At 38.7% G+C, this 576,716-nt stretch overlaps 8 protein-coding genes across 16 annotated transcripts in view; 5 read left to right on the forward strand and 3 right to left on the reverse strand.

Annotated features, from left to right (window-relative positions):
* The first annotated feature begins 47,189 nt into the window (after nt 1–47,189).
* Nucleotides 47,190–83,723, forward strand: POC5 (POC5 centriolar protein). 3 transcript variants are annotated; one of them, XM_060009290.1, is made up of 12 exons: nt 47,190–47,302; nt 51,229–51,324; nt 55,034–55,175; nt 56,950–57,036; nt 60,084–60,289; nt 62,180–62,356; nt 64,156–64,260; nt 66,066–66,245; nt 67,618–67,771; nt 72,087–72,370; nt 77,488–77,664; nt 80,124–83,723. In XM_060009290.1, the coding sequence occupies exons 2-12, from the start codon at nt 51,241–51,243 to the stop codon at nt 80,265–80,267; spliced, it is 1,740 nt and encodes a 579-aa protein (XP_059865273.1). In that variant the 5' UTR covers nt 47,190–47,302; nt 51,229–51,240; the 3' UTR covers nt 80,268–83,723. The 3 variants fall into 3 exon arrangements, with proteins under 3 accessions (XP_059865273.1, XP_059865274.1, XP_059865275.1); XM_060009291.1 differs by having other exon boundaries at nt 56,953–57,036; XM_060009292.1 differs by lacking the exon at nt 56,950–57,036.
* A 3,874-nt stretch (nt 83,724–87,597) lies between these two features.
* On the reverse strand, nt 87,598–140,823 carry ANKDD1B (ankyrin repeat and death domain containing 1B). The gene is given in 13 exon segments (XM_060007177.1): nt 87,598–87,892; nt 87,894–87,927; nt 92,581–92,674; nt 96,838–96,939; nt 99,823–99,921; nt 102,429–102,527; nt 108,005–108,103; nt 113,389–113,487; nt 121,064–121,165; nt 121,264–121,366; nt 130,349–130,446; nt 133,169–133,272; nt 140,634–140,823. Coding segments are annotated over 13 exon segments (1,518 nt in total).
* A 3,588-nt stretch (nt 140,824–144,411) lies between these two features.
* POLK (DNA polymerase kappa) lies at nt 144,412–206,908 on the reverse strand. Of its 4 annotated transcripts, none has more exons than XM_060009293.1 (15): nt 206,809–206,908; nt 187,190–187,353; nt 180,778–180,897; nt 171,557–171,709; nt 167,800–167,931; nt 164,523–164,676; nt 160,757–160,996; nt 159,466–159,590; nt 157,982–158,148; nt 155,569–155,601; nt 152,278–152,374; nt 149,738–149,909; nt 147,083–148,042; nt 146,542–146,584; nt 144,412–146,314 (listed from the first exon to the last, which is right to left on the reverse strand). In XM_060009293.1, exons 2-15 carry the CDS (start codon nt 187,343–187,345, stop codon nt 146,230–146,232), a joined length of 2,637 nt encoding a protein of 878 aa, XP_059865276.1. In that variant the 5' UTR covers nt 187,346–187,353; nt 206,809–206,908; the 3' UTR covers nt 144,412–146,229. The 4 variants fall into 4 exon arrangements, with proteins under 4 accessions (XP_059865276.1, XP_059865277.1, XP_059865279.1 ...); XM_060009294.1 differs by lacking the exon at nt 206,809–206,908 and adding an exon at nt 203,646–203,993; XM_060009296.1 differs by lacking the exon at nt 206,809–206,908 and adding an exon at nt 194,927–194,945.
* Nucleotides 206,909–207,136: 228 nt separating this feature from the next.
* Nucleotides 207,137–336,294, forward strand: CERT1 (ceramide transporter 1). 2 transcript variants are annotated; one of them, XM_060009298.2, is made up of 18 exons: nt 207,137–207,631; nt 212,461–212,595; nt 245,421–245,537; nt 263,529–263,636; nt 264,434–264,572; nt 269,370–269,453; nt 279,621–279,778; nt 283,927–284,019; nt 306,147–306,233; nt 308,326–308,418; nt 308,921–308,998; nt 315,295–315,390; nt 322,973–323,105; nt 323,952–324,022; nt 327,413–327,541; nt 328,087–328,216; nt 329,442–329,578; nt 333,038–336,294. In XM_060009298.2, exons 1-17 carry the CDS (start codon nt 207,536–207,538, stop codon nt 329,567–329,569), a joined length of 1,875 nt encoding a protein of 624 aa, XP_059865281.1. In that variant the 5' UTR covers nt 207,137–207,535; the 3' UTR covers nt 329,570–329,578; nt 333,038–336,294. The 2 variants fall into 2 exon arrangements, with proteins under 2 accessions (XP_059865281.1, XP_059865280.1); XM_060009297.1 differs by lacking the exon at nt 308,921–308,998 and having other exon boundaries at nt 207,409–207,631; nt 333,038–336,293.
* A 12,562-nt stretch (nt 336,295–348,856) lies between these two features.
* Nucleotides 348,857–411,286, reverse strand: HMGCR (3-hydroxy-3-methylglutaryl-CoA reductase). Of its 3 annotated transcripts, none has more exons than XM_060009301.1 (20): nt 410,999–411,286; nt 364,694–364,881; nt 364,160–364,271; nt 363,793–363,880; nt 362,378–362,462; nt 361,374–361,479; nt 358,243–358,349; nt 358,022–358,138; nt 357,441–357,589; nt 357,075–357,322; nt 356,787–356,965; nt 355,561–355,755; nt 355,066–355,224; nt 354,767–354,924; nt 353,934–354,039; nt 352,141–352,311; nt 351,701–351,841; nt 351,457–351,615; nt 350,858–351,012; nt 348,857–350,713 (listed from the first exon to the last, which is right to left on the reverse strand). In XM_060009301.1, the coding sequence occupies exons 2-20, from the start codon at nt 364,856–364,858 to the stop codon at nt 350,659–350,661; spliced, it is 2,655 nt and encodes an 884-aa protein (XP_059865284.1). In that variant the 5' UTR covers nt 364,859–364,881; nt 410,999–411,286; the 3' UTR covers nt 348,857–350,658. The 3 variants fall into 3 exon arrangements, with proteins under 3 accessions (XP_059865284.1, XP_059865282.1, XP_059865283.1); XM_060009299.1 differs by lacking the exon at nt 410,999–411,286 and adding an exon at nt 369,913–370,003; XM_060009300.1 differs by lacking the exon at nt 410,999–411,286 and adding an exon at nt 369,926–369,998.
* Nucleotides 407,563–409,128, forward strand: LOC132422447 (syncytin-1-like). The gene has a single exon (XM_060007178.1). It carries the CDS (start codon nt 407,563–407,565, stop codon nt 409,126–409,128), a length of 1,566 nt encoding a protein of 521 aa, XP_059863161.1.
* Nucleotides 411,287–411,714: 428 nt separating the features above from the next.
* On the forward strand, nt 411,715–541,114 carry ANKRD31 (ankyrin repeat domain 31). The gene is given in 26 exon segments (XM_060007007.1): nt 411,715–411,820; nt 420,351–420,424; nt 423,886–423,986; nt 431,657–431,697; nt 435,329–435,405; nt 436,943–436,986; nt 440,183–440,713; nt 443,024–443,295; nt 445,564–445,673; nt 455,450–455,605; nt 463,085–463,227; nt 469,396–469,540; nt 472,443–472,495; nt 473,464–474,982; nt 475,506–475,676; nt 477,494–477,631; nt 485,392–485,534; nt 491,489–491,651; nt 493,738–493,853; nt 497,634–497,721; nt 509,148–509,244; nt 511,812–512,811; nt 518,312–518,452; nt 525,889–525,991; nt 528,680–528,751; nt 540,891–541,114. Coding segments are annotated over 26 exon segments (5,745 nt in total). The 5' UTR covers nt 411,715–411,719; the 3' UTR covers nt 541,037–541,114.
* A 33,436-nt stretch (nt 541,115–574,550) lies between these two features.
* The window catches only part of GCNT4 (glucosaminyl (N-acetyl) transferase 4), a 3,463-nt gene continuing 1,297 nt past the window's right edge, over nt 574,551–576,716 (forward strand). Inside the window, exons 1-2 of the mRNA XM_060007008.1 lie at nt 574,551–574,622; nt 576,648–576,716. The exon at nt 576,648–576,716 is cut by the window's right edge and continues 1,297 nt beyond it. Of these exons, the coding sequence (XP_059862991.1) occupies nt 576,649–576,716 (68 nt within the window). The 5' untranslated portion in view covers nt 574,551–574,622; nt 576,648. The remainder of the gene's footprint in view (nt 574,623–576,647) is intronic.

The following is a 576,716-nucleotide window of genomic DNA, read 5'->3' on the forward strand; positions in this document are numbered from 1 at the left end:
AATAAGCTGATGGCAAACAGAAGTTAGGCCAGGAAGCTTGGTGGCATTATTGAATGAACTCAGTCAAATTCATGGAGGAAAATATACCTCATTCATTGAAAAGTAAAAATCAGAAAATATAAGCTCTGCCCCAAGCACTGTGTATAGATAAATTAGAAAATGGTTGGACAGACGATACACTTCTAGATTTCTGGGTGTGAATGCACCACTCAGCTCTCCTGCTGGCAGGAGCAGAATGGATCGTGAGATCCACCACCATGTCTACACCAAGGGCATGCTTTCCTTCCCCTAGACTTCCCCAAGTCTTGGCTCTGCATGGAAGGGGTACTAGTGCAGGTCCATCTTGTAGGATGCGAAACTCCTCTGACAGGTGACTTAGGCTAAAGAACTCTTCATTGATCTGGCTGACACATTCTTAGAACTGTACTGCAGTCTGAAACTCTTCCTCAAATTCCTCTCCTTCAAAAGTGTCTTAACCACATTACAGTCTGAAGCTCTCCCCACCTACTCCCACTCTCTCTACTTTATCTTTCACATACATTTTCCTCAAAAAATCTCCCACAATCTGAACCAATCTTGGTGACTGCTTCTCAGAGAATTCAAAGTGATGCAGAGAGTTTACATGAAATAACCAACATCTGAATAATTATTTTAACTCCTTCAAAGTCTTTTTTTTGTACATAATCTTACTGGATCCATGTAACTATAAAGTTTTCTTGAGATCTTTCATGAATAAAGTCCTTCTTCCTTAAATGAATAATAATACTCTACAAGTATCTGTGACCATACACAGATATTAAGAATAATCTGTACTCATACACACTACTATATATAAAATAGATAACTAATAAGGACCTACTGTATAGCACAGGGAACTCTACTTAATACTCTGTAATGGCCTATATGGGAAAAGAATCTAAAAAAGAGTGGATATATGTATTTGTGTAACAGATTCACTTTGCTGTACACCTGAAACTAACACAACATTGTAAATCAGCTATACTTCAATAAAATTTTTTTAATTAAAAGAAAAGGAATAAGCTGTGTTGTTTACTGATCCATTCAACAAATATTGAGTCACTTCTATGCACTCACTGACAAAGATCCTTTGCTTGACCAAACTTTAGTCAGGCTCCTGAACCCTTCTCCTAGGCCCATCTGTGTACTCCTTATAAAATCCAGTTTTAACAAGAACTCTGCTAAGTCATTTTAGCAAGATATCTGACCAGGTTCCTTATCCTCTATCAACTGCCAGGTGATATATGATCATCCTGGCCTATTTTCAATAAGACTCCTGTTATATAGATTTAGCCAGAATTCTATCTTATTCCTGATATTTTCCTTAGTAATTTTTCACCCACTGACCTCCATCCTAAATTCCCACTTGCCCATGCTGTGTTTGGAGTTGAACCCAATCTCTCTCTCCACTGCAAAATTCTATCAAAGTGGTCCCTATACTTATCACAGTGGAACTGAATAAAGTCTGCCTTACCATCTTTAATAAAGGCCATGAATAATTTCTTTTCACCATCTTTAACACCATCTCTGTGCTGGATTCTCTTGGGGATACAGCAGTGAGCAAGATAGAGTTGGTACCTGCCCTTATGGAACTCACAGTAAAATATATATATATATATGATCAACTTTTTAAGTCCTAATTGGGCTAAGAGATATGCAGGAAAAGATCAAGGTGTTACAGGGTTAGGGAGGAGTCTAGAGAAACCTACCTTTGGTAAATGGCTTAAAGAAGGCTCCCCTAAGACCTAACACTGAAGTTTTGTTCAGAAGGATGAGTGGACATCATCTGGCTAGGGTGGTTAAGTTAGCTTTGGGGGCAGAGTGGTGCCATTGAGCAGATAAGGAAGGAGGAAAAGTCCTTAGGCAGGAAGCAACTAGAAGAATTCAGAGAACTAAAAAAGGACCAATGTGCCATGGAAGTAGAGAGCAAATAAAAGGGAAGCATCTGATAAGACTGGAGAGACAGGCAGAGGCTATGACATTCAGTGCCTCTTGGCCAGAGGAGTTTCTAAGATTTACTTACGTATCCCTCTAAAATAATTATGAAAAACTATGTACCCACTCACACAGTATTAATTCACATTTAAATTATTTCATTTTAAATTTACATGGTTGCAAAGGATTTGATTTTTGGTATGTTGTAAAATTGACATTTTAAAATAATGGAATAATTAATATATCAAAAAATATATAAATACCAAAGCTATTAATAACCAATACCATCCATTGAAATATATAGATTTATGTGAACGATCTGATCTTCAACACTTAGAAATTTTATATCATTCTTTTTTCTCCTTGAACTTGCGTTTCCATTCCAGCTTCCCCACAGAATATCTTCACGTGAAATATTTTTATTCTTGAAAATCTTTCACTGGTGCTGTTTCATCCTTCCAGATAAAGTTTTTCCTTCTGGATTGAGTCATTATTAAAATTATTATTAATATATAGTTTAACAAAAGCAATATAAATATAAATTTTAAACATAAAAAGAATTTGGAAATTCTTCCATTAATGGGGTAGATGAGGATTTTTTATTTCATTTCATATTCTGGTGGATGAATATTACTTATAGCTACAATGAGACTGGGTTCAGCATCATTTCTAAAGTGTTTTTTGTGAGCTATGAGAATATTTGTTAACATATATAAACAGATGGAATTGGAGCAAAATTTGCTATAGAAATGTCATTCATCTCTTTGAGCTTCTTCCACTTTATATTCCCAAACCACACAGTGACACATCTTCAAATATTATTTTTGTGATCCACCAGCTGACAACTCAATTATACATTCCTCAATTTTGTTGAAAGCAAAGAAATGAAAATCATCCTGAATTGTGAAGAGATGTGTTACCCATCATTAATGACATCAATTTCTCAATTTCTAGGAAATATATCAAAAATCTTTTCCAAGACTGTTCAAATACTTATTAACTATACCTCTTAATCTTTCATTTAGTGGCATCGTCTGTAGCCTAATATACCCAGAACAAGTTGAGAAAACTAAGATATTGCTAATTATATTCAATATTGTTAACATGTTTTCAACAAATTGGGTTAAATCTTCAGCTTGCATATTTTTTAAAAAGGTATTAACAAAGGTGTATCAAAAATACTCATCCTAGGGCTTCCCTGGTGGCGCAGTGGTTGAGAGTCCGCCTGCCGATGCAGGGGACACGGGTTCAGGCCCCGGTCCGGGAAGATCCCACACGCCGCGGAGCGGCTGGGCCCGTGAGCCATGGTCGCTGAGCCTGCGCATCCGGAGCCTGTGCTCCGCAACGGGAGAGGCCATAACAGTGAGAGGCCCGCGTACCGCAAAAAATAAAAAAATTAAAAATTAAAAATTAAATAAATAAAATACTCATCCTATAACCTAATTAGCAAAGTTATTCCTCATTGTTAAACCAATAACCAATCAGAATTCTGACTCCATTGTTCATTTCAAATAACCCTGCCTTCTGAATTTTAATTGTAGATGTATAGGTAGATAAAACGTGGAGTCCTGCCTGAGTTTGCCATCTGGACATGAGAGAGGCGTGGACAGCCTCTCCTCTAGGAGCAAATATGGCTTTTGGTGTGACTCATTAATTTTTGAAAAGCAGTTACATTTATTGTACTACACAAGTATAAAGACATTTATTGAAAAGTTATAGAAATAGGTATTTACAATAAAACATTTACATTAGTATTATTATCAACATATGTTTACATTCAATTCGGATTTTTTAATGATTAGGCTGATGGCATAGTTACAGAAAAGATCAAAGAGACAATCTTAGATCTAATTTTTTATGGTGGGAAAGGAAAACAGATGAAATGGATGGAATACCCATCATCTGCTACACGGAAAATGCTGCAGTGGATCCCTGTGTGGTGATCAAGAGCAGGGAGAATTTTTCATCACCTCAGTCCAATTTAACTCACTCACAAAACACAGTTGGTTTTCACACAGCACCATGTCAGTATTGCATACAAAATAAGCCATGGTCCACGTCCTAGCAGAACTAATGTTTTCACTGATGAGACAATACATATTCTTACCCATGTGAAATTTAAAAGCCAAAAAATGGTACAGAATGCATATGGTCCTCAAAAAGACAAAAGGGGTAACTGTGAACCTGCAAAGTTAGAATAGGCTTCAAGGATCTTGATCTGAGTCTGGAAGGACAGGGTCAATGGAAAGTCAGCATTCCAGGTAGAGGGGAAAATATAAGGAAAGACTTGGAGGTGATTCAAGGATCAGTGAAAAAAGCAAACAGGCTGGCACAGTGGCTTCGGATTGGAGAACAATGTAAGAAAAAGTCTGGATTATGAAGAACCTGAAATGAACCCGTAAAGACTGGGGCTTGATTTTATAGGAAATGGAGAGCCATAGAAGCCTGTTGTACAGAGGAGAGACACAAAGAACACAAAATACCATATGTTCTGTAAATGATGACATAGGAGAGGGGAGATCAGAGACAGCTAAGAATGGATTGCAATAAGCCAGGTCTCAGGTGGTGATAGCGATGGTACAGGTGATGGACCTGAAGGGCACTAAACTTTAACTTGACTTCTAGTCCCAGTTCTGCACTAACTGGCTTAATGATCTTGGACAAGACACTTATCTCTGGACCTTGGTTTCCTCCACTCCTAGGATCCCTTGGGATTAAATAAAGCATCTTTGAAGGTGACAACAAGCCAACAAAAATGGACCAAACAGATAGAGGTCTGTGACTCTCCTGTCTACCCTTGCTTCGACCAAATCAGACTCAGCAACAGCAGCAGCAGTAACAGTAGTAGTAGTAGTAATAGGAGTAATTTGGGGGCTTCTAGGGATCATTCAGAGAAAGGGTTCTGTTACTCTAGAAGTTTTGAAAAAACTGGACTATAGGAGCTTCCTTCTAGGACATAAAAATCTGTGATTCTATGGAGGAGAGTAGTTTTAAAAGAGAAGACTTTGGAACTATATTCAATATCTTGTAATAAACTATAATGGAAAAGAATCTGAAAAAGAGTGTGTGTGTGTGTGTGTGTGTGTGTGTGTGTGTGTGTGTGTGTATAAAACTGAATCACTTTGCTGTACACCTGAAACTAACACAACATTGTAAATCAACTACACTTCAATTTAAAAAAAGAAAGAAAGAAAGGACTTGGTAGGACCTGGCAACTATTATATAGAGAAAGAAAGTATGAAATATCTCAAAGAAGCTTGAATGACTGGAAGACATCAAGCAATAATGATCCTGAGCAGCAGGAGTAGGTTCCTGGGAGAAAATATTCAGTTTTCCGCAGCGTTTGAAGGGATAAACTAGTATAAAAATATGTGTCTTCTCTTCAAATATGTGTTACCTCTCAAAGAAGATCTTTCTCTATAATCTGCAACATCCAAAAAGAGAACACATATTCCAAACATAGTCTAAAATATTAGATATGATGCCTTTTATTATTAATTAAAAATCAATACAATCTCCAATCAAAGATAAATTTTCTTCAGTGTGTACTGAGGCAAACTGCTTTTGCTTCAGTGATACAGGAATTTGCAGTAAACCTTTCAGGCTTAAACTACTGGCTTCTGTTTCCCACATTTAAACAAACTCACAATCTCAAAAAGTACATTTCTCCTAAGATAATTCTTTTAACAAAAAGGGAATATTAATTTGATATATCCTCTTTTGAAATGTTACCTTTGCCCTGGATTTTCATACTAGATTCTAGAAGGTATATTCAAGAATGCTTTGAACAAGCGAAACTATAATCCTTCCATATGTAAAGTCAGCATATATTTTAAATTTTCTTTCACGAGCAACAGTATCACATGCAACTGGGAACAAAAGCTACAGGGAACAAAGTGTAATGGATCGTGATGACTGTTTTAGAACAGCTTGAACCTCCTTACAGCCTACAAGAAGGCTACGTGAGCTGAATTCAGAAGTGCTGAAAATGGGTCTTACTGCAAGCTACACAGTTTCGGGGGCAAATATGCTTTTTTATAACTTACAACTATAGAATGGATTCTCAAGTAAAAGGATCATGCCAATGAAAAGATATTTTATCCCTCACATCCTACCACTGTGTATTTTTTCTTAATACACAACATACACATAATTACACACAGAATGGTTTCTAAACTAATGCATTTTGTTCCAATTGCTTGCCACTGATGCAACAAATTGCATTTTTCTATGATTTTACTGGTGTTATTGTTCTTGTCTATTGTGAATGGAATTATTACTGTTATAGCAGATCAACTGGATTTTAATGTTTTGAGGCAAAAGAGAGGTCAAAGAGTGATTTTTGATTCACTGTCTCCATCTTCTAAATGTATCATACTTACATTTGACATAATGGTTTTAAGCACAGAAAGGAGGAAAGGAGAGAAATGTACCACACTTCATTCTATTCCAGCTTTTAATATCCTTAAGGTATAGTGCCCTTGTCCTATATCCTTGGAAGTAACTCCCACTGAGTTCAGGGCCATTTTGTTCAAATTAAATTCTTCAAGCTATGCTCAGCTTCAGCTTAATGAAGAGAAGCCTCCCATATCCTGGAAAATCATGTCTTTTCAGTGTCACTGGGACAACATCCTTCAATTCCCCACTGACGGATTACAAGTAAATGTATATGGACAAGGCTAATGACCTAGGAGATCTGACATTTGGTAATGCTGTTCTGCCACTAAGGTGATCCCTCCCTCAACCCATTCCCCCCTGCCTGGGAACCTGGCATGCTTGAATGGAATCTTTCATCAGGAGAGAATGCCATTGTTAAGGGCTATTTAGTTGCTTGAAAATCATGACACACAGAGAGATTTAGCTGCCCATCAAGCACCTTAGTTCATTATTTTCTTCCTTGGAAAACAACAGAAAACTCTCTTCATTAATTCCCATTTCTACTAATCCGAGTCTTCCCAGGCAGAATCCTCACACTCCCATTTTTTTCCCCTGTGTTGTGACTCTCCATACTATTTCTGATAGGAAGACTCAAGCAAACATTTAATGGTGCAGAACAAGCAAGGCAGCTCTCTTCTGCAGGGCACCCCATCACAATGAGAGAATGCTCCCCATGACTCATAATGAATCAGATGGAGAGGAAAAAAATAACAGCACAAAACTGCAGCTTAAAAAATAAACGGCAACCTGCGATCTGGAGAAAGAAGACTGCACTGCTGTTCAGTTACCCAAGAACTAGTTGCCCTGCCTTAGGCATTCTTCAAAGAACAGGTAGAACAGAGGGCAGGTTTTTCTTCCAGAGGAAATCAAAACATTCTGTTGTTTAAATACATTCTGGAAAAATCAATCATTTCTCTCTGTTCTCCCCAGCTATGCTGTATCAAAAGCAGAGGTACATGTCAACAACCTGTTCTTTACATTTATGTTTTTTATTGCCCCAATGTTCTGCCCTTTGTAGTAGAAGCTTTATGTATGTATGTATCTATGTGTATACACACACACTCAAATACAAAATGCAAAATTGTATATATGTGTGTGAGTGTGTGTGTATTTGTATTTCAAAATATTGGAAAGGGTAAGTTCTTTGGGTTATGCCTACTTCCTTTTTCATTATTTCTAATTGAAACACAGGAAGTCCTTCACCAGGAATAGCCAGCAAATTTGCTTATGTGTAAGAGCCACTGGCCTGTGCTCACCCAGACCTACTCTCTTTCTACTTGCTACTGGAATTTTTCTTCCTTCCATCCTCTCTTAGTGGCTTTAATCTGCATTTCCCTAATGGCTAAAGATGTTAAGCATCTTTTCACATGCTTATTTGCCATCCTTTGTCAAAGTAATTGTTCAAATCCCTTTCTCATTTTCAAATTGGATTGTTTTCTTCCTGTTGAGTTTAAAGATTTTTTAAAATATATTCTGGATAGCAATCTTTTGTGAGGTATGTGATTTACAAGTAATTTTTTCCATGCTATGACTTTATTTTCATTCTCTTAATGGTATCTTTCAAACAGCAAATATTTTTAATTTTGACGAAGTCCAATATATTGATTTTTTTCTTTTATGGGTCATGCTTCTTGTTATGTTTAAGAACTGTTTGCCTACCCAGAAGACTTTCTTCTCTCTTTTCCTCTAAAAGTTTTATAATTTTATACTTAGACGTACAATAAATTTTGAGTTAATTTTTGTATAAGAGATACACTCTCTTTTCAGTTACTCGGGCCAAAAATTTTGAAGTTACCTCTGACTTCTCTATATCTCTTACATCCACATCAAAACCATTAGGAAGTTCTACTGATTCTCCATTCTCACCAGTTCCACATCTACAACTCTGGCCCGACCCACTATTTTCTCATCTGGATTACTACATATGTCTCTTAATTAATCTCTGTTTTCTTACCTTGTCCTGTACAGTCTATCCTCAACATGGCAACAAAAGTAACCTTTTATTTTTTTTTAATACTTATTCATTTTTTTGGCTGCACTGGGTCTTAGTTGCGGCATGCGGGATCTTTAGTTGTAGCATGTGAACTCTTAGTTGTGGCATGTGCGATCCAGTTCCCTGACCAGGTATCGAACCCAGGCCCCCTGCATTGGGAGAGCAGAGTCTTAGCCACTGGACAATCAGGGAAAGCGTAAGAGAGATTAGGTCACTCTTCTGCTAAAAACCCTCCAGTAGCTTCCGTTTCTACAAAATCTGTGCCCTCCTTTCCTTTTCTGACCACATATCTTAGACCTTTAACATTCAATCCCTCCACTCCCTCCTCACAGCATCCTTGTGCTTTTTGCACCACGTCAGGCATACTCCCACTTAGTCATTATACAGCTGTTCCCTTGACTGAAACGCTCCGCCACCAGGTAGCCACGTGGCTAACTCCCTCACCTCCTATAAGACTCTGCTCACGTATCCTCTTTTCCATGACGCCTAAAATTTTAACCTGCTCCTTGTCACTTACCAGCGCTCCCAGTCACCTTTACCTTGCTCTACTTTTTATTTTTCCATAGCACTTATCACCTCCTGATGCGTCTCCTAATATACCTGTTAATTATATTTATTGTCTTATTGTCGGTCACCACCCCTGCTAGAACATAACCTCCATGAAGGCAGAGCTCCTTGTTTTGTCCAGCGACATGTCCCATGCACACAAAAGTGCCTGGCAGTGACAGGTATTCAACACGTCTTTTTTCGAAAGATAGCATTTCTTAAATCAGTGGTCCTCAGAGTATAGTCTGCCAGTTCTTGGAGATTCCCAAATCCTTTCAAGGGAATCTACAAGGTCCAAACTATTTTCATAATAATCCTAAGAGGATATTTGCCTTTTTCAATGTATTGACATTTGCACCGATGGTGCAAAAGCAATGTGGGTAAAACTTCTGTCACCTTAGCACCAATCAACGCAGTGGCACCAAACTATTCCAGCAGTTGTATAATTCATTGCCATGCACTCACAGTTTAGAAAAGAAAAAAAAAAGCCACTTTCACTTAAGAATGCCCTTGGAAAAGCACTAAAAAATTGTTCTGAAGCCTGGAGTATGCTTCCTTTAATATTCTATGTTATAAAATGGAAACTATTCATAAAACACTTGTTATATACCAAAGTACAACAGTTGGCTCGAGGAAAACAGCTTGTGTGAGTATTTAAGTTGCAAACTGAACTACACACTTTTTTCAAGGGATTCCACATTGTCTTGAAAAAACACCGACAAAGTATGGTTATTCGGATTTGGGTATTGGTGGACCTTATTACTTCACATTCCAGTCACTTTTAAGAAAAGAACAAAGTATTTGTTGCCAATTACAAACTCTAATCTTTAAAATCTTTAAAATAAATTAAAATATTGGAAACATATCCTCTACTATGAGCTTGTAAGCTTCCCAATACTTAGGTTTTTCTTATTTAATTTCTCAAATGGTAAATATAAACAGATGTAACGATGTAAACGAAAGGTCTCTGGGTTCTTCAATAATATTTAAGAGTGTAAGGATTCCTGAAAACAAAAGGTTTTCAGAACAGAAGATTTGTCCCAATTATCGTGTTACCCTCCTTATTCTTTACAACCCTGGCTACTCCCACGAGTATGTGACACAGCAGAGCACACCCAGCTCTGCTCTTAAACACCAAGAGGTCCCCGCCCACCGGCACTCTCTAAATCATTTGTTTTTATTGTACAATTAAGTGTCGCTTTTAAGGTAAGGCATCTACAGCTGAGATCATTGCTTGGTGGGAGGGGGAGGTGCTAGTGATCAGGAGAGACCAGGAACTTGCTCTAAGACTCACCACCCCCAAATGAACTTTTAAGGTTTCCAAGGCCAGACATTAGCTGATACCTCCCGGTTTTCTGACGAATTCACAAAGGAATTGCAAGCACCATTTGATTTACTGTATAGCGTAAATACTGCACATCAACAAGTGCTTTTCACGCTTCGGAATCACCTCAGACCCTAATTCCCTAGCCCTGGAAATAAAGTTGCACATAGGAATTAAAATTATAAAAGAATATACATATTTACCTACTTGCCAACTTTCACAAACTTATTTGGAATTGGAGGCTAGGAGACAAAAATATCTGAATATCTGTCATAGGCAGAAACCATTTATTTTGCCCCGGAAAAAATAAGATGGAATCTAGGTGAGAAGGTTTAACCTCTTCTTTTGTGCTTAGTCTGGTTTCACGTACCTCTAGGGAGCCATGTGCAGAGGCCTTATACCTAACACGTCGGACTACAGCTCACAGTGCAGAACTACCACATCGACACCCCGACTCCGTAGACCCTGCGCCGAACAGCTGCTTGAGGCACCTCAATTCAAGATGGCGGCACCGGGCACAGCAGTCTGAAGAGCTGTGAGCAACGCGCCTGCGCCCCAGAGGCAAGGCCTCTCCCCTTCCCCTTCCCCCTCCACCCTCCACCCTCCACCGTCCACCCTCCACTCTCCACCCTCCACCCTACGGGAACCCTATAAAGAAGCCCCACCCATGGCCCGTGGGAAGTGCCTGTGCTCCAGAGCTCCTGCCTCTCGGTTCTTTGATCCAAGAATAAAACTTTCCTTTGCTTCTGAACTGAACTTGATCTTGTTCTATTGGAGTGAGCGACGCTGGGCAGCAGGACCCTTGTTTGGGCTCATCTCAAAAGTGTCGGTAGGGCTTCCCTGGGGGTGCAGTGATTGGGAGTCCGCCTGCCGATGCAGGGGGGGCGGGTTCGTGCCCCGGTCCGGGAGGATCCCGCGTGCCGCGGAGCAGCTGGGCCCGTGCGCTGTGGCCGCTGGGCCTGCGCGTCCGGGGCCTGTGCTCCGCGGCGGGGTGGGGGTGGGGCGCAGCAGTGAGAGGCCCGCGTACCGCAAAAGAAAAAAAAAAAAGGGTCGGTAACATATCCAGGAGTAATTTTCTCTTCTGCAAGTTAGCATAAATATTAACCATCATTTCCTCCCAGGGGTGTTGTAATGCAAGAGCCATTGAAAACTTCTGTTATAGAAGGATGCTCCCAAAAAAAGCTTCCCACTACAACATAAGACAAAATTCCTGCTTATCTGTACTCACTGTTCCCACAGTTGAGCATTATATAAAGTTTTTATAAAGTCAGTATTCGGTGGCCGCAGAGGGTGAGGGTGGTGGGAGCTGGCTCGATAAACACACACTCTTTTGACTGCCTTTGCTTCCTTCTCTCAAGCCACCATGGCCCTGCCTTCACCTGCCAAAAAAACGACAGTCCTCCCTCAGTATGGGGGATTGATTCCAGGACCCCTACAGATATCAAAATCCACAGATGCTCAAGTCCCTTATATAAAATGACATAGTATTTGCATATAACCTACACACACCCTCCTGTGTACTTTAAATCATCTTTAGACTACTTATAATACCTAATACAATGTAAATGCTATGTAACTAGTTGTCAACCTGTGGCAGATTAAGTTTTGCTTTTGGGAACTCTGGAATATTTTTCAAGTATTTTCCATGCGAGGTTGGTTGAATCTGGGGATGCAGAACCCATGGATACAGAGGGCCAACTGTACTCTTATTTGAATCTTTGTCTCAGGATCTGCTTCAAACAGAAAAGACTAAAAAAGCCAAGTTTTGAGTGGGCCAACCATGCTTTTCCTACACTCTGAAGTACACAGAACATCCCCCCCATCTTTACTGAGGTATAATTGAGAAATGAGAGTTGTATATTTTTAAGGTGCACGACACGATGATTTAATATTGGTATACACTGTGAAATGATTACCACAGTCAAGTTAGTTAACATACCCATCACCCCACAGAGTTACCATTTGTGTGTGTGTGGTGAGAGCACTTAAGATCTACGTACTCATCAAATTTCAAGTATCTAATATAGTATTATTAACTATAGTCACCATGTCACCATACTGTACATTAGGTTCCCAGAATTTATTCATCTTAGAACTGGAAGTTTGTGAAGTACACAGACCTTAGTCCAGTAATGTGCCCTATCTCCAGCTACCCACTTTTGCTACCTTTAATAAACTGGGAGACCTATAGGAACAAAACTGAGAGAAAAAGGCCTGTGAATACAAGCACTTGACTCCCGCATGAAAGCATTGAGAGTCCCCCTTGGGCCCCTCTTCAAAACTAAAATGTATAAGAATGTAAAGTGAAGCTAGTGAAGGAATTACCAAGGTTATCTGGTGCCCCTTATGAACCCTCAGTCTTCCTGAGATGAAATGAATAGGTTGGAAGCAAATGGATATGGGAGGGAGGAAAACGGGAGGAGAGAAGAGGCAGACGTGCAATTGACTGTATGGCCCCTAATTGCCATACAGTCTGACCTCTTTGGTGTCTATAAACTTTAATAAACCTCAAGGGGAACACCCCTTGTTGAATTGATGTGCATGGTTATCACCTATAGGAAGTATAGATTATATTCTGTATGCTCTGCTAAGATGGCAGGAAATCAAGCATTACATTTTTTGATTGACGTATAGTTGATTTATAGTATTATATTAGTGTCAAGTGTACTACATCGTGCTTCAGTACATTTATAGATTAGACTCCATTTAAAGTTATTATAAAATACTGGCTCTATTCCCTGTGCTGTACAATATATCCCTCCAGCTTTTTTATTTTATACATAGTAGTTTGTACCTCTTAATCCCCTACCACTATCTTGTCCCTCTCCTCAAGCATTATATTTAAAAAGAATATTATCGGGCTTCCCTGGTGGCGCAGTGGTTAAGAATCCACCTGCCAATGCAGGGGACACGGGTTCGAGCCCTAGTCCGGGAAGATCCCACATGCCGCGGAGCAACGAAGCCCGTGCGCCACAACTATTGAGCCCCCGTGCCACAACTACTGAAGCCCATGAACCTAGAACCCATGCTCCGCAACAAGATAAGCCACCGCAATGAGAAGCCCACACAGCGCAATAAAGAGCAGCCCCCACTTGCCGCAACCAGAGAAAGCCCGTGCACAGGAACGAAGACCCAATGCAGCCAAAAATAAAAATAAATAAAATAAATAAATTTATTAAAAAAGAATATTATCAATATTTAATTGTTTAAAATAAAAAAGGGGTTCAGAAAACTTACTCTAACAGATCCTTCCCCCCAAAGTCATAGAAGCTATTTACATTGTGCTCTAAGATCATAGTCCCTCCATTTTTCATTTCCTCCCCTCAATTAAATATTTTAAAGGCAAGTCATTAAAGCACTTGTGTTCCACATATAATAAGTATTCATTTAAGAGATGTTTGGCAAGTACTATACTAAATGAGCAATTTTAAAACAGAAGGTATTTTACTCACAGTTGCTCATAGATAATCAGTATAAATACACAAACAAAAGCCTACAAATATTGTACTCCTGTCACAATAATCACAGACTTTAAAATATCAATTTATCTTAATCGTCCAAGCAGCTGATGAAAATTCATTGTCAGGGGAGAACTGAAATGAGTCGAGAGAACAATGTGTTCTTTGTCTTTTACTTCAATTATCTTTATGTAAGTCCTAATTTTGTGATGAGACATTTTGGAATCTTGATTGCTTTCTTAAAAATCTATTCATTGCCTCAGTACATGCCTGAGATTCAGTCGAGTATTTAAAAAGTATGCAGGAAAGAGAAGTTCCAGTAAATTAATTATAAATCTTAACTTGCAAATGGAATTATTTGCTAAGGAATAAATAATTTTTACTTTTTGGGAACTTGATAGTCTTTAAAGCAATAACACTCCAGAAACATTTCACACTTAAGGAAGAGGACATTTGATCCAGGTGTCAATAGCTGTAACTCCATGGATCCAGGGTGACTGCTCCTTTCTGGACTCACCTTTGGGTACAGTGGTTTAGTGGTTACACTGCTACAACTGAAAACAGTCTGCCTCTTAAGGACATTTTAAATTATACCGCTGATCCCCCCAAATGTACAGGGTCACTTTGGAGAGTCTCTGACTGCCTGTGCTGCTATCAGAATATCATCAACTTAAGGACTGGTTGCGTAAGAATATGGGTACATAGAGAACCAAAAAACAAAGACAGGAAGGAGTGTAGGGAAAATGTACGTAGATATGAGGATGGAGTATTGTGGCCTCTGAATTTCTGTGTTATTCCTCATTGCCATGCCCCATTATTCTTTTCTCATGCCTTTCTTGCTGCGGTGGTAGATGATTCCATCTGGCTTGTATGTGTTCTGGTTCCATTTACCATTGTTTAGGATCAAGGGACTGCTGCTGTGACGACTTCAACACAAAGTGAAGAGCCAAAGGGTTAGTTTTGCCTCAGCCTCCCAGCAAAGAACTAAGTGCTTCCCTCTTTCATAGTTATTGTGACTTCCCTTGGCCTTGTAAACATAGACCTGAAAATTCTAAATAAAATATTGGCAAATTGGGGCTTCCCTAGTGGCGCAGTGGTTGAGAGTCTGCCTGCCGATGCAGGGGACACGGGTTCGTGTCCCGCTCTGGCAAGATCCCACATGCCGCAGAGCGGCTGGGTCCATTAGCCATGGCCGCTGAGCCTGCGCGTCCGGAGCCTATGCTCCGCAACGGGAGAGGCCACAACAGTGAGAGGCCCGCGTACCGCAAAAAAAAAAAAAAAAAAAAAAAATTGTTAAATCAAATCCAACAATACGTAAAAACAGATACTATATAGCAGCAACTACAGTCTGAAGTATTTACCCAAGAATATGAAAACATATGCCTATAAAAAGTCTTGTATAGGGGCTTCCCTGGTGGCACAGTGGTTAAGAATCCACCTGCCAATGCAGGGGACACGGGTTTGAGCCCTGGTCCGGGAAGATCCCACATGCCGCGGAGCAACTAAGCCCATGCACCACAACTACTGAGCCTGCGCGCCACAAATACTGAAGCCCATGCGCCTAGAGCCCATGCTCCGCAACAGGAGAAGCCACCACAGTGAGAAGCCTGCGCACCACAATGAAGAGTAGCCCCCTCTCGCCGCAACTAGAGAAAGCCCGCATGCAGAAACGAAGACCCAATGCTGCCAAAAATAAAATAAATAAATAAATCACTTTAAAATAAAGTCTTGTATATAAACATTAATGACAGCCCAAACTGGAAACAACAAAAATGTCTACCCACAGGTGAATAAACCGGTTGTTGTATATTTATACAATGGAATAACACTCAGAAATAAAAAGGAATGAATTACTGATAAACACAATAACATGGGTGCATTTCACAAACATTACACTGGGTAAAAGTGGCCAGGCATAAAAGAGTGCATACCATATGATTCTACTTGTATGAAATTCTCATATAAGTTAAAATTCATCTATAGCGATTTAAAAAACTGAGACCAGTGTTTCACTAAGGTGAGGGTGAGGGTAGTGTTTAGTCAGTTGGGGCTTTTACAACAAAAATACCATAGACTGGGACAGCTTAAACAGCAAGCATTTATTTTTCACAGTTCTCAAGGCTAGAAAATCCAAGATCAAGGCACTGGCAGATTCAATGTCTGGTGAGAGCTTGCTTCTTGGTTCATAGGTGGCTATCTTCTTGCTGTGTCTTACATGGTGGAGGGAGGCTAGCTAGCTCTTTGGCCTCTTTTTATAAGTACACTAATGCCATTCACGAGGGCTCCACCTTCACAACCTGATTACCTCCCAAAGACCCCGCCTCCTAATACCATCACACAGGGGGTTAGGATTTCAAGATAGGGATTGGGGCGGGGTGGGGTGGCGGGCCCACAGGACAAACATTCAGCCCATTGCAGAGAGATTGAAAATCAACTGCAAAGTGGCACAAGTGAACTTCGGAAAGATGGCACTCTTCTATATCTTGATTTTGATTGCAATTACATAGGTGTATATATTTGTCAAGTCATCAACCCATATACTGAAAATATGTGAATTTTATTATTATAAATTATATATTAACTTTTTGATTTAAAGAAAGAGTATTATTGAAAATCGATACATAAACAATATCTTTTTTACGAAAAAAATGTTTCATCTCAATGTCAATCATTCCATTCTCTGACCACCACTTTCTTCCTCTCCCACTCACTCCATATATTACCAGTGCTTTGATCCCAGTGGGCCCTCCAACTTTTCATTCTTCCTCACCTACCTCGTGTCCTCCTTTTCTCCCTTATCCCACCAAGAGTCCATGCTCTATCTTTAGAGTCACTCCCTCGCATCCCTCACCATTCTTGCCCTTCACTTCAACGGGCTAAACAGTATCCCAGACTAAATTACTCTTCTTATTCGGCCTACTCCACACCCACACCTAATCAGGTGAACGTGGCTGGAAAACAACTACACAACTAGGATGACTGGACTCATTTTAAATTCATGACACTATGGTGGCCCATAGTGCTACCAACATGGCCCTGGTTAATCCTCTGCCCCACTCTTCTCAACAATTATTTCTTATCTTCTCATGAATAGTCCCATGCCGAGGGTTCCCCATAATAAACAGGGATTCTGTAACTAGAAGGGAAATGGGGTACTGGTCAAACAACAGCAGGTCTTCTATTCTGCTTTTCTAAAAGACTGGTACCTTGCTAATTACGCTTTGATATCAAATTTAAGTGTTTCCTAGTATGAACATGAAAATTCCTAGTTTTGAACATTAAAATTATATCCCCCTTATTTTTTTTTTCAGGTAAATTTCCATTTATTCAACTCCCCCTCAAAACTACACTAAAACATCAGGAAAGAACTTTTTAAAGGACACAAAACCACAAGGACAAAGAGAAAAGGGACAACTGCAGCACAATTTTGAAAGCTGGATAAGTGGGAACGAATCTAAAGAGAAAGAATCTAAAGAAAGCTCAGTCCTAAACCAGCAGTGGAAGAAGCCAAGAAGAAACCCAATATGCTTTGCAGAATCTACAAAGGTTCTGGAATTGGCAACATTAGGTCCTCTATTTCCCTCTTATTTACAAAAAGCATTTTACTTATAAATGTAAATATTAAAATGACTTCTTGTTAACTCAGTTTTGGTTGCTTTATCTCATTTATTGGATCTTTAACCAGTTCCAGATTACAGTTATTATACTGTATTCTTTCTTTGTTTCCTTTCTTGGTTTCATATCAAACTTTCCCTAGATTTATAAAGCAATAAAGTTTTTACAACTTATCCCAAAATTTATGTCTAGAAAAAGAAGAGTACATCTTCTCATTCCTTGTTTCTATCAGGGTTTTAAGTGACAAAGAGCAGAATCTACCTTGGAAGGTTTAAGTGAAAAAAAGAATTAATTAAAGGCTAGTAGGTAGCTCATAGACCCTCCAAGAGGTTTGAGAACCAGGCTTGGACACTGAGCAGTCAGGAACGATGTCCAATTACTCTGCAGGAGCCACTACAGCTCAAACACCCCTGCTGCCACTGGTTGGCACCTCCACCATGACTTGCACAGACGTTGCCCAGTTCATGCTAGTGACGCTCAGGAGCAGACGCTGGAAACTCTGGCAGTGATGCCCCCTAAAACCCCAACACTATTGTTGCTGTGCTTGCCAGATGACAAGTTCTACAAGCCTCCTTCCTCCCATTGCGCGCTGCTGAATCAAAGTCACGTGCAAGTACATCTGATTGATGGAATCCAGGCCATATACACCTGTGCCCTTGCTGCAAGGGAACCTGGCAAACTAGTTTGCTGCTTCAACCTGGGGAAGTGGACTCATAAAACAGGACATTTTCGAAACATTAGAAGAGTGCTCAAAAGGTGCTAGGTAATCAGAAATGCCCTAAAGGACAAATGTCCACAATAACCCCTAAAGGAGAGATTTCTCTCTGTTGGTGAGCGCTTCTATCTTACAGTTGCAACAAATGCTCAGAAAACCAACCGAAATGTAGAAGCGATAATACGTGCCAAGTGTTGCAGAGTGTCCTACTTCATGGAGGAATATGGTAGATACCAGAATAATGCAATTATTCCTTATTTCGCCATATCCCAAATTCAGAGGGACTTCAGCTGTAATCCCAATTTAAGACAATAATACATGCATGGAAAACATTTTGCAGAAATCATTCACCTGCACCAAAACTCAAATATTTTATAACTTCAAAAAATACTATTTCTTGAGAATCAGGTTAATCTCTTAATTTTTGATAGGTAGGATAGTCTGACCATTTGAGTTCCAAAGAATAATTGTGCCTTTTACAGCTATTCTCATAGAAAACCATATAATATTATAATATTCTCTAGAAAACCATATAATAACAATAACTTTCAATATGATCACTTCTATTCCCTTACATAATGCAAATATTTGCTCTTGTCTGCCAGGATACATATTTATTTCTCTGTATACCTGTTGGCAGTGCAAATAATACTTCCTTTTTTCACTTTTCCCTGTCAATAGCTGTCATATAAATCACACAAATCTTGAATCTCTGATTAAAATATAGAAAATTGAGTTCATTTATCCCTTTTGTGTTAAATTATTTTCAAATGTTTTCTTTGTAGAATCACTGAATTGTTTTTCCTCATACACTTGCCTTAACGGCCATGCAGGCCTGGGTCACACTGCCACCTGGTGTGGCGGTGACAAACTTCCTTCCATTCTGTAAAAGCTACCAGGGCAGGGACAGCATTGCTGAGTCATGCCGCAGGCTGAACTTCATTCTGGACGAATGTGTAGGTCTACATAAAATGAGGAGAGAGGTTTGCATCAATAGCAAACACAAATCATTTTATAGAGGAGGGGAAAATCTTACATAGTCAGCATTTTTAAGTCAGCAAATGTTTATTTAGGGCCCATTGCAGGTAAGATCTGTGCTTAATTCTGCAGGTGACACAAAAATGAGGAAGGCACAAACGCTGTCGCAGAGGATTTAGCAATATACGACAGAATACAATATGAGCTAAGCATACAAAGTGCACAAATGGGGAAGAGGTCACAAGAAATAATAAAAAAACAAAACAGACTTCTTAGAGGAGTGGCATTTGGAACAGGCGTTGAAAGAAATTTGGGATTTTATAGGCTGCAACAGGAAACTGAGGAGGAAGAGGAAAAATACATACCAAAAATAACAAAATGATAAATTGAAACCTCTTTAAAAAAATAGTTATTACATGTTTATCTTGCCATTTTATCATAAGCAAAAAATAAAAGAGAAAATTTATAGTTTTCATAGTCACTTGTGATTAGAATTTTATTATTAGAAGGGTGAAAGTTATTTAATTAGAAATACTGAAAGATTTTGCTTTCCCTGAAAAGTAATTCCTAAATGATAATGTTGGATAGCAATACTTCCATTAAGTTTCCTTCAAATCTCTTTAACCTCAAAAAGAAAGACACACACACACACAAAGACAAAACCCCTCCCATATAAAGGTTCCATAATTTTATTAAGACAGGATTACTTAAAATTTAAAATAATTTGGGATTTGCCCAGTGGTCCAGTGGTTAAGACTTCGCACTCCCAAAGCAGGGGGCCTGGGTTCGATCCTTGGACAGGGAACTAGATCCCACGTGCATGCCACAACTAAGAGCCTGCATGCCGCAAATAAGAGTCCTCATGCTGCAACTAAGACCCAGCACAGCCAAATAAATAAATAAATAAATTTTTTAAATTTAAAATAATTTAAATCATATACTCATATTATCATATTCATATTATATTCATAAATGTTATATATTCACTGACCATAAATGAATTAACAGCTGTTTACTTTTTTTTTTGCCAATAGAATATTATTATTATTTTTAACATCTTTATTGGAGTATAATTGCTTTACAATGGTGTGTTAGTTTCTGCTTTATTACAAAGTGAATCAGTTATACATATACATATGTCCCCATACCTCTGCCCTCTTGCATCTCCCTCCCTCCCACCCTCCCTATCCCACCCCTCTAGGTGGTCACAAACCACCAAGCTGATCTCCCTGTGCTATGCGGCTGCTTCCCACTAGCTATCTATTTTACGTTTGGTAGTGTATATATGTCCATGCCACTCCCTCACTTTGTCACAGCTTACCCTTCTCCCTCCCCATATCCTCAAGTCCATTCTCTAGTAGGTCTGTGTCTTTATTCCTGTCTTGCCCCTAGGTTCTTCATGACCTTTTTTTTTAGATTCCATATATATGTATTAGCATACGGTATTTATTTTTCTCTTTCTTACTTCACTCTGTATGACAGTGTCTAGGTCCATCTACCTCACTACAAATAACTCAATTTTGTTTCTTTTAATGGCTAAGTAATATTCCATTGTATATATGTGCCACATCTTCTTTATCCATTTGTCTGTCGATGGACACTTAGGTTGCTTCTATGTCCTGGCTATTGTAAATAGAGCTACAATGAACATTTTGGTACATGACTTTTTTTTTTTTTTTTTTTTTTTTTTTGCGGTATGCAGGCCTCTCACTGTTGTGGCCTCTCCCGTTGCGGAGCACAGGCTCCAGACGCGCAGGCTCAGTGGCCATGGCTCACGGGCCCAGCCTCTCCGCGGCATGTGGGATCTTCCCGGACCGGGGCACGAACCCGTGTCTCCTGCATCGGCAGGCAGACTCTCAACCACTGCGCCACCAGGGAAGCCCTACATGACTCTTTTTGAATTATGGTTTTCTCAGGGTATATGCCCAGTAGTGGGATTGCTGGGTTGTAGGGTAGCTCTGTTTTTAGTTTTTTAGGGAACCTCCATACTGTTCTCCATAGTGGCTGTATCAATTTACATTCCCACCAACAGTGCAGGAGGGTTCCCTTTTCTCCACACCCTCTCCAGCATTTATTGTTTGTAGAGTTTTTGATGATGGCCATTCTGACCAGTGTGAGATGATACCTCTTGTAGTTTTGATTTGCATTTCTCTAATGATTAATGATGTTGAGCATTCTTTCATATGTCTGTTGAGCATTCTATCATGTGTCTGTTGGCAATCTGTATATCTTCTTTGGAGAAATGTCTATTTAGGTCTTCTGTCCATTTTTGGATTGGGTTCTTTGTTTTTTTGATATTGAGCTGCATGAGCTGCTTGTAAATTTTGGAGATTAATCCTTTGTCAGTTGCTTCATTTGCAAATATTTCCTCCCATTCTGAGGGTTGTCCCTTCGTCTTGTCTGTGGTTTCCATTGCTGTGAAAAAGCTTTTAAGTTTCATTAGCTCCCATTTGTTTACTTTTGTTTTTATTACCATTTCTCTAGGAGGTGGGTCAAAAAGGATCTTGCTGTGATTCATGTCAAAGAGTGTTCTGCCTATGTTTTCCTCTAACAGTTTGATGGTGTCTGGCCTTACATTTAGGTCTTTAATCCATTTTGAGTTTACTTTTGTGTATGGTGTTAGGGAGTGTTCTAATTTCATTCTTTTACATGTAGCTGTCCAGTTTGCCCAGCACCACTTATTGAAGAGGCTGTCATTTCTCCACTGTATATTCTTGCCTCCTTTATCAAAGATAAGGTGACCATATGTGGGTGGGTTTATCTCTGGGCTTTCTATCCTGTTCCATTTATCTATATTTCTGTTTTTGTACCAGTACCATACTGTCTTGATTACTGTAGCTTTGTAGTATAGTCTGAAGTCAGGGAGTCTGATTCCTCCAGCTCTGTTTTTCTTTCTCAAGATTGCTTTGGCTATTCGGGGTCTTTTGTGTTTCCATACAAATTGTGAAATTTTTTTGTTCTACATCTGTGAAAAATGCCAGTGGTAGTTTGATAGGGATTGCATTGAATCTGTAGATTGCCTTGGGTAGTAGAGTCATTTTCACAAAGTTGATTCTTCCAAACCAAGAACATGGTATATCTCTCCATCTGTCTGTATCATCTTTAATTTCTCCCATCAGTGTCATATAGTTTTCTGCATACAGGTCTTTTGTCTCCTTCAGTAGGTTTATACCTAGGTATTTTATTTTTTTTGTTGCAATGGTAAATGGGAGTGTTTCCTTAATTTCTCTTTCAGATTTTTCATCATTAGTGTATAGGAATGCAAGAGGTTTCTGTGCATTAATTTTTTTTGTTGTTTTTTTTTTTGTTTTTGTCTTTGCGGTACGCGGGCCTCTCACTGTTGTGCCTCTCCCGTTGTGGAGCACAGGCTCCGGACGTGCAGGCTCAGCAGCCATGGCTCACGGGCCCAGCTGCTCTGCGGCACATGGGATCTTCCCGGACCGGGGCACGAACCCGCATCCCCTGCATCGGCAGGCAGACTCTCAACCACTGCGCCACCAGGGAAGCCCTGTGCATTAATTTTGTATCCTGCTACTTTACCATATTCATTGATTAGCTCTAGTAGTTTTCTGGTAGCATTTTTAGGATTCTCCATGTATAGTATTATGTCATCTGCAAACAGTGACAGCTTTATTTCTTCTTTTCCAGTTCGGATTCCTTTATTTATTTTTCTTCTCTGATTGCTGTGGCTAAAACTTCCAAAACTACGTTGAATAATAGTGCTGAGAGTGGGCAACCTTGTCTTTTTCCTGATCTTAGTGGAAATGGTTTCCGTTTTTTACCATTGAGGATGATGTTGTCTGTGGGTTTGTCATATATGGCCTTTATTATGTTGAGGAAAGTTCCCTCTATGTCTACTATCTGGAGGGTTTTTATCATAAATGGGTGTTGAATTTTGTTGAAAGCTTTCTCTGCATCTATTGAGATGATCATATGGTTTTTCACCTTCAATTTTTTAATATGGTGTATCACATTGATTGATTTGCCTATATTGAAGAAGCCTTGCATTCCTGAGATAAACCCCACTGGATCATAGTGTATGATCCTTTTAATGTGCTGTTGGATTCTGTTTGCTAGTATTTTGTTGAGGATTTTTGCATCTATGTTCATCAGTGATATTGGCCTGTAGTTTTCTTTCTTTGTGACATCCTTGTCTGGTTTTGGTATCAGAGTGATGGTGGCTTCATAGAATGAGTTTGGGAGTGTTCTTCCCTCTGCTATATTTTGGAAGAGTTTGAGAAGGATGGGTGTTAGCTCTTCTCAAAATGTTTGATAGAATTCGCCTGTGAAGCCATCTGGTCCTAGGCTTTTGTTTGTTGGAAGATTTTTAATCACAGTTTCAATTTCAGTGCTTGTGATTGGTCTGTTCATATTTTCTATTTCTTCCTGGTTCAGTCTCGGAAGGTTGTGCATTTCTAAGAATTTGTTCATTTCTTCCGAGTTGTCCATTTTATTGGCATATAGTTGCTTGTAGTAATCTCTCAGGATCCTTTGTATTTCTGCAATGTCAGTTGTTACTTCTCCTTTTTCATTTCTAATTCTATTGATTTGAGTCTTCTTGTTTTTCTTGATAAGTCTGGCTAATGGTTTATCAATTTTGTTTATCTTCTCAAAGAACCAGGTTTTAGTTTTATTGATCTTTGCTATCGTTTCCTTCATTTCTTTTTCATTTATTTCTGATCTCATCTTTATGATTTCTTTCCTTCTGCTAACTTTGGGGTTTGTTTGTTCTTCTTTCTCTAATTGCTTTAGGTGCAAGGTTAGGTTGTTTATTTGAGATGTTTCTTGTTTCTTAAGGTAGGGTTGTATTGCTATAAACTTCCCTCTTAGAACTGCTTTTGCTACATCCCATAGGTTTTGGGTCATCATGTTTTCATCGTCATTTGTTTCTAGGTATTTTTGATTTCCTCTTTGATTTCTTCAGTGATCTCTTGGTCATTAAGTAGTGTGTTGTTTAGCCTCCATGTGTTTGTATTTATTACAGACTTTTTCCTGTAATTGCTATCTAGTCTCATAGCGTTATGTTCAGAAAAGATACTTGATACGATTTCAATTTTCTTAAATTTACCAAGGCTTGATTTGTGACCCAAGATATGATCTATGCTGGAGAGTGTTCCATGAGCATTTGAGAAGAATGTGTATTCTGTTGTTTTTGGATGGAATGTCCTATAAATATCAATTAAGTCCAGCTTGTTTAATGTATCATTTAAAGCTTGTGTTTCCTTACTTATTTCTATTTTGGATGATCTGTCCACTGGTGAAAGTGAGGTGTTAAAGTACCCTACTATGATTGTGTTACTGTTGATTTCCCCTTTTATGGCTGTTAGTATTTGCCTTATGTATTGAGGTGCTCCTATGTTGGGTGCATAAATATTTACAATTGTTATATCTTCTTGGATTGATCCCTTGATCATTATGTAGTGTCCTTCTTTGTCTCTTGAAATAGTCTTTGTTTTAAAGTCTATTTTGTCTGATATGAGAACTGCTACTCCAGCTTTCTTTTGATTTCCATTTGCATGGAATATCTTTTTCCATCCCCTCACTTTCCATCTGTATGCGTCCCTAGGTCTGAGGTGGGTCTCTTGTAGACCGCATATATGCGGGTCTTGTTTTTGTATCCAAATCAGCCAATCTATGTCTTTTGGTTGGAGCATCTAATCAATTTACATTTAAGATAATTATCGATATGTATGTTCCTATTACCATTTTCTTAATTGTTTGGGGTTTATTATTGTAGGTCTTTTCCTTGTCTTGTGTTTCTTGCCTAGAGTAGTTCCTTTAGCAGTTGTTGTAAAGCTGGTTTGGTGGTGCTGAATTCTCTTAGATTTTGCTTGTCTGTAAAGGTCTTAATTTCTCTATCAAACCTGAATGAGATCCTTACTGGGTAGAGTAATCTTGGTTGTAGGTTTTTCTCTTTGATCACTTTAAATATGTCCTGCCAGTCCCTTCTGGCTTGCAGAGTTTCTGCTGAAAGATCAGCTGTTAACTTTATGGGGATTCCCTTATGTGTTATTTGTTGTTTTTCCCTTGCTGCCTTTGGTATTTATTATTTGTATTTAACTTTTGATAGTTTGACTAATATGTGTCTTGGTGTGTTTCTCCTTGGATTTATCCTGTATGGGACTCTCTGTGCTTCCTGGACTTGATTAGCCATTTCCTTTCCCATACTGGGGAAGTTTTGAACTATAATCTCTTCAAATATTTTCTCAGTCCCTTTCTTTTTCTCTTCTTCTTCTGGGACCCCTATAATTCGATGTTGGTGCATTTAATGTTGTCCCAGAGGTCTCTGAGACTGTCCTCAATTCTTTTCATTCTTTTTTCTTTATTCTGCTCTGCAGTTGTTATTTCCAATATTTTATCTTCCAGGTCACTTATCCGTTCTTTGGCCTCAGTTATTCTGCTACTGATCCCTTCTAGAGTATTTTAAAGTTCATTTATTGTGTTGTTCATCATTGCTTGCCTCCTCTTTAGTTCTTCTAGGTCCTTGTTAAATGTTTCTTGCATTTTCTCTATTCTATTTCCAAGAGTTTGGATCATCTTTACTATCATTATTCTGAATTCTTTTTCAGGTAGACTGCCTATTTCCTCTTCATTTATTAGGTCTGGTGTGTTTTTACCTTGCTCCTTCATCTGCCGTGTGTTTTTCTGTCTTCTTATTTTGCTTATCTTACTGTGTTTGGGGGTCTCCTTTTCACAGGCTGCAGGTTCGTAGTTCCCGTTGTTTTTGGTGTCTGTCCCCAGTGGGTAAGGTTGGTTCAGTGGGTTGTGTAGGCTTCCTGGTGGAGGGGACTAGTGCCTGTGTTCTGGTGAATGAGGCTAGATCTTGTCTTTCTGGTGGGCAGGTCCACATCTGGTGGTGTGTTTTGGGGTGTCTGTGGCCATATTATGATTTTAGGCAGACTCTCTGCTAACGGATGGGGCTTTGTTCCTGTCTTGCTAGTTGTTTGTCATAGGATATCCAGCACTGTAGCTTTCTGGTTGTTGAGTGAAGCTGGGTCTTGGTGTTGAGATGGAGATCTCTGGGAGATTTTCGCCGTTTGGTATTACGTGGAGCTGGGAGGTCTCTTGTGGACCAGTGTCCTGAATTTGGCTCTCACACCTCAGAGGCACAGCCCTGATGCCTGGCTGGAGTACCAAGAGCCTTTCATCCACACAGCTCAGAATAAAAGGGAGAAAAAATAAGAAAGAAAGAAAGAAAGAAAGAAAGGGAGGAAAGAAAGAGGATAGAATAAAATAAAATAAAGTAAGACCAAATAAAGTTATTAAAATAAAAAATAGGAGTTCCGTGGTGGCGCAGTGGTTGGGAGTCCGCCTGCTGATGCAGAGGACACAGGTTCGTGCTCCGGTTCGGGAAGATCCCACATGCCATGGAGCGGCTGGGCCCTTGAGCCATGGCCTCTGGGCCTGCGCATCCAGAGCCTGTGCTCCGCAACGGGAGAGGCCACAACAGTGATTGGCCCAAGTACCCCAAGAGAAAGAAAAACAAAAAAAAAAAAACGGACGGACAGACCCCTAGGACAAATGGTGAAAGCAAAGCTATACAGACAAAATCTCACACAGAAGCATACACATACACACTCACAAAAAGAGGAAAAGCGGAAAAAATAATCTATCTTGCTCCCAAAGTCCACCTCCTCAATTTGGGATGATTCGTTGTCTATTCATGTATTCCACAGATGCGGGGTACGACAAGTTGATTCTGGAGCTTTAATCCGCTGCTCCTGAGGCTGCTGGGAGAGATTTCCCTTTCTCTTCTTTGTTCTCACAGCTCCCTGGGTTCAGCTTTGGATTTGGCCCTGCCTCTGCGTGTAGGTCGGGAGGGCGTCTGTTCTTTGCTCAGACAGGACGGGGTTAAGGAAGCAGCTGATTCCGCGGACTCTGGCTCACTCAGGCCGGGGGGAGGGAGGGATACGGATGCGGGACGAGCCTGCGGCAGCAGAAGCCACCATGACGTTGTACCAGCCTGAGGCGCGCCGTGTGTTCTCCCGGGGAAGTTGTCCCTGGATCACGGGACCCTGGCAGTGGCGGGCTGCACAGGCTCCCGGGAGGCGAGGTGTGGATAGTGACCTGTGCTCGCACACAGGCTTCTTGGTGGTGGCAGCAGCAGCCTTAGCGTTTCATGCCCGTCTATGGGGTCCGCGCTGATAGCCGCGGCTCACGCCCGTCTCTGGAGCTCCTTTAAGCGGCGCTCTTAAACCCCTCTCCTCGCGCACCAGGAAACAAAGAGGCAATTAAAAGTCTCTTGCCTCTTCGGCAGATCCAGACTTTTCCCCGGACTCCCTCCCGGCTAGCCGTGGCGCACTAACCCCCTGCAGGCTGTGTTCACGCCGCCAACCCCAGTCCTCTCCCTGCCATCAGACCGAAGCCCGAGCCTCAGCTCCCAGCCCCGCCCACCCCGGCGGGTGAGCAGACAAGCCTCTCGGCCTGGTGAGTGCCAGTCGGCACTGATCCTCTGTGCGGGAATCTCTCCGCCCTGCCCTCCGCACCCCTGTTGCTGCGCTCTCCTCCGCGACTCCGAAGCTTCCCCCCTCCGCCACCCGCAGTCTCCGCCCACGAAGGGGCTTCCTAGTGTGTGGAGACTTTCCTCCTTCACAGCTCCCTCTCACTGGTGCAGGTCCCGTCCCTATTCTTTTGTCTCTGTTTTTTTCTATTTTCTTTTGCCCTACCCAGGTACATGGGGAGTTTCTTGCCTTTTGGGAGGTCTGAGGTCTTCTGCCAGCGTTCAGTAGGTGTTCTGTAGGAGTTGCTCCACATATAGATGTATTTCTGATGATTTGTGAGGAGGAAGGTGATCTCCGCGTCTTACTCTTCCGCCATCTTGAAGCTCCTCCAGCTGTTTACTTTTAAAGAGTTTGGTTTGTTTTTTTTTTTCACAGTTTACTTTTAGTCCTCATACAAAACCTGATAATAAAATTCCTTAATGCTAGGAATCACAGTGAAAAATAATATCTCAACTGACTTCTGTAAGATGAGTTAGAACTAAGGTTAATTCAGTGTATCTGAAGCATAGAAAGTGAGGGCAAAAGTGGCACAAGATGGGGCCAGAGAAGCAGAGAGGATTCTAGACCACGCAGAGTGTTAAAGGCCAACAGTTTGTTTTCTATTCTCAAAACAATGTTTTTGAGCGATGTTTATGAGCAATGTTCCAACTTGCTTTTAAGGTTTCTTTCTTTTTTTTTTTTAACATCTTTATTGGGGTATAATTGCTTTACAATGGTGTGTTAGTTTCTGCTTTATAACAAAGTGAATCAGTCATACATAAACATATGTTCCCATATGTCTTCCCTCTTGCGTCTCCCTCCCTCCCACCCTCCCTATATGGACTCTAGTTAGGACCTAATTGCAACAGACAGGCAAGTTCAGTATTAGGATGTTGAGGAAGAGTTGACAGATTCAAAAGAAATTCAGGAGATAAACTGAAACGGGCTTAATGGGGTATGAGTTGGAGGAAAGGAAGGCCTTAGGGAATTAAAGGGTTTACTGCACATATGAGCAAAGCCTCAAAATTAATCATTTGAACATACAGAGGTAGATCTCTCAAATGACACCGGTTAGGAAGCAACAGTACGCCCTTTATAATTCCAAGAGACAACACAAATCAACTGTTTCGATGGAAAATTCGGCGGTACCAGTGGGTTTTTTTCACTCAAACTTAGTTCCAGTGACTATTACTCACATTTTCTGTGCCTAAACAACACAGCTTGAGGAATTGAAGGGGATTCCATTTTGGTAATTAAGGAGTGTCCCCAACACTGACAGTCCCATCTTAAAAAGCAGTCCCTCTGCATTTTACCGAGGAGCAATGGCCAGAGCCTCCCTTTTAAAACGATGGGGAGAAATCAGAACATCACACACTGTCCCTTTCAGCTACTGTGAACTGAACCGCGAGACGACCAATACCCCCTAGCACAGCGCGGATGGGCCAGCGCATGGGGGCAACTGTGACAGGCGATAGCACAAGAGACGAAGCCCAGGCCCAGGAGCTCTGAGCTCCACCGGCAACGCCCAGGGGCCAAGGCGTATTACCTTTCCAGGATGTGCTTTCCGCCCTTCCTCTTGGCCGACGAACGTCGGGAAAAGCCGCGATGCTGACCCCAGCGCCCGTGGGCATGATGCCACTGGCTCATGTCACCCCCAAGATACCGCCCACCCAACGCCAAGAGTACCAAAGTCGCCAACCCGGTGCCCCCGGGTTTTAATAATGTTAAAATAATAAACTATAATAAAATAACTAGAAGCCAAACAAGAAAAAAGAAAAAGAAATTCAGCATATCAACTTCATCCCTTCATTTACTCTCATGGTAAAATTAATACGTTTATACTGCACACATTTCTTTCAACATCCTCAACTGAATTTCAGTTATTTGAATTATAGTCTAGGCAGAACTATCATGGTATTTTACAATCTTGAACTTAAAATTTGATTTTATAGAAGAACATGTTCTTAGCGTATATTTTTTCTAGAATTCTGAGGTGTTTACATAAATTTTATAACTGTTCAGGGTCATAAAAATAAACCAATGACTTGAATTTGTATTAGAATAGTCTTCATATACATGCCCACTAATCTTGAAAAAATAATGATTTATATAAACTGAATAATAACAAAAACAAAATTTTTTAAATATAAAATTCTATCAACCCATAACTTTCAAAATGAACTTTCCATTTTTTTATATTAACAGAAATATATATATATACATACACATATATATATTTTAAAGGTATATGAAAGAGAATGCTTCATATAATATTAGGATTATGTATTTACATTTCTTAATGGATAAAGATGACACTTGAGAAAGATTATAAAATCTCATTTTTAATGTCATTTCTCTTCTAGGAAATAAACAATCTTTAATTGATTTGGTTTCATCAATTTGCTTTTTTTCTTATTAATTAAAATTCTAAAATGCCAATTACATTCTAAAAAATAATTCTATACTTTAGAGATAAATATACAATGCAGTATTGTAATATGTAATAATGGTTAATATTGCATCACAATTCCCCATTTATTATCAATCTAAGTTTTTAGTTCTTCTCCCATGGCTTAATTATGCAGAATTTTATAACAATTAATAGCAAAATATATGTTAAATGGTCCAGCAAATTGCTTGATACATGACAATTACTCAAGTATTTTGGGGTTGAGTACTCCAAAATGTAAGGAGGAGCTGCCCTTTCTGAGGGGAAATTACATCTGTTATTAATATGGCCTTTTATTATTGGGTGGCCAAAAAGTTCGTTCGGGTTTTTGTACCATCTTATGGAAAAGCCCGAGCGGACTTTTTGGCCAACCCGATATTCTGTAGTAAGAAGCTCAGCTCAAACTTAAATTATCTACCCAAGAGTCATCCATGTGTGGGTAGGACTGGAGGGGCTGTGAGGTATACTATCAATAGTAGCAGAGTTAAAACTTAGGTAGCAGTGATGTATACTCTAGCCAGGTATGTGTACTCTCTCTCTTTTGACTCATGGAATCCTCACAAGAACCTTTGAAGGTAAGTAATGCTATTGCCCCATTTTTCAGTTAAGACAACTGAGACACACAGAGGTTAAGTAACTTGCCCAAGTCACACAGCTAGTAAGGGGAAGAGCTGGAGTTCAAATCCATGTACCTTGTCCTAGGGTCTTTAAGGCAAATCACTATTCTATAATAACAAGAGTCTGTTCCTAGGAAGGTCTATAAAGGAATGTTAAGGGGCTCCAGGCGCAGAAAGGCTTGCCAAGGACGAAGGGCCAATATGAAAAGAGAAGTGAAATTTGGAGTGTTGTTCCTACTGCACTCTGTGTGCAACTTGTACCAGGATTCTAGGAAATGGATCTAAAATAGAACAAATTTAGGAAGCTGAGAATTAATTAGCTGCTATACAAATAAACCTCAAATTTCCAGTAAGTTATCATGGTAGAAATGTAATTTTTTAATTGTGGTAAACTATACAAAACATGCAGTTTGGGCTTCCCTGGTGGCGCAGTGGTTGAGAGTCCACTTGCCGATGCAGGGGATACGGGTTCGTGCCCCGGTCCGGGAAGATCCCGTATGCCGCGGAGCGGCTGGGGCCGTGAGCCATGGCCGCTGAGCCTGCGCATCCGGAGCCTGTGCTCCGCAACGGGAGAGGCCACAACAGTGAGAGGCCCACGTACCGCAAAAAAAAAAACAAAGAAAGAAAAAACATGCAATTTACCGTTTTAATCATTTTTAAGTGTACAGAAAATATATTTCTTGCTTATAGAAGAGTCCAAGGCGAATATCCTGGTTCCTTTCATCCTATATTCTAACATTTCCTGAAGTCTTAGAGCCAGCCAGAGGGGAAAGAAAGAACAGAAAGGAGGCACACCTACTTCTAAACTCTCCTTGGCCTGGAAACAACACACATCAGCTCTGTTCACATTGCAGAGAACTAGTTCCAAAATTCCACTGAATACAAAGATGGGGTCGGGAGCTCAGAAAGATTTTTAAATGCCTGCACAGCTACTTCTTAGCACTAATTCTACATAACCGACTTCTGGGAGGCAGCTAGCTATCTCGTCCAAAGGCTCCTTCACTAAATTCCAGTCACTGGCAACATCAGGAAGCACTAACTTGGAACCCAGGTAAAAAGCATAAGACAAAAGCCACCAAAGAATCCTTCCCATTTTAACAGAGAACTATTGTCTTCATCATTTCAGCGCCACCACCTGTTTCCGCATCAACAGGCAGGACCCTAGCAACTCTGCCAGCAACAGGGGCCAACGCATTCAGGAGAGACATGGGCTGACCTGGGCTGTTTCACCCCTGCTGTAACAGGACAGCCAGCAGCAGTGCTTTTGGAAGGGGTCTGAGAGAGCAGGGCCACAGAGAGAGCAAGTGAGTGTGGGAGGTGATGGCACCTTGGGCACAGCAGTGTCTCTGAGGGAATCTGAGGTCTCAGCAGCAGGTCACCTGAGGACACACTGAGAAAGGAAGAAATCCTGAGTGAGAAAGAAAAAATGGCAAGCACTTCACGGTACCTGAGAGGATGCTCCTTGTGATTGTATGTGAGCCAGCTCCTCTGATTCACAGAAACCAGTGACGAGTAAGGCTTTGTCATGAGGTTGGTAGGAGCCAAATAAAAGAAATAGTATAGAGACCTTGGCTTTACTCCAAGGCCACTGTGAGCTTGAAACTGCAATTCTGAAAAACCATTTTCCTGAGAGAAAGGTCAACAATGGAGTGATGAGATAGTACATGGGAAGTACCTGAACTTATCTGAGAGCCAAGGCTGTGCAACTACATCCCCAGAAGCCACTTCCCACCTTCCATTCACGTAGCTTTGGGGCAAGAAACAGAGGTCTGCTAAAAGCTAGTGGAGGGGAAATGTGTGACACAAATTGGCTTTCAGGATCACAATCTGCCACGAATAGGATGAGTTAAGACCTGGTGCTACTTAGGAGAGGCAGTGAAAAGCTGGCTTCAGCAGGGTGGATTTGCTGGGGGGTGGACATGCAGGAGACAACTGAAAAGAACAGGGGAAACGAGTGAAGTGAGAATGAAATTTCCAAGATCCAGAATCCCAGAGATCTCCAAGGTGAACAGTTGTCAGAACAGGGCTCCACAGTCTTTAGTCTGGAAAAGTATCTTTTGGGCTTAGGAAGAGAATGGACTTCAACCTCCAGAGGACCAGATAGGAAGCTTGGAGTGCCCAGAGCAGAGCCATAGAAATGTCTGACTGTGACAGGGTGAAGAAGGCTGAAGCTTATAGCCAGAGAGTATGCGGCCTCACAACAAGGGGCAGGAGGGGACAGACGCAGGGTGAAGTGTGGCCCTAAGACCAGCAGCATCAATATCACCTGGAAACCGGTTTGAAATGCAAACTCTTTGGGCCCACCCCTAGCCTACTTAATCCGAAAAACGGAGGGTGGAGCCCAGCAAGCTATGTTTTAGTAAACGATTCAGGAGAATTTTTTTTTTTTTTTTTTTTTTTTTTTTTTATGGTACGCAGCCCTCTCACTGTTGTGGCCTCTCCCGTTGCGGAGCACAGGCTCTGGACGCACAGGCTCAGCGGCCACGGCTCACTGGCCCAGCCGCTCCACGGCATGTGGGATCTTCCCGGACCGGTGCACGAACCCGTGTCCCCTGCATTGGCAGGCGGACTCTCAACCACTGCGCCAGCAGGGAAGCCCGATTCAGGAGAATTTGATGCAGGCCAGGGGACCTAGGAGACCCAAGGGATGGAAGGGAAGGGGTATATATAATGGGATTAATATCAGACTTAAGATAGACCCCAACTAATAAACAATAAGATGGAGCCTATGTTCCGGGAATCCCCACCTCCTTTCACTTATCCTCCCACAGATTCTGAAATGGGAGACACATTAAGACACATACACAGGCTGTATATAGTGAGACTAGTATTTCAACTCACGAAGTATCTTTTGTGAGACTGGCAGGCACAGATGATCACAAGGGCTAGAAGCATGGCAGCCCCAGTTAATATCGTAGAGCAGAAAACATAGATCTGTTTCACGTTAATCTTGCCATGTCTTCTCCTCTGCTGCCATCCCCCCATCAATTACCTAGGTATTCAATAACATTTTCATGCAGCCTCCTCTGAATCAATAGCGTATCCTCACTCCCATCATATCACCCGATTCCTTTCTCATCAGCATTCAAGATAAACACACAATAAAATCTTTCTTATTCAGGGTTATTTCTCCTCTTTATTAGATCTACTAGCGTTGCAACAATGTTGTTTTGTACTTTTTTTTTGCTTGTGAACAACATTTCAGCCCTATTTATGGATTCATAGTGGAGCTGCCCTTGGAGTTAAAACATTTTCATATTTTTGGTAGAAAAATGCATTTCAACCTACAAACAATAAATTTACAGTTGAACTTTAGAACATGTTCATAGATGGGAGGTGGACTGATTGGCATGACCCTGCACATACAAACTGGAACAACAACAAAAATCTATTCAAATGGTACTATCAAGGAGATTAAACAAAGTCTATGACAACAGTGTACAAACCTGCTTTGAAATGCTGGATCTAGCTTCTCTTCCTTCTCTTCATAAAAAAAGTATAAATAAAAATAAATTTTAAGAAGAGGGAAAGAAAGGAAGGATGGAGGAGAGAGGAAGGGAAGGAGAGAGTCATAATTTAGAATTGCATAGATTCTCAGAAGACCTAAACAGACATTTCTCCAAAGAAGATGGCCAACAAGAACATGAAAAGCTGTTCAACATGGTTAATTATTAAAGAAATGCAAATCAAAACTACAGTGAGGTATCACCTCACACCAGTCAGAATGGCCATTATCAAAAAGTCTACAAATAATAAGTGCTGGAGAAGGTGTGGAGAAAAGGGAACCCTCCTACACTGCTGGTGGGAATGTAAATTGGTGCAGCTACTATGGAGAATAGTATTGATGTTCCTTAAAATACTAAAAATAGAACTACCATATAATCCAGCAATCCCACAACTGGGCATATATTTGGAAAAGACGAAAACTCTAATTTGAAAGATATATGCACCCTATGTTCATAGTGGCACTATTTACAGTAGCCAAGACATGGAAGCAACCTAAATGTCCATCGGCAGGTGAATGGCTAAAGAAGGTGTGGTAGGGGGCTTCCCTGGTGTCACAGTGGTTAAGAATCTACATGCCAATACAGGGGACACGGATTCCAGCCCTGGTCCCAGAAGATCCCACTTGCCACGGAGCAACTAAGCCCATGAGCCACAACTACTGAGCCCACATGCCACAACTACTGATGCTCGCATGCATAGAGTCTGTGCTCCGCAACAAGAAAAGCCACCACAATGAGAAGCCCATGTACTGCAACAAAGAGTAGCCCACACTAGCCGCAACTAGAGAAAGACTGCATGCAGCAATGAAGATCCAACGCAGGTAAAAATTCTTTAATTAATAAAAAGAATGTGTGGGGCTTCCCTGGTGGCACAGTGGTTGAGAGTCTGCCTGACGATGCAGGGGACATTGGTTCATGCCCCGGTCCGGGAAGATCCCACATGCTGCAGAGCGGCTGGGCCCGTGAGCCATGGCCACTGAGCCTGAGTGTCCGGAGCCTGTGCTCTGCAACGGGAGAGGCCACAACAGTGAGAGGCCCATGTACTGCAAAAATAAAAAGAAAAGAATGTGTGGAGGATTAGGAACGAAGATGGCAGAGTAGAAGAACGTGCTCTCACTCCCTTTTGTGAGAACACCAGAATCACAACTAGCTGCTGGACAATCATTGACAGGAAGACACTGGAACTCACCAAAAAAGGTACCCCACATCCAAAGACAAAGGAGAAGCCACAATGAGATGGTAGCACAGTAAAATCAAATCCCATAACTGCTGGGTGGGTGACTCACAGACTGGACAGCACTTATCCCACAGAAGTCCACTCACTGGAGTGAAGGTTCTGAGCCCCACATCAGGTTCCCAACCTGGAGGTCCAGCAATGGGAGAAGGAATTCCTAGAGAATCAGACTTTGAAGCCTAGTGGGATTTGATCGCAGGACTTCGACAGGACTAGGGGAAACAGAGACTCCACTCTTGGAGGGCACACACAAAGTAGTGTGTGCATTGGGACACAGGTGAAGGAGCAATGACCCCAGGGGAGACTGAACCAGACCTACCTGTTAGTGTTAGAGGGTCTCCTGCAGAGGCGGGTGGTGGCTGTGGCTCACCATGGGGAAAAGGATACAGGCAGCAGAAGTTCTGGGAAGTACTCCTTGGCATGAGCTCTCCGAGAGTCCGCCATTACCCCACCAATAAGCCCAGGAAGGCTACAGGGTTTGGTTGCCTCAGGCCAAACAACCAACAGGGAGGGAACAAGCCTGACCCATCAGCAGTCAAGCAGGTTAAAGTTTTACTGAGCTCTGCCCACCAGGGCAACAGTCAGCTTTACCCACCACCAGAATCTCCCATCAGGAAACCTGCACAAGCCTCTTGGATAGCCTCATCCACCAGAGGGCAGACAGCAGAAGCAAGAACTACAATCCTGCAGCCTGTGGAACAAAAACCACATTCACAGAAATATAGACAAGATGAAAAGGCAGAGGGCTATGTACCAGATGAGGGAACAAGATAAAACCCCAGAAAAACAACTAAATGAAGTGGAGATAGGCAACCTTCCAGAAAAAGAATTCAGAATAATGATAATGAAGATGATCCAGGACCTCGGGAAAAAAACGGAGGCAAAGATCGAGAAGATGCAAGAAATGTTAAACAAAGACCTAGAAGAATTAAAGAACAAACAAACAGAGATGAACAATACAATAATTGAAATGAAAAATACACTAGAAGGAATCAATAGCAGAATAACTGAGGCAGAAGAACAGATAAGTGACCTGAAAGACACAATGGTGGAATTCACAGCTGCAGAACAGAATAAAGAAAAAAGAATGAAAAGAAATGAAGACAGCCTAAGAGACCTCTGGGACAACACTAAATGCAACAACATTCTCATTATAGGGGTCCCAGAAGGAGAAGAGAGAGAGAAAGGACCAGAGAAAATATTTGAAGAGATTATAGTTAAAAACTTCCTGAACATGGGAAAGGAAATAGCCACCCAAGTCCAGAAAGTGCAGAGAGTCCCATACAGGATAAACCCAAGGAGAAACACGCCAAGACACATAGTAACCAAACTGTCAAAAATTAAAGACAAAGAAAAATTATTGAAAGCAGCAAGGGAAAAATGACAAATAACATACAAGGGAACTCCCATAAGGTTAACAGCTGATTTCTCAGCAGAAACTTTACAAGCTAGAAGGGAGTGGCATGATATACTTAAAGTGATGAAAGGCAAGAACCTACAACCAAGATTATTCTACCCATCAAGGACCTCATTCAGATTTGATGGAGAAGTCAAAAGTTGTACAGACAAGCAAAAGCAAAGAGAATTCAGCACCACCAAACCAGCTCTATAAAAAATGCTAAAGGAACTTCTCTAAGTGGGAAACACAAGAGATGAAAAGGACCTACAAAAACAAACCCAAAACAATTACGAAAATGGTCATAGGAACATACATATCGATAATTACCTTAAACGTGAATGGATTAAATACTCCAACCAAAAGACACAGGCCTGCTGAATGGATACAAAAACAAGACCCATCTATATGCTGTCTACAAGAGACCCACTTCAGACCTAGGGACACATACAGACTGAAAGTGAGGGGATGGAAAAAGATATTCCATGCAAATGGAAATCAAAAGAAAGCTGGAGTAGCAATACTCATATCAGATAAAATAGACTTTAAAATAAAGAATGTTACAAGAGACAAGGAAGGACACTACGTAATGATCACGGGATCAATGCAAGAAGAATATATAACAATTATAAATATATATGCACCCAACATAAGAGCACCTCAATACATAAGGCAGCTGCTAACAGCTCTAAAAGAGGAAATCAACAGTAACACAATAATAGTGGGGGACTTTAACACCTCACTTACACCAATGAACAGATCATCCAAAATGAAAATAAATAAGAAAACAGAAACGTTAAAGTACACAATAGGCCACATAGATTTAATTGATATTTATAGGATATTCCATCCAAAAAGAGCAGATTACACTTTCTTCTCAAGTGCATGCAGAACATTCTCCAGTATTGATCACATGTTGGGCCACAAATCAAGCCTCAGTAAATTTAAGAAAATTGAAATCATACCAACCATCTTTTCTGACCACAACGCTATGAGATGAGAAATGAATTACAGGGAAAACAACATAAAAAACTCAAACAAATGGAGGCTAAACAATATGTTACTAAATAACCAAGGGATCACTGAAGACATCAAAGAGGAAATCAAAAAATACCTAGAGACAAATTACAATGAAAACACGATGATCCAAAACCTATGGTATGCAGCAAAAGCAGTTCTAAGAGGGAAGTTTATAGCAATACAATCCCACCTCAAGAAACAAGAAAAATCTCAAATAAACAACCTAAGCTTACACCTAAAGCAACTAGAGAAAGAACAAACAAAACCCAAAGTTAGTAGAAGGAAAGAAATCATAAAGATCAGAGCAGAAATAAATGAAATAGAAACAAAGAAAACAATAGCAAAGATCAATAAAATTAAAGCTGTTTTTTGAGAAGATAAACAAAACTGAGAAACCATTAGCCAGACTCATTAAGAATAAGAGGGAGAGGACTCAAATCAATAAAATTAGAAATGAAAAAAGGAGAAGTTACAACAGACACCGCAGAAATACAAGCATCCTAAGAGACTACTACAAGAAACTCTATGCCAATAAAATGGACAACCTGGAAGAAATGGACAAATTCTTAGAATGGTATAACCTTGCAAGACTGAACCAGGAAGAAATAGAAAATATGAACAGACAAATCACAAGCACTGAAATTGAAACTGTGATTAAAAATCTTCTAACAAACAAAACTCCAGGGCCAGATGGCTTCACAGGTGAATTCTATCAAACGTTTTGAGAAGAGCTAACACCCATCCTTCTCAAACTCACCCAAAAAATTGTGGAGGAAGGAACACTTCCAAACTCATTCTATGAGGCCACCATCACCCTGATACCAAAACCAGACAAAGATACTCCAAAAACGAAAATTACAGACCAATATCACTGGTGAATATGGATGCAAAAATCCTCAACAAAATACTAGTAAACAGAATCCAACAACACATTAAAAGGATCATACACCATGATCAAGTGGGATTTATCCCAGGGATACAAGTATTCTTCAATATGTGTAAATCAATCAATGTGATAAACCATATTAACAAACTGAAGAATAAAAACCATATGATCATCTCAATAGATGCAGAAAAAGCTTTTGACAAAATTCAACACCCATTTATCTTAAAAAAAAAACTCTCCTGAAAGTGGGCATAAAGGGAACCTACCTCAACAGAATAAATGCCATATACGACAAACCCACAGCAAACATCATTCTCAATGGTGAAAAACTGAAAGCATTTCCTCTACGATCAGGAACAAGACAAGGTTGCCCACTCTCACCACTATTATTCAACATAGTTTTGGAAGTCCTAGTCACAGTAATCAGAGAAGAAAAAGAAATAAAAGGAATACAAATTGGAAAAGAAGAAGTAAAACTGTCACTGTTTGCAAATAACATGATACTATACATAGAGAATCCTAAAGATGCCACCAGAAAACTACTAGAGCTAATCAATGAATTTGGTAAAGTTGCAGGATACAAAATTAATGCACAGAAATCTCTTGCATTCCTATACACTAACGATGAAAAATCTGAAAGTGAAATTAAGGAAACACTCCCATTTACCATTGCAACAAAAAGAATAAAATATCTGGGAATAAACCTACCTAGGGAGACAAAAGACCTGTATGCAGAAAACTATAAGACACTGATGAAAGAAATTAAAGATGATACCAACAGATGCAGAGATAGACCATGTTCTTGGATTGGAAGAATCAATAATGTGAAAATGACTATACTACCCAAAGCAATCTACAGATTCAATGCAATCCCTATCAAATTAGCAATGGCATTTTTTACGGAACTAGAACAAAAAATCTTAAAATTTGTATGGAGACACAAAAGACCCGAAATAGCCAAATCAGTCTTGAGGGAAAAAAATAGAGCTGGAGGAATCAGACTCCCTGACTTCAGACTATACTACAAAGCTACAGTAATCAAGACAATATGGTACTGGCACAAAAACAGAAACATAGATCAATGGAACAAGATAGAAAGCCCAGAGATAAACCCACGCACCTATGGTCAACTAATCTATGACAAAGGAGGCAAGGATATACAATGGAGAAACGTCAGTCTCTTCAATAAGTGGTGCCAGGAAAACTGGACAGCTACATGTAAAAGAATGAAATTAGAACACTCTCTAACACCATACACAAAAATAAACTCAAAATGAATTAGAGACCTAAATGTAAGACCTGATACTATAAAACTCTTAGAGGAAAACATAGGAACAACACTCTTTGACATAAATCACAGCAAGATCTGTTTTGATTCACCTCTTAGAGTAATGGAAATAAAAATGAAAATAAACAAATGGGACCTAAAGAAACTTCAGAGCTTTTGCACAGCAAAGGAAACTGTAAGCAAGACAAAAAGACAACCCTCAGAATGAGAGAAAATATTTGCAAATGAAGCAACTGACAAAGGATTTATCTCCAAAATATATAAACAGCTCATGCAGCTCAATATTAAAAAAACAAACAACCCAATCCAAAAATGGGCAGAAGACCTAAATAGACATTTCTCCAAAGAAGACATACAGATGGCCACGAAGCACATGAACAGCTGTTCAATATCGCTAATTATTAGAGAAATGCAAATCAAAACTACAATGAGGTATCACCTCACACCAGTTAGAATGGGCATCACCAGAAAATGTACAAACAACAAATGCTGGAGAGGGTGTGGAGAAAAGGGAACCTTCTTGCACTGTTGGTGGGAATATAAATTGATACAGCCACTGTGGAGAACAGTATGGAGGTTCCTTAAAAAACTAAAAATGGAATTACCATATGATCTAGCAATCCCACTACTGGGCATATATCCAGAGAAAACCGTAATTCAAAAAGACACATGCACCCCAATGTTCATTGCAGTACTATTTACAATAGCCAGGTCATAGAAGCAACCTAATTGCCCATTGACAGATGAATGGATAAAGAAGATGTGGTACATATACACAATGGAATATTACTCAGCCATAAAAAGGAATGAAATTGGGTCATTTGTAGAGACGTGGTTGGATCTAGAGACTGTCCTACAGAGTGACGTAAGTCAGAAAGAGAAAAACAAATATCGTATATTAACGCATATATGTGGAACCTAGAAAAATGGTACAGATGAACTGGTTTGCAGGGCTGAAATTGAGACACAGATGTAGAGAACAAACGTATGGACACCAAGGGGGGAAAACGGCAGGGGTTGGGGGTGGTGGTGTGATGAATTGGGAGATTGGGATTGACATGTATACACTGACGTGTATAAAACTGATGACTAATAAGAACCTGCTATATAAAAAAATAAATTAAATAAAATTCAAAAATTAAAAAAAAAGATCCACATTTATCTTTAGTGGATGTGTGAAAAATAAAGATACGTTGAAAATGATGAATTAAATTTAAAAATTATTTCATTAAAAAAAGAATGTGTGGTATATATATAATGGAATATTCCTTAGCCATAAAAAAGACTGAAATAACGCCATTTGCAGCAACATGGATGAATCTAGAGATTATCATACTAAGTGATGTCAGACAGAGAAAGACAAATGCTATATATCACTTATATGTGGAATCTAAAAAAATAGTACAAATTGACTTATTTACAAAACAGAAACAGAGTCACAGACATAGAAACAAACATGGTTACCAAAGGTGGGGGGGGGATAAATTCAGGGTATGGGATTAACAGATACACGCTACCATATATAAAATAGATAAACAACAAGAACCTATTGTATAGCACAGGGAACTATATTCAATATCTTGTAATAACTTATAATGGAAAAGAATCCAAAAAAAGAATATAAATGTATAACTGAACCATTTTGCTGTATGCCTGAAACTAACACAATACTGTAAATCTATACTTCAATTTTAAAAAATTATTATAGTAAAAAAAAGAATTGCATAGATTCTCATCACTGAGCTGAATTACCCGCGTCTGCAAACCTACCCTCAGAAGCCCTAATGACCCAAGAATATAACATCTGTAGAGCACTCAAAACATCAGTGGGACTCAAGTAGTATTGTTCTGTGAAAAACTAATTAATGTGCTTCTTGCAGCTAGTCCTAGATTGTTTTAACAGGAGAAAGAAATGATAAGAGTAAGGAAGTTTTTATATGGCTAGAGGATGCTAACAGAGGGGTTCAAGGGCATGTCTTTATAATTAGGAAGAACAGAGAAGGCTGATGATGAGGGTTAAGAAACAAACTCCGTTCTGCCATAAAAAGACCAGGGAATGCTGTGTAGCAAAATGCAACTGTGGATTCCAGGGTATCAAAATATTCTGAATAAGCTCTTATTCCACTACAAATACCCACCCCTGCACAGCGTTGCCATGCTGCCTCATCTGCAGACCACTGTGCCCACAATGCCCACCACCTCCCTTTGTCTTTGCTTATCGACAGTCTTTCTCCCTCTGCTGTCCTTCAGTTAAATGTGTTCAATGAATCCATCTTTTTGGCTCTCAGTGTGCGCTGGGATTCTAAATAGACTACGCAGTCCAGCTACAGAAATTCTATGTGGGGACATGCATTGTAAGCCACTTTCCCCAAAATAATCTACCATGTTCTTTGTACACCTTCCTGCCAGAACTCAGATTTCACCATCAAGTCACTTTTCTGATTTAGAAAAACAAGAGCATTGTTTCCAGAAGGCCAGTACTCGTAGTTCATAAGGAATGGACCTCTCTGGAGACTTGTGCCTCTCTCATCTGTGGAGGTTAAATTACTATGTCAGCCACTTGTAACCTGGAGAAACAAGGTCCAGCCTGAGAGGCTGTGACAAAGGCAGGTACCTCTGAATTGAGGAGTAGAATTGTTTTCCTATATTATAGAACTGGCAGAGTTCTGATCATTCAGCCCAACAGAGTGGGGAAGGAGAAGGCTTAGAGCAAGCATAACTAAGGTTTTAAATCCCATTTCACTTCCACTCATATTCCATCACCTCACTTTACTGCCAGGTAGACTGGGCAATGTAGTCTACCTAGGCAGCCATGTGCTCAGAGTTGATGATTTTACTATGGAAGAAGGGAATAGATTTTTGATAGATAGATAGATAGATAGATAGATAGATAGACAGATATAGGTTCAGGTTCAGGTTTAGCTTTAGATTTAGACTTGGTAGATTCTATTATTTTCTTAACTTTAAAGAGATGAGCTTAGGCTCATAAAGGACACAAAGCTTCCACAAAGTTGTACACCTAGTACATGGTAAATTTGAAAACTCCGGGATAGATCTTCTGAATTTAGGGGAGCTTTGAATGTCACGTAATACCAAGGAAGGTTTTGTAGGAAGAAGTGATGTAATCCAAATTTAAGAAGATAATTTATAAGCAGTGTGAAGAGTGAATTATAGAAAGAAGAAATAAAGACCTGCAACTAGAGAAACAGTCCAAATTTAGCAACAGCTTAACCTAAAACAGTGGAGATTAAAAGGAAACATATCAGAGCAGAGGTTCAGAACTTAGGGCCCATGGAAAGACATCTATATGGACAAACTCAGTAGTCACTTCAGTAGCATTTTACTGAAGCCTCTCCTGGTTTTCCTCCCACTTCTCCAGCCCCTCCTTCTGTCTCATTTGCTGGCTCCTCCATTGCTACCCAACCTCTGAACATTAGAAGAATCCAGGGTTCATTTCTAAACCCTCTTCTCTACTCACTTTACTCTCTCCCCCCAGGTTGTCTCATCTAGTTCCTTAACTTTAAATTGCATCTGATCAGTTATTTATTACCACAATAAATCTACATAACAAGCCACCCCAAAGCACAATGGCTTTAAGCAATCAATGTTCATTTAGCTCCTGACTATGCAGGTTGGCTGGGTGGTCCTGCCATCCTTGATTGGACTTACCCACCTGTCTGGGTGTCAGGTGGCTATAGACTGATCTAGGATGGCCTCAGCAGGGATGATCAGGCAACTCAGGTCTACTACACTGTCAACTTCCACTAGGCTAGTTGAGACACGTTCTCATGATGATAACAGAGGGCAAAAGCAAGCCAAGCCAATCAACAAGCATCTTAAAAGCCTCTGCCTCTAGGGCTTCCCTGGTGGCGCAGTGGTTGAGAGTCCGCCTGCCGATGCAGGGGACACGGGTTCGTGCCCCGGTCCAGGAGGATCCCACATGCCGTGGAGTGGCTGGGCCCGTGAGCCATGGCCGCTGAGCCTGTGCGTTCGGAGCCTGTGCGTTCGGAGCCTGTGCGTTCGGAGCCTGTGCTCCACTACGGGAGAGGCCACAGTCCTATCTGCCGTTAATGAGAAGGCATGGCAAAGGATACTGATATAGTAAGAGATGAATAATTGGAGCCATTTTTGAAATCCTCCACAATTTCTACGTGCAAAGCCTCCTTGATTTACGTATCTGTGTCCCGACCTCTTTTCTGAGCTCTAGACATATATGTCTAATGGCCTAATGGACAGTCACTTGGCTATGTCCAGGTATTACAAACAGCATATTTAAAAATGAACTTTTGATCTTTTCCTTTTAAAACCTGATCCTCATCCAGTGTTCTCTTTCTCAGTAATGTCATCCACCCAGTCGCTCAAGTCACAAACTTGAAACCATAGTATCCTTCTTAGCACTTCTCTCCTTCATCTCAAATACAATTCATCAAGTCCCATCAATTCTACTTCCAAAATATATCTCATATCTGTCATCTTCTCTCCATCTCCCTTGCAACCTCTCTATTCTAAATTGTTTTCATCTCTCTCCTGAACATCTAAAAATATCCCAATGGACTTTAAGTAAAATCTCAAATGCTTAACATAGAACCCTCACTTCCATCTGCAGCCTTATCCTGTCCCTGTCCCTACTTCACTAAGATTACTTGCTTTTATTCATCATCCAGATATAATAAGTGTTTTCTTACCTCAAGGCCTTGGCCACTGTATTGATTTCCTAAGGATGCCATAACATATTACCACAAAATGGGTGGTTGAGACAACAGAAAAATTTTTAACATCTTTACTGGAGCATAATTGCTTTACAATGTTGTATTAGCTTCTGCTGTATAACAAAGTGAATCAGCTATATGTATACATATATCCCCATATCTCCTCCCTCTTGCGTCTCCCTCCCACCCTCCCTATCCCACCCCTCTATGTGGTCACAAAGCACTGAGCTGATCTCCCTGTGCTATGTTGCTGCTTCCCACTAGCTATCTATTTTACATTTGGTAGTGTATATAAGAGACAACAGAAATTTATTCATTTACAGTTCTGGAGGTCAGAAATCCACAGTGTCACCAGGGCTATGCTCTCTCTGAACACTCTAGGGGAAGATCTTTCCTTGCCTTTCTAGCTTCTGGTGGTTGCTGGCAATACTTGGCATCCCATGGTTTATAGATGCATCACTCCAATCTCTGCCTCCCTTTCTCCCCTGTATCTCTTCTGTGTCTAAATTTCCCTCTCCTATAAGGATACAAGGCATTGGATTAAGGCCCACCTTAATCCAGTATGACTTCATTTTAACTTGATTATATCTGCAAAGACCCCATATCCAAATAAGGTCACATTCCCAGGTACTAGGGTTTAGGACTTAAACATATCTTTTTTGGAGGATACCATCTAATCCATAACAGTGATGCTATTCCCAACAGAACATTTTGAGTGATAAGGACATGGACTTTGGAGCCCAGACTGCCTCAATTTGAATGCCAGTTTTGCTCTTATTAGCTGTGTGTGCCTAGACAAGCCACATAACCTCTCTGGGTTTCAATTTTCACATCTTTAAAATGAAGATGGAAACAGAGTCCAAGTCACAGGGAGAATCTTAGAATTAAATGAATTAATTTGTACAGTGCCCTGAACACAGAAAACATTTTATGTGTGTTTATTAAAGTTCTTTATATACTCATCCTTCAGGTCTCAGCTTAAAGGTACTTTATGACACAGACATTTCCTGATTTCTCCTCACTTCAAACATAATTCATAACTATTTATTCATTTGTATTGTTAATTTCATGTCTGTTTTCCAATTAGACTAAATTCCATGAGAGCAGAGTGTGTCTATTTTATTCACCACTCTATTCCTAGCACCAATAAAATGCTTTGCATCTGATGACTGTTAGATAAATATTTGTTGAAAGAATAATTACGCAGGGTTCAAGCTGGCAATTTAATTTTCGTGGGTTTGTGGAGGGTTTTAGTCTCCCTCTCTCTCTTTGGCTCCACCTCTAGGAACGTTCGAAAAAGAATCTGTTCTAAATTCATAACATGGAGACAGGTTTGTTCTCTTTCTCGATGTAGCTTCACAGAAGAATGGTCATGCCTTAGCCAACAGTTTTCTATGAAAATCTGCCCCCCAAAGGGACAGAGAAGAGAAACATGGAGCCAAGTACAGGAGGGCACAGGGATAGCGAATCAGAAACAATTACAGTGTAAGGGGTCACCACATGGTAATTCAATTGAAAAACAGATTTTGGGACCAGGTATGAATTTGTATCTATCAATAGGAATTTGTCCTTTATTATAAGCATGGGAAAGGTGGGGGGCAGAGAACAAACATAGCTTATGCTGAAGAAACTGCTGGTGCTCTTATTTCATTGCTTGTATAAATAGAAGTCTGGCTCCGTGAACAGATAAGTAGGTGAGACCCAGGTTATGCCATTTCTATCTACAGAAAAAGAAACGGATACCTCATCCTCCAGGTAACACAGGGAGCCTGAAAACTCACCGGGATCTCATTACTTGCTCTCCAGATTGGGGCACTCCCTTTGCCACCTGGATCCTAACGTACCTCTAGCTGTTATGCCAATATAAACTGAAAGACTAGTTTTTTGATGTTTATGCGATAGGTATTTTAGATATAGTAAGTCATTTAATCCCCCTACAAGCATATATGTGGATAGCATTATCCAAGGTGACAGTGAGTACGTGATACAGCCAGGATATACTTATGATGATTCTAAGGTCAATACTCACTTCGCCCGAAGGGCTTGCCTTGCAATCTGACACGTTTGAAGTCACTAGTAAAACCTAGTCCGGCAGTTTCTTAAAGCCTGGTCCGCAGACCCCTGCGTCAGAATCACTGTTGGTCTTTGTTAAAAATTCAGATTCTCCGGCCCTGCCTAAGACTGAAGGAATCAGCAGGTGATTCTGCTGCAGGGCACCTGTGGAAGCAGATGATTCACATGCATGAGGACCACACGCATAGGCTATGGGCATTATCGCACAGACAGCTGCATAACATCCTAGGGGACTTCAGCCCTGCTCGGCAGTCTCTAACCAAACCCGCTCTCAGAGCCGCCTGGTCTCCCGCAGGCGCAGAACGGAACTGATCACAGGCTCCTGTACGCTGGGCGGGGCTCCCTAAGACTCCTCCCCCTCTGAGCAAGCCGATGCAAGGGGCGGGGCTCTCCCTAAGAAACTTAATTCCGGCTTCTCCCTCCTGCCCCGCCCCCGGATCTCAGACCAATCAGACGGCAGGTTGCTGAAGCTCGGGGCCAATGCTCGGGGCCGTCCTTATTTACTCTGTGCAGTTTGAAACTGTCAGGTTGCTGCTGAGGAAGTCGCTGGACTCGTTGTTGTCTCAGCGGCGACGCGGAGACCGGACGCGGAGGAAGGAGTCCGTGTTTGCGGAGAGCCGAGGTGGTGGGTAGCGGCGCCGCGGGCGAGCCCCGCGCCCCTGGCGGAGGCACTGGAGTGGGGTTTAAAGTGTCTCGGCCTGGGTTGGCGCCCCCGGGGATCGGACAGGACAGAGCTGGGGGCATATTCCCGAAACGCGGGCCCTTCAGCTGTTCTGCGGGGCGGCAAGGGTCGAGAGGTTTTTTTCCCTCCGAGCCGTCCCGGAAGAGAGGGCAGGAGTGAGGGGTGCCTGAAGTATGGCGGTATTGTCGCTATAGGTTCGGGTCATTTAAAACGTTAGGGGGTAAAATGACCATGGCTAACCCTTTGTTTTTTGGGTTTTTTTTAAACATCTTTATTGGAGTATAATTGCTTTACAATGGTGTATTAGTTTCTGCTTTATAACAAAGTGAATCAGTTATACATATACATATGTTCCCATATCTCTTCCCTCTTGCAACTCCCTCCCCCCACCCTCCCTATCCCACCCCTCTAGGTGGTCACAAAGCACTGAACTGATCTCCCTGTGCTATGCGGCTGCTTCCCACTAGCTATCTATTTTACGTTTGGTAGCGTATATATGTCCATGCCACTCTCTCACTTTGTCACAGCTTACCCTTCCCCCTCCCCATATCCTCAAGTCCATTCTCTAGTAGGTCTGTGTCTTTATTCCCGTCTTACCCGTAGGTTCTTCATGACCTTTTTTTTTTCTCTTAGATTCCATATATATGTGTTAGCATACGGTATTTGTTTTTCTCTTTCTGACTTACTTCACTCTGTATGACAAACCCTAGGTCCATCCACCTCACTACAAATGTCTCAATTTCGTTTCTTTTTATGGCTAATACTGTGTTTTAAAGTAAGAATTCGATTAACACAGGGGTAAGAGAAAGTGATTGAAGAGAACTTGTAGCCCTTTGCTTGCTCGCAGCTGCTTCTCCCTCTGTAGTCCCTGACGTGGGGAGGGGCTGGCGCACCCCCTCTCCTTGCCTGCAGCTAAGACAGCTCAAGGGCGCAGGGACGTCACCCTGCTGCCCGCTCGCACGTTAATTCACTCTGCCTCTTGGAGGTTAATTTGAATTCCCGGACCCTCTTCCCCTATCAGCCAGGCAATTACCAAGATGTAATTTGATTTCTCTGGCAATAGACAAGGGCTCGGACCTTTTTATCTCGTGGTTTCTGATATCTTGGGTTAGAGAATACTGAAAATTTAGTTATCTGATGTACATCTGCTTCCCATCAAAGCAAGTTTCATTTTTCTCCTTTGTCTCTGAAACAGTAAGGAAAATGCTACTGTTGGTAGAGTTTTAGATAAACTGTCATGCCTTGTTGGCATCAAAACAGGGCAGATGGAAGATTTATAGCATATTTTCCAAAAGTACAGTAGTTGTTTTGTGTCTTCAGTGTGTATATTCAGAAATCCTTTTTGAGATCTGACCATACTTCTCAGCTTATTTGTTTTTTAAATAATCAGCACCCCCAACCCCTGCCCCCCTTATTACCAGTCTGCAAACACATCCTAAACGAAGAAGGGAATTGAAATAGAAGGGACAAAGTTACCACAGTGGTGGATTTGAAGTCCGTGAAGCAGCCATTCCTTGCTGCAGATGTATGTGCTTATTTTATCCTCCCTAATTGGCTTAACTAAAGTCAGTCATGCTGAGATTTCATTTACTTATCATGTCTCTACACAGTAATGCTCATTGAATAAAGTTGAAATTTCCTTTCCACAGTCTAACCCCAACCTATGTTTCCATTCTAATATTGCACTTCTCCCTTGTATCTGCCCTTTCTATTTCATTTTCTTCATCTCTTAATTTTCAGCCCACTGTGATTGAGGCTTGTTCCACTGTCCACTGAAATTGTTCAGGCTAAATGCCCCAGCAACTTCCTGATTGCCAAATTCAAGGGACTCTGTCAGATTCTCATCTTCCTTTGGCATCTGTTTCTGACCACTCCCTCCTGGAAACTTTTGTGATGCTGTTCTCGTTGTTCTACTCTTCTGACTTCCTTTTCCATCTTTGCTGGCTCTTCTTCACTTCCCCTTTAAATATTAGCGGTTCTGATTTTAACCCTCCTCTTGCTACAGTAGTGGCCCTTAACTTCACTAAGGTTATAGTACCCTCTGGACACATATTGGAAGCTGAGAATCCTCTTCCTAGAAAAATACACATGTGCTAAAAATATTGCATACAGTTTGGGTGTAAGGACCTCAGAATAAGCACTCTCTCTCACACTCCTTTTCATAAGTGATCTTATCCTCTCTCTTTTTTCAGCAGTTCCCATTACGCTGAGGATTCCTCAAAATGAATCTCGAAACATACATCCAGTGCAGGACTCCCACCTTGCTTAACTCCAGAAAGTACCATTCACATTGTAGCCATTGTGAATGGCAGTCCTTGGAGTTGTGCATTGTATAAGTGGTGTGCCCAGATACTGCATACCGGCAGCCTCACTTCCTTGCCTCGGAGGCACCTCATACCCAACAAGTCTGATAGTGAGTCCATTACCCTTCCTCCCAACCTGCTTGTCTTCCTGTATTCCTTGCCTTGGGGAGTAGCACTACCATCCATCTAGTTGCAAGCCAGAAATCTGGAAGAGATCAACATTTCCTCCCATTAACCCCTTAACCAATTGTTGATCGTGATCTCGAATTTCCACTGCCATAACACAACTGTCTCACAGGCATAACTCCGTCCACTTCCCATTGCTGCCTCCTCCATTCAGGTCCCCATTTGCCAGAGGGAACATTTATCTCTTGGACTACTGAAGTTGGCTCTCCGTTGCTCTTTCTTCAGTATCCCACCTATCAAATCCATCCTGAAAGCTGCCAGAGTGATCTTTCTAAAAGACAGGCCTGATCATGTTATCACTTGTTTAAGACTTTAATAACTTCTCTTAGAAGAAAGACGAAACTTTTTAACATGGCATAATTATGATCTTCCATGATCTGGCTGCTCCTTACCTTGCCTGTTTCATCCTTAGCCAAACCTTGCTTTGTACCCTTTGCTTTAGCCTCACAAACTACTTGCAGTTCCTGGAGTGTGTGGCCATGCCTCATTGACTTTGCTTATGCTGCGCTATTGCCTTGCATATCCTTTTATCTTTTATCTGTCTTTCAGGTCTCAACACCCTGATCGTTTATTCCCACTCCTTCACACCCTCATCATCCTACCCTGTGAAAAAGGCTACTCTGACCTCCCTACTTTGTGCCTCTGTTGTTTTAGGATCTAACAGCACTTTTTTCATCAGTCATTTCTAATATATACATGTCTGGCCCTCCTTACAGATTGCAGAGTCCTTGAGGACAAGGACTTCTTCATCTTACCTTTCTCACCAATGTCTTACATATAACTGGTGTTTGGATCATTTGAATAGTCATAATATGCCTTTTAAGGAACTTATGTACTTGTTACTACCAGTACTGTTATTATTATTTATTTTTTTGGTTAAGACCTTAAACAATTTTTCTTTGCATGGTATTAGAATCTGTTGTTCCATATAGGCTTGCTTTTCTTAAAATAGTATTCCCAAAAGGTCAGTTCGCCAAGCAGAGAATTTACACAGGTGGTTCCTTCTCTCTTGGTTCAGTATCTTGTGGGAAAGGATGCAGCACCTAGGTCCTCACACACTGTTGAACAGTGATCACACGTTCTGATTCTCAGCAGCCCCTACCATGGCTTTTTCTGGGGAGCCTCCATGCTTTCTTTAACCTTTCATTTATTTGTCTCATCTCCTTGACTACATTATAAACTGGGAAGTGAGTCTTTGTCTTTCTTGCCCAGTGATTTCGTCTGTGGGTGTTCAGTATGTTGAATGATTTTAACATATGGAATGGTTATTGTTTACAGGGTAGGATGTTATTACACACACATATATGTATATAGAAAACATTTTACTTTAGTTTAAATATTGCAAAAAACAAACTGAAGTTAGCTTCTCCTGTTTTATAGTATTTGTACAGAATGTCATCAGATGAGGAGAAATGCTCACCTCCAGTTTTGCACAATGAATCCGACCGAGGCAGTTCTGTCTCTTCAGATCTTCAGGTAGGAAGACATGTCTAAATTTGTCATGACTTATTTATTTCAAACAAGAGACAATATGAGGGAAAACTAGGAATACATTTTTCATTCATTCATGCCATTTACAATTATAATGTGTATCAAATTATAATAATATCAAACTTTGGGAATTATTTTACAAACCTTGGGAAATACCTTACATTGTTTTAATTAACCTTTCAGAAAATAATCATGAACGCTTTCAGCATTCTCTGTACAAAGGCTTCAAACAACACAGTGAGAGGAGAAGCTGGAAATCTGAAGAAATATTTTTTCTTGAAATTTTCTCCTTGTAGCTCTCTCATGTGAATGCTGCTTTCACTTTAATGCAAATTAATCCAATGTCAAGCCATCCAGAGTTCTGGGGCCCTAGATTCCCCAGTGTTCCACTGTTGGTTCTGGCCCCTGTTGCCATACCATTCAGCACCTGCTGGTGCCCAGGACCTGGACAGTGACAGGTACATTGACTACAGAAGGCGTGGCTTTTATATGAAATGTTTTCAATTTCTTTTAATTCTAAGTGTTTTATCATCAAAAATATGGATTCAGATTTCTAGAGTAGATTTTAAATGCGAGAATACGGACACGGTATATCTTGGGTTTTATGGTTATATTACTTAAGAGGGGAAAAGCTGGATGGTATGTTTATGCCTAAGTAGAGTAAGTTGTTACTGGCACTGCACAGAAGCTTTAGGGAAATATTTTATGAAACAGATGTGTTCCTTTAATTGAAATAACAGGTTTAGGAATTGGGAAGCTATTGGAAAAGTATCTGTGTGAATATTTACTAGGGTAAAAGTGGTCTGGAATTGTGACTTAGATGTCTCATCCTTGCCTTCCCTTTGGATGTTACCTCTCCCATATAGTGCTATCTCTTTAGGCAACAGTGTTGTCCTGCACCCTTCATCTCTGCCATATCCAAACTTCCTTCAGGAGAGAACTGATTAACTTATTTATACCTGTGATATTGTGTTATAATAAATAGTTGGTCTTCATCCCATTTCTGCCACAGAGCTCCTAAACCTATTGGAATTTCCTAACTAGTGAGAATGATGGTATCTTTTGTTATGTTGATGATGTGACTTTTGGACCTCGCCTAAGGATGGGGACTGGTTGCCAGGAGAGACAACCATGTTATCAGAGGGTTGAAACGTTCAGTCTCACCCCCCTGACCTCAGGGAGAGGGTCTTGGAAGTTGAATCAATCGCCAGTGGTCATTGATTTATTCAATTATGCCTATTTAATGAAGCCTGCATCAAAACCCAAAAGGACTGGGTTTGGGGACCTTCCAGTTGGTGAACACGTGTAAGTGCTGGGTGACTGGCCTGCCAGGAGAGGGTACGGAAGCTCCATGCCCCTTCCCCATGCCTTGCCCTGTATATTTCTTCCATCTGGCTATTTCTGGGTTATATCCTTTTACTGGTAATCTAGTAAGTAAAATGTTTCTCCGAGTTCTGTGAGCCCTCTAGCAAATTACTCAAACCCAAGGAGTGGGTCTTTGGAACCTCCAGTCCATAGCTGGTTGGTCAGAAGCACAGGTGATAACCTGGACTTGCGACTGGCATCTGAAGTTGTGGGGTGGGGGAGGGCAGTTTTGTGGGACTGATCCCTTCACCTTTGGAATCTGATGCTATCTCTGGTGGAAAGTGTCAGAATTGAGTTGAATTATAGGACACCCAAGTGGTGTGTAAGAATTGCTTAGTGGTGGTGGGGAAAAAACTCACAGGACCTTTAATACTAAAATGTAAACACCTTATAAGATCTTCAAACTTCTTTATCACGCAAGCAGCACCCAAAGACTCAAACTTAGAATAAGTGCTAATGATAAGCATGTGACAAGGTGTGAAGTCACTGGCTACCACACAGCTCATCACTCTCGTGTCATAAGGAGGGACTGACCCCATCAGATGTGCTTGAGTTTGAGTGGCTGGTAGTTGGTGTGGACCACCTATGTCATAGTTGTGTGCTCACCGGTACAGCTTACTTGAGCAGATGTGTACAGGTGTGAAGTTAAAATAACAACAAAACATAAACTTGTACAGAGCTACAACCTTTCCAATCTATGACACATTCACAAGAATTTTACATCAATGGCAGAAGGAGCTTTATTCCAACTAACAAACAAATTTAATAATATACAGCTTCTGGCCTGTTAAAATTTAGTATATATGTCACCTTTGATAGTGTATGCTCTTTTATTAATTTTTTAAAGAGTTAAATAGCTTAAAAATGAAATATGAAGAAAATATTGTGGATTCCCTGAAGTACCTTCTTAGAAACTAGTTTGAAACATATTGATATTGACTACTTACATAGTCTACAAGGTAGTTCTGACTTCAGAACTCTGACTGCAATTACATCTATTCTTTCGGGAAACACAAGACACTATGACATATTCATGGCCAGAAACTTGAGTGTGTTTAGACAGTTAAATATTCTTACTCATAGAAAACAGGGAAAAAGTAAGGGTTGCTAATTTTCAAACACCTATACCATATCATAACGGTCTTATTAAGGTAAGGTTCTTTCTTTGCTTTAGACAGAATCTCTGTTAACTCAATTCAGCAGATATTTACTGTGACACTTCAAAGAGGTAATTTTTAGCATCATTTTTCTTCATCCTGAAGGTGAATCAAATAATAAGACAGTTATGACCAATGAAATGATGATAGTGGAGTTTTCTGTATCTGAACTAAACTTTTTATGGAGAAAAATTAATATTAATTCTTTAGAATAATGACATTTCATATTCTTGAAAACCTTCCCCCCATTTTTACTGCAAAGACGTTCTCTGGGTCCATGGCATAATATCCTTAGAAATTACTCCTGAATAGGAATATTTGTTGCCTCAGTGACCAACCCCTTTTGAATGGAGACTAAGTTCCAGTATATTTTTTACTTCACTGATAGAATTTTTTGGTTTGGCTAAACAAATATCTAACTATCTATATTAGGAAATTCCACTTTTTTTTTTTAACTTGAGGAATATTCCTGTAAGGTCTACACTTTATGGCGTGCTTTTTTTTATCCTCCTTTGGCATGTGCCATGGTGTGCCAGCAGGTAGAATGCAGGTTGGCATTGTGTTCTCTTTTTATCTTCAGTATTCTTTCTCTCCCAGTATCTCTCATACTCTTTCCATGCTTACATATGAAAAGAGACTCAGGGTTGTTGTAGAATTGGGTGGGAGCAGGGATTGATCAGAGCCAAAACCACTTTTCATCCCTAGACCTTCCTGTTGTGGAGTCTTTGGGAGCAGCATCTTAGAACTAAATTTCAGAAAAGCAGAGAAATTGCCGTGTCTTTTCCCACCTGCGAGCAGCTGCCAATTGAAAGAGGGCTCTTCTGTGTTGTAGATGTTGATCGGCTTCAGGAAACTGCTCTAGGTAATCTGTCTCACCATTTTAAATTGACATGCTGAAGGAATATGGGTACTAAGGCATTAGCACTAGAAGAAATTTGGGTAGGTATATTTGTTGGATTTTTTGCTTGTTTTTAAGAAATTTTACTTACTACAAGAGAGTGAGTAAATGATGAATAAAAAACATAAATCAAAAGTACACATTCCTTACTATTGTTTGGGCATACTGTTTCGGGAACTGAAGTAGAAAACATCTTTGTGCCTTTACCATTCTTTTGCCTGAGTGTCCCTTGTGACAGGGATATAATACATTATTTATTGTTGGCTTCTCATAGGAAGAGTATGAAGAACTGCTTCGTTATGCTATAGTGACTCCAAATATTGAATCAAGTGCTTCACAGCCGTCTCATTCTAAGGGAGAAGTGGTGCCAGATATTAGAATTCCTACTATAATTGATGATATTCTTCAAAATCCAGGTTATGTATATTTTTCGAGATGTCTCTTCATTTAAGATGTTACTGAGTTTTTTAATGCTGTTGACTTTTGATTGTGAAAATACTTCTCCAGTGATTCTTCTCAATCAACAGTGTATATCACTATAATTTGGGGGAAATTTTACATTTTAATACGTTTTTCTTGGCTCTTCTATAACAGTTAGATTTTTATTTGAACTTCATTTAGCTATTTTATGAAAAGTCATAAAATTAGAGCAACGGAGTATGTTGCATCTCTGTACTTGTTACAATGGTTTTATGCCAGGAGACACTGGAAACGAAATGCTCAAGCCCCCAAATTAGAGATGGTCTATAGGTAGCCCTCAGAACCCCTTAAGTTCACGAACCATGTGCTAGGACTTTGTCAGCAGTATTTATACGGGCCTGGAGGACTGTTTGGATTGTTACCGCAAAGGTGAACCCATTTTTGAACTGTGTCACTGATAGAATTGAGAACTAACACAAACCAGGATGTGTGTTGATAGATGAGTGAGTGAAAGGTAGAGAAAGGAAGATAAAGCTCCTTTTACCAATCTGTTCCTTATTTGATACAAGATTCCAAACAGCTCACTCAAAACAAGTGTTCTTTCAAGGGGCACAGATAGCCCTCCTAAAACAGCCCTGATAATGGGCAGTTATCAACAATAAGCATAACTCCAAGGATCCCTTGTTGAAGCACATGACACAGCCTAGTCAGAGCCAGCAGGCTCTTAGGTTCCTGGTAAGTCACAGCCCTAATGTCTGTTGTTCCTCTCCCTCTGTAGACATGGAGTTTTCATTGCTCCTCAGCCTACGACACTGGATCAACAAATAGGACCAGAACCTCAAAACATACATATTTCTTCTACATATTTCTTCTAACACTGAAACGTACTAACACTGAACACTTTCTGCCCAAATTCTGTTGATCTTCAAGAGATATGACCCTTGGATTTATTCATTCTCCATCAGTGATCTCGACCATGTTTTGATTATATGCACTTCCTACTGAGCAAACCCAAAGTGCTGAATACTGTCTTAAAGCAATCACTTTGGACCCAAGAACCCTGGTCTTTTCTAGCATGTAAGATAGTATTCATTTGTTTATGCTCTGCCCTTTTCAAAAAGGACTTGAGATCTAAGCATACAACATGCAGTGAGTTTAGATATCCTAATTCACACACAGACTTGGTTAGAATGGACTATGTAAATTTATCCCATTCTCTTTACTCTTGGTATTGCCGTTGCTTGTGTTGAAGTTGGCAAAGTCTCTGTAAGCCTCTGACACAGCCATCCTTGTGAGGTTTTTTTTCCCAGTTTCCTTTTCGCCATGTATTAACTAAAGGTTTCTGAGGTGCAAGTAAAGAAGTCCCTATTTGGGGGGAACCAGTGTCACTTTAGTTTGTGACAGCTAGTGAAAAGCAGCGGGCCCCGGAAATATCCAGTGTTGTAGGATAAGACAGCTTTTCTAAGTTCTAATGTCATTCATCCACTTACTCTTTTAGTGTGAATTGAATGCCATTAGTAGACTGAATTCTTTTTCATCCATATTTTTTGGGTGAATTGAGCTTATTAATGATACAATAAGACTTTTCGAGTCATACTTTTTTTTCTTCCTATTCTTTGTCTTAATGTTCCTGTATCCCAGCATACTGTATTTTCCTTGTTCTAAAATCTGACTTGTGTACAGCTACCTTCTTAAATTAGGTGTGTGTGATTAGGCATTCTACATAAGACTGGTTAGGTTTAATTAAAAGAAAAATCTCGTTCTTTTCAGCAGGAAATAGCCCTGCAGTAAGAGAAACGAGGATGGAAGTTGGAAAAAGATGTGATTTAAATATTTCAAGTCATTCAAAGACAGACGGTAGGACTTTTCCTTAGCTTATTTTTATTAATATACAACATTTTGTGCTTGGTGAATATTATCCATGTAGTAAGGAGAATAATTGCAGCATATTACTTATTGGCAGGATTTTTAAATGCTATTATTACTAATTTATTAAGTAATACTATTTAAAATAATTTTGGGGGCTTCCCTGGTGATGCAGTGGTTGAGAATCTGCCTGCCAATTCAGGGGACACGGGTTCAAGCCCTGGTCCAGGAAGATCCCACACGCCGCAGAGCAAACTAAGCCCGTGCGCCACAACTACTGAGCCCACGCTCTAGAGCCCGTGAGCCACAACTACTGAGCCCACATGCTGCAACTATTGAAGCCCACGTGCCTAGAGCCCGTGCTCCACAACAAAGGAGCCACTGCAGTGAGAAGCCCGCGCACCGCAACGAAGAGTAGCCCCCACTCGCCGCAACTAGAGAAAGCCTGTGTGCAGCAATAAAGACCCAACACAGCCAAAAATAAATAAATAAATAAATTTATAAAAATAAATAAATAAAATAAAATAAAATAATTTTGGGGACTTCCCTGGCAGTCCAGTGGTTAAGACTTCACCTTCCAGTGCAGGGGGTGCAGGTCCAATCCCGGGTTGGGGAGCTAAGATCCCACATACCTCGCAGCCAAAAAAACAAAACAGAAGCGATATTGTAACAAATTCAATAAAGGCTCTAAAAATGGTCCACATCAAAAAAATCTTCAAAAAAAATAAAATTAAATTATTTTGTAAGATGCCAGATACTACAATTAAGACAGGTTAATGCATTATAATGTGTGGCATTTTTTCTTAAAGCTGCTAGATTAGAGAGCAGATTTTTTTTTTTTAATATTTATTTACTTATTTTGGCTGTGCCGGGTCTTAGTTGCAGCACATGGGATCTTCGTTGCAGCATGTGGGATCTTTTAGTTGTGGCATGCATGAGGGATCTAGTTCCCCAACCAGGGATCGAACCCGGGCCCCCTGTGTTGGGAGTGTGGAGTCTTACCCACTGGACCACCGGGGAAGTCCCAAAGGGCAGATATTTTTAAAGATTTAATGGGATATCATTTTGGCCAATTTAATTTTTTTCATAAACCAGAACATCATTTCCCAACTTTCAGGCATCCATGTACAAACTTAATGACTTTTGTCCCATCTTTATACCACCTGTCCTATCATTTAGTGTTTTTCTTTAGCTATATTCATTTTTAGCTTAAATTCATTTTAAAAGGAAAATTTATATCTGTCATTATTGATTATCGCATAAAAATAATATATACTTGTTACAATTATAAAGCAATGGTTAAAATAAATGCAACTAAAACAAAGTTGTTAAATTTTGACCGAATACTAGTAGTGATGATATGTTCAGCCTGAAGTCTGTTTTTTCTTTGTTGAAGGGTGAGATTAGCAAGTGTTAAAGAGGTTGTAAAAGCATACTAACACCAGACTGAAACTTCTTCTTTGACGTAGAATAATAAAAATAGACTTTTCTTACTATGTGATTCAGTGTTATTTTATTTTATTTTATTTTTTTTGGTACGTGGGCCTCTCACTGTTGTGGCCTCTCCCGTTGCGGAGCACAGGCTCCGGACGCGCAGGCTCAGTGGCCATGGCTCACGGGCCCAGCCGCTCCGCCACATGTGGGATCTTCCCAGACCGGGGCATGAACCCGTGTCCCTTGCATCGGCAGGCGGACTCTCAACCACTGCGCCACCAGGGAAGCCCGATTCAGTGTTATTTAATGTAAGGACCATTTAAGCCACCATATAAGAAATGCCTCTATCCTTTAGTTTTCTCACTTATAAATGGAAGATTTGGAGCCTTCCACATTCTTAAGTTGATGCTATTTTTTAAAAGGTGAGTATATATTGAAAAACAACAACAAAAAAGCAGAGCCATGCTTTTTCCCTGAGTGCAGATCTAATTGTAGTAAAAGAGAATATTCATGTACTTTGTCATTCTGCCTTTTTCTTTGGGTTCCTTAACCATCTTCAGAACAAGTAGGTAGTGTTTCATTGTATGACTAGCCTGAACCATTTTTTTGATACATTTTTTTTACACAAAATATATGTATTAGGGAATGATTTTCCCTTTTGCAAAGTATTCTGGAAAGATTTACTTTTAAGTAACAAGTTCTATAGTAGATTATTCTTTGTTTGATACATTCAGTAAGGAAAAGAGGAAAGCCCTTCAGTCTTGATTATTAGGACCCTTATAGTAAAAGTGTGAGATACATGAGAAGTTATGATGAATAGTCTGTAATTCCAATATTCATGTGTGATAAAATAGTAACTTTTCTATTTTGTGCTTTTTAAAGATAGATACCAATTCTCTTTCTAGCTCTGGCTCTCACACCAACCCCCCATGTACATGGGAAGGAGGTGGGAGTGATGTACATATGTACATACATATATATAGTTACATATATTTCTCATCTATATGTTGAAGTCTCACAGGGTGCCTTACAACTGAGTGTTTGATAAACTAAACTAGTCTCTTATAGTGTTGAATTTTAGTAGTGTTAAAACCCACCCCATTGTTTTACATAAAGTAATAATGACTTATATACAGCCACTCTGACCTTGGTCAGTTACTTAACCCTTTCTAAACCTCAGTTTCCTCATCAGTAAAATGGAGATAATAATACCTTTTTCTTAGAGTAGTGTGTATTATGAGCTCATCCTTATGACGTTTTTATTACAGGACCATGAAAAGCACTTAGTAAATGTTGATATGATGATGTGAATGATAATAGTTTCAGCTCAGGCTATACCTAGGTATATGAAACATCCTTATTTGGGATAGAGGTCATTTGTGGTTGGGGGAGGGAAGTGTAGGAGACTTCTTGTGCTGGTCAGTCCTAAATCAGTGACAATACTGAAATTTAAAATAGCCAGATTCAGTACACTGAAAGTCCATTCTCTGCATTTTCCTCAGCCTCCATAGATAACTGACATCTTGTAGGCTTCCAGTATAACTCCTTACCAATTTGGGTTATTTTCAATTTAGCTAACCACTCCAACTTTTCTTTTCTTCTAGGGTCATCACCAGTGTCGTCCCCAAGGAAGTCACCTCACCTGGTTTTGGACTTCTTCAGTTCGAATCTTTTAGTTGACTCTTCCTCACCAAGGTCTAATTCTAGTCCTGTAGACGCCCATGAAGTAGTTGGGACCGATTTTCTTATTTCTGATGAAAACCTTCAAAAGATGGAAAATGTGCTTGATCATTGGAGTTCAGGTCTTAAGGTATTACAGTGTTCACTTACAATTGTTTAATATGTAGTATAGCAGTTTTGCTCTTGATTGCACTGTTTATTCTTCTTTTCTTTGAATTAAAAAGTTAAAGAAAAACAAAAAAACTTTAGTTGCCTTAGATCAGTCCAGTATCTTAAATCTATGCCTCTCAATTGTTAACATCCATATGAATCATCTGGGGATTCTGTTAAACTGCAGCTTCTTATTCAGTCGGTCTTGGCCATGGTCCAAGATGGTGCATTTCTTTCTTTTTTTTTTTTTGAAACGCACATAGTTAGACCTGTACCACTTTTTAAAAAATTTTTTTATTTAGTTTTATTTATTTATTTTTGGCTGCATTGGGTCTTCGTTGCTGCACATGGGCTTTCTCCAGTTGCAGTGAGCGGGGGCTACTCTTCATTGCTGTGTGCGCGCTTCTCATTGTGGTGGCTTCTCTTGTTGTGGAGCACAAGCTCTAGGCTCCCGGGCTTCAGTAGTTGTGGCACGTGGGCTCAGTAGTTGTGGCTTGCAGTCTCTAGAGCACAGGCTCAGTAGTTGTGGAGCATGGACCTAGTTGCTCCGTGGCATGTGGGATCTTCCCGGACCAGGGCTCGAACCTATGTCCCCTGCACTGGCAGGCAGATTCTTAACCACTGTGCCACCAGGGACGTCCCTAAGATGGTGCATTTCTAACAAGCTCCCAGGTGATGGTTCAGAAGCCATACTTTGAATAGCAAGGTTTTAAATAGTTGCTGGAACAGCTCTCCATGTGCTACTGAACTTCTCGAGATGTTTTGAAAGGCTCAGCCTGTGTGACTGAGAGAGACACCTATTGAGCCTTTCCCACATCGTACCTATGACTAATGGAAATGTCTCCTTTTATATGAAGCATAAGACCCAATTTTAGCAACATGTATTCATTTTATAGCCACTCTTATAGCAACCACAGTATGTAACTGATAAATCAATAAAAATTGATTTTTATTTTGGTGATGTTAATGGCCTCTAAATAAAACAAAGTAATCCAGAAATGGCAGTTTTTCTGCTATTTAAAATATAATGGAGAAAATGACAGTTCTTCTGAAACAGTTTGAGAAAACTAAGCTGAGTATTCACATATGTGGAGAAATTATGGTCATGAGAGTTTTGTGGCATCTATATTTTCTCCATTATTTGGAACCTTAAATTCTAGAAGTAATCTTTTAGTATAATTTCTATCATTTTTCTCCAGGGAACAGGTTTCATACTTCTAATCGTGGCGTTAAGTCCATTGGAGTAATGTACCACCAACCATTTAAAAATTGTCCTATGTTCAGTTAACCATACTGTTACCCAGTTTTTTAATACTGTTATCCAGTTTTTTGATAACATGATTATTTGGTCTTTTTATTTATGCCAGTCAGTAGGGTGAAAAGGGATCAGTCTTAGCAATTTGTTGTAAGGTGGCTGTTGTGATGAATGATTTGGAGGAAGAAAACATCAACTCCAATGGTTTCCACTGTTCATCTCTATCTAAATAATATCCCAGTCCTGTGGCTCAGCCTAGGCTATAGTCCTGCATTTCCTTTTTGTCTGATCCACCTTAATATGGATATTTAAGTCCTTGAGTAAACAAAGGAACTGTTTATTAATGAATGAGACCTAAAAAATATTTTAATGACACTAAGGTTTCATACAAAGTAACTTAAAATAGGGAAAAAAATCATGTCCTTAGTATGGTGAATGTGAACTAAGAAGAGCTGTGACTGTTGAACTTGCAGATGTTTTCATTAGTGGATTTTTTTTTAATAGCTCTTATGTTGATTGTTCTGATTTTTAAAAATTTTTTCTTAATTTCAGTGTCATTTTATGAAGCGGTATTAAGGAACAGACTACTTAATTGTCAGTATATTTATTTTTCAGACAAACATCATATCTGAACTAAGTAAATGGAGACTTAATTTTATTGACTGGCACCGAATGGAAATGAAAAAAGAGAGAGAAAAGCATGCAGCAGATATAAAACAACTGTGCAGCCAGATCAACAGCTTGAAGGAGCTGCAAAAAACCTATGAAGTCTCCATTGGGAGAAAAGATGAGGTCTTCTTTTTCATACTGCTTTTTAACGGAGATTCAGTAAATGTCTTGCTGGGTAATAAATGCCAGGAACTGATTGTTTAGATCATTACAAGATACAAAGGGAAGATCATTTTCAGAAACTGGTAGAAAAATAGATGCATAGAAACAAGATTTATTCTTCACATTAAATGTGCCAGGATCACGTCATTTTATCTTTGCCATCACGTTTTGTGTGCTCTAAGAGTGCATATTAAGTGTGGGAACACTAGTCTTTTCTTCCCAATCTTTTCTTCCTAACTGCCCTTAACAGAATGTCAGGGAACCAGCATTACCCACATTTTCAACCATCCTTTCGGAGGGGCATAAGTATCCCACATTCTATCTGTTATATGTCTTTATTCATTAATGAAGTCCTTCATTTTGTTGATAAGCACAAGAGCACTGTTTATTTCACTTTCTGTCAGCCTCTTAAGAACTTGAGAGTAGGGTTCAAATCTGGGCTAATTTTGTGCTTCCCAACAGCACCTTGAACAAAGCAGATGGGCAGCAAATCTGTAGCTCCCCCAGGAGGATGGTGACCTTCAGAGAAGAGGGACTCACAGCAGACACCTCAGCTACTTGTCTGCAGATGCAGCACTCACTGTTTTAATGAACTAGATAAGATTATTGGTTTTTTTAAATATACTTTTTTGGGGGTGTTATAGGGTGCAATGTAAAATTGATCATTTTACGTAGTTTGCTTTTTTGAAACAATAGATACTAATGTCAGTCATTTTCTCTATTACCCTCAAAATTCTCTCCTAAGGTTTTAAAATATTTTATTAAATTTAATTTTTTTATTTCAAAAGTGTCACACGCAAAAAGAGTATATATGCATGTCCAGTTTTTGAAAATAAAGTGAACAGCCATGTGCCACTACACAGTTTAATGGACTATTACTAGTATCTTAGAATTCCTGCCCTTTTCCACTTTTGAAAATTATTTAAAGAACCAGAATGTCTCTCAGTAAATATACCAAATCTTTTTTTAATGGGACCATTTTTAGATATATATTTCAGTTACTCAGTTCTTTATAAGAAAGAATATTGGGCTTCTCTGGTGGCACAGTGGTTGAGAGTCCGCCTGCCGATGCAGGGGACGCGGGTTCATGACCCAGTCTGGGAAGATCCCACATGCCGTGGAGCGGCTGGGCCCGTGTGCCATGGCTGCTGGGCCTGCGCGTCCGGAGCCTGTGCTCCACAACGGCAGAGGCCACAGCAGTGAGAGGCCCGTGTACTGCAAAAAAAAAAAAAAAAATTATTTCAGGATTTAAAAGCCTTCATAGATTTTTTTTTTTAAAGAACAGGAATAATATCACTGAAAAAGTACATCAAAGTGTAACAATTATTTGCTTTTATGAGTTTGTTGAATCCAGAAAATCATTAAACAATTATTGAGAAACTTCTAATCCAAGGTATTGAAGGTATTTAGGGGCTAGAAAGATATTTTAAACCTGGTCTCTGCCCTCAAGTCTAGTGAATAAAAACATTTTGTATAAGTAGTAAAACTCTCAAATGTATGTTTGTTTTTCTTGAATTAAATTCCAGTGATCATATTAATTTTCATATACTGTATATAAACATTTTATTGATTATTACCAGGATACACATAATGAAGATTTCTTTCCTCTTTCGTTCCCCTTCATTCATTGATAAGTAGTGTATTCATATGGGAAAGTTTTTTAATGAGGTTAACTAGATGAATACAGTAGTGATCCATAAGTATTCTCTCTAGCATTTTTTGATATATAAAAAAACCCTTTTACTAATTGCTGTTTACAGGTGATTTCTAGCTTGTCTCATGCCATAGGCAAGCAAAAGGAAAGGATAGAGTTGATGAGAACGTTCTTCCGCTGGCAAATCAGCCATGTCAAATCCAGACAGGACGTAAGTGTGAAAAAGAAAAGCTGACTGACACTTATTAGACTTCTGAACTCAGAAGCATTTAGAATCATGTATTAGAACTCTTGTTCAAGTCAAAGAAAGATTTTTTTTAGTAAGTCAAAATGAATTAACAATTTAATGTTACTCTTGTTTTAAAGGAACTTGATTTTTGGTATGGCTTGGGAAAAAATACTTCTTATATTTTATAGACTTATTGATATATCATTTTCTACTTCATAGTAGGTTAGTAAGAACTGTACCTAAATTACAGATGTCCTGGTGGTGGAATCCCCTTTAACAAATTTGACTTCAGATGTAATCACATGAATTTATCACCTTTAGCATATCATATGCTTCCTATATTAGTTCTACTTCTAAAATACCTGAATATATCATCTTCATAAAGAGGCAATACTATAATTATAAAATTGCATGTTTGTTGCATAACTTGCCTTAATAAGAATTAAAGAAATCCATGTCCATAAGCTTTTTAAAAATTATCCTTAGTTTATATATAATTTAAACTTGAATATCTTTTATTTTAATTAAGTGAGCTGAATCAGCCGCATAGCACAGGGAGATCAGCTCGGTGCCTTGTGACCACCTAGAGGGGAGGGTGGGAGGGAGGGAGACGCAAGAGGGAGGAGATATGGGGATATATGTATATGTATAACTGATTCACTTTGTTATAAAGCAGAAACTAACACACCATTGTAAAGCAATTATACTCCAATAAAAATGTTAAAAAAAAAGTGAGCTGAATCAGTATATCAGTATAAATATAAGCTGAGAATAGTAAGTTATTGTATCAGAAGTAGAAAAGTATGAAAGTATATATGTATCCCACAAGAAGGCAGAATACAGAGACTCAAAGAGTGTAGGGGATGGAGATTATATATATATATATATAATTTTTTTATATATGATGCCCATGTGAGTCATGGAGTAATCTTTGTGCATTTAGTTCCAAGAGATTAATATTTAAGGAAAAGGCTGTTACTGTCATGGAGTAGGATTTCTCCTTTAAGAATACTTATTAGTGCTTCTTTTTTAAAATTAATCCCAATAGATTAAATCTACATTAACCATATTTAAAAGAGCTATTTAAAACTGAGTCATATTTTGAAAGTTATTTATTGGGTGACATAATGAGAATATGTTCAACTGTTAGTTGAAATAGTTGAAGTTGCCATCAGTTTTTGAATAAAAAAATTTTTTAAGAAAATCAAAAATTGGATATGCTCCTTCAAAAGAATTTAAATTCATTGATAAAAGAAGAATAGCATATGCTCCTACTAGGATCATTTTGGTACTAAATATGATGGTAAAGTATGTAAATTAAATTAATCTGCTTATGGTGGTGGCCACCAAGCTGTAGAGAAAGCAGGGCCATCTGGAGCCACAGTCACCACCCTTTCTGCCTTCCAGCTCCTAGCCCTGTTTTCAGCTAAAAGGTCATGCGAATTCATAACCAAGATGGCAAGGGGCAAGTTAACTCATTTTCTTTCATTTGTTTTTTGTTTTCCCCCTACCTTGATTAGTTGCATAAAGCAATGATGTAATGGATAAGAGCTTAGGCTCTGGAATGAGGCAAGGTTGGCTTTTCCCTTTCTGCCTGTGTGACCTAGGCAGGTTGCATAACCTCTTTAAGCCTGTCCTCCCATCTGCACATGAGAAGAACACGATTACACAGTATTAAATGATAATGCATGTACCCTGCTTCCCGCAGGCTGATGTTTTTTGTTACTACTGCCAGTATATTTTACCAGTCCACTGTGTTTTTGAGGTTGTATATTACTTTCGTTTAGGTTTATGAAAGTAAACTAGCTGACCAGTACTTCCAGAGAACTTTACTGAAGAAAGTCTGGAGAGGCTGGCGGGCCATAGTACAGAAGCAGTGGAAAGAAGTGGTGGAACGAGCTTGCCAAGCAAGAGCTGAGGAAGTCTGTGTCCAGATTTCCAATGACTATGAAGCCAAAGTTGCAGTGGTAAACTTTTTTTTTCACTTTTTTAATAAAAGTAAAAAAGATGGGTAGCATCACTCACTGTTAGTTTACAGTTAGGCAGAGTAACCCATTTCTCCAATTTCATTCAGTGCAGTGTGGGTTCAAATGAGACTACTGGGAACGAACAGTACTAGTCAGACTTACAGACTTATTTGTTCTTTTAAGTAGTTATAACTTTGACCTCCAAACCTGTGTTAAATCTCTTGCATGTACATTTCTCTTGGAAATGTAAATCAGCCACAGATCCTTACATCTCTAAGAAAGCATACTTTCTTAGGCTTCTTTTGGCCTTTATTGTATAAAGTGTTTGTATATAAATTGAAGTTATTTAGACTTATAACAATAATATTAACATTGTTTCCATGGGAAAACGTTTGAGACCCAAAATGAAAATAAAACCATACTAAAGAATGCAGTAGGCCTCTTGAAATCAAATATTAAGAGGAAAAAAAATTTTTTCATCATTATAACACTAAATTCTTAAAGTTTTATTATGCAAATAATTTTCTGCAATTGAAAATGACATGCAAAACCGCAGTCCCTTTTTTATTTTTTTAAATTTATTTTAATTTATTTTTATTTTTGGCTGCATTGGGTCTTCATTGTTGCGCTGGGCTTTCTCTAGTTGCAGAGAGCGGGGGCTGCTCTTCGTTGCGGTGCGCAGACTTCTCATTGCAGTGGCTTCTCTTGTGGCAGAGTACAGGCTCTAGGCGCAAGGGCTTCAGTAGTTGTGGCGCATGGGCTTAGTTGCTCTGCAGCATGTGGGATCTTCCCGGACCAGGGCTCGAACCCATGCCCCTTGCATCGGCAGGTGGATTCTTAACCACTGCGCCACCAGGGAAGTCCCATGCAGTCCCTTTAGATTTGGTCTGTGGGAAAGTGTTGTACCTAATGGCACTTTGCACTTTAAATTCTATAGATAACATCTAGTTAAAAAAAAAAACTGTTACTGTTGCAGGCGTTTAGTTATTTTTTTCTGAAGGGGTGAGGGCTGTTTGGGGCTCTTAATATATTTTGTTTAGTATCCTACATAAAAATTTTATGGTGAGAAATAACATCATTCTGTATAATTAGAACACATCAATCAGGATTGGGACTGGTGTAAAATTCCCTTTGTTTAAACCCTGACCTTATGGTTAGGAATGAAAATGGTTTGTTGATGGAGACAATAGAGGTTAGATGCATCTTTTAAAATAAATTGAGACACAGCAGAAGAGGTATGTGGTAAAGTGATTTTAGTATTTCACACAAAAATAACTTCACAGTATAAGTCTCCTTTTTTTTTTAAACAATAGATATTCTTCCTTGTGTCTCAATTTTTTTCTCTTCTTTTTAAAAATTTTCCTGATTTTAGTTATCTGGAGCTTTGGAAAATGCAAAAGCTGAGATCCAAAGGATGCAGCATGAAAAAGAGCACTTTGAAGATTCCATGAAGAAAGCTTTCATGAGGGGTGTATGTGCATTAAATCTTGAAGCCATGACTATATTTCAAAGCAGAGGTGATACAGGTTAGTATTTTGTTTAAGATTCTCTGCTTACTTTCAAAAAGGGTTTGAGGAGATTTCAGTGATTGGTGTGGTCTGCAGTACTGATTTTCTGCAGTACCTATGTCTTATCCAGGCACTGCTATTTTTAATATCATGGTGTTATATTCAGTTTTAAATCTGCCATGAAAATTCTCTCAGTCATGGTTACTTACAGTATCTTATATCTGATCAAGTAAACTGTTAACTCAAGTATTTAGGCTCAATGTTATAATAATGCTTTGAATGTATAACATTATTTTAAGGCTCTTTTAACTATAATGGTAATGCCTTTAAGTATAAAATTTCATTTCTGTTTTTTTCTAAGTAGCCAAATTCCTTAGACTGTTTTCATTATTAAATATTTCTTGTCTATTCATGGTTTCCCATTTTTTAAAAATTGCTTGTCTTCCAGTGCAAGAGAGTCCTCAACTAAAACTCATTTTCAACAAGTATACATATCGGCCTATCTATAGAAGTTGAGTAAAATAATTCTATGTCAAGAAAGGTCCATGTATTGGCTAGGATCTGAGTGGCTTTTGTCATCCACATGGCTTAGAACAGCTTTGCCACCAATTTACAAGGAGGCCTATTTTCCTCACTGGGTTTTAGTTTTCTTCTCTGAACAAAGAAGATAATATAAATCTTCCTTACCTGCTTCATAGAGGATTCTTGTGAGAATGCAGTGAAATATAATTGAAAGCACTTTAAAAGACAAAAAATACTTAAACATGTAAGAGGATACTCATGATATAATTACTGCAGTCTTAAGTCAGCCTCCAAAGTTTCATGTACACATTGAACATTTTTGCAGTATTTCCTCATATTAAATCCTGTTTGAATCTCAGTTTATTTATTGAGACAATTTCATTTTGTACCATCATTAATATGATTTCAGTCCTGTGAATAACTTGTCTGTGCTTGTTATGCCCTCATTTTAAAGCATCAATAAACAGTTTTTATTTCAATTGTGCACGCTATAGATGGTAGTGAGTTAAGGCAAATCGTTTTCTTTCTCAGACAGTCATGGTATGTGGCCCACATGCAAGTTAGAAACTTAGAATCATAGAATCTTGAAGCTGAATGGTTTATCTTGCTAATACCCAAATGAGTACTTGATTTCTCTAGTAAATCGTATTTTAATTGAGTATTAATGCTAAAAACAAACTTACCGTCCCCAATGATTGGATAGTCTGCTTTCGGTTGTAATTGTTAGCAAGTTGTATATATTAAATTGAAGAATTTAATTATCTACTTGTAACAGATACTGGGTTTCACAAGTACAGTGAGAAATTATAATCATTAGAACTTGCTACATTCAATTGCAAGAAATCTATTTCTTGTAACCTACTTAAGAAGGTTACGAATTTACTTAGGACAGAGTATCTTACCACCTTAATAAATTTACTGTCTTAAATTTTAAATTCAAATACAGCTATGTCTCTTACAGGCAAATATCCATAACAGGACTTGGAGAAAATGTATTCTGATAATTATACAACATGATTTATTTTGCTCCTATTGCTTTTAAGTCTACTGTCATCTGCAGCTAATGCCAGGTTATGGGATCCCAGCTGTTTTCAGTGGCCTTGTGCTTTGTTTCGTTTTGTTTAATTTTGGCTGTGCTGTGCGGCATGTGGGATCTTAGTTCCCCGACCAGGGATCAAACCTGCACCCCCTGCATTGGAAGCACGGAGTCTTAACCACTGGACTGCCAGGGAAGTCCCCTTGTGCTTTGTTTACCATAACAATGGGTAATAAAGATAAACAGGACTAGTAAGACACATGTTAGCAGTACACACTAGTGTTGATGGAGCTACCAAAGGCAAAAGTTCAGTGTAATGTAATGCTGGATTTGCTCTGATATTTGTCTTGTGGCATTTTAATAACAGCTATTAAAATAAATTTTTAAAAATTCTCACAAGAGGAACTTCCCTGGTGGCGCAGTGGTTAAGAATCCACCTGCCAATGCAGGGGACACGGGTTTGAGCCCTGGTCCGGGAAGATCCCACATGCTGCAGGGCAACTAAGCCCGTGTACAACAACTACTGAGCCTGCGCTCTAGAGCCTGCAGACCACAACTACTGAGCCCGCATGCCACAATTACTGAAGCCCACGCACCTAGAGCCCATGCTCTGCAACAAGAGAAGCCACCGCAATGAGAACCCCGCGAACCGCAACGAAGAGTAGCCCCTGCTCACCACAACTAGAGAAAGCCCGTGCACAGCAACGAAGACCCAAGGCAGCCAAAAACAAATTTTAAAAATAAATTCTCACAAGAAAAAAAAAATTACTTCTGGCCCCCTTAAAGCAATTTTTTTTTTGTTTGCGGTACGCGGGCCTCTCACTGTTGTGGCCTCTCCCGTTGCGGAGCACAGGCTCCGGACGCGCAGGCTCAGCGGCCATGGCTCACGGGCCCAGCCGCTCCGCGGCATGTGGGATCTTCCCGGACCGGGGCACGAACCCGTGTCCCCTGCATCGGCAGGCGGACTCTCAACCACTGCGCCACCAGGGAAGCCAAAGCAATTGTTTTTTATAATGCAGATTTTAATAATACAGTGTTTCTAATGTACTGCTCTACTTGTTAGAGCAAAATAAATGTATATTTTTTATCTCTTTTGATTCTCTGCTAGCCATAATCTGCAGTGCATCTCATGTTGTACAATATCCTAATCAATCTTATAGCTTACATAAAAGTTTCTATGAGGTAGACAAAATATGTCAATACCAATGGCCTTTAAAGGGATACCTGCCAATTTTTAAAGTAGTTTTAGGAACAGTAGAAAAATGCTTTCCAACTGAAAAACATACCCAGTTAAAGCGAGAATAATTACTATACTGGTTCCACATAAGTCTGCCACCCACCTAAAAAAAGAGACAATCAGTCACTTTCTATGAAAAACATGTTAAAACTCAGTGTGTGTGTGTGTTTTGTTTTCAAAGCAAAAGCAGTATATGTTGAATTCATCTCTTTCATCAAATTATTTCAAAGGACCTATGCATTGTAATCCTCATTAAACTTTGTTAATGAAGTAACTATTGCTCTATTTTATGTAAAGATGATAGTCTAAGACAAGAACTTATACAGAAGTCCAAATTTCTGGAATTTCTGGAATGAGGACAACACGGAAAACCTTTTCAGCATAGGGCTACATAATGCCCTCTATTCATATATTCTGAAACATCTCAGTGACTGAATATTGAAATCCTCACCCTGATGTTTGGTACCAGGAAGATATAGTCTTTTTTTTTTTAATTTTATTTATTTTTGGCTATGTTGGGTCTTCATTGATGCACACGGGCTTTCTGTAGTTGCGGTGCGCGGGCTTCTTATTGCGGTGACTTCTCTTGTCGCGGAGCACAGGCTCTCGGTGTGTGGGCTTCAGTAATTGTGGCGCACAGGCTCTGTAGTTGTGGCCCACAGGCTTAGTTGCTCCGTGGCATATGGGATCTTCCCGGGCCAGGGATCGAACCCGTGTCCCCTGCATTGGCAGGTGGATTCTTAACCACTGCGCCACCAGGGAAGCCCCGAAGATATAGTCTTAAATGGAAATTTTAACCAAATTCTAATGCTGGGGGGTGGAAATCTAGAATAGGACTCTTTATCCTGGCTTCTGGAAGCTGACATTATTTATTCCTTTGATCTAAGATTAAGGTTCAGTTTTGAGAGAAGGTTTCTATATATGTGTCACTAAAATCAGTTAAGTGTGCAAATATGCTCTTAATTCATGACATATAATCTACCTGCAAGAACTCATTTCTTTTACAGTATCAAAAGTAAAGATTTTAGTGTTACTTATTGATTTATTATTGTTTGCTGAAAAAATCAAGAATTAAAAATACGTTGGTTTTGTTAGGCTAAGAGCAATAGATGGTAAATGAAGAGGGTATGGTGATATCAGAAAACTATTCTAAAGATCTAAATACCAGGCCATTTATCAGGATAGTTGTATTAAATAATGCAAAGAACATAAATCTTTAGGCACAATGTGACCATATTATTATAGTGGTTGTAAGGTCCCAGCTGAGTACATAATTTAGTTTTTTACATAAGAGCAAATCATTCATTAGCTTTCACATGTTGAAGGAACTGGTCTGAAGTCTTTAGTGGTTAATGCTGACATTAACCAGTTAACACTGACCAACTGCATTAACCGAACAGTGTTAACCTATCCAGTATATGACACATTTCTACATTTCTGCTGGACCACATTTTGGAGATTATGTATTTTCATTGTTGGGAAGATGAAAGTAATCTTAACTTGGAAGAGTGTTAATGGAATTAATTTGTGATTTATAGGGACAGACTTCACAAATAATAAAAGGGAAGAGTATGGTCCTGGTGTTCAAGGAAAAGAACATTCTTCTCATTTGGATCCTTCAGCTCCTCCGATGCCCTCAGCAGTTGCAGTGCCGCCATCCCCGCCAGCGGCAGCCCTGGGAGCCACCTGCACTGCTGCCTTTCCCTCTGCTGCTTCCATCACTCCTGCCGGGGCTGCTTCCACTTCCTCTGTCCACCTTCCTGTTTCTGCTCCTCATGGCGCTGCACCGACAGCTACAGCTTCCTCTACACAGGAAGAAATGGTCAGTACAGTTAACTCAGGTGCCTATGTTGGGAAAAAGGTTCCAAACTTGTTTGTATATTGGATATTTTGAACTCAGAACATTTTTTCCCATGGAGAAAAGAGTCTATGTGGTCTTTAGGCCAATCCACAGAAAATATTTAATACACAAAGTAGCTAAAACATGAATTTGTAATGAAAATAATACCTGAAACTTCTATTACAATAGTGCTAATTAAACAAAAATGAAGAAATTATTAATTTTAAAGGAAATTAGTGGGTACTTTCAAGGGCTTAGGAGGCTAATGGCCTTTTTGTATATTCTTATTTAACTACAGCTTCCCTTTTCCTGGATGCAGACATATTAACACTACTCTGTAGTGACTCCATCTTGGTTAGGTTTTAAGTTTTCATTTATAATTGGAATGAAGATAGGAATTGTTTTTCCTAAAGTCACTAGCTGCTAATAGAGGAGTCCATAGAGGGGGAAGAGTACTGAATGAGGATGGTGTATTTGTGGGAGAATTTACCTGAAGTTAAATTAATCAAGCTATTAATATGCATACTGTGGTTCTGACTTCTCGGCCTCCTGTCATTAAACCTGTATTCTTCAGTGTCTCTCAAGTGAAGGGCACAGGGATACAGGCCAAGCTTATCAGACTCACCTCTGCACGGCTTTTTTTTTTAAAAAAAACCCTATGCCCTTAGAGAAATGCAAATCAAAACTACAATGAGATACCATCTCACACTGGTCAGAATGGCCATCATCAAAAAATCTAGAAACAATAAATGCTGGAGAGGGTGTGGAAAAAAGGGAACACTCTTGCACTGCTGGTGGGAATGTGAATTGGTACAGCCACTATGGAGAACAGTATGGAGGTTCCTTAAAAAAACTACAAATAGAACTACCATATGACCCAGCAATCCCACTACTGGGCATATACCCTGAGAAAACCATAATTCAAAAAGAGTCATGTACCAAAATGTTCATTGCAGCTCTATTTACAATAGCCAGGAGATGGAAACAACCTAAGTGTCCATCATCGGATGAATGGATAAAGAAGATGTGGCACATATATACAATGGAATATTACTCATCCATAAAAAGAAACGAAATTGAGCTATTTGTAGTGAGGTGGATGGACCAAGAGTCTGTCATACAGAGTGAAGTAAGTCAGAAAGAGAAAGACAAATACCATGTGCTAACACATATATATGGAATCTAAGAAGAAAAAAAATGTCATGAAGAACCTAGGGGCAAGACGGGAATAAAGACACAGACCTACTAGAGAATGGACTTGAGGATATGGGGAGGGGGAAGGGTAAGCTGCGACAAAGTGAGGGAGTGGCATGGACATATATACACTACCAAACGTAAAATAGATAGCTAGTGGGAAGCAGCCGCATAGCACAGGGAGATCAGCTTGGTGGTTTGTGACCACCTAGAGGGGTGGGATAGGGAGGGTGGGAGGGAGGGAGATGCAAGAGGGAAGAGATATGGGAACATATGTATATGTATAACTGATTCACTTTGTTATAAAGCAGAAACTAACAAAAAAAATAAAATAAAAAATAAAAATTTTCCATATAATAAACATTATGTTTAAAAAACAAAAACCTTATGCCCTTCTTCCCTACTCTGGCTTGGATCTGGCACAAAGGCATGTACAGTTCTATAAAGGTGCTGGGATGATTCAGATTTGCTTGTCTCCCTCTCCTCCCTGACCCTAACCACTTACATGAGAGGAAGGAAGATGGCAGAGTAGGTTTTAGGTCTTAATTAAGATTTACAGGGGCTTCCCTGGAGGTCCAGTGGTTAAGAATCCGCCTTCCAATGCAGGGGACATGGGTTCGATCCCTGGCCAGGGAACTAAGATACCACATGCCATGGGGCAATTAAGCCCGCACGCCACAACTGCGGAGCCCACGCACCTCAACTAGAGAGAAGCCTATGTGCCTCAATGAAGATCCCGTGTGCCGCAACTAAGACCCAACGCAGCCAAAAAAAAAAAAAAAAAAGAGTTACACAGGCCATTAGAAGGTGCTGTAGAGCTAGGCAGCTCTCTGCAGCCAAGGGACGCATGAGTCAGCCAGACAGTTGGTCATCTGAAGTATTCCAGCCTTTTGCTTTTCTTTTTTTTTAAATTTAGTTTTGTCTCGTTGGTTCTTTGTTGCTGTGCGCGGGCTTTCTCTAGTTGTGGTGAGCGGGGGCTACTCTTCGTTGCGGTGTGCGGGCTTCTCATTGCGGTGGCTTCTCTTGTTGCGGAGCATGGGCTCTAGGCGCGTGGGCTTCAGTAGTTGTGGCACGTGGGCTCAGTAGTTGTGGCGCACAGGCTTAGTTGCTCCACGGCATGTGGGATCTTCCCGGACTAGGGCTCGAACCCATGTCCCCTGCATTGGCAGACGGATTCTTAACCACTGCACCACCAGGGAAGTCCCTTGAATTTCTGCCTTTTGGAAGCTACTAACTTTGGGGAAAAATATGTTGAGATCTGCTATTTTGCATTTCTTAAATATGACTTAAGAGAAATTTGAATGTGTGGGAGAGTTTTGATTTAGAAATAAGACACTAAAATTCAACCCTGACATGCGTTCAAGCTGTGTTTATTTTTCATGATTACACATTTCGAAGTGTGATCCTATACTGATGATCTCATTTAAATAAACACAGTGAGTATTTATTTCTGGTTTGTCATTCATGCTGCATATCCAGATAACACATAGAGCTAGATTTTTCAAAATTCCCTTCTTAAAATATGACTGCACCACTTGTACATCTGGGTTTGTATCTGAATCTGAACATGCATAACGAGAACCAAATGAATGAGTGTACTTACCACCCTTTTTATTTTTTGAAACAATTTGGTCACCTGAGATAATTTTGAAGTCTTTGAAACCTGAAAAACACAATATTATATAGACAGCCCTTCTTCCCCCACCCCTCCAGCTACATCTTGCTCCTTCGAAACAGACACCCATTCAATTTCATTCACATAAGTACAGCATTTAGGGTTAGAGAGAAAGGAGAATCACAAGTAAATCAATCTGTAAGTGCCATGCTAGTTTTCTTCCTTTCTTATTTAATTAAAATACTCAGATTTACCTCAAATATGTCTTCTTGTTTTTAAAAAGAACCATATTGACAAAAGCAAAAACAAATACATTACTTGGATTACTTACCTTACATGAAACCATTATTGTTGGGAACAGGAAAAGAGAGATTTGTGATCCAGGCCTGGCTATCTTTCTCTTCATTTGAATCACAGAGGATTCCTATGAACATTCAAAACTTTTTCTAGTCTTCTTCAGTAATTTCCAGTACCTAAAAGGAGGTGTGTGTAGAAAGTAAACTGCAGAGAATCAGGAGACAAATAACTGGAGAAGGGAGGATTACCATTCTAGTGAAAGAATATTTTCATCCGTGAAATTATTTCCTTTCTGCAGACATCATCAGTATGTTAAATATCAGAATTTCATGGTGGAAAATATTTTCAAAAAACATGTGCTCGCTTCGGCAGCACGTTTACTGAAAAAATATATATATTAGGCAGTTATACAAGCAAATGTACTATTGCAGTTCACAAAGTTGAACAACAGATGGCACTTCAGTTTTTCTAACTCCATTTGAAATAATCGAGGGGTTTTAATTGGATTTTTAAGCTATTCAGTAAAGTTTCTCTTCTAACTTTGCTCTTCATCTGAACAGAAAGTGAAAGGCTAGCATTAGTCAGTTGGGCCTGCTCTCCCTGTTTCATACATGAGGAAATTGAGGCTTAGGGAGAGTAACTTGCCAGTGGACACAATTACTAATGCAATTGTAATTCAGACTTTGACAGTCTGGCTTCAGAGCCCTGTACTCAACCAATAATCTGCATTGTTTCCATGTCAGATATTAAGATACAAATATTGGGGCTTTTTAAATATGTCATTTCCCTTTTTCTTATTCCTTTTGATTTTTGCCCCGCTAATGTAATTAGTTGATCATGAAAAAAAAAAAAATGAGTACATGTACTACTATTGACGTAAATGTAATCTTTCTGGTGTATTGTCCAGTGGTAGGCAACAAAAACTGTAAAACCTGACATTACCTTTTGATATGATCATCTCGCTTTTTGCAGTACATTCTACAAATAACTTTCAAAGGAAAAGGAAAATCCAGGAATTCCTTGGTGGTCCAGTAGTTAGGGCTCTGTGCTTTCACTGCTGAGGGCCCGGGTTCCACCCCGGTCAGGGAAGTAAGATCCCACAAGCCGCGTGGTACAGCCAAAAAAAAAAAAAGAAAGAAAAATCCTTTTTTTTTTTTTTTAAATTACAAAAGTTTGCTATATATAATAGGAAAAGAACTGGGACAGTTAAACTGCAGTTTGTTGATATAAAAACCTCTCATTAAAAATGATAGCTTGTCTCATATATAAAATAGATAATAAGAACCTGCTGTATAAAAATAAAATTCAAAAAAAAATGATAGCTGGTCTCTATTCATGAAAAGAAGTATATTAACAATGCCATAAGAAAAAGGGGAGGACACAAAAGCATATGAGTAATGATGATTTATCCATAAGGGTCAGAAGTTCATAAAACAGATTAGCAGTTCAAGAATTAGGGATTGTTTGGGAAGGGAGATGGGTATGACTCTAAAGAAAGGACAGCACGAGGGAGAGCTTTGTGGTGATGGAATAGTTCTGTATCTTGATTGCAGTGATAGTTACAGGAATCTACACATGTGATAAAGTGACATAGATCTATACCCAGGCATCATTCCAACATCAGCTTCCTGGTTTTGACATTGTAATTACATAAGATATAATCATTGCAGGAAACTGGGTGAAGAATACACAGGACCTCTCTATGCTCTCTTTGCAACTTCCTATGAATCTATAATTATTTCAGAATGAAGTTTTAGAAGTTCCTAAAATCCTATAAAATAGTTGGTATACCAAGGTTAAAGGGGTGTTTGGGGTGCTTGGTTTTATGTTTTGCTTTTTGCCTTATTGTTTAAAAATTTTTCCCCATGTTAGAGTTGGTTGCATATACAATTATTTTAAGTGCCTGTGTATTTTCTTTGTAAGTTATAGAAGCAAAAGTACCATAAATTTTGCCATGGATTTTCTACCAACTGAATATTTTTTTGTTTTTTAGTATGGGCCCAGGGTTGTGACATCAGCACAACAGAAAGCTGGAAGAACAATCACAGCCCGGATCACAGGGAAATGTGATTTTGCTTCAAAAAATAGAATCAGTAGCAGTTTAGCTATAATGGGAGTTTCTCCTCCCATGAGCTCCGTCGTTGTGGAAAAACATCATCCGGTCACAGTGGTGAGTCTGCATTTGATAACTTCTTGTCAAAAATTCTTTTTCCTGAGAGTTGATAGACTAATAAACACTTAAATGACATGTTGAGGAGAAGATCAAAGTCCATGATGACCGGTACTTATTCTACCTTTACTATTACAGTCTTTATATACTTATAATTATCACACCTGCTTTAAATCTACCTTTCCTATTTTAGGAAATTAATTTCAGAAACATTGTTTCTTCTCAATAGTATAAAAATTATCAAATACAATTAATCCGGTGTATTGATGGCCAAAAGGGTAAAGTATATAAATGATTTCTCATTAAAAAAAAAAAATGACAAAAACTGTTTACTCATTAAGTGCTGTCCATGTAGCAGATTTTTTACTCTAAGAAACACCTACTTTTATGGTTTTTAAGTTTTCCTCCTTTTTTTTATTTTTTGAAGTCTTATTTTCAAATATAATTGTCAACGTATTTCTAATTTGGAAAAAAATCAGGTTGCAATAAATTCACGTGATATAAAGTACATGGAATTTAAGCCAAAAAAAAACCCCTGAGTTAGTGCCTCAGTTTCGCTACTTACTGCCTTTGTGATCGTATACAAAATTTGAGCCTCCATTTTTTCACGTGTAAAACGGGAGCAATAAGAGTACTTAGCTCCTAGAGTTATTGTCAGGATTCAGGATTAAATAAGATAACATGAAAATTAAATGAGCTGTATAAAGGCACTTTGTAAATTGTAAAGCCATAAGCAAATTTAACTTAATAAAAGTTACTAGAGGGCGTTCCTGGTGGCGCAGTGGTTGAGAGTCCGCTTGCCGATGCAGGGGACACGGGTTCGTGCCCCTGTCCGGGAAGATGCCACATGCTGCGGAGCGGCTGGGCCCGTGAGCCATGGCCGCTGAGCCTGTGCGTCCGGAGCCTGTGCTCCGCAACGGGAGAGGCCCGCGTACTGCAAAAACAACAACAAAAAAGTTACTAGAGAAGGATACATGGGATATCTCTGTGTTATTTCTTACAATCGCATATGAATCAACAATTGTCTCAAAAAGTTTAATTTCTAAAAGTTACAAGAACACATCCCTAAAGAGAAACAACGATTGATTTTAAAGAAGAATGTCCTCTGTATAAATTCTGAATGTTAAGCAACATTCCTGTCTGCTTAATATGTCAAAAAGATAAAAGGAATGATTTTAAATCCTTTTCCTTCTGAACACTAGATTGTTACTAGATGATTAAGTCAAAAGAAGCTGGATTGATTGTTTAAATTTAGCTTCAGGTAAAGTGTGACCACAGTGAAGTGGCAGACTGAGATGGAGGTACCAAGTCCAAACTGAACACATCGAGGGTAGAGGATCATCTTAGCCTTCATAGGTTGGACAGCCTCTGAAGGTCCTTAGATGACTTCTCCCCGTATTTTTGAAAATGTGAGATTAGGTATCAAAGATGAGAAGAAATGAACTCATTTCTATTTTTATCAGCACATATGATGTTTATAAAGGGATAGGGGGAGAGAGACTGTCCGTTCATAAGGTAAGGAAGATATAAAGACAGCACATGTGTTTATTTTTAATTCAGACAACCTGTTTTTTTGTACTGATTGGAATGATATTTTACAGAATAAAAACCAAGGAACTAAAGACTTACAACCCCTGTTTCTGATATTTATCTCTCCGACTGCCCTTCGTTTATTTAGTATGTTCAGTTACTCTTCAGTAATTGGGCACGAATTCAATAGCCATAAACTGCTTCCATTGTTACCTACTTTGGATTGTGTAGCAGGCACAGTGGCAGTCCTCTGTGCTATTTTTATTTTTTATTTTATCCCAGGATCCTAAGAACTAGAACTACTAGAGACAATTACTAATAAACCATTCATCAGATTTCTGACACTTGAGCTCCATCTGCTGGATAATTGCTTGCTCCTAGTGCTACTTCATCCTGTGCCATGTTTTGTAGATCATGGTGCCAGTGGTACCATGAATCTGTTTCTACAGGTTCTCTTGCCCATCATCCCTAAGGAGAAATAGCTCTTTTGTCAGGGTCAGGTTAGGTGGTTAGCAACTAAAATTTCATCTTAGTTGCAAGAATCTCTCCCATTTGTAATGGTTATCCAGTTATTTACGTACGAAGAAACATTTATATAAAACACTCTAAGAAAAGAGGTTATTTCTCCTTTTCTTTAAAGAGAAAATCTTATTAAAGCAGAATCTGACATGAGGATCTTTGTTTAAAGAGATTTCATTCATTTTTTTTAAGCAAAAGCTGTATCGTAGAGCTTTTGAAATACACAGTGAATGTTTTGATATAATATATATAATTTTACTTCAAGTATTTTAAAGATGACTTTTCTAAGTGGAAGACCCTAATAGGAATCTACATGTACTAATGTTTGTTGGGTTAAGTTATAGACAATGAAATGATATTTAGTATGTATAATTTTATGGAATTGTTGAAGCATATTTTTGCCTTTTCAGCAAACCATTCCGCAAGCTACTGCAGCAAAATATCCCCGGACCATTCACCCTGAAAGTAGTACCTCAGCTTCCAGATCTCTCGGAACCAGATCAACTCACACCCAGTCTCTCACAAGCATTCAGTCCATAAAAGTGGTTGACTAAAATGAATATGTTCCTAGTGAGGTTGTTGAATTCTTCTGGCTTTACTAAACATTAGAAATTTTTAGTTTTTAAAATTTCATATTCTTAGAACATCATGGATACATCATATTAATTTCCTCAAAATTACAAGAGACTTTTTCAAGCTGTACCATCCTTTGTAACTATATGTAGGATTATTTTAATGTGATTTTTTATTTAAGCAATTAAGTAAAACTTTTTTAAATTAAAAAAGAAACTAGCCTTAATTTTTTTAATAGGTTCAACCTGTGACCGATTATATCGTCAAAGTATATAAATCCTGTTTTTGCAGTGTTATTTCCAAAAGGCTAAATCATTTGCAATGTTACCAAGTAAACTTTGAGAGAGAACTTTACTAAAAAAATTATTTAAACTAATAGAAACTAAGGTATTTTTATTTGAAAATTAAAAAAAGAAAAGGCCAGAGTAATATCACAAAGTTTTTTTGTGACTTTAATATATTAGTCCTCATTTTTTGGGGGCTCTAACAATTAAAAATAGGGGAGGAAATAGCAATACCTATGAATAGTTTTTAATGTTAAAAGGGAAGAAATATTTTACTAGCACAATAACAGAGTTACAGAAACATCAGAAAGAAATTTCCTATTGGGACTTCCCTGGCGGTCCAGTGGTGGCTCTAGAAGCCACCACAATAAGAAGCCCGCACACCACAACGAAGAGAACAGCCCTTGCTTGCCGCAACTAGAGAAAGCCTGTGCGCAGCAACGAAGACCCAATGCAGCCAAAAATAAATAAATAAAATAAATTTAAATCACAGATCAATAGGTTTTTTTTTAAAAAAAGATTATTGTAAGCATCTTTTAAAGCTTTATCTAAACTCTAGAAATTGTATATTGTCTACAGCACCAAGTAATTAGTGTTAGCCTAATTCAACTTAACTTCTTCCAATGCAGGGGGTGTGGGTTCAATCCCTGGTTGGGAAGCTAAGATCCCACATGCCTCGTGGCCAAAAAACCAAAACAGAAAACAGAAGCAATATTGTAACAAATTCAATAAAGAAAGACCTTAAGAATGGTTCACATCAAAAAAAATCTTTAAAAAAAAAAAGAAATTTCCTGTTAGGATGATCCTATTTCAAATGTTCTTTCTTACCTTTTTGAAACTCTATAGCATTGAACCTTTTTTTGCTCTGAACATCCAAACATTGTCCTGTGATGGTACAGCCCTGGACAATTCAGCAATTCAGGCCTTCCAGGCCTGGCAGACACTTTTTAATGCCTGGCCAATAGGAAGAAACCATCTGGGCAAACAGATTTAGGAGAACAAGACCAGGCTTCTAATGCTTTTATTGCTGGCTGACTGGGTTATCTAGGGCCAGACACTTAAATTAATCTCAGGGTCCTCATCTGTGACATAATGAGATCTACCTACCCTACCTATTTTCCAAAGTACTTACGGCTCACATAAAAGTGAGTGGATTCTGAGGAACTTGTGAACAGCCTCAGTTTCCGTATCTTTAACAGAAGTGGATGGTTTCAGCCTCTTTCAGTCTGAACATGACCTAGCCCTGTGCTCTAACTTTACTATTGGAAATAGTTTTTCTTATTGCCTCATGTTGTAATAGGACATGAGAGAATAAATGTGAGACTGGCAAATATCCCATTTTCTAAAGGACACACCAAGGCTTTTTTGAACTATAAAAGTATCTGGCTGTGTCTTAAAGAGTATTAGATCCTTCTTATGCAGTGCTTCTTTTGGATTGTGGCCAGCTACCACTGGTGGCAAACAGCTCTTCTTGGGTTTCAATAAGCACAAATCAACAGCACTTCATCTCCTGCTGCCCGTACCACGGGCATGCTCCTCCCCAGAGCTTCCCTGTCCACTCAGAGAGTTGAGATACCGGCAGGCTCCACTCATATGCAGTCTGGAATTAACATCCCATTGGGGTAAACAGATCAATTCTTACTTTCTCCCCATATGAATTGTCCTGAGATGCATTAGTCCATTCTTGAGGTCAAATAATCAATTGTTCCTGATACCAAGTGTTGGCCAATTTGGTAAATCACGCTGGTCTTGGCTCTCCCTTCCCCATCTCACTTCCTTTTTCCTTCACTCCTGCTTCCTTGGATCTACACTCCTGAAAAAAGCAGTTGCTCATAAACTTTGGTCTTGGGCTCTGCTTTTTAAGGAACTTACATGACAACAGGGAATGGTTTTCAGTAAGCAGCTTCCCTGGTGGCTCAGTGGTTAAGAGTCCACCTGCCAATGCAAGGGACACGGGTTCAAGCCCTGGTGTGCTGTGGGAAGATCCCACATGCCACGGAGCAACTAAGCCTGTGCGCCACAACTACTGAACCTGCGCTCTAGAGCCCATGAGCCACAACTACTGAGCCCGTGTGCCACAAATACTGAGCCTGGGCTCTAGAAGCCACCACAATGAGAGGCCCGCACACCACAATGAAGAGAACAGCCCCTGCTCGCCGCAACTAGAGAGAGCCCATGCATAGCAACGAAGACCCAATGCAGCCAAAAATAAATAAATAAAATAAATTTAAATCACAGATCAATAGGTTTTTTTTAAAAAAAGAATATTGTAAGCATCTTTTAAAGCTTTATCTAAACTCTAGAAATTGTATATTGTCTATAGCACCAAGTAATCAGTGTTAGCCTAATTCAACTTAAATTCAACAATTAAAACACTTAAACAGTAAGAGTATGTATTCATATTTGTTTATTATTGCATAAAGAGGTTACCCAGATTTTGAAGCAAGGTCAGTGGAAACTGGTCATACTGAAGAACAGGTGGGGACAATGCTTTTCACTAAATACCTTTCTAAAAACTTTTTATAATCATGTGAACATATTACCTGTTTTAAAATTAAGCTTACCATTTACAATCAGCATGAGATGAAGATGCAGAACTATAAATTCATGATATAATAAATGGACTGAAATTGCTCGTGATTTTATTTCTGGGCTTATAGACTTAGAGTCAGAATTTGATAATGGAGAGCCTTAAATTATAATGAACAGGTGCACATAAGCTGATAGAAATTGATACTTGATTTCATATTTCAGAACTTTCTCAGATTACAAAAATAATGTGTGGTTAATATTTAAAAAAATATTGGAAAGTACCAAAAGTACAAAGATAATGAAAATCACCTGTAATTACATCACCAAGAGATTAAAAAACATTGGTGCATACACCTCTGGTCTTTTCTTAAGTGATATATTACACATAGGTGTTATTTAAAGCCAACAGTAACTGAATTTCCAAAGCAAGTTTCTCTTATGAAACAAATAACGGTTAATGATTTAAATACTATGGATATGAGGTTAGGCATTTCATAGACATTCTCCCTTCATCGTCACCTCAATATTATAGAAGAGATAGACCTCTTTCCCCCATCCTATAGAGAAGGAAACTAAAGATCTGAGAACTTGAATGTTAGCATGCCCAAAGCTCACAGCTAATAAACGGCAAAACCATGATTCACAACCATGTCTGTCTATTCTTAAAACCCTGGGTTTTTTCATTTACCATAATGTTCCCACCATCATAATTTTTTAAAACATGATATACAAAATCCTAGGTTATTCTATCACTAGATATGTTATCACATGTTGCATCAAATGACAGAAATGGGAAAAATCATATACAACTTGCCTTAAGCAAAACCCAAAAAATTGACTTTTCAGTGGTTGGAAAGTGTAATACCATTTTTTCATCTGTTAGAGAATCCTGTCACTGCCATCCTCACGGTTGAAAAGAAAATCAATACTACTGCTGGAAGAACTTTACGCCATTTGAAGAACTGAATTTAAGAGGGCTGAATACTGAATGGAAAATCATTTAAATACAATTTCTTTAGGCATTTATGAAACTGCACATTTCTTGGGCCTTGAGTCAGTTTCACTTTTAAATTGACCAATCTTTTCTGGAAAAAATGATAACAAGATTAATAGCTAATATTTATTAAGCACTTGGCTACATGTCAGGCACTATGAATCCCACAACAGCCCTCTGACACAGACACTTTTCTAGTTAAAAACTGAGAATGCCGGCAGAGTGATTTCTGTACAGAACTTGCTCGAAATCATAGCCCCTTATTTGTTGGAGTTCAGCTATAAGCTCACACAGTCTCGCTGCGGAGTACATGCCCTCACCCACTGCAGTGGACTGCCTCTCAGTCTCCCCTGGGAGTTCTTGTGGACACTATTTCATAGAAGTGAATAAGTTCAAAATTGAGGGAACAAACCCAGAGCTAGGAGGATAATGTCATGGAAGGTAGGCATAATCCATGCACACTATTCCTCGTACCAACCACTGCTTGAAACTGAATATTGGATCCGTGATGTGATGTGCATTTATGTTCTCAGTTTCAGGTAAAACTGCACCAGCGAAAATAATGGTGATAAGTTTTCAAAGCATCTTCCCTGACAGTATGGTCTTTGGCAGAGTGATTTTTAGCAGTAATCCCAGCTGGCAAAATAATTGCCTGTCTGCTCTTTTCTCTCAGCGTAGAAGTAATTTTTTCAAACATACTAACTCGCAGAGTTCCCAAGAGGAACAGGCATGTTGAGCAAGACAATTCTTAGTTGTAGAGCACTGTCCTGTAAGATGGTTCAGCACTCCTGCTGCCCTCCTCCCACCCACACCCCTCCCACACATGCACACACACAAAAGTACTCCTGCACTTTTCAAATGCCCAGCAGGGGAATGACACTGAGAACCACCAGGCTAACAACGGGACCAGTGCCGATTAAGTCACCAAAGGAGAAGCTGCATGTTCTGACACCAAGCTGGGACTGCTGTGGCTCCGGGAGGTACTTGTGCCGACCGTCCCCTACCATTTTAAGAGAGCGGGAGTTCCTATCTGTTGAAAACCGTAACTCACCAGCTAGTTCTGTAACTCACGAGCTAGTTCTGAAAACTGCAACTCACCAGCAGGAGTTCCCATCTGTTGAAAACTGTAACTCACCCACGCACACCAGCTCTTCATACAGGTGCTTGACCGGCGTGGCCTGTGTCACCAGGGCCCCGTGGCCGTGTTCACGGAAGCTCTCCTCTCCCGTGGCAAGCACGAAGGGCAGACGCTGACACCTCCTTACTGTGAACTCAGTTCTAACACAAGTTCCATATGACTGTGGTTGCATGTTCATTCCTCCTCTGGCAGCTGTGAGATAAGAAGCCCAGTGGATGAAAGCCCTTCCAGTCGCCTCACTGGTACTTCTAGGGGGACCAGAGTTTGGAGTCTCTCAGCACTTGCCACGCACCTGCTGTGCTTAACACAGATGAAAGCTGAGGATGAGAGAGGGGAGGGACAATCTTAAAGAGACGTGGAGCTTTTCTTCAACGTTCAGGTGGCACTGCTAGAGGCTAGCACTTCTCAAACTTAAGATGCGCAATTCACCTGAGGGTCTTGTTAGAATGAAGATGCTGGTTCAGTCAGTCTGGGGTGAGGATCTGCGGGTGAGTAAGTTCCCAGGTCCTGCTGCTGCTGCCGCCCGTGAACCACACCCTAAGCAGCCAGCACGCACCCACCTGCCAGTCCAGCTTCCAGGAAACTCCTCTGGTAGAAGTCTGCAACCCCCGGCCAGGCCAGGGCTCTTCACTGGGCAGATCTCACTAGATGCCTAACCCCTGAGAGGTGTTCAGGGAAGTGCTGGGATACGGAGATGCGAACCGTGGTCACTCGCGGCTGGAGGTCACAGTTACAAACCCGTGCCAGGTTCCTAGCTCTGCCAGATGCCGAGATGAGGAGGGCCTGAGCTCTGGGGAGGAAATCCGCTGCACAGACTGTTAGAGGGGCAGGCGTTTCAGGGAGAACAAACTATATGCATGAAGAATGTACTCCTAGGGACTTCCCTCGTGGTCCAGTGGTTAAGACTCTGCGCTCCCAGTGCAGGGGGCCTAGGTTCGACCCCTGGTCAGGGAACTAGATCCCACAAGCTGCAACTAAAGAGCCCACACGCCACAACTAAATAGCCTGCACTTGGCCACAGAGATCCCGCATGCAGCAACAAAGACCCGGCGCAGCCGAATAAATAAATAAATTTAAAAAGAAAAAGTGCTCCTAGGTGAATCCAGTTCCTTTCCTAAATCTTGCCGCTGCCAGACTAATTTTTCTTAAACACCGTCATCAACGTGTCATTCCTTTGCTCAAAAGCCCACCAACTCCATTGTGCCAGTAGCATAACCCAGGGTTACGATGTAATTGGATTGTGAATGTTCCTATTATCATGCCAACTAGATTATCAATTCCATTAAACATGCACCATGGCTTACAGAGCTGATGTATGCTTCCCCTGGCACAGCTAAACACACTCTAGGCACTCGGTAATGTGTGAATGAAACACATCAAAACTCCCCTTATCCTGATGGCAAGTACTCTGAAAGCACACTACATTTCCAAATCAATTTTTTAGGTCAAGAGAAATTTCCAGAAGGCAACTCCATTTTCCTAAAGACTTCACAGAACACTATGTGCCTAATTAGCAACAAGGAGAAATCTTAACAATACAAAAGAAATCTTTTTAGAAACTGTAGTCAATATTCAACATTTTCAATGCGTTATCTTCCATTTTTTCATGTGAAAATGTATCCTTAGAATTAGCAATAAAAGTGTCATAATTTACTTGTGTGCCCATGTGCCCATGAGCTGTGGTTCTGCTATCCCCAATCCCCAGCAATCAATAATGCGATCACCCCCTGCACATGGGACTCGTTCACATCTCATGACAGCCATGTAAGGACAGTGCTCTGAATAAAAAGTTTTGCCAAGAAAAGTCTTTGCTTCTTTGTTTTTAAAGCTAATTAGTTGATAATGCAAACAAGCTTTCTGTATTTCCTAGGTTTGGGTCAAATCATAAAAAAGCAAAGCTAAGGACTCCGACCTCACTAATTCTGACATCTGGAGTCTGGCTGAAATGATTCCATGGCTTGGAATCCTCTTACCAAGAGAGCCATGGGTCTCTCTCCCACACATCTCTCATGGGACACCTGGTCTCACCAAGAGACCCCTTGCCCCAGGCCTGGTTTAAGGGATTCCTTCCTGGTGTGGAAGCCCTAAATAGTTAGCCTGTTGTTAGGGAATGAATCCATTCACCCCAGGATGATCTCAAGGAACTCCAGAAATCAGGTGGCTTCCCAGTGACAAGCCAACTGTTAAATCCTTGCTTCCTTCGTGCCCAATTCAGTTGGGAACCTTAATTTCCTTCTAGGCTAAATGCCACCTTTTCAATATGGCTCAATAAAAGTAATCATCCTTTGCAAACTTCAAGCTACTGCAGATTCCCATGAGTACTAGCAGTCTGCAAGGTTCCCAATCACCTCTGTGGTCCTAAGCTAACTATCCCCACTCCTGGGCCCCTGCAGTCTGTTGCTTATCAAGAGCACTGGACACCCACTTGGAAGATGGGCACCAGTAAGGATGGCTCTTCCTAATACCGAATGCCTCCTGCCCACATCTCCTGGGACATGCTGACCTGACCACTGCTCCTCGATGGCTCTGATCCGGGCGTCTGTAAAGTTCCACAAATGGGCTAGCCTCTGCCACTCGTTGGTCTTCAGCTGACGGTAAGCCAGATGCCAGAGGAGACTGAGAATGTGCCTGGTCTCCTGACTGTGATCTTGCTTGAACGGTTGATGGGTCCTTGATGTTCTCACCATGCTCCTAGATTGAAGGTAATTGTATCAGATGAATTCAGACATTTTCTGCTAATTGCCTTATTTCAGAGTACATACGTATATATTTTTTCAGATGTAACCCATAGAGTGGTAACTGAGACTATGTTTTCAATATTAACCATGACTGGATCATTTTTTTGCCATCCAAGATAGAGACAAATGTCTGAAATAGAAAGCTGGAGTCTGGAGTTCCCTGGTGGTGCAGTGGTTAAGAATCCACCTGCCAATGCAGGGGACACGGGTTCGAGCCCTGGTCTGGGAAGATCCCACACGCCGCGGAACAACTAAGCCCGTGGGCCACAACTACTGAGCCTACGCTCTAGAGCCCATGAGCCACAACTATTGAGCCCACGTGCCTAGAGCTTGTGCTCCGCAACAAGAGAAGCCACCACAATGAGAAGCCCATGCACCGCAACAAAGAGTAGCCCCTGCACAGCAATGAAGATCCAATGCAGCCAATAAATAGATTAATTAATTAAAAAAAAAAAAGCTGGAGTCTGTCTGACACAGGAAATGTGAGGGATTTTGCCATGCTGTATCGCATGCCTCTATCCCAGCCTGCTTCCCACCCCAAAAGAAAACAGAGGGGGTATGCTGACTACAGAAATGTCACAAAAACAAATGTATCTTTAAAGGCGTTACTTTCAACCATATCCCTTTTTCTTCTTTGGGGTGTTTGATTTTCTCACATCAAAGTTTCAGTGGGGCCCAGACTGGATATATTCTTGATAAGACCCCACAGCTGATCCCTCCATTCATCCTGCTCTCTGGTGACTGGGAGGAAAGCAAATGAGCATCCTAACCCTGGGGGCCGAGGAGTGGAGGACACAAGGCTCCATTATCATTTTGTATTACAGCCCTGCAGCCAGGCTCATCCTAGTAGCACTGTGCCTGGACTGATTCTTGCTTTCTGATTTGTCAAAGACTCCTTTTGTCCCTTTTTAAGAATCCACCAAAAAACCCCACGAAAAACAAAAAAGAATCCACCAGAGTGCTATAGAATCCAACCAAAACAACTGGAGAAAATCTCAAAGTGAAAGCAGGGGTCATGGTTTCCTATGGCTGCCCCTGTCACACACATGCCAGCAGGGCTCCAGACAAGCCTTCCTCTGGAGAGTGGGAATAAGGGACACGCAGGACACAGAGCCCACCAAGAGGTTTGGGACTTCCTATCTATTCTCCTTTCCTCTTTTACATATAGTGAATTTTATCTTTATCTTTCATTTAAATAAAAGTGAGTCAGTGAAAGATACTCTGAACAGCCATACAGGAGTCAATGCTGGGGCAGGAAGTGGACTAAAGGGATATGGGGACCTGGTTTTTGAACCCTATGAGAAGAACGTGGTGAGGCTGGTGCCCCAACCACCAGCATGGACCAGCCTGCACCCACACAGCATCAGTGACCTCCTCTGGAAGGCCTACAGACTCCTGGGAAACTTGGCCAAGGAGAACAGCAAGACTGTTCTCTGATATCTGGACTTTGTGAACAGAAGTTGGAATAGGAATGGGAGGAGTTAATTTCCCATAATTTTTTCAGGGTCTTTTTTTTTTTTAACACTTTTTTTTTTAATTAATTAATTTATTTTTTGGCTGCGTTGGGTCTTCGTTGCTGTGCATGAGCTTACTCTAGTTGCGACGAGCGGGGGCTACTCTTTGTTGCGGAGCACAGGCTGCAGGCACACGGGCTTCAGTAGTTGTGGCACGCGGGCTCAGTAGTTGTGGCTCACGGGCTCTAGAGCACAGGCTCAGTAGTTGTGGCCCATGGGCTTAGCTGCTCCACGACATGTGGGATCTTCCCGGGCCAGGACTCAAACCCGTGTCCCCTGCACTGGCAGGCAGATTCTTAACCACTGCACCACCAGGGAAGTCCCTTTCAGGGTCTTCTTCACCCCAGTCTTGCTCTACTCCCACAGTGCCTGGCTCCCAGGAAATCCTAAAAGAGGTAAGGCTGAGGGTGGGAGATACAGAAACTTAGGAGCTGTGGGCACTGCTCTTTTTCCTTTTCTCCTCGTTCCATCTCCTGAAAATGTTAAATCCAAGAAGATCAAAACCCCAAGCACCACCAATTAAAGGGAAGACTACAAAATGCCTCTGCTTTCAACTCCGCATTACAGCATTTTTATTTCTTTGAGAAACATGCCTGCTTTGTGCGTTCCAGGATTGGGCTGGGCAGTCCTTCAGGCTTCCACAGAAAGGGCCAGGGATTTGGAAAGCCCAGGTCTTTTTCAACAGTCAGTGGAAGCATTAATAACTTGTCTGCAAAGCACTGAACTATTTGCAGGAATAACATAAGCCAGAACTGGAGGAAACTGAAATAGCATAAGCCACGATTTTAGGAAGGCCCCATCTACCTCTGAACCATTGAATTTGTTTTTTTAATATAAATTTACTTATTTTATTATTTATTTATTTATTTATTTATTTTGGCTGGGAGCTGTGGGCACTGCCCTTTTTCCTTTTCTCCTCGTTTTCCTTTTCTCCTCGTTTCCTTTTCTCCTCGTTTATTTTATTTGGGTCTTTCGGTGCTGTGCACCGGCTTTCTCTAGTTACGTCGAGCAGGGGCTACTCTTTGTTGCGGTGCATGGGCTTCTCATTGCGGTCGGAGGCTTCTCTTGTTGCGGAGCATGGGCTCTAGGCACGTGGGCTTCAGTAGTTGTGGCTCGCTGGCTCTAGAGCACAGGCTCAGTAGTTGTGGTGCACGGGCTTAGTTGCTCCGCAGCATGTGGGATCTTCCCGGACCAGGGCTGGAACCCGTGTCCCCTGCATTGGCAGGCGGATTCTTTACCACTGCGCTACCAAGGAAGCAAGCCCTGAACCATTGAATTTAATGATAGATGATTAGGTGGTTAGGTAAATGGGTAAATGGATATGAGAGAGGAAATTCCAATCATCTTTTTAATCTTTTCATTAGGAACCATTTTATATTAGGCCAAGATATAAACTTGTTTAATAACAAAGGGAATTTTAAATAATAAATAACAATAAATATATTTGGTTAAAAAAATTTTTTAAGGCTCTATGTGAAAAAAACAAGTCTTCTTCCCACTCCAGACCTCAGGGTCCCAGTTGTCACCAGGGTTAACAAGCCTTAGCATTTCTGGGGGTCTACTTCAGCTATATGTATGCATTATTTATGATTTTCAAAGTTCATCCAACTCTCACACCTTAAGACTTGTTAGGAAAGAGGGCTTATTCATCTGGTGGAAAAAATAATTTATTCTCATCTAGGAAAAAGAATCTAAAAATGCTAAGAGGAATTAAAAATAGAACCAATGAATATTCCTATTTTTAAAGAAAATGTGGAAACAAAGACGGAACTTGGGAAAGTCATCCTCAATAAAATACAGTGATGATCTAAGAAAACGAGAATGAGGCTAGGACAAAGAGGAAGAGGAAAAAGGAGACTAGAAATCAGAGGAGGAAGCAGAGCGATTAAACAGAATTCTAATTGTCAAATGTTATTTTGTTTTGTTTTGTCCTACAGGCAAATAAGAAAAGTCGGGGGAGGATAGTGTGGCCTTTAAACTGATCCCCATATACCAGGACTACTGAGCCAATTAGACAGTACTGCGGGGGCTTCCCTGGTGGCGCAGTGGTTAAGAGTCCGCCTGCCGATGCAGGGGACACGGGTTCGTGCCCCGGTCCAGGAAGATCCCACATGCCGCGGAGCGGCTGGGCCCGTGAGCCATGGCCGCTGAGCCCGCGCGTCCGGAGCCTGTGCTCCGCAACGGGAGAGGCCACAACGGTGAGAGGCCCGCGTACCGCAAAAAAACAAACAATAAAAACCAAAATAAACAGTACTGCATTGCGAGCAAGGAGGCAAATCAATGCCCCTTAAGGATTTAAGGGACATTTCTCAGGATTGGCAAATTAGACATCAGTCTGGGCTTAAGGCTCCTCAGGGTAGACATGTGAGGGACTAGGACCTAAATTCTGGCTCCAGCCTGTTGGACACTCTGGCTCCAGCCAGAGTGGACATTCAGTCTAGGATGGCAGCAGAGGGTGGTGTCTGGTGATGAAATTCCTGCCCAAGGACACAGACTTGAATCTTGGAGGGGAGGGCATTCTACTGAGAAGCTGCGAGAGTGGCAGCTATCAGAGGCAGTACTGATGAAAGAAGATGGAAGGAATGTCTTGGAAACAAGCTTTTGTTTTCTGAAGATGAATAAGGTTTTCGTGACCATCGGAGAATACTTGAGTGCTGAGTAGCCGGCACAGCGGTATGTGGAAAACTGCAAAACCCTAAATATGAACTTCCTTACCACTCAGTAGAATGCGAGTCTGGGAGCTTCCAGAAGGGACCATAGCCAGAGACTCCGTGACAGCAGGCACAGCCAGCAGCCAACCACCCGGAGCACGCACGCCAGGCTCCTTAGAGCCAACGCGGACTGGCCTGCTTGGCCCAATGGAGCTCTACACACTTCAGTTCCAACCACTGGTGCTGACAAAGGATGGAGAGGAAGAGAGGCAGCTGTTCACGCCGCAAACTGGACAGCACAGGACAGGAGGGACAGCTATAACACACTAACCAGGGCCCTCCCCACTAGAGCGGAAAAAGAATTACACAGACCCCAACCTGCCCTGTAAGAAGAGGGGGCTGCAGAAGAGGCCCTCACCGAGCTGAATTCGGCTTTCCTTCCTCTCTCCAGGCGTAGCACCTCTCGGCTTCAATGAGTCTGCCCACGAGGCGGCTGCAGTTGCTCCTGGCGGCCACGGCCAGGGCAGTTTTCCCTTGCTAAAAAGTCAAAAATCAAAGAGTCAGGCAATGCGGCCATATGGTTAGGAACTCTCGCTTTGGAGCAAGGGGGCCTGGATTCAAATCCTGATCCTACTGCTTCCTTGCAGGGCAAATTTGGGCCAGTCCTCAGCTTCCCTAGGTCTCAATAACTACCCCTCTGAGTAGTGGTGAGGGGCAAGTGCGATAACTCGTATAGGGTCCTTAGGACTGTGTGTGGCACAGTCTAGGGCTGTGTGTGGTAATCGTCTAAGAGATGTTAGATATTGATAGTGTCAGGTGCTGTGTCAATGGGGCAGGGGGAAGGATTTGGGCTTAGGGACCCAACATCAACAGGTAACGTTCTACACTTGCCCTATCAATGAGAACCCAAGCATTTCTCCAAGACCGGCAGTGGTCTCCCTGGCTCACTGCACTGTGAAGTCCTCAGCAAATAACGTAATCGTACGTTTTTCTCCTCCAGAGTCTGACTCCGCCTGTGGCAGAGGCTTTAGTCAGTGTCCCATGCCCCACTCACCACAAATAACGTTTTTCTTCTAAAAGAGACCTCCTGATTTTAGCTGGGCACTTGGCCACCCCGAACATTTCCTAGTCTCCCTTACCCTTGGGTATGTGAACTAAGTTCTGGCCAATAGTATGTAAATGGAAGCAGCACATGCAACTTCTGGGAAGTTTCTTTAAAAGAGATTTCAAAGTTTCCTCCTCCCCCAGTGGAATGCTGGCATGACGGTAGGAGCCTGAACAGCCACTTTAGATCAGGAAGCGAAAGCCATGCGTTGAGGAGGGCGGAGTAATAAAACAGAAAAGGGATGGATCTCATGCAGAATACAATCAATAATAGTAACACTACATAATACAGAATTCAGCTCACGGGCCTCCTATCCATAATTTTTTCCTATTATATCATACCACCTCTAACCAAAGACGAGGGGTTGGGGTTGGAATCTTAACCAAATGGAATGAGCAATAAAGGCTGTTCTAGACATAATTTGGAGCATGAATGGCCTGGCGCCCATATGGTACCTTATACAAGTTACAAATGACGTACCTTGGTCAAGATGGATATAGTTCAAAGCTACAGCATACAGCTTTGCAAGCAGTGTCCCCTAGATTTTGTGCAGAACACAAGCTATACGTCTACACTTTTTTCCCAAGCAAAAGATGGTGGTCCCTCATTTGTTTTCCAAATGACCCATGAAAAATCTGCTCAGGGATCCTGAAGATAATTTAAATGAATGGTCAGAAGTAACCTCGGAAGAAGTTCCAACCTCAGAAACCCATGTTTCTATGCTTAGAGATCCAGAAACTTATCCTGATAATTCTCTCACAAGGCTGAGTATTTGTGAAATGCAACTGCCACCAAGTCAAATGATTTGTCTGCTGTCCCGGAACTGAGACCCAGGTGAGCCTGAAAATTAGAGCTGAAAGTAATCAGCGTCCAATCAAAAGAGACAGTAATGAAATTAGGAAGAACTGCATTTTGCAGGCATTTAGCAAGCCTCTAATTGTATGCTATCCAAATTCTGGCTTGTAAAGCCATCTGAATCACCATAATTAGCCTATTTTGGGAAGGCAGCATTCTGGGAGCCAGAGGTTTCAAGCTCATAGGAAAACCTTCGCAGGGAGTATAGCTGGAGTAGAAATCCAAATACTTGTGCTGTTGAGGGCGGGTGGCCCTCGGAGAGCTTTGTGACGCCACAGGCTGAGAGGACAGGGAAAGTCAACTTTGTACCAAAACTTGGCTCCTTTTTTCCATCCAGAGCAGACCTTAATTCAGTCCTAGAAACAGTCAATTATCTTTGGTAAAAGTTGTGGGAACAGGCAGAAAAGATAGTTTTTATTCATTAATTACATATGTCCTGGGTGCCAGAGAGGCACCAGACGCGATGAGAAAGGAGGGAGGAGGAGAAAGGAAATCTGGGAAATCAGACTGTGAGGCCCAGGAAACTGTGTCTTTTGTTCTGAAAACAGAATCAAGCTGTAGCACAGACGTGTTCACTGGAATATCCAGTCCACTTGCAGTGGGGGCCCAACGTAAGTTCCCTGCCCAATGCTTTAGATTCTCTACTCACCAGACTGCCCTGGAGGTGTTAAGTGTTATTGACAAAGTAGAATAAAAGAAAGCACAGGAAGCTATTAACATTTAGCTACAAATGCTAAATGTTAATACTAAGGCCAAATGTTAACAGAAGTTAATGAGCCACTACTGGTGGAATTCCACCTAACTGATGGAAATATGGGTGATGGTGTTTTCCTCCCCTATGCTTTTCTATGTTTTCCAAATTGTATTACTTTCATGATCAGAAAAAGAAAACTGATGGAGACAAGTAAAATAACATATCACTAATTCAGATCCCACAAACATGCAATGTGTGATTCTGAAATAGACTAGGGAGGACACAGGCTTGCCCTGGGAATGAGGGATGCACTGAGCTGATGACTAGTGAGGGCAAAGACCAGGAAGGAAAAACTGCAACTTCTGGAAGTGCTGGGCAGCCAAGCAGCCAGTAGCCTTAGCTTTGAAGCTCAGCTCTGCTTCTTACAATGGCCGATGTCATCAAATCTTCTCTTACAAACTGGGATAATTTCGTCTGCCTCACAAAGGAGATGGGAGAATTGAGCTAAAATGTGAGTGAGTACTTAGCCAGGGGGGATAATTCTCTTCTTCTCTTATAAACTGGGATAATTTCGTCTGCCTCACAAAGGAGATGGGAGGATTAAGCTAAAATGTGAATGAGTACCTAGCCAGGGGGGCCACACAGTGTCTTCTTCTACACCTTTCAGTAAAGCTGGAACCCCAACCCTGCCATGGCTGAGCCTGCGGAACTGCGTCATGTGAAAGAAACAAAGCTGTCTGTCTTTAAAAACACACCTACACAATGGCTTAAGGGTGCAAGCAACCCAAATGTCTATCCATGGATGATCAGATAAACAAAATGTGGCATATACATACAAGGGAATAGTATTCAGCCTTAAAAAGGAAGAAAATTCTAACACATGCTGCAACTTGGTTGAGCCTTGAGGACACAGTCCCAAAAGGGAAAATACTGTACCATTCCACCTAGATGACATACCCAGAGTAGTCAAATTCATAGAGACAGGAAGTGGAATGGGGCTGAGGGAGGAGGAAATGAATGTTGCTGTTCATAGTTTCAGTTTTGCAAGATGAATGAGTTCTGGAGATTGGTTGTATAACAAAGTGAATATTCTTAACACTACAGAAATGGACATTTAAAAATGGTTACGGGAATTCCCTAGCAGTCCAGTGGTTAGGACTCCGAGCTTTCACTGCCAAGGGTGCGGGTTCAATCCCTGGTTGGGGAACTAAGATCCTGCAAGCCACGTAGCACAGCCAAAAAAATTTTTAAAAAGTAGGAAATGAATAAATTAAAGAAAAAAAAATGGTCAAGATGGTACATTTTATATTGTGTGTATTTTACAACAATTAAAGATTTTTAAATAAATTTAAAAAACAAGTTTAGACACATATAAATTTATTTATTGCAGTTCTATTTATAATAGCAAAAGCTTAAGGACAACTTATATGCCCATCAGTTGAGAACTAAACAAATTATGATATATCCACACCACAGTCTATTATGTAGCTGTATAAAATAGAAGAAACTTTCCATGTACTTACACGGAATGATCTTTGCTTTATACTGATAAGGGAAAAAAGCTAAATGTAGGACAATATGTATAGGTATCCACAGTTGTGTATGAAGGATGGAGGAGTGGAATAAGAGTATACCATATTTATGTTTGCTGTTATATGCATAAAGAAATTCTGGCAAGAACAGAAGAAACTTACAATAATGGGTATGTATGGCAAGGATAGTATGAGAGCCAGACAAATAGGGACGCGGTAGATGGGAAATTTTTACTGTAAAACCTTTACTAAGTTTTAAATTCTTGAACCATGTAAATCTATCATCTTTTCAAAAAATAAATAATTTGAATTTTTTTAATGTATATTTTACTGTTGAGAGTAAAAATTCTTACCAACTTATCTCAATTAAAATTGGGATGTTACTATCAAGATACAAGGTCTCTCCAATTTGTGTCCATCTCACAAAGGATATGGTAATACTACCCCTCAAGGCTTACAGCCGGCAGGGAGGACTCAGCAAGCAGCTCAGCTAAACAGAGTGAAGCCCATGAACTCACTTTGTCAACAACCTTAGGTCACTGCCCGCCTTCCGCAGGGTTTCCACCAGTTCCACACTTCCAAGATCAGCAGCTACATGCAAAGGAGCTTGTGACCTCTGACATGAGAAAGTTCAAAAATGTAATCCAAGCATGTTAAGGAGAGAAAAAACTTGCATAGTAAAAAGATAAAGAGAAAGCAAAGGTGTCCTACACAGGCGTAAGGGAAAATAGATAAGGTCACATATTTTTAAACAGGTACAGGAGACATTCATTGCAGTGTTATTTATAACAATGAAAAATTGAAAGGAAGTTACATGTTTAGTAAGGAAACTCATGAGATAAATTACGGTATATCCACATATTGGAATAGTAGGCAACCATCACAAATGATTTTTTAAAATGATTTCAATATGGGATACCTAGAATAGTCAAGTTCATAGAGACAAAGTGAAATGGCGGTTTCCAGGAGAAGGGGGAGGAGGGAATGAGGAGTTATTGCTCAATGAGTATGGAGTTTCAGTCTGGGAAGATAAAGTTCTGGAGATGGATGGTGTGAGAGTTATGTACATTGTCAGTGTACTTAATGCCACTGAATTGTACACTTATATGGTTACAATGGTAAATTTTATGTTATGTTTATTTTGCCACAATAAAAAATAATTTCAGAGATTTTTAAAAATGAAAAATGCTTATGATATAACATTAAAAACCTTAGCAAAATAACACTATCTAGCTGAGCTCAATTTATAGAAAAAAATAGAGGGAAAGAAGGAAATGCATTGGTGATGTTAAGAATAATAATGTCTAGACGGAGGGATTAGAGCTTATTTTTATTGGCTTCTCAATGCTTTTCTCTATTTTGTAAGTTTCCTACATTATAGTGTATAAAGGAGTGCAAGACTTCTAATTTCTTTCTGGAATAACCACTTTCCCATGAAGAGGATAAGAATGCTTCAGAGAAATATATGAAATCACAAGAAAATCACCCATCTTAACCTCCCACTGAAAGGAATGCTGATGTGAAGACAATTCTAAAATTTTAGCACAGAAAGGAACATTGGTTATAATCTAGCCCAACTCCTAAACCAGAGAGAGGAAGCAACTTCCCAAGGGTCACACAGCTGGGCAGTAGCATCTAGCCCAGGACTCTTGCTACTAGAGCATATGGCCAACCTGCTTGGGATGTTAACATAATTAATATCAACAAGCATTTACTGAAGACCCACTTTTAGGTGGCAATGTGCCCCTCTGGGGGCTCGTTATCCATGACATCAAACTTACACTGACAGACCTATCAAAAGTCTACACCAACCTGGAACAGAGACACAAGTGTCATACATCAAATACCCATAAAATCTCCCTGTGGCAAAACTGCTAGAAGTCTAGAAGGCAGGAAATGCACCAAAATGTTAACAGAGTTCTCTTTCTTTGGGGGGATTATAAACAAATTGTAAGTTTTTAGCTTATGTATGTTTTCTTACTTTTATACGTTGTGTGTATTCCTGGTCTAACAAAAACCATAAATGATAAAGTCTACTTCTATAATTGGGTGGCAGCCTAGCAAGCCTCCTTCACCGGAGTGGATCTAGACAATTCTGGTGAAGCCAGAATCACTTGGGTGCTCTGTCCATGTGTAGAGCAAAGACTCTGCGCATGAGGAAAGATGTGGGGCATTAACATAGTTGAATACATATGTATGTTCAATAATAAGAGAGGGGCTTCCCTGGTGGCACAGTGGTTGGGAGTCTGCCTGCCAATGCAGGGGACACGGTTTCGAGCCCTGGTCTGGGAGGATCCCACATGCCGCGGAGCGGCTGGCCCCGTGAGCCACAGTTACTGAGCCTGCGCGTCTGGAGCCTGTGCTCTGCAACAAGAAAGGCCGCGATGGTGAGAGGCCCGCGCACCGCGTTGAGGAGTGGCCCCCGCTTGCCGCAACTGGAGAAAGCCCTCGCACAGAAACGAAGAGCCAACACAGCCATAAATAAATAAATAAAATAAAATTTTTAAAAAAGGCAAAATTCCTTTAAAATAAAAATAATAAGAGAGATTTTCTTCCCCCAAACTTTTGGGATAGTAAAAGACCAGGGAGGAGGACGGTCTCTGGGGAAGGAAGGGACAGAAGGGGAGTTAAGTCCCAATTCAGCTCAGGGCACCAGGGACCTCACAGGCTGGAGTTGGAGCAGACTGCAGAGATCTGAGTCAGTGCTCTGGTTTCACAGGTGAGGAAACCGAGGATGACACAGTGGGTTAGGACACGCATGCCCACCGCACGTGGCTGCTCCCTCACCTGGGAAGGGGCAGCCAGGAAGGAGGGAGGCGTCCAGACGCTCATCTGTCCTCAGGACTCTGGCAAGGGCCCTCTCCCAAGAGTTTTCCTTCCCACTCCTGACCTCTGGAAGAGGGTAGCCCTTCCCAGAGCAGGTCCTGGCTCAGACAGCACCCACCCCCATCCTTTTAATTCTTCCACCTCAGCATTTCCATTTCCTGCCAGTGATGGATGCCTTTTATGCGGCATTTGATTCTGCTCCAGTGGTCTGAATTCATGGTGATTTTTAAAAAAATTCCACGAGGTCTCTTTTGCCTTTGGGCAAAAAGAAGATACATTTACTGTCTATAATATAGAAACAAAGCTTCTTTTCTTGTGGAGAAGAGCTCCCTGCCAATTACAACATTTCACACTGGGGGAGTAGCTTTTGATTTAAATTGCCACCGGCAATTTACCTCTGGGCTACTGTTTATCTGTCAGAAGTACTGGGCCTGTTAAAGGTGAACAGTTTAATAACGCATTGGCTGAATCCCAGTTGTGCGTTTGAAAAAGACAAAATATGTGTGTGCAAGTGGGAGTGGGGGTTTACAGAGGCAAAAGGATAAAAATATGAATGTGCATATTCTTCCCAGGAATCTTTAGAGCACCTTGAACTTGATCAAAACTACCCCTAAACACATGCTGAGTTGAAACAAGAAAATAGACTCTCTAGGTTCTGATCTGCCTGGCTTACCTGATTTAAGATGTCAATATCATGCTGTGCACTTAATAAGCTGTTTACCACTGTGATATTGTTGTTGATAACAGCTAAATGAAGAGGGGACTCCTTAGGCTGCAGAAAGAAATGACATTTCAAATTCAAAAGATTCTGGCTTCATCAATCAGATCAAAAAGCGACTCATTTCATCAGACATTTCCTGATAATCTCCTGAATACTGGTGCTGCCCAACATGGTTGCAGGCCCTTAGTAAGTCTTCAGCAGTCACTTCCACGCCAAGGCTGTACAGAAATCACGCTCACCAGCAACCCACTTTCCCACTTCATTCATTCTAGAACTTGACACTGAGCACCTATTATGGGCCAGGCTCTTTTCAGGATGTTAGGGGTTCAGTGGTGAACATGGCCCATCCTCAGGAATCTTTCATCTAGTAGGGAAAGCAGATATTGATTTTTTTTTTTAAGTCACAAAATAAATGTACAGTTACACATTGTGATAAGTGCCTTGAAGGAAAAGTGCACAGCGGTAAGAGAGCACATGTGGGTGTGGGCCAAGGGCCAAACTTTCTGGAAGTCAGAAAAGGCTTCCCTGAAGAATTGACATTTGAGCTCAAATATGAAGCTAAGAAAATATTAAATAGCTTAACTGCAGGACTTCCCAGAGGCTTCAAAGAGCTAAAGTGCAGTGGGAACAGCCACAAGGAAGCAACAGCATTCCCCTTCAGCATTCTCCGAGTTGCTTTGATCTTGGGTTCTTCTGCCTAGAGCATGTTGTGGGACTAATGCCCCACTCACCCAGGGGCACCGTCAGTGCTCAGCCCTCCCACCTATGTAGAGCCCAGCCATCGCGTATTCACCAGGCCCTTGCAGCCTGCTCCCCTTTCCTCCTCCTTTGTGGCTAAGCCGCCTGTCTTCCAGCCATGCGCTCAGCCATCTCTACTACGGGCTTCTTACCAGCCCTGTCAGGCTCAGTGCCCACCTCCAGGGTCACACACACAACCTCCTGCTGCCTTTGCTCCCACCCAGCTGCCACTGGCCCAGGAGGCTCGAGAGAAAACACATCTCTGGGGGTAGAAAAGGCAGATGCAAGGAGGAAAAAGGCGAGGAGAACACAGGTAAGGTGTGAGAGAGTGAGGTGAGGGGCATTTAGTGGGGAGGAGACGGGCAGGGGTACAGGTGTGAGAGAGCAGGGGCAGAAGATGCAGTGAGACTGTGTGGACAACAGTAGTTGAGCTGAGAGGCAAAATGCGTGGAAAGAGGGAACACAGATGCTGCGAGGTGGGTGGTGAGGACAGGGTGCAGTGCTGCTCAAGCGGAGCAGATGATATTAATCAGCATCATTTATGCACATACAACACACTCTCCTAATGGTGCCTACTACTCACTCACTTCCCCTACAGTTTATACTCTGAAACACCGGGCTAACAGCTTTTCATTCACAACCACCCTAGCAGTTAGGGCTTCTCTTCCCCACTCTACATATGAGGCACAGAGGTGAAATCACTTCCGCGAGGCATCGGAGCTAGGAAGGAGCAGAGACAGGATTTGAACCCAGATCTTCCTGACTCCAGCAGCAGCACCAGGCTCCTTCCCAGGAAACAGGGGTAGACAGATGGAAGAGAGATGTAGTGAGTTAGCAAGGGATTCACCAGCACACAGAGGAGAAGGAAAGCAGGGGCAGGTGGAATGCTACGTCTGCGTATGTCAGACCGTCCAAGGGTGAGCAAGGGAAGTGGGAGACAGATGGGGCAGAGGGGCAGCAGGAGGGGAAAGCTTTCTGTGCAGACCTCTTCTGCTCAGGGAGGACCTTCTTTCTAGGGCCGCTAAGGATGAAAAAAGAGAACGTACCCCTCGTCCCAGGGACGTAAGCAGTGCCCTTCCTGCTGGGACCATTGGCCTTGCTGGGGCCCAATTCCTCCTGAGAAACAGGAAGCATCCTTGGATGGACCAGGCAAGGTCAGAACCAGTTCCCCTAATGCCATTCTCCAAAAACTACCAGTCGTGGGTTAAATCACGTCCCTCCTCTCCAGTTAATACAATAAATAGTAATGGCTAAGCAATATTAGAGAAAAGAATATTCTCACAGGAGAAATGAAAGTAGAGTGAAAAACAGGGGAATGTTTCCCCATCTAATTCCAGCGCAGAGGGCCTTTGTTAATTCTACCAAAGCCAATTCGAACTTCAGAAAACCTAAATCAATACAAATGACTGACTTTCAAAAGAAAAACAAGATCGGTCAGTGAAGGGGGAAAAATAATCATTCTCCTTCCTATTAACAGCAGTTTCATTATTTTCCCAGACTGATAAATTTAATACAAGACTGGCATCTCTAGATACATAAAAAAAATTAACTGCAGCAAATGTAAATATTTAAAACACAAAGATTTCATTTTGTTCAGGAACTTCAATGACTTTCTAAAATTCATCCCTTGGATTATATTTCTTAAGATTAAGACTCCGTCTCCAGAAGAAGCCAGTCGGCCCTCCCAGAAAGAATTCCTCCTTTGTGATCACTCGTCTCCCCGCTCCAGCCCTTCATGCATCTGCAAGGAGCATCTCCCAGCACAGCCAGCCTCACAGAGCTGGGATCAAAGCCCATGTTATCATAATAGACTGACTCACTTCCACCTTCTGGTGCAGATCAACGTTCTCACTGAAAAGAAGGCTGACAAAGGATGCGTGGCTGTTCCGGGTTGCTATCTGCAAAGCACTGATATCGAGCTGCAGGAGACAGGTGGAGAGAGAAGGCACGGAGGGATTCCCATTAGAATCTAGCATGGTTTCTGGTGTTCATTCCATGGTAATCAATTAATACAATAAAATAGTATGCCTAGTTAAAAAAGAAAATTCAACGTGTTTCTGATCATTTGGGGGTGGGGGGGCTTTTGGTTGCTTCTAGGTATCTCCCATTTAAAAGAGACAAGAATCCTAGACAACACATGCCTCAGGCAAATATGAGCTAAAATCCTTCCCTTCTCCAGGAAGTACGAAGTGGACTAGGGCCAAGCCTTCTCTCGATACAACCTGCAAACCCCCTCCTTGAGCCAAAAGGGCTGAACTTGGTATTGGCCCCAGAAGTGCATACACCCTCTCCCGCCCTGACCATTTACTAGCAACTCTCCCCTTTACAGGTACCACCTCAGAACTCAGCATGATTGCTGCCTATGTGCAGGTTCCCTCACAGCCCTTTCACTCAACTTCTTTAGCGTCTCTCCTTCACTTAGTGCCCACGCTAGAGGGCAAACTACTTAGGTCAGGGCCTCCTCCAAAAGGCCTTGCAATAAGACAAGGTCAGTGGATAGTTATTGACTGATTACAGTTGGTCCCCCAAATTCACGGGTTCTGCAACTGCAAATTCAACCAACTATGCATCAAAAATATTCAAAAAAAAAAAAACATTCCAGAAAGTTCCAAAAAGCAAAACTTGAATTCGCTCATGTGCTGGCAACTATTTACATAACATTTACATTCTATTTACAATTATTTACATAGAATATACATTGTATTAGGTATTATAAGTAACCTAGAGATATGTAAAGTACATGGGAGGGGACTTCCCTGGTAGCTCAGTGGTTAAGAATCTGCCTGCCAGTGCAGGGTCACGGGTTCGAGCCCTAGTCCGGGAAGATCCCACATGCCGCGGAGCAACTAAGCTCGTGCACCACAACTACTGAGCCTGAGCTCTAGAGCCTGAAAGCTACAACTACTGAGCCCGTGAGCCACAACTACTGAAGCCCGCACACCTAGAGCCCATGCTCCACAAGAGAAACCACCACAATGAGAGGCCTGCGAACCACAACAAAGAGTAGCCCCCGCTCGCCGCAACTAGAGATAGCCCGCGCCCAGCAATGAAGCCAAAAATAATAAGTAAAAAAATTTTTAAAATAAAGTACATGGGAGGCTGTGCACAGCTTACATGCCAATACTATGCATTTTACTTAAGGGACTTGAGCATCCTCGGATTTTGGTATCCCAGGGAGGGGGTGTCCTGTAATTGCAGGATTGCTGCAAAGTATTTTCAGGTCCTCAGAGTAAGGAGGCTGTATGTAGGTTAGTACGTTTTCCTAAAATGGCTGCATAAGTATGTCCCATCCAATCTGCTCTTCTGCAATGTGACCCTGCCATTCCCCACCAAGGAGTGGGGTTTATTTCTTCACCCCCTTGAATCTGGGTAGACCCTGTCACTGCTTTGGCCAACAGAATATGGCAGAGGTGACAGTGTGCTCGTTCCAGGTGTGACCCTTAACTGGCCTGGCAGCTGCTGCTCCCTACATCATGGAAGCCAGCTGCCATGCTAGGAGAAGGCAATGCAGATGCTGCACGTTGGTGCTCTTGTCAAGAGGCCCAGCTGACAGCCAACCTCAACTGTCAGGCATGTGAGTGAGCCACTGTGGACATCCTCCTCAGGTAAGTCTGCAAACGACTGAAGCCCTGGCCGAAACTGACTGCAACCACATACCCGACCCAATGTAAGAATCTCCCAGCTGAGCTCAGTCAACCCTCAGAGCCAGGAAAGATAACAGTGCATTGTTCTAAGCCACTGTGCTCTGGGTTGGTTTGTTATGAAGTAATAGATAAGTGGTATAAATACTCACAGGAATGATACACGCTCTGACCAACTGGAGTCTAGCTTGAGCTGATACTAAATGCCTATATGACCTTGAATAAATGGCCTCTCAAGGATGGGCCTCTATGTCTTCCTCTGTAAAAATGACATAACCACCTATATTATTAGTTTTCTATTGCTGCTAATAACAAATTACCACAAACTTAGTGCCTTAAACAATACAAATGTATTATCTTACAGCTCTGGAGGTCAGAAGTCTGAAATGAGTCTCACTGGGTGAAAATAAAGGCCTTTCTGGAGGCTTTCAGGAGAAGCCATTTCTTTACCTTTTTCAGTTTGTAGAAACCACCCACATTCCTTGGCTTGCAGCCCCCTTCCTCCACCTTCAAAGTCAGCAGTGGTGTGCTGAGTCCTTCTCACGTTGCATCCCTCTGACCTCCCTGCCGGCCTCCTCCTTCCTTTTTAAAGGACCCTGGTGATTACATTAGGCTCACCTGGATAATCTCATTGTAAGGTCAGATGATGAGCAACCTTAATTCCCCTTTGTCATGTAACCTCACATACTCACAGGTTCCAAGGGTCATAATGTGGACATCTTTGGGGGCCGTTATTCTGCCTACCACACCACCCTACCTCTTTCTCTCAAACCAAAGCAACACTTGGAAAATAAATGAGCTAGTAAATGTGTACAATAATCACAAGTATCATCTTATTCATTCCACAAAAATTTACTGAGCACTTATTACGTGTCAGCCCCCATGTTAGACCGCGGGGGCTATGACTAAACCGACAAGATCTCTGACGTTACGTTCAGTAGGGGTGGACAATCAGTTGATTGGTAGATCAGTAGATTTAGAACCCATTTAGTAGATTCTAGACATTAGTAGAAGAATAACATCAGCTAGTGACAATAAGAATGCTACAATGAGAAGTAAAACAGCATGAATGGATGGTTTCTTTCCAGTGAGTGATCAAGAAAAGCTTCTTGGATAGGGTGACGTTTAGACTGAGACCAGAATGGTAGGAAGTGTCCCCCCAATGGAAAGATCTGATGCAGAAACAGGCTTGTGAAGAGCCCAAAGCCAGTAACCCTATGGTGGGAAGAGCTATAGGAGTCTGTGGCATTTTATCCATGAGGCACAACAGGCACAGTGTGTAGGGCCAACAGACTTTTTAAGAGCTAAAGAAATATTTGAAATCTTAAAAAAAAAAGGTTGGGATTCCCTGCTGGCGCAGTGGGTAAGAACCCACCTGCCAATGCAGGGGACACGGGTTCGAGCCCTGGTCTGGGAAGATCCCACATGCCAGGGAGCAACTAAGCCCATGTGCCACTACTACTGAGCCTGCTGCTCTCAAGATTCCGTGAGCCACAACTACTGAGCCCGTGCACCACAACTAATGAAGCCCACGCGCCTAGAGCCTGTGCTCCGCAACAAGAGAAGCCACCGCAGTGAGAAGCCCGTGCACCACAATGAAGAGCAGCCCCGGCTCGCGGCAACTAGAGAAAGCCCGCGCGCAGCAACGAAGACCCAACGCGGCCAAAAATAAATAAATAAAATAAAATAATTTTTTTTTAAAAGTCATGCCATTCTTTATTAAAAAAAAAAAGTTGGTCCCAAGATACCAAAAGAAAAGCACAAAACTGAAGTGAATATTTAATTGACATGTTCATACTTCGTTGATTGCTAAATGTAATCTTCATAAGGTATTCATTACACTGTAAACAATTTGTAGGTTAAATTTTTTCACCTCCCTCGAATTCTCAGGTCTGCACAGAGTTCTAAGATATCAGCGTCAATCATAAATTAAGGTAGTTTATCGTATCCAAAAAAGCCTTTAAAAACTAATTTACAGCAAAAGAAAAGAGATATTTAATGTGGAATGCGGGGGCATTTAAAGTTATTTGATAAGATGTGAGGATAAGGCCTCCAGAAATATGGAATTCTTAGGGTCTACAGAAAGTCTTCACTTGACCCAGGGTAGCTAGGCAGCCTCTCCACCCAGCCCCAACGGAGGCGGTCTCCATAGGCAGCTAAATCCACGATCTCTCCCCACTACCCTCCTCAGAAATGACTCCACCTTTACCCCCTCCCCTTAGCTGGGTGGGTGCAAAGCAAGCTCCTGGAGAACAAGACTAACTAATGTCAGCGGGTGAAGCATTTCCAAGATCAAACACAGTAATCGCCTACAGATGTGAAAGCAAAATGAGCCTCACACAACCCTGGTGTGTATCCTTGCTTCTGGCTTCCTGCTTCCTGCTGCTTGTTTCCCCCGGGGCCTTTACTGGACTGGGCGGAGACAGGTGTGGACAGCAGCGGGGTGGGGGGTGGTGGGGGGCTGAGGCTATTGATCCAGGAAGTGTGCTAATGAACTCCAGGGAAAACCCAAGATAATGTAAAAGATGTAAAACTGACTTAGGACAATTTCCAGGCTGTCTGGATGAGGCCAAGGCCATGAGGATATGGACAACGTGGAGCCTACAGTCCTGGCAGGGTGGGGAGAATGCGAGCATGTGAAAGCCATTACAAAGCAAAACCTTCAGAGTGCCAAATAATTAAGTACAGAAGGGAGGGAGGCACAGAGCAGCGAGGCGAGCCAAAAGGAGTGATCCCAGGAGGATCTTGCTAATAAGGGAGGCCTTTCCAGGGAGGCTGCAGACTGGGGGCAGAGGGGCACCTGGGCATGACAGAAAAACAGCACCGCTCTCCATATTCTGAATGTTTCCTGGGCCCCGTGAATTCTTAACTCTGGGCTCATTTATCGCATAAAAAACCTTGCAACGTCAGTGGGAATCACCTCACCCTACATATCCCACTCTCTCTTGCAATCTTGTCTATGTATATATAATTTTATATAGTGAGGGACGTCCCTGGCAGTCCAGCGGTTAGGACTCGGCGCTTTCACTGCCATGGGCCTCGGTTCCATCCCTGGTCAGGGAGCTAAGATCCCACAAGCTGCTCAGTGCGGCCAAAAAAAATTTTAAATAAAAAAAATTTAAAAATAAATGAAGATCAGTGTCAAAGGATCTCAGCACCAAAGTATTTTGTATTTTGTACCTAGAAGAAGGCATCATCCTGTCTTCTTCAGGCTCCAGAATGACCACTTGGCTTTTTACACAATTTTCTTTTTCAGCATCTACTGTGTATAAGCCAGGTACTACTTGTTTCTAGGAAGAAAACAAAGTAGAATAAAAGTGTCTGAGAAGCAACAACTATTGCTACTTTTGCCCTATTTTCAATTATTCTCCAAATAAATTATTCCCCAAATAAATAGGAAGAATGGTATTGTTTTTGAGGAAATATTAATAGGGGAATGTCAGAGTTAAGACATTAATTCTTACCCCAAAGTAAGCAAATTATTAATACAATCGGCCCTCCAAATCCCCCTGCCCCCCACAGTTGGATGGATAACCACGGATAAGGACTGTATTATACCATTTTACATAAGGAACTGGAGCATCCATAGATTTTGGTACCCCTAGGCAGGTCTTAGAACCAGTCCCCCACGGATACGAGGGACAATTGTATTAATTCTACAAAAGCCCAGTGAATGGGTCAGTGCAGGACCAGATTACCCAAAGAACATTCTGAGTGCCCCTCCCTGTGTGAGTAAGTAGACATGGAGCACATACTTCACTTGGAATGTTGATATCACTTCCTGATGCCAGTAGCACTTTGCTGCATTCTTCATGACCTCCTTCAACAGCTAAGAAGAATGATGTTTCGCCATTCTAACAAACGGAAAAAAGGTTAAAATGAATTGCCTCTTGGCATGGAATGAAATTACTTGAGAAACAGCATGCTTTCTCTATCTCTTGTGCATTACTCTTAATAGACAGCATTTATTGAGCATCTATGTGCCAACTTATACTGCCAAGACTATATGCTTTGGTACAGTTTAACGGCACAACGACTCTGAGGTCAGGGTTATTATCCCCACTTTACACATAAGGAAACTAAGCCTCAGTTGAAAAGTGGCAAAGCTAGGATGCAAGTCTAGCTCTTTGGCTCCAAAGGCTGCATTCTTAACTACTCTGTTATGCTGCCTCCTTTCTCACCTTCCCTCCATCATTCATACTCTCTATCTTTATTAATCTAACAAACAATTATTAGACACCTGCTGTTTGTCAGACAGTAGTAGGCACTGGGATTGGGAAGACAACTAGAATCCAGACCTTGTCTACGAGAAGGTAACAGCTTGTTAAGAAAGATAATCATGGAAATGAGGAACTAAAATGCAGTATGAAATACAAAAATAGAAGCACATTTGTACCAAGTACAGTTTTAACCTTTAAAACTGATTTAAAATATTGCATGTCATTTAAAAAAAATGTAATACCCTACCTTAGTAATTAAGGTTCCTGAAACTCATTATGATAAACACTAGTAGGACAAAGTGAGTTTAGTTTAGGCCACAACATAGAAAAGAAGGAACTGGTCTCACACAATAGCTACTTGGATACTTCCCCCTCCTCAAGCAGATTCTTTCCTAAAAATATTGGGAAGAAATGCAGAATTCCTTCCCCATGTCCTAACCATTCTCCACCTTGGACATTATTCTGCCTAACAGCTAGGATAAGTTCAGACAATTTTACTGGTAGCTAATTAGGTACAAACAATCATGTTAACAGGGACAAAAGAGCATGGAACCAATGTTCCTATCCCACCAAGATGGAAAAACTATATCCCAGCAGCTTCCCCTGAGAGCCTGGGACAGCCATCTGTTAGAGAGGAATTTCTTTTCATAATCTGCCTTCTCCTTTTCCAGGAAAAGAGATGCCAAAAGGCAAACCCCAGTGGAAAAATATTTGCAAAAACTGTGAAGGAAAGAATTCATGTCTTTAATATATCAAGAGCCTAATAAACATTTATATCTTTGACCCAGCTATCCTACCTCTAAGAATATACCCAAAGGAAATAATGAGGAATACAGACTAAACTTTGTATACAAAGAGGTTCATGACAGCATTACTTCAATAGTGAAGAAAAACTGAACAAAACCTAAATGTCAGGGGCTTCCCTGGTGGCACAGTGGTTGAGAGTCTGCCTGCCAATGCAGGGGACACGGGTTCGAGCCCTGGTCTGGGAAGATCCCACATGCCGCGGAGCAACTGGGCCCGTGAGCCACAACTACTGAGCCTGCGCGTCTGGAGCCTGTGCTCCGCAACAAGAGAGGCCGAGGTAGTGAGAGGCCCACGCACCGCGATGAAGAGTGGCCCCCGCTTGCTGCAACTAGGGAAAGCCCTCGCACAGAAACGAAGACCCAACACAACCAAAAATAAATAAATAAATAAATAAATAAATTTATTAAAAAAAAAAAAAGATAAAAAAACACCTAAATGTCCAAGAGCTAAAGAACAGTTAAATGAATTTTGGGCAGGCACTAAAAATATACATGCATAGGAACACAAAGAAAACTGGAAGGAAAATACATCAGATATTTACAAGATAATCCTTTCAGTGTAGAGGAAAATATGAAAATTGCTATTTATGTTTATTTTTATCTCAATCTTTAAAATTTATATTTCTGGCATATGTTTTATAATATATTAATTTAATTATAAATGTACATGTGATTAGGTGCATGCTCAAACTTTCTTTACTGGTTATGAGTTTGCTACCCAGTATGTTTGGAGACCACTGCTCTAGAGCCTAGTCCCATGAGCCTAGTCCAACTGGTCCAGCAACAGCCTATGTCAGGAAACAGAGGCAGCCCAAGACTGTATGTACATTATGGGCTTCATCCAAAAGGCTAATATTATCACTAGATACTTCACTTTGTGCAAATAAAACCCATCACAATCTACAATTACAGTTTGTTGGACTTTATGACTTTTCCTCAATGTGCCCCAACGCGAAAATAACTAAAAGGTAGACGAAATCCAAGTGCACACATTCCAGTGGTAAAGTATTAAAGCAAAACAGGGTAAGCACAACTAAGACTTTAAATTAAATCCTATAACTATAGGACTGGATCTCTATATTGACTTGTGAAGGCCAATCATGGCTAAGATTTATCCTAGGTGAATCATGTTCTTTTTGAGTTTCTCACATTCATAACTCTTATTCAAGAAGACCAAATTCCTAGGATCTTCTTTAAGTTAAACTAGTTCAACCTGATCATCACTACGTCAGATGGTCACACACATAAAAATAAACAAATCAAGGCTTTACTTTTGTCCATGATCCTCAGCTGAAAGCCTGGCTTACATTCTCCTAGGAACTGGAAGAGAGAAAAAGGAGGATAATAACAATATGTACCACTGATACCGATGATAACCAAGATCCCACTTACTGCACCCAGATAACACCGCTGATGACACCGGATACCACTTGTTGCACACTTACCATGTGCCAGGCACCATTCCTTGAACTAAGTGTGTGACGCAGCCTTTCATTTGAAACCTCACTAAGGCCTTATGAGGCTATTTGATAGATGAGGAAGCTAAGGCTGAGAGGGGCCAAGTAACGTGCCCAAAATCATCTAGCTGGGGTGATGGAGCCAGGATCAGACCCAGGCAGTCAGAGCCCTGCTTTTAATCCCAGTCCAGGGATGCATGTGACCAGGCTGATTATGCTTCTCTGGTCCAAGGGGAATACTGACTTTTCCCAGGCATCACACACGTCCACTTTCACAGCCTTCAGTTTTCATTTTATTGCCCACAGTTGCTATTTTTACGACCATACACCACCAACTCTAAGTCACATCCTGTTTCTCATGTTAACATATCTGCGATCAGGATGCACCTCACAATCTCAGTCAACCGGGCAGCAGACATGATATAGCTGTCATGGCTTGTGATTTGCATTAAATCAGAATGGGTGTCAGTGGCTTAGAAGAAAATCTCAGAATCTATAGCAGGGCACCTTTTGAAGAAACACTGCATCACAAACGTCTTTGAAGGCACAAAAGACAATATTTGGTCTGGAAAAGCAAGGACATCAAGACTCTGAGTGAGAAAGTGATTTAGAAGAATTCGACTCAATGTATGAAGTATAGGAATACTTAACCAAGCTCCCTTGCTTATTTCGTCCTTTGTATGTATATGATTTTTAAAAATCTAAGATAAAAGTCTAAAAACTCAATAATATAAAATATTCTAAATGACAAGAGAGTTTTTTGTGTCACAGTTTAATTGGCAGCATTATTTTTTCTTAGTGTTACATGAAATAATGACGTGCCTTACAATCAATGGTGTCTTAAAGTAAATGATTATATTACTTAAAGTAGCTCTCAGGAGAGCTGCCAAGTTAGAATTCGTCAGAATATTAAACTATGAAGTCCAAGAGGACTCCACTCACGTGAGTCTCCAAACAGCCAGCCTCAAAGGCATTGAGCCAGAGGTTAAAAAGTGACCACCCAGAGCAGATGACTCACAAGGGGTTTACAAGAACCCCAGGCCCGGTTTCTAACTCCCTGCTGCCCTCCACCTGAATATACCCCCTCCCCACTCCGGCGCCTCAGAGTGAACCCTCCGAAACCTTACTACTCACCATGAATCACCCCCTCCTCCCCTGTACCCCACAGCTCAGGGATGGGCACCCCACCCTCCTGGAAGTCCAAGCCAGACAGCTAGGAGCCAGAAAGTCAGCCCTCTCCGTACCCCCTGGTCACAAATCCTGTGGCCTCTGTCTCCTCCTACCACCTCGTCCTGCTTGCTGCCAGTGAGAGCCTCGGTGAGAGGCTTTCTGTAGCTCTTGCTTCAGCCACTTCTGCAGTCACCTGACTGGGACTCCCCACCTCCTGCCTCTCCAGGCACCAATACCCCCTTCAAACCACGGTGACAGTTACCCACCTACACCCAGGATGGATCCCATCCCTTGTTTGCTGCTTAAAACCTTCCAAGGTCTCTGCTGCCAATAGGTCAGAATCACCCCTCCTCCTGGTGAGCACAGCCTTTCATGGTCTCTCTGCCTTGGCCCACTTGGCATCCACCTTTCCCAGCCCACCCATCCTCAATTTCTGCCACCCTGAACTTGTCATTCCCAGGACACACCATGCTCTTTCATGCCTTGGTTCCTTTACAAACGGGCTCTTCCCTCTGTCTGAAATACTCTACCCTTGTGCCCTCCTCCAATCTCCTCGTACCACTGTCCATCCAAATGCTCAGACCCACATAACATACCACCTCCTCTGTGAAGCCTGTGATATTTCTGAAACAGATTTTCCTTTGTGCTCCCACAGCACACCGTATATATATCTATTACCGCATTTAGCCCGATATATTATTTTTTGTATGCTCTTCTTGCCCTGTAGGCTTCTAGAATAAGAAAACATACTCTACCTAGCATAGAGCACATATTAAATTTTTTTTTTTTTTTTTTTTGGTGAATAAGTGAATGGTTTAACAAATGAACCTCCATGAGTTACTTTAGCCTGTTAAAGCTGTGGATAGAGTAGTGGCCATGTTTTCCACATTTTTAAGTGAAATTAATACTTTCAAAGTGTTAAATGAAAATAAATAGCTGTTTGAACGAGAAGGGAAAAAATCCATCCATGTTCCTTGCTCTACCTTTGCTGCTAATTTGCTAGCAAAAGTGGGACAATAAAAGTAATTCTATATAACCTTGAGAAGGCAAACTGGTGAAAGATTTCTGGGAGGTAGTTTTAAAATGTGCAGAACCCTTTGACCCACAATTCCACATCTAGGAATTTCTCCTAAGGAAAGTATCAAAGATATGCACACAGACATGGATGCCCTCCCAGTGTTTCCCTCTCTGGCCAGGTGGGGCTGAGCCTCCCGCAGACCTCAGTGGAAGAAAAGAGCAACTGGAGTTGACAGTAGAAAATTCCATGTAGTCCACTGATTTCACAGACATTTATGGAGCAAAACTGGCAATCTGGACGGTCCACTGAAAAAGTGGGTTGATTTCACCTGGGTATTCGATGATTCTCTCTGACTGTAGTAACAACTGAACAACTCTACTGCTCACCAAAATGCCATCACCAAATCTACACCTCAACTGTCACTCCCCTTTCTCTGGTACTCAGCAAAGAAATAAAAGTCCATTTCACCTTGTCCTTTTCTGAAGTATGCAGATTAAGGAAGATAAGTTTTTCTATCATTTCAATGTGGCCCCGCTCTGCTGCCAAAAGAAATGGTTTTCTTCCTTTCTGAAAGTCAATCATAAACTTCAGTGTTCATTATACACTTACTGAGCCGGCAAGGCAACCAACAAAGTGGGCAGCAGCTTGAGGGGAGGGGATGGCGAGGAGGCCAACGTGGTGATTCTGGTCACAGCATTCTGGGGCCTTCCTAGGGGAGGGTGAAAACAATCCCTCTCACTTCAAACCAGATCCATTTCTGAGTTGTTGCCCCGAACTGTGGGAACTCCGCATCAGCACAGAATCATTTTTATGGGGGTAGAGAAGTACTGTTTGGAAACGGTCTTCCCAAGCACCTGGGGAGATGCCACCCCACAATCAGACAATGAGATTCCCTTTCAAATGTAACAATTTTACCAACTTTCTGCATTTATTGAATAGTTCTTTCACTCGACTATTTATTGAGAAGCTGATTTTGTGCCAGACCCCATCTGAGTCACCTGCGTATTGCTCAGTAAGCCTTGCCTTACTGATAAAAATGTTTGAAGCAGAAATTGTCCAGGGTTTAATATTTACGTGACTCATTCAGACATGACGTGTGTCAACTGCTTCTCTTTAGGCTCTCCTTGCTTGCTCATACATTTACCTCTAACGTTCACCAAGAATCAATGGGAAAACTCTTGAGAATAGGTCAATATGAAATGGGATGGAGAAATTAGGAATTATCCAGAGAATATAGCTTAAGAGGGATGTTTAGGTGTGATTTGTTGGGGAGGAAGGTTCAAGTGCAGAATCTTCTGGTTATGGCAATTTCTCCAACTTTTCACATTGCAAAGGGAGACTGCATTTTCAACAGCCAAAATGTCATCGAGAACAATGAAATACCCATAAAAAACTCAATTTTCTAACCTGAGATATTTAAAAGCAGGAAAAGAAGGTGGGGTGGCAAAATAGCACAAGTATTTTCTTCAACTAAAGAAAACATTCACAGATTGGCTTGATATGTTATTAACTAAAAGCTTAGCAAGATGTTTGAAATGTGAAAAGCAAGATACAAGACTCTATCAGAAGGTTCCTGAATCTAGACTGTTATCCGATCTCCTGCTAATGCAAGATAATAAAAAGATAATGGAGTCTGTCATACAGAGTGAGGTGAGTCAGAAAGAGAAAGACAAATACCGTATGCTAACACATATATATGGAATTTAAGAAAAAAAATGTCATGAAGAACCTAGGGGTAAGACAGGAATAAAGACACAGACCTACTAGAGAATGGACTTGAGGATACGGGGTGGGGGGGGAGGGTAAGCTGTGACAAAGCGTGAGAGAGGCGTGGACATATATACACTACCAAACGTAAGGTAGCTAGCTAGTGGGAAGCAGCCGCATAGCACAGGGAGATCAGCTCGGGTGCTTTGTGACCACCTAGAGGGGTGGGATAGGGATGGTGGGAGGGAGGGAGACGCAAGAGGGAATAGTTATGGGGACATATGTATATGTATAACTGATTCACTTTGTTATAAAGCAGAAACTGACACACCATTGTAAAGCAATTATACTCCAATAAAGATGTAAAAAAAAAAAAAAGATAATGGTCACTGTTAACTTGAGATAGCAGCTCATGATTCTCGACAACTTAAAGAGAAAGGAAGGAAAAGTGCTAAAATAATCAATGGCCAAAAAAAAAAAGTGTATATAGATCAGCCCTCCAGGGCTCTGCACTCATGCATGTAGGGAGGCCGGAGAAACAAACTGGCACCAAAAATTCACCTCATTTACATTCTTGAGCCAGATATGTGGTCAATTAGACCTACATCCCCAGCCCTTCAGAGTTTGAAATCCTGACTCATCATCGATGGTTCTCATCGAATCACTAAGGAAGGGCAAAGGGAAGAGACAGAAACTGCTTGGGGCCTCCGTTTGCTGCTTGTGAGATTAGACCCCTAAATGAAGATCAAGATCTAGTCTTGAGCCATGAACAGCTCTTGGGAAATGACAGAGACAAAATTACTGTGTCTGGCTTATACAAATATCTGCTAATACTGACAACAGATAAAGGTCCATATAAACAAATCACAAAAAGGAGGATGGGAAACACTGATGATATACTAGATGAAAACATTTAGTCACACATCCTTAGAAATCAGTCACTTGTTTACTGAACAATTATTAAGCACCTATGTATATGTCAGATACTGTGCTAAGCAAGAGTGGTCAAGATAAAAACTACAGCACCCCGATGTTAAGAAGCTCAGAGTCTGTTAGGGAAGACGAACACACATACGAGTGATCATAATGAAAAGCAGGACCTGAGCTGGCGATCTGTGGGAGTACAGAACTCAGTGTGAGTGTGTGTTTGTGGCTGGGGAGCAGGTGACAAGAAATGGGGGGAGACAGCCTTTAAAGGTTGCTAATGCCCTGGAACGGCAGGAAAGAGCACTGGTGACCTGTTTCCTGTCCCCATCTTTTCCACTGGAGAACAGCCCCTGTGCCCCACCTTTGTGGAGCTGTTCATTATAGCTCCTGCCTCTTCCACCATCTACCCCTTGGTCAGAGTGTTTGGTTCAGGATGGTCATGTGCCAAGCCACAGGCCAATCAGAGTCACCTGTGAGCTTTCATATATAAAACTTGAGGCTGCTAGTAGCCATCTTTCCCACCATGTGGAGAGTAAACCTATCAATAATGCCAACAGAGACAGCCAAGAGTTGGGAGGAAAAAAAAGAGCTGGACCCAGCCATGCCTGAAGCCAGCCAGATACACCCTCAAACTCTTTAGTTAGGCGTTAATAAACTACCTTTAATGTTTATTCTAGATTAAACTGGATTTTTGTCACTCATAACAAAAAGAACTCTAACTAATACATATTTAGCCGTCTGGGGACACACACTACCGGAAGCATCAGGAGTCTGTTCAACTTTTAAATGGCCTTACTCTTTTATCCTTGGTTGCTACAAAGTCTTGCATTTCCGCATGCCTATACAGAGTGACAAAGGACCCACCCACAAAGAAAGCCTAGTCTGGTAAGAAATGGGAGGTTATCAAAAACAAAACATTTTTCCTCACCAAGAAAACAGCTATTACTTCAAACTTTGTATGCCCTTTAAAAAATGTTATCATCAAGAAAAAAAGTGAAAGCCAAATTACACAAAATAAGAACATTTAAAGTAGTCTCTATCTTATAAACATATCAAAAGGTAGCATGAAGAAAGATGAGGTGACAGTAAAATGAGATACAAATCTTTTCTCCCATCTCTAGTATAAGTTATTAGGCAAAATAACAAGAATTTCAAAAATGTGGGTTTTTAAAAAATATATAGTTTCTTATGTCTTATTTCATTTTTTAACCACCCAACCCTTTTAAATTACACTCAGGTGGGCCTCTACCAGTGCAGCCTCGGAGAACTGAGACTGCCCTCACTTGGAAGGCAGGGAGATTTTCCAGCCTGGAGGACTATGGAGCCTGGTGTCAGGGCCTCAAGCTTCAAGCCCCACACAAACCACAACAGCTTCCCAGCTCAGGAAGGGATCCTGAATCCCTTTCTTCATTAGCAAAAATAAGGAGGGTCCAGAATTCCTGTTCCTTTTTCCTTTATTAACTTAATGTGCATTTAACCTAATACGTCTTAATTCAATGCATTTAAATTGTTTGCACGTGAATAAGCCTGAGGAGTTGCAATTATTCATTAGAAATTATTTTTCATTTTTAAGTTTACTGCCAGGGTTATTTGACAAGGTACCAAGTTCGGTAAATGTTTCACAAACAGCCATTAAATGTGCACCTTAAGTCCAACCTGGCCATCCCTTCCCACAGGGATCCCAGAGAGCGTGCCCTGGAGAGCCTCTGAGGAGAGGAGGCCGGCGGAATCCAGCATGAAGCCCCCCGGTGCCTCCTGGGCATGTCTACACACCCAAGACATTTCCCTTCACCCTGCGATCAGGAATCCACAGCAGAACCCTAGTTGAAGGGGAAAACCAGCAGGGCCTTGAATAACTAGAGATTTGAGAGAGGACGAGAACATTGCCATGAGTAAAAAGTGCTGAAAGAGCAGTGTGTTGCATATGAAGGCATGGAACTGGTGTGAAGGGGAGCTGCTGGGTCAGTTCTCCCCAGATGGGAGTCAATAGGTTGGATGAAATCTAAGGCTGTTAGATGTGGGCCTCAGGTCCACATAGGAAACTGTCTTCTCAAATCCCTTCATGACTATTATCCCCAGTCCTCCAAAAAAAGGATGCTTCTTTGCATTTGGACCTCTAGAGACTTCATATATAGATTCCTTTAAACCAGTGGAAGTTCCCCGATATATGCAGCTGAAACCAACCTAACGTCGTACCACCAAACTTTATAAACATTCAACAGATACATGAGAGGCCTCTGAGGCCATTCCCTTCTGTGTCCCTTCCTCTCCAAACATTTTAGTCTGAATATTTATTTTTGATCACTAGGTGGGAGTTCACATGTAGATTCTAAATATCTAGACTGCTTCACCTATGACTTCTCCTGGCTGCTCTAATCTCTCTCCCCTGGAGAGGCCACATGATTTCTAGAGCTACGGAGTTGGGAGAAACTTCAGTATACTCCAGTGTCCTCCATCTCTCCCATCTCACCCAATCTCTTCCAGGCCTAGTTAAATCCATTTTGTTAATAAAGACCTCCTCCCTATAAGGCTTTCCTTGTTAGCTTTTGGATTTCCCTGTAGGCTAATGAGAAGGATTACTAACACTGGGTAGGTATAAAGGCTCTCCATCACTTTCTGTGGATAAGAAACTAGGGAAGAAGGCCCGCTGTGAAGGTGGAGCGGTCTTTTCTATACAGTGCATTTCATGAGCTCCACAGTATCTTTAAGCAAATACAGATGGAAAACCCAACACTGAATTAATTGACCCTGAGCTCCTGATCCCAGTTCCTACTGGCTTTTGCCAGTATCCTTGACCTCACTCACAGATCTCAGAAAAAGGACAGACTTTGTGTTTTTATTGGATTAATCCAGGTTTCTTTAGGATTAAAATTGGACTCAGAGATTCTTCTCTCCCTAGATGACCCAGTGAACTCATTATTTGCTCATTCCTCATATGTCTCTCCACCCATCTTAATTTTAGGTCCTCTTAGCTTCACATCTACCTGGCTCTGCACAGTCCGCTACCAGGACTCTTCAGCCTTTTCCCCAACAAACAGTCAGAGTTGGAGGAAGAGGAGTGGAACAGGACAAGTCCAGAGCCTGCCGAAGAGATAATGGCCAGCAGAAGCTCCAGAAGTGGGGAAGGTTCCCCACAAACTGCTTTGGTCTTTGAGCCCCTTCAGCTTGCCTGATCCTCCCCACACACAGCCGTCTCCCGTGAAAGCATCCAGAGCCCAATGAAACGGAAGACAGTCCTGTTCTCACACAAAACAGGTCCTAAGGGACTTCCCTGGTGGCGCAGTGGTTAGGAGTCCGCCTGCCGATGCAGGGGACACGGGTTCGTGCCCCGGTCCGGGAGGATCCCACGTGCCACGGAGCAGCTGGGCCCGTGAGCCATGGCCGCTGAGCCTGCGCGTCCGGAGCCTGTGCTCCGCAACCGGAGAGGCCACAACAGTGAGAGGCCCGCGTACCGCAAAAACAGGTCCTGATAAACAAAAAGGTCCTACTGTATAGCACAGGGAACTATATTCAATATCCTGAGATAAAAGAATATAAAAAAGAATACATATATTATATGAATGTAATATATATAACTGAACCACTTGGTTGTACAGCAGAAATCAACACATTGTAAATCAACTATACGTCAATAAAAAAATTAAGTTAAAATAAAAAGAATGTATATATATATATATATATATATATATATATAAAACTGAATCACTTTGCTTTACAGCAGAAAGCAAACACAACATTGTAAATCAACTGTACTTCAGTTAAAAATACCTTTTATTAAAACAAACAAACAAACAAAAAATCAGGTCCTGAACATATAATCTGCTGAACTGAATTGAATGGAATTCACTCATAGGCCACACTCCTAGTTAGCCTGGATCAAGCTGGAATGTCTGACTTCCTCATCCTGACATTAAATGCTGTTTGATTATGGTTATCAGTTTGAGGAAATTAGATAGCATTTTACCCTATAATAATTGTTATAATAACTAACATTTAGTGAGCACTTACCAAGTACCAGGTTCTCCGCTAAGTGCTCTATAGTCATTAACTCATTTAAGCATTCCAACAGTGGCTACTCTGATATATTACTCCATAGGAATGGCTTAGGGGTGGCGTCTGATTGGAAAGGGGTGGTAGAATGGCTTGCCATTTTGCTCACTGGCATAGGTATTTGTATATAAGATTGAGGAAGCATCAAAATCATTTCTATCAAAGAATGGAGGTATTGCTGACAAAAAATGACATGGAGGTCAAGACATCCACCCCCAACCCCATCATGCCTTGGTGCTACCATGAAGTAGGTTTTATTATTCCCATTGCACAGAGGGAGATACTGAGGATTTCAGCAGTTGGAGAACTTGCTAAAGCCACATAGTTAATATATGCCCAGGCCTCAGCCCAAGTCTGTCTGCCTCCAATCTGTAAAGGTATAGTTGCTCAGTCATATTCAGAAGAAGTAAACTAAATTTATAGACTTCATTTGAAGGAATGGCTTTTGTTGTTATTATTTTTAAGATTGAGGTCAGAAAAAAATGTGAAGGTTTTTTAAAAGAGGTGAAACAAAGCGAATATTACTGATTAACTTCTAGAGAGAGTTTAATGGAGAGTAAAGTTCTAGAGGCACAGTGAAAAGGAGGTTCCATTCAAACTCCAAATGCCAATCCCACAGAAGATATTATCCTATGAAAAAAGCCTAGAAGGAGATATTCCAGGGAAAAGACAGTCCCTAGCACATGGGCAATGCCCACTGTCCTCTGAGAAGGGAGATGGTGCAGCATGGTGACTAGAGTCAACCAAACCGGAATTCAAACCCTGGCTCTGTCACTTCTCAGTTTGGAGCCCTCAGACCAGGTACCTAGCCTCTCTGGGCCTCGACTTCCTCAAATATCAGTAAAAATAAGACTTCCTTTGAAAATAAGTAAAATATTTTTTCTTTATAGGATTACTGTGGGGATTAACAGTATAATTCGTTCATCCAGCAATGATTTGTTAAGCATCCCTACGTGCCAGGCCCTAGACCTCTCGCTGAAATAATGTGTGGACACAGCATTCCTCTGGGCCAAGCACACTAACGAACACTCCATAAGTGGTAGCTGTTACTATATCACTTCTTATGAAAGGAAAAAAATATAGATGGATATGGTAAAATTGCACTATATTCCACGGCTCATTACAGCACAGCCTTGGGTCAAATACATTCCCAAAAGGCCAGGCATAATCGACTAAAATGCAGGCACCCAAACAGGGTGGATACTGTCCACCCCTGGCCAGGATGAGGGAGTAGAGGCAGCTTCCTCAATACCTCCTGCCCTCCCCACATGCAGGTGCTAGGGCCACCACCGGCACCAACAATTTCCATCTGCTCTGTGCTCTGCCAGACAGAGACAGGATCCAGCTACAGGGTCAGGTCTGTCCGTGCTGGCTGCTTTGGCAGTTTCTGCAAGGGCAGGAAGAAAGCAGAATTTAGTGGGGGTGTATTTGAGACCTGTCCACCCAACAGCAAACACACCTCATCAGGCTGGTCCAAGTCCGTCAGGTGCAGATCTTGAATGAGGTACTTCACAATGCCCATGTTGCTCTGAGCCCCAAAGTGGAGGGCATTCATTCCATCCTAAAGAGAGCCAGGGTAGGGGAGACAATTACACTGCAATCTTCTCCTCCTGCACTGTGAGGAGAGGGCTTCTGTCCAGGTGTGATCCACATACCTACCTGATTCTTGGGTCTCTGGTCTGCTCCAGCTCTAACCAGCATGAGCATGATCTCAAGGCTTCCAGACCAGGATGCAAGGTGAATTACTGTCAAGCCATGCTTCCTCCAGAAAAGAGAAGAAAGGAATCTGTCACTTGGGTGAGCCACCACACTGTCTCAGCCAACAAAAGCTAGGTTAATACCTAACTGTTGAAAATTAAGAAATGACAGTTTAATATACAGCAAAGGTGATGTTTCAATTTTATGGGGACAATGAATATATTTAATAAGTGGTATAGGCACAAGTAGTTCTTCATCTGGGAAAAGATAAAATTAAATCCTGTATCATATCATACATACAAAAAAGCACACAATAAATATATTAGAAGAAAATCTAGACTATAATGTATAGTGTTTTAATTCAAAAGTTATAAAAGGAACAAGATGATAAACAAAGACAATAAACAAATGATAGATTTTTTTAAATGTACCTTAATAAAGATAAAGATAAATGTAAAATGCCCATCAATATTGGAACACTGAACAAATCAGGGAACAGTCATACCACATGATGTAGGCTTAAAAATAATTAATTAGGGCTGTAACAATTGACATGGAGAGACTTCCATTAGGTAGTTGTTAAATGTGGAAAATAAGATGCAGAGAAAATATAATACGATCCCATTTTTTATAAAACTAGCTATGACCAAAAACTCATATATGTATGTATCTATATCTATTATAAGTGGGTAAGTGGATAGATAGATAACAATGTGGATATGGGGACTTCTCTGGTAGCGCAGCGGTTGGGAATCCGCCTGCCAATGCAGGGGACACAGGTTCAGGCCCTGGTCTGGGAAGATCCCACATGCTGTGGAGCACCTAGGCCCGTGTGCCACAACTACTGAGCCTGCGATCTGGAGCCCGCGAGCCACAACTACTGAAGCCCGTGAGCCACAACTACTGAAGCCTGCACGCCTGGAGCCCGTGTTCCGCAACAGGAGAAGCCACTGCAATGAGAAGCCCATGCACTGCAACAAGGGGTGGCCCCTGCTCATTGCAACTGGAGAAAGCCCACTCGCAGCAACAAAGAGCCAACACAGCCATAAATAAATAAATAAATAAATAAATAAATAAATAAATAAATAAATTCATTAATTTAAAAAAAAACCCAAAGTGGATATGATCATATGAGCATGAGGAAAAGTACAGAAATAAACACACAGATCCTACATCGTTAAATGTAGTTACTGGAGAAGAGGAAACTATACAAAAAAGAAACAAAAGACTGAAGTTATAAAAAGAATTCTATTTATGCATAAATTATTTAAAATAGACTCTCTCAGTAAAATCACACATGCATAAAAGAGGCTGAAGGAGAGATTTTGCTCAAGACCTAGTGACCTGCAGTGATGCTGGGGGTACTTAGACCTGTACACCAAATGAACAGGAAGAGAAATGTGAAAGGAAACAGCCAGCAGTTAACACTTGTCTCAGGGAGGAGGGACTGGAGGGCTGTATCCTGAGGAAAATTAAGACCTGCGCCCTAGGTCCCAAGTTAAAGAAGTATATAGAGCAGACATTATGAGCATGATCCGTAGACTCAAACGAAACTGACCTCAAACTCTGGCTCTACCACTTTCAAATGCTATAATCTTGGTCAACTTAGTTAACTCTTAGCCTCAGGATCCTTAATTGTAAGTTCATGTGTCTGCTTTTCTGTTTCCTTTTATCCTTGTCAAAAAATCATCCATTAACTACGAATAAGGTCTGAGGATCTAATGTATCACATGGTGATTACAGTTAATAACACTTTTATATAATTGAAATTTGCTAAGAGAGTAGAAATTAAATGTTCTCATCAAAAAAAGAAATGAGGTGATGAGTGTGTTAATTAACTAGATGGGAGGAATCCTTTCACAATGTATACACACACTGAATCATCACCAGGTACACTTTAAATGTATCACAGTTTTATTTGAACCATACCTCAATAAAGCTGAAAAAAAATTTAAATAAATCTCTTTTAAAATGAAAACAAACAACAACAACAGCAAAACCCACAGGGTTTATAGGGGAAATGCGGCAGGGGCTCAACACTAAAAAACTCTGTCATTGACACCTTTTTAAAAAGATAGGACCCTGCTATGGACTGAATGTCTGTGTCCCTTGATAATTCATATGTTGAAGCCTAATCCCCAATGTGATGGTATTTGAAAGTCATGCCTTTGGGAGATAATTAGGTCAGGAAGGTGGAACCCTCATGAACGGGATTAGTGCTCTTATAAACAGACACAGAGAGCTTGCTTCCTCTTGCCGCTCTCCACTGAGAGTGGATAAAACCAGAAGCAGCTTTCACAAGATGCTGGCAGTGATGTCGTCTTAATCTTGGACTCTCCAGTTTCCAGATCTGTGAGAAAGAAACATTTGTTGTGGAAGCCACCCAGCCTATGGTATATTTGTTACAGCAGCCCAAGCTAAGACAGACCCTAATAAAAACAATAGTACAATTGTACATGTTAAATGGTTAGGTATTTAATCACCATAAATATGGTACTGGACCTCCAAAAAAAAAAATCATCCATAACCTCTGTATAGATGCCTTCCAAAAAGTAAGGCTTCTCAGCACATCTTATGTGCATCTCATAATCAACTGTATCTGTAATCCTGGAGACCAATTTGCTAAATGTATAGCATATAAATAAATAAACAAGGAATGAGGGTCTGTGGGGGACTTCCATTCTAAAGTGTATAAGCCTTTTGGCAGTTACTTTGGCTGTCCCCAGAAATTGCATTAATGTTTTCTCTTATTGTCAGTAAAGTCTGGGTATGGAGAAGTAAAGAAGCAAGTCCCAGATTATGGAGATGTAACTCTAAATCTGTGGTTCTTCACTGGGGGCAATTTTGCCCCCAGGGGTCATTTGGAGATTTCTGGAGACACTTTTGGTTGTTGTGACCTAGGGGAGATATTAGCATTTAGTGGGTAGAGACCAGAGATGCTGCAAACATCCTATAACCCCCCCAACCTCCACCACAACAAAAAAATCACCTGACCAACAGGACAACAGTGCCACTGTGGAGAAACCCTTCTCTAAATGTACATACCCTATAATATTTACCTTTCAGCTGTCACACTACACAGTGAGGCAGTCTATTAGAGTCTAGAGTGAAGAAAACGCTTACCAATTTCTGCACTTTTTCCCAAGGAACAATGATGTACAATAACTAGTTGAGGTTTTTCAAGAAATTTTACCCCTTAATTTGGCCTTCCCTATAAATCAATGTTTCACACCCAGTAACCATAAATCTAGTTTCACATATGGTCAGAAAAGAGGCCAGAAATATTTGGGATAGATGATAAATCATATTTTGATAGCTCTATTTTTCCCTAAGAGGTCATTCCTAATTTTAAAGCAGCCAACACTTAAGGATTTCAAACACCCATCATAAAATCCAAAAGCAAGGAATTCAAGAGGCAAACAACTTCAGTCTCTGAAACCACAAATTCCAAATGGAGCCATCATTCCTCAGAGGCAAAGAATCACTCCTCACAGATGTAAAGTAAGTCTTCTGATAAGAAACTGACATGCCTGAGAAGTTTATGAGCATGAGTCACAGATTACATTCTAGTCAGTACCTGATGCTCTATAAAGTGTAAAATGCCCACAGACACCGACAACCTGTTCTCATTACCAGTCTGATGACAGGCAAGAAGGTCAGTAACTTCCCCGGGGAACACTTGCACTCAGAGTAAGCAGCTCTGAGGGTAGATGCTTGCATTAGCCTCTGGGCACCACCTGCACTCCACCTGGGATCCTTTCTTCACATCTGGAGTAAGAGCCTCCATTTACCTCGTCTGCCTCTTCCCCAGATTTGTGGATGCTGCCCACCTTGAACCTGGAGTCCTCAGCCTCTGGGCTATGCATTTGATCCTCAGCACGCAACTTACCTGTTACAGTCTCAGTCCTTGCTCCCCAACAGAGTGTAGGTTCCTCAAAGCAGGGACTGTATCTATGCCAGTGCTTCCTGAAACAATCACCTGGGGATCTTGTTAAATTGCAGATTCTGATTCATGAGGTCTGGGGTGGGGCCCAAGATTCTGCATTTCTAACAAGCTCCCTGGTGATACCAGTGCTTCTGGTCCCAGGACCTACTCTGAGTAGCAAGGACTTATATCTAGTTGAATCCCCAGTAGTTGGCATTGATACTCACCCACAACAGACACTGAATAAATATTGATGGTGAAGGGGTGCCACTGTTGGCTCTTTGCAAATAGGTGTTAGAACTCAAAAGACAGAACTGCTAAGTCAAACTGAGGGCTCATCACTCAGATAAAGAAGCTGCCAGGTCTGGCCAAACATGGCATTGCTTGAATTATAAAAAGCATTTTATTAGTTATGCTCTAATGCCACTGTGAATAATTGATTTAGTTACAGAAATACTTAATGAATCTTTCAAGGCAGAGTACAGAGGTACATCAGGAACGATGCTATTTCCCACCTGACAGCATTTCAGTGCCCCAAGGCAAAGTTACAAGAGGCTGATGCTAGCCAGAGTCATGCTTCAAATACAGGGTAATACAAATATATGTTTGGAAAAACCTCAGAGAGAACGAAGTGGTAAAACCTCTCTCCAACATTTTGGGTACAACTGACTTACACTCTGACATAAACGAGTAGTGTGTTTAATACATTAGACACATGGCAATCCTCAGACATGCTGTTTAAAAGAAAAGATGCTATTGAACCTGGGCAATGGATACACCAGTGTTTACTGTACAATTCTCTCCACTTTCATAGTATGTCAAAGGTTTAGGGTTATGATCCTGTTTAAGATGGTATAAGTACACTCCACTCTGTCTCTCCCAACAAATGCTACTAAAATCTCTGGACAGACGTTTGGAACAGCTATTTGAGGACTCTGAGGAGTAAATGACAGCAGGTAGATTGAGGAAGAAAACCAGAACTCAAAATACAAACAATCAGGGTTTCCTGATCTTTTTGTTTTCTCTTCCATACCTTCCAGCTGGGACTCAAAGCAGTACAAATCACTGGCCCGGACAGAAACAGCTCCAAGAGGAGCTTCCCATTCTGGTCTAAGAAGTGGAAGGGGGCCCCTACAGGGCAGAGAAGGTGGGGGAAATCCTAATTTTGTTTTGTTTTCTCTTCTGGTTCCGCCCCAGGCAAGCCTCACTCCCAAAGTTGCAACCCCACAGTAGAAGGGGTAGGAGCAGTGACTGGGCAAGCAGTGACAGAGGGAATCCTTCTCTCTGACCTGAGGAACTGTGGTCAGAAGAGGAGGATGCGGGTGGGGGAGGGGGGAAAAGGGGTTTTTTTTCCTCTCTTAGTCCCAGAGGCAGCCGTAATTGTGGGAAGTACACAGCAGAGCTGGGATACTACACCCTTGGCTTTCTAGTCAGAAGACCAGGAAAAGGTGGAGAAGGGCCCTGTAGGTGGAGAATGTAGGGGAGATGATCTTGGAGAGGTGGGAGTTCAAGAAAGCAACCCCATAAAGTTGTGTATGTACTACTGGCCTCCCCCCGGACCTGTACATGTTCCTGACCCTAAACAGTGTGACAAAAGCTTGGGGAACTGAACTATCGGGTAGACCACTGCCCAGGTCTCAGACTGGCTCATGGATAGCGCACAGGTCCAAACAGCACTGCAAAAGTGTTAAAAACTGGTGACATTGGTGTCAAATGGTGTTGAAGAAATCGGTCATCCATATACCAGATTCCTTATAACTTTATACTTAAATTAACTCAAAACGGATGATAAATCTAAATGTAAAACACAAGGCTATAAAAGTTTTAGAAGAAAAATATGAGAAATCTTCATAACCTTAAGTTAGGCAAATCATTCTTAGATATAATACCAATAGCTAGATTCATTTTTTAAATACAAGTGAATTGAATTTCATCAAAATTAAAAACTTCTGCTTTATGAAAAACACTAAAAAGATAAGCTGCAGAGGGTGAAAAAATATTTGCAAATCACATATCTAACAAAGGACTTGGATCCAGAATATATAATGAACTCTCAAAACTCAACAATTAAAACAGGGACTTCCCTGGTGGTCTAGTGGTTAAGAATCTGCCTTCCAATGCAGGGGACACGGGTTCGATCCTTGGTGGGGGAACTAAGATCCCACATGCCATGGGGCAACTAAGCCTGCGCGCTGCAACTACTGAGCCTGCGTGCCACAACGAGGGAGTCTGCGTGCTGCAACTACAGAGCCCACATGCTATGGAACCCGTGCGCCACAACTAGAGAGACCTCACACTCTGGATCCCACGTGCCACAGCTAGAGAGAAGCCCGCACGCTGCAACAAAGAGCCCGCGCGCCGCAACTGAGACCCGCCACAGCCAAAAATAAATAACTAAATAAATATTTTTTAAAAAATAGTACCAAGCACACAGGGTTGTTGCAAAGATCAAATAAAATTAATGTAAAAAAACCAACATAATCAATTTTTTTAATGTTCAAAAGATTTGAACAGACATATCACCAAAGAAGATATACAAATGGTAAATAACACAAGAAAATATGATTTAATAACAATTAGCTATTAAAGAAATGCAAATGAAACCACAATGAGATGCCAATACAAACCTATTAGAATGGCTAAAATTAAGGGAGAAAAATAACAATACCAAGTGCTGATGAGGATGTGGAACAAATGGAAACCTAGTACATTGCTGGTGGGAATGAAAATGGTGCAGCCCCTCTAAGAAAGTCTAGTGGCTTCTTGCATATAGCTCACTATATGCCCCAGTAATCTCACTTCTCTAGGTATTTACATTAGAGAAATGAAAACTTATGCTTACACAAATACCTGTACACGAATGTTTACAGCAGCTTTACTTGTTATAGTCAAAAACTGGAAGCAACTCTAATGTCCTTCAACTGGTGAATGGATATAATAAACTGTGGTATATCTATACACTGGAATACTATTTAGCAATAAAAAGGGAGGAATTATTGATACATGCAACACATGAACCTCAGAGAAATTTTGCTGAGTGAAAAAAGCCAGTGTCAAAAGGTTACATACTATATGGTATCATTTATATGGCACTCTCAAAAAGGCAAAATTATAGAGGTGGAGAAAAGATCAGTGGTTGCCAGGGTAGGGGAGGGTTTGACTACAAAGAGGTTTTGACTACAAAGAGGCAGCATACAGGATTTTTCTGGATGATGCAACTGTTCTGTATTTTGATTGTGATAGTGGTTACATGAATTTATACATGTGTTAAAATTCATAAAGCTGTATGCCAAGAAGAAAGTTAATGAACAGTATGTTAATTTAAAAATTAAAGTAAAATAAAAAGTTATTGTATCTGGGTTTCAATGTTAAAATAAAACTAGCCTCTTGGCAATCATGTCTATTACCAAAACATCTTTTGCAGGCTAAATAACATTAAAAAATAATCAAATGATAATTTTCAGACCTAAACAACATGTTCCTTAAGTATTATAACTGTAATACAACCTATTACACTCATTAAGTTGGAGTGCTTGCAGTGCCAATTTTTTAAAGTTTTTTTAAAAAATTTATTTATTTATTTATATTTATCTTTGGCTGTGTTGGGTCTTCGTTGCTGTGCGCGGGCTTTCTCTAGTTGAGGTGAGTGGGGGCTACTCTTCATTGCGGTGCGCAGCCTTCTCGTTACCGTGGCTTCTCTTGTTGCGGAGCACAGGCTCTAGGTGCACAGGCTTCAGTACTTGTGGCACGTGGGCTCAGCAGTTGTGGCTTGCGGGCTCTAGCTCTAGAGCTCAGGCTCAGTAGTTGTGGCGCATGGCTTAGTTGCTCCACGGCATGTGGGATCTTCCCGGCCCAGGGCTCGAACCTGTGTCCCTTGCATTGGCAGGCAGATTCTTAACCACTAAGCCACCAGGGAAGCCCTGCAGTGCCAATTTTTTAAAAGGGGTTTTTCTTCATTCTGATTCTGTTGTTTATCAATTCACTTGCCTACCAATACTAGAGCAATAATTAGACAGAGAGGGATGTGTCCCTCTGGTGAAACAAAGAGAAACTCTCATCATTATGAAGTCTAGGCCATGTCTATGAGTGCCGACAAAACCAATAAGATAACCAATAAGATGACCAATTGGTCAACCATTTATTCATCTTCCAATGATTTACCAAGCACATACTAAACCTAACCCTGTGAGACATGAAGGTAAAGCAATGCTGAGTCTTACCCTCCAAAGAGTCAGTCCAGGGAAAAAATAGAATAGCTCTTTAAGAATTTTTTGAATAGTTTAACTTTAAAAAACATGGCCCATTGGATTAACTAAGAATCAAGAACTATCATCCATTGGATTAACTAAAAGCCAAGGTTATCACCTACTTTTGCAACTGGAGATGATAAACATGATGTTGGGTCTCTCCAGCCTAACTGGTTTCCTTGTTCCATGGTAAAGTATTAAACGAAGTTGGGAAAAGCACGTGGAAAATCTTTAGGGTGGATTTTGATGTCTAGGCAGATAAATCATCAAGGTGATACGTGGCTAAGGCCATGGTCTCTGGAATCAGATAAGCCAGGTTCAAATCCTGCCTCCACTCCTTCTTAGATGTAATTTTGGGGGCAAGATACTTAACCTCTCTTTGTCTCAGGCCCCTCATCTGTAAATTGGACATTATAGCAATACTTTTCTCACAAGGCTGGGGGCACTAAATTATCAAAGTCCTGAGACTGGTGCCTGGTACACAGTATGTGTTTAATACGCCTTATTTATTTATCAGAGTTCACAGGGAAAATTCCAGATTTAATGTCCCTGAGTCCAGTTAGCTTCTGTCTTCTATGCCCCCAGTTACACTCTAGGCAACCATTTTATTCTTACAAATGGATGCTACTGGCCATAAGGTCAATATGGGAAAATAAGTAAAAGCGTAAATCCTATAGGTAGTGGGTAAACAATTGGTGACTATCAAATACAAAAAGCACATAATATGCGTATTCTCTAAATAGATCTTTCCAAAATGAACACTGCCAATGGAAATATTTTGTGTGTAGGTGCAGAAAAGATAACCCAAGCGGCCAGATTTTCCCCTTACGTTGGTTATGCTCCGATCCATTCTCCCCAACGAAGACGAGGTTACCTCACCAGCAACACCCCCCTGGCCTTGTGATTCAGCAAGAAATCCACCGCAGACAAATGACCTGTCCCCACTGCAAAAGGCAGGGCTGTGCGGTTCATCTGAGGAAACACAATTAGTGTTTTCAGTCATCTGATTGTTATTTAGCCTTCTTAAGATTCCTGGTTCTTTTTTTTTTTTTTTTGCGGTACGCGGGCCTCTCACTGTTGTGGCCTCTCCCATTGCGGAGCACAGGCTCCGGGCACTCAGGCTCAGCGGCCACGGCTCACGGGCCCAGCCTCTCTGCGGCATGTGGGATCTTCCCGGACCGGGGCACGAACCCGTGTCCCCTGCATTGGCAGGCGGACTCTCAACCACTGCGCCACCAGGGAAGCCCAAGATTCCTGGTTCTTGAACGGCCATAATTTTCTATCAGGTGCTTGTGTTTTGATTATTTATCTACTATTTGCCTAGCCTTTGAAAGTAGTGAGAACTGTATCCAGCATAATCTTGCATTTCTCTACTGTTAGATAATAGAGAATTTAGCAATCAACTGGAGGATATGCCTCAAGCTGAAATCCACTGCGTAACCTATGACTGATTGTATGGATTTCAACTAGAGAGTAAAAGCTGTATTTCTCCGGTATGCAATCATTAATAATGGTAGGACATGTTGATAATACATAACAAAAAATCTTCCTAGAAGTTCAATCCATATATGGTTCTTTCCTCTGTAATTTTTAGACTGTAAATTTTACTGAAGCAAACAAATCAAGAAAGAGACGGAAGGAAGGAAGGAAGGAAGGAAGAGAGAGAGGGAGAGGGAGGTAAGAGGGGAAGGGAGGGGAGGGGAGGGGAGGGAAGGAGGAAGGAGGGAGGAAGAAAAGACACACAGAGAGAAAGAAAGCTATAAATATCTTTTGCTTCAAAGAAAAGCCAACTTGGTGCTCCCAGGATGTCTAGAGACAGTCTGACATGCTTCAGACAATGGATGTTTTGCTTGTAACTAAAACACATGTCATAGTTCCCACATTCTAGATACTGATCTTGCTTCCAAAGAATTTACTATCCTTTGTTTCTCATAAATAATTTATTGCAAAAATTGAGAACTGTTTAATCTGATTTCCTTGGTAGCTAAATTGGTGATAAACTAAATTTGAGTTACCCTTGCTATTTTCTGCAGTCTAGAGCTATGTCCTAGTATGTCAAATTTGGGCTTATAAACTCCCCTTTAACTTTATTCGTGAATAAGGATGCAAATCAAAATACCATCCAAGATAATTCAATAAAACCACTTCCATGTTTTTTCATTTCTGTCATCACAGATTTTAAGGAACTCTACAAGTAACCATGTCAACAATTTTCTGTAAACAGGACTAAAAGAGATGTCATTAGAAAGCATAATATAATTCATCAGGAGTTTACAATAACTTGCTACACTGACTGTAAGTTTAAGTGTACTATCTCTCTAAGTACTTTAATATAAAAATATGGTTTAAAATATCAGAAAGTTATATGGAAAAAATTTTCAAATGGTTATAAAAGTACACTGGAGAATCTATTTCCTGCTGCTTGGAAAAATGATTATTGCTTTACTTATTCAACAATTAATCTAGATATTACCTTAAAAGATCCTTGCTTATTTCTTTAATTTTTGCTCCCTTCCTTTCTTGATTCCCTTCCTTTTTTTTTTTGTTCCTAAAATTGTTATGCTGTAAAAATTTGCTATTTTTCTACTCTTTCTAGGATGTCTGTGGACAATGAATATGGTATACACAGGTAACACATCAGACATACACATGTACACATACACAATATACACAGACACATAAACTCCCACATACACATAAACACAGATCCCCTCACACACACACATGCACAACTGTTAAACACCCTTCCACTGCACATGATGCATGACCTCAGTTTCTATGACCTCATTGCCTGGGATAGATCCAGGTTTTGTGGAACATCAAGTTTACACTCTTTGGGAGCCCTCTTTAAAGCCAGAGTCAGAAAGCTTAACAGATTACAGTTAAAATTTCTTACTTTTTCAGATTTTACAAAATCATATAACAATGGAACACACTGCTAGAGTCCTCCCAGTGCCTTGGAAGGAGTCTGTGCAAGCAGGTGTCTTAAAGTTTATGCTTCATTTGCATTACATCCACCTCTGCCATCCCCACAAATTGTCCTAAACAATTGACACAGCCCCCAGTCTGTTCACTTTGATAAACCCTGCCTGGTGGCACTGTCAGGAAATCCCCACAGAAGCAAGCAGTAGGAAATCCATGTCTGTCAGTGGGACCTCTCCCCTAAACCCAGGCACTTGAAGAACAAGTGAGAGCCAGGTTTCAGAAGAGGCCTCACTGCCCAACATGCAGATGAACTATATTTCAGAAGCAATAAAATGCAAACCCATACTCTCCATTGGATTTTAAATTTGGAAGGCCCCAACCATAAAGGACATCACTGGCGAGAAAACAATGATGAACCGTGTAGCAAAAGATGTTCTGCCTTTCCAGAATATTTGAGGCCAAAGTGATCCACAGGCTATGATCCAGGACCAAGTCCAAGCCCATAACCTTGACAGTTGGCTTCACTGTCCACCCACAGACTTAGTACAGCTGCACATAAAGACCCTGGACGCTTCCCCTTGGAATAGATCAGTTAAAACACCCAGAGCCTCTTCCACTGCTTGATTCCACCTTTAGCTTAAACATTATGGAATTGCCAGCAACGGAGCTCTCCCTCATCTCATTTAGCAGAATCACTTTTATTTTTATTTCAGTTGGACTGTGTAAACCCACACGACTGTCACTTGTCACATCTGTGATTTCTACTCACATTGTTCACAGCATTCATGTTAACCTTCTTTTCAAACAGCTTCTCCATAAGCTCCAAATTATTGCTTTTAGCAGCATTCTGGAAGCTTCTCTCATTTGGCAGCACTAAAAGCAAGCAAGCAAGCAAGCATGACAGGGAATTTAAGAGGGCTGAAGAGAAAGCAAACCTCGGAACTAAAAACTTGAAACAGCAACCTTGAGCCTTTCGCATTCTGCTATTCTGGACGTGGGAACTTTGCTTCAGTATTTCATAAAGCTGTATTATCAAGATTCCACGTTCTCCTCATGCTGCAAGTGTTTTCACAGCCTTAAAAATCTTCCTGGTCCCAAGCAAAACATTATTCCAAAGGACCACCCTGAAGTCAGCAATGCAGTATCTAGCTCTAGGAGGTCAGAGGGTGGCCATTGACTTCTCAGGGGGTGTTGTTTATAAGACGTTTGTACAAGATTACTCAGGGAGGAGCCCAAATACTCCATGCAAGCTTATAGAGATAAAACTGTTGTCTGCAGAACCCTTTGCAGATGCCAGACCTGCAGAAACAGAACCTTAAAATGCAGCACATCATATAAATATACATGAACGAAGGCTAAAAGGGATGAACCTGTTTTATTCTCATTTATATGAAAGGAGATAAAAGTGGATTCACACTTTTAACTATAAACATTAACATTACTATACACTATGAACATTATATGTCACACACAAATACATATTTAGATGGCAGGTTTTATTAAATAGCCTAGAGGAGATTCCAGGATTTACTGAGTTGTTTGTTTGTTTGTTTGTTGTTGGTTTGTTATTGTTCTTTTGTAACGTAAAGGAGCTGGAAAGCTCTCAGAGGACAATCACAACATTGGGGAATAAACTCAGAGTTGGGATGATGTGAAATCAGCAATTGACCATCTCCAAAAAGAAAGGACCTAAGAGAGGTTTTATAGATTTTTTTTTTTTTTTGGCTGCATTGGGTCTTTGTTGCTGCGTGCAGGCTTTTCTCTAGTTATGGCGAGAGGGGGCTATTCTTCGTTGCAGTGTGTGGGCTTCTCATTGCGTTGTCTTCTCTTGTTGCAGAGCACGGGTTCTAGGCATGCAGGCTTCAGTAGTTGTGGCTTGCTGGCTCAGTAGTTGTGGCTTGCTGGTTCTACAGTGTAGGCTCAGTAGCTGTGGTGCACGGGCTTAGTTGCTCCGCAGCATGTGGGATCTTCCCGGACCAGGGCTCGAACCCGTGTACCCTGCATTGGCAGGCGGATTCTTAACCACTGTGCCACCACGGAAGTCCCTATAGATGTGTTGTTGAGTAGTTTCCCTAGCATCTGCCAAGGACTTTTCAGCATGCTTCCAAGTCCAGTCAAAGACCAGGGAGTATCTTCCTGGGAGACATACACGTTCATTCTATCGCTTGGCTCTTCCCATTGGGTTGGCCAAAAAGTTCATTTGGGTTTTTCCATGCCATCGTATGGAAAAATCCAGACGAACTTTTTGGCCAGCCCAATACTGCTACTCTTGCTATCACTCTAAGTAACTTCAACATCCAGGCAGATGATTAATCCAACACCTTGGTCTCTCAGTTCCCTAGCCCCCTCACCTCCAATAATCTTTTCCTCCACCTGACCTCAGCCACCTAATTTCAGAGTCATACTCTTGACATGACTATCATCACTACATCATAATGAGACAGGAAGGGGGCAGGGCACAATCTCTAAAAGAATAACATAGCCTGAGGACAAGACATAAACTGATTAGAACCAAATAGGTCCAAGATGGCAGATGAGTTGACTTCCACTAGACCTTGAGCCTCAGTAATATGCTCAGCTCATCGTAACACATCAGCACCACTAAATGAGACACCAACAGGTGCCTTGACAGTTCCAAGGCCGACCATAAAGGTCAAAAAGTGGGTGGTGGCCCAATTCCTGGAAATCCCCACCCCTTCCCCAAAATAGCTGGAATACTCCTCCCACTCATTAGCCTATGAAATTACCCATCCCTATAAAAACGGACAAGCCCATACCCTGGTGCCTCTTGCCTTCCAAGATGCCCCACACTCTGTCTGTGGAGTGTGCATCTCCCTGAATAAACCTTCTTTCACTTTACTATGGCTCACTCTTGAATTCTTTCCTGCGCAAAGCCAAGAACCCACACTTGGCAGCTGTCCCAGGGACTCGGACGTGACCTGGGATGTGAACATCCTCCCGCGCCCTACTCTCCTTCCTGCAACAGTAACTACACTACCTCTGACATCTTCAAGAATCCCATTCTCTGACCATGGACTCATCCATTCAGCTCACCTGCTCTAGTTTTCCCAGTCCAGAAATTTTGCGACCTCATCAAGTCCTCCATTCCACTCTTCTCACCGTCTTTTTATATTATCCATCCCTTAGGCCCTTCCTTCCCTCCTCACCCAGTTTAGATCCTATGGTTCATCTTTGAACCACTTCCGTGCAAACACATTTACCTCCCTCACCACTCGCTTCCTTCATCCGACTAGTTGGCAGAATCCAAATTCTGAGATTAAACCCAACCGCTATCTGCTCCATTTCTATACCTGGACAGCTAAAAGTCAACCAATCTACCCACCTTCATTTATACCCACACTCTCTGTTTTTATTACTGTTACAATCAATGAAGCATCCCTGTGCCTTCCCAAGGCCAACCTCTCCACTTGGGATCTAGATCCCATCCCTTCTCATCTTTTCAATTATTTCATCTATCTCCTGGAAATTATCCTCTTTCTCCTCTGCATCATTTAATGTCTCTCCAGTGGACTGTTCCCTTCAACATATACAGAGGTGCTATAATACCTCTCGTGTAAAAAAAAAAAAAATCCCTTAACTTCACATTCCTCTCCAACTGCCATTCCACTTCTCAATTTCCCATTACCCTCAAACTTCTTAGAAGTGTTCTATTATGATGTTCTATAATGATGTCTCCATGTACTCAGCTCACCATCTCATCTCAACCTATGCTAATCAGACATCATGCCTATTGCTCCACCAAAACTGCTCTTATCAGGGTCACTCCATCTTGCTAAAATCCAGTCATCACTTCTCTGTCATGTGCACTGAACTCCCGGCAGATCTGACACAGAGGACCACATTCTCCTTCAAACACGTTTTCCTCCAGGCTTTTGTTAGACCACTTGTTGCTTTCCAGTCTCTTTCACTGGTTCTTCCTCCTCTGCTCGATCTCCAAATGTTGGAGCACCCTAGGGTTTTTATAAAACTAACAACCTGATGGAACAGACATTATTACCCCCATCTTACAGATGAGGAAATTGAGGCTTAGAAAAGTTAAACCACTTGCTCATGCCTTAAAGATAATAAATGATAGAATTGTCCTAGGCAGCCTGAATTCAAAGCCCAAGCTTCCAGTCACTGCATGTGTCCAGGGTGTCAGTATGGGAGTGTACTGAAGTAGAGGGCCAAACTGCCCACTGGCCACATGCTTTAGCCAACACATTCCGCTGGTTAGGCCGGACTCCTCTCAGCTCCTTCTCCTGGTTCGTACACAGCCTGGCCACAGCTCCTTGCCCCAGTGTATTAATCCAATGGGAGGGGGGTTCTATTTCCAGGTCCTTATCCCTCTTTGGTATATCGCTGAAATAGCAAGTCAAGACCTTACTGTGCCCGGAAATATGACACATGGATTCTAGTCTGTCCCTGAAGTTGAGTATCTTGCCCCTTGTCTACCATATCGATAAGGAAAATTAAGGGACTTCCCTGGTGGTCCAGTGGTTAAGAAACCGCCTTCCAATGCAGGGGTTGCGGGTTCAATCCCTGGTAAGATCCCACATGCTGTGCCGCAACTACCGAGCCCACGTACTCTGGAGCTTGCGTGCCATAACTAGAGAGATGCCCACGTGCCACAACTAGAGAGAAGCCTATACGCCACAACTAAGACCCAACGCAGCCATAAATAAATAAATATTTTTAAAATTTTAATTTTAAGAAAGTTTCTAAGACAATTAAAAGGCACCATAGGGCTTCCCTGGTGGCGCAGTGGTTGAGAGTCCGCCTGCCGATGCAGGGGACACGGGTTCGTGCCCTGGTCCGGGAAGATCCCACGTGCCGTGGAGCAGCTGGGCCCGTGAGCCATGGCCGCTGAGCCTGCGCGTCCGGAGCCTGTGCTCCACAACGGGAGAGGCCACAACAGTGAGAGGCCCGCGTACAGCAAAAACAAACAAACAAACAAAAAAAAACACCATAAAAAACTCCTGGTCCAAGCCAATTACATCAGAATATCTATGGGCTTAAAATGTTCACTGACTGGCCCACGGCTTACTAATTGTGTAACCCTGTAACAATTCTGAATTTTAATATCCCAACCTGTAAAACAGATTATAAAACCTTCCTTCAGTGGTGTGAAGGAGCCAGCTTGTACAGGCTAATAAGAACCAACTGTGTGTAACTCTTCTCAACTCTGTGTTCAGTGACATCACATTGTAGCTTGAAATCAGTCACAGTGGAAGCATTACACAAAGGAAATTGGAAAACACTACAAATCAGAACTTTTTCTCCCAGAGAGTTGGTAGTTAGACCCTTACCAACACACCACCGTCTACCTTCTGGGTAATAAGTGACAGAGTCGAGAAAATGGCCCAGACAAAATCATAAACATATCAATTTACTAAATAATATTTAGAAGAGTACTTTAATATATATGCGTTAAAAATGTAATGGATAAAATCAAGTAAAGGTTAAATGTTCAGTCAAAAACAACAGGTTAGGGCTTCCCTGGTGGCGCAGTCGTTGAATATCTGCCTGCGGTGCAAGGGACATGGGTTCGAGCCCTGGTATGGGAGGATCCCATATGCTGCGGAGCAACTGGGCCCGTGAGCCATGGCCACTGAGCCTGCACATCTGGAGCTTGTGCTCCGCAACAAGAGAGGCCGTGACAGTGAGAGGCCCATGCGCCGCGATGAAGAGTGGCCCCCACTCGTCACGACTAGAGAAAGCCCTTGCACAGAAACGAAGACCCAACACAGCCAAAATTAATTAAATAAATTTAAAAAAAAAAGATGTAGCAGGGTACTGGTAGCGGTAAAGATCTACATTAGTGTAGGAGACATACTTTAAAAAAAAAAAAAAAACAGGTTACACAGAGCTGTATCATTCACTTAAACTTTTAGGGGTACAACACTCCATGCCTTCAGTAGCAGAGCAAGTTTGAGGAAAGAGGGTCAGAACAGGAGGGGGCCATGCTGAGCTAGAAAAACAAGTCCAGACTTCCTCTTTCATGTCATTCAGGTGGTACCTCAAATGGTACCACCTCTGAAAAACCACGCCTGACCACCCAATCCTCTTTCCCCTGTCATTCTCTACCCCTATGCCCTACTCCTTTCTTTCTTCATATCATTTGATATTATTTGACATTTAATACATATATACTTGTTCACTGTCTGCTTCCTTCACCTGAATACACATCCATGGGGAAGCTGAAGTAATCCCAGTGCCTAGTGCTAGTAGATGTTCAATAAATATTTGTTCAATGGTTGGATGGAAGGGTTGGGTAACCACAATCACTTCCAGAAGAATACTGCCAGGAGGGAATATAGGCTCAGTACTATGAGAACTTCCAATTTTTGGAAAAAAAAAAAAAAATCTGGACCATGGATCAAAGAGGAAATCTCAAGAGAAATTAGAAAATATTTTGAACTGAATGAAAATAAAAATAAAATATATCAAAACGTGTGGGATGCAGCTAAAGCTTATAGAATTAAATTATCAGAAAAGAAGAAAGGCTTCAAGTCAATAATCTAAGCTCCTACCTTGAGAAAGTAAAAAATGAAGAGCAAAATAAACCTAAATCAAGCAGACAGAAGAAAAACAACAAAGGTAAAAGCAGTAATCAATGAAACTGAAAACAGAAAAACAATAGAGAAAAATCAATAAAAACAAAAGCTGGCTCTTTGAAGACGTCAATAAAATCAATAAACCTCTAGCAAGACTAAGAAAAAAGAGGGAAGACACATATTACCAATGTAAGGAATGAAAGAGAGCAGAGCACTACAGTCTCCACAGACATTAAAAGATGAAAAAGAGAATACTATGAACAACTCCATGCACATAAATTCAACAACTTAGATGAAATGAAACAACTCCTCAAAAACCACAAACTACCAATATTTGCTCAAGATTACACAGATAACTGGAATAATCCCATCACTATTAAAGAAATGGGCTTTGTAGTTTTAAAAATTCCAAAAAAGAAATCCCCATACCGAGATAGTTTCACTGGTGAATTCTACCAAATATTTAAAGGATAACATCAAGTCTATACCATCTCTTCCAGAAAACAGAAGAGGAGGAATCACTTCCCAACACATCTTATGAGATCAGCATTTCCTTGATTCTAAAACCAAAGACATTACAAGAACAGAAAACTATAAACAAATATCCCTCAACAACATAGATTCAAAACTCCTCAAACATTATCAAGTCAAATCCAGTCATATATAAAAAGTATAATACACCATAACCATGTGGGGTTTATCCTGACAATGCAAAACTGGTTCCATATTTGAAAATCAATCAATGTAATCTACTATATTAGTGGTCTAAAAAAGAAAAACTACATGATCATTTAAATTGATTTAGAAGAAGCATTTAAAAAAATTCAACATCGGGCTTCCTGCATGGCACACTGGTTAAGAACCTGCCTGCCAACGCAGGGGACATGGGTTTGAGCCCTGGTCCGGGAAGATCCCACATGCTGCGGAGCAACTAAGCGGGTGCGCCACAGCTGCTGAGCCTGCGCTCTAGAGCCCGTGACCCACAACTACTGAAGCCCGCGCGCCTAGAGCCCGCAACAAGAGAAGCCACCGCAATGAGAAGCCCGCATTCACCGCAACGAAGAGTAGCCCCCGCTCTCCGCAACTAGAGAAAGCCCGTGTGCAGCAACAAAGACCCAACGCAGCCAGAAATAAATAAATTTATAAGGGCTTCCCTGGTGGGGCAGTGGTTGAGAGTCCGCCTGCCAATGCAGGGTACACGGGTTCGTGCCCCGGTCTGGGAAGATCCCACATGCCGCGGAGCGGCTGGGCCCGTGAGCCATGGCCGCTGAGCCTGCGCGTCCGGAGCCTGTGCTCTGCAACGGGCGAGGCCACAACAGTGAGAGGCCCGCGTACCGCAAAAAAACAAAACAAACAAAAAAACCCTCTTTCCTTATTTGTAAAAGGGCTTAATCGTTTCTTGAAAAATTCTTTTCCTTAATTTGAAAGGGTAACACTTTCCTTCCACCCACAGCGCAGGGTTAACCGGAAAAAAACGTCCTGAGAAATGTGAGCCAAAACTTCGGTGGGGGTGGATCCCAAAGCTGAAAACTAGCCCTCCGAGGGCACAGGGATGAGGATGCGCTCGGGTCACTTCCCGCCGCGGCCTGAGCGCTGCACCCACACTGCTCAACCAGCTCCCCGCGCCCGCGCGGCGCCGGCAGCGCCGGCGTCTCCAGGCCTTGTTCCCAGACTCACGGAACTCGTGCTCGGCCGTCGCCTCCTCGCGCCGCGGACGCTCTTGCTTCGGGATCCGCGCCAGGCCTCTCCAAGACCGGGCCGTCGCGCCCCTCAGGTCCTCCCAAAATCCCTTGGCGGCCGTAGCCTCGCCAAGCAGCAGCCCCCTTGCCGCTTCCCTGCGCCCAGGGGCGCGCCGACCCGGCTCCATGTCCGACCCGAGGCCCTCAGGTCCCCGGGGCCGCTCACCCCCGGGACCGCTCACCCCCGGGGCCGCTCTCGGCTGCGGGCGCTTCTAATGGCGGCTCGCCCCGGGTCTCCAGCCCTGGCCGGGCGGAGCTGCCTTCAGGTGTGGCGTGATTTGGATGGGTTCACGCGAGGCAAAACGTTCTGAGAAAACTACCGGCGCACACTTAGGCCGTTCTTCGTACAGTTGGGAGAAGTGTCGAGGTTTGCTTGATAACCAACACTATCGGAACTTAAGTATTGAATCATTTTTAAATGGGCTTCCAGAATTTTCTTTAGAATAAAGTAAGACTCAAACAACTTCCAAGAAAAACCATGAGAAGTTTTGTTTTGAATTTTATTGAACTTATAGAATAATTAGGGGAGAAGAGTTATCTTTTTTTTTTTTTTTTTTTTTTTTTTGCGGTACGCGGGCCTCTCACTGCTGTGGCCTCTCCCGTTTCGGATCACAGGCTCCGGACGCGCAGGCTCAGCGGCCATGGCTCACGGGCCCAGCCACTCCGTGGCATGTGGGATCTTCCGAGCCCGCGGCACGAACCCATGTCCCCTGCATCGGCAGGTGGACTCGCAACCACCGCGCCACCAGGGAAGCCCAAGAGTTATCTTTAAGATAGTTATTCTTCCTATTCATAAATAGGATTATTCTTTTAATTTACTCAGACTGCTTGTCTTTCAATAATATTTTGTAGTTCCTAAGTACTTGCACTTATTTTTATTTTTTTTGCGGTATGCGGGCCTCTCACTCTTGTGGCCTCTCCCGTTGCGGAGCACAGACTCCGGACACGCAGGCTCAGCGGACATAGCTCACGGGCCCAGCCGCTTCGCGGCATGTGGGATCTTCCCGGAGCGGGGCACGAACCCACGTCCCCTGCATCGGCAGGCGGACTCTCAACCACTGCACCACCAGGGAAGCCCCTTGCACCTATTTTGATAGATACCCGCCCCGCCCCCCACAACCCGCTGCCCCTTTAGGTCCCTTATAGATTGTTGTCATGAAAGAGATTTTTATATTTTCTAATTGGTTATTACTGTTGTACAGGAATGCTACTGATTTTGTACATTGATTTTGTAGCCATAACCTTATTGAACTTTTTAATTAAATGTAGATTTTTTTTTTTTGGCTGCACTGCACAGCATGTGGGATCTTCCCTGACCAGGGATTGAACCTGTGCTCCCTGCAGTGGGAGCACGACTCTTAACCACTGAACCACCAGGGAAGTCCTAAATGTAGATTTTAAAAAATGTAGACAAACACATCATCTGATAATAAAGTTATATAGTTATTTTTTAATAGGTGAGGCACAATTTACTAACAGAACCTGATTTTGTTTGGGTGTAGCAACGTAGCCAGCTAAAAACTACATTTCCAGGTTCCCTTTAATATGGGGAAGCCACATGACACTGTTTGGTCAATGAGATGGAAGTGGAAATTGTTATGTGGGGCTTCCAAGAAAGCTCTTTAAAATGGGGCAGACTTGCCCTTTTGTCCTTTTTACCTCCTCATCTTCCTACCTGGGACTCATGTGTAAGGCTGGATATAGAAAAGTCCATCCATCTTGCGGCCAGAAGTTGGCCATGTAAGGCCAAGAAAATCAGACTGTGAACCCATCTTTGAACTATCGAGCCAAAGTTAACCAATGAAATTTGTGTTTTGTGGGAACACTAGAACTGATTTTTTTTTTTTAAGACACTGATTGGGTCTCTGTAATTCACAGCTTAAGTAAAATTCTGAAGTGATACAGAAAGCAGTGATACAGAAAGCAGTGCTGAAAATAACAAAATCTAATATACAGAATTGGCTTAGTGTTTGAGGGAGGGGCTTTGAGGAGTGGTGATATATATCACAGGTTGGGAAGCTGGTGACTTGTTTGGAGATGATAAAATATTTGGTCAAATTGTCAACTTTGGCAATTTGACTTTGGAGAGCAGACCAAATGCTGACTGAGGCTGTAGCATCAGGGGAAACATTAGGAGAAAAACTCAAAATGTTGTCATGGGATGACTCTTTCTTGCTGTGTTTATCAGCAAAGTCCTAGCAGAGAGAAATGTACTTTTTCTCTGTTGAAGCTAGTAGCCTGCAGAGATGAAGGAGAACATCACCTTACTAAGGAAAGCGGTTCCTGCCATTTTTTTTGTGTTACTTTTTATCGTGATATAGGTCACATATGAACAAGAATCTATAAAATACATACATACAGTTTAAATAATATTTTAAAAATAAACATCCATGCAGTCACCACCCAAGACAACAGAAGACTGTCAGCATCCCAACAGCTCCCTGTGCCATTTCTCAATCACATTCCCTTTCCTCCCCACAGAGGAAGTCATTATTCTAACTTTGGGGACAATAATATACTTGCTTCTCTTAATAATTTGATCTCATATGAATACATCCTTAAAGCAATATACACTGTTTTGAACTATATAAATGGAATCATGCCGATGGCATCCTTCTATGATTTGCTTCTTTTGCTCCACATTATGTTTGTGATATTCATCCACCTTCTGATTAGCTATTTCCTTCATTTTCACCACTGTGTAGAATTCTACTGTTTGAATCTACATGAATATACAATGGTAGAATCTAACCATTCTACCAGTGCTGAATATTTGGTTTATTTCCATTTTTTGGCTATTACAGTGCTGCTATGTGCATTCTTGCACATGCTTTCTAAAAAACATGTTCAATAGTTTTCCCAAGACATTTTATCAGTTACAGCTCTGGCAGGAAAAAAATTGTATTTTGAGATGACTTTTAAGAAAGGGACCATTTACAAAGGTGTGGGCAGGGTGTGGGGAAACCACGAAAGATAGGGCAGCACCTCAGGGCTAGTAAGGGCAAGGCTCTGTTGCCACCCCTAGGATGAGGGGGTGAGGGCAAGGAAAGGATTATCAGAACCTGGAGAGAGAGCAGAAAATGACATATGAAGACGTTGTGACCTTTCGTCAAGGGACTTAGCCAGCTTGACATGATTCTTCAAAAAGTTATATGAGGGAATAAATAAACAACTTCATCTTCTTTCCTCCCTGAAACCTACTGCAGTGGCTGCCCGCTGCCATGATGCCTCACTGAACTTAAAGCAGGGTGGAGGGCACAGAGTAAAATCAGGAGGGCAAATGGAAGATAACCAGCAAAGGCGTATATTTAGGAGTGCAGTTGCTGGGGTGTTGAGTGTGCACATCTTCAGAGTTACTGAAGAAGGACAAACCGTTTTCCAAAGAGATTGTTTTCAAATAAGAGTTCATATTGCTCCATATCATCACCAAAACTTAATATCATTGGATCCTTTCATTTTGTGAATCTGGGAAAGGTATTACAATAACTCTTTGTGTTTTTGTTTTTTTTTTCATTTCCCTATTACTAAAATGGCTGAGGATGTTTTCATGTTTCTTGGCCATTTGGATTTCTTTCTATGTAAAGTGCCATCCAAAGACTTGTCCAAATTTCTACTGGCTGTCTGTCTTTTCCTTAATGATTCATAGGAATCATTTATATATTCTGGATTATATATATACTGGATACTAGTATTTTGCCAATTATATGTGTTGCAAATATGTTCTCCCAGGTGGTTCCCTATATTCTGACTCTCTAAATAGGTAAGATTATAGGTGCTTATTCTTTGTGGTTTTGTTGTATTTTCTTTTAATGCCCCCAAACAAAATTATAATAAAAAGAAAATGAGTTGGATTATTAGACAAAACAGAAAAGGATGTGGAGAAAATTCTGGGCAAAGAAAATAAGAGTGAAAGCAACAGAGGTGGGAAAAGAGTGGAAAAGTAAGGAAACCATTTCTACTGGCTAAAGATTAAACATTGAAAATTTCATTTTAAATTTTTATTAAATATTACTAAATGATAACATTCAATTAAATGAATCATCTAAGTGAAAATAATTTAGTATTCACTCTAATGTTGAAAACACAATAAAAATGAAGTTGAAACAAAATAGAAAAGAACAAATATGGTTCTATCTATTTTTCAATACATTAAATCAGTGCTTCATTGAACTTAATTTTGTAGAGAATTAATGTAAGTAAATCACACAATCAAGAAGCGTAGCTCTACAACTAGGTATTAAGCATAGTGTATAATAATATTAGGCATGAAATTGGTATGTTAAAAAACATTAAGCCTAATTTTAATCCATCTAGTAATTTAAAGTCAAATTACCACTTTGGCCAAAGGTTGTGCGAGATCCTAATTTACGCTACTCCTAAAACATTGTCTTTATACATTTAGGTAACGAGCTATAAAATATGAAAAGAAACAAAAATATGAGAACAAAAGATTCAGTTCCTTAAAGCAGTAATAGAAAATGGGTTCCATCTTCACGTTTCAATTAAATAATTTTTTTTTGATAAAAACTCCTCTATTGATAGCACAAAAATATTTGGAACAACTACTTAAGCTAACAACTGTTAAGCTGTCTTCTTTCGCGAATATTAATGAAAACATGATAGAAATATAACTAAGATAAATGAGGTGTTTTAACACACATTAATCTTTTGAATTGCACATTCTTCTCCAGAAGGTCATAATAAAAATGAAGTGAGTGTACAATTTATCCTTTTTTACAGATTTGTGTAAAGTACAAATATAACTGCCAAGAAATGAAATATTGCTATTTAAAAGTCTTAGATAAGAAAATAATTACCTTGAATCTTAGACTAAATATTTTTTTAAAGTGAACCAAGTGCTTATTCATTAAAGAAATTTTAAATTTAAAAAAATCAAATGAATAATCATATTTTAAACAAAAATTCTTTTAACACAGCAAATAATACTGTGACATTATTTTCCTGAAGGTAACAAAACCACTCATGCTAGTTCTGCTAAGCTAATACTCTTCATAGAACTTAAGATAAGTATTAATTATGAATGTTCATGAGGTATCTGAGGATACTAGGAGCTAAAATATAATTATACAAAGTTGTAGAAGATACTAAGATCAAACATAGCAGTCCAGTGCCAACAAAGTGGTTAAGTGCTGAAAAATTCTTATGCTAAAGTAGGTTTATCTGAACTTCTGAGAGCCCTTATAAATGTAAGTTTTTATATTCACTATAAAACATAATAAAGAAGGAAATCACTTCCTGATCCCATTCCTAACTTCTCATTTTAAAGTTGTCTCTAACAGAACTGATTTCCAATTGAAGTATAGTGGAAGTGGAATTCTCATTGTTATCAAAAAAATATACAGAAGTAAATTAGTATATATTCCAAATTCATATAAAGGAAATGTCATTTGGGGAGGGCTTATTGCACTTGCCTTTCACTCAATGAATCTGTAAGCCTGGAATGAGGAAGAATACATTCACTGATTATAAAATAACAAGTTTCAATCAAAAATTAATGATAAAATGTTCAAAGTTCATTTAAAAAATATATCAAGGGTGTGTCTGGGACTGTTTGGTTTTGTTTTCTTTGATGCCGAGTACTTTGTCATCAGTCCTGGCCTGGAATAAAAAAGAACATGCAATTAAAATGCATGAAGAACTACAAAACAAAAAAATATAAAATAATAAAATGCATGAAGAGATTTAAAAAATTGTTTATGCAAATAATTGATTTTAAAACTTTTACTTAATGATTTCTAAAAGCAAATTTTAACATTTCTTAAAAATCAGACCTCAAAATATAACAATTTTATAGCCAGCTTTATTAAAACTCAAATTAGCCATACCTGTTTGCTTTTGTTCCAATCTTCTGTACTTTGCCTGAGTTATCTTTAGAGGGAAGAAATTCCACAATGAATAACATGAAATAATTAAAAAGCTTTCGAAAAATTTAAAGAGTTAAGGTTGACTGATTAAAGATAATAAAAACCTCCTTAGTACTACATTGTTCGAATTTATATATACCAGAAACTAATGTATAGCATAATTTCTTTGTAATTTACTTGTTTCATTAGTATTACAGCTGATTTTGAAGTTGGGTTAGAGTCGGAACTACCAAAAAACAAGTTGAAGAGGCTTTGTGGCTATATAATTATAGTTAAGTTACCACTGTGCCTTGGCAAGTGTTCTCTGAAGGAATTTCTGTTTTGATTAGATCACTCAGCTCCCTAAACCACTGAGTTCATTCTGTGCTAAATCAAGCCCAAACCAGAGGTTTCCCAAAATTTTAAATCTAATGTCTTCAGCTAATTCTAACCCACCGTTAAGGTAACATTTTCCTAAATGGCAGCGTACATGAACTATGTAAACTGTAAACTGTAAACTCACCAGTACTTGTGGTGCTTTCTTTGGGTTGGTTAACTGGATTAACCTTATCTCTTCTCAGTTCCTGGATAATGCCTTTATTTAAGCAAACATCTACATGCACATTGAATAGGGTAAGATCTGAAGTCTTTTGTTCTAGGTTACAAACAGGACAAACGAGGACTTGGTCACTGATCACTTCATATAAATAAGGTTGTAGGGGCTCGTTCCTTCCTAATGACGCAACATCTTCATTTTCCAGTGAAACAGCGCAACAATTCTGAGGACAGTGTTCCATATTAAACGATTTGCTTGGAAGACTAGAACATTCCTCTTCACTGTGCTTATTACTTAGCGCATCTACACCTTCTGTATTAGATTGATTACCAGTAGTCTCTGCCAACTCTACAGAATCTACTGATGTGATCTCTGCATTCTTCTGATGAGTTTCACAATCCTGCTTCTCACAGACAGAAACAAAATCATGGACATTTTCTTTCTCGTTCACTTCTGTAGAGGAAGCATGTGAACGTGAGGACATTTTAGAGTTTCCACTGATGGAAGGTCCATCAAGACACGCATCTACATGTTTATTAAAGGCTTCCAGACTGATGCTTCCTTGCTCCCTGAAGCAAACAGGACAAGTAAATATATGGCAGTTATCTGAATTCTCCAATGTTTCTAAATTCTCACTCATCCTCTTCTTTAAAACTTGGAAGAATTGTGAGGTCTGTAAACTTTGTTTATCTACAGTTTCACATTTAAATGTGTCCTGGTAGCTCCAATTCCTTTCAGATCGTTTTTTATCAAAGAAACTCTTCTTATGGGACATTTCTAGAGGTTTTAGAAACTGATCTTTGTCAGTTTTCTCTGGTGTACACCTGGTGGCTGACAGGGCTTGGTTTCCAGGCTGTAAGAAGCCAATAATGCTCCTTTGTTGGCATTTCTTCTCCTCTTCATTGGGAAAACCAGATAGTCGCACCCCTAAATTAAACCAACCGTAATTAATCCATTTCAAATTCAATAGAGACATTTTGCATAATACTATTATAACACATATGAAAAAGGCTATTTAGCCAGAAATAAGCAACACTGTCTTCTCTGAATTAAAGGATGCTTTTTCAAAGGTGGTATTATGAGTAGAAATTAACTTTCTTCATAAAGCTGGGTATAGTAAATAGTAAGTATCTACTGGAGTTAGCATGATTATATAGGTCTTTCAGTTAATACCTGACACATGATACCACTAAATATCGAGTAACTAATTGGAGTCAATTGCATAGATTCTTTAGCTCCCTTTTTTGCAATAGGCGCTATTTTTTAGAGCAATTTTAGGTTCTCAGCAAAGTTGAGTAGCAAGTACAGAGAGATCCCATATACTACCTGCCCCACACATGCACTCCTCCTCCACTATCAACATCCTACACCAGAGTGGTACATTTGTTACAATCAATGAATCTATACTGACATGACATTATTACTCAAAGTTCATAGTTACATTAGGGTTCACTCTTGATGTACATTCTATGGGTTTTGACAAATGTACAATGACATGTATCCACCATTATAGCATCATACAGAATAGTTTCACTGCCCTAAAAATCCTCTGTGCTCTGCCTATTCCTCCCTCCCCCCACCCCTGACAACCACTGATCTTTTTAGTATCTCCATAGTTTTGCCTTTTCCAGAATGTCATATGTTGGAATCATACAGGATGTAGCTTTTTCAGATTGGCTTCTTTCAGTTAATAATATATAAGTTTCCTCCATGTCTTTTCATGGCTTGACAGCTCATTTCTTTTCTTCTCCCCCGCCCTCTACTCCAATAGCTCATTTCTTTTATGTGCTGAATAATATTCTGTTGTCTAGATGTACCACAATTTCCATTCACCTACTACTGGAGGACATCTTGGCTGCTTCCAAGTTTTGGCAATTATAAATAAAGCTGCTATTAACATCCACTCTTTAGCTCTTTTAGTTAACATACTTTATTCAAATTGACTTCAGTGTGTGCTATTTTTCATATGTGAAAGTATGGCTAATGACCCATCCTTAGCAGTAAAACTGGCATTTGGAGTGCTTATCCATAAACATTCTCTCACTCGTTCACTTTGGAAACATGGTTTGTTTATCTTTTTTTACCACGTGATGGCTAGAAATGTGGTTTTATAGTGCCACAATCCCTTATCTGTAATTCTGAAATCCAAAAAGCTCTGAAAATTGTAAGCAACAGATGGTAATTGATGACAAGATTGGTGTCAGACCATTTAGAGTCTTTACAACTCAGTGTGAATATTTTTTTGTTTTCCTACAGAAATAATAATGTGTTTGATCATGAAGTGCTGCTTCAGATCCCAAAGGAGTATTATATAATATACTCAACATGCAGTGAATTTGCTTTCTAAAATCTGAAAAGTTTAAAATTTTGAAAGATACCTAACCCCAAGGATTTCAGTAAGTAGTAAGGAAAAGAACGACTTTAACTGGTTCTTACTGGAATTAAACTAATGATCATGGCTTCACATGCATCAGGTCCTAAGAATCAAGAAAAATGGCAGTAGCATAAGTACAACTTCCTAAACATGTTTAAGAAGTAAAATAGAGGTGAGAATATTTCCCAAGTTGATTCTATGGAAAAGTCTAGCAGATTTAAGGAAAAACAAGTAAAGAAAAGTCATACCCATAAGTCTTAATCTCAAGGGATGTGGAAAATCAAAATCAATTTCTGTTCTTAGCAATTCTTTAGCAATAGCAAATATTTCTTCTGCAGTAGAAACAACAGATGAAACTGTAGATGCACGAGTTTTTACTTCAAAATTCACATTCTTTAGTTTAATGGTAACAGTTCTACCCTGTAACAAACAGAATACATTATTATATATGGCTCTTTAACTTCCATAAAAAAGTTATTTTACAGGATAGAAAAATTCAGAAAGGTCTCTTGTGTACACAGAGTACGGAAGTATAATCAATTATTTACAAAAAAACATGGTAATGTGGAGCTTTTGCAGGAGGAGGAGGAGTTGTTGCCCTACCCACTGTGCCTAAACAAAACAGTAATGAAAGACAGCAAAAACACAATTTTGGCTTATGTTATAAAATAATGACTCAATCTATAATGGTCTAGGGGCTGATCATAGAGTTTTTGTATCCACACTCCCTTCCCTATGTTTGTCAACTGCATCATATAATAGTTTCTATATAAGAGAAATTTCTAGGAAGGAAGAACTCCAATGACACACTAGTTGACAGGTCTTATACCGACAAAACACTAAACTTACAATTTTAATTCTTTGGGGTTGAGATCATTCAATGTTAAAGATCAACATTCATTAAATAAAGACCCTAAAACAGTGCCTGATGTATATTAAATGGCAATAAATATTAACTATTACAATTACAAAATAAAAAACCATAATGAAAATTGTCATAAAGAATAACTGAAATTCATAAGTAATCTAAAAATCCCATTTTAGTCAGTAATTATTACTTCCCTCCCCAACTGACTTTTTATAAAAGACTTTTATATAAAGGGCAAAGTTAACTGATTACTTTTCTTTTTACTGAATCCTTTTTTGAGGTTAATTCAGTACCTAAAAAGATAGGGAAAAAAAATCTTTCTGAAGGGACTTCATTGAAAAGATCTTCTGGACAGCTCACACTTATTGTGTGCCTACTATATGCCAGATATTATGTTAAATTTATGTGTTAGAACTCCTTTACAGTTATTGCTTAATGGATACAGTTTCACTTTGGGATAATGAAAAAGTTCTGGAGATCAAAAGTGTTGATGGTTGTACAATCTGAATGTACTTAATGCCACTAAAATGTATACTTAGAAAGTTAAAACAGTAAATTTTGTTTTGTATATTTTGCTACCTCCTGGAGGTTGTGAGAGTAGGTTAGGCTTATTGACTCACTTCCAAAGAATAGACTATGGAGAGGGAAAAGTAGTAATTTCACAGTGGAGAAGCCTAGCAAACACTACTTTAACCAAGTGAGGATGGTTATTCTCACCTGTGATATCATGTGGCTATCATATACCTTGATGGGATGTGATGAGAAGGATACTTCATTTCTGTGGTATTCTTTCTAAAAACCTATAACCCTGGTCTAATCATAAGAAAATCATCAGACAAACCCAGATTGGAAGACATTCTGCAGTATACCTGGCTAGTATCCCTCAAGACTGTCAAGGTCATGAAAAACAAGGAAATACGGAGAAACTGTCACAGACTGGAGGAAACTGGGAAGATATGAAAACTAAATGCAATGTGGTTCCCTGGACTGAACCCTGGAACAAAGAGAAGAAGGACATGAATGGAAAAAAACAGGTAAAACAAAAATACTGTCTGGATTTAGCTAACAGAAATGTGTTAGTGTCAGTTTCTTAGTTTTGCAAATGTACTATGATAATATAAGATGTTAATAATGAGGGAAACTGGGTATACTGGAAATCTTGATAATATCCTTGTACCTATTCTATAAATCTGAAATGATTCTAAAATTAAAAGTTTATTTAAAAAATTAAAAAAAAGAACTCTCTATATATTTAAGGTATAAAAGAGAAGGATTATAAGAAAATATTCATCAGATATCCCTTTCTTTGTAATAACTTTTTACTGCTTTTGTATTATACTTTGCAATAACCCTACCTCTGTTTTGAGAATGTTGGAAAAATACTAAACATGGATTGTTGTGAGTGAAGATTATACAATACAAAGTTCAAAGCCTTCCAGGTTTTGTTCTCAATGTGTTAAGCAACCTGGATTAAGGCCTTGAAACAAAATGCCTATTCCAGAAGGTCACTGTCTACCTGACAATGACATTAAAGGATAATTGGAAAGGCATTTATAACAAGCACAGTTCTAGGGAAATCCTTCCCTATCCCTTATTCTTTACTGCCAATATAACTCTGATTTTGAACTTATTCAAATGTACTCCCAAGGTAATATAAACTTCTCTGGAATTATACTGGAGTCACTCCAACCTCATAAGTTGCTTCTCATAAAATGACCTCATCATAGGCCTCAGATAAGGGTCAGAATTCAATTTGTCTCTATTGAAGACAAGAATTCTCTTTTCTGACACATCCCAATTTGTATTTAAATGCAAAATCTAACTCTTGGTTTAAGGTAGCTTTTTATTATTAAAAATTTAAGGTAGCTTTTTATTATTAAAAATTTAGAAAACTAAGAACACCGCATAAAAATGAAGTACCTTAAGTCCTTCTTTCTGCAGGTCTTGAGCAAGTTCACTGCAAAGTTCTTGGCACAAGCTGTACTGTTCTTCTGCTTTACTTATCTCACTGAATGTCCTAGAAAGGCAAGAATGATTTTGGTGCAGAAAGTAAACTACAATTCAGTATACTTTAGAAATGATATAGTACATGTAAATGGCCTAGCATTAAGTTATATTTTCTACAGTACAAAGTTTTCAGATGAACTAAGATATGATTAAGTAAAAACATCCAAGATCTTCTTAAATAATGGGAGATTGTTTATAGCTAAACTGATTAGCAAAGGTGCTTTTGCTCTCTACAATATGTTTTAAAAGATGATTAAAGTCACCAACATATAAGGATAATGCCCTCAAAACTTACAAAACATTAGGATACATATGAATACAGACTCTGCTACAGAGGATTATCTTAAGAAAGTACAAATGAGAACAACATTCCAATTACTGCATGTGTATTTTCTGTAAGCGAATTATCTTCAAGTAGATTTAAGGGGTTGGTTCGTGGCACCTACATAAAGTCATCTAATAGGCAACCGGAAATGGAGGGCTGGTAAGATTAAATGTAGAACTTGTGACTTCATCTGCACAAGGGTATTGAAAGGTCATATTAACATAAAGACACTAAAGAGAGAGTGGGGTAACCAGTAAAAAAGCCCGAGCAAACCCTGAATAGTCATTCAGTGAAAAGTCCCGCTTCTAACTATTCCCAGCTACCCAGTTCTCTTCCCTAGTGGCAACCAATATTGCCAGCTTCCTATTCATTATTTATTCCTCTAGAATACTGTATGTATATAAAAGCAAACAAGCAAACATTTCCCCTATATAAACAGTAGAATATTAGATACATTATTTACCACTTTGCTTTTCTCATTCATCCTGGTGAGAGTTCCCTATAAATAATTTCATTTATATATGGCAGCATAAATTCTAATTTAAAGATGTAAGATCATTTAACCAATCCTCTATTTGTAGAAACTTATTTCCAATCTTTTGCTATCACAAAAAAAAATGCAGTGCATAACCATGTATACATGTAAAATGACATGTGATTACACCAGTGGAATGTATGCCTAGAAAAAGAACTGTGGGATCAAAGTACATGTGTATCTGTGATCTTGATAGATACTGCCAAATTGCTTGCCCCCTGTGGTAGGCAAAATAATGGTCCTCGAAGATGTTCAAATCCTTATCTCTCAGAATCTAGTACTTTACATGGTGAAATGAACTTTACAGATGTGGTTAAATTAAGATGAGGTGATTATCCTGAATTATCCAGGTAGGTCCACTGTAATCTCAAGGGTCCTTGTAAGAAGAAGGCAGGAGGGTAAGAGTCAAAGAAAGACAAAATGTGAGAGTTGAAGATAGAGAATGGGGCCGTGAGCCAAAGAATGCAAGAAGCCTCTAGAAGCTTTTAGAAAGGAAATGGATTCTCCTCTGGGGCCTCTAGAAGGAATGCAACCCTGATGACACCTTAATTTTAGGACTGCTGACCTTCAGAATTGTAAGAGAATAAATTTGTGGTAATTAGTTATACCACCAATAAGAAACTAGTACACCCTCCTTTAGAGTTTAATAGCTTTTTCACTCCCATAGTCTTGCCAATAGAGTGTGCATCTTTGCCAACTTAATTAGTGAAAAATGCTATCGCAGAGAATTTTCAATCTGAATTTCTTAAATTATACGGAGACTGAGATTATTTTCACATGTTTATAAAGCCATTTGTACCATCTTTTCTGTTAACTAATTAGATCTTTGGTCACTTTTTTCTATTGGTTTGATGGCCCTTTCTTAAGAAATATTAATATTAGTTAATATTAATATTCTTGTACAGCAAGCAATGTTCTCAATAACAAAAGACAAAATAGAAGAAAAAATCATTAAATAGGACGATACTATCTCACTTTTGGATGCTTTTTTCCCCTCTTTTCCTTTGATTGCTTTTATGTAAATCACAGCCTAAAACAACAATTTTTATCAGTCATTTACTGATAAAGTGTGTTGTCTTGTAAAAGTCATTCATCTTTTCTAGGGAACCCCCTTGCACTGTTGGTGGGAATGTAAATGGAAACAGCCACTATGGAGAACCGTATGGAGGTTCCTTAAAAAACTAAAAATAGAATTACCATATGACCCAGCAATCCCACTACTGGGCATATACCCAGAGAAAACCATAATTCAAAAAGACAAATGCAACCCAATGTTCATTGCAGCACTATTTACAATAGCCAGGTCATGGAAGCAACCTAAATGTCCATCCACAAATGAATGGATAAAGAAGATGTGGTACATATATACAATGGAATATTACTCAGCCATAAAAAGGAATGAAATTGGGTCATTTGTAGAGATGTGGATGGACCTAGAGACTGTCACACAGAGTGAAGTAAGTCAGAAAGAGAAAAACAAATATTGTATATAAACACAAATATGTGGAATCTAGAAAAATGGTACAGATGAACTGGTTTGCAAGGCAGAAATAGAGAAAAAATATGGACACCAAGGGGGAAAAGGGGGGGTGGTGGAGGTGGTGGGATGAACTGGGAGATTGGGATTGACATGTATACACTAATATGTATCAAATAGATAACTAATAAGAACCTGCTGTATAAAACATAAATAAAATTTTAAAAAAAGTCATTCAGCTTTTCCGATCATGAATAACATATGTGCAAAATGAACACAACCTTATACTAGGTCCGCGGTTCTTAAATGTCTTAGTGGAACTTTGGTTCTTTGAGGAGATAAGTGAGGGACTTTTCAAACAATGACATATTTCCCAAAACAATAAGGTTCCATCAAGATTTCATTTGACTTCAAACAAGATTGTAAACCACTGAACTGGATCACCTCTAAGCTCTTGTTCATCAGTATCTTACTATTTGATGTCTATGGTTATTCACCAATATTTGAAGAACTTCAGGAAGAATTTCCATCATCATTTCTTAAATTTCCCAAATAACTACTCAGTATAATTTTTCTTATAAATAAGCCTATAAATTAAGATTTAGAATCCTAAAATGCTTGGTTTTCACTGAATAGGAACAAAACCAACATTTAAAAAAATAACTGCAGTTAAATTTTTTCCCATTGAGAGCACAGCAAGCAAAGACAATAAAGCATTGCACTGGAATATTTACTGTAGTAGTATCAACTGATGAAAATTGTTACTTGGTTTGCAAATAGATTTTTAAATTTCAGTGAAAATTTACTAAAAATTAAAAATTAGTTTAAAATAATACAAATTATGAATAATTAGTAACAAAACATTACCTCTCAACACTCATGCTTTTCCTCTCTCCATCCCTTGAAATTAAAAAAAAAAAGCTTTTATTTGCTTTCTCAAAGAAGACTGAATTTCTTTTAGTCAACCAAGATGATTTTACATCAGTTACCCTTTAGAGATCTCAATGTTTTAGATTAAAAGTTATACATCATGCAACACAGTGAGTTTTTTAATCTAAAAATAAAACTATCACCAAAGAATGTAGAAAGATATGCTAATATAATTACATGTGTGATGGATCAAGTCTATATCTATCAAAGACAACAAATTTGAAAACAGGATGATATTATAAATTGTTTCTATTAAAAGTCTGAATATAAAAAATCACAACTTACAAAAACCAACAGAAGGTAGTAGCATAATGGCTTGCAGTTATAAGATATAATTAAATTTTAAATAATTTAATATCCATTATCTAGTTTTTGGCCTAGTACATTAATAATAGCCTATTTATTATTCACTTATACCACTCTATAGAAGCTCAGTTAAAATTTGCCATACAGCAATAGGATGATGGTTGGGAATCTGAACCACCTAGTTTGGTTGGATTCTAGCTGCTCTGGTAGGAGCAGTTAAAACCAAAAAGCTGAAATGACATGTAGATTATTCATTTTCCTAGTATTTCACAAACCAATTATGAATCAAGCACTGTTCTAGGCCTTGGAGATAACAGTAATGAACAAAACAGACCAAGTGCCTGCCTTTAAGAAACTTATATTTTAGGGACTTCCCTGGTGGCACAGTGGTTAAGACTCCGCGCTCCCAATGCAGGGGGCCTGGGTTCGATCGCTGGTCAGGGAACTAGATCCCACATGCGTGCCACAACTAAGAGTTTGCATGTCACAACTAAGGAGCCTGCAAGCCACAACAAAGGAGCCCGCCTGCCACAACTAAGACTCAGTGCAACCAAATAAGTAAATTAAATAAATGTCCAAAAAAATAGTTATAAAGAAACTTATATCTTAGTGGAGGGAGACAAATAAACATAGCAGTAAATATGGAACAGGTTAGAAGGGGAGAAGTACTACAGATTAAAAAATAAAGCAAATTAAGGAAACAGAGAATGTTGATAGAAGGGAAGGTAAGTTTGCTATTTTATATGGTTAAAAATTACCTATGAATTTCACTTAAAAGCATTACCTGCATCTCTACCACAGGTTAATATGTGCTATATTATATTAAAAACTGTATTGTTTTCAAGCACTATGGAAATAAAAAGAGGATAATTTTTGGATTAAAGAAGAAAGTTTTATTTCTCATCACCTTCATGTACTGGATTATTTATAGTACTGTGATGTCTTTCTCTTATCTTTCATTATATGCACTCAAGATCAAAGTCAGCTACCTGGACTTGAAAGAATGAGGAGCATGGAGAGATGAGAAAAATAATAGCACATGCCTTGCAATCTCTGTAAGATATAGCAGGTCTAATTGGTTAATCAAACTTATTTTACATGCCTCCTCAGTAATCTTCTTGTTTTCCTTTAGTTTAACTATATGAATATAAAAGAGTTATTTTGAGGGCAGGCTAACAAGATGATAACGAAATCGTAAAAATAGTGCCCAGTGTTAATTTTCATTCTTGTTTTTAGTGCCTTCTTTTCACCCACCCTAAACAGTGTACCCTTCTAGCTCTGGGATCCTTCTTTTTAAGACCTGGATGAAAGAGTGGCAGGGAGGAAACACAGGCCCTCTCCTCTAGCCGTTTCCTCTTCTCTTAGATCTTTGCATGGCTGGCCCCTTCAGGTCTCTGTCTCTGGAGAACCGCTGCCAACCCCATCTCTTACCCCCCAAGTCAACATCTATGTGCCCCCACTCTGCCTTACTTTCTCCATTTGTTTATTTGGTTACTTTTTATTTCCCACACTACTCTGCAAACTCCATGAAGGCAGGACTTTGTCTTGTTTACTGCTATTATCCCCAGTGCCTAGAACAGTGCCTAACGCAAAGTACTCAGTACTGAATGAATGAATCATTTACAAATCTGGAAAAGAGAAGAAATACAGGTAGTTCATGAAGGCTTTCAAGGAATCGTTAAGTCTACTTGCTTTAAAGGGTGAGTTCTGCAGTATGAGCCATCTTTCTCACCCCCACAATCTGATCACCAATATTCTTACGTTCTGAACAAAGAACAAGGCAGGTACAGAAAAGAAAGCACCCATCATTCCTCTTATCCCTCTATCCAAATGTTGTAGCCAACAACCTAGGAGTGATTTTTTATTCCTCTTTTCCTTTTCTCTCACAACCAATCTTTTGACTCTAATTCAAAAATTATATTCTGAATTGAGTTAGCCTAAAAGAAATTTAAAACATGTTATCCTTGTAGTCTCTATCTCAATGGTGAAAACTGTTATTTCAGCAAATGCTAAAAAAAAGCAGAATAATTATAAATACAGATACCTTGCCAGCTGTGTTGAACCTAGACCCAGGGAAATATGAAGGAAATAATGCCAAGATGTTTCAGAGAAAAGGAGAGAAAGTAATGCCCTCTGTTGGTATAGTTCTGTACAAGTAATAATTCCAAGGGCCTTCAACATTTTCTCTGTAACTTTTCCTATTCCAGAAACCTAGAAAAGAATCAACTTATCATTAATACATTTTGAAATTAAGATAAGAAGTGATATTATAATCTCATCATATATTTTATAACTAATAAAAGGTATAAATAATGTGCCTAGTTTCAAAAGTCACACAAGAGAACGGCTTTACTTACTTTTTGGCTATGTTTCCTAAACTAGTGTTCCATGAAAATTAAAAATTTTAAATTCCATGGAATTTTTAAAAAGCATTTAAAAAAGAGTTCTGCGGTCATATAAACTTGGGGAATGGTAGGATAAACAACTTTTTATTCCCTTTTAATTTTTTAAAACTGAAGTATAGTTGACGTACATTATATTAGTTTCAGGTGTACAACACAGTGATTCAACATTTATATACGTTATGAATCAATTACCACAATAAGTCTAGTAATCATCTGTCACCATACAAAGTTATTAAAATATTACTGACTATAGTCTCTATACTGTACATTACATCCCATGACTTTTTTTTTATGACTCCAAGTTTGTACCTCTTAATCTTCTTTACCTATTTTGCCCAACTCCCCACCCCTTCCCCTCTGGAAACCACCAGTTTGTTCTCTGTAACAATCAGTCTGTTTCTAGGATAAACAAACTTTAAATGAACTTTTTTACTGTAAGAATTATGAATCTTCAATAAATTAATATCTCTTGTGACCCACCAAGGGTGGTACATTCCAAAGTTCTTTGACCCCAGAACGTTTTTTAACAGAACACCCATTCATACCTTAAAAATACATTGGAAAACACTGCTTTATAGCTATATTTTATATATACTAAGCTATTCAGTAGTCATTATACATTATATATTTTGATATAGACTTTCTTCTGAGCGTTGAAAATGTTTATTTAGATTCACTAATACACATTATGCTGAGTCAGGAAAGCAGGCCCTAGAACGTCAAATAGTATATAGTACAATTATTATTTTTTAAAAAGCATATATATACAGAATAATCTAGAAGCTGTAAAAAATAATAAAATATACCCTTTCTATAATCCCTGAGGAATCATTTTACCATTTTAAAGATGGTAAAGTATTTGGGTTTTTTTTTTCTGGTCAAAAACAATTAAAATTCTAAATCTTTTCAACAAACTTTTCAACAGACAAGCTTCCTAAACCTCACTTTTAGGATTTCATAGAAAGATTTCTTCAAGTCCTAATTAAATCATCCATTATCATTCTTGCTTGTTAGCTATCATTTTAAAAAGTTTCTGAAAGAATGATTACTATCATCCTAAATAGTATTTCTTCAGAACACCGAGTATATATATATAGATGACAAATTTTGCATAAAATTTCACCTTTCTAATGGGTAAGTCCTTGATGAAGTCCATCACAGCTTGTCTATTAGGGAGAATTTGGTATTGTCCATTTGGTTTATTCTTATCACTGCATACTTTCGCTAACATTGTATTTGGTGCAATGCCTTAAAAGAAGAACACTCTGATGACTCAAAGAACATGATATGCATGATTTTAAAATATGGGATAACAACACAGAAAAAATATTAAATGCAAAAATCTGAAATGTGGAATGCTACTTTAAAAATAACATTTGATTACTATCTATCTTCCCAGGGCTTGCTATGGTTTTAGGAAAAGGAATTGTATTAGTTATTGTGGCAGCAGAAATGAGGAATATTTAAATCTCCATGGTATTTTAAAGTCTAAGAGTAATTTCTGAGTTTAAGTGATATTATTAGTTTACTTACTATATTTAGTAGGAATACAGGGCTGTCTTACAGAAAAGATGGAGAATATAATTTAGGATGGATGTTTACTCTTTGAAAAGGTCTCCTGTATAGATTATCCACATAAAGAAAAAAAAAAAATCAAAGATTCTGTTTCCAGTATATTTAAAACAATGATAATGAAATGCGTGTATCCTTTTTATGCTACTCACAAAGCAAATTACCCCTTTTCAGAGAAGTGTTTTATAATTTCTAGGTGTCTTAATGATTAAGATAACTTGAAATAGGTATATTCAACTATGATCATCAAATAGTTCAATTTTTATACACATTTTTCTAAAATTTATTACTTATTCTCATGCTTTGGCATAGGAAGAAAAGACTAACCCAATCATAATATAGCTTTCTCAAGATAATCTAGGGTTCTCATGAATATCAGTTTCTATGCTAAGACACAGTGATACCCTCATGAGTTATTGGCATATGTAAAGCTCTTTTTCCCTTCACCAGATGATCCTAGATTGCTATGTTGCTAGTTGGTGTTTTTTCCTGTCTCATCCATATTTTGTGTGGACATCTGTGGTCTCTCTTGCACTGTAAGTCTTCAAAGGGAAAACAAAGTATTATGTCCAAAACCAATTAAAATATATTTTGTGTTTCAAAAAAGATAGCTACATGAGCTTTATGATAAGTTTTTGCTTTGGACACATGGGTTTTTGTGCTTAATTCCAATTTACCTATAGGTTCACAGTATTCTGAATAGGTATATTGTCAGAAGTTAATAAAAAAACAGCTAAGTAAAATGTTATTCTACACTTTATAGTGAGAAACTACTAATTTTACACTATGTTAGCTAGTCTGAAAATTATAACTATTGGAACCATCAATATCCTTTTAAGTACCTGCACTGGCTGTCAGTGTAGTTTTTTGCTCGATTCTGAAACGAATTTCCTTTACCACTTCCTCAGCTGATGTTCCAAAAACAATTGAGTTTTGGAGTATTTGAAGATTATTCAGTTCTTCAAAGTTCACTTGGAAAGGATTTCCTGGGGACTGCAAATCAGGAGGACTATCTTCAAAAAGTAGAGGAGAGATGGATCGTTCCTGTTCATGCAGTTTATTAACTTCCTTTCCTGGTTTATCTAAATTATAAACAGCAACAGTAATTCATCTTCATTTTAAAAAGTACATACTTCATAAATTAGGTTTCCCTACAGTCTTTCTAAAGACAAAACAAATCTAGTTTAGTTTGCTTTCTAAGAACCAAGGTCAGAAATGTTAGCATTTATATTTTTAACTGTTTACCAAAGAAAACACTGATTCTAAGTTTTTCTTAAAAGAAATATTATCCATTTCCATTGTATACATTTTAAAACGAAATATCTTATGTAAATCTCACTAATTTTTGTACTGAAATTAATTGAAACCCAGAATTGGAATTAGATTCACAGTACTTTTTTCTCAAAAAGATGAAAGGTTTTTTTCCTTTACTCATCTCTAGAGGAAAAAAAGAACCTTCTTAAATTAGAATTTAGGAATAAGGAAAAAGGTGTTAAGCAACATAGAGCAATTATGCCTGAAAGATAAATTTTGCTTTTGGAGGGGGAAAAAAGCCTAAAAAATTTTTTCATTCATGGAAGAACTTTTCAAATGTTAAATAATCTGAATTTTCTTCTTTCAAATGCTGATTTTAATTTTGACTTGTTTGTTTATAAAGTATCACTTTTACTAAGAGCACATCTGATATCAATAGAAATTATTTCTTTAAATATATAAATTCTTAAGGTCTAATCAGATTAACCATGGTCCAAGTTTAAGAGTGAGAAGCCTTCGTTATTATCAAAAGGCAGTAAACTAATATTAATATTAAAAAGTAAAGTAAAAAAACTAATCTGGTTATTATCTCATTTTAGTTGCATTTTTCATAAATGAACTGTGAAATACACTTAAATCTATACAGATACTAAAAATGTCCTTATGAACAAATCTATTGAAGACTTTACTTTCCAGGCTTAATGGAGGAGAAATCAGTTGAAGTGTAAAATTGATAAAAACTAAGATTAACAACAGAGCTTTTTCATCCATTTCATAATTTTATTACATATAAATGTTTTCCAAATTAAGGTAAATACAGATGCAAAAATTAAATTTCTAGTTTCAAGACACATATACTTAAAAAATGAAGATGGCCTTTTCAAGAGATTTTATAAAGATAATATAAATAAAATGACAGACACCTAATTAGTTTCAAATTTTTAAGTATGTAATATGAATTAAGTTACAGACAGGTATTTTCCAAATCTGAATTCCCAGGCCATATACAAAACAAGCCTTATTTTCAAACTTACACTAGCCGTTATTTATGTACTTTAGTTCCTTTCATTTTCCATTATCTGGTTTTAAAATGCAGAGCAATTCAGGGGGATTAAGACTAAGGCACAGCTGAAATGGTATTTACCTGGACCCTCTTTTTCCCAACTAGATGTGTGAAAGTGAAGGTAAAGAGCTACGGAAAACCTGCAGGCCACGTAAGGCACGTTCACAACCTCCTTCTGCAGCTCCTTATGCCATGTTTTGTACCTCATGCTTCTATCACACTGCCCTCAGGTGAGTCACTGATAGCAGGACACTACAGCAGAAAGCAAAGCATGCTGTTTTCAGGTTCATTGTTTAGAGCCGCTGCTGAATGGTGTAGTTATCGTTTCAATCTCTCTACTTCTCTGCGAGGCCTGGCTATGCAACCAACTGCTGAAGTGGTTTCTTATTTGCTTTCTGAAAGAAATATCTTTATAAGCCTCATAACTGAGGTGATCAGCATATTAAAGTAAGGTTTCTTATAATTTGAAACAGTAGGATTAAGATCCCATCTGGACGGCAAGTGCTAAAAAGTATACAGTACAGTATTTTAGTTTTTTACATTGCCTGGCACCATCTAGATTTATGAGAGAATAAACATAAAATAATAATAATTATTATTTTATTTCTTTACAGACTGTGCCTTTTAGAAAAGGGGCAAACAGCAGAAAAATCCCTTGGACTTTAGAGGAAGGTATATCAACCACCTGCCATGACTCCAACTCACTGTTGACAGCTTCTCTGGGCATAATGTGAAATCAGACATGCCTGAAAGTCCAGCCGACAGGGACTTATATATGAAAAAAAAAAAGTGAAACTATTTAAATTGCTTAAGAATATGAAATACATGAAGAGGAAAGTACATAAATATGTTGAAAGCAACGATATTAAAAATTCACATCCTCATAATAAGTGTGGACATATAGTAAATGAAAAGAACATTAGTAGAGAATGAAAACATTTACCTTAGTCCCAATATAATTTTTTTATAACATATTGTGAAAGTAGTTATTATATATAGGACACCCTCAGGGGATGCTTTGACATAACTATTTAATGGCTCCCCTCCTTTCTCCTGTGAAAAGTAAGGAACTAACAAAGTAAGATTTTAAGCAAAGTGACATTAGACTTTGTGTGTCACTTCCTCAAACAATAAAGTTATACTAAGGGCAAAAAACCTTTTGCTCCAAGCCCCTGTGTCCAGAAATTATGTTTGTTTATTGTTTAACGTTTCTCTTAAAGAGAGAGACCTACTCCATTAGAGCTCTAAGTAAGGTAATAAAATCATGATTCAATGTCCATACTAAATTTGCTCCAAAGATGTGAGCCCCAAACAATGGTAAAGTTAGAATTTTATGGCATTGAGGATCTACCATTTTTGCTTCAGGGAAAGTTACAAAGAGCTTCCCCACCGCAGCCTGTCCCCTCTGAAGCAGTTAATGAGTTGTACACATGAAACATGGCTATGGGTTTTGAGCAAACCCTCTATTTCTACCTTTTCATCCAGGTGAACTTTGCTCAGGGGTCCAGGGCAGTGCTGGCATTTGAAGTAATCACACCTCTGACAGAGGACTGAAAGCAGTACATGTATTATCTGCATGATTTTTGGCATTGTTTTGGGTAGGTAATAAGGGGCTCATTTGAAAAAAACCTTGGGGTCATAAACTTGTTTCATTATATATAAAAAGAATCAAAATAAGATCTAAGGCCAAGAAGGGAGTTGGGGAGTCATTAATTTCGGCAAGGTTAAGAGCAGCAATCACTGTATAAACAGATTATAGAAAATTTGGGAAATAAAGAAAAAAAAACCCACCCAATATTTTGATATGTTCAAGGCTAATTAAAAAAGAATCTATTTTCTATTAACAGCTACATAAAAAGGCCACTATAAACAAAGAACCTCCTCAGATTCAAGGCAATCCAACCCCTGGTTAGTTATATCTTACGGAAAAAACTGCTATGAAATTACTTTGTTTAGGGACTCTGCACACTCTTAAAGTCTAGAGATTTAACAATCTCATTTGATTTAAAAGTGGCATTCCACACATTTATCTCAGAAAACCCACTTGGTTGTGCCGTGCAGCTTGTGGGATCTTAGTTCCCCAACCAGGGATCAAATCCGTGCCCCCTGCAGTGGAAAGCATGGAGTCCTAACCACTGGACCACCAGGGAATTCCCTGATTTTTAATTTTTAATACTTTTTCATAATAAAGCTATATTTAGTCCTGCACCTATACATCCTAATGAGTTAACTGGTTAATTCAAAGGATTTTTTGTTTGTTTTTAGTCTGAGCATTCTAATAAATTGCTTACCATTTTCTAGAGAGTTCCCTGTTTTGATGAAATACTTCCTTTTGTCCTCAGGCCAATTTTGTCTTTCCTCTAAATGCTTTGTTATATTCACGTAGGCTTCATCAAGACTCATGGCCATAAAATTGGGATCATAATCAGCAAGTATTTCCTTAACCTTCGAAAGGAACAAGATGGTTTAATTTTGCTGCCAAAGTAAAACGTGCCACATACAGCTGATAAGAAACATTAATATTCTTACTTTGCAACTATAGTAAGGATTCTATAATCAATAGCTCATGGATTTAGAGAATAAATAATTTACTGCTAGGGCAAGTTTGTCCAAATTCTCTTTTGTATTAAAGTAGATCACAAAGGCAGAAGACCATGAAATAGCTTCATTTGATTCAATCTCTATTTAGCCACCTATATCTATATATAATAAGTGATTCAAATAAACAACAACATCATTCTGATAGGCCCAGAAAAAACGGTTAAGCAACATAATTTTAGGTGGCAAGTCAAAAGCAGAAGTGGGAACAACAGGATCCTGCTCTCCTTTACCTTTTACTATTGTTTTTGTTCTTCTTTTTCTTAGGTAAGAAGTGGATTTATTTATTTAGTTAGTTATTTTTAAATTTTATTTACTTATTTATTTATTTTTGGACTGCGTTGGGTCTTCGTTGCTGGGCGCGGGCTTTCTCCAGTCGTGGTGAGCGGGGGCTACTCTTCGTTGTGGTGTGCAGACTTCTCATTGCGGTGGCTTCTCTTGTTGCAGAGCACGGGCTCTAGGCTTGCAGGCTTCAGTAGCTGTGGTGCATGGGCTCAGTAGTTGTGGCTCATGGGCTTAGTTGCTCCGCAGCATGTGGGATCTTCCCAGACCAGGGATTGAACCCATGTCCCCTGCACTGGCAGGCAGATTCTTAACCACTGCACGACTAGGGAAGTCCCCAAGTCAACTTGTTTAGAGAGAGACACACTCCACAGCCAGAGCGTGGGCCATTTCAGAAGGTGAGAGCGGCCTTGGGAGAAACACACTCCACAGACAGAGCGTGGGTCATTTCAGAAGGTGAGAAAGGCCCGTTTTTGTTCATTTTAAAAAGGAATACTCTTACATGAAGGTATTATGTTGCTTTAGAGAGTAGTTCTACTCCAATTAATTATAATATGTCCATAAAACTCCACTCAGTACACACAGTAATGCATGTATCCATTCAGAAAACAAAAATCAGGATTTAGAATGGAAAAGATGACAAAATCTGTAGTGTAAGTCTGTGTCTATATTAAATGATGGGGAAAAGTCTGGAGTTGCATCTTGGGATAAAAGAAATATGTAAAGAGATCAGAATCTCTGCATGATTCCAGAAATGCCTTTTATATAAGATAGTTTTATTATATGAAAGTTTTTTTTTAACCACTTAAGTATTAGCTGAAGTTAGAGGAACTGGTTGCCAAAATAATATGTATATTAGAAAAACATACTTGCTGAATTATGTTATGTTTCACCTAGTGTTTAAAAGCTGTCTGCCTTATCATGAGAAAATTTTTTTTGATGCTTTATAAAAAGAAAGCATTTTAGCTTAATATAATTATGAACAGCTGAGTCAAAGGTAATTTTAGAAAATGGTGGCATAAAACTTGGCCAAGCTTTACTCAGAGAGTACCTTAATTAGCTTTGTTCTTGTAGAAGAAACCAATTCTACAATGTGCTCAAATGGAATCTTTCTAGTGAAAATGAAACTCTGGAACGTCTGTAGTTGGCAGCCAACTAAGATTATTCTGAATGAGAAGTACTCTCTGGAGACAATGAACACTCACTAACTTCCTTTACACAGGATACTGCTTTAAGAACAAAAATAGACAGACTCCAGTAAAAATCAAGCACTTAGGCTTGGAGAGCAGTTAAAGCTATTCCATTCTTTTTGCATAAAACGAAAATGGCTTTTTCTTACACGTTTAAACCAAGCCATAAATATTAATGCATTTATAATCAGTGACTTTGCACTGTAGTTCATTTACAGATAAGAATCCATTTGTCATCTGCAAATAAACTAGTTAGATCCTGATTGAATTTGAAGAAAGATTTCTCCATCTTATGTAAATAACTAAAGAGAACTAAAAGCAATTTAGTTCTCATTGTTGTACTGTCAGAAGTTTTACTGAGTTAAAGTAGAAGTTAAAAAAATTCTTACAAAGTCTTTGGAGGATTTTCAAACTTATTAAAAGCTTATAATATTTATGGTTGGCATTTTATCTCTACTTAAGAATACAGTAAAACAGATAAGCAGTAACCTGTGTGAACCTGCTTCCCCTTCCCCACCACCTCTGCAGATGTAGGCACAAAAGCACTTGCTTCCACAGGCTGTTTTTCAAAGAATTTTTTAAAACTTTAAAAAAACTGGAAGTGGAGTATCATTTTGATTTGGGGGAGGTTTCACTGCTAGGGGAAATGAGGTGGAATACAAATAAGAAGAGTGAATCTAAAGACAATTTACGAGACTAAATGGTAGTAAGTGGGAGGCCAGAGTTTTTAAGTGTTTCAATTCAGACAGTAGGCTTTAACACACTGCATTTTGCCACAGTAGTCTAAAAATGTTTGAGGTCGTATACTAAAATTTCAATTTATGACTGAAGTTTTAGCAGTGCCATGATAGTCCAGTTGTTACCACAATTAGAGAAAAGGGCAGTTTTTCATATATGACAGTTTAGGCAATTTTAGTGAATCATCAAATCTTTATTTTTCAGAGAACCTTTTCAAAGCAATAGATTATTCCCCTTTTTCTTTGATTACACCCTCTGGATATTAAATGCTCATAAGCACCTTCCCTAGATTATGGGGCAAGGAGAGCAGCTAATCAAAATAAGTTAATTTTGTTACTGTTTAAAAACATTGATAAAAAATTTATTCAGAAAAGAGCTTGGAATTAATGACTTGGAATTAATTCTGTAGATTATAAATATAAGGTGATTCTAGAAGAAAATGTACATTGCACATTAACAGAAAAATAGCTAAAGTTAATTTAGGTTATAATTAAGGCAATTCAGAGTTTTCTGGGGAGATCAGAGTTTTCTATGCAGACAGAAAAACACATGGAAAAGCAAAGAACTGGGAAATAGAAGAGTGTATTCTGGACACACATGCAGCTCAGTATTTGACATATAAGCTGAGGAAGTGGTAGAAGGGAGACTTAAAGGGATAAGCTAAGGCTAAATTCTGATGTGCTACAGCATTTGGACTTGACTCTGTAGATGACAGGAAATCAGCAGAAGGCTATAAGTAGGGGTGAGACATCAGACTTACCTCTCTACTCACAGCTCGGTATTTGTCAAAGTTTGGGGGCACTATAATAAGTTGTGGGCAGAGTCTTTTTGCAATGAATCCTGGCATGGCTGCACGAACACCAAATCTCCTTGCGTGGTAATTCGAAGTGGTCTGAAAGAAAATGGACCACATGGGGAAAAATATTCAAACCTAAATGGACATATTGATCCATGCTTTCAAAAGAAACATTACTGATGTGCATTTTCAATTCAAGGACATTTCTTTTATAGGCCACTGTCTCAAATCAAGCTTTGATTTTATCCTGTTATGGTATAACACCATGACCCTCTCCCACTGCTGTACCATATTTATAACGTGACGTGAGGTAATAAGCAAGACCGTGCTAATAAAAAGGTTCTCTTACATTTCCAGTAACTAAACTTCATTGGATTTAATGCATACCTGTAATATAGTATATATAAAAGTTTAGATGATAGTGGGTGATGTTACATTAAAGTAATAACATAGTAGTAGTCAAGTAATAGTTATAAAGCAATATAGTACAAATAGTATAGAAGTTACAAAAAGTAATAGTATGCAAAGTAATGGTATAGTATAATAGTATGGATTTGGAATTTTGTAAATTTTTGATCTAGAAAAAAAACAAAACAAAGTTCTAATATATGGTCAGTTAAATCAAGTCTCAAACATGAAGTGATTAAAGCATAAAAGAACTTTAAAAATTAAGCTTTATTTCTTAATGTTTGAATATCTTTTTTGGTGAAAACATTTTGACTACGAGATGGTACTAAACAATTATGAGAGTGTTGCAGCAAAAATAGAAATGAGACTTTTGTTTTCTGATAAACAAGGAAAATAAGGAATCAATGAATAGGCTGGGGAAACAGGACTGAAAGAGTTAAGCAATCTTGGTTATTCTTTAGCTGTTACTACTAACAAACACTTGTAGCTAGACTTGTCCTTCACAAAGCTGATTACTCTCTGACTCCATACAAATGACCCTTTGCACCTGGCACTTCTTCTCCCTCTACACTCCCTTGTAGCACTCTTCATTTCAGAAAGAAGGTCACGGGCCGATAATCACTGTCACCAGACCCAGTCGCTGAGCCTCCTGATGCCAGCTTTGGCCATGAATTTGCAGAAGAAAAGAAATGCAAGACCTTCATTACTTTGAGCCGTATCACCTACCCTAGACCACAAGCCCCAGGCTATACAAACTTCCCCTATTACCCAGGGAAGGGGCACAGCTCTTGAGGTGCTACCCTGCTGTTACCCCCTTTGCCTGGCAAAAGGAATAAAGCTACTCTTTTCTACTTCCTCCAAACCCTGTCTCCGTATTTTTTCTTCGGCATTGGTGGACAGGGAGCCAAAATTTTGTCATCGAGAGTAAAAAGAACATTACTTATTAAATCCTGTTGATGAAGATACCTGACAGCAATCCAGATTAATGTGGCAGGCCATAGTACCATTTAAAAAAAACTAATCACAAATGGAATCTTTGGAATCTCAACTGAAAATTCAAAGAAAGCAAACAAAATCTACCAAATGAAAGCATTATTTCAGAATGATAATATAAATTTGCCATTAATGGTTTTCAAATGGTGTTTAAGAAATCTTGATAGTATTCAAAACTATGCTAATCCTTGGTCAATATTCTGGACTAGAAAGTGCAGACAGCACTTGAAGGACAAACCAATGCTTTAAATATAAATAAATTGAATGGAACTGCTATAAAAGCTAGATCTACAGTAGAGTACAAACACAACTTTAGATGTCACTTCCTTTAACTTTTAGGTTTGTGGGGGATTATGAATCACAGCCACAACCTTTTACAGTTCCTCCTGTCAAAAGGTGGGTTCTGGTTCCTCATACCAAGAGACTTGGTTGTGACTTGTTTTGACCAAAAGAATGTGAGGGAGTGACATTATGCGAGTCCTGAAACCTAGGCATTAAAAAGTCTGCAGCTTCTGGAGAGATTGGTTCAAGATGGTGGAGTAGAAGGACGTGCGCTCACTCCTTATTGCAAGAGCACCGGAATCACAACTAACTGCTGAACAACCATCAACAGGAAGACACTGGAACTCACCAAAAAAGGTACCCCACATCCAAAGACAAAGGAGAAGCTGCAATGAGACAGTAGGAGGGGCGCAATTACAATAAAATCAAATCCCATAACCGCTGGGTGGGTGACTCACAAACTGGAGAACAATTATACCACAGAAGTCCACCCACTGGAGCGAAGCTTCTGAGCCCCACATCAGGCTTCCCAACTGCGGGGGCGGCCAGCAACGGAAGGAGGAATTCGAAGGATATCGGGATTTGACTGCAGGACTTCTACGGGACCAGGGGAAACAGAGACTCTACTCTTGGAGGGTACACACGAAGTAGTGTGCGCATCAGGACGCAGGGGGAAAGAGCAGTGACCCCATAGGAGACTGAACCAGACCTACCTGCTAGTGTTGGAGGGTCTCCTGCAGAGGCAGGGGGTGGCTGTGGCTCACTGTGGGGACAAGGGCACTGGCAGAAGAAGTTCTGGGAAGTACTCCTTGGCGTGAGCCCTCCCAGAGTCCGCCATTAGCCCCACCAAAGAGCCTGTAGGCTCCAGTCCTGGGTCGCCTCAGGCCAAACAAATTACAGAATCATGAGCATAAATGGGTGTCCAGTAAGTACTGAAGGGGTTCATATACATAATTTCACATAAATATATGGTTATATTCTTAATAAAATTAAATATATTTTTTTCAAATATTAGTTGATGATTTGTAGGAGAGGAGAGTATCCTTTCCTACAAACACTGCTTTGGAACCAGGATTATTAGTTGCCTGCATACTTGTGGGAGCAGAGATAATGAATAGATTACAGTTTTATAATAAAATAACTCGGGAATCAGGTTAATAGTTATCTAAGGCATTGAAAGGAGTAGAACAGGAAAGAACCTTCCTTATTTCTTTTGTATTTTTTTAATACCAAAACCCATATACTCCAGTTGCTGTTTCTAATTCCCAACACATCTTTAGCTACACACAGCTATCCTGGTCACCTTTACCTTCTACGGTGAGGGTGGCAATAGGAAAAGCAACATAGTCACAGAAGTGCAAAGGTTTCAAGTCATGGAAAAAACCACTTAATTACAGTACTTACATTAATGAAACATGTTACTCCAAAACTGGTGCTGGCAAACTTTTTCTGTAAAGGTTCAAATACTTTAGGCTTTGCAGATCATATGGCCTCTGTTGCAATTACTAAACTCTGCTCTTTTAATGAAACAATAATAAATGAATGGGTGTGACAGTATTCCAATAAAATTTTTTAAATTTTTATTGGAGTATAGTTGATTTATAATGTTGTGTTCAATAAAATTTTATTTACAAAGTAAGGCAGCAGGCTGGATTTGGCCTGTAGGCCATTGTTTGCAAAACTCTGCTTTAGAATAACATTTCCTCTTCTTTCTTTTTCAGTTCTCTTTAACTAGAACAGTTACTTAAGAAAAATATAATTTGCAGCAGAAAGATACAATGCCACTCTACCATTTACCAGGTTTATAAATTTGGGGACATTATTAAACCCCTCTCTGAGTTTGTTTTCTTATCTGTCAAATGGAAATAAAAATTTGTACCTCAACTGATGTTGAAAGGATTCAGTAATTGAACACATATAAATACTCTGATAGAACTGGTGGAACTCAATAGTCTTTCCTCTTCGTGAACCAGTAAGGATTACTTGAATATGAATATGTCATGAACTTCCTATTTGTCTTTGATCTTTATCTACTTACCAACATACTCACTGATCCTACAGCAATGGGTTTATCCTTCAGTTCTGGATTGTCCCTCATTTCTACAGCTGCATAGAAAGCATCCATGTCAATATGTACTATGGTATTGTTCAGATCCCGGCTGTGTTCCAATTCCATTGCAAATCTGTCAACCTTAATTTTTAAAAAGTTAACATACTTTAGACAACACAGTATTGAAATACCACTAATCATAACACTAATCTTTTTTTTTTTTTTTTGGCCAAGTGACTTGTGGGATCTTAGTTCCCCAACCAGGGATCGAACCTGGCCCCATGGCAGTGAAAGAACCAAGTGCTAACCACTGGACCACCAGGGAATTCCCAACACTAATCTTACTTTTAGTAGGTGTCAATTTGTCTCTGTCTGTCCATCCATCCATCTGGCTACCCACTCACCCACCCATCCCCACACCTATCTATGTATATTCGATTATTGTTTATTAAGGCTTTTATTTTCATGAACATAGGCAGTCTGTTCTCAAATATCATTCCCTACTAACTCTTTCATTTTTCAATACCTACAAGTACATAACAGGTACTTAATAAATATTTACTGAATGAATAAAGCATTCCAACTGTTTATATATCAAATGATTCTACTGCTTTATAAATTTGGAAAACAACTTACTGTAACTAAAAGCTTCAGTTTAGGTAAAATAAACAACAACTCCCACCTGACCCATAATATTAACATCTTAAAATATTAACAAAGGAAATGTACAATAAAAGATTATACTTCTTTGGCATATGATGTTTATGCTGAATACTACTGTACAATCGATCGTCCTAAGGCATACTGTAAACATTTCCTCTGTAGAATTGCTTTTATAAGGCTAAAATTTGATAACTGTTAGTCTATTCAAATCAAAATTGAAAATTTAATCTGTAATTTATCCTTTCATGAAATTTCAACATATATAAATATATCAAATATAACAGTGAAGAATCTTTAAGGAATTTTTTTTTACATAAAATTTTACAGAAATTTTTTTTTTGTAAAATTTTTACAGAAAATTTTACAAAAATTTTACAGAAATTTTTTTTACAGGGATTTTCTTTACAGAAAAAGAGCTGGATTGATAAGAAAGAAGAAAGAGAAATGAAAGAAATAACCAAGGTAGGGCAGTAAGAAAAGGGTTTATGTAGCAGACATACCCATTCCCAAGTGTTCCTTTTTTGTGGCCTCTACTATACAGGCTGAAAAAGCTAAATACACAGTTTTCTAGCTTCCCCTGCAGCTGGGGGTGGCTGTGTGACCATTTTGATTTAGTAACATATAAGGAAGTCAGTAAGAGCATTAAGTAAAATCATGAAGAGAAGAGAAAAGAAAGCTATTGAATGAAACAGAATACATAGAGAGCATGGAAGAGTGTCTTGGCACATGGTACAAGTTCAATAAATGCAATCTATTACTAAAAGGATCACTGGAGAACTGCATAACAAAGCAGTAAAAAATTAAGGGAAAAGCAGCCAGAAAGAAATAAGCAAGTGGTGTGAGCTCTGGAATGAAAGCAATTTCCATCATGTGGAGATCCCTAGAGTAGGTTTCCTAAAAGGTGGAGAGTTTCAGGGGCATAATTTAGCTTTTTCCCCTCGTTGGACTTCAACCTTGTTTTCATTCTGCAGAATTTTTTTTTTCAAGGTCTTCCTTCTTAACATTATAGTGACGCCTGGCCTACTAGCTACAAGTTAAAACCGCAACTCCTCTTTTTTTTTAAAAAAATATTTATTTACTTATTTATTTATTTATTTATTTATTTATTTATGGCTGCATTGGGTCTTTGTTGCTGCATGCGGACTTTCTCTCGTTGTGGTGAGCAGTGGCTACTCTTCATCACGGTGTGTGGGCTTCTCATTGTGGTGGCTTCTCTTGTGGAGTATGGGCTCTAGGTGCACAGGTTTCAGTAGTTGTGGCACATGGGCTTCAGTAGTTGTGGCATACAGGCTTAGTTGCTCTGTGGCATGTGGGATCTTCCCGGACCAGGGCTCGAACCCGTGTCTCCTGCATTGGCAGGTGGATTCTTAACCACTGCACCACCAGGGAAACCCCGCAACTCCTCTTTTAGAAACAATCACCCTGATTCATATTTGTCTCCAGTAGCCATAGTGAGACTTTCTAGAGGATCCATTCCTGTTTAGGCTGCAACTCACTGAATAACCTGGGGTACTCTGTGCCTTCTTCAGGCTGTTCCTCTGTGCAGAATGCCCTTCCTAGTTCTGTCACCAACCCTTCAAGGATCAGCTCAGATGTGTCTCTGTAACTTAATTGGATCTCTGTCCTCTATGCCACAGAATTCAATGTTTCCTTACTTGTTTTCCTGCTCTTACTATTGCACTTACTGTAATATTAGACTCTAAATTGTGAGTTCCATCAGGAGAAAGACCTTATCTGCTTTAAAAAGTTTTCCTCAAAGGGAGATAAAGGGTACAAACTTCCAGTTACAAAATAAATGAGTCACAAGGATGAAGTGTAAAGCATGGGGAATAATACTGTAATAACTTTGTAAGATGACAGATGGTAACTATAGACTTATCCTGGTGATCATTTTGTAACATATAGAAATATTTAAACACTATATTGTGCACCTGAAACTAACATAGTGTCATAGGTCAATTGACCTACTTCAGTTAAAAAAAAAAGATGAGTAAGATTTGGGGTCTAAGGTACAGTATGATAACTATAGCTAACAATACTGTACTGATATGTGAAAGTTACTAGAATGTAAATTTTAAAGGTTCTCACAATGAAAATAAATAATGGTAACTATGTAAACAAGCAAACAAACAAATTCTTTCCTCATAAAAGAGAAAGGGGGCTTCCCTGGTGGCACAGTGGTTGAGAGTCCGCCTGCCGATGCAGGGGACACGGGTTCGTGCCCCGGTCCGGGAAGATCCCACATGCCGCGGAGTGGCTGGGCCCGTGAGCCATGGCCGCTGAGCCTGCGCGTCCGGAGCCTGTGCTCCGCAACGGGAGAGGCCACAACAGTGAGAGGCCCGCGTACCACAAAAAAAAAAAAAAAAAAAAAAAAAAGAGAAAGGGAGGAGAGACTTGTACACCCATTTATACATATCAGTATAAATTTTATTCTTTTATATATATATTTATTCCATATATATAATATATATATTTCTGATTAAAAAAGAGAAAGTAGTATTTGTAGAAAAAGTTTGGAGAAGGCTATCTCATGCAGTGAGATACTACACCTAATAAATGGAACGTTTTAACATTACTCCAATTTATCATCCAGATTTAGAATAACTATTTCTTCCAGTACTTCAATTTCAAACTAGAGAATAGCATCCTGACATAAAAAAAGATGTAAACAGGGCTTCCCTCGTGGCGCAGTGGTTGAGAGTCCGCCTGCCGATGCAGGGGATGCGGGTTTGTGCCCCGGTCCGGGAGGATCCCACGTGCCGCGGCGCGGCTGGGCCCGTGAGCCATGGCCGCTGAGTCTGCACGTCCGGAGCCTGTGCTCCGCAACGGGAGACGCCACAACAGTGAGAGGCCCGCATACCGCAAAAAAAAAAAAAAAAAAAAAAAAAAAAGATGTAAACAATTCATGGAGACTAATAAAAACAAGGTTAGATTAAAAACGACTCTATATCAATCCAGAAAATGTGCCTTAGATTTGAGTCAACTGAGAATAAGGGAGCAGCATCTGAAATACCTTAACCCAGAAACGCTGAAAAGGAAAAAGATAATAAATAGAAAACAAACCAAATGGGAAAAAATTCTCCTTAGACTCATACATTAATGCTATGACAGTTTCCTCAGCAATCTATTGTCCTTTCTGTGCTTAAAACAAGTGTACAGGTGCCAAAAGGAAACCTCGCCACTGAATGACTCACGTTCCACTTTGCTTTACTATCTCTCATTAGTCACCCTTATCTGAACTCTTTTCTTCTACAGCTACCAAATGCACACCATCACTGCTTTTTTCCAGTTTCTTCTACTGAAATTTTCATTCATGTTTTCCTTTCTTCCATTTTTCCTTCCAAATGACTTCCAAGTTCTGATCTGAGTCTCTAATATGTACCTAGTCCCTCTTGCTATAGTTCAGAGCCAGTGTGTATCACAGTGGGTTTTTCTTTGGGTCTCAAGCCTGCCACTTACTAGTTACATGATAGTGGGTAAGTTAATCCCTCTCATCCTTTCTTTATTTGTAAAGAGGGACTAAACCAATTTCAAAAGGTTGAAAGAATTAAGAGATACCCATATGACTCACTTATCTAGGGATATGGTAAGGGCTTAGTGATATTAACTATAATTTTTAAAGTAGAAATGACATTTACTGAGTATATTATATGTAATATGAAAAATGCTTCTTATGTTAACTCACCTAATGGTCAAATTAATTGAGAGAATAATTATTATTCCCATTTTATAGATGAAACTAAAGCTCAGTAAGATAATTAAATTTGCCCTAAATCATAGAGCTGGTAAATGTTAGAATTAGACCTGGAAAACAGGTTACTCTAAAGCCTGTGCTCTTTCCATTATTTTATGATACTTCCCTATAAATGAATTCCTAAAGTGTTTAACACTGAAATAAGCGCAAATCAAGCTCTAGTAGTATTATTTTATATCATATTATGTCTTATTTATGTTTTAAAAATCCCCCTTTTGGATTACATTTAGGAGACTACTTCAGAAATATTGTTTTTCATTTTCTTGACTTAATATTACCCTAAAAATTGTTAAGTAAATCTGGGTTCTCCAAATCCAGTGTTAAAGTGGTCAAAATGCACTGATTTGCTGTGTAATTGCCATTTAATAAAACATGGATGTTTGTCTATTCAATTCAAGAGCCCATGTTACAATAAGATGTTTTGACAGCTACAAAAATGATTGTGCTTTTAAGAAGTTTAATGAGGATGGGATGGGGTGGGGAATACTTAGGGAGGTTCTCAAGAAACATCAAGGGAGTTTATGCCTACAGAGCTTTCTTATCTTATCACACACAATAAAATCTACTACTTGGAAATTTCATGACTCTAAAATAGAAACACATTTCCCATGAAAACCTCTCTGTTCTTTCAGACCTTCTAGACTCCTTAGGATTTCCTCAATACCCTCCCACTCATACAACTTCTTTTAAAGGAAGCTCAAAAACTGAAACAATTTTACAATCAACATAAAACACATTTCCTGCCATTTCCCTTGCAAAAGATGCCTCAGAGCCTCCCATGGAATATCAACTAAAACCATAGCAAAACCTGAAGTACCGCTACACAATGTACGGTGTTTTCTGTTTCCTCAGATTATTAGCATATTTAAGGAAATGAGCTTTAAAAGTAGTATAAACAGCAAGAAGTTGTTATATTGTACCACTCCTATGTATTACATTTTTAAAACTTTATTAAAGATATTTGTAGACTATAAATCAATAAAAATTACCAAAAAGGGAAAGTAAACTGCCTAAGGATTAATATCAACTTAAAAACAGTGTTACTGCGGGCAGAATAGAATTTTTTTAACTTGATGAAATAATGCTTAAACTTATGTGAAAGAAACAATGCATAAGAAAAAAATTTTTTTTCTGAAGAGTAGTGAGGGGGAATATTAAACTATATTATTATGATTCAATAAATAAAACTGCATGGTACTGATATGGGGAAAGATTCAATTGATTAAAAGAGAGTCCAGGGACTTCCCTGGTGGCGCAGTGGTTAAGAATCTGCCTGCCAATGCAGGGGACACGGGTTTGAGCACTGGTCCAGGAAGATGTCATGTGCCATGGAGCAACTAAGCCCATGTGCCACAACTACTGAGCCTGCCCTCTAGAGCCCACGAGCCACAACTACTGAGCCCATGTGCCACAGCTACTGAAGCCCACGCACCACAACAAAGAGTAGCCCCCACTCGCCATAGCTAGAGAAAGCCTGCGTGCAGCAACGAAGACCAGACACAGCCAAAAATAAATAAATAAATTTATTAAAAAAAAGAGGGCTTCCCTGGCGGCACAGTGGTTGAGAGTCTGCCTGCCGATGCAGCGGACACGGGTTTGTGCCCCGATCCAGGAAGATCCCACATGCTGCAGAGCGGCTAGGCCCGCGAGCCTGCGCATCCGGAGCATAGGCTCCGCAACGGGAGAGGCCACAACAGTGAGAGGCCCGCATAGCACAAAAAAAAAAAAAAAAAAAAAAAAAAAAAAAGAGAGAGAGGGAGAGAGACAGAGAGTCCAGAAACAAATCCAAGCACAATGAAAATTTAGAATATGGAAGTTCCTCATTTCAATTCAGTGGAGAAAGGACTTATGATTAAATAAATGATGTTGGGACAAGCGGATCACCATTTAGGAAAAATAATACCATTTAAGGAAAATATAATACTATTTAAGAAAAATATACTTCATACCTTACATCAAAACAAATTCCAAATGGACTAAAGATTTGAATATAAAAAAACTATAAAAACACTAAAAGAACATACAGGCTTGGTTGTGAGGAATAACTTTCTATGCACAATACTAAAGCCAAGAAAAAAATTTTTAACACTGCTGGATTTGATTACATAAACATTTAAAAATGTATAGGGAAAAATCCCTGCAAAATTAAAAGACAAACAACATATTAGAAAAATCTTTACAAGCGGCAGAGAAAAAAAATTTTTCACGTATAAGATCTATAAACGAGGAGAAAACAAACTCCTCTAGAAATGTGGGCAAAGAGTATTGCTTTAGACTGCTAGTTGAACCCTGAAATCTACTCTCTCTTCCTTCCATAGTAATAGATTTTTAGCTGACACATGGCCACCCAGCTAGAGAATATATTTTACAGCTTCTCTTGCACTTAGGTGTGGCCGTGAAACTTCAACGTGACCTAAAGCAATGTGCGCAAATTCTTTTTCACTTGTTTAATAGTAAATTACTTTCCTTCGATGATATTTTCCTGGTTCTTTCTTCCTTCCCAGAGGCTGGAATATGGATTGAAGGTAATCCATTTCTGTGAATCCAGGTAAGGATAACACTAAGGGATGATAGAACAAGACAATGTAGAACCTGGGTCTCTAAATTACTATGGTGATCAGAACCACCAGACCAGCTGGGACTACATACCTGTTATGTGGGAAAGAAATAAACTTATTTGAACCATTATATTTTTGAGTCTCTTGTGCTAGCTACTTAGCCTATATCCTAACAAACAGAATAAAGGAGGATATTCCCACAAGAAGGAAATATTGATGGCTAATTCATTTGTGAAAAGACATTCCTTCTCTGTCATAGTCAAAGGAAGGCAAATTAAAGCAACCATGAAATAATATTTAGACACCGTATCAGCAAAAACTAAAAGACTGATAAAATTGATAAAATCTAGTTTTAAACAAGTATGTGAGGAAACCAGCACTTTTATGTTGAAAATGTAAAATGGTACCATCTTTGGTGAAAATAACAGAATGGGAGAGTACAAAGATACATGAATACAAATGATCATCCCAATGTTGTATATAAAGCAAAAAACTGGAACCAAGGTGGGATGAGGTAAATAAATTATGCACCTCCATACAGTGGACTGCTATGAAGCATTAAAACTGATGATTTGACTGATAAATCATCTTTAGTCATGATAGCAGACCACTTAACACAGAAGATAAAAAACTAGCTTGGGGCTTCCCTGGTGGCACAGTGGTTAAGAATCCGCCTGCCAATGAAGGGGACATGGGTTTGAGCCCTGGTCCAGAAAGATACCACATGCCACGGAGCAACTAAGCCCATGCGCCACAACTACTGAGCCTGTGCTCTAGAGCCCTTGAGCCACAACTACTGAAGCCCGTGCCCCTGGAGCCTGTGCTCCGCAACAAGAGAGGCCACTGCAATGAGAAGCCTGCGCACCGCAGCGAGGAGTGGCCCCCGCTCGCCGCAACTAGAGGGGGCCAGCGCACAGCAATGAAGACCCAACGCAGCCAAAAATGAATAAATTAAATTTAAAAAAACCCCCAAAACTAGTCTGTGCTCTAGGAAAGCATATATCAAAAAAGAAAATGACACACTGTAGTTTGATAAAGAAAACAAAATTTATAATCTTTGAACTCTATCATGAAAAGAATTTTGCAGCATAGTAGATTAATATAATAATTTTATTGTTACGTTATAGGTTAAAGTGCTTTGTAAAACTGAATCAGATTTTGATAGAGGGTAAAACTTTTTTTTTTTAAATTAATTTATTTTTGGCTGTGTTGGGTCTTCGTTGCTGTGTGCGGGCTTTCTCTAGTTGCAGCGAGTGGGGGCTACTCTTCGCTGCGGTGTGTGGGCTTCCCATTGCAGTGGCTTCTGTTGTTGCAGAGTACAGGCTCTAGTTGCGCGGCCTTCAGTAGTTGTGACACATGGGCTCAGTAGTTATGGCTCGCGGGCTCTAGAGCTCAGGCTCAGTAGTTGTGGCGCATGGGGTTTGTTGCTCTGCGGCATGTGGGATCTTCCTGGACCAGGGCTCGAACCCGTGTCCCCTGCATTAGCAGGCGGATTCTTAACCACTGCGCCACCAGGGAAGTCCCAGAGGGTAAAACTGTCTTTAAAAGTAAACTTTAATGTTACTGCTTTGAGTTCTCAGTCTACCACATGATGCTTTGCAGCTTGGTTCTTCTCAAACTCTTCTACTGAAATAACTTTTAATACCACAGAAACTGAGTATTTACTCCCCAAAGATGCTGAAGAAGCCAAAGGCCCCACATTTTTAGAAGTCTTGTGTTTTATCTTAAAAGTTCACATACATTTGGCACTCTACCATTTACATGACTTCGTTTTACTGTAACACAATTACGTTTTAAAGTACTTTCAAATTTAATTGGTTAACATGTTCCCCTAAATCTTTTTTGCAAAATTAGTTTTGCAGAAAACATGCCACATTTATCTTGTGCGCTTTTCTAGCTGCAATGTACATACATAATAAAAAGAACAAAAGCTTTGGATTAAATCCTAGCTTTGCCAACTACCTGTCATACGAAGCTGGGCAAGTCACAACCTAACTAAGGCTCCATTTACTCTTCTGTATAATGCAGGTGACAATGTCTAGGTGTGGGTCTTTATGTAAAAGGGTAGAGCAGTATTTAACAAAGTTGTATGCACATTTGTTAAATTTTATGCTTTACAATGTAATGAACATTTACATTTCACCTTGTTTTCAGTTATGACTTGACCATGATGCATTTTAACTATCAATTATTATTCTACCAGCTTCCACTTTATTTAGCAATTGAATTAATACCTGTAATTGTGCTTTCCTTAGCTGCTGGCTGGTAATTTGAGCTTTTTGTTGCATCATATTTTCAATTCGTTGGTTGACTTGCTTTTCTTTCTTGAGCTCATTTCCATAAAATCTGGACCCCTACATAGGAAAACAAAATATAAGAAGAATGTTTGAAGGAAGCATCACTGCGAAACTGATGGCTAAGAGCACAGACTCTAGAAACAGAATGACTGAATTCAAAACTTACCTCCATTACTTACTAGCTGGGTTACCCTAAAATTAATCTTATTATGTTTTAGGTTTCCTTATCTGTAAAATGAATTTATAGTTATCTAAATCATAGGAATCTTGTGAGGCAGGATGTAGCACAGTACAAACTCTAGAGATGAGTACAGATCTGCACTCAGAAAATAACAAAATAACAATGTGTCCTAGGTGGGATCCTCCGGGCATATCCAAGGCCTTAGTCAGCTGAGTCATCAGTTATCTCCTTCACTTTCACTAAAAAATTATTGTAAAAAATTAACTAACAGAAACCTCAATTAAATAGAGTCAGAGGTCAGAAGGGGGAGCTCTCATGCCCTTTGATGATAGTAGAAAGCAAGACAAAGAAGACTCCTCTTCTTTTCTGGCAAGAACTCAGCCAATAAAAAGTCATGGACTCTGTTTACTATACCCTTGCCAACTTCCTTTTCCCTTATTGGAAAGAGTTTTCCTCTCCAGTTTTGCTGGGGACTTGCATTTGGCTTGCCATGGTTGCAGACCTTGAACTGCAATTTTCCGCTGATCTTGAATAAACATATTTTTTTAGTGGAGAAATAACTGGCAGTCTAGTTGTTTTAGGTAAACAGTACTTTAACAAATTTAATGTTAGCCATTAAATAAAATGTAGAAAATAACTTCTAGAAAATCATCCGTCATTCCATCACTGAACATACTATCTATTTATAAGGCTGATGGACATTTAATTATTTTCACTTTTTGGCTATTACGAAAAGCGCTGCAATGAACAATTGTGTACACATTTTGTGTGGACACATGTTTTCATCTTCCTTGGATATGTACCTAGGAGTGGAATCTCGGCGTTATATGGTAACTCCATGCTAAACCTTCTGAGGAACTACCAGACTGTTTTCCAAAGTGGCAGAACCATTTTACAAACCTACCAGCAACGTATGAAGGTACCAATTTCTCTATATCCTTGCAACATCTGTTACTGTCTATCTTATTTTTTAAATTAATTAATTAATTAATTAATTAACTTATTTATGGCTGCGTTGGGTCTTCGTGTGCGGGCTTTCTCTAGTCGCGGCGAGCAGGAGCTACTCTTTGTTGCGGTGTGCAGGCTTCTCATCGCGGTGGCTTCTCTTGTTGCGGAGTGTGGGCTTCAGTAGTTGTGGCGCACGGGCTTAGTTGCTCCATGGCATGTGGGATCTTCCCAGACCAGGGATGGAACCTGTGTCCCCTATATTTAGGCAGACTCTTAACCACTGTGCCACCAGGAAAGTCCTGTCTTATTTATTACAGCCATTCTAGGCTATAATACTATGAATGGCATCTCATTGTGGTTTTAATTTGCCTTTTTCTAATGACTAATGTTGAATATCTTCTCATGTGCTTATGAGCCATTCTTGTATCTTCCTTAGTGAAATGTCTATTTATATCTTTTGCACATTTTTTGATTGGGTTGTCTTCTTATTTTGCAAATATTTTACCCTAGTATGTTGCTTATCTTTGTATTTTTTAATGGTATCTTCTGAAGTACAAACATTTTGAAATTTGATGAGGCCCTATTTGTCAACTTTTTCTTTTACTGACTGTGCTTTCAGTGTTGTATCCAAGAAATGTTTGCCTAAACAAAGATCTCAAAGATTTTCTCCTATCTTCTAAAAGGTTTATTGCTTTAGTTCTTACATTTAAGTCAATTTTGAGTTAATTTTCAGTGTATGGTGTGAGTTAAGGGTCTAATAAGTTCATCTTTTTTGCATGTGGATATCCAGTTGTCCCAGTATCATGTGCTGAACAGACTATCCTTTTGCCTTGGTACAAATATCAATAAACTATAAACATTTCTAGACTCTCAGTTCTGCTCCATTGTTCTATATGTCTAGCCTCATGGCAGTAACACATTGTCTTGATAACTGTAGCTTTATAGTAAGTTTTGAAATAGGAAAGTCAGACCCCCATGCTTGTTCCTTTTTACAATTGTTTTGACTATTTTAGATGTTTCTCATTTCCATATAAATTTTAAAATCTGTTTGTCAATTTCTGCAGAAAAAAAAAAGCCACTGGAATTTTGATGAGGGAAGTACACTGAATCTACAGATCAATTTGGGGAGAACTACCTTCTTAACCGTATAGAATCTTCTCATCCTTGAATAGGCATATGTCTCCATTTTTTAGGTCATTATCTTCCCTCACCAAGTTTTTGTAATTTTCAGGGTACAATTGTTGCACTCCTGAAATTCCTTAAGACTTTCTATGTATTAGATCACGTCATCTGTGAACAGATAGTTTTAGTTCTTTGTTTCCAATCTTGATGCTTTTTATTTCTTTTAGTTGCCTGACAGCACTGGCTAAAATGTTCAGAACTAGGTTGAAAAGAACAGGTGAGATTGGACATCCTTGCCTTGTTCTTGATTTTCGGGCAAAAGTGTTTATAGTCTTTCACCATAAAGTATAATGACAACTATAGGGTTATTTTTTTTGGATTTTTTTTGTTTTTTAATTTTTATTGGGGTGTATATGTTTTTATAGATGTCCTTTTTAGGTTGCAGAAGTTCCCTTCTATTTCAAATTTATTAAGAGTTTTTAGCATGAATGGGTATAGGATTTTGGCAGGTATGATTTTTCTGCATCTATTGACATGACCATGTGTTTTTTGTCCTTAATTCTATTAACATGGTATAGTACATTAATTGATTTTTGGAGGCTAAACCAACCTTGCATTCTTAGGATAAATCCCATTTGGTCATGCTACATAATCTTAATATTTTGTTGGATCCAGTTTGCTAATATTTTGTTGAGGACTTCTACATTTATAAAGATCTATTATCTTCTGCTTGTCTGACTTTAGTATTAAGGGGATACAGGCCTCATAGAAAGAGCTGGGAAGTGTTCCATCCTTCTTTATTTTTTGGAAGAACTTGTGGAGTATTGGTATTATTTCTCTTTTAAATGTCAAATAAAATTCACCAGTGAATACCCAGGAAAAAACCATAATTCAAAAAGACACATGCACCCCAATGTTCATTGCAGCACTATTTACAATAGCCAGGTCATGGAAGCCACCTAAATGCCCACTGACAGATGAATGGATAAAGAAGATGTGGTACATATATACAATGGAATATTACTCAGCCATAAAAAGGAACAAAATTGGGTCATTTGTTGAGACGTGGATGATCTAGAGACTGTCATACAGAGTGAGGTAAGTCAGAAAGGGAAAAACATATATTGTATATTAATGCATGTATGTGGAACCTAGAAAAATGGTACAGATGAACTGGTATGCAGGGCAGAAATTGAGACACAGATGTAGAGAACAAACGTATAGACAACAAGCGGGGAAAGCGGCAGGGTGGTGGTGGTGGTGTGATGAACTGGGTGATTGGGATTGACAGGTATACACTGATGTGTACAAAATGGATGACTAATAAGAACCTGCTGTATAAAAAAAAAAAAAAAATCACCAGTGAAGACATCTTGACCTGATCTCTTTTTTTCCTTTCGGAGGGGGAAGATTTTTAATTACTAATTTAATTTCTTTCCTTTTTATAGGTCTATTTAGATTTTCTGTATCTTCTTAAGTCAGTTTTGGAAAATTGTGAATGTCTAGAAATTTATCCAATTTATTGGGATTTGTTTTAAAATACTCTAATTTCCACCTCCAAAATTCAGTAGGGAGAAGTAAGTGAGAAAGATGAAACAATATTTGTAAAAATGTTGATAATTATTGATGCTGGGTGATGATTACCTGGGATTCACTATACTATTCTAATTTTGGGTATGTTTAAAATTTTCTGATTAAAGTTTTTAAAAAGTAAATTGCTATGGAGTGGCAAGAATTAGAAAATTTCAATTTAAGAAAGATATTTCAGATAAACTCACCCCTCCTCCCTACTAGAGGAATATATATTATATAAAGCATACAAATATATTAATATATAAAATACATAAGTATCTATTCTATGATTGCTACATATTAATATCATACAAAATTTATATGGAAGAGCAAAGATTCAAGAATGCCTAAGATACTCTTGTAAAAGAACAAAGGCCAAAAAAAGAGAACTTGTTCCAACAGATATCAAGACTTTAAAGTATTGTATTTAAGATCATGTTGTACAGTGCAAGAACAGACAAATAATCTATTAGAACAGTAGAAAGCACTGCAGATCAGTAGGAAAGGATGGACTATTTAGTAAATGGTACTGAGACATGAGGAAGAAAGAGGGAATATCTGATAGGGTCATCTAAGATAACTTAAATATTCTATTTCTTAACTTGAAAACTAGGATCATAGGTTTTACTCTTTGTCTTTTAAAAAATTGTTATGATGAAAATTTCAAAGGAGTCTGAAACAGAAAAATATAGAGGTTGCTATAATAAATATATAAAACTATCACTGAGATTTAACAACTGTTAACATTTTGCTTAATTTCCTTCAATGATTTTTTTAAGTGAACTGTTTTAAAGTAAGTTATAGATATAATGACATTTAGCTATTCTATAGAGTATTTTAGCATGCATCTTTAAAAATAAGGCCATTTTCCATAGTAATATGTAATCATAATAACATTTCATAACTAACAAAATTAACAATAATTCCTTAATATTATCTAGTATCCTCCCTATATTCAAATTCCTCTAAATGTTCCAAATGTATTTGTTCCAACCAGGATCCAATCCATATGTTATATGGATTCCTTATTTCATCTCTTATGTTATTTCATCTCTTATGTTATTTCATCTCTTATGAATCCATATGTTATATGGATTCCTTATTTCATCTCTTAATTATCTTTTATTGATACTTTTAAAATTGTATCTACATTTTATATGCTTAAAAAATTATTTTTCCCTCAACTCTTTATTTTAGAATTTCCAAATATTTAAGAGTTGAAAGAAAGAATAGTACAAGGAACACCTATATGTCCTCACCTAGACTGACCAATTGTTGATATCCTGCTACATTCGGTTTCTCTCCCAAATCTTATGTGTGCTTGTGTGCGCACACACACACATACACACACACTCACTCTCTCTTTCTCTCTCCACCCTCTTTTTTTGGCTAAACCATTTGAGAGTAAGTTGGTGCAGTTATCAGCATGCATTTGCTAAGAATAAGGATATTCTCTTAAATTTTACACCTTTCTGCATGGATATTTCATAATACATAAATGAAACCCCCCAAATGGTAGAAAAAACCCATTAAAGAACACTTTTATGATCTTGGAGAAAGTCATATGTAGTTAACTAATTCAAGTACGTAAAAAGAAGCAAACGAAAAACTACTGCACAGGACTAAACTACCATGAGCAAAGTCAAAAGGTAAACAATAATCCAATGGAAAATTGTGCAAAGGGTTAGAAGAGACAGTGTGTAAAAAATACACATATAAGTGGCTTTTAAACATATGAAAAAGATGTACAATCTCACTTTTCATAAGAGAAATATAAATTAATGTGACCCTATGTTACCATAGACTGGCAAATCCAGAAGTATAGTAACACACTACGTTGGTATGGTTGCAGCATGGTAAAACATACTCTCACATATCGGCAGTGGAAATGTAAATTGATACAACTACTATGGAGGGCAATTGCACAATTAATTAAAAACTGCACATGCATATATCCTTTCATGCTATATGTATTTGGTGGAATAATTCCACTTCTGGGAATCTCTCCTATAGTTATATTTGCACATATGTAAAGTTATGAAATACAAGCTTATTCACTATAGTATTGTTTGTAAAAATGGAAGACTAGAAATGACATTATATTCCATCCATAAAGATTCTGACTAGTTCAATAAAGTATAGTACATCCACATACGCAGGCATAAAAAAGAATGAAGATCTCTAGTTTCTTATACAGAAAGACTTCAAAGATATATTAACTGAAATAAAAACAAAAAACCCACAATTGTACTATTCTCCTATTGGGGTGAAAAAAAATGGGTGAAAAAAGAAGATATATGTTATTTTGCTTTAACATGCATACTATGTGCATGTGAAGTAGAAAACTGGATGGCAAAAGCAACAGAAGAGAAGGGAAATTATTCTATATGCGTTGTAGCTTAATAATTTTATATATTAAAATATTTAAAATTATAATTAAAAGGATATTTAAAATACTAATTTTCTTTTAAACAGAAAGTTAAAAAGTTACTAAATTAAAGATATTGAAAGAAAAAAGAAACATACCTTTGTGGCTTCCATTATAATTTTGTTAATTTTCTCTTTATCTAATCCTTCCATTCCGGCTTTATTATCATTAAGTCCCACCCTTAGCAGAAGATCATCTTTGTAATTGTCATTCTTCTCCTTTGTGCTGTCATTCTTCTCCTCTGTGCTATCCATGGTGTAAACTTAAAGTAAAAAAAAAAAGTTAAAGTTAAAATGGCTTTTTTGGGAGAGGGGTGGACATTTAAAAGTTAAAATGATATAGAAATCAGCAAAATAAAAATGACAGTTAAGATTTTTTGGCTACGGAGAAATAATTATTACTCAGATTTTAAAATTATTATCCCAAGATTACCATACTCTTGGAGGGAAGAAAGGAATCAACATTTCCTGCCAACCTATGCTAGCCACTATGCTTGGTGCTTTACACTTGAATTTTACACAGCAGCCCTGAAAGGTAGATATTATTGTTATTATTTTTATTTTTTATTTTTTATTTTTTGCAGTACGCGGGCCTCTCACTGTTGTGGCCTCTCCCGTTGCGGAGCACAGGCTCCGGAAGCGCAGGCCCAGCGGCCATGGCTCACGGGCCCAGCTGCTCTTCAGCATGTGAGATCTTGCCGGACCGGGGCACAAACCCGGGTCCCCTGCATCAGCAGGCGGACTCTCAGCCACTGCGCCACCAGGGAAGCCCAAAGCTAGATATTATTATTCCCAATATAAAGAGAAAAGAAACCTAAGTTTTAGAACATGCCTAGCGACACAAATTTGATAATAAGTGACAACATCTGTGTCCGACAGTTCATGTTTTTCCCATATTAATACACTGTATAAGAAATAAATACAAAATAACAGTTTCCATGCCTAACATTAAGATCAAAAACATTTATTACTTACTGTTTGCAGAGTTCTATTCTTAAATCAGTGAAAAAATATAGGAAGAAATATCTATCTACTTCCAGGAAATCATTACATTTTACAATGTTATGTCACTTCTAAGGTTAATTTCAAATAATAATTCTTTAGTGTCTTTATATAATTCTTTATAATTTACCTTCACATACATTCACTTTTAAAAACAATTATTACAACCATGCAAAGTAGACTTGCTCATTCTCATGTTAGGGAGAAAGAAATTTGAATTTCAGGAAGGTTAAATGAATTGCCCACCACAATGGGTAATTATGATAATAATTGATAATAAGCAATTATGATAATTATCTGATAATATGCAAAAGAACTAGGATTTCAATCCAAGTCTTCTTACTCCAAGTCTAAAGCAGCTACCATGACATCACAGCTACCTCCAATTTGGGCTTCACTTATACTACAAATAAATGGCCAGGTGAATATCTGCCATGAATCTACAACAAATTATGGCAGTGATTTCTCATTTGCATGATTTACAGAGGGTTCACTTATTCTACTCTGCCTTGAGGACCTTCCCTCCCCACCGCTCCCCTCCTCTTCCCTTCCCTTCTTTTCTTTTCTTTCTATTTAACATCCATCACCATATATAGTTGGTTTTTTTTTTGTGTGATGAGAACTTTTAAGATCTACACTCTTAGCAACTTTCAAGTATACAATACAGTATTAACTATAGTCACCAAGCTGTACATCTCCATGACTTATTTTATAATTGAAAGTTTATACCTTTTGATTCCCTTTACCTATTTCCCCCATCCCCCTACCCCTCACCCCTCCCATCCACACCCCATCCCTGCCACTGGCAACCACCAATCTGTTCTGTGAGTTGTTTTTTGTTTTTGTTTTTAGATTCCACATATAAGTGAGGTCATACGGTATCTGAATTTCTCTGACTTATTTCACTTAGCATAATGACCTCAAGAGGACCTTTTCTTGATAGCTGCTTCCATTTTTGACACCAGCAAAGAATAAAATAAATTATGGAAGGAAATTTGAATACTGTGATTATTAGTGACAGTTCCATTAGAACAAAAAAAGTGTATAACACAGTAGTTCTCAAACTTTGTGACACATTAGAGGGATGTCTGGAGGGACCTTAAAACTCCAGATGGCCAGGTTGTATCCCATACCAAATAAATCAGAAATTCTGGGAGTAGGAGCCAGATACCAGTATTTTTAAGAGATGCCCAGATAATTCCAGTGTGTCCTAAAGTATTGGAACCACTAGTGATGTTGTTTCTAGGTACCTAAGGGAATATAGGTTGATTTTCTGTTCTTATCATTTGAATTTTTTTCTCTTCAGCTTTCACATTCAGCCTAATATTATCCTGTATTTTGCCTTATGCTTTAGTAATCCAATAAGTTATCATTTTCTAGTAAAACAGGTGAATGTAATTCATTCATAATTTCCCCAAACCAACACTACTGAAGAGGGAAGAGGCTAAATACAGACATCCTACATTTAAGCTGCCTTGTCCTTTAAATGTTAAAATGTATGAAAGGAAAAGAAACAATTATTGAATGCCTACTACTTCACATATAGTATATTACTTAGCCCCAAAACTCTGAGAATTGGTTTTGGTCCTTAATTGGCGAGAAGAACTGGGCTACCAGCAATACTGGCGCCAGGTAAAGTTGTGAGATAGGTAAAGTTATCTTTGCTGCCTTTTTTTTTTTTTTTGGCCGCACTGAGTGGCTTGTGGGGATATTAGTTCCCCGACCAGGGATCAAACCTGGGCCCTTGGCAGTGAGAGCCCGGATCCCTAACCACTGAACCGCCAGGAAATTCCCACCTTGCTGCCTTGTTGATGCCCCATCACCAGGTAACATATATCCAGTTTCATGGGCACAGACTTACTATCATCTACATGCTAATGACTTGCAAGTTTACAGCTCTAGTCCAAATGCCTGCCTGACATCTCAAATTTAGCAAGTCTGAAATTGACCTTCTCATCTGCCTCCATCCCCCAAACCAGCTCTAATTTCAGCCTTCCTCATCTCAGTTGAGGGCAACTCTAATCCCCTCCAATTGCTCATGCAAAACACCTTGTAGTGATTCTTGACTCTCCTCTTTATCACACCCCACATCCAAACTGTCAGGAAATCCTGTGGGCTCTACTTTCAAAATGCACCCTGAATGTAACCTCCTCTCACTATTTTCACTGCTTTCACACTAGTCTGAACCACCATTATTTCTTGCCTGGATTATTGCAATAGCAATAATCTTAAATAGTCTCCGTTCCTACCCTTGCCCTCCTATAGTCAATTATCAACACAGTAGCCCAACTGATTCTTCTAAATCATGAGTTAGGTCATATCACTCCTCTAATAAATACTGTACAATGGCACCTCATCTCACTCCAGTATAAAACCCCAAATCTTTACAGAATCTGTATCCCTATTACCTGTTACCTGTCTACCCTCATACCTAATACTCTCCCCCTTGCTCACTGCTTTCCAACTTTGCTGTTCCTCAAATCAGCGAGGCACACTCTGACCTGGAGGCCTTTTGCACTGGCTGTTCCTTCCTCCTCGAGGGTTCTTTGGCCAGATATCCTCTTGTCTAAACCCCCTTATCTCCTTCAAGTCTTGGCTTAAATGTCACCTTCTTAATAAGGGCATATCCTGACGTCCCTATTTAAAATTGTAGCCTGATTATCCCTCCTACAACACCCTCTTTCCAATGCCCCACTGCTTTTCATAGTTTACTTACTTATTATGTTTATTGTCTACCTCTCCTGTGAAAATGTAAGTTCCATGAGGGCAGGGAACTTTTTCCCCCACTGATATATACCAAATGCCTCAAACAGTGCTTGGCACAGAGTAGGTGGTCAATAAACATTTGTTAAATCATCAAACTCAGTTTATATCATTTTCTCATTCTTTTATTCACATAGCAAGTTCACATAATCACATTAAAAGATTGGGAGAAAAACTGCTTTTCTGAAGTTAATTTAAAAATACTTTGTTTTCTCTTATTTCAATATTACATATGTAAGGACAAGTATATGAGCTTAACCACTTTTGAATTTATGAGCCTTATTTTCCTATGAAATTTCATGGTTAAATTGGTTTATTAAAGCTTTCAGGACTTCTATTATAATATAAGAATATTTTGAATTTACATATTAGAATGCTTGCTAGGCTCCATTAATATTAAAAAATTCTAGCTGGTATTTCTACTTTGAGAAATTAAGTTACTTTGTTAAATTTAATTTGTTTGATTAATATTTTTCAATTATATCTAAATCTAAGAAAAATCAATGGACAAAGGTAATAAACAACACACTAAGTTTTAGTATACTTGGATCTCTATGAGTTCCTTTTGGTACTATCATTTGTGTTACTATGGTGAGTCTGCTTTTGTTGTTATTGGTTAGTATTTCTGTTACTTTCAAATTTCTAAAATTTCTCATTAGCACTGGTTATCTGTATTCTTCCCATTAGCTCTGAGTTTCTTTATCTAGAAGTCCACAAATTGAAAGGGGGAGCTTCTAGCAGAGATGATCACATAATATAACAAAGTATGATAAATTCCATATTTTTCTGGGAAGTGAGATTTAGTACTACTTCAAATGGCTTTGTACGGACAGCATATAATGGAAGTGCCTAGTATGATGTCTGGTACATGATAAACTCACAATCAATACTTATTATTTATTATTATTATTAAAGCTAAGTCAAATTTCCAGAGCTGTGAAAATCACTAGTCCTACTTTTCTTACTTCGCTCTTTAAGATAAAGAGACTCTAAAAGGGAACAGGGTACACTGTGAGCATCCTTGAGAAAAAGCTAATGTTCACAGATCATATAGATGAATTTTGTTTTGCTTCCAAAGAAGTATTTATCCTACGATTACTGTGCACTCACATATAGTCACATATATAGTCCCAAGGTCTATGAATGGATATAACTGTGACTTACAAACAAAAAATTTTTTTGAGAAAGAGAATAGTCAAACATTTTTATAGTTCAATATTACAGAATACAGTCTGTTAACTTCAATTCAGAAGCTGCACAAACAGTAATGCACAGCTCAAAGGAAAGAACTCTGGGTTCCTGTGGTTTAGCATATTGGTTTAAAAGCACATTTTCTCTGAAAATATTCAAATTCTTCCAGTCTGATTCTACCACAGACTATTCTGGTTACCAGTTTAAAAATGTAAGGGCAACCTCTGTTTTGGTGATAGTAAGAAAGGAAAATTAGAATTTTTCAGAAGGAATTCTAAGAAAGAAGTTTTCTGTGGTAGGGTTCCTCCTCCGTATAAAAACCACACAAAACTATGTAAACAGTATCAAAAGTGCTTAGCATATTGACCAAAGTCACCTGGAATTAATCTACCGGGAAACAGGTAAAATATACTAAGGGTAACAGAGAGAGAGAAGGAGAGGATCAAGCAGGAGGGGAAGGAAGAGGGGAAAGAGGAGGAGGGAAAACTAAACTATAGTAGGGTCCTAGACAGAGCTTGCTTCCTATTTCTAACATACTGTAAATAACCAAACTCAATAACCAGCCCCCCCAGAAAACCTTTATATGTCTTAAGAACAAATATTATTTTTAAATCCCTCAAATGTTCAAATATTTAATGTCTGAACAGATTAAGCACCCAGTACAAAACTTCAGACTGTGATTAAATGTTCTTTTTACAATCTACACTTAAATACAGTGAATGTATCAAATTAAGAATATTACTCTAATTTTAATGTAGTAATTTCCAAATTAATGCCTGACCTAAAGTTTTCTTTCTCATTTCTTATAAAAAAGTTTTTTAAATTTTCAAAAAAATTAAAAAATCACAACCCCAAGACTTTAACAGATTAATTTGTTAACATGTTCCTCTCCAATTATTTTACACACACATATATGAACATATATACTCAAACTGCATGCCTACAATTTTTTAAAGAAATTAACATTTAAAAAATAAATTTATTTATTTAATTTATTTTTAGCTGTGTTGGGTCTTCATTGCTGTGCACAGGCTTTCTCTAGTTGCAGTGAGCGGCGGCTACTCTTCGTTGCGTCACACGGGCTTCTCATTGCGGTAGCTTCTCTTGCTGTGGAGCATGGGCTATAGATGCACAGACTTCAGTAGCCGTGGCACACGGGCTCAGTAGTTGTGGCTCGCAGGCTCTAGAGCCCAGGCTCAGTAGTTGTGGCACACGGGCTTAGTTGCTCCGCGGCACATGGGATCTTCCTGGACCAGGGCTTGAACCTGTATCCCCTGCGTTGGCAGGCGGATTCTTAGCCACTGTGCCACCAGGGAAGTCTCTACAATTTCTATATGATGGGAGTTAAAGCACAGAGGCACCTCTGTATTTTTAGCTTTAGTTTTTTATATCTTTGCAAAATAAGATGTACAAAAATTTCAAAATTATTTGAGATAGGATTATCTGCAATATTTAAAAATTTATATGTATCACTGAGAGAAATAACAGAAATTATGTAACCCCACAGATCTTAAACCAAGGGGATGTATGCTAAAAGAAAACTTAAGTTGGGAGTTCCCTGGCGGTCCAGTGGTTAGGACTTGGCGCTTTCACTGCTGTCCCCTGGGTTCAATCCCTGGTTCAGGAACTAAGATCCCATAAGCCACATGGCTTGGCCAAAAAAACCCTCAACCTTTCACCAAGGATTTAAGGTCTATTCTTTAAGAGAGAACCATGCATATATTCTCTTCAATTGTCTTTTTCCTTCCTGAGTTGCCTATTAATTTAATTTATTTCAAAGATGAATGAGACAGAAGGCAGTCAAAAACCCTACACTCTACATAATCCTACAGATGTATAACATTCGCACTTAGAGAATAATAAATTGAAATTATCTGCTTCTTAGTACAGAATGAAATATATCCTGATACAAAACACATTAACTAACATCAGTTCAGGGACTTCCTTGGCAGTCCAGTGGTTAAGGCTCCACACTTCCAATGCAGGGGGCACAGGTTTGATCCCTGGTTGGAGAACTAAGAGCCCACATGCTGCGTGGTGTGGCCAAAAAAAAAAAAAAAAAAAAAAATCAGTTCAAAGGTAAATTCCCAAAGCTCAGTTTATACATTCCTATTCTGATGATGAGTTGCATATTTTGTAAAAAGTCTTCCAGGTTCTTTAACAAGGAAAACTTTGTTTATACTCACACAAAGGAGGTAGGCCAAGAGGTTCTTTCGTTGGGTGTTAGATCAAGTCAGCAAAAATATTTACTTTTGTAGACGTGATACCAAACAGATTAATTGTTTTAGTTGAGGTATATAGTAAAGCACACAAACCTTAAGGGATAGTTGAATACATATGGTCTTAGAAAAGGAGGAAAAGATTCTCTTGTGGTACCATTTTGGGTACTGTAGTAACTTTTAAAATTCTACAATCTCAAATGTTACCATTTTAATATAGAATTGCATAAGAAGCCAGGATAATAAGGGAAGGTTACACCACTAGTAGGAAATTTCAACTATTATATTATCACTATACTATCTCCTATATTATTAGAAGGAAAATATTTAATAAGGTCAGAAAGAGTTGTACAGGATATTTTATTTTCCTGTCCTGGGAAAATGATCATTTCAATTACCTCCTCTGCCAAATGGCTCCAATTTTTTCTGAGCCCTAATCTTGATTCACTGCTGATTTCTTAAACTTCTCATAGCTCTAACAGTCTACGGCAGGAGTTTAAAATATTTTTAGCAACGTAACCCTTTCACATGAAATCTCAAACTTTTCCTTAAATCTTTGTTCTACAAATGCTGTACAGCTCTCTTATAATTTCTTCATATATATTCTATCACTAAAGTAAAAGAATAGGTAGCCTAAAGAAAAGGAAAAGTTAATAATAACCTTCATTTCTTTGGTTCTCCTGATTCCTTAGAAATACCTGTGTGAACACTGATATATACTGAAATTGTTACCAACTCCAAGACTGAACTAACAGTTTTCAGCTGACTATTGTTTACTATTGATGAATTTTAAAAGATGGTTTCCATAAGAAGTCAGGCTCTAAAAATCATTATTATTATGTTTTCTTCCTGGTCTTATACATGCCTGAAAACCAGAAACAAAAAATTAAATTAAACATCCAGAAAATCTGCCAATCATAGGAAAAAAAATTAGTAAGAAGTTGTGATTTTGTAGTAGTTAACCCAAAATGATTTAAAATATATCCACATGCCTCCCCCCCACCCTAATAAATAAAAAACTCCATAAATATCTGACTTTTGTTCAGATTATACTCTGTTAAAAGAACTTTGGTTTTAAAAATTAACAACCTATTTGTAAATTATTACTAACATAGTTATGAAAATACATTTAAATAGACATGACATAGAAGAGCACCTGATAACAAAGGATCTGGAATTTATATTAAATTAGCAAAAATAATTATTCTTGATGAGATGATCTCTTTCAGGGTTATATGCTATAAGTGGGGGGGTAATAATGATTTGGTTTTAGTGATACTAAATTTGTTTTGAAGCATCAACTAACATTAAAGGAAGGTTTGTGAAAGGAGCATAAATTAAAAAACCCTTGCAAAACACTGAGCTAGAATAATTTATTAAACTATAGAATTTGGTTCTTTAGTTTCTCATGAATTTTAACGGTGCTTAGTGATTTTTCTCCTGGGCCTTGTTAATTGCAATTCCTACAACTTCCCTTCAATCATCAACCAACTAAACTTATTCCATTAATCCATATATACTGAACACTCACTATGTGACAGGTAATTTTAAAGCTTTACTTGCTCTTTAATAATAATGTAACTGTTAAAAACATATCAATAGTTTTATTACTTATTTTTGTCTATATTTTGAAAGTCTAGCATTATTGTCTACATTCTTAGACATACATTTCTGTATGCTAGAAAATAATGAATCTATGAAAGATGTCGTATATATCTCATTTTTACAGCACCTTAATCAGGATCATCATATAGCAAGTTCTTTAATAAATACTTTAAATGAAGATGAAGATAACTGTATATTAATAAACTATATCACCATAACAGCATGCATATTCCATAATAATATTTTTCACCTTACTTGACTGAGAAGAGGACCTGAAATTACAGTAAAAGTGAAACAATGAAAGGGGTGGGGAGAAAAACAGAAAGCAAACACATTTACAAAATAACTATCATGAGGATTCTACCAGTACTTAAGAATACCACAATGCTCTATATAGTATGGCTTTAACATATTAACAAAATAATTTTTCAATGTAATTTCTCAATGTAATGAAAAGACATTAAAAGTTAGAGACTCAAAAGCTTGGGGAGAAAAACAGAAAGAAAATGTATACATGCAGAGAGTGCACACTAATATCCCTGTTCATCTATTACATATGTACACTATGTACTTTTTAGACTAAAGTATTTTTTACTGTTATAGTGAAACCTATTAAATGACAACTACCCCTAACAAGTTTTTAACCCACAAAACCAAATAGATATAAATAAAAGATAATGAAATACAATTTCAATTTTATTCAACAGTAAGAAAGAATAATTCTGCTTAGAACGTGCCTGACTTGGCTTTCCTCTGAACAACAGGAAACAGGACAAAAGGATAGCCTACATGCTCTTCGAAATTCTGTTTCTGAAATCAGTCTTAATGCTGAATGTTAGAACTGTCCATGAGATGTGACTTATTCCTAAGTAGCTGTATGCAGTGTATTAAGGTATCAATGAGAACCTCCCCCTCCCCCCTCAAATAAAGTTGTCCTTGGAGAGTTAAATGGTAAAAATCAACACACAAGGGAGTCTAAGATATATATGCAAACTCACCTTAAGGATCAGAGTAACAGGCAAGTCCTAGCAGTATGAACATAATATAATAATAATAATTGATGTCAATAAAACAAAGTCTTCCAATCCAAATGGAGTGTGGGTAGTTAGAAACAGAACAAAGAAAAAGAAAGTAAGCAAGGTAAATATTGGCAATGCCTAGTTAAATATCCATCATCACCACAGGGATAACCTAACTTAGTGCTACTAATCATTTAGAATCATAATTGAGGAAAAAAATATGAGACTGGGATATAGTAAAAGGACATTAAGCCTATATTTGAAACCAAGATATGAGGAGCAGTCACAGGGCTGGGGAAAATGGTGAGAATTTTCGGGGCTCTTGAGCTAGTGAGGTGGGAAAAAGGATCGAAGTAAGAATTAAGAATGGGCATAACATAATTTTCACTATTCCTATAAGTCAATTACAACAGGATGGAAAGCATGTTATGAAGCTTCTATTACAGCTTTTACTTCTTCTAGCTTCTCACTATTTCTCACCTACTCCCTCCTCTGCTTTTCCCATCACTACTGCCAATGACTGCTACAGTAGAGGAAGAACAGAAAAGGAAGAAAAATAGTAACAGACAATAGTAATGCACAACACATATAAACAACAGTAATGCAGGGGAAGGGGAAGAATGAGGAAAAAAAAATAGTACCAGCATATATAGGAAGGAGAGAAATTCTGCAGCTGTCTGGCTGTGGGGACCATTCATACATAAAGAATGCACATAAACTGGTCAGATTAACTACAAGGCTCCTTTTACTCAACTAGATTTTATGATCGGCTTTTGGTATTTTTCTCAGCAACCGGAAAATTTGTTCAACTATTTTAAAAACTTGACAGATCCTTTAATTAAGTTAATTCATAGACTGGTACACTTGGGTTACTTACACTGGATATGAATATACCTGTAAACATCTAAGTCTAAGAGAAAATCACTAATTTGGGAGATAGGCAGGCCAGATGTTGACTATTGACAGGTAAAATGCAATCATTTTTTTGCACCAACTCAAAAGTTTAAGATACATAGGGGAGCAATGCCCTCAATATTCCTACATTCACTTTACAGGTTTGTATACGACCTCCTTATTTGAATACACTCACAAAGATATCACAAAAGAATTCTGTATAATGTCATAAAAGATGAATACATGCAAGTTTCTTGTAGCCCCTAATATTTCTGAAACTGGTGCTTACATTATCAGAAATGGACATAGATGCATTCACATTTTACATAAATGAATATCCACTTTGATATACTTATGTAAATATCATTTTACAAATGCATATAACACCACAACAATTGGGATATACATAGTAATAAAAAGACTGGTTATACTAATGCCATTTATTAACTTAGCATTTATTTAATACACAACCAAAGCCATACGGTGATTAAGGATGAAGCCCTAGGATTCACCCAGGGACTGTCTGCTTGCTCACTCTGAACTCAGGGAGAATCACCATAGTGGCAGAAACTACACGATTCTTTAATAGGCCTGACAGGAACACTAAGCCTAACAGGCTAATATGATTGATTAATAGTCAAAACAGGAAAAGGAAAAAAAAAGCATTCAAAAGGGCAAGTAGTACAGGCTAAACTGGAAAAAGGCTTGCAGAGGAGCTCTTAAATCTTTTAAACTTCTGAACTTCATTTAGGGGACATGCTGAATGTCACACACAGAGTTATAAGCCGTAAAAAGATCTACCAATTTATAATATTTCTAATGTGACAAGACTCATTAAACAGTTTACATGATAACTTGGTGGAAAGAGATCAGCAAACGAGGACAATCCTTTTTTCTTTAAAATTCCAAATAACCATTGTCTTCACTAAAAAGACCTGGAGCAGGTGGCCTACAGAGATCCAGTAGAAGTAGGATTAGATAACACGATTAGAGAACAGGATTTATCACTGTCAGGTAGTAGGAGTAAAAGTTACCTGCTTTTAACTTACAAAATACTATAGTTACATGTATACCTTTCTTATCTTGTTTTCTGTTCTAATCTCCTTGAATGCAGACCCCCACAACCCTCGCTCTTTTTTTTATCTGTCACTATTTTAAAACTACCCACGGGGCTTCCCTGGTGGCGCAGTGGTTAAGAATCCACCTGCCAATGCAGGGGACACGCGTTAGAGCCCTGGTCCGGGAAGATCCCACATGCCGCGGAGCAACTAAGCCCGTGCGCCACAGCTACTGAGCCTGCGCTCTAGATCCCGCGAGCCACAACCACTGAAGCCCACGCACCTAGAGCGCATGCTCCGCAACAAGAGAAGCCACCGCAATGAGAAGCCTGTGCACCGCAACGAAGAGTAGCCCCTGCTCGACGCAACTAGAGAAAGCCCACGTGCAGCAACAAAGACCCAACGCAGCCAAAAATAAATAAATTTATAACAACAACAAAAACTACCCACAGTAGTCAGCATAATATCCTGCATATTAGATGCTTGTTGAATTAAATTATTAACTGAAAGATAAGGTAAAATACATTAATTATATTGACTGCCTTCTATGTGCTGAGCACTACTCTGGGGACTAAAATTAGAAAAAAAGTGGATAAAAATTTTAAACTCATGTTTTAGTGGAACAAAATAATATATGCAGTCTAATACTGCACATATTAACCATTTATCATGTGCTAGTCTGTGCTTATGCCTTTGAAAAGAATTAATATCTGTGTGGTGCTTGACAATGAGATTTTCACATATGTTACATAATTCTTTCTCCTCAGAATGCCCCTTTTCTTACCACTACAGTTAGAATATAATGCAAATTATATATACTAGATATGCCTATTGTTTCCAGTTGGCCTCCCACTCCCAACAAACCACAGAAGAAGTAGACTTACATTCCACACTTTTGGGAAGAGCTGAGTAGAGCACTGGCTGGCCAACTACCTATTTCTTTTAAGAATCTGAACTGAGAGACATTGAGAGAGCTCTGAAACTGACAGGTAGTTAAAACAAGTTGGACAACATGCAAGATGAAGAGACAAATAAACTGAGATTGAGAACACAAGAACATAGAGATGAAAGATATCATGAAGTCCCAGAGATGAATAGAAAAACACCAAATCCTCATTTTCCAAGTATTGAAATACGTGTACGAGGCCCAGCTGAGGATTCAGAGATCTCTACAATAACATCTCTTATTTGAGCTACCCCAAACATATTTCTGATTCCTTTAGTCAAAGAGCCTTGATAAGATCAATAATAGTATAATATCCAACTGGTCAACCAAAATAAACACCGATAAAAGTATTCCAATGTGGTTCATTCTGAAATTGTAACCTCCTACCATTATCTCCTTCCAATAGCTTGCTCAAATGCTATCCTACCACCATCCTTTGTCTTCAAGTATTGGGGCAGGGTGGGGTGGTGGGAGGGCGGGGAGGAAGGACTCAGACACACTACTGGGCAGCGTAAACTAATGCAAACTTTTTCGAGGACAATTTGATAGTCTCCCACTGTAAAATATTCTCTGTTTGAGCAGCCCACTATTGGGAATTTACCCCCCAAAAAGAGCTAGACAAGTGCACAAAAATAAAGTTAAACTAGTGTTTCTTTATAGCGTTTTTGTAATAGCAAAACATGAAAAATGTTGATTGCCCATCAAAAAAGGAATTCTATGCAGTCATTAAAACAAACGCTACGGGGCTTCCCTGGTGGCGCAGTGGTTGAGAGTCCGCCTGCCGATGCAGGGGACACGGGTTCGTGCCCCGGTCCGGGAAGATCCCACATGCCGCGGAGCGGCTGGGCCCGTGAGCCATGGCCACTGAGCCTGCGCGTCTGGAGCCTGTGCTCCGCGACGGGAGAGGCCACAACAGTGAGAGGCCCGCGTACCGCAACAACAACAACAACAAAAAAAAGGCTACGAAATAGATGTTCACAATATACTGTTAAATTAAAAATGCAATTTGTACAATGGTAGAGTGTCCCCCCCATCACACACACAGACCTTCCTTGACTTATGATGGGGTTATGTCCCAATAAACCCATCATAAGCTGAAAATACCTTTAGGTAGGAAAAGTATTTAATACATCTACTGAACATCATAGCTTAGCCTAGCCCACCTTAAATGTACTCAGAACACTTACAATAGCCTATAGTTGGGCAAAATTATCCAATACAAACCCTATTTTATAATAAAATGTTAAATAGCTCATGCAATTTACTGAGTACTGTACTGAAAGCGAAAAGCAGAACATGTAATTTACTGAGTACTGTACTGAAAGCGAAAAGTATATGGGTACAGAATGGTTGTTAAGCCCTCATGATCATGTGGCTTGCTTCCACTGCCCAGCATCACAAGAGAGTATCATGTCACATGTTGCTAGCCTGAGAAAAGATCAAATTTCAAAATTCAAAGTATGGTTTCTATTGAATGTGTGTTGCTTTTGCACTATCATAAAGTCGAAAAATACTAAATTGAATCATTTTAAGTAGGGGACTGTCTCTATATGTTTATATTCTAAAAATTACAAATAGTGCTCTTAGGGGGGAAAAAAGAAGGGGGAATGCTTAAAAAACCAAGTACAGTCCTCCCTCAGTATCCACAAGGGATTGGTTACAGGACCCCCTGCGGATACCAAAATCCATGAATACTCAGGACCTCTATGTAAAATAGTGCAGTATTTGCCTATAACTTATGCATAGCCTCCTGTATACTTTAAATCATCTCTAGGCTACTTATAACACCTAATACAATGTAAATGCTGTGTAAATAGTTGCTGGTGGGCAGGAAATTCGACTTTTGCTTTTTGGAGCTTTCTAGAATTTTTTTTTTTTTCTGGATATTTTTGACCTAAGGTTGGTTGAATCCGAGTATGCAGAACCCATAGATAGGGAAGGCCGACTGTACCATATTTCACTGCTTCAAGAACACACATTTTTTTCATTTAAAAAATCGGGATGCTTCATATAATCCTTGTCAGTGAGACAGCAGTTGTGACATAACTGTCATTACGTATGTATCAAAATGTGAAGGATAGGGGTCAGCAGCTTGGGGAAAATAACTCTGAAGACAATGATGGGGCCTTTTAAAGAAATCCTGTAATCATCAATTCTCTTGATGGTAAAGAGGAAAATGTATGGAAAAACAGGGACATTAACAACTCTAAGTTGAAAATTAATTTAGAACACTGTGTGTAAAGAGATTAATCTTTAATTTATATCATTTATAATTACCATTTCTTCTCACAAGTGATACATATACACATGCACAAACATACTCACATGATATATTTTTTTCATACAAAATGGTACAAAGAGAAAAATTCAAGTGGTCCATAATTTCACCACCCAGATTATTATTCAAGAGATTAAAATAGGGCAAAAAAATCAGTTGTTTTATTCATATGCTGTATTTTGTTCACTTGTACTTTTGTTTTTAGACTGTTGCTACTCATAGATCATTACCTCTATTTCATAGATTAGTATCTCTAAGTTTTCAAAATCAAGTTTCTTATGTAAATCCCCAGTTTTTAACTAGTTATGTTTCAGCTGGGAACAGTATTATAAAGATTACAAAGAACAGTTAAATTCCCAGGTTAGCTAAAAAGGCCTATTTAACTCCAAATGCATCTTTACCATAATAAATACTGTGAGAATACAGAACCTATAAGCTCTGTTATGGACTAAATTGTGTTCCCCTCAAATTCATATTTTGAGGACCTAACTCCCAATGGGACTGTATATGGAGACAGGGCCTATAAGGAGATATTTAAGGTTAAGTGAGGCCATAATGGTAGGGCCCTAATCCAATAGGGCTGGTGTTCTTATTAGAAGAGGAAGAGGGACCACAGCCACCCAGACTGTGGTATTTTGTTATGGCAGGCTAAGATACTAACGAAGGCTTTTTATAGCATCATTTAAAAACATTAGACAATGTCTTCAATTTCAACTTGGGACATCCTCTCCTACTACAGTTCTAGCATCAAGAAGAAATATTCCCGGGAATTCCCCGGTGGTCAAGTGGTTAGGACTCCATGCTTTCACAGCTAAGGACCCAGATTCCATCTCTGGTCAGGGAACTAGGATCCAACAATCCGTGCATCGCAGCCGGGGTGGGAGTCGGGGGGAGGCGCGACTGGTATTCCCTTCCATGCCTCTACCTGTTGATCAGTAAAATTGCAAGATTCTCACTTCCAGCACCTCTGGGTTTTTGGCTTCTGTGTCATTGCAGTGAGAGAGTGAGGTAGGGATGAAGGCTTTGGGATTGGTGTTTTGTGGAGAGAAAAGGTGGGAGAATGAGGTGAAGTGGAAGATGGGGAGAAAGAAGAGGAACTGAAGAACTCTAGTGGGATGAGAATGAACGCTGCAATCAGGATAGTTGGGCTCAAACCGCAACTATGCTCTTTACTGCTGTATGACCTTTGGAAAGTTACTTAACTTCTCTGGGTTCAGTTTCTTCATGTGAAATATTAGAAATAGAAATAATAGAAATAGGATAGCAATAATAAATTCTTCATTGGGGTTAAATAAGACAGCATAGACGTAAGCAGTGGGTAAATGAAATGCGCAAAATCATTAGCCGAATTAAGAGCATAGTTGCTCTGATATACTCATCTACAGGATATGTTATTTATTTACACAATTCTTCCCACTTTTAGAGGTATTCTGAAGCAAAGAAAAGAATATGATCTTTAAAATCAGATCTGTGTTCAAATCCTAAGTCCAACACTTAGTACCTATTTGGCACTGGATAAGTTACTTAGCAGCACTGAGCTTCAGATTCATTATCCTTAGAATGAGCCCAACAATGCTCACCTTATGTGGTTTATAGGGAATAAGTTAGATCAGATATGTAAAGTGCCTGACGGAGGCTAAGAGTTAATACTGTAAGGATGTCATTTTCTTCATAAAATAAGTGCATTCTTAATCCAAATTCCAACAGAGTGTTTCATGTAATTTGACAAGGTGTTCTAAAATTCATCTGGAAGAGAAGATATACAAAAATATCCATATGAAAAAGAACATCAGGAGAGTTTTGGTATTATATACGAAAATAGTATAAAGTTAAATAATTAAAACAGTATGGTATTAGCACAGGTATAGACAAGTAGATCAATGAAAAAGAATGGAGTCCAGAAACAGACCTAGATATATGTAGATTTTGTGTATCATATAAATATAAGCATAAGAATAGGCTATTAAATAAAATGTTGGGCCAAGTGGCTGTCCTTAAAAAACAATTCCTACCTTATTCCATACGCAAAAATAAATCCCAGGTGGATTCAAGTTTTAAGAGTTAAAAAAAAAACTACTAAAAGAGAAAATATGGAATATTTACAGGAAGGTTGGGGAAGGTTCTAAGTTAGCGAGAAAACTGAGAAGCTGTCACTCTCACCATAAAGAGAAAGCTCATGTATTTTACTACTGTATTGCAATTTCTTCCCATTAGCAAAAATGAAGTGAATCCCAACCTCTAATGTGGTATTCTGAACAATATACAAAAATCCTTCTGTACTTAAAAACATTTTTAAATAGTCTTGTAAGTATAGAGAAACAATGTGGCAATAGCTTTTATTTATTTATTTAGGCCATGCCATGGGGCATGCAGGATCTTAGTTCCCCCCCACCCCAGGGATCGAAACCATGCCCCCTTCAGTGGAAGCGTGGAGTCTTAACCGCTGGACTGCCAGGGAAGTCCCACAAAAACATTTTTTAAAAGACAATTTCGCTCATATTAATTTTAAATACAATGAAACAACTTCCTACTGATTAAGTGGGTACTGTAGTCATATTAGTGTTGGTGGTTACAGCCACACAACTTACAAATGCATAAGGGATTTCCCTGGTGGTCCAGTGGTTAAGAATCCACCTTCCAATGCAGGGGACGTGGGTTCGATCCCTGGTCCGGGAACTAAGATCCCACATGCCACAGGGCAACTAACCCCTTGTGCCGCAACTATTGAGCCCGTGCGCCACAATGAAGAGCCTGTGTTGCGCAACTAAGACCCGATGCAGCCAAAAAATTAAATAAATAAAAAAATATTTTTTTAAAAAAAGAAATGCATAAAATACAATAGAAAGTTCCATTTAAAAATAAATATAGGGACTTCCCTGGTGGCTCAGCGGTTAAGAATCTGCCTGCCAGTGCAGTGGACACGGGTTCGATCCCTGGTCCGGGAAGATCCCACATGCCGCGGAGCAACTAACCCTGTGCCCCACAACTACTGAAGCCCGCGCGCTCGAGGGCCCGTGTGCCGCAATTACTGAGCTTGCGTGCTGCAACTACTGAAGCCTGCATGCCTAGAGCCCATGTTCCGCAACAAGGGAAGCCACCACAATAAGCCCGCGCACCATAACGAAGAGTAGCCCCCGCTCACTGCAACTAGAGAAAGCCTGCTCACAGAAACGAAGACCCAACGCAGCCAAAACAATTTTTAAAATAAAACAAAAATAAATATATACTATGCTTCCATGATTCTAAATTGCATTATGAAGTGGAGTTCTCAACAATTCACAATCATTTCCTTGAGATTAATGACATTTTAAAACCTAGAGCTCAAAAGAATCAGAAAAAGGACGTCAACTATATTAGGTAATCGGAAGGCAAAGCAAAATTTAATTGCTACAATATTTGATATTCTAAAGGTATAATTTACTAATTCAATAAAGAGGAAAAATATGCTAAGTGGGTTTTTTTTTGAATGACAAAATTTGGATTATGTTTTAATTAACATGTTGACAAAGTATTTTCAAAAGCTTTATCTCAAGGTTTTATTCATCTGAATGGCTTTCAACTATGCATTGTCACTTGATTTCATAATGGAAAAATGATTTGTAACTGATTTACAACAGATCCAGCATTTTCAAGTGTAAATCTAGGAAAATGAAAGATTCATAGGTACTTCTCAGAGACACTTTCCATCATTCCTTTTTTTTCCTGAAGATCCCAGTTAAGTTGACCTCTTTGGCTACCAGAGCTATTTCCGGCCACTGTGCCTTTACCCCTAGACTCAAAATTTCACTTCTATTCTCCTGTCACCTGCAGTAAGCAGGTATTCTTTCTAAGGTTTAATAAGTAATTTTAGTGTTGGCAATTATTAGGAAATTGACGAGATGGAGAAGTAGCAAACAGGATGAAAGAACTGAAGCTACAAAGTTATAGCTCTCCCCATAAAAGTTATCCTTGTAATGTATGCAAAGAGACTAAACAATATTTGTTAGATCTTCTATTCGTCTTTCCACTAATTCAATTCTAGTCTTAAAGCAAAGCCAGCCTCCTATTGCCTAATCCCTTATTACTTAATAAGATCAGTGCACTTTGGTTTTTGTTATACATGACAGTTTCTATTCCAACTCCTCCTATGTTTCAGAGGAAGGCAGGTCAGTAGAGATTGTTGTTAACTTGGGTGTCAGGAAAACACTCATTTACAACTAAGAGAAAACTCCAGGCTCTCATCTCACATTCTTATTTTACTTTAACAACTCTTCAAATTCATTTATTCTCTGACATCTTTAAAATTACTTTCCACATAAAAACTCTGTAAATCTAACAACGAAAAGCTCTTGCTCTGGTGAGAAGGGACTAAATGCTTCCTTCTAAACAGGGAAACGTCGTGTGAAGTCTAACTTCTAAAGAGCGAGATGGAAGACTTCGAAATTCGCAGAGGTGGTTTGACGGAAAGAAACGCCCTTGTTATTAGAGAGGTCGCAAACCCCTGGCCCCCGGTTGAAGCGGAAGCGCCCGGTACACTTCTGTCCGGGCAAGCGGCAAGATGCTCCCGGGCTTTCGGGAAGCCGCCATGGAGGGCAAGCCCGGGCATCCTCAGCAGAGTTATCTCACGTCCGGGCCCACAAGCCCGGCATAAGTTCGTCATAAACACATTAGGCTGAGATAGAAGCGCGGCCGAGGGGACGGGTCACGCAACTGTCAAACGAAGCCCACCCACCCCTTGCTCGTCCCCAAGGCGGCAAAACTTACCAACGCGACTCTCCCTCCAGTTGCCTCAGGACCGCGACTACAACTCCCAGGAGGCTGCGCGGCGTACGGAGCAGCGTCCTTCCCAGAATGCAGCACAGTGGCGTCTCCATCCCTCCTTCTCCTTTCTCCGCTCCTCCTACTTTTCTACCCGGCGTCACCCGGGAGGGCAGGAGGTAGGTTGCGGGAGGGTACTCCGAGCCTCGGCGTGTGGCGTCAGACGTTGGGAGGAGGACGGGGCGGGGAGCTGGGGGAGAATGGGAGGACGAAGGGGAGGGGAGAGGGGAGGGGAGGGTAAATAGTGGGCCAGGCAGGAAGATGGCGGCGGTAGCGGAGGTGTGAGTGGACTTGGGTCTCTGCAGCTAGATTTTCTTTTCCCCTCTTCCTCCTCTTTTCGTTTACCCCGAGGTTGGCATCGAGGGGGCTGAGTTCGGGTGGCAGCGCCGGGCAGAGCGCAGGGGTCACGGCGACGGCGACGACGGCGGCGGCGGCGGCTGACGGCTGGAAGGGCAGGCTTCCTTCGCCACTCGTCCTCCTTCCCCGGTCCGCTCGGTGTCAGGCGCGGCGGCGGCGCGGCGGGCGCACTTCGTCCCTCCTCCAGCTCCCTCCTGCTCCCGAGCGGGCACTCCTTCCTTCGCCATCCTCCGACGCTTCACCCCGGGGACTGGGCGCCTCCGCCGGCGCAGCTCAGGGAGCGGGGGCCGGTCTCCTGCTCGGCTGTCGCGCCTCCATGTCGGATAACCAGAGCTGGAACTCGTCGGGCTCGGAGGAGGATCCGGAGACGGAGTCCGGGCCGCCTGTGGAGCGCTGCGGGGTCCTCAGCAAGGTGAGCAACCCGCGGGGCCGAAGACCCCTTGCCCAGACTCACCTGCGGCGAGGCGAGCCGCTGAGGGCATGGGGTGGGGCTGGGCGCGAGGCACAGACTCTGCCGGGGCGGGGGCTGCGGAATGTGCCGGGGTGTGGGCCCGAGTACTGCGGCACGAGTGCCCGGGCCAGGGTTGGGTGGGGGTGGGGGCAGAAGGGGACTGTCTTCCTCGCCTGCTCTGGGGCTCGGCGGCCTGGGACCGGGAAAGTCCTGTCCCAACCCCGGATCCTGTTTGGGAGCGGGATGCGCACCGTGACTTGGGACCCCGAGCGACAGCTGTCCGGGTATAGCAATTTGGGTTGGGCAACAGCGGTACCCGAAGGACTGGGCATGGGAACCGTGCACCTCAGACCTCTCAAACGAGATTAGTCCGGGAGATGCCAAGTAGAATAGGGTTGAGGGGTTTCTGCAGACCCTGCTTTTGAGACAGAAGCCGTAGCAACTCGGCTTGGTGCTGAAATCTGAGGTGATAAACTATGCCAGGCTAGATGTAGTGAAAGATCTCAATGAGAGGAGGAGTTTTGTACTTTTCCCCTTACTCTTTACCCCAGTTCAGAGAAGAGCTATTGAATAGTCAGGTGATAGGTACAAGAAATATTCACAGTAACTTGAAACTTGTCAGAATGGAGACAGACCTTTAGTCCAGGAAGAAGAGCATTATTTAATAGTAAAATATTCTTACAGTCAGTGGGCCAGAGTAAGGAAAAGACATCTTAATTTTACTAAATTTTTTAAAACCACTTTTCCAAAATTTTTGCAAAGCAGATAGTCATTTGTAGAGTTTGAAAGCTAATTAATTGAAATGGATGAAGCCCTTTTTAAGAGAGAAGGTGGGTGATCTTTTTTTTGGTAGTACATAGTTTGGGGTTTGTTGGGGTTTTTTTTATTTTTCTTTTTTTTTTTTTTAACGTTTTTGCTATGAGAAGATCCACATTGTCTTTTTTACTTCCTTCTCTCTTCCTGTTAAACTTTTAGAAATGGCTGGAGCTAGCAGTTAACTTGGAGAGGGGGAGCAAGGTCCAGTCTCTCATCAGGCTGGTCATAAGACCCTAGATCATGTGCAGCCACTGGCTATTAAGAAATCACCCTGCTTCCAGTATACATACTTTGGCTAAGCATTGGGATGTTGTTTGTGGAATTGTTTCATACTAGCTTTTACATTGTCTTTAGAAGGCTGAGAAAGGACCTAAGAAAGGCATAAGTATGTCAGAACTAAGGCTTGCGAGTGTTAACTTTAATTTGCATACAGAAAAATTATGGTGTGTGTTGATACTGTGATCATTATTGGAATTTCAGTGAAAAGTTTTCAGTAAAGTGAAGCTCCCTAGGGTTTCTTTGGATTAAATGTATTGTGTAATTTAAGAATCTATATTGAACATGTTGTGCAATAGGTATACATTTCTCTTTGGAACTGTTATGAAATGGGCTCTTTGCTTCTCAGTGATTCAGGTAATTTCACCCCTTTTTTCTCATTAAATGAGAAGCAGACTTCCAAATTAGTATTGTGGAGTGTTAGGTATTTTACAAAACAAGCCGTACTTTTGAACTATTGATCATCACTTTGGGGGGGACAGGAGGATCGTAGTGATTGGTGGAGTCACCAATGCTCTGAGTATGTACTATATATGAGTATCTGAGTATCACTTGCGCAGAGCAGTGTAGTAAGTGTATACTTTATGACAAAAAAATGGAAGACTATCTTCTTGATATCTAAGTGTATAGAAATGTAGTATTTGACCACTTCTTTGGTTCATAAATAACTTCATTGTTGCTGCATACATAGAATCAACTTAGTTTGGGAGTTCTTGTTAACAGCTATGAAGGAAATTTCCCTGAAATTTAACAATTTATGGTTACATATGTTTTCTTGGAAGCTTTTTAATCAATAATATTTTTTATTGAATGAATGCTTTTAAATTTAAAGTACATATATATTTTCAGCCTTTGTATTCACCTGGTAATTTTAAACAAAATTAGAACTCAGCCTCTGTTCTTTTCCTTCTGCTTAGTAATGTAGTTAAGTCCAAATACTAATTTGTTTTGTCCCCCCACTCCTCCCCCCACCAAATGGAGTGAGTTTGGAATGGTGGTGGTGGAGTAAACTTGTACACCAGCCCAAAGGTTTTTTTTTTTATATAGATATATTTTCTACAGACTTCCTTCTTAGGCACATAAGTTCCAAAAATACTGAATAGACAATAATTCTAGGTGGTTATAACAAATATCAAGATAGATTGTGGATGGGGAAAGATTCATGCCTTAGTAGGACTTGAGAGCAACTAAGCCTTGGTCAGTCTCATCCAATTCCTTCTGAATTCTCTCCATCCTTTTTATCTTATCTTTTACCTTAACGTCTTTTCCACATACCTAACTGTTGGCTGAAATTCTGTCCATGTGTAGAGTCCATCTCAACTATTCTTTTCATAAAGACTTTTCTTATTTCACCAACCATCCCAGAGCTCCTTCCCTTAAATTCCTATAGCATTTTATTAGTAACTTGCTTCTGACTCTTATTCTAAATGTATTTTTTTTCCTCTTGAATTTATGCTTGCTGGACTATTGGAGGCAGGAATGTTTGCTTCTCCTGCAGTGTCTGCATATTGCCTTGTCTCTGTTAAATGGGGAAGAGCCAGGGAATGTTACGAGGGTAGAGAAAAGGCAAAAATCTGCCTTCTAGCTGTGAATAGGAGTTAACATTTTCTGCGTAAATCCTGAAGCTTATGTAATTATTGGGTCCTCTGTAAGAAAAAAATATGAAAATATGGACACATGATTTCTAGGGCCCCTTCTGTCACCTTGGAAGGTGTCTGTTCTTGTGAGCTTCCCTGAAGGTTTCTAAGCTTCATTAGCTATGCATAGCTCTGCCTCCAACTGTGCTTGGCAGTGTTCTAAGTCTATTCTTGCTTAATGTTAAACAACTTTTAAGAGGTAGAGTTTGAGAAACAAACAAACAAACAAACAGGTAAGTAACTTGGCCACAATCACAGTTAGTAGCTTTCTGACAGGCAGTAATTGGAAGCGAGGTAGGATTAAGGTATGCCAGTCTAAACGATTTGTATTATAGGCAGTTGGGAGTTGTTCATGTAAGTTTTGGAGCTGGAGGCTCAATGAGGTTAATATGTAAGATAAGTAAGCAAAATATGCCTAATAAATAAGATTATGTAAGTTATGAAATAAAAAGCAGAAGATATCAGAGGTAAGGTTATTAAGCCTTCTCAGGAATCCAGGAACCTGATAATTTGATTGGATTACTTGAAGATAAAGGAGTCAGATTTAAGGGTTTACTAGGAAGGAAAGATGAATAGGAGTTGATAATGGGCTATAAAGATTAAGAAGGAACAGTCAGGTATTGAGTATCTCCTAGGAATATAGTAGGTGTATTCATGATTTTATTTACCCATTCAAATGACTGAGGAAAGAAACTGAAGTTCAGAAAAGTTAAATAATTTGTCAGAACTTTTCACACAGCTAGTAAAAGTAGTTGAGTCTCTCTGATGTTGTATCCACTGCTCTGTCCATACAGTACAGGAACGCTGAGCCAGGTTTGAGTCTGAATGGCTGTGGCAGTAGCAGTATAGCCAAGGAAATAGGAACAGAGGGGGATGTGCATCCTATGGGTGGAGGTAAATTTAGTTTTGTATGTAACCATCATTATTTCAAGTCGCTGTCTTAAGTGGTAGTAAATCGCAGGGAGTTAAAATGAGGAAATAGTGATTAGAGAGCCCTCAGGGAAGAATGAGTTAACTTGGCAGCATGGATCAGCTCTCAGGGAGGGGCTGTAATGATGGAGTTTAGAAGATATAAGAGCTGAACCATCTCAAACCTGTGGAATTAGGAAATAGTAAAGAAAAGATTCCTCTGAGCCAATGCAGTATATTTTTAACAATCCATTTAGAGTTAGTTTTTGGCAGATAGTTTTTGAGTTAGCAGATAGTTTTTGGAATTGTCTGTGCTTAAAACCCCGGAGCATAAAAATACGCAATATCAACAATTCCCATAGAGGTTACATTTCTGCCTTTGCAAGTTTATTGATCGTGATCTTCACTGTGCAGTAGCGAAACTTTAGCAACACAGAAACCATTTGTAGGTACTGGAAACAGATAATCCAAGTATGTTTTTGAAAACCAGTTTTATGTTTGTATTTTACTCTTGAGTTTGAAAAATAGATCTTCAGAGAAACTTAGAAAATGAATTAACTATTCTATAATATTGAGTTCTGTGGAAGTAAAAATAAAGTTGATGTAGACTTTCTAAAGAGTAATAATCTATTTTTACTTTAATGTAGTCGTAAACATCATACATTTTCATGTAGGAATAACTTACAACAAAAATAGAGTTTGGGCCATGATTGACTTCTACTTCTGTTGATTTAGAAGGCTTCATGCAGTACTTGGTGTAGGAGAACGACAGACTGTATAGCCAAACTTTTCTATTGAATATGTCAATTATGACAGGGACCAAAACAATTTAAGAGTTTTGAAGGTGGTGAGGAGGGGAGGATGAAAGCACACAAAGAGTAAAGCAGAATTTTTAACTGAAATGTGCTTCAGTTTTATTCCTCAAATATTAGAAGAAAATGTTATATTTTATTATATTTTATTTATAATTTTGTAGAAATTACTGAAAATTATATACAATCTGGAAAATTTTAACTTTTCACTTTTTTTTTTTTTTTTGCTGTTTATAATTAAGTTAGGACTTCTCACATTTTGGTTTTAAACTTAGATTGACTGCTGTTTCAGAAAGTTTGGATTTCTAAAAATGTAATTTTTTGTCTTCTTCTCCTCCAGTGGACAAACTACATTCATGGGTGGCAGGACCGTTGGGTAGTTTTGAAAAATAATACTCTGAGTTACTACAAATCTGAAGATGAGACAGAGTATGGCTGTAGAGGATCCATCTGTCTTAGCAAGGCTGTCATCACGGTAAGCTCCTATTCTCCTTCATTCAACAAATACTTATTGAGCATAAGTTATACACCACGAACCTATTCTAGGGGCTTGGGATATGTCTATGAACAAAACAGATTAAGATCCTTGCACTTGTGGAGCGTGCAGTCTAATATTTTTTTCCATAAAATTATTTTGGAGTGTATTACTACATACTGTTATTTTATATAGACATGTAGTATTTATCTAGTTGGTTACAGCAAGCCATTAAACAAGGGCTTCAGAAAAAAAGATGTTAGATGGCTTCATATCTGATAGATGGGGACAGTTATTTAGTGAGTTATTGAAAAAGTTAAAGCAGGAAAATAAAAAGATACATATCTTAACATTTTAAATTTTTACCTTAAAATATATAAATCTAAATTCACTTGCCAACTTTTTGATGTAGAGCTAACAGTATGTCTTTGAATATGGAGTTGAGAGAAGTTGTTCTTATGTAAAGTATTATATCCATAATGCCTGCTTTGCAATTTCCAGTTTTCATTCTCTAAAGTGGAATAAAAACTTAAAGATACTTTTGAAAAACCCTAAATATAGGTTCCTCTTTTTGACTTTTAATGTTTTTCCGTAATATTTTACAGATGTTTCCCCTTTATTTAATTTAATGCCTTTTAAAAGAATGACTGACCTTTGTTGAGTCATTCTACTTAGCTTGCATTCAATGTAGTTTACATAGAAACAGCTCTCTTTGCTCTTGTATTCCATAGATTTACATGATGTTTAAGTTATGTAAGAACTACAGCAAGTAAACTGGCATAAACAGGTTTAGGAACAACCAACTGACTTGTTAAACATGTAACTCAACTAGTGGGCCAGAAGTACCTGAATATACTAAAAATAGCATACTAGTTGAGAGTGGTCAGCATGTTGAGGCATATTTAATAAAGGGCAAAAAAAAAAGGTATTGTCTAAGGCACGTCAGCTAAATGGAGGTCAGTTAAGGAAGCTATTGTAGTTAAAATCTAAAAATGGATGTGTTAAAACAATCATAGATTTTACTGATACATTCAAAGAGAATTCATGTTACGTTAGAGTTTATATTGTTTATAAAGATAAATGATGTACTTTGGATATGTGTTGATATCTAAATGTGACTTACATATGTTTATGTTACACATTTAAGTAAAACCATGTAGTAGTTTTCCATCACTTTTCATACATTCTGCCCCTCTTATATATTCAGAGTTTGAAAATAAAAGCTTAGTTGGATATTGAGTTGGAAAAACTTATAGAGGGGTTGTTTGGAAATGTTCAGAATGAAACTACTACTCTCCATTCTTATGGACAATTTTAAAGAAGTAGTTTGAACATAAAGGCTCACTATTTATTTGGACTGGTATGTGGTACGTTATAATGTACTTTTGAAATTGTATCTATTGATAGTTAATATTTTGGGGTTTTATTTCTCTTGAGATAGATCACTATTCATGCTAGAGGAAAGAATCATGGAGAGTAATGTACTTTACAATTTTGAAATGTCTTCCCTTGGTTCTTCCCCTTCTTCCTTCTTTTGCATATTGTTGGATGCTTGTTAGTTACAGTGCTTGTTTGACTCTTTGAAAATAGTTTATATCTTTATTGTTTCCTAACTAGTAGTATTCCTAGAGTACCATGCTAGTTTAAATTTAGTTATCCTGTCTTGAATTATGGACTGTGGTAATAGTGCATGGCTTATTTGGGGAAAAGAAAAACTTTTAATAAATATTTACATTGCATCTGCTCAGGAAAAAACAATGTGTTAGTTCTTCGTAGATTTTTTGTTGTTGTTATTTTGGTATTTTTGTTATCTATATTTGCTTATAGAACTTTTCATTGTGGTTCATAATCAAAGAAATGAGTAGGAAAGCAAGACAATTTGAAAACATTGAAGGGACCTAGTGGAAGTACTCACTGGGCTAAGTGGTAGTAGAGAAGATAAAAAAAAAAAAATGAATGAAGCAGCAGAATCTGAATGGTAGTTAGTCTTCGCTATAGTTAACCAGGTGGTATGGAGAAACACAAGTATTTATATTCCTGAACTTCTTCAACTCTGTTCCTATTCTGTCGGTTCATAAATTCACTGTTACATATTTCAAGGAAATTACAAAATATAACTGAATTCAGTGAACTTCTCAGAATGAAGTTTACAAATAGAGTATGTATTTGAGTTAAATTTTTAAAATGTAATACTAACCTCTGTTAAATAGGTATCTTTTGCTTTTCTTAAATATGTGCTATTATATGTATCAATTCATCTCTGAAGGCAAAGAATAAATATGGTTGAATTTGTGCATGTGACATCCTTATGAAATTGATAGTATTCATATATGAGGAAATCTGGACTTGAAGAGTTGTGACTTTACTGTGACCATTCATTAACATATTTATTATTTGTTGGTGAACCTAATGTTTGAGCCCACCTTTTCTGATAGAACCTAATTCATTGATAAATTCACTATTATTTTAGTTTAACAAGTCATTCCTTATTCAAATCATGTTCTTTAGTAATGTGATAATAAGTTGAGTGAAATACTTTTAAGGAACAAAATATTTTCTGGGAGAATTTGTTACCTGGAAATAATTCTTAACGTGAAGGGATTGGGAATAAGTTAATGAGAGGAAAAATAGTACTCTGTCACTTTTTGGGAAGTCACCTATTTGTATGTTTAATAAATGTTTGTAGAAAGTTGAATTTCTCAGTTATTATCGTTTAATAGTTATTTGCTTAAGACCCAGTCCCTGCTACAAAACTTGCCATGTAGTAGATGTTCAATATATGTTAGTTGATCAATCAAAAGCAATGTTTATGGAGTATTTAAACTGTTATTTATTTTTTAAGTTGTGTTTTGTTTTTTGTTTTTTTGTGTGTGTGCTACGCGGGCCTCTTACTGTAGTGGCCTCTCCCGTTGCGGAGCACAGGCCCCGGACGCGCAGGCTCAGCGGCCATGGCTTCCGGGCCCAGCTGCTCCGCGGCATGTGGGATCTTCCCAGACCGGGGCACGAACCCGTGTCCCCTGCATTGGCAGGTGGACTCTCAACCACTGCGCCACCAGGGAAGCCCCTTAAGTTCTGTTTTTAAATAAAGTACGCGTGGTAAAAAAATATAATCCATGGCATGAAGAGGTTTAAAAAGTAAATGCTTCTCTTTACTCTTAGTCCTGCACTCAAGACATAACAAAAGTCAAATTTTTGGTCTGTCCTTCCAGATACTATGTATGCCTATATAAGCATTTATTTGTTTATATCCTTCATTTTCATTTACACAGATAGCATCATACTAAATCTATCGTTCTGCACCTTGTTTTCTTTTAATATGTCTTGGACATTTACTACATTTTGTTGAATATTGTGGATGTACTATGTCTTATTTATTTGCCCCTTCCCTGTTCTTTGAAATTTAGATCATGTTTAAATTTGTTTTACTACAAACACTCTTGAAACAAGCATATGTAGTATTTAAAATTTTTTTTTATAGTTACTGTCAAATGCCCTTTTAGAAGTACCACTTTTCATTCCTACAGCTAGTACATGAGTGTCCCTATTTCCCCATACCCTCAAATATATATATATTTAATTTAGTTGCACTGGGTCTTAGTTGCAGCAGGCGGGCTCCTTAGTTGTGGCTCCAGGGCTTCTTAGTTGCTGCATGCGAACTCTTAGTTGCAGCATGCATATGGGATCTAGTTCCCTGACCAGGGATCAAACCCAGGCCCACTGCATTGGGAGTGTGGAATCTTCCCACCCGGGAAGTCCCTCCATACTCTCAAGTATTGAGGAAGTCAGGTTTTGGCAAATGTTAAAATATTTGGCAAAGTGCTAGATAAAAATGGTGTCTCATTATTTTAAGTTGCACTTTTTTATTCAAGAGGGTAACTTCATATGTTTATAATTCATTTTTTCCTCTTCTCATAGCTTGTTCATCTCTTTCTTAGTTATTGATTTGTAGCTCTTTATATCATATTTGGCAATTTGTCATATTTATTGCAAATGTTTCCCCCCAGGTTGTCATTGTCTATTTTTTCTTTCCTTATTTTATATTCTTTTTAAGCCTTAACAGAAATTAAAAATTGTTATGTGCTCTTATTGTCCTTTTCCTTTATGGCTTCTGTATTTAGTTATGTTTAACTAAAACGTAACTCAAAGACTGTAACTCTATATAAATGTAGTTACATTTTCATCTACAATTTTACATTTGAATTTGATTCCTGTGGGAGTTATTTTAGTATAAGAAATGATGTGGGGGCTTCCCTGGTGGCGCAGTGGTTGAGAGTCCGCCTGTTGATGCAGGGACACCGGTTCGTGCCCCGGTCCGGGAAGATCCCATGTGCCGCGGAGCGGCTAGGCCCGTGAGCCATGGCCACTGAGCCTGCGTGTCCGGAGCCTGTGCTCCGCAACACAAGAGGCCACAACAGTGAGAGGCCCGCATACCGCAAAAAAAAAAAAAAAAAGAAGTGATGTGGGAATTAAGCTTTTTAATTTTTTCCCAAATGGCTAACCATGTAGTTTAATACCATTAATTGAAAAATTCACCTTCTCCTCACTGGTTTGAAATGTTACCTTTATTGTATATTACATTACCATGTGTATTTGAGGTTGTTTCTGGACTCTCTTCTCTTCAGTTGGTTTGTCTATTCCTTTTTGTACCATACATAAAATTATATTGCTAATACTTCATTAATCAGTTCTTTAAACTGCTAATGATCCTTTTGTGAAAATAAAAGAAGTGGTTTGTTTGTAGCTACTGAGATTAGAAGACATTTCAGGAATTAGGTAGGTAGAGATTTTTGGTAAAATGGAAATAGTAATGTCTTTAGAATTGGTTTGCCTAAGCTCTATCTATAGTCCCAAGTCTTACCTTAGATATCTGACTTTGTATACCTACTATCTTATAAAACTTCTTTAATTACCAAATGAATGGGATTCATATTATTCTTATTATAGGTTGGATATAGTAAAATTTATTCATCAATTTAGTGTTTCAATATTCTCAGATGGAAAACTGAAAGGTAATGAAAATGTTTACTGCTACATTGAAAAAAATTTTAAGCCAAGTAGCTCTTAAGTAGGTAGGGGTTAGAAGGGAGGAAATTTAAAGATCCTGGCACAATTAAAGAAGCCAACAGAGATGTAAAAGAAAGGGAAGGGGGTTCCCCTGGTGGCGCAATGGATGAGTCTGCCTGCCAATGCAGGGGACATGGGTTTGATCCCTGGTCTGGAAAGATCCCACATGCCGCGGAGCAACTAAGCCCTGTGCACCACAACTACTGAGCCTGTGCTCTAGAGCCCACGAGCCACAACTACTGAAGCCCGTGTGCCTAGAGCCCTTGCTCCGCAACAAGAGAAGCCCGCGCTGAAACGAAGAGTAGCCCCCTGCTCGCTGCAACTAGAGAAAGCCCACGTGCAGCAACGGAGACCCAACGCAGCCAAAAATAAATAAATAAAATTTAAATTAAAATTAAAAAAAAAAGAAAGGGAAGGAAATGTTCAAAATTGAAAAGGATCATTAAACAAAAAATTTTTTAAGTGCCAAATAAAGAGTAGTCACATCTAAACAGTTTTGTTTTTATTTGCAGTATGCGGGCCTCTCACTGTAGTGGCCTCTCCCATTGCGGAGCACAGGCTCCGGATGTGCAGGCTCAGCGGCCATGGCTCACGGGCCTAGCCGCTCCGCGGCACGTGGGATCTTCCCGGACCGGGACATGAACCCGTGTCCCCTGCATCGGCAGGCGGACTCTCAACCACAGCGCCACCAGGGAAGCCCTAAACAGTTTTTGAGTAAACTATTTGTCAGTAAAACTGGAAGAAAAAAATTTTTTTAATTTTTAAAGTTTTCAAATGTGGGATTTTAAAGTAAAAAATTGTGATTTAAATTGATGTTCAGCAAATTGGATCTCACCAAAGATGAGTAGGGCCATAACTAATCATCATACGGGGAACTCCAGATTAGTAAGGAGTCCAAGAAGTTCGCTTTTATCAAATGTGCAATTTTGCTCTATTGAACTGTGTTAGTAAGAACCAAAGGAAAGAGGAAGGTATATCGACCAGTAAAAGCATTAGATAGATACTAGTTGATAATTCTCTTCATTTGAGGAGCATTTGCCAGTGAATTTCTAAAGAAATTAGAACCTTATACTACTAAGATTTATGCCTTTAGGAACTAATATTATCTGTTCAGCAGTTCATTTGGAAATAATTATCTTCCATCTTTAGGTAACTGGAATGTAACTCGAATAATGTAACTCAAATAATTAGATATAGTGGGAAATATTTAAAATATTGGTGAGAGGTTTTGGAAGAGGAAAAATATAAAGAAAGATACCAGTTGAAATGTAGAGCCAAGAATGTTGAAATAACTTATCCAAAATTATGTAATTACAAAATATGTTAGTTTGTTAGGGTTGCCATAACAAAGAACCGCAAACTGGCTGTCTTTTTTTTAATTGAAGTATAGTTGACTTACAGTGTTTCAGGTGTATGGCAAAGTGATTCAGATATATGTGTGTATATATATAATATATATATGTATATACATATAATATATCTATATACGGATTCTTTTCCATTGTAGGTTATTATAAGATACTGAATCTAGTTCCCTGGTTTATACAGCAGGTGCTTGTTGTTTATTTTATATACAGTAGTTTGTATCTGCTAATCCCAAACTCCTAATTTATCCCTCCCCCACCCCCTTTCCCGTTTGGTAACCATAAGTTTACTTTCTTTTATTTCTGTTCCGTAAATAAGCTCATTTGTATCATTTTTTACGATTCCACATATAAGTGGTATCATATATTTGTCTTTCTCTGTCTGATTTACTTCACTTAATAATCTCTAGGTCCATCCATGTTGCTGCAAATGGCAGTATTTCATTCTTTTTTATTATGGCTGAGTAATATTCATATTTTATACACACACACACACACACTCACCCCACATCTTCATTATCCATTCATCTGTCAGTGGATATTTAGGTTGCTTCCATGTCTTGGCTGTTGTAGATAGCGCTGCAGTGAACATTGAGGTGCATGTATCTTTTCAAATTATCATTTTCTCTGGATATATGCCCAGGAGTGGGCTTGCTGGATCATGTGGCAACTCTATTTTTAATTTTTTAAGGAACCTGCATCCATCCTGTTTTCCATGGTGCCTACAGCAATTTACATTCCCACCAACAGTGTAGGAGGGTTCCCTTTTCTCCATACCCTCTCCAGCATTTGTTATTTGTGGACTTAATGATGGCCATTTTGACTGGTATGAGGTGATATCTCATTGTAGTTTTGATTTGCATTTCTCTAATAATTAACGATGTTGACCATCATTTCATATGCCTCTTGGCCATGTGTATGTCTTCTTTGGAAAAATGTCTATTTAGGTCTTCTGCCCATTTTTAATTGGTTTGTTTGTTTTTTGGATATTGAGCTGTGTAAGTTGTTTGCATATTTTGGAAATCAAGCCCTTCTTGGTCACATCATTTGCAAATATTTTCTCCTGTTCCGTAGGTTGTCTTTTTGTTTTGTTTATGATTTCCTTTGCTGTGTAAATGCTTTTAAGTTTAATTAGGGCCCATTTGTTTATTTTAGCTTTTGTTTCCATTACTCTAGGAGACAGATCCAAAAAGATATTGCTGTGATTTATGTCAAAGAGTGTTCTGCCTATGTTTTCCTCTAGGAGTTTTATAGTATCTGGTCTTACATTTAGGTCTTTAATCCATTTTGAGTTTATTTTTGTCTATGGTGTAGAAAATGTTCTAATTTCATTGTTTTTACATGTAGCTGTCCAGTTTTCCCTGCACCACTTATTGAAGAGACTGTCTTTTCTCCATTGTATATCCGTGCCTCCTTTGTCGTAGGTTAATTGACCATAAGTGCACGGGTTTATTTCTGGACTTTCTGTCCTGTTCCATTGATCTATATGTCTGTTTTTGTGCCAGTACCATGCTGTTTTGATGACTGTGGCTTTGTAGTATAGTCTGAAGTTAGGGAGTGTCGTTCCTCCAGCTCCGTTCTTCTTTTTCAAGATTGTTTTGGCTATTCAGGGTCTTTCGTGTTTCCATACAAATTTTAAGTTTTTTGTTCTAGTTCTGTGAAAAATGCCATTGGTAATTTGATAGGGGTTGCATCGAATCTGTAGATTGCCTTGGGTAGTATGGTCATTTTAACAATATTGATTCTTCCAATCCAAGAACATGGTATATCTTTCCATCTGTTTGTGTCATCTTCAGTTTCTTCATCAGTATCTTATAGTTTTTCAGAGTACAGGTCTTTTGCCTCCTTAGGTAAGTTTATTCCTAGGTATTTTATTCTTTTTGACATGATGGTAAATGGGATTATTTCCTTAATTTCTCTTTCTGATAGTTCGTTGTTAGTGTGTAGAAATGCAACAGATTTCTCTGTTAATTTTGTATCCCCCAACTTTACTGAATTAAATAACAGAAATTTATTGTCTCACAGTTCTGAAGGCTGGAAGTCCGGATAAAGATGTTGTCAGGGTTGGTTCCTTCTGTTGCTTTTGATGGTGTGCTGACAATCTTTGGCATTCCTTGGCTTATATATGCGTCATCCCTATCTCTTCATTCATGTTTACATGGCATCCTCCCTGTGCACGTAGCTGTGTACAGATTTCCCCTTTTTATAAGAACACCAAGTTAGATTAGGGGCCTCTTCCACTCCAGTGTGACCTCATCCTAACTAATTACATCTCCAGTTACCCTATTTTCAAATAAATTCACATTCTGACATACTTCAGATTAGGGCTTCAACATACAGATTTGGGGGTATGCAATGTAACCCATAACCCATGAAAGTATCAGCGTTAAGACTAGAACTCAAGTCTCCCAATTCCCACCTGGTGTTATTTTATTTTATTTTATTTTTTGTGGTACGCGGGCCTCTCACTGCTGTGGCCTCTCCCATTGCGGAGCACAGGCTCCAGACGCGCAGGCCCAGCCGCTCCACGGCATGTGGGATCCTCCCAGAACGGGGCACGAACCCGTGTCCCCTGCATTGGCAGGCGGACTCCCAACCACTGCGCCACCTGGGAAGCCCACCTGGTGTTATTTTATTGTATGTCAATGAGCATAGGAAAAATGCATATACAATGCATTTTATGTTGTGTAAGACTTGCAGGAACATGACTGTTAAATATTTATAAAGCAACTCTTTAAAATTTGTTTTGAACAAAGCATCCTATTAAGATAAAAAGGGTTTTTTTTTCCTTTTAATCTTAAGAAGCTCTGTTTGAGATATATGCTTCTTACTTACATGTAAATTTTATCAATTTTTTTTCTAAATAAAAAAAGTGAAAAGAAATTTGTAATTTATTATTACTGTCTTCTGTTAAATCTCTAATAAATATAGTTTGTATTTTAGCATTCAAGTTTCCTTAAAGCAAGGAATACACAAAATTTTCTACATTTGCCTGCTTGAAATAGTTAGCAAGAAGCTTGTTTTCTTAGTTTCTCTGAAGGTCTTTTAAGCTTCACATATACCAGTTTTTACTTAGTATTTTTTTAATTAAAGTACAGTTGATTTACAATATTATGTTACTTGCAGGTGTACAGCATAGTGATTCAGTAGTTTTACAGTTTATACTCCATTAAAAGTTATTATAAGATAATGGCTATGATTCCTGTACTATACATATTTAGTATTTTTTATTTAGCATTTTATCTTAATTTCCAAAGTGCTTAAAATATCGTTCATGGGCTCTGAAGTTAAACCTGGATTTAGATCTTGGCTCTGCTTCTTATGGCTAAAGGTACCTTTGAACAGATAACTAAAGTGGTTAAAGATGGGTGCATAAGATCTAAGGGTGGAATGATTATGTGCATTAAACAAAATAACAAAAGCACTTGTACTTTTGTTCTTGGCAACATAAGAGGCACTCAGATTTCTTTAAGTTTATTTTGTGATATGTTTGTATTAGAAATAGAGCCTACAGTTTTAAAGAAGAAAGGAGAAGGTGGCAAAGCTTTTTATTAAAGGGAGAAAAAGATGCAAGTGACTTACTAAAGCCGGAATAGGTGACATGTCATATTTGAACAGGTTCTCATGCATTTCCTGTAAGCAATTTCCTTCAGTGGAACCAAGTGGTTCTGTTTCACAACTTAAAAGAAATTATATGTATGTGTGTATAAAATATATAATATATAAATGGTTAACTGTTTATATGCTTTCTGCATGTTCCTGACAGATTGTTTTTTTCCTTTGTTCTACTATTTATTGTGTGTGGGTTTTTTTTAAAGGCATATTGTACCTTTTAAAAAACCAGATTTATTTAGGCATAATTTACACTCAGTAAAATTCACCTTTTTTAAGTGTACAGTTATAGTTTTCACAAATGTATATAGTCATGTGATCACTACCACCATCAGATTATTGACAGTTTTCATCACCCCAGAAAGTTCTCGCTTGCCCCTTTGTAATCGGTTACCTCCCCATCCCCAATCTCTGGCAACCACTGTTTTGATAGTTTTATCTTTTCCAGAATGTTATATAAATGGAATCATACAGTATGCAGCTCTTTGTGTCTGGCTTTTCATTTAGTATAATGCTTTTGAGAGTCATCTGTGTTACATGTATCCCTAACTTACTCCTTTTTATTACCGAGTACTGTTCCACCATATATATGTACCAAAGTTTGTTTATTCATTCACCACCTGATAGATTTATGTTTCCAGTTTTGGGCTACCATAAGTAAGTCTGCTAAACATTCAAGTACAGGTCTTTGTGTAAATGTTCTATTTCTCTTGGGCAGATACCTAGGAATGGGATTGCTGGGTCCTATGGTAGGTGCATGTTTAACTTCATAAGAAACTGCCAGGGACTTCCCTGGTGGTCCAGTGGTTAAGACTTCGCCTTCCAATGCAGGGGGTGTGGGTTTGATCCCTGGTCGGGAAACTAGGTGCCACATGCCTTGAGGCCAAAAACCAAAACATAAAACAGAAGCAATATTGTAACAAATTCAATAAAGACTTTAAAAATTGTCCACATCAAAAAAAAAAGAAATCTTTTTTCTTAATTGGGGTATAATTGTTTTACAATGTTGTGTTAGTTTCTACTGTACAGTGAAGTAGAGTTCCCTGTGCTATGCAGCAGGTTCTTTTTTTTTTTTTAATAACAACTATTTATTTATTTAATTTTTGGCTGCGTTGGGTCTTGGTTCCTGCGTGTGGGTTTTCTCCAGTTGCAGTGAGCGGGGGCTACTTGTCATTGCAGTGTGTGGGCTTCAGTAGTTGTGGCACGTGGGCTCAGTAGTTGTAGCTTGTGGACTCCAGAGCGCAGGCTCAGTAGTTGTGGCACACGGGCTTAGTTGCTCCGTGGCATGTGGGATCTTCCCGGACCAGGGCTCGAACCTGCCTCTCCTGCATTGACAAATGGATTCTTAACCACTGCACCATGAGGGAAGTCCCTGTGCAGCAGGTTCTTCTTAGTTATCTTTTTTATACATATTAGTGTATACATGTCAATCCCAATCTCCCAATTTATCGTACCCCCCGCCCCCCGCTTTCCCACCTTGGTGTCCATACATTTGTTCTCTACATCTGTGTCTCTATTTCCTTTTTTTTAAAAAAAAAAAAAAAAGAAAGAAACTGCTAAACTGTTTTCCGAAGTGGCAGTACCATTTTATATTTCTACCAACAGTGTATAAGAATTCCAGTTGCTCAACATTTTTGTCAGTACCAGTTTTTTGGGTTTTTTGTTTGTTTTGTTTTTTATCTTAACTATTCTAGTAGGTGTGTAGTGATATCTCATTGTGGTTTCAATTTGCATTTTCCTAATGACTAACCATGTTGTACATCTGTTCATCTGCTTTTTATTTATATGTCTTTGATGGTATGTCTGTTCAAATCTTTTGTTTCTTTTCATCTTCTTAATATTGAGTTATGAAAGTTCTTTATATATTCCAGATACCATAATTTCAGACATGTATTTGGCAAATATTTTCTGCCAACCTAACAGACTGATTTTTGTCACTGTTATTAGAAAATAAATTACATTTGAATATATATTTTGCTGAATTTTTAGGAACCTTTGAAGCTTATTTATTTCCCAGAGTAGTTTCCAAAGATACCAGCACTATTATTAGTTCTTTTCTTAGGTTATTTGTATGGAGGCAACATTTCTCACAATTTTTTTAATTTTAATTTTTTAGTTTGGGTCTACAGTGGCACACTGCCATTTAATTAAAGTGACAAAGCTTTAGATTTAAAGTTACAAGCTGACAACTCATCAGGGAGTGATTTCACCAGGGAAGCTGGTATTACTGTTGAGTTTCTTCCTTGGAGTGAGTGCTGTGTAGGCTTGATCTCTGTCCTTTCTTCATCTAAGGAAGGAAACCATAGCTGACAAAAAGAATGAGATATGCTCTTACTCCCCAAGTAGAGATATATGTTATGCAGCAATTACTTCTTTTAAAAATATATGTTCTCACTAGTGAGAATTTATCACTTAAAAAAGAAAAAGATCATTTATAAATTGATTATAAGGAATCAAGAGACCAAGAAGTCATGACCAGTTGAAGCTCATCCAGAAATCAAGGTGGTCTCTAAAGTGATAATGTCTTGAGGGTGGGAGATCGGGTTGGGTAATAATTTTTGAAAACTTATGTATAAACCCAGTTTCATAAAGTGAGGTTTTCTCCTGTTATGAAGGACTTCAAGTGGTTTCATTTGGCTTTTAAAAAATTAGGAAGTTCATCCAGGTAAAGATTCATCTACTCTATCTCCTTGCCCATAAAAAGAATAGTAAGTGGTAAAAAGTTTTTTAATCCGGGCTTCCCTGGTGGCGCAGTGGTTGAGAGTCCGCCTGCCGATGCAGGGGACACGGGTTCGTGCCCCGGTCCGGGAAGATCCCACATGCTGCGGAGCAGCTGGGCCTGTGAGCCATGGCCGCTGATCCTGTGCGTCCGGAGCCTGTGCTCCGCAACGTGAGAGGCCACAACAGTGAGAGGCCCGCGTACCGCAAAAAAAAAAAAAATTTTTTTAATCCCAAAAGGGAGAAAAGTGAGGAGACAATAGAAGACAGAATTTTAGAAGCTGGAAAACATAGACCAGTACTAAGTGAGTTTGTAGATCTGAGAAATCCAACTCCTAAGCTATGAGTTGGGAATTCTGTGAACTAGATTTCCATCACAACTATATAATACTTCAGCAGTACCAGATACCTCTTGAAATAAGAATTGGGAGTGGAAGTTGTAAATAAGGAAGATGAGTCAAATATCAGGTTAAGAAACAATCACATCCCCAGATTTTTCTCCCCCAACTGTGGGCAGTTGGGTGATTGACCCATCCCTAACCTGACAAAAGATGGTGTATTATTCTTTTAGGGTGGATAAAATAGTGATCTCTGGGCTGGAAAGTGGGGAAATAGGCACTAGAAAAAAATTGAAAGCAAGGAATAGAGGGTGATTAAGTATGCTGACTGAATACTGAAACCTCCTCCATCCCATCCCACTCCTCTTCCCCACTTGGTTCCCAAAACACTAGCTAACAAACTTTCACTTTCAGGGCAGGAGGTTGCTGGAGTCTTTTCTAGAGAATCCAACCAGCTCAAGAGAAAGACCTAATGATAGCATGAGAGCTTCCCCAGCAAAGTAGACCAATTACATTATCCCACAGTGAAGCCCATCTTTGACTAAACTATCCATGGCCTTACAGCTTCCCATCAGTTTTTAGATCCCCCACTTTTAAAAATGAACAGTCAACAACTACCAGGCATGTGAGGAAAGTTTTCAGTATGAAAGAGATCAAGAGAGTAAATGCAATACTAGGCAACAAATTACTCAAATATTTCACAAAAATAAGAAAATTTGTTAGTATTCCCAAAGAGCTAAGAGTATTTGGAATCATTAAATCAAAAAGTATACTATTGGGACTTCCCTGGAGGTGCAGTAGTTAAGAATCTGCCTGCCAATGCAGGGGACATGGGTTCGATCCCTTGTCCAGGAAGATCCCACATGCCGCAGAGCAACTAAGCCGTGTGCCACAACTACTGAGCCTGCGCTTTAGAGCCCGCGAGCCACAACTACTGAGCCCATGTTCCACAACTACTGAAGCCCACGCACCTAAAGCTCGAGCTCCGCAACAAGAGAAACCACTGCAGTGAGAAGCCCACGCACCGCAACGAAGAGTAGCTCCCGCTCGACGCAACTAGAGAAAGCCCATGTGCAGCAGCAAAGACCCAATGCAACCAAAAAAAAAATTAAAAAAGTATACTATAAAAAAGGAAGAAGAGTATATGCATCCTTTTGAATTATGGTTGCACCCTGATATTCATTGCAGCACTATTTACAATAGCCAGGACATGGAAGCAGCCTAAATGTCCTTCACTACAGGAATGGATAAGGAAGATGTGGTACATATATACAGTGGAATATTACTCAGCCATAAAAAGGAACAAAATAGTGACATTTACTGAGACGTGGATGGACCTAGAGACTGTCATACAGAGTGAAGTAAGTCAGAAAGAGAAAAACAAATATCGTATGCTATCACCTGTATGTGGAATCTAGAAAAATGGTAGAGATGAGTTTATTTGCAAAGTAGAAATAGAGTCACAGATGTAGAGAACAAACTTATCTTACCAAGGGGAAAAGGGGGGATGGGATGAATTGGGAGATTGGGATTGACATATATACACTACTATGTATAAAATAGATAACTAATGAGAACCTAGTGTATATAGCACAGGGAACTCTACTCAATGCTGTGTGGTGACCTAAATGGGAAGGAAATCTAAAAAAGAGTGGATATATGTATACGTATGACTGATTTACTTTGCTGTACAGAAAGAAACTAACACAACACTGTAAAGCAACTATACTCCAATAAAAATTAATAATTAAAAAAAAAGAGTTAAGGTGTTCTCACAGTTATAGAGAACAGACTTGTGGTTGCCTCCGAGGAGGGGGGTGGTGGAGGCATGGCTTGAGAGTTTGGGATTAGCAGATGCAAACTATTACATAGAATGGATTAACAACCAGGTCCTACCATATAGCATAGGTAACTATATTCAGTATCCTGTAATAAACCATAATAGAAAAGAATATGAAAAAGAATATGTATACACACACACACACACATACATGTATAACTGAATCACTGCTGTACAGCAGGAATTAACAGATTGTAAATCAACTATACTTCAATAGAATAAATTTTTTAAAAAAGAAAGTATAAAAAAGAACTCTTAGAAATTATAAATATGGTTGCAGTGATGGAAAAAATTGGAAGGGTCAGAAGTTAGAATTATAGACATTTCCCAAAAAAGTAGAAAAAAGAAAAAAAGATAGTGAATAGGAGAAAAGACAAAATTAAAGGAATCATCCAAGAGTTTTGAGATTTGAACAATGGGAGCTTCAGGAAGAGAGAACAGAGAAGAAAAGAATCATCAATGCAAGAATGCAAGAAAAATTTATGGAAATAGAGAACATGAGTTTTCATACTGATAGGGCCAAGGAGGGGCCAACATAACAGATGGAAAAAAAAATCATAAAAGAAACATTTTGAGGTGAGTCAGACCACTGAGAAGAAAGAAGATCCTGAATGCTTCAGAGGGAAAAAAAACAGATCACAGCAAAGGATAAGGATTCAAAGTAACTGTGGACTTCTCAAGAACAACCCTGGAAGCTAAAATGCAATAGGCCATGCCTTCCTTCTTCTGAGGAAATATTTTCAACCCTGAATTCTGTATCCAGCCAAACCACTAAGGAAGTATAAGAGCAGATAAAAGCATTTTAAAATATGAAGGTCTTAAAAAATTTACTTCTTGTGGTTTTTAAAAAATGTTTTGTTTTAAAGATACATAATTGGATCTCTAAAGATGGAGCAATATGTTTTGAATTTGCTTCAGAATAATGCATTTAGTGAAGTGTGAATTTGTGAGGGTATAGTGGAAACAAGAATGACTACGAGTTAATAACTGTTGAAGCTGAATAGTGGTATGTAGGGGTCGTTCTTTATTTTTGCATATGTTTGAAAATTTTCATAATAAGTAAGAAACACACATTTTACATTCTTCTGGAAAATGTGCCATTTCAAAACAAGGAAGTATTAAATAAGAGGAACACAGGCAGAGGATGTTGTCCTCAAAGTGTGATATCCAGGCCAGTAGCATCAGTATCAGCTGTGGACTTGTTAGAAATACAAATTCTCAGGCCCCACCTCAGACCTAATGAATAAGCTCTGGTTATGAGGTCCAGCATTCTGTCGTAACAGACCCTCCAGATGATTCTGATGCGTGCTAAAGTTTAGAACCACTCTCCTAAAGCAAGAAGACTAGCTGTGCTCAAGAAGAGAATGGACATGACTGGTGGTTTATTCCATCTAATTTTCTTAAGTGCTTCTTCACTGGACTTTGATAGTTGATGTGACATTTAGATCAATCAAGTGTTTATATATAAGGGCAGAGAAATTGCTATTAGTTGTGCTATTATTGCTAGCAATCTGAATGTGTGTAAAAGGTTCAGACTTTGGGAAACTGTTAAGGTTAGCGATTGTCTCAGAAATGGAATAATTAGTTATAAGGAGAAGAGATGAACATCCTCTACACCAACCTGGCTGTTTGTCTGACTGGCACCTTGACATTCTCTGCTAACATTGCCCATTGAATTCTGTGTTTACCTAGAATAAAATGTCTTTTTCCTCCTCCATTATCAAACACCTGTCTTTCCTCTGGGCTCAGTCTAAACCACAACTTTTCAAAGAACCGCTCCTTGTCTTTTTGTCTTAACTATAAGATTTTTAGAAAAGTAACATAGACTGAGTGGCAGTTATGTGGTAAGCATTGTGCTAGGTATTTTGCACGTCAACTCCTTTGGTAGTCATAATACTCTCCTTATACATAACCAAATAAATATTACCTTATATTGTATATTTAACCTTTTCATATATGTGCTTTTATCTTGTTTTGTGCCTTTGATTCTTATAGGAGAAATAGTAATTGCCCACTCCTGTTTCAAGGTGGAAGGATTTCCATTAGCCCAGTGGTTCCCAAACATTAAGTGTTCATCTAGAATCATCTAGAAGGCTTGTTAAAAACAGATTCCTAGGCTTCCCTGGTGGCGCAGTGGTTGAGAGTCTGCCTGCCAATGCAGGGGACACGGGTTCGTGCCCCGGTCCGGGAAGATCCCACAGGCCGCGGAGCGGCTGGTCCCGTGAGCCATGGCCGCTGAGCCTGCGCATCCGGAGCCTGTGCTCCGCAACGAGAGAGGCCACAACAGTGAGAGGCCCGCGTACCGCAAAAGAACCCAAAAAACCAAAAAAACAGATTCCCGTTGTATTTGCAAGTTCTATGAAAAAGTAAATTTGTTTTGGAAGAGACATGAATATTTTCAAGTTATTAAGTCGTTATTACTATTCAGAAGACTTGGAAAGAATCAGTTTTCAGAGCTAAGTTAAGGTCATTAAAATGTACTTTGATCGTGAAACAGTCACAGTCAAATAAATTGTGGTAAAGTTTTGTAACATACCAGTAGTGTTATCATTACAAACGTATAGTGTATTTGGGACTCTGCCATCACATTATTTTGAGCAGAAGTTCCTTTACGGGATTATGATTTCTAGTGTCTAGCATAATGCCTTTATAAAAAGCCTGTCAGTTGAATAAGAGCAAATCTTTGTATTTCTGTTATGGATTTGATTTTCATAAACTGTTAGATGTTATTCAGAATTATTGAAGAAGATGACTGGAGCTAAATAAAGTTATTTTTGGCCAAGATATATTTTAGGTAGAGTGCAACATATCAAAAGATGTTTGTTTATATTAATTTACTTACTATGAAATAGTATAGTTTTATCATAATAGGAAATGTGCATGGATGCAGAAGTTTGCTTTTTATGATTCTTGGGACAGGTTCTTTTTTTAGTTGTAGACAATTACCAATAAAATTCCATTACAAGTCCACAAGGGATTTGCAAACATGGTGGGAAAGGATTACAACTTTATTTTCACTAACTTTTAAGTGAAATTTAGCATTTTCTTTAATTATTAATGTAGACAAAAATCACAGTAATATTGCCAGTATCTGTGACTTTTTTACCAACAGAAATTACAGATAGTGTCACATGGCATTACCTGTATTACAGATATCTCAAAATATCACTATCACTACCTATCACTAGATATTAATTTAAATATAATGTGAGTCACAAATGCAAGCCACATGTGTAATTAAAAACTTTCTAGTAGCCACATTAAGAATGATTAATTTATTATATTTTATTTAACTTTATATATCCAAAATATTATCATCCTAATTTATAGTCATAAAAATTATTACTGAGATGTTTTGTTTTATGCCAAGTCTTCAAATCCAGTGTGTATTCTCACTTACAACACATCTCAGTTCAAATTCGTCACACATGGCTAATGACTACTGTATTGGACAGCACACATGTTAAAGCGTATTAAAAACGAAGAAATTGGGGGCTGCCTGGTTCATGGTGTAGCCTTTATTTGAGGGTAAAAATTGAGACGGTTTTGTTTATTCAGAAATTCTCAAAATTGTGGTAAAAATAAGAGACAAACTACCCAGAGGGTATATCAAGTCAATATGTTAAATGAAAAAAGTTGAAATGAATAGTGAATACTTATAATTCGCTTTCCTATATATTTTCCTGAAGGTTTACAAATTAGGTTTACAAATAAAAACAGAAGAAATCTTGGGGAAGATAATGTGCAGTTGGGGGCCATGAAGTTAATCAGAGTGACTTTGCCTGGGAATCTGTTATCAGGGTCTGCTCTTTTAAACTAACATATATTTGTTAAGAAGGTTTTGTTATTTTAGCATCTTTTGTTGTAGGGTAATCTGGGAAGATTTCTCTGGCAAAGTATTACTGTATTTTAGTGAGTTTGATGCCACTAAATTTATGATGCACCATTATTTTATATGCCACGTTGCCAATTCTAGTTTTATCAAGTAAGATTTGTCCTTATTTCAGAGATTTTAAAAGGGGGTAGTTTTTATAATGGGTGAAATGGGGTATTTGAATAGAAGATTCAAGGAGGAAAAGGAATCAGGGGATAGGTAACTGGGAAAGGAGCAGCAGTTGTAAAGGCCCCTCCTGGGCCACTTGAAGGAATTCTAAGGAGGCCTGTATGGCTGGAGTGGAGTAGACAGGGGGAAAGTAGTAGGAAAAGAAGGCAGAGAGGTTGTGGGACCTGACCATGTAGAGCCTTGTAGGTTACTATAAGTACTTTGGCTTTCATGCTGAGTGACATGGGAAGTTATTGGAGGCTTGAGCAGAGGAGTGATTTGATCCTTGTAACAGGATCACTTTTGGCTGCTGTGTTAAGAATAAATTGTAGGAGGCAGCAATGGAAGCAGGAAAATAAAATCAGGCAGCTGTAGGAGGCTATTGCAAGTAATCCAGTTGAGAGGCAATGGTGGCTTGGACCAGAGTAGCGTTGGTGAAGATTATGAGAAATGGTTGGATTCCAGATTTATTTTGAAGGTAGAGCAGACAAGATTTGCAGATTTGCTGATGAATTCCTTATGAGGTGTGAGGAAAATGAGGAGTCAGATGACTTCAGGTCTAAGCAACTAGTAGTTACCATTTACAGAAATGTGGAAGGAAGCCTGCAAGAGGAGAAGTATAGGGAGGCGAATCAGCTGATCAGTTTTGGATATGTTGAGCTGCCTCTTAGGCACTGAAGAGAAGATGGAGGAGGCAATTAACTAAAAGTCAAGATATCAGGGAAGAGGGCCTGTTTGGAGTTACAAGTTGTATATGTTTGTATGTGCATGGATGTGCATGTATGGTGTGTGTGTGTGTGTAAATTTATCTTTTGGTCCTCACATCATTGATTTCTTCAGAATTCCTTTTTTTCCCCCCTGCCGTGTTTAGTCTGATTTTAATGTTAGAAGTTTTTTCAAATATTTGATGACATTGGTTCCCCTTAACAATGAGATGTAAGGAGATATTAAGCAGCTGGCTGTCCACATAGGACAGGGAGATCAGGTCAGTGCTATGAGACCACCTAGAGGGGTGGGATAGGGAGGGTGGGAGGGAAACACAAGAGGGAAGAGATATGTATATGTATAGCTGATTCACTTTGTGGTTAAGCAGAAACTAACACACCATTGTAAAACAATTAAACTCCAATAAAGATGTTAGGGGAAAAAAAAGCAGCTGGCTGTCAGAGGGGACTGTTGTGAGTAGAGAAAGGGTAGAGTTGACTACTGGTATCTTTTTATGTAACCTTTATTTTGAAATAATTTCATACGGAAAGGTTGTAAGAGTAATGTAGATAACTCCCATAAATACCTAGATTCACCAGTATTTTAACATTACAACATTTCTTTCATCATTCTTTCCCTCTACACACATACACATGCACACACACTTTTTCTGGGTCATTTGAGAATACGTTGCATACATCATACTTCTTTTCCCCTTAATACTTTAGTGTGTAATTTCCAAAAGAAAAGATATGCTCTTACTAAGTATGTAATTTGGCTATCAAATTCAGGAAGTTTTATATAATACCTTTTTCTAATTTACAGTATACATTTATCGCTTGTTCCAACAGTTTCCTTTATAGCATATTTTTTCCTTTCAGTACAGAATCCAGTCCAGAGTATATATTGCATTTAGTTGTCATGTCTCTTGGTTTATTTTAATCTGGAGCAGTTGCTTAGCCTTTCTTAGTCTGGCATGACACTCATATTTTTGAAAAATACAGGCCAATTATTTCATAGAATGTTATTCATTTGGGGTTTATCTTATAGTTTTTCATGGTTAGATTCAGGTTGTGCATCCCTGGCAAAATAGTACTAAAATGATGTGATGTCCTTCTCAGGGTGTCACATCAGAGGCACATGTTTCTGTTTGCCTCTCATATGTGATGTTAATTTCAATCATCCAGTGAAGGGATTGTCCAGTTTTTCTGTTTATAGTGACTGTTTTTCTCCTTGAAATTAGAATGTAAGCTCCCTGGGAAGACATTTTAAGACCATGTAAAAATCCTGTTCTTCATCAGAATTTTCCGTTTTTGACTTAGTGACCATTTATGATGCCTGCCCCACCCAATCGTTTCTATAATGATTGCAAAATGGAGATCTTCCAGCTCTATAAACCCCTTCCACATTTATCAGTCAGCATTCTACTGTTTCGTTTTTGTTTTTTAAAAACCCTCTCTTTTTGTCCTATTTGTTAATAGAATGGACTCATATATTCCTGAATTATTCAGTGAGCTACTGAATTATTCAATCCACTGCTGTACTTATGTATTTTGATGATCAAATTGCCCTTGATTTGGCTAATTGAAGTCCCTTAGAGTTGGTTCTTTGGTCCTTTCGACATTCCACCCATGACCACCTCCCCATCTCCAAAAGCACTTCCTTACCTTTAGGCTCAAGATTTTCCAAGTTCATTGTGTACCTTACCTGTTCCAGTCCTGGAATCAGCCATGTCTGGAAGCCTTGATTGCTTTGGGTAGGCAATGATATCAGATTGGGGTGGGAGTGGGGGTCTTATTATTCAGTATAGACTTTGCCTTAATCTTCCTTCCTGTTTTAAATATTGCACCCTTTTTTTCAGCTTTCCTTGATCGCCGTTAGTTTAAGGGTTCCTTTAGTTCAACATACCCAAATAGAAAACCTCTAATCTTCTGCTAGAGGGATAATTGGGCTATTTTTAGAGATGGTATATAGGCAGACTAATTGTTTCTTTCTTATAATCAGTCTTTCTGTTTGTAGCTTCAGAGGAACCTGGAGCTCCAAATTACTGATTCTCATTCTTTTATTCTTTCTGTGCTTCTGTGGCACAAATAAGCTTGCTACTTAGCCTGTCCTCCCCCACCGCTGTACACTTAGATGAGGCTGGTTCAGGGAGTTCTAAAAGAATATGGAGACTGGAACTGACTGCCACTGCCAGAGCTAAGGACCTTTGGTGGGCAGATGTTGAGGGGAAGCAGTAGACAAAGAAAAGCACATGTTTTTTCTACCTTCTTCCTGGCTGCCAGACTCCATCTAGCATATTGCCCATATTGGGAGAACCTAACAAAGGAGGCTAGCAGGGGAGAAATGTAGTTTGCAGCATCCCAATCCAGTAGCACAAAACAGTATAGAAGGGTGGATATAAAAAAAAATAGGCTAGGGCTTCCCTGGTGGCGCAGTGGTTGAGAGTCTGCCTGCTGATGCAGGGGACACGGGTTCTTGCCCCGGTCCGGGAAGATCCCACATGCCGCGGAGCGGCTGGGCGCGTGAGCCATGGCCGCTGAGCCTGCGCATCCGGAGCCTGTGCTCCGCAGCGGGAGAGGCCCACAACAGTGAGAGGCCCGCGTACCGCAAAACAAAAACAAAAAAAAAACAATAGGCTAATAAGTGGCATGCTCTTTCAAATTCTCCTCTCTGCTTTTGAAGAATGCCCTACCATGAGTCGGAGTAGGTGTCCCACATGAATCTGCAAAAGACTGATACTCAATTTTCCCTCCCACCCCAGTATCCCTCCACCCACTGAACTCCCCTTAGTTAATATGGACATATGAGTTAGGCTGAACCAATCAGACTGCTGTTACACTACCTTCCCTTACCTACCCCTCCTTGTCTCCCTTAGCTCTACCTTGATTGTGGAGCAGAATCATATGGAGAAGCAGAGACAAGTTTTTCTTCTGATGATGCTGGCAGCTGCAGCATCCAGTCTGTGGTGGCAGCAGTGCCAGTAGTGGCTCACAAGGTCCTGAAGAGGAAGCAGCCCTGTCTATATAGCTGGCACCCACAGTGCAGTCTCAGCTGGGATTCTCTTGCCTAATCTCCCTGGTTCCTTTCCATTTCTGATCTCATTTATTCATATTTCTTAACAATGTAAGTTGCCTGATACCTTCTAAATAAATTCCTTTGCTTCTTGAGTAAGAATCATTTTCTGTTGCTTATAATTTAGAGTACTGATTGATTTATTTTGTTTGAATCTGATAGGATTTGACTATTTCCTTGTTAAAGAAGATTTAACATTTAGTCATTTAGTATTTATTTGTAAAAAAGAGTTAGATGCTCTGCTTGGATAATTTAAAGTCTTTGACTTTAATCTCAGTGTTGGACAGATTATTTGGCAATGAGTAGAATAAGTGTCATCTTCATTATAGTGGTGGCACTGGGTGGCTAAAACTTCAACAGGAAAACCAGGCAGCGTCTTTCACCAGCAGAACCTGGGAAAGGTACCTGGTACAACCAGGGCTGCTGGAGAATGAGGGAACCCCACAAAAGAGAAGCCAAGAAGGGGAACTCAGAATTGTGTGTATAACCTCTGCCCAAGTCTCTGGCTGACTCCTGCACCATGCATGCATGAGGCAGTTGGAAAGCAGTCTGAAGTGTTACCTGAGTCACTGCTACCATGGCAGAGACTTGGGGGAGCTAAAACTCCTTTAAAGAAAACTGCCATTTTTTTAGCTGTAAGGACCAAAAGGGGCCCAGTTAATAAAATAATCTGGAAAAATAGAGCCAAAGAAGGGGAACCCCAGATTCTGAGTATAACACTCTGCCCAAATTTGTACCTGTCCCCTCAGCAATGTGTATGCAGGCAGGACTGAAAGCTTTCTGAAATGAGGTCCTAGATGCTGCCCATTAAACATACAACAGAATTGGCCATTTGAGTCTAAGCAAAAAGTTGCCTGCTAAAGCAAAAACATTATTTTTCAGAGTAATATAACAGAATCCAGACTTCACAACCTAACATTCGCAATGTCCAAGATCAACTCAAAATTACTCAGCATACAAAGAGCCAGGAGATTGCAGCATGTTCTCAAGGGAAAAGACATGAATGAATGCGAAGTTCAAGATGAATTAGATGTTGGAATTATCTGACAAAGATTTTAAAGTAGCTTTTATATAATTATTTGAGGTAAAAGAAAATATGCTTATAATGAATGAAAAGGTAGGCAGTTTCAGCAGAGACAAAGAAAATGTATAAAAGAACTAATGGGACTTTTAGAACTGAAAAGAATGATATCTGAAATGAAAAACATTCACTGTATAGGATTTACAGTACATAAAGATGACAGAAAATCAGGAGTTTGAATTTAGAGCAAAAGAAGTCATTCTTATTAGTAGAGGTTTTGAGGTTTTTGTTTTTAAATGAACAGAACCTTAGGGATCTCTAGGGCAATTTCTAATTAAATGGGTTTTATGAGTCTCAAGAGGGAGAAAAGAGGGTAAAAATTTTTTTGAAGAAGTTATAGTAAAAAGCTTACCAAATTTGGTGAAAAATATAAATTTACAGATTCAAGAAGCTTAACAAACATGAAACAGGATAATCTTAGTAATCATAGTCAAACTGTAAAAACCAAAGTTAAAAAATTTTGCAAGTAGCCAGAGAGAAATAACACATATATTGGGGGAGAGTGATTCAAATTACCATACACTTCTCATTAGAAACCATAGAGGCTAGAAGATACAACATGTTGAAAGAAAAAACTTTCCATTCACAATTCTGTATTCAATGAAAATACCCTTTAAAAATGAAATGAAATAAAGATGTTTTCAGATAAAGGAAAATTAAGAGACCCTGTTGTGGGTGGACCTGCATTACAAGAAATGCTGAAGGAAGTTTTTCATACTGAAGGGAAATACACCAAAGGCAAACTCAGATCTTTAGGAACTAATGAAGGGCATCAGAAAAACTAAATATATGGGTAAATATAGGATTATATTTTTCCTTCTTAATGCTTTTAAGGTACAAAAAATGTGAATAAACCAATGTCTAAAAAATCTGAATTTGTTGATTCCCCCCCACCAAGAAAACGCATCCATATAATTTCACCAGTATATTCTTTTCATATATTCAAAGAAATAATCCCAATCTTTACAAACTCTTTACAACATACATTATGTGGGCAGCATAACCATGACACCTAGGCTTGTCAAAGACATCGCAAGAATATAGAATTACAGCTCTGTATCTCTGGTAGACATAAATACTGTATTCCTTTACAAAATATTAGCAAATCAAATCCAATAGTATATAAAAAGGACCAAGTGGGGTTTATTTCAGACATGCAAGGTTAATATTTTATTAAATCAGTCATTTTAACTCACTGTATTAACAAACTAAAGACAAAAATTCATAACAAATTTCGGTAGAGGGAGACAGACAAGAAAAGAGAACTGTTTGACAAAATTCAGTACTCCTTTAGATTGAAAATAAAAATTCTTAGGGAACTAGAAATAGAAATAACATCAACCTAATGAAGGGCATCCACAAAAACCCACAGCTGACATCATGCTTAATGGTGATATATTATGCCTTTCCCGTAAGATTAGAGATAGGGCAAGGATGTCTGCCCTTACCACTTCTGTTTAACATTGTACTGGACATCCTGGTCATTTCAGTAAGGGAAGGAAAAAGATATAAAAGGGCATAAAGGTCAGAAAGGCTGAAGTAAAACTATTTGCAGATGACATCATTGTTCTATAGATCAATGGTCCCCAACCTTTTTTGCACCAGGGACAGGTTTCGTGGGGGACAATTTTTCCATGGATGGGAGGGAGGGGAGGATGGGAGGGGAGGTTTCGAGATGATTCAAGCCCATTACATTTATTATACACTTTATTTCTGCTATTATTCATTGTAATATATAATGAAATAATTATACAACTCACCATAATGCAGAATCAGTGTGAGCCCTGAGCTTGTTTTCACTTGCCACTCACTGATGGGGTTTTTTTTTTTTGTTTTTTTTTTTTTGCGGTATATGGGCCTCGCACTGTTGTGGCCTCTCCCGTTGTGGAGCACAGGCTCCGGACGCACAGGCTCAGCGGCCATGGCTCACGGGCCCAGCCACTCCGCGGCATGTGGGATCTTCCCGGACCGGGGCACGAACCCGTGTCCCCTGCATCGGCAGGCGGACTCTCAACCACTGCGCCACCAGGGAAGCCCACTGATGGGGTTTTGATAAGAGTCTGCAAGCAATTGATTTATTATGGTCTCTGTGCAGTCAGACCTCTCTCTGCTAATGATAATCTGTATTTGCAGTCACTTCCCTGTGCCAGCATCACTGCCTCAGCTCCCCCTCAGATCATCAGGCATTAGATCCTCATAAGGAGCGCGCAGCCTAGATCCCTCGCATGTGCAGTTCATGGTAGGGTTTGCTATCCTATGAGAATCTAAGGCCACCACTGATCTGACAGGAGGCGGAGCTCAGGTGGTAATGCAAGTGATGTGGAGCGGCTGTAAATACAGATGAAGCTTTGCTCACTTGGCCGGCCCTCGTCTCCTGCTGTGCAGCCCAGTTTCTAACAGGCCAAGGACCGGTACCATTCCGTGGCCCAGGGGTTGGGGACTCCTGCTGTAGATTCCTTCAGATTTATTAGGTAAACAGCTTTTAGAACTACTATGTGAATTTTGCAAGTTTGTAGAATATAAGGTTAATATACAATTATGAAATGTGTTATCATATGCTGTAAGCAAACTGAATTTTTAAAGCAATTTCATATACAGTAGCATAAAAAAATACTTTAGGAATCAGTCTAACATTGTATACTGTACTTTGTACACTGTAAACTGCAAACTATGTGAGCTTGTCAAGATAAAGAAGACCTAAATAATTGGAGAGATATTATGTCCATAGATTAGAAGGCTCAGCATTAAGATATCACATCTTACCATATTAATCTATAGAAAATCTAAGATATTAATGCAATTGGTACTAAAATTTTTCTGGAAATATATATTATGCAATGCAAACCGCCTAGGCTAGCCAAAGCAGTTTTTAAAGAGCATAGTTTGAGGACTTAATACCACATGATTTCAAGACTTACTATTAAGCAACAATAATCAAAACAGTGTTATTGGAGTAAGAATAGTCATTTAGATGAATGGAACAGAATAGAGAGTCCATAATTAAGCCAAGCAAGGATGTGGAGTAACTAGACTTTGATAGACTGCTGGTGAGAATGTAAAATGGTGCAGCTACTTTTGGCATTTCCTTAAAGTTAACTGTATACCTATTTTATGAGTCAGCCAGCCCATTCCTAGGTCAAAAGAGGAGAAAATTTATGCCCAAAGACATGAATTTTCACAAAAAATTTATTCACAATTCCAAAACCTGTAAATAGTTGTCCAATAACAGGTGTGAATGAATAAGTAGAATATGTTACATCCAGCATAATTTACTCAGCAATAAAAAGAATGAGCTATATAAGACAACAGCAATATGAATGAATCTCAAAATTGTTATACTGAGTAAAAACAGTATATACTATCTGATTCAATTTATATAAATTTAGAAAAAGTGAAAACTAATACACAGTGAAAGAAAGCAGATCTTTGGTTTCTGGAAGCTGGTGACAGGAAGAAATGTTCTGCAGACAAGCATGAGCAATCCTTGGGGGGTTATGGAAATGAAAACATTTCCATCTTGACTGTGGCAGTGATTTCATGGTTATATACAAGTGAAAAAAACATTGAATTGTACTATTTTTTAATTAATTAATTAATTAATTTTCTGGCCATGCCGCGCGGCATGTAGCATCTTAGTTCCCCAACCAGGGATCAGACCCGCGCCCCCTGCATTGGGATCGTGGAGTCTTAACCACCCGACTACCAGGGAAGTCCTGAATTGTACACTTTAAATGGAAAAGTTTATTGTACATTAATTATATACCAACAAAGTTTATTAAAAATTTGGTTGACTTTCTTTGAATTTCTAGCTAAATCTTCCTACACTCTCTCCACTGAGTTTAACTTTTTAGATAATCTTTTCATTCTACTTTTCTCCCACTAGAGAAATCCTTTCTAAAGCATCCTGTTGTACTGTTCTAATCTAGACTTTTCTGTCTTCTGCATAATTCTGCTGCTGGCATTTTCCTTAATGTCCTCCTGGGAAGTCCCTTTGCTGCTTCTTTTCCTGGATCTCAATTGCCTCTTACTTCTCTTGGTTACTCCTTCATTTTGGTGAAGCATATCTTCCAGTTCTGAAAGGTAATTATTTCTTCATCTTCACGGTTTAGAATTTTCATACTGATTAAGGGCCTGAGTAGGAAACCCTTAAATATTATTACTATATTATTACTATTTTTTTATTATTATTACTATTTTCTCTTGGATTACTTAGTTTTCCTATAGAAGGAAATATAGGAATCTTCCTTATACGCAGAAGGAGGTAGAATGAGCAAGCATGGGTGCAAGCCTTCTGGGAGTCAAGTAAGGGGAGGAATCCTTTAACATGAATACTTTAACTGCTTTTTTTCCTTTCCTCCTGCTGTGGAGGAATGTCCCTTCTTCTTATACCTAATATCGTCTCTCTGAGAGGTGGGGCCTCTAATGTTACTGCACAGAGGGATGGGCAAATGGGGTTCCAGGGTTCTAGTTGCACCTTTTAATGACTTTTGATCAGTTCTGTTTTCAGCTCTCCCCATGCCTTTATCTTTAGGACTACTTGATGCCTCCAATACAAATTGGCTTGTTTTGTCTTCTTTTCCCTTGTAGATGTTTACTTTTCAGCATTTTCAGGCCTGCTAATTCATTTATCACATTCCAACTTTAAATTTTGTTGGTAACTTTTTTTCTTCTTCTTCTTTGTGGATTTATGCCTCTTTTGTTCCTATAAGATTCTTTTGATAGTGGATGTTGTGACATATATTAAAGCCTTAATTCTCACTGTGATGGTAATTTGGAGGTGAGGCCTTTGGGACATAATTGGGTTTAGATGAGGTAATGAGAGTAAAGCCCCCATGGTGAAACTGGTGCCTTTATGAGGGAATGAAGAGACCAGAGAGCTCTCTCTCCTCCATATGAGGACACACGTAGAAGGCAGCCATCTGTAAACCAGGAAGAGGGCCCTCACTGAGTGCCCTCCCACGCTGACACCCTGATCTTGGACTTCCAACTTCCAGAACTGTGAAAAATTTCTGTTAAAGCTACCCAGTCTATGGTATTTTTGTTATAGTGGCCCTAAGAACTAACAAGACAGGCAAAGAATGGATATAAATGCCATTTCACCTTTTGGTTTATTTTTCATCCTTAACAGTGACTGTTGACATGATAAAGAATGAGGCCCACCTACATTTTCCTTTATGTAGTCGGCTTTCTTCCATAAGCATGCATTCTCATTCTCAGTGGGGGCTGATACTTGGTTCTTGGGAAAGTGAAATAATCTTAGATATTACAATATCTAAGTGGCCCTCCAGGAAGAACCTACTGGACAAAATCTTAATTCTTACTGTTTATTTTCTCTCACTAAAGAGAATTTATTTTTCTCGGGGTGGGGGGTGATAATGCAAAAAGCTTGAGAAACATTGTTCCTATAGCATTTTCTTTATTCTTAAATAAACTAATTTCACAGAATAAGTCTTCAGATTGATTTTTCCTGGGCATAGTATGTCTGATCTGTAACTTCAATATTTTATTTAAAGAAAAGATAGTATCCTTGAATTTTTTGTTACACTTGTTAAATTTTCCCCTTTCAAAACACCAGTTAAATCATTTGCTTGACCTCCTTCTTCACTCATTATTATATTTCTTTCACTTTGTATTTTTCTCAGGTCTGTTCACCATGCCCCTTTTAGCTTTGTTTGCTTTTTATTGCTGCTTCTGATGTGGTTTCAACTCATTTGTTTTTTCTTAGCTCTATTAGCTTATTTTTCATTGCCTGCTGCTTTATCTCTTCCTTAAAGTTTATGGTTTGTTTGGTTTTTTTCCTGAAGATAGCTCATGTCATCTCTTACAGTCTACCACGTCTTGTAGTTTTCATGTACTTTTGGCCTTTATACCTTATTTGTTTCCTTCTAATAATCATCTGTCAGGGCTAGGACTAGGATGAGACCAATGAGGGGCTAACCTCAGTTGTAAAATGTAAGAGAGCATCAAAAAACTCAGTAATCAAGATAAATATTATTTTAATGCATATTTTTGGAGTAATGCGTAATGAACAAAACAATGAAATTCTAAATAAAGACAAGATCAGTTGTGTTTGAATGAAGCAGCCTGTCTATAGTAGTTCCCCCACCCCACCCTTTATCAGCAGTTTTGATTTCTGCAGTTTTAGTTACCTTCAAGGTCTGAAAGTATTAAATGGAAGATTCCAGAAATAAACAATTCATAAGTTTTAAATTGTATGTTATTTTAAGTAGCATAATGAAATCTCTTGTGTGCTGCTCTCTCCCTACCAGGGCGTGGCGCATTCCTTTGTCCAGTATATCCATGCTGTATATACTTCCTGCTCATTAATACCTGTATAGGAAAATACATAGTACAGTTGACCCTTGAACAACGAAGGTTTGAACTGCACAGGTCCACTTATACTCGGAATTTTTTCATTAGTAAATACTACTTACAGTACTACCCAATGCAAGAGTAGTTGAATCCAAGGTTGGTGAGCCCCAGATGCAGAGGACTGACTGTAAGACACTTGGGCTTTCTACTGTGCAGAGGGTCCACGTCCCTAATCACAGCATTGTTTATGGGTAAGCTGTATCTATAGGGTTTGGTACTATCTGTGGTTTCAGGTATCCACTGGGGGTCTTGGAATGTATTCCTCTTAGGTAAAGGGAGACTATTGTATTATGTGTTTAAGGGGATTGTGTGTGTGTGTTGAGACATGATGTAAGCTTTATTGTCTAGACTTTGATTTATCCCCCTAAACACACCTCAACAAATCTGTCATTTCTTTTGCCTTGTAGACTTAGCTTCCTACACTTATTCACTTTTTAGGGATTCAAGCCTTCTGTGTTATTCACAAACTCCCTATCACCTGAAAATTGGTACATCTCTTTTCTCTGCCACCTATCCCTCAGATTGTTGATGGTAGAAATGGCTACTTTATGTACACTTTCTGCCAACTCTATCTCTTTGAGCAGATATTGAGATATTGCATCTCATAAATGTATGACATTCAAATGAAATTTTCAAATTCTTTAATTCTAGATTTGTAGACTGTCATTTTATTCCATTCCTATGTATAACTTTATCTATTAAAAGCTTAAAGTTCTCCATATATCGAAACTTTGAAACAGAGAGAGAAGAAATCATAATTGATATACTTAACAGATTTAGTAATGGCAAAGTTTACTTACGTTGATTTCAGGTTTTATTAAGTCACTCACACCCAGAGAAGGCTTAATAGCAGGTTCCTGTTTTTAGGAATATTTAAAATGTGGCATTGGACTCTCTGGAAGATTGTGAGGAAATTTTGAAGGTATAAAAGCTGGAAAAAGTATTTGCTGGAGAAACTAGTAAATTTCTAACTATAGGCGGCCCTCCATATCCGCTGGCTCAGCATCTTCAGATAAGGAGGGCTGACTGTACTGAGCCATTTTATATAAGGGACTTAGGCATCTGAAATTTTGGTATCCGAGGGGAGCCCTCGAAACAGTCCCCTGCAAAAAACAAGGGACGACTGTTATATGTATTACTTCTTTTTATTTTCTAAAGCTTTAATGAGAATATTGAACATAATATAAAATATAAAACATTTTCAGGAATAGTCACTAGAAATATAATAATCATGATGAAGTAAAAGTGTTAAAACCTCTGTGCTTTTTAGAACAGTAGACTGATCAGATAAATTGTTTACTTAGTTCTTCAGATAGTATATATGCTTCCCTTCCTCCAAGAAGCTTTTCTCAATAACTGGATTCCATTCTTAAGATTTACGAATATTTGGCTTTCAGTTAAATTTATAGTCATTATATTTATGAGTGTTAAATGTTGTATTTTATGTATTTCTGTGTTCATAATTATTGAAGCGGGGTATGTATTGTCTTGTTTTTTCCTTTTTTCTCTGTAGCACACTCTATCTCTCAATGTAGTCCTAACTATGATGCCCATCACATAGTGATTCAGAAAGTTTAACTTGTATCCTTTAGCCAGTCAGAATCATGAATTGTTGTCTTAATCTTAAAAGAGAAATTGTTTCATAGGCTAAAGACATTGTGGAATTATCTCATATTGTTTTTGTTAAACTGATAAAGAGATAAAAGATTGATGCTGTCAAAGGGGGAAAGAGTAAACACAATATGTAGATTGTGTTCAGCAAATAAGTTTATTGTTACATTGACCAGAGAGGATTCTCTGTCCTCTAAGGCTAAGATTGTTCACAGGAGAGGAAATTGATTGTGCTTTATCCAGTAGAAGAAGAGGTGGTATTTGTGAAATTGATCCTGTCATATTTGAAGTTATTCATTGGTGGAAAAACAAGTATATAAAATATTTATTTTATATATTCTTATGAAGAATGTGAAACGCTGAACCAAATAGTTGACATTTTTACTAATGTTTACATTTTGATGGAAGCAGTTTCCTCTAGCTATCTAACATAGGTCTGATGTAAAGTTCATTTTATTTTTGCTTTTCACTGGAAGCTCTCCTGGCTGTTGCGATCCAAGATGTGTAAAAACCTAGAAGTTAATTTGAAATACTTGGGAGGAACTGTTAATGTTATAAAAATATCTTGTTTATCAAATATAATGAAATAAAACTATTGATGATGAGAATTTACTTTTGAATAATGGAGGCAGGAAAAAAATTAGTAAACGTCTTTCATAAAACTTACTTTGGCCCTTTTTAAAATTGTGCTTTCCGTAGTATTCTCACTAGTTAAACTAACTCAAAGTATTTGATGAAAAATATCTCTTTTTTTTTTTAATATGTTTGTAGTTTATGTGTCAACTCATTTGTGGGAATAGTGAATGAAACTTAGTTTTTGGTAACTATGTCCTTGTTGTGCTCTTTATTTGAAATATCTTCAAAAAAATTATTTGAGTAGAAAAGTAAAAGAATAACGAGAATCTCCCACCAGCTAGAATGGGTATGTTCATGTTTTTGCTGTAGGGTGTAGCACTTCTAAGAATATAATTAACTTTGCTTTTTTTCTCCTTTTTGTCCACAGCCTCACGATTTTGATGAATGTCGCTTTGATATTAGTGTAAATGATAGTGTTTGGTATCTTCGTGCTCAGGATCCAGATCACAGACAGCAGTGGATAGATGCCATTGAACAGCACAAGGTGGGTCTCCAATGTTTACCTGTCCGTAGAGACCTAGGCAAGAGACTGGTGGTAACTCCTTTAAAATAACTGTGAGATGTATATATGTTCCTGAAAAGTTGAACATGATTTTGGTGGTAAAGATTAAAGTAGTACAGATGTAAATTTTTGAAATAATTTTATTTCTAACAGTTGAGTTACACTAAGGGAATTTTCTGTGATAAATATTTTTAATTGTTATTAAAACAAAATATGCCCTTTTATATAAAACAAATTTGGTTTTTATATTTAGGGTTTGCTTCATAGTGAATGCCTTTTATATGATCTGGATAAAAGGATTCTTAAAATAACATCAAATTTTAAAATCCTAATATTTGAAAGCTTCAGTGTTAATTTTTGTTGTCATTTGTAACCATTTGGGTATATTCTTATTATAAACATTTGTAAATTGTTAAATTTTTGTAAATATGAAATTTTCTAATAAACCTTGAGAAAGTCTTCCTTACATAAATGTATAAGCCATATTCTTGCAATTTAAAGCTAGTTTTTGACTTCTGCTATGAATAATTGGTAAGTAGACTAAAGAAATACATGATATTAATAAGTATGCATTATTAGCTAATTCAGTATATCATGGTAAAACAAGGAATAGGGAAAGTTATAAATTCACCATGCCACTCCTGATTGTAGCTTAAGAAAACTTTGGACTTGTTCATATACTTGTCTGTACTTGTTCATTTGGGTTTCACAGAGTTTAGTTGAAACACCTGTTTTGGTTATTTAACAGGCACAAAACATCTACACACAGAAACACAACAAGAAAAACCAGTCTGACCTGGGATACTACAGGCACATTCTTCTTGATATTGATCATGCATTGGCTTTTATTTCTTGATTATGAATTTTTCCCAGCCTAAAGAAATCTGACTGTGTAATGCTTTCTTTTTCTCCTTGTTTTAGCTTTAGAGTTATATTGCTTTAAAACATTTTGTGAATCTTAGTTATCTTGATATTATTACCTCAGAAAACAGTCTAAAAATGAGAAACAGTTTTCTTTTATTTAAAAGTGATGAGCCGATAGCTAAGACATGGAAGCAGCATAAATGTCCATCAACAGATGAGTGGATAAAGAAGATGTGGTATATATATACAATGGAATGTTATTCAGCCATAAAAAGAATGAAATATTGCCATTTGCAGCAATATGGATGGACCTAGAGATAATCATACTAAGTGAAGGAAGTCAGATAGAGGAAGACAAATATTATATGATATCACTTATATGTGAAATCTAAAAAGAAGATACAAATGAACTTACTTACAAAACACAGACTCACAGACATAGAAAACAACTTATGATGACCAGTGGGGAAAGGAGAGGGGGAGGGATAAATTAGGAGTATGGGATTAACAGATATACACCACTATATATAAAATAAACAACAGAGATTTACTGTATAGCACTGGGAACTATATTCAGTATCTCATAATAACCTATAATGGAAAAGAATCTGAAGCTGTATAGCTGAATTAATACAATATTGTAAATCAACTATAGTTAAATAAAAATTTAAAATAAAAATAAATAACTAAAAGAGATGAGCTAGAATTCCAGAATCTCAGTGCTTTGGAGCTGGGCTTACCTGGATACAAGACACTGCAGCCTCTGCCATGTACGACATATGTGACCTTGCCTGACAGTTCACTTCTTCTAAATGTGTTTAAGAACACATGAAATAATATATGTGAGGTTACTTACCACAGTGGCTGATACATTTTCCCATTTATGACACAGTGGAAAAAGAAAGGGTTTTGGGAGTCACAACTAAATTCACTAAAATTATACCATGTTTTTTATGGATAAAGAGTTCTACATTCAATGAGAGTTGCTAAATGTGCATATAAGGAGAGTGGCCTATTTTGTGTAGTTAATCAGGGCCAGCCCTCTTCCTAGTGATTAAAGACATTAAGTAGAACTAATTTATATGTTTATATCTGAGATGACCTTTAAAGGCTTAATGCTAGCTTTCTCTGTTTTAATTAAGCGTATTTTATTTTGCTCATTCTTCTTAGTAAAGCTGATTCAGGAATCTTTGCAGGTTCTCATTTTATTTTTTCTCCTTGGATGTAGAATGATGCATAAAGCATATATTTCTTCCATATCATTGATTTCTTTGCACCCTTGAATAATGGATAGAATATAATCTTTGGGTCTCCCTCAGAGTATTGTGACTTAATGCTCGATAACAGATTTTTGGTGAATTTAAGTTCTTAGACAATAGGTTCAACAACAGCGTTCCAGATACATTGTATAAGCTTTCTGATTTCTAAATATGGTTTATTCATAGACAAGGAGAAATCATTGTTAATTGTTATTCTTATTAGTACTTATTTAATTTTAATGTAAAACATGTGATATGTACCAATTAAACAACATATCAGTGAAAATTTAAATTGAATTTGAATTCTAAAAATAGAGTTCTTAAACTAACATAGGAGGGAGAAAATTCAAGTGCTATCACCAAACATAACCAGCAAAGTTTTCTTTTTTTTTTTTCCCCCATAGACCAGGAACAGGGAGGTAGTGAGGAGGTGCATCCTGATTCATTCTTCAAAATCACTTAAGACTATTAATGTGGAACCTAAGTTTAGTAATTTTACTATTTAAGCAAGCATTCTTATATTGATATTCAAAATTAAAATCAAATTGTTAAGGCATGATGATGATGATGGTGATAGGAGCTGCTGTTTATTGAGGGTCACCAAGTACTAATTATTGTATTATGTACTTCATGTGCTTTATTTTCTGTCTACTATCCTGAGAGATGAGGCAAATATTGTTTTACAGACAAGGAAACAGGCTTAGATTAAATTTAAGTAACTTGCCAGAGATTATACTACTTTTTGGCTAGTGGATACTTAGGATTCAATTTTATGTTGATTGTGCTTTCTATCAGTTACCATTGGCAGAATATTTGAAAATAATTCCCATAGTCTCACCTCCTGCAGGTTAGAGTGTGTCATCTGAGTTCTGCTACCATATACATACAAGATAAATATGAACACATCTTTCTGCCCATGGATTGCCATAACAGCGTTTTATTGTAGTGTTTAAGCACTGGATACTGGTGCCTGACACATAGGGGTTAAATCCTGGCACTATTACATAATAGTTGTGTGACCTTGGTACGTTACTTAAAGGAGAAGAGATGACATAATGCAGTATATACCCCCCCACACATCTCCCCACAAAAAACACAAAAAACAAACAAGCAAGCAAAATAACCAAATTGTGATAAATCAAGAATATTGTATAATATTGTGTAATATTCCCATCATTCCACCTCACTCACTTCAATTCAGAGTTACTTCCATGGCACCACCTGTCCTTATGATGGCCAGACAGGACACTTGGAACAGCGGACCTGTCTTTTTCTCTTCTGATGTCATCAGATAGTCCCTCATTGCCTTTGCTATTAGGCCTTTGTTAGGGTTTCCCTGATAGGTTTTAGCTGGAGAAATTGGAGGTTTCTATTCTTTCTTTCCAGGAAGCTGTTATGCTCATTATAATAACCTTTATATATCAGTCAGTTTCACATACATACATACATACCAGGAGTTATAAATATTTTATAGAACCTCTTCAACAATAATAATATGGTAGAGGTGATGATGATGATAACAAACATTTTTGAGGATTACAGTGTGCCAGATATAGTGATAAACACTATACACTTTATCTCATTTTACTCTCACAGTCTTATGAGGTTAACATTATTGTTCTGTTTTTACAGATTAGGAAATTGAGACATAGAGAGGTTAAGTAATTTGTCCAAGGTTAAACTGCTAATTAGTGAAGGAGCCAGCATTCAGACCCAGGTCTGTATGACCTGAGAACCAGAGCTTTTATCCAGCAAGCACTTCTGCCAATCCTATAAGTATGTATTCATGGGAAATATATTTTGTTGACTTAACTCATGGGCTTCTTCAATCACAAGGTTCATATATTTTTTATATTTTCTTCATATCTCTAGTGTTCGTTTTGGACCACAAAGGCTCAGGGTTACAACTTCTATGTAGGAATTAGCAAAGCATTGGACACATAAATTTTCCAGTTGAAATAATTTACAGTATTGTAAAAAAGGTTTTATGAGGGAAATGTGTAATTTTTGGAGGTTTTTTTTTTTTCACCCTTTTATCTTCATGGTTGGTGTTAGAATGATCACTGACAGAAATACACTAGGGTTCTATGTTCTTTGTCTAGCTCTGTTGTTTTGTCCTTGGTATTCATTCCAGCATAACTTGCTCAGTACAAGCAAAGTTTTAAAAAGATGATTCTATGATTTAAATTTTCTCAATATATTAGAAATTGTATAGTTCACTGTGACATTAGACAAGTAGCCCCTGTGGAAGAAAGGTATTTCTGAGGTCATTGTTAAATTCAAAGATTCTATTTTAATTTAAAATACGGAAAAGGGCATATGTATACCAGACCAGTAATTTTATTTACAATAGTGTGCTGGCTTTATTATGTGGAATCCATTCATATTCTGCATTTCTCCTTAGGATTTGAGACAACACTAAATAAATCTTTAAAGACAGGGTGTGCTCTTTTTTTTTAATCTCTTAGCCATCTGCCATGTTGTCTTTGAAGTTGAACGAGATTTTGTTTGTGAAAATTATTTGAAAACAAAGAGCTGTATGAATGTGAAGTTAAGATGGTTATTTTTTATTTGGATAAGTTAATATATTTCTAGTAAAGATGTATCTATGTATTATCTAAGGGCTTCTGTGAGCGTTTTCTGCGTAATTAGTTAATAAATGAAATATGATAAACCATCTGTTGATGCTACTATTTAAAAGAATTATAGGATTACTCCTGGAATCTTCTACAGTTGCAGTGTGTGTGATTTTGAGTAAACACAGTTTCTTCTTACCGTGAAAGAAATAGACTCCTCTATTTCACCACCCCATCCTTCAAAAAAAAAAAAACTAGCAGGAAGGCTCTCCTTGCACTAGCAGATATAAGAATCTTGTTGAAAAGTTAAGTTTTTTGGCTCTGACAGAGTTTGTGGTAATCATGACATTCCCTCATTTCCATAGGGGAGCAACCTTAGTAGATCCTGAAATTTTGGTGGTCATGGACCACCCATATTCCCCATATTTTGGAAATTATCTGATATAAAAGGAGTCATAGGAAAATACACAATTTAGGGAGGAAGAATCCAGGTAATTTTTACAGATGTTGATTTTCTTTGGTGAGAATCTACAGGCAGTTGTTTTGCAATTTAATGTGTATGCATTTGTTCCTTTGTGAAGGCCCACTAATTCATATGTGAAGCTCCATTTTATTACTTTCAGAAGAAAGGTTTATTCTCTGAGAAGTTAAGGGATTTCTGTCCAGGAAATTATGTGGAAAAAGATTGTCACAGTTGAGCAACCTAAACAATGCCCAAGACTCACTTTAAAGATCTTTTTAAAATTGTATTGCTATTTGCCATAATGAGTTTTCTTTTTCCTGTGGTGTGTCAGGGTCAGCTTGATCTTGGTGTGTTTTCTTTACTTTTAGGAGCAGTTTCTGCTTATTTGACACCTTAATTGTTTTTGTCTTAAATTTGACATAAACTTATTAGAAAAGTATTTTTAAATAGGTAGGTGGCAGAATATACCTGTTTCTTCTTAGCGCTTTTTAAATATCAAAGTCATATAAAGTCATCCTATCTCTGTTTGCCTTTTTTTTTTTTTGACCGCACGATGTGTGGCATGCAGGATCTTAGTTCCCAACCAGGAATCAAACCTGCACGCTCTGCAGTGGAAGCTTGGAGTCTTAACCACTGGACCACCAGCGAGGTCCCCCGTTTGCCATTTTTAACCAACTATAATACTGGAAAAATTTCTTAACAGATTCTAGGGGTTCTTTCTATACTTGTCTGCTTTATAAATGATTATCATGTAAACTTAGCTTTGCAATTTTGAATCTGATTAATTGGCAAAGGCTTAAAACTACTATTTTTTAGTGTACACTTTATATAAGTAATTTCATGGGGTCAGTGGACTAGAACCAATTTTTCTTTTACATTATTTTCATCATTACCACAGTGATGAAGGGAAGAAGATGGAATCAAATTTTACTTCTCCTTTACATTCAAGAATTTTAATTTTTGAGGGAAGTGAAAATCCAGTAACTAGCTGCCGGAGTAGTCAGGGCTTTGCCATTTTCTCAAATAAGTTGTAGAAAAACCCAAGTAGGTGGTATCACAACTGAACTTTATTAACCAGCAAAAAACCTTCATTATGTCTCCGGATGTTTCTCTCAAGATAAGAAATTTGGTTAGTTTCTGACAGTGGGAGTTAATTGCTAAATTGCTTGCAGTAATCCATACATGGTTAGTAAATTTTTTTAACACCTAAATGTAGATAGTGTCATACTACCATGATTTTAAAGGTTGGTGAAATCAAGAAAGAAAACATGGTATTAACTCATATTCTTAGTGTTCTGGGAATAAAAATAATTCTACTGTCAAGGGCTTTTAAAATAACTTTTTTAGTTTCTGTTGCCTACGATTTTGTTGCATGCAAAAGCTGAATTCACCTGAGCCAACATTTGCATTTGTACTTCCATACGTCACCTAAATACTTAATGAAGTATATCATCTTAAAAAGAGGGAATAAATGTCACTAATTTGTAGTTTTCAGCCGGGTTCTTTTATCTGAGGAAGGTGTTTATCTTTTACCAAGATAGTAAAGGAAGAATCAGGATTTTACATGGAACAGTGAATAAAGATATTTAGGTAGCTAATCATATTAACTGTGTGGTTAGTTGAGGAGAAATAATTTGACAACATTTGATGTCAGAAAGGTAGGGAGAGTCTTACAAGTCAATAAGAAAAGTTTACACAGCACAATTTAAAAAAAAAAAGGCCAAAAGTCTTGATCTGGCACTTCATAAAGAGGATATCCAAATGGATAATGAACATATGAAAAGGTAGTCAGTGCCATTAGTCATCAGGGAAGTGCAAATTTAAAGCAGTGATACCAGCATATGCCCATCTGAGTGGCTTAAAAAATAAAAAGATGTAACACCAAGTGTTGGTGAGGCTGTGGTACAACAGGTGTAAACTGGTGAAACAATTTCGTAGAATCTACTAAAGCTGAGCATAGTCGTCTGTCTAGATCAAGTGAGTATTGAAAGTTTGAAAACATCTCACAAGTATTGATGTCATAGGTTCATCCATTTTTAGTTAAGCTTTTTAGGGTACAGGGGGTACAGGCCAACCCATGTTACCTTGAAAAATGGGAATATTGCCAGGAACCAAGAAAATTTATAATGCCTTACCTGCAAAGAAAGCTGGAACTGTACACTTGTTTCTGAGTGCTTTTATTGTTAACAAAACTCAGTTACTCAATCACCTGCCCCCACCTACAGTTAATGTAGCTTAGTTTCATTCTGTTATTTCTTCTCTCTTTCATGGCTCCTGTTTATCTGTGTTTTGCTCTCCCGTCCTACTTAGTTTGTTTTTCCTTGCTTTGTCATGACCTTTTCCTACTTTCGGCTTCTTTTCGGCTTCAATTCCTGCCGCTATCTGCCCTGATCTCTTGGCATTTCCTAAAGTAAATGTCTTGAGAAAACCCGATTGCCTTTTTACTCCAGGTTACTATTGGCCACCCTAGGTCCAATTATAATGAATTGTATATTTACTTGTACTTAAAGGATAGAGTGGGATTGGCAGTTATACAAATAAAATGTTCTGAAAAGGTATTCTATAATTTTGTATAGATTTTACCAAACTTGCAAGTTTTTGTAATGCTTACCACATATTTGCTACTAACAATTTAGGTAAATATTACTAGATGTTCAGCTGATTTCTCTTTTATTAGTCTGTAATTTGCTTGCAGAATGTTTCTTTAGATAAGAAATTTTAAAAAAAGACAGTTAATCTAGAGTTGAATAACTGTTCCATATTGTTACTATAGAAAATATTAAAGAAAATGAGGCTGTGTGCTATAGAAGTCCTTTTTTTTTTTTAAACGGTGTTTCAGTATTGTATTTGAATTTTTATTTAATCAGGAGGGAAGATTTCTGACAGTCACCAGGACAGATGGGATTCTGCTTTTTCTATATCTGATGTGGAAAAGTAATGGTGGGTGGCATGGCTTACGCATATTGACAGCAGTGGAAACTATTTTCTAATTTTACTTGCTGAGTATATTGGACATTAGCTGGGAGAAAATGTTTCTTAAAAATATCAAGGAACACAAAACTGCTCTTTTTCACCAAACACATCTTTTTAGCTAATAGCTTAAAAATGATTTTGCTTCTGTTGTCTTTATTGCCTGGTAAATATTCTGGGCTGGTTTGGTATTGAGGTATGAAAGACAGCATTGGGTTAAGAATCGTAAGAATAGGTAACAAAGTAAATGAATGTTCTACAGGTTAAAATGTTATACTGAAAAAAATTCTGTCATTTTTAAGTCATATAGCAAGTTCACATTCTTGACAGACAAGACAGGATCATTGGCAAGAATGCTTGTATCACTGTTCATACCCTAGCCTAGTTCTCTTCAGTAGCACCCCTTTGAACTATACAGGGATAGATGAGTAATTAGGCACTGTTATCATTTAATCCTCCTGGAAGTCTTTCACTGCAAGTGTTATTCCCATTTTGCATAAAAATGAAATTGAATGGATTATGAGAACATTGATCAGTGAGTGGTAACATTCCAAGAACAGCAACCTCAATTTTTTGTAATACACCCCCCCCTTTCTAGTTAATTTCAGCTTTTTCTCATGGATGCGTAGTTGAATACTAAAAAATAAATCATCAGTCTGCCTCCTTAAAAGAAGAATCTTCCCCATACAGTTAGATCTAAAAATTCTTAGCAAGTCTTTTAAAACCATTCCTGCAAGTAGTTTTATTGATTAGATTTCATTGGTTTTTGCACTGGTTTTTAAAAGTAATTTTTGTTAATTATAAGGAAAAAAAATACAAAACTACCATCAGTCTTATAACCAAGACAATTTTTCTTCATTTTGGTGTATTTCCTTCTTATTCTCTGTACATTTTACCCCTAAAATATTATGGAAATAACAAGTTTATATCCTGTTTTTTAAAAAATCTAACATCATTTTGTCCATATAACACAGCTTTATTAATATTTCATTGTATTATCATTTTGGTACTCATTTGCTTATTATAAGACCTTTAGATTGTTCCAATTTTTTTTTTTTTGCATTTAGTATTTAATGCTTTCCTACATATTTTCCTGTAGTTTAACTGTGTCCTCATAATAGATTATCAAAAGTAGAATTGCTAGGCTTAAGGATACAAGCATTTTTGATATATGTTGCCAGATTATTTTCTAGAAAGATTGTGCTGATCTACATTCCATCTGCAGAATGTGCAGATCTTCCTTTCACTGCATCTTTACCGGCATTATTAATTTTTTAGCCCTTTCTAAGTGAGATAGATTAAACATGTATTCTGTGACTTCATTTTTTTGTTTTTATTTTTGTAGAGGTGATATATGATTACTGTAATAAAATTCAAACAATATAGACAATACTGAAAACTATTAAAAAGAAAGTGAAAATTTAGGCCACATAGAAATGACCACTGTTCATCCTTGGTAAAGATTCCTTCCAAATATTTCTTTACATGTATGCCTTAGAGTTTTACATAAACGATACCATACTGCTTTGTAGCTTTTCCTTCACTCAACAGTAAGTTATGGGTATCTTTTCATGTTTGATATAGATCTCCGTTCCTCCCTTACCCCCTAAGAAAGGAATTATAGAAAATTTAAGTTTGGGACCAAAGCCCCAGAATAATTAAGAATGTTCATTTACTGACCATTGTTTTATGTGCATCTATTTCTTTTAGGAGCCTTGCAGGAAAGAATTAATGGTTCAAGTCCCCTAGCCAAATACCATCTTAACGTTTCAGCAATCCTGCGAGTACTACTTATACATATTAAATCTGTTTTTTCTCTTATTGGGACATTTAAGGGAGCCTCAAAAAGTAATATTAATTGTTTTGCCACTGTCGTCTCTTTGCAATTAGATAAAAAGAATGGGATTATGACCTTTTTATTTTGTGCCTATGAAACTTCCTTCTAAAAGAAAATACATTTACATTGGCCCTTTTCTCTAGGACAAATCATAAATTAAGAAAGTTAATGAGCAGTGTTGGTATTTTGTTACATCTCCTGCTAGCTTCTTTTTACATTTATTTTCCTCTGTATAAGTGTTTCTGGAGTAGAGATATAAAGGAATATCCTGCCTTTGTGGGAAGGTGAAGAAGGAATGGTAGCTAACACTTATTAAGCACTTATGATGTAATATAAATATTACAAAATATTATTAAAGATTTCTTCACTATAAAGCACATTTCTTATAACTTTGTCTATTTCTTCAAGTTCTACTATTTCAAGACATATTTCCTTACAACAAACAGATGCTAGAACAAAAGACTTCATTACAACAATACTGATACAACACATTTTAAATAATGGATAATAAGTGAATATGGAGGCTGATAGTAGTTTAGTTTAATTTTACTTCTACCTCTAACAGGGACCTATAAGCAGTGTATGGACTTGATCCAAGGAAAATATGGAGCCAAATAGGATTTAAAACAGAAAGTGAAGAATCAGATGTCTGTTTTTAAAGGACCACTCTGGCTACACTAGAAAGGATTTCAAGAGGAACAAGACTAAAAGTAGTTAGAAATCTGGAGGATTTATCCAAATGAGACACTAGGTGACCATAACTAGAAAATGGCATTGGGAAAATAGAGAAAGGGACAGATTTGAGAGAAGTAGAAGCAAAGTCTCTGGATGTTGAAGCAACATAGTAATGATTAACATCATGGGCCCTTGAATCTGGAATTAAATCCTGGCTCCCTTACTTATCATTTGCATGACTCATTATGTAAAATCACCTATAAATGGGTATAATATTAGTGCCCATTTTACTTAGACTATTGAAAGGATTAAGTGAGATGATGCACTTAAAGCACTAGCATCATGCCTGGCACAAAGTAAGTATCCTAAGTATTAGCTTTTACTATTGGTATTTGGTGTTATAATTTATCCAGGGTGGCTCTCTGAAATTTATATATAAAATATCCATGTAAAATTGCTCAACTCTTTCATCAGCCCTCTTCTCAGAGCAAAACAAGAAAGATCTCCCTTATCCTTTAGTATTCACCTTCTAAAGCTAGGGTGGAAAAATTGCTTAGCAGTCTTCCTTTATACAGCCTCATTTGATTTATCTAGTTATTTCTTACCTCCATTTTGGTTTTGTTTGTTTGGTTGGTTGGTTGGTTTTTTTGTGGTACGCAAAGTAACTCAGTGCTCACTGCTGTGGCCTCTCCTGTTGCGGAACACAGACTCCGGACGCGCAGGCTCAGCGGCCATGGGTCACGGGCCCAGCCGCTCTGCGGCATGTGGGATCCTCCCGGACCGGGGCACGAACCTGCGTCCCCTGCATCGGCAGGCGGACTCTCAACCACTGCACCACCAGGGAAGCCCATTACCTCCATTTTAATGTCATTAAGAAATGACAATTGGACTTAAGGGGGAAGGTTTAAAAGATAAGACTGAGTTTCAGAGTGTCAAAGTTAGTTTATGTAACTAACTTTGTATCTTTTGTATCACGGATTGGGTTCTTAAAAAGCTTTTGGTGCAGAGGCTGTACTCATAGCTTCCTGTTAAGTCTACTTTAATTTCTCCTATAGGTAAAACAATGTGTCATGGAGTTCAAAACCCTAAATTAAAACTGTAAGAAAGAGGAAGCTCTGAAATCAAGGAGAGTAGAGGCAGCTATTGTTAACTCTCTACTTCTACAGTATCATCTTGTATTTGGGCATTTTTTTAGTACTTTGGATTTCCATAGGCAGTGTCTTATTTTCTTTTACCCCCCTAGCATTCTTTTAACACTTACCTAGGGTGTGCAATAATGCCTTGGTTAACCCTTCCAGCCTCATATCACTACAACATTGCTTATTTAGATATTTCTGTAAAGGAAAGCTTATCTCATGCTTATTAGAAGAAAATGCAAAATGAATAACCAAGTAAGGTCCGCAACTAAGGTCCATAAATGACCTTCAAAGGAAGTATTTTATTTGTTACTGGTTTTTAAATTATGATACAAGAATGACTAGGAAACATTCCAGTATGATTTGAGAAAAGTATCTTGAGGGTAAGCAAATGTTCTACTCAGTGAAGTTAACTGTATTGCTGCTGGGTTCTAAGCAGTTAGAAATGGATAAAATCTTTTATAATACCATTTTCTTAAATATATTTTAAAATTTCTTTGATTCATGAGGTACTGCAATTTCTGGAAAACATTGTAGGTTGAACCTTTCCTCATCTGATACATTATTAGTGTTGCTCTTCTGAATAAATAGTGTTTTTTTAAATAAAAATTTATTTATTTATTGGCTGCATTGGGTCTTCATTGCTGTGCAGGCTCTTCTCTAGTTGCAGCGAGCAGGGGCTGCTCTTCGTTGCAATGCATGGGCTTCTCGTTGCAGTGGCTTCTCTTGTTGCAGAGCACAGGCTCTAGGCACACGAGCTTTTGTAATTATGGCATGCGGGCTCAGTAGTTGTGGCTCGCAGGCTCTAGAGTGCAGGCACAGTAGTTGTGGCGCGTGGGCTTAGTTGCTCCGTGGCATGTGGGATCTTCCTGGACTAGGGTTCGAAACTGTGTCCCTTGCATTGGCAGACAGATTCTTAACCACTGTGCCACCAGGGAAGTCCAATTGTGTTACGTTTTAATCTTCCCAGCTGGTTCAACAAACGACTTTCTTATATTTGGCCTCCACTGGATGTATACATTTTTAGCCTAAGTTTTGGTATTTAGGTTTAGTATAGAGAATTATAATTCTAGACTAGCCATATCATTTTAAAGATAAGAAAATTAAGTCCAGGGTCCAGTGGTTAAGACTCTGTGCTCCCAATGCAGGGGGCCCGGGATCGATCCCTGGTCGGGGAACTAAGATCCCACATACCTCAACTAAGCCTGCACACCGCAACTAGAGAAGCCCGGGTGCCGCAACAAAGACCCAGCGTAGCCAAACTAAATTAATTAATTAAAAAAAAATTAAGTCCAGGAAAGTAATGACTGACTTGTCTAGTTGTATAGTGGTGACAGTGACAGTCGAGCAGGTCTTCTCTCTGTTATCATTGTGTTCTTTATATTTCAGAGGCTATCGGGGGATCCATACGTATTTGAAAGGCTAAATAGATGAGATTTTAATATTTATAAACGTGAAATTGTCATGCCAAATTTTATTATAGCAAATAATATATGTTTACCTACAATCATAAATAAAATTGTTGCCATTGTAACTTATTATGATACTGTAAACCATAATTTTATTGATTAAATTGTTCTCCTGGCTATAGTGTCTTCTCATGTGGTTTGCTTTAAAATATTAATATTGAAAGTAGATGTGTGGGTGCTGGCAACATAGCAAGCGCATTTGGTTTTATTATGGGTTTCAGAGTTTCAGTTTCTGGAAAATGCTCCATTGTTCTAATGTTAAAATGCATTTGGTTTTATTATGGGTTTCAGAATTTCAGTTTCTGGAAAATGCTCCATTGTTCTAATGTTAACATTTAATCTTCTATTTTCTCTCTTCCCATAATTAAAATGGGAAGAAACAATAGGGAGACTATGCCACAAAATAGGTAATTTTTGACACCATGAGGAAGTTAATTTCTTTCTCAGTTATTTTGCTGTGCTTGTTGCTGGAGAGTGTTATTAGGAAAATGAATAAGTTTTTCAAAAGGCAGGTGCTATGAAAAAAAAATAATAAGCCAACCTATTTCCTTTATTTTATACCACTGTTTTCTGGAGTATAGATAGGCTGATGAACAAACTGTGCAAAATGAAAATATATGTTTATCTCCTGCATGAATAAGCCAAACTATAAAATTTAGCTGTGACTTTAAGGGAGTTTTCAAATCAGTTCTTAGGCATTTCTGGTCCTTTATTAAATTCATAACTTTGAACTGTATGACTTAATTTATCAAGATTTTAGGTGTTCTCAGAAAATCAAGATACAGAAAGTACAGGTACATACATGCAAGGGATTTAGTCTGAAGGTTACTATTGTACTTTGACCAATAGTAACCTTTGTGTCAGCTTTCCAAGTATACTGCTTGGAAAGTGCTACTGACCCCCTCTAGTGGCCAAAAGATTACACTCCCCACCCCCAAAATAAGGAGGAATGTTATAACAGAGGTGTGGCCTCATTACTGTAATATTTAAAAGAACCCAGCCTTGTTCTATACGGGACATGTTCAATAAGTGTTCATTGAACCAAAATGTCATTGTATGTTCATGCAAAACATGTTGAGGAATACTGCTTACAAACACACAAATTTGGGAAAGAAGGGTTTTTTTTGCAAAGCAATTTGTGTGAGGGACCTTAAAGCGTATATGTTGAAAGGAAATATTCCTATAGTAACTGTATTTGAATTCCACATTATTAATTTTAGATGGAAACAGGTATTTTCAAAAATACTGTATTGGTGATTAGAGCTTGTAAGTAAGCTCTACTTTTTTCTTATGGAAGAATAGGGTTAAGAAAAAGCCAGCATGCCTTTAAAGTATTATCCCTAAAATCATACCAATGAGATTTTAAAGGCATGTCAAGACTTTGAGGAACATTTAACAGTGTATATCAGTTGTGACCATAAAGTAATTTCTTCCCATTTCCATCCTTGGAAATTTCCCTCACCCCCACCTTCGAAAAGCAGACCTTGTTAAATTCAGAATGAGTATTGTTGCCTTAAAGTAGACATCTTGGAAAGCCAAATAGATGTCAACAACATTGCTGCTTTTCAGAATAGTTTTATAACTTATCTTTTAGAATCATTTTAGCCCCTGTGACAAAGTGTTTCTAAAATACTGATATCTTAATGATAGATTGGATTTTTGAGAGAAATGCAGTACTAAATCAGAGCCATGTCATGTGACTACGAAAGGCAGTCAAGCTTAATTATACAGTTTATAGCTATTTCTTTGAAGTAGTGAAACAGCTTTAAAAGTTTTATTCTGCAACTCCCTGAAATGATTTTAGATAGCTCCATTTTGTGGCTGTATCATAAAATTACTCTAAATATTGTGGTAGTACCATCAGGAATCTTTTATGCAATGATAGCATCATTGGCACAATTATAGACATTTCCAGAATGACCGGTTTTTAAACAGTGAGAATTCATTTGTATGTGCATGTGTGTGTTTGTTAAACACTTAAATTATTTATTTTAAAAGTTATCCCAGTGCAGGTACTGACATAGAGTGACAAATGAATCCCCATTATTTAAATTGAATAAAATGGAATTGGTCTTCATGAATATACTTTATTTTCTTTTTCCTTGGAATGATGTATATAATTTATAATGCAGTTTATTTAAGTGAAACTTTATTAAAGGTAGAAATACAATTACTCTAAACTCTTAGCCTCAACATTCATTTACTATCCATTACTTAAAATGTATAGCAACAGTATTGCTATAGTAGAGTGTTTTGTTCTATCATGTCTTTGTTGTAAGGAGATATTACTGTTTTGAAATCGTGGAACCTGAAAAAACAGGCAAGGATGTAAGAAGTATGTTTCATAGTCAAAAAACATTTAGTAAAGCTTTGTAGTGTTTATATTTTGTTTCAAGATTTTAAAGTTTTGACTTACTCCGTTTAGGACTCATTGATATAAAGCAAGTAAATGGAGAGGGTAGATTCATTTGGATTTGGATTTGAAATTGTTTGGTTTTAAATATTTTTCAAATAAATATCCAAAATTTGTTTTTAAATAAAATTTTGATTGTAAATTATGGGGTAGTTTTGTACTTAAATGGACGGTTCAGATTAATTTATGTTGAGAAATGAATGACATATAGGTGTCTGAGATAAGTGATTGCTGAAGTACGTACCTTATATTTTTGGTCCATCACAGGTAGATTTTTCTTATTTTTCTTATTTTTATTTATTTATTTTTGTGGTACGCGGGCCTCTCACTGTTGTGGCCTCTCCTGCGGAGCACAGGCTCTGGACGCGCAGGCTCAGCGGCCATGGCCCACGGGCCTAGCCGCTCCGCGGCATCTTCCCGGACCGGGGCACGAACCCGTGTCCCCTGCATCGGCAGGCGGACTCTCAACCACTGTGCCACCAGGGAAGCCCAGATTTTTCTTATTTTTAATTCCAATCTTCTATATTTAAATCTAACGAAAAACTTTACCAAACCAGTACAACAATTAAAATGTAGAAACACTATACTTAGAAAGTTAGCATTATTGTCAAACGAGAAAGAGAAACTAGAGCCATTTTAGTTAAGGAACCTAGCTCAGTACCTTTGTTCCAGGACATTATTTGATAAGAAGTCTTATTTTTTTTATGAATTGCATGATTTCTGTAATTAGAATTTTCTTTTTGTGGGATTCTGTGATACTGAAACAAGCTTACCTATTTTTCTTTAGCTAATTTATTGAGGTTCAATTTATTGTACCTTTGATTCCATCTAGTCATGAGTTTATATGTAATTTGTTAGTAAATTAAGAGTTAGGAATATATTGCAGTACCGTTTATAGGTAGAGTATTTTATGAACAGGCATTATTAAAGTATGACAATCTTTGAATCTTTAGCGACCGGTATGTACTGGAAGCTTGAATTTTTAAGAAGCTGCACTAGGTGTGATGCCAAAAATGATTAGATATTATTTTACCTCTTAAGTTTAGTGTCTAGGATTAAAATTATGCACAGTACTTGTAAAAGAATAACAGTAGGAAGAAATCAGAGATCCTAAAGTACTTGAGCAGGTTTTAGGTACTTGGAAGTTGTTTTTTTCAAATGTTTAATTCTTTTGTCCATGTTTTTAGTACTGCATTTTCCTAAGGAGGATGGGATGCAAAATTGATACTTTAAAGATTGCCAACTCCATCAAAATTAGATCACAGTTCTGAGTCTAACTAAACCCCAAAAAGAGTTCAGTTATCTTCTATGATGTGATTACAGAATAGACTGGCAAAACTGGGGATTTTCTTTGTGCCATGAACTGTCAAGGTGGCTACAAAAATGGAAGAAATACAGTCTTCTTACAGAAGGTACAAGTCCACTAGTAGTTACAAAATGTAAACTATTAAAATTGAGTGGCAAATGCCATAATCATGATATGTTAAGAATGGTTGAGAATACAGAGACAGACTATCTGGAATAATAGGAAAGGCTTCATTGAGACAGTGGTATTTGAGCTGTGTCAGGGTAAATAATTCATCTATAAAGAAGTTTTCCTTTTTTTTTTTTTTGGTCCTTGTTCTACCAAAATTTTTTATTGTGGTAAAATATGCATGACGATCTGTCATTTCATTCTGTGACATTAAGTATATTCACATTGTTGTTCAACCATCACCACCATCACCATCCATCTCCAGAACTTTTTCATCTTCTCCAACTCCAGCTCTGTACCTAGTAAATTCTAACTCCTCATTCTCCCCTCTTTCTAGCCCCCTGATAACCACTGTTCCACTTTCTGTCTCTATGAATTTACCTTCTGTAGGTAGTTTTCCTATTATTAAACTCTTTTAGCCAACTAGCCCAGCATGTAGTTGGTATTCAGTAAATTTCTAAATGAAGTGGCAGTTAGGAATTGAAAGCATTGCTTATGCCAGCGGATTGCCTATATTTCTTGAGTGAACTCAAACTACTAATTATTGTTACGGTAACCTTAACAAAAAATTTTTTTGCAATAACCTTATTAATTTATAGGGAAACTTTTGTTTTCTCTTAAGTATTTTTCCAGTTTTATTGAGATATAATTGATATATAACACTGTATTAGTTTAAGGTTTACAGCATAATTATTGGATATATGTATATATTGTGAAAGGATTACCATAGTAAGTTTAGTTAACATCCATAACCTCACGTAGTTAAAAAGTTTTTTTCTTGTGATGATTAAGTATTTTTTATTTAATTTTTTTCATGTAGTTTACTTTCCTTTTTAGACTGAGTCTGGATATGGATCTGAATCCAGCTTGCGTCGACATGGCTCAATGGTGTCACTGGTGTCTGGAGCAAGTGGCTATTCTGCAACATCCACGTCTTCATTCAAGGTTTGTGGTTATGAATGCTTTAGTACTGAATGTTGTGAACAGAACTTATTTGATAGAATAAGTTTTTTGAAAGAATTTTCCTACAATGTAAATTATTTGAAGTTGTTACAGAATAGTTTTTTAAGAGGTAAAATCATGACTCATAAAAATAAAATGAACACACGTCAGAGATTTTGTTTCATTCATTAATGAAATAAGATGTTAAAGAAAAAATGTAGTTCAAAGAAGAATGTGAGGAATGCTGAAATGATTTTGCTAATATATGCAAAACTAATCAATAGTCACACATTAGTAACCAGTGTACCTCCACTGGACAAAGTTCATTTGCTTTTCTATGGACAAGAATCATTTACATTACTCTCAGTTTTCTATGACTTAAAAAGTTGTAAAATAGCTCAAATGCAATGAAATCAAAGACTTCTATATGATCAGGCACCCAGTAAGTATCATGGATGATACTTACTATTCCTTTCAAAGGACACCCAGTAATATTTTTGCCCATTTTAAAGTCTTTCACAATTTATCATCACAGTGTTTAATTTGAAAATATTAAATGTTGTAGTGGCAAGTTGTCAGGCTTGCTCTCATTTCCTTCAGGCTTATCACTATCAAGCCATTAATTACTGAGTTTCAAGTCTGTCCCTGGAATAATACATTGAACTTGACAACTCTCCCTACTCCATGCCCTCAATAGTAAGATACAGACCTTAAAAGGTGGTGAAATACCATGGGACTAAGAATAAACAAATTCTAGTTTTGTTAACTTGGATTACATCTCCCCGTTTTGTGTTTTGCAGAAGGGCCACAGTTTACGTGAGAAATTGGCTGAAATGGAAACCTTTAGAGATATCCTATGCAGACAAGTCGATACTCTACAGAAGTACTTTGATGCCTGTGCTGATGCTGTCTCCAAGGATGAACTTCAAAGGGATAAAGGTTAATTAGGCTATTACCACTATTTAAAGCCTCTTGATCTTAAGGGTAATGTCTTTAAGTGAGGAAGGTAATTATAGTCACTTTTGCTGTACACCTCTAATGTAACAGATTTCAGTGTCCACATAACTTGTCTACTTGAATAACATCCTAATTAATCTGATCACCCATACCAGATATCATTGAAGATTTTAAAATGGTTTTTGAACTCTTTATTCCATTAAAAAATATAATATCATCTTGATAATATGGGGCATTTCACATGATTATGTCTAATAAATGTACCCTATGACAAGTCTTAGAGACAAGCATATGTTTATGTTAAATCCTCCAGATCTGGAATCAGTCGATCTTTTCATCCCTTGCTCTTCCTCTTCCTCTCCCTCTTTACCTCTTTTTCTCTCCTTCCCTTTGTCACCCTCCCTTCCTCTGGCCTTTTTCTCATAGAAGAAGTCAATAATGGAATTACATACACATGTAAAAGTAATTTTAGTGAGTTTTTTTTTAAGAGAGATGATCTTTAGTTATAATGTGAATTTTGAAGTTACTTTTCATTTGTTACTGCTAAATATTACTGGTGTTGTCAATATCTGTTCTTTAGTTTTTCTCTTAGTTTGTTACAATGGGCAAAAATGAACTACTCATAACAGTATTACTAAATCATTCTGAGTTCATACCCAGTATAACTAAGTTGCCTAACATGGTTTCGTTTCTTGGTCTTATTAAATGTCTTTGATCTGAATTCATATTCTTTTTGTTGACTTGCTGGCAAGATGGTGGAGTAGAAGGACGTGAGCTCACCCCTTCTTACATATTCTTTTTGTCTTCTCTGTTCTTTGTTCCCTTCTTCTGCCTTCTTTTGGATTGAGTATTTTTTATAATTCCGTTTTCTATCTCCTTTGTTGGCTTTTTAGTTATACTCTTTGTTATTATATGGCTACTTTAGGGTTTATAGTATGCACATTTAAGTTATTACAGTCTCCCTTCAAGTAATATACCCACCTCCTGTATTGTTTAAGAACCTTAGAATAATGTATTTCCATTTCTCCCTAAGACTGTGCCAAGGCAGTTTCGCATTCTCTAGCCAATTCCCTGTGAATTATTCCAGGTCTGTGTTATAGGAACAGGTGCTTTTCCCTGCCCCACATAGGCTTTGGGTACTCTTCCCTGGTGGAATCCTCTCAGATGGTTCTTTCTATGACCTCTATAGTTCCTCAACTTGTATGTGCTGTCAGTACTCTGCGAAATACTCAGGGGGACCTTCTGCCCATCTCCAGAGTTCTCTCTCTGTACAGTTGTCTCCTCCCAAGTACTCTGCCTTGTGAACTCTACTGTCCTTTGTCTCTCTGGATTCTCAGCTCCATTTCTTCACCTCAGAGAGTCTACCAGGCTCCTCCTGGGTTCCTCATTACTCTACAGCTTGGAAACTCTCCCATGGCAGTAAGCTGGAGCATTCACAGCACTCACATCATTTGTTCCCCAGCCCTTAGGGATCATTGTCCTTTGTTGCCTAATATCCAGTATCTTGAAAACCATTGTTTCATATATTTTGTCTGATTTTTTAGTTTCATGCTAGAGTATAAATTCTCTCCCTGTTATTCCATCTTTGCCTGAAGCGGAAGCCCATATTCCTCTTAAAGCACTTAATTTTACCTGAAGTATCCTTGAAGTTCTTTATATTTGATGCACTTTTAAGTTTTTGGTTCTTTAACATTTAATATTTATTTCTCTAAAAATAAAGACAGTTGAACTTCTATTTCTCATTAATTTAAAAAAGTATGTATACTTTTTTTTTGTCAAATTAGACATTACACATCAGCTTTCATTTGCTTGCAAATAGCCCTTTAAACTAAAACAGGATGTATACAGGTTTGGATTCCTTGTTTATTTTTAAATGATTCACGTCAATAATATATAGCATTTTAAAGACAAAAGTGATAGTGGAAGGAGTGGAAGTTGGGATGTAATAATAACCATGTTGTGTAGAAGATTTGAAAAATATTTTTAAACATTATTCATGTTTTATTATATAGCAGCAGTCATAGACTAATGTATTAGTTGTTAGGGATGCCATCGCCAAAGTACTCTACAGACTGTGTGGCTTAAACAACGGAAGTGTATTTCCTCACAGTTTTGGAGGCTAAAAATGTGAGATCAAGGTTTTGGCAAGTTTGGTTTCTTCTGAGGGCCATGAGGGAAGGATCTGTTCTAAGCCTCTCTCCTTGGTTTGTAGATGATCATCTTCTCCCTGTGTCTTCACATCATCTGCCTTCTGTAAGTGTCTGTGTCCAAATTTCCTCCTCTTATAAGGACACTGGTCATATTGAAGTAGGGCCCATCCTCATGACCTCATTTTAATTTGATTACCTCTGTAAAGACCTATCTCCAAGTCCAGTCACATTTTGGAGTACAGGAAGGTTAGGACTTCAACATATGAATTTGGTTGTGGCACAATTCAGCATATAACAACTGATTTCCCTATAAATGGCTATTTTAAGAAATGTTTTTAAGAGTACATGCTGGGTAAAGGTGAAATAAGAACATGGACCATAGTTTCCTACTTCGACTATAGACTGGAATTGCTGACCTAAGGATCTCTATAGATGTACTTTCACTAAATTATCAAGACTAAATTATCTGTGACTTAAAAAATTTTTAAGAAGAATCACTGTTCTTCATTAAGTGTGTCATTGAAATGATAATAGCAAGCTCTCATTTTAGGTGTTCAATGTTTTCATTTAAAAAGTTTTATCGTAATTGCTAGTAAGGAGACTTAACCACACACATACACACACACACACCCCACACTTCAGTAAGATTTAATTAACCATTTAGGTCCAGATACTCTAGGATTACAGAAGTAGAAGACATTATCTCTGACCTAAACATATATTTTAAAACAAGACATATATACCATATTAAACATAAAGGTTCTAATCTTGCTTTTCTATTCATTATTAGTTTGATGACTTGAAGTAGATTACTTAACATTTCTGCACATCTCTTTCCTCTGTAACATGGGTGTTGTATCCAGCACATATGATTGTGAGATTTAAATCAGAATATGTATATTAGCCCTGTGCTTAATAGCAAAAAATCAATAATAGTTGCTATTATTAATGTGGTTGATTTGGATTATTGCTGGGATAATGAAAGCAGAAATGTACAAGATCCAGAGATGGAATTTAGCATAATAGATTTGAGGGCTGGTAAGGGAGACCAGTCTGATTGGGATGGGAGATTTGTATTAGGACAGTGTTTTTAAATCATGTCAGGCATCCCTTAAAGGTGCCTCAATGATGGACAAGGAGTGCTTGGTTGGGAAGGAAAGGGGGAGGGCCACTCTTTTAGCCAGAGCAGCTCTTGTTTTCATCAGTCGTATATTTTGAGTATTTACTAGAAAAAGAAGGCTGAAAATCCCTGTTTGGTAGTACTAGGCTATTGGATGGTTAGAGATATGAAAGTGAATCTTTAGGAACCCAAGGTAGATACTGAGGAGACAAGTGAAATGCAGACATTTCAGTATTTAAGAGCAGTTAATCAGATTAGTAATGAGTCAAGGTCAGGATGTTGTCTGATGATTTAAAATCAGTAATGATTTAAAATCAGAGCAGCACTGTAGTAGTTAATTTCTTAGAATTGACCATATTTGCAAATTAATTGATGAAAAGACAGAGATCCACAGAATCTGGGAATTGATTAATCTTGGAACTAAGGCGTTTGCAGAGGCTTCAATATGGATACTGAAGTCTGTAGGAATGATGGATGTGGAAAAGAAAAATGTCAGTTGGATACTGTTAGCAGTTAGCTGGTTATAAAATAGTAGATGTTAGTAGATAATAGCAGCTTATGATTTGAAAAAGTTGTTATAGATGAGTGCAAAATTTTCAGGTGATGAAAAAAATGAAATAGCCCAGTAATTAGAAAATTGTAGTACAGAATAAAGGTATTTTCCATAGTAATTACTACCATTTAGTCACGGGAGGGAGTAAGGAATAGTAGTGGGCTTTGCATCCATTGGAGAGAGAGTTAAAAATAGATGAAATGTTCCTCATAGAGCCAAATTACTCCTGATGTAAAGAGAGATAGGCAAGGAGTAAGACATTAGTTTAAAGTGAAGATTTGTTCGGTAGAAAGGGAGTTCCTCAAATGATAATAAACTAAAGAAGCCATTCAGAAACAGAGAATAAGGTTGGGGGCTGAGGTTTAGAAATTTGCACTAAGAAGTGGAATACATAGTGCAGAGGATTAAGTATGTTAGGCAGTAGAAAAAGGGATAGTACGTAGAAGAAAGAGGTATGTGGAAGAACACAGGGGATTCTGTATTTTCTGGAATTAGGTAGGTTAAAATGGATGTCCAGGCACAGACACACTGGGATGAATTAAAATTGATATCACATCTATAAGTCATTATATTTTCCCTGCATATCCTAGAGGCAAGATAAAGTATCTTCTGCATGTACCATTACTGTCCTCTTCGGTCTTTGTAGGCCTCTGGTAGAACTATGAAATCTCCCCAAGGTCAGGAGGAAGAGATAGGAAGACTTAAAGGACAGAATAAATCGTATCTCAGTATCATCCCTTACACAAATGAGAATGGGTACAGTTTTTATAAGAATGTATTTAAAGACATTCCACAGCATATTTATTGGGCATACATTGATAAGCACTGAAAATACAAAGATGAATAAAACCATGTACTCACAGAATCCAGAGTATATTTACTCCGTTGAACATAAGAATAAACTGGTTAATTTCTATATGCTTTCTTCCTGATATCTTTAAATATATTTTACTTAGTGGTAGAAGATGATGAAGATGACTTTCCTACAACACGTTCTGATGGAGACTTCTTGCATAATACCAATGGCAATAAAGAAAAGGGTAAGTAATAAAATTTTCCCCCTCAGTTTGGTAAAATACACGTTCTAAAGTTACATAATAACTAACTATATAACAAGAATAATTAATGGAATAGTTAAAAATTTTTTAAGCTGGAAAGCGAAATTTTTCTTCTAAGAAAAGACATGTAGGTAAAATATACATTCTGACGTTAAATAATCTGACAGCTCATCTGACAAAGACTTACTCTAAATTTTAGACATTGGCCTCTTATTTCAGCAGTATTTGGTAGAATCAGTTTCTAGTACTGAAAAAGTACTTCTTAGGGAGGAAACATTGTAATGGAACTTGAATGTTTCTTTAGAGTGTATTTCTCTCTGTTAATGTTCTTTTCCCTCTCCACTTGATAAACTGGTGTTGCAAAGTATATAATCAGTGTTATTAAAGGACAATTACTGAAATCACTGATTTCACAGCACAATTGTTTATAGACTCAGGAGCAAGGTGGTTTATTACATATATCAGTTTATTTCATATATCAGTTAATTGTTGCTCTGTTTATAAGGGCTCACTCGTTAGATGGAATTCTTAATTGTTGATTGGGAACCTTTGTTTTACAACAACATGGATGAACCTGGAGGGCATTATGCTAAGAGAAATAAACCAAAGACAAATACTGCATGGCATCACTTATGTGTGGAATCTATGTATGGGGCAGGGGTGGGCAGGGAGGTTGTGACAGAAACTTGTGATTCATGGTCAGTGCTTTCTTTTAACATATCCTAAGAAAAAGCTGGCATGGATTCCTAAAACTTTTTTTAAGTTGCAAATAAGCAACTTTCTTTCTTCAGAATCACCAACAGAGAATAGACTGGTGGTTGCCAAGGGCGAGGTGGGGTGGGAGAGGGATGGATTGGGAGTTTGAGATTAGCAGATGCAAACTGGTATATATAGAATGGATAAACAACAAGGTCCTACTGTATAGCACAGGGAACCATATTCAGTATCCTGTGATTAAACCATAATGGAAAAGAATATGAAAAAGAATGTATATATATGTATAACTGAATCACTTTGCTGTACAGCAGTAATTAACACAACATTGTAAATCAACTATATTTCAATTAAAGAACAGAATTCCTTTCTTAATGTTGATGGAAATTAACTCTTGAAAATCATCATAGGTGGAAAGTATCTTTTTATGGCTAAGCTCTAGAAATAAGTTAGTCAGAAGCATTGAGTATAATCCGGTAAAGTGAACAGAGCATAGTCTTTAAATCTGGAACTACTTGATTGTAGTCTGGGATTAAGGTATTTTAGTCATCTCTCAGAAACAGGGTCTTAGTCCTAGATTGATCAACTGTTGGAAGAGGGAAAAATAATACTCTGTTCTTGGGAGTGGTCATTGTAATGTTCTTACCATTAGGGCCATTATTAAAGGTTAGGTCTAGATCAAATATTGTGATGTAACTATACTGAAGTTTTTTAAAATTTAGAACTAGTTTACCAACCTACTAGTAAATATGCCAGGAATAGGAATGGGGGTTATGCAGCGAAGACTAAAACAGGAGTAAAACTTCCAGATATTCTAAGATGAGAAGAAAGGCAATTAAAGTAATTTGAAGATTAGAGCAGAGGAGAAATTTTTGAATTAGAAAACACCTTCCTTAGTTAAAGACTTTTAAGAGTTCTAGATCACAGTGAAAGGAATGTTTCCTCAATCTTTTGTGAACAAACTTCTCATCTACCTCTATATAAGTTTTCTTCTGTTAAATTCTATGCCATCTTTTAAAAATTATATTTCTAGAGACAAAAGGAGAGATTTTATGACAATAAAATACGTATTTGCATGTAACAACAGAGCCCCAAAATACATGAAGCAAAAACTGACCAAAGAGACAAGTCAATAGTAACAGTTTGAGACTTCAATAACCAACTTTCAATAATGAATAGAACAAATAGGATAAAGATCAACAAGACAGTAAAATATTCGAATAGTCTAAATAAACAGACCTAGTAGACATTCACAGAACGCTCCACCTAACAATAGAAAAATATATATTCTTCTCAATTGTTCATGGAATATTCTTTATTATAGACCTTATGCTTGGCCACAAAACAGGCTTTAATTAGTTTAAAAGGACTGAAATCAAGTAAAGTATGTCCTCCAGCCACAGTGGAATGAAATTGGAAATTAATAACAGAAATTTGGGAAATTCAGAAATATGTAGAAATTAACACACTCATAAATAACCAGTGGATCAAAGACAGAAATCACCAAGGGCATTAGAAAATACTGTGAGGTGAATGAAAGCAGAAACACAAGATGCCACAACTTATGGGCTGCCACAGTACTTAGAGGGAAATTTGTAGGTGAAACACATTTATTATGAAGAAGAAAGAGAATTGAAAAACAATATAGAGAATCAATGAAACTTTAAGTTGATTCTTTGAAAAGCAAAGTTGACAAACTGTTAACTAAACTGATCAAGAAAAAAGGGGAGAAGACTCAACTTATTAAAATCAGGAATGAAAGGGAGGACATTACTGCTGCCCTTACAGGAATAAAAAAGATTATAGGGGGATGCTATGAACAGCTGTATGCCAACAAATTAGATAACTTAGATGAAATGGACAAAAGTCCTACAAAGACACCAACTGTTGAAACTATGTCGAGAAGACCTACAAAATCCAAATAGACCAATAATAAGTAAAGAGACACAATTAGTAAAAAAACTTCCCACAAAGAAAAGCCCAGGCTCCAGTGACTTCACTGGTGAATTTTACTAAACATTTAAAGAAAAATTAATACCAGTTCTTCACAAATTCTTCCAAAAAGTAGAATAGGGGGAGCACTTCCTAACTAATCATTCTCTGAGGCCAGTTTTGCCTTGATAACCAGTATCTCTTAGTGCAACCCACAGTTAACATCACTTTTAATGGTGGAAGACTGAATGCTTTCCCCCTAAGATCAGGAACAAGACAACCTTGTTCCTAACTATTGTTCAACCTTGCCACTTGCGTTCAATAATGTATTAGAGATTCTACCTGGACAGCTGGGCAGGAAAAATAAATAAAAAGCATCCAGATTCAAAAGGGAGAATTAAAACTTTCTCTGTTTGAAGATGCCGTTATCTTACATAGAGAAAAATCATAAGGAATCCACTAGAAACCTATTAGGACTAATAAATTGAGACTGCAGTATATAAGATCAGTATACAAAAAGTCAGTTGTATTGTATTGGCCAAAAGGTTCATTCAGTTTTTTCTGTAAGAGGCTCTAGTAGCACTTAGTCAGCTTTAACGTCATTCAAAACAATTTTGTTAGATTGTATGTGACAGCTGGCATATCAGCGTGCATTTTAAAAAAGATTTATCAAAATTGGTGAAATTTTGTGTAGTCGTTTTAATATTAAAGATGGAAGAAAAACAACATTTTCAGCATTTTATGCTGCATGTCAAGAAAGGTAAAAATGCAACTGAAACCCAAAAAATGATTTGTGCAGTGTATGGAGAAGGTGCTGTGACTGATCGAACACATCAGAAGTGGTTTGTGAAGTTTTGTGCTGGAGATTTCTCGCTGGACAATGCTCCATGGTAGGGTAGACCAGTTGAAGTTGATAGCAATCAAACTGAGACATTAATTTAGAACAGTCAACGTTATACCACATGGGTAATAGCCGACATACTGAAAATATTCAAATCAAGTGTTGAAAATCATTTGCACCAGCTTGGTTATGTGAATCACTTTGATGTTTGGGTTCCACATAAGTTAAGGAAAAAAAGACTTCTTGAACGTATTTCCACATGTGATTCTCTACTTAAATGTAATGAAAACAGTCTGTTTTTAAAACAAATTGTGATGGTGATGAAAAGTGGATACTGTACAATAATATGGAACGGAAGAGATTGTGGGGCAAGTGAAATGAACCACCACCAACCACACCAAAGGCTGGTCTTCATCCAAAGAATGTGATGTTGTATATATGGTGGGATTGGAAGGGAGTCCTCTATTATGATCTCCTTTTGGACAACCAAACGATTAATTCCAACAAGTACTGCTCCCAATTAGACCAACTGAAAGCAGCATTCGATGAAAAGCATCTGGAATTAGTCAACAGAAAACGCATACTCTTCCATCGGGATAACCCAAGACTGCACATTTCTTTGATGACCAGGCAACAACTGTTACGGCTTGGGTGAGAAGTTCTGATTCATCCGCCATATTCACCAGACATTGCACCTTCGGATTTCCATTTATTTTGGTCTTTACAAAATTCACTTAATGGAAAAAATTTCTGTTCCCTGGAAGCTATAAAAGGCACCTGGAACAATTCTTTGCTCGAAAAGATAAAAAGTTTTGGGAAGATGGACTTACAGAGTTGCTTGAAAAATGGCAGAAGGTAGTGGAACAAAAGGGTGCATATGTTCAGTAAAGTTCATGGTAAAAGTGAAAAATTTGTCTTTTATTTTTACTTAAAAACTGAAGACACTTTTTGGCCAACCCAGTATTTTTTATACACTAGAAATGAAGAATATGAAGATAAAGTTAAGGAAATAGTTTTGTTTATAACAGCATCAAAAAGGATTAAATACCTAGGAATAAATTTAACGAAAGAAGCACAAACCTTATATTATGAAGACCACAAAACATTATTGAAAAAATTAAAGAAGACCTAAATAGATGGAAAGATTTGCCCTGTTCATGGATCAGATGACTTAATATTGTTAAAAATTCAGTATTCCCCAAATTGACCTGTAGATTCAATCCAGTCTTTACCAAAATCCTAGGTAGGATTTTCGCACAAGTGGACAAGCTAATCCTAAAGTTCATATGGAAATACAAATGACCCAGAGTAGCTTCAACAGTCTTGAAAAAGAACAAAGTAGGAGGACTCACACTTTCAATTTCATAACTTACTACAAAAGCAACAGTAAAGTATAGTTCTGGCATAAGGAAAGATATATAGAACAGTGGAATAGAATTGAGAGTCTAGAAATAAACCCTCACATTTATAGTAAAATAAATGTGACTTTTCACAGGAGTGCCAAGACAACTCAGGAAAAAAGTCTTTTCAACAAATGGTGTTAGGCAGCTGGATATCCATATTTAAGGAATGAAGTTGAACCGCTACTTCACACAAACACAAAAATTAACTCAAAATGGATCAAAAACCTAATTAAAAGAGCTAGCACCATAAAACCTTAGAAGAAATATAGGAGTTAATCACCTTGAGCAAGGCAAAGCTTTCTTGATTTTTAGCAAAACTTTAAACTTTTGTGCTCAAGGAAACTATCAAAAAGTGAAAAGATAACCTACAAAATGGGAGAAAACATTTGCCAATCATTTATCTGGTAAGGGATTTGTATTTAAAATACATAAAGAACTCTTACAGATCTATAATAGACAAATATCTCAGTTCAAAAATGGGCGAAGCATCTCAATAGACATTTTTCCAAAGAAGATATACAAATGGCCAGTGAGCACCTGAAAAGTTCCTCAACTCATTAGCCATCAGGAAAATGCAAATCAAAACCACAGTGAGACACCACTTCACACCTATTAGGCTGGCTGTAATCGGAAAGAAATACCATAACAAGGTGTAGCTGCTTTGGAAAACAGTGTGGCAGTTCCTCAACATATTATACATGGTGTCACCATTGGACCTAGCAGTTCTACTCCTAGGTATATATTCAGGAGAAATGAAAACATACATCCATATAAAAAGTTGTACATGGATGTTCATTGCAGTATTATTCATAACAGTCAAAAAGTGGAAATAACCCAAACATCCATCCACTAACGAATAGATAAACAAAATGGAACATTTTTTAGCCATATGAAGGAATAACATACTTGACATGTGCTGTAACATGGATGAACCTTGAAAATATTATGCTAAGTGAAAGAAGCCAGTCACAGAAGACCACTCATTGTTACTTTATATGAAATATTCAGAGGCAAATCGTAGAGCAGAAACTGTATTAGTGGTTTCCTAGAACTGGGCAGTAGGGTTGGGGGAAATGGGAAGTGACTACTAATGTATGTGGGATTTGAGGGGATGGTTCATAAAAATGTCCTAAAGTTTGATTGTGATGATGCTTGTACACTCTGTGAATATACTGAGAATCATTTAATTGTATGTGTTAATGAGTGAATTTTATGCTGTGAAAATTATATCTCAGTAAAGCTGGTATTTATAAAAAGACTAGGGAATTCCCTGGCAGTCCAGTGGTTAGGACTCTTGCTTTCACTGCCGAGGGCCTGGGTTCAATCCCTGGTCAGGGAACTAAGATCCCATAAGCTGTGTGGTGCAGCTAAATAAATAAATAAATAAATAAAATGTACACTTAAATTTTTTAAAAAGTGTAAATAAATTCACTGACTTAGTACTGTTCAATTTTTTGGCCTCTACTTTTTCTTGGGGGGAGGGGGGCACACCATGCAGCTTGTAGAATCTTAGTTCCATGACAAGGCATTGAACCTGGGCCCTCAGCAATGAAAGCACAGAGTCCTAACCACTGGACTGCCAAGGAACTCCCTGGCCTCTACTTTAGATTAAATCAATCTAAAGTCAGAAATTTCCTACCCCTAAACCCTTATTTCTAATGATTAATTGTATTAATTACATGTCAAAGATGGCTACTTGCATGGATTTTTTATATCTATTATATTTTCCAGTTGTTCCCATTTAACTATATTTTTAACCATATTTTCTAACCAATTTTGTAACTTGTATTCCAGTTTTGTAAATAATATACAAGAGCATATTGTCATCTACTATATAAAATAATGACAGTAAATATTAACTAATCTGTCAAATCAAGGTATACTCTTGATGAAACTCATTGAGAGGCAATTTAATGTTAATGGAACATGCATTACTCTATGAAACATGATTATCATCTTGTCCTTTTCTCCCACATAGTCTGTGTACAGGTGCTCATACATTAATTGTCTAAATGAAGAAGTTGGACCAGCCACAGATCACTTTTCATTGTCTTTCAGCTCACAGATTTTTCATGTGAGAATATTTTAAATTTAGTTTTTTAGCCAACTGTATCTTACTTTGTTAGAATAATCATATCTATAATAGACCAGTAGTCCCAAACCAGTTGATTGTTGACCTTAGTACAATTAATAGCATGGTCATAGTCTTAAGCCATGTTTCTTCTTTATCATAGTAGACAGGTGGGAGATTTAAACAAAGTTGCCATCCTGTATGTCCAGAAGGACACAGTCATTTGGAATATTTCAGGTGGGGAAATGAAAAAATCCTCACCACAGAAGCTCAGGATTCCCCCTTAGGTTGCCTACTATTTAAATTAGTGTTTGGGAGTCTTAATGAAACGAAAGGATTACAAATCTCTTGGCTTCTGTCAGTATTTGTTTTTATTTTTGACATGTTGATGTTAGCTTCGGGGTTTCTTGATTTTCTGAATGTTACCACCTTTAAAAGAGTTTTGAACTGTATAATGTCAGTTCAACTAAAAGAACTATAGATTTGAATGATAATTTTAAGAGCTTAAGTACTTAAAAATCTAGATTTATAGATTATTTTATAATATCTTTCATCTCTGCCCTTCATAAGCATGGTTACATTCACATACTTTGAACTTCCTTTTGCTACAGTGTATCATTTTCCCAGAAGAAACTAAGGCATGCCACCTTGTCTCTTTAAGATCTTCTTTCCCTTGTGATCAGCTGAGACATTTAGATGAGTATACTCATCTAAAATTATTGAGTACTTTGGGGTTTTGCTTAAGTTTTTCCATCAAGATTAATGTAGTTCTACAAAATAAGTTATAAGATACTTAGAGCAAAAATCAAAGTAACCAGTACTTAGAGGAGCCCAGTGGATGACAAATTAAAATGAGGTTTTGTCTTCATGACCTTCATTTCCTAACAGATGTAACATGAGAGAAATTTATTTCAGAGACCTTACTCTGTTTGAGACACTTACTTTCAACTGTTTGAAAGTTTAAAAATCTGTTACATAACCCTTGTATCATTCTGAAAAGGATTTGAGGGTGACAGCTTCTGAAAGTAGTTAAGTGCAGCTGAAGAGGTACATTTCTAAAAGTTTTTTCAAAGACATTTTATGTTGGTCTTTCATCTTGTACTGACTGTATATAAATTAGCAAACAGCATGGAGGACCCATTATTACAATGGCACACATCCTCATATATAGGACACAGATGACTTTAAGTTTCTAAGTTGATTATTTAAAAAAATAGTAGTTTGTAATAAAACATCAGTCTTGGTAAGAATGGTAGAAAATAGTGATAGGAAGGATCTTCAGAAAATACCAGAAAAAGAAAATAGGTTTTAAAACAACTTTACTGAGATATAATTAACACGCCGTAAACTACATATTTAAAGTGTACAGTTTGGTAAGTTTTGATATTATCAAGAAGCTGTCACCACAATCAAGACCATTATTATGTCCATTGCCCTCAAAAGTTTCTTCCATCCCTTTTGTCTTCCCTTCCTCCCTCCATTCTCAAACAACCACTGATTTTTCTGTCACTATAGATTAGTTTGCATTTTCTAGAATTTAATGTAAATGAACTCAGTGTTTTTGCCTGATTGCTTTCTCAGTTTGAGATTTCTCATTGTTGTTGTACGTATCAGTATTTAATTTCTTTTCATTGCTGAGTAGTGTTCCCTTGTATAGGTAACAACCACAGTTTCTTCAACCCATTCGTCTATTGGTGGACATTTGGGTTGTTTACAGTTTGGGGCTATTATAAATAATGTTGCTGTGAACATTCACATACAAGTTTCTTTTATGTACGTATACTTTATTTCTTTGGGCTAAATACCCAGAGGTGGAATGGTTGAATCATATGGTAGGTATGTATTTAACCTTTTAAAAATCTTCCAAGCTGCATTTCACCAGTCATATTTATGAGAGTTCAAGTTCATCCGAACCCCCACTAACACTTGACGTGGTCAGTCTTTTAAAATTTTAGTCTTCTAATAGATGTGTAGTGGTACTCACTGTAGTTTTAATTTGCTTTTCCCTAGTAACTAATAGTATTGAGCATCGTTTCATCTGCTTATTTGCCATCCTGATCTCTTCTTTAGTGAAATGTGTGTTCAATTCTTTGGTTCAGTTTTTAATTGGGTTATATGTTTCCTTATTGTTGAGTTTGAGATTACTATATTTTGCATATTATAATACAGAATATGCCTATATTAATGTATAGATAGATAAAGGATATGTCCTTTATCATACATATTCTGTGCAAAGGTTTTCTCCCAGTCTGTGGCTTGTCTCTTCATTCTTTTTTTAAAAAATTTTAAAATAGATATTACATGTATTTAAGGTGTCCAATATGATGATTTGGTGTACATGATGAAATGATTACTGCAGTCAAGCTAATTAATGTATCTCTTCACAGTTACCATTATTTTATTAACTGTAGGTTAGCTCTCTAGACTGACTTATCCTACATAACTGTAACTCTCCTTCTTTTAACAATGCCTTCAAGAGCAGAAACTTTAAATTTTGATGAAGTTTAGTTTGTCAGCTCTTATGGATTGTGCCTTTGCTGTCGTATCTACATATGAGTTTTTAAAGTTTAAAGTATCATTATTTCATTTAAAGAGTTCTATTGAAAAGGTTTCTTATTAACTATAGTATAAGATATTATGCTCTCTTATTTGTATCTTATGAGTTTTAAGATTTTTCATTTAATTCAAAGACTAACTTTGAATTATAATATGTAAACAGAAGAACTGTTTAATGTGTGCATTGGTCCCCAAATTATATTTGGACATTTATTTAAATTTTAACATATTACTTTATTCATTTTCGCAGTTTCTTTTCAGATATTTGTTAAATTCAGGATTTCTCAAAATGTAAGGTAGTTCTTGCCATAATTAGGTCTCACTCTAGGCTGTCTTGAGTGTTATTATTAAAGTATTATTCCACCTACCAGTTTCTTCACTGGGTGCAGCATAGCAAATAGATTTCAGGAAACAGAATGCAGAAAAAAGGACTTGAGAGTACATATGCTGTCACAGGCCTCTTTGCTCATAGAGATGGATGCAAATTTTAAAATGTTGGCCAACAGGAAGGAAATTACAGTTTGAAAGTCTGCTCTGTTGTGATAGTTTTCTAAAAATTTTCTAATTTTAAGTTGTGCTGAGGAATGATTTCTTTGTTAAAAAGATTTTTAGTGAATAATTTTTTTTTTCAGTATTTCCACATGTAACACCAAAAGGAATTAATGGTATAGACTTTAAAGGGGAGGCGATAACTTTTAAAGCAACTACTGCTGGAATCCTTGCTACACTTTCTCATTGTATTGAACTAATGGTAAAACGTGAGGACAGCTGGCAAAAGAGACTGGATAAGGTAAGATTTGTTTTTCTTCTTTGTAAAAAATAGTCAGATTTTGTTTGTTTATATACTGATCGAACATTTAAACCAAACTAACTTCTTAGGGAAAAATCTATTGGATTGAGAGAAGTAGCAGGTGGTACTATTCCTCTGAAACTTTGTGAGCATCTTAAACTCATTTTTCTAATGAGATTCACCAGTTATGTATTTGGTTACTGTACAATATGCATTCTTCATTGGATTTTAACGTAAAAGTTTTTGTAATGGTAACAGTAATGCTTTGGAATAGAAGTAATGAACCATTTGACATTTCCTAGCTTTATTGTATAGTACATGAAACTGTACTTAAGTTATATGAACTACTAAAAACACCAATTTATAAAGTTAAATATTAACTTATTGCATTCATGGCCATGTATGTTTCCCAAGGTCATTGTGATATCCTTTAACACACATTTTGTTATTCCTTGAATATTTGCCTTATGTTCACCTTTCCCACCTTTGTTTAAACTGCAGCACTGATAATAATAATATGAATCTTCAGTTGCGAGTGTGAAGTAGAATTTGGCTCAGTGAATTCATTTAGTAGGAAAACGTTTGTTTATAGTTTAACATCAATAAAATCTTAGAACCAAAGCATACCTTAGAGAATTTAGTCCAGTGCCATCATTTTATAGAAGCAGCAGCTGAGGCCCAGAGACTTGTCTAGAGGTGTTAAGTAGCAGAATAAGAAGAATTTTACTCTTCTATATTTCAGCTCTGGATATCAGGGCAGACATCAATCAGAATCTTATCATTCATTAATGAGTCATATTGCTTGTGGAATTTGGAGGTCTTATCAATGTGAACAGAACACTAAGGAAAGCAATGTCATCATTGATGTAATAGCAGAATGGCTACAGGATTTAAACAGCACTGTATGTTTAGGAAGGTCCCCATGTTTAAAGAAAAGAGAATTGGTCAGAATTCTTACGTGCATGTGAGAGAGTAAGCCAGGTTGACTAGCAATATGTATTCTTTTAAAACAAGCAATGAAAATGTCCATTTAAGGTACATGCAGATACTTCATTATTATTTTGGAGTAGAACTGTTAACATTGTCATAGATTTCAATTTTGGATCAAATTCAATTTTTAGAAGATTCTCTGTTCACACAAAAAAATAACACAGAAAACAGGACAATCCCTTAAATCCATTAGACTAATTGTTCAGGAGAATCATTCAACTTATCCAGATTAGCTTATTCAAAACTTTTTGGCAACTTTCTCTTAAGCTCCCCTCTCTTCAGTCTACTTATCCTTCACTAAAGGATCATCATCTCTAGTCATATGCTCTAACCACACTGCCTTAAAAAATTCATTAAAAATAAGACATGGCTTCCCCATCTTTTTGTCAATCAGATTTCTTATTTGAAAGGGATGTGTACTTGCAGTTGTCTTCAATGTTGGTAATCTTATCCATTCTCTTTCTTTATTGGGTAGCAACAAGTAGACTATACCAAAGGATCTGTGAAAAAACAGTTTTGTTAGACCACATTTAACCAAATAACAGTCACAAAAGATAGTAGTATTAATTGAAATCTGCAAATGGCTGTAATTTGTAATCCTTTTACAGGTCTATCTGATGTCAAATCTTATTTACCTTTTCCACCATAATTTTCTTCTCAAGGTTGATATAGGCTCCTAGTTACATTTTACAGGAAATGTAAGTCCGTGTGTGCATACACAGTATATACATATATATTCAATGTGTGTGTATATACATGTGTGTATATATACATATGTGTATGTGCATACATACATGTATATATACACACGCTGTAAAGATTAGGAAGTTCTTGAATAGAGAGAGTTGTTTATCAACAAACATGTCTTTTAGGTAATTCATATAATTGAGGAGGAAAATACAGTATTAACAATATGGTTTACTTGAAATTGTTGTTTTATTCAAGAAGTATTTATATGCTTGTTGTGTGCTAGACTCTAAGCTAGAAATGAGAAAACAGTAGTGTACAGGAAACCATTTTTCAAGGAGCTAAAAATCTAATGAGAGTGATTAAGTAGGTGATAGGTGATATAATAATAGCTATTTAATAGCTGTGTACCTTTTGTGTAGATTTCTAATATATGTTTATGTATATAATAGATATACACATACAATAGATGTGTATAACATACAAATCTCTAATAGTTCTCTGATTTTATGTTTAATAGCTCTTATGTACATTTCTAACGTCATTTCCATTGTTCTTACAGCTAAATGATTGAATATTCTTAGTTACCTATAAAAATAATTCTTTCTTTTCTAGAAGAAGTGTACTTAATTTTTAGCCAGTCGTGTCCAGGAAGACCAAAAATTCTAAGATTAAACAAATTTTAGTTGTTAAGAATGTTAATAAGAAAAAAATTATTCATTGAAGATGTTTGCTTATATTAGTGGATTTACAAGTGTGTAATTTCACGTTTTTTCGCTTTCCTTGAAATCATTTTAATATTATTGCTGTGTTGTGTGTTTTTGTTTTGTTCATTTTTTTAAATTAAGGTTTAACATATATACAGTGAAGTATACCAATCTTAAGTGTACTGCTTGATGAGTGTTATACACATGTATACTTCCCTGTAACCACCACTCAAATCAAGATGTAGAACTTTTATAGCACCTCAGAAGGTTTCTTCATGCCCCTTCCTAGTCCATGCTGTACCAGTACCTCAAGAAGTGACCACAGTTTTAACTTATACAGTCATAGATTAGTTTTGCCTGTTCTTGAGCAGCATGTAAATGGAATCATACAAAATATACTCGTGTGTCTGGCTCGCTCCTCCGCCCCCTCAACACTGACTGTGAAGTTCATTCATCTTGTAACTTTTAGTGGTAGTTATTATTTTTTATTGTTGTATAGTATTATTGCTGTATGCTGTTCATTGTGTAATGAATTTTCATTGTATGACTTCAATTTGTTTTTTCCTTTTTCCTGCTGATGGACATTTAACTTTTTATATTTTGGCTGTTGTGAATAAAGCTGCTGTGAGCATTCTTGTACGTATCTTTTGGTGGATATATGCACTCTTTTCTCTTGGGCACATACCAAGCAGTAAAATTATCTATTCACGAGGTATATGCTTAGCTTTAGTGGGTAGAGGCAAACAATTTTCCAAAGTGGTTATATCAGTTTATATTCCCACCAGCAGTAGATGAGAATTCCAGTTGCTCTTCACCCTTGACAACACTTGGTATTGTCATTTTTTTTGTGGGTGATTTTTTGTGTTTTTAAATTTTAGCCATTCTGATGGGTCTGTAGTCCTGTTTTCTCTTCAGTACACAAAAATCAGTTAGTCTTTGGGCCTACTGAACTAATTCATTGATTTGCACTAGCTTAATTCAGGTAGGGTTTTTAGAAGTAGTTAAGCTCTGGGTGAGTTCGGTGTGGACTTTAATTTAGCCCTTTAAATATTTGAGGTGAGGGAATAAAGGCATTAGGTTCTTTATAAGCTTGTAGGGCTTTAATATCACACTTGACTCATTGTAGTCCATTGTTGTAAAAAAAAAGTTTGAGGTTGGTGTCAAGGCCAACCTTTTTACATTTTGTCCTTGGATCTTTGCGCAAACTCTTAGAGCCATAGAACCTGTCTATAAAAGGAGAAGGTTAAAGTAGAAATCTAAGCTCTTTTTCAGCTCTAAAATAATTTTAACCAGCAGTTGGAAAGTATAAGAAAGGTATCTTTCTTTAGAATATCTTTTTGCATTTGTTGATTCTACCAATAATTGAGTTATTTTCTTCCTGGCATCCATTACTTGACTTTTTGTCTGTAACAAAATTAATTTAGCTCCTACTGGGGGAAACAAACACGTGAATATATATTGTAGGCATTTCTCTGGTGCTAATTTATCCTTTTTTTTGTTTGTTTTTTTGAAGTGTAGACACTTTGGTAGTTACTTAATCCATTTAAATATATAACCTACCTATAAGGCGATCTTAGTGGTATTTTAAATGGTCGCTTGTATGTGATATATGGCCCAGAAAAAAGTGTTTTCTTGGGCAGAAGAATACTCATTTTTCACAGAAGTGGAGTTATTTTGGGGCCAAGTTATAAAATTTTGATGAAATGTAGAGAAAATCCCACTTGACATGATAAATTTTTCACTTGCTTTTCTTTTTTTAAATAGGAAAGTGAGAAGAGAAGAAGAATAGAGGAAGCATACAAAAATGCCATGACAGAACTTAAGAAAAAATCTCACTTTGGAGGACCAGATTATGAGGTATGAAGTTATGTTTTTGGTCTTAGAGAAACATGTAGCAGATATATATATATGTATTTATATATATGTATATGTGTATATATATATATATATCACAAAAGTGATTAATTTTTACATAATACTTTACTTTTAAATGTTTTGAATATTTCATAATGTATCTATGCTAGGCTTACCCTGAAACAGAATTTTTTTCTTTTTCACCTACAAAGCTTTAAAGGGCTTTAAAAGACTTATTACTAAGGCCTTCTACTTTATAGGACAAATTTTTGTCTCCCCTGTTAGGGTGATACTTACTGATATTACATTCTAATTCTTTTTTTCTTTAATTTTATTATTTGAAATCTATAGATGGTTTATTTTATTTTATTTTTTGGCCACTCCATGAGGCATGCGGGATCTTAGTTCCCTGACCAGGCATCGAACCTGTTACCCCTGCATTGGGAATGCGGAGTCTTAACCACTGGACCACCAGGAAGGTCCCTAACTCTTTTTTTTTTTTAAAAAAAAAAACAAACAAAAGCAACCTACAGAGGAAAAACCTGAGAACTTTACAGGTGAAAGATTTTAGGCTGTGCTGTATACTGTGAGGTCTTCTCCATAGCAAAGCATGAACTGTTCAAATTACCATGCCTTTATGTTTGGAAAATGTCGGAAACCAGCTTCTTTTCCCTGTTGGTTATTTGTTAAGCAGTTAGTAAAATCTGCCTCTCCATATACAAACACATACAGGAGTGGCAAGGAGTATCGTTGACATAGAAGAAGAATGGTAAAAAAGTTAGACTGTATTTAAGAAAGCAGAAGAAAAATTTCCTGCCATTTTTATTCTAGAAAGGAAAAAATAAGACCTGCTATTGACAATATTTTTTACGTTGGAATTGATTTCCAACTGTGAAAATCCATAGTATGAGACTTGAGCGGTAATTTTATTTTATTTATTTTTAAAATGTATTTATTTTTAATAGATCTTTATTGGAATATAATTGCTTCACAATACTGTGTTAGTTTCTGTTGTACAACAAAGTGAATCAACCATATGCATACATATGTCCCCATATCCCCTCCCTCCCATGCTCCCTATTGCACCCCTCTAGGTCATCGCAAAGCACCAAGCTGATCTCCCTGTGCTATGCTGCTGCTTCCCGCTAGCTAACTATTTTACATTCGGTAGTGTATATATGTCGATGCTACTCTCACTTCTCCCCATCTTCCCCCTCCCACCCCATGTCCTCAAGTCCATTCTCTATGTATACATCTTTATTCCTGCCCTGAAACTAGGTTCATCAGTACCCTTTTTTTTTTTTTTAATTCCATATATGTGCATTATAATACGGTATTTGTTTTTCTCTTTCTGACTTACTTCACTCTGTATGACAGACTGTAGGTCCATCCACCTAACTACAAATAACTCAATTTCATTCCTTTTTATAGCTAAGTAATACTCTATTGTATATATGTGCCACATCTTCTTTATCCATTCATCTGTCGGTGGACATTTAGGTTGCTTCCATGTCCTGGCTATTGTAAATAGTGCTGCAGTGAATATTGTGGCACATGTCTCTTTTGGAATTATGGTTTTCTCAGGGTATATGCCCAGTAGTGGGATTGCGGGGTCATATGGTAGTTCTGTTTTTAGTTTTTTAAGGAACCTCCATACTGTTTTCAATAGTTGTATCAATTTACATTCCCACCAACAGTGCAGGAGGGTTCCCTTTTCACCACACACTTTTCAGCATTCTTTGTTTCTAGATTTTTTGATATTAGCCATTCTGACTGGTGTGAGGTGATACCTCATTGTAGTTTTGATTTGCATTTCTCTAATAATTAGTGATGTTGAGCATCTTTTCATCTGCCCCTTGGCCATCTGTATGTTTTCCTTGGTGAAATGTCTATTTAGATCTTCCGCCCAGTTGTTAATTGGGTTGTTTGTTTATTTTCATATTGAGCTCCGTGAACTGTTTGTATGTTTTGGAGATTAATCCTTTGTTGTTTCATTTGCAAATATTTTCTCCCATTCTGAGGGTTGTCTTTTTGTCTTGTTTATGGTTTCCTTTGCTGGGCAAAACTTTGAAGTTTAATTAAGTCCCATTTGTTTATTTTTATTTTATTTACTCTAGGAGGTGGGTCAAGAAAGATCTTGCTGTGGTTTACGTTAAAGCGTGTTTTTCCTGTGTTTTCCTCTAAGAGTTTTATAGTGTCTGGTTTTACATTTAGGTCTTTCATCCATTTGGAGTTTATATTTATGTATGGTGTTAGGTAGTGTTTTAATTTCATTCTTTTACATGTAGCTGTCCAGTTTTCCCAGCACCACGTATTGAAGAGGCTATCCTTTCTCCATTGTATGTTCTTACCTCCCTGGTCATAAATTAGGTGACCATATGTGCATGGGTTTATCTCTGGGCATTCTATCCTGTACCATTGATCTATATTTCTGTTTCTGTGCCAGTACCATACTGTCTTGATCACTGTAGCTTTGTGGTATAGTTTGATGTAAGGGAGCCTGATTCCTCCAGCTCCGTTTTTCTTTCTCAAGATTGCTTTGGCTATTTGGGGTCTTTAGTGTTTCCATACGAATTGTAAAATTTTTTGTTCTAATTTTGTGAAGAATGCCATTGGTAGTTTGATAGGGATTTCATTGAATCTGTAGATTGCTTTGGGTCATACAGTCATTTTCACAGTATTGATTCTTCCAATCCAAGAACATGATATATTTCTCTCTGTTTATGTCATCTTTGATTTCTTTCATCAGTGTTTTATAGTTTTCTGAGTACAAGTCTTTCACCTCCTTAGGCAGGTTTATTCCTAGGTATTTTATTCTTTTTGGGGAGATGGTAAATGGGATTCTTTCCTCAATTTCTCTTTCTGATTTTTCATTGTTGGTATATAGGAGTGCCAGGAATTTCTGTGCATTAATTTTGTATCCTGCAACCTTACCAAATTCATTGATTAGTTCTAGTAGTTTTCTGGTGGCATCTTTAGGATTATCTATGTGTAGTATCATGTCATCCGCAAACAGTGGCAGGTTTACTTCTTCTTTTCCAATTTGTATTCCTTTTCTTTCTTTTTCTTCTCTGATTGCCGTGGTAGGACTTCCAAAACTATGTTGAACAAGAGTGGCAAGAATGGACATCCTTGTCTTATTCCTGATCTTAGAGGAAATGCTTTCAGTTTTTCACCACTGAGTATGATGCTTGCTGTGGGTTTGTCATATATGGCCTTTATTATGTTGAGGTAGGTTCCCTCTGTGCCCATTTTCTGGAGAGTTTTTATCATAAATGGGTGTTGAATTTTGTCAGAAGCTTTTTCTGCATCTACTGAGATGATCATATGGTTTTTATTCCTTAATTTGTTAATATGGTGTATCACATTGATTGATTTGCATATATTGAAGAATCCTTGCATCCCTGGGATAAATCCCACTTGATCATGGTATATGATCCTTTTAATGTGTTGTTGGATTCTGTTTGCTAGTATTTTGTTGAGGATTTCTGCATCTGTGTTCATCCGTAATATTGGTCTATAATTTTCTTTTTTTGTGATATCTTTTTCTGTTTTTGGTATCATTGTGATGGTGGCTTCGTAGAATGGATTTGGGAGTGTTTCTCCCTCTGCAATTTTGGGGAAGAGTTTGAGAAGGTTCAGTCTTAGCTATTCTCTAAATGTTTGATAGAATTCACCTGTGAAGCCATCTGGTCCTGGGCTTTTGTTTGTTGGAAGATTTTTAATTATGGTTTAAATTTCATTACTTGTGATAGGTCTGTTTATATTTTCTGATTCCTCCTGGTTTAGTCTTGGAAAATTGTACTTTTCCACGAATTTGTCCATTTCTTCATGGTTGTCCATTTTATTGACATATACTTGTTTATAGTAGTCTCTTATAATCCTCTGTATTTCTGTGGTGTCAGTTATGATTTCTTCTTTTTAATTTCTAATTTTATTGATTTGTGTCCTCTCCCTTTTTTTCTTGATGAGTCTGGCTAAGGATATGTCAATTTTGTTTATCTTCTCAAAGAACCAGCTTTTAGTTTTATTGATCTTTGCTATTGTTTTCTTCATTTCTATTTCATTTATTTCTGCTCTGATTTTTATGATTTCTTTCCTTCTACTGACTTTGAGTTTTCTTTGTTCTTCTTTCTCTGGTTGTCTTAAGTGTAGGGTTAGATTGTTTATTTGAGATTGTTCTTGTGTCTTGAGGCGAGATTGAATTGCTGTAAACTTCCCTCTTAGAACTGATTTTGCTGCATCCCATAGTTTTTGGATTGTCGTGTTTTCGTTGTCATTTGTTTCTAGGTATTTTTTAATTTCTTCTTTGATTTCTTCAGTTATCTCTTGGTTATGCAGTAGCACACTGTTTAGCCTCCATGTATTTGTGTTTTTTGCAGTTTTTTTCCCCTGTAATTGATTTCCAGTCTCATAGCGTTGTGGTCAGAAAAGATGCTTGATATGATTTCAGTTTTCTTACATTTTCTGAGGCTTGATTTGTGACCCAAGATGTGTTCTGTCCTGGAAAATGTTCTGTGTGCACTTAAGAAGAAAGTGTATTCTGCCACTTTTGGGTGGAATATTCTATAAATATCAATTAAATCTATCTAGTCTATTGTGTCATTTAAAGCTTGTGCTTCCTTATTTATTTTCTGTTTGGATGATCTGTCCATTGGTGTAAGTGATGTGTTAAAGTCCCCCACTATGATTGTGTTACTGTTGATTTCTCCTTTCATGGTTGTTAGCGTTTGCCTTATGTATTGAGGTGCTCCTATGTTGGGTGCATAAACATTTATAATTATTATATCTTCTTCTTGGATTGATTCCTTGATCATTATGTAGTGTCCTTCTTTGTCTCTTGTAATAGTCTTTATTTTAAAGTCTATTTTATTGGATATGAGTATTGCTACTCCATCTTTCTTTTTATTTCCATTTTCATGGAATATCATTTTCCATCCCCTCACTTTCAGTCTGTATGTGTCCCTAGGTCTGAAATGGGTCTCTTGTAGACAGCATATATATGGTTTTTGTATCCATTCGGCAAGTTTGTGTCTTTTGGTTGAGGCATTTAATCTGTTTACATTCAGGGTTGTTACTGATATATATGTTCCTGTTAGCATTTTCTCAATTGTTTTGGGTTTGTTTTTGTGTGTCTTTTTCTTCTCTTGTGTTTCCTGCCTAGAGAAGTTTCTTTAGCATTTGTTGTAAAGCTGGTTTGGTGGTGCTGAATTCTTTTAGCTTTTGCTTGTCTGAAAAGGTCTTGATTTCTCCCTCGAATCTGAATGAGATCCTTGCTGGGTAGAGTAATTTTGGTTGTAGGTTTTTCTCTTTCATCACTGTATGTGTGTCCTGCCACTCCCCTCTGGCCTGTGGAGTTTCTGCTGAAAAATCAGCTGTGCTATTTTTGTTTTCCCCTTGCTGCTTTTAATATTTTTTCTTTGAATTTAATTTTTGTTAGTTTGATTAATGTGTGTCCTGGTTTGTTTTTCCTAGGGTTTATCCTGTATGGGACTCTCTGTGCTCCTTGGACTTGGGTGACTATTTCCTTTCCCGTATTAGGGACATTTTCGACTATAATCTCTTCAAATGTTTTCTCAGCCTCTTTCTTTTTCTCTTCTTCTTCTGCGACCCCTATAATTTGAATGTTGGTACGTTTAGTGTTATCCCAGAGGTCTCTGAGATTGTCTTCAATTCTTTTCATTCTTGTTTTCTTTATTCTGCTCCTTGGCAGTTATTTCCACCATTTTGTCTTCCAGCTCACTTATTCGTTTCTCTGCCTCCATTATTCTGTTACTGATGCCTTCTAGTGTATTTTTCATTTCAGTTATTGTGTTGTTCATCTCTGTTTGTTTGTTCTTTAGTTTTTCTAGTTCTTTGTTAAACATTTTTTGTGTTTTCTCAATCTGTACCTCCATTCTATTTCTGAGATTCTATATCATCTTTACTATCATTACCCTGAATTCTTTTCCAGATAGATTGCCTATTTCCTCTTCATTTATTTGGTCTTGTAGTTTTTTACCTTGCTCCTTCACATGTGACATATTTTTTTTGCCGTCTCTTTTTTTGTGTGTGTGTGAGTGGGATTGTGTTCCTGTCTTACTGGTTGTTTGGCCTGAGGCTTCCAACCCTGGAGTTTGTAAGCTGTTGGGTGGAGCTGGGTCTTTGTGCTGAGATGAGTACCTCCGTGAGACCTCACTCTGATGAATATTCCCTGTGGTCTGAAGTTCTCTGTTAGTCCAGTGGTTCCAACTCGGAGCTCCCGCCCTAGGACCTTTGGCCCGACCCCCAGCTTGTGAACCAAGATCCCGCAAGGCACGTTGGATGGCAAAAAAATAAGAGAGAGAGAACAATAACAAAGTAAAAAATAAAATTAGGAAACTAACAGATACATTAGAAAGGATATGAAAATAAAAATATAGGGCTTCCCTGGTGGCGCAGTGGTTGAGAGTCCACCTGCAGATGCAGGGGACACGGGTTCATGCCCCGGTCCGGGAAGATCCCACATGCCGCGGAGTGGCTGGGCCCATGAGCCATGGCCACTGAGCCTGCGCGTCCGGAGCCTGTGCTCCGCAACGGGAGAGGCCACAACAGTGAGAGGCCCGCGTACCACCAAAAAAAAATAAAAATATAGATGAATCAACAACCAGAAGGTACCATAGTACCACAGTAATAAAAAAGAGGGGGAGGGAAAAGAGAAAACAAAAAAAGAGAAAAAAAAAAGTGGGGAAAAGGCCTTGGCTGTGGAGGGCGGGGCCTAAGCAAGGGTGAGGTTTGGGTGGTGGGCCGGGCCTATGCTCAGGACCCACAGAGTTGGAAAAGGCCCTGGGGGCTGGGGGGGGTATGTGGCTTAGGCTTAAGGAACAGAAGGGACCCAGGTGTGCCCCCCATCCCTGGTCTCAGAGGGCAGGGGACCTCACCTGGGAGCCCAGCAGACTTCCTGGGCTCAAGTCGGCAGGGAAAACACCCTCTTCCTCTCCAGCTCCTCCTGTCCTGGAGGGCCCCTTCCACCTGCCTCTCCTGTTCTATCCTCAGCCTCCTCCCTATGACCCCAGGACCAATGCGGACAGGGGAAGGGGGTGTCCTTGGAAGGCAGGGGACCAGCCTGGGATCTCAGCAGACTCCCCAGGCCCGGGTGGGTGGGACAAACACCCTCTGATGAGCGGTAATATTTTTAAATTGCTAAGCTGTTATCTCATTCCTTCTGGAATGTACAAAACTTACGTAATTAGCTATCGTCTGGGATTTTAGAAGTCTAGATTACTGAAATATTAGCTGTTACAATTTTAACTTTTATTCTGAAGCTGAGCAAAGTCTTTTGCTATTTTAGGTTTATTTTGGGGAGGACTATCAGCTTTTAAAAATTACCCTATTTTTTTCATATTATAAATAAAATAGATGTACATTATAGGAAGATTATGGAAAATACAAATAAGCCTATCTTTTTAATTTAACAATATGTGGTACCCATTTATCTCCTACGAGCAATATGTAAGTACTGTATAATTTTATATTTGTTTATCTCCACTTTGGTCAACACAGATTATATTTCAGGGGAGAGAGCAGGGTGGAGAAAGGAGGGTCCTTGTACTAGGTTTATGTGTTTATTAGTTTTTTAAAAAACTGCTTGATCGATGTGATTTAGGCTTTCTTTTAAAAATGTTTATTGGTCATTTGTATTTCTTCTTTAATGACTCTCGTACACGTCCCTTCACGTTTTTATTATTAGAATTTGGGTGTTTTCCCCCTATTGACTTAGAAGATGGGCAGGATTGACTTTATTTCTCAATTATTTTCTTCTTTTTATAGTTTAAAAAAAATCTTTTTAATTGTTCATTTTGTCATATAAAAGTTTTATACTTTCTCGTAATTAACTCACAGTCTTTTGGTACACTTATCTCTACATTTTTTTTCATGTTTTAAAAAGCATTTTCTTGTCAACCTAAAGAGGTACACTGAGACATGCTCAAATTACCAGAAATTGAGTTTATTTCAGAACAGCAGAGGAATTACAATTCAGGGAATGCATGCAGTACCAAGTTACAGGAGGTTTTGTTGAGGGTTTGGGGCAGGTTGTATTTATGGGCAAGGAGTACAGACAAGGAGAGTCTAGCCAGAGTCCAAGCAGTAAGTTCTTTGGCTTGAGGATGGGGAGAGATACTTGGTAGATGGTCATTGGTCAGAAGATAAGGCTCAGTCTTCTGATTATCTGGCATTTATGGGAAATCCTTCTCTCAGTTCTTAAATTCTGTTCTTCAGAGGCTGCATGCATAAAATTCTCCATTTCAGTCTTCTGGCCACACTGTGAAGCATGTGGGATCTTAATTCCCCAACCAGGGATTGAACCCGTGCCCCTTGCATTGGTAGCAATGTGTCTTAACCACTGGACTGACAGGGAAGTCCCATCTGGTTCCATTTTAGATCGAAATCCTTTCACACTCTACTTCAAATAATCTTCTGTATTTTCTTTTTTTTTTTTAATGGTCTCTCCTAAATATATTAATACATCTGAATTTTTAAAAATTATGGTGTAGGGCTTCCCTGGTGGCTCAGTGGTTGAGAGTCTGCCTGCCAATGCAGGGGACACGGGTTCATGCCGTGGTCCGGGAGGATCCCACATGCCGTGGAGTGGCTGGGCCCGTGAGCCATAGCCGCTGAGCCTGTGCGTCCGGAGCCTGTGCTCCGCAACAGGAGAGGCCACAGCAGTGAGTGCCACTGCAAAAAAAAAAAAAAAATTATGGTGTAATGGAGGAATCTATATTTTATTCCAGTGGCATTTATTGAATAAACCATCTTTTTTCCAGCCATTTGAAATGCATCTCCCTCTTCCTCTTTTAATGAAGAAAATAAGAGCACTTCACTTCTTTTTTCACCATCTTCCTGTTCATGAAAAATTAACAAAGAAATGGAAAATATATTCTAGTCTTATTGAGAATTACAAGCTAGGAACAGCATCTCAGAAAGCTCTGAGAACTGTTCCATCCGTTAGAAGTGGTTTTTAGACAGGATGTACATCATATCAAATGACGTAATAGTGACAGTTTACACAGTTCACTTCTGCAGGTGCAAAGTGGTAGGTAACCTGACTCTTTACAAGATAAAGAAGAAAGGTTATCTTTTAAGAAGTTGCCTTTTTTTTTTTTTTTGTGGTATGCGGGCCTCTCACTGTTGTGGCCTCTCCCGTTGCGGAGCACAGGCTCAACGGCCATGGCTCATGGGCCTGGCCGCTCCGCGGCATGTGGGATCTTCCTGGACCGGGGCACGAACCCGTGTCCCCTGCATCGGCAGGTGGACTCTCAACCACTGTGCCACCAAGGAAGCCCCAGGAGTTGTCTTAATGCTAGAAGAATGTTGCAGTTTAGGATTGGGCAGGTATTTTTGCCGATGGGGAAAATTTGGTCATGATGCATAATGCAGATATACAGTACACTATAGAGGGGAAAGGGGGGGCCAAAAGGCAGAGAAAATTTTTATGTTTAAATTTTTCTTTTCTTGCCATAAAATATGAATTTTATTTCACAATTTCCTCTTTCTGATCATTAACCTTTCTATGGAAAGCATTAGGTGATCAAATATTTGGTCCCTTGATGCCAGGGTGGTTGCTCGCTTGCCGTTGGTCCATCGTGTCCCTCAATGTTGGGTCCTAATAGCCCTTTTCTCTTTTTTGGGGGGATGCAGGGTGGGGTGGGGAATTATACCAGCAGAATGTTTAGCAAGGACTGAGAGCCAATTCTAGGCTGTCCAGTAAGACAAGACAATTCCCCTCACATGTGCATTATGTATGCCTATTATTTTATAGAGCACTGGAGACATGATCCAAAATTTTAAGTTGTTTAGACATCATTATTTTACTACGAATAGGTGATACACAGCATGAAAGGCAAGAAGCTATCACCTTGTAAGTTCCACAAACTAGTTTAAGTTGCCAGTAGAACCAACAGCATCATTAACAAAGATTTAAGCCAAGATCCTCCTGAACCAAACCCTTTTCCTAGTATTTCCCCTAAACTGGGAAGAGGATTTTTCAGAGTGGAAATTTGACTCTTCTTTTTTTTTTGTGGTACGTGGGCCTCTCACTGTTGTGGCCTCTCCCGTTGCGGAGCACAGGCTCCGGACGCGCAGGCTCAGCAGCCATGGCTCATGGTCCCAGCCGCTCTGCGGCATGTGGGATCTTCCCAGCCTGGGGCACGAACCCGTGTCCCCTGCATGGGCAGGTGGACTCTCAACCACTGAGCCACCAGGGAAGCCCTTGACTCTTCGTATGTTATAAGATGAGTTAACAAATATCGTGGCCAAATGGTCATACCATTGGAAACATGATAGAAACCAGTGTGCTCCCATTACAGATTGACATCAAAGATTGACAGGAGCTACCCATCAGTGACCTTGAGCCCAAGGGAAACGAATAACATATCTTCCTAACCAACCTGAGGAAAGCCAAGGTCATAAACTTGTTCCATAAAACCATTGGGTCCTCTTAGGGGCTACCCAGTATTCACCATCTAATGAAAAGTATTGTTTATGACCAGGTTCAGAACAGGCATCATTAATTGGCCAGGTAAGACTTGAAGCTCCTCGATGGGCAAAGCCCAGGCCTTCTACTCCTCAGGTACCTGAGGCTGGGGGTCCACCCCAGTCCTCCCCCCACCCCCTGGCTCCTAGAACAGCCTCCCTGGCTGTTCCAGGCTGGCACTGCCCTCTCCACCACCCCCCAGCTGCCCTCAGCTGTCTTCCCTTGTGCACAGCCCTCTGTGCTGTCCACCCCTCCCTCTGGCAGGTAGCAGGGCAATAGGTGGGGAGGAGCTGCGGTCTATGAGGACCAAGGTGGGGCTCAGGCCCTGTCCTCCTCCTCAGGAGGGGCTCCGTATGCATTCCTTGGTGCTCTCTGAGTGTAGCTGACATCTTGCCCATTTGGAGCAGATGCCTGTGTGCATGTGTTTGTGTGCCTGTCCAATGTATATTGTATCTTAGCTTCCATTTTTAAAATTGTTCTGTACAGAGAGATGCAGCAGGGGGGTGGGAGGGCAGAGTGGACAGAGGGAAGCCACCCTGCACCCGCATTGGGTGTCTGGGCTGGGAGCAAGAAGGCTACAAAGGGTCTGGCCTGGCCCAGGCCCCACCTTGGGCTCAGCACGAAAGGGCTTTCAATGAATTAAGTGAAAACTTTTTTACAAAAATCAAAGCTCCAAACGTATTAGAAATAAAATATGAACTTGCAAAAAAAAATTAATTGGCCAGGTATTAGCATCTCACTTAGTGATATTGGCAGTGATACTAGCTTGCACAGTGCTAGAGTTTCTTTCTTTTAAAATAAAATTTCTAAGGGCTGTCCAGTTAGAGCCTTGGAGAGGAGAAATCTACCAAGGCAACCTGGGAGTACTGGACATAGGTAATTGGCCACAAACCCAGTAATTAGATTGATTTTTTTTTGAAACTTGCAAATGATTGAGCTCAAGCAAAAGTGTGAGGAGAAAAAAAAGTGTGAGCAGTTGTCAAAGTAATCAGTATACAGACCTAGTACAGCATCTTGGATCAGCTGTCTTCTTCAGATGTCTTCTCTTGCTGGTCTGGTAGTGCTGTTCTTAGTCAAAGTCAAGTGTCAGAAACAGGAGTTGCAGTTTATTCAGGAGAGGAGGCCTGATATGCAGTTTATTCAGGAGAGGAGGACTCTTCCAATATGGCTATAAAGAGTCCTTTATCTGATACCTGTTCCAGTATGAATAATCTCCTGGTTGCAGGTCATGGCACATCTGATCTTCATCCAAAGTTAGATTACTGTGATAAGCTTCAGAAACAAACTTGGAGTATCCTTTTAATAACTAAACTTTATAATAATACAACAACAAGGAAACTATCTGGGAAATGAGTCTTAGGCAGTAGTAAATAAAGACCTCATTTAATAAAACTAGAATTTAATATCCACTGAAACATAATCTACTTCTCTCTAAAATTACCCTAATTTCTACCAAATGTAGCCACATTAAGACAAATTGGTTTGCAAAATGTCTGGTTAATTGACAACCTAGGCTCTTTAAATTGGCTGTGCTGGAACTTTTCACAAGGAATCTCAGATTGAACTTTTAAAAAAAAAATTCTCAGGGCCAGGAAAGTCACACTGAAGGCATGTCATAGATTCCGCCTGTGACAGCTGTAGATTTGGGTGCTAGGTTTGGGTGAATTTCTCTCTTCTCATAGTCTCCTGAATACCTTGAGATTCCTGTACCTGTTAGGAGGTGACCTTCCTTATTACCTGAGAAAGTTGCTAGGAACCTAAGAGTTTACAGGTTCTGAAGGGATCAGGTAGAGAGAAAAGATTAATGTTTCAATTCTACATACAGAGTTGTGATTTAAAGGTTTCTTTATATCTGGAAAACAGATTAAAAACAAATAATATTTCAGACAAAAAACAAAAATTATATAATCATACTCATAATTTCACTCAGTCTTATGTGACTAATCTTTGATCTTAATCTTCAGTTAATGGTTTTATGAAGCCATCAGGTTTTCCATCAGAAGTCTTTAATTTCTTACCCAGTTCAGTGGTATGATCTGAAAGTTATCAGAAACATATACTTGTCCAAAAGTCCTTTCTGTGAATCTTCTTCAAGTTGAAGCATTTTTGCAAAAACTTCAGAGTAAAATAATAACTGTCCATAAATGATAAAAGATTCAAAAAGTCAAGGCTAAAGACCTGATTACAATGCCAATTGACAAATAAACTTGGTTACTGTTGTGACATACAACAATTTAAGATAATTACTAGAATTATGACTGATAACATTTTACCAGGACATACCAGATTTTTAGGAGTTCTATATAATTTCTAGAATTTCTATATTAATAACATTTACCCATATGATATAACCTGAAAAGTTTTATCACCACTCAAATTTGACAATGCTTCCCATGTAATTTAACATACCAAATAAGACTAATTAGTTTAATATTCCTCTCTCTGGGAGGGAGAGAAAACAAATATTTTGAGGCATACCAGGGACCCTTTGGAAAACCTCAGAGTTAACTAGAGGTCCAGTGAACTTCATTTAGAATTTGATCTTTGGGACATTTGTCAAAAATATCAAAAAGTTTCAAAATACTTAGTTAAATAGGATCATAGGTCACTGTGAAACAATACTCATTCATTTAAGCAAAGTGACAATAAAAGATCTCAAAGGTAATAAATCACTTAAAGGCAAAGAAAGTCACACAATCTCTTACCAAAAGCAGCTCAATATTTTAAGAAAACTTTGTGCTCTTAGAGAGAAAACTGAATTCTGGTTTTATACACTTTACCTTTAAAAATCATTTTCTTAACTAAACTCAATCTTAGCCAATCCTGACCATGTACAAAACTCTTTTCTCAGTGTTCCTTTTCCTCGACCCTTTTACAACTTTCTGTATCCATATTATTTTGTCCCTTATTTTCTTTTCCATTCAGAAACAACCAGCTCTAAGACAAAACTACCCTTTTTTTCCTTTAACAAAATGCATTCCCATTCCTTATACCCTCTTTTAGTGAAAACATACTTCCCATTTTCCTTGGATACTAAAATGTTTCCCTTATTATTTTAGTAGCTTTAGTTACACGTATTATAATTCTTAACTTAACTTAAAACATAGTTTCTAGCAAAAACTAAGTAAGCAATTATGAACTGTCTTTTCCGTTAGTATTCTTCAGATTGGCAAGCTTATAAATAATATTTATGGTTCTAGAAAACGTTCTCTTTCTTACAGAAAATGTCTCAATGTGACATCAAACATATTAATAGTCCTAACTAACCTTAGTTTCTTTGAAAAAGGAAACCTGTGCTCAGTAATTAATGTACCAGTATCTTAGCTGGAAATGACCTGGGTATTCGATGGATTCCCATTATTTAAGTTAATTTAGCACAGCTCTAAAGTTTCAAGTTACCAAAATCTGGAAAGAGTATTTTAGATAGACATCCCCAAAACACAGTTATTCCTAAAGAGTTAAAAGTTTCATCGTATTGTTATTTTTTCTTGCTGAAGAACTTTCTAACAAGAATAATAAGGTTTAATTTAATTTCTAGTATACCTAGGTACAATAAAAATATTATACTTAATGTTGATGACTCTAAAGACATGTCTGTATTAATTAAACCAACAAGCTTAAGCTAACTTTAATACCAGATATTAATTCAGTACTGAATATTTCCTAGATCACATAAGCCTGAAATTCATTCTAGCCAGGTTCTTTTGTATTTCTGAATATTTATATAACTGCTTAATTTCCTTTAAGCCAATTAAACAGAGCTCTTTTACAAATTAATTTTTGCAGTACCACACATCTACAACACACCTATGTAAATACGAAGAAACACACAAACAGACACAGAGATCTCATGGTGCCCATTCCAAAATTTCAGCCAGGAATCAGGTGTAACAATATAAAACCCTCAGTTATAAAAGAGATTGGGGCTTCCCTAGTGGCGCAGTGGTTGAGAGTCTGCCTGCCAATGCAGGGGACACGGGTTCGTGCCCCGGTCTGGGAAGATCCCACATGCCGCGGAGCGTCTAGGCCCGAGAGCCATGGCCGCTGAGCCTGCGCGTCCGGAGCCTCTGCTCCGCAACGGGAGAGGCCACAACAGTGAGAGGCCCGCGTACCACAAAAAAAAAAAAAAAAAAAAAAAAAGAGAGATTGAATTCAAATTGGGTTTCTGGCAGATGGAACAAATCAAGATCACCTATCTAGATTGCTAAAACCTTTTTACTAGTATTTATGAGAAGACACTTAAGATTTCTATTTGTCATTAACAAGTCAAGTACCAAGTTATTTACCCTCCCTCAAGGCCAGAAAAAATTTCTTTTTCTCTGTTTACAAGCCTCTTAAGATAAATAAGGGGACATTTTGGGAGTGGTAAAAAGATTGGTGGGCTTTGGATTATTTCTGGAGCCATACCTCTGGTCCTGTAAAGACTAGATTTGGAAAATAAGGACAGTTTTTTGTTTTTGTTTTTTTCTCAAAGAATTGGGTGGCTACCTCAGTGATTTCAAAGGACTGACATAGCCCTTCACCTTTGTTGGAATGTCTTACTTTCCCTCATTTAGCTTAGGGAAGAAGCAGCACCACCCCCCTCCAAAAAAAATTACTATCAGGTTCCAATTACCAGCTATGTTCAGTTTAGTCAAACCATTGGCTTCCCACCTCCCAACTTGGTAATTAATGTATTTATTATTTTAATTTTAATTATTTAGTTAGTTAGTTGCACCGGGTCTTAGTTGCGGCAGGCGGGCTTCTTAGTTGTGGCAGGTGGGCTCCTTAGCTGCAGCTCGAGGGCTCCTTAGTTGTGGCTCACTGGCTCCTTTAGTTGTGGCATGCAAACTCTTAGTTGCAGCATGCATGTGGGATCTAGTTCCCTGACCGGGGATTGAACCTGGGCTCCCTGCATTGGGAGTGTGGAGTCTTAACCACTGCGCCACCAGGGAAGTACTGGTAATCTGTTTATAAACACTTTTAAGGATTCTCCCTGGGTTTAAGAAATTATTTAAGTGTGGCCCTCAGTTCAGCCTTTGATCTGAAGAGGCTTGCCTGCAAGCCTCATGTAGTCCCATTCCTAAAGGTAACCATTTAATAGGATCTTCTGAGTAGAAAGGCAATTCAGATAGGAGATTATTAGTAGATGGGAACAGTAATTAAAGTTTTAGGTACCTTTTATATCATTAATCTTTTATTAGCTTTCTACAACAAATCTTTCAATGAGGCTATTTTGAAATTTTGAAGCCTTTTGGGGCTTCTGTATACCAATTAAAATAGGTACAATATTTAAGATGAGAGCTCTCTAAAATTTTAACAATTTAGTAGACTTTCCCATTCAAAGGATCTAAGAAGCTAGCCTGACAAATATTTTTCCCTGCTAATATAATTTTAGAAAAGAGAAAAACTCTTACTGCTGTTGAAAAAAATCAGTTTGGGAGTGCCAGAAGAACCTATCTCACCATTTCAGGGCCCAACATCCTTTAGTTCCGATTAAGAACTTGCAAGCATACATAAACCCAGCTGGTATTCTCATAGGTGACTGTCCATCTGGGAGCTGTTTGGCCTTTGAGGCACAATTTCCTATTATTTCGTAGCCTAATTCAGATATGGGATATGAGATATGATCTGCACAGCTTTCTGAGGACAGTGTGGTAGATCAAATGTGTGGTAGATCAAATGTGTGCTGCTTCTGAGTCTAGCCCCAAGGAGTTAACCTTGGGTTGGTTTGACTCTTGTACATGGCTCAGTTTCTCCCTGTGACAGTCTAAAACCGCCATGGGTGCTGAGGGCACTAGGTTATCAGCCTCTGTTGTGCCCCGTCGGATGAGCAGTATTTACCTAATGGTTGTAGTGGATCTCCCTTATTCTTCAGAGCTGAATAATTCAGTCTCTCATTTCACTAGCAAAAGCTTTGTTCAGAACATATATCAACTCACTTTTTTCAATGTAAGCCAAAGTTAACAAAAACCCAGCCACCTATGTTTCCCTGGGCCTCTTGTCCAGATCCCCGAAGTCCTGCCCAAGAACTGCACCAGTGCCCCTTAAGACTCCAAGCCTTAAGTGAAACAGCTCAAATAAAATTTCAGGATCATTACTCAAACAATGAGATCCAGATATTAGGAGAGCTCACCAGAACACCTGAGGAGTACTGAGAAGCTGGTGGGGCTCAATGGACCCATGCTTGGTACTGAGCACTAGTTCTGGGTTGACTCCAGGTGTTCACTAGTGGGTATCTCTGATATCCTGCCAGCTAAACCATGCATGTCAACAAAAATGAATCAGTCAATCTGAGAAAGAAATGGAAATTTTATTTGAGCCAAACTGAGAACTGTTCTGCCCATTAGAAGTCAAAGCACAGTAATATAAGTTTTTTGAGACAGAGGGCGGTACATCAAATGATGTAGTATTGACAGTTGACACAATCCAGTTTTACAGGAACAAGGTTGTAAGTCATGTGACCCCTTACAAGATCAAGAAAGAAGGTTATCTTTTAAGGAGTTGTCTTGTTGATGCTAGGAAAATGTTGCACCTTAGGACTGGGCTGGTATTCTTGGGGAAGATTTGGTCAGGATGCATAATGCAGATATACAGTACAGAGTAGGGGGGAAAGAGGAGGCCAAAGGGCAGAGAAAATTTTTTTACGTTTAAATTTTCCTTGTCTTGCCATAAAGTATGAATTTTATTTCAAATCCCTGTAGTATCAAGTTATGTAATTCTTAAATAAACTAGGGCCTGTTTTTACACTTTTTTCCCCTTTTGGAGTTTTGAACCATCTATATTTACTTGTGTTCATACTACATTTGCATGGATTTGACAGTAATTCAAAATATGACTTTGTTTTGGTCCTTATCAAACATTCATGATGTTCTAGTTATCGAACAAAGTTTAAATGTTTCTGTCATCTGTGGCCTCAGAAATTATAATCTTAAATCCGTGCCTTAAGATTTTACTAATGTAAGACACTGCTAGGCATGGGTGATATTGCAAGGAACAAGGTAAACAAGGGTCCTGCCTGAGGGCCTTAGCTGCGTACATAATGGGAACACAGAGTAGTTAACAGGCAATTAGAATAATGTATGTTATGGAACACTTTAACACTGTGAACACAGATATTGAGTCAGGGATGGCTTCCAGATGCAATGACATCTGAGCTAAAACCTTAAGAATGAGTCAGCTGAGTATTTGTTAACCAGGTGAATAGCCTGTAAAGTGTTTGCTTATAGGGGCTGAGAAGAAAGAAGATATTTGGAGACCAGAAGAAAAAGAGCATTTTGCCGCAGGGTAACGCAAACCACTTATCTGTGGAGGGTAGAGCCAATCAAAAGTAGGGAGTGGCAAGACTGGCTAGAACCAGTATCCTCAGGCAATGGGTTTAAGTCATTCTTACTTCCTGCAGTGAGGAGAGTGGACTGAAGTTGACTGTTGTGACTGAGGGCTTGGAGACTTTTTCAGTATTACAGGTGAGAATTGAAGATAGCCTACATGGACAAATCAGATATTTGGAAGGTAGAACTGAAGGGTGTGGTGACTGAATGAGGGAAAAAAGAGGGATTCAAGAACAGGCCCAGGTTTCTGCCTTAGATAGATTGGTATGGAGATGAGGGAAGAACAGGTTTTAGACACGGTGCATCTGAGTTGAAACATTCACTTGAACACTCCATCTTATATATTATTAGATGTAAAGATCTAACACTTAGGAGAGAGATGGACAGGCTATGAATTTGGGAATCATCAGAAGAAGACTGAAGTCACAGAAATGAGTAAGAATGCTGTGGGGAGAGCAAGTGTGGAACCCTGAGGAGCACTCACGTTTAAGGGGTAGACAGAGGAGGCGCCTGCCCTGGAACCCAAAGAACAGTGCTTACTTACAGAGGAACTGGGAAATTAAGACTCGCAGGGGAAAGATGGCTCCAAAGAGAGTCATTAACATAAGAAATGCTGCTAATAATTAGGGCAAGTAGATAAAGACTATGAAGTGTCCCATAGATTCAGCAATAAATAGCTCTTTTCTTTGGTAAGCGTGATGAGATAAAAGTGTTTAAGTTTTTTAATAAAGGAAAATTTATTCCAATTACTTTAGTTCTCCCTCGGATTTTTAACGCTGTAGTTCCCAATGGGTAAACTTCTGAGACTCTGATGTAATTGAATAGAATGAATGAGTATTACAATTTTTTAAAGAGTAGATGTGGTTATGATCAATAGAATTTTTAAATCATTAGAAAATATGTTTGAGTTCAGAATAGATTTGGGGTATTTTATATTTTTCTCATATCAGCAGAGACCAAAGTGATACTGCTGTCAGTTAAGTGTCTGAAATGTTTTGTCTTTATAAAGGGAGTCCTTCAGGACTCTTTCATGATCCAGCTGGTCATTAGATGGTTATGTCAGGGAGGAATAAATTTTCCTCTACCCTTCTATGTTCTTCTGGCTCATCTAAGAATTAAATTGACATGAGGCAGATTAACAGAAAATCAAAGTTTAATAATATGTATATGTGGGAGAGATCCAGGAAAACTGAGTAACTCAATAAAATGACTGAAACCCTCACTTTAAATACCATCTTCAGCTAAAGACAAAAGAAAATGTGGGCATAGTGGTTTGGAACTTAAAAGAGGTGTAAGACAATTCACAGGAAGATGGGAATGCAAATGTTTGGTAAACAAATGTTTGCTGGGCCATGCAGAAACAGTGGGACACACAGTAGGCTCTGGTCTCTAGACCCTGCTGAGTTTCCCCCGTAACACCTAGCCAATATTCTTCGCAGATACCTCTAGTGATAGCTCTATTCCAGGAACAGACCCTCTATCTAAAATTTTTTTAGGCAGTGAGAGGGGAAGGTCAAAGTTTCTTCCTGAGTCTTTTGGGCCTTAATTGTTTTTAGCTCAAAATAATCCACATGCCAAAGAGACATTTTGGGGTGGTACGTTTTGCTCCCCTGCAGTTATATTCACTTAATGGTAATTCATCAAGATGTGTACTGTTCTATATGAGTGTTGTAGTTAAATTTAAAAGTTGTGTGGGGGGGTGTGGTTTGAAGTGACTTTTGAGGGATCCCCATAACTCTACAAGAACTACTACATTGAATCAAGATTTCTGATATGCCTGTGCGAAATGACAGGAGCATTACAGCATGGTTCTTCCCTCTCTTCTTGTGTGGCCCCAGGTTGTGGCAGCGCAGGGATGATGTTGCTTCTACTTTTTAATGGAGTAGTGACGACTTGGGATTTATTCCAGACAGACCCACAATTGTCCATGTGTCTTATTTTGTATATTTAAAAATTGGGGGAACTTAAACCCAAGCCTGCCTTTTCAGCCTTCAGTTTGATCTCAGGTGGCCTCAGCTTGCAGAGGCTTGAAGCAGGGTTTTGGTTCCCAGCCAGAGATTGAGGTCGGGTTACGGTGGTGAGAGCACCAAATCCTAGCCACTAGACCAGTGGTCAGTGACAAGGCCCTGGCCCTTCAGCTTTGCAGAAAAGAATTCCCACAAAGACGGAAAGTAGTGAAACAAGTAAAGTGTTTATTAGGAGGAAGAAAAGAGTACAGTACGTGTGGATAGACACAGGGGCAGACTCAGAGAGTCACGCCCTCGTGGTAGTTTGAATCACTTATATGGGGCGTTTCTTCCCGGTTTCCTTTGGCCAATCATTTCGATTTGCCTGGTTCAGAGTTCGTATTTGGTATATCTCAGGATCCTCCCATGTGTGCACGCACATCTCTTAGCCGAGATGGATTCTACTGAAGAGGCCTATGGGTAGTTAGCATCACTTACTGTGGGGTGGCGCCCCCTCCCTTTTTGACCTCCAAGGAGCCTTTCTGTGCATGTGTAGTCAGGGAGGCCTCCTGACTTCAAGAATGAGAAATATGTGTTCTCTTATCTTCTATCTGGGCAGGGCCCAGCCTCCTCCTCCTATTTTCATCATAGAGTATCCACAGAGAACGAACTCCAGCTGTTTGCCCCAGGGGCCCATCTATCTCCTGCCTCAAGTTTAATAGTAATATGAAGCTGCTGTAGAGAGGGATATTTCCCCCTCTGCCCCTCTTCAGTTCTTGTGGCTGGACTAATAATAAAATGGACACAAGATAGATTAATAGGAGAAAAACAAATTTTAATTCATGTGTGTGTGGGTCCCACAGAAATGGGACCAAAACAGTGGCCAAAGCAGGCAGGTTGTATACTCTCAACAAAGAAACAACAAAGTTGTGAGGGCAAAGAAACTTAGGTTTGGGGTGCCCAATTAGTGAAAAATTTAAACAGAGTTTGGACTTGGAGTAGTAAATTTAAAATGTAACAAGATTTGTTTATATAGGTTTCTTGCTTCTCAGACCAGATTCCCTATCTTTGACAATAATGGTGTCCTACCTCCAGATGCAGGGAATACACATTTCACATGAGATTTGTTTCCTGCTTTCAGGGAGACAGGAGTGTCTCCTGTGGCACTGGCCATTTCTTGAGTAACCTTAATTCAAAATAATCAATGTGCCACTGAGGCACATTTTGGGGTAGCCTACTCTGGGCCCCAACAAAGCTATTGTTCCACTTATAGTCCACTTAAATTTGTTTTAACACAGCAAGATACACACATAGCTTGCTTGTTTCCATTTTGCTATTGTTCTTTATATTTTTATCTTCTGATACAGCTGAGGTTCTACTTGCATTAGAACTACTTGGAGGACTTATTAAACACGCATATTCCTGGCTCCACCCAAGACCTACTGCAAAGTAATTTCTGCGAATGGGGGCCTGGGAATTTTCATTTTAACAGGTTCCCCAGGCAGTTCCCCAAGTGATTGAGAACCACTGCTCTACCATTCTAAGCAGGCTTTCAAGCATCAGTTCAACTTTTTTTTCTCTATGATATTATTGTCTTTGCTTATAGGAAGGTTCCCCTCAGAAGCCCTATCCGTACTTCTCATTGGCTATAGATCTGCAACTTTGTACTTAAAACCTTCCTGCAATTTTATATGGTTTCCGTCGATAAGTCCTCAAGTCACAGGTACTCAGCTCTGCCACTGTACCATGAAAACAGATATAAACCATACATGAATGAACATGATTATATTCCAATAAAACTTTATTTAAAATTCATATAATTCCCACATGTCATGAATTTTTTTTTTTTTTTTTTTTTTACTTTTTCCTTTTTTTTTTGGGGCCATGCCACTCAGCTTGTGGGATCTTAGTTCCCTGACCAGGGATTGAACCTGGGCCCTCAGCAGTGAAAGCACAGAGTCCTAACCACTGGACCGCCAGGGAATTCCCCATGAAATGTTGTTATTGTTTCCCAGCCATTTAGAAATGAAATTCTGAGCTTAAAGCCCATTCTGAAAGTAGGCAGTAGACTAGAATTGACCCACAGGCCATAGTTCACCAACCCCCTGCTCTAGATTGTTGCCCTAACACAGTGTCGGTCAATATACAGTAAGTATTTGAGTACTGAGTGAGTGAATTAATTGTAACACTCTGTGCACTGATTTTGCACAGAGCAATATGTTGTTCATCTTTGTGATAATATTACCTAGTGTACTAACTGGTTCAGAAATGTTTGTCAGCTCACTTTTCAACTTTCTCCTAGAGTTAATGCCATGCCAGGGTTATCAATGTTTTCTATTTTCTTGAATCAACAGCTTTTTTTTCCCCTGTATGTCTGAATAGGAAGGCCCAAACAGTTTGATTAATGAGGAAGAGTTCTTTGATGCTGTGGAAGCTGCTCTTGACAGGCAAGATAAAATAGAAGAACAGGTATGTATATTATTAAAAATTATTAAAAATCCTTGATGTATGTTATTCATATAAATAGAATTTGAAATCATGATCCTAATAACCTAAAAATGAACTCTCGTCTACAGTGAGTCACAAATGTAGAAGAATCTTTATAAGTCACTTTATTGACCAATTTCCAAGCAATAGAAAGAAGACTAATGATTGTTTAAAGCAGGCATGCATAATTAACATGAAATTAAATGGAAATATTCTGCCTGTTCCCCTTGAAGTATCCAACCTATTATCATTCTGTTAATACAAAGTATATATTTGCTCTGAGTAAAACAGTCTCTTTGAATTTCTCTTCACCACCAAGTGCCATATGAATTCAAAAGGAAGATGACCAAGAATTTATTTTTCTTCTATGTTAGTACCATTCAGTTTTTATTATTAACTCATTTATTGCTTTCACTACCTTCACCTTAATTACTTCCTCACTTTTAACTTTGCTCAGTGTTTTTTCATCATTAAATTCACAGCAGTTATACCCAGCTCCTTCTGTGGAAATTGAAGGAAGGCATTTCTAAAATCCTTTAACTCTAGTGTCAAGATTAATTTGAGCGTTTACCTTTAATTCTGCAACAATGCAGTTACCATATATTACCACTAGATGGTACTTAAAGATGAATTTTAGTTATTCTTCTCAAGACTTTAAGCATCTTGCAAATAAATCATATGTGTATCAGTTTTATACTACAAATTAACTTGCATAGAAGAATTGGCTTGTTTATTCCCTCTGATTGCTAGGGCAGTCATGGCTATTACGCCCATTTACTGATCTATCTATCTGAGGGTAAGTCATCTGCAATAGTGGCTGTTTGCTTTTCATGCTTATTTTTCCCCTGTTTTTTATCAATGATGAAAAGTTTGTCACATTAATTTATAAAAGCTTACTGCTCATTTTTTATACCCAAAAGATGCTACACAGCACTCAATAGAACTTTCAGTTCCTAAATAAGGTCTAATTTTGGATGCCAAAAATATCTGAAATAGCATCATTGTATTTGGTTTTTTAGGGTGTTTTGGGTGTTTTTTTTTTTTTCCCCTTCACTGTGTTTTCACTTTTGTTTTAATCTAAGATGTGTTATTTCGTGAAGAATAGCAAACTGTGAGGTCAAGACAAGTTAGTCTTAGTTTTGCCAGTAACTGTGTAGCTCTAAACATGTCACTTAAATCCTCTGGGCCTTGGTTTTCTGATCTGAAACAAGGAGTTGGACAAGATGATTCAGATCATCCCTTCTGGCTCTAAAATGCTCCTCCACTGAGTATCAATATGGTGGTTGAGCTGGAGTTGAAGAGAATCAATAAAAACTTCTGTATGCTTTAGAAAAAAGAAATATTCACAGGGCGATCAACTCATTTAATATCAGTCTATTCCTGACACTCTAGTAGATAAAAACAAGTCATTAAACAGACCATGATTTTCTTTGCCTGAGAGCCAGGCACGTTGATATGACAAAGATAATCACACACACAATACAGCATAGTTTCTGGTACAGTATATTTAGTAAATATTTATTGAACAAGTGAGAAGAAACTAGGCAAGCTGAGAAGGAGGCAAGAGGTTAAGTGGCAGCTTAACAAGAGTGAGGTGATGGGATGAAGGCAGAATACCTTCATGGAAAGGAGACAAAGATATACATGATATGTTCTTTTGAACATAACTGAAGCAAACAATGATTATTGGTTCAAATAATACAGCCCTCCAAGGCCCTGATGATGTGGAATGATTGGAATAATTTGGCCAGAGTTAGGATAAGAAAATTATTTTGGTAGCAGTGTTAAGGTTGATTCATGATAAATGGTGCCATGCTGGTATTGGAAATCCTGACTGGGAGCAAAAATAAAAGAACTAATCCTTGGTAGTGTCTACGGAATCCAAAAGAAGAAAATTGGGATACATGAAGTGTCAAGATTTGGCAAGGCTTGTATCTTTGTATCTTTAGAGTAACTTCATAATTCAAATATTTATAAGAACTGAAGTATTCAGTAATTAAATGTTATATTATCCATTCTTAAGCTGCAAAATACACTTCGAAACCTTCCCATTTAACATTATATGTTTTCTTAGTCACAGAGTGAAAAGGTCAGGTTACATTGGCCTACTTCAATGCCATCTGGAGATGCCTTTTCTTCTGTGGGGACTCATAGATTTGTCCAAAAGGTAAACTAATGTCACAGTTCACTAAAAGTATATGCTATATTTTTCTTCACTGTTGACGAAACTATCCTGTTATATAAAGTCTTTTTCCTTTTCTTGAATTTAAGTAATGAGATTTTTTGGTATTACATGTTTTCTTCCATATACATCCTCCAGAACTGCTAGAAATCTTCTGAACATAATGTTCTTTTTTATTTAAGGGGGAAAGAAGGGTGGGGGAATAGGGAGTAGCTTGTCCAAAATAGTTAACCAGAAGCATAGCCAGTGATATTAGATCTCTTTTTCCTTTGGGGTTAAGTGGTATTATTTTGTATTATTGGAAGCACTGCATTCGATTCTGGAGCATAACACATAATAGGTGCATGAAGTCAGCACTTGCTGCTGAGCTTGTTTCATATAGTGCTTTGTTCTCTCTTTCTTTATCTTGTGTTTGGAAGTTGGTACTGAATGCTCTGTTGTGCCTTTGTTCTGATTACTTGGTTTTTTCTTTGTCTGTCTCTGGTAGCCCTATAGTCGCTCTTCCTCCATGTCTTCCATTGATCTAGTCAGTGCCTCTGACGATGTTCACAGATTCAGCTCCCAGGTACTGTATGAATGTATAGAGTGGACTTGAGACTTTCTGTGCTATATTTCAGCCTGCTTTCCCAGTTCCTAGAAATCTTTTGGTTAGGCCACTTGTTTTGGTTTTGAATTTTAAATAGTAACATCAAGCATTAAAGAAAGCCTTCCTTATCTGCTAAATAGTTCCTCTGTCAGGCTTGCATGTGCCCTTTGTATCCTCTATTGTGAATAGCTTGGAATTTCGCCATATAGGAGATACTCCTGAAAGATTTCAAATTGAATTGAAACGAATAGAAGGTACCTGGTTTTTAACTATCCTGTGATATCTGTTTCTTCAGACAGGATTCAGCAACTTTTGTGGACATGGTCTATAGGATATGTTATAGCATTAAAGCAGGTTTCAAGCCTTACTTCTAACCTAATTTAAAATATTTCATAATATTTTCAACAGGGAAATAATTTTTTAAATAAAATTTGTCTCATTACCATTATACTAAGCTTCATTGAACAGGTTGCGTTTTGCTTTGGCAAATTATCCCTGGAAATGAGTATTCCAGTCCATATAATAAATCTATGGAAATTGATTTTAAATTATTTAGTATCAGCACAGGTTAGGAATTTAGGACAGGAAGCTGGATGCTTGCAGTCTCTGCCCTCATAATAAAATCAAAGTATCAATGGAGGAATATTTTTTTAGCATCAGCATTAGGTTAAAAAATTTTTTTTAATCTTCACATATTTGCCATTCAACTTTGTATTTTTATGGTGTTTGCATTTTATTGGATTGCAATATGTCATAGTATGTTAAGAACCTGAGCTCTGTAGTCAAAATGACCAAGTTTAAATCCGGTTTCCTGCATGATGTTTGACAACTTTTCTAACTCCTCTGTGCTTTGCTTCTGTCATCTAGCTAGGAATGTGATAGAGCTAGAACCTAGCATGTAGTAAGTGCTCAGTAAGTGAGCTTTTATCATTATAATATTATTTCTTTGAGCTAATCAAACTTATCTACATTATTTTTTCTCTATCAGAGTGTTCCAATAAAAAATTTTTAAGTCAGTTTAAAACAGGCATACAAATAAAATTTACATTAGTTTTCAACTATGTAATAAATAAGAAAATTAAGTTTAAGACTTAAATTTTTTTCTGACTTTTGTAGCTTTTTTTTTCCTTGAACATTTTTGGGAAAGAGATGCATCAGTTCCTCATCAGAAATTACCCTTAGCCAGATTTATTACAATATTTCTTACCTATTGCTCATTCATTTATGTATGCTTTTAAAATAGTGACATACTCACAATAAATCATTGACCAAACTAGATTATACTGGGAGACTTTGGTTTATTCTTAATTAAGCTCCACCTTGCATTAAAATAATAAATTAACAGACTAACTAAAAGACATCAGTACTGGTCACCATTTTCCCTTAAAATATAGAAATATATAGGCTATAAATTTTTTAAAATGTAATGAGAGCAAGAAAAGAATTTGAGCCGCTGATAGGTGCCTAAGAATTAGGGCTTCAGAACCCAGACCTGGGCCTTAGCTATAGAGATATATAAAACAGCTGAAAGCCTTTGAATACAGGTGAACTATCACTGAGAAGCAGGTGTCCACATTTTTATAAGACTGTCAAATTGTAGCTTCTTTACCTAATTTTTTGTGTAACTTTTGTGTATAAGTTGAGAAAAATCTTTCTAGTATTTTTTTTCTAATGTATGATGTTTGTTATTGATCCGATTCTTTTTTTAAACTTTTGATTATTCTACTGTTTTATATTCCAGAAGAGGAAATGAAGGAAAACAGCATTGAGGTCTTCAAGTATTTATTTTCCTTGCTAAAGTATTTGTTGTCATTAGCAGACTTGGGCTCTGGCAGTTAACTATTGATTAATTTGGCTTTGCTATCTACTTATAAGTCTTGGCTCATGACTGTTTTGTTCTTGTTGAAATAATGGTCATAGTCCTGCTTGAGTAAGATACTTAAATGTAGAACTGAGAGATTCCCTGAAAATAACTTCAAATAAAATATGTGACTCTACTAGGAAATTAGTAGCAACACGTGAATCTGTATCTGTCTGATGGACAGATGTTGGAAATGAAGTAGCTCTCGATGAAAGTGTATAGAAATTAGGAAGGACTTAGATTTATAAATGGATCTTCTTGACCACATTTATTTCTATAACAGTTACCACCTAAAGATGTCACCTCAAAAATCAGAGGGAAATAAAAAGCATCCTTAGTTGGGGGAAAGAAAAAAAGAAAATCAAAGGGTGGGTAGTACATCTTGGGTTAATATATGATGAGCATCACCATTACAAAAACAATTCTGCGTAAAACTTTTTCCCACTTTTGTGCATAGTAACATCATTGTTGTGGTAATTATTTATTTTACCCCTCCCTTTTTTATTGTATCAGTATAAGTAATAGAATGCTAATTTAGCTGAACTAGAAAGTAGAGTAAATAAAATTACTAGATCACTATTAATATTCTTATGCATATCCTTTTTCCACATATATGTAAATTAAATAAAATCAGTCACATATTGATTACACACACCTTAGTACTTGTTTTTTTCTACCAAAGTGGATAATTCTATATATACTGTTTTGTAACTAGCTGTTTTGTTTTTTTAAAGCACAAATATAATTAGGCCCATGTTCCCATCAGTAAATATAGGTCTAGATCTCCTTGTCTGTTGTATGGATATGAATACTAGATTTACCTACTCACCTAATATTGAACATTTAGTTTATTTTCAGTTAGTCTCTGTTATTTAATAAATAGTGCTACATGGGCATCCTTGTATATACAGCATCCTTGTATGTACATCTTTGTACACTTATCCAATTATTTCCTTAGAATATATTTATAGAAGTAGAATTTTTAGGACAAAGGCCATGCACACACCCAAGTTTTTTATTCTTATTGCCAAACTGTTCATTAGAAAAGTTGAACCAGCTACACTCCCAGGTCAGTTTTCTTTTGCTATACTGACACTGAATATTATTATTCAGTTAATATTTGCCAATCTGATAGAATAAAAGTGTTATTTTTCTTCTCGGCTAATTACATTTTTCAGTGAATTGGCTATTCATGTCCTTGACCATTTTTCTTTTGGGTTAACAGTACACTGTTAATTTGTTATTAATAAATTATTGTATCCAACAGATCCCTTTATGACTCTGTAACAATAAGCATAGCTGTATTCCTTTCATATGGGTAAGAAAAAGAGATCCAAGCTCTGTTTGAGCCCTTCTGAGACTTTTGCTCAATACAATTTTGTTGTACCATCAAAGGACAATTTTCTATTAAAGTTTCTATATTAATAATATTAGAAAGATCCAATTAGATCTAGCCTCCTAAAATGGCATACTGAGTGATTCAAATGTGAAGTGAAAGAAAAGGTAAGAATTGGAGTGCCATCACCTCTATTTCAAATCTGTTTTGTCTTCAGTTTTTTCATAGTTCATTTGGTATGAAGATGCTGTATGTAAGGTGCAAAAAAATCAAGGGCATGATTCCTGAAATTATGCTTAGTGTAAAATTCAGCCTTTTTTTTTTAAGCCTTGTTTTTTTAAGTGATAGATGTTTCTAGTAACATTTTCTAGTAATCAAATTTTGAACCTGATAAGGTAGAAAATTTGGCATATGTTTATTCTTGTCATCCAATTAATGGTCCCTAGTTTCCCACTTATTTTTGAGGTAGAGTCGTAACTGAAAACAGTAAATGGAGCATCTTTAGATTTATATCTGAAATGTGAGTGTGGTCACATGTGCCCACGTCATTGCCCCTATAGAAACATTGGCTACTGCATATTTTAACATAAAATTCGTAATAGTGAAATTTTACCAGTATCATCTTTCTTTTTAACCTTAATGTTATTACCTCGGGGAATATACCATAATGGATAAAGATTCCTTGATGAAGGCTTTGCAGACATGGTTAGACAGTAATTGGGTACTTCGATAGTTTCATTAATTTCCTAGGAGCACAGTACTGAATACATCTTGTTTGTTTGTTGGACTTTTTCAAGCCCTCTTAAGGAAATAAATGAGGACAAAAGACTGAAAACTTTTCCATAGATGCAGTGGTAACTATTCTTTCATCTATCTAGAAAGACAATGTTGAATGCATTTACTGTACATTGTTTCAAACTTAAGTTACCTTCTATCAATTTGTATTTGTGGAATCTGGTTTCTATTTGCAATGAAGCATAAATCAAAAACACCTCGTTTTTCAAACATTTGAAATAACTAATTTAGGAATAATCTCCTAAACAGAAACACAATTACCTGCAATATTTTTCAACAAAAGAGCTAAATGGCACTGAAGTTTTTTTACACAGAACTCTCTTTGTTTTTTAGCAGAATAAAATCCTTAACATTCTTCTTACACAAGTAATCCATTTAAAATAGGGCCTATTTGGGGGAAACATTTCTTTCTGCCTCTAATCTCATAATAAATATGGGTGTTCTTAACTCCCAGTGTCATACCTAAAAGTACATACGTATTCAGATCTGAAGATTTTTTAAGATCTTGGGATCTAAAAATCATAAAAAAACTTTTCCCAATCATGATGTGACACAGACAAATGAATCAAGCCAGTGCTACTGTTGAGGCTTTATTTATGCATACTAACTGGGACTTTCTTTGTTCTTCGTCTTTTGGTAATAAAATATGTTTTGTATGTATTATTTGTAACTTGGAGTCCTACATTAGTCATCCTTACCCTCTCAAAGCAGATTTCAAAATTTTAGAGGCACAAAGGTTTTTTCCAGTCAGCCTCTGAAGTTATGTTTTCTAATTAAGGCTTTATAAAATTATAGAGGTACTAGTAGTCATGTTTTAAAATTTCTTTCAAGTCTGTAACCCAGCACCATTCACATTAAAGGTTATGAGTAAAGAAATAATATATTATGTAATGTTTATTTAGTACAAAACTAGATTGTAGAATTTCCTCATAATCATTTTTATCAAAAACTTTTCTGGTGATCATTGCCAATTAAAGAGATACTTAAAGCCATAACTACTTTCAGCAACCAAAATTGCATTCTGAAATCCAGAAAACTTGGTTTACACATCACAATAACATATTGATAACATCCTTTTATGTAGAAAAATTATATCCCCAGGGTGAATAATTTTAAGATCTCTGCCCCCAAAGTATTCATGTATTTATTTCAAAACACATGTAAACCTGGTTCTTACGTTTCCCTGACAAATGCAATAGACTTTATGTAAAATAAGTAATTAAACTTAGGAATAAATCTTAAAATTGAAGTATATAATATGCATATTTTTCAACTCTTTTCTGCCTTCTCTTAATAATATTACTAGGTAAACAAAATTATGAGTAAAAGTTCAGAAAATAGAACTTAGAAACTAAGTGTCTATGCGTAGATGGTAAAGGTGGCAGTTCCTTCAGAGATGATCTTTCTGTCACTTCAGTTCTGTTTAAAAATATGTTTCATAATAGGAAGGTTTCCAAAGAACACTTAAATGAAATCTTACCAATAAGTCTGATTGAGGATTCTGGGAGTGTGAACTGTTTGACCTTATTTGCTTATAAAAGATGGGTAGGGGTAATTTGATAGTTAAAAGCAGAGGTTGCAATTTAAATTTAGTAAAAGAAATTTAGTAAGAAATTTAGTTAGAAATTTAGAAAGAATGAACTATTAATAAAAGGTGATAATTTGCAAATCTTTGTGTGTATGATTATTAGCATTGTCCCTAAAAGAGTTTAGACCAATGAAATTGGAATCAAATATGTAGAGGGGTTGGTTATTTTTTAAGTTGGCTTATATTCATGATAAAAGAGGAGCTTATCAGTGAAATAACAAAAATCTTCTTACCTTTTTGTAGAGAAGTCTTGACAAATAACGAGCTTCCTAATATCTCTATATAGTCTTAAATATAGGAACATTGGACTAGGTCATCTCTTTGTGCCCCTTTTACCCTTAATGTTCCATGATTTTATGCTTTAAGACATTATCTCTGTAAGGATGCATTTTATGATGAAGGAATAATTATTTTTTTGGTCACTTGATGCACATTAGGCCAATATGTTATTAGAGTGAAGCACCTTCCTTCCCCGCATTTCTCCTTCCTGTCATTAACCTGGATATGATATCTGGAATGTGGACTAAAACTCTTCAACACTATATAAAACCTACTAACCTTTGTGCATTTGGTTGCTTAGCTTTCTAAGAACATCATTTCTGAACTGAAGTAAACTGAATACCATTCTGTTGTAGAGATTATGACATAGCTATTAATTGGAGGAGGATTCTTATGGCTCTATTTTTCTTTTTAAGGTTGAAGAGATGGTGCAGAACCACATGACTTACTCATTACAGGATGTAGGTGGAGATGCCAATTGGCAGTTGGTTGTAGAAGAAGGAGAAATGAAGGTAATTCCCAGTGTATTGTTGTAGGTTGCTAATTGCAGCCCTGTTGCAATCATACTATATTATTACTACTGATATAAGTAAGATAGCATTTAAAATTTTCTTTTAAATAAATTATTACATGTGATCAAAGAAGCACTAAATATTGAGAAATAAAATGTCCTTTTGCTTCCCTGGTTTAGCTTTTACATAATTTCTTTATGATCATAATATAAATCTGTGCACAGATCATTCTGTTTTACCTAGGCCATGGAGAAAATAGTTTGGGGGTTTCAGTATGAACAGGTCATAATTAGCTGATGTCTCTCTCTTCGGATATTTCTCTCTTTTAATATACTAAATGTTGTGCCCAGGTGTCACTTTTTTCCCTCTTTGGTCTGTACCTCACTTCTTGGTCTTTCTCTCACTGCATCTTTTTTTGATATTTGGACATTGGTTAGCTAATCTTGCTCACATCCCTAAACACAGAAGACAGTAAGCGCAAGGAACAAGAGATTGAGAGCTGGGTTGAAAAGCAGCAGCAGCAGCATTGAGCTTTGGATTACTTCATGCCCAAGGTGCTATGCTAACAATAAAGAGATGTTTAATAAGACTCCCTGCAAGCTGAAACTTTGGTTGGAGAAAGAGGGCATTGACATTTAAAAGATTACTTAGGGCTTCCCTGGTGGCGTAGTGGTTGAGAGTCCGCCTGCCGATGCAGGGGACACGGATTTGTGCCCCGGTCTGGGAAGATGAGTCCGCCTGCCGATGTAGGGGACACGGGTTCGTGCCCTGGTCCGGGAAGATCCCACATGCCGCGGAGCAGCTGGGCCTGTGAGCCATGGCCGCTGAGCCTGCATGTCTGAGCCTGTGCTCCGCAACGGGAGAGGCCACAACAGTGAGAGGCCGCATACCGCAAAAAAAAAAAAAAAAAAAAAAAAATTAGCTCCGTTGGATAACAGTGAGTGAAAAGTACAGGTGAATAGTGGAGAAAAATTGGAAAAGAAAGAGATCTCTGATTTGAGACAGATTGTTTTACACTGAGGAGCATTTGAACTATGTCTAGAAATGGAAACAAGGTTATGACAAAGGTGAGGTGAGGGCATTTTAGAAAAGAAATATAACATGAGCTAAAACTTCAAAGCAAATTTTGTATTCAGGAGTTTTGTATAGACTTTTGACCAGAATTATTCTAGCAAATGAGATACAATATTAGATGTTGGGATTTCCTCTCCTCCTGAATATGGAAGAAATTAAGAAATAAGATAGAGGAGATAGGAAAATGAGATACCAAAATGTTAGTTATAATTCTAATAAGCTGATTGGAGAGCATGAAGACCAGCTGCCATGAGGTCTTGCTAACATGTTACCCCAGAATTAAACATAGTACTTCTAAAAACTATTTTATTTATTTATTTTTGTCTGTGTTGGGTCTTAGTTGCAGCATATGGGATCTTTGTTGCAGCATGCGGGATCTTTCATTGCGGTGCGCAGGCTTCTCTCTAGTTGTGGCACACGGGCTCCAGAGCACATGGGCTCTATAGTTGCGGCACGTGGGCTCTCTGGTTGAAGCTTGGGGGCTCAGTAGTTACAGTGCACGGCATGTGGGATCTTAGTTCCCCACCAGGGATCGAACCCATGTCCCCTGCATTGGAAGGTGGATTCTTAACCACTGGACCACCAGGGAAGTCCCCTAAACATAATATTTCTGACATAGCTGGATAGTCCCAGGCCTTCCCCCACAAGAGCAAGCCCCAAAAGCAGACCAGCATACATCCTGTCCACAGGTGGAGGGGTTGAGCCAGGCCTTCCTAGTCTTCCTTCTGTGCTCACCATTCAGATGTCCCCATTTCCCCCCAAGGAGGAGGAAGTGAAAGGGTGAAGAGAAACCAGGATACTCTAGATGATGGTCTTCCACATGGAATGAGTGGTAGAGAAAAAGTTCTCCTACAACTTTAGAGAGAGAAATTGGGACTGGATTATGGGGAGTATAAAATAACCTACTAAACAGAATTTTCTGTTTTCTGTAGCAGTAGGCTAGCCATTGTACACAAAGTAACATTTTTGGAGGACTAGGCTGATAGGGATGAAACTAGAGACCAAGAAAACCACTTCAGAGAGTCAGGTATGAGGTCATGAAAGCTTACCTAAAAAAAGTATCCAGGGCTTCCCTGGTGGCACAGTGTTTAAGAATCCACCTGCCAGTGCAGGAGACACATGTTTGAGCTCTGGTCCAGGAAGATCCCACATGCCCCAGAGCAACTAAGCCCATGCACCACAACTGCTGAGCCCACACTCCACAACAAGAGAAGCCACAACAATGAGAAGCCCACGCACTGCAACAAAGAGTAGCCCCGTTCGCTGCAGCTAGAGAAAGCCCGCACACAGCAACAAAGACCCAACGCAGCCAAAAATAAAATAAATAAAATAAAAATTTAAAAAAAAAGTATCCAATAGTAGAAAAGTCTACTTTTCTTCATCCATCTACTATGGATGTCTTATAGAAGATTAGTAATGAGCTTAATAACTACATGAAATGTGAGGGAAGGAATCAAAAGTCTAGAGTTCCCAGTTTCCATGACTGGGAAAATATCAGTCCCAATAGCATGAATAAGTATGTAAGGAAAGGTACTTTGGAGAGAGAGATTGTAAAAGAAAAATAATGTGAAATGCCTCACAGTGTTTGGCACCATAGGCACTCCATAAATTGAGAGCTGGTTTTCCCTGTGATAGCATGTTTATTCATTTTTCGAAAGAACTTACTACAGAGCTGTCTAAAGTAGCAAACCCTCTATAATTTTGAAGTAATTAATTTTGTTCAGCAGTTTATGTGTACAGTCTCAGTATTTAAAGCAAGATAGACCTTTTAGGTTTGCAGCCTCAGTATTTAAAAGCAAGATATCATTGATTTTTAAGCGATTTTAGCTTTCCATCATTGGTTCAACAAATAATTGAGTGCCTACTGTGTTTCAGATACTGTTTTAGATGGTGGGGATACAACATTGATCAGAGCTGCCTTAAGTCATTGTCCCTAAGGAGATTATGTTCCAACTAGCTTTATTTGGCCTTCTTAGCCATGTTGAATGGTCTTTGAGAATGTTCAGTAAATAATGCCTAATTTAAATTGATATACTTACTCCTTCAATGACTCACAGTAATTTAGTCATTCATCATATATGCATATGTTTCATAGTTGGTGTTTACCTTGGATTTGTAGTTTTAAATATTTTTATGTGGTAATAATTTGAAATTTTAAACTTTTTGGCAGAATATTTATGTTCCATAAGTATATTTTCATACATAAAATTCTAAAAAGCTGCTAAATGATAAAACATGACTTCAAGTTTGTAGTTTTAGGGTTGGATTTTTTTTTTTAACATGTTTGGGTTTTTTTGATTGTTTTTTTAACATCTTTATTGAAGTATAATTGCTTTACAATGGTGTGTTAGTTTCTGCTTTATAACAAAGTGAAGCAGCTATACATATACATATATGCCCATATGTCCTCCCTCTTGCATCTCCCTCCCACCCTACCTATTCCACCCCTCTAGGCGGTCACAAAGGACCAAGCTGATCTCCCTGTGCTATGTGGCTGCTTCCCACTAGCTATCTATTTTACATTTGGTAGTATTTATAAGTCCATGACACTCTCTCACTTCGTCGCAGCTTACCCTTCCCCCTCCCCGTGTCCTCAAGTCCATTCTCTATGTCTGCGTCTTTATTCCTGTTCTGCCCCTAGGTTCTTCAGAACCTTTTTTTTTTTTTTTTTTTTAGATTCCATATGTATGTGTTAACATATGGTATTTGTCTTTCTCTTTCTGACTTACTTCACTCTGTATGACAGACTCTAGGTCCATCCACCTCACTACAAATAACTCAATTCCATTTCTTTTTATGGCTGAGTAATATTCCATTATATGTATATGTGCCACATCTTCTTTATCCATTCATCTGTCAGTGAACAATTAGGTTGCTTCCATGTCCTGGCTATTGTAAATAGAGCTGCAATGAACATTGTGGTACATGACTCTGAATTATGGTTTTCTCGGGGTATATACCCAGTAGTGGGATTGCTGGGTCATATGGTAGTTCTGTCTTTAGTTTTTTAAGGAACCTCCATACTGTTCTCCATAGTGGCTGTATCAATTTACATTCCCACCAACAGTGTAAGTGGGTTTCCTTCCCTCCACACCCTCTCCAGAATTTATTCTTTGTAGATTTTTTTGATGATGGCCATTCTGACTGGTGTGAGGTGATACCTCATTGTGGTATTGATTTGAATTTCTCTAATGATTAATGATGTTGAGCATTCTTTCATGTGTTTGTTGGCAATCTGTATATCTTCTTTGGAGAAATGTCTATTTAGTTCTGCCCATTTTTGGATTGTGTTGTTTGTTTTTTTGATATTGAGTTGCATGAGCTGCTTGTAAATTTTGGAGATTAATCCTTTGTCAGTTGCTTCATTTGCAAATATTTTCTCCCATTGTGAGGGTTGTCTTTTCGTCTTCTTTATGGTTTCCTTTGCTGTGCAAAAGCTTTTAAGTTTCATAAGATCACATTTGTTTATTTTTGTTTTTATTCCATGTCTCTAGAAGGTGGGTCAGAAAGGATCTTGCTATGATTTATGTCAGAGAGTGTTCTGCCTATGTTTTCCTCTAAGAGTTTTATAGTGTCTGGCCTTACATTTAGGTCTTTAATCGTTTTTGAGTTTATTTTTGTGTATGGTGTTAGGGAGTGTTCTAATTTCACTCTTCTACATGTAGCTGTCCAGTTTTCCCAGCACCACTTATTGAAGAGGCTGTCTTTTCTCAATTGTATATTCTTGCCTCCTTTATCAAAAATAAGGTGACCATATGTGCATGGGTTTACCTCTGGGCTTTCTGTCCTGTTCCATTGATCTATATTTCTGTTTTTGTGCCAGTACCATACTGTCTTGATTACTGTAGCTAGGTAGTATAGTCTGAAGTCCAGGAGCCTGATTCCTCCAGCTCCATTTTTCTTTCTCAAGATTGCTTTGGCTCTTTGGGGTCTTTTGTGTTTCCATGCAAATTGTGAAATTTTTTGTTCTAGTTTTGTGAAAAATGCCATTGGTAGCTTGATAGGGATTGCATTGAATCTGTAGTCTTTGGGTAGTATAGTCATTTTCACAATGTTGATTCTTCCAATCCAAGAACATGGTATATCTCTCCATCTATTTGTATCATCTTTAATTTCTCCCATCAGTGACATATAGTTTTCTGCATACAGGTCTTTTGTCTCCTTCAGTAGGTTTATTCCTAGGTATTTTTTTCTTTTTGTTGCAGTGGTAAATGGGAGTGTTTCCATAATTTCTCTTTCAGATTTTTCATCATTAGTGGATAGGAATGCAAGAGATTTCTGTGCATTAATTTTGTATCCTGCTACTCTACCAAATTCATTGATTAGCTCCAGTAGTATTCTGGTGGCATCTTCAGGATTCCTCTATGGATAGTATCATGTCATCTGCAAACAGTGACAGCTTTACTTCTTCTTTTCCGATTTGGATTCCTTTTATTTCTTTTTCTTCTCTGATTGCTGTGGCTAAAACTTCCAAAACTATGTTGAATAATAGTGGTGAGAGTGGGCAACCTTGTCTTGTTCCTGATCTTAGTGGAAATGGTTTCAGTTTTTCACCATTGAGGACGATGTTGGCTGTGGGTTTGTCATATATGGCCTTTATTATGTTGAGGTAAGTTCCCTCTATGCCTACTTTCTGCAGGGTTTTTATTATAAATGGGTGTTGAATTTTGTCAAAAGCCTTTTCTGCATCTATTGAGATGATCATATGGTTTTTCTCCTTCAATTTGTTAATATGGTGTATCACATTGATTGATTTGTGTTTATTGCAGAATCCTTGCATTCCTGGGATAAACCCCACTTGATCATCATGGTGTATGATCCTTTTAATGTGCTGTTGGATTCTGTTTGCTTGTATTTTGTTGAGGATTTTTGCATCTGTATTCATAAGTCATATTGGCCTGTAATTCTCTTTCTTTGTGACATCTTTGTCTGGTTTTGGTATCAGGGTGATGGTGGCCTCGTAGAATGAGTTTGGGAGTGTCCCTCCCTGTGCTGTATTTTGGAAGAGTTTGAGAAGGATAGGTGTTAACTCTCCTCCAAATGTTTGATAGAATTCGCCTGTGAGCCTTCTGGTCCTGGACTTTTGTTTGTTGGAAGATTTTTAATCACAGTTTCAATTTCAGTGCTTGTGATTGGTCTGTTTATATTTTCTATTTCTTCCTGGTTCAGTCTCTGAAGGTTGTACTTTTCAAAGAATTTGTCCATTTCTTCCAGATTGTCCATTTTATTGGCATATAGTTGCTTGTAGTAATCTCTCACGATCCTTTGTATTTCTGCAGTGTCAGTTGTTACTTCTCCTTTTTCATTTCTAATTCTATTGATTTGAGTCTTCTCCCTTTTTTTCTTAATGAGTCTGGCTAATGGATTATCAATTTTGTTTATCAATTTTGTTTATCTTCTCAAAGAGCCAGCTTTTAGTTTTATTGATCTTTGCTATTGTTTCCTTCATTTCTTTTTCTTTTATTTCTGATCTGATCTTTATGATTTCTTTCCTTCTGCTAACTTTGGGGGTTTTTTTTGGTTCTTCTTTCTCTAATTGCTTTAGGTTTAAGGTTAGGTTGTTTATTTGAGATGTTTCTTGTTTCTTCAGGTAGGATTGTATTGCTATAAACTTCCCTCTTAGAACTGCTTTAGCTGCATCCCACAGGTTTTGGGTTGTAATGTTTTCATTGTCATTTGTTTCTAGGTATTTTTGATTTCCTCTTTGATTTCTTCAGTGATCTCTTGGTTATTAAGTAGTGTATTGTGTAGCCTCCATGTGTTTGTATTTTTTACAGATTTTTTCCTGTATCTAGTCTCATAGCGTTGTGATCGGAAAAGATACTTGATACGATTTCAATTTTCTTAAATTTACCGGGGCTTGATTTGTGACCCAAGATATGATCTGTCCTAGAGAATGTTCCATGAGCACTTGAGAAGAAAGTGTATTCTGTTGTTTTTGGTTGGAATGTCCTATAAATATCAATTAAGTCCATCTTGTTTAATGTATCATTTAAAGCTTGTGTGTCCTTATTTATTTTCATTTTGGATGATCTTTCCACTGGTGAAAGTGGGCTGTTAAAGTCCCCTACTATGATTGTGTTACTGTCGATTTCCCCTTTTATGGCTGTTAGCATTTGCCTTATGTGTTGAGGTGCTCCTATGTTGGGTGCATAAATATTTACAACTGTTATATCTTCTTCTTGGATTGATCCCTTGATCATTATGTAGTGTCCTTCTTTGTCTCTTGTAATAGTCTTTATTTTAAAGTCTATTTTGTCTGATATGAGAATTGCTACTCCAGCTTTCTTTTGATTTCCATTTACATGGAATATCTTTTCCCATCCCCTCTCTTTCAGTCTGTATGTGTCCCTAGGTCTGAAGTAGGTCTCTTGTAGACAGCATACATACAGGTCTTGTGTTTCGTATCCATTCAGCCAGTCTGTGTCTTTTGGTTGAAGCATTTAATCCATTTACATTTAAGGTAGTTATCAATATGTATTAACATGTTTTAAAATATATCCTCTAGGTATACAGAAGAGAAGTAGAAGAAAATGGGATTGTTTTGGATCCTTTGAAAGCTACCCACGCAGTTAAAGGTGTTACAGGACATGAGGTCTGCAATTACTTCTGGAATGTTGATGTTCGCAATGATTGGGAAAGTAAGCTGCCATTATTAGTATATTTTGATAAAATTATTAGTTTGAATGTAATACCAAATCTAACCTGGCTTTCTACATCTGATCTATGGTTTACAAAGTCAATATAGAAAATATCTGGAGAATCGTATAGGGAACTGATAATACCTTACATTTAAATAGAGCTTTTCACTGTACAGAATGCTTCTCAGTAAGGTATAGCATTTGATCTATTACCTTAATAATCCTGTGTGATAGGTAGGTGATAAAGTAAAATTCAGATAGCTCAAGTGACTTGTCATAGATTACAGAACTAATTATTGGAAAAGCCAGGACTGAAATAAAAGGTTTCTGTTGTATCATCTTCTCTTTTCCTAGACTGTTTTGTTTCCATCATAAATTGTAGATGAATCCTGCTGTGGTTTGTTTAGAGTTATTTGATCCCCTCAGGCATCAAATTTCATAAATATGGGTACTTCTGAACAACATGTTTATCAATGGCAGTTTGACACTCTCACAAACATAGTCACCTAAACCTAAATAGAACAGCTTATTCAGCTTCAATAAATTAAGGATTATAGGGAGGGGAGGGGTCATAGTGTTAGGGAATAATTTGTGCCCTAGTAATGAAATGGTGATTAGAATTGCTTTCTTGCGATGGAAGCTAATGAGATTTCCTGGTGATTAGGTCTCACAGCCACCACCTGTAGCCCTAATACTAAACCGCTTTCCATTTGGACTTAGCCTATGTAGGGCAGGATCCTGTTCATTTTACTATAATGTCCATTCGTAATTGACTTTCTCAATAATCACATTCTGGGAAAAGGTAATATATCTTTTTTGACTACTAACATTTTTTCTTCATTGCAGCAACTATAGAAAACTTTCATGTGGTGGAAACATTAGCTGATAATGCAATCATCATTTATCAAACGCACAAGGTAAATATCTTTTCATCCCAAAAGGATTCCAGCGTAGTTCAAACAGAGACATATAAATTCTCTAAAGTAAAATTTGCGAGGAAATTAAGTGCCACAAAAGATTTAAAGACTTTATTAATAATTCATGAATTTCATGTATTTGAAAGGTAATTTCAGTTCATTTAAAGCAGAAATGGGTGAAAATAAGAACCTGAGAAATATCCAGAAACAGTGTGTTTGACAAAGATGTACAGTTAGTTCCGCAAACTTTTAAGTCTGAACAAGAAAGTACGAAAATCCACTTAAATGTTTTTCTAGCATCTAGTCTCTAGAGGAGATAGATGAATTACCAAATATGAAAGTGAATCAGTTTCCTGTGAGAATAATAAGGAAATGCAAAGTATGTTATTAGTCTATGTTAAGACTCAGAAGTAAAGGTGATCTAAGTAGATTATCTGACATCAAGGGAAAATTGCTGAGCATCAGCTATTGAGAGGATGGTCATACACCAGAGCACAAAGAAACATTGTCATTTAAATGTTGCCTTTCACTTCATTTCTTCCTCTGTTAATGTAGATATTTAAATTATAGAATATTTATCTTATTCTGCTCTGTTTCCTTTCTGAAAATTGCCAAATATTATATTGAATAAACAGTAATAAAATAAATTAAAAATTTGTAGAGATCTACCAAAAACAATATTGTATGTTATATAAGAAACATGATAATTCAGTAAGTACTTCATTTTTCTTTTTTAAAATAATTTTTAACTGAGCTGAATATTTGAAAATATTTTAGGTTTGCTGTGTATATCTTGAGCTCAGTCTTGTCATCTGAGCCATCTTATATTTAATGACTGTGACCTAGGCTTCCTTTTACATGACAGCTACTCAAGAAATGTATAACAATGAAGATTCTGTTTCAACCTACTGATTTAGGGGGGTCAAAAGTGAAGTCTAAAATTTAATAGACTTTAAAATATTAGTTGTCCTGTAATTTGCAATGAAAATAAATGACCAGTCATTTAGAATCAGAAGACTCTTATTCTGTGAAGATAATTGATCCTGGAAAATGGTCTGCTGAAAGTACTTCACTTGGTAAATAGTAGATGGAGGGGAGGAATATATAGATTATATTAGGATTATTTCTGGAAAAATAAAACTAAAAATTATTAAAATAATGTACTTTATATGTAACAAAATTTAAGTTACAGTTGTAATTATTTGAATAAATGACTTGTCCTGGCATAATTTTTTCAACAAAATCCAATAACTATTCAACACCTTTCTCTTTAAATTTGGCTTCTTTTATAATATGGTCTTAAAAAGGGCTTCTCATCTCTTGATATTTGTCATTCTCACTCTTTAAATTTCTGTCTTATCATCATCCTTGTGGATTTGTATCCATTAGTTCTAATATGGCCACATTTTCATTTATTACTGGCTTCACATACATTTGCCCAGCACTACTTTCATCAACTTAATGAAACTTTGTATCTTTAAAAGATGAACCATTTCACTTTGCAAATGCTTTGTGTTGTATTGACACTGAGTTGTTGGCGATTTATTAAATCCAGCAATCGGGAAAGACCCTGTGCATATTTTCTCTCATTTAAAAGTACATAGTCCCAGTTTTCAGAGACCTAGTTTCCATGTCATTCCAACAGTATGAAGTTGGAAGATTAAATTACTGGTTTGCAATTCTTTAAATATGATTATGATATCAAAGGAGCATGCTCTTTCCCTAATATACTTGCTTTTAAAATCTTTGCTCTGAACAGTTGAAACAGAGGTTTAATACTATACTTAAAAGTGGGGCTTCCCTGGTGGCACAGTGGTTGAGAATCTGCCTGCTAATGCAGGGGACACGGGTTCGAGCCCTGGTCTGGGAGGATCCCACATGCCGCGGAGCAACTAGGCCCGTGAGCCACAACTACTGAGCCTGCGCGTCTGGAGCCTGTGCTCCGCAACAAGAGAGGCCGCGATAGTGAGAGGCCCGCGCACCATGATGAAGAGTGGCCCCCGCTTGCCACAACTAGAGAAAGCCCTCGCACAGAAACAAAGACCCAACACAACAAAAATAAATAAATTACTAAACTCCTACCCCAGACATCTTTTTAAAAAAAAAAAAAAAAAGTGGACTAATGGGACTTTCCTGGTGGCACAATGGTTAAGAATCCGCCTGCCAATATAGGGGACACGGGTTTGAGCCCTGGTCTCGGAAGATCCCACGTGCTGCGGAGCAACTAAGCTCATGGGCCACAACTACTGAGCCTGCGCTCTAGAGCCTGCATGCCACAACTACTGAAGCCTGTGTGCCTAGAGCCCGTGCTCTGCAACAAGAGAAGCCACAACAATGAGAAGCCTGATCACTGCTACAAAGAGTAGCCCCCGGTCACCGCAACTAGAGAAAGCCCACGCACAGCAACGAAGACCCAACATAGCCAAAAATGAAAACTATAAAAAAAAAAAGTGGACTAATGGCTGTGGGAGGGGCTAATGCGGAGTGATTGCTTAATGGGTACAGAGTTTCTGTTGGGAGTGATGACACATTTAGAACTAGATAGTGGTGTTATTTACATAACATTGTGAATATAGTTAAGGCCACTGAATTGTACACTTAAAAATTATTTATATCGGGCTTGCTTGGTGGTGCAGTGGTTGAGAGTCCGCCTGCCAATGCAGGGGACACGGGTTCGCGCCCCGGTCCAGGAAGATCCCACTTGCCGCGGAGCGGCTGGGCCCGTGAGCCATGGCCTCTGAGCCTGCGCGTCCGGAGCCTGTGCTCCGCAACGGGAGAGGCCACAACAGTGAGAGGCCCGCATACCGCAAAAAAAAAAAAAAAAAATTTTATCATTTTATGTTACATATATATTACCAAATTTAAAAAGAAGAAAAAATAGGGTCTTCCTTGGTGGTCCAGTTGTTAAGACTCCTCACTCCCAATGCAGGGAGGCTGGGGTTGGATCCCTGGTTGGGGAACTAATCCCACATGCCTGCGTGCCACAACTAAGACCCGGAGCAGCCAAATAAATAAATAAACATTTAAAAAAGAAAAAAAAAAAGAAATAGCAGAACATTATTCCTTTGGTATGTTCTTCAAAGCCTTTAACTCAGTGTTCATAATCAATCCTTTGGTGGGTGCTTTCCATTTAAAATTTGACAGATGTTACCTTAAAGGCATTTATTAGTTTTACACTTGTTTCTTTGTTAGTTCCATATTATATATGAATAAAAAGGTGTTCAAATTTTGGGGACTTCCCTGGCGGTCCAGTGGTTTAAGACTCCGAGCTTCTGCTGCAGGGGGTGCGGGTTCAATTCCTGGTCAGGGAACTAAGATCCTGCATGCCACGTGGTGCGGCCAAAAAAAAAAAAAGTTCAAATTTTCAAAAGATTTGTACTTCTTCCACAGAGAGTGTGGCCTGCTTCTCAGCGGGATGTATTATATCTTTCTGCCATTCGAAAGATACCAGCCTTGACTGAAAATGACCCGGAAACTTGGATAGTTTGTAATTTTTCTGTGGATCACAACAGTGCTCCTGTAAGTACATTGTATAAATGTGTATAATTGTACAATACAAAGCTAAATATACAACACAGGGCAAAAATGATAAACTCATACCACACATACAGAGATAATTGATTTGAAAATGCTTCTTAAATTTTTGTTTATTAAAGTTGGCTTCTTGGAAGAGTATAGCCACTGTTATCTGAGGGCAACAGTCATGGCCATGAGCATCCCAGCAGGGTTGTTTTCCTTTCCTCTTGAGGTTAGATGAGACAGCTGAATGGGTAGTATAGGTAGGCTACTTCTCACACTTGTCTCTCAAGCCATGATCAACTACTGGCAAAATCTCTGTGGTTTCTACCTCGGTTTAGCTCCTTTTACTACTTAAGAGGGGGGAAAACCATTCCTGGTGTCGTATCAGCTTGGCATGTATTCTTAATTAGTGCTTATGAGATTTTGTGGGAGATGTAGATGAGTTACGGTTTTGGTTAATCTAATGTAGAATTAGACCAGAAGAGGTTACAAAATACTGGGTATCTTCTACACTGGTGTTTTGTTTTTACTTTTTGTTTTGGCAGCTAAACAATCGATGTGTCCGTGCCAAAATAAATATTGCTATGATTTGTCAAACCTTGGTAAGCCCGCCAGAGGGAAACCAGGAGATTAGCAGGGACAACATTCTATGCAAGATTACATATGTAGCTAATGGTATGTATTTTGGTTTTGTTTTTGCTACTTGGGAATGTGGATGTTTTTATTGTGATCTACATGATAACTGACAGTTTGGAAAAATACGATTTATAAATGTCTTTTTAGTTTTTATCCTTTAGATTTAGTAATTTTTAATTTGGAGAGATGTATATCAAAATTATCAGGAATCTTTCAAAATATACATGTCTGAATAACTGCTGTATCAGAATTTCTGAAGCTGGGGCTGGATAGGTAAATTTTTAAACTTCATCTTTAGATCACTATTACATATTATTGGTTTTAAGAACTGTTTTACTAGATATTTGCCTAATAGAATAGGTGTAATTAGGAAAATAAGCAACAGTGAGAAAGAAAATTAATACTTCTTTTTTTTCCCAAATTTTCAAAGACCATTTAGTGATTTAGAAAAATGTTTACAAAATAATGTTAAGTTGGGTGAGAAAAAGCATATAAAATACCATTTCAATAATTTTTAAAAGAAGAAAAGAATATATATGTGAAAAGTTGGAAAGAAATACAACAAAATGTTAATATTGAATTGTTGCTTGGTGGTTGGATTACTGGAAATCGTTTTCTTCTTTTTTACTTTATAATTTTGGTTTTTTGGTGTGTGTTTTTGTTTTTAATTGAAATAATAGTTGATATAAAATATTATGTTTCAGGTGAACAGTTCTTTTTCTTGTTGTCAGGCTTTTTAGTTTTCTGAATCTTTGCTCCCTGCTTCTTTCTTAGTTGCTAGTGACTTATTTCACATCGGCCTACTGCTGGACAGCCCTGTTTATCACTTGTTATGGTTCCTTGCTACACCTATTTCCTACCTGCAGTAGTTACTGGAGTCCCTCTAATCAAACCTTCAAACCTTCTTTATACAGGGCCATCACAGCTAGTATGTTTAAAGAGACAACTATGCCTGAGCAAGTTACTATTTGATTATAGTAGAGTTCATTGAATAAATCTGCCTTAAGTAACCTAAAGTGTTGCTATACTAATATTTACTTATAATTTAGGGAACCAAGAACATTTTAGAACAGTAATAAATGCTTTCTTATTTGTTATCTGTTCTCATCTGGTGGTTAGTACAGTACTAAGTACTGAGTGGTCAAGACTTGTAAGAGATGCTTTTTCAATGTGAGGAATTTTTTAAAAACAAAGGAACAAAATGAGTGCTTTACGTGTTTTTGGAGAATTATCTTAACAGTTTTCATTTTCCTTTGTCTCACAGTAAACCCTGGAGGATGGGCACCAGCCTCAGTGTTAAGGGCAGTGGCAAAGCGAGAGTATCCAAAGTTTCTAAAACGTTTTACTTCTTACGTACAAGAAAAAACTGCAGGAAAACCTATTTTGTTCTAGTATTAACAGGTACTGGAAAATATATGTTATTCTTTTTTTTAAACTTTATAGACTAATATGGCTCTGCAGACATTACAAGTTAGTTTTTGAAAGTAGTTTCTTTTACATGATGTTTCCAGATGTGAAGAGTTGTAGTTTTTATAGCCTTTAAAACTTAATTTTTCATTATTTTTTCTGTTTATGTTAGATAATGTCTGCTTAATTGAAGGAAATTTTAATATTATAGAACTATAAAATTTCAGAAGTACAAATCCTCTATGTTTCTCCCTTCCCATAAATTAGTGTTACGTTTGTTGTATATTCTTCCAGACTTGTACATATGTATTGACATATATCTAAAAATTTTTTTTCAAAGCATTATCTTGCAGCTTGCTTTTTCTACTTAATATATCTTGACTGTTAGTCCATATAAAGATATGAGACATACAAAACCATCTCATTCTTTTAACATCTGTTGTATAAATGTTGCAGAATTTATTAACCACTGTCCCATGTTAATGTCTGGTTGGTTCCATATTTCTACTGTCAAATAATGCTGCACTGACTGTCTTTGTGCAAGGAGCTGAACTCTTTAATTTTTCTTAAATGAGTGACATGTTAACATGGTTCAGAAGTCAAAAGTATGAAAAGATACACAGTAAAATTCATCCCCCGTCCCCTGCTCACCCAGTTCTGCAGCACCACACTTGCCCCCACACACACACACACAAGTGTATAGCTGCTGTGAGTATGTTCTTGTGTCTTTCCAGAGATGTTTCATTTTCACCTGAATAAGCAAATACAAGTGTATTCCTCACACACATACACTTATTGTTATTGAAAGAAATTGCATACTCTACTCAGGGTTCTGCATCTTGCTTCTGCATATGCTTTATCTTGAAGATCTTTCCATATTGGTGCAGAGCTGCTTTATTCTTTGTTTATGGCTATGTAGAATCCCATTTGTGTGGATGTACACAATTTATCTAACCAATTCTCCATTTGTAGATGTTAAAGTTGTTTCTAATTTTTGCTAGAGCACACAGTATTGCAGTCATATCCATGTCATTTTGTATGTGGGTAAATTACTAGATGTGACACTGCTGGTACTTCTGGGGGGCTTGTGCATCTGTAATTTAGATATTGGCCTCTGTAGAGGTCGTATTAATTTACCATCTCACCAGCAATAACATGTTGGAGTGCCTGTTTCTCTGACGCTCTCACACAATGTATGAAATAAAACTTTCTGATTTTTTTCCAACTTGATAGGTGAAAAATACTCTCCCAGTGTAGTTTAAATTGTGGTCCTCTTGGGAGTTCCCTCGTGGCCTAGTGGTTAGGATTCCAGAATCCCTGGTCGGGGAACTGAGATTCCACAAGCCACGTGGCATGGCCAAAAAATAACTGTCATAGTCCTCGTTACAAATGAATTTGAGCATCTTTGCATCCATTTGAGAACCATTTGTATAATTCAATTTCTGTGAAACTCTCTGAGTGTTAACATTTAAATTTGTAATAGATATTACCAAAGTATAATTCACAAGCAGTAAGTACTTATGACCGTCCTCTCATGCTCACCTACATTGACTGTTAAATCATTTGCTGAGAAATTTATATTCTTGAGTCAATTTCTTTAGATAAAAATAATATAGTTAATAACCATATACAGTTGACGCATGAGCGTCGAGGGGGTCAGGAGCGCTGGCCCCCTGCACAGATGAAAATCGAGTATGACTTACAGTCCGCCCTCCATGTCCTAGGTGCCTCTGCATCGAGGATTCAACCAACCCCAGATCGTGTAGTACTGAAAAGAATTTGCATGTAGTTGGATGTGCGCAGTTCAAAGCCATGTTGTTCAAGGGTCAACTGTAGTGACTATACTTTTAATTAAGTCTAGTTTCTGATAATGTTTATAGTGTGCTATTTCTTAAAAAAACAAAAAACAAGAACTCAAAGCCTAAATTTATTTTCAGACACTAACACAAGGGTTAGTGCATTGATGTCCCAGATATGTAGCTTTTCCCAGGAAAACAGGTTATATGAAAATGTTAAACAGGTTCTAGTCTTACTTCTCTGAATGGTTAGTGTTTGGGACAAAGCCTGACCTTTGAGGGATTCTCTTAAAGCATAAATGCACTGCCAAAATGCACTGTTTTTAGGATATCTTGTACTTCAGAATTGTTGTGGCTCGATCTGGACACATAACTTCTTATTGATTCTGTCACTGCATTGTATTTAATCAAATACACTGAAAACGTGATGCCACATGATGGCAGCAGGCTTGTCACCTTACTTAGCTGTGTGTCTCTCCCCACAGCCTTAAGATTTCTAGAGTTGCTGTTTGCTCGAACCAAGACCAAGCTTGCAGCTGTATCTGTTTTCCCTGTTCACCTTTACCTTCAGCCTTGCAGAGAAGGGTAGAAAATATAACTGGGTATTAAGCAAAAGAAATCAGAATGCAGTTATATAATAAAACATGCTCTCAACTATGTTTGAGAGAATAATTTTGAAAATATTTGCAAAATACATGCTAACATGTCCACAGCATTTGCCTCTAAACTGTTGGATTTGGGGCATTGTTTTATTGACTGACTGTGTGTGTGCCCATGAGTGTACACATTCTTCTTTTGTGGACCTAGAGGGAAGGGCTCGAAATCCTTGGAAAAGAATTCATATTAGGGGAAGGAGATGGTACCATTGTTTGTGGACATGTGTGTGTGTGTGTAAAGATAGAACTGGAAAGACTCACTGGCCAAAACTTAGCTCTGGCCTTTGAGTCCAGATTGAGCTTCTTTCTGGCAGAGAACCAAATTTTCATTTACCTAAAATAAATCTTCATTTACCTAAAGTAATAATTGTTTCATAATAATTTTGGAAGATGTATGTATGAAGTGGATCCTAGCATTGAAACCTTAGGAAAGCTAACATTCTTAATTTTGGTGATGGAGAAATAGTAACTTTCAATAGTGTGTATCATCTTTAGAGAAATTCCGTAAAGAGTTAATGAGGCCCAAAGATATTTAAAACTTAGTCAAAACTCTTAAACTCATTTGACACAGTATTTCTTAAGATAAGGCAGACCTCTTTCCCATAGCCTAAATAAATTTTTTTAATTCTTGATAAATGATATTGTATAGCATAGTTTTTATTGAACACTAAGAAGAAGGAAATTCCAGTTTATGGGGTACGGATCCAGAAACCTCTACTTGATTCCCTCTTTGCTTCTTGTAGCACATTGCCCTTTTTAATTTTTTCTAACTTTCAGAACATTTCTTATACCTTCTGTTCCTTTCTGATGATAAATTTCAAATATATAAAGTTAATAATTTTATATTCTTAAAGGTGAAAAATCCTTAAAATATAAACTTTGATAAAGATTCTGTGCATTACATGAGTTCAGAAGGTAGGAGGAGTCTGTTCTGTTAGTCCTGCAGCTGTTAGTAAATAATACAGTGCTGAATGTTTTACTTGTCATTTTCTTTCCTACAGTGACTGAAACAAGGCTGTGTGACATTCCATGTTGGAGGAAAAAAATTAAAAAACAAAATTGAATGCTCTAAGCTGGAACATAGGATCTATAGCCTTGTCTGTGGCCCAACACCTTGGCCTTGTGTACAAAAATGAAGAAATACTGCAATAGCAAAGCTGAACATCTTAACACTAGCTGTCTTCTGCTAGATCTCCTCGCTCAGCATATAACTATAAATACATGTAAAATTACATGTATATGGCTATATTTTTATTTGCTTGCTCCTAGAAGAGAAAAAAAAATCAACTTTGAATCACAACTAGGAATCGATGCTTTAATTTTTGGAAACTTTTTCAGAATTTTTAATTTACTGTGGTTTGGCCTAAGATCCTCAGTTGTACCAGGCTTTGTGCACAAGAGAAAAGCACAAAAGTTGGACGCACATGGGGCATGTGCTTTCTGTGCACCAAATTTCTGGATGGGGTTCTTTTTATAGGCCTACAGTCAAATCTGTGTCCAGAATTTTTTGACATTTTTGCTTTGTATAATCATAGAATTCATTGCTGCTGATTTCTATAATAATTCATGTTGTCATGTAAAGTGTCTCTTAATAACTGAGGGCTGTCAATAACCTGTGATTTCGCCTTTTCTATAGTCTTACTCCCATGAAGAACTTTGGTTCTGATGGAGAAAGAGTGAAAAGCTTTATTTTTTTCTCCAGATATCTTTATATTTCTATTGTATTTTTAGTTGTGTACTGTGTGCTACAGATTTTTTTCAGTTTGTTACAAACACAATTTGGTAATTTCTAAATTGGTTCTGCCTGCCTCCAAACAGAAACATCTGTACAACCTTATAGTAGGCATAAACTACTTTCTGGTAAAACGGTCAGAATAAAATGAGCTCATGTTTTCCTGAAATTGGTGAGAGGATATACGGTATTACATGTTCCAGCAAATCTCACTGTTTGAGTTTGGCATTTGATTCTATATTTCTAGTATTCAGTAACACGTGTTTGTTCTTCTAATTTGGGTCAGTTTAAAAGATAACGTTGCAAGATATGCGTAGAAAATGTGGGCACCGCTCCTGTTGGCCTCTTGATCAGAAACTTCAACAGGGCAGTAAAGAAGACCATGTGATTCAAACTGAAATTCTTTCTTTAGTTGCTGTAAGAAGTTAAACGTAAAATACCTTTTTTAGTTTTAGGCCCCTTTGAAAAACCCTGAAACATGGAGCAGAGGCAGGGAATGGTACTCATTGAAGTAGAAATGACTGCCCACTTCAGAATCTTCACTGTGTTTATACACAAATGTGCTTACGTAAATCAGAGGCATTTTGTAGATGCTTTGCTGACTTGTTCATCTCTATAGAAACACAGAAACCAGACCCATTTTGTAAAGCAGGAAATCATGTCACGTGGAACATGTCCTGTATATATTTCCTACATGGTAATGGAGTCTTAATGATAAATGCAAGGTGATAATTTAATGATGGGATTAGTCTGATCACTTAATATACACAATCCTGGAAGTGAATTACTTGCATCAGATAAAGTGGTATTTATTAGTCTGTACAGAGAGGAAAATACGTATAAAACATATGCTTACATTACATGCACGCAGATTTCATGCTCCATAAATCTTTACTATTTTTTAATTTACCTTTCTCTAAATGATGTGCATGGAATATGCCTTATTACAGAAAAATACTATTCATAATTTGACTACAAGGAAAAAGTGCCTATATGGTGGTAATGCTAGTTAAGGCAAATAAGACAAATTATCTTATCAGTTTACTACATCACCAGTTAACATTTTATATTGTGATGTTTAAAAAAGAAAAGTTTATACCTCAAATGTGTATTTTATTTTACAATCAGTTGCGGGATTGGGGTTGGGAGTATGGGAGGGTTGGGGAGGGAAGGTTTATTCACCATAGCCACTGATGGGAATCTTCAAAAACAATTCTATATGCCCACTATAAATGTTTCTCTGTTTGCCATTTCTGGTACTATCATGACTAAATTGGATAGCTTTATTTTACAAAGGTATGGAAAGTTTACAGAGCAGTGTCTAAACCTACATTAGTTGCATTTGCACTAAATGTTAATGATATACTTTTGCAATTCTGTAAATGATTACAGGAAAAATATTTGTGTTAAAAAAGAGAAGAAAAGTAAAGGATACATTTTACCTTCAGGTAATTGCACTGGTACTTCACTAGGGTTAATCCTGCCCAACCAGATTTAGAAATGAGTTGGGGAATATGAAAGGAGTAAAAGAGATCAAAATTTGGAGAGGTACTAGCCCTTTAGACAGCATTCAGACCCTCTAGAATTATTTCCATAAGGCTAATTCCTACATATTGAATATACATGATGTTTTCTCATCCACAGTTATTTCCTACTTCTCTTCCCCAAGCAAAAAAAAAAATTATCATTTTACTCTCTTTTCTACTCAGTTACTCTTTTGTACTGTGATAGAAACATGAAAAATATTGGTGATGAGGGGTTTTGTCCCTGAGTGCCCACTGTACAGTTCAAGAGAGCACAGTATTTCACTTGTAATTCAGGGCTCCTGATTTTGAGGTGGAGGGTGTCATAGCAGCTCTTGATTTGGGTTCGCCACAGGGGTAGCCAGACCAAGGAAGAGGATGACTGGGAGGGATGTAGGAATACAAAAGAAGGAAAAGGAGGAATGGGGTTCCCATTTGTTCAGTTTCATCAACTAATTTGTACTCCTATACAACATCAGTGTCAATTGCTATTGAGAAAATTTTAGTTGGGCTGAGCTGGTTCTCTTGTGAAATTGTGCTGATTATCTTTAAGCTTATCAGTTGTTTGTCCAGTTAAACACTTTCACCACTATTTGATCCAAGTTGTACAGACAGTGTATTTGGATTATTGTCATTGTTCATCTACAAACTCAAAACATAATCATTTTAAAGTACCTTGGGAGTGTGTAGAGTGTATTCTAAATAGCTTTATGATCCTGGTGATGTTTTTAAAAAATAATAAAGTTGGATCTTCCATGTTACAATCACAAAATTAAAACCAGTATTTAAAAGTGGAAAGTATTAAAATATTATGGACAAATGTGCTTGCTTGATTGTTTTTCTTAACCCCCAGGTACTGCCCTACATAATTCTCTGAGTAGTTAAGAGCTTGAAATACTCCAGTTCAATGTTCTTCAAACTGTATGTTGTAACCCGGTTGGGCATCAAGAAAACTACTGAGTTGCAACCTAAAAAAATTTTAAGAAAGTAGAACAGAATGGAATAGATCAAATACATAGGATGTAATAAAGGTAAATATTTTGTGAACCTTTTTACATATATGTGTGTATGTATGTATATGCATGTATTGTATATACACACACACAGACGTGTGTGTGTGTGTGTGTGTGTGTGTGTGTGTGTGTGTAGTAGGTTACAGTTTTAAATGATTTTTTTTTTTTTTTTTTTTTACTATGGACCCTGGTCCAAAAGTTTGTTTTCAGTTGCTAGAGAGTGAAGCCATATGCAGCTGGGTGTTTCTAAAACCCAGCCAGTCATACACACATGAAAGTTAGCTATATGCGTTTAACCATAAAAAAATCATCCCTCATTTATTTAAATAATATGGCCAGCTCCACTTGTTACACTCAGGGAATTTACACCCCAGAACCACGATGAGATGGGAAGTGTGGATTTGCAGTTCACTTGGTCGTTGGTTTCCTCCATATTGAAAGGCACTGAGCATATTTCTCTCCTGGTGTTCAAAGAGAAATACCATACAAACAATATGACCTCACATACAAGCCAACTACTTAATCTCAGGGGATGCTGGAGAGAAAATCTGGCTGTTGTGTTGGGTTTATTGACAGAGAAATAGTATTGTCACCCTCATGGCACACTTTTAAGTTTTTCAAGAACAATTTTTAACTTACTGCAGCTTTTGCCTTAGGCTTGGCTTTGGAATATAACCTGTAAATACAGTGTAGTTCTTTTTTTTTCTTTATTTTTTAAACAGCAGGTCCTTATTAGTTATCTATTCTATACATATTAGTGTATACATGTCAATACCCATCTCCCAATTCAGCCCACCGTCACCACCACCCCCCACCCCCCCACTTTCCCCCCTTGGTGTCCATACGTTTGTTCTCTACATCTGTGTGTCTATTTCTGCCTTGCAAACCAGTTCATCTGTACCATTTTTCTAGATTCCACATATATGCATTAATATATGATATTTGTTTTTCTGACTTGCTTCACTCTGCATGACAGTCTCTAGGTCCATCCACATCTCTACAAATGACCCAATTTCATCCTATTTTATGGCTGAGTAATATTCCATTGTGTGTGTGTGTGTGTGTGTGTGTGTGTGTATATATATATATATATATATATATATATACACCACATCTTTATCCATTCATCTTTCGATGGGCATTTAGGTTGCTTCCATGACCTGGCGACTGTAAATAGTGCTGCAGTGAACATTGAGGTGCATGTGTCCTTTTGAATTCTGGTTTTCTCAGGGTATATGCCTAGTAGTGGGATTGCTGGGTCATATGGTAGTTCTATTTTTAGTTTTCTAAGGAACCCCCATACCGTTCTCCAGAGTGGCTGTATCAGTTTACATTCCCACCAACAGTGCAAGAGGGTTCCCTTTTCTCCACACCCTCTCCAGCATTTGTTGTTTGTAGATTTTCTGATGATACCCATTTTAACAAGTGTGAGGTGATGCCTCGTAGTTTTGATTTGCATTTCTGTAATGATTAGTGATGTTGAGCATCCTTTCATATGTTTGTTGCAAATCTGTATATCATTTTTGGAGAAATGTCTAGGCCTTTTGCCCATTTTGGGGTTGGGTTGTTTCTTTTTTTGATATTCAGCTACATGAGCGGCTTGTATATTTTGGAAATTAATCCTTTGTCGGTTGCTTCATTTGCAAATATTTTCTCCCATTCTGAGGGTTGTCATTTCATCTTGTTTATGGTTTCCTTTGCTGTGCAAAAGCTTTGAAGTTTCATTAGCTCCCATTTGTTTATTTTTGTTTTTATTTACATTTCTCTAGGAGGTGGGTCAAAAAAGATCTTGCTGTGATTTATGTCAGAGTGTTCTTCCTATATTTTCCTCTAAGAGTTTTATGGTGTCTGGGCTTACATTTAGGTCTTTAATCCATTTTGAGTTTATTTTTGTGTATGGTGTTAGGGAGTGTTCTAATTTCATTCTTTTACATGTAGCTGTCCAGTTTTCCCAGCACCACTTATTGAAGAGACTGACGTTTCTCCATTGTATATCCTTGCTTCCTTTGTCATAGATTAGTTGACTATAGATGCTTGGGTTTATCTCTGGGCTTTCTATCCTGTTCCATTGCTCTACATTTCTGTTTTTGTGCCAGTACCATACTATCTTGATTACTGTAGCTTTGTAGTATGGTCTGAAGTCAGGGAACCTGATTCATCCAGCTCCATTTTTTCCCCTCAAGATTGCTTTGGCTGTTCGGGATCTTTTGTGTCTCCATACAAATTTTAAGATTTTTTGTTCTAGTTCCGTAAAAAATGCCATTGGTAATTTGATGGGGATTGTATTGAATCTGTAGATTGCTTTGGGTAGTATAGTCATTTTCACAATATTGATTCTTCCAATCCAAGAACATGGTATTTCTCTCCATCTGTTTGTGTCATCTTAGATTTCTTTCATCACTGTCTTTATAGGTTTCTGAGTACAGGTCTTTTACCTCCTTAGGTTTATTCCTAGGTATTTTATTCTTTTTGTTGCAATAGAGAATGGGATTGTTTCCTTAATTTCTCTTTCTGATCTTTCTTTGTTAGTGTATAGGAATTCAAAAGATTTCTGTGTATTAATTTTGTATCCTGCTACTTTACCAAATTCATTGATTAGCTCTAGTAGTTTTCTGGTGGCATCTTTAGGATTACCTATGTATAGTATCATGTCATCTGCAAACAGTAACCCTTTTACTGCTTCTTTTCCAATTTGTATTCCTTTTATTTCTTTTTCTCCTCCGATTGCCATGGCTAGGACTTCCAAACCTCTGTTGAGTAAGAGTGGCGAGACTGTACATCCTTGTCTTATTCCTGATGTTAGAGGAAATAAATGCTTTCAGTTTTTCACCATTGAGAGTGATGTTTGCTGTGGGTTTGTCATATATGGCCTTTATTATGATGAGGTAGGTTCCCTCTGTGCCCACTTTCTGGAGAGGTTTTGTCCTAAATGGGTGTTGAAGTTTGTCAAAACCTTTTCCTACATCTACTGAGCTAATCATATGGTTTTTATTCAGTTTGTTAATATGGTGTATCACACTGATTGATTTGCACATATTGAAGAATCCTTGCATCCCTGGATAAATCCCATTTGATCATGGTGTATGATCCTTTTAATGTGTTGTTGGATTCTGTTTGCCAGTATTTTGTTGAGGATTTTTGCATCTATATTCATCAGTGATATTGGTCTGTAATTTTCCTTTTTTGTAGTATCTTTGTCTGGTTTTGGTATCAGGGTGATTGTGGCCTCGTAGAATGTGTTTGGGAGTGTTCCTCCCTCTGTACTTTATTGGAAGAGTTTGAGAAGGATGGATGTTAGCTCTTCTCTTTGTTTGATAGAATTCACCTGGGAAGCCATCTGGTCCTGGACTTTTGCTTGTTGCACGATTTTTCTTCACAGTTTCAATTTCATTACTTGTGAGTGGTTTGCTCACAGTTTCTGTTTCTTCTTGTTCAGTCTTGGAAGGTTATACCTTTCTAAGAATTTGTCCATTTCTTCCAGGTTGTCCACTTTATTGGCATAGAATTGCTTGTAGTAGTCTCTTATAATGCTTCGTATTTCTGCGGTGTTCATTGTAACTTCTCCTCTTTCATTTCTAATTTTATTGATTTGAGTTATTTCCCTCTTTTTCTTGATGAGTCTGGCTAATGGTTTATCAATTTTATCTTCTCAAAGAACCAGCTTTTAGTTTCATTGATCTTTGCTATTGTTTTCTTTGTTTCTATTTCATTTATTTCTGCTCTGATCTTTATGATTTCTTTCCCTCTGCTAACTTTGGGTTTTGTTTGTTTTTCTTTCTCTAGTTGCTTTAGGTGTAAGCTTAGGTTGTTTATTTGAGATTTTTCTTCTTTCTTGAGGTGGGATTGTACTGCTATAAACTTCCCTCTTAGAACTGCTTTTGCTGCATCCCATAGGTTTTGGATCGTCGTGTTTTCGTTGTCATTTGTCTCTAGGTATTTTTTGATTTCCTCTTTGATTTCTTCAGTGATCTCTTGGTTATTTAGTAACGTATTGTTTAGCCTCCATGTGTTTATGCTTTTTACGTTTTCTTCCCTGTAATTGATTTCTAATCTTATAGCGTTGTGGTTGGGAAAGATGCTTGATATGATTTCAATTTTCTTAAATTTACCAAGGCTTGATTTGTGACCCAAGGGGTGATCTATCCTGGAGAACATTCTGTGTGCACTTGAGAAGAAAGTGTGATCTGCTGTTCTTGGATGGAATTTCCTATAAATATCAATTAAGTCTATCTGGTCTGTTGTGTCATTTAAAGCTTGTGTTTCCTTATTTTCTATCTGGATGATCTGTCCATCAGTGTAAGTGAGGTGTTAAAATCCCCCACTATTATTGTGTTACTGTCGATTTCCTCTTTTATAGGTGTTAGCATTTGCCTTACGTATTGAGGTGCTCCTGTGTTGGGTGCATAAACATTTATAATTCTTATATCTTCTTCTTGGATTAATCTCTTGATCATAATATAGTGTCCTTGTCTCTTGTAACATTATTTTAAAGCCTATTTTATCTGCTATGAGTATTGCTACTCCAGCTTTCTTTTGATTACCATTTGCATGGAATATCTTTTTTCATCCCCTCACTTTCAGTCTGTATGTGTCCCTAGGTCTGAAGTGGGTCTCTTGTAGACAGCATATATACAGGTCTTCTTTTTGTATCCATTCAGCGAGCCTGTGTCTTTTGGTTGGAGCATTTAATCCATTCACGTTTAAGGTAATTATCGATATGTATGTTCCTATGACCATTTTCTTAATTGTTTTGGGTTTGTTTTTGTGGGTCCTTTTCTTCTCTTGTGTTTCCCACTTAGAGAAGTTCCTTTAGCATTTGTTGTAGAGCTGGTTCGGTGGTGCTGAATTCTCTTAGCTTTTGTTTGTCTGTAAAGCTTTCAATTTCTCCATTGAATCTGAATGACATCCTTGAGTTATCTTGGTTGTAGGTTCTTCCCTTTCATCACTTTAAATATATCATGCCACTCCCTCCTGGCTTGTAGAGTTTCTGCTGAGAAATCAGCTGTTAACCTTATGGGAGTTCCCTTGTATGTTATTTGTTGTTTTTCCCTTGTTGGCTTTTAATAATTTTTCTTTGTCTTTAATTTTTCTCAGTTTCATTACTGTGTGTCTCGGTGTGTTTTTCCTTGGGATTCTCTATGCTTCCTGGACTTGGGTGGCTATTTCCTTTCCCATGTTAGAGAAGTTGTCGACAATAATCTCTTTAAATATTTTCTTGGGTCCTTTCTCTCCTTTCTCCTTCTGGGACCCCTATAATGTGAATGTTGGTGCGTCTGATGTTGTCCCAGAGGTCTCTTAGGCTGTCTTCATTTCTTTTTATTCTTTTTTTTTTTATTCTGTTCCACGGCAGTGAATTCCACCATTCTGTCTTCCAGGCCACTTATCCGTTCTTCTGCCTCAGTTATTCTGCTATTGATTCCTTCTAGCATATTTTTCATTTTAGTTATTGTATTGTTCATCTCTGTTTGTTTGTTCTTTAATTCTTCTAGGTGTTTGTTCTCTAATTCTTCTAGGTCTTTGTTAAACATTTTTTGCATCTTCTCAATCTTTTCCTCCATTCTTTTTCTGAGGTCCTGGATCATCTTCACTATCATTATTCTGAATTCTTTCTCTGAAGTTTGCCTATCTCCACTTCATTTACTTGTTTTTCTGAGGTTTTACCTTGTTCCTTCACCTGGTACATAGTCCTCTGTCTTTTCATTTTGTCTGTCTTTCTATGAATGTGGTTTTTGTTCCACAGGCTGCAGGATTGTGGTTCTTGCTGCTTCTGTCTGTCCTCTGCTGGATGAGGCTATCTAAGAGGCTTGTGTAAGCTTCCTGATGGGAAGGACTGGTGGTGGGTAGAGCTGGGTGTTGCTCTGGTGGGCAGAGTTCAGTAAAACTTTAGTCTGCTTGTTTGCTGATGGGTGGGGCTTTGTTCCCTCCCTGTTGGTTGTTTGGCCTGAGGTGACCCAGGACTGGAGCCTACCTGGGCTCTTTGGTGGGGCTAATGACAGACTCTGGGAGGGCTTACACCAAGGAGTACTTCCCGGAACTTCTGCTGCCAGTGTTCTTGTCCCCACGGTGAGCCACAGCCACCCCCCGCCTCTGCAGGAGACCCTCCAACACCAGCAGGTAGGTCTGGTTCAGTCTGCTATGGGGTCACCGCTCCTTCCCCTGGGTCCCGATGCGCACACTACTTTGTGTGTGCCCTCCAAGAGTGGAGTCTCTGTTTCCCCAGTCCTGTTGAAGTCCTGCAATCAAATCCCGCTAGCCTTCAAAGTCTGATTCTCTGGGAATTTCTCCTGTTTTCGGACCCCCAGGTTGGGAAGCCTTGATGTGGGGCTCAGAACCTTCCCTCCAGTGGGTAGACTTCTGTGCTATAATTGTTTTCTGGTTTGTGAGTCACCCACCCAGCAGTTATGGGATTTGATTTTATTGTGATTGCACCCCTCCTACCGTCTCATTGCAGCTTCTCCTTTGTCTTTGGATGTGGGGTATCTTTTTTGGTGAGTTCCAGTGTCTTCCTGTTAATGATTTTTCAGCAGTTAGTTGTGATTCTAAGTTGGGAGTGAGTGCATGTCCTTCTCCTCCTCCATCTTGAACCAATCTCCAAAATTGGAAAGGTGTAGTTGTAACTAGCTTCTTTTAATTGAATTGTTTTTATAGTGTCTTCCAGATTTTCTCGTCATTGTTTGAACTAGACTACCAGAGGAGTCATATTGTTGGCATTTGCATTGTCTTCCGATTAAGAAATTTTTGTGAACCCTCTATGTACACTTTGAATAGACTTAAACAAGTATCATAAAGTTAAACTACTTTATTTGGCCTCTTTGTTCTGCTGCAGAGAATTCTGTGAGGTTAGTGCTAGAACAAATCTTAAAGATCTTTGAAGTTACTAAAAGATGCCCAACCAGGATTTTCTCATCACCCAGGCGTTAGGATTGTTGAGGTGCTAAATGAGGATGTCTCCATTATGTATAGCACATAACTTGACCTGCGTTTTATCTAACTTCCTCCCTTACAACATGCTGGGTGGCAGCAGCAGTGGTTGGTGGTGGTAGTAGTTGGTGGTACCACCCGTATTATAAAGATAAGGAAATGGGCCAGGATTCCAGGCCTACTGAGTGACTCTCAAGTCTTTTCTCTGTTTGACTCTGCTACTTTTTAGTGCCTTATGTATTTAATGTCTAGAATATAGTGTTTAGCAGAATAGGAAGAGCTGACGTGCTTGAAGACTAGAACTTTGGGGGTAGAGGTCTTAACATCACACACTTCAGTACCGGCTTCACAAAACCACAGTACCTACATGTCACAGAACCCCACCAGATCTATAAATTTTGTCTTAAAGGTTAAATCTGGCCTTCATTTGGTGCCTTAACTGCCTTCCTGTCTTCCAGTTTGGAAGGATGAAACATCACCACAAACAAGCCCAAGGAGGGTATTTTATCTTGGATTTTTCAACCCAAGGATGAGACTCAACATGGCTACCACTTTTGTGGGCAGCCTGCTGCAAAATGACCACTGAGGTAGTGACTGAAACATGCTTTGGACCCACCCCTAGTCAGTTTACTGTGATTCTTTTCTATTACTACTCCTTGCAATTGGGAAACCCAAGTGGTAGCTGGGCCCAGCATCAGGGAATCCTTGTGTGGCAATAAGTCAAGATGCCAACATCCAGCAATTTTAGCAATATAGATATGTAGCACTAACTCTACAGCACCTAAAACAAGTTGCAGAGAAATATTTGTTGAGCACCTACTACATGCCATGAAGTGTTCCAGGATTAAGGATACAGCAACAAACAGCACATCTGGCATTCACTGTTTTTGTCATAACCAAGCTTTTTAGAAATGCACCTAAACTAAGAGGAAATAGACATTGAGATCAAGAGCATTTCAATACAGTGCATTAATGGTAGACTTAACCACATTTGAGGTGTGTGAAAGTGTTTTTGATTCTTGGTTCTCAGTTGTGTCCTCAAAAGGTAGATAGGGAATGGATTGTTGCTGTGTTTTAACAAGTTCACCAACTTCCATGCACGTCAATAGCACCAAATTAGTAAGCTGGTCTACTCTGCTGATTATTTAAATCTACAATTTATTTTGTGGTTTGTGACTTTGACTTTTCATTTGTAACATCCAGTAGATTTTTCTGTTACTTCTAAGTGTATTTCTCCCCATGTTTCTGGATACCATGCATTCAACAAACTGAAAGGAATGAAATTTAGAAGCCAGAAGACCAGAGTTTTTCTGGCTCTCTCACTTGAACACGTTTGATTTTGCCAAGACGTTTTCATGTCTCTAAATCTATTTTTCTCTTCCATAAAATAATATGAAATCATCTACATCACAGGATTGTTTGGGGAAGAGTGTGATAATGTATTCAAAACACTTTGCACTCTACTGTGCAAATGTAAGGAATGATTTGGTCAACCACAAATATGTGCTATATACTGTCTTTTGAGTGCTAAAGGCGGGAATCTGAATAAGACACAGGAATAATGACAAGAAGGACGCAAACATTTTGGGGCTTTGAGCCAAACCGTAAGTCATGTGGGGTTTAGCCTACAGGGTATGTCTAGTGAGGGAGAAAACCAGAAAGAGGCAGAGCAGTTCATGGAAGACCTTGAATGCTGTGCAAAGAGCTTGATGTTCATTCTACCAGCAATGGGCATCACTGAAGGGCTTTCTTGAGCATTACATATCTAAGAAAAATCAGTGGGAGTTGGTGCCTGGTTGTTTGGATGTAGAATAAGTCAACCATTAATGTTCTTACTTGTGTATAATTCTCATGCTAATGTCAGAATAAGTGACAATTACAGTGTAGTAATAGTGACAGCTTTTAAAACTTGGGAAATGAAAGTGATAGTGCCTCAAACGAGCTGCCCAGCAGTCATTGCCAAGCTTGTAAACGAATGTGGAAGCATTCAGAGCTGCAGAATCAGGGTAGACATGAGTCTCCTAAGTGACCTCTTTTCTCCTGATGGAGTTATCCTTTAATACCTAATGCCTCTTGCTAAATGTTTCAATAGTGCCCTTATCTCCAAGGACTGAGTCCACACTCCTTGACTTCAGTCTGATGTTCAATGTATCATTTTAAGAGTTTGGCCTTACTGCATCTGCCTTACCAGCCTGCCTCTCCTTGGTCCCCTCTACAAATAAATCATCCCATCCAGGTGGACTTAACTCCAGTCACTCAGTGATCCATGCTCACCTTCGAAGGAACTTCTCTCTCTCCTCCCTTCAGTCAACATCCAGAACCTACTTCAGGGTTCCAGTTTCTGACCTTAACTATACCCGCCCCCTCAACCCTCAACTCTTCCTCTCCAGTTGTATGTGCTTTTCCCGTCATATTTGGATTATGCCACTACTATGACACTGCTGTTGTGTTCATCTATCAGCTCTACTAATAAGCCAGACTCTAGCTTATCAGTGCAATTGGCTCATGTATATACAGGAGAGAGTAAATAAAGCATTTCATGGAATTTGTAGAGCCAGTTAAGGGCTTAGAAGCCAGCCAATCCAACTATGTCATTATACGAATAAGGAAACTGAGGGAAAGAAACACGAAGCCAATAACCCAGGTGTCACAGCTAGTGGCAGAGCCTTGACTGAAATGGAGGTCTCTGGATTCCCAGCTCCCTCAACACTGCCCTTGTCTTCCTATTGTAACTATTATTTTCTCTTTGGAGTAAGTCCTAATTACAAATTTATTGTGTCAGTCATTCAACAACACGGAGGACCGTTAATTTTAAGGTACTGTACTAGGTTACAAGAAAAGACATGGTACCTGTCTTCAAGAGACCTTGGCCTGGAGGAAAATGTGGGCAAGATGTACCACTGAAATATGGAAACAAAAAATTTCAACTTTTATTTGTTTTATCTTTATCATTTTAGTTTTGTTTTTTCTGATGGAGTGCTCAAGGTTGTTCAAGGTTTGGATTCTACTGGCCTGGGTAGGCACTGTCCTAAAAGCAAGTTAAAAATGGGCCTTTCCTCAAGAGCTTTCCATTTAAAGTTGTTAAATTATCCAGGCTATACCAGCAAGCCAGCTTCAAGCTTTGGCTGCTTACCAAGGGTTGTGCAGCGTGGGTGAGATCATCCGGATCTGAAGGAACCATGGCCAGAGGTGAGTGGGCTGCTCACACACACCTGAGTCTACTTTCCTATTAAAAGCAATAAAGGTTTAAAAATGTGGTAAGTTGTTCACAGGCCATACCCTAGATCAAGAGACTGAGGTAGAAAATGCACCAAAACTTGGTGGGTTTTGACCATTTAGAGCCCTGAGGCTATAGCCCTAGTCCACACGGTGAAATGGGCAGGGAGGTAGGGGCACCAGTGTTTATCTCCCTTGTGAACTAAGGGCTAGGAGAGAGCTGCAGAATGAGGTTCTTCCATCACACATCATTTAGGGCTAATAATACTCTGGATTTGCTTGACTGTGTCCACTGCTTTTAACATACAATCCCAGCTGATTTTGCTGTGGAGACTGAGACAGAGCTCCCTTCACTGTCCCCTCCCTCCACTTCACCCACTAAACGCCGTTTACCATTTCAAATTTCAAGTGACGGGAAAGCAAAGGAGTTCCATAATCAACACAGGCTAGTGACTGCAGTCCTTTTCTTTTGGATTACTTCCTGATACTTTCTTGCCAAGACACACAAGGTGCCTGTGTGCTTTATGTTAGTAAATGGCACAGGGCCCTACTGCCTTTAGGCTCTCTGCCCTCTGGCTTCAGAACTGACCAGTCGAATGGTCTGTGGAATCAGCTTCTTGCCTCTGAGTGACCCTGCTCCAGGGCCGCAATCCTGGGAAGTTAAGGTATCAGTACAAAGCAGTCAAACTTTGCGGCTATAGGGTGGGTGAGGTGAGGGTACTGAGCAGGGAATGGTATATACACGAACCTCTTTAAAGGTAGACTTTTTTCCCCTTTGGTCCCCCACTGTCTCATTTGGGAGAGAGACCAGAGACCAAGGGGTAGGAAAGTGAGGGGAAAAAGTGGCTAAAAATGTCCTTTTCTGGGGCAGTCATTCCATTCTTTGAAAATGCAGATAATTTGGTGTTTTGCCAAGGGGGGGGGCAGGTTCACAGGTGGGGGGCAGGAGGGGAGACACAGACCCAAATAACATACCTTCTAGTTGGTTATATCTCTCTAGGATTAATTCTGTCTTATTAAGCAGCTATTAAGCAGCACTTGGCCTCTCCGTGGGTGTCTGCTGTGTGCTTCTGAATAAAAACTTTCTAATACCATTTATTCACAGTAACACCAGGCACTTCACCCTGAAACCCAGCACCGTTAGAGCAGCAACAGCAATACTAGAAAGAAATGTGGAAGTCCCAGCCCCACCCAAGACCAAGGGAATCAGGAGCCCAGGTGAGTGTGCTGCACTGGAGCTGGAGAATCCCTGGATTACAACACTCTCTCGTGTCCCACCTCCTAACTCCAGCTGGTGGCACGAGGGTCTCTCCCACTGGCCTTAGAGAACAACTGTGTGGAAGTGTCTCACATCCTGATACAAGAGTACCCACACCTCCCTCGGGAGCTCCCAAACTTGCTCAGGAAGAAAAGAACAAAAAGTATATGTGTGTGTGATGGAAGGAGGGGTTCCATGCATCTCATAATGGAAAAGGGAATCTGTTAAGATATAAATAAATCATTTGCCATCTTCTTTTGGCTTGCAGTGTAGAAGTTATCTTTTTGCTAACTGGGCAAAGTTCATTCTTAATAAATTCAAGTCATGTCCAGAACAGAAAGACAGCTTGAGAAACATTGGTCTTGAAAAAAAATTCCTATAGTGAATTTACTGCTCTTACTTGAACCTTCTGTACACAGTGGATTTGTATTGATGTTTTGCTGTTCTGTGTCCTCTTGTTTGAGCTCAGACCCTTCAATGTGAGATGTTCTTTTTGGATTTAATTCTCCATACTCTCCAAAGATGAGGAAAAATCCTGTGCTGCCACATGCATCTCACTGCTCATCAAATCACCTGAGCAGTAAGGGGACGAAACTTTCCCATCTCCTGTCCAGCTTGCCCCACTCTCGAGAGGGCCGACCAGACAAGTGATCACATGCCATTTTGGGAGAAAAATTCAAAATGATTCTCAAGTATCTGGGCTTAGTTCTTAGTGGCTCATACACACCTGTTCACGTCTCTAACTATGGCAGAAGTATAGTCAAAAATCACCAGAATTTGGGATTTTAAAGAGGCCAGCCTCAGCTATATAAGCTGTACTGTCAGTTGATACAGCTTATGTACATACCTGCAATGGCCATTTGGTTTTGGCTGCCCAACCTTTATGGCCTCTTCCTCTCAACTGTCATACCCCCAATATCCAAAAGTAGTCCATGATGATAAATCTGAACTACTCAAAGTATAAGGAAGATAGTTTTAATATATGTATAACCCTGGCCTGCTGTTCTGTTGTAGAGTGGGAGAAGACAATGGGAACGATAAATGGGTTTTGGGGCACCTAGTGTGAATTACAGGGTACCACTCTGGCCAGACTTTAAAGCTTCCAGGTCTCAGGCAGGCCTATGGTTAATCCAAACAAAAACGGTTACTGATTACACTTATCAGTATTAACCTCCTTTTCATAATTTACTGGAACTGGGGGAAAAAGTATAACAAAATGTATACAATTTAGTAACTGTACAAAACATTAGTTTAGCAAGATATTGGTTACAGTCACCAAAATGAAGACTCAAAATATTTCTCACTGCCACTTCCATGAAAAATTCAGATAAAAAGTCACTGGATGAAAAGTCACAACAGAAGCAATTTAAACTTTACATAAAACAGAAATTGTCAATCTTCCCCAACAATGCAGACACAATCACTCAGAGGCTCTCTGTACTGCCACGGCATTACTGGAATGTTTCTCAGAGTCCATCTTCTACATGAGCCATCAGCTTTCCAAGACCAACACTTGAAGCATTAGATGTAATACAAAATAAGGAGTTCTTTATTATTTATACAAAAGTTGTACATTAAAAAAAAAAATTAAGATTCAACAACTCTGCTGACCCCCTGAGGAAGATTTTATGGGTCCATCAAAGAGCCCTGTGTGGATGTTTCAGTCACCAACCTCCTGGCCACAGGACAAGGGACACTCCCTCCACGGCCATTCACACAGCACCTTCACTGGCTCTGAAAGCTGACCTTCCCCTTCATTAGGCTCAACAAGCAAGCCAGGCTTTCCTGGACAACATTAAAGAACACTGCCTTCTCTGGCCCAAGCTTAGAATGTTTTACCAGTATATCGGGTGATTTTTGTTTATTTCTTGAACGCTTTCAATAAACTCCTGGCACAAGAAGCTTTATTACAACATATACAAATTTGGTACAGTTCTTTACAAAAAACTACCTAGATTTTTCAGCTAAATAAATTTAAGTGTCTTTTAAGAAATTAAACTTGGCTTCAAGAAATGGTAATTTTCTTCCAAACTTGTGTTTTCTACCCCCTGAGTTCTAAGAGAGGTCACAGACTTGTATGTCATTGATAAACAGAGTCACCTTTGTCTAAGCAATATTAAGAGCTCTTGCATCTTTCATAAAAAGCACAAAACTCTGTTTCTTAAAGGCTTATATGCTGAAAGATATGTTATAGCCAATCTAGACAAACATTTGTATTTAGACAAGAGTCCTCTCTGAACAAATAGCCTGCAGAGAGAAATGCAGTGATTTTTTTTCTTGAAAGAGAACTGTTTAGCACTGCTTAGCACATTATTCTGTAATTTGGGAATAAGAGTAATTCTTCCTCTGAAGAAAGCAGGTCCCCTTCTGAAGAATCATGTTGCCTATCACCTCCAAAAATCAAAATAGACCAGCACCAAATGAAGTATTCGTTTACAAAAAATAAACTTAGCTCTTATTTTTTTTAAAGGTCTACAACCCAGACTTAATAAATTAACTATGAAATCAGGAGTTTTGTCAGCTATAGTATAATTTAAAAATCCATTTTCAACCCAGGATTGGGGCTAGGGCGGGTGTGGACAGGAGGAGGGTTTAATCTCACACTGATCACCATGAACTCCAAGAATTTTATCAAAAGAAAACTTGTTTTTCCAGCTGTATTCTCTTTCAGAAGTGTGCTGTAGCTTACCATCTGTGATACTATAAAGGCATAATATCCACGTTGAGATCTTTCCAAAGAGCACAGCATGTAAAGCATGTAAACTTCTCAGATCTGAGAACTCTGCATGGAAAGAAGAACCTCAGACTTTCTGAAAGAGCCAAAAACCAAGCAGTCGTCTCACTGATCATGTCTATTCATCCTCAACAAGACACTGCATTGAGCTTTTTTAATTCACAGATTTTATGTTAGTCCTTTAGAACCCAACGCCTGTGTTTCAGTTCTGAACTGTCGGGCTATTCAAGCTGCCTTCTTAGTGCAAGTTCCTTGGAAGTCTTGTAAATTTATCTTTGACCTACAGCAGAAAAAGACAAAGGAGAGATATACAAAATATCAGGAACGCAAAATTTTAAGTTAGGACTTGTATCTGAGAAGTAGGTTTTTCTACTGCATATTTTAAGTATAGGGAAAACATATTAAACAAATCTTTAAGTCTTACCTGTTGTGGATCATGTGACTTCTGACAAGATGTCCTGCTGCCAATGCTGCCAGCAGAGACAATTCTCCAGCCATCACTGTACCGCACACAATTCGGGCAAGCTGCCGGGCGTTTTCCCCAGGATTGTCTTTACACGCTCCCTGAACACCTAGCATCTGCAGCCAGGGACAGACACAGCAGGACTCACCCTTCAAGGCATGGCAACAACTTCCTATTCAATCAATTAAAATGAGGGCAACTACAATGGCATTAGAATAGAACCAGGCTCCAGTGGAAGTACTACATTTCCAAGATCTGACAGCCAGTACTAACAATGGAATACACCACAGTGAACCTAACATCCACAGCCTGGCTGGAAGTGCACTTACTCAGAGCAGATGAACAATCATTTGCTCTCTTAATCTACTTTCTCAATTTACTAAGCCTGTGCCTGAACATGCTTTACTTGGACACACTGGATTAGGCCGGTGGGAAACGAATGAAAAGACCGGCTAAAATAGAGAGGGGAGCGATATGTGGTATCAGGTAGAAACACAAAGAATCCCAACGAGTCGGAACTGGGCTTGAGGTCACTGGAGCCTGTGCCCCATGTGTCTTACCTGCAGACATGCTTGCTGAGGGAGCAGGTTAGTCCCACCACCCACAGTCCCTATTTCTATAGATGGCATGGTGCAGCTGATATACAAGTCTTCATTTGTGGGACCACTTGCTTCTATTAAAGTAATACAGTTTGAACTACCAACATTCTGTGCTGCATCCTTAAAAAAACAGAAAGGAAAAAATATAAAACTTATCTCACTTAGAACAACGCAAGACAAGAAAGGTGGAGGCTGGCGCCCTCACCTGTCCACAGGCAATGTAGATGGCAGTTACAATGTTTGCTGCGTGGGCATTGAAGCCACCGATGCTCCCAGCCATGGCAGAGCCCACCAGATTTTTATTAATGTTGACCTCAATCATAGCCTCTGTAGTAGTCTTTAATACCTAGAAAACAGAGTGGTGCACATCTTACATCTTCCCCAGAAGATTCAGGAGTGGGTTACCCAGATCTACTTTCTGTACCTCCAGAAAACAAGGGAGTGTAGACGTGGCCCCATGTAAGCCCCATCCTCAATAAGAAGATTATCAGTAAGGTCTGTTCCGTGAACGCCACCCACAGGCAGATGGGTGAGATAAGATAAAACACACCCGTATATTCAAGTTTACTTAACCCTTAATATTACTTTTCCCAATTTTGTAATCCAATGAAAGACTAACAAAATAAAAGTCATCCAATCACTCACTTCTCTGACAACCTTGGCTGGAATTACAGCTTCACAAACAACAGACTTTCCTCTTCCCTCTATCCAATTTATAGCAGCAGGTTTCTTGTCAGTACAGTAGTTACCACTAACTGCCAGAATCTGCATTTCAGGGAAATACTCATGAAGCTTTGAAAGTGCTTTCTCTGTACCCTATTAGCCAGAAACAAACAAACAAACAGCAACAGCAAAAACTGTATTAGAACAGTTATTTATAAATCAGAGGCTTTATTTGTATCTAATAATACTAACACTTCTAAATATAAGAACTATAATAATCTTTTCCTAATACGTTTTTAGATATGAAAATGGAGTTCTTTATAGTCATTGATGAATAGGATGATGAGAATATAATGAGAATATTAAAAAAAACTCATTGAGAATATAATACTGTATTCATGTCACTGGGGAGTGAGTACTCAATCCACCATCAACATGTAATAAATTCCCTCTTCTAGTTATTAAATTGTTACCCAAAGGCCCAAGTTACCGAGCCTGTAAAGAGAAGTCAGACATTAAAGTAAATCTTGTTGTTAACGGAAAGTCATTAGGATTTACATAAAATGTAAACAAGCCTTCCAATGACTTCCAATTAAGTTAAATTAATTCAATTAACTCACACTTCAAAAACACAAAACATACTTATTGGCAATTTAAGTGTTTTTTTTAATTGTGGTAAAATACACAAAACATAGAATTCACCATCTTAACTATTTTCAAGTGTATAGTTCAGTAGTGTTAAGTACATTCACATTGTGTGTAAGCAATCTCCAGAACTCTTTGTCTTGCAAAACTGAAACTCTATACCCATTAAACTCCTCATTCCACTTAGCCCCTGGTAACCACCCTTCTTTCAGTCCCTATGAATTTAACTAATCTAGGGAACTCTTAAGTGGGAATCATACAGTATTTGTCTTTCTGTGACCAGACTATTTCACTTAGTAAGTGAACCTCAAGGCTCATCCATATTTAGCATGTGTCAGAATTTCCTTTCTTTTTAGGGTTGAATCACATTCCACTGTATGTACATACCACACTTTATTTATCCATTCATCTGCTGATGGACACTTGGGCTGCTTCTAGCTTTTGGCTATTGTGAATGCTGCTATGAACATGGCTATACGAACGTCTTTTTGAGATCCTGCTTGTAATTCTATTTTTATTTTTTTCAGGAACTGCTATACTATTTATTGGAAAATTTTAAAGCGTATGTATTTAGTCACTATACTCTCTTTCTGAATAGTCCTTATAACAGGTAAAGCACAATTAGCCTAGCTAATTGACTTTAACATTTTACATTTCTATCTGATAAACAACAAATATCAGTAGAATAAAATTTAAGCTATACACAATCTTCTAAGGAGATAATTAAAGGAGCTATACACACATGAACTTGGCTTCTTAAATATGTCTTGAAGCCTCTAGAAGAGGTCAGCTTTCAGGTTTAAGAAAGTTTTGAAGAACAAATCCCCAGATTCCTCCCAGCCCTTCTGAGTAGACCCAGAACATGTACAATGTTAAGTCTAAATATATCAAATACAAACACCACCAATCAACAAATGCCTGCTTTATATAACATGAGTTACATGAATCAATATTTACCTTTCAATAAAAATCTTTCAATCAGTTAACTCTTTGAGTAAGTAGTATGTGTACATGGTACGAAATTCAAAAGTACAGGAGGGAATAGAGGGAATAAAGTAAAGAGCAAGTCTGTTCCCCCCCTCCAGGGACAGTCACTCCTGCAAGTTCTCATATAGTCCATCCATGCTCACCTTTGAAATCATGTTCATCCCCATGGCATCACCTGACTTCGACTGGAAACGGATGTAAAGGTTGCGTCCAGCAACACTCATCTGAAGTTTCTGTAGACGTGCAAATCTGTAAATAAAAGAAGCAAAGACTTTATTTTTTACTTTTTTAAGGAAATGGAAGTTATGTTAAAGTCTACCTTAGTTGGTTCATTTTACACATAAGAGAAAACTCATGGAGACTACATATTAAATGTACCTTCTTTAATTAAACATTATATTAGAATACTACTTCAACTCTGTCTCATTCTTACATGCTGCAAGAAGGAAGGGCTGCAGAAAGTCATGTCATCATAAATAAACTTTAAAAGTTCAAATGAAAGCAAGCATATAAGCTTGAACTATAGTGGGGTTATCATTTGTATTGATTATACTTCTTTATAAATTTAATTTTTTGTATTCAAAGTATATCTGCTATACTAATATTTACCTCTATCCTGCTTGGAAAATCTTTTTCTCAGGCAATTCTGCCCTAGGGCAAGTTTTGCTCAAAACTCTTGTAGGGCAAAGTAATAGCCTAATCAAAGTGAGCCTTATAAAACCAACACACAAACTTGCAAGCTCACGCTATTTCTTTCTAATTAACCTTTATGGAGATATTCATTTGTATCAACATTCTGCTCCCTCCATCCCAACCAAGCATTAATATTACTTATTTTGAAAGAATGGATTGAAAGTTGATATTTTATTACATCACCTTAGGCAGTCAATACGTTAACAGTTATGTTTAGCCATCCTAGAAGATGGCACTGGTTCTGAAATAAACATAAATGCACATATAAGCCCCCCCCACACACCTGCTGGTGCTGTCGAATGCCTCCTTTATCACTGTGAACCCTTCAGGTGTCTCGAGCCAGGCCTTCACTTCTGCAGAGTCACAAGCACGGGGAAAACGCACCACTGGGCCACGAGTGATCCCGTCTGCAAGGATTCGGCTGCTGGCACCTCCACCAAGCTATGAAGAGTATGTTACAAAAGCATGTTAATCCTGAAAACAGTTCTGCTTGTCCCAAAAGGTGTCCTTGATTGTCCCCAAATTTCTTCTCACTGCCTAGAGTGTATCTTAAAACAGGCAAATATATAAATGCCAACTTACACCTATTGCTCTGCAGCCTCTATTAGTACTGGCCACAAGACAACCTTCTGTTGTTGCCATTGGAACCTGAAATTCTTTTTCATCCAGGCACAGAGGTCCTGCCACTCCAACAGGGATGGGCATATAACCGATAACATTCTCACAGCAAGCTCCCATCACCTAAAAGGTAAAGTCAGGCACCAAGTGAAAATCTATATAGCAAATACCCAGCCCTTGTCATTAATAACTTTCTTCAAACTTAATGCTTTAGTGTATTTTTCAACCAAGTTTTTTATTTACTCTTTAAAAGTCTTGAGTAATGACTATAAATAAAAACAGGAAAAATAGTTTTTAATTTTGATGACCTATATCATAAGCAGAATACAAAATTACAGTAAAATGAGTTAAAAAGGACGATGTTTTATAAAACTATGTATGTATAAAAGACAAGTCAAGAAAAAGACTGAAAAACTAAAGCTACAAAGCAAAGCTGCTCAAATCAAGAAAATAACATACCAAGGAGTAGTTATAGTCCCTGTAGGGCAGATACTGGAGAGAAGAAGGCTCTGGAAGTTTTCTGGAAAGTAACTGTCGACGAATAGATACACCTCGTTCATAGGTTTCCATCAGAGTTTCCAATTTGTAAGCTGGGATATGCTTAGCATTGACTAATTGGATGATCTCAGCATCACTAAGGAATTTTGCACCTTTCTAAAGAAATGGGGAAAAAATAGAAGGGGGTTGGATAGAGGGAAATGAAAAAAGACTTGAAGAACCATACTTCATACTCTTCATAATAAATAGACCATTTAATACAAACAGTGCTCTCCATAGAACTAAAACACAAGTACTTTAAGAACCCAAAGGAATTTGAAGTTCTAAAGAAGGAGATGATTTAAGTAGAAATAAGAACATCAAAATAAAGACAAATTCTTTATAAAAATGTGAAAACTAAACAAATGTTAAACCAAAAACACTAAATTGTTCAAGTGATGTTCATAGAAAAAAAAATTCCAATTAAGATGGTGACACCCACCCTATAAGTTTTGTAATACAGCATGACAGTTGAGATACTGGTACACATGTTAATAAGAATGAGGGAAAGGAAACTGATGAAGAAAAACACAATCTGTTCTCACTCATATGCACATAAATTAGGAATGAACCAGACTAAGCAGATACGGATAGAACACAATAGTCACGCTAACTCATGAGCAGACTGTAGGCAGGACATCCTGTTCAAACATCAGAAAGAAAATAAGCCTCCTCAGGAGCATCAAGCTTACTTTAAAAAACCAAACCAAACAAAAAGCCCCCAAAACCTTTCTTCTTTCTCTGAAGTTCATTTCTGTGTGAAAACTTTCCTAGGCCTTAACACATATGAGAATACAGCAGTTGCTCATCTCTTTAATAAACAGTAATAAAGTAGAAAGAGCACTGTGACACTTGAGTCAGTAAATCTTGGACTCTTGATCCTAGCTTTACCATTTCCTAGATGTTTTACTTTGGGACATACTTAATTAACCCTCCTGGAGCTTACATTTTCTCATCTGAAAAATGGAGAAAATTCCACCTATCTTACAAGGTTGTAGGGAATAAATAAATAAGACCAGTACCTGTAAACCATGCAACAGTGTGCCCAGAACTTAGGTACTCAGTAGCTATAACTTCCTTCCTTCCTTTAATAAAAAAGCTCCTTTTCTTAAGAAAGATACCAGCTTGAGTTTGTTTTATTTTCTCACCTCTGCATTCCCAAGTATCTGCAGACATTCTTCATTAGGCCGCGGCTCCATGGGAAGTTCAATTTCAGGTTCCTGTGTCTCTAGTTCCAGTGAAGTATTGAGTAAGGAGGAGTTACCAACCACAAATGTAGCTCTGTTTGAGGTGTCAGTTTCTGCCACTAAGGGTTTTATAACCTCAACTGTTCAAGAGATCAAAAGAAATCTCACAACACTGACCTTTTAAAAATGACTCGACTTCTTGACAAATCAACAGTGGAAGAATGGAAAATGAAGAGAATAAGAAATCACCTTTTCTTTCTCTGTTTATCCTGGCCTCCTCCTCCACTGCATGGAATTTCTGGTCATTTCTGACCAGTACAGGGTCACGTCTACAACAATCGTCTGCGACTTTCTTTTGGGTCACTACAGGAGATGTGATAGGGTTTTTTAACGAGAGTGTAGATTCTGTCTCTGCTTGTTCAAAGAAGATATACTTGACAGCCAGAAGGAGAGCTAAACTTAGGGTAATAACTTGTTCAATATCCATGCTGATCATTCTGAATAAAAGAAAGCAAATTAAAATGTTATTACTCAAATACAAAAGGCACACCTAAATTCTCAGTAGCATAGAGTGCTATGATTCATAGACAACAAAGTAGGGCTCAGGGAACTTACTTAGAGAGATAAAACTGCCATAGGGAAACACTTGGTTCAATTCTCTTCGACACATTTTCATCCAATCCTAAAGAAACCTTAGAATTGTCTGCTGGAGAAGGATCGGCTATCCAGCGACTGTGAGCGTGAACAAGAACTAAGCCTAGAGACTGAAATAAAAATGTAAAAATCATGTATCCTCTGCATATCAATGGAACCTAAACTCATCCTGTGCAACTGGATAATTAAACACTACCGTCCTCCCATGGCCTCCCTTACCATGAAAAGAAAGACCCAGGCTTGCTATGTGACTGACTAAAGCAATGGCCCCATGGAAAGGCTGAAAACATTCCCAAAAAAAGAACAGATTTTCTAAGAGAGATAAAGTGGAAGAACTTGAAAAATCTATTTAGGGCAGAGAGAAAACCAGGGGCCTCAAAGAAATGAGAAAAAAAGATAGAAAAAGAAAAAAAAAAGGGAAGAGGAACATCAGTGAAAGAGCCAAAAATTGCACAAAGACAACAAGAAGGAAAAAAAATTGAAAAGCAGAATATGATACTGGAACTAAAAATAATGAAAGAAGAATAAAACTGTATAATTACCATAATCATCTTAACCCTCTGAGTAACAGGATTTGGTTTATTTTCTTCTTCTTCTAAAACTCGGGCAAAATGGCTGAGCTGCCAAATTGGACGACCCTCGCGGCTTTCCCGAGAAAGCTACAAAGTAAGTGAGCACTACGTTAGAAGGTGCTAATATTCTTTAGGTGAACTAATATGAAAAATATTACTCTTCTACTAATATAAGTAAGAACTGCTCTTACCTCTAAAACCAAGGACACACACGCTGGGAAGAAAGTCATGAACACGAAGTAGTTGGCGAGAACTGACATGCAGCCAAAGCAGCACATAATTTCAAGTTGACGCACCCCTGGTTAGAGAAAAATTAAATGCATCAGCTAGTAAAGCAGTATGTGTATTTCTGATGCTGCATACATCACAAGGACTCTTCCTATAGGTAGACAAATACGTGGAAGTATTAGTATATTAAGCTCTTTGTCATCTACTGGAAAAAGAATTAGAAACTCAGAGGTGCTGTGAAGCCTGAGCACACAGAGGATAACTTCCTCGAGGGCAGCGACCTTGGCTTCTCCCATGTCCCCAACGTCACAATGCCAGGCACGGCAGCGTTTAATATCCGTCTGATCATCCCCTTTGATCAAATGGTGTACTCTGTTTTGAGACAGGATATCAAGGACAGTCAACTCTAATGGAGCAAACTCCTCCCACCCCATTATACTACTGATCCGATCCCACTCATCACCACAAAAGCAATTCACCTGTGGACCAAGGACTTTTTGTAAAAAACACACTGCCAGTTATACCATTCCTGATATAGTATCATAATAAGTATTTTATGTGTACTACTCAGCTCTGTTTTCAATATAACCTCTGTGGTGTCTACTGATGTTCTTACAATTTTGGTTCATTTCATTGATCTGTTTGAAAAATGATATAATGCAAAAAGGCAACCCAAGATCCAAAGTTAACAAGTGTTCCATTACAAAATGCTTGCAGTATCACTTGGTAATCTTCTCAAATAGAAGGGAACAGAGCTGGGGAAAGATTAGATTACCAAATCCTACTCCCTCTCTTTACAAATAAACTCGAATATAAAATATAAAACGTATTTCTGATGTTATTCACATTAAATATAAAAATGTTTTGAAATACATACAAAAATTGATTCCCTTCTCCCATAAAGACTGCTAACTAGAGTAATACAAAAAACCCCTCAATGTTGTATTTTATTTTCTGAATCGTAATAGATCATTTGACTAAATAATAGAAAAAAAGCATACATTGTATTTTCTAAAAATTCTATAGCTATTACCCTCAAATGCAGAAATTCAAGAGAATACAAAATTACAATGACAAAAGCATTATGAACAACCTATATTTAAAAAGTAGCCAAATGTAATCTTTTCAAACTTGAGACTATCAAACCCATATTGACCATTGCTTTTTACCACCTGGCTACCTACTCTTTCCCTTTGTACAACAGTAACTACTGTCGTCATAGGTTCTTCAGGCATTCTTCCTTACTCTGTCCCAGTGGCGCAGCCTCTTTGTGCCACTTTTTTACTGCAAGGAGGAAGCACCAATCTACAAGTTCCAAGAAGTAAAGACTTTTTAAAATTTTTTACTGGCTTTCCAAAGGTTTACTTTCCTAGTTAGTATGTGTTAAATCTGTCCTTTTATTCTACCCTAAGCCAAATCCCTAATTTTACCATTTCTGTATGGCTGTAAATGCCTCCTAGCTGGGTTTTCCAATATCAAATCTAATCACTTCCTTTGTCCACTGCTCTGACTTATGACCAAACTCATCACCCTACTTTCCACATCAGTCTCCACTGCTTTCCACATCAGTTTCAAAGCCCACTACCAGTTCCTAGCTAATCCTCTCATCTTCTTACATACTGTTCGGCTTGTATAAAATCACATAGGTATATTTTCACCTGATCAAAAACATTTTTTCTTGACTGTGGTGGCAGTTACATGACTACATCTTTGTCAATACTCAAAACTATACCCAAAAAATAAATTTTAAGAAATGTACATTTAAAAAAATAATTTTAAAAAATCTTTGCTAAATAAACTTTGAATGACAGGTAAAATAACTGAATAAATAATAAATTTACCCTCAGAAAGTTAGCAGAAACATTATATATATTTAACATACTATCTAGTGAACAGACCTCAACTAATAATAGCAACTAACTACTCTCTTAAAAGTTAGATAATACACTTCTGAAAGAATGAAACCCCTTATTGAGGGCACTAAGGCACCAGGAAATACACTAGAATAGTAGTTAACTAAGTGTGACCCTCATGAGAAAGCCAGAAAATCTAGTCTTAGTTGATTAGGAAACCTTGACAACAGCATGATATATTCATTCTGGCAAATTTCCATATGAGGCCATAATTTTTGTCCTATATAATGGAGTCCTGTGTTTGATATTTAATATCTAATTCTCTACTATCCAATTAAGAATGAAGAAACATGTGTTGAGGTCAGTGCTGGCTAAGTGCTAAGATGTACTGCATACTGTCTGATTAAATCTTCCTAACCACTCAGTTAGGTGGACCCAACTTAGATCTGTCCACCTCCTGACTTTTGCACTGTCTCCTACATGACAATTAAAATACAAGGAACCAAGTCATTAATTTAGTCCAGACAACAGCGGAGGCTGGAAGATGCTTTCTAAATGAGCCTAGAATACAATCTTGGTTAAAAACCAAACAAAAAGCAAATAAAAACACCTTAAAGTCATCAAAAAAGTAGAGCACAGGAAAAGATGATGAGATAGTAAGAGTGAAAATAAATCAGGGGACTTCCCTGGTGGTGCAGCGGTTGAGAATCCACCTGCCAACGCAGGGGACATGGGTTCAAGCCCTGGTCCGGGAAGATCCCACACGCTGCAGAGCAACTAAGACCATGCGCCACAACTACAGAGCCTGTGCTCTAGAGCCCGCGAGCCACAACTACTGAGTCCACATGCCACAACTACTGAAGCCCGCGTGCCTAGAGCCCTGCTCCGCAACAAGAGAAACCACTGCAATTAGAAGCCCGCGCACTGCAACAAAGAGTAGCCCCCGCTCGATGCAACTAGAGAAAGCCCGCCCACAGCAACAAAGACCTAATGCCGCCAAATATTTAAAATAATTAATTAATTAATGTAAAAAAAGAAATCGGTAACCTACTAAGTTTTTGCTAAAGCAGACAGACATAAGGTCAGATCAGATATACCCACATATTCATACAATTAAAAAATTTTAAGAGTAATGTCAGACTTTTAAAAGTCAGAATTTAAGAGTAATTGATACAATTTAATATATTCCTTTTTCTCTTCTACAAACTCATTTTAAAATATATTAAAAACTGTTTACAAACCTGACATGGTACCAACTCCAATCACAAGACATTCTACAAGAGCATCAAGGGTGAATGTGGGACCTAAAATTGCCATCCCACGAGCAATGTTTTCCCTTACTTCATCCTAAAACACAGACCAAACATATCATGAGGGTAAGGTACAAAGTAACTTTTAAAAATGTTAGCGCATCCAAGGGCTTCTACTAAACCTAATTTACTATATTAAGAATAAAATACACAATATGCTAAGACTAACAGGCATTCCAGATACAAAGGATAATACAGAGAACTAAAGAAAGAAGAATATGTACACTGCCCTGCTTTCCCCGTCCACTGAACGAGATATTTCTTAGGAAGAGTCCTTTGAAGTGGTGCATTAATCCTGCCATTTAAATCCCACATAAATCCTACATTTTATACTTTGGCTACCACTGACAGAAGTTCTTAGTTGCAAATTTTCTGAGATCGTATTAGTATTATGAAACCTAAATATCCTTGTCAAAATGCTCAAATGATCATAAATATTCATCAAATACATAATCAGGGCAGAAGTACACGATATTTTATACTGTTACTCAGCGTTATTAAAAATGTTACGTTCTTTAAAGTGACTAATGAACACCAAGATAAAACTTTAGATGGGAAATAATGCTAGTGTTAATTCATGGGGTTTAGAAATCAATCTACCCTGAGATTCTTCCATTAGATCCTGTCTGTCCTCTGGTATGTTTCACTAGGTAGATACTCCAATTTATCCTAAAAGACATAATACCTTACGTTCTGAAAACTTCAAAAAGGAAAATAGGCAAGATTCCAAATTCTAGAAGCTGTGGAATTACAACTGAGTTGTCAGATAAATGGGACAGTTCCTAGGGCTCCTAGGAAGACCAGTCTTAGGACTTGACAAAATTGCAGGCAATTCCTGAATCTTGAACTGTGAAGAAACTCTATTAATCTTTCCTATTAATGTAAACAATCTGAAAAAAAGGATACTACTAACATTCATGTCTTATAAATAATACCTGTGAGTTGGAACTGAGGGCAAACTTTGCTAGTGCACTTGCTCTGGAAAGGTCAATCAGCAGTAGGAAGAAGGGCAAAGCTTCACTGGGGGAAGAAAAAAAGAAAACAAGATGATCAGGTATTATTTAACAAAAGAAAAAATACTACCGAAAAGTCCCTTCCTAAAACAAAACTCCCCCCCCACCCCTCGTCCCATGCCTTGTATGAGCTCTGGCATGTGTTACCTCTTTGCAGAACAAAAGGTATAACCTATATTCCTTTGGCATCCTCAAAGCTAAATATATTAGTCACTCAAAATATTTAAGAATATTTTTAATGTTAAAAATGTAAATATATTTATACAGAAACACCTTCTGATAATTCTATAGCAAAATATCATCCTTAGTTAAAAAAAAAATGTGTCCTTGTGAATCACCATGGGGGAAAAAGAGGAATACAGGTGTCCCCCACTTTTCGAAAGTTTGCTTTACGCCACTTCTCTTTTATGAAAGACCTACATAGTAACCATTTTTGCTAACCAAAAGAAATCCAAACAAGGTTTTCACTTTGACAAAAAAAGGTGAAAAGAGAAAATAGCATTCAGTGTTTGTTTTGCAGGGAACCGTTACAGAGGCAGTGGGTACCTGGAGCAGACAGAGAGAACGGCACTGCCTGGGAACTACACTTAGCATCTCAGCACCGAGCTGCCATAGCTTTGAACTGTGTCTGTAAACACGGTGCTTTACCTTGATTTATTGTGTGCATCCCTTCAAAGATGTGTCCCAAGGCAACTGCTTCGTCACTTACAAAAGGTTTCATAGGAAAGGTGTACTTTCAGATAGCAGGGGAAACCTGTATACTGTATGCAATTCTTTTTTCATTAATTACTATCTATAGAAGAATAAACTGAACAACCTTTCTAGAGACCAAATTGGCGATAACAGCACTTAAAAGCCCTAAAAACCTACACAGCCACTGTTTCACTACTAGGAATGTATCCTAAGAAAATGACTATGAATACAAACAAAAATTTAGCTACAAAGACATTTATCACAATGTTGTTATTAATGGGGGAAATTAAATAACCTAACAATCCAACCTAGAGGATAGGGGAATACTAGACAGCTATTACAAATAATTTAGTTTAGCATTAAGGACATGCAAAGATGTTGATAAACTATTATAAAGCATAAAAGTTATAAAGCAGTATATACAGTATGATCTCAGAAGTTTTCTTTAAGTATAAAAAAGTGGGACAGGATATATACTAAAACATTAACAGGTATTAAAATTAGCTAAATGATTACATGAAAAATTTTCCCATATTTTCTATAAACTTTTGATAATTTACATACTATAATGCTTTATATCATAGAGAAGAACAGTTCTTAACAATATATTTTAAAAAAAAGTATATTTATGCTTAAATACTTACTTCAAGCCTGTCAATTCTTTATCTAAGAAATGAATGACAACTGTACTGAATACAAAACTTGAGAAAATTGTGAAGAGTCCAGCAATACCTAAAATGACAAAATTCAGCAAACTGAAAAAACTTCAGCCTTTTTTACACACACAATAACAAACAGTCCCATACGATATTCTGAGAGAAATAATACTATTTTCTCCAGATTATTAAAGTCTCAAATAGCAGAATGTCTAACTCGAATAAAAAGAAATAAAAGTATTGAATACATGCAGCACACACATTTCCACACACATGATTTAAACAAACAGGTAAATTTCCACAGTAAATCAAAGATTTGATAGCACACAAAAAGGTTAATATATAAAATTATTACCCAAAATATATTTTGATCCAAGTTGGCGTAAATTCTGGAACTGGAAGTAAATATACAGGATTGCTATGCATCGTGTTATTGTCAGAATTATGATGTCACTGCTCAAGACATCCTATTGGGAGAGATAGAAAAGAAAAATCCAAATCAAAAATAAGAATTTTTATTTTGCATGCATCATTAGTTTACATACCATCATGATATAAATTTAGGCACAAGTCAAATAAAATATTACAATGCAAATCAAAAATTTACTCCTAATTTTTAAACAATCTAATGTTTAAGCCGATCATTTTTCACTATTAGTCACTTATGAAAGCTATATTTCTCAAGTAGAGTCAATTACACTCATTTGTATACCAAAAGCAAAAGAGAAGTATTTCCAGTGCATTTCCATACTATATAAGTAAATGGAAGTTATGAATACTGAAATAAAAATTCTACTCATAAGTTTTTTTGATTATGTGGTCTCTAAAAGGAGACACTCTTTAGAAATTCAAAATGTATTTAGTCAATAATCAGATTAATCTCACAAACCTCTTCAAACTTTGGACATTCATAATTCCAACCACAGATCTTATCGTTACCAGTAAACATGTTCATGGACATCATACAGATGGTCAGTGTCACTGTCCCCACTATGACTTCCCACGGATGGGAAGCCACAAAGAGGCCATGCATTCGGAAGAGTCTTGACAACATTGTAGCTGAAGAATCCTTGGATCCTGGAAGGAATATCAAGTATGAACACTTAGTATACAGCTCACTGTATTCTTAGGAAAACATTTTAAGGAAAAGTGCATTGTAAACCCTGATTTGTATGCAGCGTCTTGTATATTAAGAATAAAACTATTTGACAGTATTCCTTATAATTCTGGAAAATAATTACAAAATTAAAATAAGAGGACTGTTATTACTTCTTTACTCACAACACTTAAATCCTCTATTATTCACTAACAACTTAAAAGCAGCTTTTCCTTACCAGTTGTATGAATTAGAGCATTTAAGATCAAACCAAATAACACCTCAGCCCGATTATTATCTGAGGCAAGGAGGAGAGCAATAAAGCACAAAACAAAAGTGAGAAACAACCATTCACATTTATTTTGATTACCCTGACACAAAATGCATATAAGCACCCTCTTCATTCTATACATTCTAGTTATGCAAAAGATAAATACCAAACAATCTACTTGTTCAGTGTCCTCCTGTAAATCATTATCTTAGTTTATAAAGCTCTTCAAGGGCAGGAGTCCATTAGACTTTTCCATTCCATAAAACACATGGCATAATATGTCACTAGCAAAATGTTTAATAAACTTCCCAATGTTGCTGTCACCAGAGGTCTTTTCCCAAACTTTAACAGCATTTAATAAAAATGCTGGAACAGTACTTGAATAAGAGGATGGCTGGCCAAAGTAGACATCTACAGCATTGAAAAATTCCCAACAGAATATGGGTTATTTTGACCTAATGACTACCATGGCAAAACTTTTCCATGTTTGCCGGCTAAATAACAGTAATAATAATTTTGATATTCTGGTTTAAAAAAAAATCTAGTATAGTTATTAATCTCTAATATAGGAACTTGCAAGCCTTCTTACACTAAAATTAATGCTTATGATAAAGCATATTAACTACCCATAAAAATCAATTAAGATTTAATTTTAAGGCCACTGATTGACAGACTATCAAGAATTCAAATGAATCTCACATTTATGGTAATAATTAAGAAAGTGATTCATTTATTGAAGAAAGAAAATAAAAAGGAACCGAATTAAGGAAAATAAAGCATTAATCTATTTAAAGTGTTAGGGAAAAGAAAATAAGAGATGGCTTTTACAAACCAAAGCAATTACTAAGCGTCATCTCTCACTGCATCACTCAATGTTCTCTATTCTCTACATTTCAGCCACACCAGGCCACCAAATAGATACCTGGTTTCCAAACCACAGGTCACAACCCTTCACTGGATCGATGAGATCATGAAATCAAGTTTATGAGTCAGAACAAATATTTTAAAATAAAAGGAAAAAGAGAAAAAAGCTGTGGGTAAGGCATGTGGTATGGGTAGATATTATTTTTTGAAACATTACGTTTCATGAAATTATACATATGAGTGTTTGTACTGGCTTCCGACATAACATGTATTTCTTATTGTGGGTCTCAATTTTAAAAGGCGGGCGGGTCACTGGAATGTATAAATGTGGCATGCATCTGCCTGTGTTTATTCAGGATTTTTCAACCTTCCTCCCTGAGGCCTATTGCTCATTTCATCCTCCAGCACATTGCATTCATACATAGCAGTTGCTCAACAAATACCTGCTAATTAAAAATAAATTCTTAAGCTACAGTAGCATGCATTTTATTGACACATCTGGAAACAGACCTAAAGATGACTTTTTTAAAGATATGGATATAACTCCCCCACTTCAAGCCCCCCAGTTCTCTGCATTCAGAGAACATATTAAGGGAGGATGGGGTTGGGAAGAGAGGCTATACATTTCCTATACTATCCTGGAAAATGAACAATAACAAACATACTTTCTATTAAATTAGCAGGGACTTGGACTTAAAGTATTGGAGAATATTAATCATATCTTAGATTTGAACTCTACTTCATTTCAACTAAAAGCCTCATAAGAGCCTAGGTTTTCATGACAGCCTTCTATCACATAACTTCCTTATATTTAAAAACAAAAAAACAAAACTCTATAAACTAGTCTAAAGGATCAACTAGCATCAGTGTTGCAGAAGATGAATTAACTAAAAACACATTTTGAAACTAGGTCAAAGTTTCTAACACTCTCTCCCCGCAAGCCCTCTCAATTTAGAATATTCCCTCAACAAGAAAATGTATTCTTCACTATTAAAAAGTTAATTCAGTTGAATTAAAATCTGAGCTGCTATCAAGAAGGCACCCCAATTTGATCACAAATAGGTTTAGCATTATTAATCTATAATTATATATTAGGGACATTATGTTTTCCCTCAAAAGCTTCATGGTAGCATTGTCAATACTGAAACATTTCTTTCCTAGGTGTAAAGTCATCTTTGCAACATTCCGGAAAAGATTTACACATGATACCGTGACATGATCTCATAAACCATCTCCAAACACAGAGAACCTCACCTATTTGGAAATACAAAATGAGTAACCAAATGTACAAAGGTGTGTCAAAAGTAACTATAATTGCACATTTCCCACTAGCACCCTCTCGATTTCCCTGTGTTTTTGCAAATCATTTAAATGCCATGGAATCCAATCTTCCAACTTCATCAGCAGTTGCAAGTGGCACTAGCAGGCAATAGACAGCTCATGCCAATTCAAAGTACAGTATTTAGGCCATGCTGCAATAAAAATAAATTTTAGTTTAAAAAATCAAGTTAGGCAATGTATGCCTTGCTTATTCAGACTGAAGTATGCTGCAAACATTTCACAGATTATTCAAAAGAATGGATAATTTAAATTAAATTGAATCCCCAAACTCTAATTCAATATGCTACAAAAACCACCTACTATGGCCAATTGCAGAAAAAGATGCTTTGGCATCCTACTCTGATTCTTTCCTCCCACTCAGCACTCTTCCTGTGCTACACATTCCAGTATTTGATTATACACTATCTTACATTGTTCTCATATTAATTGCTGTGTACGTTTTGTCTCTTTGAAGGCAAGAACCATGTAGGGGACTTCCCTGGTGGCGCAGTGGTTAAGAATCCGCCTGCCAATGCAGGGGACACAGGTTCGAGCCCTGGTCCAGGAGGATCCCACATGCCACGGAGCAACTAAGCCCGTGCGCCAGAACTACTGAATTCAGCCCGTGAGCCACAACTACTGAAGCCCGTGCACCTAGAGCCTATGCTCTGCAACAAGAGAAACCACCGCAATGAGAAGCCCACGTACCACAACGAAGAGCAGCCCTCGCTCAACCGCAAGTAGAGAAAGCCCATGCGTAGAAACAAAGACCCAACGCAGCCAAAAATAAATAAACAGACAACAAATAAATAAACCATGTCTTGTACGGAGTCATTTTTATTCCAACAGGATCGAGAATTCTGCTGCTCAACCCAGTATCCTATGGAAAAAAAAAAATTCTCACACTGGAATCAGGAAACCTGGATTCTACACCCAATTCTATGACATGGTGTGCCTCTGTGTAAGTCACATATCTTTTTATTCACTTATGAAGCTAGAGCTCCAAAGTTCCTTAACAAAGGCAAGTATTAAGTGAACCATATGAAACTGCTATTTTTTTGTATGGGAAAAACGGTCAAATGTCAAATATCAGCAATTTCATATGGTCAACCTAAATAGATAGTGATATAGATGTGTTAATCTATCCATGGGCTAGAAACTGGATCATACAAGAATAAAAAGAGCACATGCACATGCGTGCGCACACACTTCATCTTGAAATGCTTATGCCACACACACAACCGTTTTCACATGTTAATGATGTAATCTTTGCACATTTTTTAAGCCTTCATATTACTAACTCCCATTGTCTTTACTGCCAAGTTTATCACAAGTTGGAAAGACACTACCACCAAGCAGGCCCTCACAATCCAGTCTTGTCACACTCTGGGCCTTTCTAGATTACCTCTAAATCAAAAAATGTCTTTCATTGCACGGAGAAAAAAAATAATTCACAAGCAAACATAAAAAATACATTCTCTACATTGCGTGACGCTAAAATTTTACACGATTACTTAGTACGGCCTGGAAACAGATGTTTCCCATGACTTTTCAGGACCAAGTCTAAGAAGGCTTGTCCTCAAAGACCTGAAAAATTTCAAACGACCATTTAAGATGAAGTACATCAACCTCCTCCTACTGCAAAAACTGACTGTTCTATTTGTGAGTCTCCAAGGTACGTTCTTCCTTATCAAAATACCAAAACCAAATATTCCGAAAAACCTACAAGGTTTGGACTAAAGGACATCAGCAATCAGCACCAAGGAGACTATGCTCCCTGACAAAAAAAAAAAAAAAAAAAAAAAAGGAGAAGAAGAAAGAAGGAGAGGAAGGAGACGGAGAGGAAGAATCGTTGAAGTCTTCGGGCAAGTCTCTACCTTGGGCTCTGCATCCTCTCAATCCCGTTTCTCCTGGAAATAACCAGACGCATCTATGCAGATCCACGGTTCTTTCACGGCTCTGAGTTAGTCAGCAGCATTTAAGGTGCTGACGAACAGCAGCACCAGGGCGTGAGCCCAGTGATAACTGCAAGCCTGGGCGTGAACGCCCACACCTGACAGACCTTCTCGCGTTCCCTCCCCAACCTGCGGGCTTGGCTGCCCCACAGCCCACCAGCATTCCTCGAATTAAGGGGACTGCGAGATCACCCTGCCTGGCACCCTTTCCGCCCCGACGATCGTGACTGCTTGGCCAGCACCGCCGACTTCGGACAGGGCCAGCGAACGCGGCGCCGCCCCGCCGGTCCACCGATGGAAACGGGAGCCCAGAAGAGGCCGGCCCGCCCCCCCGCCCCTCTGGCCCAGCTTGGCCCGCGGGCTCCCAGCTTGGCCCGCGGGCTCCCCGGCATAGAGGCGGGCCGCCACTCGGCCGGCCGCACGTCAAGGACGTCTCCTCGCAGTCCCCGCAGGACCCGGGCGCCACCCCGGGCAAAGCCGCCAGCGCAGCTCCCCCCGGGTCGGCAGGAGGTGCCGGCTGCCCCTTTCCAGGGCCGGACGGAACTCGAGAACCGCCACCTGCACGACCCTAACCCGCTCCCGCCCACCGCCGCCCTCCTCACCTCCCTATCTCACCAGAGGCCACAGTCCCCGGGATCTGGCGCTCCGCGCGTCTCCAGTCAACGAAGACGCGGAGCGGAAGAAACCTTTGCTTCTACGCACGCTCGGAGCCGGACGAGCCTGTGACCAATAAGGAAGGATCGTCCGATCGTCTAGCCAATCATCTGGGGGTTGCTCGGCCTGACGGCGCTACGTCACGAACGGTCGCCTTAACAACCGCCCACAGCTCTCACCCGTGCTGAGAACGGGCACCGCACCATCTCTCACCATGGCTCAGCCAACCAATAGCCAGTCGAATCCCAGCACTAGGGCCTGCCTATTGGTCACAGAGCCGTGGGGGCGCACGCATGGAAGCTGCCTAGGCGAAGACGATAGGGGATCTGCCGGGTGGAGTGTCCTACAGCCCAGGACCTGAGCTGGGGTCATTGTGGCTGTGAGAGTACAATGGCCAGGAGTAGTAGGGAGCAGAATTGGGGCGTGAAGATAAACGCAGGGTCAGGTCAAGGATAGAATGCACAATTACTTGGTGGAAAGAGGTGGAGGTGGCCCTGAAAACCAGGATGTACAAAAGGGAAGGTGGCAGCAAGGAGCAATCCAAACCTCAAGCTGACCCATTTCCGAAACCCAAACCGACACTTTCCTGTGATTTACCCATTCCTGTAAATAGTGTAAATGGCTCCAGTCATGGGGTTTCTCTCTCCCTCCTCCTCTTCCCCCATCTCCCTCCTTCTCTTCCCCCCTTCTCTCCCTCTCTCCCTATAGCACAAGGCACTAGGCACAGACTGTCGATTCGCTCTGAAATGTGCCTGCTTTTTTGTCGTGTCTGCTTTCCCTCTGACCCCTCCCTGCTGCAGACCTTTATTATCTCTTGCCTGAAATAATGCAATAGCCTCTCCTAACCGGTCTCTCCACGCTTAGGTGCTTCCACCTTCCAATCCTATTATTCCGTTGGCCTACCCCCAAATTACCAAGAGTTTGCTCATTGTCTGTTGAATTAAAGAAATTGGCAACCCCAATATGGCCCTACCTCACATTTCTTGTTTATCTCTCACTATTTCCTGTGTCAACCCTACATTTCAGCCAAAAGAGTAACTGACCTTTTTTCAGTCACACTCAGTACCTTTTTGCTCCCTGTTTATGTTCTCTGTTTAATCTGGACATGCCTGCACATTTCAACTGTTGAAATCCTAACTCTCCTTCAAGGACTATTTCATATGTCACCTCGTTTCCTGATGCCCTCAAATACAGTCATCTCTCCCTACTCTGAACACCCATAACATGTCCATATTCTGTGACCTGTGTTATTATTATGTGGAACTTTCTTAAGAACAGGAATTGCAATCCCCTCAATGTTTAAAGACCTATATTTTGAAACGCAGTCCCTGATACCCACTATACACTCAGGAGGAGTTTTAATAAACTATTATCTTGATAAATTCTCATAATTCTTATGAAACAGATATTTCCATTTACAAGAAAAAATGAGTTTGTTAAACAACTTGCTTTAGATCACATAGATAATAATTTGGAAAACTGAGATTTGAACACATATCTAAAACTTATACTGGTTCTACTATCCTCCACTGCTTCAGTATAGGATCTTTATTCATATCTCTTTACGAAATACTTTTCAAGCACCCATTATGTGCAACGCACCTTGGTTGGCACTGGAGTTATAGCAGCCACATGAGAGACATGGAAACTTCCTTTATAAACCTTATACCCCTTCAAAAAATTAGATGACTGTTAAATATTTGTTGAATTGATCATAATGGAAGGAAAGAGTTTTCACAGTGAAGAAGACTAAGGGGAACTAACCAAAAACTAAAGTATCCTATTATGAGTCTTATCAAAAGAAAGAAGAAGAAAGAAAAAAAGATCTGTAAGTACTCAGAGCTAGAAACTTCGTTGTACTTTTAATGTCCCCAGAAGTCAAAAGGACCAGCTATCTCAGAATTATAAGTTACAGATTATATAAATGCTTACTAATATAAATTCAAATAAGGATTATGAAGGTGTTTCAACAAAAAGTCTTTAGACCAAGATCTGGAAACTGTATTCCCAAACTCGGCTTAATTAAGAACTCCAGTGAGATTATGAGTTCAAAAGCAAGTAATAAAGAAACTCTAATTGTCTAGTTTTATGTTCTTAAAACAACTTCTATATGATTCCCAATTTATGTCAAAAGGATCTTTATGCACTTAAATAATAATTTGTACTTAATGATAAATCACAAAATTTGACAAGGACACACATAGAAGGGGAAAGTGGGGGGGTGGGGACAAAGGAATCTGTGCTTTCTTTTTTTGTGGGTTTACCCTCACAGCAAAGAGTTTATAAAAGTACAATTTTAAGAGATCTAAATTTAAAGTAGTGAATGGCCCACATTGCCATCTTTATCCACATAGCTCTTAGTATTTACTTATATAAGTATGTTAGCCCTCCATCAATTTTCCTTCTTCTTGTTGTCATAGGCCATGCTTTAGGATGAGGAATTATAACAGGAACAGTAATAACAATAGTAGTAAAATTTTATATAGCTCTTTCTATGCACTAGCCACTTTTCTAAGTGCTTTATTTTTATTAACTCCTTTAATTCTCATAACATTCGGAAAGCATTAGTAGAATCTGCATTTTACAAATGATGGAGCTACAGAAACAGAGAAGTTAAGTAATCTGCCTAGGTTTACACAGCTGGAATATGAACTTTGAAGTCCATTTCCTGAGCACATGCTCTAAACCACTCCACTGTGCTATCTTGCCCATATCATGATTGTTGAAGCCTCTGATGATCCATTGTGAAAGACCTTTCATAACATCAACAAAGAGTTTTACTTATTTATTTCCCATTCACAGTTCCCAGCTGTGTTCAAATTTATATCTTCCAGCTTTGGGTAATTTTCTCTCTCTCTTTGTCTTGCACAAATGTTTTTTTTTTTATTTCAGGGATGTCTTTTTTAACTAGTACATTACAACTGATAACTGGTCACTTAGCTTTTGGCAGATGTTGTGATTGATTATCGCTACTGCTCAGGGTCAAGAAATATTCACGGAGGAGCTACTCTGTGCTAGGCAAAGGGCTAGGCACTCAAGGTACAGATTCTTATATGTATATATATATTTTACCTGTGCCGCACGGCATGTGGAATCTTAGTTCCCCAACCAGGGATTGAACCCACGCCCCCTGCAGTGGAAGCGCAGTCTTTTTTTTTTTTTTTTTAATTTATTTATTTATTTGGCTGCGCAGGTCTTAGTTGCAGCATGCAGGATCTTTTAGTTGTGGCGTGTGGGATCTAGCTCCCTGACTAAGGATCGAACCCGGGCCCCCTGCATTGGGAGCGGGGAGGCTTAGCCACTGGACCGCCAAGGAAGTCCCTCAAGGTGCAGATTTAAATAAGAAAACATACACAAATGGATCCTTCCAGATAACATGGTAAGGGTTCTGAGTGAGGTATGCCAAGGGTCCACTGCGAAAAGAGGTAGGGCATGGAGTTGGGGTGCAGGGTGTTTTGAACAAGGGGAGGAAGTGGTTTGAAGGAAGGCTATTGTAGGCACTAGAGTCAAGATTGTGAGCATGAGAATGGAGGTGACAGATACAGGAGCAGAACATTTAATTAGGCAGAAATCTTGAAGTACTGTAGCATATGAGATATTTAAAAGGTGAGGAAGTCATGAGCAGGTTGGCTGATCTCAAGTTTCTACTGGTGGCATCTCACGTGGGCCAAAGTCTTGGCTATTCCTCTTTTTAATTTTTTTTTGCTATTTTACTTCAGTAGCAAAACTTAGAATTCTGCTTCTTTGTTTCTAAAACTTTCTAAACAGAAATCAATAGCTGGAGCCTCTCTTGAAGTTAGGAGCAAAGGTCTCTGCAGGAGAGGGTGCCCACAGTTAAAGATTTCTTCTGTCCACCAAACCTGCTTTCACTGTTTAATAGTGATTTTCTTTACAGTTTCCCCATTCCTCTCTTTAAGCCCTTCCCCAGCTTTGTAGAATCAGTTGGGGAGTGGCTATGAGATATATTGGAATATATATATTTTTTCTTTTAAAGGAATTTACACTCCTCAGGAAAAAAGAATGTTCAGACAGCATATCAATAGAAACAGCATATCAATAATGAGGAGTAAACATCTATTCCCGAGATTCTTAGGGATTCTTGGCTAGGGTGGCTGGTTCCCAAAAAAGTCAGTGAAAGACCAATAAAAGGGGAAAGAAAAAGAACACATTTTGACCCAAGTGTGAGCACCACTTTTTCTCCTTCAATAACAAACCTGGTCCTGGTCTCAGTTGATAAGAGTGGAGTGAGCCATTTACTATAAAATCTGTATCCAGCTCAGTTGTCAAGTCCCCAGTATCTTCCTCCTGTTCACCTTCATTCTTCCAATCCCAACCTCTTCCTTCAGCTTTATATTTGCTCCCAGTTGAGGGAGGAAATTATAATGGTGGGAGAAAAAACAAGGCAAGTGTAAAAGAAAATAAAGAAGGATAGTGGCGCAAGGGGGCTCTCTTCAGCTTCCCTGAGCAACTCCATTGAAAGAAAAGACAAAGAACAATTGCCCAGGCCTGCAAACAGTAGGCCATCTTTTAATATGAAAGTACTGTCGCTCGTACGTAAATATGGCCCAAAAAGTATATAGCACCCTAACTGTATCTGTTACAAATTGCAATGAATTTGGCTACAAGTAACAGAAAGCCTAAACTAGAAGTGGCTTCAACAAGATAAGCGTTTCTTTTTATTCTTGGGTAAAGAAAACTGGAAATAGTTCATCTAGGATTAACATGGAAGTGCAAGATGCTTTCAGGGACCCTTCTGTCTCTCTGCTTCACCATCCTCAGCCTGTGTTTTCCATCCTCAGGGTCACCTTATGGTCCAAGATGGCAACTGGAGTTCCATTTTCATATCTGCATTTCAGTCCTTTTGGAAGGAGCAGAATAAAAACAAAAGGGCGGAAAAAGGGCCCCTCCCAACTGAGTCAGCTCCTTTTCATTGTTTATATTTCAGTGGCCAGAAATACAAGGCAACAAGGGAGATGGGGAATGTAACCTTTTTTTCGGCAACAATGTGCCCAGCTCAAAACTGAAGAAAGGCTCCCACCTCTAAATCTTCCATATTGTCCCCACACTGGGTGAGCATACAGTAAGTACCCAAACCAGTTGCTGATCACTTAACTCAAAAACAGGAAACAATTTTACTATCAAGATTTTAGGGGCATAGCAAAAGATACAAACCTAAGATCAAAGATCTGTTATTTTATAAACATTAGCTTGAAATGTCAATGGAATTCTCATTAACATCTAGACTTGAGTTTCAGCTAAATCCACCGAAAATGTATAATATTACAAATGGTTGAACATAAAAAGGTAATCTGTGAAACTAGCAAAGAGGGCTCTCTTTCTCTCTTCTCAGAATAAAGGGCCTTGGGAATCCCCTGGTGGTCCAGTGGTTAGGACTGCACTTTTACTGCCAAGGGCTCAGGTTCATTCCCCGGTCAGGGAACTAAGATCCTGCAAGCCAAGTGGTACAGCCAAAAGAAAAAAAAAGAATAAAGGGCCTCACTGGTCTTATTCATTGCTTTAACACCTGTAACACTGAATGAATAGTTACCAGCAACTTTCAACCAGCGTGTGGTCTTGATTTCCCTGCTTCTTCCTCTGCATCGTTTAATACCTACCATGATCTCCATGCTTTTTTACCACAATGGCTACCTCCTTCTCTGAAATTGCTTAGGCCTGTGACTCCTGCCTCCCTGAGAAGGTTTCCAGTTCTTTCCACATTTGTTTCAGCTGGACTGAACTGAAACTAGTTATTGATGCTTTCAAAGCCCATGTCTTGGGGGCCCCGATGAGCACTGATAAGTCTCCTGACCTTGTCTCATCCCTAAAATCTTACTTTTTCCGTTTGACTTTGCACTTTCCAGGCTTTGAAGAATTTGTGCTTCTTGAATGACAGTATGTTATGAGATGTTCTTGATAAAATCTCCCTAGCTGGGTCCAAACATCCCTAAAGCTAATTTTTCCCTTCTCCTGGAGAATGAGTAGAATTAGCAAACTAACCTCTGTTCTCAAGAAAGGTATTGCCTGCTTTGTGACCACCTAGAGGGGTGGAATAGGGAGGATGAGAGGGAGATGCAAGAGGGAGGAGATATGGGGATATATGTGTAGCTGATTCACTTTGTTATAAAGCAGAAACTAACACACCATTGTAACGCAATTATACTCCAATAAAGATGTTAAAAAAAAAAAAGAAAGAAAGAACGGTATTGCCAAGGTCTCTGTGCTTCCTCTAGAAAGATGGGCTGTTTATCTTCCCCAAGGGAGAACATAAAACATCTGCAAAGACTGCTCAATGTCTCTCTGTTCAGAAATCCCGCTTGCTTGTTCTTTTGAAATACACGTTTAGGAAGAAATTTGACCCATGTACACCAAGGAAAGTTAAGATAATTATAGTTGGGCTAATAATTTTTGCCCTAAAGAAGGTAATGCGAGTAGCCAGAACAGACCCTTGCCCAGTCCTTTATTGAAATAGTTGCTCTAGAAACTCTCCAGGAGCTTGATTACAGGCTGTGGACAAAGCCTTAGGTCTCCTCTACTTTATTCCTCACAAGAGGAGCCATCTTTATTTTGGAATCTAGGACTAGTTGGACACCAAATAATCTCAATTTTGGTAAAGAGCTTAAAGCTCAGATTGTAATATCTGGCCATTGTGTGACACTGCATTTAATAGGGAATAAAGTGAGAGTGAAACTGTTTGGTCTCTGTTTTTAGGTGCCCTTCTCATTCTAGTAAAAAGAAAAAGATAAAAGTATAGTCAGGGGCTTCCCTGGTGGTGCAGTGGTTGAGAGTCCGCCTGCCGATGCAGGGGACGCGGGTTCGTGCCCCGGTCCGGGAAGATCCCACATGCCGCGGAGCGGCTAGGCCCGTGAGCCATGGCTGCTGAGCCTGCGCATCCGGAGCCTGTGCTCCGCAACGGGAGAGGCCACAGCAGTGAGAGGCCCACGTACCACCAAAAAAAAAAAAAAAAAAGTATAGTCAGGGACAGAGAAGGAAGGCATTCTGATTTGGGTAGGCCTTAAATGTAACAGAAGCATTTCTGTCCACTCTCCCCTGCACCCGTATGATAGACCCACTTCTCTCTGGTACCCTATTCTTTTCAAGCAGGCCTGACTGAGTCTAAAACTTCAACCTGCTTTTTCAGTTGATCCTATTCCTCCTTCACCGAGAGTAGGACTGTCTTGGTTTGCGTTCCCCCAAAGGCAAAGACTGGGTCAAAAGCCCTAGTGCAGTAACTCATTTGGGGGATGACCCCAGGAGGTCAGAATAAGAATGCAAAGAATAACAGGGAAGAAGGAAAAGGCCAGTATCCAGCTAGCCACCACTGTGGGCAACTGGGGCTCAGTTCTGCTGGGGACCCTCTGTAGAATGCCCCTCTGAAGGATGGCAGAGCGAGGGTGGGGGAGTGGTGGTGAGGTGGGATCACTTGTCCCTCACTCTTTGGTTGAGAATGCCTTCTGGGGCACACTTCCAGCTACATGTATGCAGAGCAGAGATACTGAGGCTTTGGAAAAAGCCTTGAGACAAAAAAGTTGGAAGACTTGATGGTTGACACTTGAAGGTAGAAGTCTTCAGCCTGCCAGGAATTGCTGCTGCTGATGACACATGAGCAGGAGATGTGGCAAGAGGTACCTCGTAGCTGTGAGGACTGCATCATGGGTTGCCATGCCAGCCTTTTCATTCCTTTTATATTCCTACTGGGCCTCTTTTGACTACAAGCCCTAAGCCATTTCAGAAGCTGGCCCTGTTCCCCCCGAAATTGTTATAATTCCTTCCTAATGCCTGGGCAATAGTATTCCATTCACAAACCACATTCTGAAGGCCTCTTATTTCCTCACTTTGGTTGTCCTTGGCCTCTGAGTAGACCTGGTCCCCGTAACTGGTGGATGTCAACATTTTTAAGCTTGCAAGTACTCTAGTTTACACATGGAAAGTGATCAATATATATTTGTTGATGGCTCTAACAATAGTGAAACTATGACTCTGGTTATAAATACTGTTAAGCAGGAACTTGCCCAGTCAAGTGAAGTCAACAAACATTTCTTGCCCTGAGTATTTCAAAGAAAGGACAAGAGGGCTGATGGCTGGTTAAGCAGGAATTCATGAAGCTTCTACATACAAGTGGAGTCACTATGATTCCGATATGTAAACTCTTATCTTTGTTGGACAGAGGAAGCATATTATTTGTGGGAGTTATTTTCTAAAATCAGTGTAAAAATCAGAACTCCAGCAGAATCCCAAAGCTTTTTAATTTTTTTAAAACCATGTGAGGAGGGAAAATGTCCGAGTCAAAAGTATCCTTGAATTCTACTTGTATTTCTTAAAATATAGGGTGCATATTTTGTTCTTACAGATTTGACAGAAATTCTTCTGCACACTAGATTTGACACCACCTGACTACTGAAAGAGTCCATCAGAGATAGGTAAGCATTTGAAACTTCCTGCCTGTAAGATTTAACTATGAAGTCCTAATATGCATGAGAACTAGCTAGTGAATGGTAATATATCCCTGTTTGCCTACCAAGTTGCTCTAATCTGTGTCAGTGTTACCCTTCTACTTGCTGTTAGATTTGAGATGTACTTCTTGTTATGAGAATTAGCCCATTATTTGTGATATATTTTGCAAATGTTTTCTTCCTGTTTGTCTGACCTTGCTTATAGTGATTTTTGCCATGCAAAAGTTTTGGGTTTTGTTTTTGTTTTTTTAAATGTAGTCTTTTATTATATCTGGATTTTGAATTATAATTCAAAAGCCTTTCCCTACACCCAGATTATAAAGGAATCCATCTGTGTTTTCTTTTAGTACTTGTTGGGTTTTGTTCTTTACATTAAGATCTCTGATTCCTTTGGAGTCTATTTTTGTACGTGGTGTGAGGTGTAGATCCAGTTTCGTCTTTTGCCAAGTGGCTGTATTCCGGTTTTCTTATACAGAGAACACTGTATTCTCTGCAGCCACATCTATAACTCCCTCTTAGGGTGAGTCACTTCTGCCTGTATTGAATCATCTTAGTTTTTTTGTTAGGTTCCAACAAAACAAACAGTATCCTTGGATCCAAAGGGTACTATTTTCTGAAACTGCTTACAGATTCTGGGGTGTACCTTATCTGGAGCCCTAGTGCTTCATGAAAAGAATATTGTATTTAAAAAACACTTTCCTGATGGTCCAGCCCTGCTCAAGGATTGTGGATATTTTAAATAAGGTGGATGATATGGTTCCCATGATTAAGGAGTATATGTAGAGTGATTAGAAAACAATTGAAGACTGCATAGAACTAATGAAATTTACATTTTGGCTTACTGTCTCAATACCAGGAAGTACTTTCCCTGCACTAGTGTAATTCATTTTTTTAAAAATTGAGATGTAGTTGATTTACAATGTTCTATTAGTTTCAACACGGTGATTCACGATCTTTAAAGATTATACTTCATTTATAGTTATTATAAAGTATTGGGGATATTCCCTGTGATGTACAATATATCCTTGTAGCTTTTTTTTTTTTTTTTTTTTGGTGGTACGCGGGCCTCTCACTGTTGTGGCCTCTCCCGTCGCAGAGCACAGGCTCCAGACACGCAGGCTCAGCAGCCATGGCTCACGGGCCCAGCCACTCTGCAGCATGTGGGATCCTCCCGGACCGAGGCAGGAACCCACGTCCCCTGCATCGGCAGGCGGACTCTCAACCACTGCGCCACCAGGGAAGCCCTAGCTTATTTATTTTTTACATAGTAGGTTGTATCTCTTAATCTCCTACCCCTATTTGTCCCTCCCCCTTTCCTCTCCCCACTGGTAACAACTAGTTTGTTTTCTGTATCTGTGAGTCTGTTTCTTTTTTGTTATATTCATTAGTTTTATTTTTTAGACTCCACATGTAAGTGATAACATATAGCATGTCTTTCTCTGACCTATTTCACTAAGCATGATACCTCCAAGTCCATCCATGTTGTTGCAAGTGGCAAAGTTCTTTTTATGGCTGAGTAGTACTCCATTTTGTGTGTGTGTGTGTGTGTGTGTGTGTGTGTGTGTGTGTGTATCACATTTTCTTTATCCATTCATCTGTTGATGGACACTTAGGTTGCTTCCATCTCTTAGCTATTGTAAATAATGCTGCTATGAACTTTGGGGTGCATGTATCTTTTCAGATTAGTGTTTCTGTTTTCTTCAGATATATATAGGGTAATTAGTCTTTACGAATGAGTTGCTTTTGAATTATTCTTTTCAGCTGCAGATAATGGAGAACCTAAGTCACAGAGGTTTAAACATTTTTCCTCCTCTCACATCAAGAAATCTGGAGGTAGGTGGTTACTAGCATTGGTCCAGTAGCACAATAGTGTCAGGAATAGCACCTCTACAATTCTGTTGGCCTTTGACACATGGTTTCAAGATGGCTGCTGAAGCTCCAGGTGTTACATCTGGGTTCTGAATAGTAGTAGAATGTGCCATCCCCAAATACACCACTTTGGCACAAGGATAATTTTGAACTAGAGGCACTTGAAAAATAGAAGATTCAGGAAAGGCACTGTGACCTCCTTTTTTCTTCCTGAAAGCACTTTTTCTTTCATGTGGAAGATGCCCTCTCTACACCAGGAAGGAAAGAATATTCTTATCACCAGAGATCGGGAGTCGAGGCTAAGGGAAACCTGTACAAACAGATTTGTTAAATCAACCCTTATCTTCCTTTAGCCTCCCCATATATTTTAGTTACTTTTCCACAATTAGTACTCTTTGTTCAACCTGTTATATAAGCACTTAGGTGTAACTGCTTTTTGGGTCTTCATTTTTCTGTGAAGTCTCTCACGTAGACGTAAAAAATGAAATTTGTACGCTTTTCTCTTGTTAACCTGTCTTATGTCAACTTAATTCTCAGGCCCAGCCAGAGACTCTAAGAGGGTTGAGGAAAAGTTTTGCTACCCCTATAGTTCAAAGGAGAAATAAGGTGAAAGGGCATACTGCATCTGTCTCTTTTATCAGAAAAAAAATTCTCCAAAGTTCTTCAGAAAACTTCTACTTATGTTTCTTTGGCCAGAACTATCACATGGCCACCCTTAAATGCAAGAGAAGCAGGGAAAGAAAATATTTAAGTTTTGTAATCTCTTTTGGGGGAAACAGCAAGGGAGAGGGGACTGGGAATGGCTACTTAACCAACCAATGGATCGACCACATTGAAATATCTCATTTCTGCTTGCTGAAAACAATGTCTGGTATGATGCGGGTATGAAAATGCAGTACCAGATCTTATGCAATCTGAGTAAAATTTAAACAAGCAGCAGGTAGGAATCTCAACAGCATGAGTTGAGAGATCTGCTTAAAGCTCTGCTATTGATGGCATGCATCTCCCAACTCCTAGTCTCTATGCCTCACAATTCAAATTCAGATGGAAGAGGTTGGTTGGACCAGGTTGAATTGGCTGCCCACTCTTATTGAGGTCACAGGCAGGGGGCAAGTCATGGAGAAAAAGCCTGACCACTGAGGGATTATCCCTGGAGATGCTGGGGGCAAAGGGACAGCATATTTTAGTATACGTAAGTATAAATAATGTAAAAATCTAAACAACTTAGTATGTTGGTATGTGATCATTGGTGCTATGTTGTCAGATCCAGAAACCCAAAGAAGACAACTGCCCTTTAAGTAGGGTAATTATGCCTGTTCTTAAGTAGAAATGTCTTGATTTCCAGTTTCAGAAATTTAGCAGGCAAGTTTGTTAGTTTTTGTTTTGTTTGGGATACTATGATATAATCAAAATAAATATTTGGTCTTTGTCCCTGGTTCCTGGCACACAGCTACTAAAACCTTTAGAATCTGCAGAGTGATGAGAGTGCCTTTTGTATGCTAATTAGACGACTAGTGGCTGGGGTCCCTAGATAGTGTCAGGATGAGGGCTGGTCACCACAAAGACCAAGGCATGATTAGAGAGTTGGAATTTTTACCTCAACTCCCCCTCCCCCAATGCCCTGTGTCTTCAATTTCTTTTTGAATAATCCACCTGTCTTATTTGTGTTTATACACCTGCCTTTCCTCAAACAACACAATAGAGCACAATCTTGATCTCAACTGATCTAGTCTCTCAGAGCCCTTTCACTTCAAAAGGTCTTGATCTGGTGGTGCTGAGCTTGTAAGGGCACAGACTTGGACCTGGACCTGGGAGCAAACCTAATCCCCTCGTCCTGACCTCTCCTCCCCCACTTACTATCTCTATGATTGGGACAAGTTGTTTGACTTCTCTGAGGCCCTTTCCTCACCTGTAGTATCCAATGATTTATCTCACAGGGTTGTTGTAAACTTGAATGTATGCATAATACCTGGTATGTCATCACTCAACAAATGGTGATGGCTGTAACTGTCTTAGAATATTCCCAAAAGATTTCTTCTGGACTGTCTACAATCCAGCCATTTGACAGCTTTCAGACAAACTATATTTCCACTCTTTGCTTTAACCTGTTCAGAATATTCCATGCAGTGGTAGCCCCAGTCTGGGAGCATAAACCATATTTATCCTGCAACTTTAAACAAGTCTTAGTGCAGTGGAGCAGAGGGCCTTGAGAACTGCAGAAATTCTTAGGAAAAAACTCATCCTCAACCTAAGAAGCAAGGGCACCAAAGCTTGGTCTGAAAGGATTAGGCCTCTTCGGAAAGGGCAATTCTGAAGTCACCAGGATATGCACTGACCTTACCTTTTCCAAGGACTTAAGGATGAGCAAAGCTGGAAAAAAAAATCTGTGCCACTTTAACCTCAGTGCCATTCTGGAATGTATGCAATTTAAGTAGGGTGAAGTGTTGAGGACAGAAGATATGCCAGTTGTGGTTGGGGGATCTGTGTAGTCAACACCAGGAGCCTCAGAAGGCATCAGAAACCTGGAGTCGAACCACACAGTGGCAGGCGATGGCAAAGAATGGCCTAGGATCCTTCCACCAACGGCACAGGCAAATAAAGAGACCAGTGAGGCACCCGGGATGACCTCCTGTACTATTTGAAAGGGATTTGAGTTAATGGAGGAGGTCATTCACCCAATTTGCCAGGGCCAGCTGAGTGGAGGACTCCTATTTGAAATTATTTTAGCCCTGCTCCCAGCTGGTGTGACTTGGAAAAAGTGGGTTTCATCATCAGCTGGCACAAGATAAAAGCACAAATAAAAATTACTCTATCATAGAAATTCCTTTATCATGAAACATATTTGACCTGCAAACTTCACACAAACTGTACAAATGAATGGTGCAAGGGCAGCTTGGACACCTGGCTTCACTTTGACCTGAGTAAATGTTGAAATTTTTAAAAATTTATTGCTTATTCTCCTCAGCAGCTTTTCCATGTTTAGGCTAGTTTCCTAAAAAACTCTATGGGACGCTTACTGAAAATACACATTGTTGAGCCCTTCCTCTGGGTGATGAGGCCTTATTAGTCAACAGGTGAGAGCTAACTGTACATTTTTAAGTGCTTTGCTGAAAAACTAGGATGTGTGCTATAAGTGAGGTGGGTCATGAAAGCTGCACTGATACAAGGCACCAGGAACCCAATGAAAGGACTCAAGGAAAATACCATTCCCCACCTTCACCCTCTGCTCAAAGACTCAACACATTCGGTCATGTGTTGTGTACACATGGGAAGAGGGGGAAGGGAAGTTTTTATCTCTTTTTGTCCCAGGGTGGGATTGTTCACTGTTCTCTACATCTTTTCTTAGCCAACATATCAAAAAGCTACTCGGCATTTCTGCATTGGTTCCTTTAACCTCTATTTATTCCAGATTTGGGGCTCTTGGTTGTCACAGAAGTCCTACCTAAAGAGGCCAAATTGAACATATATGTTATGGTGTCTACAAGTACAATAGATCTAAGCCAGAACAAATAGAAACTGAACTGCCGGGGCTTCCCTGGTGGCGCAGTGGTTGAGAGTCTGCCTGCCAATGCAGGGGACACGGGTTCCAGCCCTGGTCTGGGAGGATCCCACATGCCGCGGAGCAACTGGGCCCGTGAGCCACAACTACTGAGCCTGCGCGTCTGGAGCCTGTGCTCCACAACGAGAGGCCACAACAGTGAGAGGCCCGCGCACCGCAATGAAGAGTGGCCCCCGCTCGCCGCAACTGGAAAAAGCCCTCGCACAGAAACGAAGACCCAACCCAGCCAAAACTAATAAATAAATAAATTTAAGAAAAAAACTGAACTGCCATTGCTGTCCGGATTTATTGCTCAAAACAAAAAAGCTCCTGATGTGTTTGGCTTGACCACGATCCATTTTATTTTATTAAAGAAATTTTTTTGTAGCTTTATTGGAGTATAATTGCTTTACAATGTTGTGTTAGTTTCTGCTGTACAACAAAGTGAATCAGCTATATGTATACATATATCCCCATATCCCCTCCCTCTTGCATCTCCCTCCTACACTCTCTATCCCACCCCTCTAGGTGGTCACAAAGCACCGAGCTGATCTCCCTGTGCTATGTGGCTGCTTCCCACTAGCTATCTATTTTACATTTAGTGTATCTATGTCCATGCCACTCTCTGCCTTCATCCCAGTTTCCCCTTCCCCCCGCTCTGACCTCAAGTCCTTTCTCTACATCTGCGTCTTTATTCCTGCCCTGCCACTACGTTCATCAATACCATTTTTTTAGATTCCATATATGACCATGATCCATTTTAAACCTACGTACCCCACGTTAGGTTTAGGAGGCCAGAAAATAGCCCCCTTACCATTCTTCCTATCTGCCCAGTCACATCCCACAGAAACATCCTTGTCCTGCAACTTATGGTGCCTGCTTCTCAGGTGGGTGGAGATGCAGGCCTATTTGGGTCATGCCTAAGTTCCCAGGACTGAGACCGTCTCCAACTTTAGTGCACCCAAGAATATGGTGGGGGAGAGTTGTTTAATATGCAGATTCCTGAGCCTCACTTCCGGATGTTGATTTCACAGGTCTAGGAAGGGGCCTGGGTAATTTGCGTTTTAAAAAAAGTATCCCAGGTGATTTTAGTGCACGGGATTGACGGATCTCACTTAGAGGAATACGGGCCTAAATGTCTATAGGTAGATAAGCAAAAAGACCACATAAGAGCTTTAGGAAAGTAATTCAAAAGGCAGAGTAGGAAAGACTGGAGTTAAAACTTGGGATAGCTATTGCAATATGGTTTTCAAACTACATGCATGTAAAAAATGGAAATACACTTTCTAAAAAGTCTATTCTTGTATTATGAGGTGCACACCGTGTCTCTACTCTCTTCTATCCTATTTTCAGCAGTTGTCTTGAAAGGCAGCTTTGCCTGGTTGTCTTTACAAGTTCACGCAGCCCAGGCTGCTTGCACCCTTTTCAGACTTTAACAAGGACCCCTGTACTCACCCTACTGCACTGGACAACACCCTTGTCAATCTCAACAGCTGTTCTGAAGTGGGCACACCATGCTTTCCAGGGACCATCTGTCGGCTGTTCGGGGCTTCCCTGTTCTCAGGTCTGTCAGACACGCCCCTGTTCCTCTCTGCTTCCTCCTGCATAGCCCCAGGTACACACAGCTCTTGGGACCATGGATGTTTATCTCCACCCATTTGTATTTTCAGGTCCATGGAGAGACCTTGGCAAATAGTCATGTTGTAAATGTCCACGAGTTTTTGGTTTTGCCACTTAGTTTTTATGTGGGAATTTGAAAAGATTAAAAACCTGTGCTACTGTCACTGCCACTTTCACCTTGACTTTCTTTATAACGTTACACAATCTGTGTATCTTTAAGCAGTATATTTTGGATAGTTTTTCTCTTCCTTTGAAAATTATATAAATTGGTATGTTCTGCCATACCTTCCTTTTATGGCCATCATTCGTGTTGATACTTATAACTGTATTCATTCATTTTTGCTGCTGTATTTACATTATATGACTATATATCACAATTCATTAATCCATTCTGTTAATATTTTTTTTCAGATTTTGATAATCATAAATAAGGCTTTGATGAATATTCTATACTTGCCTTTTTTAAATTAATTAATTATTTTTTTGGCTGCATTAGGTTTTCATTGCTGCGCGGGCTTTCTTTAGTTGCGGCGAGCGGGAGATACCTTCATTGCGGTGCGCGTGAGGGCTTCTCATTGTAGTGGCTTCTCTTGTTGTGGCGCGTGGGCTCTAGGCACGCGGGCTTCAGTAGTTGTGGCACACAGGCTCAGTAGCTGTGGCTCGCGGGCTCTAGAGCGCAAGCTCAGGAGTTGTGGCGCACGGGCTTAGTTGCTCCGCGGCATGTGGGATCTTCCTGGGCCAGGGCTCAAACCTGTGTCCCCTGCATTGGCAGGTGGATTCTTAACCACTATGCCACCAGGCAAGTTCTATACTTGTAATGCACATGTGTAAGATCTTCCAAAGAAGTGTGCCTAGGTAGATATGAAATGGTATTACTTTTAATTTCAATTTGCATTTTCCTGCTTACAAAAGAAGTTGAACATCTTTTCATGTTTACCCACCAACCAAGTCTCCTCTTATATGAAATGCCTGTTTGTGACCTTTGCACATTTTTCTATGGATTGTTTGATTTTTTTCTTATTGATTTAGAAGAGCTTTTTATATACTCTGGATGTTAATAATTTCCTGGTTATGTTCTACAAATAATTTTTTCCTGGTTTGTGCATTTCTGTTTTTGGGCCCTCCTTGTCTTTTCCAAGAATATAATTCTTGATTTCTATACTATATACTTTATCAACCTTTTTAAAATGAATTTTGCTTTTTGTGTTTTGTTTATGAAATCCTTCCTTACCTTGAGATTATAAAGATATATTTTCTTCTAAATGTTTAAAAATTTGGCTTCTTCATTGATCCATATGGAATTCATTTTTGTGTATAGTTTGAGGTATGGATCCAAATTTAATATTTTGTACACGAAGAATTGTTCCAATACCATTTCTTAAATATGTCCCCCTGGGCTTCCCTGGTGGCGCAGTGTTTGAGAGTCCGCCTGCCGATGCAGGGGACGCGGGTTCGTGCCCCAGTCCGGGAAGATCCCACACGCTGTGGAGCGGCTAGGCCCGTGAGCCATGGCCGCTGAGCCTGCGCGTCCAGGGCCTGTGCTCCGCAATGGGAGAGGCCACAACAGTGAGAGGTCCACGTACGGCAAAAAAAAAAAAAAAAAAAAAAAGTCCCCCTTTCCCTATTGATCTTCATTGCCAAGCATTTCATACATGCATGGATCTAGTTATGTAGTTATACTCTTTCACTGAGCTATTTGTCTATATCTGCTCCAGTATATATAATATTATAATTCATAGTTTTAAAATACATTTTGATATCTGATAGGACAAGTCTTCCCTTTACCCAATCTCATATTTTTTGCCTCCCCCATCATACTGCCTCAATAATTCCTCAATAATGTCTCTATTTATTTCCCTCTCCAACAAGCCAGATTAGAAAAATGGTCCCAGATTGCAGAACGAGGTTTCCTAACTCGTGTGGAGCTCAGCCCAGCCCCACATGTTGACAGCCATAAGCAGGTATTTGTTTCTTAGGTGTGCATAGGAATGCTACCACTAGTATCTAAGCTTTATGGATTTTTTCTATAAGTAATAGCATTTTCATAAATAATTGATGATTATGGAAAAATGTCTATGAAAATTACAGGGACCAAATTATTCTCTAATTTTCAACAAGAGAAGTTAAGGCAGAGAGAGATTAGAGAAAGTTTCTACAGTCACTTTTTTTCCTCACTCATCAGCTACCACCAATCACCTACCTAGGTCCTGAACTTCTAGTGAGTGAGATGGGAAAGGTAATGCATCAAGTCAAAGGGAAACATGGCAAAGATCTTTGGGGGACTGGGTACCTCGAACAGGCTTGAGGGGTTAAGAAACACCTACCTTTTGGTTAAGAGAACAATGACTGGACTGCAGTTATCTTAGGATAAATCTGGATTCTGTAAACTTACCACTTCCATGATTTTGCTTTAGTTTTCTCTTCTTCCTTGGCTTCCTTTCTACCCCTTCCCTCCTGTTGTCTCTTCTCTCTTATTCTCTGCTTATACTCCTGGACACTTCTGTTCCTTTCAGATGCCATTCTACACAAGTTCTTCCTTTTTGCTTTTGGAGGTTTTTACACTGCTCTGGTACTCTTGCTTAGGGACCTCTCATATGGTTCTTCATGATAATGCCCATTATATAATGTAGTAACAAATGCTGTTTAAGTTCACAGCAGGCTAGATGAGGAAATGTCAGCTATGTTTTATCTTAAGTGTTTACATACACACCAATGTAAAGAGATGTATGTAAAGAGAGATTCTATTTGTCTTGAGGATTTAAGGCTTTTTTGTTTTGTTTTTTTTTTGCTAAGTCACATTTGCCATCAAAACTGCTGCTCTGTCTTGTCCTGTCTTTAAATACCCACTAGATGTTGCTACAGGGCTATGGGAAAAAGTCTTCAGTTTCATCCAAAGCTTCTGAATTACTGAACTAGAAACTTGCAGCCATCAGAAACAGGAAGGATATAATCTTAAACACAGAAACAGGAAGCATATCTTCAAAAGATAGGAAGGAAGTAAAACTGACTAAGGACTGAATATTTAAAAGACAATGTTGGCGTAATTGAAACTTGTGCATTAGCAGTGTGACATCTGTCAGCTGAATACAATGTTAAATCTTTAGAGATTCTCTCTCCTAGGGCATCTGAAACTTGACTGAGGTTTCAAATCAGGTTTCAAAAACAGTACAAACATTCTGGACATCCTAAAAAGTATTTAATATTGTAAAAATTACTGTTTTCTGATTCTAAAAGTATTACATTGCCATTTAAGCAATTAGGAAAATAATAGGAAATTATAAAGGAGAAAATAATTACCCAGAACTCAAGGATAGTCACTCAGGGTGACTATCTTTTGCATTTTAGCACATTTCTTTCCTTCCAGCTTTTCTCCTATACTTTTTTTTTTTTTTTTCGGTACGCGGGCCTCTCACTGTGTGGCCTCTCCCGTTGCCGAGCACAGGCTCCAGATGCGCAGGCTCAGCGGCCATGGCTCACAGGCCCAGCCCAGCCGCTCCGCGGCATGTTGGATCTTCCCAGACCGGGGCACGAACCCGTGTCCCCTGCATCGGCAGGCAGACTCTCAACCACTGTGCCACCAGGGAAGCCCTCTCCTATACTTTCTAAACTATAAAATATTGTATAAATTATATATGTATATATATATACTTTTTGCTTAATTATATATGTTGTATATGTACATATACATACATACTTTTTTGTTTGATGATATATTGTATATATATGATATATGATGTGTGTATATATACACACAATATACACACATACACACACATACACACATCCTGGTGGAAGCTATTAAACATAATAACAACCAGCCCTATGATGTGTGGGAGCAGGGCAGGCGGCGGGGGGGGGGGTTACTTGTAAAATTTGCAGATTTCTGTGGTGTAAATACTCCAAAACTTACTCTACACATTATTAGTTCTTTCCTGGTCCTCTTCCTCCACTCAGTAAACCACAAAATCTGGCCCCATAGTAAAATGTAACAAAATAATTGAGAAGTGATGAGTTTGGGGTATTTACTGCCTTTATTTTTAATATAATTTGTTCAATTATGCTTATATACTTTAATTTTTAATAGTGACTACGTTTAATAACTGACTTCCAAATTCCTGAAAATTTAACAATCAGCTCTTACAAACTAGTAGAAGCTGGATCAAGTTCACCTTTGACACCACTCTAGTAAGAACTTCCCTGCCTCCCTCCCCCAACTCTCTGTCTTCCCCATAGTCCAGTCCTGGAGAGATCAGCCTTTGAGGTTAGTTAAGGGGAGGAAGGGAAGCAGAAAAGAAAAAGCAACGTGTAGAATAAGTTTTGCTTAAGCAAAGGTTTTTAGCATAAGACACAAAAAGCACTGTACTGGGTTGTTTAGTGTCCCCCCTCCCCCAAATTCATGTTCTTCTAGGAACCTCAGAATGCGACCATATTAGGAAATAGGGTTGTTATAGTTGTAATTGTTTAAGTTAAGGTGAGGTCATAGTGGAGTAGGGTAGGCCCTGCTCTAATATGACTCGTGTTCTTACAAGAAGAGGAGGAGACACAGAGAAAGAGATGTACAGGGAGAAGACCACTTGATGAAGGGGGTAGAGATTGGAGTCAAGGCAAGGAATGCCAAGAACTATCAGCAACAGCAAAGCTAAGAGGAAGGAATGGAATGGATTCTCACCTAGAAGTGTTAGAGAGAGCCTGGCCTGGCCAACACCTTGATTTTAGACTCCTGGCCTCCAGAATTGTGAGATAATGAATTTCTGTTATTTAAGCCATCCAGTATGTGGTAATTTATTACAGCAGCCCTAGGAAACTAATGCAAGCACTTACCGTACAAGAAGAAATTGATAAACTGGACATCACTCAAAACCTATTTCTGATGAAAAGGCATTAATAAGAAAATGAAGGGTTGGTTCAAGATGGCGGAGTAGAAGGACGTGCGCTCACTCCCTCTTGCGAGAGCACTGGAATCACAACTAATTGATAAACAATAATTGACAGGAAGACAATGGAACTCACCAAAAAAGATACCCCACATCTAAAGACAAAGGAGAAGCTGCAATGAGACGGTAGGAGGGGCGCAGCCACAGTAAAATCAAATCCCATAACTGCTGGGTGGGTGACTCACAGACTGGAGAACGCTTATACCACAGAAGTCCACCCACTGGAGTGAAGGTTCTGAGCTCCACCTCAGGCTCCCCAACCTGGGGGTCTGGCCACGGGAGGAGGAATTCCCAGAGAATCAGACTTTGAAGGCTAGCGGGATTTGATTGCAGGACTTCGACAGGACTGGGGGAAACAGAGACTCCACTCTTGGAGGGCACACGCAAAGTAGTGTGTGCATCAGGACCCGGGGGAAGGAGCAGTGACCCCACAGGAAACTGAACCAGACCTACCTGCTAGTGTTGGAGGGTCTCCTGCAGAGGGGGGGTGGCTGTTGTCTCACCATGAGGACAAGGACACTGGGAGCAGAAGTTCTGGGAAGTACTCCTTGGCGTGCGCCCTCCCAAAGTCCACCATTAGCCCCACCAAAGAGCCCAGGTAGGCTCCAGTGTTGCGTCGCCTCAGGCCAAACAACCAACAGGGAGGGAACCCAGCCCCACCCATCATCAGACAAGCAGTTTAAAGTTTTACTGAGCTCTGCCTACCAGAGCAACACCCAGCTCTACCCACCACCAGTCCCTCTCATCAGGAAACTCACACAAGCCTCTAAGATAGCCTCATCCACCAGAAGGCAGACAGCAGAAGTAAGAAGAACTACAATCCTGCAGCCTGTGGAACAAAAACCACATTCACAGAAAGACAGACAAGATAAAAAGGCAGAGGGCTATGTACCAGATGAAGGAACAAGATAAAACCCCAGAAAAACAACTAAATGAAGTGGAGATAGGCAACCTTCCAGAAAAAGAATTCAGAATAATGGTAGTGAAGATGATCCAGTACCTCGGAAAAACAATGGAGGCAAAGATCGAGAAGATGCAAGAAATGTTTCATAAACATCTAGAAGAATTAAAGAACAAACGCCTAGAAGAATTAAAGGACAAACAAACAGAGGTGAACAATACAGTAACTGAAATGAAAAATACACTAGAAGGAATCAACAGCAGAATAACTGAGGCAGAAGAATGGATAAGTGACCTGGAAGACAGAATGGTACAATTCACTGCTGCAGAACAGAATAAAGAATGAAAAGAAATGAAGATAGCCTAAGAGACCTCTGGGATGACATTAAATGCACCAACATTCACATTTATAGGGGTCCCAGAAGGAGAAGAGAAGGACCAGAGAAAGTATCTGAAGAGATTACAGTCGAAAACTTCCCTAACATGGGAAAGGAAACAGCCACCCAAATCCAGGAAGCGCAGAGAGTCCCATACAGAATAAACCCTAGGAGAAACACGCAAGACACATAGTAATCAAATTGGCAAAAATTAAAGACAAAGAAAAATTATTAAAAGCAACAAGGGAAAAACGACAAATAATATACAAGGGAACTCCCATAAGGTTAACAGCTGATTTCTCAGCAGAAACTCTACAAGCCAGGAGGGAATGGCATGATATATTTAAAGTGATGAAAGGGAAGAACCTACAACCAAGATTACTCTACCCAGCAAGGATCGCATTCAGATTCCACGGAGAAATCAAAAGCTTTACAGACAAGCAAAAGCTAAGAGAATTCAGTGCCACCAAACCAGCTCTACAACAAATGCTAAAGGAACTTCTCTAAGTGGGAAACACAAGAGAAGAAAAGGACTTACAAAAAAAAAAAAAAACCCAAAGCAATTAAGAAAATGGTAATAGGAACATACTTATTGATAATTACCTTAAATGTCAATGGATTAAATACTCCAACTAAAAGACACAGGCTCACTGAAAGGATACAAAAACAGGACCCATATACATGCTGTCTACAAGAGACCCACTTCAGACCTAGGGACACATACAGACTGAAAGTGAGGGGTTGGAAAAAGATATTCCATGCAAATGGAAATCAAAAGAAAGCTGGAGTAGCAATTCTCATCAGATAAAATAGACTTTAAAATGTAGAATGTTACATGAGACAAGGAAGGACACTACATAATGATCAAGGGATCAATCCAAGAAGAAGATATAACAATTATAAATATATATGCACCCAAGATAGCAGCATCTCATACATAAGGCAAATGCTAACAGCTATAAAAGAGGAAATCGACTGTAACACAATAATAGTGGGGGACTTTAACACCTCACTTACACCAATGGACAGATCATCCAGACAGAAAATTAATAAGGAAACAAAAGCTTTAAATGACACAATAGACTAGATAGATTTAATTGATATTTATAGGAAATTCCATCCCAAAACAGCAGATTACACTCTCTTCTCAAGTGCACACGGAACATTCTCCAGGAAAGGTCACATCTTGGGTTACAAATCAAGCCTTGGTAAATTTAAGAAAATGGAAATCATATCAAGCATCATTTCTGACCACAACGCTATGAGAGTAGAAATCAATTACAGGGGAAAAAACGTAAAAAGCACAAACACATGGAGGGTAAACAATACGTTACTAATAACCAAGAGATCACTGAAGAAATCAAAGAGGAAATTAAAAAATACTTAGAGACAGATGACAAAGAAAACACGACGATCCAAAATCTATGGGATGCAGCAAAAGCAGTTCTAAGAGGGAAGTTTATAGCTACACAATCCTACCTCAAGAAAGAAGAAAAATCTCAAATACACAATCTAACCTTACACCTAAAGGAACCTTAGAGAAAGAAGAACAAACAAAACCCAAAGTTAGTAGAAGAAAAGAAATCATAAAGATCAGATCAGAAATAAATGAAATAGAATCAAAGAAAACAATAGCAAAGATCAATAAAACTAAAAGCTGATTCTTTGAGAAAATAAACAAAATTGATAAACCTTTAGCCAGACTCATCAAGAAAAAGAGGGAGAGGACTCAAATCAATAAAATCAGAAATGAAAAAGGAGAAGTTACAACAAACACCACAGAAATACAAAGCATCATAAGAGACTACTACAAGTAACTCTATGCCAATAAAATGGACAATCTGGAAGAAATGGGCAAATTCTTATAAAGGGATAACCTTCCAAGACAGAAACAGGAAGAAATAGAAAATATGAAGAGACAAATCACAAGTAATGAAGTTGAAACTGTGATTACAGATCTTCCAACAAACAAAAGCCCAGGAACAGATGGCTTCACAGGTGAATTCTATGAAACATTTAGAGAAGCACTAACACCTATCCTTCTCACACTCTTCCAAAATATAGCAGAGGGAGGAGCATTCCCAAACTCATTCTACGAGGCCACCATCACCCTGATACCAAAACCAGACAAAGATACTACAAAAAAAGAAAATTACAGAACAATATCACTGGTGAATATAGATGCAAAAATCCTCAACAAAATACAAGCAAACAGAATCCAACAACATATTAAAAGGATCATACACCATGATCAAGTGGGATTTATCCCAGGGATGCAAGGATTCTTCAATATACACAAATCAATCAGTGTGATACACCATATTAACAAATTGAAGAATAAAAACCATATGAGCATCTCAGTAGATACAGAAAAAGGTTTTGACAAAATTCAAAACCCATTTAGGACAAAAACTCTCCAGAAAGTGGGCACAGAGGGAACCTACCTCATCATAATAAAGGCCATATACGACAAACCCACAGCAAACGTCACTCTCAATGGTGAAAAACTGAAAGCATTTCCTCTAAGATCAGAATCAAGACAAGGATGTCCACTCTCACCACTCTTATTCAACATAGTTTTGGAAGTCTTATTCACGGCAATCATAGAAGAAAAAGAAAAATAAGGAATACAAATTGGAAAAGAAGTAAAACTGTCACTGTTTGCAGATGACATGATACCTATACATAGATAATCCTAAAGATGCCACCAGAAAACTACTAGAGTTAATCAATGAATTTGGTAAAGTAGCAGGATACATTAATGCACAAAAATCTCTTGCATTCCTATACACTAACAACAAAAGATCAGAAAGAGAAATTACGGAAACAACCCCATTCACCATTGCAACAAAAAGAATAAAATACCTAGGAATAAACCTACCTAAGGAGGTAAAAGACCTGTACTCAGAAAGCTATAAGTCACTGATCAAAGAACTCAAAGATGACACAAACAGATGGAGAGATATACCATGTTCTTGGATTGGAAGAATCAGTATTGTGAAAATGACTATACTACCCAATCTACAGATTCAATGCAATCCCCATCAAATTACCAATGGCATTTTTTACAGAGCTAGAATAAAAAATTTTAAAATTTGTATGGAGACACAAAAGATCCTGAATAGCCAAAGCAATCTTGAGGGAAAAAAACGGAGCTGGAGGAGTCAGACTCCCTGACTTCAGACTATACTACAAAGCTATTGTAATCAAGACAATATGGTACTGGCACAAAAACAGAAATGTAGAGCAATGCAACAGGATAGAAAGCCCAGAGATAAACCCATGCACCTATGGTCAACTAATCTATGACAAAGGAGACAAGGATATACAATGGAGAAAAGACAGTCTCTTCAATAAGTGGTGCTGGGAAAGCTGGACAGCTACATGTAAAAGAATGAAATTAGAACACTCCCTAACACCATACACAAAAATAAACTCAAAATGGATTAAAGACCAAAATGTAAGACCAGACAGTATATAACTCTTAGAGGAAAATATAGGAGGAACACTCTTTGACATAAATCCAGCAAGATCTTTTTTGACCCACCTCCTAGAGTAATGTAAATAAAAACAAAAATAAACAAATGGGACCTAATGAAACTTAAAAGCTTTCGCACAGCAAAGGAGACTATAAACAAGATGATAAGACAACCCTCAGAATGGGAGAAAATATTTGGCAACAAATCAACGGAGAAAGGATTAATCTCCAAAATATATAAACAGCTCATACAGCTCAATATTAAAACACAAACAACCCAATCAAAAATTGGGCAGAAGACCTAAATAGACATTTCTCCGAAGAAACATACAGATGGCCAAGAGGCACATGAAAAGCTGCTCACATGCTCACTAATTATTAGAGAAATGCAAATCAAAACTACAATGAGGTATCACCTCACACCAGTCAGAATGGCCATCATCAGAAAATCTATAAACAAATGCTGGAGAGGGTGTGGAGAAAAGGGAACCCTCTCGCACTGTCGGTGGGAATGTAAATTGATACAGCCACTGTGGAGAACAGTATGGAGGTTCCTTAAAAAACTAAAAATAGAATTACTATATGACCCAGCAATCCCACTGCTGGGCATATACCCTGAGAAAACCATAATTCAAAAAGACACATGCACCCCAATGTTCACTGCAGCACTATTTACAATAGCCAGGTCAGGGAAGCAACCTAAATGCCAATCAACAGATGAATGATAAGGAAGATGTGGTACATATATACAATGGAATATTACTCATCCATAAAATGGAATGAAATTGGGTCATTTGTAGAGATGTGGATCACCTAGAGACTGTCATACAGAGTGAAGCAAGTCAGAAAGAGAAAAACATATTATATATTAAATCATATATGTGGAATTCTAGAAAAATGGTACAGATGAACCGGTTTGCAAGGCAGAAATAGAGACACAGATATAGAGAACAAACGTATGGACCCAAGGGGGGAAAGCAGGGGGTGGGGGGTGGGGGGTGGTGGTGGTGGGATGAACTGGGAGATTGGGATTGACATGTATACACTAATATGCATAAAATAGATAATCAGAACCTGCTGTATTAAAAAAAATAAAATTCAAAAAAAGAAAAAAAATTGAATAGGCAAGCCAGAGACAAGTAAAAAGTATTCATGATGCATAAATCTGACAAAGGCCTCATGTCCAGACTGTGTAAAGGACTCCTACAAACCAACAATAAAAATACAAACAGCCCAATTGACAAGTGGGCAAAAAATTTGCATAGAAACTACAAAAGGTACAAACAGTCAAAAAGCACATAGAAGGTGCTTAGTGTCCTTAGCCATTAGGGAAATGCAAATTAAAACCACAATGAGATACTATTTCACACCCACCAGAATGGGTAATAAATAGGAGATTGACTATCAAATGTTGGTGAAGATATGGAGCAAAGGGAGCTTTCATACACGGCTGGTAGGAGTATAGAAAGGCAGTTTCTTATAAAGTTAAACATATACCCACCATATACCCCAGCAATTGTACTCTTAGGTATTTACCTAAGAGAAATGAAAACATACATCCACAAAAAGACTTCAGTGAGAATATTACTAGCAGCCTCTCTATAATAGCCTCCAAAGTGGAAATAAATGTTTGTCAACAGGCGAGTGGACTAAACAAATTTGGTATGTTCATACAGTGTAACAGTACTCAGCAATAAAGAGGAATGCATTGATATAAAGCACATCGGTGAATCTTAAAAACATTAAACCTACTAAAAGAATCCAGTTTAAAAAGATACATACAATATGATTCCATTTACATGAAAGGCTACTCTGTGGTGCTAGAGAAACTACATGATAGAAATCAGAAAGTATTTGCTTGGGGGTAGGTATTGAGGAAAGGGAAGAAGCAATGGAAATATTCTTAATCCTGTTTTAAGCAGTGGTTACGTGTGTGTGTGTGTGTGTGTGTGTGTGTGTGTGTGTGTGTATTCAAAACCATTGAACTGCATCATTTTACTACATCAAAATTCTGATTAACCTTTCATGGTTGGCATTTTTGTGTCTTTCTACTTTGGCAGACCTGCTAATATATTAGTCTAAACTAGTTTACATGACTGTTTCAGTTACACACAAAGAATATCCCATTACCATATGTAAATTTGGCAATTTCATGAGTCCAAAAATCAACTAAAATTTATTATTTTTATGTATTAATCATTTATGTAAATTATACTTTTAAGATTTGAGCTTTTAAGATTACCGTTTTTCCACTTACAACTCCGATTTTCCTCCTGTAGGTTGTGTATGCTGGTGTAAGAAATACAGAAACTTTTTTTAAAAAAAAATCCACCACACATTGAACTGAACATTAAGGTCTACATATGTCATTATATGCAAATTATTCCTTAATGAAGAGAAGCAATAAAAAACCGATTATACAGTTCTTCAGTAGCAGAGTCAGGGGGTGGCTTGGTATGCTTGATAACCTCTTATTTCCTCAATCCCCCTAAACAACCCCAAATAAACATACACTCTAAGATAAAGGTGTGAATTTGCTGTGTAAGCAGCTAAGTGACAACTGTGTTTGCTATTCAAACACAACCTTTGTTGAAGTTTCATAGCTCTCACTTCAAAAAGATTATCACCTTGACACCTTTCCTATATGAAATTCCAGAGCTGTCACTGTTCAGCTCTTTGCTTTATTCTGTAAATAGTATACCAAGAGAAGCTATACATGTCTATGTATATATCTGCTTTTCATTCTTCTTAATGACAACATAGTATTCCACTGATAATCCCCTATTGATGGACATTTAGGGTGTCTCTAACTTTTCAAAATTACTGTTGGAATCTTCTGAACTTGTCAAAACTAGTTGACAAAATCAGTGTCATTTTCACCAGGCTGTTGCATTTGCGTTTCTAATTCTTTGACAGCCTATCATGACTTTATCTGTCACTTTGATTGCCAATTTTTTATACCAACATTATACTGTGTTTTTAGGGGGAAAATAATTTAAGAATCCTTACAAAACCCTGATAATCATGTTTAACATCTGTTGCTTTTTTCATGTCATCATAAATTATAAAATGTTGTAATGTATTTCTCCTTCTGAGACAGATGATCAGTTTATAACTGTTGCCCCCTAACTAGGTCATTTTGCATTTTCACTTCTAAAGAAATATATTACTCATGATCTAATAGAGCTAAACAATGAATAATTATGATTTTAGAGATCACACAGAATAGCAACGTCTTGTAGGCATCCTGGGGCAATGGGTCAGGGAGGGTTGTTATAAGTTACCACTAGGCATGCCTAGTCCTCTGATTCTCATTTTTGAGATGCCGAGTTTTTGCAATCAACCTTTGCTGATTTTATGGGCTTCATTGTAATATATCTTTTTGTCAATCACCAGAATAACACATGCTATTAATTATTCTTCAGAGGGTTTTTTAAAATGAAATATTAATTGCTTATTAGGCTATTACCTTAAATTTCATAGTACTTTTAACTTTTTGAATTATTTTCATATCTATTTTATATATGCCATTTTAAAGTAAAATTGAGCTTCTATATTAAATTCTGCACTAAGAAAGGACATAGCCTGTAGGAGTTGGGTCAGCATATTCCTACACAAGTGAATCAACTATAACGATGACTGCAAAACAAATTTAGGTATTGAACCAACACCTAATCCTGTGTAAACCTGTCTCTGTGTTTTCCCACATTTTGCAGTTTTTGAGAAAGGGTCTCACATATACTGATTTTTCAGATTACATGCATATTCTCATTCATTTCTAAATTCACAAAATAGTTCTTATTTGTGCTGAAGACCATGCAAATAATTTGGGTTGATGGATGGCAATCTTTTTTTTTTTTAATCCAAATCTTTGAGAAAATGAATGTTATTTTTGGAAAATGCATTTTAAAATACTCATCATAAAATACTCAGTGAAGTACTTTATATACCTTTATTTTGGAGGGAAATAAAGTAATAAGGTGAAAAGTGGGTTTACTCTCTTAGATATTCATGTTGTGTTATATTTATGATCAAGCAAATCTTCCATGAAAGTCTCATCTCTTACAGTTCTGGGATCTAAAGTAACCTGGATAGAATGGAAATGCTATGAAGCTATATAAGCAGGAAAAAATTAAAATTTTAAAAGCCAAATATATTGTGTAACCACAAAAATCCTGAGACTTCTTTTTCAAAATCCACACTTCTAAACAAGTCTCATTATAGTACACCTTGTGCATACTCCACTTCCTGCTTAGTGCCTGAGTCCTCATCTCACACCACTCTCCTCTGACTCCCCAGCTTCCGGCACACAAGCCTCCTGGGATGTCTCAGGGCCTGTGCACTTATGTTCATTCTTCAAATGTCACCTCTTCAGAGAGGTGATCTCTGACCATGTTCTCTAATCAGCAGCCTCTTTATTTCTCTCAGGCACACATCACTCTCTGAATTATCTCATTTATTTATGTACTTGTTTGTTGTCTGACTCATCCATTAGAAGGCGAGGCCAGTAAGGGAAGGGCCCTAATTCCCAGCCCTCCTTCAGGGCACTGAGCCTCACGAGCATTTGTGGTATAGCATATATGCTATTGGTACGATTTTGGAATTTTCCTTCCTAATGAAAATCTGAGGTGGCAAAGCTGGCCTTCTACTTTTAATTCACCTTTAAAACAAGTAAAGAATTCCCAAATAGAACTTTTTCTCGAAAGACTTAAAGCCTAAATGGAAATCAAGCAATGAAAATTTAATTATAGTTCTGAAGGATTACTTGGTTTCATTTTATAAATTTACTATACAATATTATTCCTCAAAGATTCAAATTTTGATATAATCTAACTTAACTGTATTCTGCCTCATATTCTTTAATTTTTTACAGATATTTGTTGGTTTAAAAAGAATATAATGCTCTTCTCAAGGTTTTCTGACTAATTCACTATGTGTTAGTATTTATATTAACAAGCAATCAATTTTCCTTTTTAACTACTTGAATTTCTCCCCTATTCTTAGGACTCTTTAAATCTAAAAGAGTTCCCATTCTCTCTTTTTTTACCCCATGATATTAAATTGTTGAAAGAAACCAGGTCATTTGTCCTATTGAATTTCCCACATTCTAGATTTGGTTAATTTTATCTTCCTGGTGTTAACACATTTCTCTGCTTTTCCACCTTCCCCCCTCATATAAATAACTGATAGTTAGATCTAGAGTCTTGATTAGATTCAGGTTTTTAACTTTTATGGGGGCTTAGAATACTTCATAGGTAGCACCATTTATTCCTATTGTATCATGCCTGGAGGAGCATATTTGGTTATCTCACTATTAGTGATATGTTAAGGTTATCAGTGGATGTAATGTTGTCAGCCTGATCTACCTGTTACAAAATTCCCCATCAACCTTTCACCTGGGAATTTAGGACTGTTTTAAACATGGAGGATATATAGGTGGAGAGGTGTAGAAAACACAAAGAGGTCTAGTTCTTTACATATTTATTACTGTTCTGCCTCGTTTATAGAGTTGAGGTGAGGAATATTCAAATAAGTTTATTTTTTGTATATTAACTGTAGGTTATTTTATTTTTATTGAAGTATAGTTGATTTATAATATTGTGTTAGTTTCAGGTGTACAGCAGAGTGATTCAGTTATACATATATATATATGTTTTTCAGGTTCTTTTCCATTGTAGGTTATTACAGGATATTGAATATAGTTCCTCGTGCTATACAGTAAATCTTTGTTGTTTATCTATTTTATATATCATAGTGTGTATCTGTTAATCCTATAATCCTAATTTACCCCCCCTTCCCCTTTGGTAACCGTAAGTTTGTTTTCTATGTCTATGAGTCTGTTTCTGTTTTGTAAATAAATTCATTTGTATTATTTTTCCACATATAAGTGATATATAATTTTTGTCTTTCTCTGTCTGACTGACTTCACTTAGTGGGATATTTTTTAGGTCTATCCATGATGCTGCAAACGTCAATACTTCAGTCTTTATGACTGAGTAATATTCCATCGTATATATATATACACTGAGGGGGCTATGTTCTAGTTTGGTGAGAATAGGACTGAGTTGACGCCCTGCATTCAATTTGTGCTTTTCCTGGAATTTCTTTTCTGTTCTTTCCGGAGGGGGAGGGCCGAAAAAAGGACCATTCCAGGGCGCGGCGCTGGGCTTGCCACATTTGGGAGCGCCGCCTGAAGTTGGGCGCACAGCCTCCCGACGCCCTGCCGTTGGGCTGGTGGAGGCCGCAGCACTGCTAGGGTTGTATCAGTCCTCCTGTTTGCACTATTTCTTTTTGCGACCATGGCCCCGCCTTAAGTATTTCTAATTAAGAAACAAAACCTCAGGAAACCGAAACTTAACCAGCCGCTCTCGCTTCTGTAATTACGCCTGCTGACCCCCCCCCCCCCCCCCCGCAACCGTCCAACCAATCAGACGGCGACTAGTGTCTCTGTTTAAAAGTCAACCAATCGGCGACTAGCGTCTTTGTTTAAAAGTCAACCAATCGGCGACTAGTGTCTCTGTTTAAAAGTCAACCAATCGGCGACTAGTGTCTTTGTTTAAAAGTCAACCAATCGGCGACTATATTTGTGCCGGTCTATAAAAGAGCTGTACTAAACTCCGCCAGGGCCTCTTAGCGTCACGGGCAAGGAGTGCGCGGAGGTCCAGGTTCGAACCTGCAATAAATGACCCTTGCCGTTTGGCTTTGACTCTCGACTCTGGTGGTCTTGTGGAGGGGCCTCGCGACCTTGGGCATTTCATTTGGGGGCTCGTCCGGGATGCCCCCAAGCCCACCAGACATCAGGTCAACGGGTCATCGCTGACAACCGATCGGTAAGTAAGCCGGCTCAGGGTACCTTCTGTTTTGGGGACTAGGACAGTCCTGGCGGACGCGCTATAGAACACCTAGTCGGGTGTGGTTGGAGACGTCCACCACGACCCATCTGGGGCTGGCAGCCCATCTGAAGCGCGCACGCGATAACCTCCCCTTCCTCCTTTTACAGACTCCGCTATTGGGACTGCTCTTAATCACTTTTGTTTTCAGAGTAACCTTTTCTAATCAATCTCTTACAGGACCTAGACATGGGCCAAGCACAGAGTACCCCCCTCTCCCTCCTTCTCGCTAATTTCGGGGATGTAAAGTCCCGAGGACACAACTTCAGTCTGGATATCTGGAGAAGAAAACTAATTATCTTCTGCCGCTCTGAATGGCCAACTTTCGGGGTTGGCTGGCCCACCGAGGGTACCTTTTGTCTTCCTATAATCCTAAAAGTTAAATCTAGAGTTTTCTTGCCAGGAAAAGAAGGCCATCCGGACCAGATCCCCTACATCCTGGTATGGCAGGACCTGGTAGAAAACCCTCCTCCCTGGATGACCCCCTTTTTGTCATCAGGGTCATATAAGATCCTTGCGGCCCGACCAACTAAACCTCCCAAGCCTCAGACCCGAACTGCACCCATACTCTCTGACAGCCAAGACCTCCTTCTCCTAGACCCCCCCCCATATCAATCTCCTCCTGTGGCCCCACAACCAGTCCCCCTTCCTGCTCCTGGCTCTGCTCCTCTCCCCTTGGTAGAACCTCCTGCAGCCCCTCCCGGAGGGCCACCCAGGCCAGAACCGGAGGACCGAGAGGCAGAGGCACTACCGGTCCCCCTGCCCAATGAAAATAATTCCCAGGGGCCGGCTGGGCGCACTCGCGGACGCACTCAGCGCGACCCAGGGTTCCGCCATCCTGATTCTACCATAGCCCTACCCCTGCGAGAAATAGGCCCTCCCGATGAGACAGGGAACCCCCGACTCCAGTATTGGCCATTCTCTACCAGTGACCTATATAATTGGAAAACCCAGAATGCCCGTTTTTCTGATAATCCTAAAGACTTGATAGCTCTTCTAGATAGCGTTATGTTCACTCATCGGCCCACCTGGGATGACTGCCAACAGCTCCTCCGGATCCTATTCACTACCGAAGAACGGGAGCGAATCCAGCTGGAGGCGAGAAAACTGGTTCCTGGAGATGATGGTCAACCCACCGCTAACCCTGACCTCATCAATGCAGCCTTTCCCTTAACTCGCCCCCCGCAGGATGATTGGGACTATAACACCGGAGAAGGTAGGGGACGACTGCTCATTTATCGCCAGACTCTAATGGCGGGTCTCCGGGCTGCCGCGCGCAAGCCCACTAATTTGGCCAAGGTATATTCAATCGTACAAGGTAAAACAGAAACTCCCTCCTCTTATTTAGAAAGATTAATGGAAGCCTTTAGGCAGTATACCCCTATGGATCCAGAGGCCCCCGAAAATCAGGCCGCCATTGTAATGTCCTTCGTTAACCAGGCAGCCCCTGATATTAAAAAGAAACTCCAGAAGTTAGAAGATCTGGAGGGCAAACAGATACAGGACTTACTCCGTATCGCCCAGCGCGTCTTTAATAACCGGGACGCCCCAGAGGATAAACAACTTAAAGCCACTGAGAAAATGACTAAAGTCTTGGCCGCCATTGTTCAGAAAGACCAAGAGGGCCCCCCAGCCACTCGACCTTCCAGGCGACCATTGGATAGAGATCAATGTGCCTATTGCAAGGAAAAGGGCCACTGGGCTCGGGAATGCCCCAAGAAAAGGCAGCCGCGCCCCAACCAGGGGCAATGGCAACCGAACGCCACCCCAGTCCTGTTTACACATGATACAAAGTAGGGGGGACGGGGTTCGGACCCCCTCCCCGAACCCAGGGTAACCCTACGAGTGGAGGGGAAACCAGTCCAATTCCTGGTGGATACAGGGGCACAGCATTCGGTCTTGGTTAAGCCCCACGGGAAAATTTCTAACAAATCCTCCTGGGTCCAGGGAGCTACGGGAGTCAAACGTTACCTTTGGACCACTCAGAGAACTGTGGACTTGGGCACGGGAAGGGTAACCCATACCTTTCTGGTCATTCCCGATAGCCCTTGCCCCTTACTGGGGAGAGACTTACTCACTAAAATGGGAGCACAAATTCATTTTCGGCCAGAGGGGCCAATCGTAACAGACCCTCACGACCAACCCATATCTGTGCTCACCCTGAACTTGGAAGATGAGTACCGACTTCACCAGGAACCACCCTCCCAAAATCAAGATATAGAGTTATGGCTTCAGCAGTTCCCCGAAGCATGGGCAGAAACAGGGGGGATGGGACTAGCCAAACACCGCCCAGCCCTATTCATAGAGATCAAACCGGGGGCAGATCCTGCACGTGTCCGACAGTATCCCATGCCCCTAGAGGCCAAGACTGGTATCACTCCTCATATTCGCCGGCTTCTTGACCTGGGGATACTGCGTCCCTGCCAGTCGGCCTGGAATACACCCCTGCTGCCAGTCCGCAAACCTAACAGTAAAGACTACCGCCCAGTGCAGGACCTGAGGGAAGTTAACAGACGGGTCATAGACATCCATCCTACTGTGCCCAATCCATATACTCTTTTGAGCGCCCTTTGTCCAGAAAAACAATGGTATACTGTGCTGGACCTCAAAGATGCCTTTTTTAGTTTACCCTTGGCGCCCAAAAGTCAAGAACTCTTTGCCTTCGAATGGTCAGACCCCGAGAGAGGTATAAACGGACAACTCACCTGGACCAGACTTCCCCAAGGATTCAAAAACTCGCCTACCTTGTTTGATGAGGCCCTACACGAGGATCTCAGTGAGTACCGGAGACAAAACCCCAATGTAACCCTTCTGCAGTATGTTGATGATCTCTTAATAGCTGCTGAGACCGCTGAAGCCTGCCTGCAGGGAACCAGAAACCTCCTACGGACTCTCGGCACCCTGGGATACCGAGCCTCTGCCAAGAAAGCACAGATCTGCAGGCCTGAGGTAACTTACCTGGGATACCTATTGAAAGGGGGGCAACGATGGCTCACAGATGCACGGAAGGAAACCGTCCTCCGCATCCCCAGACCCACCACGCCTCGACAGGTGAGGGAATTTTTGGGGTCGGCTGGGTTCTGCCGTTTATGGATACCCAAATTTGCTGAAATGGCCAAACCGCTATACCTAGCCACCAAAGAGCAGACGCCCTTTGAATGGACAGAAGAGGCTGAGCAGTCATTTCAGCAGATCAAAACTGCCTTGCTGTCCGCACCCGCCCTGGGTCTCCCTGATGTCTCCAAGCCCTTCCACCTCTTTGTAGATGAAAGCAAAGGCATAGCTAAGGCCGTGTTGACCCAGCCCCTCGGTCCTTGGCCCCGGCCTGTTGCTTACCTATCAAAAAAATTGGACCCAGTGGCTGCCGGCTGGCCTCCTTGCCTCCGGATGATCGCCGCCATGGCCCTAATGGTAAAGGATGCTGACAGACTAACTATGGGGCAGGAGTTACATGTCACCACCCCCCACGCCATCGACGGGGTTCTCAAACAGCCTCCCGACCGATGGATGAGCAATGCTCGATTGGTCCACTACCAGGGTCTACTGTTAAATCCCCTCAGAATCAGCTACACTCCGCCGCGGGCATTAAACCCTGCCTCCCTATTACCTGACCCAGATTTGGACTCCCCACTCCATGACTGTGCAGAGGTACTGGCCCAGATCCATGGGGTTCGGGAAGACCTACGTGACCAGCCCCTACCGGATGCACAAGTCACATGGTTCACTGACGGCAGCAGCTTTGTCCAGCAAGGTCAGAGGTATGCGGGGGCAGCAGTAACATCAGAAACTGAGGTGATATGGGCAGAGACTCTCCCCCCAGGGACCTCAGCCCAAAAAGCTGAATTAATTGCCCTGACCCAAGCTCTCAAGATGAGCAAAGGCCAAAAAGCTACCATATACACAGACAGCCGGTATGCTTTCGCTACCGCACATATACATGGGGCAATATACCGAGAGCGGGGACTACTCACAGCAGAGGGCAAAGACATCAAGAACAAAGAGGAAATCCTGGCCTTGCTAGCGGCCATATGGGAACCCAAAAAGCTAGCCATTGTACACTGCCCGGGGCATCAAAAACCCACGAATCCAGTCACCCGAGGCAACAATTTGGCAGACCAGACGGCTCGAAAGGCGGCACACACTCCAATACCATTACTTCCCCTGCAACTGCCGGATCCAGGCCCCCGGGAACTACCGCCCCAACCCGACTACTCGGAGGATGACATCAGATGGATGAGCAAGCTTCCTCTAACCCAGGTTAGAGACGGATGGTGGCGGGACGCTAAAAACAATATCCTCCTTCCTGAGAGACTAGGAACCCTGGTCCTTGAACGGATCCACCGTAGCACCCACTTGGGTGCCCGACGGCTACAGGATCTCATCAGGCAGACTGGACTTAAAATTAAAAATGTCTCCGAGAAGACTGAACGACTGGTTGCTGACTGTGCAGTCTGCCAACTCCATAATGCCAGCACCCACCCGCCAACCACTGGCATCCGGGAGAGAGGAAACCAGCCTGGAGCCTACTGGGAAGTGGACTTCACGGAGGTAAAGCCTGGCAAATATGGGTATAAATATTTACTGGTGTTTATAGATACCTTTTCAGGTTGGACTGAGGCATTCCCAACCAAGAATGAGACTGCACGAATAGTAGCTAAGAAGCTACTAGAAGAGATCCTGCCCAGGTATGGCTTTCCAGTTATGATAGGGTCCGACAACGGGCCAGCCTTCGTTTCTAAGGTAAGTCAGGATCTGGCTTCCATACTTGGGGCTAATTGGAAATTACATTGTGCATACCGCCCCCAGAGTTCAGGACAGGTAGAAAGGATGAATAGAACTCTAAAAGAGACCTTGACTAAATTGACCATGGAGACTGGCGCTAACTGGGTAGTCCTACTCCCCTACGCTCTGTTTAGGGTGCGAAATTCCCCCTATAAGCTAGGATTTACTCCCTATGAAATAATGCATGGTAGGCCTCCTCCTATCATCCCTAATCTAAAGACTAACCTTATCCAATTGGACCCAGAAAATAATCTCCTGTCTTCCCTCCAAGCCTTACAGCGGATACACGAGACAATCTGGCCCAAACTAAAAGAGCTATATGCAACAGGACCCCCACCTACTCCACACCAGCTCCGGCCAGGTGACTGGGTCCTTGTCAAACGCCATCGACAAGAGACCCTAGAACCCAGGTGGAAAGGACCTTACCAGATCATCCTGACAACGCCGACAGCCATTAAGGTGGACAGCATAGCTGCCTGGATCCATCACACGCACGTCAAGCCGGTGGACCCATTTTCTGACCTCATCAAGTCCACTAAAGCTGACGTCACCTGGACTGATGACCGGAGTAAGAACAATCCCCTCAAACTGACTTTGCGCCGTACCCTCCCCCATGATGACCAAGGTACTGCTGATAGCCCTAATGATAGTCCTAACCCTCAACCCTCGGGCCACGAGGGGAGGATTCGGCCCTCCCCCCAATAAGAATACTTTAATACAACTACTATATGGTGCACCGTGCGAGTGCAGGGGAGGTACTATGGAGACTCCTGTTGTTCCCCGAGGGTATACTCATATGCAGGACTGCGGGGGCATAACTGCGTATCTTGTTCAGGAATATAGGGTTACCGGGGCCTCTCAAAACTGGCAATGCTACCATAAGCCTAAGCCACTTCCCCCTCGAGCTACTTGCCCCTGTTCTACCTTCCAGGAATCAATGCATAGCATGTGCTATTCCTCTTACCAGCAATGTATAGGGGCCAATAACAAGACTTATTTCACAGCCATACTACAGAATAATAAAAGCCCCACCATTAGTGATGATAATAAATACCTTCAGGCTGGATGCACTGGCACCCCCGGGACCCCGGTATGCTGGAATACCAGGGCCCCCACACATATGTCAGACGGTGGGGGGCCCCAGGACGCAGTGCGCCAGATAGAAACCCGAAGACAAATAGAAGAGGCCTATCGGCATCTGTACCCACAGCTCAGCTACCACCCCCTAATTCTCCCTAAGGTCGATCCCTCTGAATTGGACTCGCAGACCATGTCCATACTAGAAGCTACTTTTGCGCTTTTGAATACCACCAACCCCAACTTAGCACAGGATTGCTGGCTCTGCCTTCCTCAAGGACCGCCCCGCCCTATAGCCATCCCCACCTTCGCCAATTTAAATATCAGCGAACGATGTAACCCTACTTCACTCCCCGAGCCGTTCCCCATACAATTTTCAAAATTTTCAACCACCTTTAATACCTCATGCTTTGTCAAGAACGATTCCCTCTCTAACGCCAGTATTGACTTGGGAATCCTTTCATCCACTGGATGTAGTCAATATATCCCCGTGAACTCCTCCCTCTGTAGTCCTAATACCACTGTCTTTGTCTGTGGAAGTAACCTAGCATACACCTATTTACCCCCGAATTGGACAGGGGTCTGCACCCTGGCCACCCTTCTCCCCAATGTAGACCTGATCTCGGGAGACACCCCGTTGCCCATTCCCAGCTTTGACCTCTGGGCAGGCAGAACCAAACGAGCCATTACAGTCCTACCCCTCCTGGTAGGATTAGGAATTACAGGAGCTGTGGCCACAGGGAGTACAGGTCTTGGGGTCTCCCTTCACTCCTATAGTCAGCTGTCAAGGCAATTAATAGATGTAGAAACTCTCTCTGGGACCATTCAGGACTTACAGGACCAATTAGATTCGCTGGCCGAGGTGGTCCTACAGAATAGGAGGGGCTTAGACTTACTGACAGCTGAACAGGGTGGGATATGCCTCGCCCTAAAAGAAAAATGTTGTTTCTATGCAAATAAATCAGGCATTGTAAGAAATAAGATCCACCAGCTCCAGGAAGACCTAGCTCGCCGCCGGCAAGAATTAGCGGATAATCCCCTTTGGTCAGGATTTCATGGGATGCTCCCCTTCCTCCTCCCCATCCTGGGCCCTCTACTATGCCTCCTTCTCCTCCTCACTATAGGCCCCTGTATACTCAGTAAAGTCATGAATTTTGTTCGCGAAAGAATAAATACAGTCCAGCTAATGATATTAAGAACACAATATCAGCCCTGCGAGGCCTCAGAAATTGAAGAAACGGAGCCTTGAGGACCCAAGATTGGCTCCTCTGGTTCATGAGAAAGGGGGGAATGAGGGGGCTATGTTCTAGTTTGGTGAGAATAGGACTGAGTTGACGCCCTGCATTCAATTTGTGCTTTTCCTGGAATTTCTTTTCTGTTCTTTCCGGAGGGGGAGGGCCGAAAAAAGGACCATTCCAGGGCGCGGCGCTGGGCTTGCCACATTTGGGAGCGCCGCCTGAAGTTGGGCGCACAGCCTCCCGACGCCCTGCCGTTGGGCTGGTGGAGGCCGCAGCACTGCTAGGGTTGTATCAGTCCTCCTGTTTGCACTATTTCTTTTTGCGACCATGGCCCCGCCTTAAGTATTTCTAATTAAGAAACAAAACCTCAGGAAACCGAAACTTAACCAGCCGCTCTCGCTTCTGTAATTACGCCTGCTGACCCCCCCCCCCCCGCAACCGTCCAACCAATCAGACGGCGACTAGTGTCTCTGTTTAAAAGTCAACCAATCGGCGACTAGCGTCTTTGTTTAAAAGTCAACCAATCGGCGACTAGTGTCTCTGTTTAAAAGTCAACCAATCGGCGACTAGTGTCTTTGTTTAAAAGTCAACCAATCGGCGACTAGTGTCTCTGTTTAAAAGTCAACCAATCGGCGACTAGTGTCTTTGTTTAAAAGTCAACCAATCGGCGACTATATTTGTGCCGGTCTATAAAAGAGCTGTACTAAACTCCGCCAGGGCCTCTTAGCGTCACGGGCAAGGAGTGCGCGGAGGTCCAGGTTCGAACCTGCAATAAATGACCCTTGCCGTTTGGCTTTGACTCTCGACTCTGGTGGTCTTGTGGAGAGGCCTCGCGACCTTGGGCATTTCAACACCACATCTTTATCCATTTATCTGTGGATGGACACTTCAGTTGCTTCCATGTCTTGGCTATTATAAATAGTGCTGCTATGAACATTGGGGTACATGACTCTTTTTAAATTAGAGTTTTTGTCTTTTCCAGATATATGCCCAGGAGTGGGACTGCTGGATCATATGGTAGCTCTAGTTTTAGTTTTTTAAGGAACCTTCACACTGTTTCCCATAGTGGCTTCACACTGTTTCCCATAGTGGCTGCACAGTTGTAGGAGGGTTTCCTTTTCTCCACACCCAGAATCAAGTAAGTTTAAAAGACAACCACGAACCAAGTGTTTTAAACAGCAGTGGCTTAACTATGGTCTAAATAGTAAAGTGCACAGGGAACTCTGCTCAATACTCTGTAATAACATAAATGGGAAAAGAATTTGAAAAAGAACAGATACATGCATATGTATAACTGAATCACTTTGCTGTACACCTGAAACTAACATTGTTAATCAACTCTACTCCAATACAAAATAAAAATCTTGAAAAGTAGTAAAATAATAATAGGTATGGCAAAGCCACTCCATGTACTGAAAAGGACAGTAAATTGAGGAGTCAGAAAACCCTAGTTTCTTTCATTTATTTGACAAACCATTAAAGACCCAATATGTGCTTGGACCCTGTAGATTCCGAAGTGAGTACCATAAACTTGCTATGCAGAAAGGGTGTGTCTTATTGGAATCTTCCTCTCACTTGGGAGGTGGAGCTCACTTGGCTTTGTTTCGAATGAGTCTGAATTAAAAACTTGCGAAGAGACTGAAATCAAATATATAAGAATGTAGTCACTTCATTTAAAAATAATAATTGGTTACTGTGGGAGGCTGCTAGGCACCAATATTATTATAAAAAGTAATAAAGGGAAAATACAAGGCATTTAACCTGCCTTTCCAACACAATCTGTATTCCAGCATAACCAAAGAGTTGAGGAAAAAACAGAAATATAAAACAAACCAGTTGGATCATCTAAAAACTTCTGATTAACATTTTTGTTTTGCTTACCTCAGGGGGACTCTTGGGGAAGGGATGTCAAAGGGATTAAGGAGAAAGGCAGCACTTGAAGGACTCAAAAACACTCTTCGGGGCTAAGACCACATTCTGGCTTCAGAAAAGTCTAGCAGAGCTGACAGTTCTTTCCGGGTCTGCGTCTCACAAGCCCGAGATGAGCTGCACGGCACGTGACCCAGCTCTCCCTCGCTGCCGGTATAGCGTTAGGCGGGCTCGGCCTCCAGTCTGTCCGGTGCAACGCTTCCTTTCCGATCCCCGCGGCCGCAGCTCTAGACCCCCCCCCCCCCCCCCGCCACCGCCCAGCCACAAAGCAAAAGTGCGGAAGGCGAGTATGGTAGTCGGCCACGCCCCAGACCGCCGGGAAACCCGGGACCCGCGGGCGCGCGCCCGGCCACTTCGGGTCACTTCCGGCCACGGGAGCGGGGGGGCGGGGTCGACGTACGGCGCGCGGGTCAGACGAGCGGCGCGCGGCTCCCCCTGCCGGCGGCGTGGGGTCAGGCCTCCGCGCTGGCCCGCCTTCCCCACGACGCTCTCCGACCCCGCGGTGTGTGCTCGCGTGGCCCACCGGGCTCCCGCCACCAGTTTTGTTCTGAATTTACAATTTCTCCTGGCCCTCAGAGCAAATTAAAAATTTTTTTATTTTTATTTTTTATTTTTTGGGGGAATGGAGGAGTTAGAGAAAGAGGATAAAAAAGACTTGGAGTGTGAGGCGGAGATGGAGGAAGGTGCCCAGGCCCCAGACTGGGACAGTGATGAAACGGTGATCGAGGCATCGGTGACGGAGAGCGACCAGGAAGAAGAGTTGCCCTGGAGAAGGTGACCGCCGTTGGGCCTGGGTTCTGGCGGCGGGTGGCCCTCTGAGGGTTGAGGAGAAATTGTTACCAGCCGAACGTCTGCGTGCGGGCGGGAGTAGGGCCTCATGGGGCAGCTAGGCCTGAGCTCCGAATTTCGTATATAAAGAAGATCGCAACTGCCCCCTAGCCCTTCCCCAACTTAGGACCGAATGAGCTCTATAGCAGGTGGCTTTCTGACATTTTTAAAAAGCCTTCTTAGCCTGGGGCTTTTTTTGCGTAGGCAAAATAGTCTTGGGTCTAAACTCCTCAAGTGCATTTTGCTTCCAGCGACTCGTAGCTCAGGTCCAGGAGACGGTTAGTATACTTTCTCTCAGGAAGAGAATGTGTGACGGGGGAAATGGTTACTACCAAACTGGAAACGGATAGTTTTATAAGAATCAAGGGAAGATGGTAGTTCCGTTCATCAAAACATATCTAGTTCCCAGTGCTGGACACAGGGAGAAGATAAAAGAGATGAGGCCACTGACTCTGAGAAATCTACAGGCCAGGAAAGACGAAAACAGATGATTTCAATGTAATGTGGGAAGTCAGGGTAGGAAGGATGCCCAGGCTGGTTTAGGAGCCCAGAGGGATGCTTACCTCAACCTAAGTGGTCATCAGAGTTTGCCAGGGTTGACTTCTGGGTAGAGTCTTGAAGGTGGGTCGGAATTTGTCAGATGAAGGAGAGGAGGTTTTCAGGCCAAGGAGGTTTTCATGCAGTTGCATGCATGGGTAAAGGTGTAGTGGTGGGACATAGCATTGTGTTATGTGTGTTGGAATGTGCAAACAGTTGGGTGTTACTGAAGTGTTAAATGGGGAGATGGGTGTAGTGAAAGATGAGCCTGGAGAGAAAGGTACAGTAAGGTCACGTGAGGCCTCTTGTAGCCTGTGTGTGTCCTGGTAGGGAGCTTGTAAGATGTTAAGTGGAGGAGCAGCATAATCAGATTTTCATTCACTCAGGCATGCCCTAGACTAGGGCTTTACAAATTTTTTTTTTTTTTTTTTTTTTTTTTTTTGCGGTACGGGGGCCTCTCACTGCTGTGGCCTCTCCCGTTGCGGAGCACAGGCTCCGGACGCGCAGGCTCAGAGGCCATGGCTCACGGGCCCAGCCGCTCCGCGGCATGTGGGATCTTCCCGGACCGGGGCTCGAACCCGTGTCCCCTGCATCAGCAGGCGGACTCTCAACCACTGCGCCACCAGGGAAGCCTGGGCTTTGCAAATTTTAATGAAAGTTATGAATTTCTTATAAATCACTTCAGAATCCTGTTACAAGGTGGATTCCAACTCAGGAGTTCTAGGCTGGGGTTTGAGATTCTGCATTTCTAGCAAGCGTCCAGGTTAAAGTTGGTACTATTAGATCAGGGATCACCTTTTGCAAAGCAAGGCTATAGGGGTTAGCTTTGGGATCAAAGTAGTAACAGACTGGGATGATGAGAGCTCAACTAGGCAGAAACAGTGGGAATAGAGGGAAAAGGACAAATCTGAGAAGCCTTTAGAAAGTAAATTTAGCTGCAGATGGTGATTGATGAGATATGGAGGATGAGGGCAGGGCAGCAGTAAAGGATGATATTCAGATTTTTGGCTCTTTTATATACAGAAACAGTAATATTTGCTCTTATTGGTGTACAGGGACCATTTTGACTGGTACCTGGAGTCTTATAACAACCACTACACTCAAGATCCGGAACAGTTCTGTTATGCAAAAAAAACAAAAAAACTCCTTCGGGCTGCCCTGTCCCTTGTAGTCAAGCCCCTCCCTCCCCATTTAAATCACTATTTCCATTTGTGTGATATATCATCTTTTTTAATCTGTCTGCTTTCATTTTCCTCACTGTCTTTCATTTTCAGCAGTTTGATTATGATGTTTCTGGTAATGATTTTATTTGTGTTTTTCCTGTTTGGGGTTCACTGCTTCTCGAATCTATAAACATATCTTTCACCAAACTTTGGAAGTTTTCTGTCATGATATCTTCATATATATTTTTATGTACCAATCTTTTTATCCTCTCTTTCTGGGGTTTTTGTTGTTGTTGTTTGTTTGTTTGTGGTACGCAGGCCTCTCACTGTTGTAGCCTCTCCCATTGCGGAGCACAGGCTCCGGACGCACAGGCTCAGCGGCCATGGCTCACGGACCCAGCTGCTCTGCAGCATGTGGGATCTTCCCGGACCGGGGCACAAACCAGCATCCCCTGCATCGGCAGGTGGACTCTCAACCACTGCGCCACCAGGGAAGCCCTCTTTCTGGGGTTTTAAATGACATGAATGGTAGACCTTTTGATAGTCTCCAGATCCTTGAGGCTCTAATAATTTTTTTTTGATTTTTTCTCTCTTAGTTCTTCAGACTGTATAATTTCTATTGCTTTATCTTAAGATTCACTTAGTTTTTCCTGTCTCATCTCCATTCTGTTGTTGAGACCATCCAGTGAATTTTTAATTTCAGATATTATATCTCCTAAAATTTCCATCAGATTCTCTTTTACAGTTTTTATTTCTCTGCTGAGAACTTCATTGTTTTCATCCATTGATAAATGTTCACATTTATGTAATAGAGAATTATTATAATAGCTGCATTAAGGTCTTTGTCTTGTAATTCCAGCATCTGGGCTTGGGAGGTTGGGGCATTGGCATCTGTTATTTTTTCTCTCAAGAATTAGTCAGATTTTCCTTTTCTTTGCACGTTGAGTAATTCTGGATTATATCCTGTATATTTTGAATGTTATGTTTTGGACTCTTGTTCCTGTTAAAATCCTCTAGAGGGAGTTGATTTTTGTTTGTTTTAACAGGCAGTCAATCTGATTAGGTTCTGACTGCATGTTCTGTTTTGCCTTCTGTGGGTGGTGGTTACATCAGTCCAATTTTCAAAGCCTTTACTATTTGAGTAAAGCCTTTACTTTACTGTTTGAGTCTGTCTGACTCATGTACCACTCAGGGATTAATCTGGAATTTGGACAGTAGTTAATATCATAGTTCAGTTCTCTAAGCCTTTGTTACACTTTTCTGAATCTGCTCTGCATGTGGACAGCTCAGGGTTGAGCCTCACATTTATGTTGGATCATATACAGAAGTAGGTGATTCCCCTTCCTGCTCTCTTTTCTCCAGGATTCTCATGCACCCTTCCCTCCCCATGCCCACATGTTGATTCGTTTGACCAGAAAGATGGATTTCTTTCAGTGTTAGCCTTCTTGCTGTAGAGTAGTTCCCTGCAGTTGGGGCCACCTTCAGGGCAAAGTGAAAGAAAAAGAGAAGAAAATAAAAGAGGTTCTTTTCATACTCTTGGGAGTATGGTTCCTCTAGTAGGAGAGAGACAGGTTTTCTCTTAAGTTTTAAGTGCCCAAGCTACCATGATTGGTAGCAGTATAGCTCTGAAGCTAAAGAGAGAAAACAAGAAAACTCAGGCACATTCCCCCCACACCTTCCGGCATTCAGGGATCCCTTTCCCTAGTTCTCTGGATAAAGGTAGGAGAGGTTTCTTCTGGAGTTTTTGCTGTCTGTGTCCACTGTACACTTCTAGGTTTAGGCCTAGGATCAAAGCTGGAGACAAGAAAAAGAAAAAAAGAGCAAAAAACAAAACAAAGAAACCAAGCAAACCATGAGACTCACCTACTCCAGAGTTGTTATTTAGATTTCAATTTCAGTCCCCAGTTTACCTGCTATTATTTACTTTTCAGATTGCTCAGGTAGCTGTTAAAAAAAAATTCTACCAGAGTTTTTATTTTTATTTTTTTTATAGATGGCACTGTCTTCTTTTTTTTTTTAATATTTATTTATTTATTTATTTGGTAGCACTGGGTCTTAGTTGCAGCAGGCAGGCTCCTCTAGTTGCGGCTCACGGGCTCCTTATTTGTGGCACATGGGCTCCTTAGTTGTGGCAGGTGAGCTCCTTAGTGGCAGGTGGGCTCCTTAGTTGAAGCTCACTGGCTCCTTAGTTGTGGCATGCAAACTCTTAGTTGTGGCATGCGAACTCTTAGTTGTGGCATGCATGTGGGATCTAGTTCCCTGACCAGGGATCAAACCTGGGCCCCCTGCATTGGGAGCATGGAGTCTTAACCCCTGCGTCACCAGGGAAGTCCCATCTACCAGAGTTTTTAGTTGTAATGAGTGGAGAACTAGGCTATAGATGGCTTACTCTATCTTGACTGACCAATCTTTTTTTTCCCCCTAATTCATTTTTAAATGCTTCTCTGCAGTGCCATAGAAACATCATTCTTTCAGATCTCATAGCTCAAGGTTAAAAATTAGTTTTCTTTTTATTGGTATGGAAATACAAAGTCTAAGCATTGCTGGAGCTGAATACCATTGCTTCCCTCCCACCCATCTTCTTTGCTTACTTACATGCAGTTTATTCTGTTTTTCATGCACAAGCTCTCTACTTTGACTGGAATGAGGAGCACAGGTCCTAGTAGAGCAGAGACCCCCAACAGGCAAAATGTTATACATAAATAATCCTTAAATGTTGCAGCTATTAAGGTGCTTTTGCTAAGATCTGAGAAGAGGTTTGATGACCACTGGGATTAGATAAAGCAAGGCTTTCAAAGAATGAGGATGCCAGGTGTTAACTGTGCCAGAAAAGTACTCTGAGGACCTGGACTTGGTCCTAGCCCTCTTGAAACTGTAAAATGCATCCAGTCCCTTTTTTGGCTTGGTAAGTGTTGCTACTAATCTGTAAGAATTTAACTTGCTGATTAGTGAGGTTTTGTTTGCTTGTGATTTGTTTACTAAGAGGCAGGATTCATTTTTCTTATATATGCCCTGGGAACCTTTTACCAATCATTAATTTCTGTCCCAGCCTCCCGTAAATGTGAACTGCTCAATAACATTAAGGGATATACTGCAAACTAATCCTGTTCAATACATTTAAACAGAACCACCTTATAAGATAGTTCATTATTACCTGGATTTAGGTATATGTTCAGGTCAAATCATGTCCTCTGAACATTATAAGTGCATATAGTAAAAGGCTAATTGAACATAATTACCCTGCAAGATGAGTGTTAATTCTTTCCCTTAAGATAGGCTAGCACTATTTTCATGTGAATTGTCTAGATGGAAAATACCTGTTTTAAAGGATACAGTTGCAGAAGGGAAAAATAGCAAAATACAAGGAGACAAAGAATTAATAATCACATTAAATTAGCTAAAGAAAGCAACATTTTTGGTCAGGATATATGGCAAATAGGGGCTCTTCCAATGATTAAAACAGAATGGTGCCAAGTACTATTCTTAAAACTGTTAAATGGAGAGAAGAGAAGAGACAGGGCAAGATTAGCTTCAGTAGTGGGCATCAGTCCCCCGTGGCCAGCAGTCACTCTCTGCAGCTGATGCAGGGCCATTGGTCTGCCCACACCCCTCTTGTGCCACAGAACGAAGGACTTCATCCTCTCCCAACAGAGGATAGACAGAGCAGTGGGGTTGGCCAGGTACCATATGACACACATGTTTAAACAGAACGAAGGAGTACACACTGAGTCTAAACAGGGAAAGGGATTCCCATATAAGGTGGTAAGTCTAGTACAGGCTGGGAGGAGTCTATCTTTTAGTAAGAAGGTGTTCCAGACCCAAGGCCTAGCAGGGGTTGAAAGACTGTATGCACAAGACTGCCTTTCTCAGCACATTCTTTGTTATCTCCTGTAGGAAGTACACACAGTGCCTCCCCAGACTGAACTCGAATCAGATCAAACCTCTATATATAATAACCAGTTTACAGGAAATATACAGGACAGAGGAACATGTTAAATGACATGCAGTCTTCAAATCCAAAATGTGGGAAACTCTATAGGAAAAACAACTCAGTTTCTTCAACAAATAAATTGTAAGGGGCAGGGAAGGGGATAACTTATAGATTTTCAAAGAGACTTAAGAGACATACAACCAAATGCAATGTGTGCATCTTGTTTGGAGCCTGATATGAGCAAAACAACTGTAAAAAGAGACAGGGAAATCTGACTACAATCTGTTTATTAGTTTACATTGCTGTGTAACAGCTTACTCCAAAACTTACTAGCATCTTAAAACAATACACATACTGTGTAGTTTCTGTGGTTCAGAAATCTAGGAGTGGCTTAACTGGATCATCAGCTTCAAGGACTCAGAAGGCTGCATTTATCTCAAGGCTTCATGAGAAAGATCTTCTTCCCAAATGGTGGCTGTAAGATTCAGTTCCTTCTCTGGCTATTGAACTGAGTCCCTAGTTCCTCTCTGACTGTTGACTGGGGGCCTCCCTTAGTTTCTTGCTACATAGGCTTCTGCAAATGGCTTTCACAACATGGCAAGCTGGCTTCCATGAGAGGGAAGAAGCAAGAGAATAAGAGAGTAAGATGGAAGCCACTATCTTTTTGTAACCTAATCTCAGAAGGAACATCTCAACCTATTTGCTGTATTTTGTTTATTAGAAGAGTCACTGGATCCAGTCCGTACTCAAGGATAAGTACCATATACAAGGGCATAAATACCGGGAGCCATTATAGAGGCTGCTTACTAGAGACTGTAAATTTAATAATATTAAGGAGTTATTGACTTCTTTTTAGGTATGAAATTTTGGCTGTGTTTTTAAAGGTGTGATTATTACGGTTACGTTTGAAGAGCCCTTATCTTTTAAAGTTGAATACTGAAATATTTCCAGATGAAGTGGAATAAGATGTCTAGGATTTGCTTTAAAAATAATCCAGTGGGAGACTCGCAGTGGGTAGAGAGGAAGGCAGAGGGATCATAGAGGACGCAAGATTGGCTGTGTACTGATAATTGTTGCACCTAGACGATGAGTATACTATTGTCTCTATTACTTGTTTATGTTTGTAATTTTCCATAAAAAAAGTAAAAAGCAAAATGAATAAGTAAATAAACCAAAACACCCCTAGTTCCAAATCATATATTTATGCCTTAGTACATTGTTACATTCTTGGATTCTGGCAAAATTTTAAAACATTTTTTTTTATTGTGGTAAGATATATATAACATAGAATTTAGCATTTTAACCATTTTTAAGTGTATAATTCAATAGCATTAAGTATATTCACATTGTTGTACAACCATCACTACTAGTTATCTCCAGAATTTTTTCATCTTCCCAGGCTGACACTCTGTGTACCCTTTAAATAAGAGCTCCTCATTCTTTCATGCCTTCAGCCTCTGGCAACTACCATTCTACTTTATATGAATCTGACTCCTCTAGATACCTCATGTAAATGGAATTATACCATTTTTGTTCTTTTGTGTCTGGCTTATTTCACTTAGTATGATGTCTCTAAGGTCTATCCATGTTGTAGCATGTATCAGTAGTTCCTTCCTTTTTAAGGCTGAAAAATATTCCACTGTATGTCTGTACACATTTTGTTTATCCACTCATCTGTCGATGGATACTTGTCAATTCCACCTTTTAGCTATTGTGAATAATGTTTCTATGAACATGGGTGTACAAGTTAGGTCCCTGCTTTCAGTTATTTTGTGTACATACCCAGAAATGGAATTAATGGATCAAATGGTAGTTCTATGTCTAATTTTTGAGGAACCACCAAACTTTTTCACAGTGGCTGTACCATTTTACATTTCCAGTAGAAAGTACAAGAATTCCAGTTTCTCTATATCCTTGCCACACTTGTTATTTTCTGTTTTTTGGTTGGTGTGAAGCGGTACCTCATTGTGGTTTTGATTTACATTTCCCTAATGTTTAGTATTGTTGAGCATCTTTTCATGTACTTACTGGCTATTTGTATATTCTCTTTGGAGAAATGTCTATTCAAGTCCTTTGCCTGTTTTTTCATTCTGTAAAGGTTTTTTAAGCAGAAGAAATAGATACTTAGGTCTGCCTAGTAGCATACTCACTGTGCTATATCATTGCTATTTGTATCCCTCACCAGATCTGAAGCTTCTCGAGAATAAGGACTGTCTTCTCTCTTTACCTTGGTGCTGCCAAGAGCATAGTAAGAAGTGAATCCAAAAGTTAAAGTTCTGTAATTGTATGTTCTGAAAATATACACTCAGATTTAACCCTGGGATTTTAATCTGAAATTCTCTGTGGTATAGAGAAAGGTGAAGGAAAAAACCCAACAGCACTGGTCCTTCAAATAATCTCATTTCACTTCTGTTCAAAAACTATATTGATATTTGTCCCTTACTCCAAAATATATAAAAATAGCAGAATATTTATTAAAATGAACATGACCACATGAATATGTCTTTATTTTTCATCTTGGATAAGTTTTAAATTAAAGGCTACATTTCTGGAAAAAAAATTTTGATATAGAATATTAATAGTGGTATAACTAAGAATTTTAACAAATTAATTATAATTTTTATGAGTAGTTTACATTGAACCATGTTAAAAGTTTATCCACTTAATCATTTTTCAGTTTATGCAATATATCATCATATTATACACCTTAAACTTTGCACAATGTTGTATGTCAATTATATCTCGATAAAGCTGGAAAAAATTTTCTAAAAGATGACAGTTGATTTGTTAGTCTTTGTTTAGGAAACATCATAACATCTGTACCTTCTTTTCTTATGTTTGAAAGGTTGATTTTTAAGGAAGACACATCTCTTAGATCTGAGTTCAGTCTCCATCCTGGTATAAGTAGAACATGCAAAGGTGAGAAATAATTCTTTTCTCTAAGTAGTTCCTTTAATTTTCCAAGTATTATTATTCCATTAACTTCTCCTTTTATATTTAGTCTTATTCTTTAACTCTTTACACGGAGTTAGTTTCTTACAGGCATCTGTAATAGACCTTAAAATCTGTTATTTTATAAGGATAGCAATGGAGATTGTAACTTCTGGAAGATGTTTAAGACTCTTAGAGAGGGCTACTGAGTTGTGGAAGTGGCACTCGAATAGCAATTCTCCACCCCAGAATTTCCTGCTTAACCCTGAACTTTCCTATTTGCAAAAGTAGATAATACTTTATAATAATCAGTCTGATTCTTTCTGACTAAAATTAAGGTACAAATATCCTTGGTATATATATTTTTAAAAAGAGCCTTTCACTTACAAATTCTCCAAACCTCCTAAGTCCACTTCTAGATCAATTTAAGCACTTCTGGAAAAATCTATCACTAATTGTTACAGTTCAAAAAGATGAATTCTGCAGTAGCTGTTCAAATTGTAGGTTATTTCCTTTTATGATTTCTTCCTGTGAGCCATTTTTTATTGGAGGATGTCTGGAAATAGGTGTAGAATGGAAGGAAAATCTCCTAAACATCATGAAAATCTTCTTGTGTGTATACACTTGTCCCTTGGTATCGATGGAGGATTGATTCCAGGAACCCCGGTATACTCCCAGATCCTCAGATTCTCAAGTCCCATAGTTGGCCCTCCCTATCTGTGGATTGCACATCCACAAATTCCACCAGCCGCAGATTGTAAGCATAGTACACGATATGGTCTGCGGTTGGTGGAATCTGTGGACGCCATACCCATGGATATGGAGGGCCAAATATATGTCTATGAAAAAAAAAATCCTTGTTTAAGTGGACCTGCGTAGTTCAAGCCCACTGTAGTTCACAAAGTCTTCACTGTACTTCCTCTCACCTGATACCCCAGCGGCAAATTACAGCTTCTTCTTGGAGTAGTTTTTCCTACATGTAATTGGAAGGGATAGTGTGTAATATTGGTCTCCAGAATGTGTTCTTATGATACATAAAATGACACTAGGAAGAAGTTAGAGATCTGTTTCAATATTCCAACCAAGTTTTTTCCCTTCCCTTCCCTTCCCTTCGCTTCCCCAAATGGATAGACCTTAATTATTTTTGCCAATTTTTTAAAGTATAAAATATTTTTTAAATGTAAAATTATATAATGCAGAAAGTGAAAGATCTCATCCCCTTCTCTTCCCTGTAATTCCACTCCCAACAATTGGCAGTGTTTAGTATTTGTGTTTCTTTCCAGACTTTTGCATACCAATATATATATCTTTTTTCATAATTAGTATTGTACTACATGTATTATTTCTTTGTTATATTGATCTACCTCAGCCTGTTAAATTGCTGCTTTTATTCCATTGTATGAATGTACCATTTAATGATTTAATTATGTTTGATGTTTCTCAGTATTATATCTTTGCCTACTTTTCTGATTATTTCCTTAGAGTAACTAGCTAAAGTTAGATTTGCTTTAAAGGATAAGCACATGTCAGACCTTGACATATATTGCCCCCTAAAATAGATGACTTTTTCCCTCTAGATCCAACACAGGACATATGCAATCTTTGCCAAACTGGTGAATAAAACATATCTGATTATTTTAATTTGCATTTTTGAAGAATGCCAAGGCTAGGCATGTTTTAATATTGACCATTTATAGTTTTTTTGTGTGTGTGAAGTGCCTTAATGTCTCTTATTCTCGTTTTATTGTTAATTTATAAGAGCATTTTATATATTAAAGATAGCAAAACTTTGTTGTATGTACATTGTAAATAGTTTTATCCATTTTCCTAGTTATTATTTAATGTTATTCATGATATGTTTTGTAGTACAGAAATTAAAAATTTTTATATAATAAAATCTGTCAGTCTTTTCTTTCAAGGTTTCTTTTTTCAAACTTAGAAATATTTTACCTATCTCAAGACCATAAAAATATTTTCTTTATCTTTTTTTCCATTTATTATATTTATTGTTTTTACTTTTATGTCTTTAATATTTTTAGAATAATTTAGCATATGGGGGGTAGGTAGGGTAGGTCTCTAACTTCATTTTTTTCAAATGATTAACTAATTGCCCCAGTTTTATTTATTGAATGTCATCTTGTTGCCACTGTTTAAAATACCATTATTGTTATATATTAAATTCCCAAATATATTATAGGTCTGTTTCCCAGTTTTTGTTTTGTTTCACTGATATATTTGATTATTTCTACTTCTGTGCCATCACTACATTATTTTATCAGCCTTAGATTTTAATACATTTCCATATCTTGGAGGGAACATATTCTCCTACACAGAGTAGTTGGCTTGCAGCATACATCCTAAGCTTCTTTGGTACAAACAGCAAGCTCTTTGGTACAAATAGTATGAGACTTCAGCCACTGTGAGCTTCCAGCTTACCCTCCTTCATATTTTGTCTGTGGGATTTACTCTGAGCTAGGTGGTTTTCTGGGATTCTGATGGAAGAATTCCATATACTGGTTACTTCTGAGGGAGCCCCTCCTTTTCCTATGATGAGTGACAAGCTGCTAACCAGGGTTTGGTTTCCCTCTAATCCATTCCCATCTTCTATATTTTTTATTTTATATATATTTTTTATTTTATATTTCCTTTTTCCCATTGCTGCTTCAGATTTTTTTTTAAAACTAATTTCTTTGGATTCTTTTTGGGAACTCGGAAGGGAAGAAAAGTTAAATATGGGCTAAATTTGCCGTCTTGAAAATTCTGACTCTTCTTGAATAATATATTAGCATTATGAGTTTTTAAAAATGACTTAAAATGGAAAAAGAAAGTGTTCTTTCTAGCAGGGTTTAAGTCTGTACAATTTTCTTTATATATCCTTTGCATTCATTCATCCTGGGACAAAGAAATATCAAGTATTATTTCATTCAGCATCGTGTATACGTTTCTTCTTAAATTTAAAAACCTTGACGCATAAAAGTGGCAGTTAGGAAATTATGATTTACAAAATGATTTTTTAAATTTATTTATTTATTATTTATTTTTGGCTGCATTGGGTCTCTGTTTCTGTGCGTAGACTTTCTCTAGTTGCGGCTAGCAAGGGCTACTCTTGTGGTGCGCAAGCTTCTCTTTGTCGTGGCTTCTCTTGTTGCAGAGCACGGTCTCTAGGCGTGTGGGCTTCAGTAGTTGTGGCACGCGGGCTCTGGAGCACAGACTCAGTAGTTGTGGCGCACGGGCTTAGTTGCTCTGCGGCATGTGGGATCCTCCCAGACCAGGGCTCAAACCTGTGTCCCCTGCATTTGCAGGAGGATTCTTAACCACTGCACCACCAGGGAAGTCCCGTACAAGATGATTTTTAATGACATTTTGCAGTGTCTATAAAATCCTTGGGTCATTGTTAAAGCAGAGCAACAAAACTATTGCAAATGATTTATGATTATATTTCATTCTAGGCACTCCAGAGATTCAACTTGAATTCAAACTCAGAGAGGATCCACAAGAGCAACTGAATAAAAATCAGATGATGCCTATTAGTGAGGATGCAGTCTTACAGGTATGTAGTATATTGATTAAATACATACTTATTAAAAATTGGTAATGCTGTTTGAAATAGGGGCAAATTACTAATGATTAATTCTATTTGTCTATTATTTTACTTCTTTCTTTTCTTACTCAGCTTTTTCCCTTTTCTTCACCAGTCATTCTGTTTCTTCACTGCAACTTCAGTAAAAGCCAAATGTTTTAGGCCCTCTTTCCTTTATTTATTTCTCTTTCTGGTAGAGACGTGGAATTGAGAAGGTTAAAATAGGCTAAAATAGGATATAATAATTACAGTTTCATCTCCATTGTGTGTCAGAGGTCACCTTAAATTTGTGAAGAAGATACTAGTTTGTGTAGTATAATTTGAGATATGGGCCACTGAAAGACCCTTCTATTGTCGTGTGTGTGTGTGTGTGTGTGTGTGTGTGTGTGTGTGTGTGTGTGAGTGCATGTGTGTGGGCACACACTTAGATACACAAATTTTCACTTGTTTCTTTTTAATGCAGTCACCATGGCGAAAGGTAAGGGATGATTCATTTAGCACCTTGGCATAAATAAGTTAGCTAACCAGAGATAACTACAGAGTCTTAAGGAATAGAACGGAGAATACATTTATTTTAATAGCAGAAACTGACAGCAGTTCCAAAGAGTGACCATGCGGGTTTATTTAATATTGTACCTAGGAAGGTGTATCAGTTGAATTATATCTAGTCAAAAGAGTAAAATTCAACACCAAATATTTTTTTAAAGCTGAGGTGTCCATATTTAGTTTCTACTAATTTGTTGAAATATCATTTTTGTAACTTCTGATTTAAGAAAAATAATTTTTTTCCCTTTAGCTTCAATAACTGTGAAATAGGAAATAAAAATTAACTGTTTTCAATTTATCTGAGAAACATTTACCATGTGAAAATTGTATCAGGCTCTAGATTGTACCTCAGAACGGTGATTTTGAGAGCTTGATTACCAAACTTATTTGGATAGTGTTGACTTAAAAAATTGCACAAAGTGAGAGTTACGAGGTAAGTTTTATTTGGGGCAAAAGGAGCACTGCAGCCCGGGAGACAGCGTTTCAGATAACTCTGAGAAACTGCTTTGAGGAGGCGAGGGGAAGAGCCAGGATAAATAGGAGTTTTGCAACAAAGGGCAGGTAGTCGGGGACATTAAAAGATTATTGTTAATGAAAGAAAGCCAGATATCTCAAGTTAAGGAATTTAGATCTTTTCTGTGTATGGGAAGATGCCAGAGTCTGGGCTCGTTGAAATCATTCCTTTGATGTGAACCTCAGCTCTCTGGGGCCGGTATCCTGTATTTTCACATGCTGAGTTTCCTCAGGGCTCACCGCAGGGAGTGGCTGCAGTCTGATGGCTGCTAGATGGCAGGTATTCTTTTCAGCCCTGAGTTTCCTCAGGGCTCACTGGCTCACGTTGGATGGTTGCAATCATTGATGACTGTGACATCCTTTGTTTATCGATACGGCAGGAAATATTCCATTTATAAATATTCCATTCCATTTATAAATATTCCATTTATTAGTAGCTTTTTAAAAATATAGACTCTCAGACCCGTATTTGAGTAGAGCCTAGGACTGTCCATTTTTCAAAAGCCTCCCAAGTAATTGCTGATGATCAGCTGTTGGAACAATTGTCATAGAGGACTTGAAGAGTTAATGAATGTATCTTTCAAAGATTTTTCATGAGATTGTAACTCAGCCATCTGCTGGTTATGGGCTTGTTGTAAAATTAAGATAAGAAGGATAAATGAAGCACTTGGTATTGGTCCCTCTCTTTTGCCTTCGTGGGAATTCATTGGTAGTAAAATAGATACCTCCTTTAACTTTCCACTGCCCACCCCCCCCCACCGTTTTTGTGTACAGTAAGAGTTAGACCATGTTATCAAAGTGTTAAACATCTGTAGCAAATTTTAATTGATATCAGTTTTTAAATTAACAGATGCTGCTTTCACAGTTTTTTATTTTATTCTTTGAAAATAAACCTTTAGAAATTTAACTATATGAGTAAAATTGATTTTGTCAAATAAATAGAGAGACCAGAAAAGGTGCTTTCCCAGAGTTATTTAAAGAAAAAAATATATATTGTTTCACAACTTCAACCTAATTTTAAGTAAATTCTAAATAATTCAGTTACTAAACAGATTTCTAAATAAATTTTTCTTAAAACTCAGATATAATATTGATATTCAACTTCAAAACAAACTATTTTAGAAATGATGAGATTGGGATTGACACATATACACTACTATGTATAAAATAAACAACTAATGAGAACCTACTGTTTAGCACAGGGCGTGCTACTCAATGATCTGTGGTGACCTAAATGGGACGGAAATCTAAAAAAGAGTGGATATATGTATATGTATAACTGATTCAGTTTACTGCACAGCAAAAACTAACACAACATTGTAAAGCAACTGTACTGCAATAAAAATTTTTTTAAAAATGATGGAACATTTCAAGTAAGGGCAAACTATGAAGAAATAGAGGATCTTTGGTTTGACATGCACTGTGCTAATTTTTTTTTGCAGTATGTGGGCCTCTCACTGCTGTGGCCTCTCCCATTGCGGAGCACAGGCTCCGGACGCACAGGCTCAGTGGCTATGGCTCATGGGCCCAGCAGCTCCACAGCATGTGGGATCTTCCCAGACTGGGGCACGAACCCGTGTCCCCTGCATCGGCACGCAGACTCCCAACCACTGCACCACCAGGGAAGCCCCACTATGCTAATTTTTAAAAACATAGGGAGCAGTCTTTTAAAATATTTCATACTCATCATTTTTATTGGGTCTTGCCGTACCTTTTCTTGTTCTTTATAGGTGCTATGGCAAGCAGTTTTTAAACTTTACATAGAAATTTTAAAAATTTTGTTTGGAGAGTTTAGTAGTATGTATGGAGAGATAATTGGAGACATTACTATCAAAATTAGGAGGTATGATAGTTAATTTTATATGTCAACTTGTCTAGGCCATCAGGTGCCCAGATAGTTGGTCAAACATTATTCTGGGAATTTCTTTGAGGATGTTTTTGAATAACATTAACGTTTAAATCACTGGATTTGGGTAAATCAGATTGCCCTTCATAACGTGGGTGGGCCTCATCCAACCAGTTGAAGGCCTATATAGAACAAAAAAACCAGCTTCCCTAAGCAAGAGAGAATTATCCAGCAGACAGCCTTTGGACTTTATCTATACCATCAGCTTTCTTGGGTCTTAAGCCTGATGGCCCACAGTGTAGATCTGGACCTGCCAGTTTCCATAGTTACATGATCCAGCTCCTTACAATAAATCTCTTTCTATGTATAAACATATCCTGTTAGTTCTGTTTCTCTGGAGAACCCTGACTAATATAGCAGGCATCATTGATCTTACTATAATCGTTTTTGAATACTGGAAAATACTTGTTTGATAGGGAACAATGATTAATTCAGTCTTGTGATTATTACCATCAGGCTGCTTCTTCCATCTTCTACTCACGGAAATGCTGTCTAAGAGGTATGAATCCAGGTTGAATTCACTTTTCCTCTCCGTTAAGCAGCTTCCACCTTCCACCCTTATCCATATGTGGTGGTGAAATCAGTTAAAATGAACATTTAAGAGAACCTTGAAAGGGAAACAAACAAGCACAGGCTTGTTCGACAACTGTGTAATGGAAGAAGGATCATGGTTGGCAAGACCAGAGCCCATGGAGAGATTATGTATATATGTACTGCAGGGTCTTTTTTCTTTTTTAATTTATTTTATTGAAGTACAGTTGATTTACAATGTTGTTAATTTCTGCTGTACAGAAAAGTGATTCAGTTATATATATATGTATATATATACACACATATGCACACACATATTCTTTTTCATATTCTTTTCCATTATGGTTTATCACAGGATATTGAATATAGTTCCCTGTGCTATATAGTAGGACCTTGTTGTTTATCCATTCTATATGTAGTAATTTGAATCCTGCAGGGTCTTTTTAAGCCCCAGTAGGCAGGTAATATTCTCTCTTGCTAGCTACCTCTCTGATTCATGAAGAGCTGGACCACTCAAATTCAAGGTGAGTTTTCAAAACTTAGGGAACCCCTTGACTCTATTATGCTGATCATTAATGTCTTTGATATCCTTTTCCTGACTAACCCATCCTGACCTGCTTTAATTCTTAGGGTCCTAGAATTGCTGTCTCTGCCCAGAGTTGCAATTGCTTAGGAATATTTTGGGAAGGAATGGATGAAAACAGGTCTTTGGCACCTGACTCAGCCAGAGTAAAGATATTTCTCATTCAGTGGTTGAATAACTTTGTGTTTAAGTTGTATTTAGATACTACTCAGTGGAGTTTAAAATGATCATTTTAGCATTACTAACACTGAAGCAATGTAGAGATGGTACCATATGTCCAGATCAAACTCTCTAAAAGACAATCATGTGGATATTTGGAAATAATAAAAAATATTTGTATAGATAACCAAATTTGGCTACCTCAGTCTGAGAGAAAGGTATTTTAAGCAAACATTATCAATAATTCATCAAGATCACTAAAACGCTGAATATCAGGAATGTGTATTCTGTTCTGCGGAATGTGAGGATAGTTTGTGTGAGACATCTCATGCCTCATGGAGAGCCAAGGTTGGTCAGGCTGATCAGGTTGGCCAGGCTTCCATTTCTCTCCCAGTAATCCATGATTCAGTTGAAGAAAATGATCTCAGATAGTAGAGTATTGTTTTTTGGTTAAGGATATATAAACAGATTTGCTCCTTTCCCAGATCCTCTAAATTGATACAATTAATTTAAACCTTCTTTCACCTCTCACACCACACCCCCAACAGATTTTTTTTTTTAAATGTCTGCACTTTATTGCCCTCGTAGGGGCAGGAGAAAAATGTCTCATGTATCAAAAGCATAGATAGCAATTTGTACCCTTTAAGAAAGAATTGATTGAAGTGTATCCTTACATTTTGTTAATCAACAAATGAACAGCTCCAACCCCCATTATATTCCAAGGCATTACCTCCTGAAGGGTATTTCTGCCTATGGAAGAGGAAAAAAAAATCAGCTGTCAGGAGCAAACTTTCTTCTTACTTGCTCTCTTATCTTTTGTATTTTCCTTATGTGGGTAGGGTCAAATGAAAAATTAGCCCTCAGTTGGAAAATTCACTGGTCCTTTAGTAAGATGAATGAAATGAGTGTTACAGATACTTGAATGAATTGCTTTGTGAAGACTCAGAAATACCAAGTAAGTACATAAGTGTACCCTGTTTAATTAATCCTTGGGAATATCTAGGTTTACTTTCTTTTTTATAAATTTACTTATTTATTTGTCTTATTTGTGGCTGTGTTGGCTCTTCGTTGCTGTGCGCAGGTTTTCTCTAGTTGTGGCGAGCGGGGGCTACTCTTTGTTGCGGTGCGCGGGCTTCTCACTGCAGTGGCCTCTCGTTGCAGAGCACGGGCTCTAGGCACGCGGGCTTCAGTAGTTGGGGCGCATGGGTTTAGTTGCTCTGCGGCATGTGGGGTCTTCCCGGATCAGGGCTCGAACCCTAGTCCCCTGCATTGGCAGGCAGACTCTTAACCACTGCGCTACCAGGGAGGTCCGTAGGTTTACTTCTTGAAATTCCTTCTTCACTCTGGACCTCTGAGCTTTTTGCAATGTCTGCTTAGGAAGTATGTATATGTGGAACCAATGTGATAACCTTGAGCACTATAAGGATGCACTATCAATAAATAACAATGAACATTATTAATTGGAGAGGATTTAAGTTCTCAAATTACTTTGTGTTTTCTTGTTATTATGGCTGTTTCAGTGATCAAAAATGCTTGGAAGTTCAGGCTAAATGGCTTTACATATTTTTAGAAAGCTTTATTATTGATCATAGAAACAAACATAGAGGGTACCCCAAAGAGAGATCTTTTTGTAAAGATCTTGATACTAATAAGATATTTAAGGTAAGAATTCCTTTTAAAGCGATGAAAGCCAGTGTGCTGTGAAATCTTAAAATGGAAACATTTTATCAGAACATTTTAATCTTTTTTGAAAGGGACACAACAGCTTCAGATTTTCTGGCATGACTTGAGAATTAGGCAGAATCCATTAAGCATTTAACACTGTAACACAAAGGTTGTATGATTTTTGGCCCTCAGGAGAAATATTAGAACTCAGAACCTGACAGGAGTGGCTCATCAGGACTATTATGGATTAATGAACTAAGAAAAGGGAAATGCTAGGAATAAAAAGAAGGAACACTCCCTTTCTCTTTACCTAAGTTCCACAAATCCTTTTACAGAAAGAAATTAAAACAAAATACTAAACATAAGAGCCAAAACTATAAAACTCTTAGAAGAAAACATAGGGGGAAAGTATCATGACATTCAATTTGGCAATGATTTCTTGGCTATGAAACCATAAGCAACAAAATAAAAAATAGATAAGCTAGATTTCATGAAAATTAAAAACCTATGTGCATCAAAGGACACTATCAACAGAGTGAAAAGATAACTCAAAGAAAGGGAGAAAATATTATTTGTAAATCATATATCTGATAAAGGATTGATACACAGAGTATATGGAGACTCTTATAACTCAACAACAACAAACAACTAATTAAAAAATGGGCAAAGGACATAAATTGACATTTAGTAAAGAAGATATAGGGAATTCCCTGGTGGTCCAGTGGTTAGGACTTGGCGCTTTCACTGCTGGGACCCAGGTTCGATCCTTGGTTGGGGAACTAAAATCCCACAAGCCACTGCAGCGTGGCCAAAAAAAAAAAGAGACATACAAATGGCTAATAAGCATATGAAAAGATACTCAGCATCTTTAACCATTATGGAAATGCACATCAGAACCATGATGAAATACCATCTCACACTCATCAGGATGGCTATTACCAAAACAAAATTAACAAGTATTGATGAGAATATGGAAAAATTGGAATTCTTGCTCATTGCTGGTGGGAAATGTAGAATGAAATGGTACAGCTGCTATGGAAAATGGTATGGTGATTCCTCAAAAAATTAAACATATAATTACCATATGATCCAGAAATTCTACTTCTGGTTATATACCCAAAATAAGTGAAAGCAGGGACTCGAAAATATATTTGTATACCCACACTCATAGACGCATTACTCACAATAGCCAAAAGGTGGAAGCAACCCAGGTGTCCATTAATAGATGAGTAGATAAATGAAATGTGGTACATACATACAATGGAATATTATTTAGCCTGAGAAAGGAAAGAAATGCTGATACATGGTACAACAAGGATGAACCTTGAAGACATCATTACTAAGTGAAATAAGCCAGTCACGAAAGGACAAATATTGTATGGTTCCTTTTATATGAGGCACTTAGAGTAGTCAAAACAGAGACAGAAAGAATCATGGATGCCAGGGGTTGGGAGAGGAGTAAATGGGGAGTTAGTGTTTAAATAGGTATGGACTTTCAGTTAGAGAAAATGAAAAAGTTCTGGAAATGGATGTTGGTGTTGATTGTACATCAATGGGAATGTTCATAATGCCACAGAACTTTAAATGGTCAAAACGGTGAATTTTATGTTTTACATATTTTACCACAATAAAAAAAGATACTAAGAAAGAATAACGTATCTTAAATGTTAAATTTTTAGCTTGTTGTATTAGCTTAGTATTCCTCAGTTGGAAAAAACTACTGTTCTTTCTTTCTAGCAACCTCAAGATGAAATGGAACAAAATGAAGCTCTGTTACAGTAAGTATAATGATTTTGGGCATTATTATATTATAGATATTTTTTGTCATTTTACACATATAAAATAAGTGTTCTTTTTCTTAAGAGTTTTAGAGTTACTGTATATTTTTGAATAATTGTCCCTTTAGCAACATAAATATATGTTATTTTACAAACATTGTAGATAAGTTTCATTGCATGAGAAAGACTGAATCAGTTGATTCTCTAATATTACTTAAAAAGCAAATTTATAGCATAGCATGAGGGAAGAATTTGTAGAGCTTATTGAAATTAGACTTTCATAGAACTATTATACTTAAAGAGACCTTATCCTTTCAATTTTTTTATAAACAATGGTTCTCAAAGTAAAGCCTGTGGACGCCCTGGGAGTCCCTGAGGCTCTTCCCAGAGGATCTGTGAGGTCAAAACTATTTTCATAATAATGCTAACACATTATTTGCCTATTTTATGGTATTGACATTTGCACTTACGGTGCTAAAGCAAATGGTGGATAAAAAGCTGGAGCCTTAGTAGGCATCAGGGCAGTGGCACCAAATAGGACTGGTAGTCACCGTATTTTTCACAGCCATGTACTAGCGGTTTAAAAAAAAAAAGCCAGTTTTACTTAGTGCATTTGATGAAGCAGAAAAGTTATTAGTTTTATTAAATTTCTACCCTTGAATATATATCTTTTTACGCTTCTGTGTAAAGTGTGATAGTTGTCTTAAGAGCACTTGTGCACTTGTTTGAGTTATAAGATTAGTAAAAAAAAAATAGTTTCACCTTTTTTTTTGACTTGGGAGAATAACTAACAAACTGTTTATTCACAGTGGAGTATATGGCAGACATTTTCTTGAACTTTCTGGTAAGATCAGTGGAAATATTTACAAAGGTGACCTTTTTGAGATTTTTATGATGAAACAGATCAGTATAGGGAAGAGCTGCATAACTCAGCAAATCAGTATTTTCTGAAAGACCAATGCATAATGTCACAGCATCACCCACAGACAAGTAAAAGATCCATTCAAAGTGCAGCGTAGACCAATATAAAAGTTCATTGATTTTGTTTCAATTTTCACATTTCCAGTAACCTTTAAGGAAATTATTGCTTTTAGAGTTTTGGTATGTTATCTAAAAAGAATATGCACTATTATCCTAAAAGGCTGCTAAAGTACTCCTTCCTTTTCCAACTGCATATCTGTATAAGGCCAGATTTTTGTAATATACTTCAAATAAAAAAATATATCACAGGGCTTCCCTGGTGGCACAGTGGTTGAGAGTCCGCCTGCCGATGCAGGGGACACGGGTTCGTGCCCGGTCCGGGAGGATCCCACGTGCTGTGGAGCAGCTGGGCCCGTGAGCCATGGCCGCTGAGCCTGCACGTCCGGAGCCTGTGCTCCGCAACGGAAGAGGCCACAACAGTGAGAAGCCAGCATACGGCAAAACAAACAAACAAACAAACAAAAATATATATATATATATATATCGCAAAAGATTGAATGTGTTATAGCAGTTCAGGTGGCAGCTGTCTTGCATTAAGCCATACATTAAAGAGATTTTTTAAAATGTGAAACAGTGCCACTTTCTCACTAAATTTTTTTTCATTTTGGAAAATGCAAAAATGTTTCATAACAATATAATAATATATTGGATTATTACTGTTACTTAAAAATTAATGATTATTTAACATTTTTCTCCATTTTAATTTCTAATATGTAAATATAAATAAATAGAAGCCACATGAACAAAAGCTCTTTGAGTTCCTCACTAAGTTTTAAGAGTGTAAAGGAGTCCAAAGACCAAAAGTTTGAGAATCACTATTTTAAAATAATCCTTTTACTGAATATATCAGCAATATAAGTTCATCTACAGAAATGGAAAAAGAGAAAAGACTAAGAAAGACTAATGCAGCATCCATGGTCTCACAGCCTGGAGAGAACCATTGTTAACATTTTGGTACATTTTATTTTAGGCTTTCTATATATTTTTGTTTTGTTCATATTTTCTACAAAATTGGGATTATTCTGCAGATACTTTTGTTTCCTGTTTTTTTTCTTTCTTTCTTTCTTTTTTTTTTGGCCACACCATGCAGCTTGTGGGATCTTCGTTCCCTGACCAGGGATTGAACCCATGCCCCCTGCAGTGGAAGCCCAGCCTCCTAACCACTGGACCACCAGGGAATTACCCCTGTTTTCAAATTTTAAGTAGTGTTTATCATAATTATTATTTCACATCATTAATATTTTGTAAAAACATGAATTTTAATGACCTCATAATATTTCATTGTATAACTTACTATACTGTAATTCATTTAATCATTTCGCTAATATTGGACATGTATGTTGTTTGCAGTCTTGCCTAATATAAATAATAATTTTTTAATACCTTAGATGAAAGTTTGCTCTATTTTCAAAACTTCTGTGTTAAATTCTCTTTTATAATTAAGGAAAAAATTCTGCTGTTGATTCAAACTACGATTTTGTTTTATTTTAAATCAGCTTGTACTCAAAGAATCATGTTTTAGGGGAAAAAATGGCATTCTTTTCTATTTGCCTCATAGAAATTATTCTATATGAGCAGATTCATTTTCAAGATAGCTTATACTGATCACTTCTATTTTTTTAGGCAGGAGAGAATGTTCAATTTATTATTCTTGCTTAGGATTCAAGTAGCTATGCCTGGTTCATAAAAACTGTTCTTAAAACAACTGGAACAAGAGGCTTTTTTTTTTTTAAAGGAAGATATCTTGATTGCATTTGTATAGTAAATTAGATTGAGAAAAAAATAGTCAACTGATTGCTTTTCTTCAATCAACTTTTTTTAAACATCTTTATTGGAGTATAATTGCTTTACAGTGTTGTGTTATTTTCTGCTGTATAACAAAGTGAATCAGCTATACATATACATATATCCCCATATCCCCTCGCTATTGCGTCTCCCTCCCACCCTCCTTATCCCACCCGTCTAGGTGGTTGCAAAGCACCGAGCTGATCTCCCTGTGCCATGCACCTGCTTCCCACTAGCTGTCTATTTTACATTTGGTAGTGTATATATGCCAACGCTACTTTCTTACTTCGTCCCAGCTTACAGTCAACTTTTAATTATCCCAGGGTAGATGATCAAAATTGTAGATTAGGCTTGACCTTTATTTTGCTCACAACCTCTTCCCTTCAGTAGTTCCTACCTTTTTTTCCCCTGCTGTGAAATACAAGAAAGGTAAATAATGTCTGAGAATTTTCTCATGAGTGACTTTCACTTACATCTCAAGCTATAATGACAAACTTTCAGTGTATTTGAGGATTTAAGTAGTCAAGCTTCATAAATTAGGACCAATTTTTCTCTCTCACTCCACCTTTCTATTTGGTAGACAGTCATCTCCAAAGTTACTTTCAGACCTAAATGTAGTTTAGCTTGTCTACACTCCTAAAGTTCATTCCTTAATTTTTTTGGCTCTCTCCATTTTTGCAGCCATTTGAAATTTAAATGTTAACAAATTGCTAGTAATTGGAGCAAAAGAAGTTGATCCTATTTGAAATTCCTTTAAATTAAAAAGAAGTTTAAATTGTATCTGAATGAGAAATAGTGGGGTTTTTTCCATTTGAAACTTTATATGTATTTATTAATTAATTGATTGATTTTTTTTTTTTTTTAGGATTAGAAAAAGTTGTCCAGCGTTCACTGTGTCATTTCCCCAGGCTGAACTTTCACTGAACCACCAGAGTATTCAAGGTACACTTTGATGAGTAGAGTCATATAAAGTGAATTTGTCTTTGCCTAAAAATAGAAGGCTTAATTAGATATGGATTTATTTACAACTAGGCTGGTCTACTATACATTGCTTCCATACATTTTTACATATGAAATCAGTGTTGCTGTTGACCTTGGAATCATGCTGCTTAAAGTTGCCCATATGCGAAGAGCTCAGGTGCAGTCAATACCTACTCCTCCACATCTACTTTTTTGACTTATAATTTGGGGGCTCAAATTTGAAAACAATGTTTGTTTTCTCTGTTCATAGCATTCTTAATATGTATGTCATGTCTTTCTTGACTGGCAGTTAGGCAGGCCATTTACTTGATTTCAGCTGTATTAGAGGGTAGCTGTCTTTCACTTTGAAGTGCCACCTATGTATGTTGTATGACAGTGTAGTAAATATTCTTAGTGGTCATTGAAACTTTGTATTATAAGAAAAGGCACAAGGACGTGATACTTGAAGTTGAAAAGCTAAGTTTTAAAATCTCTGTCTTCTGATCTGTTGCTACTACAACAATAGCAGTACCACTTAACGCCATCACCAACTCTTGCATGCCCTCCTAGTGCCTGGATTTTGGTCTGTAATATTATTTATTCATTATTTTAACAAATATTTATTGAGCCTGCTAAGTGCCAGGTGTATGGGTGCTATGGGTGTACAAATGCCAAGCAAACCAGGGATCCTAAAAGGATAGCTGATCTGTCTTGGAGCTTGAAGATATTAGGATGGATCTGAAAATCTTACCATTGTTGGAAAACAAAAATGCTTTCAAGGATGTCAGGGGGCAGTGCTAAAAGGGTAAAGAGCTAGGTCAATAGTGCTCCCACTGGCCAACCTGTGACAAATTAGCTGGGGAAAAAAACTAACATGATTTTGGTTCATGGAAATAAGTTTGTGAAAAAAAAATCATGAGTTCATAATGATACTCAAAAAATGTTAGTAGTGTTCAAAAGGTAGTCTCAATACAGGAAAAAAAAGCAACTATCGTAAAATGTTTAAAAATTTTTAATAACTTTAAGAAATAGAGACTTGTTGATACATGTACCTTTAGGACATCTCCTGATTCCTTTTGGCCGCTACATGAATGTTTCTTTTTATGCCTTTTTTTTTTTTATTGCCTAACTCAACAGCATGAATTCATTTAAATTCTGTTACCCATAATGGAGATGATAATGACACAGAGAAAGTAGATATGATTTTTCCATGTAGTTGCGAATACTTAGGATAACTCAGCCAAAGTAGAGAGGTTGGTTTTTAACTAAACTAATTCCAAACAATTATAATATTACCTGGCTTCATGTGAAATATTTTTTTAAGGAATGGAAGAATTTCATAATTTTATTGCCAACATACTTTTATATCAATAAATTGGTATAATATTTATTAAATATTTGATATATCACATGAATGAGGGAGTCATTTCAAGTTATATGATTAAGAAATGCTGAGTGAGACAATATGTTTTAATGCTTTAATAAAACTGGAATGAAAACATATAATGTTATCTTCTAGGACCTGAGGCTGAAGATCCTAAAGTGTTAACACACCCAGAAAAGGTTGGTCTGTATAATAGAAATTAGCTATTCAAATCTTGGGTTTAGATTTTTTTAAAAACATTATGTTGCTTAAAGTATCAAGTTCATTTAAGTTTTCCCCTAGGCAGGAATATGACTAAACCATTTCAATAGATAGAATTGTGTAACAACCCATTTCAGTGTTTTTGTTTTTTTTTAAGGGGAATAATTTTCCAGTACTTTTCTCGTAAACTCTTGTATATCTGTCTTTGGAATAAAGCAGGCTTTCACTGTTCACAGGGTTTTTTGCGAGTTGCAAAAAATTTTTCCCTGCATTCCCGCATTCAGTCTGGGCTGCCACAGTCAGACAGAAAGCGCGAGGACACGTTTCTTACATCTGTCGTGGAGACCCATTTCAGTATTTATTCTTCCTTATCTCTAATGAAATAGAATTTTCTTGATCTGTTTCTTGTCTAGCATTATAAGTCTTTTATTCTTTATCTAGAGGAGAAGCATATAATTTAATATCAAACTAGTTGCTGAGATGTAATAGCAAAAATGCCTTCTGTTGCTTTGTCTATTACCCTTGTTCCTTTAATATTTCCTGCTGGATACTGCTTTCCCATCTTCCAGTTACTAATCAGTAACCATGTACCTGAGGGCTTGTTTTGGCTTTGCTTTCTGCTTGGTGCTATGGGAAATCAGAGGACGATAAGATTGGCTCTGCCCATAACAGACTCCAACAATCAAGGACCTCCCCAGGCCAACCCCGTCATACACCTGTACCTTACTTCATCTCAGGTATACCTTACACATTCCCACCTCCATGCCTTTGTTTAAGTCAGGAGCCAGAAAGCAAGGGAAAGAGCATAAAATTTGGAACCACATAGGTTGTGTTCCAAGGGCAAGTGTGTCATTTACATGTGTAATATACGGAAAGTGATACTCATTTCATAGGATTATAGTGAGGACTGAGAGCAGTGATGGTTCTCGGTGTTTGGTACCTAGTTGGTGCTTAAGAAATACGTGTTTTTCCTACTTTTACGCCTTCACAAATCATTAATTTCTGGCTTAAGTTCCATCTCCTCTTTGGATCTGTCTCAGATGACTGTGGTGATCTTGACCAAAGTAATTGCTCCCTCTTTAACATTGCTTATTCACTGTATCAGTATTTCCCTATCACTTGCCTCCTGTGACATTAATAGATCTTCTGAGAATAAAGGAGTTTTTTGAACAAAGAAGTTTAGAGAACACTGTATCCTAAAGTCTCCTCAGAGATTTATAGTGCACGTTTTGAAAAGTCTTGTAGTAAATAAATCTGTTTAACTTTGTTTAACCGAGCATTTTTCAGGCAATCTTGAAAACCCTTCACTGCCTCCCTTTCTTTCCCCCCAGAAAATTTATTCTTGTTACACTAGGGCTATGGTTTATGCCATTCATTTGAGTTCATGCAGTGTTTTTGACATTATTTATAGTTTGTTTATTTATTTATTTTATTATTATTATTTTTTTGCGGTACGCGGGCCTCTCACCGTTGTGGCCTCTCCCGTTGCGGAGCACAGGCTCCAGACGCGCAGGCTCAGCGGCAATGGCTCATGGGCCCAGCCGCTCCGCGGCATGTGGGATCTTCCCAGACCGGGGCACGAACCTGCGTCTGCTGCATCGGCAGGCGGACTCTCAACCACTGTGCCAGCAGCGAAGCATGATTTATAGTTTATTTAATGTCTTATGTATTAATGCCTTCAATCTTAATTTAGGAATTAATTTCCTTTAGGGCAGAGTTCTATATATATATATATATATATATATACTTTATTAGATCTAAGGCCTTGAATTTAGTAGGTATAAGGACTTCAGATAAGAGGGAGATCTTGAACATGACTTCAAGAATGGATAGGATCCAGTTCTTCAATTCCTTCTAAATTTCTTTTATCTTTCTGAGCAAATTATAGTTTGCATTGCTAATAAATATATCTTATTAAGCTCTGGATGCTATGTACAGAGAATATAAATGGTGGCAGGTAGAAAAGGAAGAGAGGGAGAATAAAATGGTTTTCACTTCCCTTATTCAAATCAAATCATAGTATTAGAGGGCTGACAAGTTACAGTGCATTCTGGAAGAGTGATGTGTCAGTGAAGGTGGATTTGATTTTTAGAAACAGGCAGAAGTCACTGAAACCCATTCTGATACTTAAGGTCAAGCAAATTAACAGTTTTCAATGTTGAAAAAAAGTTTAATGCCTTTAAGTTATTGAGACTGATTTTCTTGAATGGCTTATAAACAATTTTGAAAGCGCTTTCAAAAGAGGAAGTCTAATAATATTTTGATCATTGGAAATATTGTGAGAACAGGTATAACCTATTAAGGTGATGTCTTTGAAGATAATAGTCATTTTGTGTTTTGTAGTTTTGTGTTTTTTGTTTAAAACAACCATAAGTCAGAACCATTGATTTATAGCCAGAGCTTGTAATATTTACATAGAACTGTTTTCATTTCTCCTTTTCTCCTCCCTGACCACCTGTCCTTTGGCCTTTTTACATCACATTTACATATGCGTACAGAGGTGGGGAATAAAAGGAAGGTGAAACTACACCAATTTTGTTCCTGGTTAATTAATAAAATTCAATAGGGATTTTTAGCAAGGGAGAATTTTTCAACTATTAACTGCAGTGAAGTTTTTAGATTGTTGATTTAACTATCCATGTTATCTCTGGTCTTCCCTTAGCCCAGATAATTTAAACTTAGCTGAATAGATAATTTGCCATCTGTAATTATGGCCCGGCCAATTTTACCCTTGGTCTACTATTAAATGTTTAACCATGTGTTCACAGTCATTAGTAATTTGGTATAGGAAAGTAATAAAGAGTTGTTTTTTTTTTTTTTTTTTTTTGTGGTATGCGGGCCTCTCACTGCTGTGGCCTCTCGCGTTGCGGAGCACAGGCTCTGGACACGCAGGCCCAGCAGCCACGGCCCACAGGCCCAGCCGCTCCGCGGCACGCGGGATCCTCCCGGACCGGGGCACGAACCCGCGTCCCCTGCATCGGCAGGCGGACCCTCAACCACTGCGCCACCAGGGAAGCCCCAATAAAGAGTATTTTTATTTATGGAAGGGAGGAAAGTTGATAAAGCTTTTGGTGGTAACTTAGCAACATGATGAACCAGAAAACTATAACATTTTCATTTTAAACACTTTTTTGTATATGTAATAATGATGTAAATTCTATTTGGAATATACAGGAACTAAGTAGAGACAGAGACTCTCCTGAAATAAGCCTTCTCTCAAGTACTACTATTAAAGAACTTGGTACATTTGCTGTAAAGGAGAACTTGTTAATAGAGCCAGAGAAGGAGCCTAGCAAGGACATCACATTGACCATGACTTCTGAAGAAACCAAAGATGAAGAAGGCTCTCTTGAAACTTTTGTGTCTACCTTAGAAAAGTTACTGACATCACCAGAAATCACCCAGGAGGAAAGACCGATTAGAATAATGAGTGATTTTCAATGTAGAGAGTTGATGAACCCATTGAGCAATTCTTCGAGTTCCATATCAATACCTTTGACATGTCACAAAGATTTACTAGAAAATTCAAAGGATGATGCATTGCCAGCTGAGTCGTTAGCAGCCTTAAACACATTGTCAGAAGCCAAGGTGGAACCCATCTGTCACAGAAAAGAGGGAGATACCAGTCTCAGTGCTGGAAATGAATGTTTAGGAGTGGAGCCCAGTATGTCTCAGACTGATGAAGATTGTACACAAATAGCAGAGGTGAATTTTGAGACTCTTTGTTCTACTCAACCAGTTGAACAAGATTCCAAGTTAGGTGAGCTACAGGACAAGCATCTTTCAGTGCAGCAAGTAAGTGCAAGTATGAGTCTATGATTTTGCCTTTTATAGTGACCTTTAACAAGTCTTCATTGCCCGTATACTTTATTTTAAATTCAAACCTTCTACCCAAATACCAACACTCAGAAGATACTTTTTGACTTTGAAGCATATAGTTACCTTTATTGAGGTTCCCGGGGTAGAGTTTTCAAGGGGTTAAAAGTTAAAATAGATAAGTTTCTCTTCTGAAAACCTGAAAAGATATATCATCATTACATTGCTTATATAGAAGAAGGAAAAAATTTGTTACCAGAATTTTCCCGGTTAGCTCAGAAAATCACTATGTCTGTCTGCCTAGGTGCAGAGTAGAGAGAAGATACCCACATCAGTTTCTAGTTGGAAGTAAAATATATGCGATTGGACTGCCAGGAGAGGGAGAAAATTATGCCTGGCTTCAGTACAACTTTGCATACTGTGTCTGAGGATACTGTCAGGTGACACAGTTCTTGGGTGTAGAATTCCTGGACTATTATGCTTGGAGACCCTGGAGTGGCCTGTCACTTGCCAAGTCCCTTTTTCATGTTGACAATTTTTTTCTTTTTAAAAATAATCTTTATTTTTTCCTGATTATAATAGTAACACATCCTCATTATTAAAAAAAAATCAAACATTACAGTAAGAGGAAGTCTCCCACAATTCCACTTTCCAGAGATAATCATTGTTAACAGTTTGCTGCATGTCTCCATTTTTTTCTATGCATAATTCTATGTAAGTTTATTTTATATAAATGGGATTATATTATACATAATGCTTTGCAATTTGTTTTTAAAATTTAATAATACATCGTGGTTATCTTTCTGTGTCAACAAAAGTAGCACTACTTAAATCTTTCTACTTGTTGAATGGTATTCCACTCTATGGGTGTGTGTGTATAATAATATAATTTATTTAACCAATTCACTAATGATGGTCATTTGGATTTTTTTTTCTTTTTTTTTTTCTATCCTCTTTCTGGCTATTACCAAAATGCTCCTGTGAACATTTCTTGGAAGATTTAAATAACATGATACTAAGCTCAGGTTATAACATACACACCTGGAATAATACTGCATGCAATTCTGGTCAAAAAATTTCAAAACAGATATAATGATATGTTTAAAAATCCAGAAAAAGAGAAACTAATCATGGGGATAGGGCATGAAGATTAAGTTAAACATTCCAGGATTCTAATCTAAAATGAGGTAATATGAGTAAAGTGTAGGAAATTATGACTGGTATTGATAGAGTGAGCATGCACTTAGGAGGTCTTCAAAAAAAAGTCTACTTAGAAGTAGAAAAGAGATTGATTTAGAACAAATCAAAGTAAATACTCTTTTACTTAGCTATAATAAAAATATGAAACTTGTGGGACTTCCCTGGTGGTCCAGTTGTTAAGACTCTGCGCTCCCAATGGAGGCGGCCCGGGTTCGCTCCCTGGTCAGGGAACTAGATCCTGCATGCCACAACTAAAGATCCCATATGCCGCAACGAAGATCCCACATGTGGCAACAAAGACCCCGTGTGCTGCAACTAAAACCCGGTGCAGCCAAATAAATAAATAAATAAATATTTTAAATAAAATATGAAACTTGTTACCTTGAGAAGCTTTGCAAGCTGGATATATAAATAAGCTCAAGAAAGGTTTACGTGATATGTATAAAAATATGTATCCCCACAAAAGTTAAATCTGTAATGGATTTAACTTTAAGGGGAAGTTAGAGCCGTTCATGATATACTGCTAACCTTTTAAAATCAATATAATGGAAGTGATATAGTATCTCATCCCACAAATATCACTTACTGTTGCTATCAAATAACAAAATACTAGGCTGAATAGAACACTGATCTGGCCTGGCGTGACAGTACTACTCTTTTTATGTGTCTCTCATCATTTCATGCTACCCATTTCCTATGAAATTAAAGCACCCAGAGTGACCTTAGGTTTATCCTTGAGTTTTAAGGATGAATATTGATAAAAATAATATTTACTTATGCTTTTCTTGTCTTAGGCTTTTAAATCTGCATTGTCATTTGTTACATTAACTATGATAAAATTTACATTATGTTCACATATGTCTATGGGTTTTTGTATTTCCATCTTATAAGGTATTTTTGTGTAATCAAAGGACAAGATAAAACTTAATTTCTTCTAATTTTATTTTATTTTTTTGCATTGTTGTAATTATTTGTGTATGTATTTACATCTTATTACAGAGTCTAGAAGACCCAAATCCATTTGGATTGCAAACTTTGGTTCATCAAAATGTCACCTCTTGTGATCCACTAAATAATAAGGGAAATTCAAAGCCGGTGGAAAATAGCTCTGACCAGGACACTCCATGTGTGTTAAGGAGATCATCCAGACTGAAAGTAGGCAGAGATGCAAAGCCCACAGATGACATATATAAGATGCCAGAAAAGATTTTACCCAAAATACTTGGCTGTGAGGATCAAACAAATAATAACTCTTCAACTGAGAATTTCAGGTATGCTACCAACCTAATACATAATTCTGTGTTTGGGACATTAGAGTCAGTGTACCTCTAAGTAAAGAACTTTATTTTTCAGTTTTGTTATTTTATTAATTTTGCAATTTAAAAAAACCCCAGAAAACTCTTTTACTTTCTTTTTTTAAGACAAAGTAATGGGAAATTGTTGTATTTTAGCTTAATGCTAGTTTTCTTTCTTTAACATCTCTCACCACACATAGTTACAAATTTTTTTTCTTGTGATGAGAACTTTTAAGGTCTACTCTCTTAGCAACTTCTCAAATGTACAATACAGTATTATTAACTATAGTCACCATACTGTACATTACATCCCCTGGACTTATTTATCTTATAACTGGAAGTTTGTACCTTTTGACCACCTTCACCCATTTCACCCACCCACACCGTCTCCTACCTCCAGAACTAGTCTGTTCTCTGTATCTATTAGTTTAGGGTTTTTGTTTTTTTGTTTTAGATTCCACATGTAAGTGAGATCATACAGTATTTGTCTTTCTCTGACTTATTTCACTTAGCATAATGCTCTCAAGGCCCATTCATGTTCTAGCAAATGGCAGGATTTTTTCTTTTCTGTGGCTGAATACCATTCCATTGTGTGTGTGTGTGTGTGTGTGTGTGTGTGTGTGTGTGTGTATCACATTTTCTTTATTTATTCATCCATAGATGGATATTTAGGTTGCTTCCATGTCTTGACTATTGTAAGTAAAGCCACAGTAAAAATGGGACTGCAGATATTATTTTGAGATAGTGATTTTGTTTCCTTTGGATAAATACCCAGGAGTGGAATTGCTGGATCATATGGTAGTTCTGTTTTTAATTTTTGAGGAATCTCCATACTGTTTTCCGTCATGGTTGCACCAATTTACATTCCCACCAGCAGTGCAAGAGGGTTCCCTTTTCTCCACACCCTCTCCAGCATTTATTATTTGTAGACTTTTTGATGATGGCCATTCTGACTGGTGTGGGATGATATCTCATTGTGGTTTTGATTTACATTTCCTTGATGATCAGTGATGCTAAGCACCTTTTCATGTACCTGCTGGCCATTTGGGCCTTCTTTGGAAATGTCTTTTTAGTTCCTCTCACGTTTTTTAACGGATTGCTTTTCTCTTTGCTATTGAGTTGTATGAGTTCTTTATATGTTTTGGATATTAATCCCTTTTCAAGTATATGATGTGCAAATATTTTCTCCCATTTGGTAGGTTGTCTTTTCATTTTGTTGATAGTTTCATTTGCTGTGCAGAAACTTTTTAGGTTGATGTAATCTCACTTCTTTATTTTTGCTTTTGGTGTCAAATCCAAAAAATCATTGCCAAGACTGATGTCAAGGTGCTTACTTATGTTTTTTCCTAGGAGTTCTGTGGTTTCAAGTCTTACTTTCAAGTCTTCAATCCATTTTGAGTTGATTTTTGTATATGGTGTGAGATTGTGATCCAGGGGCTTCCCTGGTGGTGCAGTGGTTGAGAGTCCGCCTGCCAATGCAGGGGACACCGGTTCGTGCCCCGGTCCGGGAAGATCCCACATGCCGCGCGGAGCGGCTGGGCCCATGAGCCATGGCCACTGAGCCTGTGCATCCGGAGCCTGTGCTCCGCAACAGGAGAGGCCACAACAGTGAGAGGCCCACGTACCACAAAAAAAAAAAAAAAGATTGTGATCCAGCTTTATTCTCTTGCATTTGGCTGTCCAGTTTTCCCAACACCATTTACTGAAGAGACTGTCCTTTCCCCATTGTATATTCTTGGCTCCTTTGTCATAGATTAATTGACGATATATGGGTAGGTTTATTTTGGGGCTCTCAGAGTAGAGAGAACCAAAATAAACCTACCCATATATGCTTTTATGCCAGTATTTTACAGTTTTTGATCAGTGCCATACCACAGGGCAAGTCCTTTTTTTTTTGCCTGCCTCTTTTTTCCTAGAAGTTGTGAATAGAGTGGATAGTGGCATGCCAGCATGGGGAGTGAGGGACAGGAGCCTCAGAATACTCACTTATAGGTGACTATCCCTAAAGGAGAGAAACCCATAGGTGGCACAGAGACAAACCATAATGACTGGCATGTCTGTCACAGAATTATCTGCAGTTTACTCAGGAGCCATCTCCATATTTAAAACTGCTATCCTGCTTGACAACAGCTCAGTAAAATATCTTTGAGTTTTAAAAAAAATTAGTCAAAAATTCGATATGATTCTCTTTGAATGGTTGTGGAGAACATGATAGTAATTTTAAAAGCACATTTATTTTTCAAGAATGCAGAATCCTGCTTTAAGGATTGAAGGTAAAGGGAAGACTGTGCATTCATCCAGACTCAAGAGTGGAGAACAGATCAGGAAAAACAGAAAAGTTGCAGGGAAAAATGGTGAGGCCTATTTTATTTCTTTATTTCTTTAATAAGTAACTTACAAAAATATAGAATCCTGGTACTAAAAAAGGATTTAGAGATTATATGTCTCAACTTTCTCATTCTACTGATGAGGAAGTTCAGAGAGGTTAAGGATTTTCCCCAGCACTGCACAGCTCATTAGTAGTATAACTAGGATCCTGAACTTCTGCCTCATAGGCTGCTATATTTCCTATACTTTTACTTTTAAGAGAATAGTTTCAGAACCCTTTTCAAATTTAGATATCTGACCTATTTGTGGTGTGACTAACCTAGCATAGGCTTTGGGAAATTATAACCAGAAGAACAAATAGAGGAAATTATTATATATTTAGATGTTATTTCTTTGTTCCTATATATAAAACCCCAAAGAATGAACTAAAAAACTATCAGAAATAATAAGAACCTAGGAGTACTGGTTACAAAATAATAGATGGCAGGACAGTTGGCAGAATTGAAATATGGACTGTAGATTAAAGAATAATATTGTATCAATGTTAAATTTTCTTAATTTAATAATTTGGTTATGTAAGATAGTGTCCTTGCTTTTAGAGAATATGCTCTTAAGTATTAGTAAGTAAAGAGGCATGGTGTATGCAAGTTATTCATTATGTGTATATGTGTCTGTGTGCATGTGCATGTATATATAAAGAGGCAGATAGAATGATTTAAGTGGCGGCAAAATGTTAACAATGGGGGAATCCTTTGTTTTATTTTTACAACTTTTTTATAAATCGGAAATTATTTCCAGCTAAAAAGTTTAAAAAATTCAATAAACCAAAAGAAGACAAAAGTAAATACCTTTCATATACATAAGTATTACCCAGTTACAAAATATAAGAGAAGATCCCATTTATAATAGTTACAAAAGAGAGAAAATACCTGCTTATATACCTAATAAGAAATTGCCATACCTGTAAGAAGAAAGTGTAAAAATTATGCTGAGGGACATAAAAAAGACTTGAATAAATGGAAAGAAGAGCCTTATCCTTGACCATAAAGATTCAGCATTGTAAGAAACTTACTTCTCCCTAAATTATTCTGTAAATGCATGAGAGCTCAATCAAAAACAGATTTTTGTGTATTTGTTAATTGTTCTGTTTTGTTTTGCTTTATAAGGCTGGAGGTTAGCTATGAGAATGATACAAAATTTCAGCTGGAAAACTAAATATAAAAGACTAACAAAGAAAATTCTGAAAAATAAAACAAAGGGAGAGTAGAGAGGCAGGAACCTGCTCTACATAATGTGAAAGCAATTAGAAAACAATAGAAGTTAAAATAAGTTGGTATTGGCACAGGAATAGACAGATAAATCAGTGAAACAGAATAAAGGGTTTAGATGTAGAAGCCAGATACAATGGGAATATGGGGGTAGGTCTGTGATAAATATGGCATCTCAAATTGATGGCAGAAAGAAGGAGTAAATAATAAATAGTGAAAAACACAAACAGTTGGATCCCTATAACATTCCTTATACCAAATTTAATTCCAGTCTGGCCAGAGTTAAAGGAAAAGAAAATTTCTAGGAGAAAAGACAAGTGAATCTTTTTATAATCTTGGAAAAACCCTTTGTAAAGAACAATTCAAGACCAGAAGCCAGGAGGGAAAAGAATGATAAAACTGACTATATACATTTTAAAAAATTGTATGGAAAGATATCCTAAAAAAAAAACAATCATCAAACACAGAAGAAATATTAATAACACATGACAAGGGGTTAATTATACTAGTATGCAGAGAGCTCTTACAAAACAGTAAGGATAAAGAAAAATAGGAGTTCACAGAAAAAAACATGTAAATACCTGAAAAGATTAACATCTCACTCATACTTAAAGAAATGCAAATTAACAAGTACAGTTTTCACCTAAGAGAATGCCAATAAACATTTGAGGATTCCCAGTGGCAAGAATGTGGAAAAAGTAAACAATCTCATATGTTTTTGGTAAAAGTTTTTTCAGTCTTTTTATAGGGCAGTTTATTTACATTCATCAGAATTTTAAATCACAATTCTTTTGAATCTGCAATTCTGTTTAAAGGGATTTATTCTATGGCTGTATTTGCTTAAATATGTAAATATATTTTATAAAGATGTTCATTACAGCATTGTTTATTATAATAAAATGACTAGAAACGATCTAAATTAAGTGACTAGTTAACAAATTATAATGTAACCAATGAAATAATATTCAGTCACTTAGGAAGTCAGAAGAATATGTATGTGTTGATAAGGAAAAAAAAGCCATGTTTTTTTTTTTCATGTCATAAGGATGATATTAAATTTCTTGTTGGAAACAGTGCAAGCAAGAAGACAGTGTAGCAGCTGCTTTAAAGTACTAAAATAAATTCTATAGAATTCTATAACTAGAACCTAGAATTCTATACCTAGCAAAATATCTTTCAAAAATGAAGGTGAGGGGAGAGGAACCAAGATGGCGGAGTAGAAGGACGTGCTCTCACTCCCTCTTATGAGAACACCAGAATCACAACTAGCTGCTGGACCATCATTGACAGGAAGACACTGGAACTCACCAAAAAAAATACCCCACATCCAAAGACAAAGGAGAAGCCACAATGAGACGGTAGGAGGGGTGCAATCAGAGTAAAATCAAATCCCATGACTGCTGGGTGGGTGACTCACAGACTGGAGAACACTTTATACCACAGAAGTCCACCCACTGGAGTGAAGGTTCTGAGCCCCACGTCAGGCTTCCCAACCCGGGGGTCCGGCAACGGGAGGAGGAATTCCTAGAGAATCAGACTTTGAAGGCTAGTGGGATTTGATTGCAGGACTTCGACAGGACTGGGGAAAACAGAGACTCCACTCTTGGAGGACATACACAAAGTAGTGTGCTCATCGGGACCCAGGGAAAGGAGCAGTGACCGCAGGGGAGACTGAACCAGACCTGCCTGCTGGTGTTGGGGGGTCTCCTGCAGAGGCGGGGGGTGGCTGTGTCTCACCGTGAGGACAAGAACAGTGTCAGCAGAAGTTCTGGGTAGTACTCCTTGGTGTGAGCCCTCCCAGAGTCTGTCATTAGCCCCACCAAAGAGCCCAGGTAGGCTCCAGTGTTGGGTTGCCTCAGGCCAAACAACCAACAGGGAGGGAACCCAGCCCCACCCATCACCAGTCAAGTGGATTAAAGTTTTACTGAGCACTGCCCACCAGAGCAACAGTCGGCTCTACCCACCACCAGTCCCTCCCATAAGGAAATTTGCACAAGCCTCTTAGATAGCCTCATCCACCAGAGGGCAGACAGCAGAAGCAAGAAGAACTACAATCCTGCAGCCTGTGGAACAAAAACAACATTCACAGAAAGATAGACAAAATGAAAAGGCAGAGGGCTATGTACCAGATGAAGGAACAAGATAAAACCCCAGAAAAACAACTCAATGAAGTGGAGATAGGCAACCTTCCAGAAAAAGAATTCAGAATAATGATAGTGAAGATGATCCAGGACCTCGGAAAAAGAATGGAGGCAAAGATCGAGAAGATGCAAGAAATGTTTAACAAAGACCTAGAAGAATTAAAGAACAAACAAACAGAGATGAACAATACAATAACTGAAATGAAAACTACACTGGAAGGAATCAATAGCAGAATAACTGAGGCAGAAGAACGGATAAGTGACCTGGAAGACAGAATGGTGGAATTCACTGCTGCGGAACAGAATAAAGAAAAAGGAATGAAAAAAAATGAAGACAGCCTGAGAGACTTCTGGGACAACATTAAATGCAACAACATTTGCATTATAGGGGTCCCAGAAGGAGAAGAGAGAGAGAAAGGCCCCAAGAAAATATTTGAAGAGATTATATTCAAAAACTTCCCTAACATGGGAAAGGAAATAGCCACCCAAGTCCAGGAAACGCAGCAAGTCCCATACAGGATAAACCCCAAGGAGAAACACACCGAGACACATAGTAATCAAATTGGCAAAAATTAAAGACAAAGAAAAATTATTGAAAGCAGCAAGGGAAAAATGACAACATACAAGGGAACTCCAATAAGGTTAACAGCTGATTTCTCAGCAGAAACTCTACAAGCCAGGAGGGAGTGGCATGATATATTTAAAGTGATGAAAGGGAAGAACCTACAACCAAGATTACTCTACCTGGCAAGGATCTCATTCAGGTTCAATGGAGAAATCAAAAGCTTTACAGACAAGCAAAAGCTAAGAGAATTCAGCACCACCAAACCAGCTCTACAACAAATGCTAAAGGAACTTCTCTAAGTGGGAAACACAAGAGAAGAAAAGGACCTACAAAAACAAACCCAAAACAATTAAGAAAATGGTCAGAAGAACATACATATCGATAATTAACTTGAACGTGAATGGATTAAATGCTCCAACCAAAAGACACAGGCCTGCTGAATGGATACAAAAACAAGACCCATCTATATGCTGTCTACAAGAGACCCACTTCAGACCTAGGGACACATACAGACTGAAAGTGAGGGGTTGGAAAAAGATATTCCATGCAAATGGAAATCAAAAGAAAGCTGGAGTAGCAATACTCATATCAGATAAAATAGACTTTAAAATAAAGAATGTTACAAGAGACAAGGAAGGCCACTACATAATGATCAAGGGATCAATCCAAGAAGAAGATATAACAATTATAAATACATATGCACCCAACATAGGAGCACCTCAATACATAAGGCAAATGCTAACAGCTATGAAAGAGGAAATCGACAGTAACACAATAATGGTGGGGGACTTTAACACCTCACTTACACCAATGGACAGATCATCCAAAATGAAAATAAATAAGGAAACAGAAGCTTTAACTGACACAATAGACCAGATAGATTTAAGTGATATTTATAGGACATTCCATCCAAAAACAGCAGATCACACTTTCTTCTCAACTGCACACGGAACATTCTCCAGGATAGATCACATCTTGGGTCACAAATCAAGCCTCAGTAAATTTAAGAAAATTGAAATCATATCAAGCATCATTTCTGACCACAACGCTATGAGATTAGAAATGAATTACAGGGAAAAAAATGTAAAAACCACAAACACATGGAGGCTAAACAATACGTTACTAAATAACCAAGAGATGGCTGAGGAAATTAAAAAATACCTAGAGACAAATGACAATGAAAACACGACGATCCAAAACCTATGGGATGCAGCAAAAGCAGTTCTAAGAGGGAAGTTTATAGCTATACAAGCCTACCTCAAGAAACAAGAAAAATCTCAAATAAACAATCTATCCTTACACCTAAAGGACCTAGAGAAAGAAGAGCAAGCAAAACTCAAAGTTAGCAGAAGGAAAGAAATCATAAAGATCAGAGCAGAAATAAATGAAATAGAAACAAAACAATAGCAAAGATCAATAAAACTAAAAGCTCGTTCTTTGAGAAGATAAACAAAATTGATAAACCATTAGCCAGACTCATCAAGAAAAAGAGGGAGAGGACTCAAATCAGTAAAATTAGAAATGAAAACGGAGAAGTTACAACAGACACCGCAGAAATACAAAGCATCCTAAGAGACTACTACAAGCAACTCTATGCCAATAAAATGGGCAACCTGGAAGAAATGGACAAATTCTTAGAAAGGCATAACCTTCCAAGACTGAACCAGGAAGATATAGAAAATATGAACAGACTAATCACAAGTAATGAAGTTGAAACTGTAATAAAAATCTTCCAACACACAAAAGTCCAGGACCAGATGGCTTCACAGGTGAATTCTGTCAAACATTTAGGGAAGAGCTAACACCCATCCTTCTCAAACTCTTTCCAAAAATTGCAGAGGAAGGAACACTGCCAAACTCATTCTATGAGGCCACCATCACCCTGATACCAAAACCAAGCAAAGATTCTATAAAAAAAGAAAATTACAGAGCAATATCACTGATGAATATAGATGCAAAAATCCTCAACAAAATACTACACATTGAAAGGATTAACAACAACACATTAAAAGGATCATACACCATGATCAAGTGGGATTTATCCCAGGGATGCAAGGATTCTTCAATATATGCAAATCAGTCAATGTGATACACCATATTAACAAATTGAAGAATAAAAACCATATGATCATCTCAATAGATGCAGAAAAAGCTTTTGACAAAATTCAACACCTATTTAGGACAAAAACTCTCCAGAAAGTGGGCACAGAGGGAACCTACCTCAACATAATAAAGGCCATATATGACAAACCCACAGCAAACATCATTATCAATGGTGAAAAACTGAAAGCATTTCCTCTGAGATCAGGAAGAAGACAAGGATGTCCACTCTCGCCACTATTATTCAGCATAGTTTTGGAAGTCCTAGCCACGGCAATCAGAGAAGAAAAAGAAATAAAAGGAATACAAACTGGAAAAGAAAAAGTAAAACTGTCACTGTTTGCAGATGACAAGATACATAGAGAATCCTAAAGATGCCACCAGAAAACTACTAGAGCTAATCAATGAATTTGGTAAAGTTGCAGGACACAAAATTAATACACAGAAATCTCTTGCATTCCTATACACTAATGATGAAAAATCTGAAAGAGAAATTAAGGAAACACTCCCATTTACCATTGCAACAAAAAAATAAAATACCTAGGAATAAACCTACCTAGGGAGACAAAAGACCTCTATGCAGAAAACTGTAAGACACTGATGAAAGAAATTAAAGATGATACCAACAGATGGAGAGATATACCATGTTCTTGGATTGGAAGAATCAATATTGTGAAAATGACTATACTACCCAAAGCAATCTAGAGATTCAGTACAATCCCTGTCAAATTACCAATGGCATTTTTTACAGAACTAGAACAAAAAATTTCCATTACATTACATTTGAAAATCAATCACTGTAATTTGTTATATTAATAAGTTAAAAAAGAAAAACCATATGATCATTTTAGTAGATGATGCAAAGAAAGATTTTGACAACACCTAACATCCATTATTGATAAAAACTCTCAGCAGACTCAGAATAGAGGGCAACTTGGTTAATCTGACAAAGGGCATCTACAAAAAAAATACACAGCTGTCATACTTAATGGTGTAAGAGTGAATGCTTTCCCCCTAAGATCAGAAATAAGACAGGGATGTCTGTTCCCACCACTTCCGTTGATCATTGTACCGGAGGTCCTAGCCAGTACAGTCAGGAAGAAAAACAAATAAAAGGCATCCATGTTGGAAAAGAAGAAGTAAAACAGTCTTTAGTCACAAGTGACATAATCCTCTATATAGAAAATCTGATGGAATCTACAGTAAAAGCAACTGTAAGTGAGTTTAGCAGAGTTGCAAGATACAAGATCAATATACAGATATTAATTATATTTCTGTATTCTAGCAACAAGCAATTAGAAAGTGAAATATGAAAACCAAACAATTAGGAAGTGAAATTTATGCCACAGTTACAAAAAATGTGAAATAAAGATAAAATTTAGCAAAAGATGTAAAAGACAGGTACACTGAAACCTACAAAATATTAAACAGAGAAAACACAGGAAATTTGATGGAGAGAAATGGAGAGAGATTGAGTCAGAAGACAATATCATTAAGATGTTATTTCTACTCAGGTATATTTATGGATTCTACACAATCTCAATCAAAATTCCTGTAGGATTTTCTTGTAGAAATGCCAAAGCTGGTTCTAAAATTCATATGGAATGCAAAGAATCTAGAATAGTAAGACAGCTCTGATAGAGAACAAAGCTAAAGGGCTAACACTACCTGATTTCAAGAATTATTATATGGCATAATCAAAACAGCATGATATTCGCATCAAGATAGGGAAATAGGTCCATGGAAGGAGAAGGGAGTTCAGAAATAAACCCTGAGTTTTGACAAAGGCACAAGGCCTTTGTAGTGGAAAACAATTGTATATCCATATGCAGCAGAATGTGATTCAGTGTCATTCTGTGTATTTTAAGAGTGTTGATTTTTGTTTTGGCCAACAAGTTACCTGAAGATCAGTTTGATCCTTTCAACACTTTTTTAAAAACCTTGTTAGGGAGGTCTAGTGTAGGCCTTACTCTAGGACTAGTTTAGCTCTGCTACTAAGACATGACCCATTAAAGGTCTCTCTGAATGTTCCAGTAGTTCAGCAAGGTCTCTCCTCAGCCTGGCAGGAATGTGAATGTCTCCCAGCCTGTGTGATCTCTGATGGTTGTTAATTTATAGTTCCTGGGTAATTGTTCTTACCCAGCCTCATGAAGATTCACCCCACGCATGAGCAGTTCAGTATTCAGATGACTCAAGGAGCCCTTTGTATAGATTTCTGGTGCCTTTTCTCTATGCTCTCATCTCTGGTGCCCTGCCCTGTAAATTATGTTCACCCCAGCCTCCCCAGACTCTGACCTCTGTCTCCTTAGCTCAGCAGAATCACCTTGCTATGCTTGTGCTATACTCTGAAAAGCCTCCAGACAAGAAGCTGGAGTGAGTGACCTTAGGGCTCACTTCACTGTTTGTCTTCACTCAGGGAAGTCAAATAGGTCTGAACTACCTGTTTTCCAATGTCTGAATAAAGGGTCTTTTTCCCCCATATATTTTGTTTAATATTCTAGTTGTTTACAATGGGAGGGCAAGTCACAGCAGTTATTTAGTCATGATTAGAAGTGAATGTCTTTCACAACTTAGTTTTCATTGAAAATTTTTGTATTCTTAATTTGTTATTTTTAATAAATTGCATATTTATAATAGCGGGTACAACTGGAAAAGACAGATCTGGGAGTAAAGACTATTGATTTTTGCATATAGTTTATCTGGTGGGAGCAGAATGCTTTGTAGTCTGGGGTGGGGGAAGGCAGGCTCAGGTGTTCAGCAGTTGGTTTGTTTTACAGTGGAACTGAATGGAGAGAATCAAATAAAAACAAAGCAGCTAAATTGTGGTCCATTAAGAAACCTGTTGCAGTACTCAGTTACCTTTCGGAGGTTTCAGGATGGGGCAGGTTATTTAGATGAACCTGGAAAAGCTATCACCAAAGTTCCTCTGAGGGAATTCCCTGGCGCTCTAGTGGTTAGGACTCTGCGCTCTCACTGCCGAGGGCCCGGGTTCAATCCCACAAGCTGGGCAGTGCGCCAAAGGAAAGAAAAGCTGTTCTGAAATTCAGGAAAACCAAATGAGTATTATCTGTAAAAACTGACAGGATTTGGATTATCTAGATGAGGAGTTTAGGAGGCACAGGGGAGAAATGATACTTGGTATATATAACCTGGAAAACTATTTTAATTGTGTATTTCCCAGGTTAGGAAATCAAAACTATTATACTGCTCAAGACCAAGCTTTATTTAAGTTCATGACAATTATTTTTAGTAAAGAAAGAAAATTTAGCATTCTCTTTTCTGGTCTTGCTGGGGTTAATTTTTGTATCTTCCTTATATACTTCTGAGATTTTCTCCTCATGGTTTTATAAGACATTTTGGTATTTAATATTTTGTTAGGTTTGATAACATCCAATTCTGGATTTAAATAATACCTTTCACCAGAACTTTTAAGAAAATAATCCATTAGTCTTCTCATACATGCACCTTTCCTAGAGTTTCAATCAATATAAACTGCTTACATGATTTATAATTTACTCAAATATTTCAAACTAATGACATTTGTCTTTTTCATCTTTTTGCATGTAGATACCATTATAGTTGGGTTAATGGAAGAAATACTCCTCCATAATGTAATATGCTCTATTCCAGAATGTTGACTGGATTCATTCTACTACTTATATTCCTCTTGATTTTCAAATAAGGATTATTAATTTTTTTGTTTTCTTTTGTTCATGCCCTCATTTCAGAAAAAATGAAGATGAATAAAGTATCTCGTTGTAACATTAACCGTAGAAACATCTTTGGAGAGAACTTACTGTATAAAGCTGCTCTGAACAACGACGCTAATCTTGTTCATCATTATATGAAGAAAGGTGGAGATGTTAATCAGCCAAGTTATGCTGGTAGGCTGTGGTTACCACTTACAGTTATCTTAAGAGTGGTTTGTAGTTTCAGCTGAGTCACTACTATGTAAGTATGGCAAAGTGGGCCTAAGGCAAGTCTCAAACAGAAAGCTTCCAGGTAATTTTTCTACTTAGGCAGTGCTTCACCATCATCTCCCAGGGAAGTGGTAAGATAGGGGGGGAGAGGCAGGAGAAGAACATTACATTTCACCTTCAAAGATTATGCCTGCCTTCAAAGGTTATGCCTTCAAAGGCCCACTGCACCAGGTGGGCCATGTGCAGTAGCATTACACAGAAGGATGGGGTTCCTGGGGCTGGCTTGCTGGCTTTGTGTGGGCATTTTTACTATGAGACTCAGCTTTTAATGGAAGATAAGTGAGGTTCAAAGCTGAAAGAAGCTTATGGTACATTGAGCTTCAGGGAAAATTGATGATAAAATGGTAGATGTACAGCAAGGACAATTGCCAGGGAAATGGAGAGAACAGACTATGAGGTAGAGAGGGTGGGGCAGGAAGCTCAGAAAGAACAGTCTTTCTGCAAGGCTAGGTCTCTGTACAGTCTTCCTGTGGGGAGAACCTGATACGTTCTCCTGGAGAGGAATGATTCCTTAAAGGCACGTAAGTACTTAAAACACTGAGCAGCACTGTGTCCATACTTTTACTATTGTTTCTAGACTTTCTCGGGGTATGAAACAATGCACAAAGTCTTATGGTACACAGAGATCAGCAGCACGATCCATGGACAAGCAGGTGATTACAAGTGCACCCCCAGTACTTACTTTAGCAGCACCTGGATTTATACTATAATCAGGGTTTTAAAGACTATTATTCTAAGTCTCACACCCAGTTCATCCATTATGGTCTTACAGCTCTCAACCTTGGATCCTTACTTGCTAGCCAGAGCACTTGCTCCTTTGATTTTGAGAAATATATGGTTCTTTCTCTTAGTCTCTATGTGCTCCTTAAGTTTAGGAGTAGTTCTGCATGCCAATAACTGGACTTTATGGATTTCCCAAGCATCAGTCTTAACATGTTTCTTTTCATTAACCTTTTTTTCTGTGCCATCACTAACATCCCCAGTTGCTATTCCCTGCTTGTCTTTGGCCAGGCAGTGACCTTCTCCTCACTTCCCTAGGTACTTCTGTGACCTTCATGAATTCTTTATCCTTCCATATTTTCCAGACTTTTTGAACTCTCTTGTTTTCTATTTTTTCTTCTCAATTTGCATCTTAATCTGACCTTTACTACTTCTGGCTACCACATCCCACAGAATTGCAGAGGGCAGTGTTTGCAAAGGGTTGTCCATAAGCCATTTTCGTAAGAGTCACTTAAAATATTTGTTCAAAATGCAACCTTTACTTCACCCTCCCAAAGCACACACACACACACAAAATCACAATCAAAATCTGTAGGTTAAAATCTGGAAATCAAGTTCCCTAGATGATTTTTATTCTCATTAATGTTCAAGAACTACTGACAAGAGGTGTATGGCCTCCATATAATTCAATGTAGTGAGCTTTTACCGTATTCCTCCTCTGTGCCAGATACTATGAAAACAAAAAGATAAACAGTATCTACTAGGAAGGTTTAAATAAATTTATTTTGTGAGATAATCCAATAAAGGCTTAAGTGCCTTTTGAGGAATTAACAAAACGTTATAGTAACAGACCAATGGTCTTTTTATAGATAACATTTGCATTTTATAAGTCCTCATTTACATTTTGTGATATCTTTGATTTAAAAAACCAATTTCAATAATTCTTTATCTATCAAAACCAAGGGTGACAACCATGAAGTAGCCTGAAGATAAATTCTGAATACCTAAAATAGATCTAATAAAGCTTCTTTGCTAAAACTCTCTCAGATCAATGACTTGAGCATTATTTTACACAGAATCCTATCTGATTCCTAAGCCTATGACACATTAGAACTGAAAAGAAAGGTTGGCTTAGGTCAGGATATTGATAATAGCAAGAAGTTTAAGCCAACAGCAAGGCAAGAGACATAAAAAATGAGAGGCAAAATTGTTGAGGACTGTAATGAAGAGAGTGCACTTTATATTTCTGTGGGTGTTAACAATTGCTGCATTAGATCATATAACTAATATTATTATGATCTTGAATCTTTTTAAACAAATGCGTTAAATTATATTGTCTTCATAGGAAATTTCACTCTTATAAACCTTTGAAGAAATTTCCTCCAAGATACTTAGATTTTTAAAAAGAAAAAACTGTGTTGTTTAAGGATCTCCCAACCTGCAGTTTTGGGAGATAATAAAAGATCTGTTATAAAATGTACTCCATCTTTATTTACAAGGAGTGGTTTTACAACACAGAAGGAGTAAGCCTTAGGAGAAGGGACATTCTTTGTTACATTTGATTTCTTTCTGGAATATGTAGCCCTTTATGTGGTCTAGAGTAGCCCTCTGCAGAATAAAGGTCCCTCTGGCTTTGTTGCTGCTGGGAATTTCTTTGAACCCTGGAACTGATACTGTTCATCACTGGGTCCTCCTTGCTTACTTAGGTCACACTTAAAGTAGCATTCATTTTCAGCTTCCCTCCCCAGGACCCCATCATTTACTATTAATTGCTCACATGTACTTTGTTTTCTTTGGGAATTTTCTGAAGTAAATTTAGTGTATGAGACTGGCTTTTTCTTGGAAGCCAGACAGTTGCTTTACATTTACCTTATCTTTTAGTCATTCTGAGCTCAGGGAAAACAAACATCTTTTGTTATAGTTATTTTCTCATTCCTGTAGCAGCCATTTCTGTCCCCTTTAGGAAACTAATTTTTATTGTAGTTTAAGCAAAACCTAAATAAGGAAAGGAAGTTTCCTAGAAGGAAAATAATCATCTGCATTCCAAAGTTAATAACTTTTGGATTTCTGATACTTCATTTTTCATCCCACCAAACCTAGACTGTGGCAAATAATCAAGTTAACCAGTGTACATTATCAGTAAGCAAATTTCCACTGGTTTACAGGTCCCAGAACCTAAATAGCAATTAGTTCACGCTTTTTATTGGAGACAGTACTTTGGGGAAAGAGAGTTTTTATATTATTTTTTTAAAAATAGATCTTAAATAGTTATCTTCCAAAAGTTCACATTTATTTGAAAATTTTTATGAAATTATGAAAAATTTCAAACATACAGAAAAGTTGAAAGAATTGAACAGTGAACATCCATATACTTAATTTCTAGATTCTCCATATTTGTTTTTGTTACATACTTATTGTAAAGGGAAACACTCATGTGTTTCTCCTCTATTCACACCCAGATACGTGGGTTTTCCACACATTGAACAATTCTTCCACACCAGCTGGGTATCCTGCAATTCAATTCAATTCTGACACTAGACATTGTTAGTGTAGACTCCACAGATTAAGACATCAGTCCCATGAGGCTGACCCCCACTTCAGATGCCAATCACAAGTAGGAGATCACCAGGTTACCCACAGGTTTCATTCACCTTGGCTACAAACTGGGGGTTACCATGACCCATTTCTTGGATTTGATCATTTCCTAGAACAGCTCATGGACTCAAGGAAACACTTAACTTATATTTACCAGTTTATTATATAATAAAGCATATGATTAAGGATACAGATGAAAAGCCAGATAAAAAGGGTACATAAGGTGAGGTCTGGAAGGGTCCGAAACACAGGAAATTCTGTCTCCATGGAATTGGGGCGTGCTGTCCTCTCAGCATTCAGATGTGTTCACCAACCTGGATAAGCTCTCCAAACCCCATACTGTGGGGATTTTTATGGAGACTTCATCACATAGGCATGATCGATTATTAAATCCATTTCTAGCCCCTCTCTCCTTTCTGAAGAACAGAGGCAGACCTGAAAGTTCCAGCTTCTAATTATGACTTGGTCTTTTTGGTGACCAGCCTCATCTATGAGCCCACCAAAACTTGCCTCATTGGAACAAAATACACTTATATCTCCCAGGAAATTCCAAGGGATTTTAGGAGCTCTGAGACAGATTCTCCTATCATTCAGGAAATTACAAAGGTCTTGGAAATTCTGTATCAGGAACTAGGGTCAAAGACTATAAGGACAAAAGATCATCCTGCCACCCCTGTTTACAAGGGTTTTAGGAGCTCTGTGTTAGGAACCAGGGGGCAGAGGCCAGTATACATATTTTTTATTTTTTAAATTATTCTTTCAACTCCAACATGGCTTTCTCAAACATTTATTTCTTTATTATTTTTAAAAATTGAAGTTTAGTTGATTTACACTATTATGTTAGTTTCAGGTATACAACATAGTGATGCAATATTTTTATATGTTATACTCCATTTAAAGTTAATACAAAATAATGGCTATATTTCCCAGTCCTGTACAATATTTCCATATTGCTTATGTATTTTGTACATAGTAGATTGTGTCTCAGTAGATTGTGTCTCTTAATTCCCTACCCCTTTCTTGCCCCTCCCCACTTCCCTCTATCCACTGGTAGCCATTACTTTTTACTCTATATGTGTAAGTCTGTTTCTGTTTTGTTATATACATTTCTTTTTAATTTTTAGATTTCACACATGTCATACATATAGTATTTGTCTTTCTCTGTTGTATTTCGCTAAGCATAGTACTCTCTAGGTCCATCCACATTGTTGCAAATGACAGATTCCATTCTTTTTTATGGCTGAATAATATTCCATTGTGTGTGTGTGTGTGTGTGTGTGTGTGTGTGTGTGTGTGTGTGTGTACCACATCTTCTTTTTCTGTTCTTCATTGTTGGGCACTTAAGTTGCTTCCAAATCTTGACTATTTGTAAATAATGCTGCTGTGAACGTTGAGGTGCATGTATCTTCAAATTAGTGTTTTCATTTTCTTCAGATACATACCCAGCAGTAGAATTGCTGGATCATAAGGTAGTTCTGTTTTTTGGTTTTTGAGGAACTTCCATACAGTTTTCCATAGTGGCTGTACCAATTTACATTTCCACCAACAGTGTACAAGGGTTCTCTTTTCTCTGCTTCCTCACCAGCCTTTGTTATTTGCAGACTTTTTGATGATAGCCATTTTGACAGTTGTGAGGTGATATCTCATTGTGGTTTTGATTTTCATTTCTCTGATAATTTTTCATTTTGGGCATCTTTTCATGTGCCTGTTAGCCAGCTGTATGTCTTCTTTGGAAAAATGTCTGTTCAGGTCTTCTGCCCATTTTTTGATTGGCCTGTTTGTTTTTTGATATTGAGTTGTATGAGCTGTTTATGTATTTTGGATATTAACCTCTTATTGGTCATATCATTTGCAAATGTTTTCTCCCATCCAGTACATTGTCTTTTTGTTTTGTTGATGGTTTCCTTTGCTGTGCAAAAGCTTTTCAGTTTAACTAGGTCCCATTCATTTATTTTTGCTTTTGTTTCCTTCATCTTAAGAGACAGATCCAAAAAAATATTGCTATGATTTATGTCAAAGTGTGTTCTGCCTATGTTTTCTTCTGGGAGTTTTCCCATCTTACATTTACATCTTCAATCCTTTTTGAGTTTATTTTTGTATATGGTGTAAGAAAATGTTCTAATTTCATTCTGACAACCTCTGCCTGTCTAATTGGGGGTAATTAGTCGATTTTCATTTAATATATTTGGATTTACTGCCATTTTACTTGTGTTTCTTGTGTCTTCATCTATTTGGTTTTGTCTTTGCATTATTTTGTAGTGATTACTCTAGGGATTACAATATACATTTTTAATATTTTATAGTCTTCTTAGAGTTAATATTGTAATACTTCATATAAAATGTAAGAACATCAAATACATCTCCCTTTTCCTTTTTTTTTTAAATAAATTTATTTATTTATTTTTGGCTATGTTGGGTCTTCATTGCTGTGCGTGGTCTTTCTCTAGTTGCAGTGAGTGGGGGCTACTCTTCGTTGCTGTGTGCAGGCTTCTCATTGCAGTGGCTTCTCTTGTTGTGGAGCGTGGGCTCTAGGCACACGGGCTTCAGTACTTGTGGCACACAGGCTCAGTAGTTGTGGCTCGTGGGCTCTAGAGCACAGGCTCAGTAGTTGCGGCACATGCGCTTAGTTGCTCCGTGACATGTGGGATCTTCCTGGCTCAGGGCTTGAACCCATGTCGCCTGCATTGGCAGGCGGATTCTTAACCACTGTGCCACCAGGGAAGCCCCTCCCTTATCCTTTATGTTATGTCTGTCGCATATATTACATGTATATACAGGATAAACTCCAAAACATAAAGTTATAATTTTTGCTTTAAGTAGCCTTGTGTATTTTAAGGAAATTTATAGAAAATAAATTCTATTAACTATATATTTACCAGTTTTGGTGCTCTTCATTTCTTCCTCAAGGCTTTCTAATTAATACTATTGGAGAAATTCCTTCTATAGACGTTCTTAACTGGAGTGTCCCCTCAAAGGGGACATTTGGTAGTTTCTGGAAACATTTTTAGTTTTTACAACTGGAATGGGCAGCAGGGTACTACTGGCATCTGATGGATTAAGACCAGGGATACTGCTAAACATCCTACAGTGCCCAGAACATTTAGCCCAAAATGTCAGTGCCAAGGTTGAGAAACTGGATTATGGAGAAGGTTCTGAAAATGTTAGTGCCAAGATTGAGAAACTCTGGTTTATGGAAGGAAAGAATGAAGCACACTTTAACTTGCAACTTTTTATGTTTTCTTATATCAATCGTATGATTTTTTGGAGTTTAGATATCTTTGACTTACACCATTAAATCTGGCTAGCAAAGGAAGAAGATATTTATTTGGATAACTGGTTTTCTTGGAGCAGTTTGTGGTATGTTTGTTGAATTTACTGTAACTAACTTTTTGCAAATAGGGAGAAAAGAAATATACAGTTGACCCATGAACAACGTGGGAGTTAAGGGTGCTAACCCTCTGTGTGGTCAAAAATCTGAGAATAAGTTACAGTTACAGCCCTCCGTATCCATGGTTACTCCTTCAGCTAACCTCCGATTGTGTAGTGCTGTAGTATTTACTGTTGGAAAAAAATCTGTGTATAAGGTAAACCTGCATAGTTCAAACCCATGTTGTTCATGAGTCGACTGTATACTTTTGAACTGACTTCTGCGTAGTCTTGCTGGCTGGGTGGGTTATTTTAATGGAAGTACCTTGAGTTACAAATAAGGCTTTTCCCCCTCTTCTCTGCAGAAAAGTAGCCTGCAACCAGCATTCTCTATGAGCTAATAATGACCCCCTTACAGCCTTTTTATTTGAGGGGGGCAAAAATAGTTTCAAATATTTTACTTATTTTCATATTTTTCCATATTAACACCAACAGAATTAGGGGTAGGAATTTTATTTGTCCATCAGATTTATTGAATCCACAAATAATACAGGTTGCTTTCATGGTGAGATTATCTTGTCTCGTATAACCAAAATATTTTTAAAGCAACAACTTAGAATTAGAGTTCTTATTTTAAGGGCAAGCACAAACATTATTAAGATGCCAAATATAAACAAACACCATTTCTTTTTTGTGTAACAGGTTGGACAGCACTTCATGAAGCTAGTGTAGGAGGATTTTATCAGACAGCAAGTGAACTATTAAAGGGTGGAGCAGATGTAAATATCAGAGGAATGTACCAGATCACTCCCCTACATGATGCTGTGATGAATGGACATTATAAGGTACTGTGATTCTTTTGTTGGCAGAGCAAACACTACATTCTGCAAGTATTAAAAATCTCTGGGACCAAGCAATAGAAAAACAGATAGGGATCCAGTTTCAGTTCATTCTGCTAATCAATACTCAGAATTCATAATAAAATTTTACTGTGTGATGGATCATTTGTGCCTAATGTGGTAGATCCCATTTTACATGTTACTTTTAATAACTTCAGAATGCGTATTTTGGTTATACACAGTATTTTTAAAATTTCTTTAGACTCTTTTTGTATGGTTCTTTATAGGCTTTAGGAGAACATTTCCTTCTTAGAGTGTTACACAGTGATGTCCAGCCCTGATAGCAGGCTTACAGCTTTTTGTAGTCTAGTGTTACTTTCAGAGTCAGACTAAGACATGAGAACCTCCCAGGTTTTAATGATCAGCCAGTACACACCAGCACAGAGGTACCAGTGGTTATAGTATCAAAATACTATAATTCTATACAAGTTGGTTAATAGTAGCTTCAATAATGGTAATATTAATTAAGATTATGAATTCCAGCACACTTGCTTTATCATATATGTTCTGAGCTTCCTAGACATTTTTCTGGTCCAGGAACTGCATTGGTCTGAGGCACTTGTGAAAATAGCTTATTATTTATTTCAAGTATTGGAAGTTGCCTCTGGGTTTAAAACCTCTAGGGTAGGAGAGGGGGCTAATCAACAAGGCTCAGGAAGATCTGTTCAGTGTTCCTCCAGAAGAAATGCCTACCACAGGTAAAACTGGGGAAGGCTGCCAGGAACCATGGGCGTAGACAAATAGGACATATCCCTTCCTAGTTTGGAGGGTTTAGGTGGTTTTGCTTTTTTTGGATAATGTATCACCTGACGGTAGGTGGTCATTCCTGCACATTTTGTAGAGGGCTTGGGGGAGAAAATTCTGCCTTGGACCTAATTTAATGGCCAGAAGAATGCTAGAACAAGTGATGGTGTGAGCCCTCTCTCTGTCTTTTATCTGCTCTTCAAAACTGGCCTCTAGCAGAGAAACCTCATGCCAAAGCATTTCTTCTCTCTCTCCATGGTCCATCCGCTCTCCAACTTGCCAGGGCTGACCTATCCTGGTCAAGAATCTTTTCTCCCTTTGGGTAATATGAGCCGTGGGTGATTTATACCTTTTTTTCTTTTCTTTCTCAGTTCTTCCTTTGTTCCTCCTGATAACTTGGCTCCAATTAACTTCTGCCTCACAGGCTATAACTAGCAGTCTTCTTTCTGGCCTTTGCAGATATGTAGCCTTCTCTTGTACCCTTAGTGAAGTAAAAGGGACCAAAGACACAGGCCTCTAACTCCTGAAGTATCCTGTGGTATATAAATATTTGAGATGTTGAATTGGAGGTTCATTGACAATGTTGCTGGGATTCACAGATATTGAAAAGATATCCCCCACACATGGTGATTATGCATTCCATTTGTGTCTGGAGTGAGCTTTCTTATAAAGTTTGATTGTATATTCTATTACACTTTAAAAAGTCATACCACATCAACAGGCCGGAGCATGGATGGTGTTTTGTTGTTGTTGGGAGTATTTTTTTAAAACCCCAGACATCATACCATTTTATCCATAAATACTTGTACCTGCATCTCTAACAGATAAGGACATTTTTTTCCACACCCACATTTTTTATCATCTTACCTTATAAAAATTGAAATTTTAAATACCACTTAATAATATCTAGTCCATATTTAAATTTCCCCAAATTATCTAAAAATGTTTTTTATTACAAGTTTTTGTTTGAATCATGATCTATCAATGTCTGTACTTTTCATGTCTTTGTTATGTCTCTTAAGTGTGTGTGGTTTTTTTAAAGGTTTATTATTTATTTATTTAATTTATTTTTGGCTGCATCGGGTCTTAGTTGTGGCATACTGGATCTTCACTGAGGCATGCGGGATTTTTCGTTGTGGCGCGCGGGCTCTTTGTTATAGTGCTCGGGCTTCTCTCTAGTTGTGGCATGCGAGTTTTCTCTTCTCTAATTGTAGTGCCCAGGCTCCAGAGTGTGTGGGCTCTGTAGTTTGCAGCACGTGGGCTCTAGTTGAGGTGCAGGAGCTTAGTAGTTGTGGCATGCAGGCTTAGTTGACCTGCGGCATGCGGGATCTTAGTTCCCTGACTAGGGATTGAACCTGCGTCCCCTGCATTGGGAGGTGGATTCTTTACCACTGGACCACCAGAGAAGTCCCTCTTAAGTATGTTTTAATCTATAACAGTTCTTCCTATATTTTCTTTTGTGTGTGTCTTCTAGAACCTGGGTCATTTGTCTTATAGAATTTCCTAAATTCTGGATTTGACTGACTTTATCTATGTTTCTTGCCATATTTTCTCTAAATGGTGTTTTAATGTAAAAACTATCAGAGACCACAATCTGGGTGCTATGTGTGCTCATTGCTATTGGATGTCATTGTTTTTAGGCATTTTCAGTGAAATGTATACTTTTAGAAAGAAAAACAAATCATGAGTTCTTACTGATATTTCCATTTCAGACTTAATATTATAGATTCATAATAACTTTGATTTTATACTTGTATCTCTTTTTCTAATATCCTCCAAACTGAAAAGGAACTTTGAGACTGGAAAACAAAGCAGGCAATTCCATAAAGTGCAATTGTGAAGTTTATTGTGGGTAGCTTACATACTGGCAGGATTGGGCAGACACAATCCAGAGGCATTCACAGCTGTGCTCCTCACCACTGAAAGGAGCACAGGGAGATTTAAAGCGGCCAAAGCTAACAACAGAATCTGACTACCAAATGAGAAGCATGTCCACACTAACTGGAACTGGAGATTTTTCCTCCCCCTGGGGGGTCTCATGACCATTAAGCATCTGTGTCAACAGAAGACACTCTTCCAGTTTTCTGTCAGCAAGGGTAAAAGTTGACAGGGAATTTATCTGGCTTGGGCACATTCCTTTGTTGAGTAGGCTAAAGCTTAATCATGCAGAAAGGGGAGGGGTAGGACTTCAGACCTAAGATAGAGCTGACAAAATGGAGTCAGTGTGGTTCAGCCACACAGAAGTCAGCTGATTCTAGAGGGAGGAAAGCACTAGAGTCAATAATACGATTAAAGGTGAAAAGCCACGGGCAAGCCTTAAGTAGCAGTGTATTTCCTCATGGGGCCTACTGTTCGATGAACTAAATAAGTGGGGATTGTGAGGCCAGCCACTTACTGAAATTGCTCTGCTTGTTCCAGTTAAGAACATGTGGTAATCTTAAAATATGTCCACAAATTCTTTAACAGTCCTCCCTTCGAAAGGTGGATCCTGATTCCTCTCCTCAGGAGGGTAGGCTGGAGTTTCAGTGAGTTGCTTCTAACAAACACAGTGTGGCAGGAGTGACACAGTACATGACTTCTAAGACTAGGTTGAAAACTGTTGCAGCTTCTTCCTTGTTCTCTCACTCACTTGTTCAGCAACGCTGGGAGAAGCCAGATGTCATTTCGTGCAGCCACTCAAGCAGCTCCATGGAGAGGTTCACGTGGCAGTGGACAAAGGCCTCCTGCCCACAGCCATGTGAGTGAGCCATCTTAGAAAGATCCTCCAATCCCAGGCAAACTTTTGTTTATTTTTTAATTTTTAAATTTTTTAAAATAAATTTATTTTATTTATTTATATTTGGCCGCATTGGGTCTTCATTGTTGCATGTGGGCTTTCTCTACTTGCGGCGAGCAGGGGCTACTCTTCGTTGCGGTGCACGGGCTTCTCATTGCAGTGGCTTCTCTTGTTGCAGAGCATGGGCTCTAGGCACGTAGGCTCAGTAGTTGTGGCACGTGGGCTCAGTAGTTGTGGTTCGCGGGCTCTAGAGTGCAGGCTCAGTAGTTGTGCCTCACGGGCTTAGTTGCTCCGCGGCATGTGGGATATTCCCGGACCAGGGCTCGAACCGTGTCCCCTGCCTTGGCAGGTGGATTCTTAACTACTGCACCACCAGGGAAGTCCCCAGGCAAGCTTTTAGGTGATTGTATCTCCAGCCAACATTTTGACTGTAATCTCATGAGAGACCCTGAGGCAGAACCACCCACCTGTGGCCACTCCCAAATTCCTGACCCACAGAAACTATGAGATTATAAATATTTATTATTGTTTTAAGCTACTAAGTTTTGGGGTAACTTGTTAGGTAGCAACAGATAACTAATACAGAACCTAAACGCAGATTTAAAATAGGGGTAAAAAACGTAGTGGAAATAACTGATTTACTGCCATTTGGTAAGAAGAGAGTTTTTTAAAGAGGATATGTTAGTTAGGCTTCAGAATTCCTGATACCAAGCTATAGAGAGAATTGGTAAATGTGCATAGTTGGTGAAGCAGAGTATCCAGAGTCTAAAACAGAGACTGCCAAAGTAATGTATTCACTCCCTTGGGATCACCAACCCAGATTTCCAGAAAAGTGACGCTCTAGCCCTTGCCTTTTCCCTTCCTCCCATCTTCTTTCTCATGCTTGTTGATCCTGAGTTACTTTCATACTTCATGGCTTATTATTTGACATAAAACCTCAGAGGTAAGCAACACAGTTCCTTTGGCAACCCACTTATGAAACTACTTTTCCTGAAAAAAAAGTGGTACACTCTCTATTTGTATTACTAAACAAAATGTGAAGCTCCAGGAATATGAATTATAAATTTAATTGTATCTACTGTTACTTTCAATCCCCCTATCTAGCATTAAACTCCCACAGTAAAGCCATTTGAAAAGAGGAATCAAGTTACTGAGTCTTAATAATTTTTAAAAGATTTGGCTCATATTCTCCTTGTGTGTGGTGGGGCATTTTTCTTTCCTAGAATGCTTTCTTATAAAAGGAAAAATGTATATATCTTTAATCTGTATTAAATGTATATATCTTTAATTTAATGCATAAAATTTTCAGAAATTCAGATCCTTTCTCTCATTCCAGACATTAACAGAGAAATCTAGGCTTCATTTAGTATGTTATTTAAAGCCTGTTACCCACATCCTCCTTGGTCAACATTCATTTTTTTATTAAACAACATTTATTAAATATATACTCTATGCCAGATACTGAAATAGACACTGGGAATATAAAGATGATTAAGACATATATCTGTTGCAAAAACTTGGAAGCAACTTAAACGTGCATCAGTAGGGTACTGGTTAAGTAAATTATAGTACATTCATATAGTATATTCAAAAGTAAACTATTACTCAGCTGCTAAAAAGAATGATGAAGTTCAATCCATACTGATTTGGAACAATCTTCAAAGTCTGTTGCAGGGTGGGGTGGGCAGGAATGTATATAGTATATGACCACTTGTGTAAGAAAAAGTGTATGTACACAGTTATGATTCGTACATATATACCTGTTGGACTAGACTAACTCTGGAAAAGTTCAGAAGAAACTGTAACCAGAGCTGACTTAGAAAAAATAATTAGATGACTAGAGGACAAGGGTTGAGGAGGGAAACTTATTTTTCATTGTCTACTTCTCTGAGCCTTCTGTATTTTGAACCGTATTTATTAATTTCCTATTCAAAAATAATAAATTAATTTTAAAAGAAAACAGAGTCCTACCCTCAAAAAACTTGGAGTACAGGAGAGAGAAATATATAAGAAATAAGTATAATATACAGCATATTGGACATAAAATATGTACATAAAAGTAGGAAGAGGTCATTTTTCTCTAGGGGATCAGTGGGTGAGGAGGTCAGGGAGAGCTTCATAGAGGAGGTTACTCGAGGAGCAGTAACAGATTAAAGATTTACCTGTTTCTCTCTGATACCGAGGGGGAGCAGCAGCAACACAGGTCTATACAGAAGACATAGCTATTTCCTGGAACCTGTTAAAATTACATTTACTACTACAGAATGTAATCCTAATTCCTGGTATATCTGCTAGCTCCATTTCATCAGCAACTGAACCACAAACATTTCTGCCCCTCGCTCCATTCCTCCTTTCCTCCCTCTTCCTTACTTCCTCTCTCCTTTTTTTTTTTTTTTGTAAGAGAAGGCATATTTATATTAATAAATTATGATTCAGTAGCAGTTACATCAATTTTTGGTTTGGGGCAGTAATGTTACAGGAAACCCAAACTGTATTGTTGAAAGAAATATTTAATGTTGCTTAGAGTTGTATGCTGGCACACATTTATAATAATACACCTTTTGTCTGGGCTCCCTCACAAAATCTTCCTCTAGGTGGCACAGTTACTTCTTTTGAATGGAGCAGATCCTTTATTTAGAAATGACAGTGGAAAGTGTGCTTTGGATGAAGCTAAAGACTCATGTATGAAGCGTCTCCTTGAGAGATATGTTCCTAAACATCAAAAGCATCTTATATCAGGTAAAATTGAACTGCCCTGTTATATCTGTTCATCATGTCAGTAGAGAGTTATAGAAATCAAACTTGGAATTATAGAAATTAAATTGGTTTTCCTCATAAATTTTGAGAAAATCCATCCTGTGGTGTCCTTGCTCCATTCCTTTAGTTGAGCACACTGACTTGTTTGCAAATGCACCAAATGGAAGAACTCTAAAAGAACAAAGAAAGATAGTATTAAATGTACTTTCCCCCAGGATATGTATTGGAAACAGTTAAGAAAACTTTTGTAAAGTTCTGGGTCTTTTCCCCATAATCCGTTGTCTGAATAACATGGGTGATGTAACTTACATTTGGCTTTATCATTTTCCATGAATATGGCCAGGATTGTTTACTTTCATTCCTTAAGAATATTTTCTTATGGCTGTACTTTTGCCTTGTCATTCATCATTGCACTAAGTTGAACTACAAAAGAACTTGACCTGCAGTTTCAAGATTATATAAGAACTGTTTATTTTTTTATTGACGTATAATTGATTTATAATATTGTACTAGTTTCAGGTATATAATGTAGTGATTCAGTATTTTTATAGATCATACTCCATTTAAAGTTATTACAAAATGGTGGTTATATTCCCTGTGCTGTACAATATATCCTTGTTGCTTATTTATTTTATACCTAGTAGTTTGTATCTCTTAATTCCAAAACGCTATTTTGCCCCTCCCCCTTCCCTCTCCCCACTGGCAACCATTACTTTGTTCTCTATATCAGTGAGTCTGTTTCTGTTTATACATTGGTTTGTTATATACATTGGTTTGTTTTATTTTTTTAGATTCTATATATGTGATAACAGCGTATTTGTCTTTCTCTGACTTATCTCACCAAGAATAATACCCTCTAGGTATCCATGTTGTTGCAAATGGCAGCATTTCATTCTTTTTTATGGTTGAGTAATATTCCATTGTATATATATAATACTGTATCTTCTTTATCCATTCACTTGCTATGGACAGTTAGGTTGCTTCCATGTCTTGGCTATTGTAAATAGTAGTGCTGCTATGAACATTAGGGTGTGTGTATCTTTTTGAATTAGTGTTTTCATTTTCTTTGGATATATACCCAGCAGTGGAATTGCTGGATCATATGGTAGTTCTACTTTTAGTTTTTTGAGAAACCTCCATACTGTTTTCCATAGTGGCTTTAACAGTTTTCATTCCCACCAACTGTATACAAGGGCTCCTTTTTCTACAAATCCTTAACAATCTTTGTTATCTGTAGACTTTTTTTTTTTTTTTTTTTGCGGTATGCGGGCCTCCCATCGTTGTGGCCTCTCCCGTTGTGGAGCACAGGCTCCGGACGCACAGGCTCAGCGGCCATGGCTAACGGGCACAGCCGCTCCGCGGCATGTGGAATCTTCCTGGACCGGGGCACGAACCCGCGTCTCCTGCATCGGCAGGCGGACTCTCAACCACTGTGCCACCAGCGAAGCCCTTTCTGTGTTATCTTGTTTGGAAAAATATCTTTCAGGTCTTCTGTCCATTTTTTTGATTGGATTTTTTTTTTATATTGGGTTGTATGAGCTGTTTATAAATTTTGGATGTTAACCCCTTATTGGTCGTATCTTATACAAATATTTTCTCCCATTCAGTACGTCATCTTTTTGTTTTGTCAATGGTTTCCTATTCTGTGTAAAAGCTTTTCAGTTTTATGAGGTCCCATTTGTTTATTTTTTGTTTCCCTTGCCTTAGGAAACAAATCTCAAACAATATTAGTATGATTTATGTCAGAGTGTTCTGCCTGTGTTCTCTTTTAGGAGTTTTATGGTTTCTGGTCTTACATTTATGTCTTTAATCCATTTGAGTTTATTTTTGTATGTGGTGTGAGAAAATGTTCTAATTTCATTCTTTTACATTTGGCTGTCCAGTTTTACCACTTATTGAAGGCACCCTTTGTTGAAGAAACTTTCTTTTCTCCATTGTATGTTTTTGCCTCCTTTGTCATAGACTAATTGAAGATAGGTGTGTTGGTTTATTTCTGGACTCTCTATTCTGTTCCATTGATCTATGTGTCTGTTTTTGTGCCATTACTGTGCTATTTTGACTACTGTAGTATTGTATAGTCTGAAATAGGGAGCACGATACCTCCAGCTCTGTTCAGCTTTCTCTAAATTGCTTTGGCAGTTCAGGGTCTTTTGTGGTTCCATATAAATTTTGGGATTATTTGTTCTAGTTCTGTGAAAAATGTTGTGGCTATTTTGATAGGGATTGCTTTGGGTAGTATGGAAATTTTAACAGTACTCTTCCAGTCCAAGAACACAGTATATCTTCCCATGGCTTTGTATCATCTTCAGTTTCTTTCATCAGTGTTTTATAGTTTTCAGAGTATAGGTCTTTCACCTCTTTGGTTAAGTTTATTCCTAGGTATTTTATTCTTTTTGATGAGATTGTAAATGTAAATGGGATTTTTTTCTTGCTTTCTCTTTCTGATAGTTCACTATTAGTATATAGAAAAGCAACAGATTTCTGTATATTACTTATGTATCCTGCAACTTTATTAAGCAGACATATTAGAAAATGATGATAATACAATTAATTATGGAAGAATTTTTTGCCTTACAAAACCTTGCACACAGTTGCATATCTGAGTATAACTGTGGGGAATATAAAAATACTGAGTTCAGTGCCCATCTTTAACATAATTTTGTTGGGTCTGTTTTGCTTTTCCTAGAGAAATGTTTTCAGCTTTCTCAGTAAATATGGAAATTATAAATTATGGAATATTATATGTGTCAATTTTAATAGAAAGTGTTTGCATAATTTCACTTTTTCCACTTGGTTTTCTCATGGCAAAGGAGTTTTGGTTTTAGAAGTCTAGAGTCTGACTACTGGAGGCTCTTTTCTTTGATTTTTCTCTTTTTGCTTACAGCGCAGACAAATAGCACTGACCCTTCAGACTTAGAGGATGAACACCACCACAAGGTATATCTCTGTTCAACAATAAACATTTTTATAGAGCACACCTGCTGGTTATTTTATAGATCATCAGAGGGGAAAGAAAGACTACTGAAGCATTCACCAGGAACAGTGACTTCACCTTTGCTTTTAAGACACTTTGGAATAATTGCATAAGAATCAGAAGGTTCTGGCCTGTTAGTTTGGGAAGCAGTTGAGTAAATAAAGCATATGTGGGCACACTAATGTATTGGTAGCCATTTCCATTTCCTTTCTCCTCTTTACGGAGCCATGAGGGTTATCAACAATGTCAAATTTCCTCTGGCCTGAGCACAGTATAAGAGTCAAAGGTGTCGATCCATCCCTTCAAACTTCACGTGGTGGGCAGTTACTTTTCATCTGGTGCTTGTGTTGTGATGTGTGAGAGGAAGCACTGTCCCTGTTTTAATCTTGGCAGCCCACAGTAATCTTTCCATGCAGGCCAACTTGGTTGTATATGTGTCTTTTTGTTTTTAAATCCCTTCTTCCAGTGCCCTACCTGTGGTCTCTCACAGATACCAGAGGAAGAAACTCTCTTAATTCTAGGTCTATCTATATAACAAATGGGAGAGGAGAGTGTTTCTACAGTATTCTTGTAAAGATTCCTTGTAAAGGAATTACCTGATTGTTTTAAAAGCCTATAAAAATTAGGTAGATTAAAATTTTTCATTATGTTTAGTAAGATAGATAGTGCTAAAATACTGGCAAAAAGAAATTAAAATGTACAGGAGAAAATAAAGATTAGTACACATACTGAGTCTATTACTTTTCCCTTTCTTCTGTTAGTCTACTTTTCTGAAATACAAACCAGGTTGTATATATCCCAGCAGGTCCTGTGGTGAGATCAAATTATAACATTGAATGGAATATTAGTTTGCTTTATCTCCAATCCAGAATGAATTAAGTGTAGAACTATAGTTGAAAATTAAAGCTAACTATGTATTTTGTTTCTACAGAAACTAAAATTCAGTTCTAAAAATCACAGTGGGTTTGTTTGTGATGAAAATTCCAAGAGACAGAAGCCAGAACATGTAAAAGTCAATAAAGGAAGCAAAGAGGGTTTATTTATAAATAAAGAAGATGTATATGAACATTACCAAAAAGATTCCCAAAACACGAAATTTGGTAAATCCAAGTATAAACGATCAACTCTTAACCAAATATACTCGACAGAACTCAGAAAGGACAATCTCCATGGTGTTGAGGATCCCAGCACAAATGTGTCTGAAGATAAAGGAAGAAGAAATACACGACATAAAAGAACTCAAGTCGATGATGCAATCCAAGAAAGCGATCCAAGAAAGACAATAGCTGTCTCTTCTTCCAGAAAAATAAACAGATTGGTTACTTGTCAACAACATACTCTCCAAACCCTTGATGACCTTCCAGAAAAGTCATGTAAACCTTTTAGCCCATCTCTGTCAGGCCTGAAAAATGGTTTAAGTAACAATGTTGAGACTTGTTCATTTCCCAAAGAGACACATACCCAAAGCCTGGATTTATCAGATAGACAAGAAATAAAATTTTTGGAATTAGAATCCACTGACCAAGCTGAAGCCGTTTCTTTCTCAGGACTTTCTTTACATAAAAAAACCGAGTTACCACTTGTTGCTACAGATCAGCAGCCTCATACTCACCAAGAACAGCAGCACATTAGCCCTTATAAATCTCATGAAAACAGTAACTCAGGTCAAAAAGATGAGAGCCCTAATAAGTGGGAAAACTCTTCCCAATCCTTTATAAAGGAAAATTTTAATAATGATGATGATGGTGATTCCTGTGCTCCTGAGGAGACTGTAACATTTAAAAAGGTGATAAGTTCTTCAGGTTGCAAAAACCACAATAATTATAAAGAGAATAAAACAAATAGAGAAGAAATGGATTTTCAACAATTTTTACCTTCTCAAGACCATTTTTCACAGGAAAATGAGTTAATAAAAGCAGGCAGCCTAACCATATTTCCACAACAGGAAGCTGTTAATTTTTCTAATTCAGATAATATAATAGTTTCTGAACATGTTTCAGATTATGAACAATGTACATGTGGAACTTCTTTTGATCACTCACATGGCAGTCCTGAACATACTTCCCTTGCTTGTACAAGAACACTCTCAACACATGAAGTTTCAAAGTTGACTAGTCATGTGGAACTATTCGAGAGGCCTCAGGATTGTAGCCCCAGAATACCAACTCCTTTAATGAATCAAACGGATACACATATTGTGGAAAAGGTGAATAAGGAAGGAGACACTAAAAGGAATTACACTGACAAAGGCCAAAAACCAAGTTCTTCAAATAGGCCTTTATCCAGAGTTGTTCATTCTCAAGTAATGGAAACAACTAAAGTTGAAAAAAGGAGACAAGAGATCAAAACTATACATAGTATAGGCTTTCAGTCCATTGACAATATCAGTAAAGAATTGACCCTCTCACAGCTTAGTCAAAGAGAAGAGAAGGAAATTTCTCACAAACCAGGTATTAGTAGTATTGCTCAATTTGTACACGTTTCCTGTAGATTTACTTACTTCACAGAAATTTCTAACTGAATTTCACTCAACCTATGCCCAAACTGATAAGAATGAGGACATGTGGACCATAATTTGGAGATACTTTTAATTAGTTAAGTAATGGTATTTACTTTGAAAGAATGTGCTAAATTGATATTGACAGGAGATAATAAACAGTATTTCTATGAGTTCTTATGTTTCTATGAGTTTTTTTAATATAGCACCTTCTTAGTATCAAGAAAGCGAACAACATTTTCATAGCAGGAAATTGTTAGCTCCATTGATTTCAGTGATTCACAGTTGAAATTGCATCCAGAAAACTAATTTATGTTTGTTGTATGAAAACATTTTTAAAGGCTTCCACTCCTTTAAAATAAGCAGTCCAGCTAGGAACAGAAACTTGGAACAATTAACATGACTAGACTCTTTTTTAGTCATGTAACCGGTAAGGAGAACTACAACACTGATATTGCAAAATGTTTGTTTTTCAGGTGAGGAATTAACTAATAATGTCAATGGAGATGAAAACACTATAAGAAATTGTGAGGAGAAGAAAGAAAAAACAGATTCAGAAATTCACATGCCTACTAACATCCAGGAACACAAAAAAGTTCAGAATTTCAGAAAAAGGCAAAATTTCTTGAAAGCTACCTGCAGCCAAGGTTTGTATTCCTGTTTTTATATAGGAAAAGGTTTGCATGATCAAGCCTAGCAATCCACTCTGCTTCAAAGAATTACACATTTTCATATTTACCGTTTTTTTTAGTCATTCACTAATTTATAAGGTTATTTCAGCTATATTTGTCAGATGGTTTTACTGTAATCCACCACTTGAGAATCTCTTAGTCTTCCAATATATTGTCATATTTTTGCCTATGACTTCTAATTTGTTACGTTAGAGGAGATAAGATAAACAGTAGAGACAGCAAGAACGTTGAGCGGGGGCAGCACATCTGAATTGTGTCAGATCCCTTAGATACTTCCACTGAACCCTTTTAACACATGGGAACTTAAAGAAGCATAGCCACTAGTTTCTTTGTGTCAGATGCATGAACTGTATGTGTTTGGCAGCATGGATAGCTGACTATTCTTTGATAGTTCTTGGAGCTAGTTCTGTGTGAACAATAGACTGGACTACTTCAGGTTAAATGTTAAGCACCGAAAAGTTGATTTAGTAAGAAAAAGTTGATATAGTAAGAGGTAGGAATATAGGCATACTCTTTGAACCTTCCTGCATTGTCCGCCTGTCATGTAAACTAAAGCTCTTCTTATACATACCTCCTGTAGCGGGTTGAATAGTGGCCCCCCCAAAACATATGTCCATGTCCTGTTCCCTGGAATCTGTGATACTATCTCATTTAAAGAGTGAACATTACCTTGTTTAGAAAAAGAATCTTTGCAGATGTAGTTAAGGATCTTGAGATGAGAAGGATGTCCTGGATTTTCCAAATGGGACCCAAATCTTACAAGTATCCTTATAAAAGAAAAATGGAGAGACCTTTGAGACACACAGGAAAGGAGAAGATAATGTGAAAACCCAGGCAAAGGAACAATGTGGCCAAAAGCCAAGGAAGCTAAGGAATGCTGGTATCCATCAGAAGTTGGAGGAAGCAAGGAAGGATTCTTCCTTAGAGTTTCCAGAGAGAGTGCAGCCCTGCTGACACCTTGGTTTTGGACTTCTGGTCTCCAGAACTGTGAGATAATATATTTGTGTTGTGTTAAGCACAACACAACCACCCAGTTTGTGGTCATTTGTTACAGCTACCACAGGAAACTAATACATTTCTCTAGCAGCACTGAATCATATTTTAATGTAATTTTTTACATGTCTGTCATTCCACTATACTGTAGGCCACTTGAAGAAGAGATATTGTCTTTTATTTTCTTTATATGATGTTACAAAAAATCTTTTAGTACATCATTTTAGCATAGTTTGGGAAAAAAACTATTCACTGTTTTTAGTTCCAACTCAAGTCTAACTTGTGATGCAAGGAAAAGATTTTAAAATCTTCAGATAATGATATTGTACTACATTTTCTATGAAAGAAAACGAAATACCCAGTAGGCCATGGTTTGGTTCTTGGCATCTTTTGTGATCAGAAACACACCCACTGAGATATAAGAATAGTTATAGAAAGAGGATTTTTATAAAATCACAATTTGGTGTAAGAAAATTTTTATTCATTGATAGAGGACTACTGAGAGTGAAGTGAGTGTAGAAATGCTTGTTTTAATCAAGCATATGATAGAGTGAACAACTGCTAGAATGAATTTGAAGTAATGTGATCAGATGCTCTATCAGTTCTTTACAAGTTATATTTTTAAATAGTAACAGCAATGATATTAATTGAGGTATGTTTCTGTGTAGTGCATCCTACTTAGGATGTTCTGAGGAAGTTGCTGTGTATTTTCTAAGATCCTTCATAATAATCAGCACTTGGCAGAAAAGAATACTCAGTTTTGCTTGGCAAATTTACAGAAATGAAAACAGCTGGGATCAGTAAGAGGAATGCCAGAGGAGAAAGCCGGCTTCATTTGGCTGCCAGAAGAGGAAACTTGTCTCTGGTGAAAGCTCTGATAGAATCTGGAGCAGATGTGAATCTAAAAGATAACGCAGGTTTCGATTTTTAATTGTAGTTGTCTTTATAATTTGAACTCACTGATATACACATTTCAGCTACCCTCCCCCATTTTGATCCTGGCTGATATATAGCTGCTCACTTTGAAAATCTTTTTATAATATATTATTATTTAGTTGAATAGTAACATTTATCTTGGTTCACACCAATTGCTAAAATAACCTTCTCCTTTGAAACAGTTTTTAACATACGTTTGGGAGCATTCAGAGGGAGTATACAGAATGGGAAGGGAAAGAAGCTTTATTTAGAACTTTTCCTTGGAGGCCTTAATATCATTATCTAATTTTGTAGAGAATACCAAATTTTCCCATTTCCCTGTCCCTTCTTTTCTTTCCTTGTCTATTAATACTGTTCCTTTTTTCTCCCATGTCTTGTTTTTATCTTAAACCTCCATTTTTAAATTTATCTTCTAACATTTTTCTCAAGCACAAAAGAAACTTGTATAAGGAATTCCAGAGGGAAAAAACTCAGATTGATTGATCAAATGTCATTTCAAAGAGAAATGTGACAATACAAGATATAAATAGGAAGGTCAGATGATCTTACTCTATTTTAATATCTAACTTGAAACCATTTGACATGATTAGTATTTACTCTGGTCCCATTATATCTTATGCTCTGTGAGTCTTTTGGCACTTGTATCAACAAATATTTTTGATGTGGTTAATTTGTTTAAAAAAAAGAAGCATACTTTTTTATTGAGGTATACTTGATTTATTATATTAGTTTCAGGTGTACAACATAGTGATTCAAAGTTGTAATATTGTACAACTGTACCTCAAAAAAATTTTTAATTACAAATAAAACTAAAAAACAAACAAACAAAAAAACCCAAAGTTGATAGATTATATTCCACTTAGTTATTGTAAAATATTGGCTGTATTCCCTGTGCTGTACAATATATCCTTGTAGCTTATTTATTTTATACATAGTAGTTTGTACCTTTTAATCCCCTACGCCTATCTTGCCCCTCCCCCCTTCCCTCTCCCTACTGGTAACCACTACTTTATTGTTTATATCCATGAATCTGTTTCTGTTTTGCTGAATTTGCTTGTTTCTTTTATTTTTTAGATTCCACAGGTAAGTGATAACATAGAGTATCTTTCTCTGTCTGACTTATTTCACTACGCATAATACCCTTCAGGTCCATCCATGTTTTTGCACAAGGCAAAATTTCATTCTTTTTATGCCCAAGTAGAATTCATTGCGCATATATATACACAAACACACACACACACACACACACCACATCTTTATCCTTTCATCTGTTGATGGACACTTAGGTTGCTTATATGTCTTGGCTATTGTAAATAATGTTGCTGTGAACACTGGGGTGCATGTATCTTTTTGAATTAGTGTCTGTTTTCTTCAGATATATACCCAGCAGTGGAATTGTTGGATCATATGATAGTTCTGTTTTTAGTTTTTTGAAAAACCTCCATACTGTTTTCTACAGTTGCTGCACCAATTTACATGCCCAACAGTGTACAAGGGCTCCCTTTTTTACATATCCTCACCAATATTTGTTATTGGTGTTTTTTTATGATAATCATTCTGACAGGAGTAGGATAATATCTCATTGTGGCTTTGATTTGCATTTTTTTGATGATTAGCAATGTTGAGCATCTTTTCATGTGCCTGTTGGCCATCTGTATGTCTTTGGAAAAATGTCTATTCAGGTCTTCTGCCCATTTTTTGACTGGCATGTTTCTTTTATTGGTTTTGAATTCTATGAGCTGTTTATATATTTTGGATATTAACCCCTTATTGGTCATGTCATTTGCAAATATTTCCTCCCATTCAGTAGATTTTCTTTTCGTTTTGTCAGTGGTTTCCTTTGCTGTGCAAAAGCGTTTAAGTTTAACTGGGTCCCATTTGTTTATTTTTTATTTTGATTCCTTTGCCATAGGAGACAGATACAAAACAATGTTGCTATGATTTATGTCAGAGTATGCTGTCTATGTTTTCTTCTAGGAGTTTTATGGTTTCCAGTCTTACATTTAGTTCTTTAGTCCATTTTGAGTTTATGTTTGTATAGATGTGAGAAATGTTCTAATTTCATTCTTTTACATGTAGCTCTTCAGTTTTCCCAGCATCACTTATTGAAGAAACTGTCTTTTCTCCATTGTTTATTCTTGCCTCCTTTGTCATAGATTAATTGACATAAATGTGTGGATTTATTTCTGGGCTGTCTGTCCTGTTCCATTGATCTGTGTGTCTGTGTTTGTGCCAGTATAAGACTGTTTTGATTACTGTAGCTTTGTAGTATAGTCTGAAGTCAGGGAGTGTGATTCCTCCAGCTCTGGTCTTCTTTCTTGAGATTGTTTTGGCTATTCGAGGTCTTTTGTGCTACAGTACAAGTTTTAAAATTATTTGTTCTAGTTCTGTGAAAAATGCCATTGGTATTATGATAGGAACTGCATTGAATCTGTAGATTGCCTTGGGTAGTACAGTCATTTTAACAATATTAATTCTTTTAATCCATGAACACAGTATATCTTGTCTCTCCATCTGGGTGTGTCATCTTCAGTTTTTTTTTTTTTCCATCACTGTCTTACAATTTTCTGAGTACAGCTCTTTTACCTCCTTAGGCAGGTTTATCCCCAGGTATTTGTCTTTTTGATGCAGTTGAAAATGAGAAGGTTCCTTAATTTTGCTTTCTGATAATTTGTTGTTAGTGTATAGAAATACAACAGATTTCTGTATGTTAATCTTATATCCTGCAACTTAACTGAATTTATTGATGTGCTCTAGTAGTTTTTTGGTGGTGTCTTTAGGATTTTTCTATGTATAGTACCATGTCATCTGCAAAGAGTGACAGTTTTACTTCTTCCTTTCCAATTTGGATTCCTTTTATTTCTTTTTCTTGTCTCATTGGTGTGGCTAGGCCTTCTAATAATGTGTTGAATAAAAGTGGCAAGAGTGGGCATCCTTGTCTTGTTCCTGATATTAGAGGAAATGCTTCCAGCTCTTCACATTGAACATGATTTTAGCTGTGGGCTTATCGTATATGGTCTTTATAATGTGGAAGTATGTTCCCTCTATACCTGCTTTGTGGAGAGTTTTTTTCAAAATGGATGTTGAATTTTATCCAAAGCTTTTTCTGCATCTGTGGAGATGATCATATGATTTTTATTCTTCAATTTGTTAATGTGATGTATCACATTGAATGATTTGTGGCTATTGAGCCATTCTTGCATCCCTGGGATAAATCCCACTTAATCATGGTGTATGATGTTTTTAATGTATTGTTGGATTCTGTTTGCTAATATTTTGTTGAAGATTTTTGCATCTATGTTCATCAGTGATAATGGCCTATAATTTTCTTCTTTTGTGTGTTATCTTTCTCTGGTGTCAAGGAGATGCTGGTCTTGTAGAATGAGTTTGGAAGTGTTTCTTCCTCTGCAATTTTTGGAATAGTTTGAGCAGGATAGGTCTTAATTCTTCCCTAAATATTTGGTAGAATTCACCTGTGAAGCCATCTGGACTTTGGTTCGTTTGGGGTTTTTCATTACTGATTCAATTTCATTACTGGTAATTTATCTGTTCCTATTTTCTATTTCTTCCTGATTCAGTCTTAGGAGACTGTACATTTCTAGGAATTTGTCCATTTCTTGTAGGTTGTCCTTTTTATTGGCATATAGTTGTTTGTAGTAATCTTTTATGATCCTTTGTATTTCTGTGGTGTCCATTGTAACTTCTTTTTCATTTCTGATTTTATTGATTTGGGCCCTCTCTCTTTTTTTGTTGGTGAGTCTGGCCAAAGTGTTGTCAATTTTGTTTATCTTTTCAAAGAACCAGCTCTTAGTTTCATTGATCTTTTCTATTTTTTTTAGCCTCTATTTAATTTATTTCTGCTGTGATCTTTAAGATTTCTTTCCTTCTACTAACTTTCAGGTTTTTTGTTCTTTTTCTCTAGTTCCTTTGGGTGTAAGTTTAGATTGTTTATTTGAGATTTTTCTTGTTTCCTGAGGTAATCTTTTTTTTTTTTAACATCTTTATTGGAGTTTAATTGCTTTACAATGGTGTGTTAGTTTCTGCTGTATAACAAAGTGCATCAGCTATACATAAACATATATCCCCATATCTCCTCCTTCTTGCATCTCCCTCCCACCCTCCCTATCTCAACCCTCTAGGTGGACACAAAGCATGGAGCTGATCTCCCTGTGCTATGCGGCTGCTTCCCATTAGCTATCTATTTTACATTTGGTAGTGTATATATGTCCATGCCACTCTCTCACTTCATCCCAGCTTACCCTTCCCCCTCCCCATGTCCTCAAGTCCATTCTCTACATCTGCGTCTTTATTCCTGTCCTGCCCCTAGGTTCTTCAGAACAATTTTTTTTTTTTTTTAGATTCCATATATATGTGTTAGCGTATGGTATTTGTTTTCCTGTTTCTGACTTACTTCACTCCTAAGGAAATCTTGTATCACTATAAACTTCTCTCTTAGAACTGCTGTTCCTGCATCCCATAGATTTTGGATCATTGTGTTCTCATTTTCATTTGTCTCTAGGTATTTGTTGTTTTTTCCTTTGATTTCTTCAGTGATCCGTTGGTTGTTTTGTAGTATGTTGTTTAGCTTCCATGTGTTTGTGTTTTTTGCAGTTTTGTTCTTGTAGTTGATTTCTGGTCTCATAGTGTTGTGGTCAGAAAAGATGCTCAACATGATTTCAGTTTTCTTATATTTACCAGTTCTTGTTTTGTGGCCTAGCATGTGACCTATCCTGGAGACTGTTCCTTATGCACTTGAAAAGAATGTGTATTCTGATGCTTTTGGATGGAATGTTTTATATATATCAATTAAGTTCATCTGGTATAATGTGTCATTTAAGGCCAGTTTTTCTGTATTGATTTTCTGTCTGGATGATCTGTCCATTGATGAAAGTGGGGTGTTAAAGTCCCCTACTGTGTTACTGTCAATTTCTCCCTTTATGTCTGTTAATATTTGCTTTATGTATTTAGGTGGCCCTATATTGGGTGCAAATATATTTAAAATCGTTATGCCTTCTTCTTGGATTGATTCCTTAATCATTATGTAATGTCCTTCTTTGTCTCTTGTAACAGTTTTTGTTTTAAAGTCTATTTTGTCTGATGCAGATATTGTTACCCCAGTTTGCTTTTTGTTTCCATTTTCATGGAATACCTTTTTCCATCCCCTCACTTTCAGTCTGTGTGTGTCTTTAGATCTCAAGTGAGTCTCTTGTAGGTAGCATATATATGGGTCTTGTTCTTGTATCCATTCAGCCACTCTGTGTCTTTTGATTGGAGCATTTAGTCCATTTACATTTAAAGTAATTGTTGATATGTATGTACTTATTGCCATTGTATTCATGGTTTGGGAGTTGTTTTTGTAATTCTTCTTTATTCCTTTCATCTTTTGTTCTCTTGTGATTTTATGATTATCTTTAATGTTATGTTTGGTTTCCATTCTCTTTTTTGCATGTGGCTCTATTATAGATTTTTGATTTGTGGTTACCATGAGTTTTATTTATATATGGGTGTGTATATATATATGATTATTTTAACTTGCTGATCTCTTAATTTCAGATGCATTTTAACAACCCTGCATTTTTACTCTCCTCACCTCACAATTACTGTTTTCAACATCGTATTTTTCATGTATTTGTTTTGTGTATTGCTTAACTGCTTATTGTGGATATAGATGATTTTACTACTTTTGTCTTTTAACCTTCCTAATAGTTTTGTACCCAGTTGACTTACTACCTTTACTGTATATTTGCCTTTACTGATGAACTTTTTCTTTTGTGATATTCATGTTTCCAGTTATGGCCTTTTCCTTTTTGCTTAGAGGAGTCCCTTTAACATTTCACATAAAGCTGGTTTGCTGGTGCTGAACTCTTAGCTCTTGCTTGTCTGTACAACTTTTGATATCAACATCAAATTTGAATAAGAGCCTGGCTGGGTAGAGTATTTTTTCTTGTACATTTTTCCCTTTCATCACTTTAAATATATGCTGCCAGTACCTTCTGACCTGCATAGTTCTGTTGCAAAGCCAGCTGAAAGCCTTATAGGAGTTCCCTTGTATGTTATTTGTTGCTTTTCCCTTCCTGCTCTTAATATTCTCTCTTTATCTTTCAATTTTTCCATTTAAATCACAGTGTATCTTAATGTGGTCCTCTTTATGTTGATCCTGTTTGGGACTGTCTGTGCTTCCTGGACCTGGATGTCTCTTTCCTTTCCCAGATTAGGGGAGTTTTCAGATTATTATGTTTTAAAGTATGCTTTCCATCCCTTTCTCTCTCTCTTCGTCTTCTGGGACTCCTATAAAGAAAATGTTTGTACACTTCATATTGTCCCAGAGAGCTCTTAAACTGTCCTCACTTCTTGATTTCCACTACTCTGTCTTCCAGCTTGCTGATTCGTTCCTATATATATCATTTAGTGTACTGTTAATTCCTTTTAGTGTATTTTTCATTTCAGTTATTGTATTCTTCATCTGTTTGGTTGTTCTTTATGTTTTCTAACTCTTTGTTAAAAACTTCTAACTTCTCTGTTCATCCAGTCTTCTCCAAAGTTCTTTTGTAATCCTTACAGTCATTACCTTGAACTCTTTCTCAGGTAGATTTCCTATCTCCACTTAGTTCTTCTGAGGTTTTATCTTGTTCCTTTGTTTTGAACATGTTCCTGTGTTGCCTCATTTTGCTTAACTAGTTATTTCTATGTATCTGGTAGACTTGTTACATATCCCACCCTTGGAGAAGTAGCCTTTTATAGGAAATGTCTTAAGCTTCCAGGAGTTCACTCCCCTCTGCTCACTAGAGCTGTATGTTCTAGGGGTACCCCCTAGGTGGGCTGCTTGGGTCCTTCTGTTGTGGCAGGCTGACTACTCTGTGTGGTCTCGTAGGCTTGGCTGGCCCCCAGTACAGTTGGTTGCCAGGCCCTGCTTTGTGTGGAGGCTGCTGGCCCCTGGTTGGTGGGGCTAGGTCACCAGGTGGCTGGCTGCTAAACCCCAGGGGACCCCAGGGCTAGTGCTGGCTCACTGATGGGCAGAGTCTGGGTATAGGAGATTTACCAGTGGGTGAAGCTAGTTCTTGGGACCAGTGCCAGACCACTGGCGAGCAGAGCCAGGTCCTGGGGTCTGGCTTCAAGACCCAGGGGTCCCAGAGCTCATGTTGGACTGCTGGTGAGTGGGGCCAGTTCCTGATACAGGTGGCTGTGGGGTTCAGTGTGTCCTAAAGTTTGTGTTGGCCTACTGCTAGGCAGAGCTTGGACCCAGCTGGTCCTAGGGTTGGTGCTGGCCTGCCTGTGGGTAGGCTGACTCCTGCCACAGCAGGCTGTGGGGCTGTAGTTGTCCTGGGGCTGGTTTCCACCCACTGTGGGTGAGGCTGTTCCCAAGGCTAAAGCAGCCTTGCTGGTGCACAGACCTGGGGCCTAAGGATTTCTCGGCTGGTGCCTGCCCACTGGTGGGTGGAACTGGGTGCCAGGGTCTCTGGCTACAGGGCCCTGTGCATCCTGGGTCTAGAGTTTGTGCACTGGTGGGTGGGTCTGGATCCTGGGCCCTCTGGTGGACAGGCCCGTGTCCAGGGGCAGCTCTGGGCTCAGGGATCTTTAGGTAGCCTGTTTTCAATATTATTTCTTGTCCAGTACTTAGTACATACATTTGAATCAATAAAGTTAATAATTCCATTAGTGCAAATAAACTTAATAATGAATATACTACTTGAATACTGATTTGTAAGCAGCTTGTTTTGTTTTTTCTTTTTTCCCTTTTTAGGTTGGACACCACTTCATGAGGCAGCTAGTACGGGATGTAATGATATAATTGTAGAGTTGTTAAAAGCTAGTGCTAATGTTAATTGTGAAAATGTAGATGGAATTCTGCCCTTACATGGTGCTGTTGCAAACAACCATTTAAAGGTATAGTGCACATCAGATTAGGTTCCTATTTCTTTTTCTTTAAAAAGTGAGTGAAGACAGTAAAGATATTTTAAATTGCGAACTGAAGTGATTCCTTAAAACAAATGATTTTTAAAAACTGCTTAAAAGTACAAATGAATATGATATTACATATAGATTAGAAAACCAGTGTATTTCCTAATGAATCATTTTTCCATTGTCTCTTCATCATGTAATTCATGTAAGTGAGAATAAAATGAAAGGGCTAGAAGTAAACACAGCCTATTAATATAATACATTCCAATTTTAATTGCATTAAATGCTTTGCTGTTGTGTATAAAAGAGTCTATATAGCGATGATATATGTGACAGCCAGATGTTTTTTAAACTCGAAATTTCTCAGTGGGTTTGAAGTTTCAAAGAAATGGGTAAAAGCTCAAGTTGCTTGTTTCCTTGGGGGTTCTTGTATTTTTTTCTCCTTTTTTTTTTTTTTAATCAGATAGCTATGGTAAAAATATCACAAGAGAAAATCACCAGGGTAATTATTTCAGTAACACTCAATTTCAAATCTAGACTTTAAAATTCTCCAGATTTTTAAACTCATCTTTTTTGTTCGACAAACCTTAGAAGATTTGTCAGTAGGCAATATAGACTTCAGGAATAATTATTGGCTTTGAAAAGTAGTTAAGGAAACTACCAGCAACAACAATAATATAAAACCAAGGTTCATACAAAAAATTCCTTGGATCTCTCACTAAAACTACTTTTCTGTCTCTAGTATTTTTAATAGCCTGGTAATTTTATTTAATTTTATGAAAATATATCTCCACTGTTTTCAGTCTAAATATAGTCATGTGAAAGAATAGTATTGAATTTATGATTTGCAGAGATAAGAGAGATAAACTAATGATGAAGAATAATACCAAATGGGTGGGCTAATGTCCAGGGAGGCTTCTTTTGATCAAAGAAGCTCTTTGACCTTTAAGATATTTAAATTAAAAAAGAATTGACAAAGTCTCAAAGTTATGTGGTCATGCAATGGAAGAAAGCAAACAGGAAGAGTCATTGAAGTGATGAACTTACTGGTTATATGTACAGGGAAAAGGTTACTTAAAGTGAAACCACTTAAATAAGGGCCAAAATTTCATAGTAGGAAAATCAGGATTTTAGACATTATCCTGAAAAATGGAATATAAACAAAATAAGGGGTTTCCCAATACCACCACCCCTATACTTGGAAATTTGTTAGAAGGTGTTACAGAGCTCAGCATATGATTGTATTCATAGCTAAGATTTATTACAGCAGTATAGTAAGGGTACACAGGGGGATCATCAGAGAAAAAGGTGGAGTCTGGAGGTATCCATGTGCAGGCTGTACTATGCACTCTTCCTTATGAGAGGTCACATACAGTTTGCTTTTCCCTCAGCAGTGAAAATGTAGCAACGTAAGTGCAATGTTTCTGTCCAGGGAAGCTCATTAGAAACTCAGTGCTCAAGATTTATATTGAGGGCTGGTCATGTAGGCACCCTCTGCCTAGCACATAGCAAGATTCCAGACTCCCGGAAGCATAAATAAACCACATTGCTTGTGTAGACAGTTTAAGCACAGAGAGCCACTCATCAATTAGGGACAGTTTTATATCAATGTAGGGCACTGTTTACCAGCCAAGTTCACAGATGCCAGCTACAGACCAACCTAGCAAGCAGCCTTTCTAGATAGCAGTTTTATGCCTGCTAAGTTAACTCCTTTCTAAATAGTATTATATTTAGTTTCTAATTGAAATACATACTGATTTCTGGAACAGCAAAAACAGAATAATATATGCTTTCTGGGCCTAGCTTTTCTGGCAAAATAGTATGACAGCACATAGGACATCCTTTATCTCACAGTTGGTTTTTTGCATCATGACCTCAGGGAAGCTCTCTTTTTCAAAAATTTTGAGAGGTGCCACAAGTTTTCCCTAGGTCCTGTATTAATCCATTCATATTCAAAATTTTTCTTTTTTTTAGGTTAACAGTTTTACCTCTAAGTTTCTCATTTATCAGTTGCTTCACAGATGCTTCAAGCATTTCTACAATATTATTATTACTATTATTATTATTATTATTTTTTGCTGTACGTGGGCCTCTCACTGTTGTGGCCTCTCCTGTTGCGGAGCACAGGCTCTGGATGCGCAGGCTCAGCGGCCATGGCTCACGGGCCTAGCTGCTCCGCGGCATGTGGGATCTTCCCAGACTGGGGCGCGAACCTGCGTCCCCTGCATCGGCAGGTGGACTCTCAACCACTGCGCCACCAGGGAAGCCCTACAATATTATTTTAATATATGACTTCAGGAAATCCTACATCTTTACATTTTGGCTTTGTAATCAATTTGTAGTGTATTTCCATTTTATTGTTGGCTATTTACAATATCAGGGACCAGTAGTAAATTGACCAAAACTCAAGAGAAATATGTTGACTTGATGGATGGAAAAAATGCCATGTTATTGAACAGGGAGGGATGTTTGATTAGATCAAATTTTGTAAGTAGCCTTCATAAGTGAGAATTTTCCTATTTTGAAGACTGTAGCTTCCCTCATAGAAATTTGGTAACTTCAAGGGTTAGAGAAAATGATAACTCAGATGTAGAGGGTCTTCTGTAAAGTAAATGCCAAGAACTGAAAATTCATCACAGGAAATAGCAGAAAGGGAGCTTGACAAAACACCGAACTGGATTTTAGAGAACTTGAGTTCTAGGCCTAGTTCTGCTGCTTGAGAAAGATAAAGATATCTTTACCCCTGAAATAAGGAATTTGATCTAGAGCTGTACTGTCCTATACTGTAGCCACTAACCACATGTGGCTATTTAAATTTAAATTACTTAAAATTAATTAAATTAAAAAATTCAATTCTTGGACTTCCCTGGTGGTCCAGTGGTTAAGACTTCACCTTCCAATGTAGGGGTTGCAGGGTTTGATCCCTGGTCGGGGAGCTAAGATCCCACATGCCTTGTGGCCAAAATTCCAAAACATAAAACAGAAGCAATATTGTAACAAACTCAATAAAGACTTTTAAAATGGTCCACATCCAAAAAAAAATCTTAAAAAGAAAATTCAGGGACTTCTCTGGCGGTCCAGTGGGTTAAGATTCTGCCCTCCCAATGCAGGGGGCCTGGGTTTGATTCCTTGTCAGGGAACTAGATCCCGCATGCATGCCACAACTAAGAGTTTGCATGCCGCGACTAAGAGTCCTCATGCCACAACTAAAAGATCCCACACACCGCAGTGAAGGTCCAGCCTGCGGCAACAAAGAATCCTAGTGCTGCAACTAAGACCCAGAGCAGCCAAAATAAATAAATAAAATTTTTTTTGTAAGTTTCAATTCTTCAGTTGCATTAGCCACATTTGAAGTACTCAATAGCTACATGTGGCAGTGGCTCCCATACTAGACAGTATAGATTAGGACATTTCCATCATAACAGAAAACTCTGTTGAACAGCTCTGGTCTAGAGCAAGGATTGGTAAATATTTCCTACAGAGGGCTAATCAACAGTTTAGGTTTTCCGGGCCACACAGTCTCTGTTGAAACTACTCAACTGCTGTTCTAGTGCAAAAGCAACCCTAGACAACATGTAAATGAGTGGGTTTGACTGTGTGCCAATACAACTTAATTTACAAAGTCAGGCAGCAGACTGGATTTGGCCCGTGGGCCATAGTTTGCTATTGCTTGATCTAGAGAATTACTGCCGTTCTTTTACCTAAGTGGTGATAAAGACAAGTTTGCTTTTGGAATAACCTTCCACATCTCTGTTGCCTTTACTTTAAGGAGAAATATTCTATTTAAAAAGAAGGAGGTAGTATTTTTAATGATATTTTAATTCCTTTGATACTGATATATTGCCAGCATCTTTCTTCATATCTTCATTAACTTTCCCTCCATGTGACAGTTCTTCTATCATTGACTCATTTTATTTCTGACTCACTTTCTCCCCTTTTGTCCCTATTTCTTTATTTTGAGGTAGGATATTGATAGACGATCTAGAAAGATTAATAAGGGGGAGCAAGAAAGGTAAATATATGGTACTGTAGACCTACTAAATATCAATTCTATAACACCCTGTATATTTAATTCCTAATTTTCTCTCTGGCATGACTACATGCAAAGTTATTCAACATCTTATTTTCTTTTTCAACTTTCAATTAAAAAAAAATCTTAATTTCTTTTTTAAGTTATCTTCCAAGATGGTCATGTATTCTACATTGTAAAATGTGGAGAATAAAAAGATAAGGAAAAGAAGAATAAGAGATTTTTTTAAAAGATAAAATGTGGGGGGAATGGGTACCCACTTTTGTACAAGATGGGATAGCAGGGGTAAGATATTTCCTCCCACCTTAAAAACTAGAAAAGTGAGCAAAATATATGAAATAACAGTTTTGAGACATTAGACAACATGCAACAGAGGGCAGTGATCCCTGACAGGATGGAAACATGAGACTAACCGTATGATTGCCCCACCTCATGGACTAGGAGGAGTTTTCAGGCAGAAGCCTAGGGAGGAAGAAAGCAAATAGCCTTATGATCTCAATGAGTTGAGAAGGTTGTTTGGAGTTTTAAACTCCAACAGCTGAAATTTATGGGGCAAAATACCAGACAATATATCTGCACAGAAAGAATTCTCCAGAGATTTAAAGGGGAACCCCCTCAATTCCTTGGCTGATCTACAGATGTGGGTAAGGAAACTACATGAGGTTAAGCAAAGAGCCAGCAGGCTGGAGATTACACAGGGCTAAATAGGGGAGTGTTTTCCTTAAGCCCCGCCATGTGCCAAATACTTTACCCGGGTTCACATTTAAGCCTCATAGGTGAGAGAAATGAGGTTCTGATGGTAAATAACTTGCCCAAGGACATAGATAGTAAGTAGCAGGAGTGAATTTTGTATGCTTGACTTTAAAACAAATAGGCTGATAGAACAAATAAGGAGCTATCCTTATTACTTCTACTGGCCCATTTGCTCCTAAGTTTTTCTGCTTTTCCATACCTGGACACAAGTTGAAAGAGAAAAGCTACTAGCACATATGCATATCTTTACTTTAACAAAATACTGACCATTTTTCCTAAACAAAAGATTTTTCAGTGGTTTGAGTCATTTGCCTTGTGCAGATGGAATCACTGATTGTTTTTTACTAGTTGGCTTATACTGTCAACTAATTAGTGACAGTCTTTAACTTTGATGACTTATAAACTTACTTCTAATACACAACTTTGAGTTATTCAAATTTTTTAAACACAAATTTGAGTTATTTGAGTTATTCAGGGAAGCATTATTTATATTAGAAACTTTTGCCCCCAAAATGTCACAACATTTATCTTTGACCTCAGTTTTCTCTTCTTTAAAAGGTGGGGTTGGAGTAGATTATTTCTGTTTCTTTTTAATCTTATTAACATTCTGTGAATATGTCATCTATTTAGGAAACATTTGCATAGAAAATATTAGAATAGACATTAGGTTCCCAGGCTAGCTTATAAAACCTCCTAAACAAGTAACATACCTGAAATATAGTTCAAATGAAACTTTATTCAACTATGTCTGATGGCAATTTATAATACAGTGTATAATGTAATATAATCCTGAAATGATCCCTCCTCCCTTCTCCACCCTATCTTCCAGCAGTTTAGGGGAGGACAAAGGGCTGTGTTAAAGAGATAGAGTAAATCCTTTTGCACATCAGTCTCCCAAAGTCTGCCTCTTCAGCCGTGAAGGCAGCATATCTGGTACTTTCATGTCATGGTGTTTGGTTCTTCTGTGAGGACAGATCAGGCCAAATCAGTGGAGCAGTTTACAGTTGTCATATCAAATTTAATCAAGATTTTCTTGGTCAGAGTTTGAAAACTTTTTTTGATAACTTTTAATACTTGATAGTGGTGTCTTGTAATGAAAGCAGGAATTATTGATCTTAGGTATCTGTAGAGATAACTTTGGAAAAATACCTTTTAGGCAGCTGAGATTCTACTACAACATGGAGCAAACCCTAATCAAAAGGATCAAAAGCAGAAGACTGCTTTGGATGAAGCAGATGATAAAAACATGAAAGAGCTGCTAAAATCTTATGGTGCTATTGAGACTGACAATAGAGATGAGAGTAATGCTGTAGTCACTGGTATGTATGTCAGTGGTGCTTGCTATTTTATAAGGGTGTGTACCTCTGCTTAGAAAAAAAATCTTAAGATTTGTGTAAATTATTTCATAACTAGGGATAAATGTTTTGTATGTTTATTAAACTCTTGAAAAGCATCATTTATTTTTAGAAATAGCATTTCCAAACTTGGTTTAATTTATAGATTATATGATCCTGTTGTATTGGGATTATATGTTGAAACAAAACATATTCATTAAACAAACATTAATCTCTCGTAACATTGGATCTGAGATAGAGATGTCACTGAAACTATGCAGATTGGTTTACTTGTAGTGGGGCTGGAAAAGAATGACATACTAAAGTCTTTGAAACTAATATTCCATTACTTCAAAATTTGTAATGATGCCAACTTTTCAAGACAAACTTTCTAATGCTAGAATATGAATTTGTTAAGCAAATATATTATGCTTATATATGTATGTGAGTGTATGTGTAATATATTACAATGGAAAGAATATTTCAAGGGAATATATAGGTAAAATTTTGTGAACCATTTTTAGCAGTAGTTTGCACTTAAATAATATAATGAGTTATCTATAAGAAATAAGCATTTAATCCTGCCATTTGTGGCAACATGGGTGAACCTGGAGGATGTTATGCTAAGTGAAATAAGCGTAGAAAGACACAGAAAGGCAAACTCTTTAAGACGTCACTTATATGTGGAACCTAAAAAAGTCAAGCTTAAAGAACCAGGTAGGTAGTTGAATGGTGGTTGCCAAGGGCTTGGGGGAGGGGGTGATGGGGGGAGATGGGAAAATGTTGGTCAAAGAATACAAACTTTCACTTATAAGATGAATTAGTTCTGGGGAGCTAATATATAAGATGATGATTATAGTTTATAATAATAAATTGTATACTTAAAATTTGCCAAGAGAGTAAATCTTAAATGTTCTCACCAACACACACACGGTAACAATGTCAGGTGATGGATGTGTTAAAAAAAAAAAAAAAAGAAGCATTTAGTGAACACTAATTGAGAAAACGTACAATTGTTGAGCACCTGCTATACAAACCAGGCACTTGCCCAAGAAGAGCTTCCAGTCTTGTGAGGAGATAACCAGAAAACAGGCAGTTAAACACAATTTTGGGAATGTTGAGGAGAGAGAATTGTTCTTCCTTTTCCTTCATGCTTGAGCCTTGACTCATAGAAGAAGAAAGCCGGGAACTTATCTGTCCTCTCTATGAGGGAGAATATTGGGAAGAGAAAACCCGTGACTCACTTTTCCCCCAGCCTACCACAGTCCTTACCAACTGTTTGTTTTCAAGGGAGGAATCATTATTACTGATATGATTGGTGAGAGGCAAGGATAATCATTGTGTCCTATTTTACTAGTGAGCTAGATCACATGTAGGTCAAAGTCAAGAGACTGATACACAAATCTTCTTTTCTTTGCCTGCTACCATATGCTAAGTCCATAGGGTCAGGGACTTTCTTAAAGCCCCAGGTATGTCTCTTTCCCTCTTCAAAGCCATATTTGGAGTTATTGGGCACTCTTGTTAAAAAGTGCTATATCTATTCCCACTTTTCTGTTGTTTCTTGTATATACCTTTCCTTCATCAGGTTCCCCAGCAGAATGAGGGGTATAGGGTACCCATATATGGAGAAAGAGAATCCAAAATGGGAGAAGGTTCAGAGAGAATTTTACGGAGACAGTGAATTATAGTCGTAGTATTTAAGAGCATGGACTTGAAGTCAGATCTGGTTTCAGTACTAGCTATGTAACTTTAGGCAACTTCTTGAATCCCTCTAAGCTTCACGTTCCTCTTCTGTAAAATAGATGTAATTAATTACCTACCTCATGGGCTCATATGAAGATTAAATAAGATGATTCAGGAAAAGAATTCAATGTCCAGCATGTGATAAGTATTCAGCAAATGTTAGCTGTAGTTAGTCAATTGATAATAAATAATGAGGTGCTGACCAACATTAAGATATCATAGTAATTATAGACTTACTTTATCCTTCCCATTCCTGTCACCATTACAATTGATAAAATGATGCTAAATTTTTACACATTCTTATATTTTCTAATTTTATGTTTTAAAGTAAAAATTCCTGCTATCCAGGCAAAAAGACATAAACAGTGTTTTTGTGATGACTGCAAAACTGTTGATACACGTTCTATTTCACACCAAGAAAAAACAAAAGAAAACCTCGCCATGGTGAGTGAAGTTGAAATCCTTTTGTTCTTCAGCCTAGAAAATGCCATTCTTTGGGCCAGCCAGCCATTGGCTGTTGGCAGCACTCTTTCCATTTTAAGGACATACAGGTTGAAAATGTTTTTTGTCATAAGAAAATAATACAGCATAATTGAACAGAATGAACCAAGAAAATATGGTATATAGTTAACTCTCCATTATCTGCATTGAACACAGAATTATAGTTTAGCTGCTATCCTTTACACCTAGATTGCGTTTTTTGGCTACTTCTTATCTGACAGACAGTGCCACTGTCATAGCGTGTCTTCACCCACCCACTTCCAAAAAGTATCTAAGATACATACTAGGTAGAAAAGACCCTGGAACCCAGACAGAGAAGAGAAAAGAAACCTGGTTTAACCAACGTGGATCCCACATGGTTTATAGTGACAGTGTTTGCTATATGTGAAATCCCTCATGTAAACGTATATTTTTTGAAAAAAAAAACCCATAGTAGTCATACATATATAAATATATAAAATGGATATTCTTAGTTTAATTAAAACATACAGCTTACTAGACACTAACTTCTTAAGCAAAGTAGCATCCTCAATGAAATATTTTGAATAAGACTATGTATGTTGATTAGATTTCCCTTACATATTTTTTGTTAGTGTAGAGGAGAAAATATTATTCATTGAACCTAAACTATGATTAATCAACTGTTTTATACCTTAAATATTTTGAATGGTATTCAAACTAAATTGTATTTACCTCAGCATTTAAAAAATATTTTACATTGCTCCTGGTATCTCTTGTAATGAATGAAAAGTTAATTGTCAATCTAATTGTCATTCCCTTGTAGGTAATGTCTTTTAAGCTTACAGTTTTTAAGATTTTTCTTTTATATTCTGCAGTTTCACTAGGTTATGTCTAAATGTGGATGTGTTTTTAATTAATTATTCTAAGGACTAGGCATGCTCCTTTAATCTGAAGACACATTTCTCATTTGTATATTGGAAACTCTCAGCCCTTATATCTTTGAATATTACCTCTGTCCCATTCTCAGTATCTCCTTTTTTGGAACTCATATTTAGATGGCTGTTAGACCAGTCTCCATATGTCTTTTTCATATTTTCCATCTCTTTAATTCTCTGCACTATATTCTGGGCAATAGCCTTTGATCACTGATTTTCTACCCAAAGCCTTGGGTGGGTGTCAAGTAGAATTTTTTCTAATCCTTATTTAAGCTAAAGGACACCCACTTAAGGTCACTAGCTTTATGAGGGGACTCCATTCTAACTCCTTCTTCCTGTGGCCCTGAGGCCTTATCTTCTGTTCCTTTGTAGGACCCTAATCCCTAATATCTATGTTTGTTCCAGATCCCTCATGGGCTGCTACTAACTTCATTTTATTTCTCTTTCTTTTTCCAATCTTAGCTGGGGACAGGTGGTTAAAGTTTATTGTATTTTGTCTAATGTGTTTTTCCAACTGTTTGGAGTAGACTGGAGTCCTTCTGTATCAGCTCAGTTCACCATATTGACCATTAGTATCTTTAAGGTATATTTTCATGTAAAGATTAAAACATTATGGAAAAATCACCCTATTGTTATTAACTATATGGGTATTTGCTTCAGAATAATGTATATCATTTTAGATGCTGAGCCACAGAGGAGTATAGTGGAGATATAGGAGTTTAATGAAAACCAACTTTAAAAAAAAGAAAAAGAAACTTAAATATGCAGACATTAAAATCATCAAGGGTTTGTCTTTTGTAAATGTAAAATTGTTTTTGAATGTTGAAATTTCCAAACCAAACTGAGGATGGGGGGGGCGACTCTATGGCCAGGTGCAAAGGAAATGAGATGATTTTAGTTTGGTGCTACCTTCTAACACCTTCAGATCACAGCATGTGTAGGCAGCCTCCTTCTCTACCTCCATATAGAATGAGTACAGAAGTAATAAAAAATAATAATGATAATAGTTTGCATTCACCGAGTATTTATTATATGGTAAACTCTCCTCTAAGTGCTTTATATTAACTCATTTAGTCCTTATAATAATTCTTCTAGGTAGTTTCTATTAATATTATTACCTTCCTCATTACAGATAAGCTAAAGTAAGAGAGGGTAAGTAACAATCCAGAATTACATTTCTATTAAGTAGCAATGGTAGAATTAAACTCCAGGCAATCTGACTCCAGAACCTGTGCTCTTAACCACTATGTTTTATTTTTAATATTCAAAATTATAAAAGAGATGTCAGAGGCAAAGATGATCCTGCCATAGTAAAAGTTGTAAATCTGGAATAAAATCTTAGTGAAGCTTTACAGTAAGTAGAGTGTAAAGTGTCTATAAGTTGCTTATTCCAAAGACAGATCCTAGGTTAGGAGTGGTTTTTCTTGTTTTTTGTTTTTGGTAAGATAAACAAATAGTAATGAAAGACTAAGAAGGGGGATCTTGGAGGGAAAGTTTTACTGGGCTCTCCATGGTAAAATGTGGAGCTGGTATGGAGTGAAAAGTTATGGCCCATGGTGGACAAGACTGAGTGCATCTACAATATGAGACAAAACAGAAGGAGAAGTCAGCACGAAAAGATGTTTTCTTTATCCCAACCTGTAGGTAGAGGCTTAGTCTGGTCACAAATTTAGACCTTTAGTTTACTTTTCCACATAACTGGATGGTTTTATTATGTGCATTTTCCATATCCCTTGTGGGCACCAAAGTAAAACTTTCGAGCAACGTACTTCACAAGGCTTTGAGGACATACATCTTTTAAAAATGAATGTGTTTTGAGAATGTATTAAAGGATACATAGTACGAGTCAGTCCATCAGTTGTCATTTATTGAGCAACAACTGTATATCCAGCAGTGTGGAAACCTGTACACATATGAAAGCCATGCTCCAGCCTACAAGATCTCATTGTTTTGATGGAGGAAATATAATATATAAGACATTACACATGTTAATGCTAATTTCTGTAGCACTAAAATTCTTAAGTAATTCTGAGAAAGAAGAAATCAGTATGGATTAGATTAGTCAGGGGTTTTGTGTGTGAGATTGGTTTAATATAATAATAATAAGCAGTATTTATAGAACTTTTACTTTGTGCTGACACTGTCCTAAACAGTTTATATGTGTTACTCAGTTCAGACAAGGAGAGGATAATTAACTTTCTGTAGTCACCCAGCTAGGAAGAGATGAAGCCGGAATTCAAACCCAAGCAGTCCAGTTCCAGAGTCCACTCCACAATTCCATCTCTGATAAGAAAGAGAAAGTTCTGGGCAGAATATGTAGAAGGCATTTGAGTCAGGAATATTAATACTGACAAGTATATAAAGAGGTGGTTTTAAATCCCCTTTGTGAGTTTTTGAGAGTGTTTAGTATTTGTAAGACTGTGTGTGAAATTTCAGTAGTGTACAATGATAGTCATAAAGCCTTAAAGTGAACTTGTTGCATATATATTGTCTTTAAATATTATGTGCTGAGTGTTCTTTTTCTCCTATGCCTATAACAGAAGTCATTGAGAAATTGTGATTCTTTGTATGCTTGCTACTCTTACATTCTGTTTTCCTGGAGCAGATCTGCTACATAAATCAAGATACATTTATGTTTAATTTTTCCCCAAATATGTAATATATATACAATTAAGTTTAAACAAAGCCTGAGTACATTTGGAACATAAAGGGAAATGAGCATTTTTAGTGTCACTTTCTTTAGCACTTTTACTGTGCATTTGTCAGTTGCATATCAGAGAAAAACATCTACTTCTTGTAATGAAGTTTTTAATATTTTATCTGATAGCATCAGACCATCAGTGCCGTTCTACAAGATTTAGAAGAAAAACAAGAAAATTTGTTAGCGTTTGAAATAAGAACCCCTGAAGATGCAGGTAAATATATACTCATACTCAAGTCTGATTATTTCATTCATCCAAGGTATTGCTATCTCATCTTCTTTTTTGGGGGGTGGGGTACAAGTATGATTCCATTTTTATAAAGTTCAAGAACAGGCCAAATTAACTTTTAGTAGAATTCAAAATAGGAGTGCAGTGGGGTTGAAGGTGCCCTCCCTCCAAAATATGTCCACATTCTAAGCCCCAGAATCTGTGAATGTGACTTTTTTTGCAGGGGGGAGAGTCTTTACAGATATAATTAGAGATCTTGAAATAAGATTTATCTTGGATTTTCCAAGTGGGCTCTAAATCCAGTGATAGGTGTGCATATAAGAGACACACAAGAAAGAGACACAGAGAGAAGGAGAAGGCTATGTGAAGATGGAGGCAGAGACTGGAGTGATGCAACCACAAGCCAAGGAATGCCTGGAGCCACCAGAGACTAGAAGAGGCAAGGAAGTTTCCTCCCCTAGAGCCTTCAGAGGGAGTACAGTACTGTCAGTACCTTAATTTTGGACTTCACTGTTTGCAGGAGTATGATATCCCTTGAAACCAAAGTAAAATAATATAAAATGAAATCATTTTTTAAAAGTGATAATAAATTCTCAAATTAATTCTAAGTTATTGAGTAGACTAAGTATCTTCTCATGGAAGTATTTAGGGCAAGTTTCTCTTTATAAAATGGTTATGCTACTGGTGTTTCATTAGGAAGAATTTTTAAAAATATAATTACACATCTTCAAATGCACTAGAAAAACTTCATGTCAGAGGGAGCCAGTTCTGAATCATTTGTGACTTGACTATACATTCCATGTTTGTCGTGTTGCAATTTGATAATAATTACTAAGCCATAAGCCAAATTGTTATTTGTCCTGAGTAGGATTTATTTGAAGACTTGTTTGTTTGCTTCTTTTATCCTGCATGAAATTTCCCATATTGTGCTCATAAGATAAAAGTACCCTTTGAGATAAAATCAGACAGCTTGGGAAGATCCTTGATTTATAACCTTTTTTCTTCATCTTTTTTGGCATTAATTTACTAAAACATCTGAATTTTACAGTTGAAACTCACAAAATTTCAAACATTTAAGGCATTACCAGAAATAGTATATTAGATGTGTGAGAAATAATGTATTAGATATTATTAATTAAACAATGGATGGTCTATATTTAATTTTTTCTCCCATATGCTACTTTATTATTTTTTTAATTTTTATTTCATATTGGAGTATAGTTGATTAACAATGTTGTGTTAGTTTCAGATATATAGCATAGTGATTCAGTTATACATATACACATATCTATTCTTTTTCAAGTTCCTTTCCTATTTAGGCTATTACAGAATATTGAGCAGAGTTCCCTGTGCTATACAGTAGGTCCTTGTTGGTTATCTGTTTTAAATATAGCAGTGTGTATATGTCAATCCCAAACTCCCAGTGTATCCCTCTCCCCCACCCTCTCCCACTGGTAACCATAAGTTTGTTCTCTAAGTCTGTGAGTCTTTTTCTGTATTGTAAATAAGTTCATTTGTATCATTTTTTTTAGATTCCACATATAAGTGATATCATATGATATTTGTCTTTCTCTATCTAACTTAACTTAGTATGATAATCTCCAGCTCCATCCACGTTGCTGCAAATGGCGGCATTATTTCATTCTTTTTAATGGCTGAGTAATATTCCATTGTATATATGTACCACATCTTCTTTATCATTCATCTGTCGGACATTTAGGTTGCTGCCATGTCTTGGCTATTGTACACAGCACTGCAGTGAATATTGGGTTGCGTGTATCCCTTTGAACCATGGTTTTCTCCGGATATATGCCCATGAGTGGGATTGCTGTATCATATGGTAGCTCTATTTTTAGTTTTTTAAGGAACCTCAATACTGTTCTCCTTAGTGGCTGCACCAATTTACATTCCCACCAACAGTGTAGGAGGATTCTCTTTTCTCCACACCCTCTCCAGCATTTATTGTTTGTACACTTTCTGGTGATGGCCATTCTGACTGGTGTGAGGTGATGTCTCATTGTAGATGTGATTTGCATTTCTCTAATAATTAGCAATATTGACCATCTCTTTTCATGTGCCTCTTGGCCATCTGTATATATACTTTGGAGAAATGTTCTTTTTATTTAGTTATTCTGCCCATTTTTTGATTGGGTTATTTTTTGATATAGAGCCTCATGAGCTGTTTGTAAATTTTGAAGATTAATCCCTTTTCGGTCACATCATTTGCAAATATTTTCTCCCATTCTGTGAGTTTTTGTTTTGTTTATGGTTTCCTTTGCTGTGCAGAAGCTTTTGAATTTAATTAGGCCCCATTTGTTTAATCATCAAATCACAAGAGAAGAGAACAAAAGAGTAAGGGAGGAAAAAAGACCTAGAAAACCAAATCTGAAACAATGAATAAAATGGCAATAGGAACATACATGTCAAAGTTTTTATTTCCATTACTCTAGGAGATGGATCTAAAAAGATAATGCTGCGATTTATATCAAAGAGTGTTCTGCCTGTGTTTTCCTCTAAGAGTTTTATAGTATCGAGTCTTACATTTAGGTCTTTAATCCATTTTGAGTTATTTTATCTTTATGGTGTTAAAGAATGTTCTAATTTCATTTTTTTACATGTAGCTGTCCAGTTTTCCCAGAACCATTTATTGAAGAGACTGTCTTTTCTCCACTGTATAGTCTTGCCTTCTTTGTCTTAGATTAATTGACCGTAGGAGTGTGGGTTTATTTCTGGGCTTTCTGTCTTTTTCCATTGATCTATATTTCTGTTTTTGTACCAGTACCATACTGTTTTGATGAGCGTAGCTTTGTAGTATAGTCTGAAGTCAGGGAGCCTGATTCCTCCAGCTCCATTTTTCTTTCTCAAGGTCACTTTGGCTATTCGGGGTCTTTTATGTCTCCATTGTTCTAGTTCTGTGAAAAATGCCATTGGTAATTTGATAGGGATTTCATTGAATCTGTAGATTGCCTTGGGTTGTATAGTCATTTTGACAATACTGATTCTTCCAATCCAAGAACATGGTATATCTTTCCATCTCTTTGTGTCATCTTTGATTTCTTTTATCAGCGTCTTACAGTTTTCAGAGTACAGGCCTTTTGCCTCCTTAGGTAGGTTTATTCCTAGGTATTTTATTCTTTTTGATGTGATGGTAAATGGGATTGTTTCTTTAATTTCTCTTTCTGATCTTTCATTGTTAGTGTATAGAAATGTTGTGTAGTATCATGTCATCTGCAGACAGTGACAGTTTTACTTCTTCTTTTCCAGTTTGGATTCCTTTTATTTCTTTTTCTTCTTTGATTGCTGTGGCTAGGACTTCCAATACTATGTTGAATAAAAGTGATGAGAGTGGACATCCTTGTCTTGTTCCCAATCTTAGAGGAAATGCTTTCAGCTTTTCCCCATTGAGTATGATGCTAGCTGTAGGTTTGTCATATATGGTCTTTATTATGTTGACGAATATTCCCTCTCTGCCCACTTTCTGGAGAGTTTTTATCATAAATGGGTGTTGAATTTTGTCCAGCTTTTTCTGCATCTGCTGAGATGATCATATGGTTTTTATTCTTCAATTTGTTGATGTGGTGTTGTATCACACTGATTGATTTGTGGTTATTTTAAAAATCCTTGCATCCCTGGGACAAATCTCACTTGATCATGGTGTATGATCCTTTTAATGTATTGTTGGATTCAATTGGCTAGTATTTTGTTGAGGATTTTTACATCTATGTTCATCAGTGATATTGGCCAGTAATTTTCTTTCTTTTTGTGCTGTCTTTGTCTGGTTTTGGTATCAGGGTGATAGTGTCCTCACAGAATGAGTTTGGGAGTGTTCATTCCTCTGCAATTTTTTAGAATAGTTTCAGAGGGTGGGTGTTAACTCGTCTCTAAATGTTTGATAGAATTTGCCTGTGAAGCCATCTGGTCCTGGACTTTTGTTTGTTGGGAGCTTTTAAATCACAGTTTCAATTTCAGTACTTGTGATTGGTCTGTTCGTATTTTCTGTTTCTTCCTGGTTCAGTCTTGGGAGATTGTACCTTTCTAAGAATTTGTCCATTTCTTCTAGGTTGTCCATTTTATTGGCATATAGTTTATTGTAGTAGTCTTTTGTGATCCTTTGTATCTCTGGGGTGTCCATCGTAACTTCTCCTTTTATATTTCTAATTTTATTGATTTGAGCCCTTTCCCTTTTTTTCTTGATCAGTCCAGCTAAAGGTTTATCAGTTTTGTTTATCTTTTTAAAGAACTTTTTAGTTTCATTGATCTTTTCTATTGTTTTCTTCATCTCTATTTCATTTATTTCTGCTCAGATCTTTATGATTTCTTTCCTTCTACTAACTTTGAGTTTTGTTTTTTCTTCTTTCCCTAATTGCTTTAGGTGTAAGCCTAGGTTGTTTATTTGAGATTTTCCTTGTTTCCTGAGGTAAGATTGTATTGCTATAACCTTCCCTCTTAGAACTGCTTTTGCTGTGTCCCATAGGTTTTGGATCATCGTGCTTTTGTTTTCATTTGTCTCTAGGTATTTTTTTATTTCCTCTTTGATTTCTTCAGTGATCCATTGGTTGTTTAGTAGTATATTGTTTAGCTTCCACATGTTTTGTGTTTTTTACAGTTTTTTTCTTGTAGTTGATTTCTAATCTCATAGTGTTGTGGTCAGAAAAGATGCTTGATAGGATTTCCATTTTCTTAAGTTTACCAAGGCTCACTTTGTGGCCCAGCATGTGATCAGTCCTGGAGAATGTTCCATGTGCACTTGAGAAGAATGTGTATTCTGCTGCTTTTGGATGGAATGCTCCGTAAATATCAACTAAGTCCATCTGGTCTAATGTGTCATCTAAGGCCTGTGTTTTCTTACTGATTTTCTGTCTGGATGATCTGTTCATTGATGAAAGTGGAGTGTTAAAGTCCCCCACTATTATTGTGTAATTGTCAGTTGCTCCTTTTATGGCTGTTAGTATTTGCCTTGTATATTGAGGTGCTCCTATGTTGGGTACATATATATTTACAATTGTTATATCTTCTTCTTGGATTGATCCCTTGATCATTATGTAGCGTCCTTTTTTGTCTCTTGTGACAGTCTTTATTTTAAAGTCTATTTTGTCTGATATGAGTATTGCTACTCCAGCTTTCATTTGATTTCCATTTGCATGGAATACCTTTTTCCATCCCCTCACTTTCAGTCTGTATGTCCCTAGACCTGAAGTGGGTCTCTTGTAGACAGCATATATTTGGGTCTTGTTTTTGTATCCATTCAGCCAGTTTATGTCTTTTGGTTGGGCCATTTAATCCATTTTAATTTAAGATAATTATCAACATGTATGTTCCTATTGCCATTTTATTCATTGTTTCAGATTTGGTTTTCTAGGTCTTTTTTCTCCCTTACTCTTTTGTTCTCTTCTCTTGTGATTTGATGATTAACTTTAGTGTTGTGTTTGGATTTCTTTTTCTTTTGTGTTTGTGTACCTATTGTAGATTTTTGGTTTGTGGTTACCATGAGGTTCTAATATAGCAGTCTATATACATATACAAGATTGTTTTAAATGCTGTTTTTTTTAATTTCAAATGCATTTCCAGTATCCTGAATTTGTACTCTCCTCACGATTGCTGGTTTTGATATCATATTTGTGTGTGGATGATTTCCTACCTTTACTATATGTTTGCCTTTACTGGTGAGCTTTTCCATTCATCATTTTCTCATTTCTAGTTGTGTCCTTTTCTTTTCCACCTAGAGAAGTTCCTTAAGCATTTGTTGCAAAGCTGGTATGATGGTGCTGAATTCTCTTAACTTTTGCTTGTCTGTAAAGCTTTTGATTTCTCCATCAAATCTGAATGAGAGCCTTGCTGGATAGAGTATTCTTGGTTGTAGGTTCTCTCCTTTTATCACTTTAAGTATTTTGTGCCACTCCCTTCTGGCCTGCAGGTTTTCTGCTGAGAAAGCAGCTGATAACCTTATGGGAATTCCCTTGTACGTTATTTGTTGTTTTTCCCTTGTAGCTTTTAATATTTTGTCTTTGTTTTTAATTTTTGTCAATTTGATTACTATGTGTCTCACCATGTTTTTCTTCAGGTTTATCCTGCCTGGGATTATCTGTGCTTCCTGGACTTGGGTGACTATTTCCTTTCCCATGTTAGGGAAGTTTTCAGCTATTATCTCTTTAAATATTTTCTCAGGTCCTTCCTCTCTCTCTTCTCCTTCTGAGACCCCTGTAATGTGAACGAACGTTGGTGCATTTAGTGTTGTTCCAGAGGTCTCTTAGGCTGTCTTCATTTCTTTTCATTCTTTTTTCTTTATTCTGTTTTGTAGCAGTGATTTCCACCATCTGGCTTCCAGCTCACTTATCCGTTCTTCTGCCTCAGTTATTCTGCTATTGATTCCTTCTAGTGTATTTTTTATTTCAGTTATTGTACTTTTCACCTCTTTTTGTTTGTTCTTTAATTCTTCTAGGTCTTTGTTAAACATTTCTTGTATCTTCTCGATCCTTGCCTACATTATTTTTTCAAAGTCTTGGATCGTCTTTACTATCATTACTCTGAATTCTTTTTCAGATGGATTGCCCATTTCCACTTCACTTAGTTGTTCTTCTGGTGTTTTATCTTGTTCCTTCATCTGGGACATATTCCTTTGCTGTCTCATTTTGTCTTAACTTTCTGAGATTGCTGTTTCCATTCTGCTGGCTGAAGGGTTATAGTTCTTTTTGCTTCTTCTGTTCTGCCCCCACCCCAACGCCCAGTGGATGAGGCTGTATAAGAGGCTTGTGCAGGCTTCCTGGTGGGAGGGACTGCTTCCTGCCCACTGGTGGGTGGAGCTGGGTGTTGTCCCTCTGGTGGGCGGGCCATGTCAAGGGGTGTGTTTAGCCAGCAGCTGTGTGCTCAGGAAACTTTAAGTAGCCTGTCTGCTGATGGGTGGAGCTGTCTTCCTGTCCTGTTGGTTGTTTGGCCCAAGATGTCCCAGCACTGGAGCCCATAGGCTGTTGGGTGGGGCCAGGTCTTGGTAAGAAAATGGTGCCCTCCAGGAGGGCTCAAGCCAATGAGTACTACCCAGAACTACTGCCACCAGTGTCTTTGTCCCTGCAGTGAGGCACAGCCACCCCCCACCTCTGCAGGAGACCCTCCAATACTAGCAGGTAGGTCTGGCCCAGGCTAAAATGAAGTCATTGCTTTTTTCCCTGGGTCCTGGTGCACATGAGACCTTGTGTGCACCCTCCAAGAGTGGAGTTTCTGTTTCCCGCAGTGCTGTGGAATTCCTGCGATCAAACCCTGCTGGCCTTCAAAGCCAGATTCTCTGGGGCCTCCTCCTCCCATTGCCAAACCCCCAGGCTGGGGAGCCTGATACGGGGCTCAGAACTTTCACTCCTTTGGGAGAACTTCTGTGGTATAATTATTTTACAGTTTGTGGGTTGCCCACCTGGCAGGTATGGGATTTGATTTTATCACGATTGTGCCCTTCCTACTGTCTCATTGTGGTTTCTTTGTCTTTGGATGTAGGATATCTTTTTTGGTAGGTGTGCTAGATGTGCTGTTTTTACATTCTTTTTTGTCATAGTCATCATTCTTAGTGGTTACATAGTAAATGTTCAATAAATGTTCCATGGTTTACTTAATTTTCCCCTTTTTGTTGAGCATTTAGATTTTTATAATTTTTTGCTATTACACTACAACACATAGTTTTTTCTGGATTTAGGATTATCTTCTTAGGAAAAATTAACATAATTGAAATTATTGGGTCAAAAATATATAAACATTATAAAATCTATTGGTTCATATTGATAAATTGATTTCCTAAAGTATTACATAATAATTTGTACTTCTGCCAACACACATTCATGTTTGTTTGCCTTCACGCTGCTAATAGCCTCAGTATTTTCATTTTAAATAATTTTACAGAAAAAAAATTTTTACTAATTTAATAAAAAAATGCATTGTATTTTCATCTGCCTTATTGATTTTATTAGTGGTACTTTTTCACTAGTTTTATTTTCTGTTTCATGAACTAACTGTTCCTGTTTGTTAATAAATTGGAGCCATTTTATATAATCAAGTTATTGACCCCTTTTCTGCCATAACTGCTGCAAATACTTTTTTCACCCCTTAACTGTCTTTTTATTCATAACATGTTAGTGTGTGCTTAAATACAGAAATTCTCAAATTCTGTATAGTAGAATGTATCAGCCTCTTTGCTGTTTCTTTTACTGCTTCTAAGATTAGAAACTTTCCTCCCCTCCCCACCCCCAGGCTTTGTAACTTAATTTTATTCTGTTATAACCATGATTCTTTTATCACCATGACTATTCTAATCATGATCCCTATTTTTGGTCTCATTGCCCCTTTAGGGGAGGAGAGGTAAGGCAGTAGGACTCTAGAGTTCTTGGCTGGTGATCAAGTCCTGACTGTGTTTGGCGCCATCACTCTTTTGCAGTTGTTTAAAACTAAGTTTCTTCCAAACAAAATTTCTGAGGCTGTTCTGAAACTTCTACATAGCTCCCATAATGTGACAGTGCACATTTTTCTTTCCCGGGGCCCTCTCAGTCTCCTCTCAGCTTCTTTTTTTTCCTGGGTCCACCTTACACAGATTGTCACCCTCAGGTACAAACCCTCATAAGCAGGACCACAGGGCAGTCTCCACACTGTCTTCAAGATCCTGGCTCCTTGGACCCACTGTTAGAAGGAAGGACAATCAATTCCTAGCACAGCAGCAACTTTCTCCTTGCCCTGCTGTAGAAGCTCCCTGCTTTTCAGGGTCTCAACCTCTAGATGTTCAAGGTCAAAGAGGAAGTCAGATATGAGTCCATTGTCACCTCAACAGAAAGTTGTTACACTCTTAGTAGTCCTTTGAGAAACTCCCCCTTTAGGCTTGAAGTAAAGGGGAGAAACGCCCTCGCCTTTCACTTTTGCTGCTCAGCATAGAGAATCCCACCCAGTGAAGCTACAGCTCTCTAAAGAAACAGCTTTACAAAGTCACCACCTCCATATTCTGACATCTTTTGTATCTTTGATCTGGTTGAGGGATCCAAGAGTAACGAATTTTTTTTGTACATTTCTTTGTAAATTTTTCTTGTTGATGTCTTATATACATTGATGTCAAATATTTTTAGTGCCTCAACTGAATTGAGACAGAAAAAAATGTTCATTTTAAACATTTTATATGTTTTTTTTCTAAGCATCTTAACTCTATAATTCAACTGAAATTTCTCTGCCACATACGGTATAAGGATAGAATAGGGCTTTCCCCCATATTACTACCCCATTTGCCTAGTCTTATTTGTTGAATAATTCCTCTCATCTTCATTGTTTACAGTGCCTTATTATCACATATTAAAATCTTACACTATTAGGGCAATTTCTAGGTTTTCTCTAAGATACCATTGATTAATTTTGTCTCTTTGATAAATAAGTATATAGTATCAAGTTACATGTAAAACATCTTTATATCCATTCTTATAGAAATATATAGAATCTTTTGGTTACTATGATAATGTTATTTTTACCAGTGGTTTAAAATTCAGTTAGAAAACCCAAATGTAACAGGAGACATAGATAATGTAAATGTTTTTTATTTTTTTTTATTTTTTTATTTTTTTTTTAAATTTTTATTTATTTATTTATTTTTGCTGTGTTGGGTCTTCGTCTCCATGCGAGGGCTTTCTCTAGTTGCGGCAAGTGGGGGCCACTCTTCATCGCGGTGCGCGGGCCTCTCACTGTTGCGGCCTCTGTTGCGGAGCACAGGCTCCAGACGCGCAGGCTCAGTAGTTGTGGCTCACGGACCTAGTTGTTCCGCGGCATGTGGGATCTTCCCAGACCAGGGCTCGAACCCGTGTCCCCTGCATCAGCAGGCAGATTCTCAACCACTGCGCCACCAGGGAAGCCCTAAATGTTTTTTATTAAAGTGTCAAATCTGCTAAAAAATTTATATCTAAATTCTTAATTATCATACAAGTTTCTCCCCTTTGTTAGCATATGCATCACATCGTGAAACTAATCTTTTGCCATAATAATAGGGAGATAGAAACTAGTCTGGGAACAGACTCTATACTTATTTGTCTGATTTGCAGAGAGAGGTTCTGGAGTAAATTCCAACTGTGAACTTCATGTCATTTTTCACCACTGATTTTGTCTAGTTAAATTATCTAGAAAAATATGCATTGGTCTAAAAGAATTAGGAAAAAGCTTAAGAAACAAAGCCAAAAATGAAATGAATAGCAGGTAGGCTTAAAAGAAATAAAATGTATTCATCTAAGCGAAATTTCCTATTTGGGAATCTGGGTTTGGACATAACTGACTTTACATGTAAATCCTGTGAATCTGTGATGCGGGAGGTCATGATGCCTTGGGAAGCAATGGAAGAAAGTAGGAAAAATTTAATTATTATAAAAGTAATTTTATATAGATCAATAAGTGACTGTAGATATCATATAGCCCTATCTAAGTGTTAAGTGTAAAGAACAAAAACTGACAGTGTGGGACTTCCCTGGTGGTGCAGTGGTTAAGAATCTTCCTGCCGATGCAGGGGACACGGGTTCGAGCCGTGGTCCATGAAGATCCCACATGCCACAGACCAACTAAGCCCATGCGCCACAACTGCTGAGCCTGTGCTCTAGAGCCCACGAGCCACAACTACTGAGCCTGCGTGCCACAACTACTGAAGCCTGCATGCCTAGAGCCCATGCTCTGCAACAAGAGAAGCCACCACAATGAGAAGCCTGCATACTGCAAGGAAGAGTAGCCCCCACTCACCACAACTAGAGAAAGCCCATGTGCAGCAATGAAGACCCAACGCAGCCAGAAGTAAATAAAATAAAAGATAAATTAATTTAAAAAAAGAACTGATAGTGACTCTTATTTTTAAGTACGTATAAGTTATATATAGTACAAATATAGTATAGAACAATATATTATATAAATATATTTTAAAGTTTACACACACAAACACACCCCTACCAAAGTATTAACAGCAATCTCTTTCATGGAGTGAAATACTGAGGAGAAGGAGTGGTTGAGTGGGATACTCTGACTTCTCTTCTCCATAAACATTCATATTATTTGCAGATTTTCTTTACATTGACAATGTATTCCTTTTGTATTTTAAAAAGTACATAATTTTAACAGACAAAATATTTATCTTCCTATTTATTTTCCTTTACTACCCTCATTTCACAGGTAAGGAAGCTGACCAGAGAGGTCAGTGACTTGTCCAGGTTCACAAAGCTTAGTCAATGGGGTAGCAGGATTAGAATTCAGTCTGGCCTGCTTCTTCTTGATACCATGTTCTTAATTATACACTTCAGGGTACTTCCATAGAGTGACATAATTCCTAGGGAAATAATGGCTTTTTAATTAACAGTAAGGCTAAGTCCTATGTGACCAAATTTAACATTTATCTCTCAATTAACTGACTTTTTATTTTATTACCATGTTTCTAGAACAATACACTGATAAGATGTTAGAGATAAAGGAGGTTATGGACAACGTGCTTACCAAACAGAAGGCAGAAAGGGATGATTTAGCTAAAAAATACAGGTGAGTGAAAAAAAAAATAGGAATGCTTTAGAGTTTTCAGAATTTATCTATTTTTATCTACAGTAGGCCTAGAATTTCTTAAGATTACAAATGTTGCTTGGGACCAGAAAAGGACTTTATGAGGTGATCTAATCTATTACCTCTATGAGGAATTATACTTTCTAGAAAGATGTTTTTCTACTTTATTATTTGAAATGTTCAGAAAAGGACATTTTCCTATCTTAAAAAGTTGTCTACAGCCATGAATTTTATGAAAGCCTTTCTGGTCATGAATTCCGTAAGTAAATTTCTTTCCTTAGTAAACTCACATTTTTTACATTAAAATTTTTTCTTTTATGCTATCACAAATGTTGTTCTTCTAAGCAGTTTAATCATGTATATTTTGTGGTTTTGTGTACTTCTAAACTCTCAGGGTCCTTAAAGAGTTTTATCCTGATTATATTGATTATTTACCTCTTATCCTTTTTTTTGAGAAATTTGTTATATGATTTTTTCTTGTTTTGAGCATTATTTTTTTTAGTTTGCTATTCTTTTTTTCTTTTCTCTTGTGATGAGAACTTTTAAGGTCTACTCTCTTAGCAACTTTCAAATATGTAATACAGTATTATCAACTATAGTCACCATGCTATATATTACACTCCCATGCCTTATTTATTTCATAACTGGAAATTTATACCTTTTGATTACCTTCACCTATTTCACCCACGTGCCACCTCCACCTCCACCAACCACCAATCTGTTCTCTGTATCTATGCCTTTTTTGTTTTTGTTTTAGCTTCCAAATATCAGTGAGATCATACAGTATTTGTCTTTCTCTGACTATTTTCACTTAGCATAGCGCTCTCAAGATCCATCGATGTCTCAAATGGCAGGATTTATTTCTTTTTTGTGGCTGAATAATATGCCTTTATATATGTGTGTCTTCATACTAATGTTGCTATTTGCCTTAAACTCTTGTAATTTAAAGAGCATTTGTATTTTCTGTCTGAACTCTTTGTTTCACGTAGTTTTAAATGTGATATTAATTTCTTCTTTCTTCTCTATCTATCCAGCTTCTTGCATTTTATACTACCAGTTATTTGCTAATCTGATTTCTTCTTGATGCTTCTTCCACTTACATCTACTACTTGCTTTGACATCCAGTTGGTTTGGAGTTCAGTACCGACAACTCTAAACTGTGTTAGGAGAGACAAGTATCTATACTATTGCTTTCTCTTAAAACGGCTCCTCTAAAAAGATGGTCCCTGAGGATCCCTGAGACCATTTCAAGGGGTCTAAGAAGTTGAAACCATTTTTTTTTTTTTTTTTTTTTGCGGTACGCGGGCCTCTCACTGTTGTGGCCTCTCCCGTTGCGGAGCGCAGGCTCAGCGGCCATGGCTCACAGGCCCAGCCGCTCCGCGGCATGTGGGATCTTCCCGGACTGGGGCACGAACCCCTGTCCCCTGCATCGGCAGGCGGACTCTCAACCACTGCGCCACCAGGGAAGCCCCCGAAACCATTTTTATAATAACATTAAGATGTTATTTGCCCTCTTTTGCTCTCATTTTCTCATAAGTGTACAATGGAATTTTCTAGAGGCCACATGGCGTGTGATGATATCATCACTCTAATAGCTAATGGAATGTGCACTTGTGTAGTCTTGTGTTTTAAAATTTTCTCTTATTTTCTAAAACAGTAAATATTGATAGATATAACTCAAATAAACAAAAGCTCTTTGCATTCCTCAATAATTTTTAAGAGTATAAAAAAGTCCTGAAACCAAAAAGTTTGAGAGCTACTGGAAACAAAGTGTCCAATATCCTGAAGATCAGTGTGGAATAGTTGAGTATAACCAAAAGACAGGTGTGGATGAGCCAGTTTCCTCCCACTCAGTCTTCAAGCCCCTGAGAGACTTGGTTTAAGGAGGGCACACAGGATAATGCTTATCTGGGTAGTCACTTCAAAGTACCTCACTACAGATTCAAAGTACAATTATTGGTTTGGCCAAAAAGTTCATTCGGGTTTTTCCGTAACATCTTGTGGAAAAACCCAAATGAGCTTTTTGGCCAACCCAATACAATAAGTACTTGATGAATTGACATTTCTCAGGTCTAGCTTACTTATAATTATTCACAAAACAATCTCAGTCCTCCATAACTAAGGGAATTTGGGTGGAACTTACTCCCAAATTTTACTTCTTGATACACCATTTCACTGTAAACAGGTAAGCGAATTCCAAACTTAAAGAATGGTGTTGCTCCTTGGCCATCAATTTATACCTTCCAACTAAAGGACTACTAGGTATCTAGATAAACAACCCAAGTTTTGTTTCTCTTTTAGGGCTGACTCACAACTGATATGTAATGATGTGAATATAAATGTGGATAACCACGCTGTCACCTAAAAAAGGCAAACTTATTTACCTCAAGTAAAGCAACAGTTTCCTCTCAAAGAATATACATTGCAAAGATAGTCTCTTGTGTACTTTGAGCTGATTAATTTGACACAAAGTATAAAATCTAAATGATTGCTAAAAAAAAGTTTTCTACTGTTTTTATATTTTTTCCTCTTTCTGTTTCTTCCTACAGGGTGTCCATAGAGTCATTTAAGCATGGAGTCCTGAGAGACCAACTAGCTAACTTGGCCACAAGGCAGAAGAGCCTTTTACTTGTAGCAAAAAAACAGAAAAAAATAAGCCAGAAAATTCAGAACTATAAGAATGTTACATCTTTGTCTGGTCTTAGTTTCAAGAAGCTGCCATTGAGCTCAGAAATCTCTAATGAAAAGGACAGCCAAGAGTTTACTAGTCTGGAAAATTCAGTACAGCCCCAGTCATGTTCAGTTTCTCCTGTCAGCCTTGTTTGTGGAAGCATGCAGGAAACACAGTTGTCTTTGGAAATCTGGCATGACAACCAAAATACCAACACTTGTCTAAATTCAAAGACAGTGAGAAGGGAAGAATTTTCTGGAAATGAACTGAATTCTAAACAAAGTGTCAGTGACTGTACCTTAGATAGATTATCAAAATCCAGACTTTCAGATGGCACTAAGAAGATTAAATTACAATCGCAACCTATTTCTTTTATTGCTCAAGCAGAATATTCACAAAAAGAAAATGATCTTACAGATACTACAGCCAAAGGGCATGAGTCCTTTAGTCCTTCAGCAGTAAATGGCACATTAAAGATTTCAGAAACCGCAAGTGTATTTGCCCACAATGATGCCAATCCATCAACTATTATTTGTGATCAGGCTCTTTCCAATTGTGATCCAAAAAAAGGAAACAGGAAAACAGCTTCGCAGCAACCACATATGGGGACATCAGAATCCCTGGTACATCAAGGGATTGATGTCTTTGGCAGTAATACGGGGCATCAGGTGAAAGCTTATCTTAGAAAATCAGCTCTTGCTGTTCCACATGCAAATGATAGTCAGAGCTCCTCCTCCTCTGGGTCTGGCCGTCAACATACTGTAAAAAATCCTTCAAAATACAGCACAACTCCTAAAAAGAAATGTATGCAGATAAAGGATCTGATACTGCTAGGAAGAATTAATCCGGGAAATAATATTCTGGAATTCAAAACACAGGTATCCTTTTTTTTTCTCTAAAATTACGTAAATTTTATAAGTAAGTGAGTAAATGTTGCTGTCACATAGTGTCAGTGTTTAGCTCTAATTAGGGGAATAGGGTTTGGCTGGGCTTCTTGAATGGACAGACCATTATATCTTAGCAAGTGAAATCATGCTTCTAAAATTGCCCTGTACATTTTAGTTACAAGCACCTTTAGGCTCTCAGACCAAAATTAGTTTTACTGCAGCAGGAAGGATTTAAGAACAAAATAAAAATAGTAAATTGGAGCTGTGTTTGGTTCCAAAGTTTTGGGAACTACCAGTGTGTACTGCTAAAGCTTCCCCTAATAAGGGTTAAGTATAAACACATCTTCCATAGTAGCTCAATTTAGAAACAGAAAGTGACTTGGAGTTTGGGTAAATATAACTCAATTAAAACAATATCACATATGCATAATAACAGAAGAGGAAAAAAAAGATTCTGCTAGAAATGCCTACAAATGAGGCTTCCTTTCCCTTTTCCCCCTATTCATTTTTTGAAAGAGGATATAAGAGTGGCAAAGTTTGCAGGGTCCTGGAATGCTGCTTTGCTTGTGGACCAGTCCAACAGAAAACCAATCCAAGCTAATTGGAATTTAATCTAAATGACCCCTTTTTTCAACCCTTTCTACTTCTGGATTATAAGACTTTTCCTAGTTAATAAGCTTTATTTATAAGTTAGGAGCAAAAAAAACTTAATTTTAATGCTCCAAACTATAGTTTAAACACTAAATTAGCAGCTTGATCTCAGATCCCTTGATGTTCCTGTTTGCTTGCCTGTCAACCAATGTATTGCTAAGTAATACCTACTTCACATTAGCCAAAGCAACTCAAATTTCAGTTATTGGTTACATTAGCTAAAATTTTGACAGCTGTGGTTACTCCTCTGGATCAGCAATGATAAAATTCTAATATAATTCTTTGTATTTCAGCTATTTTTAACAGCTTTATTGAAATACAATTGACATACAATACGCTACATGTATTTAAAGTATATAATTCAACAAGTTTTGATGTATGTACATACGCAAAGTATAAAATCTAAATGATTGCTAAAAAAAAAGTTTTCTACTGTTTTTGTATTTTTTCCTCTTTCTTCCTACAGGGTGTCCATAGAGTCATTTAAGCATATTGGTCTGTAGTTTTCTTGTGTTGTCTTTGGTTTTGGGCTCAGAGTAATACTGGTCTCACAGAATGAATTCCAAAGTGTTTCCTTCTCTTCTGTTTTTTGGAAGAGTTTGTGAATTGGTATTAAGTCTTTTAAAAATGTTTTCTAGTAATCAGCAGTAAAACCATCTGTACCTGGGCTTTTTTGTTGTTGTTGATAGTTTTTTGATTATTAATTGTGTCTACTTTTTATAGTTTTTTTTTCAGATTGTCTATTTCTTCTTGAGTCAGTTTTGGTAATTTGTATCTTTCTAGGAATTTGCTCATTTCATCTAATTTATTGGCATACAGCTGTTCATAGTGTCTCTTATAGTCCTTTTTATTTCTATAAGGTCAGTAGTAATGTCCACATTTTCATTTTTGCTCTTAGTAATTTGAGTCTTCCCTCTTGCTTTTCTTGGTTAATCTAGCTAAAGGTTTGTCAGTTTTATTAATCTTTCCAAAGAACCAATTTTGATTTTTTTGATTTTCTCTATTTTTCTATTGCATGTTTTACTTTTTCCACTTTAATAGTTACTATTTCCTTCCTTCTGCTTGCTTTAGTTTAGTTTGCTGTTTTCTTTCCAGTGTCTTTCTTGTAAGTTTAGGTTATTGATGTGAGATCTTTCTTCTTTTTCAATATAGGCATTTACACCTATAAATTTCCCTCTAACCCACTGCTTTTACTGCATCCCATAAGTTTCAGTATGTTTTGCCTTCATTTTCATTCATCTCAAAGTATTTTCTCATTTACCTTTTGATTACTTCTTTAACCCGTTGTTTATTTAGGAGTATGTTGTTTGAGTTCCACATAATTGTGAGTTTCTCATTTTTTTGTTATTAATTTCTAATTTCATTCCATTGCTCTTAGAGAACATACTTTGTATTATTTTGGTCCTTTTAAATTTTCTGCGACTTATTTTGTGGCTTAGATAGTGTGTAGCCTATGCTAGAGAATGTCCCATGTGTACTTGAGAAGAATGTATATATCCTCCTATCATTAGAAGTTTTCTATAGATGCCTGTTCAGTCTAGTTTATAGTGTTGCTCAACTTTCCTCTTTCCCTTTTGTGATATTATTATTATATATATTATTGATATATCTGTAAATGTTATAAAGCCAATAATTCATTGTTATAATTATTACTTTATAAAATTTTGTGACTTTTAAAGGAGCTGAGAAGAAAGGAGAGCAAGTTTATATTTATAACTTTTGATATATTAACCTTCTTACTTATCCTTGCTGGTTCTCTTCATTTGTTCCTGTGGATTTGAGTTACCATATGGAGTCATTTTCTTGGCCCAGTAAAACTTCTTCCACCCACCGCCTTTGTGCTTTTGCAAATATATATGTATTATATCCCTATTGTTTTGTACAATTGTTTTAAAAACCAGTTAAGCAAAGAAAGAAGAAATGTGCATTTATACTGTCTTTTATAATATGTGATTACTTTTACTGATGCTCTTTGTTTTTCTATGTGGATTCATATTACCATTTGGGGGTCACTTGATTTCAACCTGAAGAACTTCCTTTAGTATTTTTTGTAAGGCAGGTCTGCTAGCAACAAATTTTCTCAAAAGAGGTCTTTACATCACCTTTATTTTTGAAAGATTTGCTGCAAATAGGATTCTTGGTTACAGGTTTTTCTTTGTGTACTTTGAGTGTGTTATTCCACTGCTTCTGGCTTTCATTGTTTCTGATAAGAAGTCAGTTGTTAATCTTTTGGGGTTTACCTTGTAAGTGATGAGTCATTTTTCACTTGCTTCTTTCAATAATTTCTTATGGTCTTTGACTTTCAGTATTTTTACTATGTATCTATTTATGTCTCTCTTTGTGTTTATCCTTGTTGGACGTCACTGAGCTTCCTGAATATGTAGATTAATGTTTTTTAATAAATTTGGGAAATTTTTAGCCATTATTTCTTCAAATATTTTTTCTGCTCCTTTTTCCTGTCCTTTTGGTACTCCCATTATGCATATGTTGGTGTGCTTAATGGTGTCCCACATTTCTCTGAAGCTTTTTCATTTTTCTTCACTCTTTTTTCTTTTTCTTCTTCAGCTTACATAATCTCTATTGATCTCTCTTCAAATTCACTAATTCTTTCTTCTGACATTGAAAATCTGTTGAGCCTCTCTATTAAATTTTTCATTTTAGTTATTGTACTTTTCAACTCAACTTCTTTTTGTTTCTTAATAAATTGTTTCTTTATTGATACTTTCTGTTTGCTGTGATATTGTTATCATACCTTGCTTTCCGTCCTTAATTATGGTTTCCTTTAGTTCTTTGAACATGTATATAAACGGCTGTTTTTTTGTTGTTGTTGTTTGTTTTTTTGCGGTACGCGGGCCTCTCACTGTTGTGGCCTCTCCCGTTATGGAGCACAGGCTCCGGACGCACAGGCTCAGCGGCCGTGGCTCACGGGCCCAGCCGCTCCAAGGCATGTGGCATCTTCCCGGACCGGGGCATGAACCCATGTCCCCTGCATCGGCAGGCGGACTCTCAACCACTGCGCCACCAGGGAAGCTCTAAACGGCTGTTTTGAAGTCTTTGTTAAATCTAACACCTGGTCATTCTCACAGGCAGTTTATGTTGCTTTTTCGTTAGTTTATTTTGCTGTATGTGTCATACTTCCTGTTTCTTCACATGTCTCATAATTTTTTGTTGGAACTGGGCATTTTAGATATTTTAGAGTAGGCCATGTATTGTAGCAAGTCTGTGTATTGATCCCCATCTTCTCTTACGTTTGTTATTGTTCCCAGGCAAAATATTTGTGCCATGGCTCTGGAGCTTAGGGCAGGAACATGGCAACTTCTCTCTGAATTATACCCCTGCTTTAGGATCTGAGCATTTAGTGGAAAGGGGCACACTAGCCTCTTGCCTTTTCAACTTGCCTCTCCTGACGTGAAACTACCACCTTACAAGCCAGGGCAAGTGTGAGCAGGACCCCAATAGTCTCAGTAGCACCTTGCCAAAGGTAGAGACTCTGTCTCACCAGTACAGGTTAAACAGAAGAATTTGGAAATTTTTTTTCCAAATTTGGAAAAATTTCAGCTATTATTTCTTCAAATATTTTTTCTTCCCTCCCCTCGTTTTTGAATTCCCATTACATATATATTAGGCTGCTTAAAATCATTCCACAATTCACTGTGATGATCTTATTTTTAAATTCTCTTTTCTCTGTGGGTTTTTTACGCCATTCCTATTCCTGTGTCTTTGAATTCACTAATCTTTTTGTTTGCAGTGTCTAATCTGTTAATATCATCCAGTGTATTTTTCATTTCATATGTTGTAATTTTCATCTCTAGAAGTTTGATTTGAGTCTTCTTTTATATCTTCCATGTCTCCATGTAACATTTGGAACATGTGGAATATAATAACTATTTAATGTCCTTATCTGCTAATTCTAACATCTTTGAGAGTTCTCAGTCATTTTCAATTGATTGCTTTCTCTCCTCCATATGGGTTTATTTTCCTACCTGTTTCTAGGCCTGTTAATTTTTTATTGGATCCCAGAATTGTGAAATTTAGCTTGTTGGATGCCAGATATGTTTTTATTCTTAAAAATATTTTGGATATTTGTTCTAGAATATAGTTAATTTACACAGAAACAGTTTTATCCTTTTGGGTCTTGCTTTTATAATTTGTTAGGCAGGATTGGATCAGTGTTCAGTCTAAGGCTAATTATATCCCACTACAGAGGCAAGACTCTTCTGTGTACCTCCCAGTGCCCCATCAGTTTCGAGGTTTTTCTAGTCTTACTATTGGGAACAGGTGCTATTTCTGCCCTTTGAGAATGCCCGAGAATGCCATTACCTCTACTTCTTTCAAGTAGTTCTTTTCCCAGGCTTGGGTAATTTCCTCACACACATGGCCAATCACAGCTCAGCGGAAGATCTGCAGAGTTCTGCAGAGTTCTCTGAAGATCTGCAGAGTTCTCTCTCTATATATTTCTCTCTTCTTCAGTACTCTGTCCTGCAGACTCTAGCCATCATGCCTCCCTAGACTATGCTCTGTCTATTCAACTCAGAGAATCCACGGGTTTTGCCTGGATGCCCTCTCTCTGTAACATGACATGGAAACTCTCAAGGCAGTGAGTTGGGACAATTACAGGGCTCACCTCATTAGTTTCTCATTTCTCAGGATCACTGTACTTTGTTCCCTGATGTTTGGTATCTTGGAAACCATTGTTTCATATATTTAGTTTGCCTTTTTTTTTGGTTGTGTCATGTGTTAGGGTAAATCTGGTCCCTGTTACTTCATCATGGACAGAAGCAGAAGTTCATATATTTCAGATACTTTTTAATCCTAATTTTTGTTTTATTTTTCACCTCAGGAGACTACCCATAAAGCCAGTGTTTTATTGAATGGCAAAATTAAGGTAGAAAATGGTCAGATTTATCAAAACCCAGTCATCTGGCTCAAGGATCTTCTAGGAGCTGATAGTTACGTGACCTGGAATTATGCTTGGAGTAAGGTGGGTCATTCTTAAGTTATCTTTAACTTCATATTCAAATGGAAAGGTACATATTTTTTTATGATAAAACTATTTCCTTTTTTTAAGAAATCTGAAAGTTCTCCAAATTAGTTTTGTCCTCATGCATCCCTTCTGCAGTGTACTACATGCTTTCTCCCACAATTCCTATTTGCCAGAATTCCCCACAGCAGGATTGCACAGCTAACTGAGCCTCTCCTTCCTTGTTCCTCACCTAGTCTCAGAAAATTGAATGCCCCCGATCTTCCCCTCTTGTCCCTGCCACCTCACCTCCACAGTGATTGCAGGTCCCTGTGACTCCACATAGAAAATTTGGAACCACTGGTGAATTGATAATTTAATTAATATGTTACTAGTATTCTGATAAAATAAAGCAAAATATTCCCCTAAAGACGAAAATTATGATAAAGGGGCCTAAGACACACAGAAGTTATGGTGCACTTTTGTGTTTGAACATAGTCTTATCCATGAATTGCTAGCCTCCCCAAAAAATATTTCTGAATTTTTATTCAGACTTCCCAGACTTAGTGGTCTCCCCCTCAGTTCTGACTTCTGAGTTATAAGCCCAGTTTAATAACCAATTTGAAGAGTATCGATGACTGACACCCTTGAGGTCCAGTGATCAGCCACCTCCAGATGTCCATGGCACCCCTTCAGGGAACAGTATTGCAATGATTCACCCAGGAAAGTGTGAGTCATCAGACAGTCACCATTACTGTTTCACAGAATTGCAAATACCTTTAACCTCCACTAGCCATTACAGTAAGTCTCAGTGCACCAGTAATAGAAGGTGGTTTCCTCTCTCGTTTTTTGTCCAACTCAGCTCTGCCCACTCTCCTTTCTAGCTCCTATCTCAGTCTTAGTCCCTAAACTCTGCATTCTGGTCTCCTAGACCTCTGTTGCAGGTGCTTCCAGAACAGTGTTTCAGTTCCTTCACTTACATGAGCACATTTTAAATTTTCTCTGCTTTACATTATAGTCTCTCTGTGTTCCTTTTTTCCTGTATTATTATTATTTTTTATTTCCCACTACTGGAGTCACCAGGCCATCTGCTTTCAATTCAACCTGCCTAATCCTTTCCATGGATTCATAAATCATATTTGCATGTTAGTAATTAACATTTTACCCATGGAAATCCCTTTTTATTGCAAAGTTTCTTAAATTCATGATAGATGATATTGTTTTGCTGAAACTGAATCTATGCTCACAGTGTGAATATGGTACTAATTGCTGTAGCTTAGGTTGTTTTGAGCTTAACATGCCTGTGGCCCACTGATGATGACTCAGTCCTCCCACTCTTTTTCTCTGTTGGAACTACTGCATTTTCTGCTTTTGAATAGCTGGCTGTGATATCATTTGGCTCTCACTCTGTACTTATATGCCTCATTTACATATCACATTGCCTCTGGTCTTTTCTCATTAGCCATGTCAATTGGAGTCATATTGTTTAACATCTATGTGATAGTGAAGCCAAATACAAATGTGGGCACTAAAATTGGGGCAATTCTTGGATATAAGATACTCATACAGATTATCTGAGCAAGCTTAGATTTTTTTTTAATTATCCTAAAAATGGAAATAGTTTCAAAAATTACTGTAGGACACTCATGTACTTCTAGTAAATACCACAAGCTGAGAAGCACTGCCCCAGTGAGTTTGTTTACAATTTTTTAAAGCCTCTTTTAAAATTTACCACAGTAACCTCTACCCCTCTTGTCTTGGGGTAACTCCTGAATTCACAGTCACTTCTTGATAGGAGCTTTTTGCTACCTCGGTAAATGTGAACATTTCTACCGACTAGTTCCTAGTACAGTGGTGGGGCTATAGAGCCAGAACTGGTTGGTTGTCAGGCAAGAAATGCCAGAAAACTAGGTCTTGTCCTACATCAGACAGAATGACACAGCCACTAGACACGGAGATGACTCATACCTCGTACCCAAGCAGCTGAGCTGCTGTACAGCTTTGCCAAGGGAATCCTCATGCGTACTCCACTGGACATCACTCACTCCTCTTGCCACTTCAGTCTCCTGAAGTGACCTAGTGCCTGTTCAGTTTGAGTTCTATTCATTGTTATCCTTGTTCATTAAATCACTCCTACCTTGTGGAAAATAGATTTTTAACTCAGTGGATTTTCTTAAAGCTGTGTTCTTTGAATGTGTGAATTATCCCTAGTGATGTCTGGGACCTATGGGGACTCATGACCTCTAAGGCTACTAAGGTAAAATTTTACCCAGCACTAACTGATAAAAATATACTTTAAATCTGAGACATAGGTGAAAACGTACTGAGCCTACACATTGATGAGTGTATAAGGTGTGTTGGATATTGTCAGGGTGATAATGTGAACAAAATCCATTCTTTCTTCTTTTTATATACTTGCAGGTAAACTTTATTATTTCTGAGGTATAGTTGATTCCAGCTGTACAACATAGTCATTCAAAATCTTTATAGATTATACTTAAATTTATTATAAAATATTGGCTATATTCCCTGTGCTGTACAATATATCCTCATAGCTTATTTATTTTATACATAGTAGTTTGTACCTCTTAATCTCCTACCCCTATCTTGCCCTTCTTCCCGCTCCACTCTGGTAACCACTAGTTTATTTTCTCTATCTGTGTCTGTTTCTGTTTTGTTATATTCATTCATTTTATTTTATAGATTCCACATATAAGTGATAACAGAGTATTTGTCTTTCTCTGTCTGACTTATTTCACGTAGCATAATACCCTCCAGGTCCATCCATATTGTTGCAGATGGCAAGTTTACATTCTTTTTTATGGCTGAGTGATATTCCATTGTACATATATACCACATCTTCTTTATCCACTCATCTGTTGATGGGCGCTTAGGTTGCTTTCATATCTTGGCAACTGTAAATAATGCTTCTATGAACATTGGGTGCATGTACCTTTTCAAATTAGTGTTTTTGGGGTTTTTTTTTTTTTCAGATACATACCCAGGACTAGAATTGCTGAATCATATGACAGTTCTATTTTTAGTTTTTTGAGAAATCTCCATACTGTTTTCCACTGTGCCTGCACCAATATACATTCCCACCAACAGCATACGAAAGGGTTCCCCTTTCTCCACAGCCTTGCCAACATATGTTATTTGTATTCTTTTTGATGATAGCCATTCTGACAGGTGTGAGGTGATACCTCATTGTGGTTTTGATTTTCATTTTTCTGATGATTAGCAGTGTCAAACATCTTTTCATGTGACTGTTGGCCATCTGTATGTCTTCTTTGGAAAAATTTCTATTCAGGTCTTCTGCCCATTTTTTGACCAGGCTGTTTGTTTTTTGATATTGAGTTGTATGAGCTGTTTATACATTTTGGATATTACCCCCTTAATACTTGCAAATAGTTATATCATTTGCAAGTATTTCCTCCCCTTCAGTAGGTTGTGTTTTCATTTTGTCAGTGGTTTCTTTTGCTGTACAAAAGCTTTTAAGTTTAAGTAGGTCGCATTTGTTTATTTTTTATTTTGTTTCCTTTGCCTTAGGAGACAGATCCAAAACAATATTGCTCTGATTTATATCAAAGCGTGTTCTGCCTATGTTTTCTTCTGGGAATTTTATGATTTCCAGTCTTACATTTAGGTCTTCAGTCCATTTGGATTGGTATATGGTATGAGAAATGTTCTAATTTCATTTTTTTACATGTAGCTGTCCAGTTTTCCCAGCACCACTTATTGAAGAGACTGTCTTTTCTCCATTGTATATTCTTGCCTCCTTTGTCATAGATTAATGGACCATAAGTGCATAGGTTTACTTCTGGGCTCTCTATTCTGTTCTGTTGATCTGTGTGTGTGTGTGTTTTTGTGCCCATACTGTTTTGATTACTGTAGCTTTGTAGTATAATCTGAAGTCAGGGAGTATGATTCCTCCAGCTCTGTTCTTCTTTCTCAAGATTGTTTTGGCTATTCAGGTCTTTTGTGTTTTTATACAAATTTTTAAATTATTTGTTCTAGTTCTGTGCAAAATGCCATTGGTATTTTGATAGGGGTTGCATTGAATCTGTAGATTGCCTTGGGTAGTATGGTCATTTTAACAATATTAATTCTTCCAGTCCAACAACATGTTTTTCTTTCCATTTGTTTGTTTCATTTTCAGTTTCTTTCATCAATGTCTTACAGTTTCCCAAGTACAGGACTTTTACCTCCTTAAGTAGGTTTATTCCTAGGTATTTTATTCTTTTTGATGGAATGGTAAACAGGATTGTTTCCTTAATCTCTTTCTGATGGTTCATTTGTTTTTTTATTAAATACATATTTATTGGAGTATAATTGCTTCACAATGCCGTGTTAGTTTCTGTTGTACAACAAAGTGAATCAGCCATATGCATACATAGTTCATTGTTAATGTATAGAAAGGCAACAATTTTCTATATATTAATTTTGTATCCTGCAGCTTTTCTGAATTCACTGATGAGCTCTGGTAGTTTTCTGGTGGTGTTTTTAGTATTTTCTATGTATAGTATCATGTCATCTGCAAACAGTGACAGTTTTACTTATGTGTTTCCAATTGAGATGCCTTTTATTTCTTTTTCTTGCCTGATTGTTGTGGCTAGGACTTGCAATACTATGTGAATAAAAGTAGCAAGAATGGGCATCTTTGTCTTGTTTCTGATCTTAGAGGAAATGCTTTCAGCTTTGCACCATGAGTATGATGTTAACTATGGGTTTGTCATATGTGATCTTTATTATGTTGAGGTATATTCCCTCTGTACCCACTTTCTGGAGTGTTTTTATTATAAATGGATGTTGAATTTGGTCAAAGCTTTTTCTGCATCTATTGAGATGATCATATGATTTTTATTCTTCAGTTTGTTAATATAGTATATCACATTGATCGATTTGCAGACATCAAAAAACCCTTGCATCCCTAGGATAAATCCCACTTGATCATGGTGTATGGTCCTCTTAATGTATTGTTGGATTCTGTTTGCTAATATTTTGTGAGGATTTTTGTGTCTGTGTTTATCAGTGATATTAGCTGTAATTTTGTGAGGTTTTTTTGTGATATCTTGTCTGGTTTTGGTATCAGTGTGATGCTGGCCTTCTAGAATGAGTTCGAAAGTGTTCCTTTCTCTGCAGTTTTTTGGAATAGTTTGAGAAGGATAGGTGTTAACTCTTCTCTAAATGTTTGGTAGAATTCACCTGTGAAGCCATCTGGTCCTTTACTTTTGTTTGTTGGGAGTTTTTAAATTACTGATTCAGTTTCATTACTGGTAATTGGTCTATTCAGATTTTCTACTTCTTCCTAGTTTAGTGTGGGGAGATTGTACATTTCTAAGAATTTGTCCATTCTAGATTGTCCATTTTATTGGCATGTAGTTGTTTGTAGTCTCTTAAGATCCTTGGTATTTCTGTGGTGTTGGTTGTAACTTCTCCTTTTCATTTCTGATTTTATTGACTTGGGCCCTCTCCCTTTTTTTCTTGATAAGTCTGACTAAAGGTTTATCAATTTTATCTTTTCAAAGAACCAGATTTTAGTTTCATTGACTTTTTCTATTTTTTAGTCTCTGTGTCATTTATTTCTGCTCTAATCCTTATGATTTCTTTCCGTCTACAAACTTTAGGTTTTGTTTGTTCTTCTTTCTCTAGTTTCTTTAGATGTAAGATTAGGTCATTTATTTGAGATTTTTTCTTGTTTCCTGAGGTAAGCTTGTGTCACTATAAACTTCCCTGTTACAACTGCTTTTGCTGCATCCCATAGATTTTGGATCATCATGATTTTGTTTTCATTTGTCTCTAGGTATTTTTTTTTTCTTCTTTGCTTTCTTCAGTGAATTTTTGGTTGTTTAGTAGCATATTGTTTAGCCTCCACGTGTTTGTGAGGATATTTTGCAGTTTTTTTTCTTGTAGTTGATTTCTAGTCACATAGTGTTGTGGTTGGAAAAGATGCTTGATATGATTTTAGTCTTCTTAAATTTATTGAGATTTGTTTTGTTGCCTAGTATGTGATCTGTCCTGGAAAATGTTCCATGTGCACTTGAAAAGAATGTATATTCTGCTGTTTTTGGATAAATGTTCAAAATCCATTGTTGTTAACTGTCAGTTGTTTGGAGAAATGACAGGTGGCATTCAGTGGCCTCACCGCTCTTTTTCCCTGGCAAGTGAGGAGGGTTTAGCATACTGAGTAGGCCAGGTCTGTTCCATTGACATTACCAAGCTTTGTTTAGTCATAGGATTGAGCTAAAAGTCTGCCTAACCATTCTGTATTCCTTAGGCCTTCCTCGTTCTGTTCAGTAACAAGCATTTACTGAGCACTCAGGGTGTGCTAGACAGCATGCCAAAAGTATATATTATCATATATATTATCTCCTTTACTCCTCCCAACTTAAAAATCTGGAGATACTCATTTAACAGATGCACAAACTCAGGCTCAGAGAATTTAAGAATTTTGCTTAAGAGCTGGGACTTAAGAGCTTTTTCTTAGTATTGTCAGGCACTATATGAAGAGCTAGAGAATAAAAATTAATATTATACAGATCCTTCTTCAAGGAGCCTATAGTTCAATGGAAACGGACACATTAATACATAATTTCCTTTAAGTGGGATAAGTGCCTTGACAGAAATATGAGCACAGACTTTATGGGATCCTAGAGGAGGGTCATTACGTGAGCTTAGCAGTTATAGGAAGGCATCCTGGAGGAAGGGATGTCCAAGTTGAGACTTGCTGGTTTAACCATAGTGAACCTAGCTTCTGGGAGTATACTATTAGACTGCTCTAGAACTAGGTCCGGAGGACGCAAAGACCCTTGGACTCAGAACATTTCTGGCAGGTGTTTGCCAGTCTACCTCAGTCCAGCCCATTTGTATGTACATATTTCTAAGCTCTGACCTTTTGGGCTGATACACAATAACTAAGTTCAAAAACAAACCAAGAAAAACAAAAAAACTTTGATGTATAGACCTAAAATGCAGTTAATGTAACCAGCTGTGTATCTGATTTCTAGAAAAGTACCATTTTACTTTTATGACTTAATTTTATTAATGCAACATTAATTTTTTAAAGTTATAAAGTAGCAGGTGCTGGATTAATATTTGTTGAATAAGTGAACATATGAGAGAATTAATGGTACATATCAGGGATCAGCAATTTTTTCTGTAAAGGGCCAGATAATACATATTTCAGGCTTTGTGAGCATATGGTCTCTGTCAAAACTACTCCATCCTGCTGTAGCATAAAAGCAGCCATAGATGTTAAGTAAATGAATGGGAATCACTGTGTTCTAGTAAAACTTTATTTACAAAAAGATGGCAGCCCAGATTTGGCTGTGGGCTAGTTTTCCAGTACATAATGTACAACAATCAGTACTTTACTGGAGTTACAATTTGCAGGAGAAAGCTGTATTTGCTTCTGATAAAATATATGATTTTGAAGTTCTGTGTTTAATTATGTGCAGGTAACATACCAGGGGAAGGAACTTTTAAAGTATATTTCTGAGGAATTACCCTTGCCTCCAGACCCAAACTTGGTACCTCAGCAACATCAACCTTGTCTTCCAGGTATGTGCAGACCAACACCTGTTTCTTAGTTGTGGGGAAAACACACCCACATCTGCTGAGAAGGCATTGCACTTGTCTTTTTTTTTTTCCATTCAGGTTAAATTCACATGATATTCAAATAAACATTTTAAAGTGAACAATTCAGTGGCATTTAGTACATTGACAGTGTTTTACAACCACCAGCTCTGTGTAGTTCCAAAACAGTTTCATCACCCCAGAAAGAAACCCATACCCATTCAGCAGTTACTTCCCATTCAGCAGTTACTTCCCATTCCCCACTCTCTCTAGTCCCTGAGAACTACCAGTCTGCTTCCTGTCTGCATGGATTTGCCTAGTCTGAATATATTATATAAATGGAATCCTTCAATATATGACCTTTTGTGTATGGCACCTTTCACTTAGCATAATGCTTTTAAGGATTATCTACATTGTAATAGTACTTCATTCCTTTTTATGGCTTCCATTACATATATATATAAACCACAGTTTACTTATTTATTCATCCTTTGATGGACATTTGGGTTTCCACTTTCTGGCTGTTGGACATAGTGCTGCCATTAACAGATATATACGTATATTTGTTTGGATACCTGTTTTCAGTTCTTTTGGGTGTATACCAAGGAGTGGAATTGCTATATTATATAGTTATTATATGTTTAACTTTTGAGGGAACAGCCATTACTGTTTTCCACAGCAACTAAATCATTTTACATTCCTACCAGCAATGTACAAGGGTTCCAGTTTCCCCACATCTCCACCAAAACTTGTTATTTTCTGTTTGTTTGTTTACAGCACTCCGTTTAAACACCGTTTAACTTAAATTCTAGAAGAATGACACCTTCTCTCACAATTCCTTTCTCGGAATCTGTGATGTGCTTACTTTAGGTAGATTTTTTTTAAGTGTCATGTAAAAGGGAAAAATGGTATTTTTTTCCTTCCTGCAGGCATGATTTGGTTAGTTTTCCATATTTTCTAAAAATAGATCCTAGATACTAGAATTAAGTCTTTGCTTGTTAGGGTACACTAATAAACCTTCAGAAAACTGAAGAGAATGTGGTCTTCACCAGTCAGCAGCCGATTTTGAAGTTATTGGAAAGGGCGGTACACATTTATGAAAAGCAGACATAACTAATGTTATATCACCCTTCTCTGCTGCAGTGCACCCTCTTTTTCCCCCAGTTTCCCTGTCTTAGACCAGTTGGGGACAATATATGAGGAGAGGAGGTACAAAACAAAAAATGATAATTCTGTGACAACCAGAGTCAAGAACCAAACAGGATTACTATCACAAGCCTCTAACCAGGGGTTTCCCAGGGTTACTCCTTTCCTTACAACAAATCCCAGTAATTCAAAGTACTTTCCTAAGTTTATACTGAAGTCACTCTAACCTTTGTCTCAAAAACTGGCTTCAGAATAAGATGCATTTTCCCCTGTTTTCTAAGGATAGCCTCAAAAGTATTTTTCATCATTTTGGGGAAACACATAAAATAAAACAATTGTGGGGAAATTAAAGAGCTTACGAAACTGGAAGGAGTTGTAGTAATTCATGGTCTTTGGTTCCGTACCTAATCTAATCTTAGAGATAGGCCAAGGAACCTGAGTTTTTAGGAGTGATTCTTATGCAGCCAGCCTGACTGTTGACTTTGAATGACTAGTAGTATCTGATTTCTTATGCAGGTAATAATTTGAAAATTCTTAATATTCAGCCCTTCACTTTGATTCCAAAGCACACCCACTTTTGTGCTTGTACACTCAAGCCCTCTGTCTCTCTGTCTCTCTTGTCCCTCTCGTCTCTCTGCCTCGTGCACGTGCGCACACACACACTTGAAGGAAAGTCAAGCAAACCCTTTCTCCTAGTTTCTATCCTTAAGAGTCAAAGCAGAAATATAGGTTCTTCCTCATATCAGAAAGCATATCTGCTCCTCAGATTTTCTAGCTCCAGGCACGTATTTCCAACCCCAGCCATGCGTCTTCTTCCTCAGAGGGCTCACAGTTCCTCTGCTAAATGAGCATGAAATAAAAAATGGGTTCTGAATTGCTGCTTCTGTTGCCTGCAGTATAAACAGTTTCTTGTTACTAATTTCTGTCCAGAAATCCTGAATTTTCTTTCCTTTAGATATTTCAGAAAATGTTAGTGCTAATTTGAGAACTGTGGAGGCGCCAGTATGCCAACCAGCATCTTGCTACCTTGATCTGGACCTAGGAATCTATAGACAGGTCCCTGCAGGCATCCGTAGGCTGCTGTTGAAGTTTTGTTTGAGCATCTTTGATTTAGGATTCTTTTGTACCTGGTTTTGTGGTACCTGACAGAAATCCAAAGACCTGGTAAGTTAGAAAAATGTAAAGTCTCTAACCTTATTACAAGCAAAGCATTCTGGAGAGAATCTTTTCCCCTCTTCTGCATATCAAAATGTGGTAATGGAAGTTGTGGCTCTGACATCATAGAGACCATAAAGTCTAAAGGAAAAACATGTCCACATGGATTTAATTAGCCTACTTCAGATCATGAACATATCTGTTCTCTTATGCTTTTTGATGATCACACTCTTCAGAATACTGTTTTTTGGAAATAGTGGACTAGGAAGAGATATTTACATTTCCCATAACTAGGATGACCATGTATCCCCATTTGACCAGGGCAGTCCCTAATCCAGCAAAATTATTAGAACCACTCCCTTTCACTTTCAGACATGCCTTGTTTAGATGACCTAGTACAGGAACCAAGCAAATAACTGTTGGAAAAAATGAAATTTGGACAAGGTGAAAAAAAGAGAAACTTTCAGTTTTATTTAAGTTTTTAACTGTATAGTTTCTAGCATACTACTGTGTAAATAGATGGTTAAATCTTATGTATATCACTCTATATTATAAATAATTGCTGGTTACCTAATCTTAACCCCCGATAGACTGAGAAGATCTTTGAGTTCAGAAAGATTTTTGTGGGCTCTTGCTTCCTATTATATTCCCAATGCCTGGCATATAGTAGCTTCCAAGTAAAATGTTCATTGAATAAATGAATGAGTGAATGGAAACATGAACATGATCCAAAGGACTGCTTATTTTAAAACTGAATTTACTTACAGTTGACGGTCCTCATAGGTGGACATTGCTAGATCTCACAGGCTATAACAGAATTTGTGGTGAAGAATTCAACAAATGGTAAATGGGATTTTGGTTAGTTAATACTATCTCCTTTATCTGAACTAATCTCCCTTATCTGAATTTTCTGTCTAACTGTGAGGTATAAGAGTGATGGCCCTTCAGGCTTAATTTCCAAAATATACAAACAGCTCATACAACTCAACAACAAAAAAACAAACAACCCAATCAAAAACTGGGCAGAGACCTAAATAGACATTTCACCAAAGAAGACATACTGATGGCCAATAGGCACATGAAAAGATGCTCAACGTCGCTAATTATTAGAGAAATGCAAATCAAAACCACAATGAAGTATCACCTCACACCTGTCAGAATGACCATCATTAAAAAGTTTACAAATAACAAATGCTGGAGAGGTGTGGGAAAAAGGGAACCCTCCTACACTGTTGGTGAGAATGTAAATTGGTGCAGCCACTATGGAGAACAGTATGGAGATTCCTTAAAAAACTAAAAATAGAGTTGCCATATGATCCAGCAATCCCACTCCTGGGCATATATCCAGACAAAATTATAATCCGAAAAGATACATGCACCCCTATGTTCACAGCAGCACTATTTACAATAGCCAAGACATGGAAGCAACCTAAATGTCCATCGGCAACAGATGAATGGATAAAGAAGATGTAGTATATATACACAATTACTACTCAGCCATAAAAAAGAAAGAAATAATGCCATTTGCGGCAACATGAATCGACCTAGAGATTATCATACTAAGTGAAGTAAGTCAGAAAGAGAAAGACATGTGCCACCTGATATCACTTATATGTAGAATGTAAAATATGACACAGATGAACTTATTTGTGAAACAGAAACAGACTGACAGACAGGGAACAAACTTATGGTTACCAAAGGGGAAAGGGGGTGGTGGGGGAGGGATGAATTAGGAGTTTGGGACTAGCAGATACAAACTGCTATATGTAAAATAGATAAACAACAAGGTCCTACTGTATAGCATGGGGAACTATATTCAGTATCCTTTAGTAAACCATAATGGAAAAGAAGATGAAAAAGAATATATATATGTATAACTGAATCACTTTGCTGTATACCAGAAACTAACACAACATTGTAAATCAACTATACTTCAAAAAAAAAGAAAAAAGAATGATGGCCCTCCACATTTTTCTCAACCAGAAATTTCAAAGAGAACTATTTCTCCTTTCCCCTCATCCAGTTTACTTCTACATATCATTTTGGATTCATGGTATCAAGAAAATCATGAATCATGAAGATAAGTGATAAAATGACTTGCTTCAGTAAGTCAGAGATAATGGAAGAGCTTTTTATTTATTTGAATTCTACACAAAAACTAGTTAACCTGGCAACTTGAGGCAATGTATTGATAGACTCCAGGATGTTAAAATGTGGTATATTAACACATTTGAGGATATATGTTGTTTCTAATGAAAGATTGTAAACATACCAATGCTAATCTTTAAAAATGAAGTTCTGTTCACGAAATGTTGATGAAATCCCTGAAGTATCTATCTCTAAAGTCCTTTATAAGCTTTAAAATGGAGTGAGTCTATGATGCATTTTCCCTTAAAATTTCACAGCTTCGTCCCAAGCCTCTCTCCCCTCTGCCTACTTGTCTGTAGTTCCTCCTTTGTGTTATTGAGGGAATCTTCATCAATATTTCAGTATATATTGGAATGGGAAAAATGAACATTCCCAAAACTTCTATTACATAATGTGAACATTATGTATAAAAATATTGACATATTTTTCACAAAGTTCTTTAGAAAAACATTCTGTTAATATAGATCACATTTCATTATTTACCTGGAAAGCCAGTTTTATATGTTTATGTCCCCTGTCACCATAGTACCAAGACACTCAAAACACATGAAGCTTGAATGTATTCATCTAAGCAAAGCAAACAAACAAAAAAAGAGTATCTCCTGAGGCCTTTCTTTTCCCAGGCTATCATTTAATGCACACTGATTATATAATTTATAATTTTCTCTCAGGAAGATCTAACATCACTTGTTCATTTGAAATAAATATGCTTTTTCAGGGAAAAAATAGACTTTTTTGTTTTTAATGAAAACGGTCTTTGACCTACTTATAATCTGTTGTGAATAAATGACTTTAAAGAAAGAGTTTTCTTCATTTCAGTGCTGTTATTGTGCTTCATTTCTCTGTAAAAGTATATGTAATAGAACACAAACATTCACAGGTGCTTCTGTTTTATGTGGTTAAGAACTTCTTAAACAGCCAAGGAAGATGGGTGCCTGATAACAGAGCACAGGGTGTTTATTTCAGCTCCTGTTTAAACTCCTGATCGTTTTTCATTATTTTAATCGTATTTTTTTTCATCCTGGTATTTTATATCTACTGATAGGGGAGGAAAGAGAAGAAAACAAATTACCTGTTGAGCATTTGCCATGTGCCAGACCCCCTGCCAGATTATTTTACATACATTAGGACATTTAGGAGCTTCTTTTTAGTAGAACTCCAAGGTTCACGTCTGTATGACAGAGACACAGAAAACCTGAACACTTTACATATAAAATCAAGTATCTCAAATCCAATTCAGCTTAAAGAACCACCTATTAATTTCAATTTTCCCCTGAACAATGAGGGCCTAAATAGTTTTAAACTTCTAAGTATAATAATCAAGTCTGTTTCTTGATGCCAGTACAGTTTCACAGATGGCTTTTGATATTATCAATGTAAATCTGTGCAAAATTATTAATTTAGTTTTAGATATCCAATCATGTAATACTCTATCACCATATTTATCCTTTAGGATCCTTCATTTATCAGAAGACACTGAACTTTATTTTTTTTTCTTTGGCTGCATTGGGTCTTCGTTGCTGCGCATGGGCTTTCTCTAGTTGCAGCGAGCGGGGGCTACCCTTCATTGCGGTGCGCGGGCTTCTATTGCAGTGGCTTCTCTTGTTGCGGAGCATGGGCTCTAGGCACGCAGGCTTCAGTAGTTGCGGTGTGTGGGCTCAGTAGTTGAGGCTCGTGGGCTCTAGAGCACAGGCTCAATAGTTGTGGCACATGGGCTTAGTTGCTCTGTGGCATGTGGGATCTTCCCGGATCTTCCCGGATCAGGGCTTGAACCCGTGTCCCCTGCATTGGCAGGTGGATTCTTAACCACTGCGCCACCAGGAAAGTCCCTGAACTTTGTATTTAAATAGCCATAGTAGAATTTCCCCCCATCATAACTAGAGCAGATGTATTTTTACAATTCATTAAAATTATTCTTAATCATTTTGCCTTTGATTGGAATTATATTTCTGATTCAGGATGAGAATGTATACATAAGTATGTTCATTTTCATTTGTAACTAGAGCAAGTGATGTTTCATTCCATAATTGTAATGAAGTTTAGAATGCTTAGTTTGTAAGCACAAGTTCTGGAAGTCTGAGTTCAATAATTTTCAAGTTAGAAGTGAACCTAATAGATCAGCTAGTCTCGGACCTGTTTTACAGATGATGAAACTGAGAACCAGAGGAGTAAGATGGGTTAGGGATGTGTCAGAAGTGAACCATCAGTTAAAATAATGAATCTGATTATTTTTGCTTTTGATATATTAAGGGAATTTTTTTCAAAAGCAGAGGAAAAGAAACGAAATTGAGTTATTTGTAGTGAGGTGGATGGACCTAGAGACTGTCATACAGAGTGAAGTAAGTCAGAAAGAGAAAAACAAATACCGTATGCTAACACATATGTATGGAATCTAAAAAAGAAAAAATGGTTCCGAAGAACCTAGGGGCAGGACAGGAATAAAGACGCAGACGTAGGGAATGGACTTGAGGACACAGGGTAGGGGAAGGGGAAGCTGGGACGAAGTGAGAGAGTGGCATGGACATATATACACTACCAAATGTAAAATAGATAGCTAGTGGGAAGCAGCTGCATAGCACAGGGAGATCAGCCTGGTGCTTTGTTTCCACCTAGAGGGGTGGGATAGGGAGGGTGGGAGGGAGGAAGATGCAAGAGGGAGGAGATACGGGGATATATGTATACTGATTCACTTTGTTAAACAGCAGAAACTAACACACCATTTTAAAGCAATTATGCTCCAATAAAGATGTTTAAAAAAAATTCATCAGCCTTACATAATTGTGTATTATCATATGTAGTATTTGTATTGTGTATTGTTTTTAAGTGTCAATGTTCATTTGGATTTATCTACATATTTACTACTTTATTTGCTCTCCGTTCTATTTCACTTCTCAAACTTTCCATCTAGGACAAGTTTCCTTCCCGTGTTATATCCTTTAGAATTTCCTTCATTCATAAACCCTCTCTACTTTGTCTAAAAATTATTTTATCTCACATTATTTATTGCATTTTTCAGTGGTCATTGAAATCTGGTATAAAAGACGTTTTCATGACATACATTAAAGGTTCTCTTTTACTGTAAAAAACCCCCCCAAAAACAGAGGAAAAAGAACAGTAAAAGTTAAATTATTTTTAACCTAACTAGTATGTCATTTTGAATTGCCAGTTTTGGCCACTGGATAACATGAATAGTTGCATGAGCCCATTCTTTTGCCTACTAATGAATCTATCAATTCATTTTAAGCAGACTTGTGCAGAATATCTAAAGTCTGGTGATATTACTTGAGGGAGATTTATTTCTCCCTACCTTGTCCATAAGCAGAATGGTTCCTTAGTGCCTTAGCTGTGCATTTCCTGTTGGGGCTTAGGGACAACAAGAAAAGACAAATGTCCGATTAAATGGCCATCTTCCTAGTTGTACTGGGCTGCTAAATGTGCTACGGTTTAGAAATTTTATTTCTAGATCTCAGAGGGCACTGACTTTGCCTAGGGAATCTACCCCAAGTAAAAGTGAAAATTAAAGGGAGAAGGGCTCTTACCTTCTAATGGGGTGAATCGGTGGTTTTCACAGTTCTGATGGAAAAATTCTTTGTCACAAAGCTACAAGTAGATGTCCTTAGTTATCATTGCAAAGAAGATGGTAATTATTTGACCAAATAACGGATTAAGTTACTATCTCTCAGAGTTCTAATTTCTCTTTACCTCATTCACAAAAATTCTTTCAGTGACAGAACTTCTTTTTTAAATCCTCCTATTCCTCTTTGTTTCTTTGAGGCTCCAGAGCCACAGGTGTCTGGCCCCTTAAGCAGAACTGAACTTCCGAGCACTAGTCCACTTAATCCTCCCCACAGTGAGGACTGGGAAAAATGAATAGTTGATATTGTCAGACTGCTTAAGACTATGTGTGTGTTTGCTCCTGGTATTACAGTGCCGTACCTGTCAGTTCATATTGCTGCAGATCACAACAGCTTAGTTTTTCTAAGATCTTTCCATGGAACAGTAACAATTTACTAATGGACCCAAAGTAAAATCATTTCCTATAAAGTATATTAAACTTAAACGTTTTACATCCAATATCTGAATCTTGCTGCTTCATTCCCTCTTAGCTACCTACCTCCAGCATGACAGTCAGGGCTAGAGTGGAAGCAAAACTCCAGTGTTTGGGAGCTTCCAATTTGGAAACAGGTCTTTTAAGTGTGTGCTTCCTGCAGTCCCTTTATTTGTTGCTATGCTAACTAGCCCAAAGCTTGGTGGGAGTAGCAAGTATTGTAGTAAGAGTATAGACTGCATTGGTGAGGAAACTTTAGTTCACTGTTCTTTTATATTTAAGTGCCTGTATTTTGTGCAACCTATTAAGTTCCTGTTAAGTAACAGTATATTGAGTACTATAAATGAATTATTAAATCAAAAAAAATCTAAATCTCAGTTTCCTAACTACTTGGATTCTTTCCCTTTCTTGTCTCACATGGTTGTACAAGGATTAAAGTATTGAAAAGTGATGGACAAATGTGTGATATGACTATTAGAGCACAGAAACAAGCTATAGAAGGATATGATATACCCTGGGTTGTTATCGTTGGTTACCTGGGCAGCAGGGGAGTTGGGGCAGGGAGAGGATTGCAGGAAAACCATACCTTCGGACCAAATTTAGAGTATATACAAAAATAAAACACTGAAAACAGTTCTAAAAGCCCTGAAAGCAGGAGACATGCAGAGTGAGCCCAGACTAGGGCCCACAGAAGAGAATCTCAATTCTAGAACTGTGTTCTCAGCTGCTGTAGTAACAGGTTATTACTTATTTCTCAGAAGATTGATAATACAAACCACAATATATTTTTACTTATTTTAAGTAGCTGTAGTACACTGCATGTATGTTTAATTTTTTATGAAAAGAAAAAGCAAAGAGTTTTAAAACTATTACATACTGGCATTGATGCTTTCAGGTATGCTTTCCATATGTAGACATGGAGAAAAGGTTTACTCAACTTCAAAAAAGGAAGAAAAGCTAGTGAAGTTCTTCGTCTTTAACTTTCCTGAATGTTATTTGCCTGGAATGATTCAAATAAATTTGAAGCTTGTACTATTATGTAATAAGATAACGTAGCAATTGTATAGTTACTTAACACAATTCAAACTGGGATCATAAATTTGAAATCAGTTTGCTGTATTCTTACATTTTCTTATATGAGGATTACCCTGTTTAGCTCAGTTTTCTGTATGAATGTGCTTTTTGTTTTGTTGCCCACCCCATCCCAATATATTGGGAATTGTGGATAACAACAAAGAAATCTGGAGTCTAGAAGTTGTGGTCAGCCAAAGGTGCCGGATCCTGGTAGCATGGGCTGGAATGAAACGGGTGGGAATGCAGTGGCAGATGGAGTTCAGAGATTCCTGTTGCGGAAGAGGTGGTAGAGGAGAAAGAAAAGGCAGCAGAAGATGAGAGGTAAAGGAGATGAGAACAGGTGTTTTGTAAGGAATGGTCTTTGTTTCTTCCAGTCTGATAATTATGGAAAAGAGGCTATTCTGTGAGAAACTGGGGGATGTTCTTAATACTGAGTTTTGTGGTGTGATATGTATGTCCCCAGAATTTCATGTCCATGGGCTTACCCAGGAAGTGGCTCCTTCTGTTACCACAGAGCCACTTGCAGTTTTCCTAAAGTCCTGCAGATTACAGGAAAGTCAGGAGTGTATTATGCTGACAGCGAAATTAAGTGGATCTGGGGGTGGGATTTTGGCTGCCATGACCTCTGTTCCTTTGAAAGAGAAGCCATGTGAATAGCCACTAGACAGAATATCAACTGAATAACTTTTGTGGATATATCATAGCTAACCTGTTGAGAAAGTTATAAATCAAGGCCATCACACCCTACTGACTTTAGTGATAAAGTCAGCCCTGCTTAAAAAAAAGAAGAAGGTGGGCCTAAAATGGTCCCTTTATCTTAATTTATTACAGCACGTAAGGGAGAGAGAGAGCCAGATCAGCTCCAAGCAAAGCTAGTTTAGAGTGCAAAGCGGTATTGAATAACACTTTACAATTTTACAGAAAACTTTCACATAGGTGTTATTTTATCATTTGACAAAGGTGAATGATGGGAATGGTAAGGCAAAAGGAAAAAAAGGTTTAACATTAGCATTACTTTATTGAAAACTCCAAACTCCACTTCTGTGGGTTAATAGGTTAACAGATGTCCATCTGAAAATGCTGTTTTTCAAACACTTTTGTTATATCATCTCAGCATCCCAAGTTTGGGCCACTCTGTTTCCAGCATGTCAATTGGGAAGATGGGCAGGTTGCTTCCTGTGGAGCTACTGCTTATCATTCTGCACTTTTGTTGGTGACCTTCTCTATGTGAGCCCTATGGTGATAATTTCTGGTTACAAACAAGATGAAGCTATTCAGGTGCTCTTGGCCATCTCTTACAAGTGCCCATGTTTGGGTCTGTGACTTTTAAGGCAAGCCCCATTCACTGGAAAGAGAATAGGGTTTTTGTGCATACAGGCCCATCCTTGCTCTGATGAAACTAAGCTAATATTAGCAAAATTAATTTAAATTAATATTTAAAGCCTTATTTCCATGGGCTTTTCCTGAAGGATGAATGCTCTCCACTCCCAACTTTTGTGAGGTACCTTGCTTCAGATAGTCTATAAAACAAACCTGCTAATGAGGGGATTATTTTGTTTACATATGGACCATGTGTAAAACAGTTTAAATTCTTTGGGTTGTAAGTAACAGTTTAAAACCCAAATCAAACTGGCTTACACCCCCCATAAAAAGGAATTTTATTGACTCATGTACATGAAAGACCAGGAGTAGGTTCTTCAGGCTTAAGCCAGTGTTCACAGAGCATGACTGAGCACCCAGTTTTTCTTGCTTTTCATTTCTCAGCTCCATGGTAGCAGCCTCTCCTCTCATCATTCCAGAGCTACATGCTTCCAGATTCAAGTCCAGAGGGAAAGAATTTGGATGTGACTGTTTCCCAGAAGGCGAAACAAAGATCTTATTGCATGTAACTTCACTCCGAATGGGTCGTGTTCTTACCGTGGATCAATGCCTGTTCAGTGATTGGCCTAGATCTAAACAAATCAGGAGATGAATGTTGGAAGGAAGAGATAGTGAATTATATCCCCTGAACTGAGCAAGAACTTTCAGACCAAAAAACTAAGCAGGCAACTCCATAAAGGGTAATTGTGAAGTTTATTGTGGGTAACTTACATACGGGTAGGAAGGATCAGGCAGAGATGATCCAGAAGCATTCCTAGCCCAACTCTGCCTCTGAAAAGGGTAAGGAGGATTTAAAGGGACCAAAGCTAAAAACAGAATCTGACCACTTGGGAGAAGTGTGGTTGGTCCACACTGACAGGAACCCCTGTTTTTCCTCCCTGCCCTTCCCTGAGGGGTCTCATGACTGTTAACTACCTGCATCAGCAAAAGGCATTCTTCCAGTTTTCATATCAGTTGAAGACAAGGGTAAGCTGATAGAGAACTATTAACTATCTGCGTCAGCAAAGGCATTCTTCCAGTTTTCATATCAGATGAAGACAAAGGTAAAAGCTGGCTTGGGCGCATTCCTTGTGAGTAGGCTAAAGTACAGTCATGCAGAAAGGGAAGGGATAGGACTGCAGACCTAAGATGGAGCTGACAAAATGGAGTCAGTGTGGTTCAGCCACACAGTTCAGAACAATTCCACCAGAAGCACATGGACCAAGTGTGGGGAAAGGGATGGTCCTCCAGAGGCAAATTAGGGTGGGATCACCATTAGAAGGATAAACGGGTACTTTATCAGGAGCGCCAGATATCCATGCAGATGTGTAACTGTGTAAACATTTGTACTGCTTAGAATTATGAACAAAGCACTTGGACTATACATACGTCTATCTGAAACTGTCTGGCTGAGGTCACACAGATAGCATGTTGGTGCTAACCTTGGAATAAGATTCAACTAGTTGAATGACGTATAGCTCATATAGCCAGTCTCCAAGAAAGGAATCTCTGAGACTGTCAGGGAGCTTAAAGAAGCCAGTTTTAGTATCATTGGCTCTTAAACTGGCAGAGCTAAAAGGGACCCTGCTGATCATCAACTCTCTCACCTCTCAGAGGCGATGGAAATCTAGATAAGCCATATAACTTGCTTGAGATCACAACCAAGTTTGTGTGACCTAGAAAATTGATCATCCATCTTCCAGCCTAACACTCTTTTTAGTAATAACTACCTGCTATAATAATAGCAGCTACTATTTATTGAGTGGTTGCTCTGTATTAGGCAGTAGACAGGCATTTCACATGCAGTATCTCATTTAATCTTTACAACTGTTTTATTCTCAATTTATTGGAAATTGAGGCACAGAGGGGCTTTGTATAACTACCTTCAGAAGCTTCAGTTATCCATTTTTTGCCTTGGTGTTTTAGACTGCAAACAGTCTTCTTTCTTCCAAGATAGGTCAGTGCTGATTTACAGCTTTATCTTGGGTATAGAAAATGGAGTGAAGAATGACCTGGTCAGAAAACCTGTTATATGTGCTCATAGACTTGACTAGGGTCTAGGGTTCGTAATAAGTAAATTTAAATCTTACTTTTTACCTTTTTAAAAATTTATTTTTTTAACATCTTTATTAGAGTATAATTGCTCTACGATGGGATGTTTGTTTCTACTTTATAACAAAGTGAATCAGCCATACATATATCCCCATATCTCCTCCCTCCTCCGTCTCACTCCCACCCTCCCTATCCCACCCCTCTAGGTGGTCACAAAGCACTGAGCTGATCTCCCTGTGCTATGCGGCTGCTTCCCACTAGCTATCTGTTTTACATTTGGTAGTGTATATAAGTCCATGCTAATCTCTCACTTCTTCCCAGCTCACCCTTCCCCCTCCCCGTGTCCTCAAGTCCATTCTCTACATCTGCGTCTTTATTCCTGTCCTGCCTCTAGGTTCTTCATAACCTTTTTTTTTTTAGATTCCATATATATATGTTAACATACAGTATTTGTTTTTCTCGTTCTGACTTACTTTGTGTGACAGACTCTAGGTCCATCCACCTCACTACAAATAACTCAATTTCATTTCTTTTTATGGCTGAGTAATATTCCATTATATGTATATGTGCCACATCTTCTTTATCCATTCATCTGTCCGTGGACACTTAGGTTGCTTCCATGTCCTGGCTATTGTAAATAGAGCTGCAATGAACATTGTGGTACATGACTCTTTTTGAATTATGGTTTTCTCAGGGTATATGCCTAGTAGTGGGATTGCTGGGTTGTATAGTAGTTCTATCTTTAGTTTTTTAAAGAAACTCCATACTGTTCTCCCTAATGACTGTATCAATTTACATTCCCACCAACAGTGTAAGAGGGTTCCCTTTTCTCCACACCCTCTCCAGCATTTATTGTTTGTAGATTTTTTGATGGCCATTCTGACCAGTGTGAGGTGATACCTCATTGTAATTTTGATTTGCATTTCTCTAATGATTAGTGATGTTGAGCATCCTTTCATGTGTTTGTTGGCAATCTGTATATCTTCTTTGGAGAAATATCTATTTAGGTCTTCTGCCCATTTTTGTATTGGGTTGTTTGTTGATATTGAGCTGCATGAGCTGCTTGTAAATATTGGAGATTAATCTTTTGTCAGTTCCTTTGTTTGCAAATATTTTCTCCCGTTCTGATGGTTGCCTTTTCATCTTTTTTATGGTTTCCTTTGCTGTGCAAAAGCTTTTAAGTTTCATTAGGTCCCATTTGTTTATTTCTGTTTTTATTTCCATTTCTCTAGGAGGTGGGTCAAAAAGGATCTTGCTGTGATTTATGTCATAGAGTGTTCTGCCTGTGTTTTCCTCTAAGTTTGATAGTGTCTGGCCTTACATTTAGGTCTTTAATCCATTTTGAGTTTATTTTTGTGTATGGTGTTAGGGAGTGTTCTAATTTCATTCTTTTACATGTAGCTCTCCAGTTTTCCCAGCACCACTTACTGAAGAGGCTGTCTTTTCTCCACTGTATATTCTTGCCTCCTTTATCAAAAATAAGGTGACCATACGTGCATGGGTTTGTCTCTGGGTTTTCTATCCTGTTCCATTGCTCTATATTTCTGTTTTTGTGCCAGTACCATACTGTCTTGATTACTGTAACTGTGTAGTATAGTCTGAAGTCGGGGAGCCTGATTCCTCCAGCTCCATTTTTCTTTCTCAAGATTGCTTTGGCTGTTCGGGGTCTTTTGTGTTTCCATACAAATTGTGAAATTTTTTGTTCTAATTCTGTGAAAAATGCCATTGGTAGTTTGATAGGGATTGCATTGAATCTGTAGATTGCTTTGGGTAGTATAGTCATTTTCACAGTGTTGATTCTTCCAATCCAAGAACATGGTATATCTCTCCATCTGTTTGTATCATCTTTAAATCTTATTTTTTAAAAGACAGTTTTTAATTTGTTGACTCTTCTTCAAACAGGAACTTCCAAAGGGTCAATGAAAAGCATCCCACATTATCTTCAAATAAATGAAATACTGTTAATCAGCGATCAGGAATTTCTCCCATGCCATATAATGGATGAGCATTGGAAGTTCTATGTGGAATGTGAGGAGCTAACATTCTAAAGCCTTGTTTTCTTAATAATTTATTAGGTATTTTTTCATATTATTAACCAATGTTCATATTTTGTTGTGTGTGGGCTGGTGGGCCTGTTTAATACACACTTTATGAGTTACTACTTAAGATGTGTTTACTGTTTTAAGAAAAAATATAACTCTTCCACTATTGTAGTAAGATTAATCGTTTTTTGCAATTAAAATAAAGACATTTTTGACATAAACAATATTGACTCTCTGGCTTTCTTTTTACTAAAATAAACTTCAAAAAAATCTTTAAATCAACACCTCTGCCTTTGCATAAATAACAGTTGTTCCTTGTGGGAAGTAAGAATACAAATAGGAGTGACTATTGGTCCTGAAAAGTCCCTGGTAAAGTAAATCTACTTAAAAAAAGGAACTTAAAGTCCTACTACCTTCCCCCATTTATTTTAGAATTGATGTTGAAATGAAAATGTAAAATTATGAAAGAGGTTTGTCTTAAGTTTCACAAAATTTAGTGTAGATAGAATTGTAGCTGTGCTAAGTCTGAGAACAAAAAATGAATAAATGAATCAAGTGTTGATTTGGGGGCTGATTATTTTAAATAGGATATATTTCATCTTTAATGTTTGCCACACTGTCATGAAGATTTTTTTTAAAAAGCGCTATATTCAAGAGCTTTATAAGTTTTTATAAGCTTTCTTTATACGGGTCTTTCTTAATCCTTTGATAGCCATCTTATTCTTATCTGTCATTACCCCAGGCTCCCAAATATGCTTTTTAACTTTGTGGCCTAATTCTGTCACTTCTCTCTCATTTGAGTAGACAGGTCAAAATTGCAATAAAAATTACCCTAGCAAGTGCTAGAACTTTGGGGGGGGGGATGGGGAGGAGCAATATGGTGTTGCTTTTTGGTATTTTCTTATTTTAAATGTACAGAGTCTTAAATATCTTTAGAATACACAAGAAACTTGTCAACAGTTGCTTGTGGAGAGAAGAATTATGGGACTGGGGAACTAAGGGGAAAGGAAGACTTTTAACTACATGCACCCTTTGGCAACTTTGAAATTGGTACTCTGTGTTTATTCTTTGTATTCAGATAAAAATTTTAAATATCTGAAAAGATAGCACCTGAAAATGTTTGCCTATTCATAAAAGTGTAAAGACATCATTTTATTTTTCTTCCTTTGAGGGTCCATTGAAAATGTTCAGGATAAAGTGAACCCTACATGTTGTAATGTTTGAGAACTGACAAGAATTTTATTGTTCCATTATCATTTTCTTAGACTACCCTATTTTTCTAATTTTTGAATAATATACCTGAGGTGGTCTATTTGGCTTTCATTACTTAAGGAGATATTTAAAACATGGGCCATTTGGGAATATATGTACTAACGTGGGAAATATATACAATATATATAAATATACAATATACTTATATATATATAAGTAACTGAAAAATGCAAATTGTTAGACAGTATTTAGTACAAATCCTGGTTGTGTTAAATAAAAATGATATGCCTTTCTGCCTCTGTGGTAGGGAAGTTTGGGGGAGAATGGATACATGTATGTGTACGGCTGAGTCCCTTTGCTGTGCACCTGAAACTGTCACAACATTATCAATCAGCTATACTCCAATATAAAATAAAAAGTTTAAAGAAAATTTTATGCCTTTGAGTGCATGTATAATATATATATTTATATAGCTATATAAATATACATATTTTTATATTATGTGTGGTATATCTACTTTATAAGCTATGAAATGTGTATTTGTATGTATAAGTATGTGTGTGGTGTGGGAGATGTCAAGTAAAAGGTCTGGAATGCTACAAATAAAATTGCAGTGCCCGTCCCTAAGGGACTGGGGAAGTTGGAAGGATGTATTACAGTTTACTTTCAACTTAAAAAAAAAGCCACCCACACATTTCTTTTGTAATTTAAAAATATTTTTAAAAAAATAACTTAAAAGCAGGTACTTTGTTTAGTGATTACAACTTACAAAAGTCATACATTCTAAGTTTATAGTATAAGAAATCTTGCAATTCTTAGTTTTCATTTTAGTGATCAAATTCTTAAATTCAGTTTTCCAAGCCCATTTAACATTAAGTATACCAACTGGCAACTGACTTAACACCTAGTGGAGGCATGTTGAGTATTGCCCAAACTAAACAAAAGGGTCTACTTCAAGCAGGGTTGGGGTCCGGAGAGCTACCTTACCTCAGATCTTCCCTGTGAAATGATTGGGTGATTTGGGGTATTGGCTAGATGTTTTGCCTATTCTGTATTCTAAATGAAACAAGCTTCTGGACCCTAAGCCATACGAGGGACTTCCAAGAATATCTAATAATGCAATCTTCTCTGATATTTGTATCCTTTCTATAAAACTAAGTTCCTGAGTATCTCCAGGATACTCCATACCCAACAAAGAATCCTATTCCCTTTCAGACAGGTACTCCTAAATATTAGAAAGCTGGAACCCCAATGTCCCAGGACTCACAAAACTTCCTTTTTTTTTTTTTTTTTTTCTGCGGTACGTGGGCCTCTCACTGCTGTGGCCTCTCCTGTTGCGGAGCACAGGCTCCGGACGCGCAGGCTCAGCGGCCATGGCTCACGGGCCCAGCCGCTCTGCGGCACGTGGGATCCTTCCGGACCGGGGCACAAACCCGTGTCCCCTGCATCAGCAGGCGGACTCTCAACCACTGCGCCACCAGGGAAGCCCCACAACACTTCCTTTTAAGACTTGAATTTACAGCATAAGCCTCCCCTGGCCTGATTGCTGGGAATGTCCAAGCATACATCTTGTCCTTTCGTCCTCCATTTCTCTTTCAGTCAGTCACTTCGAATTCCCCTCCTGAGCTCAGTCCTTTATCAGGACTAGACTATGTGCAGCCCTATCCCGTTTCTCTAACCCCAGTTCTTTGCCTTATAAAAACCTGCAGCACGCTTCGGCAAATTATTCTTCCTAAGGGTCTGTTTTACTTCCCTGCTGCTACTGCAAGAGTAAAATCTAGGCCCAACGTTTGAGGCCCCTAGCTCTCTGGTCCTGATGTAACCTTCCAGCTTCATCTCCAGCCATCTCTAACCTTCTACTCACTCTTAAGCTCCTTCTTCGTCCCTTTTATAGACTGAAATTGTGCCCTTTCCAAATTCATATGTTGAGGTCCTAACCCTCAGTACCTCAGAATGTGACTGTATTTAGAGATAGGACCTTTAAAGAGACTATTAAATTAAAATAAGGCAATTAAAGTAGGTCCTAATGCAGTCTGACTGGTGTCCTTACATGAAAAACTTTGGACATACAAAGGGATACCGGGGGTGCATGTGAACAGACAAAAGACCATAAGGAACACAGCAAAAACGCAGCCATCTGCAAACAAAGGAGAGAGGACTCAGAATGAAATCAGCCCTGCTGACGCTTTGATCTTGGACTTCTAGCCGCCAGAACTTTGAGAAATAATTTTCTGTTGTTTAAGCCACCCAGTTTGTAGTATTTCGTTATGGCAGCCCTGGCAAACTAATACAATCCCTAACTCTACCCAACATTTTGTTTATACTACCGGGAATGTTCCCATCTGTCCATCTATGTCCATCTTTGAGCCCTCTCCTCATATATGACCTCCTGGGCTGCTTTCTCAGGCCAAGCACTTAATATTTACTGCTTGGTATTAGTTCTCTTTCAATGGCTCATCTCCCTCAAGTAGCTGGAAAACTTGTCGAGGTCAGGTTTAGGGTTTTGCACTTTGTGTTTCTAATAAAATATCTCAAACATACTAGATACTCAAGAAGTATCAATCAGGGTGTTTTCAAGTATGATAACAGAAAACCATACTCATAATGGAAAATGTATTATTTCATATATTAAGTCCAGAGGTAGGAATTTGGGGGTTGGTTAATTCTTTAATTCAACAATATCATGATTGTTTCCATCTTTCTTCCAGCTCCCTTCACAGTGCCGAGATGGCTCTGCTGTTATAGGCAGGTGTACATGCAGAAACAGCATTATTAGAAGAAGGAAGGAAAATTTTCTTCCAATGCACGTCTTTTGGGAAGAAACCTTCCCTGAACACCACCACCCCAGGAAATTGTATGTCATTAGACAAAATTGTGCCATCTGCTTGTTCCAAAGCAGTCACTAGCCAGGGAAGTGGTTTGACTGGCTGCGAGAAGTAAGTACATGCCCATGTGCGGGAAAGTAGTCAGATGTACAAACTCCACACTGCCAGTTAGGAAAAAACCCTGGGGCTTCCCTGGCAGCGCAGTGGTTAAGAATCCGCCTGCCAATGCAGAGGACACAGGTTCAAGCCCTGGTCCAGGAAGATCCCACATGCCTCGGAGCAACTAAGCCCGTGCACCACAACTACTGAGCCTGCGCCCCAGAGCCCACGAGCCACAGCTACTGAGCCGGCGTGCCGCAACTACTGAAGCCCACGCACCTAGAGCCCGTGCTCTGCAACAAGAGAAGCCACCGCAGTGAGAAGCCCGTGCACCACAACGAAGGGTCATCCCTGCTCACCACTAGAGAAAGCCCATGTTCAGCAACGAAGACCCAACACAGCCAAAAATAAATAAATAAATTTATTTTAAAAAAAAAAAAAACCTGTGTAAGGCAGGGGCAGGGGTGGGGTAAGAGCTAATATTTATTGAGCACTTAACATATACCAGTCATTGTTATAAGCACTTCCGATGTGTTAACTCATTTAATATTCACCACACCCTATGAGGTAGGAAATATCCGCATTTTATAGATGAGGAAACTGAGGTATAGGATGAAGTAACTTGGCCCAAAGTCACACAGCTACCAAGTGGTAGAGCTGGGATTCGAACCTGGTCATCTGGCTTCACAACTCATGCTGTTAGGTATCATATATTTCCTCTGTCTCAACCAAAATTATCTGCCTAAAAATATGTTATGATTAAAACTGTGAACATCACTCTGAGTGACAGTGACCCTACTTCTGCCACCTACACATTCTGAGGTGTCAGTGTTTGCTCACTTTGGTGGATGACAGGCAGGACAGGCGGAGATACTCATTGGTAGAAAATGGAATACAGAAGTCTTACTGGAAGAGTTTCAATATGAATACATTAGTATCTGCTCTTGGGCTCTCTCCTTTTCAATCTAGGGAGTTTCAGGCATAAAGAATGTGTAAAGTTTATTCATCTGAGATATTGCCCAAACTCAATTTTCACAGAAAACTACCTTGTTAATTGAATGCATGTGCCCATAGGACTTGTATTTTAAGTCCCTTTGGATTCTCAAGACTGTGAGGGCTGATAGCACGTAACCTCCACGTGTATTTCTTTGGACTCCCTCGTCTTCTATTTCTTCTCATCTCATGTGGTAAGTTTCTGCTTAAACTTTTTTTTTTTAATGAAATCACAGAAATGTATTTAGAATTATGTACTTTTCTTTGTAGTTACATTTTTTTAAACATCTTTATTGGAGTATAGTTGCTTTACAATAGTGTGTTAGTTTCTGCTGTATAACAAAGTGAATCAGCTATATGTATACATATATCCCCATATCCCCTCCCTCTTGTGTCTCCTTCCCACCCTCCCTATCCCACCCCTCTAGGTGGTCACAAAGCACCGAGCTGATCTCCCTGTGCTATGCAGCTGCTTCCCACTAGCTATCTATTTTACATTTGGTAGTGTATATATGTCCACACCACTCTCACTTTGTCCCAACTTACCCTTCCCCCTTCCCATGTCCTCAAGTCCATTCTCTACGTCTGCATCTTTATTCCTGTCCTGCCCTTACGTTCATCAGAGCCCCCCCCTTTTTTTTTTAGATTCTATATATATGTGTTATCTGCTTAAACTTAATCATAATGTTCTCATGTCCCCAGTTCTCTTACCACCTAAATAAGAGGAGCAGAATTTGAGGCCATGTCAAATCAAGTCGCCTCCATTTAAAGTCCCAAGTAAAAGCTACATAGTTAACTTCTAGATTCCTTGGACATATTTGTAAGTTCATATTCTTTCATTTAGGCTACTCTGCTAGGGACTTTAAAGTAGGAACAGTAGATGCAAACATTTGAAGCTGTAATGTAAAGAGTGGTACTTCTAAAGGTTAAAGCAGTTAACATTTCTGTTTTTCGCTGTTCACAAGACACCTTGAAGTTCAATGGCATTGTGGCTGAGATATGACGTTGGCTCATGTCCTTCAAAGCTGGAGGCAAGGAAGTGGTAAGGCAAGTCACCTAGCTGGTGGGTGAGCCTCGCCAATCCCCCAGCATATTCATCTCAGCACAGCTTTTTTGTTCTCTGTTCATTACTGCCTACTCATTAACTGTCGTGAAATGATTAAACGAAACAAAAACTATGTTTCTATATCTCTTGGGTAAAAATGGCCCCAAAAGCAATGCTGGTGATGGAAATGAAGAGGTTTAAGAAAATATTGGTTCTCAATGTCTTGTAATAACCTATAATTGAAAAGAATCTGAAAAAGAATATAGGGCTTCCCTGGTGGCACAGTGGTTGAGAGTCCGCCTGCCGATGCAGGGAACACGGGTTCGTGCCCCGGTCTGGGAGGATCCCACATGCCGCGGAGCGGCTGGGCCCGTGAGCCATGGCCACTGAGCCTGCGCGTCCGGAGCCTGTGCTCCACAACGGGAGGGGCCGCGACAGTGAGAGGCCCGCGTACCTCAAAAAAAAAAAAAAAAAATATATATATATATATATATATACACATATATATACACATATATAATATATATTGTATATATTATATATATAATTCCTTGAAACTAATACACCATTATAAATCAACTATACTTCAATTTATTTAAAAAGGAAAGAAAAAAAAATGTTGGTTCTCAGCCAAATAAAAAACCAGGGTGAAAAAAGGAGTAAACAGTGAAATTTGGAAGAGCTTAGCTCTGTGCCACGAATGATTATGTGTAGTAATGTAAACCAGAGAGCCCTAAGTCTCTGTAGCCGTGCATCTCCTTTTCCTTTAGAAGCCAAGTAGAATGACTTGAGTCCCTCAGTCAATGTACAGGGCAAAGCCCACCACCTCCCTGACTTTAGGTACCCCTGTTGTTCTACATTTTCCCAAGAATGGGCTCTCCCATTGTAGCTGCTTTCCTTTCTTTCTTTTTTTTAGATTTTTTTGATGTGGACCATTTTTTAAGTCTTTATTGAATTTGTTACAATATTGCTTCTATTTTATGTTTTCGTCTTTTGGCCCCGGAGGCATGTGGGATCTTAGCTCCCCAACCAGGGATCAAACCCGCACCCCGTGCGTTGGAAGGGGAAGTCCCAACCACTGGACCGCCGGGGAAGTCCCTGTAGCTGCTTTTCTCTGAAATTCGATCAGCAAGCCGGTCAGCTTGGTACCTGGGCATTGCTCGCAGCCACTAGTGCTGTCCTCACCCCCAAATCTCTCTACCGCATGCTAATCTCACCCCCCTGGTCCTTCCCCCAAAGCCCCACCCACCCCCGCTCTTGTGGCGCAGGCTTCACTGAAGGCTTGGTGGTAAAGGGAAAGGAGTGATAGCACAGCACAGCAAACAACCTAAGGTTGACTGGACATGACCCCTACCACAGGGAATTTCTCCTCAAGGATGTTCTCTTTAGACCCTGCTCTGGCTGAAGCAGTATAGGACGGTGGGTATGAGCGCAGACTCACCTGACATCCTGGCTCCACCACTCACTGGTTATGGAACCTTGTGACCCTCCCTAGGTCTCACTCCATGTCTGAAATGGAGCTACCAAGGTGCCTCCCTCCTGAGATGTTCCTGAGAATTAAATGAGATAATCTGTGCAAAGCGGGCATCCCAGTGGCTGGCACATAGTAGCTTTTGTTTCTGTGAGGAGTAAGTTACCAGGCTCCCCCCTTTCTCTGTAAACCTCTGATTAACAACGCTGCTGCATCACACACACACACACACACACACACACACACACACACACACACACACACACACACACACACACACACACACACCCCACCCCTATATCCATAACAGCAGAATCTTTGAGAATGTCTGGGCATCAGTAATGACTTAAGCTCCCCAAGTGATTGTAATACGCAGCCAGGCTGAGACCTACATCTATAGACTCTTTCTACATCTTCCCCTTGGCTTTCTTTCCTGAGCCACCTATCACCTTTCTCCAGGCCCATGAGAGAAACTCAGTGTTCTCCTATGCTTTCCTCATTGTATTAGAAGCATAGCATTTGGGCTCTGTGACTCAATTCTGCCCATCTAGGCTCTGCTCAGGGCACCTTGGCTTTCTCACCATAAAAATATTCTTGTAGGTGTTTTCCACTCCAGCCATGAAGTATAAGAGATTACATTCAGTTGTTGCTTTAAATGACATTTTTTTAAAAACAAGAGCAAAAAGCTACTATAGTTCACCACAAATCGAGTTACACATGTCCCTTCCAGACTAGGAGATCAAGAGTTGCAGCTGAGGGATCCAAGAAGCTGGATACCACTGGAGCACAACCTAGCAATATACTTGGAGTACTGATAAAATCTTTCCACAGACCTTAGGGGGTTTTCAGCCTTGGCTGATCATGAAAATCACCTGAGGAACTTTAAAACTGGCCCAAATCCAGGACCCACTGGCAGAGATTCTAATTTCATTGATCTGGAATCTGTGCATCTCGGCATCAGTACTTTTTAAATCTCCCCCAGATGATTCCAATGAGCAGCCACTGACCTCGGGCACCTGCTCTTATCACTTCAGTTTTCTCTTTCACCCACCATCAATCACTGCATTAACCTTGTGTTTCCAATGCTGCCCCATTAAAAGAGTCAACCTGGGATGCTTCTTTAAAATACAGATTCCTGGGCCCTACTCCAGGCTTACTGAATCAAAACCTTCAGGGAATTTTTTTGACAGCTGCATAGGTGATTCTTATAAGGCAAATGTGGGAAACACTACATTAATCCAAGTTATCTTAGCCCATTTTCAGTTGATTAATATGTATTTTATTCATTTATTTAACAAATATTTAATGAGCACCTAATGTGTGTTCAACATGGTTTTAGGTGCTAGGAATACAGCAAAGAACATGACAAAGTCCATGTCCTCATGGTTATTATGTCTTGAGTATGTCTAGAGTAAACAAGCAAACATTTAATTTAATAATTAAATTCAAAAAAATTTAATTTCAGATAGTGATAAATGTCATAAAGCCATATCAGGATAAAGGGCTAGAAGGTGATATGGAGGTGGGGCAAGCCATTGTTTTTAAAAGGGGAGCCAGGAGGGCCTGGTTTTGAAAAGTTGCATCTGAACAGACAACTGAGTGATGAGAAACTGCTTACAAATCTCATTTGTAGTCTCACTTATACCATGTTTACTCTATATGTCTCATGTCTCCTAAATTAAATGGGATTTTCTTCAAGGTCAGGGACTGTCTTATATTTTTGTATTCTTCCATAGCAACCAGTGCGGCATTTTGCACAAGCAAGAATTCAGTGAATCACACTAGTCGCAAAAGAATTTCATCCTTAAATATACCTTTAAAGACTCAGCCAGAAGAGAATTTGGCAAGTTACCTGCTTGCTAAGTAAAGGAAAATCCAGGGAAACATATTAAGCATCAGACATTCAGCCCAAGGCTAGACTTCCTGCTTGCTTCCAGTTGGTAGCCATAGTTACAAATTCTGATTAGAAAGGCTCCAAAACACGCCAAGATCTGGTCATCTGTGTATGACTCCACGCTGGTGAGCCCAGACCCAGAGCTTCGATTATCAGTTTCTGCTGCCTTACCACCTTGTGATGTAATTTGTCTTTTGTACGCAACTTCCCCTCAACTTCTTACCAATGTCTCTGCATGCCTTCAAGTTCCATTCAGCCCCTATTTCCTTAAGATAAACAGCTGAGTTCTGCAGAAGGCCACTGGATCATATAATGTTTCTGAAGGCCAAAGAAGACTTTTTACTACATTAGAAATTCCTTAGAAGGTTTCGTGAAACCAATTCAGATGGCTTGGGAGGGTTTTTCACAATTCCAATTTGGGATTTATATGGCTTTTAGGAGCCTTTCTATTTCTTGCAGGATTACTCTGTTCTTCAAATGCTTTCCTTGGGCCAAGAACAACACAATCAGTACTGGAAGGTTGACCCAGGAGGCAACATCATTTCGTGGGGAAATTCCTGAATGAGGAATAGCGAGACCCGTGTGTTTCCTACCAGTTCTACAACTGATTTGCTGATTGACCTGGACAAGTTACTTGACCTTTGAGCCCCAGGATCCTTGGTTATATGATAACACTCAGGATTGTCATTTTGAAGACCAAATAAAATTAATGAACGAGAGGCCACTTCACAACATGCTAATTGCTGCAGCATTACAGCATACTATTATTATAGCCAAAGTAACTCACCATGTTCTTCTACTCCATATGGTAGTTATTTGCATCCTTTCAGCCTCTCATTTCTACAGCAAAACTTCAGAAGTAAGATTCTGCCAGGCACACCTTCCCCCTTGGAGCGGTGCTTTTGATAAGCCCTCCTTACTTATCTTTGCTTTTCCTACTTTTCCTTCAAGGATCTCCTTGGAACTCACCACCACCCGCCCTGCCCCTCTGAGTGAAATCTTTTAGTGGTGTCCTCAGTGACTGTGTCCCCTTGGCTGAATTCCTCTGGCATGGCTGCCATTTGGCCCCAGTCAGTTGACTCTAAGCATCCCCTATCTTGTTGGTGATTTATGTTCCGAGTGCAGGGACCACCTCTGTAACTACAGTGTCTTTCTTTGAGGGCAAGGTCTGTGATTTACGCCTCTTTGCATCCTTAGCTCAAGCAATGCATTTTCACTGATGATGACTTTTGGGGATTGGACTGGGTTGACTAGTGTCTCCTCAAAGTTCATGTCTTTGCATATGTATTGTAATCAAGTTAAGATGAGGTCATACTGGACTTAAGTGACCCTAAATCCAATGTCTGGTGTCCGTAAAGAAGAGAGAAACTTGGACACAGAGGAGACACAGGAAAAGAAGCTCATGTAATGACAGGGCAGAGATTGGAGTGATGCAGCTAAAAGCCAAGGAATGCCAAGGACTGCCAGCAACCACCAGAAGCTAGGAAGAGGCAGAGAAGGATTCTGTCCTAGATCCTTCAGAGGGATCACAGCCTTGCCAATGCCTTGATTTCAGGCTTTTAGCCTCCAAATTGTGAAAGAATAAATTTCTGCTGTTTTAAGTCACCCAGTTTGTGGTAATTTGTTAGGCAGCCCTGGGAAACTAATACCCTGGGGATGCTAAGTACACTGTAGAGTGTAGCAGAGGCCTTAGGGGGCCACCATCCAGCCTAGAGGCATCCTTTCTGAAGACCTAGGATGCTGATCAGGGCAAGGTTTTAAGGGAAGAGAGTAACTAACTGAAGGAGACAGGGAATGAGCTGAATATGGTCTGAGTAGGAAAAAAAAAATTTACAAACTTTATGGTAAAGGTATTTTTTTAAGGTCCCATCATAGAAACAATTTGCTTTATGACAAAAAGGTTGATCTGGGAGTTGGAAACAGGGGAGCAAGTAAGTGAATGGACAACTACTTTATGATATGATATATTCGAACTTTTCAATTGACCAACTTGGGAGGAATTGTGTGTGTATAGATTTCATAGCACCCCTTGCCTAGGTAACTGGAATCTATGGTGTGAGCCAGGCTGATGATGGCTGGTGGACTATTTGGATTCCAGCCCTGGAAGCCTCCATTTCCTCAGCTTTTAATGGCATGAACACTGAGAGAACAGACCCACCCGGGTCTGAGTTCTGGCTCTGTCCCTTACAGGTTCATTATTACACCTCACTTACCTCTCTCTGGTCCTCCGTAAAATCAGAATAGAAATGGCCTCTCCCTCATAAAGTTGTGGGGATTGAAAGATGAATCTGCATAAACTGCTTAGAACAGTGCTCACAGTGGATAATAGAAGCCTTAGTTGTTTTTATCATCATCATCATCATGAGAAGGGTGAATAATGTGACCTTTAATGACCCAGAAAGAGGAGGTCGCACTAGAGAGAAGGAGATGAATGCAAAGCTGGTCATTTGCTTGAAAATAAGTCTGCAAGGTGGATATTAAAATACTTGCTTTCCCGAACACAAGGGATGTTTTTTAAAGGCAGGGTGGCCTCAGAGTGTCTAGTACTGTGGGCAGACTGCAGATCCTGGGAGTAAAGGATATGGGGTCCCACGCAGCGCTCCCTCTTTGGGATTCCCTGGGTCTCAAGGCCCAACACGTTTTACCTGGTCCTCTCTGGCTCCTCACCAACGCATCTGGCATACAGCAGGCTGTCAGCCAACATGAGTTGACTGAGGACGGAAGGAAGAAACCGGCTGGGATTGACTTCCCTGGCGCATCCCCTGACTGTGAAGCGGGGCCCAGGAGCCTCTGGCCCCCAAGGACTTGGAGCGCCACGGGAGACGTCTGGAAGGTCGGGAATTACAAGCACAGCACAGGGCATCTACTTCACAGAGTTAGTATAGTCCCAAGAGCCCGCTACCAAGGCTGAGGCGTAGATATTGCCCAGTTGGTTAAGGAGGCGTGTGCTTGCTTTCAGGCAATTATTGGGTGAGCAGAATTGGGACCGGATACCGTGCCGGCACGGCCCGCCACCTTCACCCCCGCTTGAGGGTAAAGAGGAAGCTTTAGAATGTCTATTTGAAATGTAGGCACAGACCGAAACACAACTTCGTACTATTGGACATACAGCTCCCCCTTCCCACGCTGCTCCTAGATGATATTTCTCCAGGCTGCGTGGGACACTATCCTGGTCTTACCAATGAGAGCGAGGCGATTCCTGCAGGACCGGAGCCTCGCAGAGGGAAAAGCAAGGAGTCGCAGATGTGTTTGGTTTGTCACCGCCCCCTGAGCATCTCTGGGCAAGTCACTTAGCTCTCCAGACCTCGACTTTCTTGCTGTTTAATGTGGGGAGGGAACCGAACCTGGCTGACGCTCAGGGCAGCGGCAGAGAGCGGAACGCGCCGCCTGGGAACTTTGTCTCGAGCGCGAAGCCTAGACCCCCGAGTGCAGGGGCGGGAGCTCCCTCTGCGGGAGCGCGGCGGAGGCGGTCCTCCTTCCCCTCCACGTCACGGGGGCCGCTCGGCGCTCTCCAGTCCCCGGCCGAGGGAGAGCAACTGTCTAGCAGGGCGAGCCGCCGAGGTGGCGGCGGAGGACCAGGAGGAGGAGGAGGCGGGAGCCAGTCGCCGCCGCCGCCGCGGGACCCGGAGTCCGCAGCGCAGCTCGCGGCTCCGTCGCAGCGGCTCCTGCACCCGCGGGGACCCCGCGCTCGGGGCTCCCCCCGCTCCCTTTCGTAAGTCCACTTGGCCACGCAGTCCAGCAAGGAGCGCGCGGGGCCGGGGTGCGGGGCTCCTGGCCCAGCCGCGGATGGCCGGGACGCCCGGACCCCCTCCTCGCGACTTTCACTTTCCAGCGGGGGAAGACTTGGGCGCCGCGTCCCTTGCGAGGTGGGGGAGGGGGGAGGGAGGGAAGGACGGAGGGAGGCTGCCCGGGGCAGCCGCAGCGGGTTAGCGGGCTGAGCCTTGGCCTGGCTGCACGCCCTTTTTGACTTCGGGGCCCCGCCGGCGGCCGGACGCTGTAAAGTTGTCCGAGGTCCGCGGGCTGCCGGGCGACCAGCGCGTGTCAGCGTGAGGGTGTCCTGGGAGACGGAGCCACGGCGCCCGCAACCCGGGCTCTCGGGGCAGGGCCGGCGGGGAGGCCGGGAGCAGCGGGGCGAGGCCGGGAGCCCCGGGGCGCGTCCGCACCAGGGTTTTCCTGGGACTCTCCCCGAGCGGTGAGAACGCGGCTCCCGGACGCGCCCTTTCCGGGGTCAGGGGTCCCGCTGTCTCGGTCTCCTGGCCACTTGGAGCCGCCCAGGTGAGGGGCGCAGAGGGGCGGGCTCCGCGAGGAACGTGCCGAGCCGGAATCGCGACGCCTGCTTCTCCGCAGCCCTGCACCCGCGGGGCCGGGCCACGCTGCCTGTGGGCGGCGGAGGCGAGTGTGCGGGAGCCGGACGCGTGGCGCGGGAACGGGCTGCTGGCGTGGCTTCTCCTTTAGGGCCAGGTGGGAGTGGGGTGTCTCTTAATAGTTTGGGGATCAGAAGCTGCGGAGCAGTCCCCCCGGCCGCGCCTTCCGCTGGGACGAGCTTCTGCGCTTTTTAAGGTCAAGTTTTCTGCCGCAGAGCTGGCCCGGATCGTCCCCCTGTGAGGTGGCGGCACCTCTTCCATCGAGCTGGGAGCCTCCGAGGATCCGAGCCACGAGGTCTGGGCTCTCGAGTCAGTTTACCATCTTAACTTAGGCCAGAAGTGCTAGTGGGTGGGTATTGTTTTGTAAATTTCAGAGCTTTCCTGCCTGGGGGAGGTTTTCCTTGTTTTAGCCGGGAACCGTGTATTTCCCTCTCTGGGTAAGGGAGAGTGGCCTTAGCCCTTAGGCACTTGTCTTTTCCTCTTCTCTTCCTTTAAACTGAAAAGCAGCAAACCAGAAGATTAAGGGAGTTGGGGATGATATTAAATTAAGTGTCCATGTGATTTGGTAGACAGGAGTCACCCCTTCTGATCTTCCAGAAGCATGCCCTTATTATTAAACCACCTATCAGTCTAAGACAATCTAGAACCTAGCTGTCCGTTTTGATAGCTTTTGTTGATGGTGTCTTGAGGAAGTAAAATCTTTAAAAGTAAGTGGGTTGTTGCAGAGAGCAGTTCCTCTGCTGCACTTTCTAAGAATCAATTGTCTATGAGAAATGACCGATTAAGATGCTATTGAATCATATCTTATATCTTGTATTTGCAGAGAATCTATAGCCATAGAATCAGGTTGTGTGGCACTGAGTGAAAGGAGAGTTTCTTTGGGGGAGGGGGGTTGGTGAGAAGTGTTCCTTTGAGAAGCAGATTTACTAAATACTGCAATGTCTGCCCAGAGGGGTATAGGAGTGAATGGCGGAGTTGGGCAATAAGTCAAGTTGGCACTTGATGGCATCACATTAAGTACCCTTGGGATAGGCAGTCAGTAAATAGTTATCATCCTGACTTTGAATGAGCTCGGTCATGGGAGGGGGGGCAGGTGGAGACTGTACGTGGCAGTGCCCAGTATCTGCTCCCTTCAGAATGACTGACAGCAGAGCCACCACTGTTGGGAGTATGACTTGGTGACCTGGGCCTTTGTAGGTTTGAATGCAGGAAGAAAGCAATAAGACAGATTGTATGATGTGAGGTTGAAAAGCCAATCCGTCCATCCAAATTTAGTGAGCATTTACTGTGTGCCAGGCCCATACTAGGGTGCAGTGGGAGCACGGAGGTAGCTCACTGGTCTGGGGGGAGGCAGGAAGCCTTCTTGGGGAGATTTAAGGTGGACCCAAAGGATGAGTAGGAGCTGCATAAACTAAGCAGGCGGAGGCGAAAGGGCAAGTATTCTCACCCCGGGAAAGAGGGCACCCCAAGACCAGAGGAGGGCAGAGCAGGGAGAGTCCAAGGAAAGGAGAGGTCCAGTGTGACCTGAGGGGAGAATGGCGCCAGGCGAGGTCAGCAGGTGCCAGGGCTGCTTGATGCCAAGCCTTGGGGCCATTTTGTGGGCTTGATTCTCAAGACGGTTTCACACCTGAAAGTATCCTGATGAGTTTTAGATTCAAAACAAAACTGCAGGTGCTGTGTGGAGAATGGATTTGAGGAGCCCCTGAAGTAGGCACGGCTAGTTTGGGTGGGACGTACGAGGGGCCTGGAGGTCTCTCTGAGGCAGTGGCAGTGAGGATGACACAAGTGGGTAGATTCAGGATAGACTCTGGAGTGACTTGACTAGTTGACTGTAAGGTATGAGAGGGCAGGGGGACTCCCTCTAAGTTTGGACTTACAGCACTTGGGTAGGTGGGTGCTGCCATTCACAAAGGAATGTGCAGGAGGTGCAGCTTGGGGGAGGAAAGACACATTTGCTTTTGTTGAGTCTGAGCTGCTTTTGAGGCTCCTGAGTGAACATACTTAATAAGTGGCTGGAGAAAGCAGACCCTCCAAAGAAGCTGGGGGTCATCTGTATTGGGGTGTTATTTTAAGGCTGGGGTAAATTGGGGGGGTGACCTGGAAAAGAGCCCCTATCTTTATGGGGAGAGGTGGGAGGAAAACCAGGGCAGCGGTGCTGAGTCTCAGCCCAAACCGTAGTGGGAGTGAGCACCTCGCGTGATGCCAGTGTGTGTGTGCTGGGGGGCTGAGGACTAACAGCGGCCACCGCACTTAACTCCCTGGAAGCAACTCCTCCAGTGAGAAGTGGGATGGAGGGATGGCTTTTTGAAGATGAGAGAGCCTCGTGCATATTTATATGTGAATGGGATGGAGCAAGTTAGGAGGAGAAGTGGAACACACAGGATATCTCTGGACCCACCCTTCCACTCGTGGAGTAGTAGGTAAAAAATGAGTATGATTGCGCTGCCATTCTGATATCAAACTCATGTAACATAAACCATCACCATCTACTGAAACCATATTTTGAAGCCCAAATGACGGTGAAATTTGAAGTTTTACTTTGTAGATCATGAAAATTTAATGATTAGGAGAAACATAGATGGAAATCATGAAACAGAGCTGCAGTGTAGCTAAGAGTGGCCCCTGGAGTGTGACTGCCGAGGGCCCCTGGCTCTGGCCCTGCCACTCCCTAGCTTATGACCTTGTGCAAGTTTCCTGTCCTTTTTCTGCCTTGGTTTCCTAGTCTCTGAAATGGCACCACATCTAAGGGGTACACGTTCTATGGTACCTTCCTGTGGGTGGTTGTGAGGATTGCCTGTGTGCACGATGTATGCACAAGGTAGGCATGTGTGCATCGTGTGTGCACAACATGTGTGTGTGCATCATTATGTATAGTGTGTGCCTGTGTGCATTGTACCTGGCACATAATGATGCTCAGTAAGCCTTAGTGCTGGTGGTTTTATGATGATGATGTCATTTCCATCATTTCCAGATGCAGAATCTGAGACTCAGAATTTTGAAAACCTGTCCAAGGCCTTAGAGCCAAATAGTGGCAAAGTTAAGGCCAGGATCCCGTTTGCCTGACTCACAGACAGGGTCACCTCCCACTTAGCATGTCAACAAGTGTCAGGTGCTGGATGCTGCATAACATTAACTGTAGTAAAAGGATCCAGTCACTGCTTGTCAGAGTACAAGAAGCGAAACAGATAATATCAATGTCAAGGCTTACAGCGTTTTCCCAAGCAATTTAGAGATGTATGTTTTATATTAATTTGCATTGCTTTGCATGTCATTTTATATGCATTTCCATATGCTGGTAATTTTCCTAGTGGGATCTAAAGGCTGAAGCTTCACGTATATAAGATCAAATTAAATTAATCAGGAATTGAATGTAGCTGCTTCAAAATCTAATGGGCCCCTGGGCACAGTGTGCTCAGGTGGGCTTTGGGGGAAAGGATTGGGTCGACATTTACTATTTTAGAAGATGTGGGAAATCAGATACCATTTGATAAAAGCAGGTCACATCTTAATATGTAATGAAGCTTGGTTTGCTGAACACAATAGAAAAATACAGGAAAAGTGGAAGAAGACCAGAGGGAAACTACCTATTATATAAAATGCCAGAAACGGAAGCAGAAGCAGAAGTCTGCTTTATGAAGCTGAACTAATAAGAAACACTAAGGGTCAGAAAGTAAAGGTGGAACTTCTGCTAAACAATATGAAATTTTAAAAAGAGCATAATCTTAAATACGAATGTGTGGTGTTTTAGAACCAATAAATTCTCCCTAATTTGGACTTACTGGGAAATAAGCCATTGTATCTTAGTAAAATCTTAGAAATATATGTATATTACAAAACAAAAACAATGATTTTGTTACTTAGAACAGTGATTCTCAAAGTGTGGTCCCTGGACCAGCTGCATGTCACCTGGGAACTTGTTAGAAATGCAAATTCTGCGACCATCAGACCTGCTGAAACAGAACCTCTGGGGATGGGGCCCAGCAGCCCACGATTTAATATTTGGAGCCAGCTTTCATTCCTGTTGAGTTTTCACTTCTTTCGTCTTAAACTTCCATTTCCATCCTGTGGTCACTCACTTCTCACTGTGCTGCTTACCTTCTGTGAGACAGTATCCTAGTAAAGGGTAGTACCCAGACACAGACCCATCCGGTCCTCTGTCCCACAGTCTACGCTGATGGAAGATGCTCTCTAAGATCCCTTTAGGCTCTCACGTTCTGCAACTCTGTGGTTCTCACGCTGTCCAGGACCACACTGGTTTGGTTTCTGGTTTGGTTTTTCTGCCTTTTAAAAATCTTTTGGGGCTTCCCTGGTGGCGCAGTGGTTGAGAGTCCGCCTGCCGATTCAGGGAACACGGGTTCGTGCCCCGGTCCAGGAAGATCCCACATGCTGCGGAGTGGCTGGGCCCGTGAGCCATGGCCGCTGAGCCTGCGCGTCCAGAGCCTGTGCTCCGCAACGGGAGAGGCGCAACAGTGAGAGGCCCGCGTACCGCAAAAAAAAAAAAAATCTTTTGGCAGTCTCATACCAAACGAACTGGGACTCCTCCCAAGCAGGGTCAGCCAGAACACTGGACTGTCCTCCCCAGATGCTCCTGTTAAATCACATTTCTCCATCTGGTGTGACGCAGTTAATTTCTTGGACCTAAGTGTTAGCCTTTGTATTTATCTCTGTTAAATTTCGTCTTACTAGATCCAAGTCTGTCCAGATCTATTTGAGTCCCATTTCTGTCCTTTTTCACGTAAACCTTTGAGTCCTCTGCCAATGTGTCTGCTGATGTCCTGGCCTGAGGAATTTAATAATATGAGCTTCTTTGTCAGAGGCCTTCGTCACAGTTAATGAGGCTTAAAAGCTTGGCATCTTTTGCAGACCTTGTGGGGCTAAAATCAGAAGAATAATTATCATCAGTCCCATCGTTGTTTGCATTTAAATTACTGCTGTTCTGATGTGCCCCTCGCACGGTTTCCCCGTGTGGCACCGTGTTCTCTAACTCCATCCTCAGTGCCCCTCACAGAACAACCTCCATAGCATGTCGGCAGGAGCAGTTGGACTGTGACGATTGCTTCTCTCTGTTATGTTTAATACCATCAGCTTGGGGTTTTTTTCGTAGGTGACACAGAGGTAAGTTTCATCTTATTTATGGTCAGATTAAGATGAATTCAGAAATTTCCAAATAATAGGAAGCAAAAATTGTGCCTTGTCGTTCCTCTCTGCCTCACAGCCCTTCCCAGCCAGGCTCTAGAACTCAAGAATTTTGTGCTCAAGTCCATATTTCACCAAGAGATTCGGGTTATTTAATGTTTTTTTTTTAATGTAAAATTGTGCTCATACGTGATTCTTAAAGGAGTACACTTAGATAATATAATCACACCAAAAAAAAGTTTAAAAAGTCAAAAAGCAAAACAATTTTATGGCAAGAATGCTCTTGAGCCATGATTGCTAGGGCATGAAAAAGTGCCTGGAATCCTGCACTTTTCCATCATTCATGATCCTTATCCAATCCTACCCAAGCCCTCTCCCTCCTCCCTTACCCTGGTTTGAAAGACCAGGGTTAAACCAAACTGCAAAAAATCCCAATAAAATCCAAGCCGGGCTTTCCTGGTGGCACAGTGGTTGAGAGTCCGCCTGCCGATGCAGGGGGCACGGGTTCGTGCCCCGGTGCGGGAGGATCCCACATGCCACGGAGCGGCTGGGCCCGTGAGCCATGGCTGCTGAGCCTGCGCGTCCGGAGCCTGTGCTCCGCAAAGGGAGAGGCCACACAGTGAGAGGCCCGCGTACCGCAAAAAAAAAAAAAAAAAAAAAAAAAAAAATGTCCAAGCCTACTTTTCTCCTCCAGCATGCTACCAAACCGCTTTTGATGTGACATTCTCCCTTACCATGACAAGCAAAAACAAAAAAGTGCCGGGTGATAAGGGCACTTATTTTTGTAATTTATAAAATTTGTAATTTCTAGTAAATCTCCATGAACACCCTGTACTTCTGACTCTTTGATTGCTTTTCCTTCTCCCCCACCCCCTCTGTTTTTCTAATCTAGTTCAGGGGAGAATAGACGAGGTTGTCCCTTTGAAGGAGGGCTTCCTGGCTATGCTCAGACTCAGACAGTCGGCCTATCTGCTCTTGGATAGGTTGGACTTGTTTCCAAAGGCTCTGCAAAGCTTGGTATTTCTCCTGGTCATCTACCAGACGGCAGCAGAGGGCGAGCATGTGCCCCCAGGATCAGGAAGAACGAGGCCTAGCATAGCTCCTGTGCTTGCCAAGGTTGCTTTTCTCTTCCTTCTTCTCTGCATCACTGTGGCGTAGCTGGACTATTTGCACTGTGGCAGCCTTTCCCCACCTGCCCACATTCCGCCTGGGGGCAACAAGGGGGTCTCTCTCTGCCAGCCATCATCTTTTCCGGGTTCTCCCTTACTTCAGCCTTTATAGCCACCACCCTGCCCTACTCTCAGGCAGGTGGAGACAGAAAGATGTTGTATCAGATGGGTCGGGAGAGAGGAGCGGAGTGACACACAAGGTAGGCACCTTAATTAAGTTGCGAAGGCTAGATCGTGGGACAATACTACTAGGGGGAAATGGAGCTTGTGGAGCTGGCGGAACGGATGTGGAGCCAGAGGAGAGATGCTCAGGAAGGAGGAACATGAAAGGAACACGACGGCAAGAGAATCCCTAAAGAATAGAAACTTTTCCAAATGCTAACTAGTGACTTACCGTTTTGGGGAAGTTATCTCTAGATGATAAAATTCAAACTGAACTGTGCACTTAAAAATGGTTAAAATTTTAACCATGGATCCATCCATGTCCGTCTACCTCTCTGTCCATCCAACCACCCATCTTTCCATCTATCCAACCACTCACCCACCCATGATCTCTCTAACATTTATGGAATGGCTTTTCGAGGATAGACTAAGGAACAGAGACTTTTTAACACTACTGATTTTGTTTAAATGGTTAAAATGGTAAATTTTATATTATGTATATTTTACCACCATAAAATAATGGAATATTTTTATGATCATCAACTAATTCCTAAGTATGGAACAACAAAAGAAAAGTTATTTTTATAACAGAAGTGAACGGGGTAACACTTTGAGAGTATAGATTATAGAGAGAAGACAGCAATGACACGAGACTTCAAAAGATGTTTAAAACCATGCTACTAAAAACGTGTCTCCTGAATCCTCATATAAGGCAGGGACTTTCAAAGGCTTTTAGTCCTGCCCACTCCCTGTTGTCCCTATGATTCTCTCTTTAAAAGACAACAACTTTATTTTGGAAAAATGTCAAACCTATGGAAAAGTTGTAAAAATATTACAGTGAGCACCTGTCTGATTCCCTCTTGACCATGAGAATGTGGAAGGTTTTCATGTGGCCTCTGCATCATCCTGCCCGATGGAGACCCCCTGCTGCTGCCTCTGGAGGTGGTCTCTGGATGCAGGCGTGGGGCTGGCACGTGGCAGACAAAGCGCAGTCCATGTTTGCAGAGTAGCCCCTGGTCTGTGTTATCCTGTGCTCCTCCCTGGCTGTTGCCTGTTTAAATGCTCTTGACCCCTTACCATCAATGCACCCCAAGTGCCCGCTGGCTTTTCCTGCCGAAATATACCCAGAGCATGAGCTGAGTTAGTCGCCACCACATCCATGTGAGTGAGCGCCCCTGGCCCTCTTTCACAGATGGGGCGGCAGAGGGCTAACTAGATTAGTGACAGCTTGTTAGTGTAGTCAGAACTTAATTCAGAAACCTTGGCCTTAAATTCCAAACCATTATGCTGTATACAAAGGTAAAGCAGGAGGGTGAGATGGAGGGAGCCGAGGGGGTGGCAGGAAGGAGAGGAGGGAAGAACTGCGCCACACAGTTCACCCTACATGGTAGTGATATCTTTCTCTTGATGTATAACAAGTTTGTAACCAAGCAAGTTCTCAAGAAGGCAGCCAACCTGCAAGGTGACCTTCAGAGATTATATGGGGCTCCTGGCCAAAACCAAGAGGAGGTGTGCCGTAAGCTGAGTGGTGCTTACCTGAGGCCTGGTTAGCAGGCTGCTCTGTTCATGCCAATATCAGAGTTAAATTGGTAACTCTTGGAGTTTGCTTTTCTTCAGAGGTTTATCTAAAGCCACCATCTGCCTCTAAATCCAGACAGATGAGAATTTCAGCATCATGTGAGACACATTTGCACTTGACAATACACAGGATTATACTATTGTTCAAGTAGACACTTTAACCTGGTTTAAGCTTTATTTTGTGTGTGTGTGTGTGTGTGTGTGAGAGAGAGAGAGAGAGAGAGAGAGAGAGAGAGAAGCATTGCCATCTTCATACTGTCATCTTTCAAAGTCCATGTTTACAAAATTGCTTACACATATAAAGGCTTCTTCTCACGTAATAAGAATGCAGAGTGGGCATTTGCTGCCGGTGGTTCAGTGCTTTGAGGATTTTGGGGCTGAGGTTGCTAATATTCTCCTGGTCTGTTCTTCATGGTCCCAAGGTGGCTGCTACAATGTGAGCCATCATGTTGGAGTTCCAGGCAGAAAAGTGGATGAAGGGAAGAAAAAATGGCACACTTTCCACCGTGAATCAGGTTTTTTGTTTTTTTGCAGTACGCGGGCCTCTCACTATTGCGGCCTCTCCCGTTGCGGAGCACAGGCTCTGGACGCGCAGGCTTAGCAGCCATGGCTCACGGGCCCAGCCGCTCTGCGGCATGTGGGATCTTCCCGGACCGGGGCATGAACCCGTGTCCCCTGCATCGGCAGGCGGACTCTCAACCATTGCGCCACCAGGGAAGCCCGAATCAGGTTCTTTTGAAGAACTTTCCTAGATACCCCACATTGTATTTCCTTGACTGCTCCTCTACAATGGAGTCTGGGGAGGAAGCCTTTTAGAGGGGTATGTTACTGCCGCCAGCAATATAGAGATTCTCTTAGTAAAGAAGATAGGGAGGATGGATGTTCGGAGGCATTTGCCATCTCTACTAGAGCCATACATACAATCCTTACCTACTAGATCTGTTTCTGAATTTCATCCCACTGAACTCTGTCTATTCTGGCCACACTGTTTCAATGATTGTAACATTATAATACATTTGGAGATCTGAAGAGTCTTTTACTTTTGTATTCTGTACAGTTGGCATATAAATTTGCTGAGATGTTTAGTTTTTAACTAAATAATTTTAAAAATTTTTTATTATATTAGCCGAAAATAAAACCTACATGTTGAGACCTGTTATCTTAATTAAAACCATTACTAGAGGGACTTCCCTGGTGGCATAGTGGTTGAGAATCCACCTGCCAATGCAGGGGACACAGGTTCGTGCCCTGGGCCGGGAAGATCCCACATGCTGCAGAGCAACTAAGCCCGTGTGCCACAACTACTGAGCCTGCACTCCAGAGCCCCCAAGCCACAACTTCTGAGCCCGTGTGCTGCAACTACTGAAGCCCGCACGCCTAGAGCCCGTGCTCCAAAGCCCGCACACGGCAACGAAGAGTAGCCCCTGCTCACAGCAACTAAGAAGTGTGCAGCAATGAAGACCCAACACAGCCAAAAATAAAATAAATAAATTTATTTTTAAAAAAGAAAAAACATTACTAGAGAATATAACAAAAAAGAAACAGATTCACAGATATAAAGAACAGACTGTGGGTTACCAGTGGAGAGAGGGAAGGGGGAGAAGCAAGATATGGGTAGAGGATTAAGAGGTACAAACTGCTATGTATAAAATAAATAAGTTAACATGGATATATAGTACAATACAGAGAATATAGCCAATATTTTATAATAGCTATAAATGGAGTATAACCTTTAAAAATTGTGAATCACTATGTTGTACACCTGAAACTTATGTTGGAAATCAACAATGCCTCAATAAAAGTATGAATAATAATAAAAACCATTACTAGAACGTCTCCTTGTAGGAGATGCCAGCTGGTTTTACACGAAACCTCTGCTTTTGAAATCCCTATTTTGGCAGAACCTTTAACTTAAGTTCCTGGGTCTTAACTTTATTGTGTCTCTGTGCACACAAACTCTTGGGACAATACCTCCATTTTAAACCAAGCAATACAGATCTTGACTCAATGGTAACATCATGACAGGGATGCCAGTCTAGAATTTTTTAGTGGAAGGGCAGAAGCATATTGAAATCTCCGGCTCAGCTCCCCACCACAGTGGCAGAACACAGAAGGTAAACAAAGGAGCCTTTCTGATGATTTAAAACTGAGTGTATCTAGTCCATTCATGGAGCGTGTGGCCTGGCTTTAAGCCATTTTTGCTGTTTGTACCCTTGATTCACCTCTGTGGGTCCCTGTGCTCCCTCTGATGTAGTTACAGCATTGGAAATTCTACTTTAAATGCAGGTGTGGAAATCAGTTACTGTGTCTCTTCAGTTGCTGCATAACCTTTGAGGAATTAATTTCGGCAGTGTAAAATAGAGAGTTAGCCATATAATACCAAAGAAGTGCTTCCAGAAATTTCTGGGGTGGGGTGAGATGGGGTGAAATCATATCATGTAGACCTTGGGCAGAGGAAGTTCTTTTTTCTTTATGGTGCACTAAACGTGATTATTTTTTTAAAGGAGTTAAATGTTTTTCAATGCAGTTTTTCCTCTTTATAGAAAAAGAAGCCAAAATAAAGCCACACTTTTAAGTTAGAACATAAAACATAAACTATATATTGGTTCTGTATTGGGCTAGCTAAGTGTGGAAGGCAGAGAAGAGAACTGGAGAAAGGAATGTCACCTCTCTGTTTATAAAGCTTGGAAGATAACGATTGAATACATCAAGGAGCACCTTTTTTGTAACCTTTTATATCTACAAAGAAGGAAACTGATTTAAGCTGTCGCCATCAGAGCTGAAATTTGAGGGCATAGGTATTTTTGAACCAACCTCACCGCCCCCCCACCAGCATTTTTGTTTTTGTTTTTATGGAAAAACAATGTTTTGCAACATAATGAGGGTCATAAATTGTTACAAAATAAAAAACTTTTCATTCAGTAGGATCATTTCTGGTCCTTTTGACTTCCTACTAAAGACTTCTTAGCCATATAGTTTGCCCAGCAGGATACACAATCAGCTTTTGAGGTTTGCCCTGTGGACCAGATGCAACAAAGCCCAGAATCGTTGGCTGTCTCCTAATTGGTGTGAGTATAAAAAGCTGGCTGAATTTGGCACTTTTTTTCTCTACTGCTGCAAGCCCAGATTTGCGATGACCTTGAGGGACCACCGTGGGTAAATACATCCTAATGTGGGTTGCTCGTTTTCCACGTGACTTTAAATGACCCTATAAATCTCCCCCAGACCAGAGAGGCTCCAGCCAAGTTACTATTTGGAAGAATTATAATCTAAAGAGGTGGTTGATAGACTGATATTACCGTCCAGGATTTTTATTCAGACCTCTGTTCTCAAATCTTGCAGGTTAGATAGACCTTCGTTTAAGGAAAGCGGTGACCATAGTCTTTGTACTTGTAAACAGAAGCCTGCTGCCTGTAGAGGAAGCTATCAGTTGTGACATGGTCCACAGGGACCTCAACCAGAGCCCCTTTGGAAGAGGGGCATCTTATTTCTCTGAGTGAGACAGTTTTAACTGGACATACGATCTGAGAAACTGAGCCGTTGGAGGCCCTGTTTGAGGGTATGTTTTGTGTACTCGCATCGCTGCAGATTCCTCACGACCACTTTCTTACATGGTCCCTGGGGATGGCTTTGCCTGACAGGGATGCTAGAACAAGTCATTGCAGTTTTGTACTTTCTAGAGAATTGCCCCCGAAGATAATGAACTCGGGAAAAGTTTACAGCTTCTGCAATGCATAAAGTTACAGAAACAGTTTAGCTGGTTGTAAGTGCACAGAACTAGTTCCATTTGCTCTTCTTGGATGTCTTTTTTTTTTTTAATTTTATTTATTTATTTATGGCTGTGTTGGCTCTTCGTTTCTGTGCGAGGGCTTTCTCCAGTTGCGGCAAGTGGGGGCCACTCCTCATCGCGGTGTGCGGGCCTCTCACTATCGCGGCCTCTCTTGTTGCGGAGCACAGGCTCCAGATGCGCAGGCTCAGTAATTATGGCTCACGGGGCTAGTTGCTCCACGGTATGTGGGATCTTCCCAGACCAGGGCTCGAACCCGTGTCCCCTGCATTGGCAGGCAGATTCTCAACCACTGCGCCACCAGGGAAGCCCTTGGATGTCTTTTAAAGGAATTCTTTGGCTCTCGATCTTCCAAAAAATATTGAGCAGACTGGGGAAAAAATTCTAAAGTTTAACTAGAGTAACCATCTTCCTACCTTTCAAAATCAAAGATAGGTGTATGTACATCTTCGGGAACAATATACTTCAGGCTTTAACAAAAAAGAATGTTGTCAGGAAGTGAAAAACATAATAATTAGAATGTCAGAATGAAGAGAATAATGAATGTACTATTTTAGAAATACAATGAATGCAATATTTAGAAAACTGGGAAAAAGTCAATATGTTGGTTTCCCAAAAAATCATTCATCTTGTAAAGGTCCTAGTACCTGACTTCTGCATACCACAGTTTTCCTTCCATAGCTATTTCACATGCATTGTATCATAAGACTTTCATAACAGCATTGTGGGATAGCAAAACTTATCCCCTTCAACATTTGGGAAGTAAAGACTTACCCAACATTAAATGACTTGCCAGGGACACTTGAGGCATTTTTGGTGGCGGAGCCCACATAGAACGTGGGTCTTCTGATTTTGTTCTGCTGAGCAACCACCCTGTGCCAGGTAGGTATGTACATGGGGCAGGGGGTAGAGCGTAAATGAGGCCCGTCCCAGAGATCGAAATAAACAAGTAAACAAAGTAACTGCTGCTGTGATGAGTGCTGAGAAGAAAACAAAGAGTGTGACAGTGAGGAAAGAGATTCGAGAAGGGTGATCAGAGACGATCAGAGGAAAGGATATTTCTCCTATGACTTGAGGGATATGGAAGGGCCAGTCAGGCCAGGATTCAGGGAAAAATGATCTCAACATGAGAAGAGCAAGTGCAAAGGTCCTGAGGCAGGAAAGAGACTGTGGTGTTCTAGGAACTTGTAGAAAGGCTGGTATTGCTTAGAGCTTAATGAGCAAGAAAAAAGCAGAATAACATGAAGTTGGAGAGAATTCAGTGCAAACTGTGGAAGCAAACCCTCACCCTCTCACCTCAAGCCCCCGGGCTCCAGCACTACTAGGACTGTTATTGCATTTGAAGCAGAAAGTCGGGGGGGATCCAAAATAAGAGGATACGATAACCTACTTTATTTATGATGCTGGGTATTTTAATTTTTTTGTTTTTAAAGGAAAAAAGCACTTTTTTTTTTCTCGGCCATGTATGAAGTGTTAGTGTTACTGTCAACCCCCTGAGAAACTAGCCAATAAGCATTGTGCAGAACCTCCACGCAAGGATGTCAAAAAAAAAAAAGATGAAGTTGGAGAGGAAGGCAGGGGCAGGAACAGGCTGGGCCTCTGTCCGTGGAAAGGATTTCTGATTTTACTGTAAGTGCAATGAAACCCAAGTGAAGGTGGTCTAAGTGTAAGGAGTGGGGTAGGGAGGGGGAGTGATGTGATTAATGGGTTTAAAAGATCCTTTTGGCTACAGTACAGAGAGTGGGTTAGAGCAGCGGTCCCCAACCGTTTTGGCACCAGGGACTGGTTTCGTGGAAGACAATTTTTCCATGGACCAGGGTGGCGGGGTGGGGGAAGGCTCAGGCAGTAATGCGAGCGACAGGGAGCGGCAGATGAAGCTTCACTCGCTGTCCCGTCGCCCACCTCCTGCTGTGCGGCCCGTGGACTGGGGGTTGGGGACCCCTGGGTTAGAGGGAAGCAAGGGAGGCTAGTGAGGAAGTTACTTCATATACAGGCAAGAGTTGATGCTGGCTTGGGTTACAGTGGAAAGGGATGGGTGGATTCCCCCTACATTTTGGATGCAGAACCAACAGGGTTTTTCTACCGCCAAGAGATTGGAATGGCAACCTCGCATGATGGTTAATAGCGTAGGCTCTGAAATCGGGCCACAGTTGAAAATCCTGGCTCCTCCACATACTAGCTACTAATCCTCTGTGACTCAGTTTCCTAATCTGAAAAATGGAGACAGTGATAGTACCTCCCTCACAGGTTTATTGAATGGAATTCATAAGATAATGTAAATGGTACTGGCGCTCAGCATAGACCATTAGAGAGCAACAGGTCTGTGTCCTCTGACGCTGGCAGCATGAAGATTTTTGTTGACTTTGGCCAGAACAGCCTCAGCTGAGGGGGCAGTGGAGCCAAGCTGGACTGAGTACCACCTGAGCGGGCCTGGGTAGGGGGAGTAGAGGTCCCCTCCTCTCCACTCCCTTAAGGGGGAGCAGCTGGATATACAAACATGTATGTAATGGGGGAACGTGTTCCCGGCATCCCAAGAGTAAAACAGGGTCTAATGATGGGTAGGTCTCTGCTTCCTCATTTAGAGAAGGAGGAATTTGGACTCAATCACCATGGAAGTTCTTGTCAGCTTTAGGATTTTCCTTCTAAGCTTCTTCAAGAGTTATGGAATAATTAATTCAGCTTTGGTGGGGAAGGCCCAGAAAAGTCAATTCTATTCTTTCAATTGTTTTTCTCCTATAGAAAATTATGTTGACCTCAGAAATCGTTTACTTTCTAACAGTTCACAGACCCAGTTTAGAAGAGGACTCATTCACAGTATATTGTGAAATGAAAGAAACAGCTAAGACAGTGCCTAAGGAGTGAGGCTTCTTGTTAAAAAGCAAGCCGGGGGTGGGGGAGATCAATTGGGAGACTGGGATTGACATATACACACTACTATATAAAATAGATAACTGATAAGAACCTACTGTATAGCACAGGGATCTCTACTCAATACTCTATGGGAATAGAATCTAAGAAAGAGTGGATATGTGTATATGTATAACTGATTCACTTTGCCGTACACCTGAAACTAACACAACATTGTTAATCAGCTATATTCCAATAAAAATTAATTTAAAAAAGAAACCTAAAAAAACTTTTTTTAATTTAAAAAAAATTTTTTGTTTTTACCGAAGAAAAAAAAAGGAAGGCAAAACAGGCCTGTTTATTTATAACAGTCTGGATGGACATACTGCCACCGAATGCTATGGCCAGGTGGCAGATTCCTGGTGAGCTTTGTTTTCTTTTTTAGACTATTTTGACTTCCTGATTTAAGAAAAGAAAGAAGAAAGTTTACTTTTACAAACAGAGAATGGAAAACCTTTTTTTTTCCTTTTTGAAACTATAACCTCTTATTATTTGAGGACGTTCGTCCTCAATTTATATTGTATGGTATTAATGACCCAGGGACACCATTCTTACTGTTTAGCTGCACACAGTCCGATGATTATTTGCCTTTTGCAATCTTCCCTCTAGAACAATGAAGATGTAAGGTCATCAGAGCAAGAAACCTGCCTTTCTGCTCCTTTGCTGACTTCAGGTGCTATGGGGGCATTGAGGAAGTGCATCTCAGCTGAGTCATCCTCCCATGAATGGTCTTACTCCAAAACTTTCCTTGGGTTTGGTGATGAGCATGTCACCAAGGGGAGAATCAATGGCTTTATTGAAATCAGAGAGGTGCAGTAGGAGGACCTTGGCTTATTCAACTAGATCAGGATTTTTTTTTTTTTGAGTGAGTGAGCTCATCTCTATATTAGTGTTCTTAAGTGATTTCTCTTTGTAAGACTTTAGAAAGAAACAAAATTCTGACATTTCCAAATCAATAAACTCTTCAAAGCCTGTTTTTTACACTGACATACAATGATACAAACTTTAAGAATTTACAGGTGGCCCATAGAGGAAATATTCACCACGTAGAGAGAGATTGCACCCAGGCAGTTTTCTAAAGCAATTAGTAATTCTCAGCCCAATCTGTGTCACTGGTCACAACAAGAACAAGTGAATCAGTGAATAGTCAGTGACAGGATACAAGCGTAACTGATGGCAGAATTTCTTAGGAGGAGCTCGCTTTCTTTTCCTTTAGTGGATTCCACTGGCTGGGAGATTGACTGATCTCCTTCACTGGCATGTGGATTGGCACCAGCCTCTGATTGCAGGAACAGAACGTGTTCATCAGCCAGCATTCCTCCAGGCTGATTCTCTGTCTAGATAAGCCCTTAAACTGGGTGGAAGTTCTGAGGACTTCAAACGTGGTTTGATGTTCACTTCTGTTCCAACTTTAGGACAGCTAGATAAGACACAGTAATGAGAAATTTTAATCAAGGACTAAAACTTGTGGAAAATAAGGAGTATTTTTAGATTTATATTCCAAGAGACAGCATTGCCTAGAGGGTTCGTCCTTGGAGAAAGACTCTCTGGGTTCAAGTTCCAACTAAAGCACTTTCTAGTTCTGTATAACCTTGGGCAATTTCTTTATCTCCATGTGCCTCAGTTTCCTGTCTTGTAAAAGAGGGAGGCAGTACCTACCTCATTGGTCTGTGGAGGGAACTGAGTTATTACATACGGAGTACCTAGAACGATGCCCCGAGTAACAACTCTTTATTGAGTGATTCTACATTGAGAATAATGATATTACTAAATTAATAACGAGCATTACATGGATGCATTCAAGCATTGGTCCTAAAGTATTAAAGTCATACCTGCATTAACCAGGCAGTCAGGATCTGGACTGTGCCAACGCACTTTGCATGCATTACCTCACTTAACTTCAAAGGCCCTTTGAGGTAGTTACTATTATTAACGTCTTTTTACTGATGGGGACACAGAGATGGGGAGAGGTTGAGGGGCTTGTCCAGCGTCCAGTGCAGGGGCCTCCCGCAAGCTGAAGCCCGGCTGTGCCGCCAGGACCACGTGTGGCTGCCTCTTCTCCAGCTCAGCCCAGAGCAAGGTCTTATTTGCTCCCAGCCGCTTTATCCTTCCTTCTGCCCTTTCCACCTCCTCCTTTGGTCAGAAAAGTGAAGGTCATTTCCTTCACATTGCCCAAAATTGTTTAGTGGATTCTTTTCTTAAAAACAAACAAAACAAAACACACACCAGCACGTCCTGTGTACTACACTGGAAAAATCCCAAGATTTGGAGTCAGGCAAGCTGGGTGCCGGGAAAGAAAAGACGTGTAATGTGCCCTGAAGACCCCTGCGGGCAACTCCTTTCACCCAGGCTCCAGAGCCCTCACAGTCCCAGCGGGGGCACTTCTAATCCCCAAGTTGAGACCAGAAAACCAGTCTTAGTTTGATCGGTCTTAAAGCCACTGCTTCTGCAGGGATCCATGTCCGGATCTGGGGCATCCTGAAGCCCTTACACTACTTTCTCTTCTCCTCCCGGTGCCCCACCCCCACACACACACATACACACCTGTGTGAGCGCCTGGGAAGACGTGCAGGTGTGCAGGGAGGGAGCAGGACGGGCACGGGGGCGGGGGGGGGGGGGCAGAGGCCACCTCATCTGCAACATGCACGGTGGGCCCCGCAGTCTTGGTGCCTAAGCTAAACCACGTGCCTTCCTCCAGGAAGGCTAAACCACAACCCTTCCTCCAGTTCGTTGGTGATTTACCATTCGCCCTCTTGCCCTGGGTTAGGAGTCACGTACCTCAGTGACAGCCGTGGGTTTTCAATTGCTGGCGAATTGCTGACGAACGAGAGTTCGTTGAAAAGCTGTTAATGGCTGGGGCCATTTAGCCCTGAACGCAAGTATAGCCACTCAGCTGGGGTGTACCTTGGTGCGCCTGCTGTTTCCTTTAAGACTGTAAACAATGCCTGGGAGGGTAGAGGAAAAGAAGATGGTTTGGGGAAAATGCTGCATTCCGCATCCCTGTTGGGGTTTTATTGAATTATCCAAATAGACCTCATTTGATGTAGCGATCAACCCTTGCTGCCATTTCCTTCTCGATTCTGCATCGTCACTAGGCACTCGTGCCCATGTGGGGATAACTCCCTAAGCAGGTCAGCTTCCTCGTCTGCTTGGGTGGGTGGGAGGGAAATACCCCTTCTGCCAGGGGTGGGGCATCATTCGTAATGTAAGACTACCTCGTGGCAGCAAAACGCCTGCCTGCTCTCTGCCCATGAGCTTTTAAGGGGGAAAGAGTGGGTGGGGTGTTTGTAGAAGGTGACCTCGCTGCCCTGGTTTCCGCTTTAGAAAAGACGTGGCCGCGTAATTGCCAGTCTTAGCCCAGCCAGCTCCAGTCAGACCTGGGTCACGCCTCTGGAAATCATCCCCATCCCTCCACCCCTGGCCCCTGGTAGAAGAATACCCCAAGTAACAACTTTTTTTTTTTTTTTTAAGATTTTTTCGATGTGGACCTTTTTAAAAGTCTTTATTGAATGTGTTACAATATTGCTTCTGTTTTATGCTGTGGCTTTTTGGCCGTGAGGAATGTGGGGTCTTAGCTTCCCGACCAGGGATCCTAGGGATTGAACCCGCACCCCCTGTATTGGAAGGCGAAGTCTTAACCACTGGACCACCAGGGGAGTTCCAACAACTCTTTATTGAGTGACTCTGCATTAATAATAATGATATTATTAAATTAACAAAGAACATTACATAGAAGCATGCAGGCATTCATTCTACAACATTGTATGTATGTCAACAGCGTCTGTGCTGGGAGGGGCTGTGGGTATCATGCAGAGGTTGTGTCCTGAGAAAAGCTAAGGTTGAGAACTGTGATCTCTAACCTCCTGCACCCGCGCTTCCCTGCCCCTCCTGAGAAGGCTTGGAGCACACACTTCCCGACTCCAACTAGTGCGTGGACAGTCTGAGTTGAGCCAGGAGGCCATGGCTGCCTGCCCAGAGAGGGAGGGTCGCAGGGCACCGGGGAAGGAGAGGCGGCAGGCACGCTGTGAGGAGTCCTGGGAGAGCTAGCTCTGGGCCCTGTGTCTGAGCTTCGCCAGCCAGGGACAAGAATTAATTCTAAAGGTAGAAAGAGGAGGGAATTGGGACAGCCCAGAGGCCTTGCTTTCTGACTTTCTTCCCATGCCAGATATCTTTAAGCGGAAGAGCTTGTCTGTCTCCAGGACAGCCTTTAACATCAGGGCAAACAAGCAGCCCTCCCTATTCTGCCCCGTCCTAAGTCCAAGTGAAGCCCCTTCACCTACTCACCATGCCAGAATTGCCTTTGACTGAAAGCATTCCTTTCCCCAAGTTAGAAGGAACAAGGGGTGGAGGTGCAAGCCTTTTGCTGAGAATGAGCTTTTATCATATCCTGAAAGGGGCCCAGTCTGGGGAGATGTCATCAGGTTATCCGCAGGCACTGAAACCTTTGCCCTTTTATGTAAGTGTGATGCTGGTCAGCAAAGATGTTGTCTGGACCTGGTAATGGAGAAGGAGAAGAAGGGATGAATTTGAGGCGTATTTGTGAGATGATCCTGTGGGTGTACAGGAAATGGAAGAGTCGGGTGGCTTTCGAGTTTCGAACTTGGGTCATTGAGTGGATAAACTGAGACAGAAAACACAGGAGAGGTGAAGGTGTCCTGTTTGGCTGTGGACTCATTGATGTTGAGTGCCCGTGGGCTATCTAGTGGAGATGTCTATCAAGCAATTGGATGTTCACGTCAGAAGCTTGGGCAAGACGTAGGTCCTGAAGATAAAGGTGTTGGCAATGTATATACATGGAAGGTATACATGGAAATCCCGAAAGCAAGGAAGAGTGTTTGTGAGAAGAGCAGTAAGCTAAGAATAGGACCCCGGAGAAACCCACAGAGGAGAGACTGAGGTGTGGTGGGGAGGACCCAGATTCTACGGAACAGTTCAGCGTTGATAAATAAGGTATGGGTCTTTAAAGGAGGGTAATTCAAGTGAGGGTGAATGAGAGTATGGCATTCCTAGGAGAGCTTTTTCAATCAATCTGTATAAAAGAAAACTACAAAAGTAAATCAGGTTCAAATGCCTTGCTACCTCTTCTAAGGAAATTGGGTACAATGATTATGTCCTCGTTTAAGATTTATTGAGATGTGTAGGGAAATTGTATGTGGGCTCCTCAGACCTCCCCAGTTCTCAGTAACTGAACCTCCTGGAAGCAGGTCTAGGAGCTTGGTCAGCCCTCCTGTCCTCGAGCCTCTGGGTAATACTCCCTGGATTTCCCCATTTCCTGCTGCTCCCCAAATAAGCACATGTAATGCCCTTCTGTTGGGTAGCCCATTTTTATCTGTTAAAGTAATATAATCATTTTCAACATTCTAATAGTCCAAAAGGCTATTCAGTGATAAGTAAATCCCCCTCCTTCCCAGGCTCCAGATCCTTAGTCCTTCTGGAAGTATTGGCCTGTGGGCCAGATCCAGCCAGCTGTCTGTTTTTGTAAATAAAGTTTTATTGGAGCCCAGCCACACCCAGTCATTTGCACACAGTCTATGGCTGCTTTCCCACTACAGCAGCAGAGGTGAGTAGTTGTGACAGAGAAAGAAAAAGTTTGGCAACGTGTGCTCTTTGTGTCTAGGCTTCTGGGTGTATATAGTCTTTTTGAACACATATGTGAGCTCGCTCTACACTGTTTGTTATTTCCGTTTCACAGTCTACAGTGGGGACTGTTCCACAGGGATATGTGCAGATTCTTCTCAGGCTTTTTCACCGGGTGAGGGTGCAATTAATCAATGCCCCGTAGGGCATTTTAGTGCTTTTCAGTCTTTAGCCTTAACTTCAGGGAAGCTTCTCATTACACACCTTCTTTGCGCACACATGAGCTCTTCTGGATGGGTTCGTAAAACTGACAGATTCTGCCAAACTGACCCCTGGCCCCCACCTTCTCTCAATGCGTCAGGTTCTTTTCATCTTAAGGGCTAAATTTCTAATCCCTGTGAGGAAATGGGGCCTAACAAAATAAATAAGTGAAATGTGCAAGTTTACCAAATTTGTATAATCTATATAAAATTTTAGTGTCTAATACTTACTATAGCTCCTTTGGGGGTCTGCCCACTGCTCTTATTTCTGAAGGTGGGTGTCTTAGTCCGCGCAGGCAGCTATGATAAGATACCACAGACTGGGAGGCTTATCGACAACAGAAATGTATTTCTCACCGTTCTAGTGGCTGGAAAGTCCAACATCAAGGCTCCAGCAGTTGCTGTGCCTGACGAAAGCTTGCTTCCCAGTTCATAGACAACAAGCTTCGCACCGTGTCCTCACATGGCGGAAGGGGCAAGGGAGCATCCTGGGGTCTCTTTTGTAAGGGCACCAATCCTATTTATGCGGACTTCACCCTCATGACCTAAAAATTTCCCCAAAAGCCCCACCTCCGAATACAATCACATTGGCAATTAAGTTTCAACTTAAACTTTGGGGCGGGGGATGCAAACATTCAGTTTATAGCAGTGATTTACTGGGCTTTCCCCATTTGACATCAGATCTAGATCTCATCAGGATCTGAAGGTAGAATCAAGATGGATATTCCTGTTAGCCTCAGGTGGGTCATTTGCATTTCTAATGACCTCTTGACAACATCCAATTCTCTAGGCCTCTGCCCAAACCAGAGCAATCCCTCCCCAAATATGCTAAGCACAAATACAGTCAATTAAGATACTTAGTACCTATATTTTAGGAGTTAACATTATTTTTCATTCTATTTGGTAACCAACATCTCTCAAAATTAGGTATAGTTAACACAGACTACGACAAAATACAACCATTGTACCTATTTCCATTTCCTTGTTTCTGGATTCTTTTAAGGACAAGAATCTTGTTTTAATCATCTTTGGGCCCAGCATTCCGCCTGGTGTGTGGTAGGCACCCAGTGGGTGTTGGTTGAACTGAACTAATTTTCTCTTCCTATTTCAATGGAAGTATTCCTTTGTTCTCTTACAGAATGAAGACATTCAAATGTTGTTTTAAATACCACCTAAAGCAGAAAGTTTTCATCCTGTTTCTAACCCT

The sequence above is a fragment of the Delphinus delphis genome, chromosome 3 (assembly GCF_949987515.2).
Source record: "Delphinus delphis chromosome 3, mDelDel1.2, whole genome shotgun sequence".
Taxonomy (NCBI): domain Eukaryota; kingdom Metazoa; phylum Chordata; class Mammalia; order Artiodactyla; family Delphinidae; genus Delphinus; species Delphinus delphis.

What these genes read in the sequence shown, in the direction of transcription:
- POC5 (XM_060009290.1), top strand. Translation starts at nt 51,241, where the DNA reads ATGTCATCAGATGAGGAGAAATGCTCACCTCCAGTTTTGCACAATGAA. An exon ending in ATGTCAAATCCAGACAGGAC is followed by an intron (nt 64,261 to 66,065) that starts GTAAGTGTGAAA and finishes ACTTTCGTTTAG; the next exon opens with GTTTATGAAAGTAAACTAGC. An exon ending in AACATCATCCGGTCACAGTG is followed by an intron (nt 77,665 to 80,123) that starts GTGAGTCTGCAT and finishes TTGCCTTTTCAG; the next exon opens with CAAACCATTCCGCAAGCTAC.
- POLK (XM_060009293.1), bottom strand. Translation starts at nt 187,345, where the DNA reads ATGGATAGCACAGAGGAGAAGAATGACAGCACAAAGGAGAAGAATGAC. An exon ending in TAAGGAAAGCACAATTACAG is followed by an intron (nt 171,710 to 180,777) that starts GTATTAATTCAA and finishes TTAAAAATTAAG; the next exon opens with GTTGACAGATTTGCAATGGA. An exon ending in CTTGAGATTAAGACTTATGG is followed by an intron (nt 148,043 to 149,737) that starts GTATGACTTTTC and finishes GGTTTAATTTAG; the next exon opens with GGGTGCGACTATCTGGTTTT.
- LOC132422447 (XM_060007178.1), top strand. Translation starts at nt 407,563, where the DNA reads ATGGAGACTCCTGTTGTTCCCCGAGGGTATACTCATATGCAGGACTGC.
- HMGCR (XM_060009301.1), bottom strand. Translation starts at nt 364,858, where the DNA reads ATGTTGTCAAGACTCTTCCGAATGCATGGCCTCTTTGTGGCTTCCCAT. An exon ending in TGGATCAAAATATATTTTGG is followed by an intron (nt 363,881 to 364,159) that starts GTAATAATTTTA and finishes TTGTCATTTTAG; the next exon opens with GTATTGCTGGACTCTTCACA. An exon ending in GAGGCTGCAGAGCAATAGGT is followed by an intron (nt 354,925 to 355,065) that starts GTAAGTTGGCAT and finishes TACTCTTCATAG; the next exon opens with CTTGGTGGAGGTGCCAGCAG.
- CERT1 (XM_060009298.2), top strand. Translation starts at nt 207,536, where the DNA reads ATGTCGGATAACCAGAGCTGGAACTCGTCGGGCTCGGAGGAGGATCCG. An exon ending in TGTTCGCAATGATTGGGAAA is followed by an intron (nt 323,106 to 323,951) that starts GTAAGCTGCCAT and finishes TCTTCATTGCAG; the next exon opens with CAACTATAGAAAACTTTCAT. An exon ending in GATTACATATGTAGCTAATG is followed by an intron (nt 328,217 to 329,441) that starts GTATGTATTTTG and finishes TTTGTCTCACAG; the next exon opens with TAAACCCTGGAGGATGGGCA.